This window comes from Caloenas nicobarica, chromosome 1 (assembly GCF_036013445.1).
Source record: "Caloenas nicobarica isolate bCalNic1 chromosome 1, bCalNic1.hap1, whole genome shotgun sequence".
Classification (NCBI taxonomy): domain Eukaryota; kingdom Metazoa; phylum Chordata; class Aves; order Columbiformes; family Columbidae; genus Caloenas; species Caloenas nicobarica.
This window is the reverse complement of record NC_088245.1, coordinates 15,562,739-16,078,937: the sequence shown is the minus strand read 5'-3', so window position 1 is coordinate 16,078,937 and position 516,199 is coordinate 15,562,739. Positions and strand designations below refer to the sequence as shown.

Genomic DNA, 516,199 nt, shown 5'->3' with positions numbered 1-516,199 from the left:
CAAATTATAACTTCGATATAATTTAACAAAGACACCTGAATGCAGGTATGCACATAATTTGTGGTTTAGATTTTTCTGAATTTTAACACTTTTAAAAATCATCTGTGAGGTGTGAGGCTTATTTACAAGTTACTAGACTGTAATCAGAATATATTTAGATTGATTTTGCCATAATGAGCTTGAGTATCTCTGTTTTATTCGGAGCACACAGCTCACCAAGCTGCTCACACGCAGGTAATCAAGGATTTCCTGCAGGTTTCAATGTGGCCCTGATGTACCTGCACTGCACCCGAAACGGGCAAACTGGAGCTTTTAGAAAGAATTCCCATATAAACCAAAATTATTTCATTCATGGCTCCAAAACTCAGAATTCACAAGCAGAAAGTTGAAAAATAACTTCCTCCTAAAATGGACTGTTGGCTGTGAGAACTGCCATATGGCTTTCAACAAGCCGCGAGGATAAGTCTGTAAACACACAGCAGTTGTGGCTGTGGCATGGAGGGGAGATGTATCCATGAGGGGAAACAGAAATCACTGGAAGAAAAGCGGAAACAGGAAGAAGAAAGTCAGCGTGGAGTCCGACCTGCCCTGCCTTCCTCCAGGAATGCTCAGACACACAAAACAAGCAGACCTGGCAGGACCAGCGGCTGCAGGACACCAAACCCATTCTGTGGCAGCTTCTGAGGTTTATAACTGTGCAACATTCACCATCGGAAGTGGTGCAAAAAACCTGTAGTGTTTTTGCGAAGTTAATGTGTGGGAAAATGCTGTATCTTGATCAAAAATACGTATTTTTAGTTCCCCCGGCTCTCCGTCTGGTGGAAATGGCTTCAGAAAAGTGTTTATTGAAAACATCATTGAAATCACTATCTTGCTGTAGAGCATTTTGACTTCAATGAAAATAATCAAAATGCAACCATTTAACCAAAATCACATATAATCAAAGATATATTTAATCAATGATCAAATGATCTCATCAGCTGTATTTGCTAGGCATTCAACCACTGCCATGTCATAAGAAAGCAGGTCATCAAGTGGGTCCCACTGAGGTCAAATTCTGAACGTTGGTTCTTCAAGAAGACTTCCAACCCAGCACAGACACCCTAAGACTGTAAAGACACTTCACCAACCACAGGGACAGGATATGACACAGAACTGAATTTTTTTTATTTGAAGAATCAATCAAATTAAAATACTCTCACTGGCTATTGCTCATAAGCACTGGAGAAAGGGATGGACACGAGCAAGTTCATGGCATCTATTTCCCGCATGGTGAACGCTGGTAGTCTCACCTAGGTTTCAGCCACCTCCAAAGGGTGACTATGGTGCCAGGTGACAGTGGCCACCCCGGTCCATGGCTGTGCTCCCCACACGGGTGCGTGGTCACCGCTGTGACGCCAACTCAATCCCTGATGTCATGCAGCAAGTTCACCCCCAGGCTGGAATGCACTGTGTTGTCACCCTGTCTGCAGCAAGGCGCAAAGGAGCCTGAGCACAGTGGCAGGGAGCTCCAGAGGGCAGCTTCAGCCCTTTGTGGGTCTAAGGGAGGATTGATTTCTACAAGGCTATGAAATAGGAAAAACCAAACAAATAAACCACCCACAAGCGAACAAAAAAGCCCCCCCCCCCCCAAAAAAAAAAAAACCCAAACAAAAAAACAACTAACCAACCAAAAAAACTGGAGAAAACTTCAATAGAAATTGCAGAAATATGGAACAGAAAAAAATCCAGTGGCAATGAAACACTCTGTCCTTGCACACTCACACACAGAGCAATGCTGCAGAACGCCACTGCCTGTCTGCCTTGGACCAGAGGAGTTTCTAACTACAGCGGAAGAAAACGTTTTCTGTTATTGGCACAAAAATGTTTGTTGTATTGAAGCTTAAAAACAAAGCCGTGCTGTGAATTACGTGACAGGATTGTGAAACTGAATTAGTTTTGTGAATTTAGAAGACCACATTGCCAAAGTGGTTTAAAATTACAATACCCGCCCTATTAGCTTAAAATGGTTTAATTTCCTGGATATCTTTAATGAAACAGCCGCACAAGTTCTTCAGTCGGGAGTCCCGGGTTATGTTTCAGACCTGGTGTTTAACCTTTAGGGCAAGTCACTTGGTATCTCTCTGTTTCTGCTTATCCATCTGTAAAATGAGAATGAACATATTTACCTACCTCGGCAGGGTTTGCTGGGACGGACAGACCACAGCGTGTTTTTACTCCGGCACCAAAAAGAGCGAGGGCAAAGTGTTCTTGAGGGACACCTGTACCTGGTAAAGATTTACACGAGTTTACGTGTTGCACGTGTGCAAGCAAAACTTGGGCGTATAAACCCAGGCATCTGTCCGAGCCTGCACCCAGCCAGGGCTGTGCTGTTCAAACGCTTCTATCCTTCATATCCGCTCCCTGCTGCTTATTTACCTGTAAACCTTTCCCTTGGGTGCCAAGGGGACTTTGCCGCCATCTGACAAAAGCCCCGTGTCCCCTGGTGGAGCCCAGGGAACCCAAATGAAGCGCCGTTTGCCTCTCACAGCCGCCCCAGCAGCCCTGGGCAAGGCAGCGGCACCGCATGCTCCCGGTTAACGAGAAACCAGCCCGGCGGCGGCTGGACCGGGCTCAACGGGCTCCTCTGCCCGCACCAGGGCCAGCCCCAGCCGCGGCTGCCGTGTCCCCAGGAATCGCACTCCTGAGCCACGTGCGTTAGCACCAAGGCACCGGGCGATTTGAGACCGTCAAGCGTCACACGTGGTGGCTGCCGAACCCCCGACCCTTTGCTGGGTCACGGGCCTTGGCACACGGGGATGCCGCGACAGTGACCCCGGCCCAGCCAGCACCCCCGGCCTGCCCCTGTCTCGGCCGACATCAGGATTGGGTCCAAACCTCCATTCCTCCATTGTCTCCCCACAGACAGGGGCAGAGAGAAGGGTCGCCCAATCGGTGATCCCCCCCGGTTGTTGCACCCTTCCCAGAGACCTCTCCCAAAGCTGGGCAGCGGTACGGGGTGGGGGCATAACCTGGGGTGAGGCGGGGCTGAAGTCCCCCTGCTCCCCTTCGGGACGGCCCGGTTGCTGCAGGGCAGTCGTTCCCCGGCCCCGGCCCGCTGCCAGGCCGCTCTCCCCGAGCCTCTCACGCCGCCTGGGCTACCCTGCCTTCCCCGACAGCAGCCGCTTCTGGGCTCCCTCCCCCGAGCCTGGCGCTGCGGCGGGGCGGGCAGCTCCGGGGGCGGGGGGCCGGGGCGGGAGGGGCCGTGTGGGGCGGCCCGGCCCGGCCCCGCGGGGGTGGCGGGGCGGAGGAGGAGGGGAGGGCCGGGCCGGGGGGCGCCCGGCGGTGCGGAGCCGCTCCCCGAGAGCCGCGGGGAGTTGCGGCGCCTGCGTGGAGCAGCCGGCGCAACAGCTTTCGGCGGCAGCGTGGAGGGGGAGCCCTGTCCTGTCCCGTCCCGTCCCGTCCCGTCCCGCCGGTGCTCGCCGCCCGCCATGGGCCGCCTCCAGCTCTACCTCTGCTGCTGCCTCGGTAACTCCCGCCCCGCTCCCGCCGCCGTCGGGGCACGGCGGGCTGGGCGAACCCCTGCAACGCCCGCCGGGGCGGCTCGGGGCTCCCAGCCTGACCGCGCTCCCGCTTTTCTTTCTCATCCCTCTCTTCCTCCCTCCGCGGCCGCGCAGCGCTGTGGTCCGCGGCGGCGCAAGAGCCCGAGTACAGCTACGGATGCGCCGAGGGCAGCTGCTACCCCGCCACCGGCGACCTACTCATCGGGCGCGCCGCCCGCCTCTCCGCCTCCTCCACCTGCGGCCTCCGCCAGCCCGAGCCCTACTGCATCGTCAGCCACCTCCAGGTGAGCGCCTTGACGTGGGGGCAGCACCCCGGGGCACCCCGCCCGGCCGCAGAGCTCGGTCCCCGCTGGCGGGTCCGGGCATCGCGCCCGGTAGCGGCCCGGGTGAGGCGGCGTTGGGAGCGCACGGCCGCGGGCAGCGGCGGGGCTGGGCCGGGGGCTGAGCCGCTGCCTGCGGGGCTGCGTCGAGCCCCGGTGCGGGACCCCACGCCCCGTGAAAGCAACGCGGGTCCAGAGAACCCCTCTCTGCTGTCGGCTCCCGACCCCCTTTTCCTCAGAGAGGTTATAAAGAAGAATGTGCCGCAGTTAAGTTCAATTATGCTTTATTTTCAGACTTAGCCAGAGCGGTCTAGACAGCTTCCTGATTGAGAGTGGTCTGTAGGACCCGGCTAGCGTTTTGGCCCTGTTCCTGTAATGTAATTACATTTGTATGGTCTCCAAGTGAAAGGGTGCAAATAAAATTGTCCTGCACATCTGGTGGAAAACACAGAGCGCTTTCCTACTTGAGCCAGAAGCAGCTCATCAGACTTAAAATCTCTGAGACAGAAGGGATGGTGGGGAAGAATAAAATATCAGTTATAAGTGGAACTCTGTTGAACCGAAAGTAAGGGGATAATCTCTGGCCGAATTTGCTGTGGAGACAATAGGGCCAGATTCTGGCACTTGGAAGAAAACCCAGGGAAAGCAGGAGGAGCCCTGCCTGAGGGGCTACAGCACTTGGCCCATGAAGTTACCAAATCTTTCCCTCTGCCTTTAGTTTTACTGTACTGCTCAGTCTACTGGAGTTAATACTTGATTTAACATGGGGTTTAGCTTTGCTGGAACATTTCTGTAATATGTCAGGATTGTCTTTGACAACATTAGCTTCTCTGCTGGAACAAAGTAACAAAGGAACTTTGTTACATTTTCTTGTCTCAGAAAATGCTGAAGTGCCATAGTAAAAAGCATCACTTGAGAAGTTCACGTGCCCTTATTTCTGATCTCACAGCCCCAGTTCAGCATTTGGGATGTCTCTGGTTACTTCTGAACCATAAGATGGTATTGAAGAAATCTCAGGAAGATGCCAAGTATCCTCTTTATAACATGATGCTTGGCCATGCTGAGTGCTTTGCAGGATTGTGCTTCCTAGGATTCAGTTTTGGTGGGAGAAGGAGCAAGTTGTTCCATGAGGCAGGGGCTGTGGCCCCCAGGGGAGAGGAGCCTGGAGCAGGCAGGAGGGGACATCTTCCCTGCGGACCCTGAACTTGCTGTGCTCTCTGCTGGAGGAGTCTGTGGGGGCGAAGTGCCAGGCTTGGGAGAAGCTGCTGAAGCCGAAATTGGTGAAATGGAAAGCGTGTGAGGCAGAGACCTGCCAGCTCTCACATTCTTGGCTGATAAAGCACCGCATTTGTCTCCATAAACCCACTGGAGGAATGATGCCTGTGTAGCTTTGACAGTGATGAGTTGCTGGTGTGCTGGGGCTCCCTCGCAAGTTGGCTTGAGCAGGAACCCTCTCTTCTGGTTGCAACCTACCTTGCAAAATTGGAAGGTGGTGGTTTAAGTCACCAGGACAATGTAAAAAATAGTGTTATTCATGGTAGTAGTCATGATGGGGTTTTTTTTGTCCTCCTGGTGAAGAAGCATCCAGCTTTCCCAAGCAGCACATGCCAGACTTGCACCCAACCGTTTATTTTATGGACACACCTTGTAGTGTGTGCAAACTGTCTTTATGTGCATAGCTTGGGATTGCAATCACAGGTGAAGATGCGAGGTTTAGGTAGGAGCTTGACAAGCTGGATTCAGAGTAAAGTTAACCTCACACTGAAAGGTCTTGGTCACTAAACCACTGATGGCCCCTTGACACGTACTGACCCTCACTGGAGGTATCCCTAATGCAGAGAACATACATCTCCAGGTTAACTCCCAAAAGCCAGTTTTACTTCATGCAAGCTGTTGAAGAGGCAGTTTTGCATTTGTACAGAAGCAATTCAGCGATTTTCTGTAGATGCTGCCTTTGGTTCTGACTTCTGTTGGAGAATACATGCGCTGGAAGAGATTTCCTGGAACTACAATTTCAACAGAAAACATACTTCTCCTAAAAATAAAGTTTATGGAATTCCTGGCATATTTTCCATTTGACAATTTGCATTAATTCGTAAAGGTAAACACACTTATAATCTCAACAAAAAAAATACCTTTGATGACTCCTGCAGGCAAAATGAGTGGAATGTGATATGGATGGAAAATACTCTTATCTGCAGGAAACAACTATTGCCCCACGGATAAAATCAGTAATGCTGATTATTTTATTGTTTCAGGAGGACAAAAAATGTTTCATATGTGACTCCGAGGATCCCTTCCACGATACTCTCAATCCTGACAGTCATCGCATTGAAAACGTGGTCACCACATTTGATCCAAATCGCCTGAAGCTCTGGTGGCAGTCGGAAAATGGTAGGGGGTTTGTCTGGGAGCCATATCCAGGGCTGGGAGCCGCTTTCCCTCCTTTTGTTTAAGGGTACCTGCGGGTTTGCTCCTTATCTCTGGCTTGGTGGTTACTGCTGAGCGAAGGATCATGCTGTTCGAGGAGGGCTGAGTAAAACCGGCTGCTTTTGTGTGCCCTGGAGCGGTCCTTAATCCATAACTAAGCCACATCAGCCCTCAGGGAGTGTCAGAAAGAGCCATCCCATCACTTTGCAAGACTCCTTTCCTAAAGAGAAAAGTTTCCCACACTGACTCCAGCTGTCCCTCCTGTCTGGGCAGTGGGAGCGGAGCAGCCTTCCAGGAGTCAGCCCTGCGGGGCGGCGCTGCCAAGGGAGCACCCGGGGCTTCCCCGCGCTGCTGGGCTGGGTGGAGGAGGTGGAAGGAGGAGGTTTGGGCGCAGAGCCGGGGCTGCTGTCCTGCCCGCAGCCCTCCTGCTCCCCTCTGCTGCCCCGGGAGAGCAAAGCCAGAGGTATCTCTGACCCTGCAAACTGCCTTCCCCCTCCTGGGCTCCCTGAATTCCTGTATCCATATGCCAGACAGTAAAATGAACATTGGAAGCAAACCAGCTAGTTAAAAAAAATATTGCATGTTAATTTGATGGCTTTTTTTTTTTTTGAATCCTTCCTCCACCCTTCTGCTTTTATGGTTATGCTTTTGGCATGCCTTCATACACAAAACAAGGCATTGGGGTTTCTCAAACAGCAGTCCTGCCCTGAAGTCATAAAGCCAGCTGGACGGGATGGGACTTCTGCAAATGCATTAATAGTAGCTGTTTTACTGTATATTAAAATAAAACGGTAATATTTGTAACATTGCTGCTGCCCAAAACAGAAAGATTTTCACTAAATCCTTTTTAGCCATTTAGATCAGCCTAGCAAGCCGCTTGTCTTCAGTGTCTCTCTTCTAGTGTTCCAAATAATTCATGTTTTTTGCAACAGGCTTGGCAGCATTCACACAGAAGAGTTCTTGGCTCATAAGGTCATGAAAATGTCCTTCAACAATAAAAACCAAATGATTCTTTCTATCCAATTCATGTTTTCTTTTATTCAGGCATACAGCAGAAGGGACTGTTGCTGCATGCTCCACATAAAATTGCAGATGGTCAAAAATTTAAGTGCTTTATTGGTTCATTGTTTTCATTTTTTACCCTTTCTCCTCTCCATAAATCTTACTCTTTTTTTTTTTACATTTCTAACTACAGTATACTTAGTATCCAGCTGTTTTGAGAGGTCTTTTCACATGAGAAAATAGTACTTCTAACTGCTTTTCTTCCTTTCTGTGTAGTCCTTGACCGTAGGTAGTCATACAGCAGTGTTTGCAAAACCTTTTGCCTGTGACTGGTTTCCTAGCCTTCACGGTTGCAAAGGACAGCTGTGATAGTTTCTTTAGTGGTATTTCAAACCAGGTTGTAAAGGAACTGTTCCTGTGTCCGGATGGACAGAGCGAGTGAAGAAAGGTGGGAAACCACCCCCACCAGCCATCGGGGAGATGTGGGGTGTTAGGGCTGCAGACACTCGCGCCTCTGTTGCTGCCAGGCAGGCTGCAGGGTGTGAGGACAGCGTGGGGTCACCACGCAGGTCTGGGCTCAGCATCCTCCCTCGTATTGGCCACCAGGTGTTTCGGTGCCAGAACCCAGCCCAAAGCGGTCCCCCTCCTTACCCCACATCTAGTGCTCCCAGCCGTGTTACAGGGTCTGAAATTATGGCAGGGCAGGCTTGTGCTTTGGGTGTAACATGTTCGGTGAGATAACGCACGGGAATCCCATGTGTGATAGTCTTCAGAAGGTCCTTGGTGTCTCCTCCATACCCCATTAATGCACTAACTCTCATGTCACTTTTTGATAACAGAGCCAAGTGGCAAAGAGTCTCTGCGTCACTGGAGCAAAGAGCTTTGGTAAAATTTAGATGTAGAAGCTCGTGGGTGTCCTTGTTTGCTGCATGGCTTCTTTTCTCTGCCCCTGCAGGTTTGGAAAACGTGACTATCCAGCTGAACCTGGAGGCTGAGTTTCATTTCACTCATCTCATTATGACCTTCAAGGTAAGAAAGCCATAGCCTTACGCCAAACCTCAAAACACAAGGAAATGAGAGGTCTCTTAGTCCTTCATGTCTTTTTGATATTTGGTATTTGTCTGAGCTGTTCTGCCTGATTTTTTAGCGCTGTTAGGCATCAGCTCCTGCTGAAGTAGCACAGGAAGGCTGAGTTGTGACTTGCGGCGTGAGTTGTGTTTGAATTCCAGTGAGGCTGCTGAAGGAGCTACACCGAAGCTGGGGTTTGTGTTGCTTGTCTCTCTCTCTGTGGTGGTTGTGTTCTAGAAGATAATTAGCTAAATCATATGTTAGCAAGGATTTTTCTCCTTAAAAAAAAAAAAAACTTGGCCATGGTATCCGTTTTCATTTGGCAAATGGAAAGGTCTTAAGGAAGAAGGAACATCTGTACACAAAGTGTCTTTGTTTCTTTACGAACAGATGTCTTGGAATGGCAGATTATGTCCTGTACACCCTAAATCGCAGGCAAGCACTAGTGGGAACGTTCAGCTGAGGTTTCAGGGGCTGCAGTTACTGAAGAGCTAAATCCCTGTTCTTTACATGTAGACAAATTAATCTCTTAATTTCTAACTGTCAGCTTTTGTACGTTCAAAGAAGAGCAACGAAGCTGATGAAGTGTCTGGAGCACAAGTCCTGTGAGGAGCGGCTGAGGGAACTGGGGCTGTTTAGCCTGGAGAACAGGAGGCTGAGGGGAGAACTTACTGCTGTCTAGAACTAGCTGAAAGGAGGTTGTAGCATGGAGGGTGTTGGTCTCTTTTTCCAGGTAACAAGCGATAAGAGGAAATGGCCTGAAATTGCACCAGGGGACATTTAGATTGGATATTAGAAAAAATTTCTTCCTGGAAAGGGTTGTCAGGCATTGGAACAGGCTGCCCAGGGAAGTGGTTGAGTCACCATCCCTGGAGGTGTTTAAAAGACATGTAGATGTGGTGCTTGGGGACATGGTTTAGCGGTGGATTTGGCAGTGTTAGGTCTTTTCCAGCCTAAATGATTCTATGATTCTAGAAGAGCTGCTTCCTCTTACCTGTGGTGCTGGCTTGGGTTTCTCCCCCCGCCCCAAGGTGGTGGCTGAGGTGGAATGTGGTCTTCTCTGCTGGCCCCCAGCAGCAAGGGACTCCCGAGAGATCCCTGACCCGATGCAGGTGCTGTGGCCATTGTGGCTTGGTCTGCTGTTAGGAGGAAGACTGCAGGGGGAAGATAGTTTAATGATGATGTGTTGACTTTGTGTGGTAGACACTCGAGCTGCCTTACCTCTGGGTTGCTACATTTTTTGTTGGGTGAGATACCAGTTTGTAAGTTGGGTGATATTTTCAGCCAGGAAGCTGAAAGAAAATTTCTTTCCAGCTGTGACTGAATGCTTTTGTGCTTGGCTCTTGGAGGGCCTCTGAATACAGGAAACTAACGAAGAGACTGTTTGGTGTTTCTTGGTAGGTGCAAACCAGATCTTAAGTTAATATCTGCTTTTTGAAATGCAGTGCCTAAATTGCAGCATGAGATTTTTAGGTCAGAGGGATTAAAAATCTTTTAAAAATCTCATTAGCTAGTTGTTCTGGAGGTGAGTACGGGACTGGCGGACTCGTGTGCAGCAAGAGTGGGTGAAGCTGAACCTCCCAGGTTTGAGAAAGGATTTGGAATCCAAAAAGCATACATTTGCCTATTTATTGTAAGCATGTTTGAGCGCTTGGTCACTGAGTGCCATCTTTTTAAAGATGTTCAGTCTGTGGTTTGATGTGTGTTATTTCAAAGATCTACCTCTGAGGAGAAAGTAGGATATTGGCCAAAAAATATTTCCAATCTTTCAATTTATTGGAAATAGTCAGTGCAGGGAGAGAGATTCAAATCCAGATATGTGGATTGTTCACACTTAATGTAAATGCAAGTAATAATTACCTGAATAAAATCTCTTTTCGTTTTCTTACTATTAGACATTCCGTCCTGCTGCAATGTTGATAGAAAGATCATCTGATTTTGGAAAAACGTGGCAAGTATATAGGTATTTTGCATATGACTGTGAGAGCTCATTTCCTGGGATTTCGACTGGACCCATGAAGAAAGTGGATGATATCATTTGTGACTCGCGATACTCTGACATTGAACCTTCAACAGAGGGAGAGGTCAGAGGGTTTTTTTTGCCAATATGTTTATTGTATAGACCTTTTTCCATACAGATTTAGATTCTCTTATTTTTGAAGCTGAATCTTTTGTTGTACCACTTTTCCTCCAGGTTATATATCGTGTTTTAGATCCCGCTTTTCGAATTGAAGATCCATACAGTCCAAGGATTCAAAGTATGTATGCAGTTACCTTCCAGGCTCATTTGAAAGCATTTCTGTACTTACTTGCTCCCAAAACCACAGTAAGCCACAAATAAAGCCATACATTAGCCCTGATAACAGTTTCGAAGTCATATGAATGTGTTTGTTTTATGGCTTCTTGTCCTGACTTAGACATTGACGTGCTGGGAAATAACAATTGCTGTTGTCAACTCAAGTGATTGCTCTTACACACATCATTGTAGTCGGTCCTTTTCTTAATTGATAAGGGATTTATTTTCATTAAAGAACCCCTCTCCCCCAAATACATCCAGTCGACAAGAGAAACGTTGGAATGTGATCCTGTAACTGTACAGTATTCAGAAAGCAAAGAAACAGAACTACAGAGGTACTTACATAATTTTGAATTTCTAGCTAAAATCAAGGGGGTTGTGTTTTATTTTTTAGAACATCTGAGTTGGGACTTCGGAATGGTTGGCCTTGATAGCACTGAGTGGCTGGACCACACAGCTGCAGTCATAAACCACAAATGACTGCAGCATTCGTGTACGGTCATGACAATCCAGGAATGCAAAGGTAGAGAGATCTGCTGCTGAGCGTGGCTCAAACAGAAACCTTGTGGGGCATTTGGCCTGAGTAGGAAACGGTGCTTGGCCTTAAACTTGACCTCCAATTTAATATTCATTCTCAGTTTCAGCTTGCATCCTTTAGTGTAAAACTAACTGGAGCAGAAGAAAAAAATCTGAAGTAGAAGAGTGTCTGCTAGTTGCTGTTTGAGTTGAATGTTTTTTAACCGACGTTTTAAAGGACAAACTCTGCTTTCATGGGCTTGGAGTGCTTTCTCAAGCTTAGTTTCAAGGCTGTAAAAAATTACACAGGATTCATAATATCAAAGTGAACATGTGGATTGAATTAATCACTGCAAATTGTCTTCCTGTGGATTATCCCTTGAGAACTTCTTTGTATTTGGTCAGCGATGGGTGTTGCTTCTTTCAGCAAAACGTAACCAATTACATTTGCTAGTAAAGTTGGCCATATAAGAAAGAAGAATATATTCGTGTCTTGTTTCCAACTAAGATTTTTTCCAAAAAGCTCAAAACTCTTAAAGTTCCTGGTCCACTTGTCAGCGGTTCCTCAATATCAGGTCTCTGCTCTTATGTTTTAAACCCCCAAGGAACCAGTGTTTCCTTAGTGGTACTGTTGCATGTACCTTTAATGTTTGTCTTTGTGCCTGTCTATGCCTACAATAAAATAGATTGGTATTTTTAATTAAGCTTAAACTGACTTATACAGTGATCAACCTGTAGTAAAATAATGTATTTTTAAAAAAAATTTGGGAGTATGAAGTGATGTGTAGTATGTAAGTGCTGAAATTAAATGTGATCTAATCTGCCCGTAGGAAGTGTGCTTGGGAAGTCACTCCTGGCTTCCTCTCATTCAATACAATATCTGGTAAATAATTCCAAAATGGTGTTCGTTGTTTTTTTTTCGTGTGCCCTGCAGACCTATTAAAGATCACGAATCTGAGAGTCAAATTTGTCAAGCTGCACACGCTGGGGGATAATCTCTTGGACTCGAGGATGGAGATCAGAGAGAAGTACTACTATGCCATCTACGACATGGTGGTTCGTGGGAACTGTTTCTGCTACGGACATGCCAGCGAGTGTGCACCAGTGGATGGCTTTAATGAAGAAGTGGAAGGAATGGTAAATATCCACACTTTTCTGCATAAAGCTGTTCCTGTCTGTGCCTCTTTGTGATTCAAACACAAATTTAAAATGGCACTGTGCCCCCCTGACTCACCACCGTTAATTTTCAAAAAAGAAAACCATTAAAACTAGTTCTCAGCAAACATATCTGTCATTATTGGTGCTAATCAAGCACAGAGAGCCTAGATTGGGTGAAAAGTGTTTTAGCATTCCTTTTCTAATTATGTTAAAGGGCTGACGAAATTAAAAGGCAGGAATGCAGAAAGGGAGTGTAACCATATGGAGCCAGAGATGGGTGTGTGGTTTAGGTTGCCCTAAAAGTTAAGTGAATAGAGGCACCAAAGGATGAAACACCTTCATGAATCAAATATAACCTACATTTGTAGGGGTTGTTGTCAGCTGAGAAGCGGAGGCTGTAACCCTAGCTAACAGCAGGCTCCGAAGGAGAATCCTGCAGCTTGCGCTGCACACCGCTGCACCGGTGCCACATCCCTTCTGGTTTCCCCCATGATTTTTGCCTGACAAGCAGTAATAGGTCACCTGTTAATGAGTGAGTTATTAACTGGATGAAAACGTAGAGGCACACGGGGAGGTTGCGAGGGTTGCCCCCGGGGCCACGGGATGCCGACAAGCGGCTACGCTCCGGTGGTGACCGAACACTGGAACAGGCTGCCCAGGGGGGTTGTGGATTCTCCTTCTCTGGAGACATTCAAAACCCGCCTGGACGCCTTCCTGTGTAACCTCACCTAGGTGTTCCTGCTCTGGCAGGGGGATTGGACTAGATGATCTTTTGAGGTCCCTTCCAATCCCTAACATTCTGTGATTCTGTGATTCTGTGATTCCGGTGCCCTGCGCTTTCCATCTGAGCAGCAGCATGACTGGCTTCGCCTTTAAAATCAAGGTTCCAGTGTGGTAGTCCCCATCCTCTAAGGCAGCGCCGTCACACAGTCACTGTTCGTCTGCTCAGCACTTGTTATGTGCATGTTGAAGCAAAGTCTGAGGCTGGTGGATAAGCCCCATCCAAACAATCTGTTATCTTTGGTTTGAAAACAAAGGCAGGACTGGAAAGAAGGTGCTGGGCTAGTGACATGCAGATATAACTAGGTGCATGTTAATAGCTAATTAACAGCTAATAAACAGCTGACTTCTAGGTCCAAGAGGCTTTAGTGATTATTGAGCTGGAACTGTGCTCCCCTTGTTCATGCCTGAAAGCGTTTATTCAGGCATTAGTTCCAGTAAAAAAACCAAACAAATTTGTGTGAGGACATTCTTACCTTGACAGGTAAAGGACACTCCTGTGGCCCTTTATGTCTTCAACATGCAGTTATGTGCATTAAAGTCTCCAAAAGTATATTGATTATGTACTAGCTATATTTTGCATTAGTTAGAGCACGTTTGTTTATTTTCCCTTCCTCTTTTATAACTAACTATATTTATCTTTTTTCTTTTTCTTTTTCTTTTTCTTTTTCTTTTTCTTTTTCTTTTCTTTTTTTTTTTAATGACAGGTCCATGGGCACTGCATGTGCAGACATAATACCAAAGGGTTAAACTGTGAACAGTGTTTGGATTTCTACCATGACTTACCCTGGCGACCTGCTGAAGGCCGCAATAGTAATGCATGCAAAAGTGAGTTTGAGTAAAACACAGATCTGGAGTCTGGTGTGAGCGTGATGTGCTATTTCTTGGGAACTTGTGGCAATATATAAAGTCCTGCCTGTTCTTTGGCTTACTTTGGTGTGTCTTTTCTGCAGACTTGCATCTCCCCTGGGACCAGACTCTTATTTTGCTTTCTGTCTTTCTCACAGAGTGCAACTGCAATGGCCACTCCAGCCAGTGCCACTTCGACATGGCCGTGTACATGACAACGGGGAACACCAGTGGGGGAGTGTGTGACGACTGCCAGCACAACACCATAGGACGCAACTGCGAGCAGTGCAAGCCCTTCTACTTCCAGCACCCAGAGAGAGATCTGCGGGACCCTGATGTCTGTGAGCGTAAGTGCAGCCCCGCTCCTTGGGCTGGGAATGGCTGTGGTGATTCCAGCTGTGGCCCCCCAGGGCTTTCCCTGGGGAACTTAGGATTTACCCCGTCTTCTTTTGGCCAGTGCTGTGCTCCCAGGCAAAGATCACAGAATCACAGAATGGTTGGGGTTGGCAGGGACCTCTGGAGATCATCCAGTCCAACCCCCCTGCTAAAGCAGGTTCACCAGAGCAGATCACACAGGAATGTGTCCAGACGGGTTTTGAATGTCTCCAGAGAAGGAGACTCCACAACCTCTCTGGGCAGCCTGTTCCAGGGCTCTGGCACCCTCAAAGTGAAGAAGCTTCTCCTCATGTTGAGATGGAACCTCCTGTGCTTCAGCCTGTGCCTGTTGCCTCTCATCCTGTCGTTGGGCACCACTGAAAGGAGTCCGGTCCCATCCTCTTGACACCCACCCTTGAGATATTTATAAACATTGATAAGATCTTCTCTTAGCCTTCTCTTCTCTGGGCTGAACAGATGCAGCTCTCTCAATCTCTCCTCATAAGAAAGATGCTTCAGACCCCTGATTATATTTATAGCCCACCGCTGGACTCCCTCCAGTAGATCCTTGTCCTTCTTAACCTGGGGAGCCCAGAGCTGGATGCAGAACTCCAGATGCGGCCTCACCAGGGCAGAGTAGAGGGGGAGGAGAACCTCCCTCGACCTGCTGGTCACACTTTTCCTAATGCACCCCCGGATACCATTGGCCTTCTTGGAGATCAAGGGCACATGGTTGTCTCAGTGTCTCTCCTTGAGAGAAGGTGGTTGTCTTGGAGGTTGTGAGGGAGCCTGGCTGGGTTTTTTTTTCGAGAATCTGGAAATTAATATGGTCATTATGTGTTCAACCCATGTCATGTCTAATATTTGCAGGAGTGATACAGTCTCTACACAGCAACTGAGTTTAAATAATTCAGTGTGAGACTTGGCCTCTTCTTTCATAGCAGTTAATAAAACACATGCGATGCTTCCTTCTTAGCTTGCAACTGTGACCCAGCTGGCTCCCAAAATGGTGGCGTCTGCGATCGCTACACTGATTTCTCCACTGGCCTCATTGCCGGACAATGCCGTTGTAAACTATTTGTGGAAGGAGAGCGTTGTGACCTCTGCAAAGAAGGTTTCTATGGCCTGAGTGCCGATGACCCAGCAGGTTGTCAGTGTGAGTAAAAACATATGTTCCTTCATGTGCGATCAAAAGCTCTTTGAGGAGCTGCTAGAGGTGAGAGAAGTTGGTTTGTGGGGTGGTTTCAGTGGAAATAGCAGAATCATCCTTATTTGTTTTTAATTATAAGGCTCTAAGCCAAGGAAGTTTTACTGTGATGGGTGGTGGGCAAAGTGTGCAATTAATCTCTGTCCTGGGGAATTTAGGGGAAGCCTTAATGTAAATATTTAAGTTGGATGCTGTCTAAAATGTAACTCCATTCCTGTGTTTTGACCTGCCTGTTTGTATTTCCCCATCTAGCTTGTGCGTGTAATCCGCTGGGTACCCATCCCGGGGGGAATCCTTGTGATTCAGAGACAGGAAACTGCTATTGTAAGCGCCTGGTGACAGGAAGGCAGTGCGATCGCTGCCTGGTAAGTAGTTTACCATAAAATAAATTAGCAGATGCTGGTGTGAGGGAGGCTGGCGTGTGGAAAGCGTGGAGCGAGGTGCCGGCCACCGTTTCTGCCTGTGAGTGGGCACCTGGCGTTCGGGCTGGAGCAGACATGTCAGAGGCCGTGAAGCACCCTGTGTTATGGGAGCTGGGAGGCACGTCAGGGCACACAAGAGCATGCAAAAATTAATTCCCGGGACAGTAAGGAGTGAGATGTAAGGATACCTGTTGCGGTAACTCTGTGAAAATGAGGGATCTGGGGCAGTTCTGCTGAAGCCCTCGCCGTGGTGAAAGACACAATGGTCAGAGACGCAGTGTTACGAAAAAAATTGCTTTCTATACCGGCTATTATTTTAGGCAGGGATTATTTCATACACATACATTTCCATATAGTGTTTATGTGTGCTGGAGTGTTACAGAAACACACTGTCAGACAGCTGGATGTGTTTGTATAAACACTGACAGGCTGTCTTACCTAACAGTGAACTGCATAGAAAAACTAAATAAGTCTGTCTGCCTGTCCAACGAGCAAGTTGCAGAGTAGCAGCCCTGCAAGGGCAGTGCCCCACACAAAACTCCACCACCCCATGCATGGGTCTCTGCTGTGGTGTGTTATACTGGGCTGTGATTTTCCAAGCCCTTCATGGGTCAGGAGCCCAGAATGGTGTAAATGGTGCAGCAGGAGTAAGGTCTCTGAGCTTGAGTTCTCCTGAATCTTGTTTTCAAAGCTAGACAGAAAGATGTGGTTTTTTTCTCAAGCCCTTGAGATGGTCAGCAAAGTGGAGGAAACCAGGTGGGGTGGTTGTGCTGGTGGTTGCTGGAGTAGACCCACAACCAGGGGAGCAGGATTCGTGGGTTGGGGGGCAGTCTAGGGTAGCTTATGCCGAGTATTTCCAACTGGGCCTTTGGGGTAGATGGGGTTAAACTGGCACCAAACTGGCACCAGGTTACAGCACCGGTGATGTTGCCTCCTGCAGCCTGAGCACTGGGGCCTGAGCAATGACATGGATGGATGTCGGCCGTGCGACTGCGACCTGGGAGGAGCACTGAACAACAAGTGAGTCTCAGCCTGGTTACTGTCCTGTAATCATTCACCCCAGCGAGTTTCGCTTCGTTTCCAACCACAACATCCAGGGCTGGAGGGGGATGTTTGGGACTGTCTTTCTGCTCTGGTGTGCAGAAAGTGGCAAGTCTTGATTGCAGCAAGGGGTGGCAGAGGCATGCTTGTCTTTTCCATGCTGAGCAGCCTCCATTAGTGCCACCAGCGCAGTTGAACATGTAAAACTGTTTTTAGGACAGCTCTTCCTTTGGTCAGCCAGGGTAGGAGCCAGCCATGGCTTCAGCTCTGCCCTGGCTGTAACCTGGGCTATGGCCCATGTCAAAGCTTTGCTGTCACAGGATCAAAGCAGGAATCAGGCCGTAACATGGGCTGTCAGGCTGGCTTTTGGTTTCCTCACAAACTGTCCCTTTAGCCAGTCTGTCAGTCTGTCCACCAGCACTGGAGGAAGCGCGCCAGCTGCACGATACTGCTGCATTGCCCAGGAGGTACTGCGTGGGGTGGGATGTGGGCCTGGAACTGCCCCTTGGAGAGACAGAGATTTTTCAGAGAAAAGCATAGCTTTTGAAGATGCATCCATCAGTAAGAGCATGGAAGGTCCTGGCTTAAATTCCTGGTCAGAGGGGTGCTGGGTAGCCAGACTGCTCTTCCGACCAGAGCAGTTTTTTGTCCATTAGGTGCGTGCCTGACCCCAGGCTTTCCAATAACAGCACGTTCCTTTGCTCTTTTTTTTTTCCTTCCCTCCACAAACCCTTTGAAAAGTCCTGCTTTTGTCTGAAGCCACAGAAGTTTCCCAACGGGGTGAACAAACTGTTTCCACTGGAGCCCACAGGACCAGAGCAGGGGAGTTTGGGACTGGTCCCGGTGTGAGTCCTGTAGGTCATCACAGCCTGCGGACAACCCATCACTGTCAGCGATCGCTGTGGGAATGTCCTGTGGGCTGTCTCTCCCCTCCACTCCCAAGTGAATTATTACCCCTTGGCAGACAGCTGCGTGGTCATTAGTGATTATTTACTCTTCCGTGCTGGCTCCCTGCATGCAGATCGGTTATGCCGCACAGCTTTTAACAGCTCCCCTGGTGCAGCCACTGCCAGGGGTCTGGGGCCTGGCTTGGCCGTGGCTCAGCAAGGCTTTGCAGCCTGTTTCCCGTGTGCCGAGCCCAGCGATTGCAAAACCAGGCCGAGAGGGGACGTGCAGTGTCCTGGTGTGGGCAGGGAGCAGCTGCGCTTTCCTCTGGCTGCAGGAGAGCTGCAAAGCCCGGCTCAGCTCCCCGCTTCCACCTCTAACATCAGCTGGGAAGTGGAGCATCATCCTGGCCAGGGCTCCTCTCCCCAGCTGCCAAACTGCTGCCTCCTGGCTGCTGTTCAGGGTGTGGGATGCAGCACCTGGGGCAGCCTCACCTTGCCCAAAATTCATCCCTGCTCTGTAACCCAGGTGGTGGAGTCATTGCTGTCCCTGGAGGGGAAACTTCCCAGCTCCCCTTCTGGGGCAGCTGGGGCACTTCTGGCATCTCAAAGTGAGCGTTTAAGTGAATCTCTGCAACTTCAAAAATGGTTTCAGTTAAAAATTGTGCTTCAAATGTGGGCCTGAAAAAGCTGGAGATTTTCCGTGGAAAACGGGGGGGTGACTTAAGAAAATGTTTCTAAATTCGACTCGAATTTAAAGAAAGGGGCGTCTTTTGGTGGACCAAAAAACCTGTATGTCACCCTGGACAGACCTCCATTCCCCAGCGACGGCTGTGTCTGTCCCACTTTAAAGCAGCTGGGTGTGTTTTTTCCCCGTGTATAGCTGCTGGTGGGTGACCTCTCAGGACGTGCTTTGCAGTATACGAGAGCACCTTGACGTCCTGGGGCATGCAGGGTTATGCATGTTCTTGCTTTACCTGAGCCTGTACAGATATGCTGCTTGCGCGGCCCACAAGCCTGTAGCTGAAGGCTGCCCTCAGCTTGCAGGACAGACATGCCTCTTGGCTGTGTCTGTGGTAGCAAGTGAAGCTCTCCCAGGACTGCTGTGGGGCCCCAGGGAACCTCCTGCATCCATAGCGTGAGATCCTCTGCCATCCAGACAGAGGAAGCCGCAGGCAAAGCACCTCTGGCAATGGTCCCTGGCTATGCTCGCTCCCAGCCTGAGCCTAGCAGTTGTTTGGGAGAAGAATAGCTGGGTTGAGCTTAGACTGCACCCAGCACTGTGCTGCCATGGTAGCAGTGCAGGTGGTCCGGCTGCAGAGCCCGAGAACATCTCGTGTCTGGGTGCAGCCTTGTCCGGAAGCGCTCCTCCTCCTGCGTCACTTAAAACGCCGAAGCGGGAGATGGCTCTAGCACTGTCTCGGTGTAGCCAAGAGGTGTTGTAAACTCATCGCTCTTCCATTCTAGCTGCTCGAGTGAAACCGGCCAATGCGAATGCCGGCCCCACATGTTTGGACGTCAGTGCAACCAGGTGGAGCCTGGCTATTACTTCATTTCGCTCGATCATTACATCTACGAGGCAGAGGAAGCCAGCTTGGGTCCCGTGAGTAGCAGTTCCAGTGGGCTGGCGTGTCTGGACAGCTGTGGGAAGGTTGTTTCACCATTCAGTTCTTGGAACAATCAGCTTTATACCCTAAGTGTTTTGCAATTAATGTGTGAAAAACATAAAACTGAATTGTATCAGAAAACCATTAACCTGTAGCCCTTCAATCTTCGTATCGATAAATAACTTAGTAATTTAGGGGGGGGAACTGCTCTTTTTCTTTTTAAACCTGTTTCTTTGGTCATGACTGCACAGTTTGTTTCCTGTCAGTGTCCCTCTCTGTACCCCTCTACGTACATGCCCACTGCACCCACTTGTTCCCATCTTATCTCAAGAGCAGTGGGACACCGAGACTGGCTCTTTGGTGCCACTGAAACTGAGAGGGAACAAAGCGCTCATTTAAGCACAATGCCACAGCTTTTAGAGTTTCTGTACATCAGCAGCATTTCTTTTAATAATGACTAAAACCATGGTTGGTTGTGCAGAAAGCTGCTTTTGTAAGTGAGGTTCCCTCTAACTTGTTTAGCCCGCTGGCATGGTACATCAGGGTCTCTGGCTTTTTCCATTCATCACCCCACAGCCTTGCTTTTAATTCATTAACAGCAGCTAGGTGATTACATCAATTATTTTTGCCTCCAGCAAGGAGTCAGGGAGATGAGATAATGGTTTCTCTACAGCAGCAGATCCTTGTCTGCTTGTAATTGGGGCACTTGGTCCTAATTTATTTTTTTCAGTCAAAATGCAGCCACTCCACAGTTTCAGCCCAGGCAGCGGATTTTTGCTGTTAGGCAGCTGCGGAGAGGGAAGGCAGTGCAGAGCAGAGGTTGGACCGCAGCAGAGGGTGTGTGAGCTGGCACAGGGGTTTTGGTGCGCTCGTGTCTGCCTGGTTGGAGAGGTGGTACCCAAGGCCTCACCGGGGCTCAGGGATGGGGGAGCTTGCCGTGAAAACCCACCTTGCCGAGCAGAGCAAGAGGATGTGCCTTTTGAAACCTTCAAAACAAACCGCTTTAAAAAACGCCAATATGGAAAAGCTTTCTCACAAGTCTGGTGGCAGAATAAAACTCTGAATTCCCAGGTAGAGGCCCAGCACAAGCCAAAATGAAGTGGCACAGAGTTGCAGGGATTTTCAGGCGATGCCAAGCCCCTGTGCTCCCCGCAGCTGCACACCCCTGCTCAAGTCCTGCCTGCCATCCTTCCTGGGGAGCTCTGACCCTTTGTGCAAAGTCAAATGGTAATGACTTACAGACAGACTCTCTTCAAAGCGTGTGAGAATACATGAGGGGACATCCTGAAGCGATACGTATACATATAGTCATTTCCTTACATTTTATCCCTTTTTTCTGAAGCAACTTCCTTAGGAATGCACGGGATGTTGTTCTGTGCAGAGAACTATTCATGGATGCAGATATATTTGAAATGGGAAGTTTGAACACAACACATTTCCCTTTTCTGTTGCCTTTTTCCTCTTTTTTGCTTTATATAAAGAGTAGCAGATACAAACTTGGCATCTCAGACTGAAAGGAGTGAACATGTATTTATTTAGTTATTAAATATCTATCGATGATTAGGATCTCTGTTATTTAGTGACACCCGATTCATTATGGCCATGATCCGCTTTTCAAATGTTACTAGGAGCAGTGGTTTGGTTTGGAGCAGCGTGGTGTAGTCAGGAAGTAATCAGCACTCAGCTTGGGCGGTTCATAGAGCAGTTATGTACCACCGCAGTAAATCCTACTGCTACAAGTATGATGTGAAAGTCCTTACAGTGAACGAGATGTCATAGCTGGTGGATTAGTTACTCACAGCAAGTTTTTAAATATAATTCCCCATTATAACAGAGAAATTGATGAAGAGTTGTGCAATGTTGTTTTATCTTTCTTGCTTTTTGCAAGTGGTTAAGCAGAAGGGCAATAGTGTGCATGTCCATGGGTTTAAAAGAGAATTTCTGTTCTCTGGGATGCAAACAATGGATGCTGCGATCCAGAAGTGATCTATCATCAGAACTCACCATTTCATGTGTTACCATGGGGCTCGCAAATTTAGTGTATTGGTATTAAAATCTCTGTTCCCTGTTCCTGTAGGGAGTAAACATAATAGAGCGCCAGTACACACCGGACCGCACACCATCATGGACGGGCATAGGATTTGTAAGGGTCCCTGAGGGGGCGTACCTGGAGTTCTACATCAACAACATCCCCTACTCCATGGAGTACGATATTCTGGTCCGCTATGAGCCACAGGTAGGTCTGTGAGTAGGGGCATTGCTGCCTCCAGGCAGGGGCCGTATGTCCCGGTGCACGACTGACAGGAGCCTGGCGCTTGTGGAAGTCATCGGGACTCAAAAACAAGGATGGAAGCTCACTTAAGTGTCTGAGATGCATGAAAATCCAGGAAGGTTTTGATTATCACTAGTATTATTTGCTTTACAGTTTTGTTTATTGTTGGATGGTTTCAGCACCTGTTTAATGAGCAAATTAAAAAGTGACAAGTCCCATCAGGACAGATGAGAGTATAAATTGGGCATCAGCCAGATGGGCTTCTAATGGGTGGAAACAATGCTACATGCCTTAGGAGACAGATTTTCAGTCTTGGATGGTGAATGCCTGCAGCCAAGAGTTTGCAAGCGGTTGTTTTTGACTGTGGATAATTCACAGGGTGGAGGGAAAGAAGAAAATTCCCCCAGCTACTTAGAACTAGGTAGCAGTCAACTGCAGTGAAATGCTCAGGTGTGGGAACCAGAGGTGGGTGGGGAGGAGGTTGCCAAACCTGCTGCAGATAATAAGTGCTGACCACCTGCACCTAGTCATATTTTTTGCGATGGAGAGAGGCTGGAGGATGCCCAGGGGCACTTTCTTTTTCCTGTCTCAGCCCAGACCTGCAGCCACCAGATGCCCCATTGATGCTGGAACTGCCTCCCTTTCCTCCCCAAAGCTCAGTGACCACCCCATCTGTGTGTAGGCTCTTCGTGACCCAAGCTCTGGATGCTCCCAGGCGCTTACAGCCATTGCTTGATGCTGATCAGCCTTTTTTTCCCTCCTAGTTGCCGGATCAGTGGGAAAAAGCTGTGATCAGCGTGTCGCGCCCAGGCAAGATTCCCACGGGTAGCCGGTGTGGCAACACAGTTCCTGATGATGACAATCAGGTTGTCTCGCTGTCACCCGGCTCCAGGTCAGTATAACTGGGCAGGCCAAAAGGAGAAAAAAAAATTTTTTAAATTGAAACAGAAATGTCAGTTTTCGGTTGGAAAAGTAATGGAATTTATTTTCCAATGGGTTATAAAAACATATTTAGTATTATGTCTGTAGACTCAAAGCTTTTAAGTTATTCTCATTGTCTGATTTGTTTTCTTCACTGACTAAAGAGGGGGGGAAGTGTTTGCACAGCCTGCGAGTGAACATCAGTGTGACTCTTTACTGGCCGATAAGCTTTTCCGGCTCTCACTCGCACAAACCTCCAAACCACCTACTTCACATTGTAGCTTTGGTTCTGCCTGGTCTTGGCTACTTTCCACTATCTCAATTGCTTTATAGGGCCACCTGAAACATTTTATGTTGCTGGACGTTTGAATTAAGAATTGTGTCCTGTTCCTAATGCAGATATGTCGTTCTCCCGCGACCCGTCTGCTTTGAGAAGGGGCTGAATTACACCATCCGCCTGGAACTGTCCCAGTACTCCTCGGTGGATACAGAGACAGAGAGCCCATACACGCTTATTGACTCTGTAAGTAGAAATTATTTTGGGGATGCTCTGGGGGAAGAGTGTATTTGAACACTTGAAAGTTTGCATCTCCTCTGGGATGTATCTGTGTAAATCCAAAGTAATGTTTTACAACGTTGTTGCTTACAGCCGAAGCGAGATTTTAAGTGAACAATGTAAAGCAGCATAGGTTTCTTCAGTCTCAAAGTATGCAAGTTGTTTTTCTGCTAAGAGGCTTTCGCTGTATTTTACAATTTCATAGCTGGTTCTACAGACCTCAACTTTCACAGTTTTTTCTTTGGAAAGGTTAATGTGTGCCGTGTATGTCATGAATGTCTACCTTTTTCTTTTGAATTGATAGAATTTAGCAGATTACCAGAACTACACCAAAAACTACAGAATTCTTGTCATTTCCCTTCCAAATTCTGTCTGGCTGTTTGCTTTTTGGCTAAAAATGGGTAATAGGAAGTAGGATAATAGTGAATTTCCATAATTTTGGTGGAGGCTGTTTATAAATACTGACATTTTGTCACTGTAAAATTGTTTTGTAGCTTGTTCTCATGCCATACTGCAAATCACTGGACATATTCACAGTGGGAGGCTCAGGAGAAGACGTGGTCACGAACAGCGCTTGGGAAACTTTCCAAAGATACCGGTGTCTGGAAAACAGCAGGAGTGTTGTGAAAACCCCGATGACAGACGTCTGCAAGAACATCATATTCAGCATTTCAGCTCTGTTACACGAGACTGCGTTATGTACGTAACCACCTACTTGTGGGGCAAACTGCACCCGGAAGCTGGATGGTGCTTGCAGGCAGATGGTTTGCACAGGGAAGGCATGTGTATGGGATGAGGCAGGCGTGAGTACCACCTGTGCTGTGATACTCACTCCCCCCAATGCTTTTCTCCACTCAGCGTGCCAGTGTGACCCCCAGGGCTCCCTGAGTTCGGTGTGTGACCCCAGTGGAGGACAGTGCCAATGTCGTCCCAACGTCGTCGGAAGACAGTGCGACAGATGCGTCCCTGGCACCTTTGGGTTCGGGCCGAGTGGATGCCGATGTATGTTCAAACCTTGGCTCTGGGCTGTGCGGCCATCGGGGCCCTCCGTTTAGGGCTTGCCGTGGAAACACAGCCCCTCTCTCCCTTTCCTTGCAGCATGCGAGTGCCACGTCCGAGGCTCTTACAACGCCTTCTGCGACGCGGAGACGGGCCAGTGCCACTGCTTCCCCGGCGTGTACGGGCGGCAGTGCGACCGCTGCCTGCCGGGCTTCTGGGGCTTCCCCAGCTGCCAGCCCTGCCACTGCAATGGCCACGCTGACGACTGCAGCCCCTACACCGGGGAGTGCCTGAGCTGCCGGGACCACACGGCGGGGCACAACTGCGAGAGGTACGGCACGTGTGTCCCCTCCCTGGCCACTCTCCTTCCCCCGGCAGGATGGGAACACAGCTGTTCCCCTCTGGTGCTGGCGCTCGGGTGGGTGTGAATCCAGGGGATAAGTCCCTGCACCCTGGGAGCCAGAGCAGTGCTGGTGGTCCCGGAGGAGGATGGGAGCAGGGACCCCATCTTCCCAGCCCATGGCCTTGCACCTCCCAGCAGTGCCTGCCCAGATGCCAGAGAGCATGCTGTGGTACCCTGGGGCTTCAGAGAGGCTTTCTCCACTGAAAGCCTCTTGAGAGACATCAGCCTTTGGTCTCCTGCTCTTATGCTGGCATAAGCCAGACAAATTTGCCTCTGTGGCTGCTCAGAGCATAAGTGGCACAGGAGAGCTGTAAAGATGTTTCTGCCCTTTTGTTCTTTCCAGTGTTTGAAAACCTAAGTGTAGTTATTGGCAAGGCTTCAGTCCATTTGCCTGCAGTCCCGTATATGCCGTGTACCCCATTGCACAGGTGCCAGGCTGGCTACTACGGAGACCCTGTCCTGGGATCCGGCGACCACTGCCGCCCCTGCCCTTGCCCTGACGGCCCCGAGAGCGGACGCCAATTTTCCAGCGGCTGTTACCAGGATCCGGTCACGCTGCAAGTCGTGTGTGTGTGCAGCGTGGGATACATAGGTATGTCATGGGCGTATAGAGGGGTGCTGGTTGGGTTGAAGCTCCTGGTGGGAAGGGGTATGTTCATATTGGGTTGTTGCAATAGACCGTGGCACCAGTAGCAGTGTGTTGCTGCTGGAGGTTGGCAGCTCTTGGAAGGTGCTGGAGCAGAGTGGTTTGTGCAGGCAATGCCAGCACCACTGTAAACCTCTTCCCTGTCAGTGTGGCGAGGGGTGACTGGTGGTCAGCAGGGGAGCCGAAGGGACGAGTGTGCTGGCAGTGCTGGCACCGTGCCTTGGTGCCCCAGACAGTACCATCCATCCTGCACCAAGCTGCTGCAGTCTCACCAGGCACTGCCTCTGTTGCTTTGAGCATGATCCAATTAACACCCCTCCATTAATGACCTTTATTGTCTTGCCTCAGTCTTGCCATTTATGGGGCTGCTTGCTAGCAAGCCGTGATGGTAATTCCCACCGTGTCTGTTTGTTCAAACAGGCAGTCGATGTGATGAATGTGCGTCTGGCTTCTTTGGGAGCCCCGACGAGGTTGGCGGCGCCTGCCAGCCATGCCAGTGCAACAACAACATCGACACCACTGACCCGGAGGCCTGCGACAAGAAGACGGGAACATGCATGAAGTGTCTGTATCACACGGAGGGGGAAAACTGCCACCTCTGCAGACAGGGCTACTATGGGAGTGCCCTGCAGCAGGACTGCAGAAGTGAGTGGGGAGACGTGGCTGTGTCCCCCCTGCCAGCCATGTCATGGGGTGGCAGCGGCTGCCTGAGCTCTTTTGAATTTACCTGGGAGCATTTGGGGTGGAAGGGAAACCTAATTACCTCCAGCTGGAGTTGTGTGCAGCTGCTCTGCTGCTCAGCGGGGCTCCTGGCTGGGAGGGGAGTCCTTTACATTTGACAGGGAGAGCAGGGACAGCATTTACATGTGCTGAAAGGAGGAGGCTTTTGTAGGAGGAGGGTCTCTTGCCCTCTTGTTAGCGGTCTTAGTTTCCCTCTTCTCCAGAGGCGGCTGGCTGGTGGCGAGGTGAGGGTCTGGGGTTTGTTAACAGCAGGGTTCCTGCAGATGTGGCCGGGCAGTGGGACTGGGTCCTGCCCAGTGAGCTGACCCAGGCGGTGGGCTGGCAGACCCTCCTTTGCCTCAGTGCTGGACACAGCCCGGCAGGGCAGAGGGTCGCTGGGCAGGCGAGCAGAGCCCTGCTGTGCTGGGCGCGCCATCGGCTGCTCCAAGCAGATCCATCCCCGTAGCCAGCTGACTGGAGCCAGGCAGGCTTGGGCTTTGGTTATGTACAGAGGGAGGAAAGAAGAGGAGGAGGAAGACTGGGCTGCTTGAATGAGGGGCTCCTGTTACCTCCTTTGTGCTGGGGCAGAAGCCGTAGAGGCGGCCAGCCTGGGACATGAGGAGGGCTCCTGTGTGGTGCTGGGTGTCATTCAGCGTTGAGTCAGCCAGGCCTGGCCATGGGCATTGGGACATGCCGGCATCTGCCCACAGCTCTGGGGACTCAGAGAATAAACTAAATGCAAACTCTGGGCGGTTTGATAACGAGAGGGCAGGCTAACGTGGAGGCACCATGCTCTTTCCCACACAGAGTGCGTCTGCAACTACCTGGGCACTGTCCGGGAGGACTGCGAGGACTCGGAGAGCTGCCAGTGCGAGGCGGCCACGGGGCAGTGCCGGTGCCTCCCCAACGTGGTGGGGCAGACCTGCGACCGCTGTGCCCCACACACGTGGCGCCTGGCCAGCGGCTCCGGCTGCGAGCAGTGCGGTTGCGACCCTGCGCGCTCCCTGGGACCTGCCTGCAACGAGGTGAGGGGGCTCGGGGCGCCCTGCGGTGACTCGGCCTCTGCTCCAGTGCCAGGTGGTCATGTCTCCTGTTATTCTTTGGCAGTTCACAGGGCAGTGCCAGTGCATGCCGGGCTTTGGAGGCCGGACCTGCCGGGAGTGCCAGGAGCTCTTCTGGGGTGACCCAAGCGTGGAGTGCCAAGGTGAGTCCTGCACCCGCTTCAATGCACCCTACCTGCTCCTTTTGGAAATGACCTGTTGGACGATGGCCAGGCACACTGTCACCTCCCAGTGCACTGGGACACCACTGCTAGGAGCAGCCCCTCTGGTGTGACCCCCGCCTGCGCCCGCATGAGCCTTGGAAATGAGGGAGGAATGGCATGGTGGGATCTGTCTCTGGGGTTTTGGTGCCTCCAGGAACAGGAGGCACAGCAGGAGCCCAGCTTGATGCTTGCCTGGTTTATTTTATTTCTTGTTGAACCCTTATTTAGGAACAGTTGTCTCTGTGTAGTAACCAACTCTTCTTTAACCATTAGGGTACAGTGCTGCCAGGTAAGCCAGTGTGGCAAGAAAATGTATCCCAAGTGTTTGGGTTGGAGAATTGGTCTGGAAATTAATTTCTTTTGCCCTTCGTTTGTATGTAGTGGAAGACTCCTGTCTCCTCTTCTGTCTTGCTAGAGAGGCTGGGGCTGAAGAAATAAGGTTTTTGATTTAGTAGGAGACTTTCCTTATACTTCAGATGAGAATAAAGGAGCAAGCAGAGATCTTGCAGTGGGTTAGTCATAGCTACATGCCACAAAACAGAGCGCCGTGAAGTCTCTTGTTTAGAAAACTGGATGCTCTCTGTCCTTTCATATAAACAAGTCTGTTCTTTAGCTGGAAAAGAAACTTCAAACACTGTCCAGACCAGAACAAACTTGTATCTCTGATCTGTTCAAATAGGAGCCTTTGCCAGGGAGGGTTTGCAGTAGATTAAGGTATTTTTTTCCTGCAGGGAGGAATGTGCTTGCTGTGGTCTTTAATAAATCCCTTACAATAGAGATACCTTAGAGCCCATTATCTAACCAGATAGGCAGGTCACAGCTACTTGGTTAATGCAGCAGATGAAAGGACTGGGGAATTGTCCTGGTTCCTGAGTACATATTGGGTTTCTCAGGAAGGCTGTGTGTGTTCTGGCATGGTGAGGGGCGCTGACCCTGCTGGCTCTGGGGCAGGGATTGTCTCTTGGTATCAGCAGTCTCCATCAGGGTTTATTGATGGAGCCCATCTGCATACCTTATCGGCAGGATTTTGCCATGTAGCAGCATTTCTGGCCTCTCATGGAGTTTCTGCTGCCTTTTGAGCATGTGAAAACCTGCTTTTTAACATCTCTGAAATAGAGGATATATTCTTCGGAGCCTGTTTATACCACGCAACCTCTACGCTCTCTTTCCAACCCACTGCCCCTTCTGCCTCTAAGTGACACATGAGACTTGCTTGGGTGAAGATGCGGATTTTCCTTCAGGATTGCATCCGACGGGAGGTCTCTGTGGCAGGTGGGGAGAGCTGGTGCCCGGGTCTGAGCCACAGCAGCCTGGGGTGCAATGCCCTGGATGGGCTCGAAGCATGTGCTCACCCGTGGAGCGAATCCAGCCCCACGGTGCTGCCGCCCTGTCTCCCATCCTTCCTCGGCAGGGAGAGAAGCAGCTTCTCAGCCTTCACGTGGTCCCGTGAGCGGAGGGGTGATGTTCAGGCTGACAGCCGCGCAGCCGCCCCATGGGCAGGGAGCAGCTCTCGGCAGCAAGCCGTGTGCAGGCGAACTGGGAAAATGCTCCATTTAAGGAGTTGCAGAGCAATGCCCCTGGAAAATAACTTAAATACGGCCTGTGGCCAAGGTGAAGCTGGAACTGAGAAGAGGCTTTGTCACAAAGACATCAGCTTCAGCTGCAGTGGGGGACGCAGACCCCTGGCTGTAGCATTTGCCACCTGCCCTCAGTGACATGCTTGTGCTGGCCTGAGCAGCCAAAGTGGCCGTGTTCTGTGCTGCTTTTGGGAAGAAAACACAAACTGACCTGGGTGTGGATGGTGAAAGAGCTCTGAACCATGTGAATATAGATGGGTGGTCCTCACTGCGGGCACCGAGCTGATGCAGAGGTGTGGACATCAGTCCCAATGACTCCAGGGATGGATCCTCCACCAGCTGGGGCAAGTGACTTCTGCCCAAGGTTGGAAATCGCAGGGTGCCTCACTCAAGGGACAGAAATGTGTGATCTCTTCACAAGAGGTCTTCAGGTTGTTGGCACCAAGAGACACAAGCTCCCGCTGAGAAATGAGGACTGTACTGCCCACACTGCTGTGACACCCTTTACAAATATTTTAAATAGTTAAAAAAAGTGGGCTCACGTGAACACAAGTGCCTGCAAACAGCCTCTGGACAGGGCTCTGTGGAGATGTACAAAATTGCCCACCCAAGACAGGCCAGGGGCCGCAGCCCCCCGTGGGTTCCCAGCAGCAGCACCGAGCTGTGGCTGTGGCACCAGAGTCCCAGCACACTCCACTGGAAACCAGGCTCCAGGGCACGCTTCACCGCCATTCCCATCAGTGGCAGTGACAATTGCCAGCTGCTGCCTGCGGCCTGCTTTGTGGAAATCTTGGTAAGATGGGAGACAGTGAAGCAGAAGCTGGGGGAGGCAGGTTTTTGCACCTCATCTGGGTGCTTTGATTTGCGGTCTGTGCTCTCTGTGGTGGAGAGAAAGCGTCATCTGATGTGTCCTCTCTGCACGTCCCCAGTGATCACACTGGAACCAGACCTCTGGGACAAGCTGAGGTGGGTGCCTACATTTGGGCAGCATCTTGACCCCTCAGTACTGGGTACAGTCCCGCCACCCACAGATGTCTGTTGGGGATTAGACACTGCAGCCAGTCTGTAGGACTGTGTCTTTGGAGACTGCTGACTCCATGCTTTAAAAAAGCGAAACAGTCGTTTTATGTAATGTAATGCCTGGAACAAGCACAGGAGAGGCACAGAGGATGGGGAAAAACCCAGCGTCTCTCTCTCGGCCTGGCGCGGGTCCCCATGAGGGTTACAGCGAGCAGGAGCTGTGCAGTGAGCGTTGTCTGCTCGGGGCCAGCAGCAGCCCCTTGGCACGACTCTGGCCATTGCTTCAGCTACGAGCTACACGCAGTTCTGCGCGAGCCCACAGGTGAACATGTGCGTGTGCATAATCCTTGCTAAGGTTGTAAATAGCAGGACTACAATTTTCATCAGACTCCGAGTCTCCCAGGCATTTCTGCTGGAGCTTTTCCAAAGCCTGGCAAGCACAGTGCAGGACCCAGCGTGCTGAGCCCTGCGCCGACCTCAGCCCGCGGAGCACGTTTCTGGCAGGAGGCTCCTGCTCCCGAGAAGCCTCTGAGATACGGTGTGGCTGCAGAGGCAGCTTGAACAATACCCTTGCACAGTATATAGTTGAAGTTTATGTTTCATAGAATATAAAGATGACAATTTTACTATCATTACTGTTTTAATTGAACAAAACAGAACAGAGTGCAGTTAGTAAAAAGGCACTGTATGAGATCGCAAGTTAGGTTGTATCTCCTCTTTACAAGAAGCATACCTTTGTCAATCTTTTTCTGTGTTGGCCTTGACTGTCAAACCCTACTGTTAGAAACAGAATTGAATTGAACTAAGATGACAAAAAGTAATGTTTTTATCAAATACTCATTGCAGACATTGGCAGAAAGTTGTTTTTCTCAATTTTTAGTCTTCGTTACGTACCTGGTGCCAAAACATCTGTTCACTGAAAATTACTCCGTTGTCATTTAAGAATAGGCTTTGTAATCTTAATTCAACACCTGGTTCTTATACTAGTCATGTCGGCTGTTTTATAGGAGGTGTTTATAGTGCAGAGAGAAAGATTAGCAGATGTTTCTTTTCCTTCTGTTATAAGTGTCTAAAGGAAGTCAGACATCCTACACTAAAGGAATTATAATTTTCACTTTGCATTTCATAATTTCAATTGACTTGTGGTCTTATAATATTGATTGTTTCCAGAAAATTGCCCTTTTGGCAAGGTCTGCTAGCATGTTAAAATGCAGCATAACTCTAGTAATTGTAGGCTGGGATCTTATCTTAACACTCATACTGGAAATGGTAACGCGGAGGAGTTAGCAATATGCTTACAGGGTAATTTAAATCAATAGCTGATTATTCAGAAGAAATTTGCTAGCTCTGCAAAACTTTCAACCTTACAAATTGCTGAATGGTTTTATCATCATAGTGCCTCACTACCACCGGGAAATGATGCCAGGAAATCATGTTTGAACAAACCCTTTGTTTTTTTTGCTGCGGAGGAGTTAAACATTTGATGCTCTCTGTCCCCAGTCTCAAGCAGTAAAGTAAATATTTCTGCAAAAATGATTTCTGTTCTGTGTAGGATGGTGTATGACACTCACTTGTTCCTAGCATCCTGCGATAAGGCATTAAACACTGAGACTGATCTCCGTACAGCCCTTTTAGTATCCATTTTATCATCTTGGCTGTATTATCAACTGCTCTGACACACCTTAGTTTAAATTAAGTGATATGCAAATATGCCCATAGTAAATTACAGAAGCTCAGATGGAAGTGAGTTGTAAATATTTAAAATCAGAGGGAAAGGTAGCAGTGCTGTCAGAGTAAGTGAAACATAAAGTGTTTCATAGATCCTTGTGAGCTTGAAGCAAACCACTCGAGCTAGTAATTTACTGCTTTGGGATTTCTCCCCTTAGGTTTCTACAAGACTACATGTGTGCGTGTTACTCTAATCTTTTAAGATCAGGAAAAAAATATTACTGAAAGCAAAATGTATTGATCAAGGTGGTATTAAAATCACTCATGGATACTCTGTGTGTCCGTGGACATGTGTGCACATGTGTTTGTGAACAGCTGCAGCTCCAATCTTTTGTAGTCGTAAGCTGCTAATCAGCAGATCCTGACTGAAGAATTTGGCTAGAAGATTTTCCTGTCAAAAATGTGATTTCATTTAAGTCGGAGTATGCCATAGAAGAATGTCTGATTGAGTTAAACACCCAATTAAAGAAAACAATACACCCAGTTCCAAAATGACATGTTGAAACAGAAACCTATTGTTTAACTTAGTAAATGCTCCTTTGAAAACCCTCAGATCTTTGACCAGTGGTTTCAAAAAACTTCTTTTCATCCAGTATACTTTCTGTGGGAGGAACTGCAGTGTCCTGCTCTGCTTACCTGGGGACGGATTTGATCCCTGTCTAGCTGATCTTCAAAGCAAGCAGCCCAGTCTGTGTTAACCTGCAGCCCCTCACCCTGGCCTTCATCCCCTCCTCTGGATGAAGGGAGAATAATCAGCCATTTGTCTTGAAGGCAGCTTCCAACCCAAACTGCTTAAGGCATCTAAATACCTTGCAGTAAATTCAGCATCTGTGTGGTTTTACGGTGCAAAATGAACCACTGTTCCCAGTGGCTAATCACATAAACATAGTTAAGGCATTTAGAAAGAACTTACAGGACTTTGTCTTTCCTTATTCCACAGATAGTGTTAGATGGAGTATAAAGCCCTTGCCAGCTACTGGATAATAACCGAAACACTTCTGCATCCCTAGGTGTGCCTGCATGCTTCTTTTCCTTGGGGAAAATTAGATAAACCGGGCATATACTAAAATTAGATGTGGTGTAGCTACTCAAGTGTTACATCAGACTTACGCGTGTGCTGGGTAGAGCCAAAATCTCCAGAGCCAAGCTATACTTTGAAGGTCACGTTTGCGTTAGCCTGTTTGAGTACATCAGAAGCCAAACTGCTGTAATAGAGAGCACCACTAGTACAGGACTGCGCAGGAGTCGGCTCACGTGGTGGCCATAGGAATAGTTGGACATTAACAAGGAGGTGGCAGAAGAGCAAGAACTCTGCTGTAGCTAGGTGTGATGCTGGGGTGCTTTGGCCAAAAATTATACTGGGCATGGCATGCTGGTTATTCCGGCACAGTGTTTGCTGTTTCTAGCAGGTGATGGGAATCAAGGCATCTCCTGTGTTCACATCCCGGTTCGTTGGCAGTGATTATCAAATGTCACATGAATCCTTTTGGTGGGTGTGCACCCACTGTCATAAATGATGGGTGTGTAACTTGGCACATGGTTATTCTTCCTTGAGCCATTTGCCAATCCCGTGCCAGCCTTTTCCGCTCCACATCAGCTAGGAGGTCTTCCTTTGCTTTCACACAGATTCTGCCACTGTCTCTGTGCTTTTGTCCCTTTAGGACAAAGTTCTGCCTTGAAATCTCACAGAGACCGAAGCCAGCGGGTGCTTGGTAACCATGCATTGCATGAGGCAAAGAAGTGACACCTGTGCACTTGGTGGCCCATGGTGTTCAAGGTGCTCGTCACTACTTAGAAGCCTTTGTATGATCTTGTCTCAGGCTTGCTTACCTCCTCTTGGGAAGTCACCACAGCTGAAGTCAGTTGAGGGTTTGATTCCCACCATCCTGTAAAGGGAAGATGCTCTCTGCAAGGGCTTTGGATGTGCTCCATTCCAGGGTGTAAAATATCCTGGTGGTGGTGGCCAGGGCACGGGGTAGAAGACTCCCACTATCTCCAGTATCTTTAACGGAGGAGTCCTGTTCCACATGGCATCGGAGGGCAGAAGAACAGTTTCTGTGGGTTTCTGGCTGGCCAAATTTAGTTATTAATGCCTTGTTGGGAATTTGGACCCAGCATCTCATAGAAGCACTTGGAGACTGACTCCGGCAAGGAACAGAAATGGTTTCAACTGTGGCTGAAGTGCTTGGCTAAGGTCATCTAGACTCTTAAAAAGGAGATCGCATGTAACCAAACACTGGCATGCATGTGTCATTTGTGAGATGAAAGGTTTGCTCAGAGGATGTGAGTTGCAAGGGGAGCAGTGATGCTTTTGTGAGAATTTTAAAAATGTTTCAGTCCGTGCCACAGGAAGGAATTGTCCAAGGGCTGTAGCTAGAAAGACCGTACCACCAATATGTAGAAATGCCTCTGAAATTTTCAAAATGGAAAGAAAATAAAATCTACTGGAATCTTCTTACTCCAGTTCTGAGGAAGGCTTTTTCTTGTTTTCCTTTACGCTATGTGATTTTACCTAAAAATAGAGGTAAAATTATCTTCAGTTTTACCTTTTGGATTGAAAGCTGGTGTGGTCCCATGCACAGTCAATGACTTTTGAAGATCACAAAGAAAAGAAAGAGCAAGTGTGAAGCCAGCCCTTTTGAAAGCCATTTTAGATATGTTTTATTCATACTACAGAAGTAATGCAGAGCCAGCATTGCCTGTTTCTGGCCTTGATAGAGAATCCTCAACTGGAAAAAAAAAACCCAAACCAGTAATGTTTCTGGCTGCCTTGTACGATTTTCTTGTGGATCCCACAAAGCTCAGTTTAGAAGTTTTGTAGAATTCTAGAAATGTGATGATTCTTCCGACTGTTGTGCTGTATTTAGAATGATTTAGTTCTTTGCTCTTTATCATCTCCCAACAAGCAGCTGTGGAGTTTGGGTTTTCACTTTGCAAACAAGTCAGTACTTAAATTCTCCTCTCCCCTTCCCCAGCATTTTCCGGCACCACAGATTTTTGGCACCCACATTACCGTGTAAATGCTACTAAAGCCATGTTGTCTGGCTTTCCTGAACATGTAGGTATTCAGGAGTAGAATTACCAACATGTTGTGGGGTTTTTTTTGCTTTAAGCTTTTAAAATCCTCAAGTAAATATAGTGATCTGATTTGCCAGCAAAAGGTATTCATGTAACTTGATCAAATCTTGGGATCTTTGAGAAGAACCATATGCTATTTAGCCTCTTTCTATGCAGAGGAATTTGAACAATTCATCATTATACCGAGGGCCTTATTAGTTGACAGAGGGGTTAAGTGACCTCCTTCAAACAGGAACTCTGACAGTTTGCCTGCAGGGAACATATTCCATGGTGAGCTGACTACTTAAGCACTTTCGATGTAAAGTAAAAACAATCTCTTGTGTCAGGGTATAATTCAAAGAACAAAGGACCATTTTGCTCAATTGTGCAGGCAGCAGAAGTTATTTTTGTCTCTTGCCTCTCATATTCACATTGTACAAGAAAGTCGTTTTGTTGAGGAGCGATTTGTTCTGCTGAGGCTCTTTGTGTAATTTTTGAACTGAAGACCACCACTGTGTTTTGCCATTGAAGCAAACAATGTGCAATCTTGAAAACGGCTTTGTGTTTTGCCCTTTTTTCAAGGGGGCATGTGCTTGGGGTGCGTGAATTGATTTATGGACCTTTTTGAGCCATTAACCTCTTTCAAGGATGCCTGGTAAATGGATGTGTAAGTGAAGGCTTTTATCAGGTATGGAGGTCCTTTTCCTATTCAAGGAATGTGTGCTTGACCTGCTTTGGCTGTATTTTGCCGCAATGGTAGGTAGATGACCTGCCTATTTTCAAGGTCCCTCTTTCTGTTCTTTGCTATCATCCCTTTATGAAAAGCTTTGCGGGTTGGTAATTTCCTCTGCTGCTGCTGGTGCCTGTGTAATTAAGGAGGAGGAGAGGTCAAGTGGCAGCCCAGCTGCATGGAAACGCTTCTCCTGATAGCGTTATTGCACACAAAGTGTGTGTCTGTGCTTCTGCAACTGACCGCATATCAGTAAGTTAATTGAGTAACTTCTCTTCGTGGTGGGTTGGTGCTGAAGAGGTGCATCTTTATTCTGAAAGCTTATTCAAAAAACATGTTGCCCAAACCTGATCACTCCGATTCGGCAACCACCTGGAGGCTCTGGTCTTACCTGACTGGCATATAAGGATAGGAAGGTGTTCACAGTTACAAAAATAAGAAAGTCCATTTCAGGAAGGTGTGTCTTGTGGTAGGGAGCTCCACCACTTAACTAAGTGCTGTGAAATCAACTATCTCCTTTTATTGTGCTGTTTGTGGGAGGTGCATGGGAGGGTGGTTGATTTTTGGTCTGCAGGGTTCCTCAGTTGACCCCTACTCCTGTGCTGGAGGAGACAGCACATGGTTGTTCCTTGTTCACTTTTTCTATTTCACTCATGTTTTGCTCTTAAACCCCTCTGCTATGTGTCTGCCTGTTGTTTCTTTTCCCAGCTGGAAAGCCTTACCCTACTTACTCTTCATTGTAGGAGTGAAACTGGCATCTTTGTCTTCAATTGCAATCCAGCTGACATCCAAACGTTGCAAGAAGTGTCCATCCTTGCACCATTATTGTGCTTGTTTCTGAGATGTGCAAATCCTGGTCTCCACTAGAGTTATTGCCTTGTCTCTCTCCCCTTTCACACTCCACTCTGGTTCCCCCATAGCCAAGCAGACACATCCGTAATTAACACTTCGATACGTCCCTACTTCTTTATAACTGGTTATTTTTTTTTTTCTCCCTGCCAATGTCAACATCATTTCCCTCACCGTAGCCTTTTTCTCCTTCCAGCTTGTGACTGCAACCCTCGTGGCATCCAGACCCCGCAGTGTGACCGTGCCACCGGGCAGTGCATCTGCAATGAAGGGGTGGAAGGGCCACGCTGTGACAAGTGCTCCCGGGGCTACTCGGGCTTCTTCCCTGACTGCGTGCCATGCCACCAGTGCTTCGCCCTCTGGGACGTGATCATCAGCGAGCTGGCTAACAGGACCCAGCAGTTCCTGGATAGGGCTAATGCCCTCAAAGTCACTGGAGTCACTGGCCCATACCAGCAGACGCTCAGCACCCTGGAGGAGAAGCTCAGTGAAATTAAAACCATCATTGCTCAAAATCCAGCTGCCGAGCCCCTGAAGAATATTGGGAATCTCTTTGAGGAAGCGGAGTGAGTACAGTCGCAGTGACGTGGATAAGTCTAGCGTGGGAAGGAGTGGGAGAGCCAGTGAGCTGGGGTTTACTGGAGTGACCCCAGCTGGGTGCGGTGCGCTGGGGCTCCAGTGCTGGTGGAGCACCTCGCGGTGCTCAGCACAGCACTGAGCATCCCTCCCACCAGCCGAATCCCGGCCAGGGAAGGCAGGAGCAGCACGGCTGCCGTTCTCTGGGCAGGGATTGTCCTGCTCCCACTGCACACCAGGCAGCTAATTACTGCAGAGCCTCTCACGCTTGCCTTGCGCTCCCCCGGGGCAAAGGACAAACACTGCTATTATGTGAGAGAATGAAGAGGGGAGAGATTAAATTCCTGGATTTCCGTGTGTAACTGATGAGTTGGAAACTTGGGATCCTTTCTGAACTCTGAGTGTGTGGGGGGAAGCACCAGCTTCATAACAAGGATTGTTTCCATTTTTCTCAAAGTAGGAGCCTTCTATTTTGTTTCAGGGCTAAGCATACAAAAGACGGTAGTTTGTGCTTTTGCAGATGGGGCAGTTTAACGTCAAGTAGGATAACAGATGCTTTCTAGCTGTGTGTGCAACTGCTTGAGCTTGGTTGGGCATTGTAAAGGGGACTGCACAAAGCCGAGGGGCGAGAATTAAAGCACAAATGTCTCAATTAGGGATACACTTGTGCCCTGCAGCTCTCCGTCTCCAGCTGGAGAGCTGGGGATTGCTGCTGCATTTGGGCTCTGTGTGTACTGAGGGAGGTCAGAGCAGCGCAGGGGCTGCTTTTCCCTAACTATATATGTACATATTTATACATGTATCTGTTCTTGCTCCTCTCTGGCTGTATAGAAGTAGTACTGGGCTTGGAAGGACTCCTGGAAAACAGCAGGCTGTTGGGCCATTGAGAGCTGTAAATTGCTCACAGAGCTTCAATACCGCCTGATTCTTTCAGACAGTGGAAACACCCGGATTGGTGGGATCACCATGGATGGGAATAGCTTCCTATGCCCGCTTGAGTTCCGCAGCAGCGCTGATGTGTCACATACACTTGGTTCGCCTTTCAGGGTTATCCCACGAGCTGAAGCCTGCTCTGTGGCTCACTGAGACCGTACTGAATGCTGAGGCTGGGAGATTTTCCTTCATAGACGTAGAGAAATGGCTGATGAGGAGGGATCTTTACAGATGAGTTAAAAGAATCCATTGTGTTAAAACTAAGGCTTCCCCCCGCCCTGCTTCCTGAAGTTCAGATCTGTCCCATGAGCTCGTAGTAATCAAAACTGCATTTGTAGCTGTGTGGGGTGGGATGGGAAGCAAATTATGTATGGATCATAGTAGTCAACCCTGACCTATGCAGTTGCCATGACACAAGAGCATTACACCAGTCCTCTGGAATCTGCCTCCAGTTAATCTTACACAAAGCAGCTGTTTTCTGAGCAATTTGGTGCTTTGAGTTTATAAACGTGCTGTAGATTAAGAAGTGGTTTTGTATGATAAAGGAAACAAACCAGTATTCTAGGTAGGCGTGTTGTTACACATCACAGCTCCACCGAGGGAGGACAGGTCCTGCTGTGGGAGAAGTTCGGCACCGGTCTAACCACCGCTGTGAAATGAAGCACTGAGGCTTACAGCCCTTCCTTCTCCCCTTGTCCTGTGCCTCTGTTTTACAGAAAGCTGACAGCAGATGTTACAGTTAAGATAGCCAATATCGAAGAAAACCTGTCAGCCTTAGCGGTGAAGAGCAATAGCACAGACACTGACCTGAGCATGCTGGAGACAGATGCCAAAAGCCTAGACCGTGTCGTGAAAGAGCTTGCAGAACAGCTAGAGTTCATCAAGATCTCTGATGTTCGGGGTAAGTGTCGCAGGGAGGGGGAGAAAGCATTGGGGTAGCCAAGGATTTAATTAGTGCATGGTTTTAAACACCAGGTTAATCTTCTAACTTATAATAAAACACAGTTCCTAGGAGGGTAGCTTCTTTCTGTGCATGAGCAGGGTTGCTGGTGCAAGCAGGAGTTTTGTTCTGCCCCCCTCACCCTTTCTCTCTCCCTCTGCACGTTGCAAAGCCGGCTGAAGTTCTTGAGGCACAGAGTTATCTCAAAAGCTCTTGATTAATACATTTTAGACACGACACAACAGCTGAAAGTGCAGCAGAATCCAAAATACACCTGGACATCTCCCTGTCTCTCCCCAGTCCGTTAAATTGCTGTTTCTGGTTGGAAAAACTACCTGGGTCTTGGTGACTAAGAGCACACTGTAAGGGCTGAGTTCTTCTGAGCCATCCGTCTTTCATAGCCATTGGCACCTTGAAAGGGCCCAAGAATCTAAATTTGCTGGAGAAAGGGGAATGCTACCAGATTCTCTGGAAATTTTGAAAACTGACTTAATTCCAACTTGAAACAAAGGAATATTTTTTTTTTAAGATTTCCTGCTTTGCAGGAAGTCTGAGATTGTTTTCAACAAACGTGGGATTTTGCAGAGTAAAACAAGTAGGATGTAGAACGGAGGAGTCCCCAGCTTGTGGCATTCTGCAGAGTGTGGCCACCCCCACACAGTCACTCACACCCACTCAGGGCCTCTCCCGGAGTTGTCCAAAACTAACAGTTCCATAAATCAGCATCTTTCATCAAGCAGTTGTTTCTTGGGAAAGCTCTGACCAGTTTCCAAGCAGTGACTACACAAGCCAGCCATCCCAGGGCAAGCAACAAGAACGGGTGGGATAAGTTAATCCTTAGAAAACAGTGTGTTGCCCTATGGATCTCCTTTTGCCCTCAGGGCATGCAGAATTCAATCACTGGGGTCACAGAAAGGTTTAACTTTAAAATCTAGCAAACTTGACACACTGTCAACCAAGCAAAAAAGGAACTTTTTTTTTTTCACAAGAGGCCAAATTCTGTCATCTTTGCAATGGCACCGAATACAGCTGCAGAAGCTAGTGTTTGCTTTAACTTGATATTCATATCGCTGACCCTGATGTGGCACCTGCCAGCCTCCATAAAGTAAAGGACTTAGCGTTACTTAACAGATTTCTGAGCAGCTCCATCTGATTTCTGCAGGGGCCTTGGACAGTATCACCAAGTATTTCCAGATGTCCCTGGAGGCAGAGGAGAGGGTCAATGCCTCCACCGTGCACCCCGACAGCGCCGTGGAGCTGTCAGCACAAACGCGGCAAGAAGTGGAAGACTTAATCAGTGAGAGGAAGGCCCAGTTCAAGGCTAAACAAGAGGAGCAGTCCCGCCTTCTGGATGAACTGGCCGGCAAGCTGCAGAGCCTGGACCTCTCCGAAGTGGCTGAGAAGGTATGCGGCTGAGAATCACTGGTATTGTAAAACCTGTAGCAAAAATAAAGTGGGGTTTGCTAAGAAGTGCTGGCGGGGAGGAACTGTTTAGAGCTTGACAGCGTGAGATGCAGTTTGTTCGTGAAAAGTGCACGTTTCTTGACTGATGGGGTATTTTGTGGGCTAGACCCGGGCTGTTTGATCAGTGGGCTCTCAGACCTACTGGCTTTCAGGCACCAGCAATTCACGTTGAGCTCCCTCCTACCTCTCCCTAGCCCTGACAGAGCACCCGACTTTTCCTCACCCCGGCTCTAACCCAAAGCTCTTCACTGTGGACAGAGCTCCCATGGGTCAAAAGCTGTAGTGAGTCTGTTGGACCGAGATCCGTCCTCTTAGGCCTGTCCTCCATCCATGTGCTTGTTTTCTCCAGGCTCCTCTCTCCTTTTTGCAGTTCCATGGGTACAGGCTATGCGTGGGGTACAGGCTATGGCTGTGCAGCACCCAGCCAGGCAGCGCTTCTGCTCGCGCTGACACGCCGCCCTCCACGGCATCACCGCGCTCCCGTCCCCCTGCTTGAGACACAGCAGAACGTACAGGGAGCTGGAGTCAAAAGGGCATTTTCTCTGTTGGAGCTGCCCGCTCATCTGTAAATACGATCAAGGGTGGCTTTTTCTTGGGAGAGGCTGGGTGTTCCCTCGGTTTTGCTTTGAAGTCGGGCAGCTGCTTTCAGAGAACAACCCGGCGCAGGGCCAGCGGCCAGGGGCTGCTCGTTAACTCCCCTGGGCAGCCCAGGTCTCTGCTGGAGGATGAGTTCTTCACACGCTGAATTGTCGCGTCCTTTACAACTGCAGTCATCCCTCTCGACTCCCCCAGCCCTCCTCTTTTCTCAGCAGGGAAGACAGAGGCATCTTTTTTGTTTAGCTTCCCTTCCCCTGCATTCCTGCCTCACTGTTCTTGAGGACTGAAGATCCCGGGTAGATGTTTATCTAGGCCATAAACACTGAGTTGCTTGGAGGTGTAATCACGGGACACACACACACAAAATCTTCTTGCTTTCTAGCTACCTCTGGGTTGCATGCCAAACAGGTAAGAGGGACTCATTTACACTTCACAGGAGGCAGCTGCAGCTAACTTGGCACAGCCCCCAGGTTTTCCCAGAGTGGTTTTTTTGGCTGCAAAGTAAGTCGTTAGTGACTATCATTTGGCAAAAGCACTGGGGTGGAAAGGGAAAAGAACCTCACAGGAATGAGGAATTTTCCAATTTTCTTTCTGGCTGAAACAACTCCTGAGTGATTTCATTGTCCAAACAATTGACAAAGTGGATGATTCTCAGTACAATGTTGCTGATTAAAATAATTTTGCTTTAAAAAAAAAAAAAGAGTCTACCCTGAAATTTTATACGGGAACACATCCTTGACAACAATTCACAAATTGGGAAATGTTTTGGAAAGATTAAATCAGAGCAAACATTTGGTGGAAGGGAATGGGACAGCTTTCTAAGGGAGGTAAAAAAAAAGTTTCCTGTTCAACTTGGAGCAGTTCAGCTCATATTTCATTTCTAGGGCATTAGTGCAAAGGAAGAGATACTACTCTGCACCAAACATGTTCTTCCGTATGAAGTAGCTTATTGGAATGGCCAGTTTTTCTTCCAATGGTTGTGAAGACTGATTGCAAACAAGAGCCGTACAGGCAGGAGTAGCTTCCAGCTTGAACCAAAGCTTAAGGGCAGCTTTCCAGTGAAAGATGATGTATGGGAAAAGTAGGTGATGAAAGAGAGGCAGGGCTTCCCTCATAACCTCCAGCTACTTCACCATCAGGGAGCTTCATATTTGTAACCAAGTTACAGGCAGGAAGGTGTGGGGGGCGCAGAAGAAAATTAAAGTTGTGCTGGTACAGACCTGCTGCAGGAACCACCTCCCGCTTGCAGCTCTGCTTCAGCTTCCTTCCCCGGGGAACACACTGTGTTTCTGTCATGCTGGAACAGTGTCTGACTCCGTTCCCTTGCAGCTCAGCCACGGAAATAAAGTTTTGCTTGTTTCCCTTTGTCAAATGTGCCTCTGCAGACATGTGGCACCCCCCCAGGAGCCTCTTGTGCCGAGTCCGAGTGTGGCGGTTTGAACTGTCGAACAGACGATGGGAAGAAGAAGTGCGGAGGACCTGGCTGCGATGGGCTGGTGACCGTAGCTCACAATGCCTGGCAGAAAGCCATGGATTTTGACAGAGACATCCTCAGTGCGTTAGCAGAAGTTGAGCAACTCTCCAGAATGGTAATGTGCCAAATCAATTGTTAGATATATTTTTAAAAAAAAAAAAAAAATCTTTTAGTTGTAACACAAGTTTAGACACTAACTGGCGAAGTGTGTGCCTGGCTTATTTCAAAATACTTCTTTTCAGTTGTGTAACTTCATCGTGCTTGTAAAGCTCCTCAGAAAGGAGCATGCTAGAGTGAAGCTCTAAACATTAGCCTGAGTTGTTTAAACTAGCATTGCTGGTATGGATCATGGCCAGCTCTTAGAAGTGTTCTCTGAGTTTTATGAGAAAAACCATTTCTCATTACTATTACCTCTGACTCTAACTGAATTTTTGTTTTAAACCGGGCCTTAAATCGTAAGCAAATATGCAATCAAGCCTTCTATTTTCCTCTTCAGGTTTCTGAGGCAAAACAGAGAGCTGATGAGGCAAAACAAAATGCACAAGAAGTTTTGCTCAAAACCAATGCTACAAAAGAACAAGTGGACAGAAGCAATGAAGATCTGAGAGCTCTTATTAAACAGATCAGAGACTTCCTAATGCGTAAAAACCTTACATTTAAATTACATTTTAATTCTGGGTTTGTGAAAACTATCTTTAGCTCTGAATCATCTTCTAAGGGCTAATGCAATAGCTGTATGTCATCCCTCCGCTTTCAGCTGGACTTAGTGTGCATGATGAAATCTGGAAACAAGAGAAAATAGAGGGAGTGAGACCAAGAAACAATAGGAGAGTGAGAGCAAACTGTAGCACATTCTTGTGTTCGTTTCAGCTGGGGCTGTTGTACTGCTGTAGTTTGCCAAGTGTGTTCCTAAGTTCTGACTATAAAGACTAAGTATTATTAAAGGGAAGTCAGAAACTGAGTTTATCTCTCTGTAAGAAAGCGGGAGAGGTTAAATGAGGGCCCTGTTCGCCGGCGAGCAGCAGCATGGCAAACCCATCCCTCCCCTGTTTGCACAAGGCTGAGCACACTGTTAGCACAAATACATTTACGTGCAGCTGTTGGCTTCAGGTCTCCCCGCCACGGCCCCAGCGTGGTGTAGCTAATCACCGGGATCTTCAAATGACTTCCAAGAGAGCCATGCCAGCAGGGCCTACGTGCCTGCTGGGCTTCTCCAGAGAGGGGAGCTTCACCCTATGGAAGCACTTTTAACACCTTGGTTTTCTGTAAGTCTGGGGAAGAGGTTTGCCCCATGACTTTCCTTCTGAAGGCAGCAGTTGGACAAGAATTTGAGTACTGAGACTTGATGGGGGAAGCTTTTACTTTACATCTTTATCATTTGTGTCCATCTACTAGAAGACAGCGCTGACCTGGATAGCATCGAGGCCGTGGCTAATGAAGTGCTGAACATGGAGATGCCCAGCACTCCCCAGCAGCTGCAAGCCCTGACAGAAGATATTCGTGAGCGGGTAGAAAGCCTTTCTGATGTTGAGGTCATTCTGCAGCAGAGCGCTGGAGACATTGCCAGAGCTGAAATGCTACTGGAAGAAGCTAAAAAAGCAAGGTATGCCACCCTGGTCTGTATTAGCTGTTTTCCATCACCAGTAGCTTGAATGAGACTTCCATCTCATTATATCAGAAAATGCAGAGTTTAACTTTTTCCAATGCAGATTCTCATTCCTTCACTAAGGGGTAAAATGGGCCCTTTGCAGTGTATGACTAGGTTTTTATCTGGTTCCAAGTAAAAGCATTTTTAGCGTTAACGTAGTTTTGCTCCACAGCAAAGGTGCAACGGATGTTAAAGTCACCGCAGACATGGTGAAAGCAGCACTGGAAGAAGCTGAAAAAGCTCAAAATGCAGCTGAAAAAGCCATCAAACAAGCTGATGAAGATATTAAAGGAACTCAAGACCTCCTGACCTCTGTGAGTTCTTTATAAGTATTTCTTCAGATATAGAAAGAGCATGAAGTTTGGTATTTAGAAGCTGATGTAAGCCTGTCTAGGGAAGGCTTTTGAGTACTGCAAATCAAAGACTGCACTTAAAATGAATCTAAACCAGTCTTGCCTTCACACAAACTTTTAAGTTGGTATGCCAGATGCTAGGGGACCATTTGCTTTTAATTTTCTCATCCCACGTCCTGCACCAGTGAAGCTGAAGGAGCAGGATCGTAGCCCTCTCACGCAGCAGGTTTGCTGGGATCCCCAGAAAGTCGTACCTGTCACCACACTGGTAGTGTCTTGGCACAGCCGTGCTCTGGGTCATACACCACTGTGGCATGAGACTAAAATAAACGAATGCTGGATTAAGGTAGTAATTACTGTAGTCTTGTCAGATTATGCATTTTCAGACTTCCTCTCGTAGGCCTCACAAGAGCATCATGCTCTCTATACCCATGGAGCTCGGCCAGCTTAGAAGATACGCAGCTTCACAAGTCCATTATTAAATGATGGGGTCAAATGTCAAACTTCAGTTTTGCTTGTGGATTAGGCAACTCTTGCCTGTGTAATACAGTCAGGTATTTTTAACTATGTTCCTTAACACTTTGGCAGCCCCATACGTACCCCATCTTCAAGCAGTGGGCTCGTTCATCCTGACTGCAATTGGCCATTTGTAACAAAACTAAAACACTGGGTTTCATATCAGACCCGTGGACATGAACTAATTAGTTGATCAGGGCTTATCCAGAGAGCTTACTTACTATTATAGTCAGTATCTTTTGTAACTGTTGTCCCTCTTTCTTAGATTGAATCTGAAAATGCAGCATCTGAAGAAACACTGAACAATGCTACCTTACGTCTGTTCGAGCTAGAGAGGAGTGTTGAAGACCTTAAGCAAAAGGCTGCTACAAATTCAGAGAACGTGGACAGTATAGAAGAAACAATTGCTACTGCAAAACAAAATGCTGAAGTAGTTAAAAAGGTGAGAAGCTCAAGAAAGATGCTAAGGGAAAGCCAACAAAACGCTCACCCAGGTTTGGCTAAAGGAACACTAGTGAATACTTGCAATTTCATTTATTGATCAGGTATTGGGGGGACACAACCAAAACAAAACACCTAAAAAACGCAAGCAGTTAATGCAGTTACAAAAGATAAACTGCTTTTTACTTACTTTGTTACCAGATACAGAGAGAAAGTAGTACCGGGAAGTTTTCAGGCTCTAAAATAGCTGCAGGAAACCTGTCATGCTGTCCCACTGTCAGCCTTTCACAGCTTTGTTTCTGTCCCTCAGCTTCACTATCTGCCACAGGATAACTGGTAATTTTTTTTCCCCTTGTACAGAGTATTTATGGTTCCATGACAATGACAGGTTCAGGACAAACAATCTGGAATTTGGCATATACCGAATCAAGTGACGAAAATTATTAGCTCGACATAAAACCACATAATTTCTAAATATCAGAGATGCAAAATTTGCTCTGTGACCATATGGCATTGCTCCCAATGTCTGCTACACACCTTCGTAATAGCAAAAGAATGCTCATTAACAATTGACAAGTCTGCCAAAGGAAGTTTCATTGCTCCAATCTGTTGTCTCAAGTTAGCCCACCAGTCTCCAGAGAGGCATTTTCTGCCAGGAAAGATGTATTATCCATCAAATCAATTATTTCTTAATGCTAAGTAATATTTCAGGTGGCTGTCAAGTAAACACAAGAGACTTGCAGCATTGCTGCAGCTTGTTAACTTATTGCTTGAACTCAGTTGGGTCACAGGACTTAACCTCTCAGAGAAAAGCACAGCTGAGAACCCAACCTCATGACTTCTCCAGCACCTTCACCTACACAAACTCATCAGCTTTTCTCGTTACTGAACAGGTAACAAGGGTATTCCTCCCTGCATGCAAGCACTGAACCAAAGGCAGTGCCAGGTCCTTACCATATGCAGTTTTCCAGCTGCACTAGGAGCCGTGGCTTCCATTAGTGACAGAATTGTGTAACTGAATCCCATAAATCCTTGCCAAGTGCTGGTATTAAAGCCATAAAAACAGCCACAGATCTGCACAAGGGCAACTGATGAGTCTTCACCCCAACTCTTACAGTCTTGGATATTAAGTAGGAAATAGCCCAAAACTCTGTTTTCATTAACTGAGCTAACAGTCTGCAGATTCTCCCTTACACCCAGGTCAGTAAGGAGAGAGGGAGGAAATGCAAACTCCTGGTTCGTTGCCTTTTGAATGAGCTCCATCTTGTGCTTCAATCTGGAACAACAGGTCCTCAACAGCGAGTTGAACGACAAGTATAAAACAGTGGAAGATCTCATCGCCAAGAAGACAGAAGAGTCAGCGGATGCTAGGAGGAAAGCCAGCATGTTGCAAGATGAAGCTAAAGCCTTGTTGGCTCAAGCAAACAGCAAACTCCAGCTACTCAAAGGTAAGGCTGTTCTGAGGAGGTAACTTTTCATCTTGGAATATGACACCATGTCATGCTGTTAAACTGGCTACTCATCAGCAGTAGGGAAAAAAATGGAAGTTAATTCTTTGTTACTGGGGTTTGATCTGCTTTCCTTATTCTTACGGACACAACACAGTCTTCTGAATCAAAGATTTCCATAAAAAAGCTGAAGTGTACAATGAGACACAAACTTCTGGTGTGGCACCTATCGCTGCTCCCAGAACCACCTCGGGGAGGGAACACAGCTACCACACTTAAAACGAGGACTAACCCCTTCAAGCAAGATCCCCATCCTCAAACAGTGCTCCCCCACCCTAGAAAGCTGTTAAATGAAATCAGGGTATGTCAGTCCTAGTTTACAGATTAATTTAACATTTCCCATTGCCAGATAAAGTTGACTGGAACAGGAAGGGCCAATCTGCCTATAGCCACCAGGGACGGAGCAAAGTTTTCCTTCTGGTTTGGCCAGTCCAGGGTCTCATTCTTCCTCTCAGCTGCTCCTGCACAGTTACAATGACTCACCAAATGGTCTTAACCATAACAAGCCAAAACATTTCAGTGTTTTGTTAAAGCCACCATACAACAGAGAATGGCAGTTATCATCATCATGGATCAAAGTATACTTCTGCATTTCCACTTACAGAAACTTCCTTGTTATTTTATGCCCCAGTGTTAAGGAAACAAAAAGGTGCCATTGCAGCCTTTATTTTTATTGTGGAAGAGAATCTGATTAGAAAAAAAAACCTGAGTAGTAGTTTATCCATTACAATAATGATTTACAATTTACTGCATTAAACCACCCCTAATTAAGCTGTTTTTCCCTTTCATTTGCTGACAGACTTGGAAAATACATATGAAAACAATCAGAAAGTTCTGGAAGACAAAGCCAAGCAGTTGGTGGAGCTGGAAGAGACAGTTCGCTCCCTCTTACAGACAATCAGCCAGAAGGTTGCTGTTTATAGCACTTGCTTATAAACAGGAGCAGGGAACACTTGTGTTCAGGATGTGTTTTACAAGTATTACACTAGTTCTTTTTGACATTACACTAAGACCTGATAAAGTGAACAAGTTTTATATTGACTTTCAAAGTCACAGAACCAAAGACAAGTAACTTTTTGATGTTGAAAATAAACAGTACTTTTGTATCGATGTATGTACCTAGCATGACTCATTAAGTTCCTTCCTGTTTTCAGTAGCTGAAATGGACCATCAATTAATCCTTTAGCAAGTCTTGTTTTTAAACTGGTTAGAGATCTAATAAAATCTTGGCTTCAACTACGTAATTCTAAATAAGGGCTCCAATTACTACAAAATACAGGATGGTTGCTCAGAACAAAATTACAGGGGAATGAAGGAATACCATCCTTGTGTGGTTAGCCAGCATTTATGCCACAGGACTCAAAAAGGATTATTTACCCTCTACATGATATCTGTTTAGGCTTAACACTAGTTTCATGTCACTGATTATGAAACACTTGACAGATGAAGTAGAAACAGAGGTCGGCCCTGAAGGGGTGAACATGGTTTACATTTCAAGCACCGATTTTATGTGACAAACCAAGCTTGGAGGATCAAGCCTCTCTGCAAAAGGAACTACAGAAGTTCACCAGGAACTGAATGTAAATCAGGTAAGGAGCTGTACACAGACAGGTCTCTGAGAATAGCCTGCACTTAACAAACACAAACAAGACTTTTTTTTTCCAAAGTGCAAGAGTAACATCCAGTTCACCACAGTTAAAATCAAATTATGTTTAGAACAGTGCACCTGCAGACAATTGTATGGTACTGCACAAATCGATTTGCAACATCCATCAGCTGCACAAATCAGCATCCAAAACTGCAATGTGCATTTACACATCCTGACTGCTAACTCTGACATGAGGAATACATCTGCACCTCACCTACCCTTAACGAAGTCAGGGCAACTATGGCAGAACATACCACCACCTAAGCAAGCTGAAGAGCAGTATGTTTAAATAAATAACTACCTCTAAGGCCCATAGGTTACAAATGCTGCAGCAAATGAACAATCTATCACAGGGACTGGTTACCACACCAGCATCACACACCATTTCACTGCCAGTATACTTTCGCAGCTGTTAAAAATACCATTTGCAAGCTTTGCAACATTCAGACTTAACTGCCATCACATCATGGACAGGTGGTTCAGTAGCTCATCTTAACTTTACAAACACTCTTTGTAAACTAAACTAGAACAGGAATGACAGCAAGAGAAGTAACAATACAGTTAACAATTTTAAGACCTTGAATTTTATTGTCAAGTGTCTAGGAAACTATACTCTCCAGTATAGTTTTAGTAGTATTCTTGATGAAAGTTTCCCGACTTTCTAATTTCATTTAACATGTACAAAATGAGAGACAAGAATTTGTAACTGATGGATCTCAAGGCTGAACTGCAGTAAGACTGCCACAAGTATTGAGGCAGGTGGAGGCAATGGACACAAAGCTGTTCCTGAAAGAGCAGCTTCTAGGAAGAACTTGCAAAGCACAATCTTAACACTTAATAGCCCTGCAGTGGGTAGAAGTGATTCAGAAATGCCAAGATCTATCAAAAGAATCGAGTTTTCTTTCCCTGGCTATTGTCTGACCTTTGTTTTCCCTTCAGAAACTTCCTACTAACACCTGAAAGCAGATCCACATTAATTCACTTAACCCACCAGATCCATGAGTCGGATTAGCTCATATCCTGGCGATAAGCTTAATGAGCTGTCATGGTTGAACTCCATCTACAGTTAAAACAGGAGTTAAAAAAAATTAAGAACAGTATAATGGTGTTTGTTGATTAACTGATATCCTAATAAAATATTAATGTTGGCATTTATTTCCATCACTCAGTATGGATAATGGATCAATACTTGAATAAGATGCTCTAAAGAAAGGCAGAAGGGTATGACCATCTCTAACCACACAAAACCACGTAGCTTTTGTACCATTTTCTGAATGCACATTTCTCATCTATTATTCCAATGGCAAAATGAAAAAAGGGCACGTGCAATACCAGCAGATATTAAGGTTTCCTTCAAGGCAGAAGAGCCTAACAAAAAGAAGAAATGGCACCCTGCAAAACAAAACTTAAAATGAGCTACTGCAATTGGGCACACTCCATATGCACATTAGGGATCTTCCAAAGATGCCATCTGTTTGTGAGTTTCTTCACGTATTTGACAAACCAGACATGAAAAGCAGTAACAAGAATGATGAGCAAACAAAACCCAAGAAGACACTCCAGCCATGTTAAATATTTATTAAGCTCTCTTGCTACAGAAGCAACAGAAAGAGAGCACAAAATAGAAAACAGAAGAACAAGAGAAGGAAGTATGTCTTAATTGTGTGGAGAGCTGACGCTGCAGCCCTTATGTGTGGAAGGTGCAGAGTAACCCTCATGGCACAGCACTTAATAGCAAGTGCTGCTTCACTACCCAGTTTTAGCATTTCAAGTGGAACCTTTAAAAACAAAAAAGATTAAGTAGCAGTAAGATTAATTTTTCTTCAATCTTTAATTTCTCTATCAGCACTCGATTTTTCCCAATGAGTTTTCAATATGAAAACACGAGTGTGGAGAATCACACCCAGAGTAATTTTCTCTTTAAAAAGTCAATATAGTTTTAATTGATCTATACAAGCCCCTCTTCTCCCAACATCCTAACACTACTAGGCCAAAACAACTTTTGGTACTTGTATGTAAGCAGTCGTTTTAATACTAAAGTTAATCCTTTTGGAAGGAAACACGTTTTTTGTGCGGAAGTGACAGTGGCATTTTAAGTGCCAACGGCATTTTAAGTGCCAGCATTCAACTGGTTTAGTCTATCACTACTTCAAATAAGAAAACACCAGGTATGCTGGACATCTCCTCAGAGCTTTGACCAGCATACCTGATAATCCCATGCAGCAGCAAAATGTTTGGTTTTGAAAAAGAGAACAATCTCTGTCAGGCTGTTTTTCTGCAACATTCATAATGTAAATAAACATGTAATTATAAGTATTTAATTCACAAGACTGGATAAGTCCACTTGTTCCAAACTCTACTTGTTTAAATATTTGATGTTTAAAATGAAGAGATTCACTTAATTCAGTCCTAAAATCCTCAGACTCAGCCTTCCATAAGGGCCCACAGTCTGTTTACAGAGATGTACTGTACACATACGAAGATCTGCACTTTCCTTTTAGAAGTTGATAGCTTTGCCAAAAGATGCTGCTAGGTTTGCTTCCCTGAAGGCTTCTGACACTGTCTGTAGAGAGCAAACACAAAAAGGTACAAGTCATTAATAGTTAACGTGTAATTATAGCATGTCTGTGTAATCCCGGTGTTCAACAATCTGTTTAGAAAAAACTTACTGGATGGGCATGGCAAACTCTGGCTATGTCTTCACATGATGCTCCATATTCCATAGCAAGTGCAGCTTCATTAACCATTTCACCAGCACCCTGTAATTTAATGGTATTTGTAGCTAGCATAAATCTTCATGCAGCTGGCCAGGTTCTCTTGAATCACTAACAACTTGTAAATAAGCATCTTCTGCTAGAAAAGCTGTATTATAACTAGCACTTCAGATGTTTTCTAAGTTGTAAGTACTTAATCAATTTGGTGACTGTGCTCAAGTCTACCATAAATCTAAACATATTCCCTATTAAGAGTATTTGTTCTCTCATTACTGAGAGTTGTGCAACATCCCAGCATTTTTCCACTACAAGATACTGGTCAGATAATACCTGCACTCTGAAAGCTCTTAATACAATGTATACTAGCTCCTGGAAAGTCAGGTAATTAGATAAGCAAAAGCGCACACTACATCTGCATCTTTATTTTTATTTGTTATATTTATGTGTATTTGCTCAGAGAACATTTATTTGAGGAGTCAAAACCAGTGAAATCTCTTGTTACGTTTTTAGCATTCAGACCCACAATCTTAAAATCTTCTCCCAGCCATTTCCCAATGAAGTAAACACCAATAAACCAAAGTTGTGTTTCCTTTAAGGCATGCTGATTTTTAAATCACTGGCGTTGTAAGAGAAAATAACTAGCATAATATCTTAGTATGTATTCCTATGGGAAATTATGAGAATCTGATTCATAAAGAAAAAGCCTATCCACTAGTGTTGATGATATATCAATTCATAGGAATTCCTTTCCATGAAAATGAAAAGCAGTTTTAGTGTTGCTCTTAATGAAAGCTGTATACAAAAATGAATGGAAGTGTTTTCTAGGGAAAAAAAAATATTTAAAGCTAAGAAACAAAACAGAGAGAGATTAGAGTTTAACTTCGTAATGTGTGGCACATTGGAAAATTATACTTTTCCCAAATAAAGTTTTCTGATCTCTCATCTTTACAAAGGATTTTTAATCAAAGTTCCATAAGTTACTGACTCCAGATTTGGTGACTGCAGCATAAGGTTACGAGCTTTGCTGAAGTCTGAAGTTCAGAGAGGGGAAAAAAGAAAATACCGATGAAAAAGCCACAGTCTGCTCAGCTCCCTCAACTTCTAAGTATTTGGCAGTATTCATTTAAAAAAAAAAAAAATTACTGGTCACAGAAAACAATCAACCCTTGCAGTTCTAGGGAAAAAAAAATGCTGGGTCTAACACCAAAGTAACAGAAAAGTGGGAAGGAGGGCAAGGCTAGAGAACAGTAAATAAAACTGCCTATGGTGGACTCAAACCTTCCTTCTTTTTACAAGCACCACTTCTCCTAACTTGACAACTACTTTGCAACTGTGCAACACTAAATAAAAGACCTTTACAAGGTCAAGACAGCAGCAAAATTTACAATACTTACTGCGCCTAAAATGTGAGCACCCAGCATCTTGTCTGTTGATTTTTGACTAAGTATCTTCACCATGCCATCTGTGTCAGCATTTGTCTTTGCTCTACTGTTTGCAGCAAATGGAAATTTCCCAACTTTGTATTCTACACCCTACAAAACAGATACATGTTACTGAGTTAATGACCAACAAGAACAACGTAACCATACACACAATTTGGTAAGTACAAGAACAGCCCAATACAAAAATAAGACACATAAGACACACAGAGCAATGCATAAGAACAACCACCAAAAGGGGTATAAGATGGTATTAAAAAAGATTAATTAACAAATGAACAATATTAACTTCATAGAATAAAAGTCATTAAAGAGAATCGTGATCCTTGAGAGAGTGGTGTGCAGAGGAGAATCATTCAATCGTACATCCCCTAAGCAATAAATTCAGATGCAGAAATTCTCCTGGAAAAAGTAGCTAAACTACTAAGCAGTGAAACCACACCCAAGATGGGAAAACAGTTTTGCCCAAGAAGAAAACGAACAGTACCTCTTCTTTCAGCTGTTCTTCTGATTTGCCGACCCAGGCCACTTCAGGGTGGGTGTATATCACAGAGGGTACGCAGTTATAGTCGATGTGAACCGCTCCCCCAGCCATCCCTTCTACACAAATAATGCCTTCATCCTCGGCTTTGTGGGCCAGCATAGGTCCAGCAACTACATCACCAATAGCATAGATGCTATCAGATCAATGAAACAGAATGAGACACTGTTTAAAAACATCCTAGCACACCTAGGCTACCTTATATAATTGTCAGTTTGAAACATGTTACTGAAAACTCTAATCAAAACAGATTAAAATACTAAATTTCAAAAGAAATACAAATTTTAAAAGAGCAGTTTCCACAGAATGATCACACTTCAAGAAGTATGAGCGATATGAAATATAAACAGTGACTTTTGAATTACAAAACTTCAAAGGTTGACTAAAAATCTTTAGTTCCTGAAATAAACAGAAATCTTAAGTTTTGCTTTCAGAAAAGAAAGCTCCATTCTGCATTTAAAAACAAACAAAAAAAGAGTGCTTTGGCAGGCAAAACTTTTTAAAATAAGTGTTATGCTTAAGTAAAAACAATAGTTAGTCTTACTTACTTTGGAATTTTCGTTTGGAATCTGTTATTGACTGGGATTCTCCCCCTCTTATCAAGTTCAATTCCAAGTTCCTCAAGACCTAGATTTTTTGTGAAAGGACGTCTGCCGATGCAAACTAGGAGCACGTCACACGTTATTACTTCTGCTTTGCCACCAGCAGCAGCTTCAACACTATAGAAAAATAAGTAGCAAAAATGCTAAGCTGTAAACTTTCAGCATTGTATTTCTCTAACTAGTAACTCGTATGATCCAGATGGTGACCTCCTGTCTGGATCTGGCATCCAAAACACTTGTATTCAGCCTGCGTCATGCTTCTGCCTTGCAGGAGCTGAGGAAAAGAAGAGGGAGGAAGGGACAATACCTCTTAACTACATTTGTTAACAGCTCTCAGATACAGAAATTCAGGGTATACATCCACTAGCAAGTAGCATGACCTGATAAGATAAATCTGTACAGCAAAATAATTGGTGTTGAGTACTTGACATCCACACTACATATATTTTGGGTTGGGGTATGGTCATGTATCCTGAGCAAGCTTGCTTCTGGCGCAAGAACCAAACACCTGTTAGAAGCTGCCCTGCATCAGGTGCATCCCTCAAGTGCATCTTTGTGTTTAACTGCACCCAGAACAAGTGTGGGTCACGTGCTCCGAGAGTGCAAGAACCAAAGCATGGTAAGCGAGGATGAGTAGGAAGTGTGTTTCAGAAGCATACTCCTGAACCCAAATGAAACTCTAAATGCAGAAACAGACTACATGAGAGATCCAGCCAGCATCAGCGTGGTACAAAAAGAAGCCCAAATGCAGGAGCTTTACAATGGTGGAGGACAGACTATCCCGAGGTATGGCGACACAGCCAATACAAGTCACCATATTAAGATTCCAGTGAAAAAACATTTAAGCTTACTTTTGTTAAGTAACAAATAATTTTCTTAAAACTCAACACTACAGTTTCTGAATAGAGATTGACAAGAAAAATAACAGAAGTAGTGTATACGTATGGACTTTTTTAAAAGCAAATTTGCTTTACATCTTTTTATGTTAGCTGTTCATCCACAAATATTCAAAGGGTTTGAGTGTGGCCATTAAAAGACACTCTGGGATAGTTTCATTTATTTCTGCTCAAAAGCAAAGAAATCTGCCATGCTTATTTTGAGACAAGAGGAGGTACAGACAAAATAACCCTTCCAGTAAGCAGCCAAAAATTAATGGCTTGAAAATGACAGTATGGACAATTATATTTATGTTAATTATACCAGAAGCAAAGATCTTCCATGAAAAGAATGGTTCTGGTTTTGTTACTGATCTCACTATAACAACACTGGTTTTATACTAGCACAGCAACTCAAGTCAATGGACTGTTTTAAAAAATAGTACCAGAATGTGTTTTTAAATAGGTTTGATGGATTGGGAGGAAGAATATATATGGCATTCCGTTAGTTTTATGTTAAACACTTACGCTACATCAATTTTTCCATCTGGTTTCTTGGTAGCACCAGTAACTTTGGTGTTTAGTTTAAATTTAAGTCCCTGTTTCTGAAGAATACGCTGGAAGTTTTTAGAGATCTCCATGTCAATTCCCATTCCACCAACATGGCCCATGAACTCAACAGCTGTCACATCTGCACCGAGGCGCTGCCAAACTGAACCCTATAGGTGAAAAGAGATTTTGAAGAGCAAACTTCAGATTTCTTTAATATTTACCACAGACCGTAAACTTTTCAAAAGCAAGACAACACATAACAGCAAACTGATCAGTTTTTACAAATGTTACAGTGTAGAATAAAACAAGACCAATGGTCCCCAGCTTTTTCACTCAAACATCTGTTAAACCACAGCAACACAATCAAATATCACACAAAAAACACCCTGTTCCTTTATAAATTAAAGGCCAAGTGGTTTAAACATCCCCTCACCAGTTCCACGCCAATGACTCCTGCACCAATGACAACCATTTTTTCAGGAACTTTTTTCAGTGAGAGCGCACCAGTGGATGACACAATATTATCTTCATCGATCTAGTAACAAAGAAACCCACAAAGGGATGTTTACAATCTCTTTTAGACATCACATATGAAGTACAAAGAAGGTGAAGTGCAGTCATACGCAAAAAAGTATTACACATTAAATTATGTGGATATAACACACTGAAAAAAAGTACCATGAGGATTTCAAATACGTACAGTAATTCCAGGGAAGGGAGCAACTTCTGAGCCTGTGGCTATAAGTATGTTCTTTGTATTGATAACTTGTGTGCTGCCATCTTCTTTGGTTGCAGTGACTTGGTTTTTGCCAGTTATTTTTCCAAACCCAGATACATGTACAACCTTTAGTAATCAGAACACAGTAAATTCAAATTACTTACATACATTATGCTACATTAATCTGAATCTCACTAATGCTTTAGAGAAGCTGCTAACACGTACCTTTGTATCACCATCTGGTACAAATCAGAGAGTAATTGTATACTATTCTGTTAAGTAGATTAAGAATGAAGGAACTGTTCATTTAAAAATTTCCTACAAGAGAAGCATTACAATTCTGCCCTTACTGAGTCAGTCACCCCAATTAATTTATGTGGCAAGAATGTGAAAACATAAGAAGCAAGAAATTCAGATCAGAAAAAATAATGGATATACCTCAGTATATAATCCAAACTAACCTTGTTTTGTTTAAATAAATGAGCAATTCCACCTGTTAAGGCCTTCACTGCACCACTCTTCTGTTCCATCATCTTCTCTAGATTCAAACGGATTCCTGAAACTAAGGTTAGAAAAAATCTTCTATAAGTATTGCAGTGTTTTTATTTAAAAGAGCTAACCTAAACACAATTAACAGCTCTGACACAGTAAGATGTGTTGAACAGCCCTACTAAATGCTCAAGGCTACATTCAACAACTGCTACATTAAAAAGTAGTACAGCACTTTTCAAATAAAAGTTATGTATCCAGGATTCAGGGTTCAAGGAACAGACACATGTCCGTAACTCTCCAACAGACAGATAAAGGACATTATTTATAAGCCTAAAAAGTTTTCTGACCAGAAAACTATAGCAGTCAGATTTGAATGATTAAACTTGCTTGTTGATGGAAACCATTTATGCCAACAGGCACTGACACGTAGCTCTTCACACTCACTTTCGATTCCTCTACTAGCGAAATCTTTTCCATGGGCCAAGTGATACAGATGCGAGTTGTTCAGCAAGGCCTAAAAGAGACACAGAGAAATGTGAATTGGGACATACTTTTGCAATTGAATTAATTATTTTTTATATTAGCAGGAAAAAAAAAACTGGTAGTATTTGCAAAACATTCTCATTATAAAGAAGTCTGACATATGTATTTAAAAAGGTGTATTTCAAACACAGAAATTGTACACCATATCTCTTAAAGTGTTTTATAAAGGTATGTCTTTAACATAGAAGTAGAAAATAATGAAATTCACACCTATCGTTTTTGCTCATTTCACCAGAGAAATTGGGAACAACTCCACAAGGATGAAAAAAAAAAAAAAAAAAAGGAACAGACTTTAAGGAGAGGAAAGAAAGATGATTCTGACTGACTCATGGGAGAATTTCCTTATTACCCCAGACAAGAGGTTACTTGTCAAAAAGAGGATACAGAAAAACTGGATGAGGAAAATCTATACTGAAATCCCTATTTTAGCCTATGTAGACATATGTGAGTTAAATTTTGTACTTGAGGCATTGTGCTAAAGTTACTATAACTGCACAGCTAGTCGAGCTGAAGCTCGATGGCTTAGAGCTAGCTCAGGTCACTGGGCATTCAAAATTAAAAATGAAAGTTTGAATAGTTTTTATAATGTTTATAAATCAGCGGCTTGAAATGCAGAACCTCTAGAACTGGATTTTGATTAGAAATAGCAATATAGTGAGGGAGGGATCTTGGTAAGAAAAATTATGTCTTTCACTATAGCCATCCTGAACATGAAATGATCAGTATCTTTTCAAGGACACCAGTGCAAGCCTGCACAGATTGAAAGCAGGTACAGTAAAACATTCAAAGCACATTTTGAGATAACTGCCTTATACGCACACACTTGAGTAAAACTAATACTGTCACAATAAGATAATTTCATTTGACCATTGCACATCGTGTCACAACCCTGAATCTGTAACCTCCAATATTGTCAAGACACAGCCACCACTTAAGACTTCAGCAATTAAAAAAAAAAAAATTCCATGCCAATGTATTCTTTTGGGTGGCTTTTTGGAACGGAGTTTTTGAATAGTTTGTTATTGCCTCAGCGTGTGCAGCCTAAGTACCCGCTTCTCAAGAAAGTTATTGTCACTCAAAAAAATTCTGGATAGCATCTAAGTTTAGCCATGGGTTAAGAGGTATTTTCTTAAGAAATTCAATTATTAAAAAAAAGGACTCAAGAAAAAAAAATTAGTTAAATAGATCCTAGCAAAGTTCCCAACTTTCAAAGTAACACTGTGTTGATTGATACTTCATTAGTGAGATTTTCCTCAGTATATTAAGAGATTCTGAACTTCATTAGAACTATTAATACAATGTTTAGGAAAATTAATATATTCTTTTAAAAACTTTGTATTTATACTATATTTTCTCCTACCACCCTAATGGAACCACTCTGAGCAAACAGATCAGAAACAGCAATGTAGTTAGCAGGGATCTTGGTAAGAAAATTATGTCTGTTACTACAGCATTACAAACCTGTCATCACCAGTGTCTTCCTTCAACTGCTCGGTGCTAATGAGACAGACTCATTAGCACCCAGCTAGATAGACTAGATCAGACTAATAAGGCTCTCCAGCAATAGCACTGTTCCCACAAAACAGAGTTGGCAAACAAAACATTTATGTTGACCAAATAAAATTTTAACCCTCTGCATTATTTATTTGGATCCTCAGCTCATTTGGATCGCAATTTCAATTTTTAAAGAAAGTACGTCGATCTTGGAAAAAGATTAAGGAGGTGTTTCAGAAGTGATACATATAATATCTGTTGTTTTAATAAAGTTACAACAAACTGTGTACGCTTACCTTGGACGGAATACACCCAACATTCAAACAGGTTCCACCTAAGGTTTGATTTTTTTCCACACAGACAGTCTGAGGAAGAAAAGGGGAAAAAAAAGAATGTTTTAGCAATAGTACGCTACAATTTTATTACAGACTATCTTACAAATTAGAATTGATGACAAAGACCAGGCACTTATCCAATAACCCTTCCTCTACAAGTATGTAATTAATTTCATTCCTAGATTTACTTTGTGTCTCAGATTTCCCCTCCCTCATTTTTTTCTTAATTAAAAAACACAAAATGGCTCTTTGCAACAAAATTCTCTACCAGAAGAGTGCCACACTCCCCACTGCACTATTTATACTTTCATACAAGTTTAAATGCTGTTGTTCTTCTTCAAAAATCCACTAAGTTGCCTCAAATATGACATTCAGTTCTGTGAAGGAAGTTACCCTTACAAATTAAAAAAACCCAAAAAACAAAAACCTGCAAAAATGTAAATAATACAAAAGATTCCTAAAAACAAGTAATCACAAACAAACAACAGACAAATGAACCAATACATGTTAAAAATCACATGAAGGAATCTATTCTTTAAAGAAAATAAAACCCCCAAACCACAAATGACATTTCCCTCTCTAAACATACTATCCTGCAAGACTCATTGTTATAAGGTTGTGCCAATTATCTAGAAATAAAGGATAAAAATCAAGTAAAGCAACGCCAAGCAAAAATCAGGTCAATACCAACAAGGATAGAAAAACATTTCACCTCCTTGTGATCAACTTACCAATGTCAAACTGTGCAAAAACAAAAACACCGCACAAACAACTGAAAAAATTTCAAGTAAAAACAGGTCACTGGAGGAGAGGAAGAATTCATAAACCTTTTATATAGAAGCAAAAGAATTGGCATCTCCTTCTTTGCAAAGTGCATACACGTTCAAAGTAATAGTTCTTCAGTTTACACACTAAGATCTGCAACCTGCTGACAGAAATGACTACCCAGGTGAAAGCCTTTCATAATTTCTTTTAAATTGCTGCTTTTGTGCTAAAATAGAGATGGTGGTAACATGAAGAGCAGGATTCACCCTATCAAATCACAGAAACACACTGAGACATGCTGATCCCCTATCTACCTTTCCTCCTGTTTTCAGCACGATGACAAACCTACATGGCAGAAGGCCTCAGTCTCAATTAAAACCTGTGGCACTGAGCACCTTTCTTCTCAGACACTAATAGCTCAGTAACAACATACATCTAAAAGCAAGAGTATTTATGAATTAAAAAAAAAAGTGGATAAAGACAACTCAATTATCTGCACTAGGTCACAGGCAGATGTAAAACTTCTCAATGGAATTTCAAACATTTACATTTTGGTACAGGTACACATTAGAAGTCTGAAAGATACCCAAAGAGAAAAACCCAGACAGAAACGCAGTTGTGGGAGTAATGACCCGTGAAGGACAACACTCAGAATTACATAAAAGCTTAGGTTGAAGGGAGCTCCTCCGGAAGCCATCTAGTCAAATCTCCTGCTCCAAACGCAGTCAACATCAAAGATGTGGCTCAGGGCCTTGCACAGCCAAGCTCTGAAAATATCCAAGGGTGAAAACTACACACTCTCTGGGCCCCCGTTCCAGTGTTTCACTGAAAATCCATTCATCAACAGGAGTTCCTGTCCTTATCAGGCGGTCTGATCAACTCATTTTTGTCTTGAAGTCCAGGTGCCACAATTCAGAAGCACTGAGACATACCAGCCAGCAGGAATATGCTCAAGACAGCTAGCACCACCTTCTCAGACTTCAACATAATTAAGATAAGAATAACACAATGCCAAGAGATTAAGTTCATCTCATATTAAAGAGTGAAGGTAAATCATCCTGCAAAAGTCACACTCCGTATTTTCATAAGTTTAGAAAATCTGAAATACATTATACACATATAACTCTCATACACTCAACTAAACGACACATCATTAGTACACATCAAAGCTGCCTCTTTCAAAAGGCATTTAAAGACAAAAACAACAGAGCCAAACATAAATCAATGTAAATTAGATACCATAATATTTCTATAGACTTATTTTCGCCTCTAAAATTCTCACACGGCAATGGAATTCCTCTATTCACATTCAAAAACCACATCGGTTGAACATTATTTTTTCCACTTTTGAATTCCCTCATTCTGTTCTTCAGGACAGCTTTTCAGCGGACTTTTTGTCACTGTCTCTTTCACCAACCCACTCCCCCACCCCTTCTCTTCCTTTGGAGAAAAATTCCTCCCTAGCATTCTTTTTCACCTCCTCTTCCACAAGAGCACAAGCCCACCACAGTAACCACTTCCAGTCAAAAGCAAGCTGTCCTGAGCAGCTTTGTCAGCAGCAGGACTACAGACAGCAAACCTTCACATCTCCATTTCAACATCTCAATAATCTGGGTAAGCAAGGTAAAGATTACCAACAGGTCAACAGCATCTGGTGGCCCAGGACGTGACAGAAGAATTTCAGTTTTTCAGTATCACACAAACACCTTTCAAGTTCATCTGGATAAATACTCCGCCACCTGAGCAAGGTCTCATCTTACCTTAAATCCAAGCTGAGCTGCTTTGATAGCAGCAACATACCCTCCAGGACCAGAGCCAATAACTGTGACATCAGCATCAACTGGAACACAGAATGTTTGAGTTATTTTTGTTTCAGCAATTAAAATTTTACTGCAGGAATACCAGGTTAACGTTTCTGAAATAATTCATGTTTGAAAATACGTTTTTAAAAGCAAAATAGCCATTAAAATTGATGCAACTTAATAAACTAGGTTTAGATAAGTAAATTACACCTCACATCTGGAAGTAGCTTTTTGGACAAAGGGAAAGGTTGCATGGAGGAGTTCACTGTGCAATAAAAACAGCCAGTCTTAAATTCTACAGGGCAAATAATGTAAAATGAAATGAAGACATTTAATTCTGTCTGACCCATGCCTCTTATAAATCTTTTAAGAACTTAACTGATGATGTCTGGATAACTTATTATAATATTTTTTCAACACAGCTTCTATTGATGTTTAGTGCAAAAATAAACACTTGCTGAATATCATAAAATCAGTAGTTTATAAAGGAGAAAATAATTCATATCTTGTAACTGCTATATCCTTTGGGATATCAATTACCATCACTGTTTATATGTTATATAAAGTTCAACTTCTATGTATAGCTTTAGCTTGATATCAAGTAAAGCAAACAAGCCACTATTTTTCATCTCAATCTCCATGCTGACATGGATTCCACTGTCACCTGGAAGATTTATTCTAAGTTTGAAGCACAGCTTTGGTTTTTTGTAGCTTTTTTTTTTTTTGGGGGGGGGAGGTTGGTTTTTTTTGTTCAAAGAAATTCTTCACAATTAATTACCTTGATCAGCATAGGTCCTTTGTGGCACTGCACAAATTCCCTGGGGACCATGATGAATTCGATCAAAATGGCTCCTCTAGAAAGTGGAAAAAAACCCTTACTTTTAAAAGTTTAGGTCTACTCCTGAAGAAAAATAAGCATTTGGCCACATACAGATGAACGGTTACAGTCAACAGGTAACCAAAACAGGAGCGACACGAGTGAAGTGGCCGCGGCGGGCAGTGGCTGGAACGAGAGGTGGAGTCGCTCTGCAGCCTGGGCTGATGGTTACACCTGTGTGCACATCGGCCTCACCTCAGGCTGCCTCCAACCGCACAAACTTTCAGCCCTGCACACGGGGCCACAAACAACTTAATGACACAAATTAGACAGCCACAGGAGTTTATGAAGTCTTATTGTTCCATAACCATCCCCTTTGGCTGCTTCCTGTGAACAGGCCACATCTCAGAGGTGGCTCTGGAGGACAAGGGTTTTTTTATTGTAATGGGACAGCACAGTTACTACCAGCACCTCACGGGCCGACCGCCCCGTAACTGGAGTAGAGGACGAAGCCGCCGGCGCTGCCCAAAGGCGGGAAGGGCCCCTGACCGCCGCGGCCTCCACAGCCCCACGGGTCTCCGCCCCCGCTCCCTCCTGCCGCCGGGACACGCCGCCTCGGCTCTCGGGAGGACCGGCAGCCCCCAGACTGCCCGGCGGCAGGGACGCGGCCCCGGGCCCACGCACCCCCCGCCCAGGGCCCGGCCGCACCGCGGGCCCCGGGTCACCGCAGCCGGGCCGAGGCGGCGCCGGGCCAGGAGCGGCTCCCGTTCCCTGCGACGGAGGCGAAAGCGGAGAAGGGCGGGAACGCAGCCAAGGCCCGCGGCCGCCGCAGGGCGCCTGCTCCGGCTGCGCCCGCCCTTACGCCCGCTCCCGGCGCAGGGCCGGGGGCGCGTGTGGAGAGCCGCAGGCCCGAACTCCCAAGCGCGGCGCGGCTCAGGTCCCCCGCCCGCCCCGCGGCAGTGCCGTCCCTGCCGCCGCCGTACCCGAGCAAGCGCGCAGGAAACGCGCCCCCAGCGCTGCATGTCCGCGGCCCGCGCCCCTCACCGCCGCCGCAAGGACTCCGGACTCGCGCAGGCGCGGTGGGCCGGGCGGGGGCGGGGAGCGGCGGGAGGAGCGCGCACCGCCGCGCGGCGGGGCCCCCTGGCGGGGGCGGCCGCCCGGTGCAGCGCTGGGAGCCGCGCGGGGGCGGGGCCTGAGGGGCCGGGGCGGGGCCATGCAGATGAGGCTCTTAAAGCGGCAGGTGCCACTGGCGCGCTGCCGTAACTCACCGCGGCCCCAGACAAACTCTGTACCTCACCTGTCCCCGCTGTACACAAGTGACCCCTACAGGATTTCCTTCCCCCAAGCGCCTGGTAGCAGTGTGAGCACGCTGCCGCTGGCTTTTATTTGCCGACAAGTCATTTGTCGATAGCAAAATCCACCGCCACAAGATGCAGAGCACTCAGAGCGTGGACTAGTTCCCCATCTGTTACAGAATCACAGAATCACAGAATGTCAGGGATTGGAAGGGACCTCGAAAGATCGTCCAGTCCAATCCTCTGCCAGAGCAGGAACACCCAGGTGAGGTTACACAGGAAGGCGTCCAGGCGGGTTTTGAATGTCTCCAGAGAAGGAGACTCCACAACCTCCCTGGGCAGCCTGTTCCAGTGTTCCGTCACCCTCACTGAGAAGAAGTTTCTTCTCAAATTTAAGTGGAATCTCCTGTGTTCCAGTTTGCACCCATTGCCCCTTGTCCTATCATTGGTTGTCACCGAGAAGAGCCTGGCTCCATCCTCGTGACACCCACCCTTTATATATTTATAAACATTAATGAGGTCACCCCTCAGTCTCCTCTTCTCCAAGCTAAAGAGACCCAGCTCCCTCAGCCTTTCCTCATAAGGGAGATGCTCCACTCCCTTAACCATCTTCATTGCCCTGCGCTGGACTCTCTCCAGCAGTTCCCTGTCCTTCTGGAACTGAGGGGCCCAGAACTGGACACAATATTCCAGATGAGGTCTCACCAGGGCAGAGTAGAGGGGAAGGAGAACCTCTCTCGACCTACTAACCACCCCCCTTCTAATCCACCCCAGGATGCCATTGGCCTTCTTGGCCACAAGGATGCAGAGGTAAATTTATAGCAACTATAAAGGCATTGCAAACTTGCTGGTAGTTTGCAGCAATCTGTTTGCAAATAAAAATAATTTTAAAACCCCCTGTCATTGCAAGTTCTAGTTGTGAGCAAAGAGCTGCTTCTGTTGTTGGGCAAGACCTTATAAATTTGGTTAACTGATGACTTCCAAAATAACTGTGGCTCAACATATGCTAACAGAAGTTACATGGCTTTTTACCCAAAAGGTTATATTAGGTAAACCCTAGAGACTCTTCTGGATTTAACATTTCTGAGGCAAGATCAGTGTACTTTTCCATAACATATAAAATGACTGGTACTGATTTAGTTACTACTAAGGCAAAGGGTATCATAACTCATCCAAATTTATTACATCAAGATCTTGCTAGATAATGGCTCAAGCAGAACATGTTATTTATTGATTAGAAGTTGCAAAGATTTAGTCTGTCTTGGCAGCTAGGAATAATACTGGGGGAGCAACAGGTGGCAGTACAATTTATTTCACTCGATCTGCACAGCTGGTTGTAACCTTACCTGGCACCAAAATGAATGCTCAGGTCAAACAAAGCAGGCACAGACCCACATCTAATGAATCAAAATAAAATTTGGGAACCACTAGAGGAAGTAAAAATATTTCATTTTTCAGAACGAAACCTCTTTCTTCTAAATGACAGTGAAATGTACATAAATTCTATTTTTAAAATACTCAAAAATATATGAGCTAAGAGATTTCATTTTTGAAAGAATTTCAAGTAACTAGGAATAATTGATTTCAATTTATTTAATCAGGAAAAACTGAACTAGATTATTGAGACATTTTTATAATTCACACAGCTCAATTTCATGGTATTTATATTCTTCCAGGCATGCCCCTCAGTCCTCTGTTATTTGCACTTCAGCACATCAGTATTCGAAATGTAAATCCTCCCTTGCCTGTGGGGGAATGGCAGCAAGGCAAGACCATTTTCCTTCTATACCGAATTCCACCTATTGTAGAACATGTGCAACACCCTGTTTAATTTATGCTAAAAACATCTAAACGTGCCTTTAGGTAAATAATATGCAGCATAGTTTGTAATATTGCTTGCCCATCTTGCCCAAAAATGAAAATGCTTTCTGTGAAAAAGAGTTCTCAAGTTTTCTAGACTTACTCATTTCTTCTATGAAATGAAGATTTCCATGAGGTGGCAGTGTTCTGCGGTTTCCCATACAGAGAAGCATATCATTAAGGACAGATTTTAGAGATTCCTTAACGGAGAGGCATAATATTAATAAATGCCATGCTTTTGATTAGAGCAGACTTAAATTATTTAGAGGAACCACCCAGGAGAAGAGCAATTCACCCACTAAAAAAATATAGTCAGATCATTAGCTGTCATTAGCTAATGAAGGCATTGGCACCGAAAAACACTGTGTGAATGCACCTGGGTTCAAAACAAAAGACCATATTCAGTGGGCAGAATTCCTCTTCTATCTTTTTACATAACAATTTCTCCTCTTGCACCTCCAGTGACACGAGAGACTGGATGTGCCTGATATTTTTATATCTAAATCCCTAAATCTTAGGCTTAGCATCCCAGCATCCTCAGTGCTTGCAACAAAAGTATCATGGCTCCATCGTTTCCTCCTCCACCCTTGCTAATGAGCAGACCAAAAATAATTAAAAGTAAAAATCCTTCAGTTGTGCTAACTGAAAGTATGCAGTCAGCATGTTTTAATTCTCTGTAGTCTCCCAGCCCTGGTGCTCAGCAAGGTACCAGACCCCTCCTCTTGGCACAGGCAGCCTGTGAGCATTTCTGGGAAAATGAAATTTTTTCAGACGTAGATCTGAATGCCATGAGCACGTTGTTTTTGCTGGCAATGAGTAAGACCATCTTCTGCAACAAGAAATGACTTGAGTATCTGAAGGACAAGCTTTGGGGACGTCATATCTTGCTAAGAGAGAAATGGCAGGGTGGCAAGTGCAACAACAGGACGGGGCAGATTAAGTGGCTGCCCATCTCCATCCCTCTCCAAGGGGGAAGCCAAGGCCCCAGCAGAGCTGCTAGAAAGCCCACAGAGATGCAGCATCTCTTTGCACTCCCCATGTCCCAGCTGGAGAGCTCAGACATGAGTTTGTGCTGCACCGTGAAGTTTTCTCAAACTAGAGATGTTGATGATTACTGGGGCCACTGAAGGGAACGGGGGTTGTGTGGCCATTGCCTCAGGACCCAGGAGGAGCAAGAGGGTTGTAAGGGACCTGGAGGAATGCAGAAAGCATCAAAGCCAGTCTTAGTGGATGGGGGAACAGCCTTGCCCATTAACTGTGTGTCACTTGGGGTCATGGTGGCTGGGACTGCCTTTCTGAAGCTTCTGGGGGACTTTGCTGGAATTTGAATGTTGTTAAAATATTTTCTTGAGGTTTTACATCTCTGGGTAATAAAGACCACAAAGATCAGAATCCCAGTGGATTGCCTTTAGGACCGTGGTAGTTGTAAACCAGGATCGCCCAAGTGTTTTTTGTTCTATTGCTCCTGGTATGACTCTGCCTCACCCTTCTTTGGTTGTGGCACTCCTTCCCTGAATGCTGAGCTTACCTTACCTGGGTACACTCCTGCTTTTTATTGCATTCATTAGCATGCATGAAATGTCCCCTTGCAGCAAAGCTGGCCTCCAGGATCCCGGGCTGCGTGAGGAGGAGTGTTGCCAGCAGGCAGAGGGAAATGATCCTTCCCCTCTGCTCAGCACTGGGGAGGCCACAGCTGGAGTGCTGAGTCCAGTTCTGGGCTCCCCAGTACAAGAGAGACATCAACATCTGGAGAAAATCCAACGAAGGGCCACAGAAGTGATGAAGGCACTGGAGCACCTCTCCTGTGAGGAAAAACTGAGAGACCTGGGACTGTTCAGCCTGGAGAGAAAGCGGCTCAGGGGGATCTCATCAATGTACATAAATACCTGAAGGGAGGGTGCAGAGAAGCTGGAGCCCGGCTCTTCTCAGCAGTGCCCAGTGACAGGACCAGAGGCCATGGGCACAAACTGAAACACGAGGTTCCCTCTGAGCATCAAGAAACTCCTTTTCACTGTGAGGGTGACCGAGCACTGGCACAGGTTGCCCAGGGAGGTTGTGGTGTCTTCATCCTTGTAGATACTCAAAAGCCATCTGGACACAGTCCTGGGCAACTGTTTCTAGGTGACTCTGCTTGAACAGGGGGTTGGACCAGATGACCTCCAGAGGTCCCTTCCAACCTCAACCATTCTGTGATTCTGTGTCAGGAAAATAAAAGGCACCAGGAAGTTTTCTGGTGAGCTGCCCTGAGAACAAGAGTGAGCTCTGACTTGGAGCTAGAGGAAAGCTGCAGGCGCATGCTGAAGTCAACAGAGGGCAACATGACTTCATGTACTAACAGGGACGTCTGCAAGAATGTTTTTGAAAGAAGTACGTGTAAAACCTAAAGCATTACCTTTCTTTGAAATATTGAATGTTTTCTTGCATCACAAATGGTATTTTTACACATATGTCTATGCACACATTTATTTGTACACATCGAGATTATAAAATTATCAGTCTAGACAGACTGCTACACTGGCTCTGACTCAGGAAAACAGAACTGAAAGACCTACCACACTGCATCCAAGGACTGGATGGTGGCCACCAGTGTCTTGTACCTTGAAAAGCCATATATTATAAAACAAATTTTCAGATGATTCCTCTTATGTTTGGTAAATGCTTTTGCTAAACTCATCTCTTTGGTGAGAGTGAGCACCGTGGTAGGGTAAGGTACATCCAAGAAAGAGACAGGGGTGGCATTTTGTTTTGCATTCTTGTCCAAAGCAGGGTACTGTACTGCTTTCCAGACTGCTCGGCTTAGTGCTCTGCTTAGAAAAGTTTCCCATCACTCAGATATTAAAGATTAGTAGAGGAGAGAAAACTACAGCAAGTCCATGGGCTCTGTTTGAGGTTCTGCACCAATATGTGGGCAATATGGGATAAACAAGGAGGAAAGCAAGTGGGACAGGGCCAGAAGCAGAACAGCAGCATACCTCAGATTCACCAAAGAGGCAGGACAACTGTCTTGAGACCATATCAGGACTCCTGGTATGTACTCTGTTCTGCAGGTATTTTACAATGATCTGTGGCTCCCAAATGCTTGCAGAAGAGTTAAGTGATTGGGACATTCCTCTGCTAGCTGGACTTCTGAAGGAGCCCACATGGGCAAACACGGGGTCAGGGAGGCTGAAGTGCTGCATTTTCAAGCCAAAGTTAGACAGGAGTTCTGGATGCTAGAAAGGGCACCAAAGCTGACTCTACTGACAGCACCCATTTGGGTTCTCTCACACCACATGGTGATCACAGAAAAGGACATTGGGCCAAGCTGTAACCATGATATGCCTAAGGCCTCGTCACATACCATGGTTAAACACCCAGCACGCCGCCTCTGGCTTGTGAGTCAGGTGCAATGCAGCTGCCTCATCTGAGGGACTGATTATTCTTTGCATTTAAATGTTAGGCACCTAGTAAAGGCATCCTCCTAAAGCAAGAATCTAAATTCCCTGGGTGGTCAGCAGGTGCGTTTGAAAATAAGGACCCAGGAGATCCCGTCTGCCTATCTTATACGCATGCACCAAGGCCAACAAAATCTTCCTTGGGGCCTTCAAGGATTCCTACCTCTGCTTTTATTATACAGAGAAAGCAAGCAATCAAGGCAAGACTTGTCTAACCTCACTGCAGCTGTCAAGGCTGGACATCTAGTTTAGCAGGTCTAGTAGAAAGCTAGTCTTCTGGGCTCCTATGGGAGATGCAGAACAGGCAAATTGGGAGGGTTCTTCACCCTATTCCAAGGTGATGTCAAGGATCGCCCTCCAATGGCTGGCTGCAGTGCTACCATCCGCTGAACAGAGAGGGAACCCCAGTGACCTACATTAAACACCTAACTTTGAGATAGTCAAAGCTGGTGGGATAAAAACTCGCTTCATTTACGAAGGAGTGCCTCCATAGGCATGGAGAACTTGGGTGCTAGTTGAACATCTCGGGCAGTTCAACTGGGACCTGCCCTGGGTCTCCCAGGGATGCAGCTGTGCTGCTGCCCCTCAAAGGAAGCAGAAGTGAATCACCCTTTAGTCATCAGTTGCTCAACTTTTCAAGGCTGTGCTGCAGAAAGTGGGAGCTCTATGCCTGATGTCCTTCCCTCTGATTTCCTTCCATCTGACTTCCTCCTGGGTATTAATTATTTCACAATAACAGTGAGTGGCTTTCCGTATCAGTAACTTGGTGTACCTTGTAAAATTCTGTTCCCTGCACATTAATAATTTCTGAAAATTTGTGACCTTCTATCTGGAGAGGAGATTATAGATAAGGATGATGTGGTATATGAAAGCCTGGTTTGGACGTGGGGAAAAGTCCAAGTTATTTCTAGTAGGTTATGCAGAAGAAAAAAATTATTCACTGCAGGATAAAATTATGCAGTGCCCATAATTTGGAGTCTTTGCAATGTGAATTAGGATGGATTATGTATTAGGGATGTTTTCGTTCTGCTGTGCTCAATTTGTCATTGCCCATTTAAACTTCATAATAAACATTCATACCAGAGCTGTTCAGAATGTGCCAGTTAATTTTCACTTAAAAAACCACCCAACCAATCAAACAAACAAAACCACACACACACACAAAAAAACCCACCACCACCAAAAAAAACCCACACAAAAAACCCCCAAACCAAACCAAACCAAACCAGAACCAAAACAAATAAACAAACAAAAAGCCCCAGCACTTTCATTTGCTTTAAGCTTCCAGTTAAAATTCCAGGTTTTTAATAAAAATCAAAACCAAAATTAAAAATATTTTGTACTTCTTAAGCACCTGTAATATTAATTGGCTTTATTGTTGGTGGAAAACATGTAAATCTAAACTGATGTGGAAAGTTTCCACACAAGTTTTCACGTTAACGAAAATCTTGCTTTTAACCCCAAACAAGGCCATTTAAAATGCAGTGACTATGCAGTATTTAATTTTCTTTGATTCCAAAAGCTCTGGCAAGCAAGGTAATAAAGAAAATAAAAGAAAGGAAAGGAAAGGAAAGGAAAGGAAAGGAAAGGAAAGGAAAAGAAAAGAAAAGAAAAGAAAAGAAAAGAAAAGAAAAGAAAAGAAAAGAAAAGAAAAGAAAAGAAAAGAAAAGAAAAGAAAAGAAAAGAAGGCAATTAACTTGCAGATGCCCTTCAAGAGATATGGATTACATCAAGGAAATTGCAAACTTCTACTCAGGGGATGGATTTTCTCATACCCTGCTCTCTTAATCCAGGATCTGGCCTTTAAATCCCCTGAGCAAAGGGGTTTTGTGGCTAACAGGAAATTTTGCACCAGTAGTCAGGGTCATTTTCAGTGTTCAGATAGAAAATCCTCCAAGTAATAAATTTCCATTGTTAAATCATCTTGGCTTTATGAAAGTCAAAGTTCTCCCTGAAGCACAATGTTATCATGCAGATTGGAGCTTTCTCAGTGATAAGAGTGATAAACATCGTATTTCCTGCATCTGAGATTGCTCTGGTGTTAACGTGGCGAGCACTGTACAGTACACGGACAGTAGAATGTCCTGATCTGTCAGAGCAAATCAACTGACACCATGAAAATCAAGGTGCACGCAGTTTGCCCTTTAAGAACTGTAATTGATATAGTTTAGTTATATTAACATTACTGTTTGCTCGCGATGTGTGCCAGTCTCTTAATATAGTACATTATGACAAAGTCATGCACCTGGGAGGCACTAACCCCATGTAGGCTGAGTTCCAGCTGGCAAGAAAGCAGCTCTGGAGAACAGGGTCTGGTGGTCCTGGTGGACACCGAGCTGACCATGAGCAAGCAGTGTGCCCTGGCCGCAAAGGCCAACAGCCTCCTGGGCTGCGTGAGCAAAGGCGTAGCCAGCAGGTCGAGAAGTGCTTGTGGGACTACGTCTAAAGGTCTGCATCCAATTTTGGCTGCCTGATGCAAGAAAACATGGTGACAGAGGAAGCTGGAGCATGGGTCCTGTGCCCTTGTTCTTGGCACCTGCCTGGCCACGCCTGTGGCTATCTAACCTGCCTGTTAGGAGCTCCACGGAGATTTTACAGTGCTGTTGGCTAGCTCTTCCTCAGTTCTAGTATCATTATCATTAGAAAGTTTCACATCTACCTTAACTCTACCTTGGGCTGGTTGCTCTATCAAAGTATTGTATCTGTTTGATACAATTTGTTCTTGAAAAGTGTCTGGTTTGTCTCTTTATTGTCTTCAAGGTGCTAAAACTTTTATAAAAGTGTTGAAGCAGTCTCAGATTCCTTTGGTTCTCCTTTCTTCTTCAGTTAAAGTAAATCCTTTTGTACTCATCAAGACTCCTACACCATCCTATCCTTCTCCAGGTGTCTGAAGATAGTCACAGGTTACTTCTCTGACTCCTTGAGTAGTCCAGGGTGAATTTCACCAAGTCCTGACAACCTGGAAGCCTTTACTTGCAGTCTGTAAGCAAAAGTCTATAAGCAAAAAATTTTTATATACATTTTTTGTTTACTGTTAGGGTACGGAATAGAGAAAAAAGAGGTCAAATAACACTTAGAAAATGTAGAATGATGTACAACTCAACTTTACACTAGGGGTTGGTGTTTCAGCAATGAAGAAATGTAATTTTGCAGGTAGTAAGATAATACCAAGTCAAGTGTTGCCTGAAACTACTCGTACATAAGCATAAAGAAAAGGAGAGAAAAAGAAGTATACAGAAAAAATGAAGGTTAAAATTAATAAAATCAGCATGACTTGCATTACAAAGTGACTAAGCACAGAGACAAGAGCTACCTTTAGATTAACATGTAGTACATTGTACTGGTTTTGACTGGAATAGAGTTAAATTTCTTCATAGTAGCTCATATGGTGCTATGTTTTGGATTTCTGCTGGAAACCGTGCTGATAACACAGAGATGTTTTAGTTGTTGCTGAGCAGTGCTTGCACAGCATCAAGGCTTTTCCTGCTCCTCTTACTGCCCTCCTAGTGACTAGGCTGGGGGTGCACAAGGAGTTGGGAGGGGACACAGCCGGGACAGCTGACCTCAACTCACTAAAAGGATATTCCATACTATATGATGTTTGGCTCAGCAATAAAAGCTGGGGGAAGAAGGAGAAAAGGGGGACATTCGGAGTGACAGCGTTTGTCTTCCCAAGTAGTCGTTACACGTGATAAAGCCCTGCTGTCCTGGAGATGGCTGAACACCTGCCTGCCCATGGGAAGTAGTGAATGAATCCCTTGTTTTGCTTTGCTTGTGTGTATGGCTTTTGCTTTACCTATTAAACTGTCTGTCTCAACCCACAGGTTCTCAGACTTTCACCCTTCTGACTCTCTCCCTCATCCCACTGGATGGAGGAGTGAGCAAGCAGCTGTGTGGGTCTGAGCTGCTGGCTGGGTTTAAATCACAACATGCGTACAAACAGGGTGGATTTGTGGCAAAGTGGTTGGTGCTGAGGATCTTAAATCCCCATTTCAGTGTTTTTCTTTCTTTTGGATGAGCTGTAGCCTGGCTCTGTTGAACTCCCCTTTGCGGCTGCTCCTGGAGCACATTTTCCCATTCGATCCCATCCCCAGGAATCTGGTTCATGTAGTTTGAGGCTGCTCCACCACGTGACCCAAGGCACAAGAATGTGAGATGATCAAAAGATTTGCTACGGACGTGTTCTGAATCAACACACCACGCTGACGTAGATGCTCCCACTGAGACTGCAGGAAGAGGCTGCAGGTGCTCAAATAAAATAAATCTATGGCAGAAAGTTTGGAAATCACAGCGAAGGAGAAGAGAAAATTCAGAGAGAGACTCAAAATCGTGTATTAGTTTACAACCTCCACTTTTGAAAAGTGGACACATGGCAGAGAAGGTAATCCTGATGGATTACTCAAACTGATGCCACAAAAGGAAAGAGCAGCAATAATCATATAATTCTTGTAAAATGGCTGCAGGGCTATCTTTAGAGGTTTAGTAGATAGCTAATGTTGATTAGTATTCCTCCACAGAGAGCCTTACTAAACATTGAACCCAAAAATGTGAACTTCACCTTCTCTTCCATTCTACATCTTAATACAACGTCTCATTGTCATTAACACATTAACATGGAGATGGGCTGCGAGCTGTCTGGAAAGTTTGGTTTTCCCTCTGTTTGGGGGCTCTGGCTTTCAGTGCACGAGAGCAGCCAGTGCTGGGATGGCAGGAGTGAGGAGGAGGAGGCAGGTCCCAGCCCGACAGCAGGGGAAGGCCCTGGCGATGCAGTTTCGGGTACCGCAGTTTGGGGTACTGCATATGCCTACCTGCAGCAGGGCTGCACTCCCTTCTGGCAGCTTCCTTTGCCCCGCTCCAGCCCAACATGTCGTGCTTTGTGTCTTTCACTTTAACTTGTGTCCTGGAAAGGACTTAAGGTGCTTAAGTTCAGTCACTTTTCCTAATCCTGAACTGGACACCAGCACAAATGTGCTTCTACTGCTGACACTCCCAGATCCAGATGTGCAGGAGTCCAAACGGACCTTCTGTGCCACCCCTGTGACTTCTTCCATAGGGGAAGTCTCCCTGCATCCAGGTTCATGGACTTGCAGGCAAATTTCAGTGCTGGAGGAAGGCTAAAGCATAGTCAGAAGTGAGCCAGGGAGCCAATAAGATGAAAAAAAAAACACAAAAAAATATTGGATAGAAGAATCCAGCTGCTGCAGAGCAGAAAAGAGGATATGGAGAAGTTTATATGCAACTAGGTGCAAGTCAGACTGTAGTGTTTTCTGTTATCAGCATCTAAATTAACCAGTTTTAGCAAGTTCAGGAATGCCTACGTCAGTGGGAGTGAAATGCAGCCATACTCCTAAACATAGCTTCAGGGTGATAGAAGTGCCCTGATAATCTCTGAAAGGCTGAGCTTCTTTGCGAAAAGGATATCTATGGATCTTTAAGACTGGTTTCAAGTAGAATACAGAAGAAGCACCCAGAAAGTTAATGCTCCTGTGCCAACTGCTGGGCAGATTTGTCCCTACTGCACTCCTGGGTCATTAGATGCTCCAGCATCCCAAAGTCACCAAGCAGTAGCCTAAAGTACATTATCAGCACCTGTGAGGACTCCAGACCTGCTCCTTCCACAGGACTAAGGAATCTTTATTTCAGATATTTTCATTCCTTCTAATGCCCTAATTAACTTGGGCATATTTAGACATTGATTTGGTAACACCAGTTAAAATCTATCTATTTTCTCTATCAGTTTGTTCTAGAAGATTATTTTCATGGCTCACCAGAGATATTACTACATCCATTTCTCTTGCAGCAGCAGCCATTTGAGGTGACTGACTTCTCTGTGCATTTAGAACTACATTTACAGTGACTATGCTGTAGCTCAACTCCAGATTCCATATGGCCATGGTTCAAGCATATTTATTCTGCCTCACTCTAAAACAACTTCACCCCCTCCAGAGAGAGCTGAGGGAGCTTGAAAACTCCAAAAGATATGGGGCTGGAACTATGGGCTGTGCATTGTGTTGCCACCACAAAGACTATTTTTGGGGAAAGTCTAGTAGCAGAGATTCACTTCAAAGCTTTTGCTTTGCTGTTGCTCCTCCACCCTGATTTATGCTGCAAACCTGTGATCTGACTATGCCAAGGGGAGATCTGGCAGGTTTACTTGGAAACTTGAAGAGCAGACTCACAGTGTCCGTCTTCACTAGTAGTTGACAAGTTTTCACTCATCTTTGCCCTCTTCTCCTTACTGTTCCTCTTCTATCTGTTCCTCAGTCAAGCTGCGCATTAGCACCTTTGCTGCGGGGCAGACAACACATCAGCAACGCACAACAGAGGTGTCAGGGGAGGGGAGCAGAACCTCCCTGTTAGCACCCATGGCCCCTTAGATCCGATGTTCATCCAGGAGGGCACTGTCAGCTCAGCAAGCAAACACAGGAGTTGTCTTACTGCACCCGGCCAGAATCTACACTGCTCTGTCATGACCCAAAGCAGAGAGATGGTGGAAATTCATGTTGTGTTCCTGAAGCCCTCCAACTTTGTCCAACCTCCATTTAGTGGCACCTTCCATTACACGCCAAGGATAGGAGTCAAATCACTGGACTTCAAACATTTGCAAAGTTGACACCTGCATCTGGGAGACTCCTGTGGAGTGCCTCTACAGCTGGTAAGAGTGACAGATACTCACATGACACAATTCAGATGACCTCGTGTAGACAGCCACCGTAGGAAGATGGGCTGATCACACCCTGGAAGTGCCCATCTTTTCATAAAGACGGCTGAGTGTGACAAGCTCAGGTATGGGCATTCACATCGGCCTTCTTCCATGAGGTATCCTGTCCATCTCCAGCAAAGACTTCCTTTAATCTGAAAGAGGCAAGGGTCCTGCGGGACACAGCCATGAGATCCCGAAGTTAATATCTATATCCAATATAGATGCACATAAGCAACTTGAATTCCACCACGTCCTAATCTGGAATGCTTTACTTGTCCATCTTATTAGTTTTCTTTAATTAGTGTTTATTTCTGGGCTTCTTTAAAAAGTGATAGCAAGAAATCAGAAGACCAAATACCTGGCTTGTTTTGGTTCCCTCTCAGCAGGTCTGCAGCCTTGAGGCCCACTGCAGGAGGATAAGCTGGAGTGACAGTGGGCGGAGGGGGACATTTCATGGATAAAAGGAATGCAGTCTCCCTAAGTCATATTCTTAGAAATGCCTGAACCATCTGAACTGAAACCACCCCAGAATTCATCCTGAAGCATATTCTATTCATAACAGCTTATTGCAAAGTCCTGCAACTCAGCACAGAGTACTGCACCTGCAAAGGGGGGCAGTCAATATTCGCTTGCTAAATTCCTGGTGTGCTACTGGCCTAAATGACAGGCAGGAATTTCACCCTGAGCTGGGCACTTAGAGAAAAAGGATTTCCTTTATCGGTTTTGAATCTAGTTTCATTGACATTTTTTCTAATATTGAGAGCTAGGGAGATCAGGAACTCCAACTCAGCATCCTTTGCACAGAGGTACATGTGCCTTTTGCAGAGCTGCATTTTTAACATATTTGTGGAGCACAGTCATATTAATGTCTAACAGACTAATGTCACATACCTGCAATGCCCCTCACAGACCTCCCAAACAACCTTAACCTCAACCTCAGTTATTGCAATTCAGGAATTCTTGCTGGTGGCATAATCAATAACTAAAATGGATTAAAGATACATTGTTGGGAAACAATTAAGGAAGACATTTGGTGACACATCCTCGTGGATGGCAGCACACAAACAATAGGATCTGAACACCCAGGTCACATAGTTGAGGCACAACAACCCACACAAGGACGTGGCTGCCTGCCCTGTACGAGCCAGTTAGTCATGGAGCAAATCAGTGCAGACTCATGAGACACAGCGGTGATTTTCAGCTGGTTGGTAGCGAGGGAGATGAAAAACCACATCAGTAATCCAGCTCCACTCTGATTGTGACATGAGAGCAATAGCTCTACCAGCAAAATCCTTGTTCTGCTTTTCACAGCCTGCTTCCCTGCCTGAAGGAGGGAGCAGATTTCTAGGGGAGGGGTTTTCAACCCAGGAATCTTAAGACCTGGAACAGTCTCAAGGACTTGCCACTGACTTGAAGCACGAGTAAGAGAGAATGTGAGGATGGTAAATTTTTTCCCATTGAAATAATTCAAAGCTTGGTGAGGCTCTCAAAAGCCTTTCTTCAGTCAAGGCTATTTTAATTCCAGAACAATTAAGACTATTGATTGCTATGAGCTAATATCTGCCTCTAACAAGAGCTGCACAGGGCTGTCTTGGCTGTCATAGGAGATGTCCTTGCAAAGGAAGTTTCCAAAATACTTATCAATAAAACATCCTTTGGTACGGCACCAAGGAATTTTACATGCCTCAATTTTTTTTAAGTAAAGCAAATATGATATAATATATTTATCTACTACTGAATGCTGTTGTAAAGTCACACTAATAGTCATAAAGCAATTCAAGAATCTTGAGTAGAAGGTCCTAAAAAGTGAGAAGTGCTGTTATATCATTAATAAATCGATGGTGAGATATCTCAGGTAATGTTTAACTGTAACATGAGACAGTACTAATAAAAATGACACTTAAACAAGCATTAATTGTTCTTCTAATCAAGGTACTGTTGCTCTAATTGAACTATTATCTTCCGAAAAATTGGAGTGATTTAATAAGAGGCATATTTACAAACACTTTATCTCCAGACAGAGTGTAAAGGTTATCAACATAGGTTTACGTTAATAAATTATGCTTGAGTAAGAATTGTATTTTTGATTGGTTCTCAAATGCTAACTGGGAATAAAAGAGTTCACTGGCATTTCATATGCTGTATTTTTAGACCGTCAAGGTAAAATATTTATATATGTATATATAAATATATATATAATAAAATATCCATATATATAAAAAGGATGTTTTATGGCGACCACAAGAGCCCCAACTAATTTTTGTGCATGATCAGGCCAGTCTAATTGCTGTGTTTGCATTGTTGTTAATATTGATCAATAGTTGTGTCGGAATTGTTGTCAGTATTCATTTGTGGTTTTGTAAATGTATGTGAGGAATCTGGCATGGACAGACATAGACAGGTAGATGTCTAGGAAGTGAGGAGAGAGCTTTACACATTGAATCTTAAAAAAAAAAAAAAAGGAAACAGGTTTTCATAGCTGTATCAATCAGGAGCAGGATGCCTGGGATATTCATCTTCACTCTTTTCTCCTGGAGATTCAGACACTAAGTCGTTGGTACCTTAAGGAGACATCCATTACTCTGCACGTTACTTTTATTCCTTCCACACATTTTGCTGGCACCTTGTTTCTCTGCCACAGACGTGATACTCTTTCATCCTCTCCACTCTGCCTTCAGAATGCTAAAACCATCCAAGTTTTTCCTGCCTTCCATGAGCACAAGGCATGTGCGGTCCTAGGACAGCAGAGACCATGTTCCACAACCACATATAATCCTAGTGCTCCATCAAAGTTGCTCTCTGCACCTGCAGCTGTGTCTCTGGTCCCCTACGCTACTCCCACTGCTCCCTAGATCACGGGGAGGGAGGCAGAGAGGTTACAGCAATGGTCCGGCATGTGCTGGGCTCCTGTTTGCACACCAGGATTCCTTCCTAGCATGACTCTTCACTTTCCCAGGACACTGTGCAGGTCAGCTCTCAGGTGTGATAGCTTCACCAGAAATACTGCTTGCAGCTCTCCAGGACAAGCCCGATTCATCTGCTGTGACTTCCAGCCCATGCAGCCTGTAACTCCCAGTCTGTAGGAGCACATGTCATCTGTGCCGCTCAGCAGCTCAGACCCACCAGGGCTGTCCTGCTTACACAACCCTGCTTAAACCGCAAACCCTTCTGGGCTTCTGGGATAAGAGTCAAAAGACTGAGCTTAAATATTAACAGAATGCTCTGCGGTGCACGAGGCAGTCAAGGCTGAGCACAATGTTCTGCAATTGGGTTGTGCCAGTTTGGAAAAAGCTTTCAATTGCTTCATGTATACACAATAAAGTTTCATTTTCCAGCATGTAGGCAGTTGACAAGAGAAGACATGATCTGTTGTCCTTAAGAAATTCTCTTTTTTACCTCATGTGGCTAAATCAAGCCCAGAATTGTCTCTTTTCAGCCTAGAATGAGTGCTCAGCCATTTCTGGTCACCTGTGGGTGGACAGGAGGAGGGGAAGGGCTGGGAGCAGGGTGATGGGGACATCTCCCTGATCCTTCTCCCTGGTGGGCTGATTCCTGAGCCTTCCAAAGGGGCCCCGCAGCAGGGTCACCCAGTGGAGAGAGCATGCGAGCAGCCCTCTGTGCAAGGAGGAGACCTCAGCTGGGGATACAAGGAAACTGGTCAGACCACCCTGTCCCTGCACCCCCATGCCATTTGTGCACATGGAGGTGTGACAGGACCACGCAGGCGCTGGTGCTGTGTTGGGGCTCTGCACCCACATACGTTCCAGACCATAGGCACAGAAAACCCTCCAGGAGAACAAGGCCCGAGATCCTTCATAGGTTAATTTTGTATTTACTCACCTCATATCGGCTTCCCCAGCAAGCTGGGTTTCCCTGTGACTTCTGCTGTCTCACCTGTCCACAGCTCAGCATTTCTACCTGTGCTTTCCTAAAAGTGTGCTGACTTTCTCCTTTTGCTTCACCCAGATAACTTGGGTCAATTTTTGTTATGTCTTGCTATAGAGAGTTGTGTTTTAATCAGTTGTTATAAGGGCAAACAAAACCCAGTTGCTTAAGAGTAAAGGAGACATAGCTTCAGGAAGAAGAAAGTAATCTTAGAAACTTCAGGAACATCTTAAAGTTTGACGGAAAGGCAGACGGGTTCTTGTGGAGATGGATATGCTTTTGGCAAAGCCTCACTTTACACCCAAAAGATGAGGCAGAAAGGTTTTTGGACTTGCCACCACTGACAGCAGAAGGTCTCTTTTCCCACATAGGGAGCCTGTCAGGACCCAGCCTAGTCTGGGCAATGCAGCCTCTCTAACCCAAACTGCAGCAACTCAGCACTCCTTGGGACATCACAAGTCACACAAAATTTTGTGTATATCATTATTTATTGTGATCGCTAATTAGGAGCTGGGACCAATGGGAACAACAGCACTGCACCAGATCTGCAATCAGACTCCCCAGTGTTGTTTAAATCGGGCCCTGAGTAGGTAGTTCAAGAAATAAACGACTGCATTGGCTAGAAAAACAGAATGATTTAACAAAATGAAGGAATACACACATGACTGTGTGGTTGTTTTTCCACAGGCACATCGCAGGACAGAAGATGTTTAATCAGGGCTTGTACTGATAATGACATTAGACTACAACCAACTCATATTTATCAGATGTACTTAGATACAATGTTTTTATTTTAGGCCCATCATAAATAAAAAAATCTTTCCAGAAGACCTTGAAAAATATTACATCATACAAGTACAGCCAGTAGGTAAAATGTAACCAACTTTTGTTCATAAATGCAGCTAATAAAAAGAATACAGATATTTGGATGCATTTTTCATGGAAGTCGCTATCATTTGAAAAGGTACTACTGTACTCACAATAATTGTAAAAAGTTAGTTATGGTTAATGCCTTTGTAAGGGATATGGCTGAAAAGAATAAGGGATATGACACAGGTGAGGAATTTCCTCAGACCATGTGGCACTTTGCAGTATAGTTTCAGGACTGAACTTTAAGCCCCAGAAACACATGTGTTTATGGCATTACAAAGATCAAGCTTTTAATTTCCATTGAAACCCGCATTGGATTGCCCAAACATACTCACTCCAAGCACACCACCTGCGTGACCATTTTTTCATGCAAACATCTTGAGAAATGAGAGAGAAGGCACTCTGGAGATATGAAGGAAAGTCTGATAAGGACTAACTCATTTTCTGACCTTTTTTTGGAAGATCACCTCCCCAGAGCTCCAGCTGCAGGTTTTCCCTGTCTCCCTTTGCCCAGCCTGGACAACCACCCGGTTGTGTTTGCAGAGGCTCCCAGGTACTGTTGGCCCCATCTCAAGGAGCATTTGCCTCCTCACCCTTCAGGGGAGAGCCCTGCTGGAAATCCTGCTCTTATTTTAACCTCCTTTTGTTCTCTCTAAATTCCCTGCTTCATAGACTTTGACCACCGGACGGTAAATATGGGCAGCTCCCCTCTCCCCTGTCATTCACCAGTCCTCAAAATGTTTGTTTTTAAGTGACTTGTGTCTGAGATTACAACTGTTTTTTCCAGCCCAAAGCTGCCCCTCAGGCAGTCCAGTTCCTTACTGCCTTATCTTCGGGTGCTTTTGCATGAAGCTTGATGTGAGGGAGATTCGCTTTTAGTTTCACCCAAAAGACTTTTTCATTTCAGTCCCGCAGCTCAGCTCTTCGAGCCCCATCGATGACTCAGTGGGAATGATGCCAGCTGTTGAGAAAGAAGCTCATTTCCTGGAGTGACTATCTTTTTCCAAGGCAGCCTTTATCCTAAACTGACTGGACTGCAATATTTTTAGATTTTAGAACTTTAGATTGCTGATCTGGCACGATTACAAGCTGAAGCAGTCTGGCAAGGAGCGAAGGGGAACACCAGCTTCATCAGCAGGTGCTGTGCCCACGGTCCCTTCCCCAGAGGCTGCTGCAGAAGAAGGTGCCACCATTCTGGACTGGACGATTTTGCCATTGCTGTTACTGCTTGCTGGCTGCAAAATTGCTGGCACACATGGCTTTGCATATTTCTGTCCCAGCTGGAAGAAGTACAACTCTTTTTATCAATAATGCTGCAGATGGGAATTGCAATAATGGCCAGTTTGGGATACAAAGGTAACTATGGGCCTGATTACAGCCCTGCGTGGCCAAACTTTTCCTTCAGGTTTGGCACAGGGGACAAATAAGCCTGTTCTAAGAGTGATAAAAACAGCTAAAAAAAAAAAGGGGGCTGAAACCATAGGCTGTAGGAAAGTCACAACAAACTATGTGAACTGCAAGGCTTCCACTTGTACAAGCAGAGGCCAAAATATCAGCCACAAGTATCATGCAGGGGAAAGAAAAAAAAAAATAAGACTCCTGGCTTGATTGACTCAGAGATGCTGTGGATGAGCCCAGGAGTCCCAGCACTGGCAGGTCTGGGACTGTGAGCTCAGGAATATAGACGTTGCTACCTGCTCTGTGTTTCAACAAGAGACAAATCAAAATTAATCCAAATGTTCCATTTATGGCTGGGGTTTGATTTGCTGGATCTCTCAGCTGCTATTCTTGTAAACCTTCTCAATTCAGTAGTGCTAACAAGAAGTGCTACCACTGGGATTATCCAATAGTCTGGAATTACCACTTTCCTACTCCTGCCTTTTCCCGAGCAGGCAGTGTACCAGGTCAAGCCACCTGCTGATCTGCATGAAGATATTTTATAATTTCTCTGTGTTGGTCTGCGAACAAGCAGACAGGAAACATATTCGAGGGTGTGAATGCAACAGAGTGTATTGAAAGGTGTTTTAACAATGTGAAAAAAATCTCATTTGTAGATTGAGAATGAGAGGGATGAAAAAAATGATGTTTAACTTTGGCTTACAACTAACTCAACTCAGCTTTTCAATTTTTCCTTTAATTTGTCCTATTCATATCTATGATAATCATTACTTTTAAAAAATATTTAATATTTTATTTAGTGTTTGATATATATTAATATTTTTAAAGTATGTGATCTCTGTATGATACAGAGTAGCAAACTTTAAAGAAGTGAAAGTTTTCTAGCACTAATCTAAAAAATTAATCTAAACTACTGATCTTTGAACCGACTGCTTTACTTCTAAGGCTGTCTCCAAAACAAGTAAGGAAAATGGATTTTCTGTGGTAGGTGGCAATGTTTATGTGCTGTATGGAAATGTTTATCAGCCCACAAATGGAAAAAGTTAAGTATGTCAACAGTAAATCGAAAATTTTTTAAAAAGCATTTCAGTGACAGCTCATTGCAATACAGAAACTGGAAATTCTTCTCTTAAAAATTACAAAAATATTCAATAAAATCAGGCTGCTTAAATGATCTGAAACTATCCCACCATAAGATCAAAACACAAAATACTTCATGTCCCACGACTATCTGGTTTGTGCAATCCCAGGAGAAGAGCGGGCTGGTAATAAAAGTGAGTTCAGGTTTAAAATTCCCAAATCCAGCTGTGATTTCAAAGGATTATAAAGCTGAATAGTTCTGGAACAAACACTTGGAGATGGTGTGGGGAAGCGTAAACGTCAGACCTGTCGAGCCATGGAGCCTGCTGCTGGGTGAACCACCCTGCTAGATGAACACAGCAATTTGTTCCATGAGCAAAACCCCAGATCATTTCATTTTGCACATTCTTGCAAACCAAGCTGAAGCTGATAGGAACCCAAGAACTGATAAGAGACCTGGTGAAATATTGGGAAATACGTTTTTCCATGTAGCTGTTACCTGAGGGAAACCTCAGGCATAATTCACACTGTTTAAGAAATGGCACAGTCTAAAGTATCTGGAGATAATGGAGTATTTTATTGCACTGCTATCTGCAAAGGTACACCACACAGGGAGACCTAGAGCACAAACATACATGATTACAAGGAGCTGGCTCCGACTTAGTGTTTGAATACATTCGAATGTTCCACCAGCTACACAGAAATATCTGCTGCATATTTATTTATTTAGGTTATTTGTAACAGTACCCTTAAGGTTGTTTCAAAATGGATAAGCAACTAAAAGTGTGCTCAGCTGGACTTTAAAGAGGAAATTTGGAACAGTGTCCAGGGCTTGTCTGGGAAATACGGTGCTGGCACTAATTTGGAGAAGCTGCTTGTAATATTCTGCCAGGCAGCCTTTTGGCCATTTATAATTACTGTTTAGTTTTGGTTTTGCTTTCATGTCAGTTTGATTTTGTTCCTATTTAACGTAAATGTTTTGGGCTTACGAAAGGAAATTCAGGCGACTGTTGTTGTGGTCTTCAAGAGTCATTATCTTGGCTGACCTCTGGAGAGGCACAAACCGGACCACAGTCATGGCCTGGTGATGGAGTTGTGGAAAAATGGTCCAGCAGTGCTGAGAGGTGGGAAAACAGACACGAGTGTCAGGCCCCATCCAACAGCTCGTGGGCTCGAGTTGACCAACTTCCACCAAGAGAAGAATAAACTATTTCTCCCTCTACCATGTGCTCCTGCTTGCCAGGAGGGAATGACCTCTAAGGAGATGCAGTGGGGACACCACAGCTTTCCCCAGGGCTGGCACCACATCACCACGGTATTCACACAACAGCCCTGGACAGTCTCGCAGGAAAGGGCTGTGGTGGGAGGCCACAGGCAGCTGGTACCACGGCTTCCTGCAGCTGGGATGTACCTACAGAAGGGATATCCACAGTTGCTGTATGCAAGCCTGAGGTGGACAGGATGCCCCACAATGCTTCTCCTTTAGCCTGGAGGAAGGTAGGATGTGTTTAGACTCTCACAGGGCTGGAAACCCTTCGCAAATAGGTGTCCCACAAGCATCTGTTGGAGCAGGTATCCTTGGAGCCAGTGAGAATGAGCTCAGGGTGGAGAGGCAGGGCTGAGCCTCCCACTCCAGCATGGCACAAGCAAGGCTATCTACGCCTCTGCTTTATTCTCAGATATCTGAACACTCATTGCCCTTTGTGTTAAACATAACTCCATGTGCATGTAGCAGTATCTGTACCGAAGGACAGAGCATGTTGGGCTGTGACGCTGCAGATTCCCTGACTCACCCATCGCCAGCAGGAGAAGCTCGGCAGGGCTCTGTGATCATGCATCCTCCCATTGCTGTGACACCCAGCCTGGTTGAGTCTCAAATAATGTGTTGCTATATTCAGCCACAGTGTAAAAATACGGTTAAATGCTGAATCAACAAGTCTAATCTAGCTGGTTGTCTCTAGTGCGAGAGCTTCCTTAAGAAATTAATTTGCTTCACAAAATCAAAAGAGAGAGATGGCTTTAAATAAAAACAAATAAACCACTTATGCCTTAAGCAAAATCTGGAAAGTTCATAAGAGAGAAAATAACATTAACATTGGGTTAAATATGACACTTTGTCTTGAAGAATGAAGCTTAATTTTTAATGTTGGCAGAGGAGGACAACAAAACTGGCCCTACTGTGAAAGGCAATGTGCAGGGTTTTGTGTTTGTGCTCTTTATGGTGTAATGCCGTCATATAAGCACCCATCATCCAGGCCAGGATTGCTGGCTTTCAGGGACTCTTAAGTCCATAATAAAAGGGAATTAAAATACATAAGTGTAATAAAAGAAGTGAGAATAAAAAATGAGAGGAGTGTGGATATAGCACCAACCCTTTTATTGGAAATTTCCAGCTCCTCTGCACAATATGCTGCGCTGGGTGCTCCTGCTCATTGTGTGCTTTATACAAAAGAGCAATAACCTTCACTGACCCATACCCTGGCAGAGTGTTCTCTCTTCCTGAGTCATTAAGCAAAATTCAGACCCTCTTTTTCTGCAAGTCTTGATAAATCTGAGCAATCCAGAAAAACCACTAGTGGTGGAACTGACCTTCTCTTCCTGCCCAACGTCACTGCCCTTCCCAATCTTACACGGACTGCCTGACACTTACTTCTTAACTAAACTTACTCATCCTCACTCCCATTTTATGCATCACCACTGAATTTGACCCAGTAGCACAGCTGATTTGATTTGTGCCTCAGGGTCCTGGAAAGAGAAACTTGCTGTGAAAAACCCAAGGTACTAGAGAGTATAAGAAGCTGGAAGTGAAATGACACAATGTTTCTTTTTGGCACAATGTCCTGAGTCTGTGAGTACAGGTGACGACTCTGCTTTCTATCCATTCAGGGCCATCCAGTTTTCTTTTTCTTTCTTGGAGGTCCCCAGCATGGGCTTAAAATCTTCCTGAGGCTGCCATCCACAGGCTGCAGCCGCTGTCCTTCCTCCAAAACGGGAGCGAGGATCTGGCACCTGCCAGTGGTGCATGCCCAAACTGACTACTGCGCTTACTGCTGAACAAAATGCGTGTATTTCATGCACTGAGCTTCCCAAGTAGAGCTGAGTATCATATTTGAAAAGGTTGGAAGAACTTGAATTTACAGTGTTTTGCACTAGAAACATCACAGCAGGTGGTATTGTGAGCAATATTTTAGGCAGAACCAGGCAGCAGGGTGACCAACTGGGCAGCAGAAGACAGGTCATGGCCAGAAAGCTACACACGAGAACAGAAGCTTTATACACGATGAAGGAAAACATTGGGAAACACTAGAAATCTTCACAGGCTGATGCTGTTATCTGCATTCTCAATCAGCTGATCTCCCAGTATCGATACCAGTGTTTATTTAACACTAAAGAAAGACGTGGATCTCTTCACAAAACAAGTAAAACGCATCTCTGGCAGAACTGTTTTCTTCTTTCTCTGTGAAAAATAGCTTCTTTCTGCAGTTGTAAGCTGCTTAGGTAATTCGTTACTGCTTTATCTCCCTCCACTTGTTCTTCACTCCCCATCCTGGCTGGGGCAGGAGGCAGCGCAGATGAAACGCTTCAGAGCTCAGCTCACCAAGTGGCTTTTAAGAGCTGTGGGTGGTTTTCAGCTCCCACGAAAACAAGAGGAAGCTGAGGGTACTTGAGACTTGTCAAAGGATCAGGCTGTGACTTATTTATGGCACTGAACTCTCTGCATTTCTGGGGCTGCCCGAGAGACAGCACTGAGAAATTTTCTTTTCCTTTTCCTCTGCTCTGCCTTGGCAGAAAAGGCCACACCTTCCCAATTGGTTATGGAGTTTTGCTGATGTTTAAGCACCCAATGTAAAGACATCATGGGTTTGCACAGCTGAACTTCTGCAGTGTGGGACAGAGGCAACCCGTCCTCTGTACGGCCCTCATGTAGCAAACCTCTTCTGCACCATCAGGAGAAAATCGTGTTTTTAACATTACTGCTGCAAACAGAAGGGCCAAAGTGTTTATTGCCTTCGTCACTCCATGTAGCACCTTATTGCTTCAGCAAATTAGTGGAAATAATCCAAGAGTAGAGCACTTACAGGTGGATGTGATCAAGCCAAAGACAAGACTCTGCTGACTTCATTAAAGCCAAGGTGCCTCCTGCATTTAAACCTAGTCCTAGAAAAGCTGTCCTACTGTTTTACGCTGCAACTTCTCGTGACGTATCCTGAATACAAAGAATTAAGAATACATTCAAGACTTCAAAGGGGTTTTAAAATACCACTACGACTGCACCATGCCTGCACTTTGAGTGGGGAGGCCAAAAGCTGTTTACTTGTTTTATAGTTTCATATGTTCTACATCTTTTTAAATGTTTGTTATTTTAATGGTAAAAGTAATTTCTGTGTCAGTTTTACAAACTGCAGCAAATCTCTTAAGCCTAACAACAGTTACCAAAAACAGGGGTTACTGTCACAGAGAAGGTACTCTCAACAGTTTAGGAAGTGACCTGGTATCTTTACTGACTAGGGGAGCTTATAGTCTTAGAAGTGTAACTACAACTTTCAAAAGCACCTGAGGTCCATAAAGACTCTCAGGGAACTCAGAGCCATGGGTTAAAGCACAAGAAAGAAATACTGATTGAATGGTCTAATACAGCTCTCACCTTGTGGGGATGGATGTTGGGGTCCTGCTTGCTTCATTTTTTCTTGGTCTAATCATTGACTGAAATATGGGTAAGTCATCTGAGAGCAGAACCTCAGGCTCCTCCTGCCTCTTCTCCTAGACCCATGCCTGTGACTGTCCCTCTGGAGCACGCAGGCTGTCCTCCCTCATGCTGTGTCCTTTCTCCAGCTGGAGAAAACTTTCTTCAGGGGCAGGGTCTGTGATTTCCAACCCCCAAAGGCTAAGGCAAGCTCTGGATTCCAGAGGGGAGGAGTGCCCTAAGGAGTCAGGCACCCCACAGTCTTCCTGATACCATGGTATCAACAGCTGAAGAGTTTCTAGGTGTTCATGGCAGTGTCACCTATGGAAAGGGTTGTTAAGACAGTTTTCATCAGGAAACTTTGATGCTATGGTGTTCTCAGCACTGAAGGTTCACTGCTCTCCTGAACACAGAACACCTGAACACAGGCATCTGCAGCTGAATTTGCAGCCTGAGGCATCAAAATACTATTTGAGCTATCTCCTTAGGTGGTTTTAAGTATCTTGGGGAAATGTTTACAAAGGCTCACTTTGGCCTGGGGAGGATGATTTCCCTCAGTTCCTCTATAGGCTGTGGAGGGGAGCAGGATCCTGCAGGACAGTCCAACCTGTCTACACCATGTTTGTGCCCCAACACTCCGCTGCACAGACTTTCTGCACCTTTCCGGTGTCTGTAACTGGATGTCACAGCTGTCAGCTCCACCAAGTCACAGGTGGCCTTTGGAAATCCCTGCAAAGGCTATTTTTAGCAATGATTTGAGCACTCAGGAGTTGCTTCTGGAAGGACAATTTAGGGTTCCTTCAAGGTGCTTTGGATGAAGGTTCACAGAGGCACACGTTGTCCAGAGCTGGCACGCCGAGCAGCCCCATCTCCCTTACCACTGGCTCACGCTCCTTCAGAAATGGAGGGTGACACAGCTGAACTCTGGTCTCCACTTCCCACCATGCTCGACAGAAACCTGGCAGATGTACAGCACAGGATTGCAACAGACAGTCCTTCTTATTCATCTCTGTTTTCCCATATTAGTCTCTGCAGACCAATCACAAACAGATTGCCAAACAAAGTTAAGCAATATCACAGAGAACTTTAAGAAATTACTCTTATCATCCCTCCTGAGGATAGGCTCAATGGTCAAGGCCACAGTGAAATCTTCCTTTTCTTGTAAAAGTTAACTGAAGTTAGTTATTAAAGTGCTGCCAGTATTTAGGGAGGTTCTGAAATGAAGAACAGCACAAGATACCTGCGTTGCCTCTGACAATTTCAAGGATATTTTTTTTCCCTAAAATCTTGGTGTGGTTTCTTCTGAAGAGCTTCCTGGAAGACACATCAGGTACAATTTTGAGGTTTTCGGTCTGGATGTGGAATATGTGAAGTAATGGTTATAAACGAAATGCTTCTAGTCATGTGTCGGGTTTCTTGTAAAATGTAAAAGTTTCCCTTGTTTGTATTTTTCAAATGTTTACGTTGCAGAGAAGTAGAGTTTGTGGGATGAAGCATGTTAGTATTTAATTATATTTTAATTATTCAGTTGAATTTACCAGATTTTTTTGTACTACTTGGTCAATATTTAGCATAAATTAACAAAGGGAAAAAATATCCCCTCAACAAAATGGCACACATCAAAATATGCATTAGTATTAGCAGCAGAGTTGGAGTGTTTTACATGTGGGAGATGGTAATACTGTTAGTTGCTGGCCATGAGAACAGGATCAGAGGCTATATGGAATAAAACTGAATCAGAATGTTATCTCTGGGGTTTCAGTTCAGATCTAGTCTTGTTCAATCGCAAGTAAAAGTTGTTACCACTCAATAGCTGTGTGGTGTAAGCTTGGTCTCTGTTTCTGTTGTCCATGTGTGGATGGACATACTATAGAAGTCATCTGAAGAATTTTGCTAATTGGTTGTGTCCCACAAGGAGCCCAAGGACTGAATGATGGGAGCACTCTGGAAAAGCAGCGTGGGTTACTGGAGTACAGACCTCTCTTTTAGGGGATTTGCAGATAATGTTGGCCTCCACTATGCTGGCATTTGTCACAATTTTCTGTAAAACTCCCAAAATAATTAATGGTGCTGACAGCTGAAAAAAATGTCCCTATGCAGAGGACATCCATCTTTCTAAACATGTATGGGAAGAAAACAAGAGTGAGCAAGAGGAAATCAGTTCCGACTGAAGTCATGGTACCTGATAGCTGCCAATAGAGGATGTGGAAGAGGGAAGTAGATGAGAAGAGCTCAACTAGCAGGTGACTTGCAGCAGTGGTCATCTGGCTGCAGTAATGTGCTGCACCATGTGGTCTCATTTAGCTGTCAGAAAACAGGTTGAAGGCAGTTTACACTGCACTTGAGGTGCTCAGGCTGGCTTGGTTAAACTTAACTTGAGTAATGCCACGTGGCACCATATTCTTTAGAACAGAGTCATGCTCACATGGTTCAGCTCAATGAACCTCTCGGGGTGAGGCTCCAGGGCTCCTTCGGCAGCTCTAAGTCATTGACCCAAACCAGGAGGAGAGTCAGTAAAGCGGGGCTCCTGTCAGGAAGGAAAAAGCACACGCAAAATACTTACGCCTTCAACAAGCCCAGCACTAATAAACCAGAGTCAATTCAGGAGGTTGTAAAGAAGCACAGTGTATGTTCCCTGAGATTGGGGCATTAAATTTGGCCGGTGGAAAGAGTAAAGGCCGGACAAGGGCCAGGAGTGACAACTAAAGTACTCGGAAAAGCTACAGCAGCTGCAACACAGGGGAAAATCTGAAATGAAAGAGTAACCCATACACTTCTTCTATTTTTGTGCCTTAGGAACATTTCAAAGGGTACAAAGAGTACATCTTGTGCCCTACAATGTAATGAACAAAACGATTCAACAGGGCTTTCAGCAATACTCCTCTTGGCAATGTGAAGTCTAAAAGACTGATAGGCAGATTAGGAAACAGAGCAATTCTACAAATCTTTGATAGTTAAGACTTCACCCTGCAAATCTATGTACACCAAGATTTTTCAGAGAAAGAACTAAATTAACCATTTATTTCACTGAAATTTCATCAGCCTCAGGTTTGGAGCTCTGATTCCAACAGAGGGAAGGACAGTAGTGTACAATTATAGGATTGTAGTACGATTTTAACTGACTTTGGATCAGAGTCTTGAATGAGCTTAGATTTCAAGTATTAGTCTGCAGTTTTTGGAAATTACTACAAATACCATTTTTCAATGTTAAAACACATAGTAAAAATGTTTAACCCACTGCCAAAATAGTAAATCCTTTGTGGGAAATTAGTGTATTAACAAAAAACTCCCACCATATCTAAGAGGTTCATCTGACACTATTTGTACTTCTACCCATCCATGAATTTACCCAGAATGAACTAGGAACAAACTAAACCAAAATCACTTGAAATAGGTCAATAATGGGCCCTGAGCTGCAGTGGAGTTTCAGAATGGGATTTACATTTTAATGCCAAAATTGTCATAGATAAAAAGCTTTACCTTTCTTCATAACTATGCAAACTTCTTTGTGCCACTTGGAAACCTGTCCTGTGATATCTCCAGATATTGAGTACACACAAGTTTGAATTAGAAATGCCCAGGAAAGGAACTAGTGTTGGTCGAGCATCTGTCATGAGACCATCAGCAAGCGGCAAGGTGCCAAGGAGCATTTGCACTAGGGGAGAGAAAATGAAGAATTCAGTGGTGGAACACGGGAACAGGCTCCCCAGGGAGGTGTCCCGGCCCCAAGCCTGACAGTGTTCAAGGAGAGACTGGACAAGGCCCTCAGACACATGGTGTGAACTGTGGGGCTGTCATATGTAGGGACAGGAGTTGGACTCGACGATCTTTGTGGGTCCCTTCCAACTCAGGTCATTTTATGATTCTAAGAAAAATGCTCTATTATCAGTGTCACAAGACTTTTTGCTTTCTACAGTACATCTTTGTCTCTGAGTCAAAAGAAAACAGAACGAGAGAGAATAGATTAGTTCCAGTTGAAAGGATCCCACAATGATCATTTAGTCCAACTGTGCTACCAAAAGCAAGTTCCACAGCTCCTGTCTAGGACTAGTGCTCTATTAAATATTTGATGGTGGCTGCAACAGAGAGAAATTTTTTTAGCTAGTACATTTATTTAGATGAAATTAATGTGGGAAGAATGTGAGGCACAGAGAGAAACATAACAGTGCAGTGGGCAGCTCAGTGATGCCTTCAATTAATTGCTACAAAATACCCAGTGGTATAGACTGAAAAGAATCTTGAGTCTTCTTGTGTGTAATGTGGACTTTAGGGGTCATTTCTGGAGTGACCAAGGATAGTTTCTCTTCAGCACAAATATGCAAATGTGGGTTGGGACAAGGCAGAAAACAATATATAGGTCAGACATTGCAACAACTGCTTGTGAGTATGAAACAGAGGAGAAGCAGTCCAGACAACCTGTGGAAATAAATCTTACAAATAACAAGCATCAAAAACGTGCTTTTTCAGTACCGAGCCTAACCTCCTCGTCACGCAGACCCAAGCCAAAAGATTCAGCCCAGTCTCTGAGTGCAAGAGAGAATGGCTGAGCCCAGCCTTGGCTCCGCCTTTCCCCCCATGTCGGTGGGTTTCGGGGAGCTCCCAGCCCTCCCGGTGGTGTCACAAAGAGAAACCGCTTGGGATCTCCTTGTTTGTTCTGTAAGAATTTAGCCTCCCACGAGGGAGGCAGATTTTGTTTGTAGGCAGCTGACTTGGAGATAAATTAACTCAAAATCCATCTTGTCCGCCTTTTGGCTGCATGTTTAGAAAGAAATACTTCATGCTCCAGCGAAACACTACCCTGCAGTGGGAGGAGGAGGGCAGGAGATCACCTTGGCAAAGCCAAGTGGGTGTCTCAACCATCTCTCTTTTGATCTTCAAAGGTGGTAACGCTCAGTTTGGAGTTCACTCATCTATGCTACAAATACCCACCCTGTGGTACATAAGGATCTAACCACATTCTTCATTTCAGGTTTTTTAAGCGACTAAAGCCAGGGAATACGCACAAGTTGCCATCCTCGCCTGACATTTCAGGAGAAATGGTTGAACCTGTGGGCAACCACTATGTTGTAGCCAGACCTGTGTACTCGGAGAATTTATTCAATGAAGAGCATGAGAAATTGCACAGATACCATAAAACCTTTTGGGATCACCTGAAACTATATTTTCGGTAAGGAGTTTTTTTTTTTTTAATATGTTTCTGAGAACAGCCTGAACTGCCACTCTGTGACAGCATGAACCCCATCCTGACAACTTCCATCTCAGACTCCAACGGAACAGACAAAAACTCGTTAAACAAATGCAATGTCAGATTTTTCTAAAGGATTTTAGCTGCTATTACTCTTAAAAGTCTTCCTACAGTTGTATCCCAGGCAGCATCTCTTTCCCTGAGCGCTTGGCAGCACAGACTCTGGGGAGACCTTATTCTAGCCTTTCAGTACTTAAAGGGGGCTTATAAGAAAGATGAGACAGACTTTTCAGCAGGGCCTGTTGCAATAGGACAAGGGGTAATGGTTTTAAACTAAAAGTGGGTAGACTCAGATTTTATAGAAGGAAGAAAATTTTTTACAATGAGAGTGGTGAAACACTGGCCCAGGTTGCCCAGAGAGGTGGTTGATGCCCCATCCCTGGAGACATCCAAGGCCAGGCTGGATGGGGCTCTGAGCAACCTGATCTAGTTGAGGATGTCCCTGGTCATGGCAGGGGGGTTGGACTAGATGACCTTTGACAGTCCCTTCCAACCCAAAGCATTCCATGATTCTATGAAAACTTTGGTTGGAAGAGACCTCCGAAGGCCACCAGGTCCTCCTTGAAGCCCAGCTGGCAGAGTAGGTTGACCAGCGCTGTAGCTGGGTGAGATTTTGACCTCTGGCAGCCTGAACCTGGATCCTCCCTCCTTCATTTCTACTCCAAAGACAGGCTGTCACCCAGCTGAGCTGTTCACCTACAGACCTGTGTCCTCTTGTGTCTTTACAGCTGCTCTCCACAAAGGGTCAAAAAAATCGCCTTGGGTTTGTTTCCCATCGCCTCGTGGCTGCCAGCATACCGCTTCAGGGAGTGGATCCTGAGCGACATCGTCTCCGGCATCAACACGGGGCTCGTGGCTGTCCTGCAAGGTACCTCCGTGAAACGTGTGCTCTGGCACGGCCAGCTGTGCCAGGCACAAAGGGACTGCTGGCGTCAGCATGTGACACATGTGTCACCTTTCCCGGACCTCTGTCCTCACAGGTCTCGCCTTTGCTTTGCTGGTGAACATCCCCCCCGGTTATGGACTCTATGCGGCGTTTTTCCCTGTCCTGGTCTATTTTATCTTTGGCACATCCAGGCATATCTCAGTGGGTAAGTTCAGGCGCACCGACCGCCCTCCTCACTGGTAAAGAAGGACATGGTGGCACTTGGGGTCTCTAACAAATGTCTTGTGGTGCTCAGGTCCCTTCCCCGTCCTGAGCCTGATGGTGGGAGGAGTTGTCGTCAGGCTGGTCCCCGATGATTTTGCTGAAAACGGCACTTCCACGAATACCTCAGCAATAGATGAAGAGAGGGTGATGGTGGCTGCATCTGTAACCTTCCTTTCTGGGGTTTTCCAGGTTGGTAAACATATGTGTGTGTGTGTCCACATGCGTCTGTATGCATGTATATTAACAGACGAATGGAGTATTGGCCTTCCCTTTCCTTATCTGCTGGCGCAGTGACCAAAGTAATTCTCTTCCCCTTCCCACACAACTGACCTTGGCTCACTGATTAGGAGACACCCGCCCTGCTCCAGTGACCAGCCACTGACTCGTGCTGTGAAATCCCTGGGTTTGCCCAGACCTGAGCCTACAGCCCGCACAGGTCCATCCACCTGCAGCAAAAGCCAATCTGCTGGGTAGGAAAAAGTAGTTGTGAGAGGAACGTGAATGATGCAGTCACAGCACGGGGAGTAAAAGCTTTATCTCATAATACTAAAGTATTTGGATTTGTCTTTTAAAAACAAAGCGATTTCTCCTTCCTTCCTAACATAGAATTCCTGCAGTTCTTTCCTTCCTAACATATTAATATGTCTGTGCTTCATGAAACACTGGTACCATATAAAAATATGGATACTGAAAACCCTAAGGCTAAGGAGGTTTATTTTAGCTATAAAATAAAAATAATAATTTTTAACTGCTCTAGCAATTTTACTAGTCTTGTGCTCTGTTGCTAAATGAACTTTTATTGCAATTCTGGTGACAGTGTTTTCCTTAATCTCTGGATATATGGGATTAGGTTAAAATCTTTATTCCCATTAAATACAGTACTTTTTGTTGCAGAGATTGCTTAAAAGCATGAATAAATCACACTGACGTATGGTCATTTTGCATTTCAGTTGCTTCTGGGAATTTTCCAGTTTGGATTCATTGTTATTTATCTATCACAATCATTAATCAGTGGTTTCACAACTGCTGCAGCTATCCATGTTGTGGTATCTCAGCTGAAATTCATGCTTCAACTATCTGTCCCTGGATTTAACAAACCATTTGGCATTATCTATGTAAGTGCTAAGTGTTCATTATTTGATAACGCTATTGAAACCTGTGATGTATATCTGACTGTATATCACAAGGCAGTAATAACAGAACTGGGCATAAGAACAGCCAAGCAGGATGAAACACAACAGGAAAACGTAAGAGATGTGTTATTAGTATATGACCAATCTTTAAATTTATTACGAAACACCAAGTTACAACCTGTTGGGCTAATTAGATAATATTTTCTATTGTGTGCTGGCATACTTTAATGAAGCACTCAACTTTGCCTCAAGCATTTAGTTATTCATTTTTACTGCACTGATATTATATATATTTAATTTGGAAATGACTCCGTAAGGGCTGTTGGGTGAGAAAGGTGGAAGGGCAGGAAGAAGCAGCAAAGAGAGGCACCTGCTCGGTAATTCCATTGCTCTCATTTCCCATCGCACACGTGCCTGTTACTCTGGCCCTGCCTCTTGGAGAGGACAGGAGGAGAGGGTCAAGAGCCAGTGGAAAGGGCTTTTTGCAGGTTTTTTGTTATTTGGATGATGCACGTGCACATTCATTGGGGCTTGCACACCACATCATGCCACAGGGAATAAATCCCAACTGCCATAACCCTCAGAGCAATTCAGATACAGATATCCTTCTGGAAAGGATAGTACTACTGTGGCACAACACTACTATTTCTAAAGCACTACATTTTTTTTTTTTTCCCTGGTTTTGCAGACTCTGGAGAGTGTTTTCAGCCAAATCACAAAAACAAACATTGCTGACCTGGTCACATCCCTTGTTGTCTTGCTTATTGTGTTCGTGGTGAAAGAAATGAACGATCGATACAAAGCAAAGTTACCAACTCCCATCCCGATCGAACTCCTGGTGGTAATGATCACTTCTCTTTGATTTTGCAATTGCTCCATCACTATAGTGATATGGGAAGCAGTCTTTTAACATTTTCTTCTCCTGTTCTGTATTAAATGATGGGTTGTCATTTTACTTGTAAGGAAAAATTGACGGCGTTCATGAGCTACCACAAGGTGTTTTAGTTCTACTTAGCTGTTCTTAACTGAACTGAGTAAAAGGTTATAAAATATTATTTTCTTTCTTGGACAAAATTGGGTCTGAGATTAGCTGGCTGCAGTCACACAGCTGGACCCCCTCTGCACCAACCCTGCAAGCGGCCACGGAAGTCTTGGCCATCCATGGCCAAGCAATAAACAGTTTTGCCCTCCACCAACAGATGGTTTTGCCCCTCCGAGCAGCAGTGGGGCGAGGGAAGCCTCGCATGAGCAGTGAGCTCCTAAAGCCATGGAAGATGTTGTTATAGATGCAGGTGGTGGCTGCCTTTCCCCAGGGCTAGCACAGTGCTTTGTTAGAAAACACCTGGATGGGATGTTCTCTGTTGTTAGTGAGATATTCTTATATATCCTCTGTGTGATTTGTGAATGTGAAACCTTACCTGTAAGGTCATTCAGGAATGACATCTGAACAGTAAAGGGATGTGCAGACTTGGGGCACAATTCTGCCTCTAGTGATGAGACTGGAGGGCATGTGGGAGAATGTGCCTAATGGACATGGGTTTTATTATCTTTCAGACAGTCTTAGCAGCACTGCTTTCCCATTTTCTTAACTTTGAAGAGAAATATAATGTAGCTGTCGTTGGAAATCTAGAGGAAGGGTAAGTAATTTACTCAAAATTCACCAGTGAAGCAAAAAGCTCTCTCCATTTTGTCAGTGCTAAATCAGTTCAGCTCTGTTTTTCTTTAAAATAATCTGCTTCGTCTTCTTTCAGTAGGTAAATAAACATTTTGCTCTCAACAGTATGAGGACACTTTCAATAGATAAAAGTTACTCACTAGACATGAAGTAACTGCTTGTTTCATTTGCCAAGACAGCTGTGGAGCAGGAGGTTGATATTTGTCCCTTTTACCGAACTACTCACTCCTGAACCCCTCCATCTCTCTCGAAGTACACGTGTGGTTCAGCAGCCACCACAAGCCCTGGGAACCCACCACATCATGCAGTTCTCCTGCCTGCTCCCCTGCCACCAGCATCTCCCCAGGCACCATTGTCCTCAGGAGGCCTCAACAACTGCTCTTCAGGAGTATATCCATACAGAGAAATATGTCCATATATGGATATATAGAGTGTATATCCGAATGGGGACTATATCCAGCTGTGCCGGAATTTTGGCATAAAGTATTAACAGGCACACATTAAGCTGAAAAGAGGGAGGAAGACATTTACTAGGACAACCATTTGCCCACTGAGACAGTCTTGATTGCCTCTTGTAGCCCTGGGGTTGTTAGTGAATGAAGCTGGCAGAGGAACAGCTATTTCTGCTCAAATGTCTCCATTCTTCAGATCTGCAGATCTGCAGATCTGCAAAAGCCTCTGATCAAAAGCAGGAAATGTTGAAGCTAAAGCATCTAGCAGCCTGAGAGACTGGTCAGTATTACCTGACTTGGTAAATATTTGTCTAGCTGTCTAAAGTCCTTCAATGAATCACACAGGGATATTTTTTGGTTGCAATTAAGTGAAATTCTTCATGTGCAAATTGCCTGTGCAAGGGGCCCAGCGCTGGGTCAGATCTTACATCCATGCATAACTAGAAGGCAGAACTGTACATGCACCTCAGACAAGCTGTCACTGGTCCTGGCCAAGTAAATTAAAACCTGCTGAGATACAAGTTGAGCTGAGTGTGGATAAACAGAGTCCCTGTTCCAAAGTTTTTCAGAGTTCAGAGCCGCAATTCTGTGTCAGATCTCTCCAAAATGCTCGGTATGGGCTAGACCACTGCCTTGCTCGCTTGCTTGACAACTTGTCTCCTTAGGCATGTCCTTAGTGTGTAGAGTTTTTGTCTTTCAGGTTTCAATCCCCTGTTGCACCTGATGTAGGTATCCTCCAAAAGTGTATTGGAGACAGCATTTCCATTGCAATCGTTGGGTTTGCAGTAGCCTTTTCTGTGGCTAAAGTGTATTCCATCAAGCATGACTACCCACTAGATGGCAACCAGGTAGGTGAATAATGCAGAAGTCAATACAGGGCATTTGTCAACAGGAAATAAGTAATTTTAGGAATGCTTTGCCTTGTGAATAACTGACACGAACTAGCTTTTAAGAACAACCTCTTTTGTTTTTATTTCAGGAACTGATTGCTTTTGGGCTGGGTAATATAGTTGGTGGATCATTCAAAGGGTTTGCCTCCAGCACAGCCCTATCGAGATCAGGTGTGCAGGAGAGCACAGGAGGCAAAACACAGGTATAAAAGACACCAAATCATGAAGGTGTTTAATGTGAGAAAGCTCTCTTTTTTCCTAACTGACCATAATGCCTGTGGGCACTTATTCATGGTGGAATTGTATTCTCATGCAGATTGCTGGTATTATCTCAGCTGTCATCGTCTTGATTGTGATCTTGGCCATCGGGTTTCTGCTGGCGCCATTACAGAAGGTATTCATGAATTTCACCTTGCACTTCCTCCGCTTGCCAAAGACTGGGCTGCTCCAGGAATCACTGGAAGTGTTCATAGGCTTTGGTGGGAGCCAAACAGGGTTTTGCAAAGCTTGGTTCTTCTTCCCAGATCATGACAGGGAGGACCACTACATTTGGTCCCTCAAAGGGAATGCAAGTGTCCAAACATGAAACATCACAGCACCAGTTTTTAGGTGCCAAAAAATAAGAGGGATTTGCAGCCTCAGGTCAGGCACCTGCTCTTCACCATGGCTAGGGAGGTTCCAGTGCGATGGACGGGGCATCCTGTCTCGCACTCCAGTGACACAATGCAAGGAGCTGCCTGGTCTTACAGCTGCATTTTGGCCCTATTTGTATGATCTTCTAAGCCTCACTGTTCAACATTTGCTTTGCTTGCTTTAAAATTCAGCATGTATTTTGGTCTTTTTTCACAGTCAGTCCTTGCATCTTTGGCTCTCGGCAACTTGAAAGGAATGCTCATGCAGTTCAAGGAAGTAGGCGTCCTGTGGAGGAAGGACAAGTATGACTGTGTAAGTTGAGTCCTGTGAGCATTCAGGAATGAAGCACTCTGGGAAATAAATCTATGATGAAAATTTGCTTACAGGCAATCTTTATACTTGCCTTACTTCACTAATGGGAAGTACAATTGTGGCATGCCTTTTTTACTCTTATATCCCTTGCTCATGTTCTCCATTTTGTCCCACCTGCTTTGAGTCAATTCTCTCTCCTAACTTCTCTTTGTTGATGTTAATTTTCATTTATGTCATCAAAAATCTATTAAAATACAACTCATTATGTAAATTCAAATATAGAAAGAAGTTACAGAAAACATCTAAATACTTGCACATTCAGGGACACTTTATCACACTCACATGGCACGTTACAGAATCACAGAATGGTTGGGGTTGGAAGGGACCTCTGGAGATCATCTAGTCCAACCCCCCTGCTAAAGCAGGTTCACCCAGAGCAGATCACACAGGAATGTGTCCAGGTGGGTTTGAATGTCTCCAGAGAAGGAGACTCCACAACCTCTCTGGGCAGCCTGCTCCAGGGCTCTGGCACCCTCACTGTGAAGAAGTTTCTGGTCATGTTCAGATGGAACCTCCTGTGCTTCAGCCTGTGCCCGTTGCCCCTCATCCTATCATTGGGCACCACTGAAAGGAGTCTGGTCCCATCCTCTTGACACCCACCCTTGAGATATTTATAAACATTGATGAGATCCCCTCTGTGGGAGACCATGGCTTGAAAGATTTAGTACGAATAGTAAAGCTCATGGCTGGAGGGCAGGACTAATACTCAGAAAATGTAGGCTCTTGGCTTCCTCATTGGCCAATTTTTTCTGTTCCCAAATGGTTCCAGACCTCAGTTTTCCCAGCTTCCAAACTGTTATTTACCATGTGAAAAAGCTTTGAGATCTGTGGCGAAAAATGCTCAGTATTATCTAGTCATTTGTGCTTATGAGTCAAGTACATTCACGGCACCTACATTTGCCTGTTTTGATACCCAGAGCACATTTACAACTCTCAGCTTTCCCAGGATCCTGGTTTACTTGTAACCGTGCCTTTCTGCTGGGTTTTTATTGAACATTTAGTGAATTGCCTATAGAAGATCCACACTCCTATTATTCTGAGCCTTTATTGTCTACAAATTATTACGCCTAGAAACACTCTGTGGTGCCAGTCAGTGAGTCTGGCCCTGTTTTACAAGAACAAAAGCTAGGAAACATGAAACCCCTCACCAAAGGCAGATGGACAGGCTGGACCAGCTCTGAGATCTGTTGCTGCTCCCACCCTGAGCTCATAACCCAGGTCCTTGACACACTCGTAACCGCTGCCATCCACCTCCTTGTTACAGGTTATATGGGTGGTGACTTTCTTAGCTGCCGTTTTTCTTGGCCTGGATATTGGACTAGCAACCGCCGTGGCGTTCCAGCTGCTGACCGTGGTGATCCGCTCCCAGATGTGAGTACTTGGTTGACACAATTACGTCAGGGCCTCCTGCTATAAATTAACTCTCCCTGTACAGAGACGGCCAACAGCCCCATGCCTTGGTCTGTCCGGAAACCATATATGGAAAAGTCACTTACAGGTGTGAACCACTGGATGTGGGTTCCGACTTCAGTCTACCACCACAGCTGATGTAGCTTTCTCTGATCCTTCCCTTCTGCCAGGTTTCAGTACAGAGTACAAATAATTGTGTGTGTTTGTTCACAGTCCAAGCTGCACCGTTTTGGCTAATGTTGGGAGAAGTAACATCTACAGAAACAGGAAGGATTACACTGATGTAAGAAATATCTTGTTTCTTTTACTATCTACTGCATTTGTGTTTCCATAGCAGATATCATTACTGATACTTTTCCTTCATTGTACAGATCTATGAGCCAGAGGGAGTGAAGATTTTCAGATGCGCATCTCCGATCTTCTTCGCCAACATTGAATTCTTCAGAGAGAAACTCATCACTGCTGTAAGTGTCTGAGGCTGTCATTCTGAACATATGAATCGCATGATGCATTAAGGTGAATACAATTTCCCAATAGTTACTATATATGCAGTCAGTCAACAGTTCAAAAATGAGTTTTTCACGAATTATTCAAATATTGTCGCCACTACTGTAATCTCACATGTATGTACACACTTCTGAGAAAGAGAACAACCTGACTCATGTGGAACTTATACCATAACAATGGCCTTTTGTAAGAAAGCTGTATGAACACAGAGAATATATAAAGGGACTTTATTTTATTAGCGTTTATATCCTTTACACCAGTCAATTCTAGTTTACACATCTCGCCCCAAGGAATATAACCACAACAGTCAGAAGAAAAGCAGAAAGAAATCATACTATCAAAGAGACCTTAATGTCTTCCATGACCAACTGGGAGAAGGCAGCTGGTCTTTCCATAAGCAGCACAGAGACCCAGGACCCCTGAGCCCTCAGCATGCCAGAAAGGCCAACCAAACACCGACTGAATCAAACTTGCACCCATAACTTCCCCTTCCTGCTGCCTTTAGGGGAGAATCAATAAGGAGTGGCTGCCATGAACATTGTTAATGAGCAGTTCATTGTTCACATGAGGAACGGAAAGTGGCAGAACAACCAGGAGATCTGGCATGTTTGGGTCTCCACGTGCTTGGCTTTCACCTCAGAAGAGCCGCAAGGGTTTTTTTTAGGAGTGCAGATGCTTATACCACTCTCTTTCTTTACAAATACAGGCATTTCTAACACCTCTCTCCTCTACCCACTAGATAGATGAGGCAGAACACTTGCAGGAATTTAGTATTTTTGTAACCTTTATTGGACTAATTTGCCTGCTGTCTAATTTTGCTGAAACCAGCTAAGAGGTTCAAGAGACATATGCAATCAGCATGAATGGCTTTGGTTTTCTTCTTCAAGAAAACAAAACGATGTGTAGAGGACCCACACTGCAGTCAGGTGGTACAGGGCAGAGACAACCTGTGAGCTCTCTGACCTCGGTCACCTGGGTGGCCACCTCATAACGAAGACAAGCAGGGCAAGCTCTGGGCTGGGCAGCACTGTACCAGCCTGCTGGAGCTACTGGCCTCTGCTGCAGCATCGTCACTGCCTTGTTGCTGTCCATGCCAGTGTCCTAAAGCTGGCACAGATGGGCCTGCCTGTTTGCAGTCATACCTGTAGACATCTTTCCAACCAAGAAAAAAGGCCGTTGTTTGAATTGGTGAAAAGTGGTAGGCAATATCAGGTGCAAACCATGCTCATCATGACTATAAAGAAAAGCTGCATGAGATGCTGTGTCCTTCCCCTGGTGTCACTGGGTGTGTGGGGTTTTTTTTAATAATTCAAAGTATTGTTTCTGCAGGTCGGCTTCAACCCACTGAGAGTCCTGAGGAAACGCAATAAAGCTTTAAGGAAGATCAGAAAGATGCTGAAGAAAGGGGAGCTGCAAGTGACGCCCGTATGTAAGGCAACTGCACCTGGGGCGGTTAAGCAACCCTCTCCCTGGCTTGAAGTGGCAGAGAACTGCCTCACAGCCTCCTGTCATAATTAGATATGCTGCTCCCCAAGTTGCCACTTCATGACATAAACATGATTCAAAAATAAGATTTTAAATGGCTCTCACAGTAAGAGACCTAGAGCTTTACCATGGGCAGAGCTTGTATGTGACCACTGCCCTCAGATGGCAGGATTAGGTCCCACAGAGGTGATGCTCATACTGCGTTAATGGCAGGATTTGGTCCCACAGAGGTGATGCTCATACTGCGTTAATGGCAGGATAAAGCTGGTTTTCTCTCAGCCCAAATCCCACGTGCTTTTTGTTGACCTTTCCAAAACTACTGAGTGAAAAACATATCTGACCATTGACTTCAGGGAACAATAAAAAGCCATCATTAACTAGTTCTGCTGATCATGATTAAATGATTGATGAGAGGAAAGCAAACATTTTCAATTTCCTCCAACTGCAGGATAGGCATAACTTTTCCTAGTGTAAAGCACAGGTGGGTCTTGCTCCATCTCATGGGTACATCGGCTTTGTGCTGCCACCACTTTTGCCCTTGTGTAAGATGCACTACTACCCAGACTGCGTCTTTAAGAGATATATTAATTATTACTTTTTTTCTCTGACAACACAGAAAGGCTTGATTTGCACAGCTAACCATACCCACGAGTCAGATGAAGAATTGGACAACAACAGGATAGAGGAGCTGGACCAGCCCATCAACGTGGCAGACTTGCCCATTCAGATCAACTGGGGTGCTGACCTCCCCCTCGGCATCACTGTGCCCCAGGTCAACATCCACAGCATCATTCTGGATTTCTCATCAGTGTCCTTTCTTGACTTTTCTGCCATGAGAATCCTCCAAAAGGTAACTCTAATTCACAAGACAGACAGTGATCATATGAAAGAAAAACATATGAACGTAGTTACACTTGAAGGATACTCTTGAGGGAAGGGATGGCACCCAGAGGGACTTTGATAGACTTGATGAGTGGGCCCATGTGAACCTCATGAAGTCCAACAAGGCCAAGTGTAAGGTCCTGCACATGGATCAGGGCAAACCCCAGTAGCAACACAGGCTGGGGAATGAAGGGATTGAGAACAGCTCTGTGGAGAAGGGCCTGGAGATAGTGTTTGATGAAAAGGTGGACATGACCGGGCAGTGAGTACTTGCAGCCCAGAAGGCAAATCATACCCGGGGCTGCAGCAAAAGGAGCGTGGCCAGCAGGTCAGGGAGGTGATTCTGCCCCTCTGCTCCGCTCTGGTGAGACCCCACCTGCAGTGCTGTGTCCAGCTCTGGAGCCCCCAGCACAGGACACGCATGGACCTGCTGGAGAGGGGCCAGAGGAGGGACACCAAGATGGTCAGAGGGATGGAACAGCTCTGCTGTGAAGACAGACTGAGAGAGTTGGGGCTGTTCAGCCTGGGCAAGAGAAGGTTCCAGGGAGATTTTGTTGTGGCCTTTCAGTACTTAAAGGGGGCCTATAAGAAAGACAGAGACAGACTTTTTACCAGGGCCTGTAGTGACAGGAGAAGGGGCAATAATTTTAAACTAAAAGAGGGTAGACTTAGATTAGACACAAGCAAGTTTTTTTTACAATGGGGGTGGTGAGGCACTGGAACAGGCTGCCCAGAGAAGTTGTGGATGGGTGTTCAAGGTCAAGTTGGACGAAGCTTTGAGTAACCTGTTCTGGTGGAGGATGTCCCTGCCCAGGGGGGTTGAACTAAAGGATCTTCCTTTAAAGGTCCCTTCCAACCCAAAACAATTCTATTCTGCGAGTCTAGCCTGCTTCTTAAAGGCATTTCTATATGAACTGGAAAGACAGTGGCAACCTTTGAATTTATGTGAAATTTAATGTACATTTTGCATAGAAAAAGTTTCGGAAACAGATTAAGTAATCAATCTAAATTTTATTTGAATTAGAGTGTTGGCTGTGGCAACCTTTATTCACCTGGTAATATTTTGGGAAGCTTTACAGAAATGTTTATATGAAATATGGCTTTAAATATCAGGCTGGGAGTTGGAACACTAAAGTTTCAGTTCTGCTCCTGGTCTTGCTTCCCTGGATAACCTTGAACAAAGGAATGAGAACAACATTTTCAAACAGCAATAGCTAAAGTTAACTAGCTAGATCCACGTAGAGTGTGTAAATCTATTTCCATAGGTACTAAACACCTACCATATACAGTGGGAACTGCAGTTCTGCTTGAATCCCCGGTTATAAAAATCTCCATAGAAGCTTTTTGAGTCTTAGTTTCATCATGTGTCAAGTAGGTACAATTAAGCCATAAAATTTATGAAATATCATCTTTTTCACTGTGGGCTAAATGTATTTAATACTGCCCCTTTTCAAAAAGATCAGTCATCCCAATCTGCTGCCATGTGAAGAGATCATCCTGCCCCGAGGTGCAGCAGAGTTTGAGTTTAGAACTGTTTGCCATCATTCAAAATACAGTCAATATCTTGAAGTGGTTTGTACATTTGCTGTGGCTAATCACCATAATGGCTGTTATCAGCAAAAATAGCAGTATCTAAATAGTGCCTGTTTCTGGTTTAACAGACTTTGAAAGAATTCGTCCGGATCAACATTGACATTTACATTGCAGGGGCACATGGTGAGTACCTGTTTTTCCACCAGCATCACCGCAGATGCCTTGCCCCACTGCCTTCCCTGTCCACCACCGAGCACAGCTCGGGGGGCTCTCCCCAGTTTTACCTTCCAGCCTTTGGTAACCAACAGATCCAGCTGAGCAGAGGTGTCATCTTGCCCATGTTGTCCCCAGCAGGCTAGGACCACACACAACAGCTTGTTCTGCCTATGGCCACCACTGTGCTGTACAGCCCTGGACTGCAAGACGTGCTATCGGTCAGCCTGGCTTAGCCATTAAACAAGAAACCTAGCTCAAGTTCCCTTCTGCTTGGCATCGAGCAGGGCAGTACTGATAGGTGTTTATATCCCATCCCCTCCACATCAGTGAAGAGGAACCCACCTGCTCTAATAAATAAAACAGTGCCGTATACCAGAAATTCCTGTGTTCACTCAGCGGAGATGCTACTTCTTCATTTTTCAAGGCCCGCAGGTCACTTTGTGCTTTGATTTTGTTCCCCCACAGAGGGTTTCCTGGACAAACTGGAGAGATGTGCATTTTTTGATGAGGAGATTAAGCCATCCATGTTCTTCCTCACCATTCACGATGCGGTTTTACACATTTTGCTGAAGAAGGACATAGCCAGCTCCCCCAAATTAAAGCTCACTAAGGTAACACTATAGTTTTCATCTTTCACTACTGTAGTGCCTTTATATCACTCACAGGCACCCCAGCATGCTCTGCATAGCTAGCCATGTGCTCTCTAGCATGCCTCTATTTAAAAAGTTAATGATTAAAACTCAGTTGGTGTTCAATAAATTTGGAAAATAAAAGTGGACCCTGATCCAGGTGCCTGGCAAACCTCTAGCGAAAGGAGTGAATAATTCCCACTGGAAACATGGCCTGGCCATGGACTTCACTTGAAGCCACCTCCTTGGGAAGAGCATAGAGCAGGGTGGAGTCCTGGCCCATCCATGGGCACCCTCTGTGGTCCGCCAGCCGGCGGGGACTGCTGCAGACGCTGCAGCAGCTCTCGCAAGGCAGACTTGATGCTGCTTGCACGTGGGCTTCCCAGGCCTGTCCGCCTTCAAAAGGAGTGCTGAAGTATTCCAGATAAATCAGTACAGCCATATGTGGCGCTGGCCTTTCTGGGAGTGTTCTTAAGTCAAGAGCAAGAAAGGATCTCGCTTATGTTAAATCTGTTTAAAAGTACCTAACCCGGAATGCTGCCCACCTGGAAACTGATCTCACTTAGCCGAACTGGCCCAGCTTTTCTGCACTCCCCCGGCAGGGGACATAAAGGGCTGACAAGTGAGAGCATCCTTCCTCCCAGGTCAACTTTGCAGGCGCATTCCAGAGACTTAAAAAGCAAGGCCTCCTTCAGAGTGAAAAAGGAAAAAAAAGCAGCAATCCATTTCCTAACCCACAACTTCTTGTGTTCATTGCAGGAGAAGAACAGCAACGATGACTATATCATCACCATCAGCAACGGGCTGCGCAGCCGGGAGTGCACGGTAAGGCTCCTGTCCCAGGTAGCAGCACTCCAGCCATAGGGAACGCCACCCCAGAAGCTGCTCATGGGACCTGCAAGGTCAGATAACAAAAGCATCTTCACCCCCGAGCTCTTATATCAGCCCAGCTGTCAGCATCCAGACAGCTTATTGATGGGATTTGACTTTAGGCAAAGCCTTACAGGGCAAGAGGGCGTCTTCGCCTGTCCACCACAGTTCTCCCATGATGAGCTCACTAGTAGAATGCCCATGTGGCAGAGACATCACCATTAGTCCCATTTATCTAAATGTCTGGGGCCGAAGGGGGGTCTTCTAGACAGGGATAAGAAAGGGACAGGCGCAGCCTTTTGTCACGGACTTGAAGAGAAGGGCCACATCCAGCACACAGCAAACCCGTTAGGAAAAAATGTCAGACCATGGTCTTCACACCCAAATGCTTCAGAGGAGCAAATTCTTACACATCACTCACAAGAGGACACCTACCCTGGCTATTCCTTACAGAGAGTGACATTTATTTCCTTTTATTTCCTACAGATTCCAACAGAAACAAAACTTTAGAATTAATTTCCTAAACATAATATCCTCCAGCAACACAGAGTCACTTTCAGAAGACGAATGCAGATGCAACGATGAGTGTGAAGACAGAGGATAATTTTAAATACCTTGAACAGGATTTACGACATATGGAATGGGCTTGTTAGTCTTTATATGTCTCTGTATATATAGAAATATATTTATGTACATACATGGAGGCTAAAATCACATGGATCTTCTTATTTCATACTTTGTCGACAGCCTACCCACAGAGTTGAAGAAGCAGGTGTAACTATATTTGCATACACTTGCACATGTATCTATATTATTCTGACAGTTTGTAGACAACCTGTACAGTTACTAGAGAATATATAAATATTTGAAATCTTGTAATTTATTACACAAATTAATAGTTGGGAGTGATATTTTATCTTCAGCTTGTATATAACTTGTATAAAGTTTTCCTTATGGTTTGTAAGATACCTAGTACACAAAGTTATTGAACATGTCTTCAGCTCGTGCACACAGTGACCAATGTATCAGTGACCAGTGACCATGTAAAACATGAAGATGGTTCAGGAAAGACACGGCATTTTCAGATCCAAACATGATTCATTGACTTGGCTTGGGCTGATATAAAGTGCACAAGAGAGGATGCTTTTATAGTGAACTATTAAATACTGATTTTGTTAACTCTGCATTGCTTGCCGCATTTGTCAATGTACCACCGAGGAGGCAGCTCACAACCCCTGAGCACGTCCCCCAGCAGCAGAGAGAGTGCTGGCCCCAGACTCGGCTCTGGAGGAGCTGTGGGTGCCGAGCTGCCGGGGGGAGGCTGAATTGCCCAGGTCTCTCAAACAGATGCGCGGAAGACTGCAGCTCAAAAAGACTCGATGCTGAACCTCTAGTCTGCACAACCCAATTGCACAGCCGCCCAGTTTTCACTTCGCAGTGGAGAAGAGATGGCTTGTGTAAAATAGGGAGGCAAAAAATTCAAAATTATTAAGTTATTCAAGGTTTGGGCCCAGTGGAGAGAGCATTTTAAGATGCAAATCCGTATTTTTTTGAATTTAAACCCAAGTTTCTATTGAGGAAAAACTATCTTTAGGCACTTCTTTACGGAAAAGAAATGTCACTTAGATTTTCCTGTTCCTCATCCCTGTGTTGCATGTAGGCAGCTTTCTTTTCTCACTCTTAAAAAAACATCTGCTCCCTTCTGCTTCCAAATAAAATGCCTGAAAGTTTACCTGATCCAGAGACGGCAAAGAACAAGTGCAGGAACTCTCATTGATACATGTGTGATTTTGTTCAGTGTAGGAATTAATTCACCATAAATTATCTTGGAGCTGTGTTCAAGCATTTGCTTTCACAAACAAAACCGAAGAAAACTTCTGTCAACTGACACATATCCACATTTATTTAAAATTACTCATTTTGGTGGGGTTTTTTTTGTTGTTTTTTTTTTTTTTTGTGGTTTTGTTGTTTTTCTTTTTTAAGCAGTTCAGCTGAAGTTCTTTTGTGAAACATTACTACATAAAAATGGAAACATTCCTGCCTGCTTGCATACATTATCACTCTTTCTATTAACAGAAGAAGTGTATTACAATCAGCCCTACTAGAACTCAAGAATCACTTGCATTCTACTATTATCAAAATGAGTGATAAAAGTTTAAAGACGACTGAGCTAATTCACCAGGTCCTGCTGCTATCCCACCCACACCTTTCTGGATGTATGCTGTTTTTTTAAAATCTTTTAATCTCCTGTACTCATGAACTGAGTCAAAACCAAAAACATTTTAAAAATAATCCCAACCTAAAATTCATGTCCCGTATCTACCCAACAAGGAGATACAATTCAGAGTATGAAAAGTTTCTAACGTCACTCTGTTTTATGGCTAAGTAAGACTAAAAGTAGTTTCAAACTTCATTATTCTCACTCATATTGCCCAAACAAACGCAACTAGTTCGGTTTACAAACTGGTCAGTATGAACCGTTACTATGAATATAACATACCTGAACACAGTGAAGAACCTCGCAGTTGTGAAGGCACCATTACTATATAGAGATGATTTAACAATTGCTAATAATTGCTTTTAACACCATAAAATAAAAAACAGGGGAAATACAAGTTGTGTAATACTGACATTTCCTTTAGAAATGTAGTCGGGATGAAAATGAACCATGTACATTTGTCTGCTGCGTTGGACCCTGTAGTGCCATATCTATGAACGGAAGTTCAAACTTATTTCCCATACATTCCATATTACGTTGCAACTGCAACCTGCTGCATTCCTCCAGCCTCCCAGGCTCGGCAGGACCTTCTGATGTGACTCTGTGCATGCGGAGAGAAACAGCACAAAACCAGACACAAGTTTTACAGAGCAGAAAACATGTTCAGAACAGAGGGGTGTGTTCAGACTCAGTCCACAGGGAACGCACACCCCAGATGTGCTGTTGAGAACACTTGACTTCACATAACACAGGAGACAGTTTTTCTCCTGTGCTATGTCTGTAAACTTGAACATGGCATGAACGTGAGTTACTTCCACTTAATTTTTTTACAAACAGAATTAGACACTCCTTTGAGAGCAGTAAATGAAAAGAAGTGGAAATCCATTCAATAAGGTTTTCTAATTCTCTTGGAGCAGGTTTTTAAAAAATAATCCACTTTTTTTTTAATGAATGAAGAATATCATTTAACACACGTAGGTATCCAATCTTTATGTTAATAGCATTTATAAAAAAACCACCAAACATAAAGTACGTGTTTGGGTAATTAGCCTGCTTGTTGTAAAGTATGCATAGTTGCAGGCAACCCTTTAAGTGAAGTTATCGATGGAATTGAAGATAAAGCGCAAGGAGACAAGCATCTAAACTCCAGATGATTTCAGGCCATCTGCTGATGTCCTTTCATTCATTCCATGGTGGACACGAACCATCATCAAACCTCTTTTCATTCCCTTACATGACATTATTAGAAGAACCTGCAATGGCTGACAAATTTAAATGTCGCCAGAGTTCTCTTTGAAACTTGAGATCTGCTCAGCAATGCCTCAGGAGGGAGATCACTGCCACAGACAGGGATGTTTATTCAAAATAAACATAATTCAATTCAAATGTTTGTCTTTACAAGAAGATGTAAGTAGAAATCCAAAGAATTTGCAAATACATCTCAACATTTCTAAGACCATCAATAATACAATTAAATACAATATATGGCATTTCTGAACTTCCCACTGAAATGATCAGGTATTTTGCAAAAAAAAAACCCCAACCAATTAAACAAAACAAACAAAAAAATATGCCCAAACTCACATAAACAAATTGAGAAGCCTGTTAATGCAAGGTTTCTACCAATGCAGACATTTTAAAACTTTGTAAATATGAAAGTATCACCAGTACCCTTAGGTTCATAGGTATACTTAAAACTTAATAAATAAACAAACTGATTTAAGTCTTCCTGTACAGGCAGGGCACAGGAATTTGACCCAGTCCAAGTCCTGCCTACATAAGATGACTTTTCATTAAGTTCTCTATCACACAGACTTTTGGTCTATGGTGTTTAAACAATTCAAGCGATCCCACTGATTTTTTGTGTAATATGTCATGGTCCATAAGACATACGTCACCTTTGCCTCAAATATTACCAGCAAAAAATTCTCACACATTCTCTGCAGTGACATACATTTATATTTTGTGCTTTTTGATAGACCAAAGGCTGCTGCTTTCCCTTAATCAATTCAACTACCTCTGCATTTACGGAAAAGCACTTTAATCAGTAAATTCAAGAACAGCAGTGGACCCAGAATTATTCCTTTTGAACCCTTCATCTGTTTCACAACAGTGTAACATAAAAGTACACAACCTGCCTTACTTCTAAAAACAAGTACGATGGAGTTGCCGTATTTCCTCATCACCTGCAAGTGATGGGCAATAGCTGATTTCAGAATGTCTTGTTTTCCAAACCAAGAGTGTAGGGGTGAGGCTGATGCATCTCCCTGCAGAAAAGCCTGACACGCGGTAAACCCACATGTGTTACCTTCTCAGCCTAATCCAAATGGTACCAAGAACCATCAGGAAGTCTGTGTAAAACAGGTACATCTCACCTAAGTTTGGCTTTGCAGAGCCAAAGAACATCAGTCCTTCCAGCTGTAACCTAAAGGTGCCTAAACCTTCCTCCTACCAAGCAATTTGACAGCGACAAAAGGGAGTCCTGTAAAGTTCCTTGTGTTTATTGTCAGTTACTGAAATAACACTGGCAGAGTGATTTTCCCCTTCATACACACCAAAAAAGTAAATTTTCAACCAACCCTGTACCATAGCACACTATCACAATCAGCCTCTTTTTCTTTGCCAGCGTGTTTTGCTTAAAATGACTTATTTTTCAGAGAAACCAAAACAAAGAAGCCTGTGTTAGAAAGCAGCAGGTTACAGCTAAGCAGACTTTTGAGCGGTTGACACTTACTGGCCATTTGTATAGCACGGAATTTGTGTATCTCAGAATTTATCTGCACATCACTAAGGAAGTATTTATCTGAAAAGTATTCTAAAAGGTTTGCCTGTGGTCACAAGGAAATCAACAGTGGTCAAGGACAGAGAATAAATCTTAAGAGCCGTTGCTCTGGTAATTTAAAAAAAACGTCGTTTATACTTAAAATTACAAAATTTGGAATGTTGTGCTGCCAAAGCTCTTTCATATATTGAACATATGAGTCAGGCAAGAAGGTTTACAAAATAAATAGTAACACTGAGGCATTAAGATGGTTTGGATCATTTGAGAACAGTGGGAAATTACAAACCTTCTAAAAAACCCCCACAAGATTTCTTCATCTACAAGCACCACTAATGCGGAATTTTGAAAAAAACAAAGGTTCAGCACTAACATTGAGTAGAAATGCTAAGATAAGCACTCCAAATGACAGACAGTACTGTCACCATCCTGTTCTGCTATCAGCTGCACTAAAAAAAGAACATTCTCATTTTATATTGTATTTCTCTTTAAAGGTATGCTTGTAAAATATAAATTTTGGACCAAAACAGACCACAGCACCCACTTACATTGCTACTTTTAAAAAAAAAGGCGAAACACCTAACTGTTGACTGTTCAACTAAACCTGTATCACAAAACTGAAACAGATAAAAGATGTGTAGCTTTTTATTTCTTTATATCTACATATGGGATTTCAGACCACTTCTTTCAGGTTCTCCGTATGGGAAGTTTTCCTACTCAGCACATTATATAAAGTGATGGAGGCAAACACCACTTCCCTACCTAAAATAACCTGCTTCTCACAGACAGTGCAAGCCAGTTCACAGCCACTTCCACCCAAAAATAGCCACAGGTAAACACAATAGCTTGAACTCAACTCCAGTGAGCAGTGCACACATAAACAGAGCCTTCTGAACCAAAACTAGCTTTGAAACAAACCAACCAACCCAAAAACCCAATCCTGAAAACCCAAACAAACCCCCCCACTGAAACCCACAATACATCATTACGTGCTCCCATGACTCACCCAAAGCTGTATTCCTCATAAATTTATCTGGCTGCATAAATTTAAAGAAAAAAAATAAAGAAAAAGCTGAAATGCAGTATTCTGCATGTTCCATTTCTAGTGCCATGAATTCACCATAGCCTGAATTCATTACAAGTAATGGTAACTGTCAGTAGGAGAAATATTAAAGTTCCCTTAATATTACATTACACTGCCCATTTGGAAAGTATTAGTGCCGAAATGGTGTCCCAGAAATATGTCTGTGTTAACTTAATATAAAAACTCACCACTTTTACAACCATATTTCAATTTAATTATTGTACACAGGTTAACAAAAATGTATCACAAGTGAAACTAAACACTGGATTTAACAAAAACAATATTCAGAATGGTACAACACGTGTTCATTTTCTCCAGTAAATAATGTTACAAGTGTGCATCTTAGGACAATTTAGCCACACTAGAGACAGAAGTTCTGTTAAAATGCAACCGTGGTCTACTAAGCCACTTATTTTAGCACTACAGACTATTTGAAGTCAGAGTCCTAGCGCCAAGGCTTAAAAATCATTTAAGATTCAAACCCAAAAACGTCTTACAGTCAAAATGACAGTATCTTAAAAAAAACCACAACAAAATAACCCCCAAACAATTAATTAAAAGGCTGTTGTATGTAGTTGTATCCTCTTCATAGTACTCTCTATGCATGTAACTGCTCATATCATTGGTAATAGGGTCTGTATCTGGCTTGGTCGGGGTGGTGCGGTCCGGGAAGCGGGGCCTGGGCAGGAGGCCCCTGCATTCGTGGGGGTGGAGGTGGCCCCCTTGGAGCTGGCCAGATCCCTGGGCTCATCCCCCCGGGCTGTGTGAAAGGGGGACTAAGAGTTCCTTGATCTTCACTGAACTGTGGCAAAGAGTTAGGATTATAGTGGTGGGGAGGGGGCGCATTGACATTTACTGGGGGGCCTCCGTGCTGAGGAGGGGGAGGTCCTGGAGGAGGATGATTCATATATGGTGGCATCTGGGCAATGATATGTCCAGGTGGTGGGGTTATTGGAGGAGGAGCAGAGGTCATTGGTGGCGGAGGAGCTTGGCTATACACCATGTGAGGAGTACCTGCTGCCTGGGGAGGGTGCTGCAGCGGATGGCTGATCGGTGGAGGTGGTGGGGGGGGCGGTGCGTAATGTTGCTGTGGAGGCATTATATGGTGAGGGTGCGATACCACCGGTTGACCCTGGTACTCAGGATGATGGTGAGCAGGTGCAGGGGCTGGTGGAGGTGGTTCTCGAGCACCCGAATTCGAATCATCCTGAATAGGGACAGTTATTAAGTTGCTGTGTTTTCTCGTTGAAATGCGGAAGGTGTCCTGACTGACAGGGCGAGGAGGCGGGGGAGCCATTGCCATCTCTGCAGGAGGTGCGCGAATGTCTTCATGTGGCTGGTTATAATGCTCATGTGGCACATGCTGTAAAGGAGGCGGTGGCATCATGATGTGCTGCTTTGGCGGAATGTGGGTCATATGATGTTTCTCAGGTGGCATTATGAAGCGCTCAGGAATTTCAGCAGGCGGTGGGGCAATGGGAGGATGCACAGGTTCAATTGGAGGACGAGTAACAGGCTTTCCAGCTCTCATATGACGGTGGTTAATGTGAGCTTGTAAGTCCCTCTGTGACAGGTAAGTTCTCTTGCACCCTTGAACAATGCTACACATGAAGAGAGACCCTCGGACACACTGCTCGATTCGCTGCACAGGTTCATTACAGCTACATCAGGAGAGAATATTGGTTTATTGTCATCACAGAGAGCTCAATCTGCAATTTTTTTTTTTCCGAAAGTCAACTGGTTTAACATAATTACCCAAATTCGAACTGCGAGTTTTTCTCCACTGTGGCAATTAAAGAAACAATTCATTGATTTTGAAGCTTATCCAGTTTTTAAGTCTCCAAACACAACTATGAAATAACATAAAAATTTTATGAGGTGGAAATTTATAAATAGCATCACTCTCTCTCTCTTCTGCACTTTAAGACTTACCAAAAGTCACTCTCACTAAGTAAATTAAACTGTCATTTATTCCTTTTCAAATTGGAGCAATAAGAGGTTATCTACGCAAATACTTAAACAGCAAAGTAAACATTGATTTCTTACAATCCCAAAATACAGGATATGAAACTATAATCAAGTTGTATAGTAGAGAGTACTCTACTGCCTCTGCTAAATGTACACAAATAAGAACCATGTTAATACAGTATCTGAAATAAGATATTGAAGTTACTTTCCTACATTTCCTTTAATAATAAATCTTGAGATAACTTACCCTGGACACATCTTGTCTCCCTTTTTCTCATGTAGTATAGCACAGTCATAGCAGAAAACATGCTTGCAAGGTATCTAGAGACAAAACATGATTCTGTTAAGACATCATATATAAATGTCTATGTCATTTTGCAGAGTACAGTTCCTCCCTCCAGCACACAATTTCTAATAATAGAAGTGACGTATAAGGTGAACAGGCACAGTGGCAGTTAGCAGTTTACAGCATGTTCGCATAGAAACTTTCTAAAACAGTTTGTGTTGAGTTTGGGGTTTTGGGAGTAGGTTTGTTTGGTTTTATAAGAGTTGGCAAAAACGTATAGGCAAAAGTTTAAGTCTTGCAGTAATATCAACACTTAACATTCACAGAAGCTGTATATGCAATCTAATTATACTTGTCTTGCTGGCAAGAAAGGAAAGTTTTAAAAGCATTAACTGTCATTAAGTCCAATCCTGAAGCCTGTTACATCACACGTCTAAATCTAAATTAATCTCAGGGATTTTGTTACTCTAATTTTAAAGGGACATAAAAGCAAAAAGTGTTTTCTAACTTCAATGCAAGTCTTTAATTGAGGTAAAGAGGTTACTATAAAAGCTAAGTTATGTAAGGTCAAAACCCACTAGACATTAAGGTTTTTTGGTTGGTGATGGTGTTTTGACTTTTTGTTTAACATTTTCACGCTCAGTTTATTAAATCAGAGGGTAAAGAGAAACCAGCAAGACAGACGGAACAAAAACATTTCAGCAAGGAAAGCCCCTGGTTCCATCCTGATACTCTTTCTGCTGTTTATTCAGAGGCCTGCTGAAATCAGTAACCTCTAGTGGCCTCATAGAGACACAGTAAAGCCTAATTTTACCTAAAGGAAAATCATGGCTGCACCTTCCACTCATCATTTCACTCACCATGCGTCCATACATTTTGATGGGTAATCCACACTTATCACAGAAATGGACCGGTGTATCATCCTTTTCCCCCAGCAAGTTTATCTGATAGGATGGAGAATAGAGTGGGAGAGAAAAAAATCCATCACTAAAGCTTCTCATTTCTATTATCGCCAATATGCCCATTATTTCTGAATTAGTTGAGAAGGAAACAATACCACAAACCTGAGACAGCGGAGAACGTATTTTCAGTCAAAAGTAAAGGGAGCACTTTATTTAAGAAGGTATCTCCCAGGACTACCTACAGTTTGCTAAGATTCACAGACGAAGATTCACAACTTCCCATCCATGACTTTACCTTATAGTCCCAAAAGATGGGTCCAGGAAATCTCCTTTGATTGCCAAACATTTCGCCTCCTTTACATTCATATCGCTCCTCTTCATTATAATCAAATTCTTCTGTGGAAAAAAGAAAGAGAAGAAAGACACGAGCCAAACACAATGCTTTCCTAACTGGCACTGGCTCCTATTAAGAGTATGTGTCATTCAACACTGAAATAATCCAGAGATGCCACAGTACTTCTAATCTGCTGGGCCCATCCTACAGAAAGGCACAGTGAGACAGTTTGCTTAGGGAATGTACATCATTTAATCCTTAACGTGTGGCAGTACTTGGAAACTTGAAACTTATTTTGCACTTGGGCAGAACCTTGGACCCCTATGTTTCTAACGCTGAATAAAGTCCTGAACAATGCTGCCACAGGCCTAGTATTTATATTAATTTACCTTCATCACCAGCTTGTGTCTTTGAAGGCATCCTGTTCATATTTCTTGGAGTTCGAGGTGCCGGTTTGGCTTTATTCGTTTGTTTTGAGATAAGCTTTATAGGGATTCTTCTACGAACATCAAGACCACCCAATGATCCTGAACTATTTGTTCCTTGCAAATCATTGTCTATGAAAGAAAAAAAAAGGTTTATGTAGTTTTTCACTTATCTAATAGTTTCTAAAGAGACTAAATATTAACAGAAGAGTTTCAAGAAAATTTTTTTTTAAACTTGTTTAAGACTCTTATGACATATCAAAGCTTAACCACTAGAAAATAAATATATTCACATACAATTCCTTCTAGAAATCAAGTAATAAAATTGTATTGGAAACAACCAAGATTTTAGGAAATCTAGTTCTAAAAATAAAGCTACTGTAAAAAGTTAGTCTGTCATTTCTCCAGAAAAAAAATGAAAACAGAAAAAAAATGAATCGTATAGCTCGTCTCACAGCATGAATAGTATTGAAGAGTTCATTCTTTGTACAACCTTGACAACATAAGAATATGTAGTAGTATCCTAGCTAAACTGAAAATTACTGTTCCACATTACATACAGAATTCTCTATGACCAGATTTAAATCCGAGCAACAGGGCGAATGAAGCAATAAATGGCCTGACACACGCCTCAGTAGATCCAGGCTCCAAGAGATAACCTGGAGGGGATATTGTGACAAGCAACATCCATGAAGGGGTACAACTCCCTACACTTCCAGCAAGTCTTCATACAAAAATAAAGTTATATCCTTCATGAATCTACCCAGCTCACTTTCATTTTAATTGAAATTGCCATTCTGACAGGCGTTTCAAAGCGGGATGTGCTCAGCCTCGAAGGGGTGTGCCACAAGCCACCAAAACTAGGAACTGCGACAAAGCTTCAAATTGGGACTGTGCCCTGACAGTCACTTCACCTCAGAATCAAGAGCCCTCAATTTCCTGTGATAGATCAAATGTTTTTATTCCTCTTGGCACTGTGGCTGATGCGTTTCACTCTAAAAGGTAATATAGAAAAAGGCAAAACCAAAAAAGCCTGGTTTTACTTTTGTTCATTTGTTGCTTTTGTTTAAGCTGTCCTGTTGGCTAAACAGATGGCCCAGCAAACATAGGACACCAGGCTTCTCCACAGACTGCTGGACTAGAATACCCAGGATAATAAAACTAAAGCGGTTTTCCACTTACTGGGAAATTCTGTTTTCTACCAGTACACACAAAAATGCAACACCATAGACCAGAAAAAAGTCTCTGCAGGATCTCAATCCATTTGCAAACAGGGATGACTAAAACAAGTTGGAAAAAAACCAACAACAACACACAACCCAAACAACAACAACAACCACCTGTATATTATTTAGTCCACTGAACTGTCAATAGAAAACAATTATGTTCTGATGCTTTTCTTCCACGTAGCTTCGCAAGCTAGGAATATTCACATGAGTCAGCTACTCAACTAATCCAAACTAGGAAGTTTACTAGTCATTCATGCTTCACTCCATGGATAATGAATTTTCATTTCATGAATAATGTGTAAACAGAACTATCAGGATTAAGTCTAGAAAAAAATACGTAAAACATATCAAATTTATTACAACTACTTAGAGAAGCTTTAATTAGAGGTGATACATCCTCTTGAACTGTCACCTTCACCAACTTCAGTTTTATTTTTGCATGTCATGTTTGTTTGTTTTTAATTCATAAATACTGCTCTAATACTAGACCTTATTCATACCAATTTATAATGCAATATTTGCTACGGGGAAGGAAAAAATCCCCCCAAACCTAGCTAAAAACCCACGTCCACCCATCTGTTCCCAGGACTACATTGGCGCGCTGACCAGTGAAGCATCAAAGCTACGAAGCCAAATCCAGGAACATGAGAAAGTTTCCTCCCCAGAGCACAACGACCCAACCACACGACACAGTATGGGCCTCGGTCTGGGGAAACGCCGCGGGAACACCAGCGCGTCGCCGCCGCCCCCGGGACGCTCCCGGCCGCATCCACCTGCTGCGGGCCGTGGGGCTCCGCACACACCGCGCTGCTGAGCCAGGCCGAGAGCGCGCAGCCCCCAGCGGCAGCGGCCGCGCCTGACGCTGCGTCAACCCCCGCTCCGCAGCGCGGCCGGGCCGGCGCTGGGCCCTCCCGCCGTGTCAACCCCCGCTCCGCGCTCCGCAGCCCGGCCGGGCCGGCGCTGGGCCCTCCCGCCGTGTCAATCCCCGCTCCGCAGCCCGGCCCGACCGGCGCTGGGCCCTCCCGCCGCCGAGCGGCCCCGCCGGGTGGGGGCAGGGCCGAGCCGCCGCGCCGGGGGGAAGGGGGCGGGGCCGCCGGGCGCGAACGTTGGCGGGCGCGCGGCAGGCGGAGGGAAAGGGTCGATCGCGAGCCCGGCGCTGAGGGGAGCGACCAGGCCCCGCCGCGCGGGGAACCGCGGCGAACCCGGGCCCCGCCGGCGTTACCGGGCGCTGGGCCGCATCCTGCCGCTACCCTGGCGCCGCCCCGCAGCCGGCGGCCCCGCGCGCGGCCTCTCGCCGCCCGGTAGCGCGGAGCGAGCCCGGGTGGGGACGCGTGTAAATGGGTCTCCCGGCCTCTCCCCTCCTCACCATTGTGGTCCATGATTCGGCGCGGGGCAGTGTGGGAGCGGAAGGGTGCGGCCGGAAGCGGAAGTGACTGGATGGCAGGCGAGGGAGACGTGACAACGTGCACCGTGGGGAAGTGTCTGTGGCACCGCACTCGCTGCGCCCCTGCGGAGCGGCCGCGGGAGAGCGCGGGGACAGCGCAGGGACGGGCGGGCCCGCGGGGCAGCTCGGCTGGGCGGTGCCGCCGCGTCGTCAACGGGACCCTCGCTCCCGACAGGCTCTGCGGCCAGGCCAGGGAGGAAGGCGCGGCGGTGCCGCAGTGCCTGCCGGGACGGCGGCTGGCGGACCGCTGCCCCGTGGGGGTTGTAGTGCCGCCTGCGCCGCGCATGCGCGCTGCGGCGGGAGCCGGCGGCGGGTGCGGCCATGGCGGCGGGGCCAGGTCCTGCGGGGCGGCGGGCCGGGCTCGCTGTGCTCCCGTCGGGCCCGCTGGGAACCCCTTCCAGCCGCTTCGGGCGGAATCCGGACGTGCTGTCGCCTTGGGGGCGGAGGCGATGCCGGGCACGAAAGGCCTGAGAGCCGCAGTTGAAGTAGGAGCCGTTGTGGGAAAGGACCCTGAGGCTTCTTGGAGACGGGGGACATCGAGAGGGACCCTCCTGCTCGGGAGCCGGGACGGCCCCGCCTGCGCGCTCGGGGGGAGGGTGGCTCATGTGCTGTGAGTTGCCGAAAAATCGGCCAAATGCGAGACCACGTCGGGCTGTCTGAGCCGCTGCTGGTCAGACTGCGGGTTCGCCTTGGAAACGGCAGGTTGCTGAACGCCGGGGCTGCAGAAGTGCCGATGGCTTGATGGGACAAGGGGCCTCCGGCGCACCCCAAAGCTTCACAGCAATGGAGCTCACAGCCTCGAGAAAGCACTTTGTTTAATGTCCGTAAACTCTGCGTTTTGTAAATGCTCTGTAATTCAGTGGGATACTGCCCTTACAGGACTAAAGAAAGGAAAGGAGTATAAATACAATTGAATCGTAGGTTATAGGGTACAAAGTGGCCTCAAGCAGCCCTGCCACAATCCGAACGCAGGGAGAGCTCTGCTCCAAACACTTGGCATGGGTGACTGTCCCTCTGAAGTCTCTGGGATTGGGATCTTGTGTCCCTATAATATCTCTCGTTATCTTTATAGCCTTACCATTTAAAGCTGCCATTTAAGCCTAATGTTTCTTGCCTTACCCCAACAAGGCAGAGAGAACAGGTTTTCTTTGTTCCTCAAAAGACAGACCCAAGGGAAGCCTGACACCAATCACTCCATAATGTTTTATTTCCCCGTAACAAGAATTCTCTAAGAGTTAAAAAAATCATGCAGATGCATGGAGCGTGTCTTCAGTATGCACAACTTTATTTTATAGTTAATGGGTACAATTACTTTTAAAATGCAGCTTTTAAAAAAACTTTAAATATCTCTCCAAATATAATACCTGACATGCAAAGACAGAATAGTAATACTCAAAATACATACAAAAATATCGCTTCTTCATTCTACTGGAAAAAGATAAGCACACCTAGATGCATTACTTATGGATGTTTGAATTAGTACAAAATTGTATGGAATTCTGGCTTCATTGAAAAATCTGTTATTTTGGTATCCTTCATTTTGAAGGATACATAGAAAGAAAATTAAGAAGTACATGCCCCCAACCCACTGAGAAAGCATTTGCCATCTGCATGTTACCTCTGTGGAACTGTAGGCTTTGTGTGCAATGCTGTTTTTCAGGAAAAGTTGAATATTTTGTGCCAGTTAAGAACAAATACCACCATGTGTTGAAGAAATATGCAGGCCAAGAATAACTGCATTGCATCATATTTTATCACAATTAGTTCCATCTGAAATGTCATATTTGGAAAGGAAACTGGAAGACTGTTGGATATTTAATTGCTTTTTCTAAATACCTGTATGGATAAGAACTGGAGAAGGTTCAACAAATAACAGAAGCCCACATTTCTGTCAGGTAAGAATGCATACTCAACCTTCACAGTGCAGATGTCCTCTTGAGGAAGATAAATCCACTGCTATAATTTTTTTAATACCATCTTTTTCATAGTATGTGCCCTGCATAAAAATCAGCTGAAAGCTCACTTGTCAGTCCCAGGTAGAATATTTTCCTTTTTACATAAAATGCAGGTGCACTTTAGAAAAGCAATAGACCTTCTGAGAAACATGTCACTGGCTTTGTCCTGTGCGCTGTGTGCACTGGCAGCTGTGCCTGAGATGCAGGTTAATGGAAGTTGGGGCCATGGCCTGACAGGAAAGTTTTGTCAGGAATTGGGCAGAAGCGCCAACCTCCTGTGTCAGGCTGGTGAAGGGAAGGAGGGAGAATGAAGAGAGGTAGCGCTAAAAGCCCGAATTGTCAAATCCCAGCCTGAGCCTAAGCCTTAGTGTAAATGGCAATTACTGCTTTCGTCTAAGGAGGTGTGGATCAGCCTGATTTGCCAATTAAACATGGGCCTAATTCTCAGCTTGTGGAGATGCCAGGCCCACATCCCAACAGCATATGTCTATTTGTATTGCATTTGAAATGGGAAACTTCACCAAGTGTCACGAAGGCTGAAGTTTTTGCCTTAATTAGAGCATGAAGATGCCAGTCTGGTGTTGTTACCTACTGTGTAAGGTACTGTCCAGCTGACAGAAAGTTATAGGATTTTTTTCACTGATTTTGATGGAGTTCACTCAGGTCCTTAGGACAGAATAATTTATTTAGTGCTTAGCTTTTCACCTGAGATTTTCCACTAACATTACTTGCAGAAAAAAATCTCTGTGCAGTGTGATATAGGAACATTTCTCCAATGAAATCAAAGAAGGAGACTTAAATACGTGAACGTACTGAAGCTAATTAGCCGACATTGCGGAACTTAAAGGAGTTTTATACCGGAACACTTCTCACACTTTTGTTATTATCTGTTCCCTCACCATTCAGGTTTTTTTTCCATTTAAAAAAATAATGTAGTGCTAAAAAATTTAAGGTAGCAGTCTGTTTTCCACCAAAACACATTTCTTCTTCATGAAAAATAAGAACATTGCTTTCCTGCATATCTCTTTTATATAGTCCTAAAGTAAGGATTAAAGTTTTGCAGGTCAGATTATTTATCTTTTGTAAATTATTGCACTTGTGCATTATGGACTGTCGAACGTAAAAGAACAGCAGCAGCTTGATGTAGAATATTAAAAGAAAAATATGCTATATAAAAATATAACTATTAAACTAAAAAACCTCCTATATTCCATTTAATTAAAAAGAAAAACCTCTATACTAGGTCGCATTCTGAATTTCTTACTTGCACTCAGTAGCAGCCTGTTCTACAGATTCCATTAAGTACTTGGGGACTAAGGTTTTCCTTAATCTAATCTATGTCACAATCTGCCTCTTGATCAAGGATACGTAACCTAGCCAATATAATCTTCTGTGTATACTTCACTGTAGGGACAATCGTTAATAGTAGTGCATGATTTGCTACAATGGGGTTAGTAAAGAACTAATGAGCCCATACTCAAGGGTCTTTTCTATTGAAACTTTTCCTATTTAAAGTTTTATAAGAGTTCAGTGCCATTTTCTGTTCATGTGACTGTTTCACCTGTCACCTGTTTCAGTTACCTAACAACCTGCAGCAATTTAAGGAATTGCTTGGAAAAAACAATCACAATGATACATTTTTCAAGCCTTGTCAGCACATATGCTCACAGTAATGTTCTACAATTGCAAAGCCTTGGCCAGCTAGAACTCCTGCTCTCTTGCTAGACATTGTACAAATACAGAACAAAAAGCTTGCCATCCAAAGATTTTGGTCTCTTCAACTCTCCTGGGCAGACCACAAAACAGCTTTTCATCCTGTACACACTGATAAAATGCTGTAATGCACCTTCTGCCTCATTAGTCCCAAAACCAAGTATGTCTTTAGTAATAGTCTTCTGATTTTTTTTTTATCAATATAACATATCAGAAAGTGCTTGCAGAATCAAGGTCCAGAATATTTCCGGGATAGCGTTAGCTAAGATGTGGAGATTTCTAGAGATCTGTATCATTCAGACAAACAATCAAGGTTTTCTTCAAGTGCAAAGATTGGTTTCATTGCAGAAAATGCTTATATAGTACAGGTGCATAAAGATTGCTGTGAGTCCACAGGTAAGACCGTTCCAACAGTCCATCCTCACGAAGCAAGTCTGCGCATAGCCTAGTGAGATGGTTTTCAAAAGGTGGAGAGAAATAGGCCGTGGTTAGTTCTCAGTACACACAGTTTGGAAAAATAAAATTTTTGTGTACGTGTCAACTAAAAAGTACCAAGTTCAACCTGGTCACAATGAAAGCACAGATAAAGTAACTGTTCTGAGGTAGCTGCCCTCTGACTTGTGCACTGGGCAATTCAGTCAGGAACCTGCAGGTCTGAAGGTTACCAGTGCTCACCTTCAAAATGTGGCTATAAAGGTGGAGGACAGAAACCTCTCAAAACACTCTTTGACCTTGGGTTGGTATTTTTGTGTCTGGCTTCTTCTCTTACTTAATGACAATTATATAAATATCTAAGCAATCCTGTGAACAGAAATGAGAATTCAACTCTTTTTGGCTTGCAATTCCCAAACACTCTGTTACAGAATTATGGTGTTTTTCTAGCTTTTTAAATCCTTCATTCCTTTCTGCACTGTGATTTACAGAGGAGTGGAAAGTGTATCTGCCCATTTTAGTTACAAAGAATAATATTTGGGTATCTCGCAATATTCATACCAACCAAAAAAGGAGGGGGTGAATCAGGAGTACCAAGTGTCAGGTACTGACCAAGCCCTGATGAAGTTTGAGAGGCATTTGCTCAGGGTCTTGGTTTCTCCTCTCACCGATCTGTCTTCCAAGCTGACCAGACTTTTTCCTATAGGACTTCACGCTATGGTAAAATTTACAATGTGCGGTGATGCTGAGAACCTCTGTCCAGCACAACCCCCTCTTAGCGACTTCCCTCCAGGGACCTCTGTGTCCCACATGCACAGCAACCTTGCTGCCACATTTTGCTAGAACATGATGGAGAGAAGGGTGACAGTGTGGCTCCAGCCCCTTTCCATTCCTGCTGCTGGAGCAGAGAGGCCAAGCACAGGGCACTACACCGTTTTAAATCAGGAATTAAGAACAGAGTTCTGACTAGTACCACAATAGGAGGGAAACATAATAATTGTGCCTTTACCTACACGGAGTGTTATAAAACTTCCAAGGTATTGATACATCAGTACTTTAATCCATCTCAGACTATAAAAGGGCATTTAGCTTAATCTCCCAATTTCTGAATAAATGTGTGCTGCCCCATTATTTTAGCAGTAAGTGCTACTTTATTTTCTGGCAGTATTCTGTAAACGCAAAATATCATGGTATTGCTTTAATGGACTTGTGCTGTTGTGTGTTAGTTATGTTCAGTATACTGTTTTACTGCAGACTCCTCGAAAATGTTTGGATTGTGCAAGTAGGTGTCTGCTGTGTTGAAAAGGAGGAATGAAGAGGTGAGGTTGACCATACTTTTGGACTCAGGTGCCTCAAGCCTTATGAAGTCTTCTTCCAGGCACCTAACTCATGTTTAGATCTGTTTATAAGCCTGTGTAAGGCAAAAGTGGCCCTAAAGAGACAGAAATCAGGAGATGCTTGTGCACGTATCATCTACTATATCTCAAGAAAAACTTGACTTCCTCCACTAAGCACTGACATTCAGGTACCCAGGGAGTGTATTTATTTATAGAGAAGGAAACTGTTGAGGGCTCAGTTGATCCGCCATACTCTCACGGCATGACTTAACGCTACAGGCAAAGGAATAAAGCCAGCAGTATTGCATAAGTAAGAGACACATTCAGTTCCAAAGTGCGTACCTCTTCCTGAACATCCAGTTGATCATCAGGCTGGCTTGTTTCTGTGAATTCTATGGGTTCTTTAGACTCCTGCATGAGTGAAATCTTGGCAGAAGGAAATTAAGAAACATGATGAGTTACATGTTATCTGTATAATTGAAACTGATTTATTACTGTGAAATACCTTAAGACAGCTTCCACAGCTTACAGGAGTCTGTTGTTTACTCCTTGACAAAGCCGTTGATTTATTTCAGCTGAGAGGAACTTAAGTGCTGAAAAGCTTTTGATCCTGCCTCTCCTCATATGACTAGTTATGACTTTGTAAAAATAATAAAAGCAGAATCTATCTCTAAACTGCTGTATAGCTTTGTCAAAACGTCAATCTCTACTGTAAGACAGTAGTATGCAAAAATTATAAAAAAATAAGGGTCCCATCCTAGTTATCAGTAATATTAGTTTTAATTACTATTTATTCATAGTACTGTAATAGTGATTGCTAGGGAAGGAATTGTGGTGAAAAGACAGGAGACCATTATAAAGCCATCTTCCTAATGTGGGCCCACATCTTTATATGCTACAGAGTGTGCTGGTTATCTCAAAAACCAAAGAATACAACTAGGAAACGCAGAGAAGGGCAGTGGGAATGAACACTAGTGTGGAAAAGCTTCCATACACACTCACACCAAGTAGGATGGGACTCTTCAGCTTTGACCAGAGATACATGAAATTGCTGATAGTGTTGGGAAAAGGAGCAGGGAATGGTTATTCATTGCAACTAGCAATCCCCGAATCCAACAGGCTTAAAACAAAGGGGAAATATTTGTCATAGAACACATCAAAAAATCACAGAACCCATCTCCACAGGATAGTGTCAAGCTAAAATGTATAAAGGGGTTCTAGAAGCTGTATGACAGACACATTGAGGAAAACTCCATCTGTGATGATTAAATATAATGGTTCAAATGCAACCTCCAGCTGAGGAAGTTCTTAACCTGCCAGTTGTCAGAAACTAGAAAATGTGTCTTAGGATAAAGTGTTCTCTGTGTGTTCTGTTTCTTGTGTTCCTTTCACTATTAAGATCCTGGGGTCGACAGACCCTTCCTTTGATCTAGCAAAATATTCGTGTACTACAGAAGCTGCCCAGTTTACTAGACTCTCACTTTTTTGTACTACGGCTCTGTGTCTAGTTTCCAAACATGCCATGCTGTAATGGAAATTCCAAGAATGAATACTAGATGATAGAAGGAAGGGAAACGTACTACTGGATATCCTTACCTTCTCAAATATGGGATCCTGCTTGTCACTGTATGTCATTCGATTCCTTATGTAGAGCACAGCATCATGGACAGTCAGGAAGAACATGTCTTTTCTGACAGTATCATCAAAGAAGGCACTCCGTTCCAGTTGAGATATAAGGTTGTCTGAATAAAAGAAAGTCATAACAGGTTAATACAAATTGAAGTAATTTAAGAAATAAATGTCAAAATACATGGTTGCAACTATCAAAAAATCAAATGTACAGCCAAATCAATCAGTCAATCATAACTTTGTCCTGACTTTTACTTTCCATATTTCCTTTCAACCCCACCATTCTTTGTGTCCCACTGCAGCTCACCACGTTTATCAGTGTGACAATTCACACTTTTATAAGAACAAATGCTCCCACAGACACATCTAGAGATCCCTTTTCATCTTCATTTTATTCTTTGCATGAGTGGTATTAGAAATATTTGGATGTTTACCTTGATATGAAGCAAAGTATACTCTCACATCAATTCTCTCAAACTCTCTAATTATCTAAAAAAATAAAAGTTTGCAACAAGGACATAAATAAATAAAGTCTGTAAGGAGAAAATACATATATGTATATATGTCTACATATGTAATGTATAGGCACACACACACTTCATTTGTTTCTGAGTATCTTCATTCCAAATGTTATGTTTTATTTATTCATCATAAATAAGGAACTGCTATATGTAAAGATTCAGTAGGTAGGTACCTGGTTGCTGAAGTGGCCTGTCTTCAGCTATGTAATTTTACACATACATACACACAAGGTTCTCATTCTGTTCTCATAACATGAATAATCGTATCCCTTCAAGTGAGAACCACGTGGGCCTGAGCAACCTTTATTTCCCCCCATGTATGTGTGATATGATACATTCTTTCACTGGCACATGCAAATTTTTTTACACGGATTTTTCCCTCCTGTGGTGCGGCAGATGGACTTGCTCTTGGATGAAAAAGCTGCATATGGAAAGAGTTCTGTCTATGGACCCCGTATCTCTTTTGTCTCAGAAGCCGGAACTGAATCAAAAGCAGTCAGAAGGCTGAAGTGAGGCATCCAGCATTCTTGTATTTCAGTTAGTTAAAAGGGGGAAGGCTGGATTCTACCCCTGGCTCTCTGGTGACAGGCAAGTCTTTTAGAATAGTATTTTCAGAGGTGATTGATAATTCCATCCTCTTCTGTTCATTGAGAAACTAGAGTCTTGGTAATCTAAGATCTGGTTTATAGATAGGCTAAGCAGTCCCAGCTGCGAAATAAAGTTAGTGAAAGCAGCAATCTGAACACAAAAAGTATCATGAAAGACTAAAGACTGAACAGTCTTTGTAACTGGGTACCAAAAAATAATGGAAATACTTGGCTTTAATCTCTTCACCTCATTTCCCTCCCACTAAACTAGGAATATTAGCTCCTTATTTAGTAGTGTGATGTTTGAGGATGAATTAATGAATGTTGATGATGTGCTCTGATATTAGCCACAGAAAAACCTACAAAGAAATGAATTGTTCTTCCTTCATAATGTAAATAATGTGGAATTAATAAATAAATACCGTGGTTAAAGACTCAAAAGTGATGGAAGGTGAAATTTTTACTACCTCTGTGTTGAGTGAGCATTATCCTGTGCCTGGATTAAAGCAGGAGGCATGTGGAAAGAAAATATATAGCCAAATATTTCATAACATATGCATACAAGGTGACCACATTTTACAGTTCTAATTTTAGAGTACTTGACTATGTAACCTTCATATTGTTCTTTTAATGCATTTTTTTTTCCCACATAAAATATGCATACACCAATATTCTACCTCTTGCTGTATTAGTTTTGAAGGTATTTTTCTACAGCAGACTTTTAAAAACTCAGAAATGAACTTCAGCTGACAGCTCTTGGTTTCCATACTACTGACTAGTTTCATTTTCATGGAACACCAGAAAAAAATGCCCTTACCGTTTTTATTGATCTCACAGCTACAATATCCAAGAAGGTTACTGCTCCAAAATCAAAAATGAGACTGTGGATGGGCACCTTGGGAATGTTTACTTTGACTGGGAGTTCTGAATTCCAGTCGACTTGGATCTCTACTTCTTTGGTGGGAACTTGAAGATCTTCATTGTCTTCAGGTTCCTCATCAGTCGTGAAAGCTTCATTATTAATACCAGGCTCACTGATGATGCCATTCTAATGTGCAGATAATATATGAAATATATCCTTTAATCATGAAGAAGGTTTTTGAGTTACAGGAAATACTTCCCTATGATAACATCTGTTTCAGGAATGAATGAGACTGATACCTGTGACCTGTACCCCCTGCTCCCAAGCCCTGGTAACATCATTAGCATAACTAATGACATAAGGCAAGCAGCCATTCTCTGTGACCAAGCAGGTCACGTATTTGTTCCCTTTCCCCTCATTCTCAGGCCTTGAAGGTCCTGTGGATCAAGTAGACAAACCAAACAGATTTCTTCTTCCCCTCCCTAGCAGCCCCAAGATTCCTGGGTGCCAGGCTGGTTACTCCCTTCCTTGTGTCAGCAATACTGTGGCCAGCAGGACCAGGGCAGCGCTCATCTCCTTGTACTCAGCGCTGGTGAGGCCCCACCTCGAATCCTGTGTTCAGTTTGGGGCCCTTCACTACAAGAAAGACATTGAGGGGCTGGAGTGTGTGCATAGGAAGCTGGAGAGTAAAAGTATGTACACGCGAAAGAGCCAGCACTTCTACTGCACAATGTGAGGTGGTGAGGCGTAGAGGTAGGATCAGGGAATCTCTTGCTTCCACTCTTGTTAACACTATGCCTGTCACAGCTGCCTGAATCTATGGGGTCTCTGGCAATAGGTGTAGTGCTCTGCTAAGTCTCCTGCAGGTCTCAGACTTCCAGTAATAAGTCACACTTTTCCATCTTTATTTTAAAGATGAGTATAGAGGAACTCATAATTAAGGGTAAAGTAATAAGCTGTAACAGTAATCCTTCAAGAAACAACAGAAAGAAAAAAAATTAATTTACCTTAGTAGCTTTTAATTTCCCCTTCTTTATTAGCTTTTGTATCTTCCTCAGTGCTTTGAGCCTCTTGTTATATACCTTGACTGCATCAAACCCCACCTACAGAAAAAGGATCAAAATTATTTAATTTTAGCTAGATTTAATTCTGAGGGAATCTCAAAGACAATTAAGAAGCGTCCAAAGCTGTCACATATCACTTACTGTGGATTTGAGGCTGCTTTTCAGTCCATCGATATTAGCATAAAAAATTGGACTTGAAAACCTGAGGATCTTCACACCTTCTGGTTCTATAACCTGTTGCCAAAAAATATAAGGTTAAGCAGCAGCAAGCATATTTTGGCTAATAAGAAGCAGTTTAACTACTTCAACAGTTCAGCTGCACATCTAATTCACAAAAAATGATGCGTCTTTGTGGAGAATTGGTCATTCAGATTTTAGAAGCTTAGAGCCCAAGCATGCAAGATGGACCACCCATCTTGATCAAGATGAAGAATTTAATGCTGAAACTTCTTATCTTTGAGCACTCCACTTCCGAATTCAAGTTGTCCACAACATGCAAGGCACAACTTTGTCTTACACTGGCTTGTAGACTGGGAAACAACTCAGCAATGACTTACATTTTTGTAGTCCTTGACTTTCTTGTAGATGTCTGTGCCAGGAATGTTTCCAAAGCCACCCCATGAAGGACTAACAGAAACAAAAAGAAAAGACAGTGAAGGTAAACATCATATTTAGGTATTCACAGAATGTAAAGGATTGCTGCATACAAACTGTCATATACTCTTGTAGTCTGCTGTCTTCTGCCAAACTGATGGTCTCATTGGAAGAGCATTGTATCTTTGCTTTGTGTCACTGTGCAACGGTCTTTTTCCGACTTGTAGTGAATTATGCTTTTTAAAGACAAGGTATTTTGGTCTCAGCCTACTTGCCGCACCATTTTTATGTAGAGCTGAATGAATAACTTGTTGCATTTGTTTCCCAAACCACAAAAATGTTTTAAGAGCAGGTCAGTTTGGTTTGAATGAAAAAAACTATTTTTTGACTCAAAAAAATAATGTTTTTTCATTTCAACTCAACTGAAACAATACATTTACATTCTTTTCAGATTACTTAAAACTTTTTGTCCAACCCTTTTAATTTTGATTTCAGTCAATAACAAAACCAAAATATTTTGCAGTCTCCAGATATATTTTTAACAATTGAAGGAAATTATTTAAAGTTTGTAAAGCCTCGCCTCCCTTTTATATTTTGATTTCACAAATCTGAGTTGAATTCAGAAATGTTTTTTGAGGCTCTTCAAATTCCATTTTTTATAATCTACTATTCTGTAGGAACCTTTGCAAAGCTTTATTTTTAGGCATCTGCTGACCGCGCAACTATCTTTTGGCATTGTTAGTAACTATACTCTCTGGCCTCCAGGCTGAAGGAAAGGAGTTATGTTGGATTTTCAGAGAAAAAAATAAAATCAATTAAAAGTAACAAGATTGCCAAAGAAGATTCTGCAAAGCCACCTTTTCTCACAATTCCACTACCATTTGTTCATTGAGCAGCAACAAATCAGCCACAAGCACAAAATTTTGTCTTATCCTCATGTGTACTCTTCCTCTTCTTTCAAAGGCGTACACTCAGTCTTGTATAAGCAAAGTGAAAAAGTTATCGGCATGTGTCACATGCTATAGTAGTATTACATGCTAAGAGTCACTATAATGATCAACTAATTACAGAAACCATTCATACATTTTTTACATTTGATCTGCAGTGTTCCTGTCCCTTTCCAGAACTCAGCTATGTGAGTGCATAAATAACATAAAGTGAAGTACCACCAGAGTATCCAACATGATATAGAATAAATACTGATAAAATAATGCAGCTTCTCTTTTATCAGTGTCATTAAATGATAGCACACAGTGTTTTGTTCTAAATAATAGATTTTATCCACTTCAAAATTTTTGTAAACCCAAGCAGATTTTCTGCCACAGATCATCTTGCTTTTCAGCATATTGTCTTCCTTTTTCATGGTATAACACTAACAATTATTTCTAATCCTGTGTTACTTACAACTGAACTCTCAGCACAACCGTCAGCAATCCAAACAAAAGGCCAGCAAGTAATCCCAAATCAAGTCCCAGAATGATTGATGCTACACATGTGAAAACCCAGATCATCTGGAGAAGAAATAACAAGTGTAAAGTCTCTTAATTGTAATATAAAACTCCTGGTCATGCTAAAGAACCACTGGACCAGACACTATGAGTAGCAGAAGAATTTAACTTTGGAGATGATCATAGCACATTGACAATTAGCTGGCTTCCATACAAAAGCCTTCCTCCAAAATAATTCTACCAATCACTATCTTCTCAGGCATAGTTAGCTTTTTAGGAAATAAGTTTTTTAACATAACAACATTTTTCAAGGATCAAGTTAATTTAGTGAAAGCAAAGGGGATGCAGTTAACCATTGCATTTTCTTATTTCTGATGGCAGCATTAGAATTTGGAAATAATTTATTTTCCCAGGATGTAAAATACTGTAAGATGCCCCGCCTACAGACATATAGAGAGGGAAGGGGGCTCCTCAGTGATATCTGAGAATCAGAACTGTTCCAGGGAGGTATTTCATATTAACAGGTTGATGGCACTCTCTAAAGTCTCCACTGAATATTCAAGCAGAACAGTTGAAGTGGGCTCCTCAGCTCCTCTCTACATCACTGCCCAGGCAGAACACCCAGTGGACCCAATCACACAAAAAGCTGAGTGCCCGCACTTGTCACTGAAGTTTTTTTACCTGTGAAGAGGATTAGTAAATGATTGACTACTAAAGTTTCAGATCTACCTAAGGCAGGTTCTGCCCAACGGCACACGCTGTAAAATCTGTGCATAGTAAGGACTGCGTGGAGAAAATACTTTCCATGCTATCTTTTCCACAGAAAACACAGTGGGAGATGTCAGCAAGTACTGTGACATATGATTATAGTGGTTCTTAAGTCTGTTCATATATCCATTAGCATGACAAATGAATCCACATTCTAGTTTGGATTAATCTTGCTAGAACAAGAAAACACATTTTTTGAGGACTACCTGAGATTATTCAGGCAAATGCTAATGTGGTAACAACATAAATGTATGTACATGAATTAAGAAAAGGTTAGATTTTCTGGCCCATTTAAACTGTGCAAAAGATAAAAGCAGAATGGTAAAGGTGGCAACAGGCTATCTTTATTCTGATTTTCAAGCCATCGCAGCAAGATTGCTGTAAACTATGGTAATTGCTATGGAGTCATCACTGCACAGGAACACCCTGATTGGCACCCTTACTGTGGGATATACAAAATAAAGAAAATGAGCATAATACCATATAAAACTCTGAAATGGGGAATTTTTAACTGACCTCAGGACACTTGCATTTTAAGGATGCACATAAAAATTTTCTGACGTTAACTCTACAAAATTCTGTTTATGTGGTAGTTAAGAGAAACTTGGATGGTATTAAAAGGCAAAAAGAAAAACAGAAAAAAAATTCAGTAGAAAATAAAAAATTAGGTTACTTACAGCATCCACTTTATTCTGTCTCCACAGACGGGGAACATCAAACACTTGCATGAACATCCCTTTCAAGTTCGCAATGACTACAGCTGCCAACACAGACTGGGAAGAACAATGATGAAAACATGTTATTCAGAAGCAAAAATGCATATTAAGATACTGCTCAACATGATACACTATAAAGCAGAGCCTTGCCTGGTGTCAGTCACCATAATATGAACAGGACTATTAATCCTGCCCATCAAAGCTGAGCATTCAGATGGGATTGCTGTGGGTGGCTGTGCTGCAGAGGACAAGCACTGTACCTTTTGTAAGGGCTCTAGCAATTTCCCCAGGGCAACAATTGCAATCAAAACAATCCCAGCTGAGATGATACCAGCAACCTGCGAAGAACAGAATGTTTATAGGAAATGAACTTATTAAGACTCTGTCTTAGGTTTCTAGAATTACAAAGAAAAATGTACAAGTAGTTGCACATCACATTTCTTTAGGAACAAAGAGACCTGCCAAAATGCCATTGTGCTTAGGCATACGTGGGCAATCATTACACACTTCAGCTAACACAGAGGCAATTCAATTAAGCAGATAGTCTAAACTACTGCACACAAGGTAGTAGCTCTTGGTAGGGTTACGCTGCATAGACAGATGAAAGGAGCAGAGTCTGTGTGTTGGCCAGAAAAGGGGCTGCTGGATAACCTGAAATTTTCCACTGTTGAAAGGTGCAAAGCTGTAGTGCTGTAAAACAGAGTAGCACACTCAACATGAGAAAGGCGATGAATGGCATATGGCAGGGCTGCTCAGGCCAGCACATGGGAGCTTCATCGGCAGCTGTGAGAGGATTTCCTCCCTCATCCTGAATTCCTACTGTGACAAACTCGGTCCCTGAACTGGGAATGAAATTCTGGGGAATTAGGTTTGAAGGATTTCTGACCCCTGGTGTAGCTCATGCTATGTAAAACCTGATTGCCCTCTTCTGGCAGAGCTACAAAAACGATTCACTGCCAGAGCACAAGCTGCTAGCTAAGACGCCTGTGGCTTTCCATGTGCCAGCAATGCAATCATTTTTGGGCTATTCTCATCCCATTGTGAGAGCTGTGCCCTATATAAGATTAAATTTACTCATGCACACTACTAGTAAGGAGAGGTCATTACCTGAGTCTTTCCACCAGTACTTTCTTGGACGGCTGTCCGTGAAAGAGCAGTAGTTGCAACAAAACAAGAAAAGGCACCTGAAAAAAGGTTGCTGATCCCGAAGGCAATAAATTCCTGAAAGATAATTGAATGATGCTGTAAATACAGATGCCTGAAGACAATTTTGCAATGGAGAATGACAATAGCTTCTACAGTAGTTTATAAAGTAGGTAGCACAATAATATCGAGAAGATTAGGGATTACTAGTAGCTGTTAAATGTGTACAAAAGTTCCTCTTGTGCCAGTGTGACTACCTGTGTTTGGAAATCAGTACAATGAAGTTGGTATACTCTCCCTAACATGGACATACTCATCTTAGTATAAAGACATTTAAAGCTTATTTCCATCAATGTTATCAAACCTAACATTTCTAACAATTACACTGGTATAACTGCATCAACAAATGGGACTAGTATAAATTTAACTCCCAAGTATCATCAGCTAAACAAATTTTAATCAGTACAGCAGTCTGAGTTTAGACAAGCCTCTAATTAATGCAAAGCATTGTATGATTAGTAGAACTAATCAGGAACTTTGCAATAAAATACAGTTTCACTGAAAACTTCTAGTTTGTTGAGCCAGATTTTTTTCATTCTCAACATCCCAATGAACTCATGCTGAGTCCCAGGCAGCGTTCTCATAGATTTGCCCCAGGGTCACAGATGCTGGCGCCTACTGATGCTGCTTGTTCTGCTCAAGTGACAAGGACCCTGGGAGCTTTATGTCCTGGGATCCGGGCCATTCCTCTGCTGGGAAATTAGGCATTTGGGAGCTGCCTGCAACCCCATATAATTGACAGAAACATTGTTTTCACCAAGCTGACACAGTCACAAGGGCTTTTCACTCACTGCAAATTTTTTGAAATATAATTTGAGATTTTATTTTTACTCCCTCCTGTCTTTTCTCCAAAATGGAATTTCCTGTAAGCTTTTCATTAACCTCCAACTACAAGAACAGGATTTTAATTTCATGTTCTTTAACAGAATAGACCTAGATGATTCATGCCTATTCCTGTGTAACAGCTGTGCTCTGCAAGGAAATACTGGACGAATAGTTCCTGGTGTTCTTAGGTCCATCAAAATTACCTGCTTTTATGATGGTGTTTTAACCTCTCCAGTTCAAGCAAACTATTTGCCCATCATTCATGGCTGCATTTAACCTTTGCTATGTGTAAAATTCATAGCATAGTATTGAAAGGAAGGCACTTTGCTTTTATAGACAGTAATTCTACTACTACAATATTTAATCAGTATCTTTGAAGCATATCAGTGCTGGCAGAACAGCATATTCAACAGAAGAATGGCATAAACAGCACTTCCAGGAATATGTGTTATTCATTCAGATTTATTATACTGAAAGTCGAAACTTTAAGTCGAAGTGTTACCAGATATGAACTTTGAGTATTGTAAAGTGATAAGCATGTTCAGAAGTATAGTTTTGTTACATACTGCAAAATAATGTTTCCAAAATCAAACTTTATGTAATAAATTAATACTAAAATGAGGACTCATTAAACAAAGTACTCAGCTTATCTATTTATTGTAGTAAGTGTATTTTCTCATGTGTTCAAAGGATGACATTCAAAATCAGCATAGATGCAGGACAAGGAATCTTTCTGGCCTTTTCCTCCCACACCCATGGGGAAGCCACATAGCCCCTGGGGAGGGCACTGAACAGCAGCAGGAATCCTCTAAGAGCTTGTCGATGTTCTACTCATGGAACATTCTAGCTCTGTGCCTTTAGACACCAACAGTTAACACAATTCAGCTATTTGGTGCAGACAGTTAATCAAGTATGTTGATATGCTGGTAGGCACTCACTTTTGTGAAGCTGCAGGACGTAGCTGTACAGCTGCAAGTATATTTATATTGATGTAACTGGTATCATGCTGAGAAGTACAATAATTTATTCTGTAGGGATAAAATCATGCCTTAACTGAAAAGTTCAGCTGATACAAATCCTGCATGTAGACTAAGCCTAAATAAAGCTGTCTGGAGCAGCTGCTTAGCCTGACACTGCCTTCCCCCTGGGACCCCAGCAACACACCTCCAAATATGCCTCACAAGTAGAAATGGAAAGCAAGTTGCTAAAACTGGCCACATCAACTTGACATCACCAGAAAATTCCCCTATAAGTGCTTAGCTTTAATTACCTTCTCAGGGCTACTGCAGTCACTAAAGCAATACAGAAGGAATTAACTAGTATGAAAAGCCCATGCTGAAGACAGAGCACATCTCTACGTGGTAAATTTTTCAGGTAATATATGGACTTTTGAGCTCTTTTTGTTTTCTTCCAATAGTTGAAAGAATTTTTCCTGTCAAACTTCAACTTTACAGAATTACAGAATCACAGAATTCTGTGATTCTGTGATTCTGTAATTTTTCCTGTCAAACTTCAACTTTAGTCTGAAATAGGTGTATAAATGTTTCTTTCATTTGGCTGCGTAAGTCAACATGAAACAGAACTTACATTCACGATGTTTCTAAACTATTTCAGCTGTACATACCTGGTTTCCATCAATAGCATAGTCATACTTGGTTGCATAGACTTTCCCCACGGATACAGCAATAGCATAAGCAACAATAGCAATGGAAAAGGAGGATGCTATCATCTGGGAAAACAGGCTGACATCTGGAGGTTCAGGAGGCAAAAATCTAGCATTTAGAAAATATATTCGTGTTATCAACTTGGGTCAAATTCTGTTCTTACTAGAACTGTCAAGGAGTTTGAGGCAGAGGCATACAGGTTGCTTATAATATGAAGTGTAATGTTTCAAGTTAATAAAAAGGTGGAAACAGCCCATTGACATACAGAACACGCTTATCTAGCTCACCATAGCCCAAATCCTGATGCTATTAGTCAGCAACAAAGCTTCCATTGTTCTCAGCATGACTGAGATTTGGCCTTATGATAGCAAAGTGAAAAAGTACATTTTTTGGAGCATTGAATAAAAGATGTATTGAATATTATGATGAATTACATAAATATGTTAATCACACTTCATACTATTGTTAACATACATCTTCAGAAGATCTCAAAAACATTTTATCCCCTACTGTGTTTCCACAAATTTTAATTAATCAAGCCCTGAATACCAAATGGAATGTGAAGGTTACTACTGTGAAGTGCTCTGAATCTTTCAAGTGAAAGTGTCTGCCAGTGTAATCCCAAACATCCTTCCTCCTGTGACAGTGGAAGTGACAAGATTGATTGGGATAACAATAATGGCATGAATATGAAGGACAGCGGGATAATTCAGGTCTACAGGAATTAAATCTATGCATAATTTCATTATTAAAAATTCTTTTTTTTTTTTAGATTTTCCATAGTCATATATTTACTTTATGAGCATGAAGCAATTAATTCTCAGTTGAACTTCATGAATCAGGATGACGTTCCTATGCCCGTTTTACAGATGAAAGAAAGCTAGGCAACACATTTAGGTGGCATAGTGGACAGAGTAAGTAAAACTTAGAGTTACGGAGAAGTAAAACTTAGGAAATCTCCAGCTCTAACTTCTAAACTCAGGTTACAGCTCTCAATATCTCTTGTATGTCTTTTCACCTACCACTGTCATTTTTAGCCAATTAAAAAAATACCTGTTTCCCAGAAAACAAAAGCACTCACCCGCTTGGAATACTTTCAACAATGCCTGCATTGTATTTGCCTTGCAAGTCAGCAGCATATGAAACACCAGTGGCTACTATTGTCTGTAATAAAGAAAACAGCAGTTTTAATACTAAAAAAGCATTCTTGTCTTCCTGTAGCTAGCCCCATCTATTTTATCTGTTATCAGTTTTTGTTATGCTCTGTTGCTTACCACAAGAACTTCTATTGGTATAGGTATAGGTATCTTGTGTTTGAATCGATCATTTATCTCTTTAACTACCATGCAGACAACAATAGTGATGACTCCAGCAATAAGATCTGCAATGTTGGTGGTACCAATCCTTTCAAATGTTTCAATAAGGGTCTGGAAAATAGAAATGACAACATGAAACATGCCTATGTCCACTTGAAGGATGCGAAAATACTCATGAGAAGATCCAGACGCATGGGGTTTTGGAGGAGGCTCAGTTACTTCCTTGTTCAGACCTGGAGGAGCAAGACAATAATGTACTGTCAAGGTGCTTCAGAATCAGTGCATGGATTTAACAGTGAATTTAACTGAAAAAGCCTAACTGCAAGAATTGTCCACATAGGGGGCTTCTGCTTCCTGATTTTTAGGGAATTAACACTAAGAAGAAATAAACCTCTACCTGTGTATTACCTCTACCCATTCTTGGAGCAAAGAACAGAAGATCTGTAGCTGTTCCACTTTGTCTGAATAGCAAGAGACATCCTCATTTTTCTGTTCAAAAGACAGCTAGCAGACCCATCAGCAAGACTCTGGTTCACTATACGCCCAGTACATATTGTCTGTAGACTATGTTTGCTTATTTCCAGAGAATGAGTTCTGCCAGGCTGTGGAGAATCTTATGCTTAAGAAAAGCAGTCACTAAACCTCACCTTATGGTACATTAACACTCCAAGCAGAGGTCAGTCCCCTCCTCAGCTGGAGGGCTCACAACTGCAATAGGCAGCTCCCTTCTCTACCCTTGCTATGCCCTTGCCCTATTGTTTATTGCAAACAAGTGTACAGAGAAAGCATGAAGGGATGATTACACAACAGCTACAAATACTCCTCTGTCCTCCTAGGCATCATGGTAATTCTCACTTGTCTCCTGTCTCCAAGAAAATCTAATTTTTCCATACATAGTGAAGTAGCTTTAACAAAACAATCTAGTAGACAAGAGGTTAGAAAGAGACTTCTTGTATCCTGGTTAGCTCCCACCGAGCTGTCAGTTTAAAGGCAAGGGGAGGGTTGCAGCAGCACTAGTATCATTCTGAAAAAACTCTGGTTTTGAAATAAAACATCTAAGTGCTGAATTGGCTATGGTTTTTAAGCTAAAGCAGCAGCCTTCCTGAAAGTCTGGACAAGATGCCTTTCTCCGGGTGACTGAAGCCGTTCCTTGCCCATCGTGCTGCTCACACCAGACCCCGTGCTCACTGACCATCTCTCCCACCACCCCGCTTCACAGGGGAACAGTAACTTTCTAACTCGGGGGGGTGGATTCTGCTCATGTTGGATGCTTAGTGTTGCAGTTTGTTGAACACCACTCCTGAAGCAAGTCCAAAACTTGCTGAAGCTGACACAGCAAGTCACTGGTTGAGCAGACCAGAAATCACAATTTCTTTGCTCTACACGCATCTGCAAACACATTGACTTGGCTCACCTCTAAGAACACAGAAGCTTTGAGCTTAAACCTAAGTCGTCGGCATTCCACTCAGGCTTGCAGGAGCTGGAAGAACCTTGTAATTCCTTTTCAAAAATACTTTCTACTAAATGTATCACCCTTCAAGAAACATAAAAAATAGAGATAGAAAAACCTGCTGCCTTAATGACCTACCAGGTCTACTCTAAGGTCTATTACATAGTAATTTGTCCCATTTAATTTTCCATGTTCTGAAGGAAAGAGTTTTCATTAATTCTGAAAAGGCTCATAATACTTTTTTTTTTTTTCCAAATAGTTCACCAGATTTTTTTTCCTAAAATTTACCTTGCTGTTTGTAGTTATATTCATCCTATTTTTGCTAATTTAGATGTCTAATGTATTTTCACTAGCCTGGTTGCCTGAACTGGTGTGTAAAATCTGTAAATACATTTTTTTGTCTAGAACAGCATCTTTTAGAAATCTGTTTTTCCAATGTGAAGTGCTATGTAAGATCTAAAACACTATGAACCTGAATGGTTTCTTGCTGAAGTCAGTGACAAAACTCTCAATAATTTTCCTGGGGAAGGAGACTATTCCGTAATATGAGACCTGTAGGAATTCAGTATTTCTGTAATGCAGCCGAGACATTTCTCCATTTGATCATTTTGTCTAAGATCAACAAATGGAGTTGTGACAGCAACAGGTAGCCTCACCTTAGCTAACCAGTAGGTACCTGGCGGCAGGGTGGGAATCCACATCCTTCTTTAGGTAGTCACAAGAATGACTACAGTGTGGAACGAAGAACGACCCCCTTTACCAGAATAACCTGCTGGTTTAAGAGTAAAGAGGCTTGAGACCGGTCAGCTTTGGGAGATGACCTGACAGCATTACGAAATGATGAAACATCCTTCACAATAAGCCAAAAAGCAAGGGGTGGGATGGAGCGTAGTCTCCAGAAGTGACAACCTAGAGAAGAAAAACTGGTTTGCTGGATAATTATGTTTAAATTTTATATGAAAAACTGCTCTGCCTGAAATTCAATATGGTAATTAGACTTTCAGCATCTGGGGAACTAGGAAAGCAGCTACTCAGAGCCCCACAGCTGTAAAAGAACTGCTGCAGATCTCTGTGAGAGTGAGAACTAAATGAATGCCCTATAGTTACCACCATATATATGAACCGTTCCTGTAAGAAATGGAAGCAGAAGATAAACAATTATATAAAAATTCTTGCATAAAACAAAAACAGATGAGAAGGGCATACTTACATATATTATGGAAAGGACACCGTTATAGTTGTTAGTTGAAACATTTAGGACTATTTTCAGTTGTGACACAAGCACTTGAAAAGCAGCTGCAGTTGTGAATCCCCCAATTAGTGGATCTGCAAGGTACCTCACAATGAAACCAATCTGAAGGACTCCAAATACTACCTGGAAAAGTCATGAAGAATAACAGCTTGCGAAACAACAAAAAGGTACAATTTTATTTGGTGATTTCTTATGCTTTGTTCTTTTCTCTTTGTTGATACAGAGTCTTAGGACCATCTTCCCCCATTGCAGCCTAGGGCAGCTTAAGATCATGCCATCCAAGGAAATAAAGGAGACCTGACGAAATGTGTGATAGGATGCTCCAGGACATGCACCATTAGCACTTGGTTTCGTGCAGGTCTCTTGGTCTGCAATCACAGGGCTATTCTTCAGTTGTCTGCACTCCCAGTCATGCTGCCGCAGACTCTGCCCAGGATAAGAAGGGTAATCCCCCAAAAGCTCTTCAGAGTTTGAGATGACTTTCCTTCATTTTTGTGTTTTACTACAGGAAATTGTCTTACTGCCCTAGTAGGTATTTCCATGCTGTATGTTTTCCCATTAAAATCAAAGCATTATCAACCTTGTGTCTTCAAGCCAACTATTTTACCTGTAAAATTCCAACCAGAAATGTGAGAGTACTAGCAATCAGCACTCTCTGTGCATCTCTGGCTGTAGTGTCTATCACTGCCTCAGTATCATTAGTCCCTGTAGCATTACTGCCATCTATGAGAAAATTATCATCAGGGGCCATGCTCAATACAACAGATCCCACCATCAAACTGACTACAGGGAATGGACCTGTAATGACAAACAGAACACACTGCAGTTTAATACACATTGAAAAGAAGCATTTATCAGACAAGACAAGCAAACTCTAAATCAGAAAATCCATTTAGTATTTTAACTGGGGTACATAAGTATTACAGTGGTAGGGGGCTAGGAGCCACAGGCACTGCAAACATGACAGAAAACCACAATTCCTTCCATAAATAATATTGTACATGCAGGTGCAGTCTTACGCTTTGCTTAAGCCAATTTAGGGTTGTACCAAGGCCAAAAGGGGCAACATGTTCCAACCATCTCCCTTGTATCAGTACCACAGTACCAAAACCAGACAAAACACATCACTGATCCAGCTGAAAGCCACATTTATTTAAATTTCATTTGTGGGGTTTTGGTTTGGTTTGTGTGTTGTTGTTGGTTGGTTGGGGGGCAGGGAGGGGTGGTGTGGGGGTTTTTTTGTTGTTGTGGTGGGGTTTTGGGTTTTGTGGGTTTTTTGTTTGTTTGTGGGGTTTTATTTTGTTTTTCTGGGCGGGGCTGGGTTTGGTTGGTCACGGTTTTCAGCTGATCCAGATTGCCACATGGCTGCACAGTCAGGAATCCCACCACCACGGTGGTGGCAGGAACATGCACCAGGGGGTAGGACCACATCTTTTGGCAGTAGTGTGCTACTACATTGGCTAAAGATGACTGAAACCATACTTTGGGCAAGAAACAGAGAGAGTCAGTGGTCATCATGTCAGCAACACACAATCTAAAAGTAATCACCTTTGTTGCGGTTATTTACTAAAATTATGCGGAAAAGGAAAATGTTCTTAAATGTCTTAAAGAAGGGTAAGTTAATTTTACAGATACCTTAGAGGACATTTAATGAGTAAGAGTACTAGAAAAAGCATGAAAAGGAGTGTTTGATAATCTAGAAAGTACGAATGTCAACATGAGTAGAGGTGACAGCTCAGACCTGGATATCAAATGTGAGCTGATAGGTAGGGTAGGAAGAAGCTAACAAAGTGGAGGGAACATACAGAAGTATTCAATGCAGCAGAGGAGAAAGCTGATGAAAAAGCTTAATATCATGCAAAAGCTTTTGGAAGGGAAAACAATCTATTCTTACTAAATATGAACAAAGAAAGACTGTATTTTGTTAGAATTAAGGAAAACAAACTTCAGTGATCGAGCTGTAACATGAATTTTAAATGTGAGAACTGACAGGAGATAAACCCCATATTTTAAAGAAAGTATTCAGAAAGAAACAACAAGGTTTACCCATAGCCTTGATGTGAGGACCTAGAGCGAGGCTGGAGCGGACACACAGGTTCTGGGTCTCCACGACAGGCAAGAAGATGATATTATCCACAGTGATCAAAAAAGGATGCAGCAAGGAAGGCTTGTAGAGAAGACTAAGAGCTCTGTTTTAGCCATCTTGAGCTTTAGCTGATAGACAAAACGTCTGTTCATACTGCCTACTGAGGCCTTGATATAGTAATTTCTTGCAAAGAGTGTAGCCAAAGACAAGATTTAAACTTCAGCATAAGTGCAAGCAAAAAGCATGCGTGCACACAACTGAAGTTAGCTATCATGCACAACTACCTGTATAGAGAAGAAATAAGCATTAAGTCCCCCAAACCCATGAATATTAATATTCAGCAAAACCAGTTTGGTTCAGAAAGTAGTTATTTTGTATGAAACGTTAATGTTTACAGTAAGAATTAACATTTTGTAATAGATCATTCACTGTAACTTGAACATATGCAGTTACCAACTGAGATGTGCCTTGATGTTCCCAGGAAAAAGTATGTCAGGATGGGAAAAAAAGCAGAGTAGAGACCGTATCGAACAGGCACTGAAGCCAGCAAAGCATATGCCAAACCTGAAATGACAGATCATCAAAACGTCAGATTTAAAATCTCTCGACAAACTACTCTCTTGTTTAGAGTGGACTTTCAGAAAGATTTACTCCATTTGACCAGATACAGTTTAGTATGTGTTTTGTCTATAAATCAGTTGCAGGCACATATGTGAATATCAATGGCTGTAAATTATTGTATATCCCACAATGGTAGCTGGATGAGTAAGTCCCGAGATGTTCCTATATGTCTACAGGTAGCACAAAACAGGCTCAAATGTGAAGTTTAAGTGGGGGAAGAGTGACTGGTCTGCCCCTTTGGAGAAAAGACGGATATGTGAAGTGTTCCCATCACAGACAGAAATTTCAAGCAGACTCTGAATTATTGAAGTACAAATATGCTTCAGTTATGTTCAGCCCTCTGAAAATCAGGCTAGGTTGTTTTTTTTTTTTTTTCAGTATCAGCTTATAAACTCAAAACCCAAAAGTAAATCACACAAATTTGAGAGTTTTGATTCTTAACATCATCTTCCCTTGTATACCTGTTCAAGCCATCAAATCCAACAAACAAACAAACAAACAAGAAGTCTTCGGTATCATAACCCAGTTAGCTCCCACTGCAGGGTGTAGTATTCTGTAGTACTCATCTTCAAAGATACCACAGAAACCTTTCAGAGCTCAGAACAATTGAAGTCCTGGTCATTCTGCTGTGACTGGTGGGAGGGCTGCAGGCAACACACACAGTTGCTGGGAGTTAGGGGCTGCAGGGACTTCAAGATCCCAGAAGCCTCTTTTTTGGCAAACATTTTGGTCAATTTTCCCCACATCACATGATTTAAAATGTCAGATTTTTTTTTAATTACACCTAGATTTAGATTTGAACTAATTTCATTGTTTTATCTTTGTTTGTTTTAATACATAGGTGGGACACCAAACAATATATTTCAGAAATCAACTTTACAAGTGGAATATAATTGTGAGAAAACCAGGTCCCACTGTAAAATAAAAAAAATTAGGGGGTTACAGTAAGAGCACAAGAGCTGTTGAAAGTTATATGAAAAGCCCATCTAGCTGAGTTCATTTTTAAAAGACAGGCGAGTCCTGTAACTGTGGCACTACCTTCGGCAGTGATCCTCCAGCTCTGACACAGACTCTCTGCTGGGCTGTGGACAAATCACTTCGTTATTCCTCAGGCCACTCTCTGCGTGGGGCAGAAATTTGTGATGCTTTTTTTTTTGGGCAGTCTGAGCCTCCCTAGCACCTCCAAGGGAACAGACAGTGGGGAATACTTGTGGCTCATTAGGAATGCATGAACTGCTTTCTTCATTCCGCGTGTGTATCGTTGTCCCCTTGTGCAAACACTTCATTTTCATTGAGAGAAAAAGTGGGGTTGACACAGCTAATCTCCCCCAGTCCTGAAAACTTCTGAAAATAGTGTGAGAACACTATTGAGATGAAAAAAAATGAATGTGCTGGATTCCATCAGGGTTATAGCTCATCTTGTCTTTGAAAGAGGACCTTAGCAGCTGCCTCGGGCAGAAGGTTCTGTCCTTTAAGTCTTCCTTAACCAGCTTATTTTAATTATTTTCTGCTTATTTCTGCCACTTTTCTATTTGTTCGTCTACTGAATGCTTTCCTAATACATGGAATAAGGAAAAAAGAAAACTTAATATTCCAAGCCATGTACTGAAAGTATCTATCAAGTTTATCATTTTTTAAAATGTGGATGCTCCACCATCTCCTTCGGGTTGTTTTCTGCAGATACCTGAACAATCTCAGGGGCCAAATTTTAAAGGAGGGTAGATATCAAGTTTGCATTATTTTGCAGCAATAACTAGATTTTTGCAGGCAGCTTCAAGAGAGCTATAGGCTTGGATAACCAAGAAAGAGAAATAAGACCACATGACGTTTCTGATCTATTGCAATGTAATTAAAATTTTAAATATCAAAATTAATATTGTTTGAGTAAAAGGCTTAAAAAAAAAGTTAAATATATCTTTATAGCACATCAAAGGAAATTTAAATCTTCTAGCCAAGCAGAGAAAAAAAAAGAATAAATTAAATCCATCAATTATTTATTGAAAAATAATACCTAATATCTAGTATTAAATAACAAGTCTCAGATTTGTAATTCCACCTGCGTAACACCCCTGTGTTCAGCGGGCTCCCTCACAGAAACCTCCCGAGAATCGACGTGCCCGGCTTTACCTTGCAAGGTGGCGACGAGGCCGGTGCTGACCCCCGAGATGATGTCCCTGATCAGCCACTCTTTCACCCGGTAGCTGGGCAGCCACTCCAGGATGGGCAGGAAGGATTTGGTGATCTGAAAGGCCCTTTTTCTTGAACATCTGCGAGGAAAACAGTGATAAACGTACCCCACGGGGCAGCACCTGGAAAGCCCCCTCCAAGCCGCAGCTGACAGCAGCTGGGGCAATGCACATTTGGACAGGCGGAGGTTGGCACGGTCGCGTCTTCCAGACAGGGATGGGGCAGGCACTGGCGACAAACGTGCCGCCTGCTGAAAGAAGCGCCTCGTGGGCGACCGCGTCCACTCGCTTCGATGCGAAGGGACGCCAAGACCGACCCATCGACAGACCGGCGTTGCTCGGGCCACTTCATCCCTCGGCGGGTGGAGTTCACCGGCGCCCGGGCAGCGCGTCCCCCGCCGCCCGCCGCCTCTCCTCGCCGCCCCCCGCGCCCCGCGCAGCCCCCGGCGCCGCCACGCACCTGCAGGCCGCCTGCGCCCGCTCGCGGAGCGTGGGGGGCAGCGGCGGCCGCCGCTCGTTCTCCTCCTGGAAGCCCGCCTCGCTGTAGATGGGCCGCGCCACCACGTAGTGGCTGAGCTCCGCCAGCGGCTCCTCCGGCCGCTCGCCCGCTGCCATGGCCCCGCCTGAGGCGCAGGGCAGGGAGCAGCGCCCGCGGCACCCCCTGGCGGCCCGCCGCCCGGCCCGCCCGCCCCGGCCGCGAACCCTCCGGCAGGGCGCGGCCCGGCCCGCGGCGCAGCGCTGTCCGCGTCCTGAAGCTGCGGCTCCGCCGGGGCCGCCGACGGCTCTACCTGCGCCCGCTCTCCGGCGTGGGGCAGGGCGAGCCGGCCCCGCCGCGGCGGCATTTATACGGCCGGCAGCTTTATTTACGGGGAAACAGAGAGAGCCGGCTCCGGGCTGGCCCGGGCGACGCCTCCGTCCGCCCTCCGGCCCCGGTGGCCCCCTCGCAAGCCCTGCCCCGGGCCGGCGCTCCCCGGAGCGACCCTCCCAGCCCCGCGGCGGCCGCCACTCCCCGCCCCGTCCCCTCCCGTCCCCTCGGGGCCGGGGGGCTGCATTCCGCGGCCGGGAATTGCCGCCCGGACAGCGCGGGCTGAGGGGCGTTGCTCTGGGAACGAGCCCGGGCGCGGAGCGGGGCTCTCCGCACGCACGCCAGCCCCGCGGCACGGACGGTCCCGTCGCCCTCCAGCCCCGAGGAGCCACCTGCCCAGCGCGGCCTGCGGACGTGCTCGCTGTTGGGACGAGCCTGAGGGCACAAGACGGGCCTGGCCCCCGCGCACAGCCTGGCCCACACAGAGACCTTCTCCCAGCCTCCAAAGCCCGGCTGCATCCCGTGATCCTGGCTTTGGGAACTGGCTTCACACGGAAACACAAACGCCAGATAAACTGTGCTCAACCAGCCACATTGGCGGAAGAAGTGGTTTGGAGCCCGTGGGCTCTTTGTGTCACACCTGAAATGACAGAAGATAGGTTGCAGCTTCTAGTTTGTCCAAGCAGGGTCAGAGGGAATGAGCTTCTTGGTAGCCCTGCTGTAATTTAGGATTAGAGGTAAGACTGGGGCTGAAAAAGTCAACCTTTCATGCTGAGCACTGCTGGCTATGTTGCAGCTTTTCCATGTTACGCATGGAGGACAACCTAGCAAGGATCTTGCAGGAGTGAAGCGTGTGTCCTCCTCACCCCAGGAGATGTTTGGAAATCAGAATCAGTGCCAACGTTTCAGCTAACACCAGAGGTGCTGAGGGTGCTGCATCAAGCAAAATACTTGTTGAAGGAACTACTCAGTCATGGATGTTCTCAATGGCCTTAGTTTCAAAGCATTTTAGTATAGTCCTAACTTTAGGCATTTTGAAGCCAGCATTGCTAAACTGGAAAGAAGCTACCTGGTCAAAGTACATGTCATAGTGTAACACAGTTCAGGCTTCCTAACTCTGCAACGGGCATCCCTGGCTGCTGTACTGTGAGAAATGTCCACGTAAACTGCTGAACTGCTGTGATCTGAGCCGTGTTACATCAGGCAAGGAAACAGCCGGCTTCCTCAACTGAGTCCAAATTTTGTAGAGGCTTGTGAGCATGGCACTGGAGGGAGTAAAAGCTGAGAGTTTGTATCTAGTGGTACGACTTTGTGTTTTAAGGAAAATGCGCTTATGTAAACGTTACTCCAGAGTGGGAATGCCTTTTTTTTTTTTTCCTAGCAGATAATACTACAGGGAAATGAAATTAATACTGGAAAACAGAAGAGTAGCTTAATTAAGTTAGACATACACTAAAGTACATACAGAAAACTGAGCTGGCATCAAAACTGGGTAATCTATTGAGTTAGACTCCACTTCTGATAAAAATGGAGTAGCATGAAAAGCAGTTTTGAAATCTAACTTTGAAAAGCTGTTGTGGTAGCATCTTCTTAGGTTATAAAATTAACACAAAGTGAAATTACTCTAAAAATAAGAATGGTTCCTAGGTTAATCATTAAAACAAAGAATAACAGCAAAAACATCTGCAGGAAACAAACAGACATCCTACACTTAAAACAAACTCACTTCTTAGGACTCGATGTGTATTACATATTATTTTCTTCTAGAATACCCACAAAACTATGATAATCTTATTATTCATATAACTGGGAGTTAAGAAGAAAACTGAGTGATATCAAGAAGAAATAAGGTCATACTGAAAATGGCAATTAACACAAGAAGACTACAATCGGAAGAATTTGCATTGGCTGTAACTCGCACTCCTTGCAGATTCCTTTCCTGCAGCAGGCATCTGCCTGAATGGAACTCCAAGGTTCAGCATCTCAGGTGATGAGATGCTGTAGGATCATCAGCAGATGATGTACAGATGAGAACTCTGTAGGACCATGCATATTGGCAGGACAGAAGTAGACATGTTTTAGGACAAATGGTTTCAAGAAAAAAGCTCCATCAGTGTAACACAATGCACTTCCCAGTGTTTGAAAATTATTTGAGGAAGAGGATAAAGAATGCAAACCCTGGCTCTGAATTGATCCTATACACAGAGACAGACCTATGTGAAATCAGAAACGAGTTTCTATCCTGCGATGTTGCTGACCCCATTCAGGATGCTGCCCCATGTAGCATTCCCTTCCCCTGGAACACAAATCCTTCAAGCTAGAAGGCAGGCTTTGTTTTGTTGTTCTTGTTTTGTTAGCGTGAAATCTACATCAGTCTTCTAAATCCTTTTGTTTACCTTATTATTTGTTACCCAGATCACGTTCATTTTGTACTTGGTACGAGATAAACAAGCCAGGATGGGCACACAACCTGTTTCCAAGTCCATGAATAAAATATCACTGCATGCTCTGTTCCCAAGTCCTTAACTCTAAATGCCTAAGTCATGTCTGGAGAAGAATCAAAGCCTAAAATTTTGTCCCTACTGGCCAAAAATAACAGTCCCTCCCTTCCTCTCACATTGCCTCTGTTCTGCACCATGTCTTAAACTCATAAGGAAAGGAGTAGTTTAACACCTTCCCAGCCAAGTTAGTTTCTTCCTCCATTGTCACAGGAATATGGGTTTAAAACTCAGGCTCAGTAGGATGTAAAACATTGTCTCACTTTCTAGGAAAGCAAGTATTAAGCTACCTCAACAAACACAATTATCACTGAAACTACTGCTCTTCTGGCTATGCCTTCAAAGAGAAGAGTAAAAACCCAATCACACTACACAGACAGTCTGATCTCAGGCAGCAGAATAAAGGAAAGAATTTAAGCTATGACTTACAGAGTCACGGCTTAAAAGTATCTCTGCAAGACCTGCAGTTTATTACAGCTGCAATTGGTATCCCATTTCCAGTCAAATGAGTTTTGGGAGATGCTTCTCATTTTCATTTTTCCTAGTAGCGGGCTTTGGCACCTCCTCACTTCCGACAGACATGCTAGCGCTAGGATCTAACTCCCCCTCAGCACTACATGTCAGGGGTAAGCTCCCACTCGCTAAACCCTGATGCGCCCAAGTGTGTTTGGCAATTGGGACATCCCAGGCTTGGCTGTGTTGGTGCAGACTGAGATGATCTCAGCAGAGTTTGGAAGGGACTCCTCCAGCATGTACAGCGCTGCTCGGCAGGGATGCAGCCTCTCCCTCCCCACTCAGCTCTCCCAAAGCTGGAGGTGGAATGGCAACATTTTAGGGCAGACTTGCAGATAATAACAGGAATTTGCTGTGGACCACAACTGTATTTCAGAATGATGGACACAAAACTAGAGGGACTCTATTGTTTTCCTCACAAATACACCTTGCAACACCCATGTCTACTTGAACATTGCCTCAAGAGCCAAACACAAGTATTATGTTTTATCATAGAAAATAAAATATTCCACGATTCCTGAATTGGGGATGCTCAGTTCCAGAACTATGTTTTTAGATCTTACACAATTAACATCCACAGCAACATTCAACACAGAGTACTGGGAAGACATAACTGAGATCTCATTTGCCAGCTTAACTTTGTCTGTAAAATGATTCACATCAGGTTGCATTGGGACCCATATTACAGTTGCCACAGGGATATGCACTGTCCAAAGGCAAGGCAAAATGAGGGTTCGTGTCCCAAAGAGCTTACAAAGGAAATTCAGTATTTCAATAAACACTTGAAAACGGAGGCAGCCATGCAATACTTCCACAATAACTTCACAATTGGAAAACCAAACTTAAATATTATTCTCAATGCTGAGTGAAAACCAGAACCTTCGCTCTTGAGAACAAGCAGGGAAAGCAGAAAATGGGGTTTATGAAAAAACCATGAAAATGCATATCATTGTTTTGAAAGCTATTGGTTAAACCTGTGGAAATATTTTTAGAATTAATGCTCTCTTCTATGCTTCTCCAAAGGACTGAAAATGCACATTCCTACTTTTGTAAACAGGCAAAAAAGCTCCAAACAACCAGACAATTACTTTGACATTATTTAAAGAGCTCTAAATTCTTACTTCTGGAGACATAACTAGAATTAAATCAACTGTCAAACATGAGTACAGGAAGTAATTTTGATTCCATCAGTATGAGTGGAGATTTAACTTTTTCTTCAGCTCTTTCCTACAAACCAGGGCAAATATAACCAAAATCTGACCAAACAGCCTGAAAGATCAGGAGTTAAAAACATAAAATTCTGATTCACTCTTTCCCTGTATATCAACCATAACTTAAAGCATTACTAATGAGAAAACTGTACTTAAAGTTGATGAACCCAGACTCCTGCAGGCTCTGAACAAGTATAAAGTATTGTGAAACAATGCAAATGCAAAATATTCTGAAAGACTTGCCATTTACTGGAATTTCTAGATATACTAGACTTCTAATTTTACAAAAAACCCCCACATTCTTTCCAAGAATACAGTTCTACAAAACAGATTACAAAGTATTTTCAGTCTGAGTAACAAAAGATTATTTTTATGTAGACACATCTGGGACTCCAAAGAGCTGAGCAAGTGATAATGCAACTCAGTGAAACGTGTGTGACCCTCCACAACAGACAACCAGAAAAATGCTGATGACCATGTTCTACCCCAACAGGGAAATCCAGTAAGTGATACAAATAGCAGACATGACAGAAGAAATGACTGGAGTCAAAGTAGGAAGTCTGCAAGTTTTATGCAATCTCTAATTTTTAATTAAGGAAACATCCTCTGTAGCCTGATCTACAGCGTGTTTTGTTTGGAGCTGTTGTCTCCTCGGTCTCTCACCCAGTGGATCCCAATCTTCCACGCAGCCCACAGGACACCGCCAGGCTGAGGTGACTGATGCAATTACACAGGACAGCGTGCAAATACATCATCTTGAATGAATGTCGTATGTGTAAAAATACCAGGCATGATTCCAGCTTCTGGGGGAGCAGGACATCCCACTGTGCGCTCCTGCACACTTCAGTCATGCCCCACAGCAAGTGTTACTGTAAAGCGTTCAGACTTCCTTCGCAAAGAGAAATGTTGATAGTATCAGTGCAATCACAACTATCCATTTTTCATCCCATGTTATTTTTTGGAAGATAAGTTTTTAGGGATGAAGAGTCCAGTGCATGTCGTCTTTCATTCTAAGTTGCTAATTTATCTACATAATTATTCACTTGCATTATAAGAAGAAATGCTTGAAATTTAGTGAGTAGATAACAACAGTAAATACTAATTCTTATTTGCTTTTGTTCTGGGCCTTAAAATAAGAAAAAAAACAGGTGAATTTTTAGTTCTATTATTAAAAACAGCAGTTACTGTTATACCTCTAAAGCAGGGGTGTCAAAATCATTTTCACCAGGGGCCACATCACCTCTGCTATAAGGCTTCCAACCACAGTCTTTAGATCAGATTGTAGTTAATATTCTGCCATAATCTTACATATTTCAGAAGGGAGGTAGGGAGAAAAGGGGAGGAGGAAGAAAAGAAAAAAAAAAAAAGCATTCAACCATTCAACTACATCACAAAACCTGTATGTGGGTATTAAAATATGTAGCTTTTCCTGAAAGTTTTGATATGAATAAACAAATCTCCAGTGCCGCAGAATCTCCAAGAACACATTCTGTACTACTTCAGCAAGGATGAATTATTTTTTAAAAAATAAGCATTCTTATTTAATATGCTATGTTAATATGCTGTATAGTACTTAATATACCATGTTTAAATTCTAAACTAAACAAATTCTATTTCTGGATAAATCAAAACTATCCCTATGAAGAAAGCTGTATTTCCAGGAGAAGTTAAACATCAAGTTAGAAGTGTATTTTGTTCCTTATGTATATGCCTATTAACTCTGATGAGATTGCATATTGGGAGAGATTTACATGAATAAACCCAGAAACTCATGAACTTCAACAATTCCTTTAATACAGCAAACATATCCAACTTTCTAATATCAACTGGAACCAACTAACAAAAAAGAAACTCAAACCAACTTTCTGAATGCCAGAAAGGGCTTATGCAAAACAGTGCACATTTATTCGAGGTATCGTATCCATGAAAACAAGACAAAACAAACCCAACTATCTACATTTAAAAAGAATTTTTACTTAGCAAGGCAAAAGAAGTTAGGTGGCACATACAGAGTAAACATGTCAACAATGTAAAAAAATACAGCATGTTAATACCAACCGATCACACACTTTGGTTATGAAAACTGAAATAAACCAATAAAGAAAAATAAACCAGAGGCATGCAAAATGTTGTTAAAATACGCTCATCCATGTGGCCAAGTGAAAGTCACAAGCTAGTGAAATGGATTTAGAAATAGTTTTTCTTCTTTATTTTTTTTTGATTGTCATTCAATTTTCCACTGAAGTGGAATGGCTGATGAAAAGCTTTCAGCGTCTTCTACCCACTGGTACCTGAATTTTTGAAGACTCTAAACAGATGGTGCACAGGGGGTTTAGGTAATTGTGTTTTTGTGATATAGCATGATATACGGCCTCGCTGAAGTGCTACAAGCAAATGGTGCATGATTTGTTACCCTTCCAGAAAGCAAAAGCTTGGAGAACAGTCAAGTTGCTCCAGATGGAACTGAATGATTTTCAAGTTTCTCCTCACAAGAGCAGTGACAAACTCCATGGTAAACTGGGTAAGCCACTTAATTTTTTATTTGCAACACAGAATATTTTTGGCAACCAAGATACACCAGAGGAATCTGAATAGTGACCATTTTTCAGAAAAATCAAGTTCTGTTTCAGATCTGCATCAGGTACCTGAACAGCACAGGACTTTTCGCATTGAAGCAATCATACCAATGCCATCAGTCTTAGATGCACCTACAGTTCTTTCTTGTTTTCTGCTTCATTTAAACTCTCCTGAAAAAGAGACAGATTAAAAATATTTTATGTTTGGCAATATTAGAAAACTGTTGACTCCAGATGCCACATTTTGCCCCCTTGCAGTTGTACCCTTCAGAGTTGCAGTCCCATCCATCTCACCCCACGTAACATTTGCATTTCTGATCCCAGTACAGTAGCAGCCAGGCAGCCCACTGCTGCTCCCTGCTCATGGTACAGCAGAACTGCGCAGCAAACTCATCAGAAAACATTTCCTGATATCAGCTGACTTATCCTTTGGAGCAGCACCTACTGCGTGCTTAGCACCTTCTGTTCTTCCCATTCAGAGATAAACACAGAACACTGTAAGGATGTGTGTTCTAGACCACAAGACTGTTAGAAATGCTGCACGACTCCTATGGGTCATTACACAGGGAACCACAACAAAGACAGGACATGCATGGTGGTCTTAATCTGAACACAGAGATCAGTTGAGCAATCTCTGTGAGAGCATAAGGTGAGGCTGGGAAGCAGTAAGTGGCTTCACAGGGTACAGGAAAAAGATTATAACCAGCTCAAATTTGTCCTTTATTTTTTTTAAATTTTATTAACACACTACCAGCAAACAGCTCTTCTTGAAAAGCACGTCACCATAGTTTTCATATCAATCATATATTTTCTCCCAAGACAGGTTAACTTCCATTTTTATTGAATTTCATTGAATTCTGACACAGATGTTAGGCATGGAGCATACAAACACCTGTCAGACAACTTAAAGAACAGGCAAGGCTTCCAGTTCTACCAGAGATAATTACTGTATATATTGTACGTATTATAGCCATGTGCATATTCAAACCAAATCAAATTGCTAATTCAGCTTTTGCTTGCTTTTTTAAAAAAAATTGTACTTCAGTTTGAATTTTTATAGTAGTCTGTTTTTAGTCTAGGCTGTTTGTTGTTGGTTTCTTTTTTTTTTTCTTGCGCATCAACAGTATTGCAACACTTACAATCCAGTATTGCAAAACCATGTTTAAAGAGCAAACAAAATTACTCTTACAAATGATGTCTATACCACACACACTACTCCTATCATTTTCTTACAAGATTTCAGTTTGGTCATCACATGCAAAACTATCTGAATCTTATCTCCCAAGTGACAGCAAAATAGAGTCTAACGATGACCTGAGCTTTGTCACCTGAAGTGCAAAAAAGAAAACGCTAATAGCTTTGCTGCCCAGTCCTTAAAAAGAAAAAATTCTACTGTTTTTATTAAGTTTAAGGAGTGCTGCCCATTGTAACTTTATGCTGTAAAAGATTTTGGTGAATTCTCTTGCATAATAAATACCCAGCAAGCAGAATTTCGCTGGTACAATTTCTGAACATTGTGCTCATACAGTGATCCAGAACCACCTACCTGAAGCCGTTCATATTCTTTCATCAGATGATCATATTCTCTTTTAAGGCCTTCAGACTGCTTTTTAACTGCAATCACTTCATTATTTGCCTTATGGAGAGCTGTAAAATATCAGAAATAGTGTTTTAATCATTACTTGTATTCCTGCAGTTCCTCAGAGCCCTAGTTATGTATTAGGGCTCCACTGCACTAGACAGTCCTTCCTCTAAAAAAAAAAAAAAAAAACCAAACAAAACAAACCCCTTAAATTTAAAACTGAGCATCACGGATGGACACAGAAAGAGATGTGCAGGACAGGGAGGGGGAAGAGAATGCCTTGTGTTCAGGAAGAGCAGCACAAGGAACAGGAAGGGGCTGTAAGAAAGGTAAGGGCAAGATCAGTAAACTGTTGACAAAGGTGACAAGTTACTGATGACTACAGTGTTCTGTCACATTGCAGAAGACAGTGTAGAAAAAACAAAACTCTGCAACCCCAAACCCAGAACTGTCAGCCTCCTTAAAACAAAGAGGGAACTCAAACACTAGGCAAGATTTTAGCAAAGCAACTGAAGCAGTCTATAAAATGTGTGTGTGTGTGGGAAATAGAGAGATAATATATTATTATGGGAGCACAGACCCCCCCTGCTTTTTACCCTGTTATGTATTCTACTATGCATGAGTTAATTCATTAGAAGCATCACTTTACAGATGAGAAGGCAGAAATGGTGGTGATAAGACAGACAACTCCGAATGGGTTTTTTTTACACGAGAAAAAGTCATCATTGCTCTACTTGCAATCTCAACAGCAATAAATGAAGAGCATGTCTATGCTGCAGTACAAAACTGCCCAGGATTCTGTAGTGGCTAATTTGCAATGCAGAGCAAATCAGCATAAAGTTTCACAAAGCCATTACTCCTAAACTGTCAGGTAAGTATCCAAGTAAGGTCATTTAGACATTTTTATATTCCTCTGCTATAGGTATCTCAGGTACCTTAATCTATTTTTCTGGTGTAGCAGCACAAGCATACCCTAAAACTTCATTTATTCATGCTAAAAGAGAGAAACGTTAACAACCTATAAGGCTGCCTCACATAGCCATATTTAAGAAACAAATCTCAACAGTACAAACAAAAAAAGAAACATTTACAATTTTCCTTGTTCCAAAAATGTGGATCTATCCTTCGACACGGAGCTGCCTGAGACAGGCTGTTCTTTCCCAGGGACCTCTAAGACACCTCTAAGAATTGCAGCACCTCTGTAAGAGCCTGTTCTCAAAAGATCAGGACACAAGAGATTTGACCACTCTTCTACAAGCAAAAAGGAACACTCCATCCCTAGCTTTTCTACAATTTTTAATTGATTTTGAATCTGTACATACAAATTAATGATTCTCATTTTTAAAGTCTGCAAGTGATTTTCCAATAACAGGACTTTTACCTAGTCTGAAATTCTGGTGTACAGAAGTTAATTTCACTTATGTCTATTGATTCCAACATGGTCAAAAATTCATCCCACCTCTTCACATCCTTTCTCTCATTTCCATACTCTTACACAGATATCCTTCATCCTTTAACGCAAAAAATGTTTTAAAGGTTTTGGTATTTGGAATAACTAAGATTTCCATACATCTGACAAGATAAAACCCATTGCACTTACTCTCTTCTCTGATCTTCCTATTGCTTAAAACATTCAACAGTAAACTTTGGAAATCACTCCAAAATAAACTTGTGACAATTTTATAAGCTTCTGTATTTTAAGTTGTATGCAAAAACCACATGCATACGTCATTTCACCTCTTCAAGAATCTGCTAATTAGAAAGCTAGATTTAGCCTTTGTTTAAACATTCTTGCACATAATTACCGTAAAAATTAACAATATCTTATTTCTGCAGAAGTTGTAACTTAACTTTACGGATACTATTTAGCTGTTTACAAGCAGCAGCACAGTACTTTAGTTGCAACTAAAAACTACTGTATCTTTAAAACATGACCAAATATCTAAAAGTATCTGCAAAGCAAGAAAGCAAACAAGCTGCTGCATTGTTACAATGTTTTGACCAAAACAGATGTGTGACAGGAATACCTCACCTAACCCTAAAAGAAGAAAAAGCAAAGAACAGATTGTCCTCTCCACCTGTTTTGGCTACGGACAAAAAAAAAAACAACCTAAAAAAACCCCAAAACCAAACAACCCCAAAAAACCCAAAAGACCAAAACACACCACCACAAAAAACCACAAACCAAAACAAACAACAAAAAACCCCCACAAAACCCAAAACCTACACCATCCAACCAAACCCAGACTCATTCCTGTTGGGGTCACACAATAATAATTAAAAAAAAAAAAAAAAGCATCATATCTTTGACAACATGAATTCCCTAGCGTGCCAACTTCTCTGGATGCCTTCTTGTCCAACAGACACCATCCACACATCACTGCTCAACTATTTTGCCATTGCATGAACACCACAGGGCAGTCAAGTTGATCGTACAGGTATATTGTTTGTCATATGAATCGTGTCATATGGACAGTGATCCAGCAAAAAACAGGAGATCTTTTGTGTGCACAATACAGCCAGTAATTATTTCTGGCTTCCATCTGGCCTGTTACTTTCCAGGAGACAGAACATCTGGACAAGCAGCAAGCAAAACCCAACAGCTGATTGTTCCTACCAAGTAAATGCATGAACAGGCAGAGGCGAGAATGCTGCTTCTGTGTTATTGCAACTAACGAGAGGTATAGTCAGTAAGTCCCCAAACTGGAATCCAGCTTCAGTACTGTGAAAGGTGGGCTATCCTTTTTCATTCCTTCTCCCTCTCTTCAAAGAAAAATCAAAATATTCTTAGGGCAATGTATCAACTGAAGACATGGAAAACTTTATTCCTATGTAACGTGTACAGTCTGGGAGAAGTAGAGAACTTGTCCTTCCCTTACCACATTCTCTGTATCCTGTTCCAGGAAAGATAGTTTACTTCGGATTTCTCTTAAGTTGAAGAAGGATGAGGAATAAAATTGCTCTGAAGAGGTTACCACAGCCCAGCAGCTGTAGCATTTATATTATCTTCTCATTTTAGCATGGATGGAGAACCGAACAGTAAAACAAAACCAAACAACAACAAAAGCAACCAATGATTCTTTGAGCATTTCCCTGCACAACTGCTAGTCCTGGTCTGACTAAATCACTTGAGTTACAGTGCTTGCTACTAAGGAAACGATCTGGAACTTAAATTAGCATTGCTCACAATACCAGTCTAAAACCCAAATGGTTTGGACTAGTTTAAGACTAAGAAAGATCTTTCTCTTTCAAGAGTCTTCAAGTTGAGAAAGAGCTATTCACATTTAAGAATTTAGGCACTGACGGGACAAGAGGTTTGCCAACAAATACGCTATAAAGCTTGGAACACAACCCCAGTCAAGTAATTCCATACTAATTCTGAATTCTCTTCTTAAGGTGTAATGGTCAGAAGAAGTTTAAAAAGAGAACGCAGGGCCAAAAAAAAAAAAGAAAAACACACACAAATTCGTTCCAAGTACCTCTCATAACCTCAAATTAAATTTTGTTACAAAAGAGATGTTACAGCATCAAATGGCATAAACGGCCCTGTGTAACAAAACCATGCTTGCTGTATGCAGTGCCATCCCTTCAAATCAACAAATACGAATATCAACTCTTGTGGCATATGACATTATGCAACGGCTCACACCAAGGTTATGACCTCACAGTTAAAAAGTAAGGTTAAGTAAGATGGACTTTGTTTTTAAACCTCTCTCTGCCATTGCCTAAATAACACAAGACTGTGGCCGACTCTTAACTTGTATCCCCTATTCCCAGTTCACGAAAGAAAGCTGAAAGGTTTTTTGTTGTTGTTTGTTTTGTTTAATTGTTTGTTTTTAAGAACTGGAGTGCTTCAGTGGAACTCAACATAAATCTAATTTTCATACATGGCCCTAGCCTGCCTCACCACACACAAGCCGAGCTGAACTCTCCCTGGAAGCAACAGTTCTATTATATGAAACGTATCCCGATGTCCGTATTGTTCACGTCTTCCTAACACGTAATATTCTTAGCATTCAAGTGAGAGTTCTACATCTGTACACGCATTCTTTCTAGAACAGTCAACAATTAAAAACTATTTCCAAACCAGCCCCTCACATGAATTGTTCCTCTCTTACTGTCTCCTATAACACTATGCAACCATGAAACAAAAAGTGCTCGTGACACATTCTGTACACAAAACAAACCTAATTAAAGGATGCATGGAAGTTTCATCAGAATTTCCTCCTGCCCTACTGTATGCCTATGACAACAATATATAAATAGAGTCTTTTCAGAAAAAGCTGAACTAAAGTTCAAAAGCACCTAAATGACTATGGCAAGTCATTTCTTCGCAAAGTAAAATCCTAATGGCAGAGACAAAGAAGTGGTCTTTGAGTTTTGTCTCAATGTGGTGCTACAGGCTCAGCTCAAAGATGCCATAAAGTCACAGCTCAGTAACTGCGCACCAGTGCTGGGAACTGCGATGCCCATCATGCTCTGTCAGATGCAGGCAGAAGCTTTAGGTGCTTGTCATTTGCCATGAAATGTTGTTAGAAGAGTGAGGGGTCAACGAGCTGGACAGAAGTCTGCCACCAGTGTGTTCTGATGCAAGACTTGATCAATACTAGTTGTTCTGTATAAATTTCTGTTGTGTAAATGAAGCTGTAGTCTTTATTATACACTATGACAGTATCACAAAAAAAAATTACCCGAGGCAGAAGGCGAAACAGAACAGTAGTGCAGAAGTCTCCCTCCTGCCCAAAGGGTCCCATAATAACAAATGGACATTTCACACATCAGCATTTCCACAACATAGAATCTGTGAGCAAGAACAGAAAGCTCACGCACCAAAAGTCCCGTTTCTACCCCCACCTGAAGGACTGCTGTAAGGACAGCTGCTCTGTGAAACTTCTCCAAGACTCTGACCTCATGTCCAGTTGCAGATAGTTTGCTTTATTGTAGCTTTTTGGATAATTTTCAAAACTATCAAAATGAAACAATAACACGGCATGTCTTCTTTCCCCAGAAAATTCCTTTAGGTCTGAGACTGGCAGCCATACTGAGAGTCTTTAATTATCTGAATTAATATTTTGTTAGAAATACATCTAATGTGTAGCAGGAGAAACATTCTCACATCTATGCTGGGTGCTGCTAGGAGTATGTATATTTATTTCTAGGTATCAGTAAGACTTTTTCATAATATACAAGTGTATCAATAAAATATCACCTCAGAAGGTTTCTAAACAGTCATGTTATTACATGTCCAGGTATGCTAAAAATGGATTTAGACCCTGGAAGTGCTAGCCCCACTGCTGGATGCCTATAAAGCCCCCAGTATGTGAATATGCAATAAGCTAGTGTAGCCCCCTTTCCTTCACTTCCACAATAAAGTGAAAAAGGGCATCAAGGGGGATGGAAAAGTCAAGTCTGAAAAGAAAAATTTGGCTGAAGTCTTTGTCACTCATTTCCAACCTTTCCTCAGACTTTTGTGATTTCACTACTCAGTCTGTCTTGTATTTTCATTCTTCCTCTTCACCTGCCCAGAGCACACTAAGTGGCAAAATGTCTTTTTAACTTAGGTTTTCACTTACAGTTAAGTGGGCAAACAAATAAGGCAGACTGCATTTCCTGTAAAAGGTAGGAACCTGAAGAACTAGTGATGAGTCTCTTGTCAGTCTGCAATAATCACAGTCTACACTATAATTTCAGTGAGAATTTCAGAAAGAGGAGACATACAGTATTTTCTCTGCCAGAAGTTGTAAATATTGGATCAAACTTACAGAAAATGTGGATCTCCCCTGAAGTCACAGCACTAATCTGATACTAAACTGCATTACTTACATGCGAAGCAGACTTATATTTAGGAATCCTCCTGGGTGCCACGTGGCCTAATATAAAGTACCATATCACCCTATCACCATGCATAAGTGGCATGCAACAAATTGTTAAGAGTGTTAAAACAAGCGTTTCAATCTCAATTTTGATTTTGTATAATGCATAGCTCATACCTAGTGAGCATGAAACTCGACATTCACCTGCTTAGTTGCAAAAGTTTCAAAAGAAAAAAGTAAACTCAGTTCACACTAAATTTCTAACACTCCATAGAAAGCTGTGTCTACAGTGTGTTTATTATCAAGTACTTTAAGCTTTCTGGCTATCAATTTGCTCAAAACAATGTATAAGAAAATTTACAAAAAGTAAGATAGACATACCTTACGACCATCTAGCTGACGATGGAAATTAAGGTAACCATGTTTTGGCAATGAGGGGGACAGCATTAGGGGAAGGGTTGTAAATATTTTCCTATTCATTCCTTAAAAAGCCCCTCTCCCCTTCTCTCCTCCTAAATTAAGGCATGCTTGAGTCTTTTGTTATACATCTTTTGGATGGACAACAGCCCACAGGGAGAATGCAGCTGAAGCAGCATGAGGTAAACCTATTTATTCCTTAGCTTTCTCTAGCATTCCTGACTGAAAAGCTTACATTATATTAGTGTTACATACCACCAGTTAGTTTAAATAAAACATATGCATTTTAGTTTTTCATTGATCCTGTCACTTCAAAGGCAGTTTTCCCCTCTTTCTTTAAGAAAACAGCAGGAGAGGGAAAACCCACAATCAAACGTGCCTGAGAATGTGAACTAATGAGACCTGCTATTTAAAGACTCTTGTTGCCTCTAGTCCAGCTGAAAACAGCTGTTCTACAGTTCTTGTTTGTCTTCCCAGTTGACAATGAAAAATGATTCATGAAACATTTGTTGTTATTTATAGAGCTTTGTAGCAGTGACATGCAATATGAAAGCAGGGTTATGTTTTGATGACAACATGCTATCTGGTACCACGAAAATCTGTATTTTGTTACAGTCTGAACATCTGATTAATGCTTGCAAGGTCACAGGCAGTGTTATCTTAAACACTAATTTCAGATGAGTGTGTGTTCATAAGCATCACACACCTTGATAGATCCCAGCAAGACAGAATCAAACAGGTAAAATCTGCTTCTATCTTAATTTGGGTTGCCAAGAAAGCAGTTTTGACAACCTAAACACGGAAGCTGCTAACGAAAGTATTATGTTACAAACCGCAAGGCATGTTTCATTGTAGACCAAAAAAGAAATATTACAGTAATAAAAGCCAACACCTCTGCTGCAGGAGATACATAAATTTAGAATAGCAGTCAAGGCCTTTCCTGCTAGCTGATCAAAACCCTACTTTATAGAAAAAACCTCAACAACATACTTCCCCATTTTATACAGGAAGAGCGGCTGATATATATGACATGGAAGATCAGTCTGAGGCCTATAAGCAACCTGCAATTGGTTCCATATCTTGGTCATGTCATTGATGAAGATGAGCCAACACCACTTAAATAGATAGCTCAATTTGTTAATAATTATAGTGCAACCAAGTTATTCAAATTACATCACATATGTTTCTATAATGAAAACATTTACTAAAATATGGGAATGCCAACAGCATGTTTTTCCAGTTCCTAGTCAAATGTGAAAAAGCCCCAATCCAAGTGTTCTGATGAAGTTAATTAATGCTATGCCTAGAATAAACTTTTGACATCCAGTGTTGAAATAATCTTCTTAACTGCAAAGAAGTCCTAACCAATACTTACCATTTGAGGTCTTCTGTAGTTCTGTTTTCAAACGTTCAACTTCCTTCTTCAACTTCTCATCAGTTACTTCCAATGACTCTTTACCACTTCCTTTTTCACTCAAGGCCTATTATAAAACACAGTTGCTTCAAATAATTTTGTTTAAATTTGTCTGACATTAACGCCAAACCTCCAGAGAACGTCAGCCTTGATCTTTCAAGGTGACACGTTTTATCAAATGCCGACATGACACAGGCAGACACTCATTCCAGGAAAAAAACAAAACCAAAACCCCTCAATGTTTTAAGTTGATAGTAATGGTATACTTGTAATAGTATGGCATCACCTCCCATGTAAGAGTACTTTGTATCTCTGCATCAAGCCCACAATTTGTGTGAGGTTATAAATGGCTTTTCCAGAAGACTAACACCAGGACTGCAAGTGACAGAACACTGCCATGTTTATGTGCAACTTTTTCTAATAAGTTATTCTGATTCAAGTCATGTAATATATCACAAATCGCTCCTTGTAGGTTTGCAGCTACTTCTTCAGTCTTTAGAATACCTCAATACTCAGATTCGACTTCTACTGAAATTAAGAAAAAAAACTAGGAAAGGTTTCAGGAAGAGCCCTGTAAGTACTAGACACAACAGCAGTATACTCCTTGTACTCTAAAAATGTTGGCACTACTATACTTAATGCACACTCTTATCATTAAGGCAATTAGTATTGATGGCTTAAAGTATTATATGTTAAGGGTTAGACCCCATAATTAGACCCTTTACTCATATAGCCTCTGTTATCCAACCTAGCATCATCTCGGTCATGAAAATGGCAAAAGTAGTCATAAATGTCTAATGGGAAAAAGAAAAGCTGAACAACTGAGATGAACAGTGTTAGACAAACTTGTGATATCAGAGCTTACTGGGCACCGGTGGGAACAGAGGGGAAAGATTACTCTAGGAAGAACAATAAGAACTGTTTCTAAACACTGGTAAACAACCCGAATAAAGGAGTTGAAGAAAATTTTCCAGAAACAATTTAACCAAAGAGCAGAAATTATATTTGACCGCTGGTAACAAAACCACAGCCAATTTGTCATGAAATCGGCTATGAATTGCCTCCTTTACTTTGTGTTCACCTCTATTAATACAAAAATAGTTATTTCTGTCAATTTTTATCTTAAGTGCTGTGCTCCATGGAGCCGCTGAACAAGAGACAGCACACACCTAACACACTGGAGTACACTTACAGTATTTATACTCACAGCCAGTGCCCTGTGTGCAATTGCTCTTGCCTCTCTCCAATGGTGGAAGGAAGCAGCTTGTAAATGAACACAAATGCAAGGGCCAAGCCACAGAGGAAATTAAGTCATAGTACCTCTATAAAGTGCAAATGAACCAATTCTGCACACTTTGCCTCTCCAGCACAATGAAGATCCAGCCACCGCGTGCTGGCTGTACCTGGAGCTACCACGGTTTTTGCAAATTGTGCAATCAAACACGAACAGGAACAGACAGCAATGCCGTTTCCAGTTTCTGGCTTTTGCTTACAAGCAGCTAAGAGAATGTGTTGCTAAGAGAATGTGAAAGCAGAATAAAAAGAGGACTTTTGGCCAAATCCCAACAAGACAGCGAGAGGAAAAAAAAAGTACCAGTATGCAGTAAAGAGACAAATTCCATGACTGAGGAAGGGAGTCTGGATCATTTTGACAACATACCAAATCCCAAAATTTTGGAATAATTTCGTACTTGGGAAATACCTAATACGCACTCTAGTGATCCTCGTTTTAAGACACCTCTCAAACAACTGGATTTTGTGTGTCCTTCCCAGTATTTTTTGTCCAGAGTCTGTTCTCTCTGAAGATGTATTACAAAAAAATTACAGTGCTGGTAACCATAGACTCTGCTCTCAACAAACTGAAAGAAAACCTGTACACACCTGTAGTGAGTTTTGTTTTGACAATGTGCCAGACCGAAGCTTACGGTTCAGTCTCTTCCAATAGAAGTCAAACTAACCAATTATGAGGAAAGATTTCGTACATTTATCTTCATTATCTTTGCTGACTTCCCCCTCTGCATACAACTGCATATTGAACCACAACAGACAAACGGTAACTTAATTTTCTCCATTCTTCTCATAACAATAACACATCTTTGATCCATTGGCACTTCTTTTAAGTAGGAAAATTTTGGTAGTATTTCCATTAATACTACAGCAGTGTTTTACTGAGAAAGGAAGGTATTAGGAAATTGGCTGACCCACCATAAAAACAGATGCAAGAATACAAAATACAAAAGGCCAATTTTGCAAGTTAGATAAGACATTTCAGGACTGAAGCAAATCTTGTGCAGAAGAAACAGCCAGCACGAGAACAGCTATATTGTAGGCTTTTCTGTACCGGACTGCTATAGATCTGACCTAAACAGCCAACTCTTTAGGATAAAAAGAATAAAATCAGTGTCTCCCTCTTGCTATGATTAAATTCAAAGAGATATTTTAAGAATGTATTACTAATTGCATGAAATTTGTACTGGAAAGACAGAAATTCATTTATTTGGATTACTTCAGTCTCCTTTGTTAATAAAGTGCTACTGAAATTTGTATTCAGAATTCTGAATTACATATTGTAAGAACATTGTTCTTCCTTTTTCCACCAGAAAAAAAAAAAACAACAAACATTAGTCAGTGGTAAACCATCCCAGAGTACTTTGTACTAACTACTTGCTGTATAAGAAAATAACTAAAAAAGTTCAAAGATACCTCTTGCAGCCTTTCATTCTCAGACATGTATTTTTTGGCTGCTTCAGTAGCATCGTTTACTTGTGTTTCCAGAGCTGCATGAGATGCCATTCCTTTTGCCAGCTGAGTAAGAAGGGTAACAGTACGCCTCAATACACTGGTGAAGAAACACAGTGAACAGCAGAGTAATTCACAACACAAATTTAAAACAAACAAAATGAAAACACACAAACCAAAACAAACCCTTTTCTCTCTCTCTCTGCATTATATGTGAAGACAAAACCACAAGAGGACTGTGTAAGCACCTGAAAGGAAATTTCCAGGCCCATCGATGACAAATATTAATTAAGAGACTGAAAAGATTTTCATCCATCAAAAATCTGATTTTTACCTGATGCGGAACCTCCCTCCTCCCAAAACCCCACAGCCATTATGGGATCAGAGACCTGCTTTCTTAAAGCCTGAATACACTTACATGACCTAGTGTTTTAAACAGGATGCATCTCTGAATACAACACCCAAGGAATATGTTGTGGCAATGAGTACAATGCAAAAAAAACCCCAAACCAACACAGCTTTATAAAAGGCCTTACAAGAACAAAATCAGCAATGTGAGTATACTAATCTTCAAAGTGCTCTGTCAATACCGTATAAATCAGAACCTGCATAAATGTCAGCACTCATATGGCACCTCAAATCTAAGCTTGCAAACACCTCCCTTGATCTGATCTAGTGATTGCCTCCTTGTGTGACTCTACTTTAATTATTCATGTTGGAGTCTTTCAAAGCAGTATGTTGCTGAATCAAGGAAAGGCCAAAGCAACACTGAATTAAATTAATTCCTGTAATACAACTATGCAGCTGTTCTTCATAAGAAATTTGAAAATGCAAGTAATTGGCTTTTTCATAACTAAAGTGTATTAATAGAACTTTTGGTTTTCAAGGTAAGCCTTCCTCACTGCTTTTTCATTGAAAGCTCATTTTCTTACTTTTTTTTGTTTTAATAAAAAAAAAAAAGTTAAGGTCTCCATGTCACTACTTTTCCAAGGGTTAGCATGTTTTAGTGTTGCTTATTAATCTATGGATGCAGCAGTCAGGAGTCAGTAAAACATTGTTACTGAAACAGAATCACAGAATCATGTAGGTTCAAAGGGGCCTCCAGAGGTCATCATGTCCCTGCTCCTGCCCAAAGCAAGAACAGGTAGAGCAGATTGCTCAGAGGCTTGCCCAGTTGAGTTTGCACTGTCTCTAACGACGGAGATTCTACCATCTTTCAGGGTCCTTGTTCCAGCGTTTGACTGTTCTCGATAGCAGAAAAAGCATTTCTTATCACAAGTCAGAATTTCCCAGGTTCCTGGCCTATTGCCTCTGTCATTCCTGTTCTTCCTGAGAAGAGCTGGCTTCATCTTCTCTACATCCAACCACTACATAGCTGTAGAAAGCAACAGGATTTCCCCTTCAGTGTCTTCTTTTTTTCTAGCTGAAGCCAAGCTCCCTTATCCCCTCCTCACAGGTCACATGTTTCAGCTCCCAACCTTCTTGGTACCCCATTGAAGTACTCCAGTATTCTGGGGAGTCAAAACTGGACATCATCCTGCAGCTGCAGTACCACACATGCTAGATAAGAAAGGAATAACCACTTCTGTTGATCTGCTGGCTACACTCTTGCTATTACAGCTCAATACATTACTGACTGTCTACCAAGATCCCCATGTCCTGTGCTGCAAAACTGTTTTCTACTCAGTCAGCCAGCCCTCAACCTGGATGCTGTGCAGGGTTATCCTACAAGATGTTGGAATTTGCATTTGCCTTTGTTGAACTTCATGAGATTTCTGGCAGCACATTTCTCCAACCTGTCTAGCTCTCTCTGTACAGCAGCTCTGCCCTCCAAGGTATCAACCACTCCCACTTGGTACTGCCTGCAAACTTGCTGAGAGCACATTCAATCCCATCACCCAGGTTGTCAATAAGGACATTCAACATTATTGAGCCCTGTACCAGTCCCTGAGGGGCACCAGCTGGAATCTGCGTTACCATTATCCTCTGAGCCCAAAGTCCCAGGGAATTTTCCACCCACTTCTTTCTCTACTTCTCCAGCCCACATCCCTCCACAGTTAGGCTACCGGGATACCACAACAGACTACATCACAGGCTTTGCTAAAGGCACAAAAAATCCACTGCTCTGACCTTCATCCACACAGTCAGTCATCTCATGGCAGAAGGCAACAGGGATGATCAAGCACCACCTCTCCTCAGTAAATCTGCACTGGCTGGTCCAAGTCATTGTATTCTTCATGTCCCTGGAAATGGCTTTGAGTAAGATTTGCTCTATAACCTTTCCAGGGACTGAGACGAGGATGCTTAGTCTCTAGTTCTCTACAACCTGCTTTTTGTCCTTCTTGAAGACAGGTGCAATGTTCGCCTTTTTGCAGTCACCAGGATCCTCCCTTCATCATCATGATCTTTCAAAGATTACAGAGTAGGGCCTTGCAATGACATTGGCCAACTCCCTCTGCACGCAAGGGTGCATCCCATCCTAGGATGTCACGGACTCGTCTATGCCCAATCTGTTTAAGTACTCCCTAGCAGCACCTTCCACTACTGTGGGCAATGTTAACATTTCCCACTGGCTCTCCTAGCAGGCTCAGAGAATTGGGAGGCCAAACAGCAGTCCTTACTAAGACACAATGCAAGGTTGGTAACGAGTGTCTCATTCTTTTCCATATCCTTTATCATTTGGTCCCCTGCCCACTGAGCAGTGGGCCCATATTTTCCTTAGCGTTCCTTTCATTTTCAGCCCTTCTCATCCCTCTCTGGTTCAGCATGGGATAACAGAGGGCCAGACAAGCCTTGTCAGGCTCTCCACGTCTCCCAAGAGATCATCAAATTAGCAGATGGATGCCTCTGTCCCACCCAGGGGACAGCCTCTGGTAACTACAACCCTCCTCTTTTCTGTGCAGACAGCTGGTGGGTGAAGGCTCAGCTGGAATCAACACCTCCACTGAGAGGTCATTTTCCTCACCTGTAGCCAGTGTTCTGCAATTGCTGAACTGCAGATGGAAATGAGCTTTTGTTGTGTTGCCAGAACTGACAAGCTTCCAGCCTCCTCCATTTTGGGAATCTCTATCTACCATTCTTCTGGAATTCTCCTATTGACTGATGTGCTAAAATGAACCAAAACTGACCCAAAGAAGGAACTAGGGGCATCCAAATACCCATTTGTGCCTACATGTGGTCTTATTCTACACTGATACTACTGTCACTCAGCCAAGTTAAGGCAATTCAAGGAGCACTTTTTCCTCCTCCTCTGATAGACATCATGCCTGTCTAATGGATAAGCAAAATAGCTCTACTACAAAAAGCCCTTCGATCTAGCCACTACTGAAGAAATAGGAATTTCTTCTAAATCTTGGTGAAAGGCCAGTAGTCCAAAAAAGGCCTTAAGCAAACCTCTTCAAGAGCAGAACTTTTATGCACAATAAAAATCTATTAGGGCCACCTGACAAGTTCTCTTCCTTAAAAGCTGAGTGGGAGTAGGGTCCTGGGAGACCAGCTTTCAAGTCTAGCATAGGACACAATCCAGCTTTTCCTCTCTTGAAGCAGAGATCAAACACACATTTCTGCATATTTACTTAACCTTTCTGAAGGAAGACAAAGAACATGATGTATTCCTATCACTATTGTGCAGGGCTACAGCGACCTTTGTTTTTTCCAAGGTTTTCCTGCTCAAGTTTTGTAGGAATTTTTCCTTGATGCTTCTTTATGTACAATGATCATTAATCATCAGCTAAAATGGTGATACATCACTCTAAGGGGAAGAAGTTTGTTGGAAATCTCCGATTCCACGCATCTGTCTTGCATATCTAGGCAATGTCAAGCAGCTTACTGAAGGAATTCAGAAGAGGGCCAGCATTCCTTGCCAAATGTTTTTCCAGATATAAAATTGTCTGACCAACATGTGTGTTTCCACTCATTCACATTATCTGTGTCCAATTAGTTCACATGCTCCTCGCCCAACTGAGATGATGTGTGGCTACTGTGAAGATTCACTGGTAGTCCTGGCTGCTACTGCTGGGCGGTACAGGACTGTCCTTTATGTTACCCTGTTTTATTAGCTGTGTTTAAACATCCTGAAAGGGATACCGCACTTAAGATCATAATATCATAGTAGGCCAGTTGCCACAAAATGCTTGACCTGAAGTAATATCTGAAACTTTCTCAGAAGCCAGAACATTTTCCTACAGTTCCTAACTTCAAGCTTTAGATGAAGCGCTTCAAGTCAGACTCAAGCTTTGCTTCTTAACACAGCAGGATGCAATTAATACCAGCCTGCAACACATTATTTTATCAGTACCTTAGTTATTGAAGTTTTTTTTAAATTCCAGTTTTCCATGTTCAAAACAAACAAAACATAGGGCGCAAGTTTAAGGAAGGAAATGAGTATTCCCTGAAGAAACTTCTCCTGCAAAAGACATGTTTTCTCAAACATTCAAAATGTTTACTTCCACATGTTGCTCACATATCCTTCCAACCTTCAAACATTGTTAAGATATTATTTTCCCTGATCCTACTTGACTCATAGCCAATCTGTTCACACTTAATTCTTTAATCTCCTGAAATCGTCCTTCTGTTCTTTTCTACAGTTGTATTACCTTGTGAGATAGTTCCTGTAAGAAACATAATATACAGAATTTTTAAAGTTATACTTACAGCCAAAGAAATAAGGAAAAACCTGAGATATAGAGGTTTCTTTGCGATCGGAAGAGTTTCATCTGAATATGATCAAAGGCATTGGCATTGACATTTACAGCCTTTTCCATCACATGAACAGCTGAGTACTTCCTAACTTCTCTAACAGCATCTGCAAAGAAAACAAGCTTGTTCACATCTGTGGGTATGCAGGTATGATAAACCAGATATAATAACAGAAATATGTATTCGGAATTTCTGCTCTGTGAACAGGCATACGACTAACAGTGACATCACTTTTGTTATCCGTATGATTCAGAGATAGGTCTTGATAAATCACTGAAGCAATAGCACATTTCCAGAGATACGCCAAACCATTACTCAGAACATGCTTGAACAGTCATTTCCAACATTTGCACCCAGCCACCAGGGATCACACCAAAGCAATACATTCTACAAATGTTACCAGAGACCCTACAGAAGGTGTCAAAATGTCACTGCTGACAACTGAATTAAAATCCAGTCAGTGGACAAACAGTGAAAAAACAGGAAGACAAAGGAAAAAAAAGAGATGCCTTCTGAAGTATTTGCCTCAATGGAGTTTGTTAGATAAGCATGTATTTTAGTAATGACAGAAGTGAGAAGTGTCTACTTGATGCTTGAGTCACAGAGGGAGAAAATTATTTCTATAACATCCATCAAAATAGGAAAACTCTAGTAACAGCGTCAAACATAAAGAGAACCTCAGCTTGCTTTCATCTGCCTTTCATCCATCTTTCAGCTTCCTTTCATCCATCATATACTCCTGATAGTTCTGCAGAAGGGCCAATACACTGGCAACACTTTTCAAAGGACAAAATAATTAATTAGGACTTAAATCCACATAAAACCAAATCCTTACCCAGTTAAAGAGTTCATATTATAATCCATAAACTTAAGGTCACCATACATACGTAAGGCCAATACAACACCTAAAACATCCGCCTGCACATCAATAAAAATACACATTTCAAGACACATCATCAGTTCTTGCAGAATATTTTGCCTATGTGTTATTAATTTGTTGCTGCATTTATCTAAGCAGACAAAATCAACTCCAAAGAAAAGCACGTGTGAATATCATCACTTATGACTATCTCTTTTATTTAGAAGGAAAAAAAAATATTTGAAGTGAAACTTCAAACAATGCAACAAAGACTAACACCAAACAGAAGTCTGTATCCCTGTGCTACAGGAAGATTCTAGTCCTGCAGTAACCTGTCATCTTACGCTAGGCGGCAAGCATCTCATCACTGCTTTACTTTAGCCCAAACCTATCTTTCTGCAAAATCAATGACCATCACCAACTCAAAAGCAAGCTTTGGTCAAAGTTTTTGATAGGAGTTCAAGAACAGTAAATGAAATCTATCAGTTCTCAATCTTAAGCCATTTACTGAAGGACCTACTTCTGAGGATAATACTAAAGATAATTTTTAAAAAAGTTAATTTGCATTTCCAGTACCTTTTTAATATCAGGAATATCATATCGCAGTCTAGTGTGACTGTTTTATATGCAGTATATCTGTATGTTTCTCTCAGCAGACAGTAAAACCAAGCATTTTTTATTTGTATTTAAAGTAGTTTGGAATTAAATAGCATTTTGACTGTAAGGCTCTGGAAACACTTCTATCCGTGGAGAACTACTTTATCACTGAAACACAGAAGAACTATTTCCATCCCTTAAATATGGGAGATGCTTACCACACAAAGGAGTCAGGACAGACATTAAATTAATCAGGCATATGGTTACCATTCAAGTTCCAGTTTCACTGAAACTTTACTCCCACTTGATACACCTTTGGATCTATTCATAAGAAATGTGGTCAACAGCTGGTTTGTATCTGTGCTGAGCAAAAGTACTCAAATAGCCCAGTGCTTTGACATATTCTTCTGGTCTTCTATTTCAACAGCAACCAAGAGAAAGAGTGCCATCTGCTGCATATTGAGCAGCTCAGCCCCGTTCGTTCACTTGTGTGAGAAAGTGAAACCAAACAGCAGCCTTGACCAAGCTCCGTTTTTCCTCCTCATTCTCTACTACATCATTACTGCATGTGGATTCCCAACACAGATGTGGTATAAGCCTTCTCTTCTTCCATTCTACCGTAGAACTTAGAAACAAATTAGCTGATGTACATTAGGCTTGAATTCTTTCCATTAATCTACTACCACAAATGCCACATAACAGGTTTTTCCCCCCATTTGTTAAGAAATTATTTAACACTTACCAATAAACAAGACGATCAGCAAAACTATTATTGTAAGGAACATCTTGTTCCAAAAAACTGCCACTTTGCTCCATAGAGGAATCATAAAAATCTTCTGCCATCTGTAAAATAGCAATGTGTTATTCAAAAATAATTAAACGCTAAAAGAAAAGCATAATAACCTCACAGAAGAGAGCCTTGTTATTGATAAGAGACTTATGTAAGGTCTCTAAACAGCTGCTTTAATTGCAATATAGCTTGGGTATATATAACTTTTCCAATAATCCGACTTGCTTATCTCTTTTGTTTCTTGTCAATACAGACAAAGACAGTTGGTTCAACTTGAAAACTTCTCTCATGATAGCAGGTACTCTCCAGACGTGTTTTCTTTTAGCTTTTACTTTGGCTAGCATTATTTTGGGTTCAGCCCTGACAATGATAAAGTCAGGGATGGGGTAAAGACTGTAAAAACACATTCCATTATTTTTATTTCTATCCACTTACACTCCTTGTTGCCAAGCAAAATAAAAACCCTCCACAAATTAAGATTGCCTGTACCTGCCTTCTTCAGAAGGTTTATGTTGATGAGTCTGCATAAAGTACAAGGATTGTTATTACATTCTAAATTGCAAATGACAACAAAAGGATGAATCTTATGTTTATATTTTGTCAAGTGTTAAAACCTCTTCCAAGTGCATAAATTTGTTGGCTAAGGAAGCAACTTCAGAGGCCCAGTGGTGCTGGAGACCACTTTTCTTGTTTAAACAATCAATTGCCTATTCAATATTAGTGCATGGAGGGCTCTGCAAGAATTCACACTTGCAGTACAAATTAAAAACATCTGATGTGCTCAGATGAACTGAAAGCCACAAGAGACAACAACAGAGCAGCTACTTGTCCCTTCTGCAGGTTAGAATCAGTGCTGCTGCAAAAATGAAGTAATACCAAGTTTTGCCATTAGGGATGTAACAGAGTCATGACAGTCACCATCTGATTACATCAAGTAAAATTCCCAACTTTTGTTAAGAGTATTTACATTTTCTGGAGACTGTTCAAATTTGTCCTTTAACAAAGAAGTTTCTAAGCTACTATGAACCTAATTTAAATTAGACTGTAGCATCACCTCCTTCTGTTCTGCACCAACGAGAATTAAAATATTGTACCACTGTATGTCCACAAACCTCATTTAAATATTTTAGTATAATCCAAATTCCTTATAGCACAAGATTCCTGGGACAGTTTTGTCAACAAGACAATTGAACAAGTCACATGAAGGATAAAGCTATTTCACTCTTTCAGAAACCACTGTTCAAAGGAATAGCCAAATGCTACGAACTAGAGGCAAAAATCTATCCTTTGTATATAATTAAAAGCACTGAGCTTAAAGTTTGAATAAATTTTGGTAACACTGCAGGTGACAAATTTGCTTTTCAGCCACAAAGCCTGGCTTCAAGTCCTATTTATGTTGTAAGTGAACCCTCTTTCAGCACTCCCAATGTACTGTGCATGTGTCATCAGCATGCAGAAATTCTTGCAGCAAGTTACTTCACATAAGCCATTAATAATCTGATAATTACAGCTCCCATAATAATTCTCCCTTCTTACATACAGATGCACTTTTGATTAGGAAACAAGAGAAATTATGAGAACTCAATGATCTATGTTGAAATGCTGAACTCCTAACAGGCCGGTTTGTAAAAATGAAAGATTAAATTAGATTTTAGAACAGCTTCAACTTCTGAAGCTGAGGCAACATGACTAATCATTGATATCAGCTGTGAAGGATGCAACCATTTTCAAGACTCTCCCACAGGTTTAAGTAGTTAAATTCTGACTCTTCACAAAGCAGACTTAAGATTTGGTCTTAAAGATATTACAGTAAAAGCTGCATTCTTCATTCTAAATATATCTAAAGATGCAGGAAATCAATCATGTAACAGTTTTTAGACAACACGGAGCAGCAATTTTTTTGAAAAGCTTTAAGGTTTCATCCTACTTTTTTTTTTTTTTTAGGAATAATTGATATTCTGGAAAGAAATCATAAAATCACAACTCTGTTTCTCTTGCTTCTTTTAGAGAAGGTAGCTTTCTTCCTATACAAGAATAAAAATAACATCACCAAACTTGAGGAACTACTTACAGGAAACAAGATAATGCTGTAAGCCAGGCCTTTGCATACAAGACATTTTGTGGCTTTCCCTTACTAAGGGCATTTATTTTATGGCAATGAATTATTTTTCTTAATGCTTGTTTTCCAGAAGTATTATTTTTTAAATCTATATATAAGTTTACAGAGGCCTTGTGAGAGTTTTAAGCAAACGATCACAAATTTCTTACAGCCCTTACACATCCTGTGTGCGGTTAGCTCCGAATATCAGACATCTCTCATCTGTCCAGCACCCACAATGCCTAGTGCACACCAAAACATTGTAATGCTGCTCCTCGCCAATGTGACAACTCCTGAAAAGGCTGCACCATCCTCGCTTTTCTGACCGAACTCATGTCACGGGGAGGCAGATGCTCTCCTACGTTCTGGCTACTCCAAAACCCCCAAGAGAAGACAACGTCCCACTTGCTGAGGCGAAGCAATAGGCCCCCACCGCTCCCGGATGAAACAGCAGCGTGTGGAAAGCAAACATGAAGCTCCCTAAAAGAGCCTTATGGTTCTAGAAACTCCTGGTGCCCAAGTCCCGAACAGCATTCCTCCAGCTTAGCTCACTGCGAGTTTAAGACGCTGCAGAACTTGGCGTTTATAAAAACAAAAATGTAAACCAAGACGACGGAGCTGGGGCTGGCCAGTGGGCTGAAGTCCTACCTCAGCGGGGAGATGAACGGCAGGCAGAGCACCAGCAGCACTCCGATCTCCCCGTACAGGAAGGTGGCCGCCGCGGTCCACTGGAAAGTCATGGTCCCGCGCACCTGCGGAGGAGAGCGCGGCTCAGGCGGCCCGGCCGCGGCAGCTGCCGCGGGCCCCGGCTCCCCGCGGACTTCCGACGGGAAGTATTTCTAAGCAACTCAACCGCAGCGGGGGCGGGGGTTGGGGGTGTCCCTCTGTACTGACTTCCCCTCCCGAACCGGCCCCGGCGGCAAAGCGTGTCGGCCGAGGAAGGGAGCTGCGGGCCGGGCCCCTCACCACCGCGCGGCGGGGCGGGCAGCGCAGGGCCCGCTGGCGGCACCGCCGTGAGGAGACCGCAGCGCCGCCTGGGCCGCTGGCCCTTGCCGCCCCAGGCGCTGCCCGCCACCCCCACACCCCCCGCACAGCCAGGGAAGCCTGGGCCGCCCCGGGCCCCTACCGTCCCCCCTCACAGCCGCTCGGCCTTCGCAGCCTCCTCGGCGCCCGGCTGAGCCTGATGACGGCTGGCCGCTCCCGGAGGGGCGGGGAACGGAGCTGGAAGCGAGCGAGCCGGTCCCTCCCGCCGGTGCTGAAGGGCGGCGGCGCTGCGGGCCGGCCGTGCAGGCGTGGGTCAGCCCTGCCCCGCCCGCAGGGCGTGGGCCGGGCCGGGCCCGAGTGACATGACCGCCGGGGGCAGGGCGGAGAGCTGCGGGCGGGCCTGGTGGGACCGTCCGCTCCGGTTTCAGCGGGGGGAGCTGGAGGCGCCCCGCCGTCCTGCCCGCTCCTCAGAGCCCACCCTCGGCTGCCGCCCCGGCGTCCCGGGCTGTGCAGTAACGGCTGCCGAGGGGTTCGTGTGCGGCAGCTGCAAAGCCGAGGGTGGCGGTGGGCGGGAATTTACTGGGACGCTACATCTCTGTAGGAAAACGCAGGGATCTAGACATTGAGAAAGGTTAAAATTAGTGTATTTTTCACGTTTAGGGCATTGTTTTAAGCATTTTGCTGCAGGATCTTGCAGTGATCATCCCACTGCTCCATGACTCGAGTTTATTCGATCAGGGACTTCAACTCTGCTCTGTGGCACGCTGATTAGTTTCTGAAGTTCAGTTAAAATACTTTGTGTGTTGTGTCTGTGTCACCGTTCCCCCCTCTAGCCCCCCCCCAGGTTATACTGCCTTAATGTATTAAGATCCTGTAAATGTTTTCTCAATGAAAATAGGGCCATTATTCATAAAGACACCACAAATAACAACCAAACAACAGCCTCAAACACTGTCAAACAGGTCTGTTTGGACCTCATGAATAAAACAATATTCCTTCAGAAAATCCTGTTCCATCCTGCTGTCCTGTGTGGTGCTTTTTATCAGCATAACGAAGCTCCAAGCACATTATTTCCATACCTTGGTACCCATTTTCCCATTTCTCGATCATCTCTTTCATCACCCTTGTAACTCGTTTGCCCCTGCATAACCATAATCACTTTTCCCTGTTGTTCCCAGTTTTGCTGTATGTGTACCCACATCCAGCATTTTTGATGCTGTTATTTGGACGGCCTTGACCCTGTGTGGTATTACTGAGGTGCTGATACAGTTATCAGGCACTCCTGCCCCTGCAAGTTTCTAGTCCTGAAAGGACTCCCCCAAACTGCTCTCCAGTTATCTGCATAGTTCACTTGTTTTTCACATAACTCCCCCTTAACCACCAGTGAAATCCAGCCGTCCCTCCCAGTGCTATCTGTGGCTTTTGCCACCTTCTCACGCTGTTCTCTGTCACAACCAGCAACTTCATGTCACATCCAGGAGTTTTCCGCACCCTGTTCAGTGAGCTCAGGCCAGGGCTCACTCAACAGCTTCTTGACTTGCCTGCAGTGCTAACAGATCCTGAGGTGCTGCTGGTGGAAGAGGTTACCTTGTCTAGCTGGGCATCACCAGCCCTCTTGACACAGGTACCTGCTTTTGGGAATTCTGTCCCAATTAATTTCCATCAAATTGAGACAGATGAAATGCTGTGAATAGTAGCTTTTGTTACTCGAATCCATCAGAACTGAAACTGGGTAGGGAGTTCTTGCATAAGCAGTTTTGAGCAGAGTTGTTTGCAGCTGCTCACAGTCTGAAATTGTTTACAGTTAAAATTTCCCAGGTCTGTGGCCTGGGGATGGAGCCAGTGTGTTAACATTTTCCTAGTTGCTGCCAAGCAATGTCTGGATGAAAGGTTACATCCCAAATAATTGTTTATGCATAGCAAACATTGGAGAGCGACACAACCAGCCATTTCAATCCAATCTACACAGTGCAAACAGCCCGGGTTTTCAGAAGAATTTCTCACATGTTTTCATAAACATATTTAATCAGAAGCATAGACAAAACATAACCTCTTAGTATGTCCCAGTAATTACATTTTAGCTATTGGCCTACAGCCATTATACTTCACTGAAGCTGTTAAAATGTTATTAAAGACTTTCCTTTACTTCCAGAGCAGTTTCCACTTCTGAGCTGCTCACTTACCTCTTCCTAGCGCTGCAGGCTGCCCTCCCAGTAGCCTAGCTGCACAATGGCAGGACTGGATTTGCACATCCCTGCTGCCAGAGACTCTGATTCTGCTTTTTCACTTCGGTGGCTTCGTAAGATCCCAGACTGACTCTCTCTGTGGTGACTGCTGTGCGCTCCCCCTGCAGCTGCCGCGTGTTCCACACCAACCTGGAACGCAACCTGAGGGTCAGAGAGAAGCCTCCTGCAAACATCTGTCAGCCCCCCCTTCTGCTGAGCACCCTGCCACTCCTGGAGGGTGTTCTTCTAACTGAAGTCGTACAAGTCTGGGTTGTCGATCTAAGGCTGCATATCTTACAGTGAACCACAGTGCAATAAGTACGATGCCATACAATATAAATAATAGCTGGCTGCTTTAGGAAAAATACTCATGAACCTTAAAACTTTACAGTCAAAATGAATACTTTCCTCTCCCACCGGTAAGGTGACAAAATATTCACAAGCAGAAGTATGAAATGCCTGTGTATTAGAAGCTGGTTAGAGGACAGAAATATGACTAATTCTCTGCTGAACAAAAGGCAAATAGAAAGTTCAAACTTGTTCCATTCTAGTTCGGCTTGTATGACAGTTGTCTCGTCATCACACGCTGCCATTTGCCCATCCATCAACCTGAGACAGAGAAGAGACCTAAGAAACAACGGTAGGGAATGGGGAAAATGGGATTGTGCAGGCTGTGTGAGGGAGATGGGGTTACTTCAGTGCAGCAGGGTGGAAGTTGCAAGAAAGTACAGGTATTATGAAAATATGGCACTGTTGCGTGGGGTGGCTTAACATAAAGAGCTGCATCAGTTACAGGAGGCTAAGGACCTAAAACAGGAAGCAGAGCTTTGTATCTTGTTACTTGCAGAATAACTTTTAAAAATTTGAAAATAGACTGGATACCTGGTGATGTTACAAGTAACATATACAGGGAATGGATATATCTAGTGGCTTTAAATAGGAGATGAGAATTTCCCCATATTCAAATGGCTTATAATGAGAAATATGATCATATTGTAAAACAACAGTTGAAGTTAAATAACTAACTCCCATCTTTAGCAAATTCTGTATATTTGAACAGTATGGCTGTTAAGAGTGTGGCTTTAAGACTCCAATTTTGCAGTTTATTCGATGTCAACACAGTGAAGTGTGTTCAGATGCATATAAAATTCATAAAGGAAGAAGTAGTACAATTCATTTCACTCTCAAAAAAGGATGATAAACTTCTGTTGGCTTTTATGATGCATAATTGGCCAGATCAAGCACTCCTTAATTACAAGTGATATTAACAGCAACCTAGGTCTTGCACTTCAGACAGAAATCTGATTGATCTCACACAGGCACAACAACTGTTGCCTTCAAAATCACCAAGTATTCAGTTCCTAAATAGGTCAAGGTATTTAAAGTCCTCAAAAATTCAGTTTCCTCACTATTATACAAAAAAACCCCACCCAAACCCAAACACCTTGCATTTGTGTTATTTGATTATAATAAATAACTTTTTCTGTTCTGCTCCTTGTGGCTAATGGGACAGTTCACAGCAACTAATAGTTGCTTGCCAAATCATAAAAATCTTAAGAAAATGCTAACACAGGGCTTGGCTAATACTTTCAAGAATCCCTTTCTTCTACAACTCAGTTGTATAGTTTTACTTTTCAGTTTTGATGCAGAGGGTTGTAGGCATTTCCAAAACTGAGAAGAACTGAGCATTGCACTACAGCTGGATGAACTTGAGACTGGAAATTCAGCAGTACAAAATACAATGTCATGCAGTTGGGAAATAAGAACTTTTGCTGTAAAACTGGGCGTTCATAAATTACATGATGAATATTAGTTGAGGAAAAGCGAAGTATTAACTGCAGAAGACATTGCTGGGGTTTTACCTGAAATGCCATACATAATTGTGCTCATCCAATGTGAAGAAAACATTACAATCCAGAAGAATGAAAAAAAGTATTTGTCTGAAGGAATGGAGAACCTATCACACCAAAAAAGGCTGTAGAGATTGTCTCAATTAGCCTAGGACAGCGAAGCATGTCTGTAGTTTTCCATTTGTTAACACATCAGGGAGGCGACCACATCAGAAGAGTTATCTAACTTTGGTGTCTTAAATAGTGACCTGGACTTGATAGTTGTGCCTTTCAAACTTTTGTTCGTGTGCCTAAATTGGAACATATTAGCTATAAAAAAAATCATCAAGTCTTTTATGCCATTGCATTAAAAGAATTGTGAGAATGTAGATAGTTGAATGATTAAAAGATTTGGGGAGTACCATCAAAAGCAACCTTCCCTCCCCCCGGTTGTCACAGTTTATAGTGTAATAAAAAAAAAATTACAGTTGCATACAAAACCAAGTAATTTATTTAGAAAATTTAGAACTATTCACTTGTATATTCACAGAAGTATCAGAGTCAGAAAACTAAGCAATTTCTGGTATGAATTTATGTGTAAACATATAAAGAAAACAAATTATTTGATTACAAATAATTGTACTGCACAGATTTGTGAAATTTCCCTTGCAGAACAAATGCAGCTGGTCTGTAATGTTATTATCTTGTTCTAATTTTCACGATTTTCCTCCTATACAAAGATTCTAAGCCAAGTGGCTGTCATGCTTTGATAAGCAACATGCCAGCAGGCAGAAAGGACTGCAAGAGCCCCACTGAGAGAATCTGTTAGCTTTTCTTTGACCTATAAAGTTCCGTTTTGGTATATGACAGGGATTTAGTCTTTTATAGAATTATTATACAGTAGATAAACAAAACTGAATTTAGTTAGGTTGAACTTTCAAGTCTTTTAATTTAGATTCAGCTGCTTGTACTTACTTTAAACCATCTCTTCATTTTACTCTTTCATTCTTTCTGTCATTTTTCTGTTCCAGGTTTCTTTCACTATATGAAGTGTGGAACTTTTCTGAGTTGTAAGTTTAGAAATTTTAAGACTGCAAAAGAAACATTTAATTTAAAAGAGGATACTATGCTGGGCTTCAAGGCCTTGCAGTCTTTAAGCTTGAAAAATGTACTCAAAAGTACAGCTTATGTCGGTTAAGGCAAAAATGTCTATAATTTCTCCCTTCATATTCTTTTGGTCTCAAATTCTTGGTGTTATTTATGAGTAGTTGTTCTGATTTTAGGAGGTTTCACATAAGAGAGGCCCTAGTTTTGCGAACATATTGCTGTGAGCAATTGTCTGGTGAAAAAAAAAATACTGGAATCTTACAATAATCCTCTGTGTAGTAGTGCATTGTAAATAGAATCCAACGTTTGTGGAATCTGGAATATTTTCTGGAGCGAAAAATGCTGACATAAAAATACTAAAATATTATCCTGATCAGAATGTTATGCTGTGTTGAAAATATGCAATATGTGAGTATGACTTATAAGTAGGAACCCAATTAAAACTTTAACAATGTGTTGGCAATTGCAAAATCCAAGTTTACATAGAACTAAAATACTTTCTGTTATCACACGCCATAATGGTCGTTCAGATAATCTAGTACTGCTGAGGTACTTGATAAAACATTAAAAACCTTTTTCTCGTGTTTTGAAGTTATGCGTTCCATCATGTACATCAAGTGGTGGTGAAAACATGTAAAAGGAGTTCCATGCTCAAGAGCAATGTCAACCCAGTCCTGGATGCACTCCAAAGGTGTCTCTTCATATCCTGCAAACATCGCCGGATTTGCTAAGAGTCCTCGAGCCACCATTATACCTTCAAATTGGAAATTAAAGCAGTAAGTTAAATTACAGTTTAAATTTTACATTAGATCTCCCTGTAGATTTTGTATGACACTCCTTAGGACAACCACCCAAAGCTTACAGACAAGCAATGGGAGAACAACAGGGATGATTATTATAGCTGTATCAGAGAAATCCGTTTAACGATCCAAACTTCAGAGTACCTACAATACCTGTCAACGCATTCCACTTGATGACATATCCTGCCAGAAATTTTGAAATGAAACACAGGACACAGAAGCTTTTCTTCCCTACTTCTGAAACTGCAATTCAATACTATTTTGTTTGTATTTGCTACACACACACACAAGCCTGCCTTTTTAACATAAAATTATGATGGAAAGACACAAAGGTAGTAATACGCTAAATTTAGTTATTTTTAGTGCAACTCAGCTGATTCACTGACGTAGAATCCTTCCTCCAGTAAGAGCTCAATGTCTCAATTATATAAATCTCAGGGTTCTTGATCTGCAGTAAATCTTTCTGAAGTGTATTTACAACTATAATCCCAAATTGTCAGATAAATCCATAGAAATTCTGTTGTAATTTTTCTGTGATTAAGAGATTCTGTTTTCCTGCACTGTCAACACATAATCTATCACACTTGGTCTCTTCTTCTCTTCAGCTAGTTTTTATTGTTGGCATCAAACACCAATAGTGTCAAAAGAAACCTGCCACATGAACGTTTCCATGTAACACTAGCTACTGTTCTCTGTCCTGTTATTCTCTAGCGGTGAGATCCAAAGTGTGAAGATACAGATCACCTCTTCAAAACATATACTGAATTTCCATATTGTCTTGAAACCATAGACAGTTGAAGGAATCTATTCTGCCTAAATAACATCAGGGCAATCCTTTACCCCAAAATTCTACGACTGAAGTGTATGATGACATAAATACGTACAGATATGAGAGTGCAAACCCTCACTGTGCCCTTGAAGCTAACCATCTTAACTGTTAAGGATCTGGCTTAGCAATATTTCCTTTTTTCGCCATATTCTAGCTGTAAGAAATCTGCTCCTGTGTGCAGGAAGTAGAGATTTCCAAGTGGAAGTTTACAGTTCTTTAAAAGATGATCAGCTCCATGAAGAGATGGAATGAATATTTGAAATGAACTGAACTCCACTACTGAGTGATGAGACAGCATAATTAAGCAAAGAGCTTTTGTAATTTGCCTTAGAAATCATTATTTGTGGCTTTGAATAACAGTGCTCTAGTGCTCTGATGATTACAAGTGATTCTGTTTATGAGAATCCAAACGCATCTAAAATATCCTCTTTCATTTGTCTCCTCAAAGAGTGAAAAGCACTCAAATCATGTCCTACTTACAGCCAAAATAAATACATTGGAATCTGATTTGCAAGTTAGAAAATAGAGTATATATAATCTTACCATCTGCTCCTGTCAAGTGATGAACATTTTCAGCATCTTTTAAAGTTTTAATGTCTCCATTAGCCACAATAGGTATAGATATGCTTTGTTTAATTATTTTAATTGCATCGTAATGTACAGGCTGATGTCTTTCTTGTACACTTCTCCCATGTACTGTAATCCATGAAACTCCAGTTGCTTCGGCTTTTTGACAAAGGTCAACTGTTCTTTTTAAGTCCTCATGGATCCTAAAATTCCAAGGAATGAAAACATTAGATAGTAAGTAACCTGAACTGTACAAAAAGCCCCCTCCCTAAGGAGGAGTTACCACAGGTTTGTATAACAGTATAAATAAATAAAATACTACTGTTGGAAGATATAGAGGTTTTTTTTGTTTAATAAAGACATATGAGTTTAATGTATTGAAACTACTATTTAATTCAGCACTTCCTAATTAAATCACATCTCTGAAATACACATGGTAAATTTTATAGACATTAAGCAAGGGTGCCCAAAAGATTCTAAAATAAACATCATTATTTTTTCGTATTTTATGAAAAAAAATCCGATTTATACTAGTTCCCCTTTCCTGAAGGACTGCAAACTGAGTTGAAATTTAACTGACAAATATGCAAAAGCCACATGGGATGTGTGGATAAATAGCTGGTGAAGTGGTTTACAGAAGTTTCGGAAGTGATGAAGGGAAGCAGGATATGTTCCTTACAGCAGCTGTGAGGATCAGTTCCCAGCTTTGTTACTCTTCTCTTTATAGCCAATGGCAACCGTGGCCTTCAACAGCCCACAAAGTAAATCCTTAGGACAGTACAGACCATGCATTGCTTTTCTTGTATGGAACCTTAGACCTTTTAGCTTGTGCTTTCATGTCATTTGGATTGCAAGAAAACTCCAGCATCCAGTAGGTTATCTGGGTAAGCCATCAAAGGCTGTGCTGGTTCTACTATCTAAGCCTGGGATTACATGCCCCAGATATTCTTCCACCATCTGGGGTCAAAAAATCTCAGCAGTCTTCACATGTAAGAAAATAATTATAATGTGTAATAACAGAATTATATATATTTAAGTATAATGTAACTATTACACTAATATGTTTCTTTAAAAAAAGTTTAAAGGATTCTTCCATGTACCACGAAGTAGTAAGAAGCACTTAAGTTAGACCTACCTTATTTTAATAGATACTGAAAATCCAGGGTTGTCGATCTGATTCCGTACATGTCTCACCATATCTCGAATAAGCTCTGGTTTATTTATTAAGCAAGCACCATAACCTTCTGACATTGCCCATCTTTAAAATAAAAAGAACACTTGTACTCTACATTTGAAAAAATGCAGACCCATTTCAGTCAAATAGATCAGTTTCTTTCCTTAGGACCTTTAGAATGTGTGTCTGAGTAAACAGAGAGAGTACTGGCTGTAAATCAATGATTCCTTTGCAGTTTGACACCAGCTTTTAGATCCCCGTTCAGTCTCCATTGTGCTGTTAGAACTTTGGACAAGTTACTAATCTCTTCCAGTTCAATTTTCTGTCCACAAAATGGACTCACAAGATAAATTAGCATTTAATCAATGATGGTTTATATCATATATAAAATAGTTTGATGTTTCCTTTTCCATTGGATTATGGATTTCTTCTAAACGGAAAATTACTTTGGATTGAAAAGCAAGATTTTTGGAGTGCAAGTAAGGATATTATTTCAGTAATATTCTGTTTTCCCTCAACTGCAAAACACTTTATTTTGATTGGCAGGAATACTCTTTGCTTTGCCTTAGCAGCACCAGTTTTTTTCTTAAACATTTTTTCTAATAAAGGCAGATTACGTTCACAAAGTTACATTATTTTGAAACCAGCACACACGAGAAATGAAGGATTCAAATGTAAGCATATATTTTTGGCCTAAAAGGAACTTACAGTTTGGCATACTTAACTGTAGTTAGCTTAGAAAAAAAAAATACATTTCCATTCTGAAGTCTGAGATCTCTCCAGAAAAGTTTTCTCAAATACTATAATTTTAGTATTAGAATTTTAAGTCAAGACAACCTAATTAGAATAGACAAATTAAGTATTTTCTTTTGCTTTCCTACATTTATCTTTGAGGTCTTCACTTAGAAAAAGACTGCCTGACAAGCATGTAATAAATAGCTCTTAACTGAACGAGTTAGCAAGAATCTTCATTTGTGCATTACTACTTTGTTTCGCTGTCAAGACAAAATCTTAATCAATTTAAGTGAAAAGTAGATCACTAAGTCACTGTACTTATAAACCTAATAAAAGATAGAAGAAATTATTTTCAGCCCTTCCAGAATAATATAATCTGTATAATCATATTTTAGAGACTATCCTTCACTTGCAGAAGTCTGAGACATCAGGGATTTGCCTCATTATTTTGGGAATTTCCACATCATTTTTCAAAACACTCTACAAATTATTTGCAGCAAGCTCTTTTTGGTAATGCATATTTAACAGCTGTTGAGAAGGGATGGACACTTTCCTTCTGAGCCAACACTCAATATCTCAGAAATGAAAAAAGGCAAGTTGGCAAATACACCTGGTTTTCCCAGTCTCACCATGGTGACAGGCATCTCAGAACATTCAGAACAGTGCCTTGCCACAGAGACATTCCTGACAGGTTAAAAAGCTGTTTCTCTGTCAAAGTCTATTTTTAAGTTAAGACAGAAGTTACTATGAAAATGAAGACCAGCATTCTTTATTCCCAAATGATTTCATCATATTTATCCAGCTTTTTCAAAACTTTACCTCTGAGGACAGCCACAGTTCAGGTCTATTCCATCTGCAAAAGGACAGACGATACGGGCAGCATCACACAAAACCTGTGCTTCTTTAGCAGCAAACTGAACAATCAATGGACGATCACCTACTCCAAAGAAAAGATATTTAGAGATTAAAAAACCCCCAAACAAACAAACAACAAACAAACAAAATAAAAAGAATAAATTCTAAATGTTTAATGTTTGCATATATTGAAAAGCTGTCTGGTGACGCTCCTGGGCTCTAGATGACCCTGCTTGAGCACGGGAGCTGGATAACATGACCTACAGAGGTCCTTCCAAACTCAACTTTTTTTGTGATCCTATGAGCCCTAGATTACAAATAAATACAGGTAGCTGATCAGTGGTTACTAAATGAGTATGTCTATTGAGAGTGGTTGGAATTCAGACAAACACATGTCCTAGGTGGCTGCTGCCTCAACGTATACTTTTTCTGATTGAAACTGGTTAGATGCTTATCTTTCACAAAGATGATATATGAAACTAAGTATTCTTTATTTTTCAGCAGCCATTGTGCTTCCCCTTCTAGCCTGCCCCTTCTTGTCTGCACACTGTGTCTTTGCCGCACTGACACGGCTGTCTGTCTTGCCAGGTGGGAAACTTGCTGTTGTGGTGTAACCTCAGCCAGCAACTCGGCACCACGCAGCCGCCTGCTCACTCCCCCACCCCATGGGATGGGGGAGAGAATCAGAAAAGTGAGAAAACTTGTGGGTTGAGATAAAGACAGTTTAACAGGTAAAGCAAAAGCCATGCACGCAAGCAAAGCAAAGAATTCATTCACTGCTTCCCATGGGCAGGCAGGTGTTCAGCCATGCCCAGGACAACAGGGCTCCATTACATGTAATGGTTACTTGGGAAGACAAATGCCATCACTCCAAATGTCCTGCCCTTCCTTCTTCTTCCCCCCAAATATACACTGAGCATGGCATCTTATGGAATGGAGTATCCCTTTGGCCAGTTTAGGTCAGTTGTCCTGGCTGTGCCCCCTCCCAGCTTCTTGTGCACCTGCAGCTTTCTAAATGAAAAGTGCTTGACTTGTGTCATGTACTGATAAGGATAATGGCTGAAACATTGTGGCAAAACCAGTTCATCAAGCCAGAGGAGATGATACATTCAGTACAAGGTGAATTGCGATTTACACATCAACGACAAGCCACAGCCCAGGCTGGCTGGTCGATACAGGAGGTGGGGGCCGTACTGGAAGGCACATAGCTCCACCTTCTGATATGCCCAGCATGGTACAAAGGGAAAAGCTGAGACCCTCAACATGGCCCGAGACTTGTCAATCTTTCGCAATCGCCCCTTCCTCCCCAGACTTTTCTCTCTTTCACAATAACACCTCCACAAAAGACCAAAAGACCAAGCAGGCAACCCAGAGGGCTATAAAGGCCCACCTTGTGCAAGCACTGGCGGCACCCACCCACCATCCCAAGGACCACTCTGCCCACCAGTCTTGCCACATGAGCCGAACAAGACACCAGAGGACGCCGCACATCGCTGGATCCCAGACTGCGAACTCCATCACACATAAAGCGGAGCCGTAAAGATGGTGAAATCTTTCTCTCTCTTTTCTTTCTTTCCCATACTTCTACCTTTTTTGCTTTCCCTTTTATAAGTAACATAGTGACATAAGATTTGCAGCCCTGCATATGCGGCAAACTTTTTATGTTTACCAATCGAACCTACAATAATGTAAATCCTTCTGCCCCCGAATCATATACCATTTGGACCAAGGTGCAAAATAAAAGCCTTTTTTTTTGCAGACCGTAAGTACAGTGTGTACTGTTTTCCAACGGGGGGGGACCCACGAACCTGAGTCACTTCTCCCCTCACTCATACCGGAGGGCGGGACGTGACAATTTGGTATAAACATTGCTTGTCAACAACCAAAACATCAGTGTATTATCAAGATTCTTCTCGTACTAAATCCGGAACACAGCACTATACCAGCTGCTAGGAAGAAAATTTATCCCAGCTGAAACCAGTACACTTGTTTACAGAACCAACCCTTCAGAAAGGAGCTAAAAACCCCACAGGCTTTACCCTTCCTTATCCCAGCCCATCTTTTTCCCCCTCCTGTGCCAACAAGGCTGCTTTTTATCCACAGTGTGATATGCAGAGCTGGAATGAGAACACATGGACAGAGGCAGCTCTAGCAGCTTTGTCTCAAGGGGGAAACCAAAGTGTCAGTGCTCCTCAACTTGGGTCTGCTGAACTACTTGTGGTTTACTAAGCCCCTGCAGAGAGCCAGATGGTCATTTGGAACATGCTCTCCTCTTTTACAGCTACTGCATTACATTAAAGGCATCTAAAAATATCTCAGTCTTAGCACTCACCGTATAAACAATTGCTGCAGTCAAGAGGAAGTGGAATATCTGAGCCCTGATGGAAAGAAATGATCCAACAAATGCATGAAGCAAGTGCACGAAGCAAGTGCACTTCTGGTACTGAAAAGACCACAAGTGCTTCTGAAGATTTTTCTGTTTTAGTGAAAAATAAATAGTTCTTGAAGTAGTGGAGCTCAAGTCAGAAAGGGCAGCAGTACCCTCTCAATCAAGCTGAGACACTTCTAGAAGTTACCTAAAAATCCAGCAAGCAAAAAACAATCCCTTGTATATTTTCAAAACGGCGTCCGTTTAATACAGAGCCCCAGCTGAAGAGATTTATATTGTTACAGCTAGTATTTTGGAATAATCCCACACTCCTAGTTTTTTGGTTGAGGATTAGGTAATAAAAATACCAAGTCTAGCCATATTAATTTTTTAGCAGCAGCCACAAAGAACATCTACCTCTGCTTGAGAAATATGCAACAAGGAAACATCGATGCTGAAGAAAATGGAAAACAGAAATTACAATTGTAGATTCCAAACCTACTCCAGTAATTAGAATACAAAATCCCAAACAGCCAGGAAGTTAAACAGAAAAACACAGTGAAATTTCACAACCTGTTTTGGAGCTACTTGTTAAAAGCATAAAAACTAACAATGTAAATACTATAATCTTGGCAAAGCTGTCTGAGGCAGAATGTTTTAGAGGTCTATAAAATTAAGGCCAGCATGAAAGAAGTGAATAGTGATAAGATCACAGAATCACAGAATGTTAGGGATTGGAAGGGACCTCAAAAGATCATCTAGTCCAATCCCCCTGCCGGAGCAGGAACACCCAGGTGAGGTTACACAGGAAGGCGTCCAGGCGGGTTTTGAATGTCTCTAGAGAAGGCGAATCCACAACCTCCCTGGGCAGTCCGTTCCAGTGTTCCGTCACCCTCACTGAGAAGAAGTTTCTTCTCACATTTAAGTGGAACCTCTTGTGTTCCAGCTTGAACCCATTACCCCTTGTCTTACTGTTGGTTGTCACCGAGAAGAGCCTGGCTCCATCCTCATGACACCCACCCTTTATATATTTATAAACATTGATGAGGTCACCCCTCAGTCTCCTCTTCTCCAAGCTAAAGAGACCCAGCTCCCTCAGCCTTTCCTCATAAGGGAGATGCTCCACTCCCTTAATCATCAATCAAGATGTTTGAAACACTAGAACATTTCATTTTGCACCCCTTGTTATCAGGCAGCAAAGTTAGAGCATAAAGGAGAATTTCCTCTTTCCCTGTCCCTGCACTCCCCAGTATACACTACATATCTGAGGTGTGAAACTTCAATGCCACAGGCTGTTGAGTAAATTTGAAGTATAAATAAATTCAAAGGGGGAAAACTAGTGGCTGTGTGGAGCTTTGAGCCATATATATTGTCACTTATGTTCTTACTCATTTATTTTTACACATAAAGAATTATTCATGCTTTTTAAAAGTTGAATTCCACTAATAAGAGAGTCTACCTGTGTTTCCCAATGTGACTTCTCTCTGTAATTGCTCTATTTGAATAATGCGCAATAGTAAACAGCCAGTGCCAAAATAACAAAATATACTTCCTCTGCTATTATATATACACTTACGAAACCACCAATTCAGTGGTCTGAATAGATTAAATAATCACATTTCATAGATCCTGCATGCTGATCTTACTAGCACGTTAGCAGCGCTCTCTTCATTCCTGCGGTTGCAGCCTATGCTTGTGTGTTCCTTGTTACACTCTTCTTCTGCAGCCACTTCAGACCAGCAGATCTGTACCGTTATTGTCACATCTTCCCACATATTTCACACCACTTTTATCTTTCGCTTTACAGCCAGGACTCTGTACAACTCCTTATACTCCTTCCTTTTGTATGTGTTTTGGTTATGTTTCTATACCATGCCCAAAGCCTTGCTTCTCCTTATCAACTCCGGCAATGCTTCAACCTCCTGGTCTCTTCTTGCTCCTTTTTATCACCTTCTCAAAATCTCAAGGAGTCCACCAATAGCCCCTCCCACTTTCTATTCCAGCTGATTTGAAACTGCTTCTTTTATCAGTCCTTGATTCCACTGTATCAATGTCTGGTCTACTAATCTTTTCATCTTTAGCAACCCCTTAGTTTTGCTAGAGACCAGAAAACTTTTCCTGGCAAGTTAACTGATCGTCTCTGAAACACACAAGAAACAGCAATTGCTGGGAAAAGAATCTTCCTACCATTCCGTACTGGGTCTGGCTGGGATGGAGTTAATTTTTAACTGTATTTGAAGTTTATTTGTAGAAACCTGTATGGTGCTGTGTTTTGGATTTTGTGACAAAACCAGTGTTGATAATGCACCAGTGCTTTGGCTATTGCTACACAGAACTTGCACAGTGACAAAACCTTTTCTCACTCTGTCTCCTCGTCCCCAGCAAACAGATTGAGGTAGGCAAGAAAATGGGAGTGGACACGGCTGGGACAGCTGACCTCAACTGGCCCAGGGAATATTCCGCACTGTACAACATCAAGTTCAGCAATAATACTGGAGTAGCAAGGGATGAAGAAAGGGGGCTGGGACACAGAAATTGTGTTTCAGGGTGGCTGTCGCTTGCAGACTGGCTGGGCATTGGTCTGCTGGTGTGAGGTGGAAAGTGATTGCCTCTGCACCACTTGTTTTTTTTCCTCCTTCTTTCTTCACTTATTAAACTCTATTTATCTTGACCAAGCAAGTTCTTCTTGCTTTTGCTCTTCCTTTGCTTCTTCACTGCCGGAGGCTGTCCTGAGGAACCCCGTACCCCTGAGGCCCCAGAGGAAGGCAGGACAATGGAGGAGTTTGCCTCGGTTGATGAGGACTGGGTTAAGGACCAATTAAGCAATCTGGACATCCATAAATCCGTGGGTCCAGATGGATGCACCTGTGGGTGCTGAGGGAGCTGGCTGAAGTCATTGCTAGACCACTCTCCATCATCTTTGCTAAGTCGTGGGAAACGGGAGAGTTGCCTGAGGACTGGAGGAAAGCAAATGTCACTCCAGTCTTCAAAAAGGGCAAGAAGGAGGACCCAGGTAACTACAGACCGGTCAGCCTCACCTCCATCCCTGGAAAGGTCATGGTACAGCTTATCCTTGGTGCCATCTCAAGGCATATCAAGGATAAGAGGGTCATTAGGGGCAGTCAACATGGCTTCACCAAGGGGAAGTCGTGCTTGACCAACCTCATAGCCTTTTATGAGGTCATAACCAGGTGGACAGATGATGGCAAAGCAGTGGATGTGGTCTATGTTGACTTCAGTAAAGCATTTGACACAGTCTCCCACAGTATCCTCACAGCTAAACTGAGGAACTGTGGTCTGGACAATCGGGTAGTGAGGTGGACTGTGAACTGGCTGAAGGAAAGAAGCCAGAGAGTCGTGGTCAACGGGGCAGAGTCTAGTTGGAGGCCTGTATCTAGTGGAGTGCCTCAAGGGTTGGTGCTGGGACCAGTACTGTTCAATTTATTAATCAATGACTTGGATGAGGGAATTGAGTGTACTATCAGCAAGTTTGCTGATGATGCCAAACTGGGAGGAGCAGCTGACACGCCAGAAGGCTGTGCTGCCATCCAGTGAGACCTGGACAGGCTGGAGAGTTGGGCGGGGAAAAATTTAATGAAATATAACAAGGGCAAGTGTAGAGTCTTGCATCTGGGCAGGAACAACCCCAGGTTCCAGTATAGGTTGGGGAATGACCTGTTAGAGAGCAGTGTAGGGGAAAGGGACCTGGGGGTCCTGGTGGACAGCAGGATGACCATGAGCCAGCACTGTGCCCTTATGGCCAAGAAGGCCAACGGCATCCTGGGGTGTATTAGAAGGCGGGTGGTTAGTAGGTTGAGAGAGGTTCTCCTCCCCCTCTACTCTGCCCTGGTGAGACCTCATCTGGAATATTGTGTCCTGTTCTGGGCCCCTCAGTTCAAGAAGGACAGGGAACTGCTGGAGAGAGTCCAGCGCAGGGCAACGAAGATGATTTAAGGGAGTGGAGCATCTCCTGTGTGAGGAAAGGCTGAGGAGAAGACTTTAGCTTGGAGAAGACTGAAGGGTGACCTCATTAATGTTCATAAATATGTAAAGGGTGAGTGTCACAAGGATGGAGCCAGGCTTTTCTCGGTGACAACCAGTGATAGGACAAGGGGCAATGGATTCAAACTGGAACATAGGAGGTTCCACTTAAATATGAGAAGAAACTTCTTCACAGTGAGGGTGCCAGAGCACTGGAACAGGCTGCCCAGGGAGGTTGTGGAGTCTCCTTCTCTGGAGACATTCAAAACCCGCCTGGACGCCTTCCTGTGTAACCTCACCTAGGTGTTCCTGCCCTGGCAGGGGGATTGGACTAGATGATCTTTTGAGGTCCCTTCTAATCCCTAACATTCTGTGATTCCTATTCTCCCCCTGTGCTGCTGGGGGGCATGGAGGAGGAACAAGCAAGCAGCTATGTGGGTGCATAGCCACTGGCCAGCTATGTGTGAGCAAACCACTACACATCTAAATCAGTTTGGAGGCCCCGATTTCACATGGAGACAAGATTTTCCACTATTTCATTTAACATACTATCACTTGAGTGTGCTTTCTGTCACTTAGAATATTTCTATGGTTTTACAATCCACCAGATACAGTATACCAAAATTGTTAATGGATGTCAAGTTGTGTGACAGACTTCATTCACTTGGCCAATTTGGCTTATCACCACATAAAACATTCTGACAAGGCAATGATTTATTAAAAAAATACCTTTGTTTGTTGTGAATTCGCTGTCTCTGGCTTTTGCAGATCTCACAAAATCAGCTGCCACTATCATTGGTGTGTAACACAAATCACAACTGTACTTCCTAACCAAGGTTCTGAAAGCCAACCTGCAGACACATGAAAATTAAGAGGCAGATAGTAAAGAATTTTTTCTGATTAGCTACTCTAAAAAGCTGTTCTGATATGAGTACTGTGGGGATGTCCAATTATAATCATAAGATAAAACATGTCCCACACCTATTTTTGTTTCAAATAATTAAAAAAGGTAATAATCTCTGTTTTTCCAGTCAAGATAAACTTCCTCAGACAAAAAAACCTGACATAGTTGGCAGTTACTTACTTTGAATAGCGGACCATAGGGGCACATATTTTTACAACTTGCCCAGAATGAAACAAATCCATGGGATCCTTTACTTGGCATTGTTTAGTTTCTACGATGTCACCAATCATGTATAATTAACAATCCTTTCAGCATCTGGAAAAACAAACAACGTTTGCAGTGTAAGTAATTCAGCTGTTTCTCACGGGCCACACAGCAAAGCATCAGAGCTTAAACTGGACTTGCTTTTTGGTAAAGCATCCTGCAAGAAGTCATAAAACAGTTTGGGCTGGAAGGGACCTTCAGAGGTCACCTAGTCCACCCCTCCTGCAATGAGCAGGGACATCTTCAACTAGATCAGGTTGCTCAGAGCCCCATCCAGCCTGGCCTGGGATGGCTCCAGGGATGGGGCATCTACCACCTCTCTGGGCAACCTGGGCCAGTGTTTCACCACCCTCATTGTAAAAAACTCCTCCCTCGTTTCTAGTCCAAACCTCTCTTCTTTTAGGTTAACACCATTACCCCCTGTCCTGTCGTAACAAGCCCTGCTAAAAAGTTTGTCCCTCCCTTGCGCAGTGTCAGAACACGCCTGTTGCCACCACCAGCTCCGAACCCCGGCCCAGCGCCGGGCGCCCCGCTGCACCTGCTGACACCCGCGGTACCGCCGGTGCGTTCCATTTCTCGCAGCACGGCCCGGTCGGGCCGCCAGGCAGGTCCCGGCTCCGAGCCCGGACCAGGCGCCCCGGGCAGCCCCTGCCCAGCCCTGACCCGCGGGCCGCACGGAGAAAGTTTTTCCTCATGTCCGGCGAGAACCGCCGCTGCCAGGTCCGCTGCCTCCCGCCCTCCCGCTACAGGCCCAGCTCCCTCCGCCTCTCCCCGCACGGCGGGGGCTGCGGCCCGACCACCCCGGCGTGCGCTCGTTCTCGTTTGCCGGAGCTTTCCGGGTGCCGCTGCCGCCACGGCCCGCCCGCTGCCGCCGCCCTCCCTGCGGCCGGCCCCGCTGCCCGCGCCGCTCCCGCCGCCCCCGCCGGGCCGGGCCCCGCGCTCACCACGCGCGCCGCCGCTGCCGCCCGCCCGCCCGCTCGCGGGGCGGCCCCGTTCCGTCGCGCGCCTTCGCCATCATCGCCGCGCGCCGCCGCCCGGGAGTGACGCGCGGGTCCCGGCACCCGCCAGCATGGAGGAGGCGGCGGGCGGCGGCGCGGCCGCGGCCCCGGCCCTCGCCGAGCTGCTGGCGGACGGTGAGGCGCGGCCAGTGGCGGCGGGGTTGCCGCGCGGGGCCGGCGCGGCGGCGGCGGGGGAAGCAGCGCCTGCGTGCGACCCGGCCGGCGGGACCACGTCGGGGGTGCCGTCCCCGAGCAGACGGAGGGTCCTTCGTGAGGGCGGTGTTGGGCCGGGCGGGCAGAGCCGGGGGAGAGGCGGCGGTGCTCGGGACGGGGCGAGGATGGCGGGGAACCCCCGTGCTGTGAAGTGGCGGAAAGTTTCGGCGGCGGGGGCGGGGCGCAGCGCCGGGGAGCCCCCGGTGCGGCACAGGGGCCGTCACAGCGCGGCCCTGCCCGGCCCAGCGTGCCCGGCGGGCCCTGGCTCCTGGCGGGGACTGAAAGTGCTCTGAGAGGAGAGACGGGGGTGCTGTCCGGAAACTCGGGTCTTGCTCGACCCGGAGTCATCACTGCAGTATCATTCCTTAATTTAGTGTTTTTAAACCCATACCGCTGTAAGAGTCTGGCATGATTTCATGGAGTGGCGTCGCATGCCGCTTCGATCCTCTGCAGTCTGAAGGTGACTGGTGCGTGTTTGAAAATGGGTACAGCCTCAACAGCCTCACCCTGGTGACGCTGTAAAGTTTGAAGAAGAAGGTGTCAATGCTTTTTAATGTATTCTACTCAAGAAAAGGATGTCGGGAATAAAGGAACGTGTCTTTTTCACCATTTACAACCCTCCCCTGCCCCCCAGTCATAATCTCCAAACTTGATTGTGGTCTCAAATCGGTGTTTCATTGAATTGTGTGATGTAGAGAACATATACTTTTATATTTGGAGAAACTGAAGGTCAGAGAACTGTATGCTTTAGGTCCATAAATGTTATTTAACTGTTCTGAAGCGCGAAGTTAAAGTCTAAATCTTTTTCAGAATGTTATGCTGACTTCTTCAGAGAAGACTTTGATGTGAAAGCTTATACTTCCCAGTCTATCCATCAGGCTGTGATAGCTGAGCAACTAGCAAAACTTGCCCAAGGTATTAGTCAGTTGGATAAAGAGCTTCATTTACAAGTAAGTTTAAAGCATACCTGTTATTCTGGGATGGTTGATATAAACTAGTCAAAAGCTTAGTAATCTTATGATCTTGTTGCTTCTGAAACTAAAGGCACAACTTGCAGCAAAGCTTGTAATTAATCTGATACTTAACCAAGTCAAGCCCACCCTTAGTACTCCTACCCAGAAGCCATATACTGCTTTGTTTTCAGTTTCTGCAGTTGACCTCTGGGTACATGGAGGTTCTGCCCTTCCTTGTGAGGATCTTCCCTGACTCTTCAAATAAACACGTCAGCTGTCAGAAGCACTGGCCTGTGTGTTGGGATGACAATTGTGAGAAGATAGGGAGTGATTTAAGTTGCACCTTTTCATCCTGTGCTGGAGAGTAGCCTAGGCTCTAAGGCTTACCTTTAGCTGGGCAGATACAACTTTTGTTAGCACACCTCCACACCTTCAGGAAAGCTTTTGAGTTTGGATAGTAGGAGGCTTTTTAATAAAATCTATAGAGACACTGTGCATCCACAGTGGACCTTGCAATGAAAACGCTTGCGAAGTTTGTGTGTGGTTTGAAAACCTTCCTCTCTCCCCCTGCCCCAATTGGTAAACTCTTTGGGAACTAGCTTCTAAATGTCATAAATAGAAAAGAAAATATTTAACATGTGAATATACATTATTACTCTGTGATTATTAAGCTTACATTTACAATTATTATTATACATGAAGGTGTGTTAAAATGTGATTGCTCTGCTGGCTTTAATTAAGGTGTCAGCTACGCTGCAGTTACTGATCCTCTTCTCATTCTGAGCTTGCTGCTTTTGTGAATTAGAACGTGTTCTGGAAACCCTTTAAGGCTTGCTTGCTTTTTCTTGTGTCTACCTAATGCATAATGGGTATGATGATACTTTAATGCCTAATGTAGGAATGATTATGATAATATTATTAGTCCTTTCAGGCTCACATCCCCATTTTTCTATGTTGATTTCTCTATTCCATTTTATTTTTAAGGTTGTTGCAAGACATGAAGACCTGTTGGCCCAAGCAACCGGAATCGAATCCCTGGAAGGTAGATACCGTTATATTGTGCTTACTACTTCTTATAGTGGAGGAAGCACTTTTAATATTTGTTCAGGGAACATCATTCACTGCCAACTTTGGCCCTTAATCTTAAGGCTAGGGATCTTTCTTCTGAGGAGTAACGTGACTTTTTTTTGATGTCAGTAGATGGAGCTCCAGGGAGAAGATTTGGCTGCTACTTCTCTGGAGTAACTAACTCATAGGAAATGTATTTTGATAATCAGTTCTGAGCAACTTTAGCAATCAAATCTTTTTAGCCTTTTAAGGTATTTTTCTAAATAAGCTTAATTTTGTTGCAACATTAACTAATATCCGTTGTTGTAAGTACCAAGTTTGTGCATGTTGCATAAGCATGTGTTGCACAGTTTGCAAATCTTAACCAGAGGCATTAAAACATAATCTTAACTGCATTGAGATAGTCTATGCACGCAAAGATGATGCTTTCAGTTTTGCAAAACTTGCTTATCTCTGCCCTGCTTGTGCTATGTGTGATATATGGTTACTGTAAAAGAAACACTGAGTCAACATTCATAAGAAAAATAAAAAATGGATGTCAATAGAAACTTTAATTGTGAAGTTAGAAACACATATCTCTTGGTATGTTTATGGAGAAAGTAAGTGAAGATGATGGAACTAATTCACAGTATGCACAATCATTTGGATGTGTGAAAGTGAATCTCATTAAATGTTTAAAGTCGATATACCCAACTTGTTGAGTCCTTTCTTTTTTAGGTCTGTGGACTTTATTTTAATGGTACACTGATATGGTATACAGACTCTTTTCTGTTTGTAGGCAGCTCAGTAGATATCTTGAGCTACCTGCTAGCTCAAGATAGGCTAAATAGCATCATCCTGTATCTTATGCAGCAGCTGGAAGGGGTGGATTGCCTTTTCACCCATCCTAATTCTGCCTTCTGGCTAGAGGACTGCTGTATGCTCTACAGCAATGTCATAGATGGAGCAATGTCATGCGACTGGCCCTCCCCCATTATTGCAATGTAGAGTAGAAAATTCAGCCTATTTTGCCAACTTATCTTCATCCTCTGATGTGTGAGAATTGCATGTCTACCATTCCATGTATAAATGTCAGAGAAGTCTTGAGTCTGTCACTAAGCCAAGCTAATAATTCTGAAATATGGAGAAGATGGGAGTTGGCATAATTATACAAAATACGTGAGATACAGTCCCAGAACAGGGCCTGCTGAATAAAACTATTAGCAGTAGTTATGTTTACCTTCCATCTTACTGTATTGGTAGTTTTATCCAATTTAATAATGACATACTTGTAAACAGGGCTTTACAAAAATGTAGTACAATCCTAACAATAACTGGAACAAAAATAATTTCATAGGCTTGAGTATCCGTAACTTGATTAAATTCTCAGCAGGCTGATTCCATATTGCAAAAATGACTGCTACCCTTGACTGCTTTGTTTGCAGTTTAACAAGAAAAGAACAAACATGCTTGTAGGCTTTCTTTGTGCTGATTTGCCAAACAAATCTGGAACAAACATGATTAGGGTAGTTTGCTCTGTTTGTAATCTAAATTAGATGACCTCATGATGACATTGCTACCTTAATTTTTGCTAAAGATGTTTATGCACAGGAAGAAAACTTTGAAATAGAATTTATTATCTTCTCAGTCCTCTTTGTTGGTTTCTCTGAACTGTCTGGTCACTATGTTAAATAGTGTTAAATAGTTTGTGCCATTTTTCTGTATCATGTTCAGGTGTTTGTAGCAGGTTATATGCCTTTGAACAGCAGTCCTGATCATCATACTCTTAGAAAGCAACATGCTTTAAATATTGTTTGAAACTTAACACAGGATGAATTTCAGAGTGGTATTTCTTCTATAGGTTTGTGTTCTTTACCAATAATTTTTCCATAGCATTCTAAGTGACCTACTACATGCTCAGTTTATTTCCAAATATGTTGTGTTTTACTCATTTCAATCTGTTTGAATGCTTTGCTGCAAGGGGGGGAAACTTTTTTTTATGCTAAAGTAGTCTGCAGTAGTTACTATGACTTGAAGAATACTTCTTCCTATAACTTACAAGTGTTCCATGTAAAAAAAAATCTATTTTGCAGGTGTCCTCCAAATGATGCAGACTAGGATTGGTGCTCTACAAAGTACTGTTGATAGGTATACCATTCATTATGTGATTAGAAAGTATAAATTCTTAATTGTTCTATGATGTTATTAATACTGCTATAAATAAATTTATCTTTTTATTTTTAGAATTAGAGTCAAAATTGTTGACCCCTACAACAAAATAGTGTCTCGCACAGCTCAGCTAGCAAAACTTCAAGTAAGTTGTATTAAAAAGGTATTTAAAAAAATCTTTTTGAACGTGTGTTGCTTCTCAATTGTCAGACGTGGCCGGAATTTTCATACTCCAGTACCGGGTAGTTCGTTGTTAGTACTTCTCAGTAAAAATCAGTGTTTGTGTGTCTCCTCATGAGCTTTTGTGAAGTGCTTTTTATTGCAAAGTAGGAAACTGACCTTTACATTACTTAAGTGAGTTTTTGTAGAGATGGAAGGAAGAGGGAAGGGTTATCTGAGTACAGATTAATTAAATTCTCATTACTGTTTGTGTAATTTAATGTTATGGTACTGTTGTGTAGAAGGGGCGTTTCTCCTCTAAGTGAATGCATGCTTGACTGCAGCTTAGTAAAGAGTTTGGGAGTTAATTCTTTCAAAACAGTCAAGATGCAATTTACAGTGCCAGTTGTTCTGGAGTTTTATAAGCCCAGGTATATACTTGTCCCTGACTTTTGACTCTAAGTGGAGACTACAGGAGAATGTAGATTTCTGTTAGAGGATAGCAGTGGGAGAACGCTTATCACAGCGATGGTAAGATAAGTGTCAAACACTTCCATTTTTAATTTTCTATTAGTTGAAAACAATTCCATAGATCTTCAGTCATGTAGCTGCTTTCTATTCAGTTTATGGTTTGAAAAGCAACACAACTCCAAATCCACAAGTGTTTAATGAATTATTGTTTGAACTGTTGTCTTCACAAGTTTACCTTGGCTTTGCAGAGCTAGGAATTTATCTTTCAGTAGCTGACATTAGAGCTGTGGGTATACACTCCAGCAGATTGCCATCTGCAGGTGGCTGCTGTCGCTGTCGTACAGCAGAGTAGATGAAGCTGCAAACTGTTGTGCAGTTTCCAGTCTGGAGGTTGCTGGAGCAGCTGCACTAGTATCTTGGCTGAACTTCTATTTTCTGCATTACTTCCAGTAGCAGTGAAGTTCAGCAGGGCTTGACACTGTTCAGCCACTTTGTCCAGCTGCTTCTCCTGTTCCTTTCAACTCCAGTTGTTACTGTTTATGCCACTGGGCAAAACTTCTGTGACTTACATGTGGCAGGTTAGGTGCAGTTCTTTTTTGTTTTCTGGTGTATGTTGCAGCTGTGGAAAGGGTTATGGGAATTTGGAGCTAAAGATGAAGATCATTTCTGTCCTGGCTTATTCAAAATCAAACTGCAGAAGGATGTCCGAGAAGAATGAGTCCCTGAACTTAGAAAATGTTTCTTGGATGCTGTTTGCTTCCTCTTCGCTATAGCCGAGTTACATGGATTTTCCTGTGATGTGAAAGCAACGTGCATCCAGGGTCAGCATTACTCAGCACATGCCAGGGAATTTGTAATATTTGGCTTTTCTTAGCTGTAAGTCAGAAAAAAGATGTGCAGGGTAACGGGAGCCTGCTAAGCTACCCTTCCTAGCATCCAAATCCACTTGCCTCAATGTAGAAAGACGAATGATCATTCCAGCTTCTCTGCCAGTGAGAGTCCATCCTTGGCATGAGAGCTGCTGTCCCTTCTTGCGCTGGCAGATAGATAATGAGTGCTCTATGTTGCACTACGCTGCTGGGACAAGTTGAGGGTCAGGACCTCTGAATTATGAAATGAAGCTGGACTTATGGAGAACTGAGTCAATAGGCCTCAGTCTTCCTGCCTCTCCAAGAGGCTCTGCTCTGGTGTCTCTTTACCTGGCTGACTTGTTTGTTCAGGAAGGAGGGGCAACAGCGCAGCAAACAATTCATTTCCTGATGGTGGCAGGGCTTATGACATGGAATTGCTCAAAACGCTGTCAAAATCTGTAGGACTGGCAGGTATGTTTTGCTGACCACTGTGGTGTTTAAGGGTCTCTTGTACCCATGATGGTATTATTTCAGTGCTTCTCCATTGATTGCTGTGGGACTGCTCACAAACTGAAGGAATATTTGGCTTCCATAAAGCTGGATTTTGCCATCCTTAATTGTTTTTAATATAGTCTGGCTTTTTCATAAACATTCTCACTGCAAATTCATTGTCAAACTTCAAATCTAGTCCTGAATTCTAAATCTCTGCTGTGTGCTTGTGTATATTATGTCTCGTTCTGCTCTTACAGCTTCATGACATCCCAAGGGAGCAACAGACTCACAAAGCTTACTTCCTACTTTAAATCATGCTGTCCTCTACTGAGTCTTCCCAGAGTAGATCACAAGCTAAATGGGAATATTTAACAGCTGAAATATGTAGACAGAGAGTTTGTCCTTCAGAGGGTTATTTTCTGTGCAGCTCTGTTTAAATAAGTGTTTCTACATGCTCTGTTAATTGGATATCTTGGTGTTTAAAAATCCTTATAATAGCCAAAATTTTAAAAACCTTTTTTAAAAATAATAATTCTGTATTTTAAACTTATTCTCTCTTTAAAAGGTTCACCAGTAGCAGATTTCATCCTGGTGCTACGATAACTAAATAGTAAATGTAGTCTGAAGATAGTGGACTGTCTCATCTTTCCTCAGGCTTCTGTTACGTATACATTCAATTACATTATGATCTAGCAGATATATGCAGTTGCATGTATGAGTTACGCACTGGCACATTTTCAAGTGGTCTTGTCCTGATAATTAAGTCTTCTTTCAAGAATTTCTTAACATTAATTTGAGATTAAAAGCAAGAGGCTTTTTGATTTCTTGAATTGTAGAAATAATATCTGTTAGTGTTGATATTGATATGTTGCTTTAAATTTCGGGAGATACCTAACGTGATCTCCATTAAAATTGGGTTTTATTTTTAATTGTACTAAAACCACTGGGACTAGCTCAGGCTTTTGGCCTCTTCCAAATTAATTCTTGCTTGAACAGTGGAATTCATTCCTTCTTGGATAAAAGCCTCTCCTCTAGAAAAGCATACTGTACCAACTTCAGGAAAGGGATGTTTCAGGAATTGATTCAGACTTCTGTTGTGCAGGTGGGCAGGTTAGAGGATCTAGCGTTTGTGAACAACTCCAATATTAGAAAAACATTTTTATTTCCATTACACGGTCCTCATATATTGCATTCTTTTACAGTGACTAAGAGTTTTATTAAGTCAAACAACTCATGTATATGGAAATACTTGGGTGAAACAGAATCTTTGTCGAGGGCACAATGCAGTAGCAATCACTGTGAAGTTGAGTGTATCTTCAGTGTCTTTGGATTTTTCTCCTCCTAATTCATTGGGCCAGAAGTTCACTCATGTGTCTAAATATACTTTTCCCCATCTCTTATTGAGTTTGATAGGCCTTTTAAAAGCTTGTTTCTTGGGATAGCAGATAAGGAAAAGAAATAATCTTTGGCATATGAAGTAAAAGAAGCCCAGAAGATAACTGAAGTTGAATCCCTAGGGAAAACCACACAGTTTGTGGATGAGAGAGTAATTAAATTTGAACAAAGTAGTAATAGTATGCCCTCTTATTTGGCGAAGCAGAGTGAGCTATATAAAAAGCTATTTTTGATTCATCTTGCAGAAATTTAGTTCACTGATATGAAAGTGATATGTGGATCAAGATTTTTCTAATTAGAGGAATGAATTAATAAAAACGAATATGTTAATCTCTCAAAGTAGGATAAGCCCCATTACCATTAGGTCCTCCCTAATGGTAATAGAAATCATGTGGTTAAGTTGTCTTAGAGTGCTTAGGAAACTTGCACTGCAGACTATGTGGTACAGAGCCAAAGGCGGTGAGAGTAAGTGTGCTTTTGGTGATTTTCCTCAGTGGGGCTTCTTCTGATTTTTCCTTTTTGTTCTGTCTAGATGTTTAATAAAATTAAACTATAAATCTTTGTGATTTGATTGGTTTGTGCTGACACAGGAAAGAGACTGACGAGTTGTGCAGTCCACTGAATATTGACTGTACTGAAATCCACATACTTTTGTAACTTCTCCTGAGTCACATTTCTGAATTCTAGTTTAGATCTTACTCACTCCAGAATGTTGCTGCTCCTATAGCCTGTACCTCCTAACACCAGTGGCCCAACCCAGCCCTAGAGGAACTCTACACTTGATGTGACTCTTACTGTTTGTCTGTCTTGATTATTTACTATGTAGGAGGAGAAAACCTCTTTCAAGGTCTTAGTTGAGTGAAAAATTAATAAACTATTATGTTTGATTCAGATGTCAGCAATGCCTTTATTCTACATTGTTGCTAATGAAAATATACACAAATGTATCCTGAATATTTACATATGCATCCTTCTTCTTAATTTTTAGCCAAGAATGCTATGTATTTTAATAAACCTATGAAAGAATGTGAACTAACAATTGGCTGAATGAAGGTGACTGGCCTTATGAAAGTTTTGCTCAAGATGAGTTTTTACATGTATTTCTGCTGTAAGACTCAATATCTGTAATAATTTAGCCTTTAAGTTTTATTGTCTTCTGAAGGGTGTGCTGCCATTTTGCTTATTTTGGATCAATATTTGATTGGCAAGGCCAACTTCTTAATTTTACTAAAGCTTACAGAGGGGACGAGTACTGAGGAGAGATGCACTATATAAAATAAAGCTCACTTCTAGTTAGAAATAGAACATGTCTCTCATAGGGTTTCGAGGTTCCTTTTTTTTTTTTTTTTTACTAGTAACGACAGCAAACTCTCAGTAGCCCTGAGAATGGAATTACCAGCTTTAGAAATTATTGGTCTATATTTCATAAAATCATGTTAAAAAGTCCTGAAAAAAGGTATTTCAGTGTTCTAAAGTTCCTTGGTTTTATTCACATTCATATTTCCTTTTTTGGTTAAAATATTTCCATATTTGAGGCCTAATTTTATGTGATCATAATGTACTGATAATATCCCCTAATGCTGTTATTTCTCTGCAGGCTGCCTGTGACTTGCTGCGGAGGATAATACGCATCTTGTATCTCAGTAAGAGGCTTCAAGGACAACTGCAAGGAGGAAGCAGAGAGATAACAAAAGCTGCCCAGAGTCTCAATGAGCTTGGTGAGTCCTTCTTAGTTCCTTTTAGAGGCATTTTTAGCTTGCGTTCCTGTGACTCACACTACTGTTTGACTTGAAAAACAAAGAAACCCCCAAAACTTTTTACTGTGGTTCTTGCTGTCTGCTTCCTGATTGGAACTGAGAAATGGCATATACAGAACTCATTAGTACTTTCAGTTTTTTCATATGACTTCTCTAGATAAGGGTATTTAATAACATGAAAATTGTATGATAATAACATGTTATTTTGGGCAACAATTTTTTTGTGACAAAATTAATTTCTTATTGGTTTGTGTTTGTATAAAATGCCTTCAGAGGCAGCAGATATATATTGAGCTTTGGGAAGAAATTGCACTACGATAAGGCACAGTTTGAATTACAGTTTATATCCTAAAAGAAAATTATTAGCTGTGTGACCTTTATGAAAGCCATATGTGATATGATATACAGATACCTAACCTGATTCAGACACTGGAATCATTCTGCTGCAGTAGCGACTAATTTATCCTGTATTTTATTGGCTTCTAGGAAGAATGATGAGATAGTTCTCATGTGGCTCATGTTAGATCTCTAGATTGTTTTCCATTCTTGAGCTAACTCGGGTACTTCCAGAGTGCGCTGCAGGATGCAGGGAGGAGCATCCTCCTTCAGCTTGGAGATCAGCCCTTGGTGTTGGATATGGTGTTGCCAGCTGTTTCTCCTTTGATTTAATGGTATTCAAATTTAAGCTTCCAAAAATAGGTTGCGGGAAGGCTGAACTAGCAATCATTCAGAATCATCCTGAGGTTTATTGTCCATATTTGTCACTGCTCTTTTTATAGCGTGTAATCAAAAAATTATTAGACAATGACCTAGTCTTATAATTAGCAGATGCTGTGTTGCAGATGGAAAATTTTTATATTTATTTAATATATTAGTTTGACTGCAGTACTTAAGCATTAATTGTAGCATTCTGAGATAGAATATTTTTTCTAATTTTCTATTTTTTTCTGGTTTTTTATTTTCTTTCCGTTTTGGTCTCCCTTCACGTCTTCAGAATATATAAAGTAATACTGTCTTTTAACTATCAGAATTACAAGTCTTGTGGGATTAATCTGAATGCTAGATCCTGTTCAAAAAATTAGTACAACTTAATGGCAAAATCTGAGATGCTGATCTTGTGGAGTTTTTAGGATTTCTTTCTTTTAAAGAAAATGCCTTTTATTACTCTCCTCCTCCTCTTCATTCTTTTCCTTTCACCATTAAAAAAAAAAAAAAAAAAGAGCTTGCACCTTCCTTTGTTAAAGTGTGATGGTCTTTTGAAACATAGAATGGTTTGGGTTGGAAGGGACCTTGAGGATCATCTAGTCCAACCCCCTGCCATGGGCAGGGACACCTTCCACTAGACCAGGTTGCTCAAAGCACCGTCCAGCCTGGCCCTGAACACTGCCAGGGATGGGGCATCCACAGCTTCTCTGGGCAGCCTGTTCCAGTACCCCACCACCCTCAGGGTGAAAAACTTCTTCCTTATATCTAATCCAAATCTACCCTATCTCAATTTAACAGCATTCCCCCTTGTCCTATCACTACATGCCCCTGTAAAAAGTACCTCTCCAGATTTCTTGCAGGTCCCCTTTAGGTACTGGGTGGCTGCTATAAGGTCCTCACAGAGCCTTCTCCAGGCTGAACAACCCCAGCTCTCTCAACCTGTCTTCCTGTTTTCAAATACTTGGTCTTTTCCTGAAGCTTAGAGAAGTCTGAGTAATTATTATTGTTAAAGATGAAGGGAAGCATGTCCCCTTAGAAAGCCATTTTGAGTTTCATCCTGTAGTCCATAGGGGAGAGCCAAGGCTTGTGGTCCTTAATTTAATCTTTAATTAATCCTTAATTCTGGATAGTTTATGACCAGGTAAAATACCTTGTCTACTGTCATTTCTTTCTCCTTCTCTTTCCCTGATATCTCTTCCTTTCTTCTCTCTTACCTCTCTGTCTGCATTCTTCCTGCATTTTTTGGCTGTCTGTTCTTTGTGTTATCCTCTGCTGCCCACCTGATGCAAATTCTCGTTGCCTCCAGCTGGCCGTGGCACCCAGCACCCAAGGGGTGGGAACACCCCACTGAGGAGTGGCTGATGTGGTGGGTTACTGGGTGACTCTGTTTGGAGGGAACGAAGGTGCACAGTAGCTGGAGTTAACACTGGGCTCAGGGTCCTGCAGCGGCAGTCAGAAGGAGGGGAATGTGTTGCAGGGAGGCTGGATTTGGGGGTGTGGCTGGGGCAGCATTGTTGTGCACTTCTGGCCTTGGAAAGCATTGGGATGTGTGCAAGACCTGGGGAGTGGTGGTGACAGCAGCATGAGGCAGGAGAGCAGTGAGGCTGTGGTGACTTGGGGTGAGGTTGAGGAAATGCTGTGCTTCAGAAAGATGGGAAATGTGATGGTGCTGGAAGGGTGGGAAGCGTAGGGACAAGACACTGGGCACTGGTTATTCAGTGGTGAGATGCAAAAGCTTTGGGAGTACTTGGGAGGTACTACTACATCTGATGGTAGTATATAGGTGGTAGACCTGAGTGGTGTGAAAGCCTGGTATTGGATAGGGGGCTCTGTGTTGTGGAGGCTTGCTTTTGAATTGGGGATCATGGCCAGTATTAATATTAGTTTGTGAGTTTAGTCAGATATTTTTGAATATCCCTTTTGTCTCTCATTCAGGGAAAAATTCTTCCCATTGTTTGTTACCTTTCTGTTGTGCGTGTGGTCCAATGTAATTTCTGCTCTGTTGAAATCAGCAGCACTGTGTTATTACTGTGAAAGCTTTGCACTTTTTATGGTATAATATACCTTTTATTGCTTACAGGTTATTCTGGGTAGAATCTTGGGATAACTGGCCATTTTTTTTTATCTACTGTTATACTCGGTGTGTATGTTTGGGGGACACAAATGTGTGTGTGCCCATTTAGGTGTATGTATTCAATGTATATTTCCTCTGCAGGTCTGTATTAGTTCACTTACAGCTTTTACTTAGTTGTGCCTTGAAGTTCATTTTGCAGTGATGGGAAAAGATATAAAAAAATATAAAATCTTGGGATTGTATAGAAACATGGGTCAGTCAGGGGAACTACAAAAAACACTAGCTTTTGTTGCAAAGTGGTTTTTTATTGGACACTTTTTTAAGTTGCTAGTAGCCTGCAGATCTCCAGCTTCAGTGGATGATGTTAGGAACTTTACTTTGAAAGCATTTGGTAATATTTTCACTACTTAAAACTAAAGTAGATGTAAAATTCCTCTGTGTTGGACTTTTACATTCTTTGAAGTTAACTTCCCACTTTGGCGCAGTAAGAAGAAACAATTCCCTATGTAATTTTTAGAGATTAAATGTGATTAATGTGTGTGTGTATATATATATATAAAACCCCAAACTTTCTTCTGCAACTCCTCCACCTCTGTTGTGGTTTAATCAGGCAGGCAGCTAAACACCACATAGCCATTCGTTCACTGCCCCTGCCGGTGGGATGGGGGAGAGAATCGGAAAAAAATGTAAACCTCATGGATTGAGATAAAGATAGCTTAATAGGACAGAAAAGGGAAGGAAAATAATAATGATAAAAGAATATACAAAATAAGTGATGCACAATGGAATTGCTTACCACCTGATGACCAACCTGTCCCCAGGCAGCGGCCCTCTGGCCAGCTCTCCCCTTAATTTATATACTGATCATGACAATATATGGTGTGGAATATCCCTTTGGTCACTGGGGTCAGCTGTCCCAGCTGTGTCCCCTCCCAACTTCTTGTGCACCCACAGCCCACTCAGTGGTGGGTGGTGTGAGAAGGAGAAAAGTCCTTGACCCTGTGTGAGTGCTGTTCAGCCATAACTAAAACATCCCTGTGTTATCAACATTATTCTCATTCTAAATCCAGAACACAACACTATACCAGCTACAAGGAAGAAAATTAACTCCGTCCCAGGTGAAATCAGGACAACGCCCCAACACACTTGTTTGGGTTCTCTACCAAAGTAGAAACAGAGCTGTGGCAGTCTGTCGAATAAGCTATTAGTTGCTTCTCTAGTGGTGATTCTTCATATTACACGACCCAAGTCAGTGTATGTACAGGTAAAACAAATGGTATATTCAAATGTCACACAGTGTCTAATGCAGTGAATTACATGCCCTGACTATGCTCCTTGGTGATATTTTAGTACAAATATTTTATAAAGTGAAAAAGAAACATTCCTAAACAAGTTTAAACAACAGAATGTGATAAGAAAATGGTACATTGTGTGCAGTTCCCTTTCACAGAAGAAATTCTGCAGGTATTAAAAAAATCTGCTGTATTCTCTATGGGTGTGCAGAAATCACAGTCGGCAACAGTGGCCAGTGACTGGTCAGATGAAGGTGAAGAACTCTTGGTTGTGCAGTGAATGGCTGGCTTGGCTGTGAGCAGGTGGTGAATTCCATCTGTCAGTTACAGGGCTGGCTCTGGAGAAAGGATTTATCTCTTTTGGTTCTTAAATACCTATAGCTGATGTCATCATCATTCATATAAATGCCTAGAGTTCTTTTAATTATAATATACTCTTAGTCTCTCTGTATGGTTGTATTATAATTTATTTCACAGCAAATGAATTTATTTGCTAGAATGACCTTGTGAGCATATAATACTTCTAGGCAGGTTCTTGCAGCAGCCATAATTTTGCTCTTTTGCAAATTCAGAGTTAGTCTGTGACTAAGCTGTGCAACCATAAAATGAAGGGGAAGGGATCTGTTGAAATACGGTTTTGGGTGTCTTCAATGTGGAAGTTTCTCCAGCACAATAGTGCCTATCGTGTAACTTTTGAGAAGAGAGAATGAGGGAAGATAGGACTATGACCTTACTTTAAAGCTAAATAATTCTAGAGAAAAGACAAAATATTGTTGGTTACAGAAGTCTAGCTAAAATGGAGAAAACCCCATGTATGTATTGTGTTCTTTATAAAGAGGGAGCAAAGCTTACACAGTTTTTTAGCTTACAGTTATTTAGGCTTAACGTAACAATAGAAGCCTTAAGGGAAATTCAAAGAAATAAAGCTCAGTTTTGATGATCCTTGTAGAGAAGTGTAGCTTGGATGGAGCAAACTGCAATTAGTTAGGATCTGCATGACACTGGGTAAATATAATTTGAAAGAAGTTATTTGGCTGTGCCTAGGTGGCCTCTCTGTGGCTGGGATAATGTAGGTGGTGGTAGCACTGTCTTCTAAAGTGTACTCCAGAACGAGCGACATCTGCACAAAGGTCACAGTGGTCTTGGGCCTGAAAAATTCTCTTGTGGAGGCTAGAAATAATTGGATGTAGCACCTTTCTAGGGTAAACAAGATGGATCATGATATCACTTAAACAAGAAGAAGCCTGTATATAGCTGATATCTCTGTTAGAGTCAAAATTAGAGGAAATGAGAGGAGGGAAATGACCTCATCTGCCTGTGTTTATGGGGATTGCGTTGATGGGACCTTGTCTCTTCCAGTCTCTGTTGCAGTGTGCTTTTTTTAGTATTCCTACTGTATGTAATACCCTGGAGTTTCCACCGAAAGGGAACACCATTGTAAAGACTGGAGTTATCTATAGTATTACAGCTCGTCATCCAGTTTGTGTCATACAATAATACAAAATCATGCTTGATAGAGGGAGAGAATTAAATTTCTTTGTGAAAATTCACTGTTTCTTTTTACATTTTGTTCTTGTAGTTCCATGTTGTAGTAATGTCACATGGTCTGTGTTTTCCCCATCTTTGAAAATGCTTATGACATTAAATAGAGCAAGATCTGTCCAAATATTATAAACCTAAGAAGTCTATTTTTTTTTCTTCTTTTTCTCTGTTCCTGTTAAAACAGGGACCTATTCCATGGAAAGGAGAGTGTGTTCCTTTGCATGTCTATATGTGTATGTCTATAAATATTTATAAATACAAATATAAACAATATGTATATTCATCCTATTGTATCTCAGCTGCTTTTTAGAGTAATCTCATTGTTCTTAGTGGTCATCTTTGGGGACTCCTGGGGGAAGAGATGAGATTCCAGAAGACCAGAGAGCTTGCTTTATTGAAAATAGAAGTCATTGGCTCCTATTTTATTTAGACAACTCAAACTAACTTGACTTCATTAAGCAAAGAAACTCTAGAACAAGTAAAAAATTTGTAGGAGTCTAGAATAGAAAAGTGCTATTAAATAGTAGGCCACATATATTTATCAAGAATGAATCCTGTTTAACTAACCATATTTTCTTGGCAGCATAACGGATCTTAGGACTAGAGAGATCAATTACCATCTTGTAGTTTGATTTAAATAGGGCTCTTGACACCATGTCACACTAGGATCAGCAAATAATCCTGATGAAAATGTTGTGCAGTGAATGCAGAAGTTTTGAGAAAACTGTACCCCGAAATTCATCATCAGCTGTTCACTGTTGCCCTGCAATATATCAAGTGGGGTTTTGTTGAAATGTGTGCTGCAACTGGCTAATGTTTTCATTAATGATTTGAGTGATGTAATATGGTATATCCTTATTAAATTTACAAGTACTAATCAAGCAGAGAAGAATGGAAAGTATGTTGGGAAACAGGATTAGAATGAAGAATATTCTGAGAAAATTGTAGGTACATCTTAGCTGAACTGGTTTCATTTGTCTTTCAGACAAGTGCAAAGTCTCAGCAATAAATAATCGTAGTTAACAGCAGGAATAGGAGAAATGACTGTATGGATAACAGTTCTGCAGAGAGGCTTGAGAGTTCCTCACAAATTGAGTGCAAGCCACTTGCTCATTTGTGTTGTAGCAGCATGACATTGTTGGCAATGAAATTTGTACTGATCTTTATAAGGAAGGATGTTGTGGGCAAGGCACTTGAAACAAACCTTTTATTCGTGCTGGAGTATCAAGTCCCTTCAGAAGCACCTCATTCAAGGCAGATGTAGGTTAATTGGAGAAAGTCCTAATTACAGCAGTAATGGTGGCGGGGCGAGTGGAGGAATTGAAAGTGTCTGGCTTGTTGGTTTGGAGAAGAGGGGATCTGAGAGGCAGAGTAACATTCTTTAGATAAGTAAAGGTTTTTCAAATGGGGACTAAATGACTCCATATCCACTGTGATCGAAACAGTAAGTAATGGACCTGAAATGAAGGAAAAAAAAATTATCTAAAATGTTGGGAGCGGTTTCTGCCAGTAATGGTAATATCAGAGGAGCTATGAAGTCAGTATTTGAAGCTTTTTTAAAAGCAGTTTAGGCAAAACATGTATAAGGAATAGTTCAGATACAGGTGGTTTTGCCTTGGAGGAGGAGGACTGAGTAAGCTAACCTGGTACCAGTATTACAGAGAAGTTTTGGTGTGTGGTGGTGGTGTGGTTTGGTTTTTTGTTGTGGTGTTTTTTGGTGTGTGGGGGTTTTTTTTGTGTGTGGGGGGGTTTTTTTGTTTTGTTTTGTTTTGTTTTTCCTGAATTGGTCTGCTTGATATAAAATTTTCTTCCCACAAGTTGATTTGTTGGGCGCTATGCCCAGATACCTCTTGGAGTATTAGGATAATGTAACTGGAAAATTTCCGCCATCACTTTGGTTCAGCCTGTTCTTATCACTCCTTTAGATGAAGTAGATAAATCTCCTCAAAGACCTTCAGCTCACCCCTCTGACACAATTACTTCTCTTCTGGTTGTGACTGACATTCAAGTTATCTTCACACAGTTCATGATGTTACTGGAGTGCTGCATAAATTGACCCTCAAAAACTATTATGTCAATATTCTGTAGGAGAATGCAGTGAGCAGGAAAAGGAAGGTGGTACTGACTATTGTGAATGTAGATGTCACGTATCTAATTTTTTTTCCTTTGCCAGGAAAGAAGGGAAGCGCTCTGTTTCTCAGTGACCCAACTGTTTTTAAGAAATATGTTAATTTACTCCTGTAAGTTTTTCATATTTGGGAACGATGATGAATATTGTTTTGTGTTTATCAAAATACTAAGCATTGCCAGTCAGTGTTCAGGAAACAACAGTTCTAATTTCTTGAAAACTTAAATGATTAAATCTAGTAGTAAGTGTTCATACTTATTTGTTTTATGGCAGCTGCCACAGGTACTATGGTAGTTATCTTTCACTGCTGCCTTCTTCCTCTATCATATTCAGTGATGAAATTAATGTTGTTTTTTCTCTATTCCAAGAAAAAATTTAGAGTGTACGATTGCCAAGCCAGATCTGGTGTTGACTGCAATTAAAGTGAGGAAGGACTTGGTTACTGTCATGTCAGTGAGGTCTTTCACTGTTAGTACACAGAGCAGACAGATTTGTTGATATTAATATTACCGTGTGGAGTTTCTCATAAGAATCAACACACTTGAATCTGGACGGAAGAGTTGCTTTCATGGTGCTTTTGCTTAAGGATTTGGATGCATTACAATTTACTGCTTTGTGCAAGACCTAGTGTCCTCCAAAATCATAGAGCATATGTCTGTAGGGGTAAGTGAACTGATTTGATTAAAAGAAATTACACGGCCGTGCTAGCATGATGCTTTGCCTGGGGTAATTAGTCCTGCTGAGAATGACTGAATTGTATTACTGGCTCAGAGCCATCTGCATTGTTTTTGAATGTCACTGCTTCAGGTGGTACATCTGCATTCGCAGTAAGTGCAAATACCTTGCTAAAACATTTTTCTTCTGTCCCTCGCGATGTTACTAGTAGCACTGCCAAACCTGCACTGAAATTGTTTGGGCTAAAATATCCTGTGCCTTTCTGTAGCTGAGTGTAATCTCCATGTTCTTCAGTTTCATGTTGTTCCTTTCAGTTGAGTGTTTGTGTGTGTTGTTAATTTTTTTTTTCCCCTGCTGAGGCTCTGTTACCATAAGATGGAAGATTTTGCAAAAAGTTGTTTTGCAAAGTCTTATTTGTAGTATTCCAGGCCAAAAAAACCTCTCTGGTGGGAAGGTGCAAGCAGACAGACAAATAATTTAAAAGCCTTAATATTTGTAAATTTAAAACAGAGAGTCTTGAACTGTTTGGAAACTGGGAAATCATTTTTGTATAAAAGCTTAATTTTTCCAAAATAAAACTACTGAAAAATGTTTAATTCTTCAATTTACTGTGTTTAGAAAGATTCTGGTTTTATTAGTTGGTCTGTCTTTTCAAGGAAAGGAGTGCCGTGCAAGCTATGGATAGTTAGTGCTAACGCAAATTCCTCTTGGTTACTAAGAAGATCTTGTTATTTTCTTAGTATTGCTCCTGGCTTTGTGTTTCCAAAGTCACTACTTGATTTATTGTGAATTAACGTGAAAGGAAGAGGTACTCAGGCTTCTGCTGAGTTGCGTTATTTCATGAATTATGATGTACAACTGAGTATTTCGTGTAACGAGTGTAGAAGCTAGTCCTTGTGCTCTTGTGTCGTTGCTATACCACCCGCTTATTTCTTTCTCTGTTTCAATTAGGCAAACAACAATCTTGTTCTGGGCCATGTTATTTTATGCCACCTTTACCGTTTATGCAGGGTTAAGAAGCTTCTGTGGATATTAATTTATTTCTTGTTGGCTTTTGAAATGAAGAAAGAAAAATCTTGATAGTATGTAACAAGTTCATTAATTTGAACTACTCACTATAAGATACTGAATTAGTGTGCATGTAACAAAATGACTTGCAAAATGTAATACAATTTTTCATTAGTAAGAGGCTAATAGCATAAGACCTCTTTATCTTCTATTGAACAAGGCAGACAGAACATACAGATTTTACCATCAAATTGCATTTTGCTGTGATTAGGATTCCTAGCTTGGAAACCTCATGTTAGACAAAGCATTTTATGTAAATAGTTGGTATGTTTTACTTTATCGCTGTCATGCATTCTTTTTCTAACTATTTTCAATAGAAGACACTAAATAATTACAGGCGCATGAGAGAAAAGACTAACTTTGATTGGATACAAGAAAAAAAATCCTGTTGGAATTTTGTTTTTCAACATAACCTTTAAATTATTAGGGCTTGAATTTACATTTCCTCAGGTTTTTGAAAGTCTGGTTTCTGTTAATGTAGCTTTGTTGTAGTTTCATTGCTGTGTCACTGTTTCCAAAGTTCTAACTGTTCTGATCTCTTGAAATGTAATTTTCTTCATGCATACAGCTCTACAACATTAATCCATGTATATTTGTAATGGTGGGTTTCCTTGATGCCTAGTTTCCTTTAAGTGACCATAAACATGTTTCAAATTATGAAACTATTTTTTCATGTTAGCATTAAGCTGATTTCTGGTTTTGATGAGCCTAATCTTTTAGCTATAACTACTCAAAGAATTTGATTTTGCTGTATTATTGAGAATTTGATATAGACCTTGCCAGAGGTCTGTATATTGCGTATTTAAAAATGGATTTAGTACTCTGTTTTCTATCTTGAGGTGTTAACCTGTTCCTGAGAGGTATGTTATTGATGTCCCATTAGCAAGCCTGTGTCAGAAGTTACAGTGTGTTCAAGTTGCCTTTGCTGTAGCACATGGAGTATTTCTGACAGTTTTTATCCTGATTCCAGGCTCATCAAAGACGATTTTCTGTCCTTTACTCTTTCTTACTCCCAGTTACAGGTGTCCACACCTTTTGTTCCTTACGTTTCTGGAAAGCTTTGCTCTTTCAACCTCTGTGTCATCTGTTACTCTGAATCTGATTGCTACTATTTCATTATTAATATCAGTTATTATTATTATTAATGTCATGATCTAAGGTATGGAAGATTTGGTTGTAGGTCAGTATTACACTAAGCTACGCTTCAGCAGGTACAGAGCAAAATCTGGGGCCTCACAGCTCTTGATTTACTTGCTTTTAACAGTTCAGAGGACTCCAGTGGGCAAGAAATGATAGTGGCCAAGAGCTGAGGAAGAGGAGGGGGCGGGGGATAGATTACCAAAACGTGTTTTCTGCTAGGAGAGGAATTATTGTCAGGACAGCAAAGCAGCTGTGCCAATCATGCAGCTGGTAAGTTAATACGCATTTGAACTCTCTTGTGTACTGTCCTGTGCACGAGGCACGAGTAGTGTTTGCCCTGGTAGCACATTCAGTTCTGTGTTTGAGATTAAGCCAGTATTCTTATTTCTTAAAAACACTGAAACTACAGTATTTCCCGTCTGCTTTGCTAATGTATCAGGTGGTCTTTGAGAGCCAGGGGTTTGTAGTCCCACCTGGGCTGGGTAAGGCTGAAACAGAGGGGTCTGGGAATTTTGAAAGAGGAACTGGTTGGAAATGAAGCGCAGAAAGAGTGGTGGAAGAAGGTCTTGGTAATTACTCTATCCTATCTTTTCTCATTAATGAGCTTAAATGTAAAGGCCACGTCTTGTAAGGTAGGTTTTTTACGTATTTTGTTTGTTTGTTTTGCAATTAGTGAATTTAAATGTGTGATTCTGAAATCTGAAAACTATACTTCCATTCTGTTTCTCTAATAACAAAATTCCCCTTCTACTTTCTTCTCAAAGTATCTCTAGAGCAGAGGGGAATTATGCCAAACCTGCTTCTGTCTTGTTGTTAAGGAATACTTGCTCCCCACCAGAAGGATGTATCCCAGCTGGTAAGGGTGTTAGGACTTTGTTTTTGCTTTACCCTTGATCATTTTAGGCATTTGAACAGTAAGTATTTTTGTGGTTGTTGGCTAGGGTGTGTCATGGGAGGGGAGATACGAAAGGATTTGGAAGAACCAGTAACATACATAGTCTCGTGGTTGTGAATGCTTATGTTTAGCCATACACAGGAAAAATACAATGTCAGAGGTGGTTTTTTTTTTCAATTTTTAATTACATTGAAACAGTCATGATTGTGTAGCTAGTACAGATCTTAGGGCATCTTTGAGTTTGGAGACTAAGTATTATATTACTGGGTAGTCATACTTTTAAAAATAAAACTACGTAATTAAAATTAGAAATGAAAGCTGTGGGGTTTTGCTTCCAGGTGACATACAAAAGTTATCAAGACCCAAAGATATCTGCAAGCTCTGTCTGACTTTGAATCTAGTAACTTTCTGGGCACTGGCTTTAAAAGTTGTATTAGCTAAAAAAAAATTGTGCACACTAAAGATGCAAAAAGAGTTTAATTACTTTTGGCTGAGAGAGGAGACATAGATTAGCTGTAAATCTCTGAAAGGTCATCTTTTTGCATTTTGTAAATTATCAATACACTGTAGAGAGTAAGAATAGCTGGCCAGAGTTTGAAAATAATTTGTAGTGTACTTTGTATAAACAAAGAAAAAGGTATTTGCACACAGGTGTCTTTGTGTGTTCATGAAGATAAAGACAAGTTGGATTACATGATTTAGAATAAGTGAACACAGGGATATCAGCAAAGCAGGGAGATGCCATCTCTAAATGGAGTGGTGGCGCATTCTCACTGTGTTTCGATAGGTATAAAAGTTCAAGTAAATAGTCGAGAGATAGGACTCAGTACCTATTATAAACAATTCAGTGACACTACAACTGGTATGGAAAAATTCAGTTCTGTAGCATTTGACACCATTTACAGCTAGAATGGTACATATGAAAGAGCACAGCTCTGGTTGTATGTTCTGCTCTGTGTGGAGGTTCTGCAAGAAATGACAATTTGATGTTTTGGGTGGGTCTGCATATGCACTGACTGAAGCTCTGGTAGGAACTGGCATTTATAACTTTCTCTGTTTTCTTCATTTCCTGAGCATTTACACACTTGGAAATTCAATAGTAAGCTGCAGGCTGGTTCTCCCAGAGCCAGAGTCCTGATCTCAAAGGTGATCAGACTCAGGGGATTGAGGTCAATAGATAATCACTTCCCCATGGGAAGGTGTGGAGAGATGTCACAGCTGTTTTTTCTAGGGAAGCTGGCTGTGGTACCTGGGAGGATGCGTACTTGTGTGCTTCCTTTTGTTTTGCTATGGCCAATGGTGAAATCAGTTGATTAGTGGTCAAGGAAATAACATTGAGAAGCAGTTAATAATATGAATATTTTTCTTTCTGCTGGGACTGAAGCATTTATTAATGCATAACCCGGTGGTTGTACTGAAGAAGAACATGGTTAGTTCAGAAATAATACTTCAGTATTGTGTGTCTGATAAAACAGAGTTGGGTTTTTTTTGGGGTTTTGTTTGTTTGTTTGTTTTTTTCTTCTCTTTTGAGCAATCGGATTCAGAAATGATCAGAGAGAAGAGAGAGAATAGAAATGGGTGAAATGGACAGGTAACTTGTGATCACCAAGGAAGACAAGCGAGCATTTGATTAGAATGCTCACTAGAAGATCAAGTAATGGTGATAGCAAATCATGTCTGGAAAATTTAATTGGGGGTAACAGAATGAGAAGTTACAGTAGAAATATCTGTAAATGTGCATAGATCAGAGAAACAGCTAACTAAATCCAAAAGAAGTTACTTTCACAACCCACTGAATTAAACCGGAGAAACGGAAGCATTGCTGTTTGAGTATATTTCTGAGATGCGTGGAAGGATGGTGTTGGGAGCCTAGACTATTTGTCCTCTACGGGCAGTGGTAAAAGACCACCAATTTCTAACACAGGAATTATCAACAAGGAGAAGCATTATTCTGGATTCTTTTACAATAAATAAACTTTCTGGATTTGGAAGCCAGTTGTTGCCAGAGTGGCAAGTCGTGATGCAACTGAGAATAGACCCAGTGCTTAATATTTCATTTTTGAAAGAGTAGTTTGGACTAATGTGTTTAAACAAACTTCAAAGTTGACAACTCACTGAGAAGGCAACATTAGATTGTGAAATATTGGCTTTTTGACAGTCAAGAAAGATGGTAGTCCTGGCTAAGGCCTGTTCTAATGTAACGACAATGCAAAGGTAACAACTATAATTGAAAAACAATGTGTAAACACTACTGAATGAATTACAAGTGTATTGATATTTTAAATTTAAAATATTGCATAAAAATCCATGGCTGGCAAGAACCAGAAGGACACCTATCATGGAATAATCTTATTAATATGCAGGTTTCCAGATTATTAATAGAGATTTAGAATAGGAGGATTTTTCAGTAAATGCTCTTGCTTTAATGTTGGAGGTGAGGTAATTTGTTTTTCCGTAAAGTAAGGACACCTTGTAATCCAGCAATAACTAAAGAGGATGTTACACACATGTACTAACTTCCCAGAGTCGTTCGTTTGTAACTCCTTACTGAATGGGAAGGGGGAAAGTCCAACTTGTGCTCCACATTCAGAAGGAGCAACAGGGTATTTCTGTGGAAATCAAAGTCAGACACAAAGCTACTGTAGAAAAGTGGTAGAGAAGTTGAATTTATTTGAAAGAAGAATTCAGGGCTGCAAAGCTGAATTAATGATAGTCAATTACATTTTTATGGAAAATATGTGTTGTCAAACAAATTTGTGTGTTTTGATTACTTACTTGATCAAAGAAATTGTGTAGATGCATTATAGATTTATTTTATGTGCATAATCTACAATTTAGATGACTTAAATCTCCCCTAAGATATTGTTCTCCTAAGTAAGTATTTAAATAAGCCATCTTCTCACCTCACAGTTGCTCTACCTTCTTGGTAGATAATTTTGTTGCTAGAGGAGCTGGAAGAGAGGAACAGAGGTAAGTAAAGTGGTGGTAGTTTTCTATGGGTGTATGTCTCAGATTAAGGCAGACTGTTGGAGAAGAAGCAGCTGTGAATGGGCAGAGCACCTTCCAAGTTCAACATGTACACATAACATGCTTTTTAAATTTAAAAAAAGGAGAAAAAAAAAATCTCTGTTTTTACAAATATGAAAATACGGTAGTAAAGCTCTGTCAAGTTTTGGAGCTGGACTACATCCATGCTGGGATTGCTTTACCAAAGTCGTTTCTGTTTTAGCATTCATACAGCTGTGTCAGGCAAATGTGTACTTCTGCAATTGGTTTAGGGAATTGTGCTGTACAGATGAAAACATAGTTTTGTGGTTACCTGTGAAGAAATACAATTATACGTGTCACAGTAGGAGATTAAATGGGCTCTTTTTCTTGAAGATTAAGACTGTAGAGGTGCATTCATGGGGAGAAAATAAAGGGTCGCAGAAGGGCTCTTTGATTAGCACAGAAAAAAATGACAAGAGCTAAGGACTGGAAAGTGACGCCTGGCAAATTCAGAAGTATAAAGTAATTGAAAAATGAGATTGTGTACACAATTTTGTTGTAATTCCTCAAGTAAATACTGGTTGTTCAAATCGTAAATGTAATAACCGATTTTACCCTGTTCATTTCTAATTAAAGTGTGAGCCAGTTCAGGTTAAAAAAATCTAACCAAATAGCTACGAAAAGAAGGCCGAAGTCTAATCCCTGTTCGAGTCCTGGATGGGAGCCAGTGTTCCTGTAACTGTCAGTTCTGCCTTGCCTTAAAGATCAGTGGAGGTTTTACTATATGTAATACAAAGTAATGAGTAGTGAGGAGTAAGGTGTAATTCTTGAATGTAGGAAACAGCTTTAAAAATAGACTGTTTTTGCAGGAGTAGTTTTTCCTCTTTTTATGGACTCAGTTATGGTTTGAAAAGTCAAGTAGTCCATTTTTTTTGTTTACCATTCAGGTCCGACCTTCTGTTGCTCACAGGCACCGAATCCGATTACTGGCTTTGTTGTCTTAAAGGTAGACCCTCTTCAGCTGAAGAGCAGCGTGGTCTCATATCTCTTTTCATATAATTTCAGGGAAAGATGTGAAGACCTATCCTCATCAAAAGAAAGAACATCCTATTATTTTGAGAACATTCTGTTTCTGTGGCAGATTGTCTACAATTCCAAAGATTTCCACCTCACCCTCCCCCCACCCACACCCAATTTTTAGCTGAACTAACTTGCAAACTAAAGATGTAGGAGAAACTTGAGATTTTTGACTGAAACAAAATTGGGGCATCACGAAGTCTCAGTGACTGATTCAGAAGTTTCCCACTTTTATTCTACTCTATTTAAACTGCTTCTGGAATTGTCATTGTAAGATGTACAACTGAGGAAAGATTTGTCAGAAGCTCCTGAATACATGTATTTTTTAAAGATGTCTTCAACTTGTTTTCATGTGCACTTTTTTGGTGATTTATCCATGTTTAATGCGACTGCAGATGACTTGTATAGCTCCATTTTATATTTATTGGGCGTATATCCTCATATGGTCAAAATTATTAAACATAAAGGTTTATTCCAGATTAAACACAGAAAATGAAGTGATTCACTCAATTTTGAAATTTCTTATGATTTGATGTTTGCTTGGTATCCGTTCAGAAGATTGATTTATAATTTGAGTAACACTTTTTTTTTTAGTTGCATGCAAATATACTCCTAGAAAGTCTGTTGTATCTGAAAAAAAATTCTTATGAAACTTTACTTACTAACATTAGTGTAGAAGCTGCTGCTGTTGTTATTGAGCCACAGAACTGTGTTAAAACTTCCCCTTTGCCCACAAATTAATTTCACGAATTTTGTTTGGTTTGTTCTCATTCGTTGATAGGTCTCACCAGCTATTAGAGCTGTTAGCAGGAATAATGGACCTTCTTCATTATTGTTAAGGTGTTGTACAACAGCAGTACTCCCATTTGCCTCTTGTTTCGTGATGATACATACATTGCAAATAGTGTTCCTTTCCTGTTTTCTTTTTCCTTACATGTGTTTTCAGTGCAGTGGCAAATGCCACCTAGTGCACTGATATTTGTAATAACTGACCAATGTGGAAAGCTTGTCCTTTTTTTCTGCTTCTCCCTTCTTCCTTCTCTGTTTATTTGTGACAAGGATTTATGAAAAATATCTTGCAATGAGATTTGGAAGAAAACCACAGTACAGAGTAGCAATAGGTTGTGTTCAGTTATTGTGCTTCCTCCCCCCAACTAGTTGAGTTTAAACTGAGTTTAATTTGAAGTAAAATCTCACAACAGATTGCGAGAGATCCTAGTACAGTTGAAAGTAAAGCTGTGCTAATATTGCTCTGTTAATAACAGTCTGACATAGCCAGAGTGACAGATTTTACAGCAATAATGTTGTTTCAGCAGTGACATTGATTTGTTTATCAGATATGGTATCAAGTTAAACTGTTGCAAGATAGGATAGGAAGTTAGAGATCACAGCAGGGTAACAGAAACCAAAAGCGTATTTCCAAAAACGCAGCCTGGAAAGGAAACAAGGACGCGCTGTTTGCCAACAGCTCGGTGCCATCAGCCTGCCCGCCTGCTTGCCTCAGGAATCAGAACGAGGATGTAGAAATGCGCATATTCAAAGGATATAATTAATTCAAACTATAAAAAATAAATCAAGTTTTAGTAATTTCAGGTTACATACCTACCACGAAACTTTCACTGTAAATCTTCTGTTTTTTCATTTTAACCGAATTTCATTTCACAGTGTGAGAATTTATTTGTTAAATAGGAAAACAGCTGATACAGAAATCTATAAAATAAAGACACAGGAAGATATTTCTTCCATCCTGACTCAATTTAGAATAATCATTGAAGTTTAAATTTAGCAAATAACATAAAGATCTCTTAATGATATTTCTCCTTCAATTTAATACTCTACAAAAATAATTAAATTGAGATAAAGAAGCAGTAATTGAAAACATACTGTGGTAGTGAAACACACTCAAAGCATCAAGACAAACTGACGATATCTGACCAATACTAATTTCAGAGAAAATTCAATAGCACTTTTTAAAATTCATCACTGGGAACAGACATCTAATAACATTTTCTTTTCAGGTCTGTGTTTGGAATGCATGTACTCTGTATGTACTTTGTACTTGGTAAAATGTATAGTTTGTCTCTAGAAAAAGCGATAGGATTAGATGGATTAGATAGAAAAAAGCACTCTCTTGGTTTTTCTGTTATCCTGTGTATGATTTGTTAAATCAAAAGCCTTTTCTGGAGTTGCTGTTCATGCTGTTTTCCTCTCTCTTCCCAGCAATTTTGACAAAACCACACATCACACTTGATGGTTCGAAGATAAGTTCTTCTTGTACTTTTGTTTATTATACTCTAAAAAATCGGGTTAGGATTCTTTCCCAGGCGGGTGTGTGTTGCCCTCGACCTTTCTGTGGTCCTGGTGGCCATATCTGCCTTACAGCGGCTCCTTCCACCTTCACCCCTTTTCCTCTTGACCTCTTCTCTCCACCTGCCTCACATCCTTCTTCTCTAACACTCTATGGGTATGAGTCAATTTTGATTTTCCTTTTTTTTTTTTTTCCCTCCAGAATGCCCCCAGAAAAACAAATCCCAAACCCTGTGTTTAACTTTCCTTTTTGAACTGCTCGAGTGTTTTATGAAGTAGGAAAAGGTAATTACAGAGACAGATTCTTCTCTCCACTTGGTGTAAGACAAATAAATTCAGTGATATTACAGCAGAATGTGTGAAGTGGAATTTGGCTGTCATAAAGCTGGAAGGTTTTAAGACAGAAGCTGATTATCCTTAGTGATATGTTGGAGGTATTTTGTTTGAACAATGGGAGAGGGAAGGTTAAGTTAGTTTATTCTATATTTTTTTAATACTACATCAAAACTTTGCTAAAGAATGCTGTATTCTCTCCTTTTAAGGGAGTTTTACGGCAACTGGTAACTAAACCACTTCTTTTTTCAGAGAGAACAAACTTATGTCTAACATGTTCAGCTATCAAAGAATTCTGATGACTAGCACATAGTGTTTTGAAAAAGGACCATTATGTGCATTGCAATATGATACACATAGCAGTTAAGAGAGCAGAAAAATTCTTCCTTGTGCCCAGGTAAATGATGTATCTTCTCGAATGTATTATTTCATTTAAAAAGGGAAAGAGAAAAAGGTGGTGGTGGGGAAGAGAAGGCGTTCAAGTCTATGTGTGGTGGGGCATAGTGCCTATCTGTCCGGTTCAGAGATATTCTTATCAAAAGCCCCTCCGTATAAATATAAAATAGATGCTAATGGATATAAGTATGAAATAGATGTTAATGTTGAACTCTACTTTTGGTGCGTATGGATGTATAATAATTATGTACATGTGTGTATTTATGTAACAATGAAGGCAGAGAGGTGTATTGATCTGATATGTATCTGGATACAGCATTTTTAATCTAATACAGTGAGAAATCATTGAAGTGATTCCTATTCCCCTGGCACTAATGAAGCAGACGGAACTTCTGACTGTGTAGCAGTGCCTTGTAATCCATTGTTGCCAACTTGGAACCAGATATTTGTGATGTAGTCACATTTCTGTTTCGCTGGTTTCTGATGTACTAGTGTGTTAAGATGCGTTTCCTAAATATTCTAATAGATACTGGCAGTATACTGAGTTTTTTTGTATTTTTAGTGTGGGCTAACCTCATTTTACAATGTAAAATTGGATGGAAATGCATTTGAAGTTAAAAATCAACACACTCAGATACCAGCTGATACTTTAGGGAGAGAAGACACGTGGAAGCTCGTGGTGGTTGCTTGTGTTTCTGAAACGTATTTGCTGGAATTGATATTTTGTGAGTCCTGTACAATTCTGCTTGCCTTAGGCTGAGTGGTGTGAAATGTAGTTGAACTAATGACTCACTGTGGTGAGATGATTTTTAAGAATGTAGTGGGCTTCTTATTGTACAATACTGTGGCATATATTTGCCCTTTTTTCTCCAGTGATGATGCCTATTTTTGCGTTCTGTTTTAGTCTGTCTGTCAAGCACCCACGGCACACCTTCATATCCCTCCTAGAATCCTCTTCTCTATCTGTAGGAAATACAGTGTTTCTGCACTAGTTACTCTTTATTTTCGTCTTGTTTGTGTTAAATCTGTGTTGCCTTTGTGGTACAGATCATGTATGATTCTGTTTTGTAATGTATGTAGGATTGCACATATTCTTACTTGTATTGCTCCCTACTCTATATTGAATTTTCTTCTGCAGACCTCGAGTGTACTCCAACATGGTGTATATCCTCTTTTTTTTCCCCTTTATTTGATGAAAGATAAATAGTAAATGTAAAAATGAACTTGCTTAGATCTTAAAGGCAATCAATGTCTATGATCAACATAGCCTTTAAAACCTGACTTAATCTCTCCGACTAATTCCTAGGCTGTATTTTCTTTGTTGTGAAGTGCTGCTTCATTGAATCTGACTTTCTAATGAATAATCTTTTAACACTAAACATGTAGTACTTGAGGACTTATTTATTTTTGAAAAGTAACATCATGTTGTCAGAAACCTCTCAAGTCTGAAAGCTTTCCTTAAGTGCTTATTTCAGATAAGGACATGTATAAGCTTATTCATGTGTTGGTCATTATAATTTCTTTTTTAAAAAATTATTTTTAAATAAATGAATAGCATTTTAAATGTATTTAAGAATGCTTTATTGCAAGATAAGAAAACAGTTAAATCATATTATGCCATTAAGTCTAGAGATTCCACTTTTTCCTCCTTCCAGTGTTCAGAATACAGAGGATAGCTGGGCAGAGAAAGGAAAAAGTGTTACAAAAAAGAAAAAATAGTAGTTCCTGCTTAGGTTTTTTGGGCACATTTCTTTTCAGAAGAGCTTATTCCTGAAATAATGTTTTTGCAGTGGTAAATTTGGAGCATATGTGATTTAGAAAAAGAACTTCTTGCATAAAATCGTTACGATTACTTCTCCCTGCGACCTCTCAAATAAGAGGAGGGATTTCAGTTCTTGTAGGAGACAGGGACAGCCTGGATGAAACGAACACTGTAAGTCGGTTCAGTTGACTGCAGATGTGGTTGGGCTGGCTTTTAGAAAAAAGCCAGTGAAATAATGTTTAAATATATGTTACACAGTAATTCTAGTTAATGAATTATTATCGGTAAGATAATAAAACCTCTAGGTAGAATTTTGATGATTTTTAGTGTCTGGTCTTTGTGGAATATGGAGCTGTAGTATTATTTTTTTGAGTCTTCTGTTCTGCTAAGCTGATGCATGAGTCTAAGTAAACTAAGGTACGTTACAAGTACTGCTGTTTATTTTTAACCACAAAACCAGTTTTGGCAGTACACATACGATTAATAATTTAATGATGTGATGGAAAATAGCTTTTTGCTCTCTTAAACTCACACTTTTTTAATATTCAACTTCAGAAAAGTGCTTTAGAAATCCTCATTTTTAATGTAATACTTTAGTCAAAGTAGCTCTCTTTTTTTTTTTTTTAATAGCAGCCAATACTTATTGAGAATTAGCCTTTTAGTTATAGTTTTTTGTTTTGTTTCCCTCCCCCCTGCCCCATAACTGGTAACTAAATCAATGAATGTAGCCACTGTTCATTGAAATTATGAATTTTTAAGCATGGGATAGTGCAAACCACTAAAACTTTTGTTCGGATTAATATCTTAATTCTTGCTTACAGTGCTATGGATGATGGTGGCTTCTTAATTCTTCTTGGCAGGTATGAGATGAAATAGAAAAAGAGGATGTAGTATGATGGTGTAGCGTGGTTGTCCAGGAAATAGAGCAATAGGGTAACTCGCAGTCTTGGTGATCGGCTGGTGACAAAGCAGTCGCATGGCTGGAACTGAACATCATAGTGTAAGAAGTGAAGTCAAAATAATACAAAATTATTGAGGACGAGAAAATAATCTTTTACTTTAGCTGTGGCACTTGACAGCTCTGCCTATGTAGGTATATGGTATGAATGAAAAATCTCTCTATAAAAGGCTCCCGTGTCACACCAGAGGTCTGGCTAAACCCCTTCAGTGTGAAGATCTGAGCCTTTGCACAGGAATGGCTTTATGGGTTGGTTGTCTTTTAGCATCGGGCCCAATAACTTTCTTGTCTCTGTGGTTTTTGCCTTCATTTAGTCTGTCTTTTCCCCTTACACTTTCCACATCTCCTGTGTAATTATTCAAATTTATGTATTTTCTGTGTAGAAACTGTGGATCTAAGATTGTATATGCAAGACCTTTTTATTTTTTTTAAGTACTGTCAATTTTTGGATCAACATGATTTTTTTTTCCCCCTTCAAAATTAACTGATTCTGAACCATTAGTTGAAGGACATCCTGTACATGGCTTTGTCTACACATGCATGGTAATTGCATGCTGGAGAAATTTGAAATAAGTAGCTATCTAAATATGAGGTCAAAATGTGTCCAAGTTGTAGCTGTATAGCATTCAGAATATCTCCGATCAATACTGTTTATCAGTTAAATTTAAAAATACCATATCATGCAAAATGTTGTATTTGTGCTTTAGAAAAGTATTCCCAAGTGGAATTTTTGTTTAAAAATTCTTTTATATTTACAGAGAAACTGAGCCATACAAATATTTTTAAAAGTTTGCACTTCTTTAAGGCTATTTATTTTCTAAAAAAGAGGACTTGAATATTTTTGACAAATATACACATGGTGTTACGCTAACAAACGGCCATGCAACATATATCTTACATAATGAAGAAATTGAATATACAAGACCTACTCTATTTAACATATATATTGAAAATTTACAGTCTTGCCAATAGTTAAAAAAAGTTTTTCTTATTTGGCAGTAGATTTTTACAATTTGTTCAAATATTCTGCTTGATGAGTTTTGGTGAATACTGAAATCTAGTCAGTGACAACCTGAGGTACTAAACATTTCTGCCTTACTTCGTGGTCTCCAAAGGTGATCTTTTTGTTCCTTTTAGGCTCTATCCATGAGTTGTGTATTACAGCGTTATTTGGCATGGGATCTGCTTCCACTATTGAAACAACTCGCTTTTTCATCTTACTTTTCAGAACTTTCTGAAACTTTTGCCTCGTGAATGCATAAAGTAGAGGGTGAAATATAGTTGTTCCATATGCCATTACTAGAAAACATAATCGCAACTTTACCAAAAGGTCACTTGGGCCCAAACATAAGATGGTGGTGTTTAAAACAGAGATGGGTGTCCAGCAGAGAAGGAATGTTGAGATAATCAAGAGGGACATTCTGAAGACTCTCTTTTGCCGTTCTCGCCGCTCCCGGTGCCGTTTTACAGCTCTGCGTAGGGCGATGATGACAGACACAGAAGTCCTTACGCCAAAGACAACGTTTCTTCCTCCACTGCTGTGGGACACATCCGTAGTCTCATGCTGAGTGGTCAAAGAAATAGTTTTTTTCTTTCTAGCTTTCTTCTTTTGCCCCGTTGTAAATCTGGTGCCAATCCGAATATTTAGAGCCTGGAGTATTTTGGTGTATGTAATTAGCATTACTATAACTGTGAAGAAAAAGATGGGGATCTGAACGAGAAGGTGGTAGTACATTCCTAGCTCGGTGTGGTACTCGTCTGTACTCACACACAAAAGCGTCTTATTTTCCCAAGTGCTTGCGCTTCGAAGACTGAAAAAATTGACTTCAATGAAAGGAATCAGGAAAGAGAAAAGTGAAATGATCCATATTGATGTCATTAGTATCACAGCCCTTCCCATGGTCAGAATTCGGTTGGCGGGTTTTACGGAGATGTCGTATCGGTCCAGAGTGATAGCAAAGACATTGATCGCGGTTGAGACGCTTGCGAAAGAGACGCAAGCCTCGTGGAAGCAGCAGATGAGAGCCGTGTTACTCTCCAGTGAAAGCAGAAGGATAACTATAGTTAGAGGAATACATCCCACACAAATTATTACATCAAGTACATGGAGGTTCATTGTAATTATGTTACTGACAGAATTGATTAAGTTGGATTTCATACAGTAAAGTACCAGCACGGTGAGGTTGCTGCCGAGTCCCAAAACGATTTCTAGCATCAAAAATCCAGTGAGAGAAACTTGAAAGCTTAATGGGTATGACAGTGGTTGGTACATGTTGGCGTCGATGTCATCAATGGCATCTCGGACGGTGATGTTAGATTCAGACTGCATGTTGACGTCCAGAATGGGGGAGAAACACATTCTTTTGTTGCAGCTGTTTTTTCTCCTGAAAGGTGAAATAAAATATAGAACCGTTTGATTTCTTTTTTTTAACACTTATCGTAGATAAATGCTGGGGAAGGAGGAGGGAGGAAAAGCATCTATTCTTATCGAACTCTTGATTTACTGTAGGTTTAGACCTTTAGTTGGCATGGACCCAAAAGCCTGAGGATCTAGAATGAGGTCTTTCCTTTTTAAAGGAAAGCAGGATTTGTTTAAGAAAAAAAAAAAGTGAAAAGCTTCCACTTAAGGAGACAAGGCTTTATTTATAGTGAGGTGGTTTTTACAAAGGGCCCATTTGATGAATAAACTATGCTTGTGCATTGCCTTTGTATTGCATTGAGGGTCATTTTAGAAGAATGTTGTTAAGTATTAACAAATTAGTACTCAAGATCATTTTAAAAAGGCTCTTGAAAGTGAGAGGAGCATGGAGCACTGTTGCTTATGTATCACAAAAAGAACATTTAAATTATTTATGGCCATTTAGCAGCCTCTTTCTTATGAAGAGTTTGCAATAATGTTGTGGGCTGAAACTTGGAGATCCGGAATTCAGCAGATTTTTACAGAGCTCGAAGACTTCTGTTCACTTTTATCTTGTGTGCATCTACCTGTATGAAACTTACCACTACAACAATTTTATAGAAGTATATATAATTTCAAGTGCAAAACTTATGTGGCTTTGGGGGAGTGGAATTTGTTATACTACATTTACTTTTTCTGATTTGAATATTCAATTTATTCAAGAAATCAGTGCCTACCTGGAATGGAAGAGTATTTAATTTTATTCCAGAATAGATTTAAGGGAATAATTTTAGAAAATAATACTTTAAACCAAAATAGTCTCAGGGATTTTTTTTTTTCTTTCCATACACACTGCAGTTCAATCCAACAGATTTATATAAATAACATGTCTGTTTTAGGAATAAGTGAGGTTCAGAAAAAGTAGCACTTATTACATCTAGGTAGTTTTTTGTTTTTGTGGCTCATCTGCTTTGTTTTACACATGCCAATAGGTTGTAAATGTAGCATCTGCATGTAATACCTGATGTTTGTATTATTTATTTTGTCAGGCAGCTCTTGAGTTTGTAATGAACTGGATAAATAGAGATTATTCAATTTCTTATTATGATAGGTGATTTTTTTTTTTTAGGTACCTTTAAATTTAAGAGGGGATGTACTTGGCATGAAAATAAATTCAAACGCGGACCTTTGTTTCATTCTTAATACATTAAAAAATGATAGCACTAAGGTGAACAAAAATGAGCTCTTTTTAAATGGAAGTATGAGTTAAGCACACTTGGGATACAATATGCAAATGGATTTCATCTGCACTTCTGAAAAGCCTCAATTGCACAATACTATTAATTGCAAATTGTAGGATGAAAATTCTTGGTATGCTTCAACAGTTATTTCACGTGTGCCTCTTAAATACAAAAGATGTAAATTAGAACGTATTAGTCTCAGGTGTGAAATGAAACGAAGTATTTCAAAAGCTTTGTTTAATTTCTGATTTAGGCAACCTCTATGAGGTTTGTATTAACCCTCAGGAATGTGATTCCCTCTGTGGTTGCTGTCCTGGCTGTGAATGGATTTCAAGAAACCGTTCCAAATGCACTACTGGATAAATGCATTAGCAAAAGCCAGGAGGAAATCAAAAGCAGATCTGCTAAAACAAATGACAACCTTGTCTCAAACATTATTATAACTGAATTTTTGTGAAAACAGGAAGCTTCAGATATGCTCAATCTTATGAACAGGTTAAACATCCCCTCCTTGTCACATTGCTCAGGTTGCAGTTAAATGAACGCAGGCGTGTGAGGGCAGGGAGCTGGTTTACCCGGAGCAGCCGGGGCAGCGCTGACCTACCTGGTCCCTCAGCCTCAGGGGCCCCTCAGAGCATCGCAGCAGCGTGACATGGGCTGAAACGCGGTGTCACTGACAGATATTTGACATGCACTGTAACCTGGAAACCAAGCGGTAGCTGGGCTCTTATTTCGTTCCTTGCAGGTTGTTTTGATTTTCTTTTTTTTTTTTTTTTTTTGTTCCAGCAGTTCAGCAGCAAAAAATTCTGATTAAACACGGGGACGTCTTAATTGCCTGAGATACTTGTACAGACCAGTGCATATTCTGCATGTCTGTTCTGAGTTTCGAGCCAGCAATAACAAATAAACCTTCTTTTAAGTGATGTTAATTTCTCTCCCCTGTTGCATTTTGTAGCGGCCTGTTTTTATTTTCCAGGTTTAAGAAAAAGTAAATTCTGATCTCTGTTTTCAGAGTGTATGTAGACATCCTTCAGTTTATGGTTGCGTATTTCTTTCTGTAATATTCCTGCTCATTACTTTTGAGTGATGGCTTAGTCAAAGAAGTTGCTATACAGCATAAAATCCAGTTCATGTGCTTTGAGAGTAACCATGAGTTACCTAATTTGGTTTATTTTCATTTAAGGAGAATACATAACGGACCATAAAATGGAGAGAAAAATATCCATTAGTCATTATGACAAATAAGTTATTTAATAAGTAGTATAGAAAAAGCCTGGTTAAACCCTTATTCAGCTTGCTGGTGAAGTATGCATATTCTCCTTTTGGGAATTCATATTTCATTGTTTCTTCATGCATCAGTAGTTTCCACAATTCTGGTTTTAAATTATAAATCCCTCTTTAAGAAATGCTCACCATTTTAAGAATCAATCATTGCACTCTTCTTCTAATGAAAATCTGAGCAGATGTGTTAGTCTTCCATGTATATTGCTGGAGTGTCATGCACGTAAATGGTGATACAAGTGTGTTCCATGTTTTGTTTCTAATTCCTTTATGTCTTAAGAATACATTTTAGTGATGCATCCTGCTGCTTGTAGGTCACACAGCTAGAAAGATACCCGGTCAACTGCATTCTTCGTATTGTCAGTTGTAAAACTGAATTAGTTGCTGCATGCCCTTGTGAAGGGGAGGAAAAAAAAGGTTAAAAGTAGGACTTATGATTTCAAAATAAAATAATGCAAGAATATATTTTCTAATATCACTTATTTCATGAGTAAAGCATCTCTAAAATTGCATAGATTACATAGAAAATCAGTTAGTGTGTTCACTATTTGCTACTAAAATCACGTCATTCTTCTGTCAGCTTACATGAATTTAGTGTTTTGGGCAGGTTTCCTGTTCTGCAAATAGTGCAGGTTACAAAACCCCCGACTAGAACCAGTAACTGTTGGATGTAGAGTATCTATGACTAGAGCTAGAAAATAGAGTTTTTTAGCTCCTGTGAGCAGGTAGTTTATACATACAACTCTCTTCTAATGAGATATTAAACAGAGTCAACGAGCTTTATAGGAAATATGCTTTTGTTTAATTTGCACACTGTTACAATTTCCTTTCTTGAAATCAATGTTTAGCAAATCTGTGTTTTTAATAAATGGCTCGAATGTACATGGTAATGAAAGAAAAAAGTTTTTTTTAAAAAAATCATCAAACAAAAAAAGGAGGATTTCTTGAGCAGAAATTAGTCTTATTAGCCAGCCTTCATAAAGCAATAAGTATACACCAATTATAGACTGTCTGATCCTTCAACGAGTAACTGAATAAATCCGTAACATATTTAACTGCCAATATTTGGAAATACTGCTGAGGGAGGAAAAACATATTCCCAGTTGCATTATGTATTCCCCCCCCCCCCCCCCCATACTGTATTAGCTTAAACTGTACTGTCTTTATGTTGTATGAACAAAACAGGTTCTTAATATTCTACAAGTCTTTCATACAAAATAACATTTTTCTACCACTGTGTTTTTAATGGGGAGGGGGAAAAAGCATTTGAATATTTCCTAGTCTCAAACATAACAAGATACTAGCGCTTAATGTAAATGGCATCTGATATCTTCCCCTTTTTCTCCTATTTTTTTGCTAAATGTTACTTATTCTGCATACCATAATAAGGAACAGATCTTACCTCCACTAAAGATTTGATAAATTCTCGATGCAGGTGAAGCAGTTCCAGGTTGGAGGGATTCATTTTGTTCACTTGTTAGCAGAGTAGAAGGGAAAGAGGGTAATAAGCATGTCTTCAAAAAAGGACCTTAATGAGAATTTGTGCCTGTACTGTGCCATTGTTTCAGCATATTGCTAATGTATACACTGCTTTAGTTCTGCTTTACAGGCTGCTGCAGTCTCCCGCTCTTCCTACGGTAGAATCAATAAGCATCTGAAAATACATAATGAAAGTAATTTAACATACTGAAGGCTTCTTGTCTCCAGAGACACCACTGGGATTCAGGCTTTCTGAAAAAGAAAAGCAGTGCTTCTGAGTGAGAGCCTGCGAGGGGCAGCTTGTGCAGAATGCCAGCCTACCTTGTGGCTGCTCCTCACTGCGGAGAGATGCAGTGCGTTCACTAATTGTGATTGGTCAGCGATGCTGGGCTTAAATTGTGCTTCAGATATGGGAGTGATGCTCCCCCCGCTGCTCCCCGATTTATATAAGGATTCTTTTATAAAAGGACTACATTTACAAATGAATTCTGGAATATATTAAGGGGATGTCAGTTTTATTTTTACCTTTTCACTCTTTACTTTGTGTACACTGGAAACCACATGACACTGAAAAAAATGGGATTAAACGTTTATCACTTAAAAAGCTTCCAACAATCTATATTTGAATTTGCCTACTTTCCATTTGTGCCTTTTTTTTTTTTTTTTGATTCTAAGAACATCTCCGACATAAAACTGCCTCTTTGAGCCACGCTGAATTTCACCTGATAGATTTATATGCAAGTGAACATTTAACTCTTGACTTGAATAAATTATGTTCAGGACAAGTTGGTACCTGCATGTATTTAAGGAAAATTTCTATTAGGATTCACAAAGATTATTCAGACCCTCAAAATGGGTTGATAATTCATTTTAATTCACGAATCAGAAAAGAATGATTTTTATGATCCGTTACCACGTACAATGTATGCATAGTAGTGTAGGTCGATAATTTTGTTGAAATGTTAACTTCTAAAACCAAATCTTGTATGTTCCACATGAATTTTGCTAGAGACTTCACAGCATTTTGTAAGGACGTCTTGCATGATGTTCTTGACCTTCACTTTGCAGGGGGCAGGAGGTGTCTTCATTTTCACTTTTTTTTTTTTTTGGTAACTTATTTTTCCAAATCTGTTCTATCAGTATAAACAATGCTCACAACCACATAATGAGGAGTAGGAGAAGTGTAACACAATAGCTGTTTTAATTAGTACTTATGCTAAAATAAACCTTGGAAATTAATTCAGTATACAATCCCAAATAATATTGTTTTAAAATTGTTTTGCTGGAGCAAGTAATTTAAGAATACCTGAGTATAAAATGCTCTGCTGGTAGTTTTTAGTCTCAAGTAAGTGTGGGGTCTAGGGCTTTTTTTTTTTTTTTTCCTTAATTTTAAAGATTTTTTTTTTAAAGTTCGATAAAGTACTAAATATTAAAGCATGGTTCTTATATAAGTAACTATATTAAGATGGCAGTTTTTGTCAAATTTTGATGAGGTCCTCTGTTTTTAAGTTGTTAATGCAATTATAAAATGCAATTTTGTAACTCAGATGTTTGAATGTCTTCTCTTTTTTTCTCTCAGACAGCCTTCCAATATATTATTTATCTTTAGGTAACTTCATTTATTAATACTTTATTTTTTAAAATGGCTACATATCCGTCTAGCATGCTTCCTATTCCGCACTCTTTTATGTTTAGAAAATACCTAAATAAAGGTTGCAGAAACTTTGAGCAAAGACTACAGACTCGGTAGGTACCAGCTGGCTATGCTGAGTAGCAAGTGATGGAGTTCTTTGAGCCGTTTCTGTGTCGTCTGCCTCCCAAGAGCTTGAAACCAGTGATACCAGCAGAGCTCTTAAGGGCGACGTGATAAAGAGGATTCCTGAAATGAAAGCATAAATACTAATATATTAAAGAGATTTACTTGCTTCACTTTCAGTATGACTTAGGATAAGTAGGGAAGCCTGTCTAAATTTAAACAGATGAATCTTCATCTCCTTTTATAATTCTTCAGTGTGTGCCTGAACAAAGATGGAGCTATTGGATGAGCTGTACTGTTAGAAAGAAAAAGATGTGTACACGGAGGAAGATTGTAGCGGGATTTTGGATGTAGCAGGGATATGCGGTTCAGACGCAGGCACAGGGGTCACAAAAGACTCCCTGTATTACAGGAGGTGATAATGGCAGAAGTTTCATCTGCAAAAAGTGTCTGAGAAGAATGATAAAGAGCTGAGTTGTGAACATACCAAGCTTAAGTTTTCTGGAGAGAGAATGAGGAGAAGCAGCAGTACCATATGGAGGCAACGAGGAGTAGGTGGATGGATAGACATGCTCACAAGCCATGGCTGTGCAGCTGCTCGGTGAGTTGGTGTGAACAGATGACATCATCCTCAAAGGGTAGACGGGGAAGAGTGGGCAAAAAGAGGCAGAAAAATATGCTGTTCTCATACCTGTTTCTGTATCAGCACAGAATGGAAGAGAAGGAATTTGACTGGTATTTTGGGTTTTAGGGGAGTGAAAAGTTGGAGTGGAAGGGTAATGAGAGGGTAGAAATCTCGGGGAACAGCAGGTGTCTTAAACCAGGAGACTGCTGATGAAGGGTCTTGGGACGGAGAAGTGGAACACAAGGGGAGAGGGAGACCCAGAATGTGACTGGGAATAGAACTGCGAAGGGCTGGTGCTCCTGGGTCTGATGTGGGGAGAAAATTAATGCAGAGAGCCGGGAGCCTGAAGCAGAGTGGAGCAGAATGGAACAGAGCCATGTATGTGTAAACAGACATGGGTGTGCAGGGTAGAGAGAACTGCAACTGCCATAGCATACGCCCCTGTGGTACTTTTAAGTTGAATTCAGGAGTCATAACTGTCTGTTAGAATATGTTTTTCTGTTTTGCTGAGAGCAGGAAGTAAAAAAATTTGGATGTTTTAGTGTGCTTCTTGGTCTTCCTCTATCTTATCTGCTCTCTTACTTTCTACACGCAGAAAGTAATGTCCTAGTGTTGACTGTTACTGCATTCTGAAACGGTGGTAGGTCTTCTGCAGATCTGGAGGTCTAAACTCCACTGTTAAGATCATCCGGAATGCAGCTTCTTGCACTGCAGTTTTTTAAAACAGCTTGCTTGGTTATGAAGTCTCCTTGGGCTCACAAGGTCTAGCAGGGTCAAATGAAGTACTCGGTTCTGGTGTTTTCTATCAGAGTCCTTGACTTTGGAGCTTTAGCATTCTTTTAATGTGCTTTAGGGTTTAACTTTACATAAACCTGTCACAGACTGTCTTAACATCCAGGTGTCATGGAATAGACACATTCATGAAGATCTTTATTGGCACAGTTAGGAAACTGCGTCTGCTTACTTCCCTTGTTCTCTGAATTATTCTTCTTTCAGTTTCTACAATTATCTCCCCTGAGTGCTTCAGCAGCACTTTCTGTTTCTTTCTTTGGACTGCACATCTTGTTTCCTAGTTTGAATCTTGCTGCTCATTTAGTGGCTAGTTAGAATTTTAGTGCTTCTGGGTCTAGAAATGTCATCTGTTCGCACATTTGCAAGAGACTTGGGCTCCTAACACATACAAATTTTTCAGTGACACATTATCTCTTTAGAGGTTAAGTCACTTTTGGAAATGAACATTGGGTGATTTTTGGACATCTTGCCCTGGGGTCGTTCTTATTTACGTGGTGCACCTGCACAATTCCAGCTGGCTGGATCCTCCTGTACCTTGCACTCACCGCCCCAGGTCAGTGGGATTCCCCATTCTAGTGTAGCTCTTCTGGGTAGTTTATTGTTTGTACCCGTTCTAGCAGCTTGTGATCCATATCTAAAATGTGATTTTTACCTCACTGCATCTTAGTTTCCTCAAGAAACTGTTGTGAAGAACTTTGGTGGAATGTAGTTGAAAATCTGGTAACTTCTATAATATCAAGGAAAAATAAACTGTGGATAATAGCAGTTTGCGTTTGGGTGTTGAACTGATGTGTGCTTGTTATGTTGGATTTGTCAAGTTGTTCTGTTGTACCTGATGCTGATATTATGGCTTGCTGGCCTGGATAATATTGCAGCATGCTTTTATGTTGGAAAGGTGTGAATCTGACTCCTGTCCAGTACACAAGTCTAGTTGTAAAGGGTTTTGTTATTATTTAAGAGTCATATGCTAAATAGATGACAAAAATTAGATAAGTATAATTCTGACTCTGATAGTAATGCAATCTTTTCTTTCTTTTGACACAAGTACTTTATTCTCATTTCTTTAATCTATCGAGAAGGAGGAGTCTAAGACTGTTATTCCTTTTCTGTAGTAAAGGCTGACATCCACAAAATTACTTCTCTATTCTGTGTCCAATCTGTATTTTCTTTTCTCCCTGATTGTTGATGACCATACAGCTTTCTTTGTTATTTTTATAATTACTTGTTTAGGTTGGTTTCGTGTGCGTGTGTTTGGGTTTGTTGTGGTTTTGTTGTTGTTGTTGGTTTGGTTTGTGTGGTGGTTTTTTTTTTTTTTATTTCTAACTTCCATTTTCCCCTTCCTAGGAAACATTCCTACCCATGGGACATTGTTGATCTCAGTTTCTCTATTGTAGAATTACCTTCATAGATTTAAAACAAATTGGATTTTCCACCTTAATTATATATCATTACATTGTGCTTCCTCTTGTATTTGCAAAGATGTACACCTTTGGAAGTAACACAAAGACAAGTATTTTTAAATAGATACAAAACATATTACATATAAACTGTATATATGATACATTATAATATTAGGTATATATTTTTAGATAGATATACATATTAATATATTGAATATATATTAATTTTCATGATGCAGAGTTAATGTTAGCATAGCAACTTGGGTATGGAAAAATGACTTTCTTATGCTACGAAATAAGAATTGTCTTACAAGATTCATTTGGTTTTGTGTAATTGTAAGACATGGATTATTTGTTCAGTAGTATTCCATGTTCAACTGTTGACCTTTTCAGCAGTGGAAGTTCCTGTACTGATGAGGAAATGTGTAAGTTATTGAATGCCTTTTAGCAATTAATACTGAAATCTTGTAGTTTTGTCCAATGAGGTGATATCAAAGAAGAATTACAGAACCAGTACTGGATATCACTCATATACAGAGAAGGTGTCCTTTTCATATTATAACAGTAAATTTGGTTTAGTGATGTAGTTAAATCATGATCCTAGTGCATTATCGCACAATTAATTAAGCGTTTGAGTAAAGAAAAAAGGAATATCAGTTATCTTCAGGAAGGAAGTATGATTGGTAAATTTAATAGCAATTTGAATAACATCAGTCTGACTGAAGCTTTTCTGCATGGAAGTGGTTCATCTTCTAGTATAAGCATTCACATGAATGGCGCTGTATCTTGTAGCAGTTATTGGTAAAATTTTAAGTAGTCACTGTAAATTTCAAGATGAAGTTTTCATTTTTCTATAAAAATTGCAATATTGCTGTGAATTTAGTTTTTCCTTCGTTAAAGTTGTACTTTGAGTATTCTGAGAATTTGAGAGGTTCCTGCTTTTATAAAATATCCTTAGAACTAAGTTGGCGGTTGCTACTGAATTTCAGTGAGAGTTTCATTATTATGGAAAGGCGTTTGGAGTTCTGACATCGTATCTTCTGTTTTGTTTCAAACATAAAGAGAAAAAAGCCACCTGCTTGCATTGTTCAAGCTTGTGGAAGTGCCTGCAAGAGCATCGATTCCGTAACTTGGAAAGCAGTTCAGCACAATGGTTGAAGGGTGCTGGAGCTGGAGTGCTGGAGGAAATAGTACCTCGTGATTCAAGCCCCAGGTGGTTGCTTACCTTGCTGTCATCAAAATATTTTGGATGTTGGAAGAAGTTTTCAGTGCTCTTCCCTGCTGCTGGGGTTGCTGTGTTGCCTGGCATCGCCAGGGCCTTGGTTGTGATGGCGCTGTGCCGGGTGCACGGCAGAGCGGCATCGGCAGAAACGTTTCAGTTAGCTTTCTGGCTGGCTTGTAACAGTGAATTGGATTCACAGGCAGCTGAACTTAACGTGTAGCGTTTAAACTGGGCACTGGTTCCAGATTCTTGACGCTGTGGGAGCTGTGCCTGGCAGAGTACATGGGATGGGCAGCAGCAGGAGCTGCGCCAGCTACCCTGGTACAACCCCCTGATGCAGTGGAATTGCTAATTTTAAACAAAACAAGAAACCAGGAAGATTTCCTTTAGAGTTGTTGATTCAACAGAGACCTTGGAGAGACTTCATTTCTAGTCATTTTAAAAAACAGGAAGGCAATATGATTTTTTCTTAATTAGGACAAGGTGTTCATGTGGTGTGCCTGGTAGTGAGCATTCTTCTACCTGAAATTAAGAGACAAAAGTCTTATGATCTTAATTGCCCTGTGAGTAACGAGCGAACACAACATGAATAGGTATCGCAAGATAAACTGTGTCCTTTTAGTTTTTTTAAGATCACCCACAGTGTAAGGGTTGCCAGCAGGGTTTATACATCGAAGCCCTGCTCAGAGGAGGCCACAAAAATGATCAGAGGGCTGGACCAGCTCAGCTATGGGGACAGGCTGAGAGGGTTGGGGCTGTTCAGCCTGGAGAAGAGAAGGCTCCGGGGAGACCTTATTGCGGCCTTTCAGTACTTAAAAGGGGCCTATGAGAAAGATGGGGACAGAGTTTTTAGCGGGGCCTGTTGCGATAGGACAAGGGGTAATGGTTTTAAACTAAAATAGGGGAGATTCAGGCTAGGCATGAGGAAGAAATTTTTTTACAATGAGGGTGGTGAAACACTGGCCCAGGTTGCCCAGAGTGGTGGTAGATGCCCCATCCCTGGAAACATCCAAGGCCAGGCTGGATGGGGCTCCGAGCAACCTGATCTAGTTGAAGATGTCCCTGCTCATTGCAGGGGGGTTGGACTAGATGACCATTGAAGGTCCCTTCCAGCCCAAACCATTCTGTGATTCTATGATTCAGTTACCCCCTTGGCTCATTTGGTTTGGAAGCACTATATAAAGTGTGTGAAAAGGATCCAGTGGGCTTATTGCCTTTAGAATCAAAGTTCAGTGACCACACACAGTAACTCTGCATATTTCCATATAGCTGCAGTGACAGGAGTATACTTTGCCTTCTTCAGACAATAAAATAAAGTCTATGGGCGGTAGTTAGATTCACTCCTGAGTTGTTAATGACTGCTCTAAGTAGTTAAAACCATCTGTCAGGCCCCCGTTTTCAGTTCAAACATAGGAAGACATTCACGTCAGTCTGATAGTGGTGATATTCCTCACATTAAGTTCTCAGAATCTGAAAAATTACATGAAGTACCATGTGTTTTCTTGTCTGATTCTTTTTTAATTATTTTTTTAGTGATGAAGTATTCTTTCGTTCTCTCTTTGCCACCTTAGTCCTTGAGTAATTATTTTTACAAGATTATTTAAGGAAACCGATAGAAGATCTGTTTATGTACTGCCATAAAAGGATGTGTGAGAGAAGTTTAAAAGTAATAAGCTATAATGATAAATGCATAATAGTAAGGAAACTGAACTAAGCCAGTCCAGTGTGCTGGATTCACCATTTCCTCTGCTAAAAAGAATATGATTGATGTGCATGTTAATTTAAATTCATATTTGTGTTGGTGTCATCTTCAGCTTATTTTCTTTCTTCCTTCCTCTGTTGTTTGTGTGCACTGGTTTCCATCATTTGTATCTGTAATATAGTTTATTTTTTGTGATTATTGATTATTGAATAGTTACTTATTTTTTATTTTAAAAACATACATACTGTAGTTCTAGAGTCCAAAATAAATATCTAACGTGTGTTTAAAATGCATACATATGCATGCATATGAAGAACTAATTTTATCTATGAAGCTTTCAAATGTCATGGATTTTTGTGCCTAAACCATAGTTTGAGGTTTTTTCTGTCTCCCAAAGTATTTTTAACCTCACTACATAATTGCTGTATTTGAAATCACTTATTGTAGTACTAAAGCAAACTGGAGCTTGTTAGAAAAATGCTTTCATTTGCTGTTTTTTGGGGGAAGGCTGAGAGCAATAGTGTCAGTGGTATGTCTGAGGAAGAGAATACTATTTTGCTTTGTATGTGATCGATGCCTGGAAGTGGCTTTGTAGTCTTTAGCTTGAAGCCTAGGTTTTATTTTACTAAAAAAAATCTCGAGAAATTGAAAGTGGTTGGTGGAGACGTTTTTGTTACACCGATGAATGATAAGCAAATACATGTTTGTGGAGAAAAAACTTGTCATATTCTTCAGCAGACTTCACTGATGATCTACTTAATAAACTAAAACGTATAGGTGGAATGAGTTGTAGCGATAGGAGCTATAAAGTGTAGTTGGAGTGGAAAAGAGGAAAAATGCTGTTTGCATTATTTCCAGTAGCTTTCAAAGTGAGAAGCTTCAATATTACTGGGTAGGCTGGCAAGTCTGCAAATTGATACCTACGGTTAGGAGCTCCTGGAGGAAATGTGGAAGATGGAATATAGCAACTGTTACAGCCCATCAACCGGAAAACCGCGTGAGTTATTACTTACTGACTCTGCCTGTTACCACGCTGTCTTTCTAAAAGAGAAATTGCAGTTCTGATACAATAAAGGTCCTTTCCAGCCCTTGTTCTTTCCACAGTAGATACAGTGCCCTTGAGAGACAGCTGGATATGGAGAACATTATTTCTCTTACTAATCAAGCAAATTAGTTTTCGTGTGAGGAAAGAATGGAAGGGAGAGCCTGCCCTGTGAAAGTGGTTACTCTTTTGAGCCTGCCGGTGGTTAGTTTGGAAATGTTTTTCTTTAAAGTCATTTTGCGTTGTGATACCTTTTCTGCTGTCCTGCTCTCAAACGAGAAAGCGCTGGCTGAGTTTTTCTTCCTGTTCTCCCCCAGGGTAACTTTTTTTTTCCCCTGCAGATTTTTCATTTATTCTTCAGAAACTTATTTTGTTCACTACCGTCAAAAAATTCTAGGCGTCTACCTGTTTATTGAGTTCTTGATAATACACTGTTTAACACTCCCACTCCAAAATCTTTAAGCCAGGATTATCACAATACGTACTTTGGTCTGGGGTGGAATACCTCAGTGAGAATTTTCCAGTGGTGTTTCAGTACATCTGTATGTAAGGACTATATGGCTCTTTGGATGTCAGTTAAATGCAGACCTTGATGAATATTACAGCCTGTGATGATAGCAAGTACTTAATACAGTTTGTGAGAGTATAAAAGCCGCTCTCAGTAATCTCGAAGCCTGTAGGCAAAGCAGCTATTACTGTGTGCTTTTGAGCAATAAGGGTTGATATTAATCACAGAAACTTTACTTTGTATTCAGTACTCTTAATCTAGCACAAATTTACATGGAGAGTTAGAGATAATGTGGGTTAACACTTCAACTAAAGATTTTAGCTGCTTGTGCAATGTCTGTGACCACAATACCTGCACATCCTGGATCTGCTTCGTAGTTTCTCTTCACATCATTCTGTTCTGTAGAAAAACAATTCGGCTACATGCTAGAAGCCTAAGGTGATCTGGAAGGTTTGTCTGTATTTTATGAATCTGTCCAGTCTTTATAATACAAGACTAATTTCTCTTTGAAAAATGCAGGGACTGTATAAATTTTCCACATTTATTCTCTTTTCAGGTCTTTAAGCACAGATTTTTTTTTTATGTCTAACTAGACTTGACAAAGAAAGTTAAGCCAAGGCTATGGTTTGGAGTAATAATAAGCAAATTGAGGTTTGAGTGGAAAAATAGTTAATGTATCTAAATCTTTTCTCTCAGGACATTCTTTTTTTTTTTTTTTTTGTAAAGTAATATATTGGCGAAGCCAGAATATAAATTATTTCTTGCACTAACCTTACTTCTGTCTGGATTGCTTTAAGGCCTCAACGGCATTGGAAGGGAGGAAGCAAAACAAACCCAAAGAACGTGCAAATAATTAATGAGATTTTAAAGATATATTGATGAAACACTATAGAACTCTCTACTTCATCGTCCAGCTTTTCAAAATTAAACAAAACCCCCACACATCTCTAAGGAAACAGGCCTTGCAGCATGCATAGGAGATTATTAAGCACAGGACAAAAATGTAGAACCACATTTGGAGAACATTTCATTTGGATTTTGACATCCAGGAGCTGTTGCTTCTAACATTTTCAAGGAAGTTAAATTAAGTGTAAAGATATTTGCTAAACAAAACCCATAATCATATAGGATCTAACAGTTCTACAAATCAATATTATGAATAGAACAAACTGGATAAAGTGTTTCATGTACGGTACTTTGGGTTGTGCCATGCTGGAAAACTTTTCGCTTATATATTAGGTGCCTTGTGTTTTGGTGCATTTCTCCTTCTCTTATCCTTCCCAGTATAACCTGTTATCTATGTGCGAGTGTGACATGGCAGAAAGAAGAAACGATATGTCTATTTAGGATGGGCCAGATGTGGAGCTGGTAGGATTAATTTTTTATGAGAACTGAAGAAGTCAGATGCAAGGACAGGGAAGTTGTGAGAATTGCTACAAGGGTGACTGAGCTGCTCTTCAGAATTATAAATAAAGCTTTCCTCATTTTCTTAATGATCTTTTGCTATAAGTGGACAGAGGATGCTGAATGTTGAATTTCATGGTTGCTTTTGTAGCAAGCTGCTAAGAGCTTGACTTGTAAACTTACTTTAAGTTTTTGGGTTTTTTTAAAAAGCTCTTCAGCAATATCACTACCTCTTCACACTGGTGCCACAATAGGCTTCCTTTGGGTACGGCTGCCACGTATGGCAATCTGCCGGTTAGCATCCTGTCATCAGCTGGGCACAGAATGGCCCTGAGTAGATTTGCACATCGACAACACAAAGAAATGAGAATGGAAATGGGATTGATCCCAAAAATTTTGTAGACCAGCAGCTGCAGAGAGAACTGTGGACTGTAGAGAGTCCACATAAAATTGCTAATCTGTAATTTTAAATCTTTGTTTAAATCTGTGATTACAATGCAAAATTTATTTTCTCTTTCTGTTCTTGCCTGAAAGCATCTATATTTTCAAAGTATGTTTTAAGATCGCTGAGAGCTGCTAGTCATAGATGCTGAAGAAATGAATTCACCAAATCACTAATCTTTTAAATTTTTTAGATTCTTTTTAGAAACACATCCAGCTGATAAAATTTAATATTCTGTTCTTGTGCAGAGTCTTGGCAAATGCATCTGTCGAATGAATAAATAAATGGAAAGAAATGCAGTTTTAATTCTGGCAAAAACTATTTTTATTGCTTGCTTGTAAAATTGGCAGCAGTATTCTACTCTGGGATAGTATTATTGGTTACTGACATGGTGGAATAATAGTAGTAGTTAGAAATAAATCTGAATTTATCTGAATTTTATAGCTTGGGCTTTTATTTATTATTTTTAAGTAATTCTAGCACCTGCAAAATAATGCAAGATGCTGGTTTCTCTTTTGGGAAATATTACACATTCCCAGATTAATGTACAGCTTGTAATCTCTGTTGATTGCTATTATCTAGCAAGTGCTTGCTGGATATCAAAGCAGCCTGACACTGTGAGCAGGTCGCAGGTTGGGCCAACCTGTTCTTTGAGGCTCAAGAGAGCAGCCAGGCAGCTACTGGTTTACTCTCTGCACAGAAAAATCTATTTCTTTTTTTCATCTGCCTTCCGGCTCTTGGCTTCCTACAGAGTTAGTAAGTTATTTATTTGCTTTGGTATTTGAATGATATTTGAACTTTTAATGAGGACATCCTGTTATGCTGCTTCTGGGAGGACAAAGTAGTATCCAAATAGTTTTAATTGTAGTACCCAACTCTTTGCTCTTCAATTTTTTCTGGTAACCATAGGGCTACTGAAAGTGCCAGCTGTGTCCAGCTCCCAAGGCCCTCTCAGCGCTGTCCCAGACCCTCTGCCCAGCCTGGGGACTCTGGCACAGCTGGAACAAGGTGCTCTGGGATGCTCTTGAAGAAATCCGTGGTTGATCAACTCGGTTAAAACTCTCCTGTCGTTGCTGCCGCTGACAGGCAGCGCTCACCATCAGTCTGTCCTGCTCGGCCGAACAGTGCGGACAAAGGAGTTATGCTATAACTCCTATAACTATGATACATAGACCATAGTCGTATTTTGTATGAATGCATGTATGTATGTAAAGAACTAAAGCTTGGTTGTAAAATTGACTTTAATTCTCTAGAAGTGGTGTGAATTACACTCTTTCTGGCAACAGAAACACTATAATTGTTTCTGTAGAAACAGTTGTCGTTTAATCAGTTGGTCTTATGCTGTGGCCTTTCTAGCAACCGTAGCCTAAGAAATTGATGTCTAACAATTTTTTTCCTCTCATGGTCTTTAATTGTGACTAAAACTTTGTAATGTCTTTGCACACTGGAATGGAAATGGAGTTCCAGAGTTGTTCTATGACAGCAGTGAATTATCTTGCTTTGGTTGCTTTATTACATGTCTTAAGTGCCCACTTAACAGGAATTAGCACACATCCTTCAGATTTTTCTGTCAGAGTTGACATTACAAATAATGACAAACAGTAAACTGTTTGTTTCATGCTTCTAATTGATTCACGGAAACCTCGATCCTGGTCTTCCAGCATCCAAGAATGAATGGATAAATCTTTTTCTGTGGTCATGAAAATTCTTTTTTTTTTTTCTTTTTATGTGTGTTTAACACTGCAGTATAATTTCATCAAGGGAAATTTCATGATATATTTAGAGAAGGAAAAAGCGAGCTCAAAAAAGAAGGTAGGTATCCTACTGTCAAACAAATATTAACAAAGAAAAGACTATTCCATTGAAAGAATTAAAACATCTGCAAGTAATTCTGCTCGTAGCATTTTGGAATAGATGCTGATCATTTTGGATTCTTCAGCAGGTTTTGGGAATTGTAGAATTTTTGTTGCTGACCACTTTTTAAATTGGTGAACCCTAATATAAATGTTTCTTTAAGGACCTTATGGCCAAATGCAGTCTCTGCAGAGGTGTTGCATGTGGGAGGAGGGCAGTAGAGCAGTTCTGAGCTCAATGGAGCCCCTGTCTGAACTGGGGGAAGGGCTGTGCACCCAGCAGGGCAGCAAAAGACATGGGCAAATGGGCCGTTCTAGCTGGTGCTGGAGGAGGGTGAAAAGCTGAAGCCCTTAATAGTTCTGGCCAGTGTGCATGAGATGGACAGCACGGAGCTGCGTCGCAGCTCTGCTCATTTTCATTTTCACAGTTCTTGCTGGCTGATAAATTTCTACCATTACCCAACTTAATATAATGAACCAGAGAAGAGAACCAAAACCCACTTCCCTTCTGCAGTTTGCTAAAATATCCAATAATGCTTTCTCCAAAGTGGTATCTTACTTCCCAAAAGATACAAAGAATGCTGAATTTGAGGTAATGTGCTCTCAGCCCAGAGGCTTTCCAAAACGAGCTTTTCACCAAGGATGGGTCTGGTGCAATGGCAATGGAAAAATCAGTTCAAGCCATGGTTTGAATGGACATTTTGACCCTGATTTTATTTCACAATAGAGTTAATTCCCCCACAACCCCTCAATTCCAATTTCCAATTAACAAAGTTTTTCTTTTGGCATTTCTTCTGCTTAAATATGTCAGAAGGAGGATCATTATATGTGTGGGGGTTGGAAAGGAGCAGAGACAGACACAGACCTATTTACAGTACTAGGATCAATCCCTGCTGAAATCTAGATTTTTGTACAAATGAAGGGATAGTGTTCATGTCGTCTTTTATATTTTTAATCGAAAATTTCATTTCAAATAAAAGGGGGCTATCATGATTTGAGATTTTCATTTGTGCAATCAAACCACCTCTTAAAGATTAAAAAAAATATAGATATGTAGTTGAAGGTGTAAGGAAGTTCTTTTCTTCACCTTCCCTCACTTTGGAAGACTTCATAACTCTCCAGTTAAGTTGGTCGTACTCATGGGCAGAAGTAAGTCAAAGGAAAAAAACTCGGGGAAAAATTAATTAATCGGCTGGGAATGGAGGAAGCATTGGACAAAATCCCAAGGCAGTTTTGAGTTAAGAGACAAAGAATTATGCTTCTGTTATACTGCTGTTCACAGGACTTGGGTTTTTACTTTGGTTTAAATGCAAACTTGTTACCTGGATAAGTTACTCAGTGTTCAACTTCCCTTTATAAAAATGCTTAAAACAGTAGCCAAAATACTGTGAGATCTGAAGAGGAGCTGTAGGCAAGTGCCATCTACTAAAAGTAATTGAAGAAATATAGTCTCTATAATTTTTGAGCAATTTTACAAACTACAACCTTGCATGATGAATGAAAAGCAGTAGGGGAAAGGATTTTACTTTCAAGCTTCATGCATCAATATGATTTTTAAAATATCACGAGAAAGCACTCTAGCAGTTGCATCTGAATGTGGTGCTTTTCTTTCCTTAACTGTTTAGAAGATGAGCATGAATGGCTGTGTAAATATCGATAGCTTTGAAGACCTGAGGAAAAATTACTGTGAAAACTAGGTTTTGGATAGACTCAAATACTGGAAATTCAAGACAAGATTTTTAATGGAATATCCTTTAAGTAGTCTTAAGTAATTCTTCCTTAATAACAATACTAAAAATATACAAGTCTGCCCCTCACCTTTGGAATGGCAAAAATAGCAGCAAGGAGGAAATTTCCATTGCTCGAAGCCAATTGCATCAATTGCAATGGTTTGAAAAATTTACCAATGCATCAAACTCACAGAAAATCTCTCTTTCATTATTTATTAAATATGAACTTGTTTGATTTGTAGACTGTCCTTTATGATTTTCTACAGAAGGGCACTTTATTAATCCCTGAAGAGGGAAACGTCTTGAGTGTAAACCATTCTGTGTAGTTGTGCATTGGTTTTAAATTATCTGAACAAATTATATTTTTCTCTAGTTCTTTTTGGGCTTTTATTACTTGATCTCATGTTCAAGTAGACACGAGTGAAGAAATGGTGTTGAAGTCACACTCTCCTAATCTAGATATGATCTTTGATGCATCAAAAAACATGAATTGTTGCACTAATACCCATAATTATTAGAATGAATTCTTTGCTATCTGCCTTAAGCTGATGCTTTCATAGTTGAGCATGGTAATACAAGAGACGAAATTATAATTCTGCCATTGTGAATATATGAAATAACTAATTGTATCTATAGTACCAAAGCAAACACGTCTATCTGTGGTGAAATCTAAAGCACAATGTCAGTTTTCTAGTAAAATGCTAAGTATTACAGATAGTTCTCATACTGGTGAGTGTAAAACCTTTGAATAAATCAGATCTATGGATGGTAGGGTTTTCTGTATATGTATTTAAAGTTTCTATTACACTGCTGCACCACACTTCCATTCCAGTTACAATAGTTTTGTGTAGAGTGATCTGGTTCTCAGGCTGAACATAACAGGCTGGATTTTTAACCAATTAGAGCATTTTTAAGTCTGGAGAAGTTTATTTTTAGTCTTGAAGGGAGTTCAATAGGCAAAGATATCTTACAGTTTCTACTCCATGTTTATTATAACTGTATATCTACTTGGACAAGTCCTTCTCCCCTTCATTTGTGGATGGATTAAATAAATTGGCAGCTTGCATAGATACAGGCAGAGCATAAAGAAAAGGCAGTTCTGCATAGATACAGGCAGAGCATAAAGAAAAGGCAGTTCTGCCTTGGAATGTTATGCTGCAGCCCTTTCACCCCCCTGTGTATTGTGGTGAATGACACTTTCTTCTTATTTCTTTTTTGATCTGAAGCTTTATTTATAAAGTAATTGTCTGCTGTGCTATAGCAGCACAGAAATCAGGATTATGAGGTTGATGCAGAAAGAGAGTAGATGGAAAAATGTACTGGTATAGATACCTTTAGAAGGAAAATAGTTACACTGCTCAGTTTCCCTGGATAAATGATCCCACTTGAGAAGGCACAAGTGCAGTGATCCCATTCCTAGGGAAGTTCTTCTCTGAATTCTTGCTCAGAAAATAACAAGTCATTGAACTCCTGAAGTTTCTAGGCTTGAGCTTCTGTTTCTAGCCCCAGTTTCAGGCCTGAAAGTCTGAGCTGTGAAAGTTTTGGCTCATCAGATTCACAAATTCTGAAGTGTTACTTATTTAAAGCAGGTTGAGGTAGTTGCACCACCTATTATGTAATCTTGTAGTCAAAAAGATTCCCCCCTCAAGGTAGTCTAAAGAGAAGAAATTGGTTTATGTCACTGTGTTCTAATACATAACAAGTGACCTACTTTTGTACTTTCTATATGGGAACATAAAGAACAATACTATATTTATGTACTTCAGTATCTTCCTACACATTTCTCTGTCCTTTCTTTCTTTAATTTTTTCTTTCCTCTTTTGTGTTCTATGCCCAAAAATGAGAGGGTCAATGAAATAAAACAAGAATTCTTTTATTTAACCAGTGTACAACTGTTCATAAATTTCTATATAATATGATCCAAAGTGCTCACTTTCACATTTCTTTGAAAAGAAAAAGGATTTTTTTCATATCGATGTCTTAACATATATCTCTGTATTTGTCTGAATTTTAGGTTTTGGTATACATCTCATACAAATTAATTTACCTTGTAAGAAAAAGGAGTCTTTTTATTTAATTTTTAGAGTTTTTTTCTTGGCGAGGGAGGAACTTGACTCTTGCATAATTGTGAAAAAAATTTAAAATTTATGCATACAAAATGTTATTAAATGTATAGCTTAAATTAGACTTTTCCCCTTGCACTGACCTTTTCTACTTTATAATAAAGCATGTGACTGTAACAAAGTCAGATAGCAGAAAATTTTCAAGCAGGGATGTTTCTGAGATTCATGGCATCTGCTGAATTGGTGTTTATGAAGCACTTTGAGATACTCAGATGAATGAGGCTATATTAGTGTATGTGTTGGATGGCACCATTGGAAGGAGCAGCATGTCTAAATAAATGCGACTTGGACTTGTATAAATTTAGCTGTATGCAAACCCTCCTAAGTAAAATAGCCCATGAAAGGCAAAACATAAGCATTAAATTCCTTAGATGTCTTTTATTGGGGAAGCAGGATTGATAAAGGCACAATATGTTGCAGACTTTATTTCACAGCTCTGCCAACACGAGTCCAATCTGAGCTGGAGCGCAGCTGCTATTCCTGCCAGTCCTCCTGATGGAGCTTGATCAGCTTGCTTTGTTTTTCTGTGTTCTCTTAAAACGAAGACGTTTAATGACCATTGCTAATGAATTTGCGATGTCCTGTTCAGGAGCTTTTCTTTACAGAGTGCTTCCCCGCAGCATTAAAATATTCTTTACTGACACAGTATAGGGCAAGGTAATGAGGAAAAATAGATGTGAAGTTGGAGATGGATTGTGATGGATAGAAATACATAGAGAAAACTAGATGTTCTTACAACAATTGTGCTATTCTTTTTATCCTTGTAACACAGTTACTCCTCCTCCGCCCCCCACACAACAGATTTGTAATGAAAGAATAGAATCTTGCAGGCTGCAACTCCCAGAGGTAAAACCCACAGTACTAGACTTCCATCTGTATAGCTTATTTTATTTCAGAGAGATTACATGTAGTTTTCCTTGGTTAAATTAGTCTGAAATACCGTCTTTGCAAATTCATTAAAATTATTCCATAATGGGCATGTACTGTAATTTTTGAACTTTTTGTTCAGTTTCTTGGTGATGGTGCTTGCTGTTTACCTGGTCGTCATCCTTTCTGCTATATCCTGGTATTTGTTGTGCTCTCTTGCCTTTCCACTCACCCTCATGGCCAGAAGTGTTACTCCTGATCCAGTCTCCGTAGCAGTCTCTCTCTCTCTTTCTCTCCCCTCCCACCCCCATAATAGAATACTGGAGTGAAAAAAATGTCACCTGTGTTAGTTACATGTAATTGGAGTGGGGAAGGGAATCTTCTTTGTTGCATAATATATTTTTATAGAATTTAAGAAGATTCTTTTGCCAGAATACTTGTCTGTAGTGTTCACATTTACCAAACGTAACCCTTTCTGATTAGTAAAGGGTTTTATCTGCTTGGAGAAACATGAGTTTGAAATAAAGCTATGCATGTACAATTTTTTTTTTTTTTAAAAAAAGCTTGCTGGGAAAGGGGGGCATGCTGGGTTTTGGTTTTACTCTTCAACTAGCGTGCTAATATGTATTGAATCAATACTTTGGATCACTATGCGTGTATTCAATAGTTTCTTAGGAGCAGTTAGATGTACATGGGAGGCCTAACCCTGATGAGACCTGTGCATGTGGATCGTTTAATAACCTGCAAGCCCAGAGGGGCGAGTCCAGCCACAGAGCCCAGTGTGGGACTGGGACAGACTGGTGGGAATGGGGCTTGCCTGCTGCAGAGCCAGCCCAGCATCGTCACTCCACAGACTGGGAGCGCTCCAGCGCTCAGGGACTTCTGCTCTTCAATGGCCTGTAAGACTGTATAGCATTAGCCTTCTCCTTTGCCAAGTAGTAAACCCCTCATCCCCCAAAACACGAGAAAATAGATGAATTAGATATATAAATTACTATGAATATACTTGGGAGCCACTTAAGCTACTTTTGTGAAGGGCAGTGGTTGAACACTTGAAAAAGGCTGATTGTAAGTATTATGTGAATAATCTGGATTTGTCTAATTGGCATATAATTGCCATCTAAAAGCTTCTTTACTTTTTCCACGTGGAGTTTACCCTTACTGAAGGTATTTGTTTCAATACCAAGTAATCACAGAATCACAGAATGTTAGGGATTGGAAGGGACCTCGAAAGATCATCTAGTCCAATCCCCCCGCCGGAGCAGGAACACCCAGATGAGGTTACACAGGAATGTGTCCATGCGGGTTTTGAATGTCTCCAGAGAAGGAGACTCCACAACCCCCCTGGGCAGCCTGTTCCAGTGTCTGTCACCCTCACCGTGAAGAAGTTTCTTCTCATATTTAAATGCAACCTCCTGTGTTCCAGTTTGTACCCATTGCCCCTTGTCTTATCATTGGTTGTCACCGAGAAAAGCCTGGCTCCATCCTCGTGACACTCACCCTTTTCATATTTATAAACATTGATGAGGTCACCCCTCAGTCTCCTCCAAGCTAAAGAGACCCAGCTCCCTCAACCACTTTGTCTTCTTAAGTTGGTTACTTTGCTCAACTCCATTCTCTTCAGAATTTGCATTTCAGCTTTGAAATTTTTGAGTGATTTTGCCAGTACTAATTTATGTATTCACTTATTTATATGTTCTATGCATGTGTTAATTAGTTACTGAGTAAATGGAAATCAGAATAAATATAGTAATTGCTGAATAAGACGGTGGAAAGTTGATGCCAGTACAAACCAAAACTTTACAAGGTTCCGTATATTATTGCTTTACTGTGGAGTTTCATAAACACAGTGGATTAGATTGGCTTCCGTGTCTGGTTAATTGACATAAATTGTTCTCCTGTGATTATTTTTCTCCTTGCATCTCTGCCGTGCATGGGTACTTGTTCCTTGTGTAGGTGCTGATGCACGTAAGTCCGGAGGAGTGAGAGACTGACCCGAGGGGCTGAACGAAGGGGCTGACAGAATCTCAGAATGGTTGGGGTTGGAGGAGACCTCTGGAGATCATCTATTCCAACTGACCCAAGGCTCTGACCCAAGGGACTGGCCCAAGGCTCTGACCTGGCTGCTGGCCCTTGGGGTCCCGTTCAGCAGGAGCGTTGTGTGGGTGCAGAGGAGGGGAGGAGACAATGTGGCTGGGAGATGGGGAAGGGAGGGAGCCACAGGTTCAGACAGGTAGCACAAACCAATGTGGAAATGCATCACAAGATCATTATCTTCCCTTTCTTAAAATCTGTAGTATGGTCAGATAACATACAAGTGAGTGTCTGAATCATTACTGTTTCCCTTCTCCCTTGGAGGTCACTGAACACTCAGTAAATTCCAGAGGAGTGGGAGAAAGCTGACCTTATGGCATGACTCAGGAGGGGTAAATGGAATGACTCATAACCTGGGTCAGTTTAGCATTTGCCTTTGACAGAATAATTTTTGACTAATGATGCAGGACATAACAAGTAAAAGAGACAATCATAATTCTAACCAGTACTCCTGAAAATAATTTTGCCAATTAATTTTTGCTTTATTGTCATAGCATTCTTTTAACATCGCACATAGGTATGGGGTGACCTGTATGCTGTGGATTGAGATTGCTGTGGTGTATGTTATGGTTTTAAATACTTTTTCTAAATGGGGATGAGAAAATTAAGTCATGAATTTTGCATAGACTCTGAAACAAGCATTGAACACAGCCGTTTTGCTAACAAAGCTTGCAGGATCCTTCTGCCACCCTTCGTCACTTAATTTCTGCAACTACAAATGGAAAGAGTTTTATAAAAGGTAATAAACTAATTTGATTTTTTAAAATAAGATTACAAGTCTGATAAAGCTTAAACTTATTAACGCTATTGAGTTCTGTAGGCCTTTTAATAACTTTAAGGAAAAAAATCAAGTAAAATATAAAAACAACCAAACCCTTAGTAACTAATATGGTAGAATCAATAGCAGAGCAGCTTTGGCTTGAAAAAGAATGGTTTCATCTTCGTTGTCTTCTTTTGTAGAGTTTATTCTATCTTAAGTTCTGCAGACTCCTTAAGCCTTCCAACCATTTTCATCTTTGAGCTGGAAGTCTTTTGTGTACATAGTATGTTAAAGAACTTTTGGTTGTGGTTTTGTGTTGTGTGGGGTTTTTTTTAACCTCTAATTTTTATTGTAATTTTCCTTGTCATATATTTTTTAAACTCTTACATAATTCTTCTTTAGCTCTTTTTTCAGCACAAAATATCCACTGTCTGTCAGAAGCTGACTTACGATTCCATTCTTCATCCGTCCACCAAGCACCTATTGTTACTTTTTGAATTTATAATTATATCTTAATTTCATAAAAAAGTAGAAGTGTAGTACATCTAATATAAGTATTAATGCTATTTTAAAAATTCACAGGATGGGAGAAGAATGAAAAAGAGTGGCAGTTTGTATAGTTGTGGGGTTGGAGTGTATGGGACTCTTGGGGATGAGCTCTGCTGTGTGAGCAGCAGCAGCGAATTAGGGCAAAGCGTCGGGCATAATTCTCTTCTGTTTTGTTCCTTGATCAATACGCAGGTGCCTCTTGGTCTTATCGATCTTTTCTGCTTATTTAATGTGCTTTCATTTTATGAGACCTATACAATCGTTAAATGGGGTAGTTTGAATTATTTTCACTTGCTGCGACATTGTTTTTAACATACTGGGGTCATTTACTGGATGTCTGTACTGTTAGCTGCCATTAAGATAAAAATAGCTCACCTACAAAACCAGGTAACTGTCTGTAGCCAAGTGTCTCAGGTTAAATGATCTGACCTATTTGAGGAAGTTGCACAGATTCAGTATCTCTACTTCAAAGTGTCAGGTATTGTCCAGTAGTTTGTTCTGTTATATTTCATTTAATTTTTTTTTTTTTTACTCTGAAAACAGGGGAAATACTAATTCACAGCAGAACAATTTGATTGCAGTGTGAACAGTGCTGAAGATGGGTTTGCTTAGAACAGACTTTTGCTGAGCAGCAGCCTGTGCGCTGCCGTGTGGCAGCATCATTCTTAATTCTCAGCTTGCTGTCTGCCTGGCGGTGCGTGCTCGAGGGACTAGCTGGAAATCAAAATAGATGGTGCATGCTCTGACGTCGTGCTCTTGCAGTGCAGAGGTGCCTGGGTAGCTTTGCTCTGATCTGCACTAGAAAGGTTTTGCTGGTGTGACTCTTCCAGAGAATTCTTTCGGCATACGTGTAGTGGTGCAAATACGTTTTTGCCAATGCAGACCCTGTTTGCACCTGAGTGACATGGGATAAACTACATCAGCAAAAGCACTTTTCTACACTTAGCCTTTTTATTAGTATAAAAATACTGTGGACCTTTTACTTCATCAACATGATGCTGCGCTAGGAAAAGTTTGTAATCTAGAGCTGGATTTAATATAACTCTTTTAGTAAAGAATAGAACATAGAATCAACTGTGTTACACTTACTAAGCAAAACTAGTGAAAAATACTGGATGAATCATAATGAGAACTGTGAGTATTTTTTCTATCCCCCTTTTTTGTCCTCAAAACAATTTGATGGGGCTGGTTTAACAGATGGGCAGAAAACCTTTCAGCGTGTGTTGGAAAACTGTTTCCAAATGAAGAACAGTTTTCTTAAGTCATTTGCACTCTTTTTTTCTTTGTTCAACATTGACTGAACTAGTCAAAACATTTTAAGTATACTAAGCAATAACATATTAAGCAAGTCTATAAAATAATAAAATTGAAACTAGAAGCTAAGAGTTCTTAGAAATATTTACATTAATATTTGACTCAGTATAAATTTTATGATAACTACTTTTGAATCTTCTAGGAACCTTGTGCTGAAGATAAAGAAAATGTTTCTCGGGGTTGGTGTGCTGTTTCATACTGGAAATATTTAGGATTGTCTGCTAAATTTATTTCTGAATCCAAAATGAGCTGTGCTTTCACTTTCCTGTAAGTGCTCAGATATTACGAGACAGAGAGACATAAGGTTTATGGCTGCCCTTCCAAGAGACATTTTGTACAGTTATTAAGGCGTTGCAGCACCCTTTGTTTTTCACAGACTTTATTTCAGTTCATTTTCCTCTCCAGCAATTGCACAGCAATGCTGTGCCTGAATTCAGGTGGAGGTTTTTAATGCTTCTTCCTTATCTGTTTTGGTCCTGGTCACAGCTATTATGAACTGCGAAGGTCTGCCCTCTGCGTGTTCCTTGGGAAGATCCAGCCTCTTAAAATTTATCTAAGGTTAATAGTCTGCATAATTTTTCAGAGTGTGAGCGAGTACTTGGCAGCAGGTGCCAGAAAGCTGTGGCAGATTTATGTTGTGCTCTGTAGTCTCAAAGTGGGTTCAAAGGACACTGATGATAACAGGTGACTAATAATACACCATGAAATAACTCTTCTGTGGTGGAGATGAGTCAGGTAGTTATCAATTTCTAAACACATTTGCAAAGCAAAATCCATCTAACAAGGGAGGTTTGGACTTTTTTTGGATTTGTGATTTTCTGTAATCCTGCTGAAACGTGTATGTAATTTTTTGGGATCTTTTTTCGTGTCCACACTCTGTGAAAAGCAGTGGGAGAATCCTGTAAGTTCTTGTTCTTCCGGTGTCCAGTAATTCTCAAGCCCTTGCAGTGTCTCCAGTATGTTTTCCCTTACATAAGATAAGAGAAATCTCTGGCCTGCAGTTTTTTTACCATTAAGATGCTTTCTCTCTTACCTCTGCCTGCAGGCTCTCCATGCAGTTCTCACTGGTAAATCGTCTGATTCCTCTCAAGCCTTTGCTGGAGGGGAGCCAGCAAAGGGATCACTTTCAGGAGGAGGCAGTGAGAGAAGTGCAGCTGAAAAACAGCTTCTTAACCTTTCTTCATAAAGCATATTGCCTGTAAGTGGGGCTGCTACAGCTTCCTTTGTTATCAGGCCCAGACTTCTCACACTGTGCCCCTCTTTCAGAAAATTGCTTTGAAGATCTGGCCCAGCTGCTACACACTCTCTGGGAAAGGGGAAGGCAGTACTATGTCTCCGCGACTACATTGCTAGTTTGTGGCAATGTAGGACTGAAAATCTCATGCTACTTGTAATATATATATATTTCCAAATTTTCAGATGCTACTGTCAAGATAACGTTGGAGAGTCTGAACTTTAAAGATCCCATTTAGTTCTCAGGACTTCTGAAAACCTTGGGAAACCAAGTAAAATATACATCCCAATGTTGTTTTAAAAAAGTTAGCACTATGCCATGGTTTCTTGAGGGCTGACTCATTTTTTGAACTCTTGACACTTGCTGTGATGTTTGCCTTCCCTGCCATTTTCCAGGGAAAGAAACAGTGGTTAGGTCCCTCTCTCCATTTTCCCATCTTCTGCTTCCTCTTTCCTGACCATGCACCAGATTTTCTGGCTTTGCTTGGGCCAGAGGGTGAGGGAGGCTGAGACTCACAGCAGCTCGAATGGTTACTTGGAGAGTACAGGTATAATGAAGAACATACCTACAAACAGTCCCTAGACACCCAAAATACGGGTCCTCAAAGACATAAAGCATGACTATACTAGGTATTCTGAAATGTTCTGCTTTATCAGACTGATAAAGAACTGTTTCTTGTTCTGTTGTTGTTTTTTTCCCTCCTCTCAGAAATGTTTGTGCATTTTGTTAACATGATTCCATCAGGGAGCCCAGACAAATGTCCATCTCTTAGTTGCTATGAGGCCTTTGATAGTCAATTTCACTTTTTTCATCTCATTGTATTTCTAAAATTGGAATTGTGTTCAGCCCGTTTTACCTCTGCAACAGGCTTCATACAGAACTTTTCTCTCTTTTGTTGTGGCATATGAATTTTGAGGGATGATTTATAAATATATGCCCATCCATGCCTTTTTTTTTTTTCTCTTAATAAGCCACTACTTGTTGTGGTTCATAGGACCATAGAATGGTTTGGGTTACAAGGGACTGTCAAAGGTCATCTAGTCTACCCCCTCTGCAATGAGCAGGGGCATCTTCAACCAGATCAGGTTGCTCAGAGCCCCGTCCAGCCTGGCCTTGAATGTCTCCAGGGATGGGGCATCTACCACCTCAGGGCAACATGTTCCAGTGTTTTACCACCCTCATTGAAAAAAAAATTCTTCCTTATGTCTAGCCAATAAATTGTGTATGAGAAGATGGAAACCTGACATTATCTGAATGAGCCAATGAAATTATTTTCCTATTTCCTGCTATCAAATACAAAATTTTATTATTGAAGCCTGATGCTCCTAAGGAGTGCTCTGTCTTACCTAGAATGCCTTTGAAGGCCTGTCTGCTTTCCCTTATTCCAGCAATTTGCCTTGATCCCTAACGCTGCTTCCCAAAGTCAGACCAAGCATAATTAACTTTGTGGATGAAAATAAGTCTTTGGAGGAGTTAAATGAAATGTGAAATTGTTGCTTTCTGGGAAGGCTTGACATTTTAAAATCTGTTTTTTGTCCAATTCATGACAAATCTGAAACTATAGCAAAACAGAAATCAGAAGAGATGTGTACTTTGGAACTGGATAGGCCTTACTTGTTTTTCCCCCTCTAAATTATTTCGTAGCATAATATGACAAAATTTAAATATTTTTATTTAATTAGGAAGCAATAGCTGCTTCCAAACAGTTACTGAAATATCTTATTAAAAATGCCTTTAGTTTTGAATTCTCATTTATAACAGCATGCAAACATGGATTTAAAAAAAAAGCCAGTGTCTTGCAGAGGCTACAGTTTTCATTCTTAGTTCTTTTGTGTAAAAGAAAGAGAAACTCTGTTAAATCTGAAATTTTTATATTTGTACTTGAGTAATCCCTTGTCCTAGAGCCTTATTCTCTCTTCAGTGCTTGCTCTCGGCGATGGAAGGAGCTGAGGTCCATCAGAGCCATCCCAGGAGCCCACTGGTGGCTGTGGTGGCCGTCACGGGCAGGACCAAGTGCTGCTGATCCGTGGCTGCCTCGACCAGGTTCCTCTGCTTCAGTCGGTCCTAATATGCCATTTTATTTACAAATGTGATCTGTGTAATGTCTCCCGAAACGCAGTCAGCTAATCCTGCCTTTTTAATTACTTACAATGACCATAATTGGATCAGAAAACAGCAAGAAATATAAAGTAGTAATGTAATAGAGTTTGCACAGTGGGAGGACTCTTGCTGTAAGCTGCAGCCAGAACATTGTGTTCCTCGACTGTCTCCATCTGCAGTGGCTGTCACCTGCCTCCCCACTCTGCCGCAGCCTCCGGGCCGCTCTGGTGCAGAACTCAGCTGCCATGCAGGTACCAGGACAGCCGTGTTCATGTAAGATGTTCAGGAGCTGGCGCTTGTCAGTATTTCAGGCTCTCAAGCATTGAAAGAAACTTTTGAACCGAGAACGGTTGACCAGTGTTGGGCCTCGGTGTATCACTGTGTCTTGCCAGTGGAGTAGTTGGACCTTAAGGCCCCCCTGATGCTTTCTGTTTGCCACTTTCTCACTATTTCAGCAATCCAGTGCTATGTGTAATAAGTACACCAGTGTCTTCAAAACCAAACTGCAAATCTGTCTTCCTTTTCCAAGTGTAGCTCAGTGTAGCTGCTTCCCATGGGAAGTCAGGCAGACCTTCATATTGAGACTGACTGGTTACTGGTGGCTATGGCTGCTTTATTGAAAGTTGGTTCAGGGGACTCAGTATTCTCGAGCAGCTATTATTGCTCTTTACTTTCTGGCCATGTTGAGCCACACAACTGAGAGGCTTCATATGTGTTTCTGTGTTACGTACTTCCGAATTTAGAACTTTTAACATTTCCCTGACTGGCTGTTTCTGACTTTTTTTTTAATCTTCCTTTTTTTTTTTTTTTTTTTAAAGTTTCAACACACAGAAAGGAATTGTAAGCTATACCCAAAGTACCCGTGAGTTCATATATTTCTACAAATGTTCATGTTGCAATGTATACTTTTTCTAAAAAAAGAGTCCCTTTTCACATACTTAGTTTGCAAATAGAATGTCAAAGAACATAATAAAATCGATTAAGTGAATCGCGAGTTTTATTGGAAAGGATATTCACAAACATTTTGTTGTTTTTCTCAGCTGGTAGAAATTACGACTTCTTTCCTTGCATGGTACAACGAGTCCCTGGGAGCCTGGAAGGGTCAGGGTCGGGCTCGGCGCTGCGCTGGCACTGCTGTGGTTAGTGAGCGTGCCTGTCAGCTGTCCTAACTCTGTCAAGATTCTCCTGTCAGAGAAGTAGTTACGTAGCATTTGATAAATCTGTGACTTGCTGCCCTCAAGATTATCCAATGCATAAATGTGTGGCAAATGCTCCTGTGGTAGGGTGAGGGTGGACAGATCAGTCGCAGTGGCCACCCCCCTATAAATCAGTTTAAAATGACTGGGAGGGAAATATGATGGAGTTATATAAAATCATGAATGCTATGGGAAAAGCAAAGAGACATAACAGTCTCTGTTTTCCAGTACAAGCACTAAAAAGTGTTGAATTAAACTGTCGGGTGGCAGATTCACAACATAAAGTTGCTGCTCCATGCAACGTGCATTTCAGTTGTCATGGAAAGCAGTGATTGCTAAACGTTTCCATGAGTTCAATGAGTGATTTTATGGTTAGCAGAAAAGAAACAGAAATTCAGGATTTTCAAATGTAATAGTACCGTTGCTCATAATATTGCTAAACCATAAGTTATGACTCTGTGGAGCTGCTTCTTTCCAAGTTGTGTGTGTTTGGGGCTCAGTACCCAGGCTTGGAAGAGGAGCTTGGTCATCCTGAGGGCAAATCAAGTCATGGAAGGTAATAGCCAAGACCACAGCTAATCCAGGAGCTCGTCTCTTAGGATCTGCTGGTGATTGTTTTACCCAGTTCTAGAGATTATATGCTGCAGGGATCTCACAGCGAGATATATTTGACAGAAGTAAGTTTTACATATTAGAATTGCAGATGTTGTCATGTTTCCAGTCAAGACTCTTTGCTGCTGCTGCTTGGTTTCCAGTATTCAACTGATAAGTGGTCACAAGTCTATCACTACCATTAATTTTGAAGACCATTGATAATCTTTACTTAATTTTCTGCTAAAGATAAATAGTTATTTTCACTTCTTGATTTTTTTTTTTCTTGTCAAAATACACTTTCCGGATGTTGGAAAAATGTGGTGCAGTGTAATAATTTATTTACTTCAAGATTGGGTTCCTATAAGAAAGTTCAGTATATTCTATTGATAAATTGTTTTTCCCCTGAATTTTTAAATTAATTTTTATTTTAAGTTTTTTCTCCACTGAAGGAGGTGTTTAATTTAAGCAATGGTAATGTTAGTTTTAGAGAAGAATCTGTTTCTTTCCGGATCTTGAAATAATTCATAACTATCAGCAGTGAATTCCACAAATTATGCTTTGTGAGACTTGAGAAAAATCTGTTGTCAGACTAAATATTATTTAGAATTAGAGGAACAGTAATAAAAATTGTGATACCATCATATGACTACACAATGAGTCTGTATGTTTTCTCAGTTTTATTTTGAAGTATTAAATTGCTAAACATCTTTTATCCTTAAAGCAGCGATTTTTTTTTGTCTGTTGAACTTTTTTGTGTCAATTATTAGATATAATTGGCTGACAGATGTAGGTAATAATAATTGGCTCATAGATAATTATGTAATTCTACAAAGAAAATATCAGCATTATTTATTTAATGACAATTATTTGCTAAATCAAATGTTATCACCCATCTGTTAACAATTTGTGTCTTTAACAACTGAAAGACTTGCTTGGACTTGTTTGCTTCCTTGGATATTCAGTCTTCAAAAAACCAAAAGTTCTTGATATTTTTAGCATTTAGCTCATTATTTTGAACTCTGCTACCAAAGACATTAATTTTTAATTTTGTGTCTGTATGGCGTTAATGATAGTAGAACTCAAACGTGTCATCAGTACCATATTTGAGAAGGCTTAGCTCTTCCTTTATGCCTGTTTCAAAATAACAAAAGAAAAACTATGATTTCTGTTTACATTGATGTTTAATCATATTAAGAAGACAAGTACCTTTTTATGTGAAATCTTAATTCACGGTAATTTTCAACCTTCATACATGTGTGTACTTCCTAATTTTAACAATAAAAGGATGTTTTTCTTGGAAAAAAATATGGCCAGTACGCATGAGAGATCCCAGACTAGTAAAGATAAATCATACTATTCTTTTAGGTCGTTGAGGAGCTTTCACAGGCAGCAGAACGGTTGTGGTGCTGCAGCTGTCGGAAGGCAGACCCGGGGCAGGCGTTGGGGTTGCTCCCTGCCGCCCCATCTTTGGGGAGCAGCCAAGCGGGTTTGCTCTTCACAGGCCCTTTCACTGGTGTCCAGGGGTGAGCGATGGTTCAGGTTTGTCACCTGGTGGGTCTGGAGACTCCAGCGGACGCTACAGGGTAGGTTGGGAGGGATGCGACATTTCCCGCAGCTTCCTGGCGTTCTTGTTACTGCAGGTACAGCTAAACATTATAGCAAGTGCTAAGGGCAAGACTTGTATTTTACTGATTTGTATCTATGTAACTTTTTTACCAAATTGCAACAAATCTTGGTGGAGGCGGGGAGGAAAGGATTAAAGCTGGTTTATTTTTTTCAATTTCAGTATCCAAATTGTACGAGATAGAAGGTATTAAAGCATCATCAGAGGTAACTGCTGTCAGTCTTTGTGTCATGGTTAGATATTTTATATTTCTGTTGGGAAGTTGAAAGACAGGCACTTGTGGAAGCTAACTTCAAATGCAAGTACTTGGAATCTGAACACTTACATTCAGTTGGGCTTTCAAACAACATTATTTTTTTGCCCATCTTTTTAGTACTGCTGCTAAGTTTCGTTATTGCTAGAAGAATTGGTGAGAATTCTGGCAGACTGGGCAGATTTCTGCCATAGGCTGATCTCTCTATTTTAAAAAGGCTGTACGGTTAGAGATGAGATATATTACGTGATATTTTAAGATTTGCAGTTATGTTCAGGTTGTCTACAGAAGCACTCTGGATAATACAAGGTTCACTTCGTTCTTCCACAACGTATCTGAGGTACATAAAACCTAGTGATTTATAGCCTATGCAACATCTGTTGACTCTAAAGATGATAAAATCAAGTAAATCTGCAGCTAATTGGAGCGAGTTATTGATGGTATGCCAGGGTAGAGGTGGGAGGAATTAAATATGCATTTATTAAAGATACAAATTACGTATATTCTACAGTACCGAGGGAGTTAACATAGCTGATACTAAAGAAAATGCAGTTCTGCTTTTGCAGAAATGTTTTCCTGAAGGTGTGAGTATGAAAGGGGTGAATGGTGGGTGTTGAAAAGAGGCAGGAGAGACCCAGAAGGAGAGAAGAATATGAAAGAAATCTTTGTAGCTTATATATGTAGTAAAGAGAAAAGTAGTATTCCTCCTTATCCAGGGGCCAAGATAATAGCATGATTTTTTTTTTTTTTTTAGATTTGATTTTACAGCCCCGTAATACTACTGATCTTAAAATACCTCCTGGCATTTACAAGTGTGATAAAAACTCAAAAAAATGTAGGATATATCTCACTGAAATGAAAAAAAAATGAAGTGCACCTTTTGATGACTAACTCAGTAAGGTAATTGTAGACTTGTACACCTTAAGTCTGTGACTGTCCATGTATACCTTTATCCAGATGTAAAAGTATTAAAGAATTAGGTGATTAACCGTTAACATCATGAATTAAAACACACAAATGAACTAACATCTCTTCTGCCCTCCTTTGAGGGCACCGATTCAGCGAGGACTCAGCCATCTTTGCCATCTCAGCAGCCAGTGGGATGTTGGAAATAAGTTATTTTTGACTAAGAGTTTTGAAACACATCATCCATTTTTCCTTCATCTTCTTTTATCATTGCATGGATCTGTTGCAACATAGCATGGTACTGATGGAAACTGAATCATTGTACCTTTACATAATGTTCTATATTGAGAGATTCCGCCTAGCTATTGAATGATAACATGTTAATAATACTAAAGCTGCCAAAAATACTGGTATTTTCAGGCCAACATGTAAGTGTAGGTTATCTTTTACATCCATCTACTCGTAAATATTTTGCTTTCTCTCATGGCTTTAATTATGATGCAAACTTAGGTAAATAAGAGAGAGCTGAAGTCATATACCTTTGTTTAGATGAGTCCTTGTGTTTGTTTAGGAAAGAGATGGTTTTCCTCAGCCGCTCCAGTAATACAGTTGGAAAGGCATAATTCCTTTACATGGGTTTATGATGCAGTTGCAATATATTTTCAATGCAATTATCTCTTGCGGATATGAGAGTACATTTCTTTTCATCCTGCTTCATTTTGATACTGATGTGATGCTCCATTTCAAGGAGGACTGCTTGTTGTTCACCTGTTGAGGTTTTAAGAAATATTTTCCTGACAGCAAAAATCCTGATGAATGTCTGCTTGAAATTTATTAAAAACAAGCTTTATTCACCCCTTTGTTTTCCAGTTTTAGACGCTCTACTGCAATTTGAGCAGAAACGCGGTTGGCATCGGTAATGAGCAGGCGGTGCAGTGCTACGGGCTTAGGTGGTGGTGGGAGGAAACTGTCCAGGTGGAATGCAGATGGTGGCACTAAATTACTCTTACAGATTAATAAGACCAAACTGTATGAACTGACTTGTATTTTTATCCTTTCACAAGTTACATCACTTCATATTTTTCTGTATCTTATATTTGAGCATACTATCATTCTCATAGCTTTCAACCCATAAGTTCATTTCATCCGTAATCCCCCACTTGACCTTCATCTCTCTCCTGTTCCATATTATACCTTTCTGTCCTCCTTTCTGTTTCCATCTTTTTCACATATGCTGTACACATTGCTTCGCATCTGTGATGCTATGAAGTCTGTTCAAAACAGAAATAGGACAAGTAGATTTTTACTGCAATGTTCTTTTATTTTTACTTAGCTCCAAAAAAAGCCCATGAGGGGTATTGATTTGTGGAGGTATTATTGCTTTATTGGCACAATAATTATTATTTTGAAAGTCCATGTACATCTGAAGAGCAGTTCCTTATCTGTGCAGTGTCTAAATTAAACTTCAATGACTTTTTTATGGTGAAGTGGTTTTTATTCTCTGTTTATTTTTAATGGACAACCTTAATTATCAGAATAAAACATGGCCTTTACGAATGATATAGATATTGGGTTTGTTTTCATGATTATAACTTTTGCTCCATGTTACGGACCTGTTGTAATTTATAGGTATCAGTGTAAGAAATTTTCTTTTGAATGTTTTCTGATTTCTAGGCCATAGCTCAAATAGAATATTTAGGATGGAGTTTGTTTCAGCTCCATCCAAATGCTGACGATGAATGGCACGAATGTTACAGTTCTTTGGGAGTCTGTTATCACAGAGAATTTAGGAAAAATGCCGTTTTAGTTACTAAAAATGTTTTGGGAGGTCTTAACTTTCTCAAATCAGCTTAATTTGAGGGAAAGCTTGAGTTCTAGATCTTAATGTTTCACACTTTGCCAATTTAAATTATATTCAAAAATAATGTGTGCATTCTTGCAGGTAAACATCCTCCATGGGTAAGGTGTATGGCACCATAAATACGGTATTCTCCCCAGATGTCTAATCAGAATTTCCTGCGCTGTAGTTTGTGTGTCTTGCCTCTCGTCCTGTCCGTGTGCACCTCTGAGAAAGGTCTGGCTCTGTTTTCTCCTGACCACCCGTTAGGTAGCAGAAGGCAGCAGTTAGATCTCTTCTTAATCGTCTCTCTTCTAGGTTAACAGACTCTGTTCTCTCAGCCTCTCCTCTTACTCGTGTGCTTCAATCCTGTTTTGGTGGTTCCCTTTTCGACTCACTCCAGTTTGTCAGTGTCTTTCTTGTACTGGGCTGTGCGGAGTACAGTGTCCTTACAAGTGCCAAATAATAAGAATAATCACTTCTTTCAACCTACTGTCTATACCCTTGCTACACCCGGTCCAGTACATGGTAGGATGCCTCTGTGGCAAGTACATACTTCTGGTTTACGTTCAACTGGGTCCGTTTCTGCAAAGCTGCTCTCCTGCAAAGGAGCACCTGACCTGCTGGGGTGCACAGGGTCGTGCCATCCTGGGTGAACAGGCCTTAATTTGCTTTTGTTGAACTTTATGATGTTTCTGTCTGTCCATTTCTCAAGGTTGTTGAGGTTCTTCAGCGTGGCAGCCCTGCCCTCCTGAGTACTGAGCACCTCCCCCAAATTGCTGTCATCCGCAAGCTCACAGAGGGTTAATTTTGTCCCATCACCCAGGTTGTTAACGGTGATATTAAACAATATCAGCTCCCCTTTGAGCCTGTCAGGCCGGGCAGCTGAGGAGACAGTGGGGAAAACAGCAAGGAGCAGCTTTAGTGGGTCTTGGTTAAGTGAGGTTGTGAGTCTGTGCTCAAGGGTGAGGGGGAGGCCTGGGGGAGATCTAATGGTGCGTGGGTGGGGGAACCTTAAAGGAGTTCAACAACTCCTGCTTTAGGCCTAAGTGAATGTGGGAGTCGTGTGGTATAACTTGTGATTAGACCTAAGTAATGTTTGTCTTGGCGTGTCAAGCTATTTTCTGAATCATGGCATTTTCACAGGAATGTCTCTAAAATATGGTACTCATTGTTAAGTCAGTGATGATGATAAAAATAGATATCAAACTCATTTCCATCAATTCCAGATCCTGCCTGGCATCTGATTTCCAGCCCAGAGAGCAGTAGGAATTAACTCTTCCATCAAGACAACTTAAATGCAGCTTTAATATAATATTAAAAATAGCTAGTCAGTCTTCCTCTCTACTCCTCCAGTATTCATATCAACTTTGGGTGTAGTTTTTTGAGTTTTATGCATGCAGTCTGGAGAGAAACAGCAAGTTTCCTCAGTATATAGGATTGATCATAGATGATAATTAAAGCAATATTAAATGTTTTACCACAAACCATATTCCTTAAAAAACTCAGCTGCAATAATTTGAAGGAAACAAAGCTGAACCCAAGTGCAGGATGACAACTCATTCCTTCTTATTCTAACCTGCCTGTACACCTAAAAATTTCCTCTTTGTTTTAACATGCTAGAAAAAGTTCAATTCTTTTATACCTATGTGATCTCTAATTTTAGAGTGGTGAATTCTCAATTCTCTTTTGCAGTAAAGCTTTGATCAGGTAAGATAATGCCTCGTCATTGGAAGTGTTCAAGGTCAGGTTGGACAGGGATTTGAGCAACATGATACAGTGAAAGATGCCCCTGCCCATTGGACTAGATGATCTTTAAAGGCCCCTTCGGACTCAAACCGTTCTGTGATTCTGTGACAGTACAATGTAGATGATAGGTCTGTTTTACAGTACAAGCTAATTGTCGGTGTTTAAATGAGTGGTTCAAGTTTTGCATTCTTTGAATCGTATGCTTTCCTCAGTTTGGTTTTGGTACCGTTGACCTCATTTTTCTAAAAGTAAACCAGTCTTGGCACGTGATTGGTATAAAAAGCTAAGAAGTGTTTTGCTTTGTTTTTATTTTTAATGTCCCCCTTCACTAGGGACATCCATAAGAAGCTATTATATACCTGGTTGTGTAATACGTTCTATTTCCTTTTCTGGGCTCAGGCAGCAGGAGCAAGTTAACACGCTGTCCAAGCCAGCAAACTGAAATACAGTGCCATGGGGCCCACTTGGCTTCTGGCTCCAGCAGGACAGGTGCACCTCAATTAATGTTGCTCAAACAGCTGAAAAATGAAACCTTATGTATTATGCATACAAGCAGTTTGTTTTTAAGATTGTAGAAATTTGCTAAGTAACGATCAGTTTTCATAGGAACTTAATGGTGTTTTAGTGACAGAGAGATTTTATTCTCATTTGTTTCACTGAGGAAAGGAAAAGTTGGAAGGAAAGATAGCAGGAGTTTTGTAAGTAACTGGTATCTTAGTAAAATAAAAATTTATTCCCCTTTGATAAAGAATTCTTGATATCTGCAGAAAAAATTAAAAATTTATTATTTAAGATTCAAAATTAATCACTTTGTAAAGTATATCTAAAAATAATGCATATTGTATATGGCACATGGTATAGAGCAGTGACATTCTTATTTTGAACACTTTAAAAGGTACCATAATCTATGCAGTTTTAATAGGAATAAGCATATTTTTCTGAAGAGCTCACGTTGCATAAGATGGCTGTAAGATATTGTTTCATAGTAACTGTAGTGGAATCCCTTTCACTTGATTTAAAGGCTTAATATAATCCTTGCTTCAGCAAGTGCTTCGGTGACTGATGCAGACTGTGGGGCAGTCATTTCAGCCTATGCGGAGAATTAGTCTGATTAAAGAAGAACATGGAGAAAGGTTCTTTTTGGAGCCAGTAGCTTCCAGTCTGAAGACCTATAAATGTGTCTGCTCTTGCCATTCTCCATCTGCTCTATGCATCAATTGCAAGAAAAATTTGAGTGACTCTAAGAACCAGACTATTGTTCTTTAATTTCAGGGTGTTCGCCTATTCCACTTAGAGAAAAAAGATGTCATATCAAGTGTTAGGTTGCTTTCACTAAAGGGTGAACATTGGGTTTCTGCTGAGGTATTGGGATCTCAGGCTCTGCTTTAAGACTGGTTTTCATTTCATATTACCTGCATTGATAAAATAAACAAATTGACATATTCAGGCCCATCAGCATCCTGTCGTGGTGGGGCAAACAGGATCTCGTTCTTCCTTTTCAGTAGCTAGTGCCATAACTAACATTTCCATTAGGACTGTGGAAGTTTCCATGCTAGATTAGATTTGTGGCTCATTTGAATTAGTAAATTACTTTGAGGTTCCTTAGAAGCAGATGGAAAAAAAATTCAAATAGGTCCTCAGCAGTTGTAACAAATCAATCCACTCTGTTTGTTTGTTTTGTGCTTGTATCTAGGCACTGCTGTAGGACCAAAGACTGAAGGTTTAATAACCCCTTTCAAAACTAAAATTGATTGTCATTACTGAATATTTCTCCCTCGTAGAAAAGATTTTATGTGCTTTTACCATACCTGTCTAGCCCCTTCTAATTTTGCATAACAGAAGTAAATATTGTGAATAGCAGATTCATGAGCATCTTCTACCAATGCACCCATGAGCTTCCACAGAGAGGGGAAGTTGTGTCCTGCACGTGGGTTCTTGCCCTCTCCCTGTGCTCGTCCGTCTGCACCCTAAGTCAGAGGAGAGAATGTCTTGACGTGAGAACTAACTCGACAGAAAAACTCTTATGAGTGCTGAAACTTGGAGGCTGGGGTGGAGTGAAAGAATGGGGCAGCAGGTTAGGGGCACGGAGGTGGAAATCAGAGAGCGTTCAGTTCAGGGCAGCCTGTGCTCAGATCAGCTTAAAGTAATAATGACATTGCGGTTTTACTCCATCTTGACATCCTTTATTTTTAATATGCTATTTCTAATGGGCACTTCCAACCAATTTGTTCTGATGCTTAATTACCTCTAGAGAAATTTTCAGTACAAATGCAGTGCTGTGTGCATTGTAATGTTTGTGCTGTAGCAATCTTCTACAGTATTTCTTAATCATGTTTTGGTAGCCTCTCATCTTCTGCATACTTAAATCTCAGCAGGGTTCTTGAGTATCATTTGGACCTGTTGACTTTTTGGAATTTAAATTATTAGTTTCTTGCAAAATTGTAATTTTTCTTCATCATGGAAAAAGAATAGCCTTAGAGTACAAATATCACCAACGTTTTTCTGTAACTAAGACTGCAGAAGCAAAATAAAACAAATGACCCATGCAAAAGAAATAAGCCACAAACCTTCATCAAGCAGGCAGACAAAAACCTATGATTTTATCTTTTTATTTAGAATTTCAGGATTGGCTTAATTTCATTTAATCCCCTCCCCCAAAATGAAACACCTCTTCATTTCTCATTGGATTCTTGCTACTTATGCATTTGGGGGTGTGGTGCTGATCTGAGGTGTTTGCCCCTGGGGAATGCACTTTAGCTCTTCTAATTTCCTTCTTCCTCCTCTTTATTAGCGTCACTGAGGCTACTTCTGAGAGCACAGAAGGGTTTATCTTTTGGCTCAAGTAGCCTCTTGAGTGACGCAGTCTAATCACGCTGGTTTATTACTGACTGTCCTGGTTTCCTCTTTGTTGGTGCACCTGATTGTCCTCAGTAGACTTCTGTTGATCCCTAGTTTCTAGCAGAAGCTCAAAATCAACTCAACCTAAATAAAGAGCATAATACAGCTTTTTTTAAAGTTCATAGGCATGCTACCTTCATAGTTATCTTTTTTCCAAAACATATTTTAGTACCTACAGAAAGATTGAATTCAGATTTTATCCTATCTTCATTATGTATTATTAAAGAGCAGTATTTGAGGTCAAAAAATGAAATAATGTAGTAGAAAGATTCTACGTTGTTGAGCCATTTAGATTAAGAAATACTAATCGTTTTGCTCAGAGTATTATTTTTCTATCTAATGTACCACATGCATATTGGGTTTATCTCTTGTCTAGTAAACTTCTTTTACTTAACTATCTGGGAAATGTTGGTTTAAAACTGCATTTTTAAGAAGCATCTCAGCCAGTAGATTAGAAGAGCTGTTCAGGTTTAGTAAATCAAGAAAATTTGGAATTTTAATGACTAAAATCCTTTTTGTTTAAGAAATATAAAGTTCGCACCCTTTGTTAGACTGAGGTAGATTATAAATGTCACTGATTCCTGGGGCTCACTCTATTCTGCCTTGACATATAGTATTTTTGTTCAGGAAGAGGATTCAGCAGGCAGTCTGTATTTGAAGTCCTTAAAAAGTCATTTCCAGCTGTGCTTTCCAAGCTTAATAAGGTGTGATAGTTAGAAGGGAAGCAATACCAACACCTTATGAGAGAGTTACAGATTGTCCTTTATGTTTATGAACCTATATAAAGAAGTAGAATTATCAGGGGGACGGGAGGTGGAGGGATGGCTGTAGGACTGTATCTCCCTCCCCTGATTTCATCCTGGGCTCCACTGGGCAGAACTGACTCATGTCCCATGCTGGAGAGGGCAATGCCCGTCCTGGCTGTATCCAGCCCTGCCATGTGGTGGTACAGGATATTTAGGTCCTAATTAATTTAAAGCACACGTCTTCTCAAAGTTAACGAAATGTTGTATTTGTGCTTTTGAAATCTGCTAAGGTAGAGCTGGCAGTTATAAACACTGTACTCACTAAATCTCTTATGGTTAGTGTAGTAAGGTTAAAGCAGAAGGAAAGCTGGCAAGTTTTAAACTGGGCCCCAGTCCCCAGAGTCTGTGCTAAGTGGGAGATGAAATACTGTGTCTGCTTAAATCCTGAGAGGAAGACACGAGTAGCTTATGGCCTGTGTCACCCTCACCTCTGATCGTGACCATGGTCTTATCGACTGACTGTGCACAGCAAGAAACAGAATAATGACTGCACAAGTGCCTGAGGCAAAATCCTACATTTGCTGGTCCCTGGGTTAATAACTGGTAGTATTATTGTTGTGTTTCATGTGGCACAGTTTCTTTACTAGCTAAAATCGGCCGTTTGGAATATGCAAGTTCCTCTGCAATATTTTCGATGCACCGTGGTTCTGGTCATGATCTGACCGTCCTCGTGTCAGCTGCCCTTCTGCTTGGTTTCATCGTGATGGCAGCATCGCTCCTGAGAATACGCAAGTACAGAAATTTCTAACATGATGTCGTCTGTTTAGATGACAAAAACTATCCAAAGGCACATATCCTGCCGGTGTTGCAGCTTCTGCTCTCACATGGGAATGGCAGGAAAACACTTGCAGGTGTTTCTGCTGTAGACCTGCTGTTCTTAGAAATACTGCTTTTGCTTTCACTACAGTACAATACGATTGCTGGGGCTTCCCTACAGGTTAGAATAGCAACTAAGAGCATCCATAGCAGCATGTCTAGTCACTGGGCCCACAGAAAGGCCCTCTGTTTGGAAGTCCTGCTGAAATGCGTTGTCTCAAAGTATTTTGCTAGGATTGCAGGAAATTTGGAACAAAGCTGCACATTTTGGCAGTTTAGCAGGAGGTGGCTGCCAGTCTGAGGCGCAGATGGAGGTATTTGGATAAGCTGAAGCAGCGTGGTCTTTCTGTTCCTTTCTTAAAACCATCAGAAGGATTAGATTTTTAGCACTTGAAATGACTTAATTTAGATTTTGAGATAAGGTACAGCAGGGAGAAGCAGTCTCTTTTTTAGTTCTCTTCCACAAATTTTTCTGTGTATTTAGAAGATCAGAAACATATTTTAATTTTATTTTGTTTAAGCAGCCTGCGGTTGCGGAATATGATTTAATGATATAAGTGAACCCCATAGCAGATCTTGTATTTGTGGATTATGTAGGTCTTTGGTTATATTTGCACCTTTTTAAACCGCATGTTGCCAAGAAACTCCTTCAGCATTTACTGTGGCAGTAGACTTATTCTGTGAGTAGTTCTTTGCGCTTTTTTTTTGTTTCCTGTACAACTGAGAGGAAGGAGTCAGAAAACTTGTCTTCACATTCAAGATACTTGCTCATTGAAGGTGGTGGGAGTTTAATATTAGCTTTAATCGGTTCATATGCAAGGCCTCCTGTAGATACACAGCTGGGTCACAGCAAAAAGGTTCAGGGAGGTGATGGGTAAGTGGGGCCACTGCAGCCCCCAGCAAAAGCAGCTTTTTCAGCGTGTCTGCAATAGGAGGATGTGCTGTCCTGCTGCTCGGCTGCCCTCTGACTTCTCTGATCCGTTTTTAAACAAACACATGCGGACAAAAGCATTTGCAGGCCTGTTCTTAGTAGACTAAAACCTATTTGACATACTGTACTGTTAAGAGAGTTGATTTCCGTTATGGCTGACGAAGCTTTATGCAGTACTTCTCTGAATTTTTTGTTTCGTTTTCTTATGTGGTGTTTTTCATATGCAGGTACAGGGATGATCTTCTCTGTATAGCTGTGAAGTGACTCACTTGGAATTTTGTGTTCAGTTGTGAACATGTGGTTGCTAAAATTAATCTGAGGCTTAGATTAGGTTTTTTTGTGAATAAATAAAAATAATAGGCTGCTAAAGTGAAAGGTGATTTGGCAAAGATTTAGAAGTTCAGTTAGCTTAGTTGGAATTTAAGTCTGTGCCTTAATGAACTTACTGGGAGGACATGAAAGGAAGATAACTTCATTAGGAAGTGGTAGTGGGCTAGTTATAAATAGAAATAGTGGAACATTGTCTGATGGAGGAAGTGTCTGACACCAGGTGAAATGCCTTGGTCATTATTTTGTTAGTTTTATTGGTTCTTTCAAAAGAAGCAGTGGAAGACCTGCTTGATTGTGCAGAATCCTGAAAAATGTGTAAATGGATAGTCCTGTGTTATCTTGGCGATAAGCAGTAGTATAAAGGTCTAGGCTACATTGACATGGGGAATTGGGAAGACTTAAATCGAGGAAGATAAAAAAGGAGTGAAAATAAAGGAATATTTTAACTTTGAAACTTCCTCAGGTTCACTGAGTACCTTCCTAGACTGCCTTTTCATTTCTTTGTCGATCTAATCTAAGGCACCCAGACATGTTCAGAAGTGTTCATTTTAAAAATTTGATCATCCAGTTCCCACCTAATTTATGTTGTAATTCAGAGGTTTAAGTGGAGAGGTGTGTCTGTTCTTGGAAGACCCTAAAGCAGTAGGTGTTCTCAGGTTGTGCTTTCCAATTCCAGGAATATGGATTTCAGAGCAGTGGCCATAGTTGGTTTGATTTGCAAAAATGTGCAATAGTTATGGGTGTAATTGCATAATATTTGAATGATTTGAGTTCTAGCCAAATGTAAGCTGTAGGAAGCTGAATATGCTGGTTTTGCATTCCAAGTGAGTGTTACTAACAAATTGAAGATATCTGGTAAGAGGCATCCTCCAGCCCTTCTTTCAAAAACAGGTCACTGGTTGGGTTAGGTCAGGAGACCAAGATTGGGCAAAGAGCCAACAGGAGAGAACTTAGATGTCAGGGACCTCAGGGAGAGCGAAAACCTCATTTTCACTCCCTGGGTTGTGTTTTAAATCTAAAATTGTCTCACGTGAAAAGCCTAAATAATCCAAAGAATAGGCTTTATAATGTTGCCCCCTTTAAAAAGAAAGTAATTGTGTCTGGGAGAAAGGATGACACATATTCACATCTCCTTTGATAAAGGGAGATGAAATGTTGGATTTTCTACATGCTGGAGTGCTCTTATTACTAGGTGGCTATTAGTGAAAGATGAAGTGATTTGGCCAAATCTATGTAGCTAGTGACAAAAGTTTGAGTTTGAATAGATTTTCTTGCTGCAGTCTCCAGTCCAGCCCAGTAACCTGTAGATACCCTTCTGATGGTGGTTTCCATGCCTATAATAAATTCTGTGATGTTTCCGTGGTCAAAAATGAAAAAAATATTGTTTTATTTTCTTGCCATTCTTCCGTGTTTGATCCCAAAATTTTAGAAGTGCAGTTTAAATATATGGAGTATAATGTAAATCTATTAATGCATAATACACCTGGAATTTCAGATCTTGGAGTAAATTTTGCTTATTCAAAGATTAGGGGTTAGAGAAGTTTAATTATCTGGTCAATCCTTTGGGACAAGGAGATGACTTCTTGCCCCTTCCTGCCCTGTGACTGGGATTCTGGAGTTCCTAAAACTCACGCCGTGCACCTCTTTGGCAGCGTTTGGGTCTAGAGAAGTGCAGTCCAGTGAATTCAATGTATTCAATAGCCAGATTTTCTTGAGTAACAATCTTTTGATTTTGAGTTTTTCTGGTATAATACGTTACTTTGACGTACTGTATTGTCAAGTGTTGTATGTAAGAATGTCCCTTGGAAATAACTGTAACTTCTAAATGTTTTAGCGTGTTTAAAATGCTCCATTATCCTGTGCTTATGCATGTTTTGTTGCTTTGTAGATTACCTTTCTCAAGGGATAGACCTGTCTGGAATAGAAGTAATTGAAAATGACCTGCTTTTTATTGCAAGAGCTCGGCTTGAGGTGGAAAATCAGGCTAAAAGGTTACTTGAGCAAGGTGTGGAGACTCAGGTAAAATACACTTCCTTCTTTATTTCCTTTCAAGAATCAAGTGTCAAAGTGCTCTGGGCTTGATTTCCTTTGTTTTGTGTAGCATTGTCTAATGGAGATGAAACATGAAAAATTCTTACAAGAGAAATTCTCACACATGAGATTATCCAAAGAAGTTGACAAAACTGAACTTGTACAATATTTGCAAGGATAAAATTTTGCAGGATCTGCTCCTGAAATTTAGAAGAAAGTAGGTGCTGATATGAAGAGTTTAACTCTAAACACTCTGATAAAAGCTTGATGATTGATAGGACTTTGCATTAAGCACAGTATACTACATTGCCAATATCACCAAGCTTTATAGATAAATCTGAAAAATGCAGTTTCTTAAAACTGTAAGAAGATTTCTACATTTTAGCTGTACAGTAATATATTGAAAAGATTTGAAAGATTTCCCATTAAAATTTTAAAGGGCATTTCAAACTTTGAGGTAAACATTCACTGTAGGGAATATCAAAACGAATATGCATAATTACATTCATCCATGCTAGACGTAATTATCTACATTTTTAATAACCTAGCTATGTCTATTATTTAACTATTTGTAGTATCCTTAGTGCTGTCTTCTTGCCTTTTAAAAATTCATGCTCTCTTGTCTATACTTTTTAGTATCCTTTAAAAAAATAGAATTTTAAATCCCCATTTCTACAGCATGAGTAAAAATCTGGTAAAAGTACCTATCAAATTTGGGTTTTAAACTAGGGAACAACGAGGATTAGCACAAGACAATTTTATGCTCTTTGTTACCAGTGGCTAAACCGGTAAGTCAGTATAGCATTAATTGAAGGTTGACATGAAAATAGAACATATACAGAACAGAAAAATCTCTTTATTAAATTGGCTTGGTTAGATAATTGAGGATTAAAATTATCAATATGTCTCAAACTTTTACTTAGACCTCTCATTTCAAGAGATTTTCTTCAATAAGAAGTCATGATTGTGGTAAATACCTTTGGCTCTTTACTGATAACAAAATGGTAGGGAAAAACAGCCCATTTTTTACTTGATTACTATTCAAATGTTGAAACTCCTGGTTATTTGAGCATGTCGCCAGTCTGTGATTGGGCTTGTTACAAGCTATGAAGCATATGTGATGTTAAATAAAGACTGAAGAAAGATAGGGCCTAAGAAAAAACAAACGGACATTTATTTTAAATGTAGCGAAAGTCTTCATCAGTGTGTACTCCTAGTTTTTCATGTCAGATTTGACCTTCTCTAATAATTTTCTCTTCATATTAAGTACTAAAACGGAACTGACAAGGAAACCCTGGGGAAATCAATCCCACTCCACTTGAAAAATAGACAGATTTATTAGATGTTCCAGGCTGTATGCAGGTAATCAAGAGATTATTACAGTATGTGCCTGTTGTGCTTTAGCCAGGGGCCTGTTTCCAGCAAATGGAAGATTGTTTGGAAGAACATTATTAGTGCTTAGTCATATCAGAAGTGGAGATGTTTTCATGAGGAGGTGTTGGCCTACGCTTCACAGGTTTGTTGTTGGAGACGATTCGCAAATTTAATGTTGGAAAAATAGTGTGCTTTAGAAAACACGCATGCTTGTATTGCTAAAGAAATCTAGAGTTTGAAATATGACTAGCACATAGTGTGTCTTTTGTTCTTATTATTGTAGCTGTATGTTGTATTGACAAGCTGGTTTACTTTTATGCTTTCCAAGCCCTGAGATTTCCCTTAAGAGGGCATGGGATCTTCATCTTTTCCTCTGCGTTTTGTACCACAGAATTCCTCAGATGGGCTAGCATCTCTTCTGGTAGCCAGCTCTGTACCTTTGAGAATAGTGCATCTGTGTTTGTCCAGGTTTTGTTTTGATCTGCTGTGTAAGTAATACATGAGATCAGTTGCCTACATAACAGCGAGCTTATTTCTGTATTTCATCTAGCACTTTTCAGCAATGCCTTAAAAAGAAAGTCTTATGTGTCCATTTAGGAGTACTTCAGTGTCCACCTGGAAGAGAAGCAGGAAGTGGAAATACTTAACAAAAACCCAAATAAACAACAACAACAAAAAAACCAACAGCAAACAACCTATAAGTATCTCCTCTTAAGCAGAAGTCTTTAGAATTTGGTGAATGTCTTCTCTAGAATTCAGCTTCATTTTTCAGAGATGCTGCTAGAAGTTACTCTGACAAAAAGAACAGAGCTAAAAAGTTTAAAGTGCCCCTTTCAACATTTTGATTTATGTCCTTTGTTTAAGTAAGAAACTGTTTTTGTTGTTTTGATTATTTATTTAATGATGTATAAGTCACATACTAATGAGCTGATCCCAGATTCCCCAATAACCACCAGCAGCAGCATGTGAAAGCACATACGTTGTCTTTTTCTCAGTGTTGTAATTCACGTTTTTATTGCATGTCCATCACTGTGGCATCTGTGTGTTTCTCAGAAAAAAAAAAAACTCTTTCCCTCTTCCTTTGGACGTGTGGCATTAGCCATTGGCTGCTTCAGAAGTAAAGTCCTCCACTGATATTCATGGTGGTATCTTTAGAGCTGCCGTCTGGGTGTAAACTAGAGGTGTCTGGTAGCATGTCTAGGCTTAACAGGCTTTCACAGAGCTGCCAGCCACGCTTGTCTTCCTAATCCTTTTAGAACGGGTAAGCCCTCTTTGCTCTTGTTGACAAAAGTAATACAAAAAATAGCAAACTCGATCAAGCAGGGGTACTAGTGGCTATGGGCAGGTTGTTTATTGTCATGTATGCTTTGTTGCGCATTGCTAGGGAACAACGCACAGATTGATGCTCTTCTGTGACCCACAGAACAGTATCAAGAAAATGGGTTCGGACCCCGTCCTTAGTGCTTAGTCCTAAACTCCTTGGTAGCTTTCCTTCATGCTGGAAGCAGGTTAATGGCAGTTAGTACAGAAAGCAGGAGAGGCTGCTTTAACAGAGTTAGGTCTAGAACTTTATTAAAGCCAGCATTCTAAGAGAAGAGACAGCAATGTTTTCTGCTTTAAAAAAGAAAAAAAGAGGTATATATCCATCTTGCAACCGCCTAAAACATCCCAAGCATTTCTTTTGCTCACAGGATGAACCCTTGACAGAGGGATCTAGATTTGCTCTTGACACCACTTCACCCCTTTATTCAACAGCATTATATTGTGTAAAGCAGAGATGAATAATAAGAAATCAATTGGAAAAAGAGAAATTTGTTACGATTATCATAGCTCAGTTCCAGGCAGAACAGTTTTGCCAGACACAGTGTTGTGGCTACTATACTTGCAAAGAAAAAAACTTTCTCTGCAACTTCGCTCATGCTGGAAACTGTTTCTGCTACATATTGTCGTTCTTAGTGTGGGACTTTTCTTCTTACAGCCGGGGATGCCCAAACTTAGTTCCATCAGGTAATTATAAGGCTGGTAGCATTAGGAGCCAGGTCATGTGTGTGCAGAAAAGAGGCGCATTTTCATCTCCTCCATCCCTACTCCTCTGCAGAGGTAGCCCTAGTTCTGAGCTAAGTTCACTGCTTTAAAAACAGCTATGTGTAAGAAGGAAGGATTTTCACATACATGTACTCGTATATGTGAATTGGGTTAGGAACTTTTGCTCTTGCTTTTGACTTTATTGATACAGACTTTACTAATTAGTTAAGATCACGGAGAGGACTGTGATATCTTTAAAGATTAATTAATGTATAAAATATCCATTTAGGTCAAAAAAGACATGGTGTGGAGAAGAGAGTAGAACTCGGATTTCCTTGGGTTTGCACCTTAAATACAGTTTGTCCTTTTGTGTGTCACAGAAACATTCTGTATCTTTGACCACAAATAGTAACGTTTTTCCTTATTTGTCTCATGGAATGATGAATAGGCGTCTGACTATTTTGTTTAAGGAAGGTTTTAGATAAATTATGTGATGTTTGTTACCCAGTTTATCTTTTTTAAGATGTGAGCAAGTTTATTTTCCTGCCCAGCATGGGTCTGGAGAGAGTTAAATTCACTTATAATTCACTGAAATTGTTCTGGTAATCATGTAGTGAAGTTTCTTGATCATGTTAGAGAAAGCAAAAAATAAGCAAAGCTTAATAACTATGTTTTGTCCAAATGAATGTTGAATTTTGCCTGAGGTTTTTTTTTTGTAATACACTTCTCTTTTTTTTTTTTTTTTTTTTTTTTCACCAAAATGAAGAGTTTTGCTAATTACAACCTCATGGAATAAAGAAGAATTAAAAAAACCCCAATATAAATTAATCCTAAACTCTGCTTCTGCAAAATGTTCAAATGGTGGATTTCTATACACAGGATGAAGTTTTAAACAGTACAATCTGAACAAAAATGTCTCATTTAATTTCAGTGTAACATCTTTATACTATTGTCACTTTGAGCATACTTGTGGGCATTTTGAATTTTCGTATTTTAACTCGCTGAGTAGAATTTGTTTTGTTTTGCATTCTTTTTCATACTGAACCTTTCCTCTAAGCTGTCATCTCTGGGACAAGTATAGCATTTTTTTCACATTACAAAGTTATTAACTAGATGTATATGCATGATTGTTCTTAATAACACTATTTAGCACCTGAAAAAAATGATGAGAGGATGAAGTATTTGCATAATTAACCAGTTGTCTGGAGGTGATTATCAAGGAGTTGCTCAGTTTATCTCAGCTCAGGGTTCCCTAAGCTTATGTAGAACATCTTGCAATGTTATGGCAAAATCGATGAAATTAATCTGAAATCTTTCATAGACCAGCATTTAATCTCATGTTGAGGATCTCTAACAATAGATCTTCTTTGTTATCCCCAAGGGTTTGGAGGGGAAAGTATGTGCATAATTGACCATTTTTGCAGACATCATCATCAAGAAGTTCCATAATTTCTTTCATTTCAGGGTCCTCTGAGCTCAGTGCTTGGTAGGAGAAGTACAACTTGCAGTTTTACAGCAAGATTGGTGCAATTAGTCTTAAATCCTTCATAGGACAGTGTTTAATGTCAAGGACCTTAAATGATACATGCTCTTTATTATCCTGTGGCAGCATTTTCCAGTTGTGCAAATGCACTTGTAGGTGTTCGAGATATTCAGACACTAGGAATGGCTGGCATTGGGCTCCCTTTTTCACTTTTTTGGTGAACTTTGAAAGAAGATGATAGTGTTGCATTCTTGAGCTATTTGTATTATTACTACCAAAGGCATGGGTGGCTCTTGCAGCACTACTGTCTGGGCAAGACCCTGCGATCTTATTTCTCATTTTCCATCTTGCATACTTTAGTAAGAATATGTATTTCACTGAAATACTCTTTTTTTTTCTAGATTAGTTTATGGTGTTTTAACACTCTGATTTAAATCAAAGAGCGCTTGCTAGTTTTCGCTAGCTTAGTGTCATCTTCAGATTTAAATACTTTATAGTAAAATGGGCTGTGTGTCACTGTTGAATGCAGGGCAACAATAACCCGTGGCAGATGCTCTCTGTTACCCAACCCCCCACCCCTCCCCATTAAGGAAAGGGAATAGGAGGAAAAGAGAGACGGACTTGCAAGTTGGAAAAAGTGAAAAATGCTTTACTAATGCTACTAATAAAATAGATAAAATAATACAAAATATACAAAACCAATCTTGAATTTCCCAGCACAGCTCGGCATTGTCTGGCGGAGCCGGCTGCTCCAGGGCAGGCACACGGAAGTCCTGGTCTGGACTCCACAGTAAACAGGAACTGGATTCAGGGATGCAGGGTCTGGATCCCGGCCTCGGATTGCAGGGACAACAGGAAGGGTCCTCTTCAGATACCAGCCATGGTCGAAGAGAGTGAGACCCTCGTGATCACCCTCTTTTATAGGGTGTATGACAATTATGGGATGGAATACTCAGTTGGTCAATTTTAGTCACATGTTCTGTTCACCCCTCCTTGCAAATACGCCCCTCTCACTTATGGGATGTGCATTTTTATCAGTATTCTGCATTCCATTGCTATGTTATCAGCTCTTGTCTGCAAAAACATGTAGCCAAATTCAGAAAAGTGCAGTTACTTAGAAGAACTTAGTTGAAAGGAAAATTCACTAAAAGAGAAACTGGTCTTGTTTTTATTAAAACCAGAGCACTGTGCAAGTGTATGAATATGGTGTCTAAAGTTGTTGGCGCCTTGGAGCCATGCTGGACTGCAGAACAAAGTCTAGTGTCATAGGAGAAGGTCACTTTGTGTGTCCCACAGTTGTATAGTGGACCTCTTCATGTTTATCTTTAGTTCATTTAGCTTAGGATATGTTACCTTGCCCACACTGTTGTACTGTGCTAGTCAAAAGAAAAATTTTAACTTCCAGATGTTTTTGCCTGCCCTTTGCTGCTTTTACATATTAGCTGTCTCATACCTTTCAAATAATATAAGCCCTTACGTAGTTCAGGATGGAATTGATTGCTGTTACATAGATGTGCATAACTGCATATATATGCATTAATTACAAAATGATCACAATAACAAATAAAGTAGAAAGATAGGAGAAAAGAACTCTAATTCGGCACACAACCAGTCATCGTTTTATCCGTATACTGTAAGTTACCCTCATAAAAAGTCTGGAAATGGAAATGCTACGCAGAGTATGAATTTTTTTGAGGCAAACAGTAGTCATTGCCTTTTTTTTTCCTTCTGACATTTATTTTTACTTTGAAAGCTAGAAGCTGGAATTTAACCTCATCACTGTCAAAAATTTAACCAATATAGTACACTTTAGGCGGTTGATGTTATGTTTCCTTATTATTCCACAATCATGATTCCCTGGAGGAGATCCTGATGGAAACTAGACTGAGACTGCTGTTTCATAATAAAGTGATTGACTACGATATGATATAGAAATGGAAGGCATTTTTGATTATTCAGTTTGAAGTCAATTACTTGAATCTAGACTAAGAAGACTGAAGTATTATCTGTAAAAAGGAGAACTTTTGTCATAGGGTGAGGGTGGTAGCTATAGTTAACTTTAAATCATCTAGTTTTGCTTAGTGAAAACAGACAATGAGATCCAAAGCTTTTATTTAAATTCACCATTTAAATTTAAATTAGCCACCCATTTTACTGCTTTTTGTTATTCTAATCTAGACAGCAAAGACTTATTTCAACGTTACAGCTGTCATATTGGTTTTCATTGTAAAAGATCACAGTGGCATTTGAGTCTGTTTAATTAAAATCCTACTAGCTCATACTGTTTCTATTTTTTCTTTTACAGTAGTTCTGTATGCATATAGAGAATTTTCACTGCATGTGTTTATACACCTTTACAAGTTTTACTCTATCCTAACCTATAAGTTTCTTTGTCACAGAAGCATACTCATGTTGCATTATTCAATTTTATTTTTCATCTTCAATATTGTGATTATGGATTTTGTGGTCTTGTTAACTTGCCAAATCAGATTCCTTCATCTGGCCATCTGGTGCATGACACTATTAAGGGAGTTTTTGATAAATCTGAACTATTTCTTCCTTAAACTATTCTGTTAAGATGTGGTATAGCAAGGTATTGCTCATCTACCAACTAAAAAATATCTTCCATGTGTGCGTTAGTTATAACCTACATCCGAATGGTAAACTTCATGGGGATTAACCAAACCTTATGAAATTTTCCTCTTACTATTCTCATCTAAAAAGAGTTCGTTTTATCTTAAAGTGCGATCTCATGGAACTGAGGTGTTAACCATGCTTCAGTAATTCAAAATCACCAAGCTAAACACTAAGCATGAATTTATACCTCTGAACTATGGATTAAAATAAACCACAGATTTCTCTGCAGCATAATCGGCTGATACTGATATAACCTAGAATATCCTTTCAGTTTCCATAGGAACAGATGATAGAATGTTTTGAATCTTGGAATAGCTAAAATGACTGTCTGGCTTCAGTATAGTTCACTTTTATTTTCAGCTTGCAACCTCTGCATACAAGGACTAAAAGTGTGCATAAAAAAAGAAAGGTGGAATCTTGATATAACATATATTAAAATATTTTTAGTAGCAGTAGTAATAACAACAACAATAATAATAAAATTACTTTAGGCGTTTCTGTGCATAATTCTTTAGTTGTTCGTTCTGTGTTTTATTATACAGATGCAAAAAGTATTTCCAAATCCGTAGGAAAAGAAAAACTATTAATTATTCCTATGTGTTAATGCTTCTTTAACTTAGTATAGCCAGAAAGAAAATCAGTGAGATGTTAGTGCAATATACAGTGTTATATAGGTGACTATGGCAAAAGATGGTAATCCAAGAACAGGCAAGGAAACATGCTGGCTGTAGTACTTGTTTCGTCGGATGTTTGACATCTCTTATCAGATCATGTTGTTAAATCAGAGAAGATATGCTTTGAGTGTGAAAACATGAACAAGATTTAAAGGATGCCTCTTTGCTTGAGATTAATGGATATGTAACTCCAGCGTTGGTGTAGAGAGAAAATACGGAGGCCTTGTTAATAAACCATTAGGGATCTAAGTGCCTGAGGCCTCAGAACGCAGGTACAAATGAGAGTGTGTGACTGACTGCTCAGTACTTGGGCTCTTTGCACTTGTAGGAACTTCTGCATTTAAGATACTTGATCTTTAATACATCTTGTATGTAGAAATTAGGATGGTACTGAAAGCAAAAAAAAAAGGGGGCAAAAATAAGCAAAACAAGGAAGAAGTAGCAAGTTAACTTGTGATAGTTTCTCTTTTCAGTACAAACGGTTTTTGGTCTCGGAATGAAGCTGCACTGTGCTAATGTAGTTCAAATAGTAACTTTTTCAAATATCTGTGTTTCAAGATTATTTTCAGCTACCATTCATATAGAAGACTCATGAGAGCTATAGTTATTGGAACATACGGGCAAGTTCAATAGCAATATTTTGAAAACAGAAGGATTTTAAAATAAAGGTAATATCTAGGGCTTTCCTGCTCAGTATTAGAGTACAATTTACTGTTATAAATGTGCAGAGGACCCTGTGTCACATGGAATCATAGAATACCAGGTTGGAAAGGACATGAAGGATCATCTGGTCCAACATTTCCTGGCGAAAGCACATTCTACACAAGATGGCCCAGCACCTTGTCCAGCTGAATCTTAGAAGTGTCCAGTGTTGGGGAATCCACCATTTCCCCGGGGAGATTATTCCAATGGCTGATTGTTCTAATAGTGAAAAATTTCCCTCTTGTGTCTAATCGGAATCTTCTCAGGAGTAACTCGTACCCATTACCCCTCATCTTTTCTATGTGATTCCTTGTTAAAAGGAAGTCTCCTTTGTAGCCACTCTTTAAATATTGGAACATGTTACTTTCTGAATATCGATCCTCTTTTATTAAATGTTCTGGTTTGCACTTTGGCAGCATAATTCAGAAAATCCCTCACAAACTGTCTAGTAGGTGGTTTAGGCAGGTATTAGCAAACCTCATTCCACAGGTGGGCAAATACAGAAAAGTTCTAAATGACAAGAAGTTGGAAGGTATTTGAGTTTGCAAGATTCTATGCTTTAACAATTAGGCAACACTGGCCCTGTTTAACAGGCCTTGTTTCATGAAAATGCTGGGCTTTCGCTTTATGAAAATAACTTTTTTTCTTAAATAGATCCTGTAAGCTTCTGTTTTCTCACCCAGTAATATCTGCAACTGTAATGGTTTATCTTTTGAAATATATTGCAGTTAAAGGAGAATAAGCATTGTAAAACTGATGTCAATTTTAGTTCTTTAAAAAGTTTCCAGGTGTGGGAGTGAGGTCCAGGGCTGGCTGACTGGGCGTGGAAGGGCCCCTCGCCTTCCATCCTTTCCCAGGCAGAGGCTCTTGCGAGGGGTTTCCCTGCCCAGCCGTGTGGTGGGTATGTGGCCGTGCAGCTGTGCAGCTCCACAGCTGCTTCTGATGAGCTTCTGCAGTATTCAGTGTCTGGTTTGGTCCTTATAAAGTTGAAAGGTTATTATGCACCAAATAGTGAAGTTACAAAGTCTCTATTAGTAAAACATACAAAATGCACAGGTTTCCTTTTTTATGAGGAGGTAGTATTGGGAGAAATTTGTCACTCTGTATCAGAGGCTATGATTCATATTATGGTTTCAACAAAACTTTCAAATTTAATTAGGACCAGATTAGAGAACATTTTTTTCCTGTCCTGTGGATTTTTTCTTTCTTCAAATCACATTAACGCAGAGAACTGAGAAATGAAATTACCATTGTTTCCCAGATTTGGATTGCCTGACTCCCTCCGCTGGGATGATGGCAACGGCAGCGGCTTCTGTTGTAGTGCCTTGGCAGGTGCTTGTTCAGGGTGAGGACGTACCGCCCTCCTATTATCCTCCATCCTTCAGCTGGGTGCCATTATACTTCCATTTACCTAGGTCTCAGAACGCTTTCAAAAGCATCCAAATTAAAAAGTCCGCTCACATTGGCCATCTTGCTGTTGTACGTCGATTGATTTCCAACCTGCCACCTGCCACGTGGGAGTCCTGTGTTGGTGTCCGAGGTGCTCCCACTGCCTCCCCCTTTGCCCTTTGCCATGGGACCATGGCTGCCTCCCCCTTTGCCCTGAGTGTCCCCTGCACCCCGCTCAGGAGGTGTTGGCTCAGGGGTTTGGGTGGCCTGGCCAAGGGAGTGACGTGTCTTGTTGATCACCTGTTGGTGTCCATGGCTGTTAATTGTACATTTGCTGGACACGTGTTCCACAGAGTCATTTTTGTCCACCTGCAAAGAAGACAGCCCCAGTGAGGTGGTGTCAAAAGCAAATGAAGCATGAAACAGTCTTTCCCTTTTCCCTTCCCTCGGTGGCAGGTAGTGTGCCATGGTGTAAGGAATTTGGATCTAGTTGGTATAAGGCATAGGCTGAAAGGCAGCAACTTTGAACAAATATTGGAAATAGCAGAAAGCAGGAGACTGCGTTTTGAGGAATAACCTGCTTGGATAGACACATGCATATTTAATCAATCTTCAATAATTCATGTAATATTAATGTGATGCATACAGTAATACAAGTGTTTAGTCATGTTTTTGGCTGAAATTCTAATACCTAATCGGGGATTGTTGCCTTTTTTTAATATCTTAAAATTCTTTGGAACGAGGTAGAATTAACTGAAGTAAACAATAATGTTACTGCAACTATGTACGCTATACGTATTTAATTGAAAATAGTTTAGTCCTTAAAGTCACTAAGCTTTTATTAAGTGAAAACTCTGTCTGATTTTTCCACAAATATTTTTGTGCCATGACTTTTTTCAGTGCCTTTCCCAAAGAATCCATCACTATCTAAACTGTCATTTTTTCCTTTACTGTTTTTCTTCTCACAAAGCGCTGCTTTACGTTTGCTAGTCTGAATTAAAAAAAAGAAGACAGCTGCAACAAATAGCATAAATGCTGCTTTATGTTATAAAAAAGCAAAAAAAGGCAGACATTGTTTTAGCTGCTCAGTTTTTCTGTGGCAGTTTATTAAACTGATGAAGTTCAATTTGCATATTACCATTCTAACTTGATCAAGTTTTAGAATATATGTATAATATAGTGTGACGTATATTATATGAATATATAATATGAATAATAATATGAATATATAATATATGGATATATAATATGATATTAAATTTCATTAAATGGACTTTTAAGAATTTTGGGATCAACTCTTTTCCAAACTCTTTAACAAAGTGTTGTATTTCTTCACATACAATAAGGTGAATATTGTTTGAGCAATTACTTGAATAATCAGTAACTCGAATCCTGAGACAGGTTCAGCATTTCTGCTGGGTAAACATACTGGAACTGCAGAAGAAAGGAAAGCACAGTAACTTCTGAAGAGATCTGGTGCCAGAGATCCAAATGTGCAGATTTTTGCAGGTCCCCTTGGTTCATGTTGAGAGATGTAGTTTTGCCCTGCATACGGTGTGTTTTCCAGAGCGAAAGGCTTTGTAGCTCAGCAGGGAGTGATGAATTCCTTGGTGAATACTGTTGGGAAAACAGGACTACTCAGGAAGTGCCTGAGCGTGTGTTTCAGAAGCCTAAATTTTAGGGAGGATCTCAACAGCATAGTAGAGATAACGTAGTAGCAAAGATGGCCATGATAGTGTTTTGTTTAATGTAGCCAGGATTAGTTCATGCCAAAATATATCCCTTGTCCTCTGGCTGCTGAACCGTGCTGAAGTGCGTACGGCTGTTGCTGCCTCTGATCGTCTTCAGGAACATAAGCACAGCAGCGTGTGCCCACGCTGCAAGGGAGATGGGCAGCGTGTGGGTATTTTCATTCTGCTCTCTTGGTCGTAAAGCTTACATGTAACAACGGTTCTTGGGTGCTGATACGTATTCCTTCTCCAGAGCTCAGACGGTGCTTATTTTTGTGTGACTCTTTCACTCCAGGAGTGGGGAGGAAGGGAAGCTGGAAGATGAACTGTGCTCAGTCTTTCCCCCTCCCTCCTCCAGCACTGTATGTGAGCAAAGCTAAAGTGTATTAATATGTGCATTTGGGGAGGAATGTGTGCTGGAGTAGGAGTTACCAGCGAGGAGGATGGGAGGGTGCCATATGTTCTCCTGCACTGCAGGTTTTACTCTTCCCTGGAGACTTGTTCTGAAATCCTACTGATTTGTTGTCCAAAAAATTTTATTTGTCTTGCGGTACTTGGTCAGTATTGTAGAAGATTTGGCTATTACTGCGTAGTGCTGCTGTCTTTGCTGTTATTGGGATGTAAGCACTGACTTACCTTAAGAAAGCCTCAGTCACCTTGTTTTTTACTATTAATGTTAGATGAAGCATTTGCCTGAATTCAGATCTAGGTCAGTATTTATTTATTATTATTCTTTGGTTTTTGGGTACTGCATATTGAAAAAAAAATTCCTGAAGCACAAATGCATCAGCCAATAGAAACTTTCGATATGGCATTAATGTCACTCAGTTGCTTTTTGCTGCAGACTTTTTCTTCTGCCTAAGGAGATGTTAATGCATGAGGCCTTTTAGATTGTCTTTCTTTCTATTTGATTCTTGTTTTATCCCCTTTTAAAATGCTAACTAGGAATCTGAGTTTCAAAGTCCTCTGCAACTAAATACAAACATTTCCACACACTAAAGACTATTTCAGTTGCTGCGTTGCTACAGGCCATTCTTCTATACATTTGGAAAACTAACTCCCCTTAATTTAGCCAGGCATCAGCACTTCTACCACACCTTAGAATTAAACTTATGATCAAAGATATTTTTCTTCTTAATACTAAGTAGCATTCTTCACGGAGACCCTCTGACAGTGTTCTCATACCTGGTGCAGTGGGAAAACATAAAGTTTATGTTGCTTCACTGTAGGTTATAAAGAAATCAGGAAAGCTCAGGAAATGTGGGCTGGATGAATGCACGGTGAGACGGATCATGAACTGGCTGGATGGCAAAGCTCAGAGGGTTGTGATCAACGGGGCAGAGTCTGGTTAGAGGCCCGTAGTTAGTGGGGTTCCCCAGGGGTCAGTACTGGGTCCAGTCGTGTTTAACCTATTCATCAATGACCTGGATGAGGAGACTGAGTGTACCCTCAACAAGTTTGCTGACGATACCAAACTGGGAGGAAGGGTTGACACACCAGAAGGCTGTGCTACCATTCAGTGAGACCTGGACAGGCTGGAGGACTGGGCAGAGAAGAACCTGATGAAATTCAACAAGGACAAGCGTAGGGTCCTGCACCTGGGGAGGAATAACCCCAGGCACCAGTACAGGTTAGGGGTGGACCTGCTGGAAAGCAGCACTGCAGAGAAGTACTTGGGAGTTCTGGTCGACAGCAGGTTGACCATGAGTCAGCAATGTGAGCTTGTGTCGAAGAAGGCCAATGGTATGCTGGGGTGCATTAAGAAAAGTGTGACCAGCAGGTCGAGGGAGGTTCTCCTCCCCCTCTCCTCTGCCCTGGTGAGGCCGCATCTGGTGTACTGCAGCCAGTTCTGGGCTCCCCAGTTTAAGAAGGACAAGGAATTACTGGAGGGAGTGCAGCAGAGGGCTACAAAGATGATTAGGAGTCTGGAGCATCTTTCTCATGAGTAGAGACTGAGAGACCTGAGCCTGTTCAGCCTGGAGAAGAGAAGGCTGAGAGGGGATCTCATCAATGTTTATAAATATCAAGGGTGGGTGTCAAGAGGATGGGACCAGACTCCTTTCAGTGGTGCCCAACGACAGGATGAGGGACGACGGGTACAGACTGAAGCACAGGAGGTTCCATTTGAATATGAGGAGAAACTTCTTTACTTTGAGGGTGCCAGAGCCCTGGAACAGGCTGCCCAGAGAGGTTGTGGAGTCTCCTTCTCTGGAGACATTCAAAACCTGCCTGGACACATTCCTGTGTGATCTGCTCTGGGTGAACCTGCTTTAGCAGGGGGGTTGGACTAGGTGATCTCCAGAGGTCCCTTCCAATCCCAACCATCCTGTGGTTCTGTGATTCTGTGAATCATAAAATTAATTAATTCATAGACTTCCACAGTGAGCTAGGAAACCTCGTGCTCATGTAGTCTGACCTGTGTAGTGCTGGACACAGACTTAAAATCATTAGACGGTGAACCGTAAGGTATGAAGAATAATAACTATTCCGAGCTGTAAATGACATTCTAAAAGAGGGGATTTGATAACTAGTTAAACTTTATTGGACTGACTGGTCTTAAATTTTTGAAAGAAATTATATAGCCATGTAAATAAGGTAGTTTTTGCTCTGAGGTGGTTGAACACAGCAAAGCTGCTGCAAAAATGAAGTAGATCATTGAAATAATGGTCTTGCTTGTGAACATCTGAAAATTGATCTCATGCATATTGTTTTAAGATACAAATTTGTTTATAATCAGGTCTGTATTTATATGTTCTCTATTCAGTTTAGAAATCTTAAAATTTTATGGAACACCTTTGGGATTTTCTCTTTAGAGAAGCTAAGTTTTAACATAGCTTTTACTTCTGTTCAAAGTTGTTTGGTTTTTTTATTTCCAACAAGTTGTGCCCAGGTATAATTTTTCTTGCACACTAAACTCCTCCTGTAAGCACTATTTCCATTGCATCTGTATACAATTTTTATGAACAAGTAATTAATTCCCTTTTTTTTCTTGAAAATTATACTAGTAAATACAGTGTGCCCCGGGTAAAAGTACTGAACGTTCTAACACGCTGTCATGTGTTTCACATGTAGTATTATTATGCATTCCAATTTCTATAAGGGATATTTGCATCTTTGTTTTCCATAACACATTGTGGCCTTATTTATATTTCATGGTAGTTAAGTTCACAGTTTACGTGTCATTGAAACAAGGGAAAATACTAGGGGGATAACAACTGAATTTTAATAATGAATGAGGAAGTGAATTGTAATTGCAGTAGTTTTCCTGAAGCAATTTAAAAAAATATTTTATACAAATGGAAGTGTTTTACCTTGGCTCTGAGTATTCAGAGGAAGTCTGGCAAAGCCAATTTCTGTTTCAGTTTATAGAGTTCAGAATCCATTTTCCTTCCTTCTTGTAGGCTTCTGTCTTAAATTTGGTGTAATTTTACACAAAGCATAAGTCAATAAAGAACTTGACCACTAAGTAGTAGCCACTTATACTACTGCTCTGCAGATTCTGGGCAAGATCAAGCAACTAATATTACTTGTCACGATGTTTTAAGTGTTAATTTCTACCTCTAGGTTTGTGGGTTTCTTTTTTTTTTTTTTTCTCCACAGAAATGAAGACTTTGACTTGGAATTCATGAAAACCTGGCATAGTGTATGGTTGTACATATGTGCTAAAAATGTTTTTAATTAAAGACAGAGATTCTTTTTTTTATTTAGTATATGCCCCTAAACCAGAGAGACTTCATGTTGATTGTGAGTGGGATTCATATTCCATATGCCTTAATGTGACACTTTAGTTTGTACAGACTACAGTGTCTTTGTGAGTTGTAAGGCTGTCCACCTGCAGAACTTGTGTGCCATCGTGGCTTATTATCATCTGCAAATTTTAATAATCCTGTCATCTCTTCTGCCATTTGCAAGCCCGTAAGTGAGAATATTGAATAGCACCAGAGTTAAAACAGGCAATGGGAGACACAGGTGTTCGAGTGTCATAGAATTATAGAATTGTTTTGGTTGGAAATGACCTTTTAAGATCATAGAGTCCAACCGTCATACCCTTTTGGTTTTGAAGTTAATTGTATAAATACTCTTTGAGTAGGGTTGTCCCACCCTATTCTTTACGTCCGTCTTATGGCTGTTCAATCTAGACCATGTTTTATTTGCTTTCTTAGGAGAAATTCCCTTAAAATAGTGTCAGCCTTGCTTCAGATCCAAACGTATTATATCTCCCATGAAAAGGTATGTTACTCTGTCACAGAAATAAATTACTTTGGTTTGGCATGAGTTGTTTCTGACAAAGCCATCTTGGGTGTTATTTAGCACCATGTTAAAATTTCCTTGTGCATATCAAAAGGTAATTTAACTGTGCAGTCAAATGTAAATAAGTTATTACTTTATAGCAATAAGACTATATAATATTACAGTGCTGTTTGATGGTCCGGTTTTGAAGAACAGAAATGTAATATATGAGATGCTAATTTCAGAGCACCTCTAGTGTTAATGACTTTGTTATGTGATAGCTTTAAAATCCTTAATGTCTTGTTTGGATTTCATCTCAAGTTTCTGGGAATTTGTTCAAGTAGGTTGGTAATTGAGTTGCTTTCTGGGCATAATTAGTGAAGCATACTGTAATTAATAAACTTGCAATCACTAAAGGTAAAATTTGTTCTTAAAATACTACAACTTGGATAATGAAAACATTTACAACCTAGATCATTCATGGAGAACAATAGTACTCAATATATTTTTGCAATGAATCAGCTCCATTCTCCTTCTTCAGCCCCCGCTGCTGATAGTTATTTTAAGATCAGAATTAATATTTATGTATATGCACCTCCTGTAAATTGGATGGATTAAAGAGAGCAAATTTTTGACAATGCTGAAGCTGAAGTAAATTTTCTAAGGTGGGTAGTACATCAGCTGTAAATGTATAGCAGAATTCTTCTGTAATAAATTCGAGTGTTTATGAAAAGCCTGGATCACGTGCTAGCTGGTAAGCATATATTATAGGGTTGTCCTGTGCAGGGACAGGAGTTGGACTTGATGATCCTTGTGTGTCCCTTCCAACTAAGGACATTCTATGATTCTATGATATTATTCTACTCATTACAGTATTTTACTTCTGTATGGAGCTGGGCACATCTAGTTAAGAAGTGGGAACAGACATTTTTGTGGGCTACTGTAATTGGTTCTCTGACAGCCAAATGGGATGGTAAAATGCAACTAACATCGTCTACTCTGAAGCTTTTTAAAAAAGCTCTCATAGTTGAAGACAGTTTCTGGCCAGCCATTAAATTGGATGTGCAAGTGTATGCTTTCTGAAAGATCTTCATGTTACCTTGTAGGATGTAGCCATGACTCATTATAGCTTTTCTGGTTTTGTTTTCTGGAAGTCACCACTTTGAAGGCCAGATAATGGATTGGGTCGGAAGTTGCTCTGTGACAATTTTTACCTTCTTATTAGGTGATTTGTGCCCTGAATTGTTCAAGTCACATTTACTTATTTTTCTGCTTTTTCTGTTTAATCGTGCTGGTCAAAATTTGTGAATGGATCCTTGCTCATAGTCCCTACAAAAAGGGGGGTGGGCAACTGGAAGAGTTTTTCTTGGGCTTTCAGTTTCGTGGTTGTTTTTTTTTGTTTTGGTTTTTTGTTTGTTTGTGGGTTTTTTTTTCTTTCAGAGGAGTTTGAATCTTTAACTTTGAAATCTTTGCACTGAAATAGTCCATTTCATGAGCTCATGACAGCAAAATTTAGCTCTACTTATAGCTGTGACTCTGATCAACTATTTTAGAAAGCCGATTTCCCGCTATTTGAAATTTGTATTTTTAGACATTATGTCTATCCCTACATAATTTGTGCATGTTACAGGGAGAAATGTGCTAGAAATAATGAAGGTTAAAGTTTTTTAACAGGGATATATCTAAAGGTACAGTAAGCAGCAACACATTCCTGAAGGTTGCCATAAGCGCAAAGCTAACACAAAACCAAAGGTGACTGATCCTAGCAGTTGAGGGAACAATTAAAAACATTAAAGGTGTAGCTAAGAAGTGTCCTTCTCCTTTTCCCTCTTATTCTTTTTTCCTTTTCCCTTTCCTTTTTCTAGAGTCATAGAATCATTTAGGTTGGAAAAGACCTTTGAGATCATTGAGTCCAACCATTCACCTAACACTGCCAAGCCCACCTCCAAACCGCATCCCTAAGCACCACATCTACACTTCCCGGGATGGTGACTCAACCACTTCCCTGGGCAGCCTGTTCCAATGCCTGACAACCCTTTCCATGAAGAAATTGTTCCTAATATCCAATCTGAACCTCCCCTGGCGCAACTTGAGGCCATTTCCTTTCATCCTATTGCTTGTTACTTGGGAGAAGAGACCAACATCCACCACGCTACAGCTTATTGATGATGATGTTGGGGAAAATACATCTACTCTTCAAAAAATCAACATAAAAGGACGTAGAAGATACTAATGTAATTATGTAAACTGGGAATATGGCCACATTTAGAATGCTCTAAAATGTACTCACTCTATCTCAGTAATAGGATTTAGAAAAATTTCAGAAAAGAGCACGTGGAAGGTTAGGAATATAAAATAAACTGTTACAAGAATCAAAATTGAAAATATTGAGGTTATTTAATTTAGAAGGCAAATAAGTTGGGCAAATAAAATATATGCACGCATGTAAAACAGTGACTGATACAGAGAAGAGAAAGTGGAATCGTTTATACTTTACAGTTTTCTAGCCAGGTCATACAATAGTTGTCCAACAGAGGGATTCAGAATAGTCAGCAACTTCCGTGACGTGTGTTTTACAAAAGTCACAACAGTAAAGGAATTGATTTGTTAAATATTAGCATTAGTACTTATGAAGATGTTAATACGGAACATCTCTGAAACACACACATTTAAAATGTAAATTTCAATAATTTCAATGTGTGTCTCTCTGAAGAGAACTCTGTATCTCAGAAAAGGTACAGAGATCTGTTTCTCTTAAGAAAATGTTGCGGAACTTTTGCTTTTAGTTTTCAATGTTAATTCACATTGAAGTTAATGTAAAATCATTTGTGTATTTTAGAAGCTTGACAATACTTCTGTGTCATCAGGAGTTTTGGTTAATGATTTCTGCAGTTAGCTTTAAAAATAAAGCACACTCGGTCATAATACTCATTTGGTATTGTTCTGCATTCTCAGTAACGCGAGAGAACTCCAAAAGTGCAAAAAGAGAAGAACAAAAATTGCATTACCATTATTTTTATAATAAACTTTAGAAGAAAAATTCTTAGCCACCGGTAACTTCTTTGCTCATGAGAATGTTAGATTACATATGCCTGCATTTAGGAACAAGGACATGCCAATATGTGTTTTTTCTCTTGAAAATAGTGAAGTACTGAAAAGTCCAAATGCTATTATTGTGTTAAGGTATTCACATAGAAGTATTCTTGCATCTTCTACAATTTACTTTTTTTTTCAAAGAGATCTTCAACAGCATTTTACTGCTTATTACCTGTTTCATGGTCATTGATGACCTTTACAGCACAGCGAAGGCATTCTTGTATATAACATCTTGCTAGGCTGGAGGAAGAGAATGGATTTTTATCAGGAGGTGAGCTGCTTTTGCTTTGCTAAATTCCCATACAATTTATTAAGTAAGATTTTAAAAATGGCATTGTTTTAAAAATAAAACTATTTGTCATGCTTTAATATGTCCGTAATGCCAAGACTTGGGTGGTATACATAGTGTCAAGATGTCAGTGAAAGATGACTTTTGGTTATAGCTTAAGTGTGCAGAGACTACAGCTTAACTGAGTAGTGCAGTGGTTTTGTTACATTCTTCAAGGTTAGGAAATTAATAGCAGTTATCCAGTACTTAGCTTAGTAGATTCCGTTTCATAAATAACCATCATAATGGGCCCAGATAAACGGAAATCTTGAATTCTCAAACAGATATCTTCTGTCCAAATTTGTTCTCATGAAAAATAATCATTAAAAGGCACTTCAGCTTGTGCATATATATAAAATTCATCCTTAGTTGCTGACTGCTGCAAGTTAACCTCAGCTGTGCACTTGTATGTGACGTAAGTGATGTCACACCATGTATCCAAGTGACATTGTCACAGGAAATAACTGTTATTAGTTCAAATGTTTCCCTTTTAGGAATCCATTGGAAACTGATCCTGCCTATGTGGGTCCCTGTACAGGTCATGCCCTACTATTACAAGATTTTTCTGCCTCTTTTTTTTTTTGCTTGAAAAAGCAAGCAGACAACACCTGAACATAATTACGCCCTCTGTCTTGCACATGACCCAAACAAATATTTATCTCCCAAGAAAGTATTTATATAAAGTCCCTTATCTAGAATTTTTAGAAAAGAGGTATCATATTAGGTGTCAGAACAATTCCACAAAGTTCAGAGGTTTTATGAGGAATTGTGAGAAAATTTGTGTAAGGCCAGCCTAGGGTTCAGTTAGCTTGAAGCCAACCATTTGGAGCTGTGAAATCAGAAATCTCTGCAAGGGTTAAGAATGTGCCAAATGTACAGATTGATGATTGTTTTTGTTAGAATGGGCTATCTGACATTGAATGAAGTGTAAGAAAATAGATATTACTTTCGTCTGTAGCCATATAAGAGAATGGATCTGACTCTGAACAAATGCAGGTTGTAGGTATTTTTGTCTTGAGGTCCAGAGGGTTTTGGTACCTTCTTGAGCCCTTTTAAATACAATGTTAAGGCTTAAAACATACAGGAGTAACAATGCTGAGCATTGTAAATGCTGTTTTCAGTTTTCCTTAATGAAAAACATGCTATGTAGTAGGGTATAAATCCACGTTTAAGTTACATCTCCTTGGGGAATCGTCTTAATGCCTACTGATGAAATTCAGCACTTACCCGATGCTTGAGCCAAAACAGGATCCTTTAGTACAAGAATTGTTCACTCATTATCATCGCTGCAGGGTGAAAGCTGATATATAGTGTAGTTTACCATGCTGCATCAGGAATAGAGTTACTCCTTTAATTCTTATTGCTGATTTGGAATGGATGCATAGGACCGTGCAACACTTAGGCCTGCAGAAGAAGCCAGTGCATTTTAGGGTTTATTTTTACATGATCAAATCATCCTTTGATCGCTTAGAAGGTTAAAGAATGTTTATATTGTCCTTGAGATTTTTGTATGTAGACAGACACAAGTATTTTCCCTGATGTAATGATTCAACAAGCAAAGTTCAAATGATCAATAAGAAACCATAATCTCTGCAATGCTGCCTTATGTGCACTGTCAGCAAACAAGGAGAGTGAACAAGGATTCATCACCTCCCTAGAGAAACAGGACAAGTCAGTAAAGCAAATGGAGAAGGTTGTTATTTTTTTTTTTTTGGCTGACATCAGATCATAGGAATCCTTGCCATAGTTTGTCTCAAGTTTGCCAAAAAAAAAAAAAAAGTCTGTCATTCTGGAATGGTACATTTGTGGAATGCAGTGCAGATTGTGCACTTCATCTCTTCAAAATAAACCCTTTTTTTTTTTTTTTTCTGTGCCACTCCTTTTTAAATCACAGAGGTGAACACGAAGGCCAACTGCTTGGTGTATTTTGCTAACAGATCCCTCTCCAGGGAATTGGATCATGAACCAGGATTTAATTCAGAAAAGAAAATGAGCCTAAATTACTATAATCAGTGAATTTTTGTTCAGATTGGTGATAAATGAGCTGATACGCTAGAACTTAATACTAGTATCAATGTCTGGAAGGATACTAAGGATCAGATGGGTAAAGAATGAGCAAAATGTATAAAACCTTCTTAAGTGATAACTGTCCATTAGGAATAAACAAACATCTAATTGTTTCATTGCAAACGACAGAGCCACTGCTTCTGTGGCTGTCCTGAGTAGGTGAAAGGTGTCATAAGATTTTTTTTTTTTCTCCAGACTTAGTCAATAGTTAGAGGGCTTGTAGCAGAGATACCCATTTGTAAATCAAAATCTGGACCTAGAATCTATCAAGAGGGTCAGAAGTGTACCTGGGCCGGCTGGGAAGCTGTGGGTGATTACAGTTGATAGCAAGATTACAAAGTGTTACTGACTTTGGTAAGCCAGAGGTCAGAGGGGTGCAGTGTTTGTGTAACTAAGCAGCCTTTATCTGCTTATTAATCTTCTTACAACTTGAATAGTTAAACTGTATATAGTTGTTTCTTTGGCTTAAACTACCTATGTGTTTCTGCATAGAACGAGATGTAGCAAGATAGCTTGCTGTGGAGTGGGAAAAAGCTGACGTTTCTACAGTTAATTTATTTTGTATGTTTTGTATGGCTTGTAGAACAGTACTCTCTGTATCGACCTTCTCACAGCATGTTGACTGAATGTATTCCATGCTTTAGACTGTTTTGGTGTTAAATAATTGTTAGTAACTGCTTTTCAGTAAACCTCTTGTGTTTTAAATATATTATAGAATCATAGATTCATAGAATCATAGAATGGTTTGGGTTGGAAGGGACCTTGAAGATCATCTAGTCCAACCCCCTGCCATGGGCAGGGACACCTTCCACTAGACCAGGTTGCTCACAGCCCCATCCAGCCTGGCCCTGAACACTGCCAGGGATGGGGCATCCACAGCTTCTCTGGGCAGCCTGTTCCAGTGCCCCACCACCTCATGGGGAAGAGTTTCTTCCCCGTATCTGATCTAAATCTACCCTCTTTCAGTTTAAAGCCAATCCCCCTTGTCCTATCACTACATGCCCTTGTAAAAAGTCCCTCTCCAGCTTTCCTGTAGGCCCCCTTTAGGTACTGGAAGACTGCTATATGGTCTCCATGGAGCCTTTTCTTCTCCAGGCTGAACAGCCCCAACTCTCTTGGCCTGTCTTCATAGGAGAGCTGTTGTATCTCTCTGGTCATCTTCGTGTCCCTCCTCTGCACTTGCTCCAACAGCTCCATGTCTCTCTTATGTTGGAGGCCCCAGAGCTGGACACAGCACTGCGGGTGGATCTCACCAGAGCAGAGCAGAGGGTCAGAATCACCTCCCTTGGGCTGCTGATTACACTTCTTCTGATGCAGCCCAGGACATGGTTGGCTTTCTGGGCTGCAGGCACACATTGTCAGCTCATGTTGAGCTTTTCACCCAGCACTGTCCCCAAGACCTTCTCCGCAAAGCTGCTGTCAATTCATTCATCCCCCAGCCGGTACTGATCCTGGGGATTGCCCTGACCCAGCTGCAGGACCTTGCACTTGGCCTTGTTGGACTTCGTATTCAGAACTTTCCTCACTTTGGTACTAGACCAACTGATACTGGAGTCAGAACTCCTAATCAAATGCTTATTATTTTTTGTAATAACTGTTAGAGGTTTGTGAGTATCCCACATATTTCCACCCCCCAAAACCCCAAAGAGTTAATTGTACAGAAGCACTGTTCAGTAGCAAACATTTTAATGGGCTGTGTTTAACCATGCTATTACATGGGCTGGTTTTAGTTGTTTCAGCCACTGATGATTTTAGTGTAAAGCTTCCTCTCCAGAATTCTGCCACAAATAATGATGCGAGACAACTTGAAAATACTCTTGCTGCTCTATGCTTATTATTCGGCTAGATCCAACCTTAGAGAAATACTCTTGGGTCATCTTTGAGATTGTTTCTTCCTGACCAAAATTGTTTGATTTGCACTTAATGTCCCATAACCTGTACTAATAGAATAATTCAAATGGATCAGTTTATTATATGGCATTGAAATAGATCCAGGTCAGGAGACCCCATTAAATCACTTTAGCTGACTTCTGCAACTCGACTTTATTTGAACTAGAGCATTTTATCCTCAAGAGATGTGCTACGATCAGGACCATGATCCAATTATCTGTGTGTCAAGGAACTGGCAGGGTGAAATATGCCCTTGCAAGCAACCTGGAGGAAGAGTAAGGTGAAATACTTGATTGATGAAGATTGATGCTGTTGATCTTTGAGAAATATTCCTGTCCAGGGAATAGTCTGCCAGCCATTAGAGCATTCTCTACGGCTTGAAGAGGAAGATGCACCTGATCCTTTTCCCTTGGCATCTATCTGATGCTTGGTAAGAATCTGTGAAGCCAGTTGTGAGATGGAGAAGAACATTGTTTCTGATGTGTTGTAGGCAGGGGATCCTAAGTTTGAAAACTGCTTTAATTGCTGCTCTACCAGAGACCTGCATGCAGTATGAGGATGTAGAAAGCAAAATAGAGCTGCCTGTTTTCTCAAAAGCTGCAAGAGGAAATTTGTGGAATACATAGTTTCACAAATTTACACACCAAAAAGATCCAGTATAAACATATTACTCTTTTTCACCTTTACTTTTTTTCACCTTTTGGTCCTTCCCACCCTGTGGACTTTCTCAGGAAACGTGTTTTTTGCAAGGCCTTCAGAAGTGTTTCATAGTGCACTCTCTTTAGAATCTATTACCTTTTCAAGAAATGTTCCTTGGTAAGTGAAGAAAGTTTTGAAAAGTAATCTCTCATTTTCACTTACCTTTAGTTTTCTCTGGAATGATTAGTAGTTGTATTATCTGGTTAGTTGGCTATTAGTAAAAATGAACTATGGGAGAGAGAAGGCAAGGAAGGTGTCAAAAATAGCTGAAAGTATAGCTGAATATAGTCTATGGTTGTTTTGAATGGTTATGTTAGGCTTTTCAGTGGGGAAAAAAAGACCAATTTTGATTTCTAAGGACTAAAACACATAGCTTTTATTTAATTTAATTCTGTGGTAAGGCTTTCTGTTGTTTGTCTTAATCCAGCCTCATAATGAGCAGCAACGTGTCATCAGAATTAGTACATAAATTACATTTATTTTTTCTTTGTTTTGCCATTTTTTTTTAATTGAGCCAAAGAGAGCTGGGCGCTCTTTGTACCTTTTCTCAATCCATGGCTCATCTTTTCAGTTTGGCTTTTGGGATGCTGCTGTTTGCCTCCTCCTTCCCAGCTGTTCACTAGAAGATTCAGGACTAAAGCCAATTCATTTGCTTTCCTACTTTATTACCAAAAATGGCAAAATTTTGCCAATGTTGTCATTTTCCCACTTCAATAATAGATAATAAAGTTGCACATGGGAATTTTTGCATATCTTCAATTTCTTGAGTGTGGGTGGAATACTATTTCAGGCTCTTACTCTGAAATGCTAAAACATGAAAGACTGTGTTATGTATTTTTTCCATGATAACCAATATTTTTAGCTTATTTCTGATTCATCTGAATCTGAGATAAGCTATCAGAGGCACAGAAGTGAATGGTCTTGTAAGTGCTCTGGGTGTCCTTTCTCTTAATACGTTGGGAAGACAAAGTGTTTGAGATGCTGTGTAGGGAAGAGGGAGAAAAAATCCAGAACTTCTGGGAAATGTATGTTGTTTCTGTTTGCATTTTGCCAGAGGAGGAAGTTTCTTGATATCGGCTGTAATTGCGTTTGATAGGAGCTAGTTTAAATCCATGGAGAACAAATGCTATTGAACTTAAATAAATTTAAATACTATGTTGTACAGGGTGTTTTGATTTAATTGTATTTTTAAATGCTGTATAGCTTTATTAGCTTTATTAGATAATGTTTGGACTATATTTTTTGGAAAGGCAAGTGGAGAGCAAAAATCTGTCCAGATTCCTGTACTATATCCAGGGTCAGATATGGACGCTATGAGGAATTACTAAAATAAATTCTCTGGAATTAATAAGCTCTGGCAGACCAGATTGCTGATGTGAAGGGATCTGTAGGCTTCACACCAAATTAATGTTAAATAATGTAGCATGTGTGTGCCTTCCTGTTCCATCTTCACCGTGTAATCGTATGGCTTCCACCATTCCTCTTTCAGATTAAGTTTGTCTCCACCCTTATTAATGAAAATGTATCTCACTGTAAAACAGATTTTTTTAAGAAAAGCTGTGAATCGTGAGTTACAGATTTTAAGGTGAAAGGGGAATATGACATATATGACTCAAGAATTCCTGCAACTGTGCAGGTAATCTCCAAGAGCTAAAGGACATTTTTGGTGAGGAGATGCAATTTGATTTAGACAATTTAAAAAAAAAAAAGGTTTAACTAACCTATCCATTAATTTACCTGTTAGGTTGTTTTTTTTAAAGCAGAAAATGTTCATTTTCCTTGCTATCAGCAATGGAATTTTGTTGTTATATAGGCATACCCACTATCCATTGAGGACGAACTCCTGAAAAATGCAGTGGTAGTGTTTTGACAGATAGTAAAGCAATTTTCCCTGTTAGGAGGTGCAGGCGCATGTGGGTCCTTCAAGTACACTGGGACCAGACCCGTGTTGTGGTGGATGGACATGCAGTGGCAGCATTTTCAGGGCTGTCAGCTGGAGGAGGTACTGGCTTAGCAGCAGCTGACTTTTCTGACCAGTCTATCACTCCGAAAGAAAGAGCTTAGCTGCTTCCTACGTGAGATTGATTGCCCAATTTTCATTTATTACCCTGGGCATTCTTGCATTCTTCTATGTTTTCACCGTGCAAGTCATCTTCCTCAGAATAATGGATATCAGTTAAAGCAAAGATGAAAGACTGAAAACTGAGGTTTATCACAATTATTAGCAGCAGTATGGGATATTAGGTGATGGGTGAAAGGAGCTTAAAACTAAACATATTGATAAGACAGATAGTGGAGTATTCCTTTACCACTGTTTAGTCATGTTACTGGGGAATGTCAGCAATTAGATGTTTGGATAATCACAGAATGTTAGGGATTGGATAATCAGGATATGCCGGATAATCAGGAATTAGTGCTTTTGGAACACATCCTAGAGGGTAACAAGTCTTTTAAATACTTCTCTTAGCGTTCTCAGTCATGTTGCTATGTTAATATTTCATGTTTCTAAACTCAAAAGCCTTTTTGAGGTAACAAATGAATGTCTTGGCCTCCTAAATATATTGACTGAATTTTAATTTTCCTTCTAACAGCTTTGTTAAAATACATTAGATACCATTTAAAAATGGTAACTTGTCATAAGAATATGTAATACAAGGAAAATACTAGGGTACTGACATATTTCAAAGATTTAACCTTTGTTTCTAGAACTTTTCAGCTACTACATTTAATCAACATTTACTTTTAGGGAATATCTTGTTTGACTTTGAAAGAAGGGATTGGATGCTGGAAAAAGATATGTATTATTCTCTCCTGGAAAAGAGAAATACTTCTCTGACAATTCCATCAGGTGATCACAAGAGAACGTTCTTCCTCGGAATGTTCCACCTCCAGTGCAGTTCTTTAAGGTTATGAATTCCAAGCAACTGATGTATGTGCTGAGGATGATGTGCCGTAGTGGCAACGAACCCTTTGTCTGCAGCCCACATGTTGCCCCTCAGGACAACTGACCCAATCTGATACCTGCTTCTGAGAGCTCCCTGCGTGCTGGGATGCGTGAGGATGGCAGCTGCTTCCTCACGCCTGCTGTCCGTCGTGGTGGCCTCGAGTGCTTCCCTGGTACATCGCTGTGCCTGGGCTTTTTTGTCATGTGGCATCAATGAACACAGATACCCACACACACTTTCTTGGTGTCCCAGATGTACCTGATGTAACAGTGTGTGTGTGGAGTCAACTTCATGATCAGCACAGATTTCTCAAGAATGAGTCCTGTCAAACCAGCTTAGTTTCCTCTGTTGAAGGGTGATCACTTTAGTGGATGGAGGTGTAAAAGGTGGGGTCTGATATTTTGTCTGTAATACTTTTGCCCGTGGCATTTTCAAATTCAAACTGAGGAAGGATAATCTGGATGAAACCACTACAAGATTAATGCAGAACAGTTTGGAAAGCCATACATGGCATTGATTCACTTCTGAAATGGAAGAATGTATCAAGTGAGTTTCTGCAGGGATTTGCCCCAGGGCTAGCACTGTTCACTGCTTGTGTTAATGATCCGGATGATGGAATATGGAATATACTTATTCAATTTACAGACTCCACCTGTCTAAGAAGGATTAGGAGGTCTTGTAAGGACAGAGTTTGCATTCAGTATGATCTTGAGAATTTGATTTGGAAAAATAGGATGCTGTTGAAAAGGAACAAATGTAGGGAAACGCATGAAGAAAAAGTGTAGGTATATAGGAGAAACAGCTGTGTGGATAGCAGACCTGCAGAAGGGGATGTCAAGGTGGTAGTGGATTATGGGCTGAATGTCAGCCATGTCAAACAAATACAAAGGAGGAAAATATTGTACTGGGAGGTGTAAACAAAAGTTTAGGTTGTTAAACATGGAGTTGTCCCTGTGTTCTACTCATGTGGAGTGCCCTGTGTGTTCTAGTAGTGAATTCAACTCCTTGAGAAGGATGTGGACTAACCTGAGAGAAAGTCAGGCAGGGAGCAATGAAAACTAGATTTACAAATAACAATTTGGGTGAATTTCTGCTAGATGTTTGTATTTTTAGCTGTAGATACAGTTGTTTTAGGGAAGGAGAGTAAACTTGAACTACTTTTAAAGATCTTTCCAACCTGTGTGGTAAATCTAGTCGCTTCTTGAAAAAGTGAGATGACATGGTGTCCTGGAAGCGACACCTGAACGGGTCATTTAGCACCCTGATGGCAGTGGATGCACACGTACGAGATGGCTCACCTGAGCGTACATGAGCACCGACTCTTCAGCAAGTGTCACATCTCTGACACACGCAACGCTACCGGCATGTCTGCTGTGGTCTTCTCAGAGGGTAGGGAACATGGTCCTCTCCTGCACAAAGGCAAGTGGCCCACACAGCCAGAAAGGCTGGGCATCTCTCCAAGTTCTTCATAATCTACGGTCAACATGACACATTTTTAATGGATTTGAAGTTTCACTGATGGAAAATACTCGCTACTGTAAACAAAGTAAATCACCCTATCATCAGTTCAATACTGTGTTTCACACACTGGTAAGTTTGTGAATCTATTGGCACACAACCTGGGGTGGTTGCAGCGATGTTCAGTACCAGCAGTTTGCTTTCTCATATACGTTGGCCAGCAGCATGCTTTGAAAGTGGAAAAAAAGAGGGAATCATTGTGGTTTGTCAGAATGCTGAAAATCTGAACAATGACTTTTTTAAGGTAACTGTTACCTGGAGCCCTCTTACCTGCAAGGTCATCAGTGGCTGACTGAGCAAACCACAAGAGAAATCAAGATGACATTTGTGTAGGATAGAAGATGAAGAAAATTTTCAAAAAGAATTAATAAAATTTTGCTGAAGAAAAAACATGTCATGTTTTAAATGAAAAAAAAAACACCAACAAAAATTTCAAAATAAATGCTGGTCAGACTGAAATGGGCATTATGTAGAGTGTTTGTTAAGTAGAGCAGGGAAGAATTTATGCTTTTGGAAACAGAGAATGGTGTCTGAGAAAAGGACACTCCGTTGATGAGTGCTGTAGAGATCCAAACTTGAATAATTAATTCTCCCAATTAAAAGTATACGTTTCAGTAACACTAGTCCTTCAGAAACATATGTAAATCTGTGTGTTTAAACTATCAGTTGGTATTTACTAAAGCTTTTAAATTAGAGCATGAGGTTGAAATACAGTATGTGTGTTTCTGGTTTGCTTGGGACTGTGCATGTCTCAGGAATGCTCTGCACACACTGTTAGGAATAATCAAAGAGAAACTCTGTTGGCCTCTTGAGAGGTGATGTTCTTCTGAGCTAGTACAAATAATTTGGAGGGATCCAGTCAGGAATTTCTCTCAAAATATTTGTGCTGAGCTCACTACACCCACTCACTTAATATAAGATTTTGTTGAAAAGCTTGTGTGCAGATGGAGAGATAATAGTCACGTAAAATAAGAGTAGTCTTTAGCTCACGTCTTAGGAATTTAAACATACGTTATGGGTAGATCATTTTTGCGTAAGGTAGTTAACACATATAACCTAATAGGTTTTCGATTTCTATGTCGGGGATTTTATTTATTGAGAATATGAGTGATACTGGAAATCAGTGAAGATGGACACAGTTCTTTTGTGGGCTCAGTGGAGCTGCAGAACTTTAGCAGTAACGAACAAGTAAATTTATACATAAAAAATGTCTGTGCACTACAGAGCTTAACACTTGTGGTAGCAGAGTATTGTACTATAGCGCTATAACTGAAGGGGAGAGTAGACGATTTCCTTCAGTTGTCGTTTCCCCTGATCTCTCCCTTCTATCAGCTGTACCTTTTTACCACTGATGATAGTGTCATTATATTGAAACTGGAATTGTATGTTCCTGATCTTAACTTGTTTAGCTCTTGACAGCATTATTAAAAATGTGTATGACATACCAGTGATCCACTTGAACACAGATAAAGGGCAGTATTACACACCGAAGCTCTGTTTCTAGGAATTCCTCTAGCCTTCTATTAAAAAAAAAAAAAAAGTGGATTTCAGTCATCAGACATTTTGGCAACAGTCCATGATTTAAATGACAGTTTGATCTCTATTCAGGATGTCTGGCTGACCAGAAAACTGAGACTACTTTTTTACCTTTATGATGGTAGTTAGAGTTACTTAATTACATATGTCTCATGTAAAAGATAAAATATTATTTCATTTTCTCGAAAAGTATCTAACATCAAATTAAGTCTTATTAACTCAGTGTCTAAAAAAGACATCATGCATAGTTGCATGTATCTTTTAATTTCTTTACTTTTTGTATTACTTTTACTGGTATATAACTAGAAGACACAATTTTTAGCTGACAGCTCAGCTGTCATCTATTGCTTCGTCCTTGCGTGAGCTGTTACAAATGTGTACTTGTGTTTTAATGGATCGGTTTGTTCAGAGGTAGTATTAAGTTGCAGCATTTAATCAGATTAGTTCTTTTTATTCATGATAAATCAAGAAACATCTCTTTTGATCACATATGTTACCCAGGATTCAAGCAGAAGGAAAGCAGCTACCAAGACTGAGAAACGTTTATGCATCTTCCAGAAATTCCCCGTGCCAAGTCTTATATTTACTGCACATTGTTTCCAGGTGTGCATAGCAAAAATGCTGTTGCTATTCTCTGATATTTGGTATTTTCTGTTCTGAACTGGAGCATTGGTGTTTTCAGTAAAAGTTTAGCTGAGCTTGATCTGTCCTTCTACATTAAATAACTCTAAAATCTGCATTACCAGAATTCCTTACAGTTCTGCTGCTGTTATCCCTTTGTGACAGAGGTGAAGTACAGGCATCCATGGTTTGCAGGTGAAGAAGAGAGACCAAGGAGAGCTCACGGACCTTGTTTATGATGCTCCGAGGTCTGGCCAGGCACAGTGTGGGTTGTGGCAGCGGGGACTGTGCTGTGGGGCTGCAAGAGTGGGGTTCGCAGTGCGTCATCTGGGTTCTGCGCTCAGCGAATTAAGCACTTAAGAATGAGATTTGCAGGAGAGAATGTCAGTACACGAAAACTGCACCTCGGCACATGTTTAGAGCTCTTGTAGGGGTGGTTCTTCTGGGATTCACCACCCGCCACCTTTCATGAGCAGAAGTACCTGGAGCTTCCTTCTAGACGTGGGTGACTGCTTGTTTAACTAAAAAGTGATGCCAAAACTGAAGGTGCTGGTGAGGAAGTGTTAACGTACTTCTTCAGGAACTGGGACCAAAGACCAGGGTCGTTGTAAGCCTGAAGGGCTTTGCCCTGTGTCTCATTTGGGAGGGACTGACGCGTCCTGGAGCAGCAGGCAGGGCCGGGGCGGTCGCACGCTGCTGTGGCTGCCGAGGGCTCCACACTGAGGCATCGCACTCAATGGTCCCTGGCAAGATCGTCATGTACTCGTGCAGACAAGACACCTCGTTTGTGCGTAGAGGCTGGATCTACTTAGTATAGATGATACAGACCCAAGTGGGGTGATAGCCATTGAAAGAGCTGCTGTTTCGCAGACTGTTCATTAACTGCACTGCTCTTACTTCCTACCCAAGAATTCACGTGGTTGAAACCAATTTTAAAAATAAGCTTGCCCATACTCGGCAGACTTAAACCTGCAAAGGGGGAAGGGGCAGCAAACATCATCTTTCAGTATTGCTTCCGTTCTGCTGCTGCTTTGGCTGTAATGCAGAGGCAATTTAGTTCTTTTTTTCTTTCCTTTTTTTTAAATCTCCCCTTTTTATTCTACTGAAAGTTATTTTTTAAAATAGAAATAGAGAAGGCAGAAGGAGTTTTTGCTGCAAGGAAGTACTATGGAAACCTGTTTCAAATGAAAGCGAATCTTCAGCTCTTTAAAAAGTCAAAGTATTTGTCAGATTCTACTGTCTCCTCTAGAGGCAGAGTTGGAGAGGAAGGACGTGTATACACGTGTTGAGGAGAACATATATTCTTGCTTTTCACTGCGGGAAAATACACTTCTGGGCTCAGCCTTGCAATTATATATCCTGCAATGTACTTATTAACTGGGACCTAAAATTGCCCAATTGTTTAATCTGTTGTAATGCAATGCTAGCAATATTGTCCTTTATGGTTGATTAGACACATTTGCCATAAAATCTAGCTTGTGTTTCCAACTTTTTTTTTTTTTAAGAAAACATGGGCAGATCCTTCCCTTCTTTGAAGGAATTATTCACAAAGCTGTAAAGAAGTTACTGGTGGTGCATACAGCAATAATTAAATAAACATAGTGTTAGTTGTGGGTGATTGTCCATATTTTCCAGATGGAAAATGCAAAGCATGAGCTGAATGTGTATTAGATCCAAAGTCACTTGATATTTGTTGTCTGTGCCCTTGCTAAAGAAAACACCATCAAATGCATTTTGTTGTTTTTAGTAAAGCACACAGAAGATAAAAAATGGCATGAATGTAGTACTGCTGGTAATGTTATGATTGACAGATTCACTTTGTTCTCCCGTTACACTTGCAGAGCTTTTTAAAAATTGCTAGTTGTTTCAGCACTATACTGCTGCATAATAGTGTATATACATCTCTCTCTATATTAACATGAATATTTTTGAATGAAAAGAAATATTTGGAGTGCTAGTGATTAATCACTAAAATATAGTGTCCAGTGGCACTACCTGGGGTATTACGAAAATGTTCAGTGAATTCAAATACTGAAGTATTTAATCTCCCTGTGGTCACTTAAGTTCCTGGGCATATTTTGTAATGTTTGTTGGTCATGTTAGTTGTGACTAGAAGTGTTGAAAAACAATATGTAGTAAATACAGAATATGAACAGGAGATTTTTTTTTTAATTTAAAAATACTGCTTTTCATAAAGGATTAGTAAGAAAAAAGAGTAGAAAGACTTGTTGGTGAAGTCATTCTAAAGTAGTAGATTACTCTTTTGTACTGTGTAAACGCATAATAGAGGCTTCCTTTTAAGATTAACAAAGGTTTTATTTTCATATTTTGACTTAAATTTTTTATTGCTGAGTTATAAAGCCTTGAAAATAGTAGACATGGTGATAGTCTCTTTTGTCCCATGAGATCCTGATCATTCTGATTTTGATCAGTCTATGTGCATTTGTTAAAATAGTATACTGAATTAGAAACAGATTATGGGATTGTGCAGACTTTGTCTGCTTTCAGCTGTGATGTAGAAAGCTTTATATCACTTTGCCATTGTGCACTTGCCCTATATAGAGGTAATTTAGGAAGCTTAATGCAATTGATGTCCAACTGTGACACAGTATTTTTGTAAAGTAAAATTCTTCACTGCTCCAATCCTGTGTAAATGGTTAATCAAAGTGAATCGACAGATTATGTGTCTGGGTTTTTTTCTTCCTTTTTTTTTTCTTTTTTTCTTTTTTCTTTTTTTTTTTTTCCCCTCTCCTCTGTAGGTGTTTGTGACTCATAAATGCAGAATTAGACCGAAAATCTGTGACTGGATAATGGAGTATTTGCAAGTACTTTACTGCAGTTTTCAGTGCAGCACAGCAGATAGCCTGCACTTTCTGGTGTTTATTTGTAAGGATTTATTATTCTCTGGCCCTGCTAATCCCATCATTTTTGTTCCTGTTTTTATGATAGTGCAAGAAAGTTGTTTATAAATAGTTTCTATAAATGGATATTCCTGAAAATACGTCTGATCTGAACAATATTTTTACATAACTATCTTTTATGGTAAAGTAATAGGTGAAAATTGAGAAGTCATTAATGTTTTATATCCCTTCACTCTGCTATGAATCATCACTTAGCTGTTTGCCAAGATCTTTGACACTTTTATATGAGAATCAGCTGGATAATTTTTAAATTCACTCCTTGGCCTTTTCTTTGAAGGTTCATCTTGATTAATTTGGCCAGTTGCCAACAAAATGTTAAAACTTAGTCTTCCTCTGTAGAGGATGTTTTAAATACTTGTTAACTTCGAAAAGCATTCTTGAGTTCTAAGAGTACAGACAGCTTTACTGGCCCCAAATTTGTAAATACTGAATACATTCTAAGAAATTAGTAGCTATGCGTTGTGTGTGTGTTAGGAAAAAAGAAGTCAGAACACTTTAGAAAGCTGTGAGAAACCACCTTGTGTGTTAGATCTTCCCATTGAGACTAGTTATTTTGAAATATGAAGCACTTAGTTTGGTTTTACAACAATTAATAAATGTCATATGTGATCACTAAAAAATTATTCCTCATAGAATACCCGTCAGGAAAACACAGGAATGTTTAGTAACATCGACTTCAGCTTTCTTTGCAGACAGAAATTATTTTAAATTGGAGGCTGCTGCATAGTCTGCTGCTGTGTTCTGGCTGTCCATCTGTTTAGGTGCTTTCTCTGAACTGGAAACATGTCAACCAGTGTGTCTTTGCCAGCTCTGACCACACTACAAAACTGAAACTGCACTAGGACTAGCTAGTGCCTCTGAGGGCAGGAAGGTACCTGATTCTCATGCTTTTAAGATAATTAATGCAAATATGATAATTGATTCATCCATTTATATGCAGAGAGGCATGGGCCACTGCTATGAGCAACTCAACTGTGAAAGGCCTTGTAAATAAAATATGCCGTAGTGGGGGGAATGGAGGAGGCTGAGGACAGTTTGTACCATACGGAAATTGGAAACTGAGTTTAGGAGTGGAAGGTGGCTCCAAAGAGAAAGATATGAAGGAAGGAGCTGTTACGAGAACAAGACTACAGAAGGGATGGAGGATGGAAGGGGAGATGGATGAGGTGGAGCTGTGAAACAGGGAAGTGGTGTTTGCCTTGATACAGATTAAGAAAGGCAGGCTAAGATTAGATCTCATTGCAAATAGTTGAGGTAAGATTAGAATGAGAACCATAGAGGTTTTCCTTTATCAGACATTGCTTTAATTACATGGGTCTAGTCTTTATAGAATGAGCTTAATTAAAACTGAAATAAAGTAGTCTTCTTCCAAAGTCACAGAATCACAGAATGGTTGGAGTTGGAAGGGACCTCTGGAGATCATCTAGTCCAACCCACCTGCTAAAGCAGGTTCACCAGAGCAGATCACACAGGAATGTGTCCAGGCGGGTTTGAATGTCTCCAGAGAAGGAGATTCCACAACCTCTCTGGGCAGCCTGTTCCAGGGCTCTGGCACCCTCGAAGTAAAGAAGTTTCTCCTCATGTTCAGATGGAACCTCCTGTGCTTCAGTCTGTGCCCGTTGCCCCTCATCCTGTCGTTGGGCACCACTGAAAGGAGTCTGGTCCCATCCTCTTGACACTCACCCTTCAGATATTTATAAACATTGATGAGATCCCCTCTCAGCTTCTCTTCTTCAGTCCTTGTCTATTTGAGTGTTTTATACCAAATTAATTAAAATGATTTCTGATTTTGTTTAAATACTCGAAGGTAAACAGTACGTGTGAAATTCTACTTTGATTCCAGGGATGCAGCTGAGCAGAGACTGACCCTGGCTTTGACTGGGTTTCTGTTTAATCCATCCTATTCTTTTTAATTGGTACTTTCGTGTATCTGTCTCTCTTCAAAACTAAGGCTACACTGAGCCTCTTTCTCTCCAGATAAGATAGTATGTTATTGTTAAATGCCTTTCCCAGACTGTAATTCTATTTGTGGTCTGTACGGTTGACTGTTGATTGTTAACAGGTTCTGAAATAATGCAATTAAGTGATCCAAGAAAAACATATAAAGCATTAATAAGCCACATATGCATAGAGCAGAGTGAAAAATATGATCGACTAGCCATGATAGTAATCTAAATAAGATAATATAATTCATTTTGCCTTTTTCTCAGGTTAATAATCTGTTCTTTGTCTTAATCTTCTCTGAAAAATGGGTGTTTCATCGTGTTCTTCATCTGCTACTCAGTGCCACATGAAATTCTGCATTATCCTACATTTGGAGGTGTTCTTACGGTAACAAAAGATTTAAAGCTTTGGGTTAGCTTGAAATGGCATACAGAACTGAACAGCATGTTACATTAGAAAGGAGAAATCTTGTATCAAAATGCTGCAGTTTCTAGATGATTAATAATGTCCTCTGTATGGAGCAAGTTATGCACTTCACTGCTTATTCTTCTCTCTTTTATCTCCCTTCTTTCCTTCTGCAGGTATTGCCCCCAACAAGTTCTTACTTATGTGAAAGTGTGAAGGTCTCAAAATACATTACTGGCAGATAACTGAAGTGAGGGGTGGATCCCAAATGCATGTGCTAGCTGCAGGCAAAACTAGGCATAATATTTCTTTTTCTTTTGATGACTTCAGGTTTTCTTCTTCATAGTAAAGTTTTTGTATAATATAACTTTTCCCATTTGTTGTTAAAGAGACTACCCATTTATTTTTAAGAAGATTATAGAAATATAACATGTATTTCTTTAAATGTAGCATCTCTAGCAGAAAGAGGTCCGGTCATGGTTCTCCCGGTGGACAAATTTACAAGAGGGCTTGGAAGACGGATATTACTATCAGGGAATGGGGAGCACTACTGACACCAGTGTTGTTAGGTGTGTGTAGAGATGCTCTCTTTTAGCCTGGCCTCAGTGAAACTCAGTGAAAATGACTGCAAGGGGCCAGCATTACCTTTTCCTGGAGCCGAAGGCAGAAGCAGGGAGGGCAGGTGGAGCAGGAGCAGGCTCAGGATGTCTTCTGGCCTGTCTGCCTTGCAAGGCCCTGAGCAGCCTGGTCTGCAGACCCTCCTTTGAGCAGGAGGTAGATTAGGTGATCTCCAGCGGTCCCTGCCAATCTCAGCTAGTCTTTGGTTCTATGATTTCTTCACCAATAAATCTGCAGACCTGAAGTTTCCTGTAGGTGGGTGACACAAGGAATTTGAACTTTGTATTAAGAAGAAAAAGCGTGTTTTAAAATGTGATCCAACAGCAAATCTGACATTGATGGAGGTTTGTCTGTACTTGAATATGAAAATGATAACTGAAAAGAATTTAAAATAAAGTCACTTTTAAAAGTTCATTCCTTTTAAATATTTGAGGGCACTTCAGAGCTGTTGACAATATGCGCACAGATTCCAGAAATGAGAGACTGTCACTTGCATAGGTAATTATTATCTTGTTGCAAAAATTAGCAAGAGAATAAGAAAACCCAGATGGCTTTTGGTAGATATTTAAATCATTTGGAGCATACAATTTAAGGAATCTTTTGTCTGAAATATGATTTTTTTTGTAAACAGAGAAAAAAAATATTATAACCCTCCAGTAGCTAATTCCTATTCTTAATGGGTAAGACTGGTTCAAAAGTAAAACCTGATGTTTCTGTTTTGTAATGGCTTTGTTCAACCAGTTAACAGAGTGAGCATGTACATAATGATATTGTGAGGTGGTACAGATTGTCTGGTCGCAAGTGGCTGTCCAAAGATCAGAATTAGTAATGAGATTTCGTGTCCTTATGCTTCTGTGCTTCAGCAATGGGACTTGAGTCAGCAGGTGCAAGTCGAGGTTGTGCAAGGACAAGAGGGGTGCTACAACCTTGCCCTTTATGCTCTGTCATCAGAAAGTGATAGCTGTGCTTTTAATAGAGAAGCCACATCTTCAGATTAACTGGCCAACTGGTTCATCATTGATGATGGCTTTAGAGATTGGTCCAGTTGTGTAAGAGGTGAGAGAAGCATTTTAAGAAGCTTGATTTGGCTCAGATACCCCCATTTCCTTATTACCTGTTAATTTTTATCATTCTGTATTTTTTCTACTCTGAATTTATACTCTTTCTACACTCAAATACAGCATTATAGCATAAAATTTGTAATTGTTATGGGCTAGTTGATCTAGCTGAAATGTCCTCAGAGATGCCAGATACTTTATTTGAAATTGCTGTCACATTGATAGCCTAAGGCTTGGTAAACTTTGGAATATTGCTTGATGTTTCATAAGATAATTCTTCACAACAGTTCCTGATGCCTTTCTGTTCCATTAGCTCTTAGCCATCTGTTGCTTTGATTATACTATTATAGGGAATAAGTGTTTCGGCAAGCTATTTAGCTGTGTTGAAAAATCTTGTTTCTTTGCTTTCTAGTATTTTATTGCTGCTGGTTTTTTCTTTTTCTTTTTCCTTTTTTTTTCTTTTTCTTTTTTTTTTTTTTTCCCCTCAACCTTTATAGTGCAGTGCTGCTTCTTATTTACTTCTTATTCTAAGAAACAGAAGTCTGACCTAGTTTGAGGACATAATGAGGTTTATGACTCTACTTTATGGCTGTTTTCCTTTCCTGTGATAGTCCTTCTACCAGAAGAAGTTGTGTATTCCAAACAGGGGCTGACAGAAGGTAGGTATTAAAACCTAACCATATGTAAATGTTTAGCTTTGGGATTTTTTCCTTTTAAGACTTAAAATGTGCTTTTCTGGAGTCTCGCCAATGTGTTATGTCGGTATTACTTTCTGTAGAAAATTATGACGTCTTAGCCTCTCACTCCTTCCAACACTGCAAAGGTCGAAACAGGAAGAACTGGAAAATCATTAGAAAGTGTTCTGTATTCGCTGCCTTTACATGTCAATTTGACCTTTTCATGTATTGCTCATATTTTAACGATGAACAGAGTGAAAGACAGATGGGGTGATAATGAACATAGAGACGTGCTTCCCTAAGTAGGTTCATTTTTAGGAGTTGTGATATACCAATTAATTTTTTTTTAAGGCATGGACTTTTGAAAACTAAATAAAATACTCTTTTTAACTGCAGCTGTATTTCATTGGCATTTAATTTCTACTTTAATGTTTTTTATATATTTTTCCTGCAATTAAAATAGCTGAGTGATACTGCAAAGCAAGAATTCTAGCAATTCTTGTTGTTCAATAGGTCATTTTGCCTTGTCTGTGACTGAGGTGGCTGGATTTCCTTCACTTCTTACCTGCTTGAGGTCTTTAAACTGAATCGCATCTTCTCCTGGTGTAACTTCTCACTTTTTTTGCTTTTGGTGTCTGTAAGAGATGACTAAGAACTACTTGTAATTGTTAGCTGCAAGTGCTTACAAACCCTCAGTCGCTTGGTCTTCAAGTAGAAGTACTAGTTTACTAGGGGCAGTAACGTTATTTATGGGAAAATTATTTGAAGGAGGCAATGTGTTGTGATGGTAACAAGATTGGAGAAGGAGTAGATACTGTAAATGAAGATCTGATGGCATTTTGAGCCCACAAAGGGATCTTTTTTGGGATTATTTGACTGACCTTGTAAAGCCATACTGTGTTGGAAATTGCAACTGCTATTTCATACAAACAAGAGCTGTGTGACATAAACATAGAAGAGTAGCTGAAATACTTCCTAGAACAGTAAATCTACTATCAAATGAAACTGTTTAATACTAAGTGCCCGTCAAAGGTACTTGGAAGTATCATTCTGGAAACCGTTTTTGCAGGTACCCTGGCAGGACTTCAATAACCTTTTTTATCTGTATCACAGAATACACGGTAGCTTGCAAGTTTGGTTATTTCAATGTGTGTCCTGTTCTAGGGTTTATTGTATTTAAATGCTGGTTATTTCTTGATGGCTAGGGAATGTTGTGGTTTTGTTCAAAATATTCTGCATGGTATTTCTTGCTTGTGACATTGTCAGACCAGTCTGTTTAAGTGATACCTGGACTAATTAGTAATTATGGATCTTCCTGCAGCTAAGCAACTTATGTAATTCTTTTTGTACTGCGTTATGCTTTTAGTGCTTGTGTATGAGACATGGTAAACATTTTACCACATAAGAAGTAAGGATGTGGCAGCACACTGAAATCACAGCTATTGAGTAATATGTATATATATGTACATACATATATAGTGAAAAATTTCTGTTGTGTTCCTGCCAGTCTTTCCTAAACTGCAGAATAATAAAGATTTTCATCCAGAGTCGCTGTTCTGATTATAGTAAGCAAAACAGAAATGCTCTTGTGCACCTTAGTAGCTGTGGAACGTCATTTCTAAGTGCGGAACTAGTCCAAGTTTGACTTCTCTGTATGTGGTGCTTCCAAACTGTCATGTCAAAGAACATTTCCTCAGAGAGCCGTTCTGATTATGTGGTGCAGGCACTTGTGAAATGTACCTACGTGACAGTTAAGCAGTTAAGTAAATTTCTAATTCTCCTTCTTTATGAAAGCAGTTGTAATTGTCACAGGTAGTACTGACCATAAATATTTTGGGCAATTAACACATCTTCTTTTAAGAAAGAAGTTGATAGTCCGCAGAGGTGAAAACCATGCAGCATAGGTTCACATGGGTAGATTTGCACTGGATAAAGGAATAATGATGTGGCGCTCCCTAAGACAACACTGGTTGGAGAAGAAAGGTCCACATGGTGAATCCTGTACCTTGAGAAGGCAGACTGTGAGTTTGGAAGCTGCGTTTGTAGCACTTAAGCCAATTTGTTTTGCCTGTCATCCAGCTTTCTTGGTTTTGACTCAGCCTTATGCTAGGAATCTTTGTGTCCCCAAATTAGCTCAGTGTCATCACCACATTCCCTTGTGAGGGCAGACTTGCTCGTCCAAGCTGCATTTCTTGTCTCTGATGGTCTACAGAACCAAATGGGATGGGATAAAACGAGTTGAAAATTATGTTAGTAAAATGAACAGTTCTCAATCATAGAGAAAATGAGCAAATGTGTTTGGTACAAATATCTCTTTGTAGTCGCTGCTGAATGACTATCTTTATGTTTTTCTAAAACATAAATTGAAACATCCATGCCTCTTTTCAAGTGGTAGCTAATATCACCCTTTTGACCAGGCTGTTTAATGTGTTGTCTGATGGATGCTTAGAAACATTAATGTTTTTAAAAATTTGTGAGAGTTGCTTTTGTGGTAGGACTTGCTTTTGAGCAAGTAGATTTTTTTTTAATAGGTTGAACTGATGATTCACTGAGTCTTCCTAAGCTCTTAAATTTGTACACTTTAGTTTCCATATATCTGTAACAAATCATGTTGTGACATGCCAGATGGAGGAGTGCTCTGAATGGAGAAGGGTATTATTGGTGGACCTAACTCCATCTCTCCTTAGCACCCTTCTTCATTACAATTTTTGCAATCTGAAGATCACTGTGGTTAATCTTTGAGTAGGTAGTGTTGTAGGCCTACTGTTTGTGAGGTCATGGTTTTATTTCACTTGTGTATGCGTGTGTTCGTGCACATTGTACTGCACTGCCAACATAATACTAAATGTTGTACTGTTTTTCTTTGCTCTCTACTCTCTTGATTGCCATCACTTAACGTTTATGGAGTATGTACGAATATTTTTTAGGATGCTAATTTATTGTGTAAAAGGATATTTTCTTGTAAGACACTACCTTGTGAGAAGCAGAATTGTGTCTCACTGTTGCTCTAACTGCCCATACATTTTTACATAGAAAAAACAGCCTGTTTGGTAAAAACTACTACCTCTGAGCCTTCATTTATAAAATAAGACACTAAACCAAAAAAGAACATAGGATCTTATGGACAGAGATTCTAAGGAGAACAGTTACAAATTGCTAAGTGTAGTTGACTGCAGCGACAGACATCTTGATTATAAAATACTGCTAATAAACTCATTAAATTCAGTCTCAAAAATAGTTATATTATTTTCCCTATTGTTTCTGTTGGATAGATGTTCTCAATATTATTCTCTGATGTGATTCCATTTTCTATTTTAAATCACTTCTGTAGTGAGTTGCTTTTTGTTTACTTTGAATGCATTCATTCCATTTGATAAAAATTGTGTCAGTCTTTTAAATTTCAGAAATGTTTAGCTTTAAGCTTTCTCAAATAGAATGAAAATATTAGGGGAAAAATATCTTATAAATGAAGTCTGTTGGTAGTAGCAAATTCTGCAATACTGATTCTCAGATTTTTATCCTGTGTGTATTAATGATAAGCAGTCAAATTTTTGTATGCAAGCCTGGAAGTATAATTATTTGTTTTCTTCCTGTTTTCCAACATTTTCTTTCCACATAATAATTTTTGTCCCAAGAGATGCTCCATTTTTTAATACATACTGTCTAAACCTAGAAACTAGCTGTGCATTAAAAATGCAATTCTCTTAGGATTAGTGGTAAACCAACGAAGGACTTTATATAGCCTCTCTGGGGCATATAAAACACAAACTGGTTTTGAGGAGAGAAAAATACTATATGTGAAACAAACAAAAAAGGTATTTTATTGTACATTTTCAGAGTTTTAATATATCTCTAATTCCTGCAATACAAAATGAATACATGAGCTAGAAGCCCTCTGTCAGTAGCTATGTTCACAATTTAAAGCAAATAAGAAATAGGCCACCTGCACAATCTTTGCTCTATTCTAATTTTAACTTTGGTACTATATTTGAAAGACACTTTGAGTGAATAGCGTAATGATGTGTTTTGGCTCTTCTCAAACTATTCCTTAACTTCAGAATGAATTGACAACTTTTGGCTAAAAACAGTTCTTTTGAAACATAGCTCGGGCTCTCTTGGAGCGCATAATTGTGTCCTTCTTGACCAGTAGCTGCAGAGTTAGTTTGCTAAACTATGACGTGGGAGCTCTGAGATTCATCTTTTGCCTGAAATTATTTGTGCCTATACTGCCTGTTTGTCAGGACAGTAAGTATCTGACCATTGGTTATTCAGGGCTGACAGTGTCTTGTTCACCTTTTGATGCCATTTTGATGCCATTCTGGTTTTTTGTTAGTTCATATATGAATGTTTACAAGAGTCTGACTGAAACTAGGTTGAGTGCTCTTACTGTAGTAGTAAGGTATTGATTTTATATTACTGACTTGCAACCTGATTTTATAATTGTGTAAGTATTCTATAAGAAGTAGAACTATTTCGACAGGAAAGACTGGTAAATGAGATGTCTCTTCTGCTTTCCTTCCATTCTCTTTCTTCCTTCCTTTCTTTTCATTCTGTTCCCCGTCCTCTTCCCATTTATACTTTATCATGTTCATTCTGTCCCCAAATTCCCTCCTTGCATTATACTACTCTTCATTTTCTGACATCCCATTAAACTCCCAGTCTTTATGGCTTACTTTCCCACCCCCGGTAGCACACCCACAAGATACTTAGAAATTTTACAGCACACCCAGTTGTCAAAAACCTGAATCTACAAGTCCCAGACCCATAATACTATGCTGGGAATGCTCATTAACTCCCACACTGTTTGGAAAAAGAAACTGGTAGAGTTAGTATGAGCTCTGCAAACCGTAAAAAATGCCTAATATTCCTTCACTTTCCACTAAACCTGGAATCTCCTCATTGGAGTTGAGGAAGGAGGTGGGATCTGGCTTTTTTTTTTTTCTTCAACTATGGTTCTCATCTTTACAGAAACCCTAGAAAGAGAGACATGAAAGTGCAGTTATAGTGTTGTGGCCTCTGAAATGTAAGGTGTGAGGAGAGTGCCTTGTTCATCAAATGGACACGTTGCAGGAGGTGGATGAACCAGCGAGTGAACCCTCAGCACAGCAGCTGCATCGTAGCTTCGCTGCGGCGGTGTCAGTGCACGTTCCCCACAGCCGAGGGGCAGATGAGCCCTCCCTCTTTCCTTGAGTCAAAAACGTCTGGCTAAGAGCACTGTGACCTGGGGAAGATGAAGGACAGTTGTGCTGGTCTTGCAGTCGCCCCTTGTCATCCAGCAGGAAGAGTGCGAGGGTGTGAGGTCTCAGCGCCGGAGTCACAGGGGGTGTCTCATGGGACATCCCTGTGGCCTCAGGTGCTTCTGTCCAGTCTGGGTGCCAGGGTTTCTGCCAGACCGTGTTCTTTACTGCTGGCAGAAGTCACTAAGAAAAATGACAAAAGACTGCATCCCTAATGTGTGTATGATCAACTGGTCGCCCCCTCCACTAATTGCCTGTGAATGCAAATAAAAAAGCAGTGTTCAGTATATGGATGACAGTGCTTAGTTTCCAAAGGCAATAATTTGAGGCTTTTCTCTTGCTAAATAGCACCCATGCCAGTGTTTATTGTTGCTCAATGGAATTATCATCAGATTTACTCTTAATCAAAGGTCTCTTAAATAATGGACTTGAACAGTTTTTTGATAGTTTTTGCTTTCCCATATTTTGGAAAAGCTGAACAATACAGAGAAACTTTCTGTTTTTTTCTGTTTGTTTGGTTGGGGTGGTTTTTGTTTGTTTTTGTATTTGTGTATGTGTTTCGTTTTGTTTGTTTGTGGTTTTTGTTTTCAGGCTTTGGAATTCATCACTGTGTTGCTTTGCACTCTTAATTCTGCTGTGAGGAAGATAAAGTTATTGTCAGCATTAGAAACAAATGCAGAAATGCAAGCTTAAATTCCGTACTAGTCAGTAGCAGGGGCATGACCTGCTTGCCTTTGCTTGTCCTTGGTTAGTATTTTTTTTTAAACATATATCACATTTAACTAACTTTTTCGCACTTAAATGACACTATTGTAACAGATACCACATGTTAAAATGGTGTTACTAGCTACACCATAGCTGAATATGGCTGTACAGGAGCTAACCTTGGAATTATTGCATCAATCACCGGTAACCCACCCCAGGTTAGATATTGCCAACACTGCTTCCAGTTATTTTTTTTATGTTCTTCTTATTCAGAGGATAGTGCCAAAGTAAGCTAAGCAAAACATTGCTAAGCAATCAAAGGAAATCAGTCCTCTCCTTTACCCTCTGTTCTGTTATGCAGCAATTATGCCAGTTAGTTAATGTTAAATTAAATGAATTAGCAGAATGAACTTACGGCTGAACTTGCCCAGTAAAATGATGCCTCATCGTGAATAACAAACCCTATAGTACAGTTAAAGATAATAATTATTTTTTAAAACTTCATTCTCTAGAATCCTACTCAAGTGGGAACTGCTCTTCAGGTTTTCCATAACCTTGGGACTTTGAAGGATACCATCGCTAATGTGGTGGATGGATACTGCACAGGCCTGGAGGAGAACATTAAAAATGCTTTGGATATCAAAGTGTTGACCCAACCATCTCAGACGGTTACAAGAGGTATGATACTTGTTTTACAGAGAATAACTGATTTTTTTTTGACAGAAGTGCAGTGTGTTCTCAAATGGAAGAAACTCTCACATCCAAGCCTGTTATAGGGATGTTTCCCCGCTTGCTTTAACCATTAGAAGACGGGAGCAGGCATGTCTCAGAAATCATCTAATACAAAGCTAAAATTGGATCTGTCGTTATTGGGCTCAGAAGTTTTCCTTTGTTCCCCACCCTTCCTCTTTATCCTGACTTGCCCAGAAAATTGACCTCATTAGCTTACAACTTTGCAGCATTTTCTTAACAGTTTCTCATGGAAAGATTAATCCAAATTCTGCTTTCTTTGTGTTGATGGGAGGATCATGGGTGGAAATTACTTGCAAGCAATGCAACAAATCTGAAACTACATTGTGGTGCTTTTGTCAGATGAAAATCTTTTCAAACCAGCATCTTTAATAAGAAGGAATGTTGCAGTATTAAACATTTAGTTCCCACATGTTAGCTCAGATACCGAAGAATCCTGATGAATTGGGTGGGCAGGCAAATTTGAACTTTGGCAATATGAACATTTAAAAGAAAAGCCTTTGGAACAAGCTGGAGGTCTAAACCATAATCACCAGCATAACAAAGAAATACAGCCCCTCTCAAGGAAAATGGTGGTTTAGAAGCTGCATGCCCTTCAGTTTAAATATCACTTTTTTTCAGCAGTTCGCCTATGCATTTAAGTCCTGAGCTGGTAATACCTGTATTTTTCACACCTACTGCCTTTGCCATATCACTTTACTGTTACATCCTGCAGCAGCGCTCATTGGCATAGACCTTGGTGTTCTGAGGAGGTCTGCTTTGGTAAAGTGGGTGACAATGATGAACATGGAAGTACCTCACTGAACTTCAGAGTTTAGTTGACACAACCAAGGCCATTCACAAAGCTCTGTTTTGAAGCTATTTTAGGCTGCTTTGATTTTTTTTTTTAATATATTTTTATTTCGGAGGGCGTAGAGGTCTATGTTTCTGCTGTTTTATTTTTCACCTGTGAAAGCTGCTGTGTGTTCTTAAAAAACATGTAGGTGGCCCTGGTAGAGCTGCTATGCCAACACCTGGGAACACAGCAGCTTTTCGAGCAGCCCTCTGGACAAACATGGAGAAACTCATGGATCAGATCTGTGCCGCTTGTGGACAGGTATTCATCAGCGATTTCCTCTTTGTCTAGTCATCCAATTTTGCATATAAGATATTAGGTGTCACTTTTTGTCTCAATAAATCCTTTCTTACAGGTGCAGCATTTGCAGAAAGTATTGACAAAGAAAAGAGACCCTGTGTCACATGTCTGCTTCATAGAGGAAATACTTAAGGTAAAGTTTTAATCTAGCTGAATATGTTTTAGTAATTCTGTTTAAGGAAAATGTGGTGAGGGAATGCTTTTGTTTACAATTTTACAGTTCCATAATAATTTTGTAATTAAATTAATGGGAAAGTGTTGAAAGTCAAACTAACGTTGCAAGCTATATTTATGGCCTGTGGGTTACATCTGTAGGGTATAAACATGTTATTTTTAAGTAATTTCTTTTGTTTTCTTTAAAGGAAGCTGATGAGGCACTACTGTCAGGTTTTATTACTGATCATTAATGTCATTCCATAAAATACCATGTGGTTTGGGTAATTAATTAAGTCTGTTAGTTTGCATAGGAAAATGTGTCTTCATTTAACACTTTCAGCCATCTCTTTCTCTGTTTCTTGGCCATTTCTTCCTTGAAAAATAATCATGGCTGTTCTTTTGAATACCTATTCATTTCCATTCAATTGCATTGTTTTCTATTCATATTTGGAATAATTTGATTAATGGCCTCCCTCAATGTTAGGACCAGAATTACTGAAGCTATCTCATCTGCCTTAGCAGATGAGAAGAAACAAAAACAAAAGATGTGTTTATGCTCTGCAGACATGTCCCTTTCCAAGTATATGGCTGCATTTTTAATTGACATGAATTTAATTTTTGAAATATGTTGGGGAAACTCTTCATATGCAAATGTGGTCTTCTCAATGGTGAAAGCAAATAATGAAGGTCAAATACAGCATTTAAGTTTATCTGTCTGTTAAGCCCATCTCCAAAAGATGTTACACAGGACGTCACTTTTCTATGAGGCCATTCAAGCTTCTCTTTCTCTGCCATGAAAAACAAAATAAAACACTGAGCACTAAACACCTCGAAGAGTTTATAAACTTTTAGAATATTTTCTTCATTAAAAAGTTTGATCTGGCAAAAAATATCTTTTCCTGCCTTGGTGGAGCCCTAGAGTAGATCAACATGTTTAAGGAGAAGCGAGAAACCTAGAGACAGAAGGAGGAACTCTGGGAGGCTCAGAAGAGTTAGGATGGAAAGGGAACTTAGATAAATGAGTGGCTCCCACCCTGCGCCCGTGCTTCTTGCTTTCACTCTTCCCTTCTGCAGAACAGCACTTGAGAAGGGGTAGGAGTTTTTCCAGTTGTTGCGGATGATAACAGAGGGAAGCCAAAGGAAAACTTTTATCATCCTGGAGAATAAATGAACAGGGAAAATGAATCTCAGTAGAAGCTAGGAGCAAAGTAAGGAAAAGTACATTAGAAAATCAAAAGGCTTTTGGGTTGTCATATGCTAAGCTTGTTCCATGGTATGTCTGATTACTCTTCCTTGCCTTTGACTTCATACTGCAGGATTGCATCTAAGTGGCAAATTGTATTTCCCAAATAAAATAGAACTATCTGTTTCTCCATAGTTATCTCTATTCCACTTAGTTTGCTCTTCAACAGGTGTTTTGGTGGAGTATAACACCAAACTGGACAGCTGTTGTTCTCAGTGAGGCAGCTGAGGAGCAGTGGCACATCCTTGTCTGATGCTCCCAGAACTCTGAGCATGATACGGTGCTGCCAATTGCACTGATGCTTTACCTTCTTCTTACCTGAGGTGGTTCAGCGTAGCAGTGTTTCGCTTGGCTCTTCTCACAGTTACACCCTGTGTTCTAGGGTCCCGTGAGAAAGGTACAGCCTGCAGATGGGTGAAGTCACACCAAACAGTAGAGCTGTTGTTTAGACAAAACCAGGCAAGTACTAGATGCTGCTGAAATTCGAGAGCGTACATACAGATGGCTGCATGGGAAAGTATGAATTGTTGTGTACATTAAAAATTGATACAAGTAAGAAATTGGTATTTTGCCATTTACTAATGAAGATTCCACCTCAAATTAATCCAAACTGAAACAACATGCTTTCCTCAGCAAGTGTTCTGGCGAGGGGGAAAAGTTGGATTTTCTTTATTGTATTCAATTTCATTAAAAAACTGAGCAAATGAACAGAACAAACTAAAGGTAACATTATACCTGTTCTCTAGGACAGCATACCCACGCCAGAAGATAGAAAAACGAATCATCCGCTCTACAGTCTGTGCACTAATTACTGTTACTGATGTCAACATTATTATTATAGTCGTCTTCTCCAGCAGCTGCAGTACCACTTCGCCTGTCCATCTGCTTCCTTGTTTTGATTACTGCAGTGCAAGTATCATCCTAGGAAGCATAAGAGAGGAGGAGACCCAGCCTTTTTAACTCACAAGTCCTTTAATAGCAAGGAAGCTACTTGCCTTTTTTTTAAAAAAAAAAAAAAAAATCATTCTCTTTTTTTCCACTGAAGATTTTTTGTGCCTTTCTCTTCACAGATAGCTCAGCCTGCATTTTTTCTAATTTTGTATTATGATCTCAAACATGTGCTTTCTGACCTTCTGATTGCCTGTTTCTGTAATAATACTTAATAGTGTTGTATCATGTCATATCCAAAAATGTAGTTTTAATGCCACTAATTAATTAATAAGAGGATTCACAAAAAATCTTTTTAAAAAAAAAACAAAAAACCCCCAGTCAAACAAAAAAATCTGAAAGATGCAGAAACTGAGGCGCAGAACTTGTAAAATTTATATATACTGGAGTTCCGCTGCAGGGCAATGATAACACCTGCGTCTTTTCTATGCTGTGGTTTCTGTTACAGAATTCACCTCCAAATTTTTCTAGCATTAGATGTGGCCAAGAGGTTAAGTGACATACCAAGGCTTACATGAGTATCATGGAGGTATCTGGAGATTAAATTTACATGGCACTTTTCCCCACTCCTTCCTTTTGCAGATCTAGGTTTTTGTGTTTTTCCTTTGCCACAATATGAAGTGAATGCAATTTTGAAAAGAAATCATGCATTCATAGCACATTGTAAAAACGCTTACATTTAATTCTCATAATGAACTATAGATTCCTTGTTAATATGTGAGTATTAAAATTACAGATTTAATTTCCAAAAAAGATCTACAAGATATTTAAAGGAGAGATACATTTATGTTAAGACTGAATGGACATTTTTCTGTTTTTATCTAAGAAAAAAGGCCTTTAATGACTAGATTTTAGTTGGGGAGCAAGCCTAAAAGAATTCAGAATACATTTAAGTTCTGATTTCTAGTTTTGGGGAAAACAAGCAGAGATTTGATTTTATAATTTTTTTAAAAGATGAGGTTATTGTTTTCATGATGTTGAGGGTGAGGTTTAAATAATGTAAAATTGATATTTTTGTTCACCTAGTGACTGATTATTTATATCACTTCTTTCAACTGCTTAATTCTCCTTCAGAGAGCTAATAGGTTACTCCAGTTTATTCTGCTTTGTTGCTTCTCTCTTTCCATGTGTAGTGACTAATCCTGCCTCAGCTGTTGTAATTCCTAAACTACAACTGACTTCAGTGTAAATCGCAGCAGAAGATATCATCCTGTGACAGCCAGCTTCCTAATTAGAGATAAAAATCCCTCTAAGCCCCTCGTAAAAGAGTTGAAAGCAATCTCTGATCTTGATCTATTTTGAGTCCTTCACTCCTACAGAGGCATCAGGGAACAGTTCTGCAAAGTGAGAAGCAGCTTTAAAAGCAGCGAATTGTTTTGTAGGGGGGTTTTGGGGTGGCCGATAGAAAGGGTGGACTGGGGTCTCTCCTCTGGGCAGAGCCACTTAGTGCCTGGGAAAGGGCAGATCTGCCCTTGTTCACCTGTGATCTGCTGGTGTCCCACTTGCCAGCAGCGAGGGTACACGGCAAACCCTGGCGTTTACGTAAGCCTCTGGGTAAAAAAGTGAGCTGAGGGTTGTAGGGAGTGTTATTATGTACTTGGCGGAGGGCTCTTAACATTGCTTCTCCTGATGAACGTGTGGTGAGTAAGCAGGCTATTTTCCCGAGTTGTCAACACTGGCAATATGAGGTGTTAACGGTACAGAAGGAAATGTCCTCATCATTACATAAGATTAAGAAAATAAATGGAAAGTGTAAGTGTTTATTGCCCCAAGTGCACTTACGTTTCACCTTCTTATTTCTCCTCCCCATCCAAACTTGTTTAAAAATGTTGCTGCTTTGAAATTATTCACGTCTAACATCACATATTCACATTCAGTTGACCCAATTAAAAAATAATCCCAAGTGGAAAAAAATGAAAAATAATCTAATTAGTGCCTTATGCGAGTTCTGAAAATAATCTGGTTTTCACCTAATATTTCAAGTGTATGATTTATTTTCCAGTAGCAGAATTGGATTACTTGCATATCATCTCTACTGTGGTTTCTGTTTATTACTTAAGCAATAACAAGGTATTTTGTGGAGATCTAATCACAGGTGAATGAGCAAGTTTTTGATCCCCAAAATACTGAAGATGCTCTTTCTTTCAAACCTACAAATTGTTGCTCTGAATTCAGTTGCAATATTTTTTAGGCCTCTCTTAAAAAAAACCCAAAAAGGTCTTACGAGTTAAAGGTTCTAATTCTAGTTTTGGATGGACCAGTGTGTCCAGACAGCCATGCTAAAAGTAATTTGGTTCTAATTTAAATAGGAAGGTCAGAGCTTGTGCAATGTTTTCCTAATGACACTTTGTTTTTCTAGAACTTTAATTCAATTTCTCTGGCAGAAATGTGCAGCCATAAATAAAAGGGATGGTGTGGAGGTTGTGTGGGTTAGAAGGTTGTAATGACCTTTCTTCTTTGTCACTTCTGGTTTGGTGGGTTTGTGCAAATTGCGGTTCAGTGATGATGGAAAATTAAGTCAGTTGGTTTTCAGTCAGCTTGCTACGCGATAAGAAATGCATTTACCAGAAGTGCCGCCTTTTATCATTGTTCTTGTCAGTCTTACCTGATTGATTGCACTGAGCGGACGTGGTAACGAACCACCGTTTCATCCTCGGATGAGGTGTGGAGTAGTCAAGGTGAAAAAAGCATAGTTCCAATTGCTGCTGTACATACTAAATCCGTTCTCTGGTAGAAGAAAACTGTCAGGTCCCTTGGGTAGTTACTGGCTTTTGGAAACACTAAGTTCATTTACTTGCAGTTGATGCATATCTTACAGGAATATGGGGGGATTAATTAATGTTTTAAGTAGTTTTGAAGATATAGGACACTGTTTAAGACCTAAATATTTTTGTTCCTTACAAATTAGGTTTTCTGAGGAATCATGTAAGAATTCTAATAGGGAAAATGCACAGTCTTAACTTTATTTTCTAGTTAAGAAGGTTGTATTTTTGGAAAAAAAAAAACCAAACAGTTTTTGTTTCTTTCGTAAGCTGCATAAATAGACCTTTTTAAAATGTTGCACTACTTCTGGAAATCTAGAAACTATTACACCTTGGGTATAAACTGATCAACTCAGTGTAATGAAATTCTATGCCCTGCAGTAAAACAAAAAAATCAAGGTCATTTTTAAAATCATGGTGTCATTTCTTGACATCTGTTCACCTGCAATGTATAATGTAGACAACATTAGAAATTTAAATGCGCTGTTCTTTTTAAAAATTTAATCTCAGCTACTTTGAGAAGATAGAAAAGGTTTATTGAAAACACGTTCAGAATTTCTCTGTTTCTTTACTGATTAGTTGCACTACTGAGGATGATGGCTTTTTGTTCCCAGTCTAACATTTGGCAGTTATGTTGCTATAGAAATAGTGCAAATAGATTTCCTTATTTCTGTCCCATAAGATCTTGCCATACAAAATTGTTAAATCATTGGCATTGTTGCTTTATTGGTGGAAAATATTTAGGCTGTCCTTTAAATGTCTTCTGTTTTTAGAGCAACCTTCTCGAGTCCCGTATTTCTTTCTGGTGGAGCCTTTGATTACAGATAGAAAACGCTGTATGTATTAGTATGCAAAGCCTGATTTCAGGAGCCTGCAGCAACTAGCTGCATGCTAATATTCACTATATTGTTTTACATTTCAAAGAGGCTTCACAATAAAGATGTTTTTCACATTCTACTCAAAGTATCAAAATTTCTACAGGGAAAAATAAGTTGGAAGTGATTGTCATGAAGTGAGAGCCAGTTTAGAATCACTGGGTCAGATTTGTTATTTGAATGTTAGAATAGCTATTTTAGACACACACAAATATGATAATTCACAGATGGGAAATTATACTCATTAAGTTCTAAATTTACAGTGTGGAGGAAATAGAGACATTTGTAAAAATAAATATATGTCTTTTCAGCATCTTCTTGCATTCTTGTCTAATACTGAATAAGGGGGTGCTTTCATTCTCATTCGTTGAATTCAAATTTAATGTTAGATACTAAATAGTTTTATTAAGAGCAAAGCTTAAGAGATTTCAGTTCAGTAATAGCAAAGTCAATTAGTAATTTGGTATGTTTTGTAAAAATGAGGGAAGCTGTTCTGGTTTTATGTTTGAGGAGACTTTAACTCAGTTTTCCAAGCTGCAGCATTAGTATTATTGTAGAGTAACAGTGACTACAGATCTTCAAATATCTTTGCCCTTATGGTACTGGTACTCAGCCAACTATTGTTTGGTGGTTTATTAACTTACTAGTAGCTATTAGTGAAAGTGGGTTATACTTTTTGAACTGTGAAATCAAGTCACTTTCATGTGAGTAAACAGGGAAGGGTTTTAGCATGTGGATTCTGTCAGCCTGTAGATTTTTCATCAAAGATAATCTTGTAATCCTGTAAACAGGCAACATTAATCTACATTTTGAATCTATGCAGTTGAGTAATAATGTTGTTTCATGCTATTAACAAGTCTGCATACATGCTATAATACAATGCACTAAAGATATAAAGACTACTGACAAAAAAAGAGTAATATCCAAGTGTGTTTTTTCCCCCCTGTTCATTCCATCCCAACAAAAGAATACTTAGTCCTTTCCTTGCCACCAGTCATTACGTAGAAGATGATTGTATCTGCAGTCTCTCTCAGTTGCGCTGTGTGCTAAAACAGCCCTGGTTTTGGAGTTCTGAAACTCAGTTTTTTATGAACACAAGGTTGCTCACGAATGGTCCAGCTGAATGGCCAGGCCCTGGGGGTGGTGATCAGTGCCTCTGAGGGCCAAGAACTGGTGATGTACCCCAGGGATCAAAACAGGGTCCAGTCCTGTTTAACACTTTCAGTAATGGTATAGATGATGGGGCAGAGTGTGTCGTCAGCAAGTGTGTGGGTGACATAAAAAGGGGAGGAGTGCCCAGAGGGTTGTGCTGCCATCCAGAAGGACCTCAGCAGCCTGGAGAAATGGTCTGACAGGAACCTCATGAACTTCAACAAGGAGAAGTGCGAAGTCCTGCACTTGGGGAGGAACAACCCCAGGCACCAGTACCTGCTGGGAGCCACCCAGCTGGAAAGCAGCTTGGCAGAAAAAGACCTGTGGGTCCTGTTGGCCACCAAGTTGAACATAAACCAGCAATGTGCTCTTGAGGCAAAGAAGACAAATAGTGTCCTGGGCTGCGTTGAGCAAAGTGTTGCCAGCAGACTGAAGAGGTAATTCTTCCCTTTATACACCACTGGTGAGATCACACATGGAGTACTGTGTTGAGTTCTGCGCTCCCCAGTACAGGAGAGATGTGGACACACTGGAGAGAGTCCAAGAAAGGGCCACAAAGATGAAAAGACTGGAGTGTCTTTCCTCTGGGGAAGACCTGAGAGAGCTGGGACTGTTCAGCCTGGAGAGAAGGTGGCTCAGGAGGATCTCATCAATATACATAAATACCTGAAGGGAGGGTGCAGAGAAGCTGGAGCCCGGCTCTTCTCAGCAGTGCCCAGCGACAGGACCAGAGGCCATGGGCACAAACTGAAACACGAGGTTCCCTCTGAACACCAGGAAACACTATTTCAGTGTGAGGGTGACCGAGCACTGGCACAGGTTGCCCAGGGAGGTTGTGGGGTCTCCATCCTTGGAGGTGTACAAAAGCCACCTGGACACAGTTCTGGGCAGCCTGGTCTAGGTGACTCTGCTTGAACAGGGGGTTGGACCAGGTGACCTCCAGAGTTCCCTTCCAACCTCAGCTTGCAGCTTAAAATCTCTGCCTAAAAGGCCAGTCAGCTGCTTTGAATTTGTCATCTGTGAAATGTAGATCTTTTCTGTCCTAGACTAGCAAAAGTGTTAAACTTGGCCATTAGAATATTGCATTTTCACACTTACTATGCTTGTATTATTGGAAAAAGACTCAATTTTATTAGTTTACAACAGAAACATTTACTTAAGAGAACCTTATCTTAACATACAGTTTGCTAGTTTGTGTTCACCTGGAATGAACAAGCCTGTGTTCGACTTTGCTTTTTTGAGCTGGGACAGAGACCAGGATGGACTGGCACTGTCCACATGTCTCCTGACACTGTCATTATGCAGTATTATCACACATTCTTAAATGTTCTATCTAAAAACCCCTCTATTGTGGGGAAGTTGCACAATACTACTGTCTCTGCAAAGTATTGACAGTAGTAACTTTTTAGTAACAGCTGAAACTATTTACAGAAGGCGAACACATTTTTTGCTGATTGTTGATTGTGGCCCTGATTCAGCAAAGCACTTAAGCACATTCTTAATTCCACATAAATAAGGTATACCATGGAAGTCAAACAGACTGCCTGCATCTATTATTCTAATAAGGGCAAACTTTGTTGAATTATAGCTTGCACTAATGATCTTTGTCCAGGTCATGTACTCAATAAAGTGCGCCCTACTGTTGAGAAAATTCATTGCCATTTGTCGTCTAGTCTGCCAGACATGTTTTGCCTGATTTATGTGTGTAATTTCCATGAACTGGTAATTCCTGTGTGAATAGTATGTGTGACTGAGTACCCAATTTTTAAATAGTATGAAAAAGGGTAAAATTATAATGGATGGGCCAGACTGGAATCTGATTGTTGTGTTTTTCTCTTTTACTCTACACAGATGTAAATGGATCCCCGAGGAAAAACATTTTCAAAAGTAGCTAGGTTCTTGTAGTCCGTATGTGTTTCAAAAGCATCTTTCTGTTCCCCTGGTTCTGGCCAGCTGTCCGGCAAGTCAGAACAGCAGAAGGTTGCCCCAGTTCATGTTACTGGGCAGTTGTTCAGTTTGTTTCTGACAGCGGAGGATGGAGAAGGGGAAGGCAGACCTGGGCTGTCTTGCGCTGCCCGGGGGGTTGCATAGGGGCTACCGAATCATCTGAGTCTCAGTTCTGGGGAATAAAGTTGTCAGTGGCTGCAGGAACAGCAGCAACAATATTTTTCATTCCCAGTTTGAGTTGGTAGATGAGTAGTTTATGTGAGTGTAGTTTAGGTTTAGGAGCATTTTCACAGCAGATTTTTGTGGAAAATATACCCAGTTCTGTGGCTGATCTTAACCTCCCAACCATTTTGTAGTGGTGCAAAGTATGATTTATGTGCAGATTTCCTCTGCTGTGAGATCAAAAGAAAGCTGTGAACAGATAATACCATCGCTTCAAAAATGCTGAGTTAAATGGATCTGCTTTTGGGAGAAAATCCTATTTTCCCGTTATAGTCCTACAGTTGCTTGCAATTAATGTTCATAAATTTAATTCAGTTATATTATATATTGGGGAAAACATGTATATGTCAACCTAAATATTGCCTGTCCAGAGTTTTAGATACCATCAATTACAGTTAAGGTTCTTTTGCTGAAGAAAGAACGTATTGCATGAAAAGAGGAAACAGTGTTCTATTATATGCTAATATATATGCTCTCCTTTTGAGAGACCTTAAATGATGTACGGATGTTTTCTGTAGGATTTCTATATATGTAATATGCTACTGAAACAGTTTTGCCTCAGATAACAGTACCAGACCTCTTAACTCCGAAAGGTTTATGTGGTCTCTGAGTTATTAAACACATACACTGGTGGGGGGCAAATATGACAGAATGGTGACCTTTTTCCAGTGTTGTTGGTTATGGAATAGGAAGCTGTTGGGAAATGATTGCCACAGAGCTGAAAAGATAATCGGATGCAGTTCATTACTCATCTTGTCAGCTGCTCCTGCTACAAGGGATTGTATCACAAGATGTTAATCTGCTTGTGACTAGATTTCAAAGCAAGCATTTTTATTTTGGAGGGGGTGTAATTTCACATCTTTCAATGTTATTTCATTTTCAGAAGCAAGAGAAATGGAAAATTCCCAATTTAAAGTCTCAGAATATTAATTGATAAAAATATTAGTACATCCTCGTGAGTTCTGTTACGAAAATATGATGATACTCTGCAATAAGCTTGTTAGTTGCAGAAGTTGTTCTTTTTAAGCTAATGATGATGAGGTTGTGTATTCCTTGAATAGTGAATGTTAGTTAGTCTGCCAGCACACTTCAGTGGGTACTGCAGGACAACAAATAGAGGCACAAGACAGATTTGCGCCAAAAAGAATCCCTTCTACGCATTGAATCACTAATGTGGATGTACCCAATACGTTTTCTACCAGTGAGGATATTGGGTGGAAATGTAGGGGAGGACCAGATTCGTTGCTTACACTCCACGGATGGGGAGATGACAAGAATGCAATTTTAGCTAGATGACATTTTCTGAAAGTGAAAGGCCCAAAAGAGCAGTTACTCTCTGATACTGTGGGGTGTTGCTCACGGTGCTATATGAAGCATAGGGGAAGGCTGATAAACTTTCCATTACGATAAGATGAACCAGTTTTGCTGTGTACATTTCAGGCAAGCAGTGCCACCCTTTCCTCTTCCACTTTCATCCTGCCTGTCATCTGAAGTGCTTGAAGAAGTTGTCCAGTACAAGGAGAGGGATATTCCTTTAATTTCCTGCTATGCTGGAGAAAAACACTCCTTTTGCTACCCTTTTTTGGTGTCATTTTCTACTATTGATTATTGTCAATGGAATTGCACACTGTGTTTTAAATAGTTAAATTATAATTTCCATTGTGATCTACAGGCACAGATGTAATTTCTGTTAGAATACGTGATTTAAAAAATAAGCAGTGAGATACTTAAAAGTACTTAAAAAATAATATATTGAGGTAATGTGTAAGGAAAGAAATTACAGGTTTAATCAAAATAAATAAATGGTTTCTGGATGCTCATGGCTGCATATGGCGCTTTTTACTCCAGCAGGGTTATCTAATGCTAGTGCTTTGCTGTATTCCAATTTTGGTAGCTACAGTCCACCCACTTAAATACCCCCTGGTGTATGCGTAGGCAACAACATTCTCTAGTTCCTGCCACAAACTCTTACGTGGTCTTTTGTATGCTGTTAATCAGCAGCTATATTTCACCTCCAGAGTGAGTGCATCTCAGCACTGGACAAAGTGGAACATCGTATCTTATATTGTAGAAGCAACCGGTAATGACTCTGTAGATAGTGTTTTTAGTTGATCCAAAACTGGGACATTTATCATTTTTTCCCTAAACATTTATGACTGAGTAGTCAATCAGTATGAAATGTTATTTGGATTTTCCATGTAGCTTTTCCCCTCTGTTTCTCCTCATCCATGACACAGCAGTTACCCGAGATGTGAGGGCCTTCTTCACTACAAAGTTCTCATACAGTTAACGAACCGTTTGTCCAGATCAGAAAACACAAGCTAATGAGCAGAGGCTTAATTGCTACAGCTGCAGCTAATATGCAAGTGTTTACATGAGTACATATGTATATATGTCTGAATTTATACTATGTATATATATAGAAGTTAGAGATTTTCACAAAAAGCTTTAATGTCATCACGTGTTTTCAAGACCCTTTAATCATTGCACTTTCTGCTGAGACTGTGACAGAGGTGTAGTTGGTGATTACAGTAATGAAAAGAAGTTGTTTGAAAGTGCTCTGTAAGTATTTTTTCCACGTCCATTAGATTATTTAGAAATTGAATTGAGTTGCCATGCTGAATAGGCAAATATTGTTCCAGGTTGGGATGGAGAATATGAAAGTTAATTAATTTACTCCATAGTTAATTTGAAAGGCCATTTGTTTTATAGTAATTTTCATGTTTTAGATGTGAAACTGTGAAATTAAGAACTGAGTAATTTCATGTTTATGCTGTAGTAATGCCTCTACAAAAAAAACCAAAGATATTTTATGCAGTACACCTTCTGAATCATTGTCTAATATTATCATTTTAGTTTGCCCATTTATGAAAATCAAGCACAATTTAACAGAAAATACAAACATAACTATAAAATAAGTTACATCAGTTTCTAAATCCATCAATGTCAAAAATGAGCAGCCAAAAATGAGATTCCATCATCTCCGTTTATTTTAGAATTCTATTTCAATTTTCATAGATTTTACAAGCATGAGTCCAACAGCATAAAAGATGTTCTCTCACAATTCTTAACGCATAACACATAAATTTTGTATTTCTTTGAATATCTTTAGAGATAATGGGTAGGGCTGGATGAATTAATCATCTAATCTCAGAATTTGTTAAAGTATTGTATTTGATTTTATTTTTTTAGATGCCACCGTGTACTTTTGGCCAATTTTCAGATTTTAGATTAATTCTTTAAGATGGTAGTTTTGGAACTGAGACTTGAACTTGCAGTCTTTCAATGACCAGCTCTTCAAGTGAGACGTAGTGGTGCCCCGTTAATGGATGACATTCCAAACACCTTCATTGCTTTGTATGTTATTGCCATTGTGAGTGAATACAGTGCATTCTTTCTTCCTCTGTCATCTGAAGTAGTAATTAATTTTGGAGTAGCTGGACTCTTATATTTGACAGCTAATGTCCTTTCTGTGGTGCTGGGCAGTGCAGAAGTTGAACTGACACTTTAAAAGGGCTTGTCTCATTAACAAGAACTAGCGTTGTTTGGTTGTGGGGTTTGGGTTTTGTTTGGTTTGGTTTGGGTTTTTCTTTGTTCATTTGTTGTTGGTTGGTTGTTTTTTTGTCATAGTGAAGGCACTGGCAATGCCAAAAGAAAAGCTGAGAAAATGCACCCCTCTTTGACAGTGATTTCCATGCTGAGCCCTTTGCTTAAACCCATCTTTAGCTGTGGATGTTGTGCTTTGATTTAAAGCCTTGGATGCTTCGGTGGGAGTTCGGATGGAAACAGCCAAGTGGCAGCGTAAGATCCTCAGAATCGCTGACATTTGTCATCGCTGCTGGCTGTTTCAGTTTTCCATTCTGAGCACTTTTTGCTGATTATCATTACTATAGTGATTTGGTCAAACTGGTTAATTTATACAGTGGAGTCAATCCGTTACCCTGTGTACCATGCAATGAAAAAAACTGTTCTGTCCGAGCGAGCATCCCCTTGCCATGAAAACACTGGACAGCCTTGCAGGTATCCAGCTGGTAGGCAGGACAGGGTACCCATCACCATCTCTTGCAGCTTCTTTTATCTCAAACGCACAGAGAGGAAGAACGCAAAACACAGAAAACAAAATCATGCTTTAGTGCTTGAGCATAAGTGTTGAGGAGAGTAAGGAAACAGCCTTCTGCTTCTTGTGCATCCGTTTCGCAAGAATGCGCCTCCTTGTTTCCACTCCTGACAGCAAACACTGTTGACACAAGGTGGTGGAGAGTCAACTGTGAGGTTCACTGTATTTTCGTGTCTTTTACTTTTTTCGAAACGGGAAACCGTCCTCTATGGAGCAGAGCAGCGTGCACTGGTTTTGGTCCCTGGTCAGTGTTTGCAAGTGTGTTGCGATGGCATCACAGCCATTGCTGTGATGGATCAGCACGAGAACCCCTATGGAATGAGAAGGTCCCTGCAATGCAAAGAGATTTTCTGATGTGTCTCCTGAGGTGCACAGCTTTGGTCTACACTCATGCCCACAGAGAGCTGGGAGCATTTCTCTCAGACTTAACAGAAAATACTCTATTTGAGACAAGACTGAAGCTTTTATTTTTGTTTTCTCCAATATTTTTTCTAGCTTTAAACCTGAGGAAAACTTCTCAGACTTCATTTACTTAGTTTTTGTTCTCAATGATGCTAGAACATCTTTGAGTGGAAGCATTTGCATTGTTTAAAATTCTTTGAAAAGAGTACGTTTTGAAACCTGTCTTTCTTTTGTTCCTTGCTATCAGGATGGCCAGTCTGACATTTTGTACAAATTTTGGACTGCAGTAACGCAGACACTTTCATCTCAGTTTCAGTCAGCAACAGACTGTAAGTATTCAGTATAAATGATTCGTAGTGTGTTCTACAGCTATTTTAGGTCTCATTTCAGTAAGCTCTTCGCTCATTGTCTCCTCACTAGAACTACAGCAGAGCTTCACTCAGTGTGGGGTCTCTGAATTTAGAACTTCTTGGTTTAGTAACCAAACAGGGTGATCCTCAACTGTGGTTGAATTTTCAGAAAGAAATATTTTCTACTTCATTAAGTAGTCATTGTCTAATAACAAAAATGTATTTTTGCAAACTGCATGTGGAGGTAAAAATGTTTGGAATGGCACATTATACTTTCCACGGTGAAGTGGGTTTGCCAAATTAAAAAATAGTAATTTGATTTTAAAGAACAGTTCTTACAGTCTTATTGAACACTGATTAGTTGCAAAAATCTGATTTTAGCCGTTTTTTGATACCTTTATAAATAGAAGTTGAGTTTCTTCAAAATTATGTCTTGTCTAAATATAAATTGCTGGTGTTCTGACTATACACAATATTCTTTACATATGTAATATGTAAATAGCAGATACAATCAAGGAATATTAAATAAAAATAATGTATAAACATACGACAGTACTATTACCAGTACATGCTAATGCAACATGCAGTTGGATCATAGGTGAGTTTGGTGCTTTCATAAATATATCTTTGATGTTGTATACAGTGTATAAAGTCTATTTTTTATTCATACAGGTAAAGGGTATAAGATTTGCATTTATCTTTGTGATCTCAGCTGTTGCATTGGCCCTTAAAAATTTGATCCTTCCAGGCTTTATAGCAGCAGTATAATTTTAAGGAACTAGCTGGCTGATTCATGTTCAGCAGTTGCTAAGTAACTAGGTGATCCCAAAAGAAAATGTATTCATCTTGTATTAAAACATATTAATTTTACCGTTTGCCTTACGGATTACTTTAACAGCTCTATGAACATACCCGGAATCTCATCTGTTCAAACTGAACATGTGCTACCTGTTTTCAGCACTTAGTTTTAAGATTGTAAAATTGTGACATCAGTTAATGGGATCAATCAACATTTCAGAAGTAAGGGAACTCTCGCATTTTGTCAGCAGTACTTTGTCTGACAGCTATTCCATAATATTTTATTACTTATGATTTTTCATCTTGTTTTCTCTATGAGCATTTAGAGGGAGCAGTTGGATTTTTGAACTGTGAAAAAGTTTTTATTTTACTACAGCTCAGTTTTGGGGAAAAATGCTTACAGCGAGTAGACTTTTTCATTTAAGTGACACATCTACATAAGAGTGTTCATTTTTAACATATAATTTCTAAGTGATTGAATCCAGGGACATCAGTCACAGACCTCTGCATCATATAGATCAGCAGAAGACTAGACGATATCAGAAAAATAGTGTAAAAATAGGAATTCATGGCAGTTTACAGCGTTTGATAAAGGATCGTTATCTGCTTTTGTGAGGCTGGGACAGTCTTTATAAACAGAGCCTTGTCACCTGAAATAACTCTGTGTTTGATAATAGATGTGAATCCTCCCATATTCAAAATGAGAGCATATTCGAGTTGAAAGGACAGCCTGGGTGAAATGGGGCAGATCTCTGGAACCTTAAAAATAAGCGAATGAATGGAACAGTGTTAGTCTCCTAATGTAGTGGGAAATCCAGAAAGTATGAGTGATGTTAGATCAAGATTAACATCAGTTGCTGGAGCAGTTGTACATTTGTTTAATTTCCTGTTACCTGCCGCAAGCCTTTCAAGGCTGAAAATAGCACTGATTTTTCTTCTGGCTTTGTCATTCTTTATTTGTCAAGTTTAGGAATTGCATTTTAGGTACCTTGTTTTAAGAAGCAAGTGTAAAAGCAGATGCTTCCCTCATCAGATTTCGTAAGACTTTGACTCATAGAAGTTATCTTTGTCTGTTTTAAATGGATATCTTCAAAGTTGCACAGCCCCAAACTTTTTCCTCATCAAGCTGTTGTTAGAAAATCTCTAGATTTAGAGAGTTCTAATCAGACTTGGGCCTTAAATGAACTATAAGAGTGATAATTAAGTTTGATACCAAGTGTTTCACAACCATGATTAGCATCTTTATTGTACAAACTAAGTTTTCCATGTCCAGTCTTCCAATTCTGGATTTTCTGCTGGTGCTTTAGATATGTGCCATTTAATGTGATAACTCATGCCACTTTGAAATTAATTGTAAATATTACATCATTAATACTAAAGATAGGATAACATTGTATATCATTCATTGATATAAATGCAAAGATACAGGTTGTCTATATGAATCAAAAAATCACTTTGAACTTAACAGCGTGTATTGCTTACTGCTTTATTTTGCAGCCTCTATGTTTCTGAAACAAGCTTTTGAAGGAGAGTACCCAAAATTACTGAGGCTTTATAATGACTTGTGGAAGCGCCTGCAACAATATAGTCAAAATATTCAGAGGAATTTTAACACAAGTGGAACTACTGATCTCTTTGCTGAACTACAGCAAATGGAAGAAGATACACAGGACATCTTCATGCAGAAAAAACAAGATTATGAGTATGTATTATGAACTCTAAGGCAACAAAATATAAAGCTTTTCACCCTGCAAAAAACACAGAATATTTTTAATAACCTAGTGTTATTCAAATTGTCAGAGTGGGAAAAGTTTAAAGGCTTTTTTTTTCCTCTTGCAGTTGTTGGTTTAATACTATTTTAGAGCTGCAGGACTTTCATTAGTTTATATAATTAACAGTGTTGGGTTGTCTTTCACAAAGTCCCTGATTTTGGAACTAGTTTTATCTTTTTGTCTCTTTGGGTGAAAATAAAGAGCAGAATGCTGTAAACTCAGTTTTATATGTGTTGCAATTACAGCAGTAGCTTTCTCTTAATGATACTGCAATCACTGGAGTGTGACAAATGCTCAGTTTGTTATGATTCACAGTTTTTATGTTTATACATCGTAGAATAAACATGCTGAGTGGTAGATATCAGAAGGATCAAACTGGAACAGGCTCATCAAGTCTATTAGAACTTCTAGACTTATGCAAGATAAGATGAATATTTTATGTGGGATTTCTATTGGCTTAAATATGTTCCTGAGCAGTCAGGGGGACTCTTCTCATTGACTTCAATGAAAGCAAAGTAAAAAGTTCACCGAACTTCTGACAATGAGGTAAAATGTTTAAGAGAGCTACTGCTTATGCATTTGCACAACTAGAAATACTAAAGACTGAAGCTTATTAGAGGTAAATTGAACAAGAATCTTTCTATTCGAAGTTTTCTATATGCATACCTATACCAGGAGATACTTGTTTTTGTAAAATATATCAACTACAAGCTATCAGCTAATGAAGTATGTGAATATAAAATGGCCTTTCATTGCAGTTCTAGGTATCTTGCTGTTATTTTGCAGATGTTTTTAGCACTGTTTGTCTCGAGAACACCTTGAAGTAGAGATTCCATGTAGGTCTTACAGAAAGTACTAAGAACCATATTGAACTACGCAGAATGGCTCCCTGACTAGTTACGTGGTTCAAGTGAAAAGCAAGGTGCTATACACTATTAAAATATTTTCAAGTGCATATGTTTAAAGAGCAGAAAGAAAACCCAGGTTCAATACTGCAAAGTCTATATCATCTGGAAAGATTCAATGCTATTGTGTTATTTTAATTCAAAATGCATTCGTTTTGTCTTATGCCCACAGTCCAGAAAAGGCCTTGAAAGATTCACTGCAACAATATGAAGCTGCTTATTTGTCAAAATCTTTGTCTCGACTCTTTGATCCCATCAATCTCGTCTTCCCTCCTGGAGGTCGGAATCCTCCTTCTTCTGATGAGCTCGACAGCATCATTAAAACTATAGCCAGGTATGCACATATAATACATTGAAAAATGTAATCTTCAACATGTTTTTTCTCATAAGTTACAATTTTATAAGTGAGACTTCCTTAACAGTAAAAGGTTGATTACTCCTTAGTTATGAAACTGGTTAGTGTAAAAATTAAGTCAGGATATAGAATGGAACGGAATGGAATGGAATGGAATAATATTTCAGTTGGAAGCGACATACAAAGATCACCTAGTCCAACTGCCTGACCACTTCAGGGCTGACCAAAAGTTAAAGTGTGTTGTTAAGGGCATTGTCCAAATGCCTCTTAAACATCTGGAAGAGAAACTTCACACATACTGTAAATGTCTGATATCTTAATTATCCTAACTGTGTCAAAGGGAAGATGATAGTGGCTTGGCTGCAAGTGATAATACCTGATATAAATATTCTGTTAAACAGCCAGATAATACATAAAGAGAACCATTCCAGGAAGATTTTGTAAAATGAGATGCTTAAATTACCAATTATGTGTTTTCCCTCATAAGGTTTTGGAAAGGACAACTCTGTTTAATACAGTCTGGAAATGATGGGCAGTATTCACAGTATGTGTGTGTGCAATATTAAATACTGACACTGAACTTGTGACTGGGAGTTGCAGATGTGCAGAATGTGCCTGTTGGTGTGGTTGTTGATGTTATTTTGCTCCTTGCAGAAGAGAAGGGAAAACGACATGAAAATTATGAAATTTCAGCTGAATTTTCCAGAGTGACCTTTAGCTAATGATGTTTGGGGCCCTGCAGAGTTCACGGAGAAGGTTTTTCCTACGTCAGGGAGCCTGATGTCTCTCCAGCTCTTGGGAGAGGTTAATCTCCTCACGAGCAACTTGATAGTCCCTGTGCTTCTGTTTTCAGTAGAGCATTTATTAATGCAGCCCCAACCGATGGAGATCTGGGGGGGCTCCATGAACAAGAAATACTGGAAGTGATTTAGAAATATTTTCCTTCTTCCATTTGTTCCCTGTCATTCCTTTGGGGCCTCTGTTACTATAAAGGATTGCCTAAAACGCAGCTTAGCAGTTGTGTCAAGCTGAGGCGTCCCCTGGGTATTTCTGCATAGCTCATGTAATTCTAGAGTTGAATGACTGTGTATTCACCTGTAATGTTTGAAGGCTGCTGCCAAAGCTTGAATGTAGTTAATTGCAGTCAATATTTTTGAATGGCTTACTAATAGTGATTTCATACTGAAGTGTCATTCCTAAACTTTGCTCATTTTTACTAGAATAGGAACACTGCACATAAAATTCCCAAATGACTTGTTAAATCGTAAACTGAATTACGGTGCTTAGAAAGACTTGGTTGTATGTCTTACTCTCTCTAAATTGATGTGCCACGTAACTACATATTCATTGTTAATTCTTTATCAATTAAATACAGCACTGTTTATTTGTTAATTAATATTTGTGATCTTTGCTTCCAGTGAGCTAAATGTGGCTGCTGTTGATCCAGACCTGAGTTTAGCTGTGGCAAAAAATGTGGCAAAGACCATTCAGCTCTACGGTGTGAAGTCCGAGCAGCTTGTAAGCAATTTTAAATTTCTAAAAACTTGTGTTTTTCTATGTACAATGTTCTGGGTTTTGTGGATTTTCAACATAACAGTAAAGCAATCTAGATAGACAAAACCTTCAAATTGGCTTTTCATTATAGTTGGAAACATTTTCACTTAAATTCTGCCTTTTGGATAAACACAGTCTATTGTTAGCAGTAAAATTTGCCTGTATAACTCCAAATTGGATTTGCCATATTAATTTTTAAAAAATCAAAATTGTAGTTCTTGTTAAGTAAAATTAAGTTCCATTTGTTCTAATACTTACCAACATTTGGTATTCCATCAGCTGCATGATACATTGCCATTATGGTACTAAAATCTGGACTATTCAAATATTTTTTTTCAGTATTTGCAACAAAATTTGGGCATTTTTCCATATATTTATTGTTTGACATACATTTAACTGACCCTTGATTTGTTTGCATATCTCAAACACTTCTAGTCATTTGCCATGCACTGCTATCTAGTGTTAACTGAATAGAGGAAGTTTCCCAAAGCCTTATTCTTTGGGTAAGGATCCCCAAAAAGCCAACGGATAGTACAGTGAATGTTGTTGTCATACGAAAAATTAATTTTTGAGATCAACAATGTTCTTGTGAAGTCTGTTGCTGAAATTTTAATGCTTTTCTTATGAAGAGATGAAAATTATTTTTTGCAATACACAGACCCACAAGAAACGACTAACTGCTTGTGTTTGTAAACAAGTTTTTAACTTAACATGAATTCTGAAAGCAAACTCAGAATCCCGTGACACTCATTTACTATATGGGTCTTTTAAAGACAGATACTTGTTAACAATTTTTTGTAACAATTGGCTACAAAACATTGCAGCAATTAAGTTAGTATGGATTCTGTTTACCTTTTAGACACGTGCTGTCTCAGAGTAGCTTTAAAGAAATTGGAATTCAATAAGACATACCTTGTTTACCATTTCTGTTGGATGAATTGTATTGGAAGTTTGCATGGAAGAGGAATGTAGGTGGAGCAGCTTTAAGGCTATAAAGAATATTTAAAGTTTTAAAATAAAACTTTATTTTGCTATATATTTGGAGCATAATGCTTAAGTTGGGTCTTTCGTTAAAGACAGCCAGTCATGGCTTCATAATTTCAGAGTGAAATTTGCTCATGAAAGAAATCAGGATTTTTAGTAGGTTGCAAGAATCATCGCGAGTAAAGCATATTACACTTGTCTCTATTTATCATGGATTGTGGTGCCAAATACTGGCATTCAGCTGGAAAAAAAAGACATATCAGCTGTAACAGTGAAAGCACCAGGGTCTGTTGTGCTCATCATCTCTGTCAGAGTTTGAATCTGGGCAGCAGCTTGTTTGAAAGCATACATCGTTTTGTGATCAGCCAGCTGACACATTCTTAAGAAATGCTGAACAAAATGGGTATGTAGAAATAAGCTGACAAGTACATGATTTGTGGCTTTGCATTAGCTGACCTTAAACTAAAGGAACGTAGAAGTAAAGAGGGAGTCTGAGCCCTTGAACTTCTTGGTATTGACAACTGAAAATAAAACCTGAAACTTTGAAAAACTAAGTGACAGGTTTAGTCAAACTGGCAGAATGAACATGAATGTCCTTCAAGAATATTCCTGCAAATTGCAAAACAATATCACAGAATCAACTATTTATCACACAGCTACTTTTTTATCTTTTTTTTTTTTTTTCTCTTTCCTTACTGATTCACGTTACAAAACTAAATGCTGGAAGGACTCAACACAGTTGCCAAGCCATAGGTGTATGGTGCCATCTTTAAGTGCTAAAATATCACGCGTAGCCTCCAGCTGCCTCTCCAGAAGGGCACGGCTCTCCCACTTCTCCTGTGCCATGCTTGCCAGCCCTGTGGATATAATCTAGAATATCTTAATTTTTTTTTTTTGTACCTATTTTTGGGCAGACAGATTGAACCTGAGATGTGTACCATGTGTAGAACAGGAGCTATGTCAGACAGCACTGTTTCATTATATTTTAGTGGTGTAGCCAAGAATGCAATCTTCATTCAGTCTTGCAATCCAGCTTGCAGTAATGGCTTTCTAAAGCTGAGCAGGGTGACCGTGGAACATTTCCGCTCAGATGCTTCATTTCTGATAGATATAGTAGAGCAGTGCTAAAGACGGAAATTTAATTTCCTGGAGGAATTCACAATTGACTTCTCTTCCAAATTAAAAGTAAACAAAAGTATCTCAGAATTCTCAGTGAAGAAAGATGGGGGAGAACGTTTAAGAGTCATTAGATTTTTTTTTAATGTTGTAATATTGAAGGTAGATTTGAATGGTGAAAAACTGAAATGTGCAGTCCTAAAATGTTGAGACATTCTGATGTCAGGGTTTTTATTTATTCAGTTTCACAAAAAAAGGAATTGTGATTCACTACGATTTCATCACTGTTTCTCCAGTTAGCTTTAGATAGGACGAATAACAATCAAAATGTTATGCATGACTCAAAGATTTTACTTTTGAATAAAAGCAGCATCTAGCAATCTGTATATATAGTACTAAAGCAAAAACAAGTAAAAAAATATGGCCTTTTCCTGTGAATCCAAAATGTGCGTTTGTGTTACTTGTGACTTTGTATACTTCTGGCTTTTGGTTTTCAGCTTTCCATATACCAAGAACTTGCTGTTGCTGTGCCTGAGACCTGTTCTCATATTAACCAGTTCAATTTATTTCAGAGAAGATATAAATAACCTTCCGTAAGCAGTAGGTAGATACATTCTGCAATTGGATGGATCTTTAGCTAACTCCTTGCTGATGCTTGATGTGGTTGGTGTATGCCATGAAGCATCCAGAAGAATTGTCCTAATTTCACTCAGTGTGATTACAGATGTTCTTACTATACAGGATTTGAAGGGATAATTATACATTGCACTAAATTTAAAAAAAAAAAAAATTGGTTATTTTAAGAGTATTATCTCTCAACTTTATCACACATCCTGTGTTTTGTTAGGTGATGCTGAGGAAGGGTGCTTGGTATATTTTCTCTGTACCATTATTATGTCTCTTCTTATTCACTTTTTCTCTGAATCAGGCAGCCCAATCATCTTCATAATGATTACAGACCTCACAAGATTTTAGTTTAGTCACCATTTCAACATTCTTCTCGTTCCAGATTGGAAGGGAGATTAACAAATCTGATCATCATGTTTCGGATAAGAGCGAAATTTTTCTCTTCTGCGTTTGCACGTTGTAATCCACTGCTTACTTTTTTACATAATGACTGCTTACTGAGCCAGATTTTGTTCACTAGCCACTTTTTCATACAAGTGCCTTAGCCCACATAAAAAAGGACGTTAACTTTTCTCCTTGATTTAAGAGTTTCCCAGAGGGGTCATCCATTCCTATTTGCAAATACCTTAAGTTACCCATCTTGACTGACACATATAACATGTTGTGCTCTTGTTTAACTGGCCACATAAAGAAAATTAGCTCTTTCATCAAATGCTGACAATAAGTACAGTGAAGGGAAGAGATTCATCAAGAAACAGTAAATTGCATTTCCTGAAATCAAAAAGTTGAGTAATTTGGGTTTTTTTTTGAGAATCCATGCTGCTTAACAAAAGATAGCAGCTCACAAATCCGCCTCCTAGAGAAATTTTCACCCCTTTGTATAACTGATAGTTGAGAAGAGATGTAAAAGAGAGTTCATGTCTTAATAACATCTTCGTTAGATGCCTTTGACATGGTAACACTAATTGCATGGCAGCATCCTATAGGGTGGGGGTCTCTAAATGCTTGTGGTCGTGCATCCCTATCAGTAAAACTTTTTTGAACATACACCCCCATTATGTGTATATCTATTTCTTTATAAATTGTGTACATGTACCATGGAAGTTCTAATATTTTCCTCCTGTACCCCTTTGGATCGTCCTGCGTAACCCCTATGGTGCATGCACCCCACTTTGAAGACTAGTGCTCTAGGGTAATACTCTGCAATAATCTTCCATAATAAGGAGTGAATAGATTTTTTGGCATTTTTTGAAAAGATGCCTGATCGATTGCAGTCTTTTAAATTCATGTTTGATTTCATTTGTATGCTGCTTTAAATCGGATTTCTTATTTATGTATACAGAAATGAAAACGATAGTCACCTGTTGATTTGAAGTGATACAAAACTATATTTCCCCAGTCGATTACCTGTTATTTTGTCAATTACTGAGCTGAATTTTAAATGTACTTGAAATGTTGTGATTTCTCTCATAATTAAAAATCTCTTTGTTGCAACTTTACAATCACTTTGTTTTGGTTTGCCTGTTGATAGAGCTCTTGCTCTTACTGATACTTAGAACTGGATGTCTTGGCAGAGAGAAGTCATGAAACATTGGGGGTTAAAAGCTCTGAAACTTTTACAAGACATGTAATTTTGCCAACAACCAGAAAAACAAATTGCAAGATCCATTGTCCTTATAGAGATTAAAGATGAAAGAGCCCTATTTGGTCATCTAATCTATTCCCTTCCCAGCACGGGACTATTTCAAACAATATTTATTGTTAGGGTTTTTGTTGCGTTCTTTCTGCTTTTAGAGTGATTATTTCAGTTACCTCTTATATTGTGAGTGAAGTGTAAGTACTGTACGTTCTCTTACTTTTTGCTATTTCTGTTCAGCTTGGCATGTGGGTGGATTGAAATACACTAACACACCCACCAAGTGCACAGAGATGAAATGTGTTGTGCTGTGAACGTGAAAATGCAATTGTTTAGAGAAGATGTGGTTCTCCTACTTTTTGAACCTGGAGACCTCTACTAGTTTCGTCCTTGGAGTTACAGTCATCTGGTCAGACTATCTTTACTAACTGCAATCAGAGTCCCACAGCAATCCTTCCCGTCCTGTCTCCTGGAGGCTGTGCCTTGCTGCCTCCTCCTGCCAGGAAGCATTGCTGTTGGAGACGAAGTGGCCGGGTATCTTTTGGCCAATAAACAGTCAATGTGCAGAGGCAGGATTATAAAAATCAGGTTGCCCACTTGCTTTTCAGAGCAGATGGGGGCGATTACACTGGCAAATTCTGCTGGGTCAAACTATCTTGAAAAGCATTTTTATATGTGGGTATGTAATGGTATGCTTACGTGATTTAGGCAAACGCAAACTCACTCTGCTCTGCTCCCAGATGGCAGGGCACATTTTAGCTGCGCTCCAAGCCAGGGTGACCAGCTCAGCCTTAACACCTTGCTGAGCATAACACCATTCAGCCTGGAGCACAAGCAGAGCAAGTTCATGTCTGCTTCAAGTACAGGCAAAGCAAGAATCTGCATGGCCATGTTACACTAGGCAGATTTATCCTAAGGTTAGGGCAGATAAGGCTAAAATCAGTGGGAGCTGCGATTGTCTATAATTCGAGAGATTCCCAAAAATGGAATATTGTATTTATGGAGTAAATGTATGTTTCAGAAAAGTTTGTCTTAAAAAAAGGGATCTTTCCAACAGACAAGAGGCTGCAGGCAGATGATATAATGGGGATCTTCCCCGCTGTCAGACTTGTGAGCAGTCATAAAGAGGAAGCACTCAGAAGATGGAGAAGGATAGTGGGTGTAATGAGGGAGCAATGAAATAGAGAATTTGAATAGTTTTTTTATTCCCTTAACTAAATGTGGTTGGACTTGTGTCATACACCTTACAGAAGTTGATGAATTAGGTGGAGGCCTGAAATACAGCCTGTAGGCAGTGCTCTGGGAGAGCTACTAATCCATCCTTTGCCCACAGCTCATGGGAGAGGCTTGACTTCTCATCAGGATTTTATCCTGGGCAACGGTTGTGGGATTTTCTGATTATCAGGTTTTCCTAGTATAAGCCACTTGGAAATTTTTAAGCACTGTATGGAGAGCAGAGTCCTTCCTGGTGTTTTGAAGAATTCTTTGCCAACCTTAAGAAAAAATAAGATGACACTTGGTGTACTTTATATATTTCAAAGTTAAAATGCTAAAGACACAGTAATAGAAGTGATTTTTGAGATAAAAGAGAAGATATAGGTTCCTCAAAAATTAAAAGTCCTTGCAGCAAGGTTCAAATAGTTGTCCGATATCCTCAGAGGGTAGGACATTGATTCACATATTGAAGACCTCTGGTACTAGACATAGCAAAAGGCAAAATGAGAAAAAACTTGCTACTCTGATCCCCAAACCAATGAATCGCTATACACCAGGGACACAAAGAAATTTGTATGGGTTTTCTTTGGTAAATTAGGTTTTTATATTCTGGGTTGTTTTGAGGGAAAAGTCAGAATCAGCTAATATCTGTGATAGAGAGTAGGCAGCCTCTTTCTCCCTATCAGTAGTATAATGATCTTTATCTACATTTGCTTAAGTAAATATTTGAGTTATGTAATGTTATACGTGGATTTAGAATGTGTAGTAATTGCAGAGTACCACCCAGTAATATCAGCAGTACTATACCGGTACTCAGCCAAGTACAAAAGGTTCTTGGGAAATATCTGTGAAGCTTTGGTTTAGCCCGATATTGTTTTTCAATGCAATGGTGAAACTGGATTCCAGATGTTGTAAAATAATTCTGAATGTTTATTTGGATTAATGTTTAAATATAAAGTGAGTCTGACATAAAAAAAATCTATAATTAAAACTAATATACATCTTCTTGAAACTTTATTCTGAGGGTTTACTGAGATCTACTTTTCAATTAACTGGTACTAAATAGTGTAACTGTGACTGTGTTATTTTAAAGTATTATTATCTGTCATAATGAGGAGAAATGTACTTGAGGACAGATGTTTTAGTGCATTATTGCTTAAGAAAGTAAATACCAAAAAAGAGCATAGGAAGTAGAAAAATGTAACAATTAACTGTTGTTTCAGCCCCTCCTTCAGGGTCAAACGCTGATATATGCCAGTCACTCACTGCTTGTCCCCAAATGGTATTTGCTTTTGAAACTGAGAATGGATATGGAAGGAAAAACATAACTGTCCTCAGAACAGCAAATTTAAATAAGTAAATAAGCTTGGTCTCATCTGTTTGAAGGCAAATTTGTATCATCAAGGCTTGTTCTGATTAACGTTGGCCTCACTTCAAGGATCAGCAAAACGTGTCTGTTTTTGCTGCAGAAAGGCCACGCGTTTAATCGCTCCACACTGTCACCCTGCTGTTTGTGTTAATGTCTGCCTCTCTCAGCTGAGAGCATAAGCTCAGTAAAGGTTTATGACTGACACTCAGGACTCAATTTGCCACCCACTCTGTGTCTCCAACACGGGACGTAACAGTAATGTCTGTAGTGGTGAGCGAAAGGTGCCAGGGAACGTTCCGGGGCCTAGGCCCGCTGGTGCAGGACAGGCCGCATCATGGCTGCAGGGGCTCCCCTTACTGCACAGCCCATTCGGGGATGGTCTCTGCAATATTGCCTCCCCTGAGCCATGGGTGGTGGTTATTTGAGAGATTGGTTGCTGGCCCAGGCCAAACACTTGCAAATGGCTGTCCTGACAGCATGGCGGTACAGATGACCACGTGCCAGATCCAGGAGCCTTTCCTGGCGCTGTCAGGTTTACTGCTATGGGTGTAGCCGATGTGTGAATGAGACTGAATGAGAGCGACGTGCAAAATCTGTTCAAGAGGAAGTTTAAAATGCTGACAGATTGGTGTAATTTTTTTCTTGCATCTGGAATTCATACTTTCTTACTTCTGATGTAAAAAAAATCTCTAAGGCAAAAGTTAGGAGATGCTGATTTCTTCTATGGTAACATTGCTTTTGGCCTTAGGATTTTCTTAGATTGCCAGAGCTGTAAAAGATATGCTTTCCTAAACAAGTTTTTCTATCTGTAATGCTTGTCAGCTGTGCTTGACTTATTTTCAAATAGCATTTGATGTTTCTACCAGAGTATAAGTCCTTGAAAAGAGCACAGTTGTCTGTGGTGTTGTGGCTAGTTGATGGCTCCAAGTATTGTTGGATGGATGCAAGAACATTCTTGGATATTAACTCTTTTCAGGACTGCAACACTTTCTTCAGGTAGCGTTATATTTCTTTGAGTCAACTCAGATGACACCTTTTTGGATGTCAGTGCAACCAACCCCTTCTGTAAATTAATATTCTATTTTTAGTGAATGCAATGGATGGAGATACAGGCTGAGGAGCATCTATTTGTCATGTTCATGTATTTTTAGAGCACTGATCTTTGTAATGCTGATCAGCACCAAATGCATTACACAAGATTAGCATCAAAATATATATAATGGAAAGTCAGCTCTGCTGCAGTTGTTCTTAAATTATTTTTAGTGTTGCCCATAAAACTTGTGTGGCTCAGTGCATTATCCTGCCATTGTGCTCTGTCTCTACTCTATAGGAACCATTTTTAAAGGTGAATTTCTGTTCTCTCAGATGTTTTCAGTCCTTTCTGAGGCTTCAAGTAAGATTGTCAGTCAGTGGTACACATTGTGAAGATTTTAATAAATGCCCACTTTCCAGTAGAACTGAAGCCCAGACAAACAATTTATCTCTCATGTTCCTTTAATCCAGCTTATATTTGAACTTGTGATTTGCAAGTGCAAGATTCCAAATTCTGCTTTTCTTACATCCTCAGCTACTGTTGTGTTCTTTACTGCTGCTCAGGTGGCTTAATCTTTTGCAGTTACTCATAATCATCTTTTCAATTTCCCACTTTTAATGGATATTCAGCATTAATATCTCCATTTTAAATAGCTCTAGTCCACTAGCTAGCCATTTAGTATAGCTTGAATAAATTATTTGGGAGCGTTTTTGAGTTTAAAGAAGCAGACTGTGAGAAAACATACCATATTCTTCTCACAGTACTCTAGAAAATTTATTTTTGTCTTTCAGATTTTCTGAGAAAAAAGCTGATCCTTTCCTTTGAGTATGTTTAAAAAACTAGCTTGTAATTACTGAGGTTTAAAATAAATCTCAACTTTCTGCACATCCATCCCATCATCATAACTCTTCGTGATATTGTGGTTGATGAGTCTTGATTTTTTTCATGATTTCTTTCATTGTGCGTTTATGGTGCATCTGATCGATGATAGTCAATAGAAAATAGTCTGCGGTTTGTTTTTTAGTGACGTAGTTTTGAAGGCATAATTCTATCATGCCATGGCTTCACAGATCTTCCAGGATCTCTCTTCCTGAGATTACAATTAAATGTGCTCTGATCGTGGTTTATATTTTTACTGTTTAAAAACAATCTCTAATGTATTAATGCTTCTTGTTTTGGAAACCTTGTTGCAATACAGAGCATGAGGAACAAAAATGCTAGAACACCAGGTGGAATAGAAAAACAACTATTAATTCAGCTTAGACTCCGAGCTGAGAAAGAGACAGCGTCTTTACAAGGAATTTTTGTAATGTCATTTGTAGAAGAAAAAGTGTCTGTCATGCTTGATCAGGGCAATGAAGATTTAAATAAGCTGTTTACAGTGAATTATTTAGATGATAAGCAGTATGAATGGCATATTTTTGTCCAGAATCTAAAAGGCTAAGTGTATTATAACTGATGCAGAGGCTAAATTGGAACATCTTGGCTCAATCAGTGAAGTTGTTAAGAAAAGCAGAAATGCAAAGGAAGATGGGATTTTAAAGTTAAAATATTGCAATGATGAAACAGTTGGATGAAAAGGATCCGTTCTTTGTCTTCTCTGAGTATTAACAGAGATAGGAAATTTTTGTGAACCTTTCGGTCTATACTTAGTGGTTGACTAGGAAAAGCCAGAGAGGAGCTGGACTAAAGTTCTCCATTGTTTGTGCCCCTGTCTGCCTGGTGGCCAGGAAAAATATCTGTAACATGTTGCAAGAAAGGAAGATGTTGATCTAGGAGGGGTGTAATTTTGGTTTCCTCTTAGGGGAAATGAAAAAAATTAAGACCTCATTTATGGAAAGCATTTGTTGGGTTGGCTTTAATCATATGTATTCCTAAGGAGAAACGTACCTTACACCAAACAAAAACACTCATTTAATTGCTCATTTAATTTATACAAATTCCTCAAATGAAATACGCTACAGTAGCAACAAAAGGGATGTGAGCTGCATCTCTGTTAAGATTATTGATGTTTACTGACATTACTGTGGTTTGGGGTATCTGCATCGTTGGTTTTTTTGTCCACCCATCCTCGTATCTGACATGGCTAAATTTAACTAGCTGAATAATTCAGCGAAGCAGGGGAGAACAGGGTGGAGACGGAGAGAGAAGAGATTTCCTGGAATCAGATTCTCCCAGTGAAGGGAAAATACTGCTCATGCCCTGGAATTTTGGCACCAACTTTAAACTCCAGCAAAGTTCTGAGGACTGTGATGGTTTTGAATTGAAAAGCATGATGAATTCTCATTGTAATGACATAAAGTGAATTTCTGATTGCCTTTTTTATTATGTGATCTTACAAGAATTAATCCATGTCTAGTATTAGATGGTGTTATATTGAATTGTGAGCTTTCATTTGCAAGTGAATCACTGTTCAGGACATATTCCAACAATGAGATTTGTCTGACAGTTCCAGGGAAACATATCTAGTCCTCCTGTCTAAATGTCGAATATTGTGAACTTCGCATGGAGGTATGAAACGTAATAAGCTCACAAATCATCAGGAACAGTAGTGAAATGACACTTTGGGAAAGGTTTTCTGTAAATAACAGGTCAGTTACAATGGTGTAAGTAATGTGAAAGATTACATTTTCCTCGGTTCAGTTTGAGATGTGAATCAATTGTATAATATTATACCAGTAGCTTGAAGACATGGTGTTACTGTCATTGAAAAACTCGTATCTATGCTATTTAAATGAGAGAACCCAAAAAAATGAATTCAATATTTGGCACATTAAAGGAATTCATTAATAGGTATTTAAATAGAATATGGGGGAGGCTATTATATACTTAAATAATTTCAGAATAATTACTATTTCACTGTGCAGTAATAAAAGCTAAAGATGGCAGCAGGTCTAATTTAAAAATAATCAGAAGTCAGCTAAGGTTTTGTAATTTTTTTTTAATGTAAGGATCAGAAGAGTTTTGTTAAAACAGTAAGAAGCTACTTATAGTGGTCAGAGAGTACTTAGAAATGTCAAGCTGCTAAGTCCCTTTAAAAAGCATTTAAAATTTTTTAAATGGAATTAAAAATCTAGAGTGGAAAGCTGCATTAAAAAATAACTTCATGAAACATTTACTTCATTCTCATGTTGTCTTTTGCTGGTTAGATCGTGACTCACATAACAAATGTGTGATTTTTTAAATTTTTTTTTAATGAGATACTGGCTGAACTCCAGAAAAAAATAATCCAAGCATAAAAGGCTGGTTTTGGGAGTACTATGTACTTTATTTTGTCTTGCTGTGAAAGTGGTTAAAAGACTTCTTTAGGTCTAGCATGTAATTTTGCTAAGAGGTAGAAAAAGAGCAAGAATGCACAATCCTTACACTATTTTGTTATAGGGCACTTTATGTTGTTTCATACCAGATTAAATTATATGATTCAGAAATGGATTTGGTTAAATATATGTTGATATGGCAAAGGCTTTGGAATCTGCAATTTTGGAAAAACTCTGACAAGTGTTTGACAATGTAAAGCTCATTTATAACCTTCTGCAGGGTAGAAGTGTTCTGGTCTCAATGCCTGCACTTGATACCAAAAAAGGCAGATGGCAATTAAATAAGTTGATTATACAGAGTGTTTCAAAAAGGTGGACCAAATTTCACGGTGGCAACATGTTACAATTACACAAAAATGTACGAATGGTTTAATGAGTTATCAAGTTTCCGTAACCTTTTTATAAATGTTCTATGTTCCCTCCACCTGCTGTATGGGCAACGTTGAGACAACAGTTGAATTTGTGTATGGTGATTTCAGACTGGGTCCATTTTTTGGAAACAGCCTGTATTTTTTATGTGTAGGTGAGTGTCACCCTGTCGTGTTGGGCCCATCTTACGTGTCTTGGGGATGGATATCTACTCTTCATCTTTGGAGGTGCATTCTCAGGGGTTGGTTGGGACCAACAGCTATTGGAATGGCATATAAAATATGATTAATCATTCAGTCATTAATTTGACATGCATGAAAAATTCAGTAAATTGTTAGAGGTATCAGGATCAACACACATTGTCCTTGAAATCTTCCTCGGACTTGGGCTAGCTGGATAAATGTGAGGTGAAAAAATGTCCAACACAGGGGCATATTTTTTAGAAGTTGAGAAATGATTCTGAGTGCTTCAGGTTCAGGATTTTCTGAGATTCCTTAAAGGAACTGGTTTCAGGTGCTTTCTGATAGCAGAGTTGCTTTAAAGCATCTCATTATTTAAGAACCATGAACCATTACTCACTTTTTATTATTCGTAGAGTGCATTTCTTCTCAGATGATTCAAAGTCTTAGAGATAAATCCTGTATTTTCTGTTACAGAAAGACTATATGCTGCTTTCCTTTCGTCGAAAATATTAAGGAAGCAAAAACAAACAAACAAACAAACCAAAAACCCACCACCAACAATACAGAATACCTCCAAGGGAACGGTTTGATGATTGCCGTTGTTCTAGCATGAATAGTGTGAGCACAGTGTCCAGTCTTTTTTCTTGGTCCATGACTTAACAGTCCCTTCAAATTTTTCTTCCCAAAATAACAATTGTGTTTTCTATAAGATTTTTGAGTGCCTTTACCATAGAGCTCCTTTTCTATATTCCTAGAATATAAAATTTTCATTTTTCTGAGGAAGCTAAAAAAACCTCAACATATTCTGGAAGCTACAAGAATGTCCTGAGGGTGCTATATAAATGTTTTTATGTACATTTTAAATTATTGCCTGCACTCACAGCTTATTGCTTTCTTCGTGTCTTGAAATATTACTTGTTCTTTGAAAAATCAGAAGTTGTTCCAAGAACATAAATTCTTATTTATGATTTATTCTTAAATTTTAGTTGATTTTTTTTAAGCAGAATATTCCTTTTATCTTTATCAGTCAAGGACCTTATTTTCCCCAACACATTCATTAAAATCCTACACTTTGAACCTCTAAATGATGTCTCTTCTTTTTGCAAATTGCCCTCTAAGTAGCTAATATATTAGGTGGTGTAGCTAGTGGAGTTCAGGTGGTTTTGTGTATTTCTGCTAAAGAGTGTCATATTTTTACAAAAAGTAGCAAACTGATTCTAGTCAACTTCTGCGCTTCTTAGGTGGAAAGAGATTGTAAAAGTCTCCTTCTGCCATATGAAAAGCATCGAACCCAATAGTAAATCATCCCAATTATTTGTAGCTTACGGGAGGCATCCCAGGGCCAAGCCCTATTGACTCAGAACCTCTGTAAGTGGATTCTGTGCTTTATAAGAAGTTGTTATGATCAGGCAGGAGGCCAAGCGCCAGATGGATTGATCGCTTTCTGCCAGAGGTGCGGCCACATCAGCTGCCTCTGTATTTATTCTTGAAAATGTCAGCGTGACGATTGGAGTTCAGTTTGTGCCATCAACACACATTAGTCTCATGATCCCAGAGTAAGATCAAATGCCTTGTTGAGAGGCACTACTTTTGTCTTATTTTGATTTAAGATCTTCTCCTTACTCCTTCTAAATTATGATGCTGTTTCCTGCTCTTCAGAGAGTGTGTTTGCTGAAGCCGTTTTAAAGTAGAGAAATCAAATAAATGGAGTTTTCCAAAACTGCCAATAAGGATGCACACAACATCTTAGTTACTTAGTAGGAAACTGAGCTTTTTCACAAAATGTCCTGTCTGTGAAGGGAATGATAGCAAACCAGCTCACAAATCAGTGTTTCTTCTGAGCTGCCACCTGTTGAAAGAGGGCAAGTTAGTCACTTGGAAACACCAAACAAATTATAGGAAAAGATGTATCAATAGTCTGAGCTTTTCTACAAGAAAAGGCAGACTCAGTTAGCATTTTTTATAACCCAAGGGAGAACTGATGATTTGATTCATGTCCTAATCTAAATTCTACCTTCATTTCTTCATGGTGAAAACAAGAATTTAAACCTAAAGCAATATTATCATAGCACATGTCTCAACATGTGAGATAAAATCTATGCTGTTAAATTACACGTGTTCTTAAGTATTAAACATAGAAAAGTGTAAAATCCAGAACACTTGATCTGGTTATTTCCAAGGCATGTTTCCAAAGCAGGTCTGTGCAATACATGCAAATACATTTATAGGGTGAGAATTCATCTGACAAGGCTTCAGGCAGTGTAGCTCCCTGTATGTATCTGCAGTGCTGCTTTAGATTCCCTTTATAGTTAGTGGAGGGAAATACGTGAATACAAGGTTCATTTACTCTCTCCCTAAAGCAGGGTCTCTAAAATAGGCTAGCTGAATTACTCAATGAATTGCATATTTCTCTGCTTTGTGGTTTCCTGCATGTGGTCAGGTGAATCATTCCTGAAATTTTCTACATTGGGCAACTTACTGACCCAGTACGAGGCACCTGCAACGTCTGCAGGTGAAGCAGCATAACCACGTTAGTGTACTGAAGGATACCAACTAAAAGAAGTTATTTTCCAGAAGGACTTCTGAATTTGGTGACAGCACAGTGCCAGTCACGGCTTTCAGTTTCTCAACCATGTCAGGCTGAAGCAAGTCAGGTGGCTTTCAGTCATGTTGCTCCTCTTCCTGACACATTTTTTTGTCTCTTAGCTTCTACAAGTGTCTTTTTTGTTCAATAAACTACCCAATCCTCAGTTTCTGCTGATATAGATTTTAAAAAAAGAAAAAGTCTGAAGTCTTCTAGGCAGCTTCTTCCAGCTAGTTAGCTATTGGATTGAATCTGCAAATTTCAACCTCCTGCCTTAGAGAATGTCCTCATATATATGCCAGATAGTGCCTCCAGTGTTTCTTTCTCATTTTAGTTTAACAGCTGCCCTTTGAGTTTTCTTGAAATGCTGTGTGGGACAGAAGCTCACGGTCACCTTCTTGAGGGTACCACAAGACACAGCCCTTGTCCTAGTGCCTGGATGCATGATACAGAAGTCCTGGCTGATATTTGCTGGTGGGAGACCTCCCTCCTTTCTTCCTCAGTAGCATCTCATGTTGCCAGTGTGCTGGTATCTCATGCTGGCAAAGGAAGCTCATACAGACGCGTCACCCGTTGTAGAATTGCCACTTGCAGGGAAATGGGGTGCCTGTGCTTTGCCTAGTGGCCATGAAATTGCTGTAAATAGTAGACAGGCTTTGAGGTAAAAGAATTTACCTGGCTAAAGTGACAAGTGTAAGAAATCAATTGCTACACTTAAAGACGGAGACAGAAAACTGGAGCTGCTACAGTCCTCATTGTTACTGCTCATTCAGGTCTGACTTCAGCATAGTTTCTTTTCCTCTGTTTTCTTTTCAGCTAGCAGGCTCAAAGCCAGACTAACTCCCAGGGTGACTGATGGTTCCCTGGAGATGGGATGTGGTCCTTCAGCTATGCTTTCTCTCAGTTGTTTCTTTCCCCAAATAGATTCTGATTTGGGATGAAGTCACCTCTTCCGTAGTCCCTATTTTTGCTTAGCATAAATTCACCCTCCTGGCCTTCTGCATTTCTGGATAAATCTAACTGATTAAAAAGTCATCAGATTTTGTCTCTAGTGCCCTCATCAAAAAGAAGGTCCTTGGACTGCGTCTTTCAGCTGAGTGGATGTGGCTAGGCTTCACACTTATTTGACATAACCTGTTTACACGGCACTATCCCCAGTGGGCAGATAGCGGAGGAAGAGTTACATTACCACTGGCTTGACTGCATAAGCTGGGTGCAGCACAGAACTTCTAAAGTACTTGCTATATAAGTGAGAGTGATGAATGTGAATCACTGATAAAACCCGGTATGATGGAAAATAAACTGAGGGATGATTTGTGTCTAAAGGAAATGGGCTGTAAGCGTGGTTTGTTAGAACCGGGGAGACACAATGATGGCATTTTTCTACCTGGATGCATGGTTGTACAGTGAATATTAGAGGTGTCAAGAATTCAGTCTGAGGCACTGGAATATTGGAATAATGATAAACTACCTGAAATCCAGATATATGCCAGTGACAAAGTGTATGTACATGAACCTTGTTGGACGGAGTCAGTGCAGAACCTTCTTGCATCAAGGTAAAGTCATAGAAATCATTGTGGTGACAGCAAGAGATGGGAACCACCCCATGAGACTTCTGCTGTAGATGGCAGGACACAGCTACCCACGTAGGAGCTGGGTGTTCCCATGATGGCAGGGGACACCTACCCACGTATGTGCCAGGTGTTCCCATGATGGCAGGGGACACCTACCTGTGTATGTGCCAGGTGTTGCCATGATGGCAGGGGACACCTACCCATGTAGGAGCCAGGTGTTCCCAAGGCGCACCTTGAGGAGAAGCAGTCCTAGGAAGACATATCTAGCTGTCAAAGTTCAAATTAATTAATTTAAGGGAATTCAGTATGGTAAACAATTTTAGGAAGATGGGTTGCTTTTAAGGCGTTTTTAGACTTTGCCTGTGAAGCTGTTGTGCACTATTGCTGACTGCAAGAGTTGCTGCTGCAGAAGGGTTATGATTGTACTTGTTACTGGTTTTACTTACCAGTTAAGCTTTTTCACCAGCAGAAGAAACACAGTTTAATTATTTCATAATCTCTAAGAAAAAGAATTTGTGAAACCTTTACAACAGAGTCTGAGGAACAGAAATTTAGGTGACTAATATGTAAAATTTTACTCTCTTAGTAGTGTCTTTTATGCTTAATAGTTCTAAATGTGCAACAAACCAATTTAATAGTCTGTACAGTGCCTAAAAATGCTGTGAAAAAAACATTAATGAGATCTGGGAGGATGATCAGCTGGTTGGACAGGATGTTTCTCTGCACACCTGTTTTGTTATTAATCTGTGAAGTTGTAAGCTTGAGAAGCAGAATTCTTAAAACCAGTCACGTCTGTCAAATGGAAATATCAGGAAGGCAACAGAGATGTACGCAGCTCACATGCCTATTCTCATCAGGAAGGCAGGAAGATGCTGAGATGGTATATTTGTCAGCTAGTCTAAAGATGCATTCTGATGTCAAATAATTGAAGATATGTTGGAAAATATTTTTCCCTCTGCAAAGGCCTCAGAAACCTATTTATCCTGAAATAATTCCTAAATATGAAGAAAGGGAAATGAACTGATATTGTCACTGTAGTGCTGTGAATAAGTTTGAGTTCCTGTGTGCTTGCAGGAACTTGTCTAAAACTTCATTATGAGCAGCGCTGGCAAATAGATAACTTTGCTTGCATGCTGTCTGTTTGTGCTGACTGGAAGCTATGGGATGTACAGGAATAGTCTTTCACTAGTAAAGACTCACTGTTTCCCATTACTTAAAAATTTTCATGTTATGTTTGTTCCTTTTGTTCTTACACAATTGTTGCTGTACACTCAGTTTTAGTTTAGGAGCTTTCTGTAGGACCTACAACTGTGTTTAAAGACACACTTCATGAAAGTTTCTTGGTGACTTGTTCAATGAGTTGAATATGTTTTTACTGAGAGACTTTTGGAGCTAGGCATCTTCAGGAGTTTCCTGGAGGAATCTAGATAATTAGCCAGTTAATTATATCTCAGTAAAGCCTTCTATTAATAGCTATTCTTGCTGTAATATTTTGTTCTACTTCTACAATTCACATAGCCTTTTGTCAAAAGGATGGGAACAGACTCCTTTCAGTGGTGCCCAACGATAGGATGAGGGGCAACAGGCACAGACTGAAGCACAGGAGGTTCCCTCTGAATATGAGGAGAAACTTCTTTACTTTGAGGGTGCCAGAGCCCTGGAACAGGCTGCCCAGAGAGGTTGTGGAGTCTCCTTCTCTGGAGACATTCAAACCCGCCTGGACACATTCCTGTGCGATCTGCTCTGGGTGAACCTGCTTTAGCAGGGGGGTTGGACTAGATGATCTCCAGAGGTCCCTTCCAACCCCAACCATTCTGTGATTCTGTGAACTATAATTTTGTGGTGATGCACTGTTTAAAGAGTTAGTAGTGCTTTAACAATTTCTGCAATCACTGCAGCTGTCTACCCAAGGAGATGCCAGCCAGGTGATTGGACCACTCACAGAGGGACAGAGGAGGAACGTGGCTGTAGTTAACTCTCTGTACAAACTGCACCAGGCGGTTCTGAAGGTAGGCTTCCTTTGGTATTTCTCCTCTTGCACTCCTATCGTGTGCATATTTTCCCATTATCTGATGAGAACTATGACAAATACAGCCCAATTTTGAGTTAAGAGCTGCACCTTGCTGTGCATTTGTACAAATCTTTGAGACTTGGTTGGCCCTTGTAAGCACCACTTTGTGATAAATGGTCAATGTTAGAAGCGGTGTGAAAGATTTGTTTATAGAGAATAATCATGTCTCACAGCCATTGTTTTGTGAGCCTAAACAATTTAACTCTTCTGTTTTTTCTTATCAATTAAGCTCTGTCTTTGTACGGGTCAGCCTGATAGCCCTTGTCTGCATCTGTCCCAGACCAGGCTTATGTTTCTCAGAAGACCCTCACTGCTTTCCCACAGTTGTGGCCAAACTGAAAAGGGGAAGGAAAGGGTGAAATCAAGAAAAGCAGCACCTCACAAATATCTCCGTGCATTGTTGCTGTGACCAAAGTCTAGCCTGGAAATGGTTTCAGGACTAAGCACAGTTATGAATAATTCCAATTTACTGGCTTAGTGATGCCAATAGTTACACAGTCTCTGTAAATTAAAACAAACAGATAAGTGGTAATTGTGTTTAAATCCTGGCCTGATTAGAAAAAAGATCATGAGTACTCTTGACTGCGGATATGTTTAAAAATGCTAAAAAGCCTATAAAATTTGCTTGGATTTTGCAAACAGATGGTAGATCAGCTTTTAAGTCTGCTTTCTCTGATGTGTTTAGTGATGAACCTCATGTGCCTTAGTGTTGGAGGGAGATCCGATATGATTCAGTCTTTGAGTTTAGTACTTATCTGGCTTAAAAATACTATCGTATAGCATGTTCATAACGAAGGAAATTGGTAGAATATTCCTTCAGGTCATTCCTGGACTTTCAATTCTAATGCCACTGTGGCTGTACATAAACAGCTATTTAACACGTAGTGTTATAATAATCATAATACTGAGAAAGATCAACTATTCTTTCAAATATTTGCAATAGACCTGCTTGTGTAATTCTCCTTAAATTCTATACTTAGCAGTGGGAGAATGCAGCACTTACTTTTATTCTGATTCTGTCAGCCCATCAGCTGAATTTCAGTTGAACTCAATTGAATCCTTTCTTTGCCAGGGCAGAAGCAGAGTCCATAGGAAATTCGAGAGCATAGGACTGATAGCAGTGCACTGAAAATGCTGTCTGTATGAAACACATTTAATATTTATCTATACCTATGTAAGCCACTTATTACTAAAAATAAATCAGTATGGTTTTAAATGAAATTAAATATTATGGATTCTAATAATCTGTTGAATGTTGACTGTTAACAATTACTTTACAATTTGTAGGTCATTACCAATCAGAGCTCATTTCCAGCAGCCGCTGAGCAAACAGTTACAACTGCCTTAAAGGTAATCGAATGTCCATACGCTGCAGGGATAGGGCTGAGCTTTGCTTTGTCTGTTACACTTCAAATGAGCACTTATTTTCCCAGGTATTATTTTGTGTCAGTATATGTTAGTCAAAGACATACAAATACTCTGAAATCTATATTTTGCAGTTTATTTATATGTCACATATGCCAAATCACTGCTTGAGTAGCATTTGTATTCAAGAATATTCTCGTAATGGTTGGAACCCAGATGTCATCTGACTGTGAAAATAAATGTCTTTCTCTGCAGCATTCACACAGCAATAACTGCATCCTTCATCATCCCTGTACCCCTTCTGACACACATAAAAATACGATTTTTATGCTACCTGGTGCTTTCCTGGGGGCCGATGTGGATGGCGGTGCAGCCCTCCGTGGATGACAGCTGTGCACATCTGTCCTGCTGTGCGCTGATCCAGGAGGAGCTGTGCGCAGAGGAATGAAGGGCAGCTCGTGTGTCTGGGGAATGAACAGCGGAACGAAGTGTGTGCACCAAAACATGTACATTTACAAACCAGGAATGCCAGATTGTTGTGTACCTTTTTGAAGGAAGGCTTTACATAGAACTAGTAAACAGCCTTATTTCTGCATTTGACTGGTAAAATCAAGTAAAGAGAAATGTTATCTTAGGCTGTTGTCCTTCTATTTAGCAGTTTCTAATGCAGAAAAATAAAAAACACAGTTGAAAAGAACTGTTTGTCAAGATATTTTTGAGGTCTCAAAATGCAAATGCTTCTAGTTTCGGTTTCCTTACTTCTGCTTTTTTCTTATTCTATTTTAGGTGGTCCATGATCTAATGGGTAGTGCTGTTCAACCGTTACTGAACTCCGTAGGAGATTCAGTAGAAGCTATTATCATCACTATGCACCAGGAAGATTTTTCTGGGTAACTAGAAATGTGTTTTAAATTTAACATTGCTTTAGTAAGATGTCCTGCATATGCATAATAGGTTGTTATTGCCATGATGTCCTTGGAGCAAGGGTGCATGTTTGTTGAGGGGAAGGCAATGCTTTATGGTCAGTGAACACAGAAGGCAGAATTACACCTATATTGAAACAAATTAATCAGGTAGCGTCTGTTTTCTTGCCTTTTTTCCACATCTGTTGAGTTAAATTCATTTTAAATAGAAAAATAAAGCCAAGCAGAGGCCATTTTTGTGCTTAAAAGAACCCTTTTGTTTTCAAAACTTATTTTTTGTGGACAGTCTTCAGAACCGTCAGTATTCTTGTGTCTCAAAATAAAGCAAATAACCTCTGATTCAAAATTACACAGATTTTTTTTCTAAAGTATTAGTGAATATGAAATGATTCAAAAAATCTTTTTTATAGAAAGCTCACATTTGGTGTATTATGCTATTTTCCCAGAGCATTTTAATTAAAATTTCCAGTATTCTTCATCTGCAAAGATCTCGAGTCCTATCTATAATTGAGACTTCCTTCTTGAGTGTTATTTTGGTTGTTATCTCTGTTCTAACATAGCTTATATCATCATTAGATGCCTTGTTTTCTGTCTTGGAAATTCACTGAAAACAGTATATTTTCAGAAGTGTTTTAAATTTTCCTTTTGCCTTTTTTTTTTCCCCCTTTTTTTAAAAAACCCAATATTTTACCCTCTCCATCTTTCTTTTGCCATCACTAGCAAAATACCTCTCTGTGTGGATAAACTGATTCAGCTAAAGGCTGAGCTTTGTGTGGTAGCCTACACGCTCAGGTTCCTGAGTTTGGAAGAGCCTGCCTGTGATTCAAATAAAGAGAAAGGGGATTGATTTCTCTGTCCTGTAGCTTCTGTGCTGCTTCTGTGATAATTAAATTGACTTTATAACCCTGGGTTTGGAGGAATCTAGGAAACTAATTCTGTACAGAGGACAGGTTTGGAATAGGCTGAAGTAGTAACCCCGTGACATGTGCTTGTATTTTCTGACCCATTATTAGAGTTTCAAATCAACAACTGGGACATTTAGATTTAGGGGCTGGGTTTGAGGTTTAGGCTCCAGACTGGTGGAGGCTCTGCAAGCTGGGTAGGAGTGGAGTGATGCCCTTTATCTTTGTTAGGATGGGGATGGCTGATACAAAGGTGTTTTTTGACTACAGTTTCAGAGAGAGCTACACACTCTTTATTCTGAGTAGAAATGAAACTCTACAATTCATGCCATGACTTTGTGGGATGGGAAAAAAAATAAAAAGAATCCAGTAGTTTTTGACTGTGTTTTAAAGATGAATTTAGCTGTCCCCATTTCTTTTTTCTTTTTTTTCAGATCATTATCTGGCTCAGGAAAACCAGATGTCCCGTGTTCTCTGTACATGAAAGAACTTCAGGGTTTTATAGCAAGAGTCATGAGCGACTACTTCAGACATTTTGAATGTTTTGACTTCGTCTTTGATAACACTGAAGCCATGGCTCAAAGAGCAATTGAACTTTTCATTCGCCATGCCAGTCTAATAAGGCCCCTCGGTGAAGGTGGGAAGATGCGGCTTGCAGCGGATTTTGCGCAGGTACCTTTAATACTGATTTCTGCTTTTTACTGTTACTTCACTGTGCTCACTGAAAAGTATCAGTAGTTTTGTACCCATCCGAGTGTAAACAGGCAGTTGTAGAGATCGGTGCATTCCAGTTCTGAACGTCCTCTCTGCTGAGATACTGGATCCTGAGAAATGCATCCACTAAGTAGCTGAAGATCCCCCATCACCGTAAGGCACATTCAGGGAGGTCTGACAGCTCCCTTTTAAGTGACTGTCGCATTTAAATTCAGCTGCGCCTCGACATTTCATTCCAGTTGTCTGACCTTTTTGGTACGTCCATCATTTGCCACTATTCATTCACTTCATTCTTTCTCTCTCTTCTAATGGAATACTGTGTTGCTTTCTTAATCGCTTTATATATCACAGTGCCCACAGTGGCCAACCACTAACTCAGCTGCCTTGCAGTGCAGGAGACAAGCTAAAGAAGTACCAGTATCCTGTGGAAGAACTGCCCTTTCGGTAACAGACAGGCAGTTTTCTTGTGGGATTCTCTTCATGCCATGATTGACTTATCTGCCTCTCAGCTTTATCTAGCTCTTGTACTGGACTAAAACAAAACAAATTGCCAGATTAATATCTACTACCTGTCTGCCTTATCTACTATATTCAAATCTAATTTGTCAACAGTAACACTGTGTGATTAACTTGCAAAGAATACAGGCATCCACTAGATTGGTCTGAGAGTCCTCATAATTATTATCCAAGTGGAAAGGGAATTAGCACCAGCTGTCTGCATACCGAGTGCTGCTTTTGGCTTGTAAGCAACTGAGGCAGGAGAGGGAGGCATCACTGCCATCTCGCTGCTGCTTGTGGCTGCTTTATATCACTTGCCTGTGAGTTATATACTCCTGAGTAAAGTTTTTTTCTTCATTACTCAAAAGGAACAAATCAGCTTTTAACCACAGAAGTTACAGGGAAGTTTTCAATTGCTTTCAGTTCCCTTCTCTATTTTGAAGACAATGGCATAAAATTGGAGAAAAAAAAAAGAATGCTTGACAACTCCTGTGGAAGGAATATAGATAATTTTTGCCATTTATGCTGCAGTACTAAAGTAAATCTTATAAATTTGGGAAATATCTTCACCTAATTCTACAGTAAAGAGCATCTGATGTAAGCACTTACTATAATAATACTAAAAATATCACTCATTTATGTTTTTCTAAACACATTTTTCTCATTCTGACACGGGCTGCCTTTTAAGTGAAAAATGAAGGTATGTTTTCATTTGAGTGTAGGGGGCTTTGCATGTTCTTCCCCACGCTGAGTATAACTCTGAACGAACAACTGTGTGAAGATAAATATTCTGATTTCTTTTGTACTGTGGAAGAAAAAAAATAGGTTTTGAATTCATTCTTGTCTCCTGCCTTCAGTTGTTGCTGCATCTGGGGGCTGCCTTGTGTTTTTCTCGTCTTCACATTGTGCCATCTTTTTGACTTGTTTAAAAATGGGCTTAAGAAAAGAACTGTCTGGGTCCACCCAACCCCATACAGCCACCTCAGTGCTCACTCTGGGCCACTGACCATCTCTGCACAGAGCTCCTTGGGGTATCCCAGGCTGCACAGGGGCTGTAGTGTACAGAATGGCCTCGACACTGTATCCTGTCACTCAATATAACAGAAAAAGAACCAAAACATTTTGTATGGAGAGGTCGCCTTATATCCATGTTTTCTGGGCTGTGTCTGCCCCTCCTGAGAACCTGGTGGGTTTTGGGCATGTGCCCGTGAGACCAGCTCCTGGTAGCCCCACTGGGGATGTTGTAGTTGCTCTGACCTGCTCAGGAGTCCTGGGCATATTTGCTGAAATGTGGCTGTAAACCTGAACAGGACTTGTTTCACTTCCATGCTCCCGATCCCGTGGCACATGGCTTTGTCAAGGAAAAGACTTGATTCCTCCAAAGAGGAGGGGAGGTTGCTGCTGCTGTGGGCTCAGGAGAGCAGGGAGTGGGTATTTAGCTGGGTTGCTGCTTGATGGAAAGGGTAAACATTCCGTAAATGCTGCGTGCAGGGGTTTTTTCAGTCCCAGAAAGGCACTGCATTGTTGGACTAAAGCCAAACCCGAAGGAAAGGACCTGCCTTCAAAGACACTCTGTGTGTAGGAGGAGGTTTGTTTATAAACTGGTTTTAGTTGTGTTCTGTCTTATAGAGTCATTTTGAATTTTCTGTACTCAAAAAGGGTTACATGTTCCTGCTTAAAACTGGCTTTAGAGATCTAAAACCGCGTTTGGTATTTTGGGGTTACTTGCAAGCAAAAAACCTGGGCAGAAACCTGTCCAGAACCTTTGGTTAATTTGAAGTTCTATTATAAACAGACATGCAGTAAGTCAAATAATCTTGGGTTGCGTCAGATTTTGGGTATCTCGTGCTTGTGCACGTTTCTTTCAGAGCACTCAGAGTTACAGCTGCCTTGCACTCAGCAGAATAGCTTTGGCTGAGAGTCAGACTTGAAAATTTTTGCAGTGGAAACACGTTTTGCTGATAAGTTGCCTCAAAACAACAGGTGTCTATACAGAAGGGGGAAAACTGAGGCTTCAAGTTCTCTTCATTCAGAACTGGGTTTGGTGAGGTGCACAGCAGACAATTTTCTTAAGTAAGGCTCATCTACTTATACAGTTAGGAATTATTGCTGTAATTCTTTGGAATTCTCTGTCTTACCCTGTTTCCAGTGCCAGTATTGCGTTTTGCTATCTTGTGCATTACAGATATTTCAGCAGTAAGATCAGGTGTGTTCTAGTGTGGCAGCTGTAAACAGAGGTATGATAGGCTTGAAATATGCCTGAATATCATTAATATGATTTCATGAAGATCAGTGCTTACAGGGACAGAGAGATATTTTAAGCCTTAGGAAATGTCTGCAGTGCTGCAAGGTTATTATCACATACTGTGCTTTTCCTTGGGACTCTTGTTCAAAATATTTCTAGTCTACAGGCTGAATTCACCTCTTTTCATGCTTTCAGTTTTTATGCAGGCAATTGCACAAGATTATTTTTCAGTTCACTCCTATAAATTCCTGCATCAGTTTGATTTTATTTTTTTATTTTTTAAGGTGACTATAATTCAGTATTCATGTATGTAATACCAAATTTCACTTTTTAATTCAGTACTAGTCAGACTGAGAAAAATGTTCTCCTGGAGGCAAGCAAGCCAGCAAGCCCTGATGGTTTTGCAACATTATGTTTCTGGGAAGTACTAGGAATGAGGAATCTACAGTAATATTTGGCAGGGAAGTCAGTAGTCCGCTACATAAAGTTTGGAAGCTGATATAGGAAAATAGCTGTTTATTAATAGCAAATACAAATCACAACTGCATTGAAATAAACTAGTGTGGGAATTGCAAAGACTAAATAATCTGTATGCTTCATGGCATGAAGGCATGACATGAATTCCCATCTTTGCATAGTGCAGGTGTGTGTGTGGAGTGACATATAAGGAAGGAGCCACTGTCTATGCCAAGAACCCCATCTCATGTCATGACAGATTATTTTCAGCCTTGTCGAGTGAACTATTTTTATTGGTCCTGTTTGGGTTAATACTATTCTATATATACCCTCATATATTTCTTATCTAGCTGTGATTTATAGGTGAGTTTTTTGGCATTGTTCGCTACTGTGTTCAAACAGTTTTGATGGGGCATAGTTAACACTGCCAGCGATTCTTCAAGTCTTTATCAATAAATTATTGCAAAATATTTTGATTTTATTGAATCTTCCTAGAAAAATGTTTTTACTGTAGAAGTTGACAATACTAAATTCTAGTGCAGAAGAAATTTTTCTATCTGCTGCTTAACCTATGCTCAGAACCTGATTTCCTGATTCAGTATGTGGTGTTAAAAAGCAAGAATATTATGTATTTGGGTTTTTTAAAAATATGAGCAGATTTGCTTGTTTGATCAAACATGATGATACAAGTCTAAAAATGCTTTTTATCATTTTTTGTAAAAAAATTTCCTCCATAGTTTCTTACGAAGAAGTGAGAGAAGCAAGATGTTGTAATCACAGTTGCAGTCATAAGGACGGAAACTGCTAAAGCTAAAATGCGCTAATGCTAACTGTCTTACCGGAAGGAGAAAATGATTTTCTGATGTGTGTTATTTTGGAGGTATTACAGCTGAAGGATTTACTTAAACATCCACCATTTTGGAATTGCTGCATGGGACAAATCAGATTCCACATCCCTCCAAGGGCAGCTGCTTTCATGTATCAGTTCAGAGCTCTTCTGCTCTCTTGCTTGTTAACGCATTCTCTCCTGGTGAATGGCTAGAAAAAAGCATTTTGAGTTAACATTTAAAAACTTGAAATTCATCTTGGCCAAGAGGAAATGTAATTGATAAAAATTTAATGTTAAGATTTTCTAGCTGAAAAAACAGCTGTTCAGTAACCAGAGATCTTGAAAATACCACAACAGGCACTAAACAATAACTTCACTGTACTCTTCAATATATATGCATTATCTGTATCTAGACTACATATTAGCTTCACCCTTGGGTTGCTGAACATAATCCAATTAGAGAAGCCAGCCATGTCATGTATTTTGTACAATATGGGTAGCCAGTGAGTATTTCAACAGATAATTGACCACCTAGCCATGGGCTGTGGCAGGGTCATATAAGAAGAAAATATAATATAGCCTTTTTGGGTTTAGAGAGGAAGAAGCACGTGTTGGGCAGGAGTCTGCCACTGTGTTCTGCAAACAATAGCAAAACAACACGAAAAGCCACAGGGTTTGAACAAGGTTAGAGGAAATGAGGCGGAGTCATTAGGCCTGTCTGTTCTTGCTGCCCCTTCCTTTTCGGCAGGCACGTGGACTTCCTACTGCTTCTCTTTGATCCTCTGTTAATGATTCTTTCACATTAGTCAATCAAGCCTCTGTGGTTGCCAGTTACTGCTTGGATACTTGATTCATCACTGAATTTAACCTGGATATCCGAGTTTTCAAATTTGCAATTCTGGGATAAAAATTTGGAAAAGAAACAACAAATACTACATACTCTTTCATATGTAAAGTCCATAGGACACAGCTGTAGGAAAAGCCTTGCACTCACAATACAAATACTGGCTTGCAGAGAGCTGAAAACATCACCTGACCTGTCAAAGCTCACCAAGATGCTTTGGAAACTAGAGCTGTGTGTCATAGCAAAAGCTGCTACGCTATAAACATGCTGCATGAATCGAGAGTTGGTGCGGCTTCAGGCGATGACAGGTAGCAAAACCAAGAAGTGATGTACACTCCGTCCTCTGCCCAATTCCAGCACCAAACAAGCAGCAGCTGTTCCAGCAGTACTGGCCAGCACGATGCTCAGCAGAGACACAAAACCCCGCTCAGTGCTCCTGCAGAAATGACTATAGCAGCAGAAAGATGCTGTAGCATCTCACTGCATCCTTTGGCTCAGACAAATAGCTAAAATTCAAGTGAAGAAAACAATCTTAGTTATTATGTGAAGTATAGTTTTTATTGGAGAGATTGGGTTATAACACATAGCAGACTAGTGTTGTAAATTAAAAAAAAATCGTTTCTGTGGTTTATGTACATTTTTCCCACATTAGTTTTCACTGATTCCCACTCTTCATGAGTCAATTTGAGATGGTATAGTATGCTGCAAAGCTTAAAAACATTTTTTTTCTTTGGCAACTAGTACTTCACAAATAAACCATCTGCTGCCACTAAATCTATCTAGTTCTATCAATACTGATAATTTCCTACCATGAATAGAGGTTGAAGATGAAGTAATACAATTTTCCAAAGTAAATTTTATTCTTTAGTACTTAAGAATAAAGATATTGATTTATGGAAACTGCCAAGTATGTTCAAATTTGTCTTAATAAGGCATTGGTTAAGCTGTAGAAAGTTTCACTTACATCTCATTATATCATATTATGTTTCAGGAGTGAAACAATCATTTAGAACTTATTAAGCAAAATTATATTTTGCTATGCTGGGATTTCTTTCCCCTCATGAGTACAGTTTGGTGCATGTATCTCTGTTTCCACAAGTCAGACTGGCAGTTTGTTGCCTGTTATCAAATTCTCTAAAGCACCTAAAAGAATTATCTTCTCCCTGGTTCTTCCCAGCTACAAGCCCATAGCTCCCACCAGAGCTGAGACACCAGCTCCTGCAGGATCTCAGTTACTTCCAGCTGCCCCTAGACAATACTGGTGCCTGAAAAGAAGCTCTGGAGAAATCAGAGTGTTGCTCCCATTTGTTTTTCCAGGTCTGTAGGGTTCTCGTATCATGATGCAGCAAAACCTACTTAATTACCTTCTCTTCTTGGCTACTTGCTTCTGATCCTGTGCAACAGACCAGCCTCTTGGCTCCCATATGTGCTCAGAAGCGTCCTAGGGGATTTGGGGGAATGACATGCTGAACTCACTCTAAGCTTCATTGCACTTTGGAGCTGGGCACCTCCCGGCAGTAATCCCTGGGGAGAACCTGCCCATCCCGGAGCGTGCACCCAACCTGGCGCCCTCGTGCCAGCAGATCCAGCCCCGGCACAGGGGCTGGCAGCTCCTCCTCCAGCGTGGGGATGTTGGGTTCCCGTGTCTCTGCCTTGTGCACTGCCCGGCGGGCAGTGTGCGTGCTGAGGAGCTGCAGAGCTGGGTCGTACCTGCTCTTCAGCCCGAGGAACAGGTCGCCCTTGCGCCTGCGTGTGGCAGAGGTGACCCAGCCCTCAGGCTGCGGGGTCACAGGGACAGGGCAGGGATCCCCACAGCTATAGGGAAGGGGCCAGTTCATAGCTCAGAGTGGAGGATTTGGGGTCCAGAAGGGCAGGAGGGAGCCGGGCTGTTACCCAGGGCTGCAGCATTCGTCTGAAAGCAGAAAACTAAGATCCTTATTTCTGCTTCCTGGGTTTTTATTCACTTTCTGCTTCTGCGAGTGTCTGCTTTATATCAAATGTAGGTTTCAGGCAGCCTGGAAGTGCTCAGTGTGGGGCAGTTACTCCAAGGTTCCTAGGCTGGGGGAGCGGCTTCGCACTGTGGGCCAGCCCTGTGGGGCTTTCCTGGTCGCCTGTCAGAGGTGTCCCCTCTCCTCCTCTGCAGAGGCAGCGTAGGGTCCTGGGTTAGGCCCTCTGGCTTTCCCATCCCAGCTTTGTCTGACTGAGTGTCATGTAGGCGAACACTCCTACAACATGACCCACCTGACCAGTTTTAGATGTCTGCTTCGGGGAAACATGCATCACATCCCAGGAGTGGCTGTTTCTTTCCACTGGGTGTGAAGAGAACCTGCAGATGTTGAGAAGTAGGTGAGATGACTCCCATCCCACCACCTGCTTTTTAAGATGGGTGCCTGAAATATATGGCCTTAATTTGCATTAATTTCTAATTTATATTCTTCTGGGTTTAGATGAATTATAGCATCGTGGTTTGCCATGCCATCTTTCTTGTTTATGCTGGAACCCCAGCATAGTTACGTGCTCTTGGTGGAGCCGGTGGCCCAGCAGCCATCTCTGTCTGGGGAAATGCTACAGCCTGAAAGAATAATAATATTAAACACTTCACCGTAAATAGCGTCTTATCACAAACACTTTGAAACTCATTCAGCAATGTTACTTAAATGGGAAACTCATTGCATAGTGGTTTTGATCTTCTTATTTGTTTTAGTTCCCATCCTTTGAAACTTAGCTTGATTGTGCATTATGTGAAAATCAAAGTCTGAATAGTCTTTCAAGTTGGGGATTTTAAAAAACGTACGTGGAGAATAAACCTTGCATCTCTTTGACTGACACTTCAGGAATGCAAAAAATAAATTCTTAATCCATATCTGGCTAAAATTATTTTACCTGTGGGGTTTTTTGAGTGGTGGTGTTTGTATTAGTGTGCATATTAACTGAAGCTTTGCCATGTAATATTCATGTTCAGTCTGAGATTTGGAAGTTAAATTGTGCTTTCTCACTTCTGTGTCCTCACTGTGAATGAAAAGCCTGGGACAGAATCTAGTTTCATGTGCACGATGTAAAAACCCAAGCAGAGCTTGGCTTTTGATTGAAAAGGCAGGTGAACTCCAGTGCTTGAAAACAGAAAGTGTTTAAAAATTGTTTGTTTTTAAAGATGGCTGCTGTAACTCCGAGACCAAACAGTATGAAAATAAGTAGGAAAATAATGCTCTACTGATCCTCCTTGGCCTGTGGTTCCACATGACTCTGTCACAACAGCTCTCAGCTGTCTTCTATCAAATTTGCATAGGTTTTGAGCCCCAGAATTCACGTTCAAGTGCTTAAGAAAGAATCACTTTAACCTTGTCCTTCACCACAGGAAAGGGTGCCCAGCTGAAATTACTGCGTGTTTTTACTGCTTTAGGAGCAGTTTGAGGCGACCTGCCTAGATTTGCTTTCTTCCCAGACAGGCAGATTTTTGGGGTATTGGCATAAGGAGCTTTATCAGGAAACTCATCACCAACAAAATAAACCTGCTGGAAGAAACAAAGCTCCGGTCTCAGAAAGCTCATGAGACCCCTTCTGTTCTTAACCACAGACTATCACTATCATTTGTCGTGGGATCCTCACTGCATTGCCAGGAATAAGGCAAAAAAGCCTTGGCTTGGGCAAGGCAGTATGGAAGGAAAGGAAAACTTCTTGTCTCACATTCAGCTGCCAGCGAGAAGCCAGTGACTTGGTCTGCAGGTTTGGATTATTGCTTAAAGGCAGGCTACTTCAATACCGAGTTTTATATTTTGGGACAATCTAATTCAAATTAAAATGTTTGGGTTTACAGATGGAGTTGGCAGTTGCACCGCTGTGTCGGCGAGTCTCTGACCTAGGAAAATCGTACAGACAGCTGAGGTCGTTCAGGTGAGTTGCAGTTGCAGGAACTAGTGACTGGCCGTATGACCACATGGTATTTCAAAACTGATTTATTGCCTCGTGTTACTTCTGATTGAACTGAGAGCTTTTTTGGCAACACCCACCTGCAAATCAGAAATAGATTAAAGTTCTTTTCAATTTTATGCAGAGTATATCTGTGATTTAACAATCTTTGTCATGCAAATGTTGGCCAATTTGTACTTTCTTGTGTTGCTTTCAGTGCAACTTCTGTATGAGAGTGAGTTCTATAGCTACATTGTTTTCACTGAAATATGAAATTTACAGTCTTGTGTTGTTTAATTACAATAGTCAATTTCTGTAAATTTTTGCAAACTGAACCTATGTTGAAAACCTAAGATGCAGACTAGTGGAAAAAATTAGATGATTCTATCCTGACACAATATTGCCAATGTATAGGCGTTTTCCTAATGCATAAGATAAGCTTTTTCTTCCTTTCATAAGTCTATTGTTACATTTTTCCAGACCACTGCTGTTCCAGACGAGTGAGCATATTGCCAGTAGCCCAGCTCTGGGAGAGGTTATTCCATTCAGCATTATTCTTCAGTTCTTATTTACAAGAGCACCACCAGAGTTAAAATCACCCTTCCAGGTAACAAGATCAGCCTGTCTTTCCTTTTGAGACGTCCTAAGGAGGAATGAACATTGTTGTTTGCCCTAATTATTTTAGTTTAAAAGTATTCAAGCTCATACTTTATATGATCTATTGGCTTTTGTTTTTATTGTGGCAAAGGTGTTATGGTCACTGACTTCATATTTTTATTAGTAACAGTAGGAAGATGATAACCTGATTTTAAATAGACTCTCAATTCTTTAAATTCCATCAGCTCACAGAAGAAATTGCGAGTCTTATCGCAGACTGCAAATTGCTTGGATCCTACTCATGTAAGATGCAGGAAATCTGGATTCCACCCTCTGTCGGAACTGGGCAAACAGCTGATGTAGTAGATCACGTCTGAGCTCCCAAATAATGTATTGGGCTATTTCTGTTAATTTGTCTCTGATTCCATAACTCATCCTGCATCACTGTGTTAAGAGAGCCTCACGTGGCCTTCATGGATGTCATCTTTGATTCTGAAGTTGGTGTGTGTGTTTCCTTTTCACATTTATGTGTAACGAGTGTTTGTGTTTCTCTGTATCAGAGGGCTGAGTGGTCCATTGCCCGCTACTCCCAGTGGCTCGATGATCATCCATCTGAAAAAGACAGACTCGCTCTCATACGGTAAAAATCATGCTTCTTTCTTCTCTACATTTATGATAATGGAGCAGTAACTTATCTGCACACCAGAACTGGTCTTGAAAAATAAAAATGTGCTATGGGAGATGTATCATAAATACCATTACCCTCTCTCCACTCATGGGATGAGTTGCAAAGTGAGAGAATGTATAAACTGAACACTTCCCTCCAACCCCCCCATACCCAAACCCTCCAGCACGTAATCCTCTTGCAAAAGAAGGAAACAGTGCACAATGATGGAGTAAAGGAATACTGTGTTTTAGCAAAACTGCCTCTCTCAACTGTTGGAAAGTCAAGGCTGCAGCCATCCTGCCTTCTGTATCAGGAAAAAGAAGCTCGGGAAGCTCAAGCAATGAAAATGTAGGTAGGAATTTAAAAATGGAACAACCTTGTTACACCCCTGTAATGTTATTCTTTAGTAAATCAGCCTGGGATCTTTAGGAAGTGATAATTACATCAGATTTTTTAAATCTTCCTAGGGTAGATGACTTTATAGCTAAATACTATTTTGCATCTTAAAATGTTAGGAGAAGTTATGAAGAGTCTTGTTTTTCAAAACAAACAGATTTTTCAAGTACGTTAGAGAGAACAGATGTGTTGTACGAACATGACAGAGCCAGACTGAGGATCCTCAGGATTCCAGGCTCAGATGATCCTTTGGCTCCGAACGCCCTAACTCCTCCAGCCATCTTCTTGGTGTCCTGTCCTCGGTGTCACGCGGAAAAGGTTGTCACACGTAGCTGCACTGGGCTTGATCTAGCCTGGGAGCAAACTCTGTCGTTGAACTTCTGCTTGTAGATGGTGCCAGCTTTTGCTGAAATCATAAAAGCTGACTTTTAAGTTCCAGCCAGCAGTGGTTGCGCTTGGGAAAATCACCCATTATCTGTCCACACTTCTAAAGCAGCCAAGAGGAGGCTGCTGTAAATATTTACAGTTCTTGAAGCTGATAGCACCATACAGTCCGGTGTAGTGTTGGGCCAATTAAGGAGATACTAGTTGATCACCAGTAGATGTTATTAGGACTTATTTCCAAAATATTAAAATGCAAACTGTGTCTCTTCATATGTGTATTAAAAGAGTATTTTCTGAAAATCATACATGTCCAGTTTGGCTACAAAACTAGGTTTTATTGAATCTCAAGTTATGACACGTTGAATTACAGATGAATGGATATTAGATACAGGGCTGATACGGCTGTATATATAACTTAGTTATGAATATTTTTATTTTAATTTCTGTCCTGTTAGTACTGGCAAAACTGACAATGTTGAATTTCAGATATATTAAGGAAAGCCAAGAATGCAAATCATTTGGGAACTGATGCGATTTTGTTCTCTTCAGTCCTTTTACACAAATTTGAAAATGCCATCCTTAAACTACAACACGTTTTTGTCTTTGCTTGCAATTAAATTTCATCCAGACTGATTGAGTTAATGGGCTTGCTGGTGGTCATGTCGCGACACTGACAAACTGCTCTGATCATGGGCGTATTAAGTGACAGGCCTTGGGACAAGGCTTTTAGACAGAGAAAGTGTGATCCATTAGAGCGAGTAGTGTAGCTGAAATACTTAAGCTTTTCATTTCAATCCTTTCATTGAATCCTTTATTCATTTTGCATGAGATAGCACTCTTAAAATATTTTAACTTTGTTACCTCAAGAATCCGCTGCTGCAAGGTGTCAGTTGGCAAAGTTATCACTTGAACAATTTACAGTCAGTGTGTTCCTTTTGCTTTGCACTGTGGAGTGCTTGGACGTTGCTCGGACGTTGGTCCTCCCTTGGTTAGAGGGCAGCTTTGCAGATCTGCCCTTCCCAAAGGCTTCTGTTGGCACTCCCGTGGCTCTTCCCTGCTCCTGGAGCACCAGAGCAAGGCTGTTTGTCACTGCCCACGCTTCGCTGCTTCTCCCTCCGTCCCCAGGCCCACCGCTTGCAGCTCAGCTTTGCTGAGCCACGTGAATTAACTGTAACTGCACTGGATTTGTCGAGCAGACTCTTCCCTGGGGTGGTTTGGTTGGCAGCTCGTGCAGCGCTGCGTGTCGGGGAGCACAGAGCGGGGTTCGCTGAGCAGCGCTCGGGTGCGGTGAGTCAAGGGAATGGTCCTGCTTTGCAGACACTGGGAACCTCTGCAGGCATTGCCGTATCCATTCGCCTTTTCACCATCTCCACTGGCCTGTTCATCATTTCTAAATAGGCTGGTTATCTGCACATAAGGCAGGCAACCAAATGTCAGTCACTAGTATGACCGTGTTTCACTTATCTTTTCTTTAATACTCTATCGGAACATTTCTGAGCCTGCTCTTCATGTGTCTCGTATGAACCTAAGGAACTACAGGTGTCTTGCTCGTTTGTCTGGAGTCTTTTATGAATCACCTTCTTCAAGGTTGGTCCATCTGGAGGTGTTCAGCTCTGCTAGTTGAACCTTGGATGTTTTGAGCCTTCAGATCCCTGCACTGACCTACATCAACAAATTATCTTAACGTTTGCTGCAACCTTGTAAATGGTAGTTTTCTGCGACTTCCCTTTGTAACAACTGTGCAATTACTCAAGGGACCTGCTGCTTAGATACTAATTTACTTGTGTTATCAGAATCCTTACAGCTTCACATTAAATCGTTACAGCTTCTTCCGCTCTGTAGATCCTAAATGCTTCATATGCCATGTGGTGTTAATGTTGTGAATTAGTGGCATTCTGAGCATTTTGGTGCATTTCTTTCTGCTTGTATTCAGCATGAAGGGTGGGATTTACCTGGCCAGAAGTATATTAGCCACAATCCCTTTACAGTCAACAGAAAGAAACAGGCCCTGGTGGGGCTGATGTGTGTCATCCTGAAGTTGGTACCTAAAGTGGGTCAGTTGCGTTGTGTCCTGGGTCCGTGTTCTCTGTGGGGCGCAGGCTGGGGGCTCTCGGGCAGAGGCAGGTGAGTGGCCTCACTGCTGGGTTGTGCTGAAAGGAGCACTTCTTTCAGCAGCCAGGGCACTTTTTTTAAATTAAGTTTGAAAACTCAACTTTCCTTCCCTAAAAGAGACTTTCCTGTTAGACGTGGCAGGATTTGAGCCGACCCCTCAACAGCCCAATTCTTCTCTTTACCATTCTGGTGTGGATGAGCTCCCCTTGTTCAGCTTACTGCTGCTGGAGCAGAGCTGAAAGTCAGGCCCAGTGAAGGGATCATTTTCATAACGAGCTGATGTCCTGAGCCTGGGCACGGTTCTGACCACTAACCTGCCGGGGACAGGGACAAGTGCCAGCTTGGGAACCACCACGAAAGCCCCGTCTGTGCGTTAGGCACAGTTTTGCAAGGTGCAGCAGCGTGACAGCTTCGCTCTGCTCAAACCAAGCAGGCGGCAGCCAGGCAGCGGCTGGGGGCTGCCAGCGCCTCCGAGTGCACCCGACGAGCCCCAGGCCCCCCAGAAAAACCCTCCGTGGCACTTAGCACTTGTCTGCCAATGCACGGTCCCTTCGATCTCTTTATTTTGCGATCTGGAGTAAATCGGAGATGTCTCTTGCTAATCTGTTGTCCTACAGATTATGCTGTTGGAGATTTTACTGCTCGGTTTTACAGTAACTTCTGTAGCACTCAATTGAATAGATCTGTGTGTCAGACGGATGTGTTCTTACACAGCATGTTTTCCATTTTCCTCTTTGCCCTGAAGTTTGCAGAGCAAACAGGCTTTTAACAAAGTACTGAAGAAGAGTCTTGGCCGCGCTGCCCTGCCAATGGGTCAGGCCCTGCGTGCACAGGGCGCTGCTCCGCTGCCACACAGAAAGATGATCCCAGCCTCCTCTGAAGCTTAATATTTAAATCAGGCTCTGTTTGACCGAGTTAGAGCCCGGGAGGGTAGCACTAGTATTCACAATTCCATATAAAATTAACTAATTAATTAGAGTCATTCTAAATGACACGCCTTAAGATCCCTTTAAGAACTACAGCCCAAATCATACACTTTTTTTTTCTTTTAACTGTAGATATAAATCTTCATGGGTTGAAATAACATTTTCAAAAAGAACTATCTGGGTCTTATATAATCAGCTTGTCCTGATTTCCAAGAAAGCTCATGTTTTTGCTCAAGCAAGTGAAGTAATTTAATAAGTACTTTAAAATCCTTTTCCTTATGTGGGAGGGCATCTTAAACTTAGATTTTTTTTTTCCTTACTTCTTATGGCATTTTTAATGAAGCATTAATATATGCAGAACATCCCACCAACTCTCTTTCCATAGCTCCCTTTTACAAACAAGATTTGTAATGTATACCATAGCTTGTCTTTTAAAATAGAAACAGATTGCTGAACAGGTTTTATGTCCTTTATTAGACTGGAAGATGCTGAATTTAGGGCATTATTTAGTCTAATCCTTTCAAGAGTATGTTTTGTATATTACATAAACAGGGTTTCTTCCATCTTCTTAAACATCAGTAATATGACTATAAATTACATCTTTTTTTATGACAACAGCTGTGATCTCTCTGTGCTGGAGACTTGATGATACTGCCTTCACCCGTGATGCCATTTATTTTTCCATTACTACTTATGTACTAGCGTTTTTACGGTGTCCTCGACGGGAGCAAACCTTCCCTTTTTTAATACAAGTTTTTAATGGTCAAACGGTGCATCTGAATTGAACTCTGTACTTCCAGCATACTTTACAAAAGCTCATTTGAGCTACGAATGGTAAACTTTACAAACATGTCATCATAAAATCTGCATTTCAGGTGTTCACATCGCCACTAACTCGTTTGTCTCCCCGGATGAGGTGCAGTGGTGCAGGCGCCACGGCAGCTCCAGCGAAGCGCGTTGTTCCACGCTGCCCAGCTCAGCCGGTGTCTGGCTCCGTGCAGCAGCACCTGCCTTGCCTTGCTGCGAGCAGCTTCTTGCACAGCCCATCCCTCCCTTGGACCCCGTCACAACCCCACCGTCGTTCTCTGCACTCCACACCTCCTTTCTCCCTGGATCCATCATTTCTGCTGTTTTACCACCTGGACCTTTCGTTACCAGAGACACTGTTCATAATAGGATGGACAGGCTTCCTGGCCTCTCGCCATCCTGTCCTTACGGCGGGCAGCAGTGCTGTGGAGACTTTCCTGAGCTGGCCAGAGCTTGACCGTGATCGCGAGCTGTTCCATGGTCCCCAGGTTGGGCATGGAGCTCCAGGAGTCTGCGGCTGCCTCTTGGCTCCCAGCTGCAGCAGCAGCTTTTCATCCTCCCTGCTGGTATGAGGCCCCTCCAGCTGCTTTCTGCTGCTCTGCCACGGTGGGGATGTGAAGCAGGTAGTTCTCCAGGCCAGTTCTGCTCTGGAGGTGCCCGTGTCCTCTGTTCGGTGGTAGATGTTTCTCCGTGGCTTGTTCATACTCTTGGCACTGCGGTTCCTGTGAGTTGCTCTCCCAGCATTACAGTGAAATCCCCACTGATGGGAGATGAGGGATTTGCAAAAGAACCTTCACAAGTGAGTGGCTGACAAGTCAAGGGAACCTTGACATGAACGTTACATTTGGTGAGCAGTCATCGCTCACCACGCTTGTGTCATGGATTTGGCCATTAGCGAAACTCTTACTGTGTGAGAAGAAACAAGCTTTGGTGTTAGCATTTCAGGTCAAGTACTTGACTACGAATTGCATTTTGACATTCAGTTTTATAGTGTTTACACACTTTTATTGGAGATGCAAGTGTGGGACATGAGAAAATAGCTAATGCATTTAGAGTATTGAGAAGGCTTTTATCTTCATTCTTTACTGTAAAGCTGTACCAGGTCTATTTTAGAAAAATGCCTGAGAATCCACCTTACAGTGTGGATGGAGTAGTAATTATTGGTTGTCTTTTGAGCGGAAAAGAGAGTTAGTTAAGATGCTCCTGAGTTGGTCACATTGATGTGGTTTGTCTCTTTGAAACAAAGCGAGCAAAGGCACAGTGAAGAGCAAGCACAGCAGAAGGGAGCTGACAAAGATCAGCTTCTAACTGGTCTCTGCTGGGAAGGAGAAGGGTCTGGGCAGTTCTGAGGCCACCAAACCATTTGCCAAGTTCCTTTTAGCTGCTCTTTGAGTTGTAAGAGGACAGTGGCTGTCTCTGATGGAGTTGGTTTTACCAGTTAAGTCAGATTCTTTTGAGGCAGGGGAGGAAGCAAAAAGATAAAAGCTGCTGGAAGGTGTGATAGCAGGACTCTAATACTGGTGTTTGGCACTTAGCATAGCCTAAATCTCATTCCCTCTTGTTTGATCTGATGGGAATAACAGTCTGGCTAAGGATTATCGCGGGCTGACATTGAGTGGTTTTGGGTGCTGCTTTTAGGGTAAAGCTTCTCCCTTTCATCTGAAGGGATCTGGTTATCTCTGTCATATTTTTCAAGGGCTTTTTCAAAGCAAGCAGATAACGTCAGAAAGGGATAGCAATGTTACCATCTGGATAATGATGGCAACCCACAACTTCACCAAGAGGTGTCAGAGCTTTCTAAGTTAAGCAGGTCAATATGCTTATTTCTATTTTCAGTTCTTGATGACTTCTAAAAACTATGTGCGCCCAACAAACTTTGGGGAGTGTATAGAGGAAAAGCCAGTGACACCGGTGAGTGCAAGGGGAGAGATTCAGCAAGACAAATGACAGTTACAGTAAGAAAACTGTCACAGGAGTTTCTCAACTGTCTTTTTAATACAAGGGACTATTCTTTGTAGAAGGTAACTAACATCTAACGTGTTCAACGATTACTGCTGCCCGGAGCACTTGAGTGCTGACCTGAGTGGAAGTGAGACACGTCTGACTCTTGTGAAACATCTCTCCTCATCCTGGTGGGATCCTGGCGCCTCCCCTGCCTGCATCTCCCACTCGCTGCTGTCTGCTCACACACGCTCTGCCCCTCCGTGCCACCAGAGGCCAGTTTATCTGAGAAGCACCTGCTGTCCCGCTCCCCCCGTCTCACTTCTCTTTAAATCTTGGGATTTAGCACTAACCTATGGCTGTGCCTGATCCCTCTGCAGTCCGTCGCGCTGGTGGTCTTTGCTGGGAGCAAGGTGCAGTGAGCTGTTGTTTAGTTGTTGCCTCTTCCCCTGTAGACCAGGGATGTGAAACTCATTTTCACTGGGCGCCATATCAGCCTGTGTAAACGTAACTACTCCTACATTTATATATATAGAGAGAGTCCTAAAATTACATTTGGCTCTTTGAAGGTGACCGCAAGGCTGATGTGGCACCTGATGAAAATGAATTTGACAGCCCTGGTGTAGATGCTGTGCTGCTCCCCAGAGACCACCGGGAAGAGCAGGCTGAACGTTTCCAGGGAGCTGGCTGCAAAAACTCAGCTTTATTTTGGCTAGATAAAATATTCTTTCCCTGCTTTTCTGGCTGTAACATGGGATAACTTTTCTGTTGCTGTTGATGTGCAGTGAATGCCAAGTGACTCATCAGAGTGTGTTGGTACCTGGTGTGGACCGCTCAGCAGTAACTCACTAGTAGTTGTTACCAAAACTGAAGAGCTCTCAGGTGCGTCCCCTCCAACACAAGGGACTGTTACTTTGCTCAGTCTGTTCTGAAACCTCTCAGAGCCCCTGCGGGATGATTTCAGCTCTGCTGCTGCCCTGCAGGACGGTGTCTGACACGGCCGGGAAGGTCCGTGCGGTGTTGGTGCTGCAGCTGTCACCAACCAGAAGAGGATTCGCTGTGTGCTGGGAGTTGTCCTCGTCCCCACTTGGAACGGGGACTGTCTGTACATGCATTTTCCTGAGTGTCACAATTTTGCTGTAAATAGCACCAATGGAACATAATATAACAAAGGGGTTTAGAAGGAAACCCCATGATCGTGAGATCTATTACATGAAAAGGAGAAGAAAAATCAATTAAATTAGAAGCCCTATTTAAGTATGGTGAGACTAACTTGGCCTACTTAAGTCAAAATCTGAACAGCTCAGCATTTACAGAATCTTTTACAGCTCTGCTGTTATTCAACACCACCATTTACTAGATTTGTTGGATGAAAGATAGCCCTGTGTTATAGAGCAAGTTTAATTAAGTACAGACAGGTATGTAATCACAATTGCCCCTTTTACCTTTGAAATGGCTGTATTTATGTAAATCTCGTAAGACTTCTCTGTGTGACATTCTGTGACAACGTAGAAGAAAAACACAGCAAAGACGCATGAACACAGATAAACTTTGGTAGCACCGTGCTCCCCAAGGGACAGCAGCGGTTCAGAAGACTGAGCCAGGAATCATCCAAAGGCACCCTGGTTGTTCACCAGTGCCCCAGTTTTCATTCTGTAAGTTCTGCTCGTAGTGTCTGCAGCAGCTGGAGTTGAGTCTTTTTGTTTCTAAAGGTTACCAGTGCAGCAATGTGCCCAGGTCTGTGCGTCAGAGCTGTCATTTCAAGCCATCTGCAACATGCTGCTGATTTAAATGTTAACTTGTTCGCTGCTCAAAACATGTAAGGAGGGAGAGAAAGATGAGGCAACAATTATGTAGAGCAAGATCACACAAGATCATATCAGCAAAATTCCACAGTAGGGAAAAAAAAAAAATCAATTAATTTCAGTTGCAGATCCTGAATTTACCATACTTGAATGCTATTCAGTCACTCTTCTTTTTTTTTTCCAGCGGTGCACTGGAAGCTTATGTTCAATCAGTAAGAACAAGAGAGGGAAAGGAGTTTGCACCAGTCTATCCCATAATGGTTCAGCTGCTGCAGAAAGCGATGTCAGCCCTTCAGTGAAGGTGTTCGGACAACTCTTCCAAAAGAGGGAATGGACAGTAACACAGTCATGGGTCTTTGGTGCCACCTTTGTACTTCTGGTTCATGTAAATTATCCCCAAATATCTGGGCTTTACAATGAAATGCAATTACCTCCTTCATCTGTGCAACTTCTGCCTTCTTGCTTTACATTCACATTATAGAATGAACTTATACATAACTATTATAAGGAAATTGTACAATTTCTATGTGCTGTGAGTCTACATCTAATAAAAATGAATCATTCTTTAGCATTCCTTTTGAATTTAGAAAGGTTTAAAATTAGAATATACTCGAATATTACAGTATAGTTGCTGAAAATCTCAAATAAGGAAGTCACTCTTTTCCTACAAGTAGAGTTTTAAACAGTTGGATACATTTTAGCCTTATTCAGAAAATTGTACTTTTGGAAACTGATGATTCTAGAGTTTCATCTAAAAATCACTAATTTTAACACACGGAAAAATATTTATAAATTTACATAAATGATTCTCTATTGCACTGCTATTCACTTTGAAATAATTTATATTGATTTCAACTCTCTTTTTGCTTAAACTAATAAAAAGAGCATTGACTACCTAATCCTGAACTCAGTATTTGAAATTCTTCAGCAGCTTCCTAACTGCAAAGCATCACACTCTACAGGACTGACTTCATGATGTCGTCTTCATTTTATAAAATACACAACACCAAATTTTAATGACTTTATTTGAAATAATATACAAGAATATAGTGTGCAAAAAATTTTAGGGGCAACATCATGTAGACACGTGTCATAAACTGAAATTTACAGTTGTGATTCTTAAAAAAAAGAAACACACAGCTGTTTAGTACATGAAAAGCCACGATTGTAAAAGTTCACAGCAGAAGCAATTGTAACCCTAATGCAGCTGCTCTAATTTTAGACAGTTGGAGGAAAAAAAAAGTAAAGTGCAAGTGTTGCACGTACAGTTAAGTGCAAAGTTTGCCCCCACCATAAAGATGTCTTATGGCAAAATAAAATATTGTAGAATATGTGGCAAAGACAAAACACAGAGTTAAAACTATGATGGTGATGATAGCAACAGCACCATTTTTTCTTGAGATAACGCTACTTATTCGTTTCATCCTGTCTCGGGCCATTGTTTCTACTGGAAAGAACAGCTCTCACTAGTGCCAGCTGGTGCAAAAAACAGCTCACTTGTGGCTACAAATTTTTGACGTGGCAACCCAAGTGGCAGCCCCTGTGCTCCATGACACCGCGCTCTCCAGCTACCACGCTGCGGTAACTTGTTGGCATCTGGGCAGGCTGGGAAGCAAGAGGCTGAGAATACATTTTGCCATTTCAGAAAAGCCCAGGCCCCAGAATCGTAATCAATAATATGGTTGTGCAATACATATTAATCAGCAATAAGAATCAATGTATATAAACAGCTGTTACGTATTTTTAAATTCCCCTTTTTGTACATTTTCTTCTAAAAATAAACATTTTTACAGGTCTCCTTCGCCTCTTTCTAAAGTACTTTAGCACCACAGGATATCCATTTTCAAGCCTATATTACCTGATACATAGATGAAGTTTGGAAGAAAAATAAGGCAATTTGGTTTAACATGTTGATAGTTTTAGCTTACTTAATGCTCTATTGTAAAAAGCAAATCTGCACTCATGTTAGATCATTTCTGACTTGATGGTGCCAGTATTTTATGGTCACACAAAGTCACAACAAATAGTAAGACCTTGATCTTGCATCTTCTTGCCATCAAGCAACAGCCATTTTGTAAATACAGAGTCGACAGGAAAATTCTGGCTTAATGCTGTTGTGAGCCCTGAGAAAAGAGAAGAGAAAAGCAGGTAAGCAGTTACTGAGCAAAGGGGAACTAGATACTATCCTGAATCCAGCAAACACTCGTTTTGAAAGCCACAAGTACTTGTAATCATTGGTTAGTTATTCAGAAGAAAACAAAAGGCTGAAACACATGATTTTAATCCCTCATCACCAAAAGACCATCAAGACTTCTTTGTCACAGCCTAGAGTCCACCATCACTACCTGGTAAGGTAACCAAGCTGTGAACAAAATTCTTAGTTCACTGAAATAAAACATTTAAAAAGAGGTATTTCCTGCAGTAACACGGAGGTAACAGGTTCTATGGATTCTCTTCTCTTGGCCTGAAGGCCCTAAGGACAAGGAAGATCCTACTACAAGGCAGGTAGAAAACCACCCTTTCTACTAAGGCCAACCCACCCCATTCCTCTCAGGTACACACAGACACCCCCAGCGAGTTCCTGAAGCTCACAGGTGCACAGCAAACCTGATCTCACCATACCATGCCCGAGACTGCAGTAGTGTAAAAACAGAATAAATCGTATTATTTTAACTAACCCCACAAGGAAATCTAAGAGCAGCTGTCACTGTTGATTCCAATAGAATACAGAGAACAGAAAACCAGCTTGTTCTTCACAGCTGGGAGTTGGTGAAACCTTCTGCACCAAGGGACTGAAAACTCAGCACCAAGTACGTACCGCAAGAAGCAACTTGGCATTGGAGCATTTCTGATTCAGCCTTAAGGCAACACTTGCATATACTCTTGAGAAAGTTAACCTCATTTACACACGAAAGGAACGGGGCGTAATTTGAGGATGAAAACTTAAAACCTGCAAAGCCCACAGCACACCTGGTCTCCTACCCAGGCACAAAACGGCTGAGGAAAGGCCCTGGCATTTTGTGCACCTCAGTGCTCTCTCCTTCCAACCTGCTCTTCTAGCTGAACATGCAAGTTGGCAGATTCTCCTTTTCTTGATGTTCTCTTTATATCATATATTAGCTTGACAGCCCTTATCTTACCTAATACATCCACCACCTACCAATACATTACGGCAGACTCTGAAATGGATGGACTTCTATGAAGTGGAAAGCAATTTATTTCCCTACAGAAGAAGTGTTATCTATTTTATTTATTTTGCAATTAAATAGAGTAATAAATGAAAGTGATTAATGGAAAAATACTTGATCCCTCCATAACTTCATATATGCTGATAGAAACTATGAGTTAAAAAAAACAAAAATGGAAAAGAGCTTTTACTGGAGAAAAAGGAGAGTGATTGAATCACAACAGAATTTTGTGAAAGTCTGAGGGGAATGGCCAGACGTAATTTAGGTACAACCTTATAAACTCAGCTACTTCAAATGAAAGTTTGTGCATTTCACAAGCACACTCACTTTCAGTCCAACAGAACTCCTGGAACCCTCACGAAATATTGAGGGACAGAGCCTCTCCTGGTCTGTCTCCTGCCACCTGTCCCACAGCACAGGGCAGGAATGGGAAGGTTCGGGCTACCAAGACAGCAGTGGACAGCAGAGTTTGGCCTGGACAAACCCACTCTAGCTGCCACAGGAACACATTTAGCTGCACAACGAAAAAGATCACTTCACAAACATACCGAATTTGTTCGTTTTCGTTTCCAACAGTCAGGATTTAAACGTTTCTGTTCTTCTGCCAAGGCCTTGGCTTCTAGTGTGTACATCCGTCTTTCCTCGTTTTTCATTTTCTTCCACCTGTCACCAAGTATCACACTTATGGCTCTGCAAGAGAAATGTTTACAGTATGGTCAGGATAAGGTGTTAAGAAATACTCTTGTTTTTTTCCTCTTTCATCTCAGCACTTTCAAGAAGACAAAAGTTAAAAGTGGAAATAACACACACAGAAGAAAATCAACTGTGTATTATTTTTTTTTTAAACAATCGTGTTTCTGATTATCTTCTCATACTACTTTTAACAGTTAAACAGCTAAGAGTTCTGTGTTAGCTGAGCATGGGTCAATGCACATTCTAACATTTCAAAGGGAGTACATTTGAATACACAACAACTTGCATAAACCAGCAAAATAGGGATGTTAAGAAAACCACCACCAAATGGTAACTCACATTTGTTTTGCTCTGCTTTTGTACTAGATGATCATATGACAGATTTGCTGAAAATATGTTCTCTAATAATTAGAGCAATGATCTGAATACGACCTCAGCCAAACAAATATCTGATTAACTAGAACCCCCCATGTCTATGTAATAGATGTGTGTAGCTTTCTCCACCTTTTACCCACACTGGGGAGAACACGAGTGGGTGGAACGTACCAGAAAGTTCTCGTTTGTTCTAACGCACCTATTATTATTGCCAGTAGCTGAATCAATCGCTTTTCCTACTTCGTATGAACTTCATGTCTTCTGGGCAGTATCTCCCCATGTTATCATGCCGTACTGCTTAACTGCACTCCCAAATGTTGGATCAATATTCCATTAAAGCTTTTAACTCCATCCCATAACTGAATGAAAATCTCTAAACAACAGCTCTTTTATCAATGACTACTACTAAACTGCTGAGTAGGGATGCTCTGGCTTCAGATTACAGTGATAAAAGTTCCACGAAAAAGGTGTGTACGACTAAGTACTTTGCTTTATCATATTAAAAAGTTCCTTGTGACTGCAAAGCTACTGACAGACTAACAGAACCAAGAAGAGCAGAGTCTTATCAACCATTTCCACATCATTTTACATGCAGCAATTCTGAAGGCGCTTCTGCACCACACCAGAAAACCCAATTTGGCTCCTGCAAGCCCGTGCGGCACCGCTCAGGGTCCCGGAGCTGCAGAGCACCAGGTCACAGCGAGACCTCGGCCAGGCTGCGCTGCACCCCTGCTGGCACCTGCTCTGGTGGCTCCTCACGGCAAATTCCTCCAGCTGCAGCCAGATCCCTTCACCATCAAACCCACGTGCACTGGCCTCTTTGGCAACGTAAGTTCTGCTTTTCTACTGAAATTAAGAACCGGTATCTTAGTTCTGTTGTCAGAATTAAACACACTCCAGCTTAATTAGCAGATGTTTCATGTTTTGGCAGTATCCAGAGGCAAATCGACAGCACCAGAAACCTGTCTGGTTTTGGTCACCAGACTGTATCGGGTCACTCATACCCCCAGGAAAGAACACAGTGACCCAGAGTGAGCAGGTTTGCTGAGAAAGCCATTGCATTTCCAAATAAAACTGCACTATCTTTGTATTTCAAATGCAAAAATATGGATTTTGTACCTCCAGAGAAAAAACTGCACTGAGGCACTGAAAGCGAGTACAGATCCGTACATCTCAAAAAGCTTGAAAAATATAGTGCAAAGACAAAAGCTCCATTTCTACAAGGAAATCGTTCAATAAGCAAACCACTGAGACTGAAAAACAATGTGCAGAGAAACTTCCTGACATAACAGAGAAATAATTCTCCTGACCAGAATCAAGAAAGCACTGACCCTCGTGCATCCCTGCCTCAGGTGCCCTTCAGCGGTCAGAACGCGGCAGCGCGCTGTGTGCCGCCCTCCTCCTCTGACAACGCTGGAGAGGCACCTGATAACGTTTCAGCAACAGACTGGTGTGCAGGATGCCATCCCTTACACTGCAGCTAATCCAAACCAAATTGTCAAACAGTAGCTAAGAACGTCTCAAGTTTACTCAGTAATTATGTTCAGCGTGAACAAACGCTGTTAACGGTTCAGGTGATTTTCTTCATATTTAGAATGTACACTACTCCAATTATTCAAGTATTTCTGAACTCACAGTCAAGTCCAACTACGGTTACAGTGAGAATATCTAGAAAAGAAGTGCCACCCTAACACCAGTTTCTCAAGTACAGCCATACGGTCCACACTACATTTAGATATCATGTGAATGTTAACCTGTGTTTTTAATGTTTACAGCTCGTTATCTTGCTGACATGGCTTGAGCTACTTTGTCTCAGAACAGATGATTTAACTCTGAATACCTCAAGTGCTGTCATTTCTTACATGCGTAAGAAAAATAACTGTAGCAAACATAAGAACTCCATGTACAGAAATGGGTACTACCTGTAACCAACTGTAAGATCTACTCAGTAATCCGAAAATGACACATACTTAGACTTAAGAAACAGAGTTCCCTCTGAACAGGTGAATTAATAAATGTCCCAGCAACACTTTAACAACAGTAGCTGAATGCCTATAAAACCAATTATCACTAACTTCTATAATTTCTTCTGTGCTCTATTTTGTGGATGCCACAGAACTGTACCCCAGCGTGCTGCCTCCCGAACACAAGCGGCGCGCTCTGCCGCCCACGTGGAACTTCGCCATCGCCTTCCTTCAAGGTTCTCACCGAAATATTCCATTTGTTTTCAAATCCATCTAGCTGCAGATCCAGTTCACTGCACCCATTTGAAATCAGCATTTTAAATTAAATATATAATCATCATAAACTTTCCCAGCTGACACTCTGTTCCGTTTCTCATTGATAGCTGCAATGAATGTGGAGGCAGCAGATCTGCTTCACTGGAATTGCTATAAACACTGCGGAGCATCATTGCCAGGACACACAAGACTGGCTGGGATTTAAGGATGGGTTATTTGTAGGGTAGGATTTTATTTCTCAACACCAGTTACAGATTCCTTACTGGAACATTATAAAATAGCCAAAACCCTCTCAAAGCCCTGTCACCTTTAGTTTTTACCAGATTTAGTACTAAAATTTTTATGTGACAATGCAATTTCGACAATAACAGTCTTCATGTTGTTATATATATTAAGAATCTGATAAGATCAGTGTGTGTTCACATTTTGGTTTATATTTCATATGCACAATTAGCATAACGTATTATTAAAATATATGTAATGGACATCTTTATATTAAAAAAAAAAGTTTAGACATGAATGTGCATATGAACAAAAGAACAAACCAACAAAGAACCCTTCCCCAAACACAGGGTCATATGGCTCCTCCTGCAAATTTCAGCAGATTGTCGAATGCCTTTAGGACAAAAAAAATTTAGCAATGTTTTGTCTGGATGAAGATCTTTCAGATACCCCAACAACCAGTACTTCATTATTCAATATGATACACAGACTAAGACTAAATGATAGTAAGTGCACTGAACAATTTGCAATAATATGTCAAGACTTAATTAGAAGAACCAGAAATTCCCTTTTTCCAATACAACACATGAGCAGCGAGCCTGGTACTTTTTATCCCACAGACATTTCTCACCAGCGTAAACAAAGACAGTTGTGTATTTGTGACTCTGGGTGCACATATATACATATGTCAGCTCCTTTACCCAAATGCTTTCTCAGAAGTTAAGTTTGCCAAAATCGGCTTGTGTCAAATTTACTGGGTACTGCATATATAAGTCCACCCATAACTTAAGTTTTGTGTCAGCATCTCACAAAACTTGTTCTTAAAACAATATACACACATTTTATTTCAAATGCAAAATTTACATTTAAAGGTGAGACATGGATGTTCAGCTAGCACACCAGTAATTAAAAAACTAGAATTTTATACCATTACCTGTTGTCTTTTCCTGGATACATCTGAGTATATTCAACTCTGTATTTTTTGGCAAAAAGCATGAAGGCATTCATTGGTCTTTTGCACTTGTTTGGAGAAGTGGCACTCACAGTACTTGCAGTCCCTGAGCTGTGGCTTTTGCCAGCTTTGCTGCACAAAGAATTGGAGGAAAGATGTGACGATGCAGCAGATGCACAGTTTTTACTGCTGCATTCTGATCTCTCAGCATCTGGATTGCTTGATCCTCCACAAGACAGAGAAGCGCGACGCTGGCGAGCCATGCTGCTGAGCACATACACTGCAGAGGAATCCATTGGTGTAAAATCGTAACTACAAGAAAAAGACATATCGTAAAATGACCAAAGAATTTTCATGTAAAATCCCTAGAGAGCTGCTCACTCTTCACCTGTACTAAATTTCTAGTATTCCGGTCTCTTTTGTGTGACAATGATTTGTGCTTGATGCAATGTCAGTGTGAAGAAAACCAAACAAACCACCAACCCAAAACACAAAAACCACATCAAACTTTTGCAGATGAATTAATAGTTTTTTCAATGTGACGGCAGACTGCAACTTTGCAAGATCTGCTGTGTATTATCAATTCCCAAGCTATATAACAATTAAATACACACCGTCTTCAAATTTAATCCTCTTCTGAAATAAGTTTCTTTCTTTCTGCTTCTGTCCTTACTATAAATCAAATCTAGTTGGTGAATTATAGGTACCGAAAGGGACAACTGACGTGGGAAGAATAAGCATTGAGTTCACTTGAAAATATAGAATAATGGCAAAAATGAAGACACTATATTAAAATATATTATACAGTTGTGTAACTATAATATATAGTTGTATAACTAACTTCTCTAAGCAGTTAAATACATATTATTTTACAGACAAACCTTCCACTGATACTAAAAATTTGTTTAAAGATCCATAATGTTGCAAACTATTTGATTCAAAGCTGACAGACGTCTGCCCTCTAGTGACAAAAATGTGAGATTCCTCAATATTTCAAGGTATTTCAACAGCTTAGATGAGCTGTTTCCACACAATTTAGACCTCCAAATACTGTAACTGTTGTAATTTGTTGTTGACGAACAACTACAATTAACTACAGAAGAAGTTTAATTCCACAGGCTACTTGTTATCATCTCCAGGTGTGTGCAGGTCAGTCTGGGAACCACAGGCTATCCGGTCTTTAGCATGCTATATACATGGGGAAAACACACTGGTCAAAGTGCTACTCGGTCATAAATCCAAAACACTAGTTACCACCAAAAAATAAACATAAAATGCATATAACTCTAAGGCTGCGCTCACTCACTGCTCAATGTGGCTATAGCTGCATAATTTATGGCAAAAATAAGGGCCTTGGAGAGCTTTTTTCTGCACACAAAGTAGAACTACTGGGAAGGCAGGACTGCAAGTGGCAGTCCAGCCCCATCAGCAAAGGCAGCTCCTTTCTGTGGGACAGAACCTGGAGAAAGGGTGGAGCCTGAAGGGTTGTCTCCAAAATCCCTCAGAAAAGGAAAAAGCAACAACGAAAGGATAATGCTGCCAACCTTGCAGGTAAGTTTGAGATAATGAGAAAGGATCTCTCTGTTCTACAAACACCCTTGCTATTCCTAATCTCCTTCCCATAACACAGCAACAGAATTGTGTTTTTTAGTTTTTCTGTCCTGTAACCACAGTTGCTGCTGCATGTTCCTTTCTCAGTGACTTACTCCCTTCTGCCCAGAAAGAGAGACAAGGAATTTGAAGCATCCAGGCTGTATTCAGCTGGACTGCAGGATGAATAAGGAGCCACAAGTCAAATTTTTTCAGTGACATGTAACTATAATGACTCTAACAGTTCTGTACATAGGCAGTTCAGAACAGGAGTTAATAAGAAAGAAAAAAAAAAAACACCAAAAAACCAGGACAGCAAATGAGTGAAGACAAGCAATCTGAACTCTCTATGCCAGACTGACATCATGCAAGTGCTCCTAGGGCTTGAACTGCAAACAGCATTTTAAATTATTTTTTTTAATCATAAAAAACAAAAAGCAACCGGACTAAAAACAATGCTAAAAAGGATCCAATATCATAGGAGAAGATGGATTCTACTAAACCCAGACATCTCAAAATAGTATGGAAAAATCATTGAGTAATACTATTTCCTTAGAATAATTTATGTTGGACAGGACCTCTGAAGGTTATCTGGTTGAACTCCTTGCTCAAAGCAAGGCAAAACTCAAAGTTAATCAAACTTTGGAGTTAGGCAAGTTTGATATATTAGAAAAGAATCACAAAAAGCACAGTATACAAAACTAGTAAGAACTAATTATGAAAGTCATGTATTCTAAAGCTATAGCACATGCATTTATTACTAAGAAACTACTCAGATAATCCAGATACACAGCTGCACACGAAGCACAAGTTAATAGCCGGCAGACATACTATTGTGGGAAAACTAGTAGTTTTTTCAAACATAACCCACTTTACCTGAACAATTTATACAGATAAAACATTTTTTTTTCACTGCTTCATCTAATCTGGCTTAGACTATCATAAAAAGGGGCTGAAATGTTATTTCACTCCAAGGTATTACGTGGCAGGTTAGCAGAGCACATAATTACACAGCTTTCCTCATATTCAGTCTTGATTTTCCCCTCTATCTTGTATTACCAATAAGTATTCTCTTTTTCCTCTACACGCTTCAAATTCTTGTAGACTTAAGGTGCCTACTCATTAAATACAAGAACCACTGAGGCCACTTTATCCAAAAATTACCTTTTAAATGTATCAAAAACACCTGAATCATCAAAGTTAATGGCATCAGGGTGTCCAGGAGGTAGACACAGATCTCCAAGATGCATTTCACAGCATGGAATGCCATGCTGTACCACAGTCAAGCTTGGATAAAAAGATGACCAACCTGAAGTGGTAAAGAGTTAAATTAGACAAACGGCCAGACAATCTCTCTAGTTCTTCACTGGAACAATCCTGTATCTCTAAATGATATCATTTTATAAAAATGTTCTGATGTAGTTTCTTTCACCCAAAAGAATAATCAGAAACACACACTCAGGGAATTCTTACTGCAAATAGTTTATTTTTATCTCAAGTAAAATCTCCTAGTAAGAAAAGTAATCAAAACCTGGAAACTTTTATCACCAGAAGTTCCCTGTTTAGTAAGTGAGAAAAGCCTCCCTCATTTGCAACTTTCTTTTCTCCCCCCAGTTTCTCTCATTTTTTTCTCCTTTTTTCCAGAGCTACATTTATATATTTGATCAAATCTTTCCTTAAGATATATGCAGTATTTCTACAGCTTTACAGTTTTGTCTGTTTAAATTCAAATTCTGAATTTCTTTACAAATATAGTAAATTGATTCTACACCACCACTCTTATCAATTTCTTGAGCAATATGGGATGCCAATAAAATCTGCAACCACTTTCTAAGAATATTTTAATACACTACCAAGTATACTTGTAGTATTTCATACCTTTGTTTTTAACATAAAAAGGATGATCGAGTCGGCATTCTACTGTAAGCAAGCCATCTTCTACTGTGCCAGGATCAAAAGTCAGCTTCAGCACTGACTCACCAAAGGAAATGCTTTCTTCATGAGAAATCAACTTCAAACCATCGGCACCGTAGCCCTGTAAACATACACACAGTTCAGAGCTTTTCCCCCAAGAAAAGCATATACCTGTGTATCATGCAAGTTTATATTCTCATCTTGTATTAAAAAATACCAACATTCCTAGTGCTCTCACGAGAAATTAATAAAGATGATACAACATTCAAGACATACCTAAATGAATTCAGCTGAATTGCTTTATAGCAAGATACCCAAATAGTGGAGTGATCAGCTCTAGACTAGTATAAACATGTCATCCCTGTGCCTTTAATTACTGTCTCAGAAAAAAAGAAACTAAATATTTGAAATGAATTTAATACAAATAACAGCTACCTTATAAGGACTTGCTGGGAGATTTTCCTCTTTTCCACAGCTTTCAGATCTTGCAAAATCTTCAACATCCTGCCACTCTTTATTGCGTCCTTTATGAAAGCACAAACGAGAGCCTAATAGATTTTTTTTTTTAAGGGGAAAAAAAAAAGATTAGTGTTTTGTAGAAAGTGTGTGTTACAAAAAAAAAAAAAAAAAAAGAAAACAAAACAAAACAAATACTTATTTGACAATACATGTTCTTTACCTTTTAGAAAACAATGCCAGACAGTTGAGGGCCAGGAATGGCACCACCCTAAATCATCATCATCTGAAAGTGATGACATGCAGAAAATGCCAGATTCTGATTCACTGCTCACCTATTGAAAAAAGCAAAATAGTGTTGATATTTTACTGCAGAAGATTTTAGGGCTGGTCTTGTATGTCTTCAGACACATTCTCTAATTTGCATCTGTGTCATCACTTTGCCTTAAATACTAATAGGAATGTAACATGAAGACAAAAGACTCAAGGAATATAGTAAATGTGAATGGAATATTTTCATCTCCTTTTTTTGAAATGTGCCATCCTGAAATTTCTGGGTTTCATTCTCTGAGATTAATTTTGCACCTCTGGATCACCTTATGCTTAGGTACAAGCACTTCACAAGCCATCATTCCTTGGCCTTCCACAGAACCACCCAAAGTACACATTACTCTATGGTCAAATTACTGGAAAGCTGTAGGTGCAAGTCAGTTCAAGATAAATCACTGGGAAAAACTCAATGTCTTTACCAGGCAAGTTTCAGACACTACACAAGAAAGGGAGAAGCAGGACTGACAGTTTTTGTGCATCTAAAAGGAGATGGTTTCATATTTCCTTTTTGAGACAGCACACAAGTTAATACAATTTTTTCAAAGCCTGCTATAGAATGAACTACAAGACAAGTAGAGCTTTCTTAGAATGTGATCACAAAAATGTGGACTCAATGATGCAGTACTACAAGCCTACTATGTTTGGTAAAAAGAAAAGTAACAGAAAATCTAGCTTAAATAGGATTGGTATTATAACTAAACAGATTTTTTTTTAAAACTAGCTTCTCTTTTCAAAAAGCTTAACCCATTACTCATGCTCACCCTTTCATGTCTGACTGGTGTTTCATCCAAATCATTCTTGGAGAAGTTAGGATCATTCCTTGAGGATCCTGGTGGAGGACGTGCATAGGAATGTAAACTTTTGCTTGTAGCTATTATGTGAACAGGAGATGATCTACAATAGAAAAATTTACTTTAAAGTATCTCAGATTAAGACAATACAAACCTTAGCTGCCATTACTCTAAAATGGTCTTATTTAATAAATATTGCTGTTTGCATCAGTTGAATACCACACAAACTTCCTACACACCAATATTCAAATGGGATGATTAAAGGGTGCAAGCTCAGGCAAAGGGAGTATTTAGCATAATTTGTGCATAGCTTCTATACACCACCCAAATGTCAGTACTACTGCCACATCAGCATCTCCTTGTCACAATGCTGAAGTTTTCACAAATATATTGAAGCGGATGCCTCATTTCTTAGAGTACATCAAGATATCTTCTCTGTCCTAATGATTAAATCCCAACTGCGCTACTGTTAACAGTACTGCATTTAATTTTCTTATTACAAACCTAAGACCAAACCAGTACAATAGAAGGTGAAGCCCAGAAATTTCTAAGATCCCACACTGCTTCTCACAGCCTTATGGAATTTACAGATCACAAATGTGAAACAGTATTAATAAAAACCACATTGCACAAGATTTCCAACTAGCTCTTAAAAAAAAAAAAAAAATCTAAAGTCAGTGCACTAGTAAATATTAAGAATTTAACATAACAAGTTCATCTTCATTTTTCATCTGCTCCTTCACATGAGGTAAATACCCATAATTTCTGAGCCTTCTGTGGTTAAGCAATGTCCTTATACCGCCCTACCTCATTCGTGGCTGGCAATTAAGAAGCTCTTGCAACAGGCTCTGAAATGAGCCCTGTGCCATTGTCTATAGAAGAATAAAGTTTCTATATAGAAAGATCAAAAATAGGCCTCCAGTTCAAAGTCAGAGGGTGTGAAGGGAATATTTCTGGAGACGGAATACTATAAATCTTAGAGTTCAACATGGAAATGAATGTCAGTACCTGTTATAAAAAGAGCACTGCATCAAAGGACTCTGAGGACTTGTGGCTATATTTGCTAATTCTGTCAACCAGTTCACGCCATTCTCACAAGAATAAGCATTTTCCGCATTGCTGTTTGAGGTATTTTGGTTCCATGAAGGCCTTGAACATTCCTGATGTGAAACATCAGCACCAAGCTGGAAAAGTGCAGGTGGGGTAGAATCTGTCTGCACAGCCTGTAGTTCAGGAAGATCATCTACAAACAAATGCACGAATTACCAGAACTATACCCACTGATAAATTCTAGTTGACAACAAATCTTGCAAATAAAAATCAAAACGGAACCACAAAGCAACTAATTTTATTTTCTCATATTATAATTACCAACATTTCACAAACCCTATTCATAATACGAACAAAATGGCCACAGAAATAATCATGTCTCTAGTCTATTGTACATTCATACAAGCAGTTTAAGAAAAACATTAAGTAACTAGATAAAAATGTAGTTCTGGTTTTGAAGTTTTTACTAGACTGACTAGTTTACACAGAATTGTACTGCAGAATTACGCAAAAGTAGCAACATGTTTCACTAAAATACTAAAACATTCAATAAAAGGCAACTAAATTAATGTCTCAGCAGGTGTGACACTAAAAAATATCAACACCAGGGGCTGTACAAGTTAAAAGTTTTCCATGTTTCCACCACAGAGTGGAACTAAGTAACTCAGAAGTCATGAAAGCTGGGTATACAGCCTGGTAGGGGTGAATTCCTATCAATAATCTACACATTTCACACGTTATACAAAATACGAGAGTCCAGCTTGTTAACAAAAGTCTGTGTTACATGCTTTCGTGTAACTAAGTATCATAACTCTTAATCACTCCATGACTTCAATTAAGTGTGTTAGGATTTTATTGATTAAATCAATACTTTCTAACCTACATGCTATTTTTCTCCAATAAATAAGAACCAAAGTTAAATGTTCTTCTAGCCCAGAATCTCTATTTGCAGCTGATCTAAAGCAGCGTAATTTCCCTTTAGGAGGAGCTCTTGAGCTTTCCGTTTGTTATTCTTGTGCCAAAAAAAGCTTCTCTGGAGATTAGGAGCAGAAATTTGTAGCTCTGAGTTCAAGAACACATTTAAGGCAACAGGCCAGTGTGTCAGAACTGGAAATTGGTTAAAGGGAAAAGTGACTCAAAATAAGACCTTCAGATATCACAAGTTACTATCATATTCCCTGCCCTACTTAAGATAAAAATCAGTAATCTAAGCTTCCAGTAATTTCACTATAGGAAAACTACAACAAACTTCAGAATCTGGCTGCTTCTGAAAAAGTCATGTTATTTACCAAGTTCCATGTGTTCGTCACCAGACGCATATCCAGGAGAAGAGGGCAGGTTTTCATTACATTTCAGCAACTCCAGTGACTCATTCATGCCTGAAGTTCTCTTGTCCACTACCAGAAGGAGCTTCTGAACTGCATTAGGCATTTGATTTGTCTTCACTTCCCAGACCATGTTAGGATGTTCCAAAGTATCTGACTTTAAAGAGACAGACATTAAAAATTTGTATACACAAACTGTTTTACCGTCTACTTCGCTACCAGAACCCCAAGTCCTCCATAGTCTGTTGAGAATCACAGCATAATTTAGCTTGAAAGCGACCTCTAGAGATTATCTGGTACCATCCCTGCAGAAAGCAGAGCCAACTCTAAAGTCAAATGAGGCTCCTTGGGGCCCTGGCCACTTGAGTTTCTAGTATCTTGAAGGATGGAGGTTCCCTGACACTTCTCAGGAGCCTGTTCCAGTGACTACTCTTGCTGTAAACAAGTTTCTCCTTACACATGGTTTGAACTTCAATTGCCAACACCTGTGCCCATTGCCTCCAAGAGTCTGGGGTCACCTCCTCAACCACCACTCGAGCCACGGTAAACAGCATTCACTGGGTACCCTGAGCCACGCATCCCATCACAGAAGGCAATCAGACGGGTCAGACAAGATTTGCCTTTGGTTGACCTGTCCTGGCTATTCCCGGTCACCTTCTTGCCTTGTAAGATCCAGGACATGGCTGTTCTTGCGGATCAAGGTTAGGCCAACCAGCCTGTAGTTTCCCCACATCCTCCTCCTCCTCGAAGCCAGGTGTGACATTTTCTTTTTTCCAGCTACTGGGAGCCCTCCCGCCACCAAATCCACCACCTTTTGGAGACCATCCTCACAACACTGACCAGCTCCCCCCGACACTTGCACCCGATCTCACCGATGGTGCGTGGCTGCTCACAGACCTGGCCTGCCCCAACCTGCTCTTCATCTGCCATACACAAAGAAGGACCCTGCTCCTTCAGATGCATGGTGCAAGGCCCAGGGTCTTGAAGAACCTGGAAACAGGCCTTGCAAATTAAGAACAAAGCAAAGAACATGCCGTCCTTAGCCTGGACTAGCATGGGGTCTCCTACACCACTTAGCATCAGGCCCACGTTCTCCCTGGTCACCCTTTCACCAACAGCGTATCCGCAGGAGCCTTTTTCGTCGCCCTTCACATCCCTCGCTACCTCAACTCCAGACATGGTCTCAAACACATTTGACTGCTAACATCCTTCCCTGTGCTGTAAATGGAAAGAAAAGGAAGGTTCTATTAGTAGATATCACTGCGGTTTCACTCCCCAAATCCCAGTACTGTAACATTTATACCAAAAGAAATATTTTGAAACATCTTCAGCAGTCGGAAAATTCTGTGACTATTCTACACAACCAGTGTCTCTAAAAGCTGGAAAACAAGGTTATACAGTCTTTAGTAATTTGGTTATCTACAGTTTTTTCAGATTATGATGAATTAAAGCTACCATAACATGATTACCTCGTACTTTAATGAAGTGTCATGGAAAAAGTAATCGCAAGTCCCTCAAAAAAGCACAGAGAACACATTAGTAAGAAAGAAATTCTGAAAAGTCTACCACATGCATGTCCATTAAGTTATCATGCACGTTACAGAAAAACAAACAATAGCTAAAAATAGTCCAGTATTTTCATATAAAACAGTAAGACCATCAGCCTGAAAGTTCCCTCAGTGAAATTCATAAAAAGCCATCTGATAACTATTACGAAAAAAACTTTATTAAAATAGTTTAAAGGTATTATGTGTATACAATATGACATGTTCTTAATCATTCTATGAATCTGTTTCATTCATTTTGCAGCTTGTCCCATACATAATATAGTTCAGACATAACCCATCAAATTACATACTGGCCCCACCAGAAGAGGCCTGACCTAATAAGTGATTTTTTTTACTGGAAAATTTCTAACCTTCTCATCTCCTAGTCTTTCAAATACATGCAAAACTTACATAAGCTTGCATTCCAAACACAAATAAGATGTTTGATTCTACTCAAAGGGCACTACTACAATAGCCACAACAGTGTAATTCTGATTTTGAAGAGGTGAAAGCGAAGGCAAGAGTAATGAGAATATACAATCAAGTAAACTATCAATGGAATGTGTATTTCACCTGTAAGAAGCATCTTTAATACAAATTATTCCTCTACCACCCATGCGGGACAGTAAAATTACAGACCACCACAAAACCAGAAAGCTCAGTCATTTCTGAACAGGAAAAATCAGACCTCAATAGTACAGGTCAGGACCTTGACGATTATCTCCACGTAATCAACTCTGAAAAGCCACTCCTTGTTTTTCTGGCTTGCCTACATCCTTTCTGCCTTGTTTTTCCCTCTTTTTTCTCTCTTTCTCTCCCATTTTCCTGCCAAAATGAATGACCTAACTTATTTTGAGGATGTTACCTTCTCCTTCCTTCCCATCAGCTGCCAAGATTTTGAAGTACCTGTCCTGGTATCCTAACACAATGAACATCAGATATAAGGTACAGATATAACATGCTAGTCTGACAACAAAGACACTTGTTTGAGAAACGAATTGTTCTTCCAAGTCACGAGAATTCCTCTAAACCAAAGCCACTCCTGTACAAAAGCCAAAAAATCCTCTAACCAATGAATTAAAAAGAAAAACAAAAAAATACGCCCAACTTTACTTTTCAGTTTTTCTATTCGACTTTATTAAAGCCTGGTTTGGACATCATGTGCTCCTCTCGTCTTCAGCCTTTCAATGTTTTGGAACATTAAGGGAATGGCATTACCTAGCTTGTAAAGATACTTTTCTTTTTTTTTCCCAAATTCGACTTCAGGTTCAAAACTTGTTGCAACAGATGTTTTCTAGAAATATGCTTCATAGGACTATAACTACTGCTGTTTTCTTTAGAGGCTAAATGGCTTCATTTATGAACTTGTCATGGTAACACAAATGGCAATATGAAAAAAGAGTTTATTAATTAAACCACGACTATTTTTGTGGGGGAAAAAAAAAATCGGGACAAAACTAAATACAAGACTGTGGCTGAGAAGGGGTTCAGCAGGAACTGGGGAACACCCACCCACACCGCACTGTGCAGGAATGCCTGGGTGGAAGTGCTGCCCCTGGTTTTCCTTGTGTTATTTGCTTTCCTTCCCCCAACCTACTTCCCAAGTCCCAGGCAAGGTCTTCACCTGCAGTAATTCACTGGAGTTTAACACAGAGAACAGCTTCTCCAAGCAAAACACAACATACTGGCAGGACTGGATCGACACCGGGGCCTGTGACCGGCAGAGCTGCTCTGACCGGGGATCCCCGCTCCGCAGCCCCGAGCCAGAAAAAGCCGCAGCCTGAGCGGGGCACGGAACGTGATTCACCATGTTTTTGCAGACACGGCCCTTCAGCATCGCGCAGGCCGAACCGCAGCTTCAGCGCTGCCTCCCCCGCCGCAGGAGGCGGCGCTGCCCCTCCCGCACCGTCCAGCCGCCCGCCACTCAACAGCCACCGCTCGGATTACACAAGGAGGAGATTTACAGCAGAATCAAAGCCCGCAGCAGTACGTGACCCGCGGGCGAGAGCCGCAGCGGCCCGGGCAGCCCCGGGGAGGCCGGTTCCGCGCCAGCGCGGGGCCCGAGGCTGAGCCGGGGCCGCGCCCGGGAGCGCGCTCCCGCTCCCGCTCCCCCCCGCCCGTCATGTGATCCCGCCTGGACGCGGCCCTTGTTTATAAACTTCAGGCGGCAGCGCGCATGCGCGCAAGGCCCCATTCATTCACAACTGCGTAACAGCTCGGCCCGGCCGGGGGGAGGCGACGGGGGCGCCCCCCCGGCCCCCGCACCCACCGTGCCCCCGGGCAGAGCCGCCCGCCGCGCCGGCCCCACCTGCCGCAAAGCTCCCCCCGGCTTCTGTCCCCAAGCAGCCGCCGCTCCCCGCCGCGGGGCAGAGCGCCCTCGCTCTGACAGAGCGGGGCAGGCAGGCGGCTCCCCGGGGAAAACAAGGGGGGGCACCGGCTCTGTTTCGCTGGCTTTCGGGGTCCGGCGCCGCAGCTGAAAGGGCCCCAAGGGGCGCCGGCGCCCCCGCGCACCCCGCCGGTTTCAGCCCAGCACCGCGGGAGGGCGGCGGATCCGCCGCGCCGCTGAGGGAAGGCGCCCAGTAAACAATGTCCGGGCTCGGCCGCCGCCGAAAGCCACAACCCAACGGCCTCCTCGGCTCGGCCCGCGGCCACCGCCGCTCCCCTCCGGCCCGGCGGACTCTGTCCGTCCCCCGCCGGGGCCTCGCAGGCCCCTAGAAGCGGCAGCTCCAAACTTTAAAGCACTTACCAAACCCGTCGCCATTACCAAATTCCCTTCGACTGCCCCCCCGCCTCCTCCCCACGGCGGAGTCCCGCCCGGCCCTGGCGATGCTCGGTCACCAAGTGGTCGAAGACGACGTTGCTCAACCCGCAGCCGCTTCCTATTGGCTGCCTGGCTTGCCTATCAGGAATCCGCCCGGAGGGCGGACATGTTTTGACTCTGCTGCGCAGCGGATTGCACCGCGCTGCACATCAATCACCCGCAGACAGCGCCCCGATTGGTCAATGCTCGCGACAGCTCACGGAGACGCATTCTGGGAGTTGTCGTCTTCGCCGCCGCCACCGCCTGCCGACTTGGCGGCGATAGGACGACAGCTCCCAGGACGCCCCGCGCGGCGCTCGGCCGATAGTAAACAAGAGTCGCCGGGACACGTGTACCCGCGCCCCGGCCCCCCGGCCCGCAGCGCCCGGCGGGGGCCGAGCGCGGGGAGGCGCTGCCCGGCCCGGTGCGGCCGCGGGGCAGAGGCCGCCGCGGTGTCCGGCGGCGGGAGGGCCCTTCTGGCTGTCGCCGCTCCCCCGGGCCGGGCGGGGCGCTGGCTCACAGCGTCAGCGTGGAAGCGGTGACCGGGCCCCTGGTCGGTGCCTGCGCGTAACGATCCCCGGGTCGGGGGAGGCCGGCACCTCATTAACGCTCCAACGCCGTCGCGAAACGGCCCCGCTCGCGTTGCGCCCGGCGGAGGCTGCGGAGGTGAGAGGAGCTGCCAGAGGTCAGAGCGTGAGTCAGCAGCTGCTCCGCCGCGGCCTCGGCCCTGGCGCGGACACCGGCGGGCCCGGGTCCAAAACAAGTTGGTGAGGAAAAAAAACCTTTTTTTTTTTTTTAAATCCGTGCGGATTTATTTTATTAGTGTCTCCCGGACGTTCCCTTATGTTTGTTGCCAAAATAACAACCTGGTTTGATCCGACTTCTGTTTTACTGGCAGAGAAACGGGACTACAGCTGTTACGAGATTTGCCCACTTAGTGACTGGGAGACGGCAGAGGGAAGAACGGGCTCCTGAGGCCACATCCTTGTGAAATCTATTACTGTGCGTGATCCGATACAAAGCAAATAAATGCGCAATTCAGAAGTTACAACAGGATTTCAGAAACTGAGGGAGAGTTCCAAGATTTTGCAGCTGTTGGGGTCTTTCCAAGGAAAGCATTTCTTCCTTTTCTGTATTTTCAACATCGTCCCAAGCGTGGTAACGTGTCCTAAAGCCTGTAGCAGGGCATTTGTTGGAATGCGGTATCTGCAACAGTTCTGACTGTCAGGCACCCTAACACAGGTGTGTGAGAAAATAAGCAAAAAATAATTAAAAAAAAAGAGTTAACTACTACAATTTAAACAGAAATGGTTCCGTATTTGGAGTTGTGCAAGCTTTGTGGCCCATGAAACATGCGGTTAGTGGCCACTAGAGGGAAGGCTGGCTTCATTGTTCGCACACGTCTACAAAGGGTAATGCGACTGAAAAGAAAAAAGCACACACATCCCGAAATTGTACTTAGCATCGAAACACTCTCGGTATGCAGGTGTCATTGGCATATCAGTTTAAGTTTGGCTTCTCCAAGAAGTGATAGTTTGCTATTACCATCTGTAGGTGCTGTTGAAGAAACACGTTACTTTCAAAAACATGTAATCTCTTCCACAGTATGAATTTGAAATTACTTTTTATATGTATATGTGCATGTTTAACTTAAAAAGAGCAGAAAAACCAGTGCCATGGAATTTAACTGAAAATCTTGTGTGCTTATTCACATAACAAGCCAACCCTTTGCAGATAATTTTCCCAGTTTGAAAACACAAGAGTTATTTGAACAAATGCCTCCAGGAAAAATCTGAAAATTAATGTTGAGATTCAGCTGTTAAGAGACTAGGCAGCTTATTATTGTATCAACTGTCTAACTCTACATCTCACAAGCTCAGATTTTTCCTAACTGATCTTTATAAAAGAAAGCTTTCATGGCATCCTCTCTCTAAAATACTTTTTTTAATACATTGAAAATTGGTAAGCCAGGAATGATCTTTTTTACACCACTCCACAATAAAGTTAACCTTAAAGCTGTGTTCCTTCCTCCCCTTCCCTTTTTTCTTTTGATCTCCCGTACACATGTAAACTGCCTTTGGTCTCTTTGGAGAAAGACCCGATCTTCTTGGAGTTTTTCATGAACTTTTCTGCAGACCCTACATTTCCAGATGAAGGCTTGGCAGAAGACCTGTGTTTGCAGATGTCTCCATTCTGCAAACGGGCTACTCTGCTTGCGGTGCAGCCACTTGCAAGGCAGAATTCGGAGTTTACTCATCAGAAAGCTCTGTCTGCCGCCGCGTGGGAGGTGGAGAGCGCAGGGGATGGATCAAGCAGCTGCAGAAGATACGAAATCCTGTCTGAAGCCCCGTCAGATTCTTCAGAAAAGGACTGTTTGGCCTAAAGGTTTTCACCTTGTTATGGAGCACATTTCCAATCCACTATGTGCTTTTTCTACCCAAAAGGAATAGTGTTTTTCCAGAACTAAACATTAGGTCTATTCGCTGTGAAGGTTCACAGTTCTCTATAAAAATCTAGGCAGGAGTGTTAGGTGTGAAGCCCAGTCCTCTGAGGTCCACTGGCCCAGATTCCAGATGCAGACAAGTAAATACCACTGCTGAATTACAGCCTTGATACCACACCATCTATGACTTACCCAGAAAGCATAAAAATGTGTATCCTACCTAGGACTGAGATTAAAATCACGTAAAGATGAATGTCTGAATTGTTTTGAGATTCTAAAAACAGAAATGTAACAGCTTTCTTATTTTCAAATCTACTTATTCTCCTTTGCCTATGGTAAATTAACATTTAACAGTGAGGATGCAAGAGAAAACGAGTGAAAGGACATGCAGCAGATGGCAGCAGAACACATAACATTGTCTCAAAGCTTACTTACTTACTAACCCCCTTGACTGAAGTTGAATATGTATCTTCTAAATTTCAGAACAAAGATTAGGTCCATGCCGTGCTCTTAGCTGTGTGCTTAGTCTCTAATTAAATCATTACTCCCCCTCCACACACCCCTACCTCACCTTACTCCATGCCCAAAATGAATGAGTGCTCAGAGAATGAGTCAATACTGTGTAACACGGCCATTGTTGGTAGCTTTGCTGATTCAGTTGCTTCTGCTGTTGTAGGAGAGGTAGAAAATACAGTGAGGGATTGGGAAGTGTTAGTTGTGAGTTCTTGTCACATTATGGATGACTACCTAGAAGCACAAAATAAGCAGGAGAGACTACATAAACAGAAAATAAAGATACAGGTAAATCTGCATCCTAGCTATTTACCTCTTAAAATTGCCAGCCACAGTCAAGAAACCACAAGGTAGATTTTAAAAATGAACATTACAGTCAAAGTCATATTAGTAAAAATATATATTCTGTGTTGGGTTTGTGCCTATCTCTGCTTTTAATCTCTCCCATTCGAAGCCAATGTCCTGTCCTGCCCTTATGACACAGCTGCTACTGCTGACTTTCTGAAATAACATATCATTATTTTAAATCTGCTACTGGAGCTTTCACATCCACAGGTGGACATCCACCCTCAGTCATTAACTAAACACTCCCCAGACATCAGAGCTTCCACTTCCACCCAGCACAGCAGCGGTTCTGCCAGACCCTCCCACATCAGTTTTCTCCTTTCACTACAACTTCTGCATCTCCTAAAGCTGTTTGTACTCCTTCCCTCTTCTCGCAGCCCTTTGTGGCCAGCTGCAGTGGGGCTTGGCTCTCTCCACCTTCCTAAGGACAGCTCTGGGTATGCCCACCTCCACATTTCACCTCTTTATCTCCTCACAGAGGATGCTGGTGGGGATGCAGAGCAGAGGAACAGAGGACTTGTTGCTCCCAGGAAAGATATTTTTTCTTGAGTGCTAGAAAATAAACTTCACTCGCCTCCTGCAGTGGTTCAAGTTGGGGAGAAACAGAATAAATAACAGGCCAGAGATTTTTTTTTTCTTCTCCAGATACAGATCAGGAATTAATGAGAAATTTATTTCACATCATTATGGTACAGATTCCAGTTTTAGCTAAGCTTTTATCACCTACGAAGACAGAGAAATACAAAGAATTACAATAGTATCAGAAAAAAAGAAAGACCTGACATATGAAGAAACAATCCAGAAGAGCAATAAATAAGGAACGCCTTGATCCCAGCTCAAAGCTTGCAGAAAAGTAAGTCAACAGGAGACTACTGATGATCTGTAGGTTCCCTCTATGCTGCCTGGTAAATTAAAATGCCAGGGAGTGTCCCTGGGCACTGGAAAACAATCATCTGTACTGTAATTTTTTTTTAGAAGAGCCCTGGCATAGTTTTTATGTGGGCCAATAGCAAATAATTTTCGGATATGGTCTGGGAGCTACCGCAGGCCAAGGACTATTCCCTATTGGCCATCTGTGTATGGCCACCCCATGTGGAAAGCTGGAAGAAAGCTTCTAAGACAGCTTATAAATGAACCCACACGAACACTGGAAAATAGTATGAATGGTGATCATTCAGTGCCTCAGTACCAGCAAATGGTCTCAGGCACATAAAATTTCCTACTATGGGTGTAACCACACAGATGCAGCCAAAAACTAAAGGTATAGTAAAGCTAAGGTTGCTTAAGATAGTCACACCACCTGACTCCACAAGGACAAAGCAACGAAGAGAAAAAGAAGATATAGCTTGGTGATAGTTGGACAGCTTTTCCCAAATAAGACGTTTATCAGAACTGAGTTTCCAGCATCTTCAGAGATGTGGAGGAGTAGGTCCCAGAGGCTCCACAAAGAGACCTGCGCAGAGTGTTATCCTTTCCCAAAACTTCATAGCTGCTCAGCTGAAAAAAAATCAATACTCTCAAAGAAGAAAGGACAAAGTATTCATATCATGCCATGATGCTATTTTTAGGCTGTCTTCATTTACCTCGATAAGAAAAGCTTAGAGTCAACAGATACTGTCACAATGGCCTAAGTCTAACCTGCTGTCAGAGGCTTCACACAGTTTTGACTGGGAACAGTTTCTTTTATGAAATAGTTTGGCCTTTCTCTTTTCCCCGTTTCCCCACAGATACACACACCTTTACCAGTTCTAAACAAGAAACGCCGCCCTACCCACGGTGTTCACACAGCCATGGCAACACCATTCCTGCACTCCAGCTCAGCTTGATTTGCTGTTGCAGAAGGGACAGGGACAGGACAAAGGAGACGAGGAGGGGAGAGCCACCGCCCTGTCAACCAGGCCACGGTGTCCCAGCATGGACCCAGCCGGTCACTCCGCTTGACTTACATCCCCCTGCTGCCACTGGCTCTTCAGCTGGCCCTCAGAATAAAGATCATTTAAGGGGAGAGACAGAAACAGGGTGAAGGAAGAGACAATGTTAAAATATAATTTTCTTTCGGCTTTTCATATCCTACCAAAATTATTCAACTTCCCTTCAGTCCATGAAGTGAGCATGTCCAGCCTGTTAAGCCTCTTTCTGAGCCAAAAAAGTAGATGAAGAACTTAGGAACAGTCTTGGTATGTATCAGAAGGAAATCCAGCTCTCTGAATGATTTGAAAATCATCCTAAATTTCGTAAGACAGTCAACAGCACAGATCTGTACATACTCTGCATACAAAGAGGAAATTCCTCCTAGAAAAAACTGCAGTAGTGCTTACTTGAGGACTACGGACACAGGAAGGTATCTTAGAAACTAAAAAAAAATAACCATCACATGTATGGATGGATAAAAAGAGCTTTAAAATAACACAAAAACTTTAGTAAGGGCATGAGAGAATGTCCATGCTGTGGCCGACAGACTTTCAGCAAAGCTCTTCGTCCAGCAAAATGATCATATGCAGTAAGTGTCTGAAGAACGACTAGGAATTTGGTGTGCCGGGCATCTCTGAAAGGTGACCAGCAGATCCTGAATTTGCACATCTAAGAACTCTTGATATTGAAAAGCAAGAATGCTTGCCATGGAAAGTGTGTAATAAACTACAAAATGACACAAATAATGATGTAACTGATCCCAGCATCACTTTATAGAAGGCTTAAAGCACCAAACATTTCAAACGAAACACCAAATCACCAAAACCAAACCCACCATTCTGGCAAGGACCAGAATAGTCTTTATGAAGACAAAAGACAACTCGAGGAAAGAAGATGGAGAGTCAGCGGTTTAGGTTGTAGATGGTCTCACAGTGCTTTTCACAGCTTTGCCCCAAGGCTTCCACGATCAGTCACATCTGGACCTCAAACAGGAGATCCAGAAGGGAATGATTTCAGAAGTGTTTATTCCACATGAACTTTAAGAAAATCTCATGAAGCACAAACAAATGACATGTAGAAAATGATGGCATCAGCACCAGGACCAAGGAAGCTTGCTTTCCTCAGGGCTTGTGTCTTGTGATCAACTGAGGGCTGTGGGCAATTTTTTTTTTTTCCCCCGTGGTTAAAGCATTTGTAAACTTTTGCTGCCATGTGAATTCTCTTTTGCTTAGTCACATGTGAGCCCATGAATGCCGTTCTTGTACAGGATTTCTCTCAGGCTTTTCTCTCCTCACGCAGCAGGACATACTTTCAGCAAACTCCTTGGAGCTTTTCCCCCCCCCCCCCACTAGAACTTAGCCATCTCTCAAATTCATTTAGATCATCTGCAGAATTACAAATTGCTGGTGAGGTTGAGAAGAGAGGAGAGAAACAAACTAAGTTGTACATGCCAAGTAACTGCCCAAGTCCCATTCCTTCAGAGACCCCGCTACAAACAAGGATGATAAAATCTTTAATAACAGAAGCAATAGGTAATCTAAGTATGGACACAGATAGTCTCATAAAGTAAACATGACATAGTATTGTTTAAAATTATTAGAATTATCTACCTTTTTTTGAAAGGTCATAAAAAATCAGTGACTTGGTATAATTTCCTTCTTAGGATGAACACACCACATTTATGAGACAAGGACTGGCATGTTTGCAGCGCACACATGAACAGATCCAGGAGAAATCCCACGTGCTGACTGGTGAAGGATATAATGCTTTAGACAAAACTCACAAAGCAACAGTTTATTACTGTTGGTTAAATCCTCCTGAATTCACTGACAAAGAAAAGTCCAGAAATCATCCAATACCCAAGAGCAACACAAAAAAACTGCTGCAACACGAAGCTCTACTTTGGGACTCAGAAAATCCAAAGTCTCTGATTATCTTTAAATTTGTCACTCCGCAGCTTTTTCCCAGCTATAAGCTTCAAGGAAATCATCAAATACAAAGTATCTATGACAATTACCACACTGTGTCATCTATTCTGAGTAGACACAGCATCCGCATAACATCATTTATTAAAATCAACATGGAAGTGTTAAGAATTAGGAATGTTTTCATAAATGAATATAAATAGGTCACTTGTAACTTTATGATAATGGAATTAAAACACAACAATATCAATAAACAGATTTTTTATATAAAAGTGTCGTTTATTGTAAGGAAACTTTAAATATAACCAACAATATTGAAAATATCATGACTGGCATTTATGGCCTTGATTGTAGTTTACTGCCATACAAGTAATTTCTAGCATTTTTCATAATGACATCAAGCTAGTGCAAAATATAGGTAGCTTTTGGAGATTAAGCATACAGAATGAAAAGAGTGTGGATTTTGGTTACCTGATATTTCCTTCTAGTATAACAGGCTTTTCTTTTTTTCGATAAATCAAAAGTACAAAGGCAAATTATCATATGTGCAATTATTCATACCATGTTTCCAGGGTTAAAAAATAAAATTACATTTTTAAATTTTGCTCAGATTTTATTTTGTTCAGAGTCTGACTTATAATTTATACCACACTGTATGATATAAATTATATATTGATATCATAGTATATAATCATAATTTCATATACAAGTATGATTATATAAATTGTCAGAACATGTCACTAACTATAGGATAATAATTACATCAACATACACAAATATATGGCATTAGAAAAGTCATTATCTAAGAAGGAAAGATGTTATAATTCAGATGTTTGAAACGGGGCACAAGCAGCCTTCCTACAGTACTTGTAGTACCATTTTGGCAGCACTGTTGCCGATTGCCATGATGTGCACTAGCTTTCCATGTACATCAACAGTTACGTCAGTGAGTAGTATTAAAATTGGACTGTGCCTGAAATTTCCAGTCACAGACCCTTGTAAGCAATGAGCCCTGTGCTCCTAATCAAGATGATATTCTCTCTCCTCAGTCTCAGAACGTATCCCATGCTATTATGGCTAAAAAGATACTATTTTATGATGACTTGCAGGTTTCTGAAAGCAGGACATGTTAGCTTTAACAATGACATACTTTCCAGACCTGCACAAAGCTTTTGAAGTATTGATCTTCCAAATGAAAAATATTTTTCTACTTCCTGATAAGGATTTTTTCAAGGACAAGCTTAGTTTAGCATGGCTTTTGATATCAATCACTTCAGTAATTGAGTCTGGTCTCTGACAGCTAAAATTTGACTGCAGGAAGAGAGAGATATACAGAGATCATTTCATTTGAAATAGGTAAAAGATTTAACAGATAAAAAAGGTGAGATCTAAAAAAAAAATTAACTAGAGAACAAGCATAGATAGAGAAGACAAAATGCATAAATATAAAACAAGGGAGAAGGGAAAAATATAGGTTGTGTATGATTAGGTAGAACATGACGATGACCTATGCCTTTGTTTTTAAAGCATTAAGTATGTCAGCTGTCCTCACTCTAGACTGTACACAATACATGTAACTAATAAAAAATGCAGTTTATTGCAAAAATATACAAGTCCTCTAAATTGCATAAGATATTACAATGTCGTGCTGAAACATGACGTATTAAACAAAGAGGACTTCAAAACAAATTACAAAATGTTAAAAATCAGGTTTAGTTATGAGCATTACACAAAATGCCTTGTCATGCTTCATTTTACGATTAGTCTTGTGATTCCCTACATCTGTGATAAACGCAACATAAAATCATGACAGCTGTAGTAGTCAGAAAGTAATATCTACTGTATATCTTCTGTATTAATACATAATAAACACTTTGTGTGCACTAATACTTTCAACATATCACATTCAAACTAACAGTCTTTCCAGAAAAGTAGTAACGTTTTTGAAGAACAGAAGCTGGTTTAACAATTTTATCGCATGTGGGTTTTTTGAAATCTACTCTTTAAGGAGGTCCTTCTGTGTCGAAGGACTTGATTTTCAAAGGTGCTGTGCTACTGCAGGTTGTCTTAATGCCAGGTGGAACCATCAATACTGAGCACTTTCAAAAATCAAGCCCACAATTTATTAAATTCATATTTTGTTTACTAGTATTTCCACTGTCATAAGTCCAAAAAATACCCCCAAACCCACCCTTAAAATCACAAAAAATGCTTGGCATCTATAGGAAGAGAGACAATTTCTCAGTGGACTAACCACTACTGTGCTATATTCTCATAACAGATCTTGTTGCTCCAATGCTTAGTTCATGCGCTGGAATCGGCAATGTCCATGTTTGATCCAAACAGAGCAACTAGCTGCTCTTCATAGTTTGCAATGTTCCTTTTCAGAATTTCCATACAAGGTCCCAAAAGCCTTTCGAATGCCTGCACATCCATAACTAAGATAAAAGGGGAGAGAAAGAGAAAGAACATAACATTTGTCTTGGTGTTTATGACATTCCAATGTAAAATTTTAAATGATAACAGGACAGATACTACCGAGGTATATACTTTCTTTGCACGGAGGAGAACCACTTGCTGTAGCAAAACCAAGAACAACCAACACATTGCTGTCTTGAAAGTTCATAACTAAACTTATAATTTGCTGGATTTCTTATTTTCTAAGATTTATGTGACCCAAGAGCTGCTGACAACGTCTGGAGGGGCCTGGATTCCTCCACAGAATACAGTTTTAAGACCCTTGAGATTAAAAAACCCCACATCCTTTGCTGATGTTGTTGGCTGTACTTGGGGTCTAACTTGGCGTATTTCCTTGCTACTTTTACTTGTTCCATCCACAGTGGAAATTGTAATAGATACTTATTGCCTTGCAAATGTACAAAAAGTTGAAGACAGTAATTCACACGTCATGTCGATGTGTAGCCAACCAGAGTATCTTCTTTACCTGATCACACAATGTTATCCTCCATAGTCCCAGCCAACAGGCCAGGGAGGAAACTTCATACTTCAACCAGCTTCCAACCTGGTGGCCTGTAGTCTCTCAGCTCCTGAGAAAAGTTCAAGATCTCTGCTCTTTGGGAAGTGCCAGAGATCTTACCCCATATTGAGCAGTGACACTTCCTCACCACTGCCTCTTGTTCTTTTCTCTCTATCGTCTTTCATCTTTATTTCCTGATCATCCCTGTATGTTGTGGGATAAGGATCTTGAAAAATGATCCCTTTATAAGCAAGCGAGAAACTTTGTGGTTACTGGCTTGGTAATCAAACTGTCACTCAAGAATGCCCAATCTGTCTTTGCAGTTTACAGTTTTCCCATAATTAGACACAAATATTTGGGAGCTAAACATTAGACCATGAAAAGCAACGGATGCGAAGGGCTGTCTATGAGCACAGCTCCTACGATCTTTGCTTTTCTTGAGTCTGAGGCAACAGTGTGACGGAATCATTAAATTAACAGCTGGTGAAGACAAATAATTTGTTAAAGCTTAAGTCATGGTGATAAAATGCACAGGATTTTTACCACAGTTATTTCTTGGATGAGAGTCAGCCTACTGAGAAAATAAATACTTCACCTTTCTGCAGAGTATTAGACATTTATCTGATAGCTACAAATGTTTTGCAGCAATACTCTCTGTACCATCCTGAAACAATTTTTACTTCATGCAATCAGAGAAGTGTTGGAGAATTTGCGTTTAATACCAGTTACCAATTGCAAATTATTTCTGCAGATAAATAACGTAAATAGGAATGCACACTAAGAGATTACGTACGTTAAAAGTCTTATTTGGGTAAATTTAATTAAATCTTATGTTCTGGAGAAAGACAGATTTCACAATAAAAACCACCAGATAGACTATGTATAATTTTATACCAGATATAAAATATTATTGAACAATACCTAAACATTTGACAGTGCCAAGGGCAAATGCAGAAGCGGCTCGTGGTTTGTTAGTTACAAGAGCAAGTTCTCCAAAATATTGTCCTCTTGAGCATCGAGCTATTTCAACAGCTCCATTCTCTTCTACATCTTGTTTACCCTGAAGTATCAGGTAAGGAAAAAAAAAGAGAAAGGAAGAGAATGAGAGATTTGTTGAACTCAGGATTGTATAAGCAAAATTAGCAACAATGGCAGCATTACTATTAAACACTTAGAATAGATTAAGATAAAAAAAATTCTGTGTTTTAGGGATGTTTACCTTCCTTGTCATTATAATCCTTACTTCTCCAGATTCTACAATGAAAAAAGAATCAGCCAAGTCACCCTGTAGAAGAAAAAAACATAAAGTATGACATTTCTTTTTTAGTTCAATGGTAACATTAAAATATTTGCAGTCAGTGCCTTGAAGCTCATCTTTTTGATAGTTGTTGTAAAAGAAACCACTTTTAATGTGAAAACCATACTCAAGGCACATAATAATCAAACAGAGCTGACAGCAAGGCCTTTTAATGAAAAGATGTAGCTGACTGTGCCTTATTCAAAAAGCAGAGAAAAACAATGTTATGGAAGATTCTAGGATCCTTACTCCTGTTTCTCCACCTTTGTATTCCTTCTAAATTATTTCCTGTACAGAGTTTCCAGTGTAAAAAAGCCTCCAAGAGCTATCTGATATTAAATAATTATTCTGGGGCAAGACAATCTCAGTTGCCTACTCTGAAGGTTTACTTTTGCATTCTTCCTCGAAAGATTATTGTATTTTAACAACAAAACCAGGATAAGTCTTCAGTGCTCCTTATTGCAAGCCATCATTCTTTTATATAGTTTGAATTTCTAAGTATATGAAAAATGTTGACTCCTTTATTAATTCCAAAGAGGGATGTTTTTCAAAGTAGAGCAAGTGAAAAATTAGCTTCTGAAACAAAATAATCACACCTCTTACATGCAGCCTTCATTGGTTTTGTCTCATTTGACAAAGAAAAACATAGTTTAAAAGTATGTATTGTCTATAGATAACATAATTGTTACCTATTGGAAAAGAAGAACTGAAAGTAGAAATAAACTGTACCTGAGCAATGATTTGTTCTCCATCTTTGTATACTTTGGTGCCAATCACATCAACCACTTTTAAACGCTCAGATACCTTCATTTAAAAAAGAAAATGTAAGAAATATTTGGTTAACATTACAATATTATATTTAGAAAGCCCTTTCATATTTCTTTTCATGACTCTTTGCATAGAATAGTGTGTCTTTATTTTCCTATTTTGATAATCATTAAAAAGGAAGAACTGCTGAATAGTGTTCCAAAGGATGTATCATAGTCTTAACAGCTACACGTTTTGACAAAGATTCCATTTTTGTATGAAGTCTGTATATCCCAAGTCTTCAAAAATTATTTTCAGAAAAGTATGCATGTAAAAATATAGCTGCTAAATGAAAATATTTTTAAATTCCCTAAATCATTGTTTCATTTTATTGGCTAATATCTAGTAAAATTATCCTTAAGAAAATGAAAGGTACAAACGTATATATATTTTTAAAAATTAGAATATTAACAATAGTTCTTCATCCTGAAGATTTAGAGATATCCAGAAGAAAAGTATGCAAAATTTTACTGCGGAGAAAATCTTATATTCCAAATTAAAGTCTGCAAAAGCAGAATCTTATCAGGTACCTCTGATACAGCCATTAAAATAATGCAATAGAACTCTTACTTCTAAAGATTTAAGGAATGGCAATGACTCGATAAAATTTTCATACATTCTTCTCTTTTTGGCATTATTTTTTACAATGATTCTTCGGAACGTTACCCTGTCCTGTAAACACAAAAAGAGGATTTATTAACAGAAAATATGCATGTGGTAGAAAATACTTTACAAATGGCTGAATATGTTCAAGTTCCCCAATTTTAGTCACTCGGTTTAGCTGTCAAACCAGCTGGCTGGTACATTAGTTGAGAAAGACTCCTCTAGAGGTCAATCGAGAGCTCTTAAAGTTGAGCTCCTGATGTGATTCACATTCTGAAAATCCTCTCTGCCCTTCAGCAGCGAATACACAGTTTACATACAGAGGGTATATAGTTTAACTTAAACAGGTTGGCTACACAATGAAGGTTGAGTAGGTAATTTAAGATATTGAAGAAATCCTCAATATTTAAACATTTAATTTACAAAGTTCACTATCCTGAGGTCCTGTTCATATTGATATGTATACAAAGAGGTTTTTATGTTATTATGCAAACAAAACCAAAATACATGGGGGTCTGGGTCTTAGGTCAGTCCACTTTCTGCTGTTTCAGCAGAACAAGACTCATTGCTGCCCTAAACGGCCAAGTGGACATTCCTTACTATTTGGCAATCTAAGTGAAGCAGACGGATGGAAAAACTACGTGTATGTTGGTTTCTTCTCTCAACTTCACATGACTGTCTGCTGGTGACAGACAAGAGGTGAAATGCTGTGCAAGCCTTTGCAGCCACAGGTGGGACTTGCTGGCCAATACAGCCCAATCCAATTTAAAGCCATTCTTATAGCATCCTAAACTCTGCCACAATCTTCAAAGTCATATAGATTGAGATGGTGAAAAAAACATGTGTTTCACTTCAACAGGAAAATGCTATATTTGGGTCAGTCATTAGATTGATACACACATTTCGAAGAAGACGGCTATCCCAGTTTTATTCTTTTAGTAAATGCTATTACTGTTGTCAAGGATCCAGGTAGTATAACTGATAAATAATGTCATATTTTAATTTTACTCTAGAACTAAAGGCATTTGCTATCAAGATGTGGGAAAACATTTTATATATGTGTCTAAGCAATTGCCAAGTGGTTTGCAATTTGGGAAATTATTACTAAAATAAAATAAAATTATTCTTTTAAAACTCAGCGTCTTCTAAAGCCTCAAGTTTACTTCTGCAGATTCTGGAAGAAGACAGTATTGTGCTGGGAATTCTCACAAGTTTTAAAATTGAACTTTCCAAACTTATAATAAATTTTTTAAAATGCTGATATAGCATACCAGCACAATTATATAAAATAATTAAAATAAAGAATATCTTAAAACAAGTATTTCACTTACCAAACCCCAGATGGCACCAGGAGAGGTAGCTATAATTGTAGCTGCTCTAGGTGTATTGTACATTAAGGCCAACTCACCAAAACTTCCTCGGTTATCATAGGTTCCAACACACCTCCCAACACCATCACATTTTACATAAATATCATATGTACCTCTGTTAATAAAATACATAAAAATTCAGTGAGGGGAACCCAGTCCTGGTCTTTGCTAAGCAGCTTCTCACTGTATTTTTTAATGACATCAATTCCAAAGATAAAGCATTTGAAATATACATTCGCTTGTTTAAATTATATTAAACACCTTGCAGAGACATCTCAATCACTTTCATAAATAATAAAAGTAGTTCCTTTTTAAAGGGAAGGATAGGATTATTAGTTTTTACATTAATGCACTTCAAAGATAGACTGGATTTACAGTGATGTATTGATCACCAGAACTTATTAAAAATTAAGATCTAACTTAGAATCTGTTTCTTAATTTCATTTTAAACACACTAAATACAAATGTAACAAATCTTCGCAAAATTTGCTATGATATGATCACTGAAATAATAATACAAGTTATTTAACGTTTAAAATATTCTGAAGTAGTAATGTATAATGTAAGAAATAGAGGAGATGAAGGAAACAGAAGGAATGTATATGAAAAGCAACATAGGAATATGAAATAAAGACATGTATTTCTCTAATATATTCTGGATTTCTTCTCCCCATCATTAAATTAGTAACTTCTTTTTTCTTTGGGAATGCAGTAAAATCTGCCATCCCCATTGATGCTGAGCTATCGCTTCATTCAGTGCTCAATATTTGTATGGTACGTGTTGATAAATCATGTGAATGCAAAAATCTGTACAATTATTTCATTTATAAGGGACTTGGAGGTGATTCGCTGCACCTAAAAACTGCAAGGCTGACAAAACACTGTGAAGTCCCTGCAGCTTTTTGGATAAGAGATGACAAACTGTAACCTCACAAAGCTGAAAAACATTGACTCTTCAGCGAAGAATCCTGACACACTTTCATGATCTTCTGATTAAATAGCTCAGTTGGAAGCAACCTACAATGATCATCTAGTCCAACTGCTTGACCACTTCAGGGCTGACCAAAAGTTAAAACATGTTATTAAGGGTATTGTCCAAATGCCTCTTAAACACAGACAGGCTTGGGGCATCGACCAGCTCCCTAGGAAGCCTGTTCCAGGGTTTGACCACCCTCTCAGTACAGAAATGCTTCCTAATGTCCAGTTTAGACCTCCCGTGGCACAGCTTTGAACCACTGCCGCGTGTCCTCTCACTGGGTACCAGGGAGAAGAGCTCAGCACCCCCCTCCCCACAGCCCCTCCTCAGGAAGCTGTAGAGAACAATGGGGTCACCCCTCAGCCTCCTGTTCTCCAAACCAGACAAACCCAGAGTCCTCAGCTGCTCCTCACAGGTCATTCCTTCCAGCCCTGTCACCGGCTCTGTTGTCCTCCTCTGGGCACATTCAAGGACCTGAACATCCTTCTTAAATTGTGGGGCCCAGAACTGCTCACAGTACTCCAGGTGAGGCTCCACCAATGCTGAATACAGCCAGACAATCACCTCTTTTGATTGGCTAGTTATATTGATCTTTGCAATTTCTTCTAGAATTCTAGCATAATATTCCTTTCAAACACTCCCAGAAATCACTGTGTTAGCCTAAAACTCAAGGTACAAATAAGAAAAGGTGTTTTGGGACAGCCTGGCTGGAGCCTGTGCCAACAGACTAGTGAAAGATGCCAAAGTAAATGCTCTTCCTAACTCACTGGATTCAACAGTAATCAATATCCAGAATTTTACTTAGTTACCTGCTTTTTCCAGTACAGATCTGCAAATGAGAGTAGTGACTTAGCTACTCAAGGTCTAATAACATTAACGTGAATGAGAACATCTACAGATAGTATTGAAATGCAGTAAGATTTCAAATTTTGAGCTTTAAAACTGTTCCCATTGTGGTTTATGTTGGACCTCTTTGCATGTAAAAACAAAACAAAATAAAGAACAAACATATAAACCCAACCAAACAGCCTTTGGGATCCAGCAATACATAAAGAAGACAGGGACATATTTTCACATGAAAAATCTGTCTCCTTTCGAAAACCACCCTCTGTAGCTGTAACAGAGCTGTACTGGTTCACATGTGTTCTTTTTCCTTTCTCCCATGCAAACCTATGTAGGAGTTAAATACAAGCACATAGAGAAATCAATTTTTCTCAATGGACTTTTGCATAATACTTTGTACTATAATAAGACACAGCGATTCACCTATCAATGACGTAGAAGTTGTCACCGTCATCCCCTTGATCAATGACATGTTCCCCTCCTTCAACCAGCTTTTCAAACATTGCATCCAACACCTGAGACATCTGTTCCTATTTAAAAGAACACAGACAAAGACAAGAAATTATCATCTGTTTTTAAAAATTTTACTCTTCAAATTAACATTTCAGCCTCCCAAATATGCAGATAAAGCTTAGAGACATAAAAATGTTTGTGCTAAAGGAATGTGTGGATCAATCAGAAAGACAGTTTATTTAGTAGTCAGGGTTAGCTTTTTCCTCTTCCAGCTTCCTTTCTTATCCCTAACAATAACATAGATCTTGTCTGCAATATAAATTTCTCATGAGCATCCAAAGGTAGAATTTCATCCTTTACAATTGCGTAACATGATACAGTTAAAAGAAAAAACTGCATCCCATATTGCAAAAAAATACAATTACCTGGTTTTGTCTTTAGAAATATTTTACAGAATTTAAAGTTTCAAAATGACTGTGAAGTATTTTGGAAATCTAGATTATAAAATGCCTGCAAAATATTGAGATGGATGTAATGATAAAGATCTGCAATGCTCTGGTTGAGTAAGGAAATACTGGACTCCTTTGGAAGTAGAAACTTACACATGGTAATAAAACTACTTTGTTAATTTGAATGGAACACAAATGTTTAGAGAGAGAAATGTTAACAGACTAATGAAATGTCAACATCTGAATTATGACTGTCTAATAACAAAAACAAATCACTAATTACATAATCTGTCTTGTTTCGTATAAGTCTGCTAAAACATTACTATTGACGTAAAAAAAACCCAAAACACAGTTCATTGTGCATTAATTATATGAATCCTGAAAGGTTAACTTAATAATTCAAATTTATTTTCAGTTTGTCTAGCAATATGTCTAAAATTCTGACAATAAACACAAAATTATCCTCCATTTTTTTAAACTTATTAAGTATGTGTCATACTAGAACAAACAGTTCTAGTGAAAACCAGGTAAAGAGAAGCCTGTGGATTTACATAGCCGCGCTTTTACAGTTGTTCAATTTACAGCATTTCCAGCCACTGAAGGATGGCATTTGCCATTCTAAACAAGACTAGTCTCTAGATAGCTCAGAATCAGCCCTCTAGATAGCTCAGAATCTTCCTCTAGAGATCCTCCTTTTTTTCCCTCTGATGATAGAGGTCCACTATAACTCACAGTTAGATGTTTAATTTTTACACAGATAAAATTAGGTGGAATGAATTCCATCCTTATTCTGTTGAATTTCTTCACATACTCAAAGCTTTTAAAAATATCAGCACTACCCTGTTACCCAAGCCTTTTTAAAAAGTGGAAGCTAAGTACAATTTTGCTTCACAGAGTTCATTGTGTGTGGGCACAAATAACGGCGGAATGGCAGCGTCCATGCTCAGTACAGCTGATCATGGTGAAATACAGTGAGACATCGTGCAGCCTGCACAGGCCAGCGAGGAACCACTTAACTATGCTTCTATTTAGTAACGTTTTTAGTATAGACAGGTACATATTTGCAAAAAGAAAGATCATTTCACTATCAGCTCAATGAATGGGTAATAGTTCATTTCAGAGAAAGAGAAAAGTCTGTATGCGCCATCGGGAGAGACTGAAAATTATGTACAGGCCTTTTAAAAACTTTCATGTTTAAATTCATAGGTAATATTACCTCAGTCTTTCAGTTTTCCCTATGTAAACTAAAAAGAACTACAGAATCTGCAAAACTGACATAGTATCAATTAACTATCTAAAGCACTTGAAGCAGCACGTTCTCCTCCACTTGGCTTTACACCTGAACTGGCAAAGTGGCTCCGCAACCAGGAGCCCTCGGCTGCTGTTGGAAGACAAATAAAGAACACAGAGGATGCTCCACACTTATGGGAGGGCAGAGGGTACACATTATCCTCTAAATGTAAGCAATGCACAAAAAACGGGTTATATAAGCCCTGATCCCTGGAAACAAAAATAACTCTCAAGACATCTTGAAAAAAGGACAAATCTATTTTTCTTAAGGATAATACACTCTACGGATATAAATAACCAAATCTAAAGTTTAAATTATTTCAAATTCAATTGTTTATATGTTTATTTACATACTGTGATTAATACATGCAATGGACTTTTTTTCTCATTCTAAACTGTGAAGCATGTAAATGCTTCAAAAAAGGAACATTTTTTAGAAAATTATGGGAACCTTGGGTTGTTGCCATGAAAGCACACTTCCATCACCACCCTTTGTGACAGAGAAAATACTTCAACTGCCTTAAAAGTGAGGAGGCTGAATGGGAAATCACATTTTCTGAAAGACACAGTCACAATACAAACTAAAGTCATGTACCAAGATTTTCTTTTTATAAAGGTATTTCCTTGCTTTAAAATGTAGTTACCGCATTTCTCTCAAAAAGTCTTTCTAACAATTGGACTTGAATGACAGAGCGTGATTTCACAAAATAATTTACTAGACAAGTGAATAAACAGGCCGTACTTACAGCCATCATCACTCTCTCAATCACCCTTGCTTTCAAATGTGAATTTAACTGCTGGGAAGCAGGAGTGCAAAGGAGCCTTAGCTCCCTTACCAGCAGCAGCCAGCATGATACACCCTCCCATTTCACCTAAAGTGGAGATTATGTGGTTTTCTTCCCTCTCTTACTTAGACCAAGATGGTACCTACCATGCTTTTATACCAACTTAAATGAATTGTGCTTGTAAAGTTCTTTTGCATGTTTACATCAGCCAGAATCAGAGACTGCAACTATGAAGCACAAACTCAACAGGACCAGGGGATGGACTTGAGCACTGACACGGTATAGTATGGGCTGGTTTGCTCTTGGTGCAATTGTCAGCACAGCTGGCACAGCTTTGGCTTGTGCCAACTATCACTCCTCCTGGCAAACCTTGGTCAGGGTTTGGAGGAATGTTTGAGCCAGGGCTTCTTGCCAGCAGAGATAAAACCACCCCGGTTAGTTGCTTGGTTTGGTGGAGTTAGGAGAGGAAGGTGCAAGAGAGTTTAGCTGTATGTACATACATCATACCGCACTGCATGGCCTCAGGGACAGGGAATGTCCTCTCATGTAGCTTGTTATTACTGAACTGTATACAGGTGACAAGACTGGGAAATTTAAAAATAATCTACTGCAGTCAGTCAGACTCTGCCTTTGAGCATCCTTCTTAATTTCCTGACAAACAAAATCTGTATTTCTAGTCTTGCGCACTGCTTCAAACTCCCGTCTGCACAAACTATACCTCAACTGCAAAGTCTCTGCTGGTTCGTCCTCTTTGCTGTGCTCCTGTGAGCTCTGTCTCCTCAGCAGCCGTTACCCAGATGCTGTTCGGCAAAACTTCACTAGGGGCCCCATGTTCTCTGACAGTCATCTTGTAAGTAAATATTCTAAACACTACACCTGTGGCAAAAAATATTTGTCCCTTCTTCCCCTTTATCCCATGGTGGCCACATGAACCTCTTAGCATAGAAGGAGAACTTTAATGTAAAAAAATCCCTCTGCTAATGTTGCCTATGAACAGTGTAACACCTAAGCAGAGATTTTATGAATCACTCTGAGTTAGGAAATATTTTATTGTGCCTAAAGTGAAACTGAGATACCAGGTGCCTTTAAGACTCTAGGCCTGTGGTGATATCCATGCATAAGTAAGGTGTGTGCAAGCCTAAGGTATTGCCATGTCATATCTGAAACATACAAAATTGTGTGCATGTTTACAGTCAGTTACAAGCAAAAGACAGGACAGAAGATTCAGAAGAACAAAGCCCCAGACATTAATAATAACTCTACCAAGGACATCCCCCTGGAACAGGGTCTGATTCCATCCTTCTTGCTAGGTCAAGTGAAAAACTGCAAATAATCACTCAGAGCTCTCCCAACACATACTTTGTATCACATGAGTACTATCCTCCAGATGAATCTTGCATTATTTGAAAAAATATGTTAGCCTCAATTTCTTTCAAGTCAACAAAACAAACATGGCAATTACATCTCAAGACAAAAAAAAAATAAGTTAGATAATGGACAGTGACTATAATTTAAACTGCATTTTATTTAGTATATATTTCACACAGATTAAAAATCCAGACACTCATATGTCCTTGCAAGAGAGTTTTTGATTCATTCAGGAGAGCTGGCAGAGCACAACACGTCCTTCCCAAATGCCAGTGGCTCTTTTAACTGTCAGGCTACCAAGTGACTTGCTACCACTGCGCCAGGTACGTGTTTCTTAATGTCAGTCTATCGATTTACTGTGAGACATTTTGTAAAAGTAAAAGAACAAAGCTCTCCATACTAAACTCAACCCTCCTTAAACACTGAGGCTTCTAAGAAGCATCAATGTTTGAACTGCTGATATAAACATTTGCTGTCTGACACAGTGCTGTCCATTCTGAATCAATGAAGGCACTATAGATAAAACAGAAAGTAGGACACAATTATCAATGGAAGTTGAGACAATGACAAATGTTAAAAGTAACTTCTGAAAAATATCCTTCCCCACTGTTTAAGGGAAGGTATTCAGGAGATAGAAGGCACAACTCCATTTCTACAATTAAAATGATGTGGTTTTTGACAGCAAAACAAGACAATCTTAACCTGGCATTTGACAGGAGCTGGTAAACTCCATCTATTAAGCTGGATGCAGAAAGTCCCCAAACTATGGGATGGTATGTTGGGACTATATATGCTTTGGAACTCCCCCAAAAGAAGGATGAGTGTGCTGCTGGCATGCTCCCTGGTAGACAGGAAATCTCAGCTAATTTCCCTTTTAGATCCAAGACATCCTGCACAATCTAAACAGGCATGAGACTGCCTTGCACTTCAGTACAATAGTAGTAAGAAGACTTGCCTATCTCATGTGACTTGTGAAAATTATCACGTTCTGAGACACAACCATAAGGCTATCATATGAAGAAAGTGAATCCACGGTTCTTCTATTGCCTCTGAGTTCATAAACCACTTTAATCTTTACTTCTACAACCATTTTACTAAAATGAGCCCAAGATAAAACAGCATCCTATTGGCCACCTTATCATCACCTTAAGCCATATGAAATATCAGATAATGAAGCAGACAGAATACCAGAACAGGAAGGAAAAAAAAGAAAAAAAAAAAAAAAAGAGAGAGAGAGAGAAAGTTAGTAAAACATAGGTAGGGAAACCATGGAAAGAAAAGGAGTTCTTAATTAACAAGTAAGGACCTTGGAAGAAGAAGAGTAAATGACAGAATTCATGTCCACAGCTTTCCACATTTGTTTTTCAGAACAAAGCCAGGTAAATACACTCCCCTGGAACTGTGATATCGATGTCAGCAGCACTATTAATCCAATTCAAAATATTTAGCTCCCTTGTGTTCTATCCACTTTTAAACTAATCAAAAGGCATTTATTTCTTCACTATCAAAGAATCTAATTTGTGTTTAGAAGTATAATCAATATTTTTCAAGGAATAATATTTTCCTTGAGAATATAGCTTAACATATAACTGTGTGGAGGAAGGTTAAGTTAGTATTCTGCCTCTCAAATATCATGCACATGCCCATCAGTCACGCTCAGTAACACTTTTCGTATTTTTCATATTTTGTAACTAGCCCTCTGATAAAGTTGCCTGATTCTTTTTAGCAGTTTGCTAAAAAAGAGTAGAAATAATCCAGAGTTACATATAGTTTCCAGAATTCTTAAACCAAAGATGAAGGCACCTTATGTTGGGCAGTTCCTTTGCAGGATATAATCTGTGATTATAGAATCACAGAATCATTTAGATTGGAGAAGGCCTTTAAGATCATCAAGTCCAACCATAAACCTAACACTGCCAAGTCCACCTCTAAACCATGTCCCTAAGAACCTCATCTAAACATCTTTTAAACACCTCCAGGGATGGTGACTCAACCACCCTGGGCAGCCTGTTCCAATACCTGACAACTCTTTCTGTGAAGAAATTGTTCCTAATATCTAATCTGAACCTCCCCTGGCCCAACTTGAGGCCGTTTCCTCTTGTCCTATTGCTTGTTACTTGGGACACCAACACCCACCTCGCTACACCCTCCTTTCAGGTAGTTGTAGACAGGTCTCCCCTCAGCCTCCTGTTCTCCAGGCTGAACAGCCCCAGTTCCCTCAGCCGCTCCTCATCAGACTTGTGCTCCAGACCCCTCACCAGCTTTGCTGCCCTTCTCTGCACTCTCTTCAGCACCTCAATGTCTTTCTTGGAAAGATGGGCCCGAAACTGACCCCAGGATTTGTGGTGCAGCCTCACCAGGGCCCAGTACACTTCCCTAGTCCTGCTGGCCACACTAGTGCTGATACAATAGACAAGGCAGAGAGAATCCCTGTTTGCTAGATCTGGTGTAAGAATTAATTTTGCCCTAGGATAAAAACAGATTAAGTACAGTTCTAATTGTTTGGGAATCCATTAGTTTGCAGAGAGCTTTGTGCCATCTAAGAGGGTAGAGTATTTACGTGTTCACGCATTCTAGGCTCACTCATATATATGTGTGTGTGTGTGTGTTGCCATTAATTGCTTCAACAGTTGTAGTTCTAATTCTTCATCAAAATTTTTAAGAATGTAAGAGCATTATGAGAATATTCTGTCAGTAGCACTTTTAAAGGAATGCTTTGGCCTTAAGTATAAGTCCGCTATTCATAAAACACAGTTGCATTATGCTTTCTTTCATCTTCCTTCAAGTTAATCAATTCTAATTGATTAATCAATATTTGTGCTCTCTTGTAATAATTCTCCAGGTGCATGAGTGGCAATATGCCCAGAAATTGCTCTTGCATATTTGTGAAGAATATGTATAATTTATTACCTTTTAGAAAAGGGTCGAGACCTATTTGAAATATTCTGTACAGCATCAGCGGGGCAAAGCTCTCCAAAATAAAATTTCCCTGAATGAGGACAGATGACCTAACACTGCTTGTGAATTTTTCCAAAAGGATTCAAACTTTAAGTGCAAGGGTGCAGCACAGCTTTGATGGTACCAGTCCCTTGAGCCACCCCATTACTCTGATAATAGGTTCATCAGTTTTTTAACTACTGGCCTATGGGCCACAACAGCCAAACCCAATACCCTGTTGTTAATCATCCCCAGCAAAGTTTCCTCTTAAAAGACAAAACCAAAATAATAACTTCTCTGAACTGCATTGTAAAAAGCAAGTGTAGAAAGCTATGTTGGCCACTAGATGAGCTGCTGCTGCTATTCCTCCCAGTGATAGAACAGTCATTTGTCTGAACAGAGACAAATTCTAGTAACAGCAGCTTTTGAGCTTATACTCAGTAATAGCCTAAGGCATCTGGTCATCATCTTGTTTTCTCTTTGCTGGCTTATACAAAGTGGAAGCGGAGGGGAAAGAGGGCATGCAGCTTCTGATTCCACTGCCAGTAACCTCCAGTGGCTGGAGCACGAAGGAGAAGGTGTAGTAACATGTTTTGTGGGTGCATCCAGAGCAAGTGGCCTGGCACACCATGGCAGTCCTGGGAGAACAAAAGTAATACTAGGATCTCTGGCAATGGCATGGCAAGCAATCAAAGAAGAACCATAAATAATACTGTGGTCTAATAGGAAGAGGTTTTTCTGGAAAGAAGAACAGGAAGAGGTGCTTTAGAAGAGGAATGGGTTAATCTAACATAGTTTAGGTTAATAGTGTGGGGAGAGGAGAAAAAACATCTGAATGCACCTTTCTCTCTTCTAATTTACTCATCCACACAGTTCTGCTCCTGGAATTTCTCTTGACTCTTTCCTGAAATGGTCCTTAAAAAAGTAGCCAAAGAGCTCTGCAAAAACCTCTCTCCCTCACCTTGTTGCACATGCACGTTTTAATCCCTATTCTTCTCTTCAAGAGATTTTTTCAATACTGTTACACACTAGGTAAAACTGATATTGAGTGACAGGAACAAGATGGAAGTGATTAAGCCTCCTGAAAGGTGAAAAGAATGCTAACACATCAATTCTTTAAAAGTACTTTTTATTTAAGTGAATTAACTCAGGAGTTCCCTGCTGTACTGATATTAGTTGACCAGTCACATCCTCATCAATCCACGAAGTTAAAGAAAGTTTCAAGAAAATTCAGGTAACTTCACAGACTTTAAGGAATTTAGAACAGCTGGTTTTTAAAACATAGAGTGCTACTCGGGGAATTACACCATAGCTGATGTTCCTTTATACTATGCTATATTTTCAATCAGAGACAATATGTGAAATATTGATATTTATAGACAGTTCTCCATAAGTTTACCTATCTGATATTCAAACACCGCTACCAGGTAAATGCAGGCTCAAGACAGCGTCGTGTGTGTTTAGAAAGTCCTACGTTGTCTCAAAGTCTGAAGGTTATCTTTTTCTCCTCTCTCTCATTTCATCTCACATTAAAATGGTTCTGCTGTTCTTTACTTTTATTTGAAGGCTCTTGTCCGTTCAGAAGGACTCTTTAATTAAAATACTGAGGAGTACTGTAAGTCACCTCCTAACTACTGCAACTTCTCCTTCTGCTTTAATGATATCTGTATGTTATCCTTCCATTCAAATTAAAATGCGATGTGTTAGGGTGGGATAAAATTTTAAGAAAATGTGGAGTCCGTTCAGTATCAATGCTGTAAGACATGTTGTTATATTGTATTTCAGTGGTGCCCTATCTAGGAACCGTGATTGACACCTTGCTAAAAGGCCATCAGGGAAAAGCTATTGAGCACTTTACATTGTCTCTTCCCCTCTAACTCACTGATCTCTGAAACAATGTTTTTCATACGCAGAACTGTAGCAGAAAGAGGCTGAAGTTCAATGCAAGAAAAAAAAAAACAAGAGCAGGAGCGGGAGACACTATCCATACAGGGCTTGACTTTTGTTCCAGAGACTTTAGCTTTGGCAGCTGAAGATACGATCTCCCTCCAAGATGGAGGTTTTTTGGTAATACACCAGAGAGCGAACTGCAGCAGCTGGCACCACGTGTGCTCGTGCTGCTGGTTGGAGAGGCAGAGGTGAGGAAGACAGCCAGGACAGGAACATCTAAATCACTGCAATGACAGCAGCAGAGCTCTTGAGTCACTGCCTCGCAGCAGAACAAGGAGGAGTGGGAGAAGTCCCCTGGGGACTCCAGATCTTGGCTCCACAGAAGAAGCAAGCCAGACTGAAGAAGGCTACTTTTTAATCACCTTGCTATCTTCAGAACTCGGTAGCTTTCCAATGCCTTTTATGAGGAAAAATGAAAAACTCCTTTACAAAAATTACCTTATTCAACTTTCCAGAACACTGTCTGTGGCAGGTTTAAAGCAGAAGGAAGTGTTCTTAATCCACTGGACATCCTGAGCAAAGGGGAATAAACAAGACATGGGAGATCCCAGGAGTGGATTTCAAGGCTTTGGATTGCAGAGCTCCACACGAGGAGGACTCCGCTAAGAAGTCTTCTGCTAAACACCTGTAACAGACTGTGGGAACTATTAGCAATTACAAATAACTGATTCAGAAGCAAAAAGTAAAAAAGGAGCTCAAAACATCAAGGGAATAAGGTATTGAGACAGCAGCACAGTCCGATGACCATCTCCACTAACGGGGGAAGTGATCCTTCAATATTCCTTGGAACAGTTATATCAAGTCCCACACTAGAACAGTTTAACGCTCTTTGTCTACACAACATTACAATATAGCTGATGCAAAGCCAATAGATCCATGCCCTGCAGACCAAGTGGCTGATGTCTACTATTAGAAAAGGAAGGTCAAACAAAGTGTATCCGCCCCGATCAGCGAGACTGGTAAACTGGTAACAACGGACAAGGGGAAGGCTGAGGTACTCAACAACTTCTTTGCCTCAGTCTTCACAGGCAAGCTCTCTTCCCACACGTCTCAAGTGAAAATGAGCTGCAAGACAGGGACTGGGGGAGCAAAGTCCCTCCCACTGTAAGTGAGGATCAGGTTCATGACCACTTAGGGAACCTGAACCTACATAAGTCTATGGGACCTGATGCGATGCATTGCAGAGTCCTGAGGGAATTGGGTGATGTAGTTGCCAAGACACTCTACATGATATTTGAGAAGTCATGGCAGCCAGGTGAAGTCCCTTGTGACTGGAAAAAGGGAAACATCACATCCATTTTTAAAAAAGGTAGAAAGGAGGAGCCCGGGAACTACCGACCTGTCAGCCTCACCTCTGTGCCTGGGAAGATCACGGAACAGATCCTCCTAGAAGCTATGCTAAGGCACATGGAGGACAGGGAGGTGATATGAGACAGGCAGCATGGTCTGGTCAACCAGCACTGGTCAGAGCAACTCCCGGCATCAGTAAAGGCTGGGGGATGAAGGGATTGAGAGCAGCCCTGAGGAAAAGGACTCGGGGGTGCTGGTGGATGAGAGATTGGACATGAGCCAGCAATGTGCACTTGCAGCCCAGAAGGCCAATTGTATCCTGGAATGCATCAAAAGGAACGTGGCCAGAAGGTCGAGGGAAGTGATTCTGCCCCTCTGCTCTGCTCTGGTGAGACCCCACCTGTAATACTGCATCTTGGAGACCTTAGTACAGGAAAGACATGGACCTGTTGGAGAGGATCCAGAGGAGGCCAAAAATATGATCAGAGAGCTGGAGAACCTCTCCTATGGGGACTTTCAGTACTTAAAAGGGGCCTGTAAGAAAGATGAGGACAGACTTTAGCGTGGTCTGTTACGACAGGACAAGGAGTAACTGTTTTAAACTGAAAGAGGGGTGATTCAGTCTTGACATGAGGAAGAAATTTTTTACAGTTAGAGTGGTGAAATACTGGCCCAGGTTGCCCAGAGAGGTGGTAGATGCCCCATCCCTGGAAACATCTCAGGCCAGGCTGGATGGGGCTCTGAGCAATCCAATCAAGTTGAAGATGAACCTGCTCATTGCAGGGACGGTGGACTAGATGACCTTTAAATGTCCCTTCCAACCCAAACTATTCTATGATTTAGACAGAAGATCTTGTTCTCACTGGAAGAGAAAGCAGATCTCATCCAGAGGATTGATACTATAAGCAGATACTACCAAGAAACTGCGTAAAGCCAGAATCAGGAAAGCAGTAGCTCAATATTAATGTAACTGCAGATTCTAGGAGCACACGACAATCCATTGTCACAGGGCTCATAAGAGAGAAATGTTTTGAGACTAACCAAGAGGGGTCCTCCAAAACGCCATTGGCAGGCTAATGTAACGATGGTCTGGCCAAGTGCAAGCCAGGACACAGCAACAATAAGGAAGATATATAATAAACCAATTTCTCATGCAGAGCAAATGCCCACAAACTACTATATCCCTGAAGATATGCAGAAAAATAATTCAGGAGTGGAAGGGGCAAATGTTTGGGTGACTTGAGCTTCAACAAGTATAGTGGAACAGCTAATTAACTACCCATTAAACAGACAACATGAGGGTGTTAGTTAGGAAGTAATCTGTGTCAGGATCCCTAGTGTCCCAAGAATGCAGACCTATTAGCACCTACGTGAGACTTTTGATGCCCTCCCATAGCTCTAACTGCAGGGTTCTGCAAAGCTGGGGGTCTGCGGTTCACTGCTCCTCAGGGCCTCTCGGGAGCAGGCACCCGGGCTCAGGGAACAGCCTGTGTGCTGACAAAAGCAGGAGTGAGAAACCTGCAGCACAAATTAGTGTGCATTCTCTGTAACAGCACCTGACTCCAGACAGAGCGGCAGGCTGGTCTTCCCACTGGCTCCCTCTTGAATCAAATTTAAAACTTTCTGTTCTCATGCTTAAAACTCTACATAATTATTTCCCTTTCCCCATGCTCCCTGCCCTGACAGCACCAAATCAATTCTCCTGAGAAAGCAGGTGTGCTGCAAGTCAGCCCATCCTCAGTGTGGATGTGTTGATTGATACACTCGCCTTTTCCCTTAAACAACCCAGTGCTTTTTGAAGCATTATCACCTTTCTCTGATCCAGATCACTCGTTCACTGCATTTAAGCTTTCTTAAAAGTCCATAATATTTTTTATAGGCAACAGACAGAAATTAGCTGCACAGAAGAAAATTGTTTGTGGCGTTTTTACAGTACCTGTATTAAGCTGAAATAATGATATAAACACATCACTATTGCCATTCGCTTACTCTCTATTTGGTAATTTGCTTGTTCAATTACATGTATAGCTAAACTGTGGAGTTTAGGAGTAATTTTAGGTTTTGATGGAGCAGTCAGCACCCTTTTGGACGAAAAAAAAAATAAACAACCTAAATGTTCCAGTTAACTGATGAGTTTATATACTTCAATATAAAGCGAGAAGATTTAAAATAGGAAAATAAGAAAATACAATACTTTACAAACATATTAATGTATACATTTATTTAATGTACTTCAAGACTACCATTGTGGTGAACAAGAGGCTCTATATACATGACATATCAGTTATCAAAATGGCATTTCTGGAGTTTGTGAGGTGGTCAAAAAAGCACAGATAAGAACGTACAACAGTCAAATCTGCAAACTTCTGTTCAAAAGTTCAAGAGAACTAATTCTTAGCAGTACTGCTAAATGTCGTTCATTACAAAGAATCTCTTACCGGATCTAGGTTCTTAAAAAGAAGAATGTCCTTGCACGCCTCCTGCAGTCTGTTTCTTTGATCATCTGTTTTAGGGTGAATAATCTGAGGAGCATAATAGAAAAACCTTTAAAGTGGTTATCACGTAGCAGCATTAGGTGAAGGACTGAGCTAATTCAGCTAAGCATTTTAGACAATATTTTGGCCAAGCTTCATAACACTTTGATTTCAAAACCTTCAGGATTTGAATGAACACTCAACGATAACATTAAATCACCATAGTGTTAGCAAATGAAGCGCTGCTGTATTTAAGCTAACAAGATCTTTACATTTGTAGAATCCAGTTCATTTCTGCAAGCCATTCTGGATACCTTGATCTGAACTATTGCTGCATAAACTATTTCTCCACTACTCTCTAATCAAATTTGGAGCATGCATGTTTTACAAAAAGCACCACTGTTACATTTAGCCCTTTGCCATGACTACTTCCCAAAGACTATTTTGTGAAATAATATCTACGTTAAACCTATATCAGAAGTTCCGCAAAGTAAACAACAAACTTGGCACTATCTGAGTGAGCCAGAGATTTACTAAATTACCAGTGTCTGCTTAATGGATCAATCAAGTTGTTCCTTCAACTCACATGCTTAAAAAGGTATGCCAGGTTTCAAAGCTGTGATACTGTAGGATAACCTTTTTGAAAGTTTTACAAGTCAGAAATTAGGTAGAATATAAACATTTAAATTTGTCGTAAAAGTCATACTTATGCTATTTCATATTAAAGCTAAGTAAATGCCTTTAAAAGGGTGACATAAGTTAAAAAACTAAATATAGTTCAGTACTTATTGCACTGTACATCTGAAAATCTTAGTGATTTTATAATTTACCTTTTTTCTGCCTTATGAAAAATACTAGAATATTGAGGAAACCACTTCAAGGTTATGAGGACACCAAGTAAGTACTTTTAGGAGCAGGTGCTCTCTGGGCAAATATAATTGCACAGAAATTTTTCCTTAACAGACCATATATCAAAGGTGTGGTAATTTTGAATAATACTCACGTCAGGTTCTACAGAGGTGACTATTACAGAGAATGTTTAAATGTTCCCTTAGCATGACAACCCAAAAGATTATTTAAAGTACATTATAATAAGGATGCTTTTAGAAAGGAATGGTAAAGCTGGTTACATTTTTCTTCCTAAATTGGATGCCTGAGAACTAAAAAAATGAGTATTTGAATCAAAGTATTAAATACCCTAGATTCTGCGTCGTCCTCTTCCTCATCAGGATTGTAAGCTTCTGCACACACTGAAATAAAAGAAGTATAATCTTAATTCAAAGTACAATAATGTTTCACAAAATTTACACAACAGAAATGCATTGTGTGGCACAGGAATAATACACAGTAATGTAACACACTCAATGGAGAACCACAGAAGATACTGCTGACAGGGTCCGTAGCAGGTCATCTCCAATATGCGGGTGAAACAAAGCTACACTTGTATCGGTTCGGACAGTTTTCTGTATTTTAAAGGACCTCTAATCTTCCACCTAACCTGTTCTAAGTGATCTTATCTTACTATTTTTTTTTCCTCCTGATGGCTAAACATCCTTTCTTGTTAGAATTTAAGTTTTCCACACTGGAGGCAGAAATCCTTCATCTGTGTAAGTTCAAGGTGATCTGGGGGCTGTTGGTGGGGGTTTTTTTGGCATTTTTTGTTGTTGTTTTGGTTGTGGTTTTTTAATTGGTTTTGCGTTTTGTTTGGTTTAATTTGTGGTTTTTGGTGTGTTTTGTTTTTTTTCTTTGGTTGGGTACTTTTTTTTGTTTTCCATACTGGAAAACTTTTCTCTCCTACCTATATTTTACTTTTTAAGGTAAATAATACTGGTTCTTCATTTTTTTCCACACAAGTCATGTTTTTCAGCTGTCTAACTATCCCCATTGCCATTCTCTGAAGTCCCTCCAATTAGCACTATCATTATTGACATGTGATGCTTAAAACTGGACCCAGTATTTGAGCAGAGTACTGAGTACGACAGATGAATTATTCCACACATTTTGCAAGCTATATGTCTTTTTCATCCATCCACACCTTTTTCACAATAGCTTATGTTTACTCATGTAATCTTAATGACTTATGTATCATTTTCAAAACCCACTGGTTACCTAGCTGTCCTGTGTCCTGTATATGGCTATTCTGCCCAAGCGTAGCACTACGCACTTGCACCTATTAAATATTAATGTTACCTTATTCCCAAAGCCATTCCTCCAACATGCCAAGATCATTTTCAATTCTAGCCTTGTTCTCCAGCACCCTTCCAATCCACTCTCAATTTTGTGACAATTGCAAATTTAATAAGCATATTCTCTAATACATAATCCAGATTATTACTAAAGAAGTACAACAATCTCTAAAATAAACTCTTGTGGAATACACACATGGCAGTGAAACAGCAGCAGCTGCTTGGAGGTTACCTTATCCACCCAGTTTTGCAGCTGTGTCCCACGCAACTTACTTTAAGACACTGCTTGATGCTCCCGAGCTTGTTTATCAGGGAGTTTTGTGAGACAGCATTCAAAACTTACTTAAAATGAAAATGTAGGACATCTGCTTCTTTTCTTTTATCCACAAATTTTAATCTCTTGTTATCAGGTATTTGATAGTTCCAACAAACCCATGCTGATTACTGTTTGTTGCTTTCCTCCAGGTACTTACAAAACGTTTGAATATTTGTCTATAATTTCTTCAGGAACAAAACTGATTTGTAAATCTGTGATAAGCCTCTTCTCTCCATAGCTCCGCCACTATTTTAAGGCTTTTCTATTTTTTCACACTCTCTCATTTTTCTTCTTCAGATTCTCAATGGTAAACGCTAACAGGGCTGAGACTGATTTAGCCAGTTCTTCCAGGTTCCAAGTATAACGTGTCTCAGGCACAGCTAACCAGGGAACACCTAACAGGTTAAGTACTCTCTGATGTGTCCTTTCTCTATTCTAGGCTGAGTTTTCCATATGCTCTTACTACCACTAGTGAAGACTGATGTGCTTCTGTTAAGCAGCAGAGCAACACCTTCCTGGAACATGCTCTCACCAGAAATATACTTCCAGAACAATTTCTGTTACTCTTCATGTTCATTCTTGTACACAGACTTTTCTTGTTCACATTTTTTGGCCTTGGCCTCTTTGATTTCCGCCCCCACCCCCCCCCCCCCATCTTTTGCTATTATTTTGCACTTGTTCTGAATAATCCAACCTAGTTTTAATTTTCTACGTGCTTCCTTCTTGTACTTGATATAAATAAGTTGCTTATGTTTTAGACAGATTTATTTTCCTATGCTTTTTGTCCTTCTCCTGTGCTGCCTCAATTTGCATTTTTTCTCTTTAAGGAACAACCGATTCCTTCAACAACTTTTCTCCAGACTCTTTTCCAAAGAGATTATGCCCACAGTCCTCTCATACCCCCTTGAAACTTGTTCTGATTCTTTTACTCAGCCACTTTCCCCTCTCAAAATCTGTAAGCTCTGTTATGCCAGGGTTATTACTCAAGCCACCTTTTCTCTCCCTATTCTTGAACAATTTCTCCCTTAGAGTTGGTATTGAATAGAATAGCTTCCCCTTCAATTGCTTTTCCCACCATCTCAAAATTTGGTGCTAAGCGCATTGCAAAACATGTTGGGCAGCTGGTATTCTCCTTTATTGGTTTCCAACAGATGATTGATTGATTGATTAATTGAAATCTCCCATCATCACCATCCCCTGTACTCTGCCAATAAAAATCCCCACCTACCTGATCCGTTTGGTGGTCTGTGCAATGCCTGTGTAACGATGGAGCCCACAAGTTCTTCCCCTTTAGTATTACTCACAGAGCACCAGAATGTCCAACCCCTCCTACAGCAGGGTCACTGCACAAGTGTCTGAACCCGATACACAACAGAAAAAGCCTCATCCTCCTCCCTGTCCTCCCACGTGTCTTTGCTGTGCTGGTTCAGTCACATTGTCACTCATGGATCAAGATTCCAGGTCCTCTTGTTTATTCCCCACATTTCCTATGTTATTATACAAACAAACTCTAAAGTAGTGACCAGCTAGACCCATTAATGTCCTCATTATCCCACCCAATTACAGAATCACAGAATGTTAGGGATTGGAAGGAACCTCAAAAGATCATCTAGTCCAATCCCCCTGGATCATTAAGATGATTTAATGGCAAAACATATCATTGCACATATTATGCAGAGTCCCAAAGAAGCCTTGGTCCTCACCATATGAGGCACCTGGAAAACACTAAAATATCAACTTTATAAAACTTGGCATCTTCAGAAAAAGACACTTGATAGAAGTCCCTCTGGAACTGACCAAAAGATTCCTACCAAGTTTACTAGGAACTGGATTTGGTCCCAAATAATTACAAATGCCCACAAAAGGAAGTCTGCAATCTGTTGAACAACTATAATATTTTACCTCTACATAAACAGAATGTTCCTACCAACTGTTTTGTGGTACTATAGTTACTTCAGTCTTCTCTGAAATAAACTTTAGGAGATTTTATTTAAATAGCAACAACAATAACACAGCAAGTAAGCACCATGGCCCATCATACTGTAAATCTCTACTTTGAGTTGGTATCAGTCTCTGCGCCCAAGTGCATGTATGTACATGGGAGTCAACAAATCCATATTACAGTACAGTGTGCTGCTGGGGGTACGAATAGTCCGTCTCAGCCTGAGGTACAGTTACATCCTGTCCTCGCCCCCGATAAAACCTCTACATGAAAAAAATTACACAAAACAGGAAATTAATTTAATAGCTTTGACGTTTTCATCCCAGAATTGACAGGTCTCAGAAAGCCTGGCTGAACATTTAACAGCCTGCCAGACCACATGAAATAAACTGAATTTAGCCTCATACGTGCCCACCCTGAATCACGTTATCAGTCCCTTTCACAGAGCCCAAAGCAGGATCAGTTCAGAAACAGAGCGTGTTCCTGAGGTGTCTGTGTCATCTGGTGTCTCTGCTCCAACTTCACCCTTCTCTGCTAGAAGCTCATTTCAAGTCAGTCTCAGTGACTATTATCAGCAGGTGCCTTCAATAAATACTTCTTCTTTATCACTGATTATGGACAATATATTTAAGAACTGCAGTTTCTCCTGGCTACTGCCTTTCTGTCCAAATTTTAAAATGATTTATTCTTATCATCTGTGATGAGAAGCTTACTCTTCTGGTTACAATTCTGTACTTTGCCTTGGCTTATCTTTTTGCCATAATCACAGATGGATGCAATTTTCATTTGGGCCACAAATATTATACCAGTCTGTGGCTCTGTGTTTTAAATATGGAATTTCCTTCCCTTCCTTGCTTACTGCAGCGGTCTGTCCTGCAGACTTTATAGTCCAGTAACATTAATTGCTAAGTGTGCAGCAATAGATGTGTCAGGGAAAAACTTGATAGGTTTTACTTCTGTTCTTGAAATACAGTTTCTGACATTACTACGGCCGACTGAATTTCATGACATGAACGCTGGTGGTTTCACACATGAGAATCCTAATGACATAAAACATCTAAAACTAAGATGCCTCTTATGTATAGAACCATATCTGCAGAAGTCACCTGGATTCCAATTAAAGTCAACGGAGAGAAACGGGCACATGTACAAAATGATTCACCTGACCTGTATTACATGTCCAGATTAAGATGAGATTAATCTAAAATGTGGGTCATTGGCTGAGATAAACCCTTTCCCTCTTGAAATGAGTCCTGTTAGTTACAACAACCTGCAAGACTGGTTTCCGCACTTCTCCATTTAGTTCATATTTCTTGGAAAACAAAGAAATTCATCATTTGATGATGATGGCGGGTTGCTCATGCAATAGCAGAAATTCTTTATTCTTTTTGTGTATTCCAGGGAGACAGTCTGTGCTCCCCATTCCTTTTGTCTAAGGCTTGACTGGCACCATGTACATTAATTATTTTGAACCATTCTATGATTCCGTAAGTGCACTGCTGGTGGCTGCAACGCTCATAGTGTTCAGTATTTTATTTTTCTATCTGTCCAGCTCACTCCACACTCCTGACATAGCACAGTACATGGTGACTTCCTCATGCTCAAACGCCCTGCCACATTTTGCTACATGTTGCTGCTGAATGCAATACTCACATCATTGCTCAAAACGTAGTCCTAATACCATTCTTAGGGACCTATTTAATCCCATGCATAATTATGGTATTGAAAAAGAGTGATACAAACACCGTACATATTGCTCCACTGGTTGCCAAGCTCAACTAAGTGAAACTATTCTTATTGAGTTTTTCCAGCTGATGGTTACATTTCACATATAATTTCCCAAGATGGACACAAACAAGCCCAAATTTGTAAGAAAAGTCTGAATTGTCAAATGGCAGTGCATTATTAAAATACACGTGCTGAAAACTGCACACAACTCCAGATGGAGTGCTTTGTCAGCAAGAAGAGGTAAGCTTTTATAATTTCTAACTCATCACTCCAAGTAAAGTCAATTTTCTGGTTTTCAGCTAGTAAATATGTTTTATATTCAAAACCAGAAATACAGTCACTTCAGATATGAATGAATTCTAAAATGAAAATTAACATACAGTTAGTAATTGTCAGATCACCAAAAATGTAAGTCATGCTCTATCTATTCCCTTGATGCATCAGGAAATAAGAAGCTATCAATAACGAAATGAATGAAAATCCATATATAGTCATAAAATAATGTATTATACTCAAAACATGGCTGGAAAAAAAATCAGTATGTGTGTACCTTTTCTAAAATACAGAACCTTCAAGTCATAAAGCAAAAAAAGAGCTGTGGAGACATTTCTTCATCCCATTCAGGACAAATCAAGAGCACAGTTTTTTGCCAGCAGGACTAATCCGGCTGGAGCATGAAAATCAACCACCTCCAAGCCCTGCAGCTCCGCCAGCATGCCACATGTTCCAAACAACATCCCTAACCACGACAGCTATGCCTATTTTCAACATCTCACCAATTCTTACCACTACGGGATGAACTGGTAAGAGAGCCCTGCACCCCAAAATCCCAAAAGTGTAAGTAGTTTTTCTTTAAACAAAAGCAACCCTGTGTGATGGCAGCAATTAGAAATAACTGGTCATGGTCTCTGATGCTTACAACTACCAAGTCTCATAATATTTCTAGACCTGGTTGTGACAGGATCACATGGAAGATGAGATTGAAGAGCTCTAAGTAAACTTAAGGACTGAAGAACAACCCAGAAATGGAGATCAGCTTTCCCCTCTATCTGAGCACACAAAGAGATGAGAAAAAAATTATCTGATTCCACGCAGCTCTGCTGCTGAGATCCATTTGTGCAAAACTCTGAGACTATTTCAAGGAGTTAAGTTTACTTCAAATATAAGCTAGTTTGGAACAAAGCATGATCGCTGGGGCTATCATTTCCCATGATACTGTCAAAAAGAAAGCATCTGTGAAACGCCTACGCCTGATAGGGTCACTAAACTGAAACTTTATTTAAGCGTTATTAGGCAAATTAATACACAGAATGTCTGATAGCTTGCAATTCTGTGTTATTACTATATTAGACATAGAACATTACAAATGCTATCCAAACTGGAATAAAGTATGTATGCTCAGGGAAAAAAAAGGTCTGGCAATCACACAGACATGAATATTCTTGAGATTTCCTCAGATGCAACAAACCCAAAATTGAAGAAATTCTCCTCTAATCTACCAGATTTATGGGGTAGCGACTTTTGAGTGGTCCACTACCTCACATAAATGACTAAGTGCTCAGGACACCAGCCTAAAAATCCAAAACTGAATAAAATCCAGGCAGCTTGTTTCCTCTTAATTATCTGGAAGGTGGCCTACAGTTCATCAGGTGGGGGCTGACTGAATCAGTCTTGGGAGCACAGCCAAGACAGTCTGTTTCAAGATCAGCTGCTCATGAAGGACAGTTATCCCCTCTGGCTTTCAGCATATAGACTGAAATTGTCCAAAGGTTGCCTGATAGTCACGAACACGTACCAAATACTGAGTTTGTGCTCAGCTACGCAGCTTAATGCCAGAACCTTTTCCTGGAGTTGGAAGACTTTGCCCAGCCTGCACTACGTGCTTGCAAGAAATCAAACACTCCCACAATCAACTTTTACGCAGCATTTTCTCTTGTCCATCTGCTACCAATGCTATTTCTAATTAGTCAAACTTCAAGATATTTCCTCCAGCATTTCTGAGTAACGTGAAGAGCCTAATATAACATGTAGCATCTTGAATGAGGTCCGTGCCAACAGTGAGTCACAGAACCTTCCAATGATTCCCCATTCAAGAGTGCACATGAGGTTTATTCATATTTCACCCATCCTCACTCTGAAGCAGGGATTTCATCAAGATGGTACTGAACACTATGAAAGCCTATTTGAAGAAACATGATTGCCCACACAAGACATTTTTGGATAACTTTATCCCAAGTGATTTATTCACATGTGGGCACATGTTATTTGGTATTTAACAGTGAAAATTGCGACGTGTTAGACAGCAGTAACCTCCTGTACTCCAGAGGTCAAAGCATGCTGCATCGCAGCCAGCGCGTTCCTCGCTGGGTCAGAGATGTACACTCTTCCCTGAAATCACAGCGGTGTGAATCGCTAAATAGGCTTCTCCACAGAAACAGTGTGTTCCAACTTCACCGCAAGGAGCTGAAAAGACTTCCCTGTTTTTTAAATAGGGAAGCAGAAAGAGGCTTTAACAGAATTTCCCTAAGGACTTACATAGTACTTAGTCCTTTTTCTAGTCCTATTTCAGTTCTTTCTATAATTGTGTAATTTGTCAAGATGGAGCTAAAAAAAACCAACCAGGCTTCTGGCTGATGGTAGGAGACAGTTTTACTTGGCTTCTCAGGACATGCTTGACTTCATCTGGCTGGCTGGCGAAAACCAGCACAAACACACATTACAGTGTCCAGAACACTACAGGTAGCTATCAAACAATAAAATAATTACAAAAGTAAAATGCACTTCCACTAAAAGAGTTTGCCAGTATATACCACATACTATACTACCTACTCTATAAGCTTACCCAATATAGCATATGGAGTAGCATAACATATAGCAACATACTGTACTCTGATGTTGACTTGTGTAACCTTCTGTTCTCATTCTCATAGGAGTCCAAGCAGCTCACAATGCTACAGTGTGTTTTTTGGGACATATCTGAAATATGCACAAATATTTGACCAAGTCTGAGCAGACACAGTGCTCTTTGCATACATTTCCACTTTATATTTGCTAATACTACAAGATAAAAACAGAACTGCCCCCAGCTCTTCCTCCCATATTTAGTACTTCACGGCCATCAACTACAGCTTTTTTTCTTATTGAAAAGACAGCATCAGAAAGATTTCAGAGGGTGTACATTGTTTTCCCACTAGAAAACTCATCCTTACATAGAAAGTGAGTAAAGATAAATTGCAGCTATTAAGAAAACATATTCTGAACAATGCAACCTAATCTTTTTGCCTATTTTGTATGTGCTCTTTACAATCAGATTTAATTATTTTACGTCAAAATACTTTTCAGTATTCTGAATACATCTCAAATACCAAACAGCTTTGAAACCTGATTTGCTACAAACATTTTAAAAATTGAAGCTACAACTGTTCATCTCCAGAGCCTGCAACCTGAGATGTACATATTTGCATTTTTAAACTAGTAACATAGTAGTACAGTTTAAAGAAACTATAAACAATGCAATAAACTACAACAGCAGCTTGTTCTTACCCAAAATGAATTACCTGTCTAGTCTGAGTGTGTTTGTAATTTATACTGTACGTCACGTCAGGTTTCATATAATACAGCCAAAAATTATAAAAGAGTTGCCGTTGATTTTTACTAAACTATGTAAACTTCAATAAGAAACTATTTAGATGAGTTCTAATACATTTGAAGACACATTAAAGTCGTCAATAGCATATTTAGCCACTTCTTGAAAAACGACCATAGCCAAATTTTTCAAACTTTATGGAAAATTATACATATTGACTACCATAAAGAGGAAACATAAATAGACATTTGAATTAATTTATTACCCATTAATCTCTTTTAGTCTCTCCTTTGGTTTGTCCACTCATGTATTGCCCTCAATCTTGCATAATATCTGAAAAAGGAGGCATTAGTTTTGGTTGTTAAATGAAATATGTGTATTTGGGGCTTAATTATTAAAAATAATTATTTTTAATGATGGGCTAAATATGAAATATGTGTGCAGAAAGACACCACTGAACTTACAAACCTAGCAGAGTAAGACATGGAACTATTAATTCAACAGAACAAAAAAAAAAAAGAAAGAATATGGGAGAAAAATAGAAAAATACAAGTAGTGAGAAATGCCAGATAAGGAAGTACTCGAATTTTGGAGTTTGAGAAAACTTTGAAGGTGAGATGTAAGAATGAGAAGAATGAGTCAGACATAAAACAGGGTGGGTACAAAGAACCGGGAATTATTTGCACCAAAAAAAAAAAAAAAAAGAGAAAATGCTAAAATCATAAAAGTAAATAAGCGTATTGGGTTTGTGTGGTCAGGTTTTAATAGTGGGGGGGGCTACAGGGATGGCTTCTGTAAGAAGATGCCAGAAGCTTCTCCCATGTCCGATAGATCCAATGCCAGCCGGCTGCAAGATGGACCTGCCGCTGGCCAAGGCTGAGCCATCAGCAATGGTGGTAGCACCTCTGGGATAATGTATTTAAGAAGGGGGGAAAAAAACCTGCTGGGAAAGGCAGCAGCCAGAAGAGAGGAATGAAGATATGTGAGAGCAGCAACTCTGCAGCCACCAAGGCCAGTGAAGAAGGAGGGGAGAAGGTGCTCCAGGCTGTGCAGCAGGGATTCCCCTGCAGCCCGCGGTGCAGCCCATGGTGAGGCCGGCTGTCACCCTGCAGCCCTTGGAGGTCCACGGCGGAGCAGATTTCCACCTGCAGCCTGTGGGGGCCCCACGTCAGAGCAGGTGGATGCCCAAAGGAGGCTGTGACCCCATGGGAAGCCCACGCTGGAGCGGGGTCCTGGCAGGACCTCTGACCCTGTGGAGAGAGGAGCCCGGGCTGGAGCAGGTTTGCTGGCAGGACTTGTGACCCCAGGGGGACCCAGGCTGGAGCAGGCTGCTCCTGAAGGGCTGCACTCTGTGGAAGGGACTCCACGCTGGAGCAGCTCATGAAGAACTGCAGCCCATGGGATGGACTCACACTGGAGAAGTTCTGTCACGGCAAGGACCCCACGCTGGAGCAGGGGAAGAGTGTGGGAAGGAAGGAACAGCAGAGACAACGTGTGATGAACTGACCACAATCATCTCCCTGTGCCATTCTGGGGGAGGAGGTAGAAAAAATTGGGAATAAAGTTAAAACCAAGAAGAAAGGAGGGGTGTGAGGAACATGCTTTTAAGATCTGGTTTTATTTCTCATTTTCCTACTCTGATTTGATTTGTAATAAGTCCATTTCCCCAAGTCGAGTCTGTTTTGCCTGTGAAGGTAATTGCTGAGTGATCTCTTCCTGTCCTTATCTTGAACCACAAGACTTTCCTTATATTTTCTTTCTCCCTGTCCAGCTGAGGAGGGGAGCGGCAGAGCAGCTTTGGTGGGCACCTGGTGTCCAGCCAGGGTCAACCCACCACAATAAGGTAAGTAAGGACATACAGAAGGGGAAGAGGCGAAAGATGCTCTTCTCCAAGGCACTAACATTCTGGAGAAGAAGGGGAAGCACCTATGCTGTGTAAAGGAGCATTTGGAAAAGTAGGAGTAGAACCCAGAAAAGCATTGAGAAACACAGAATTCAAGAGAGGAAAACAAACAGCAGAACTGAGGTCTGCCAGCAGGTCACCAAGTAAAACAGCTGAGCACCACTCTGATTTAACTGGACTAGAACAGGGAGAAGGGAGAGGGACCAGTGTTACAGATCTGCAAAGAGTAACAAAGGCTAACGAAACAAAAAGGTGGCTATTTTATAGAACCGCATATTTTTGGTTACTTTATATGCCAGTGTTTTAAAGACTAACACAAGATCTTGATAGCTAAAGGAAGGATGTAGTAAGAAAGAAAATGGTTATGAGTGACACACGAAGAAAATAATCACTGATAACTGGATATGTAGAGATAAAAAAGCATTCAAGAAAACAGAAAAAAATGTAGATTAAGGGCAGACAAGAGAAGGTGACCTCCAAGCCAAAGACTCATGCAAAGAGTGACTGCAGGGAGGTGAGGGACAAAATCCAAACTCTGACAAGCTCAGTGTCCTGGCCGTGGACTGATTTGCCCAAGACGAGAAAGGTGAGAAATCTGCCAATAGCAGTATGATCGATCATTGAGCACGATGAGGAAGGTACAGATAATACTAAATCCAGAATACTCCTAGGAGTATTTGGAATGGCATCTAATTAAGTCGTCATTACAAGAGTCCCTCAGAGGCACGTGTCACAACCAGTGTTCCAATGTACAGGGTAGACTTGGTCTAGGCAGCTAAGGGAGTGCAAAATTCAATCTCAACAGGCTTCACAGAAAACCCTGCATCTGTACAAGATTCAGAATAGCAAACTGAGGACAGGCACCTAAAAAAAGAGGCGGAGTCATCCTTTTAAAAGAATGGTTGCTATAGCAAATTTACCTTTGCTTTTCACAGCTGTGGGACCAAGGGAAGGAAGCCTGAACCCATTTTCAGAAATGCCCTACATTCTACATTACAAAATACTCTGTAATGAGATGCTCTTCCTTCCTCCTGGGCCCAGGCTGTTCAGCAAAATGAAATGCAGTAATAAGCTAAAGGAGCTTATCTCCTGGAATTTTAGCATGCTGATTTTAGGTGTGTTGGCTTTGACTGAATGGGTAAGCCACGCTCACATAATCCTCTATATAAGAAATATGATAAACCAAATTTACTAAACAGGTTCCAGATAAAACAGGAAGACAGGTAGACAAAAAACATTATGGAAAATATTTCTGCCAAGTTTTGAAAACGTTGATTTTGAACATCTGGTTTCTCAACAATTCCAGAAAATCCCTTTAAGTCTTTTTGCTGACAGGATTCTCTTTAGATAGCCAAAGGAAGTTTAGAAGACAAATCATGACTATGAAATAAGCTGGTTTACTTTTTCATAGTCAAAATATAAGCTGTAGTTATGAAATAATACTGGTACGACACACTAAGGTAAAGAAGCAAGCATCCAACATAGCAATCATTCACCTACATTCGTAATGGTGCAGACAACGATAACAAGCCAAAAGATGAACTACAAATATTATCCTTCGAAGAAGTGGGACTGTAATCACCCTGAGAACACAGATTACAACATTTATATTCCCTAATAATAGAAGTTGTCCATAATTGTGTGGCTACTTACCACTCAGAACAAGAAAGAAGGCATCATCACAGAACTAGTTAATCTTTTTTCTAAAAAAAACCCCCACCAACTCCACTCATTCAGCTAACGAGCTGTTACTATTTGGAACTAATATTCTCAGAAAGTCCTTAGCCAAAGGTAAATGCAGACAGTGTACTCAACTGAAAAATCACATCTTTATTCCCAGCTTTCTAAACACCCTCCACCCCTCCCACACATACACATTTGGTGCCATTATGAACTAAATACTACTGTATTCAAGAGACTAAATGGGTGAACACAAAACCTGATGCGAATCTAGCTTTTTCCTGCATATTGTAAAACCAGTTTTATTTCTTCTTCTACCTATGGATCTTCCAGATTTCCACAGTGTTTTGCTCCCTCTTGTTTTATACTATTATAAGAGGATGCAGAAAGGCTGGATAAGGTGTTATCAACACATGTAGGACACTCCAAGTTGTATCACTCTTTCATGCTGGTCGTCACCACTTAACTCTGTTTTCTCAGTACTTACTTGAAACCACATTACACTTGAAGATAAGCTGGCTAAGGTTGAACCCAGGAAAACTGACATAAAGTATGCAGGAGAAGACCATTGTGGAACACCTGGCAACATGACCTCAAACAGCCTCAGACTGTGGAGACGGTTGTTTTGGACTTCCCAGTCCACTCCACACCCAAACAGCCGGGATGGCAAAAGCATGCTCGCCCACCTGCGGCTGACCAAGAAAGACTTTGCTCTTTCCACTTAATGAGGGACCAAAGTGATCCATGCATGAATGGCCTCCAGACTTCTGCAACAAATCTCCAATAATTATGTTGCACTATCTTGGAAAAAGCTGACCACATCTCCACAACCATTTGCTGCTGTATTCCAGTCCCTGTTCCAGTACTCCCCATTTTCCTCAGAGTTCCTCATTTTACACAAACCTCAACTCGTAGTCTCTTACCCTCATATGCAGGACCTCCACTGTGAGCAGCTCTTGCGTTCCCCTGCACAACCACAACCTTGCACTGTTTCAGCAGAAAATGCAACTGTCCGACAACAGGAGAAAGCTCACGAGTGCAAATGCAGCAACGCTCTCAGCAACTGAATCCACAACAGAAAACGTCAGAACAAAAGTGGACTTGCCATTTTGAAAACTAAACATAAAATTCATGCTTCTAACTCTACTTCCTCTTGATCAGCTATACATGCAAATCAGATCCAGACTTCCACGGAAATAATATACATATGAAATTATTCTTACTGAAAGGGTGGAAAGATTTTTATTTATATTTTTACTTCATGAGAGGACAGATAGCAACACATACCTGCTCTGTAAACTACAATTCCTTCAAATTTGGAGGGGAAAAAAATAAAATCCTAACCTGAGCTAGTTACCTTACATTTACTGAAACCTATACCCTAGGAAATCACGTATTCCAGGTGACCACTTTTCAGAAAAGCTCCTAGAATTGCGGCACAAGTTGAACAGTTAACATCTCACTTTGGGGGTGCTAGAATTCAGGCTTACAGTTCAGTCGTTTTTTCCCATGAAAGGAAGTACCTACAGATGCTCTTCAGCAACAACTCTGTTAAATATCAAAAAAGAATAAATGAATGCTTAGGGTAAGACAGAGCGGCATCTAGCTTCTTCAGCCAAAACAGTCATTTGTAACAGAATGTTCTTTTAGACGTAAAACTTAGAGGGAATAATCAAGGCCACAGAGAAAGCTGAAGAAACCCCAAGGAAATGGTATTCCTTTACAAATATCCTGTGTCTAAGCAGCAGTGCTAAAGAACTTCTTGATTTAATTTATATACAATTCCCTTGACACTTCTAGAAATGTCAAGTTTAATTATTAAGTAATAATTCAGTGTAAAAGTTACCAAGATAACAAAAATATTCTAGTTGAAGGAACCAGACCATTTGCTGACTGAGGTACCCACTGCTGATATATTAAATAAAACTATTCTAATTCTAAACAAATAGAAAACAATAAAAAGTAATACAAATTAAAAGCTACAAGTCTTAAAAATAAACAGTGGCAGGCTTGGAATACGACGAGCAGCAGCCACCTTCAGTATGCTGGGGAAGACTGCAGGGACTGCAGACAGCCAAATGCATAAAACACAAATGCTATCGATTGTAGCCCTGAGCATGTTAGTGGTGTTTATGTCCCAATGCCCATAACAGATTAAAGAGACCAAAGTTAATTACTGTTTCATGGTAAATAAACTTCTGCTTCTGTGTAGTTCATTTGAAATTATTATTTTGCAGATAGTGCCTTTAATTTAACCACAGGAGCCTCACCTAAGGCTCTCCACCCTGACAAAAACACAGAAAGAAGCAAAAGGAGAAAATGTTCAATGTATCCAATGTAGCCTGTAAATTTTTGAAGGAAACCAGAACATTACCCTGGTGACTGAAAAAAGAGAAGCCATCACATGACAGATTCTTAACAAATGTTAGCATCTTCCTATCCATGCCAGAACTCTGAAACCGGGATGTCCCAGTGAAAACAGCAGCTGCCAGGAACCTTACGTCCACAGCTACACACCTAGAGTACCTCAAAGAGATGTTCTGGAAGCAATTTTGGCTTCAGCAAGGAGTCTTGTTAGTCAGAGAAAGCTGGACAAAGACAATGCAAGATCTTAATAAGCTGTCATCTTTCAGAACAAACAGAATCTGATAAATGACAAGTCGGAATCACAATAATGAAAATAAGCACACACATTCCACCCCCCACCCCCCAGACTACCAAGCATTTCACTTCACCAAGAATGAATTAGCTGTATCAAAGCATAGAAAGTCCACATTCGTAAAAATATGGTATTTCCTCAGCAATTCTACAGGCAGTAAAATGGCAAAAGACAGCATTTCTCCTAAGAAAGTCAACTGATTTCAGACTGACCTTATTACTGGGGAGCAACACCAGAAGCAGAGGAAACTGATGAGAAATACCCATGGGGTCTCCATATGTTTTAATTACAGAAATCTTAAGCTAACCTTCCACTCATGTGAACATTCCCTGACAAGAACACTGGCCACTGTAGTACATTAAACACTGTCTCCTCACATGAGATGGAGAACATGCAGCCAGAGCCATTGTCTCAAGAGAATGTCAGGGAAAAAAAAGCTGAGGTCACATCCTGAAGTGAGATACGTGTGTGTACCTACTTTGCAATAAGCAGTTGAACTGAGGCATTCAATACTAGTGCAAGTTGAACCATAAACAGAGAAAACTGTGTCCTAAGTATTTACATCAAGAATACAAGAACCCATCAGGTACAATGAATGACCGTTATTCTTACAAAACTCACAGCTCCTTTTCCTCCTCTTGGAATAAGATGCATTTCCAAATGACCACTACTGCCACCCACCAAAGAAAGTGCCCAAGGGAACATTAATTTTCATATCCACATTCACATCTTAGGGACTGTGTAACAGCACTGAGGGTCTAAGGTTATTTCTGGTGTTTCACTTTCTTGAACTTGCTTGAACAAAGTGCTGTGTGTTACTACTGAGAACAAAGTGTCGCTTTTACAGAAGTAACCCCAGTTGGTGCCAGGAGATCTGATGGAGCTGTAAATCACACAGTTGCTGAACTGGAGAAAGCTGATATATGCATAACATCTTGGTGTATATTGGGTAAACTGGTGCTATAGAGTCAGTGTCACCACACAAGCTTCATCCATGTCACAAGACCCTGTGGTTACTCCACCGACCCCACTGGTCTTGTCTTTATTATGAGAAGCGGAGAAAGAGACAGGCATCTCCTTGAGGAGTCATCTTAGGAAAAGCATCCCAAACAGTCTGGGCCCTGAGGTGCGCAGAGTGGTGCTGGTCCCCGGCAGTGCCCAAGAGGCTCACTGCAACCTCAGACACCTGGACCAGCTGAGGCCTTTGGGGCTCTCCCAGCTCCACTCCTGGGCAACACAGGCACCTGATCCCTTCACTTGCTCAATTGAAAAGAACAGCAAATAGAGCACTTAGCGGGAATGCATCACTTTCTAAGCAATAAAAATACTTCGCAGGTGGATCGAAGATGGAATTCAAACCTCCCAAGTCTCACAGCACTAGACGTAAATTATAAAGACATTACTACTTTAAACAAAAAGAACTGGACACAGAATAACCCACCATGCAGAACAAAATCTGCCTAAGCAGAAAGGCACCTCTCTGCAGAGTGGCTGGAGGAGCAGACATGTCCCCGGGCATGTCACAGCTCCTGCTGTCACCCACTCCTGTCTCTGAGGATGCGGGAGGGTCAGCATTGAGTCCCTACAGGTATTGCCAAGGGAAAATAACGATGTGATCTGCAGTGAGGAGTATGTACACTCACACTGTCAATGTCCCCTCAGAGTATCATCCACAGAAAGACACAATTATTTATTGTTGACAACAAAACTGTCTAAAACAGACGAATTCCTACTGTTATGCTTACACTCAGCAAGAAAAAGGCCTTTCTTATTTTCTTTTATTCCAAGAACAGTACAGAATAAAGTGTTTGCTATTACACTGTCACCACTGAAAATCTAATGACTTAGAAAAGGCACATTTCAAGAAGGAAGGTTAAAAAAATTCAGTGAACTGCTAATGAAAGGAAGTTTTAAGATCCTCCAGATCATACAAACCCATTCATAACTCATCAGCATACTACACTGACCTTTGAAAATTATAAATTTTAAAAAATCAGTCAAAACTTGGCAAAAAAAAAGTATAAATATTACCACTGGTTTCAGTGGGCATGGCAGAAGGCCCTCAGAGTATTTTTAGGCTCTCATGAAGTTAAATAATATTAACATAACACACCTGTAAGGATGAAGCCAGGTAATAACCATAGGACTACAAAAGAATTAGAGACACCACGTAAAAGCACTGTACATACAGCATGGGTAGCCTGTGGGATCCAGAGAATGGTGGATACACCATATACAGAGCCTCCGCTCCCTCATGCTGCTGCATCTGTCCCCCGCAGTCCCAGCCATTCCTTATATCTGCAAGAATATAATAGAAAGAAAAGGCATAACGGGGTGCTTCAGGACCTGAGAGAGGAGGGGAGCACACGGTTCAGGGGCTCCACTCCCTCACCCAGGTACCACCCAACAACTCTGGGCCTTCAGTTCTCCATCACGAAGAACAAACTTCTACAGTTTCACGGCCACAAGGGCATGGTGCAAAACGCTGGTGTTTAATACAGTTTTTAGAAGGCAGGAGACCACTGCTGAATGGATTACAGTTGCGGACTCTCGTTCCAATCTGTTTTGCGATGTTTATCACTGTAATTATATATTGTGATAAGCACAAAAGACATAGTATGACTAAAATTGGATTTCCCAAGGAAGCAAAGATTGAAAGACTAGAAAGTAAAAAGAACCCTCAAAAGCCTAAAAACAAAGTTTTCTAGTCACCAGTTTTGTTGCCTGCAAAAATAAATTTAAACTCTACCTTATATTCCCCAATATCCGTGTCAGAGGTAAAGGGAAACAGCATACAGTTTCCAATATATGTTTGTGGCTGTATCAATTAAAGGATCAACGACTCAACTGGAAAATAGAATTTTAAGTCTTCACTGGACAGGTTCCTCCAAAAAATCAAAAGCAGACAATAGGAAGAAGTAAACAGTCATACTGCTCCCACTTCATTTTGTGTGGAACGCACACACAAAAAACTCCCGTAGATTAAAAAACCCTAAAGTTCTGACAGTAAACATGTGTTTAATAGAGAAAGAAGTGTACATGCATATCCTAGATGGCTGGGAACAAAGAACTTCCATTAACCCAGCCAGCCCAGGGTTACATTATTTCCTTCTGTTAAGCCACTTACGTATATTCTACCCACTTGGATCAATGTGCGATTTTATAACCTAATCATTAAAGTGCGTTGATTCTATCTTCAGAAGGAAGGACAGTGGTAGTTTTAACTTTGCAGCCATGAAACCAATGCAAGGAAGCAAAGCAGAGAAGTTTCATTAAAAAGGAGTATTCATTAAAAATGGCAACATGGGGATCTAAATGCGGAGTTCCTGCTGGTACCACTCGTGTGATAAATGCGCTAAGAAACCCAGAAGTCGGATGTGATTGCAGCCAGCCTATAAATAAACACAATTCCACTTGCTCATGTAAATAATGCCTTTGAAAATGATCCATCAGCCACGTCGTGTTCTGATTAAACAGCCCTGCATGAAAAGTGTGAACTGAACAGAAATGCCCCTGAAATTTGCTTCCTCCCTTGCACAACACAACCACTTGCCCCCTCAATTTCCATCCAACTGAGCACCTTCATTCTCATTTAAATTTGTGGGAGATACTTAGCGCCTTTTAAAAATAGGTCTAGTCCTGAATACTTCGGCTTAATAAATTCATGATAGAAAACCTAACTCAGTTTTAACTTTTGGTAAAAAGAGTTTTTTCTACTTAATAATTTAACCTTAATGCAGAGCTTTTAACCATAAATTTTAAAGCTAGTTTGTCACATATGTGGTCAGTAAACTAAAATCACATGACACAGAAAATTATTTTGCTTCAGCCTTGAAAATGTCACAGATACTGAAAGAACTTCGCTCTGCAGACTGCAAACAAGAATTACATTATGGTCAGAGACTAACCACAAAATATTAAATCTTAAAACTATCTGCCAGAAATTTATGGGTGTGTCACAATGATGGGTATCATTGGTACTTTTTAGTAACCACGATTCTGTAAGTCCAGTTACCTAAAGAGCTGTTTAATAGAATAAACACATTCTGAAACTAAATAAACTTCTACTCTTTATGAAAACTAAGGCTCGTAGCATTTGCTCTAGAAAAATTTCCAATTCAAACCAAGCATTTCAAATAAATATCAGTGCACCATATCACAATTTCAAGTGTTGCCCTCTCCCCCAGTTTGACCACCAAGATACTACAAAAATAAAATAATTGGTAAATCATTGCCACAGCAACTGACAGAGGAAGCCTATTAGCATCCCTGAAACCTTGTCTGCTCTCTCAGAATGAAACTTAAAATTTAACACGAACCATAGAAACCGAATAAAAATTAAATAAACGAATAAATAAATAAAGAAATGTCTACCTGCCACGAGAAATGAAACGAAGGATTATTTTATGGACAACAAAATTAGGATCCCACAAGGATTATTGAGAAAGAAAACGCATAAGCAATTCTACTTAGAAAATAAGTACCAGTGCTGTCTTTCCCTCATACATTCCCCTCCATCCACAGACACACTCGACAGCATTTTGAGACTTCCATGGCCCGACCATCAACCCAGCCCCAGACCGCTCTGTTCCATGTACACTTTCATGCCAGAAGGGCAGGAAGCCACTATTCTGCAAATCTAAAAAACAGTTGGGGTTTTTTTTAATTTAGTTTTCTTGTCCCTTAGAGGCCACTCTTGTAGCTCATTCCAGGCACATTATTCACAACCATTTAGAGAACAATTACACAGATTACTCTATTTCTAACTTTTTATTTATTCAAGATACCATTTATACTCCTGCTCTGTAACATCACAAGAGCCTGAGCTGTAATTCCCAGGGATCTGGGGTACAGTCCCATGTACATTTGTTTATGATCTCCAATGTGTCATGACCAGCTAAATGTACTTATGAATTCAATTAACTGCTTTTCATGTAAATTGTCAGGACAGCTTTTTGTTCTGTGTCAGCTGACAGTTAACATTCCATCCTTGTGGAGGCCTGAGCATCTACAGGAATCCATTTATTCCTGTTACTTTCAGCTTTAAATCTACACGGTTTCTTGACCGTTCCACAGTTGTGTTCAAGAAGGTTTTAAGCAACTGGCACCCGGAGTCAGGGGTGAGGATACCCTGAGCTGCACAACCACATCAGCAAGTACAGAGCATTAGCACAATGATACACATGGTTTACACCTCCGTCAAACTGCAGCAATCCAGGCACTCTTTGTGTCCTTTCTGCAGCACAGTTTTTATGTCGCTATGCATTTTAAGCTTCCTTCCCTTTGAGACCAGGTTCTCTGCAGAGATGGGAATGTGCACAGAGCAGGAGATGAGGAATTCACACCCAACACGCACTGCTGCCAGCCACTGGGTGGTAGGTGCACCACGGAGGATTTGAAATTCCACTCAACTCTTTATTTTTGACTGTATCAAGCACAGGCTTCCTACTCTCCTCTTCTAGGCCCTTACTAACCCGGTGTATCAGCTACTGTCACACTGTGTTACTGCTCTGTCTCTGCTTTGCTGCTGTGACACCTGCCTGACCACAGCTCTCCAACAGCCCTTGTAGTGTTTTTCCACACCATCCTTTACATGTGGACTGCGTTTCTTGAGCTGATCCACAAAAACTGTAACACTTCCCCTCCTCATTCTTGCAGCAGACCAGTTTCTTGGATGGCATGTGAAAGAAGCCAACTAGGTCGGTTTAGTAAGCCCCCGACACAAGATGAAATATGGGGCACTCCATACTCATCCTTCCTACACAGTTTGACTTGTGCAAGCAAGAAATTTAGTTATCAAAATGTATGGTCTTTACCAACATATCAGTGTCATTGGGCACTACTGAGCCATGACGACCATTTAGATTCTCTTCTGTAATTACTCATCAACAAACTGATCCCAGGAGCACACCGTGTGAGGAACTTTTAGATTAGGATCTCATCTTTTTCAGTGTAATTATGCCACACAGTAGGCATAAGTATTTCTTTTCTCCTTTCTTAGTTGTCTGGCATCTGAAGCATTCCTTCATACTGACCGTGAGAAAATGTGACTGACTCCATGTGATATGCCTAAAAATCCTATAGAACAGCAGATGAGCCTTATACAGGGAGCCATTTTTGCCGTGTTTTATATAAAATACATACACGCGCTAGCTTTTTTGCCTGCTGATGGCTGATTCGTCTTAGCCTATTTGAGCCTGAACCCCAAACTGGTGAAGCCTGACATTCCCCAGGAATTTATTCCCAAATGGCTAGAATAAATTGGGCAGTTCTTTTAGAACAAGAATAAGAATAAGATTAGTGTCTATCTTCTCAGTAAAGAAAATGCGAGAAAAAATTAAATTGTGTTCTGCATTACTATCTTTGCTTGATACTGAATATATTACTATGATGGGATAGACAAAAAAATAAAAGAGTAGGTGTACTCTGCTCTAGACCCACCCAGAATGGGTGTGAAAATAGTTCCCAAACCAATGCTATCAGGAAAAAATGGATGAAAGATGTCTCTTCCTGTTGCTCACAGGTCAGAATATGAGGGAGCAGAAAGGAATTCTTGTTTAGGACTCCCTGCTTCCAGTGTTTTAATTCCCCAGCTCACAGAGCACACTTTTGCTGCTGTACAGCTCCACGCTAAGGCTGTATTTCCAAAACACAGCCTGTAAGAGCAGAAAAGATCAAGGCTGGCAAGTAGGTGTTGTGCCTTAAAAGATGCACCCATCACTTACTAGACTGCATACACAGGAATTTTAAGGGTATAAACTCCCAGTTTTGTTGCAGAGTGTAGCTGATGTTCAGCACGGAAGATGGTTTCAGAGGCTGACCGCAGCTTTGAGGTCAGGCTGATGGGGGCCCTTCTCGTGTGACTGGTTATTTGAAACTGAATCTCCACGTTTTCATTATTTTCTTGTGTATGGAGAGGGGAAAGAGTGTTACCATGCAGCCCAACATTTAACAAGAAAGGCAAGCAAGGCTTTAACATTTCTACTTAAAATGTATTCCCTTGATAAGTTAATTTTTCTTTATTTTCTGATCAACTTCTGCTACTTAGTTTAGCTATGTAATAAATACATACATACAATTTTCTTCATGAGTGGACTGTGGTATATAGCAATTTTTCGTTCTGGCATACTCATAATAATTCTTCACAATAATTGCGAAGACACCAGAAAAAAAATCTTTCTCAATTTCACACAAAATAGTGGTCAGAATACGAACAGGTGTTATTCACCTTTTTGTTACTGATTGACATCACTAGCTCAAAACCAAAACCCTTAAACATGCATTTCATTAATACAACAATTTTTTATTATTTTTAAATTTAATTTCCCCCTAAAGAAGAAAAGGAATTTAATTCGGGTGAGAGAGATATAAAGGTAGAAAAATACTTATAGTATTTATTCAAAGAAATTTCTGAAACTAGAAGTCAGGAGAAGTTTTCAAATTAACGTTCAGTTCTTCTACAGTTTTTTACAAATTTTATACTAAAAATCTATGTATAGCCTGCTTTGCGCACACACACACACGAACAGCATTGCCATACAATGGCCAGATCCTTCTCCGTTTGCCATGTGATCAAGCACCATTGGAGGGAGCAGGACTTGTCAGAACTTACACAGTCAATGTAAGACTGAACCAGAAGGAGATATCCCAAGTTCAACATCTACTAAGGAGATGCCTTAATAGTAAGCTAATAATCAAATATGACAAGTGGGAGTAAAAATAGCGCATGCAGAAAGATGTCTTGAGTCCCTTACTGCAATATGCCTTGCAATGCTCCACTGTCATTTCATGCTGCTAAAACACAACTGTGCACAGTACAAAATGCTTTGCACTGCCCCAACTGCTTGTACACGATGGTCACATAAACATTTCCAGAAGTTTCTGTATACAACAGTAAACCAAACAAATATAATGCATGAAGAATGATGAGTTGGATCCACAAGTGTTAAACCACAGTATACAGTAACAGTATGACAGCAATAGTGACTTGCCTAGCACAGTTCTAAGTAACCCATACATACATACACTCTAGATTTAAAAACTAGATCTCCAAATGAGTTTTCAAGAGAGAAGACTTTTCACATCTCTGTCTAGAAGAGAAAGTGAGATCTGAAAGGAGAAAATGGGCATTGCCTGGTGTTAAAGAAAGCAAATAAGGTTCCAAGTTAGAAAAAAAAGTATTAGTGCGATGTACCAATCTGCTTGGCTGTTAAATTTATGTGGATGTCCAGCACACAAGTATGGGACACTGGTAAGACCCACTGACAAGAATACAAATACCGATTTCAGAGATGCTCTTTATCCCGTATTTTCTCCCAGGCTTTAAACTCGTCTATATCCTCCAAACTAGACAGAGCAGTGGATCTGACAGATATATGGTAAAGACACGTGAAGCAAAGATGCTGTGGAACGGGATGATGTGGTGGCAGGGGGGTGGGTGCAGGAAACAGGGAGTGTTTGACTGCGAGAAAGCCTTGGGCTTGTGCTTTGACAAAGGACATTTTGTTTAAACAACTGAGAAGTACGCCCCGCAGCTCAAGGCATCGGGCTTCCTACGAAACATACAAAACTGATGGGGAGCATTTAGGAGGCAAAACATCGGGCTGCTGTTCATTTTATACAATGTGCATAACTGGCATCTGGCGCTTTAAACAACACAGTATTTAGCAAGGATATTTAAATACATAATTTTCCTCTTTCTTTGACTCCACGGTATTTAGAAGAAGCAGTACTTGCCAAATATTAAGCCAAACTTGAAGGTCAAAGGCCAAGCCATTTGTACTATAATGTTCTACAAGAAAACCTGCTAATCAAAATGTTCCAAAAATACTTTTGTTCCATTTTGAACAACTCACTATGTAAAACATGACTTGTCCTACCCATCTTTTATCCTCCAGAACATATCTTCTCCAGCATGCAAGCAAAACCACATGAAATCACAGATGCAATAGAATTGTTTTGGAAAACTGGTAAGCAGATACTACAGCCTACAGATTCATGCTCTGTCACCTAAAGTGGAGGCAGCATAGCTCCCTAATCTAAACAGAAAGAACAAAAGAGCACACCAACTGAAGTTAAACTTATCATAGATATAGATACCGAAATATTTTAGAGAAAAAAAAAATCAGAATTAATAAATGATGACTATCAATGCACATCTGCTCCAAAAATAATTTTTAAATCTTTCCTACTTCTTTCAGTAATATGCATACTCATTCAAAAAAGAGCAATTATTTTATTTCTTTCAAAATTATGAGTTATGAGCATCCTGATAAAAGCATTAGAAGGTTATTAGCTTCTCTGATCATATTTAGATTCTGAAGTGTTATTGGGACTGCTGAGATTATCAATGGTGAAAGCAAACTTGTAAGCAGATTAAAACAGAAACCACAGTACGACCTACAGGTTGTCAGGCACAGGAAGAATTTGTTGTGTGTCGAATGTTAACTGGAGCTAAGAGAGGAACCCTCACTCTGAAAAACCTGGATACAAAATGAAAATAAATTAAAATACAACGGAGAATAATCTGTGTTTTATATCAACTCATTCCCAGCACTCATTGCAATCTGAGAGTATCCATTAAGAAATCCTAGTACCTTTATTCAGTAATCATTGATGTGAAAACTACTGCTTGCAGACAAATAACAGCCATATTTATTGTTATTAATATGAACATTTGGCCTCATTTCTGTATTTATTTTGATAGAAAGTCTGTTTTGTCTGAAAAACCTGTTTTCTCTGCAATTTATTCACTACTACTTAGTTACATAGCAAGAAGAAGATCTCTTTGTCTAGAATGCATTTGTTTGGTCATGAAATAAATATTAGATACTACATTAAAGCATTCTAAACACTAGTGTCAAATACTGGTCTGCCTAAAGTAATTTAAAAAAAAAAAAAAGCTCCTTAGATAGCTCCCTATGTAGTCTTGAGCAGAACAGGAGATGAGGCTGATGTGAGTGCTGGGGGAGCCGGGCTCCAGCGCAGTCCTGGCATAGTCCCCAAGGGAGGTGAGGATGAGGCTGCAGAATGGCTTCGCATACAGACACAAGCTCTATGGTGTACCCATCCCCTACCCATCTTGTTTACTAGTTACATACATAAAACGAGTTTAAAGGAACTGGTCAGTCAGTCTAACTGCTCCATACCCTGCCTATCTGAGCTCTTCATCAAACTGTCCAGGCAACAGCCCGTTAAGATGAATTTGACTCATATTTCAACATCAACCTCTGGTTTGTGTTTCATATAACTGAAACAAGATTAGCCCAAATAGTTGAAAAAACTACAGCAATTAACTTTATTGAAACAAAACTATATGCAGAATACTTTCCAAAGATAATACTAAAATATGAGGGAAAATTACAATTTCCCATAAAGGGGTGTATGCAGTAATTTGTGAACTCAAAACACATTTATAACTCTTCTGTTTTCTAAAGAGGTTGCTATCTAGCTTTACCAAATTGCACAATTTAAAAATCATTACTCTGTACATTTTAGTAAGTCTAGAAATATGTGCTTGCAAAGTCATCTAAACAAACACAGAAATACAGATGAAACCTCAAGAAATCACCTGAATCATAGCCACGCACTGCTGTGGTATGAATTAAACCTCTGTCCCTGCAGAAACACATTTTAATTTTCCTTAAAACTTCTGAGATAATACTGCATTCCTGGGTAGTTTAGTCTATTGCTTCACTAAGTGTTTAGTTAGAGAGTTTTCCCCAAAGCCTAGCCTAAATATCTGTTTGTGTAAAAGTTGGGCCAGTCATTATATATTTATTTCCTTCCTTCCCTGTCACCTCCTTGGGACAAATATTGACACCCTCTCTATAGCAACCTACCCCACCACGCAAGACTTACATATTTATTCGTACCATCGCCCCTCTAGCCCTTGTCTAGCCTTCTTTCCTCCCTCCCTCCACCACCTCAAACTCTGCCTTACAGTAGGCATCTACTAAGCCCTTCCTATTTTATTAAGCTTAGTGTTAAAGCATTATGACAAAACAGCTAAAATCTGGCATGACATTAATTTGCAACGGTTAGACTACTTCTGTAACTCTGGTCCATAAATGGGCTCTGAAAAATTCGTATTCAACCTCTGCTGATGAGCTATACTAGGAAACACTTTGATAAACCTGCTAGAATTTCTGGTTTAGATTTTGGAGGTTTAATAAAGGAATAGATGAATGTTGAAAGTGAACCATTTAAAAAGTTCCAGAAGAAATGTACAGATAACCTAAATTTGGTTTTCTTTTGAATAAGAATACTACTGTCCGAGTATACACTGTCGTATGGAAGAGTTATGGTATAGATGCAATGTAATCTAGAGAAGAAAAAGTTCTACAAGCAGAATCTTTCACTAGAACAGTTAAAACAACTGAGCCAGTAAGGAGGCAGACCAGCTGCTGAGCACAGCAGCTCTTCTTCAGATCTGCACCAAACACAACAAATCTCAATGTTACAACAGGTCAGGAATAACTACTCCAAGTTTAATGTGATTATGTTACTTTATTAGACATTCTGAACCAAACCAGTGATTAGCCTTGAGAAGCAAACTTGCATACTCTCTAAGCATCCCTAAGCCTATGTTAATACATCATTTTTCTACAGGAAGTTTTCTCAAATTCCCAGAAAATATAAGAGGAGAGTAGACAGAGCAAATTAAACTCTTGCTTCTGTGACTCTCTCATTTGCAGCAGAAACTTGTGAAGTGCACAGCAAATAAACTACACAAGAGGAAACTAAAGAAAGAAGCCAGTTCACTTGGTCGTGGATTGAATGGGAAACAGCTTCTATCACTAACTTTCCACAGACCCAAAAGTGCTGCCAGACAGGCCACCGAAATCAGTTCTTCATTCTCAAGAGTTACACATGTGCATTGAGCAGGACCAGACTGAAGCAGGGCTCTCTGCCTGACCCGATGGCTTTTGGTGCCTACAGCTCAGCACACCATGCCCATATTGTTATACAGCAGCCTAAGCTCAGTCCAGAGACGAGTCCCACCAGCTCCTGTGGCATCTGATATCAGAGGCTGCTCTTGGGAAAATTACGCGGCTCTTTTCTCCCCATGACATTGGCCATGAGATAACCCTGAAAGAGCAGATGAAATATATGAGTTGCAAGTTTCACTGTGGCACGCAGGAAAAAATACAGGGTAGACACAGGGCAAAGAGATATAACCATCTGATCTTTAAACTGCTGTGCACATACAATTACAGCTATACTCTGTAGGAGTTCTGATGCTGAGGGCTTTGCTGAAAATAAACAGGGATTTTGTGTAGGGCATTCCATTTCTGATGCAGAAATCTCCAGATCCTATACACTCAGGATACTCTTCATTTGTTAATGGGAAAAGGTGTTGGGTAATTCCTCAAGGTTTGCAAAGGATTTAAGTGTTAAAGCGATGGTAACTGTAAGAGAGGCCATGACAAAGAAAGACACTATTCTCTGTAAGGACTTGAGAGTACAGACTATATATTGCGTGTGTACAAAATCACACAATCAAGATGGGAGTGTGTTCTCAACAAACAGCGATTGAGGCAGTCGCTATTACAGAATACGGTGGAAGAGACACGGCTGCATAGAAAGCTGCATGAACAGCATCGATGGCTGCCTTGCCAGGGGAGCAGAAGCCAACAAAGGGCAGGTCCACTTGCACAAGGATGCACGGTGTGTGTCTGTGCCCATGTACAGCTGCAGCTCTGCAGAAGTCAGCACAGTCTAACAATCCCGTCACCAGGCTGAAATTAGGCAAGATTTTCTGCTTCTGTGACTTCCAGTAAGTCACAACGTACCACGCTGATGTGCCACCATAAGCTTAGGAGTCTTCTTTAGCATGCTCTGTCATGCAATGTAGATATGCCCTAAAATTCTGACCACACTTTTTCTTCTGGTTTTCCTCACTACTACAACAGCAGCCTTAGTGCTTAACCAAGTTTTAGTGTTAGGTACTACTGCATTTTACCTCATGATGTCCCTGTTTATTTCAGAAGCCTGAAGCACTGGGCATTTTAACTTACGGATTGACTACATGCATGTAACAAAGAACAAAGAAGAATCCAACATCACTTGAATTCAGTTTGGGGGTTGTTCGTCACTCAGAATGAGCTGAACCAGTAACTCTGCTTGAAGAGTTACACTGGATTACTGGTTCATCAATAAAGTTCTTTATTCTTCTTTCTTCTGTCACTATGACTTGATATGCTTCTACAACAACGCTGCCTGCTACCCGAGCGTTTCAAAGGGGAGTTTACAGTTAATTCATTTCTCACCATTATTTTTGGTACAGTTCCAGCTTCTGCCTTACCGTATAAAAGGGAACAGCACTTCATTTCAGTTAGCTGCCTTTCTCTGACAATTTTTAACATGCTGTAGGAAAGTGGGTGCCAATGTCCTTAAGAAAATCTCAATATAATTCAAGCAGATTGAAATTACAAATGAAATATTGTTCCTATGGGCATATTCTATTCTTGTCTAACAGTATAAACTTGCTCTTCCTAAATATTAGTTTATATTTAACAACTGAATTTAGTATCACCTATGTTCTTCCATACTTAAAACTTCAGAAAGCAATTAGCTTTTCCTTCACTAACAAACTCCCATGGTGTAAATTCAGTAAAATTCCTCAGCGTTTCTTAAGTAGGTTGTCACATTTTGTGTAGAAATCATTAAAGTGAAAACCAGCAGTGATATATGTAAATGCTACTGTGGGAATGACTAATCCACAGTCCACACATCTCTTCAGAATAACGAAGCCCAAAACTTTCATCTCGTCACTTTCTTCCTAATTGCACCTTACGCAAAGGCGAAGAACAGATAAATTGTTCTGGCAAACTTGTTCCCAGATTTTTCCTTTTGTGAGGGCTGTGCAGAACCTCCCCCCTCCCATCTGAGCGCCTGCCAAAACACGGGTGTCATCTGCCATGTGCCAGGCAGAGGTGGGAGCCCCGGGCGCCAGGCGGGGAGAGCTGAGCACCCATCGCCGCGTGACGAAGCGCGGCCAGGGCTGGTGACACCGTGGGGACAGCCCTGGAGCGTGACCCGCGTGTGCCCGGTGCCCAGGCGTGTGCCCGGTCTCTGATGCGGTGGCCCCGTCCTGCTCCCAGCTGCGCAGACACCGGGCTCTGACACCAGCTCACCACCCACGTCAGCAGCACACGTGATGATGCTATAACGTGCTCACTAACTTGTTTGTGAAGCGTTTCACTGTGTGTACGTGGCATTTTAACCAAAATAACTAGCTTGAGGGGCTTCAAAATTAATCAGTGTGTTTCAGTTAAAAGATTTACTAATTTCTGAAAATTCTAAAATTACTGAAAATGTCATTAGGTTTCCTATTAAGAGGTTTTTTTCTGCTGACCGAGGTTAACAGAAAATATTTATAAACTGTAGAAATTCTTGCTGGAAAATATTTAAATAATTGCAAGGCTTGAGAAGAAGTGAAGTAAAATGACTTCTCTACCAATTCAAATTAACTACCATCTGTGTTCAACAATTCCATTATCAAGGCTTTTGGGCATCTAAAGCAATTGAGAATGAAGAGAATGTTCCATCTCCTCCTTTCTCTTCAAACTGTCGATGTTTTATAAATCTGAAATTTGTAGAGTTAAGTAAAATGGGTTTTGATTCTTAGAGAAACTTCCATACTTTCATTAAAAGAGAAAAAATATAAATAAAAAAAATAATTAAAAAGAAGACAGACCACTAAACACAGCCCCATCTTTATCAGAAACTACTGCAGTACATAAGCAATTTGACCTCTATACAAAAATATTTTGAGTACCTGCTAAATGAATTAAACACATATTTCTGAAAGGGCATAAAACCCAGCTTTATTTCTCAGCCTTTTCTCTACAGTTAATCATCCATGTACCTAAAAGTGATAGTTTTTGGCAGTGTGTGTAAAGGCAAAAAACTTTTCACATTTCAACAACTGGAAATTACAAAGGAGTTTGAAAGTAAACAAAAAAAAAAAAAAGTGGCATAGAGATGTCCTCTAGTATCACGTGAGATTCTCTCACTTAGGTTGATGGCTGATGCTGTAGGCTTATAATGAAGTATCATTTTATTTATAATGTGTTTTTTCTGTTTCCTTTGGAGAGCTCCTTACCGGCACCCATGATAAAGATGCCTGAAAGTTTTTGCCTTCTCTGCTTCCTTCTATTCTTTCCATAACAGTAGCATCTCCTTGATTGCAAGTTTTTTCCAAATATACGTAAGCCAGTTTCTCCCTTGAGGTTCAGCACTGATGTACTCTGACTGTTGACTGTTTAAATTACTTTTTTAAGAGTTTTTCAGGTAAGTTCACAAATAAATAAAGCTACTTCTCTTTCCCACGTGGTTGAGAGAACAATATTTAAAACTGCATTTATTTCCTTTCCACAGGACGAAAATGGTATTTTGGAGTTAGATATTGTTTAGGGGAGAGGAATGAGGAACTTATCTCTGTTGTTGGTAAGAGATGCTCCACAGATGCCCTTGAGAGTATCTACCAGCTCTTCTTAGGTCGAGAAGCCTAACTCACAGCAACCTCGGTCAGGTTCTCTTCACGATTTCAGAAGCTTAAGCAGATACATAACTCAAGTAACTTCATAGGCTGTTACCTATTTCTTAATTAAGATTATGTTACACATTTGAATGTAATACTAGTCAATGGGTATAAATAACCTCCATAAATGGTATCTATCAAGTATAAATTCAAAGTTCATTCTGTGGCAAACCCATGCTGGTTTTGTTACATTACTCTAAACTCCTGCCAGTATTTAATGAGATCATTTACTTGTTTATCTAGCCATCAAGATGCTGAAAAGCAGGAACCCAATGCTTTTGCTGACACAGAGAACCACATTAGCTTTCCAACCCTAGATATCTTATGGATGAAAACTAATCTCATCCATAGCAAGAAAGTATCTGTCTGTATTCAGAAACTGCACCTCTTGGCTACCTCAGCTTGTTCAGGAATTTCCACTTATTTTTCACCTCACGAACACACAGCTTTCTTGCTGCTTCTACCTCCATACCCCCCTTTCTTCCCATCCAAGTCTCTTGATTGTCCCAACAGTTTTTCTCCTTTCTCTTCATCTCGGTCCCACCAGATTTTAAAAGACAAATTAAGGATTAACTACTTGCAGCTGGCTCATTGTTCATTCTAGCTCTATAATGTATTTTAAATCTCCTCTTCTTGCTAAACTTCTCTATTTAAGACTATGATATCTATTATTCTTTGTGCACAGCCTAGAACAATGGAGTGCATTATTAACTAGCCCATAAGTAGCTATGTCATCAGCACTATGGTTTACGTGTATTTTATATAGAGAGCCCACATTGCATATATACACACATTTGCAGAAACACACAGAAGATATACTAAATTAGGTAGCTCAATAAATGTTAAGAATTGAAATTCAAGAACAATTAATTGATCCTAGCTTACTTATCCTTACTTTATCCTCTACATACCAATGACAGTATATTAATACATTCACAGCATGTTAACAGGAACAGCTGTTAAATAATAAATGCCTTACTATATTGTTTTCAGCAGGTGCTTCAGCAATTAAACTCCGGCTGCTTAATTTCTAGCTCAGTTAGGAAAAATAACTATATCTTATGCCACCAAGTAAAATACTAGGCATTATCCAAAGAATAACAGAAACATCAAAATCAAGACATCCACTGTAGGGAATTATTGTTCTTTGTGAAGAAATGTGTGTCATCTCCTGGCTTCTCCCTGCTTATCATTGCAAGAGCTCAAAAAGCTTTTAGCAGAATAGTCTAGGAGCCTTTGCTGCAGATATCACTAGATGTTTCGCCACAGATGGTGTCAGCAGTTCAGCTCCTTCTCCATCCCACCACTGGCTAAAGGCATTCGCTACTACCCCTCTTTCACTACCACCCCTCTTTAAGTGGTTATTGGGGAGCCACAGCACAGGTCAGTTGCAGAACCAACAAAAATCAACACACCAAAGCCTCCTGTATTTCTGTTTTCTTCAAATCAATGCACCCTCAGGCAGCATGGCTCCTAGGTCTCTGCAAGGGATGCAGAGATAACCTCTGGGCAGCGGCGTGACAAAGGCAGGGACCCTAAAATCACTCTCTGGGAATCAGTCTGCGGTATCACTCGGTCAGCTGCAACATGAAACCACGAGCCGTGGCTGACTCTCCAAACACTCCTCATCAACTCGGAGTAATGTTCATCAGATACAAATCTTCAAAACCATTCAAGACTCAATGATCTTGCACATTTGAAACTTTAAAATAGCTCTTAGCTAAATAGCCTAAAATTAAGAGAAATCCATATTTGAGGAAAAAACCCTGCGTTTCATTTGGCTTCTAATTTCCTAAACATGAGAATCAACTTCAATTACAGAATGCTATTAAGCTGCCAAGCATAAAAAAACCCCAGCTACTACCTGGCTTTTCCACTTGCAAGGTATCTTGACTACCTTAATGTATCCAAACAATTATTCAGTTTTTAAAAAGTATCTAAAAATGTAGTTAGGGCTGCAAACATCCCTGTAAAAGGTTTGTATTATCAGCATAGTCTGTTTCATACTCTTAATTTTATACTTTATCAATCAGGTTTCTTAAATGTACTGTACCTCTCCAGTAGCCATTTAATATTTAAGAGAAAAGTAAGAACTATCACCTTTCACAGGCTTTCTTGTTTGAAAAATGATTATTTTTACTATTAAAGCTGCCAGAAACTTAATTTAAAAGTAGATATAGTAAACCATTATTTACATATGGACCATACCATACAACTTGACTCATTATTCTGAAGTAGATAACTCCATTTTATCTCTCCACAACAAGACCAAACACATGAAACATTAAATGCCTATGGAAATTATTTCCCTAATAATTGTGCAAAAATTTCAGGCTTCTAACATGTTTCAGTTTCCTTTTAAAGGAACATTAAAATCAACTGTTTTTTTTTTCCTGAGCAAGTATTAGCTTTTCAAACAATCAAACTCTTCTATTGAAATGCAAAAGCCTTTCACACATCTGTTTTAAGGACCACATTCATTAAAGTCAGCTATCAATCAGTCACAGTAACACTTTCCTTAAAACATGCAATGAATTTGCATAAAGCCCTGCTCACTGTTCCTGAACGCTACTTAACAAATCATTCCTTTCATTTCATGCTACAGTACCTCACAAAGTATTATCAATACTAAAAGCATGAGGATATTTGGAATTCACTACACTTTCTTGCTTTGTGCTACATGCGCTATGCACCAATCCTCCAAATGCAAACCTTCGTTTTTCTACACAGACCCTTAGTAATCCTGAGAATCTCCACTAATATTTTCATACTGACAAGGAACTATCTGACTGAGATTGTTAGAAGTCTGGATAGACTTACTGAATGATGGAATACAAACTTTATTACATTTATTAAAAGCAATCTGCAGTTGCAAACAGAAAGCATTTTATAGTTAGATTTTAAATTTAGCATGCTGAGATGACTGGGAACAGCTCACACCTCCTGCTTTGCTGACTCTTATGAGTCAGTCATGAGTCTCATTGCATTTACTGGTGGCTTTCACACCCCACTTTCAGATTCATAGTATTCCACACAAATAAGACTTAGGCTTTGGGCCTCATGATTCAGGAGAAAAAGCCCTCAAAAACTAAGCCTGAAGGCTACGATACAGCAGAACAAGGAGAGGCCAGGAATACTAATTTTTAATGATATGTAATTTGGAGGGATCTGTTACATTTAATGGAACAAGGTAAACAGCCGGCAGGAACCAAGTTAACTTGAGGATCACACAGGTTGGCCCCAAGCTGGGCAGGCGCAGACCCAGCACCAGACACGGCCACCACGGCAAAGCTCGGCATCGCGGAACGACGCGCCTGTACACAAACCGGCTCCAGTCCGAAAAACACGGGGAGCTTTCTAGCACGGTTGTACCTTTTCTCATGCATAGATGATCACCAAATTGCTGTTCCAGGCTGTCTATGAAGTAAGCAAGACAACCCTGGTTCAGATCACGTTCAGTTCTTGCTTTCAAAGTTCAGTTCTGTTAGGACTAAAATTATTGTCTTTAAAGGAAAAAAGGAAAGCTTTTTTTTTTTATAAATTCCACAGCAACAAGGCAGCTTAGTGCAAGTTCCACGACCTGAAACCTTGGCTACATTTTTCAGTACACCAGACAACAAATGTGGGCTTAACCTAAGTCAGTCATCTTTAAAGAAACCTGACTAATGTCATATCATGTTTTACACAACAATCACCGTCAGCATTATGTTTCAACTCTTATGTAGAACAATGAAACATGCAACTTTATCCAACTTACCTGATGCGCGCCTGGTGAATCGGTTTATCACTGGAGCTGAAAGAAAGCACGACATTTCAATTAGATTCTTTTTGTAATAGTCTAACACTTTAAACATAACAATGTTATACTTCAAAGTGCGACAGCTACAAAAATCTGTTAACCATTATTTTTGTATCTTCATAGAAACCCGTGTTAACTTCATACACACTTAAACTTTTAAGCAGATAGTAGCCAGTAGCTTTCAAGACCATTTTCAGCTTCTTAAGAGTTACTGTTACTTATTGCTGTTTGTGATTGGCTGCGAAACATTTAGACCTGCATTTCCACCATCTATCAAGAGCACAGAAAATGGAATCTTGTAAACAATGATGCAAACATGGATTAAAAAAAAATGTAAAAAAAAAAAAAATTTACTTTTACAAAATATACCTATTAGAAATCTAGCACCAAAGATACTCCTAAAGAGAAAAAGACTAATTTACAATCCCATCTGAAAGATCAACTTTTGCTTTGACTAACCTTTAAACCTCCTTGGGTAAGTCAGTAACAACGCCAGCCCCCGCCCAGACCCCAGTTTTACAGTGCAAATGACTGGTTTATAGTGCCCTCTTGGCTCATCTCCAACCCGTGCCGCAAACATTTGGAATCCTGTCTTGCTTCCAACTGGGAGAGATTGCAAAATACATCTTAAAGCACACAGTTTTGCCTCTAATTAATTTCCAGGCTTACCAGCTTCTTCAAGAGCTACCAGATATAAAATAAAGAAATAAACTTTTTTATGTTTTGCCTTCCAAATATAACCTTCAGTCTGCTTCTAATTAGTATAAAACACTGGTCTTGAACTCTACTTTCACGTGATACATTAACTGCTGAAATAAACAAGAAGAAAATCTGAATGACCTAATTTCAAACATGGGCAGCAGCTACATTAAAAATGTATGCACTCACACTGCTTATTAACATTCAACCTTAAAAAAAGAAAAAAGAAGAAAAATCACTCTTTATGTTTACATGGAACTGAAAAATGAAAAATATTGGACTTTCAAATTTTATTCCACTTAATTTTACATGGGAGTTATGCATCATTTCTTGAACATCTAAGCCAAGGCAAAGAGAAAAAAAATGCTGAGAAAACAGGAGCGACAGTAACAGCTTGAGAAGCAAACTGACTTTTTATTCCTTTGGGGAGGAAAAAAAACAGAGCAAAGCTACAATTTCTGAAGCACAGACACAGACAGTTTGTGCAAGCACATAGAGTAGTGACGGGGCCAAGAGGCAAGAGCCACACTGGGAAACCCGACTACAGTGGTTCAGAGTGCGAGTCACGAGCAAGGAAATCTCCAGTGAACAAGCTGTCACAAACCCCAACGATATATATAAATAAACCAGAGAGTAACATAACCAGCAAAGTTATTTTTAAACATGAATTCTAATTCCCCCAAACATTTTTTAAAAATAAAAAGACAATAAATGTAGACATATTTTTATTAGAGCTGACACCATATTTTATGCAACTACTGTTTTGTAATACAGGAGGCTGTTTTGTTCCTCAACACTGTTCATTTTGTCACTAGGGTTACAGGCCAAATTCATTTCAGGACACTAGTCGTGACTGTCACCATCAGATGGCTGAGCTGTTACCTCCAGCATGTAAATCAGCAGCAGCCCTCAGCAGATGTGCTCATATCAAAAAATACTTGGAATGTGACACATTTCTAACAAGAAAGCATAAAATAGTGCTCTGCTCCCAGTCAAAAGCCTTCCCCAAACTCAGGGAGGGTGTTCGGCTTTGCCTGTCAGTTCTGTACATCATGCATAGATATGAAGATTTAACTCCTCTAGACAGCTACCTCAGCACATTTTACCAACACAAAAAAATACAACATTAAAAAAGAACATCTAACACAAAATTAACATAATTTTGAGAATACTTCTCTTTGAAACAAGTTACTGGGACCGTCAAAGAGACAAGTCCTTCTCTGACTACATATTTCTAAATGCCTTCTTTTCTTTGGCTGCAGAAAGCTTAGTTTATTTTACAATATATTTTACAAACTATTCACTGTTAGGAAAAAAAAAAAAGAAAAGAAAAAAACAGCTAGAATGTCAAAACCTTGATAAGCACCTATTTTTGAGCTCATGTGAATAATCAGTGTTTGAGCAGCAACCAGGCAAAGCCTTTCTGCCCAGACTGGGATTTTGTGAAGGTCATCCAAATGTGTTACTGGGAGATTTAGAAGCAGAACCCACAGTTCTTTGTCATGGAGCAAGCTGAAATACTCTCTATTTCTCTTCTAGCAAATTGCAATATACTTTCTTTTTGCCCAGAAAGATGGAAGTGATAGGTCTCAGAGAATCATCAGCCCTACAGAAATTTAGCTGGTATTTTCCCAACAAAGTAGATGCATGGTCAACGAGGTTGCTAGGATAGCTGGCAGGCTAAGCATAGTAAGGTGGGCAAAAGAGAGTCTAAGAAGCATTTTGCTGGAACCATAAAAACCCCCAACACCCCACTTGCAACACTGCTGACACGCGTCAGTTCACAGCACCACAATATTCCAGCAAGGGGAAACTCAAGAAAGGAATAGGCTTGATGCAAGACCTCCGTGGCTATTGAAGTAAACTCTACAGCAAAAATATCTTAAAGGTTAGAGTGACATTGTGCTGAGGGTCGGTTGCTCAGAATGATTCAATAAAACAACTTGCTAGAAAGAAACTGCTTACAGTAACTTACAGGTATAGCTGCCCCACCACAGACTTGGCGCAAAATGCAAAAGGAACAAAAACCACGGATTGCAAAACCTTGACATTGTAAAATCCAGGGATTTTTCCTAATAAAGGGTAAACTGGCATGCAGATAAATTCAGAACATGTCCAGTGACACTTGGTCTTTTTTTACAGTAAGAGAAAGAGCACTGCACCACAACTGAGCAATGTACTGCTGTGCACAGAGGATCTTGTTTAAGTGCATGGTGTCACTTCAGTATTAAACATGACTCTTCATGTTCTAGCTTGTCTCAACCAAAACCCAGTACAGACTTACATGGAAGAAAATGAATAAAAGGAGAGAAAAAGAGACATTACAGGGGTCTGTATCCTGATGAAGCTTTGATTAAACTACCATTTGAAAGTGAGCAAGCTATTGATCCTTATGTGACATATTACAATTGTTTTATTGTTAGTGCTATATAGGAGAGAATTCCATCATCTAAGATGTTACCTGCTGGTAAGTGAAATTCATGTTTGCATATCCTTGCTCAGATGACTGTACAATTGTACAGTTTTTAAAATATTTTGGCAATACAAATCAAGTAAATAAACAGAAATAATCAATAAATGATCACAAGAGCCTAAAGTGTTTTCATATATCTATTCACCAAGAATATAGGCTGTAAAAACAACATCAAACTACAAGAAGCACGCACTAAAAATTTTGCCATCACTCAACAACTGTCCATTGTTCCTCACTCCACTGTACTTTACCTCTCATCTGTTCTTTATGAGCACTAAGCAGTCATCACAACAGCCCTGCGAATTACACTATAAAAGCAGCATAATTTTGTAAGAAGAGAAAGAAATGGGGATCCATGGGGTTGTCTGCAGAGCACCAAGACTAAGGCAGTAATGCCAAAAGAGGAACCCTACCTGGGCATCCTCTATCCCAGGGATGTCAAACTCATTTTCACCGGGCGCCACATCAGCCTTGCGATCACCTTCAAAGAGTCAAATGTAATTTTAGGACTGTATCAATGTAACTACTCCTACATTTGTACAGTCCTAAAATTACATTCAGCCCTTTTAAAGGCGATTGCGAGGCTGATGTGGCCTCCGGTGAAAAAGAGTTTGACACCCCTGCTCTACACGGTTGACTTGTTCTAATAGCTTGAGCTGCCCCTTTTTGCAGAATCCCAATTTAAGTGCTCAAAGTCAAGTTTGATTCAGAAACAGAGATCCTTGTGCCATTAATGTCACCTGGAATAAGAAGCTAAACACATCGCAGACCTAAGACACGCAGCCTTCCTAAGAAGTCAGGGACTGTCAGACCGGGACTTAAGAAGAGGTTCTGCTTATCAGGGGCTGCTAAGGACAAACTCCCTCTGACAACCAGACCTGCGAACTGGTGCCTTCTGCAGGTCTGCAAACCAGACACATGCACAACCCCTGGCGGTGCTGCGGAGCACACGGGACCCTGTGTGTGCCCAAGGCTGGGTGGGCACATGCGGCTCCCCACAGCCGCTCCGGCGGCCGGAGGCCATCGGGAGGCTGCTCAGGCCACGTTCATGGCAACTCAAGGCGATGCTCTTTTAGAGCAAAACACACAAAGGCAAAATGCCTTCTGAGTGACAAGGGCTGGCAGGAGATTGGTGATTAATCTTCAGTGTTAGTAAAAATTAGAACACTTTCCACAAGCTCCACTTCCAACTAGCCACTGTAATTTCTTCATAAGACAAAGGACTAAACCCCCTTAAAAAAGTAAACAAAATATTAAATTCAGTTGTTACACGTCTAAAGTCCTCAAATTTGGCAGCCCATAGCTCCCAAACAACAGCTCTGTTTACAGAGTAGGAACATCACTATTATATCTTAACAGGCATATACAAACAGAAATATCTGCACCATAGTGTATCATCCTTGGGTGAAAGACTCAAACGCCCCAAGTGAGGTTATGAAACAAAAGCCTTCTGTTAAGGGCAAAACAGCGTTAAAACTCTCAAGGACCTCAATGAGGCCCGAATGGCCCATGGCCCAAATTTCAAAAAGCAACTGAGAACCTGCTCTCAACACATCACAGGATTTTACACAGCCTAACTACTGATTTCAGAAGAGTCATTCCTGGTTTACACATGCTTTTTCATGACATATCTCAAAATCCCAGGCCAAGTTTCAACCGATGAGCATCATGGACACTACAGGCTCTACCTTTTCAGTTCCAAGTTCACCTGTTTCTCAGAGGTCCAGCAACTTTCAGATATACTTTGAATTATGCCTATTGTAATCACATCCCTGTATTATGCAAATTAACATTAGCCTGTCTTCCTTCATAAACGGATTATTAATTAGAGTGAACTAATCAGAACAAGAGAAAAATCAAATCTAAATGAATGCCTTTCTAAAATACATGCTTTAGTCAGACTTACAGGTTTTTTATGCCCCAAATGGATGAAAGACAGTTAATTCCCTGTTACCCAGGACAATGACAGACTGGGACGCCATGGATAATACTAATAGTAATAATTTGGAGCCCCTCTGATTTCCCTCCATTGCTGGAAACTTTCACTTTGGTTCAGGACTAGTCCAGGCAGAACAATTATTTCTGAGCATTCCCAGGTTGAAACAGACATAAGATAATACAATTACGTTGATGTACCTTCACACTAATGAAACCTCACAGAATTTCAAGTAAGACAGAACTATTGCCACCACCTTGTGTGCTCTCAGCCCCAGTAGCCACCCACAGCCAGTCTCAGCAGGGCACATCTGCCTCTTCCAGCACTGCTGGGGCTGAGCTCAGGTTAATGAAACAACCTTCCCAAAACGAACTCCAGCCAGCTGCCCCTGTGTGCTGAGGTCTGCAGGCACATCATGGGCACTTGAGTTGCCCCCGCCCAGGGGCAGCTCTGGGGCAGCACTGGAGCTGGCTGTCCAGGCACTTCAGCTGTGCTTCAGCAGCACAACCAGCACAGGCAGCAGTGGCACAGGTAATTGGGCTGGTTTGACTGAAAGTGAGTTAATTTTTTCATGCAGTTAGAAACTTTTCTTTTTCACAGCTAGCACAGTCGTTGTTTGGATTTAGTTTGAGAACAAGATAACACCCCAGGGCAAAATTAATGTTTTTCTTCAAGTAACTCTCCAGCTTTTTTGAGTTGGAACACAGAGGATGCAAGAGCTTACTGTTATCTTAGCTGTTGTGTGGGAGTCAAGGTCTTTCTGAGCTCTCTGCCCACAGGTGGTGTCATCCAGACTGATCAATGAGAATATTCCATGCCATTAGCATCCTGCTTCATATTTAATGAGAGTTGGGTTTTCTGGCTAGAGAGACGCCTTCCAGTTCTGCTCCATTTCGGTTCCATCCCCGAGTTCTTTTAGTTTGGCCTTTTGCATTCTGCTGTTTTGCAGTGGCATCTGGGCCTTTCTGCCTTTTTATTTTTCTCTCCCTCTAGGATAAGTTGTTTGGGACTAGGGTGTTCTCTTCCTGGGACTGGCTGAGGAAGCTCAAGAGGAATTGCATTGTGTATCTTTTATATTCTATTTTCCATTTTATATATATTTGTAGTAGTAGTGTATTAGTATTATTTTGTTATTTTATTAAACTGTATTTATGTCAATCCATGAGTCTCTCCCTGGCCTTTAAATTCTCTCCCTTATTTGAAGGGGGGTGGCGGGCAGGCGGAGTGAGCGAGCAGCTATCATAGTTTTGATTGCTAGCTCGGGTTAAACCGCAAGAGTAATCCACAACCACAATGGCACAGACTAGCCATAGCAGGTAATTTACCAGTGGAGAATTAATAGCTGATTGTATTTAGGATTGGTAGCATACCTGAGGTCAAGGTACATGGTCTTTTCTTGCTTAGAATCTCTAAATACTAAATAGTACTAGAATACAGATTTAGTAAGATGATAAAATCAAGCTGTTAAAAAGTTAAACAAAATTACATAAACTATGTAATAAAACTGTGCAATATAGATCTTGACATTCCTTAAGAAATCTGTTACAGTTGGAATAACTGTAGAAACGGTTCACTTTATTCTAAAGAGCTATTCTTCCTTCTAGTTATCAGATGCCAGCTGGTATGTGCACTGCCAGTTTCAAGAAGTGTCTCTGACAAAGGGGAGTTGTCAGGTCCATGGAGAATGGTTCTCACCATTTCTCTGTGAAAGGCCATAACAATTGTGAGGAATGAGGAAAGGGGATGAGTCCAGGGAATACACAACTGTTATTCAGAAGGCAAACAAACAGCCCTTGCAATAAAGTAGTTAGATAGAGCATAGCTTTCTACATAGGTGTGTTTTGATTTCTGGAAATTTAACAGCAACAGTAATATTTTAATGATGAAATACGTAAGATATATTTTATTATTTCCCTCACCAAGTAAGTCTGTCGCAAAAGATTCTTTTTTATTAAAAACAAAATTCAAGAACAGCACACAGGCTGGGCCTTTACACAAGGAGAAAGGGTAGATCATGGCCACACTGGTACATGCTGTAACACTCCGCCAAAGAATCTGAGAGGTTAGACAGCAACACTGCTGCCAAATTTCCCAATAAACAAACCTTAACACTTCAGAAGGTTCTGAAGTCCACTCCAAAACACTGATTTCCCTTGGGAAGGAAAACCCCCAGCTCCTCAAAGGGTAGGATCTGCAGGCAGAGGGATCTGGCTCCATCCAAAGAAGAGTGTGTCGCTGGAAGAGCGTGATCCTCAAGGAGTCACAGCTGCTACACACCCGAGGAGGCAGGACGCATACATGTACGTGCATTCATATACACAGGCAGAATGCAGGCAGGGAGACCAGAAGTAAATGCATGCTTTCAGGGAGTCCTGTACACAGAGGCTGAGGAGCCCAAGATGAAGAAACGATGCTACGGTGGCAGTATCTAAGTGGTACTGGGAGAAAAACCGAGAGAGAATAATTTTGCTATTGCAAGTAGAATAGATGTTGGCAAGAGAAAATAGCTACATAAGATAGAATGCCCTAAGATTACTTTCTTTTTAATTAGAAATGACATCTACAGCTTTTAAAGCCATCTGTACTACAACAAATATATACATGATTATTTCTGTCTCTGAAGACATCAACACACCTGTAAAAGAATAAAAATATACAGAAACCGCAATATCCCATTACCCCACTTTTATAATGTGCAAACTAAACTAAATTTACAAGAGGCTGTAGTCCTAAAATGCAGTTAGTCAAAACCAAATCTTGAGATTTTTATTGGCTCTACAGATTACTTCTTTTCATTTTTCAGTCTGGAAAATGAGTTCCATTTCACTGTAGAATAATTTCTCAAGAAAGCTGGGAAAGCCTTGTAGTCACGATCATTTGAAAACTACATCAGATAATTGCCTTGTGCTCCTTGCAATTTAGCTCTGGAGCTCAAACTTCCAGAATTATGTGCTAGTACACTAAGACTGCCCCTTTCCAAACCCAATGCCACACACTTTGAAAGGCTGCACAGGATTCTACGGTCTCCTACAATAACCTTCAAAGGAAGCTGAGATGAAGAATCATAGCAATTTATTTTATTCTTATAAATGCATAAACCTTTCTTTAAAAAAAAAAAAAAAAAAAGGCTGCCAAAACCAGCACGGAAGAAAGCTGCTCTACTTTACATATTTCACCCAACATACTAACATGTGATGCACATGAGTTGCTGCTTCAAACCAAAACCAAACAGCAAACTCTCCTACCTCACCTCTCTCTGATGGCTACACAGTAATAGGTTTCTTCAAAACCCCAAAAGCTTGACTTGATAACTTGCATCAAAAAAAGCTCAGTAAATTTTTTGGCAAATTAATATATTGATTATTAAGATGTCACCACACAAGAACATCAATTAAATATGTGGATAAATACCATGGGTTTTGCTTGTGAAAGATGAAAATGCCATGCATCCATTTAAACACATCACTATGGTATCAAGAAAACAGCAATGTTATAAATGCAGTCCCTGAAAACATTTATTAAATAGAGAATCTAAAATATTACTTCAGGATTTTTACATTATTTGCAGATTATAATTAGTGTTGATGTTAAAAATATTTGTTTTCAAAATGCTACTATGGAGCAGCAGGCTTTCATGGTCGTGTTTTGATATGTATGTACAGCCAGTCACTATGCTGCAAGTTGGCTGGTTGTTTAACCTGTCATAACACCAACCTCGAAAGAAAGGCAAAGAAATCTTTCCCACTTTATTGGCTAAGAGATTTCAGCTCTTATGAATAATTGATGCTGCACGTCACTATTAACGCTGAAAATAAAAAGATGAAGTGCCTGTCTGATGTATTAGACCAACGACCCAATGCAGTCAAACAGGCTGTCACAGCCCATTAATGGGAATGAAATGCTGCTCTTGGAGAGCGTATTTACTTTTCCCACCCAAGCAGTTTGTTTGAGATTTGGCCTTTTTTTATTTTTAAACATAACACTTCTTTCAGATAAATGTCACATGTTAGAAAAATTAAACACAGCAGCATCTTCACTTAATACTTTCATGTTCTATCTAAAATATGCAGTCTTCACAGGACACACACTGGGCTAGGAAGACCCCAGCCTTCCCACAGAGCCAAACCCCAAGACCTGGAGTGTTGCTTTAGCTTGGGCACCACCTATAGATCCCATTTTTCTTGTACAATTTACCAAAACTGCCTATTTCTGCCTAGCAGAGTGTGCTAGGGTTTTTTAAGTTTTTCTTTGGTTGGTTTGTTTATTTTTAGGTTGTTGTTAGGTTTGGGGGCTTGTGCTGTTGTGGTGGTTTCTTGTTTGTTTTGTTTTGTTATTATACCCCAACACCATTTGCCGTAACATACCTCTTTGCTAAGCAATTTATTACCAGCTCCAAAGAATATTCTGCTATAGCCATAGCATAGTTTACAATTGCCACTAAACCCCATCTGATACAAAATGCCAGTAATGCTTTTATCTTCTTACCATCTGTAAATGGCTTCTTTCCACTTGAAATTTCATAGGCTATTTTAAGAATATTATGGTTATTTGCTTTCTAACACTGCAGCGTAGGCGTTCAGATCCAATTTCATGTTCTTTTCTGCTTTCTAATTTTGCTGCCTGAAGCATATTTACTAATGTATGCATGTTCCCATTCAGAATGGGAAGAAAAAATGGTAATTCTGCCAAAGCTCTACCAGCAATGTCCAAATCAGTTGGGTGGTGCTGCTTATCTGTAAAACTATCATATTGACATTTTGTATGTCATCAGGCTCCAGGATCACCATCTCATAAGATGAAGAATAATTTGCACCTGTCCTTGATCAATATTTCTGTCAGACTGCAAACTAGGCCACCCAAGACTTTACAGGAGTGACCTGCCCTCCTGAATTCCTGAGAGCCAACAGCTTCCCTTAACTGTTACACAACTGCGCTTCAGGCTCCGTTTTTTTCTTACCAAATTTTGGCCTATGTTTTTTGTCTCTTGACAGCACCTGCAAGTTATATTTTTTCCAAAGGAATAAGGTTGCAATCTTGCTGATGGTAGTGGGTTGGAGGAGATGTCATGGCTGTCAGTATTCTTCTCCAAGAGAGCAGATCTTTGTGTGGAGTTTATAATTATCTCACCTATTTTATACAGTTTAACAACTGTGAACATAACTGCTTTCTCCCATACACATTCAATACTACCCATGTTTAATCCAAAGCCTCAAACCTTTTAAGACTCAGGGTTTCCTACTACTATTCATGTTTTTGTCACTTTGCCATTAGGCTATTATAACAAATCCTACATGGGCAGACACCATTAAAACTTTCTGAAGTTAGGATTTTATACAAAGTCTCTGCTTCCTAGGACAGTCTTGGCAGAAACCTGTGCTACAAAGTACCTTGACGAAGAAATACATGAATATGTACGATCTGCACCCTGCATTGCCTGCTTATTCACTTCCTGGTGAAATTTAAGTTTTTGGACTTGACGTGTATTTTAAAGTTTGCATATTTTAAGAATATTACGTACTTAATGGGAGTTTCTCTTGCCTTCAAGATAATTCAATCCCAGCCGGTCAGAACTAAAATAAACAATTTTGTTAGCTTTCAGATCATGAGGCCAAGCATGTTTTCCCATGTGGTTTTAGAGAAAGGCTGAGAGATGTACTTCAGAGAGCATAGTGACTCTGAAAGAAAAAGAAAAGCCCAAACCCCAACTGCTTGAAAATAATGAGAAGAATGGCATTGAGACTGCATCAGGGGAAAAAAAAAAACCCACCTCTCTGTATAAGTATCTAAATAGGAAAGTCATGAGCAAAAAGAAAAGCACTTGAGCATTATTCTGTCCTGACTCCTACCATATAAATGCCAGCTCCACAGAAACTGGCTGATACCTCTGGCAGGATGGCGCGTCCCGACTCCCACATGTCGACTGACGAAACCTGCCGCAGTCCTCAGGCAGAGCACGGCACCTGGTTCCTGCTCAGATGTCTCACTGGTTTAACAGCCTACCAATAACATGCTTCCCACCACCAGACAAACTGTCCCTTGTCTGGCAGCCAACAAAACCAGCTAGGGAAACGACAACAAAATGTGAAAGTTCCAGTGTCCTCCCACCAGCTCAGAACACATGCGCTGGAGTCACCCAGTGTGGTGGCTGACACCTTCCCCAAGCTCAGGTCCCACAGGTCAGAGTGCAATTTCTCAGGATGGGTTGGGGATAATTTGGGGTTTTGTTTTTCTGTTTCTAGTAAATCCTTGTACTCTTACACTGCAGGCCTGGACAAAAGCAGCAACATAAAAGTCTGGGCTCCCAGTGTTGAGATTTGAGAGCAAAAGGAAGAAAAGAGAAAAGCAGAGAGAAAAAAAAAAAAAAAAAAGATTTTACTGTTCATTTCCCACATACATGCAAAGCTAAATTACTACAAGCAGCTGTCAGAGATTACGGTGAAGCTGTTAGCCAAAACGCCCTTCACGATTTGGCCTTTCCAGTTCTCAGGGACAAGTGAATGAAGCACAGCTGGTGCTGGTGGCTGCACTCACTTCACCACAAGCCTTGGGTTCTCTTGCAATATCTGCTCTCATCTACTCTTGCAGGACAGCATGCAAACATGACTCCAGGGAGAAGAAGGGATACAGATTCACCTTTAAGAATACAAGCCTCTACCTCTCTTTCAGACAGTCAAAACCACTATCCACATCCAGAAGACTACTGATGATGCACTAACTATAGAGCCCTCAGGCATGATTCAGGTTGACCATCATGAATGGCTTTATGAATCAAAAAAGGGGGTAGAAAAGGCCACCAAAGAATGCCTGGTGACAGCGATACCTAAATGCAAGGTCCTGCAAGGTATTGGTGGATGAAAGAGTGGATGTGACCTGGCAACATGTGCTTGCAGCCCAGATGGCAAACAGTGTCCTGGGCTGCTGTAAGTGTGGCCAGCAGGCCAGGGAGGTGATTCTGCCCCGGTGAGACCTCACCTGCAGTGCTGCATCCAGCTCTGGGACCCCAACATAAGAGGGAAATGGACCTGTTGGAATGAATCCAGAGTAGGGCCACAAAAATGATCAGAGGGCTGGAACAGCTCTGCTGGGAGGACAAGCTGAGAGAGTTGGGGCTGTTCAGCCTGGGCAAGAGAAGGTTCCAGGGAGACCTTACTGTGGCCTTTCAGTACCTAAAAGGGGCTTCTATAATAGATGGGGACAGACTTTTTAGCAGGGCCTGTTGCTATAGGACGAGCGATAGTGGTTTTACACTAAAAAAGGTGAGATTTAGACTAGATATAGGGAAGAATTTGGGTTTTTTGTTGTTGGGGCTTTTTTGTTGTTTTTGTTTGTTTGTTTTTAAATGAGGGTGGTGAAATACTAGAACAGGTTGCCCAGAGAGGTGGCAGATGTCCCATGCCTGGAAACACTGAAGGCCAGGCTGGATGGGGCTCTGAACAACCTGATCTAGTTGAAGATGTCCCTGCTTCATGCAAGGGGGTTGGACTAGATGACCATTGAAGGTCCCTTCCAAACCAAATAATTCTATGTTTTTAAGTGACCCCACAAATCTTCACAGGCTTAATGTTCAATTAGCTGCATGCTGGCCTGTCAACATGGCACCGGCAACACAGGTGCTACTGAAGGCATCATGAAACCTGCCAGACCAACTGAAGGACTGCAGATAATGGCAAAAATCCATCAACAATGAGCTACAGTGACTTGCAATAAACCAAATTATTGTGTGATTCTTTATCAATACGGAGAACACAGGAGAAAACAAAGGGCAAACACAACACGGACCTCAACGCCATGATGATCCTGATCTTGAAATTCTCACTTGAATAGCTAATGTTTTGGAACATGATACCCATGATCACCAGCTATCCCTCTTCTTGCAAATGTAAGCATGCAGAACGTGTTGCACCTCACAACATAATGTAGCACAACACAGTTTCCATTGTGTACTTGGTCTTGATACAACTGTGACAGCACTTGTATGACCACGATCAAACACAGACCCATGCTGCTGCATGTTACTATCCCAATGGCAAGATGCAAACTACAGCAAAAAACATAGCACGTATATGGTATAATGCCTTTGTTTAGGTTCTTTTTCCAGGCCTGCAATCATCTCAAACTGTTTTTCTCTTCCATGGTAAGAATTCAAAACTTCCCCAGAACACGCCAGGACTACACAGAACACATATAGAGAATGGAGAGCTCAGTTGCCTGACTTGGTGTGGAGATTTTTGTGCCCTAAAGGTAAAAATTGCAGATAATGATACTAAGTGTTGTCATTTGAGCCCCTTTATAAATCTAGTCTCTATTCTCGAACTGCCCCTCACTGAGTCAGTACCTGTGCCTCAATTATGGGGCATTTGAGACCAAATAACTGGTTTCTCAAGAGAATGGAGAGGTCAGCGTGAACACATCTTATGGACAGGTTAATAGGATATGCCTTTTCTGTCCTGAACCAATTGACTTGTACAGGAGAGAGGAGGAGTGGCCAAAGGAAGGGGCAGATAGTAATTTACTTCAGCATCTTCTGTTTTGTTAGTTCGAAACAGAGATTACTGTAGCATCTGAGCTATGCCTGCAAGCAGAGAGATGGTCAAGGTGCAATACGAAGACCTATCTACTGTAATTTGATGTCTTCCTATACTGCAGTACCATTAAAAGCATTCAATGAGACTATGTAAAACTGTAAATCCCATTACAGCTGAATTACTTGGGATCACATTCAGAAATGTCCAGTAATGGTCAGTACTGCATTTTTCAGTGCTATTCCATTTTGCTCAATAGTTTGGGCAGCATTTGAAAAGTCACATCTGTTGTAAGTAAGCTTCAGCATCACAGTCACTTTCACTCCCCTTTCGCTCTGCTCCTGGCTAGCAAAGCTTGAGAACATAGTCGTGACTTCCTTCGGTAACTATCTGTGAGATTCCTACCAGGGGCCAACTTTCCATGACTCTTGATAACAAAACTCTCCAATGGGCTGATTAGTCATCAGGCAATGAAATAACTCTTGGCATAAAATAATAGTCTTCCACCAGAGGGCTTCTAAAAAAAAAAAAATAATAATAACCTACTGTGCTCCCAGTTTGGATTGCCTAGCAAAATTACATTTGATAATGATACCACTACCTGAAATACAGCTAAAACCAATCGTAACAAACATATGTAGTCACGACCCAAAGATCCTCTAAACTCATCCAAGTAGTCCAACACGCACTTTTTTCATGTTGTCTTTTTACAGTTACCTACCTGGGCAGATAATTTGAGATTTGAGTACTGAACAGGGAAGTATACAGAGAGAATAAAGGCAGACCAACAGATGCAGCTGGAGATCGGGAGTCTTGCTGAGACTCTCTGCTTGGGGGACATGGCAGAAACTCTTTACTCTGTGCCTGATGAAGTGGTACTTGTCCTGTCTAGTGTGCTCCCCCAACCTCCACTGCCTTTGAAGAAATTCTGCTTATTTTAGAGAAGGTAAACAGAAAGGGTCAAGATCGCATCAAAAAGGGAGGAACAAAAACTAAGAGATGAGTCTGCTTGATGGGTTATGTGTCAGACTAGCAACCCACATCACCGAAAAAAATGCCCTATTCCCCAGGCCATGCCATATTCCAAGGTCAAGCACTGAAAGCTCCCCTCTTGAAGGCAAGTCAATGTGCAAGCAAGCATGCTGAAAAGCAGATAAGATGCCTGCCCCTGACCTAGTAGTCTGGATATTCAAGTGTCCACAAAGACAGGCTAGTTTCTTTTCCAGCTTACTGGAACACATGTGCTTTACATTATGCCCTCAGTAGAAAAAAAAAAAAAAATTATTTCTGTAAATTACTTGCGATTTTCCAACATTTGTTTCTTGCTTTGTCAGAATTTTTTTTTTTAAATGTACACTGCTTCAGAAAGTTTCTGAAACTAAAGGATACTGAACTTCACAAAATTAGGATAAATATTACTTTTAACTTATACTCCCAGTATCCACATTAGGTTAATACAAGTGAAGATGAGGAGTACTTCTGCTAATTTTTCTTTTAAAAGAAAGTTATTTTGGACAAGAAAAAAAAATGAATTCTACTTTTTGTCCTACTAGTAGATTTTTCAAAAAATTTACAAACAAGGGCAACTTTTTGTTTTTAAAAACAACATAAAACTTTTTTCACCCTTTATGGTCTGGGTCTATATGTGACTTTCATGTCAAGTGTGACCAGAAGAGTACATTGTTTCATGTAGATTCTGTAATGGTTGTATGGCAGGAGTCCATATTCATAACCAAAACCTGCCTTTTATATAAACCATTTGGTAAATAGCAGTATTTGTTAGGAACATCAAGCAACGCAGACAAGACAGTTCTGCACTCGCTGCACATGAGGCTGTGCTTGAGAAGCTCTGGCTGTCGGGATGCAGGTACCCAAGGCCACCTCCTGCATGGTCCCCCCCCCCCAACTTTGGCACAGAGCCCTCCTGTTGCAGCTCCTGCTCCCTCTTTCTTACTCATGCTCCAAGAGTTTCCATCCCCAGCCCATCCTGTAGCTCTGCCCCCACACTCCCCTAAATGAGTTCACGTCCATTTGGAAATTTCACTACAGCACTGTATTATAGTTATCAACAACCTTACCAACCTTACCTTTATCCTGCAATAAAATCTGGAAGAAAGGAAGCTGGCCCAGATATCATCTATGGCAACATTCACTGAAGCTTTCTCAGTTTTGGTGCTCCTTTTACAGGCAATCTTCGTAGCCTAAACAGGATATATAGGTTCCCTCTGTCTATAAGAACTTTGATGATTATTCAGGTATTCCTGAACATTTCGGTGAAACATAAATCCATTATTTTCTACATTTGGCCAGAAAAAAAATGATGCAACAGACAAAAATTTCTTAAATTCTAGCATCAGCTGGGCTCTGGACTCTAGATACTAGAGATTTTTTTAAAGTATTGCAGGCAAACAATGCTATTAATATATGAGCCCCTCACAACCCTTCACACACATACTGCCACAGGTCACTGAAAGATGGGGATGGCAAGTATTCTATTTTACCAAGTTATAGCGTGTTCTCAGGTGTACGGTGCAAGCTACTCAAAGGCACACACTAAGCCTGTAAAACACACGGGGATTTAACCCAATTTGTCTGAAGTCTCAGAGCCCTGTTTTTAATTCCTGGATCATTCTTCTTCCCTAAAGGATGATTATTGGGGATGAGATTAGAAAAGATCAAACCTTTGCCTTCAATCCAAATTCTTGTGGATTTCATCCAGACCCACAGAGTACGTAAATATTTTTTTCCACAATTATTAAATATCTCTTATGACCGGTATAATATGGGAAAAGTTGCCCTCAGTTACTATACAGCAGCATATACACGCATTTAAAAATGTGTTTGTCACTAACTTGACAGACTATAACAGCTTCATTAGACCAGCCTATACAAGTAGACATGTATGTATTTTCTAAAGCATAGAGTTTCATAGGCCCTGCAAGTGTTCTTGTATCATGACCTTAAAATTTCTAGAAGTATTCCAGATAAACACTATCCAGTTTTACAGACATGCCAATAATAGCAATTAACATGTCTCTTTCATTTGTTTCACAGATCCAGAGCCAAGTTCTTTTTTATTATTAAAACAAGAGGTTACTTAAAAATCAAACCAGTTTCATAAAATATGTAAGATTTGACCGATAGAAAACAGCAGTCAAATAATATTAATACATATTATCTTAGAAATCAGAACAACTGATCATCAAAAAAATTTTTTAAACTGAGAGCTAAGTAAACTTCCTTTTGATACAAACATAAAAAAAGTGTCAATTTTTATATCCAGTGGCAAGTTTCATCTCACAGTATAACTAGAATTTGTGTGACTTTCCAATTACAGGCGATGAAACTTCAACGTTCTTTCCACTCCCTAAAGTACAATCAGTTATATGCATTCAATCCTTCACTCTATAAACACACAAACCAACGTTAAACATAAACTACACTAAGGGAAGTTATCTTTAGAAAACATTGCAACTGCTGAATCTCTAAAACACAGTTTGTGCAAGAAAAAGTATGAGGCTAGTTTTATAGAGGAAAACAAACTTTACTACCTAAAATGTGCTCCATAAAAAACTGTAACATGGAGAAGAAAGCTAAATTAATCCCTTCACCTAAAAAAAGGGTAGTTCTACAGCTTTATAAACTGTTTTGTCCTGGAACGCAGAACACAAGTTAAACCATGTCAGTTCCTAGCCAGAAGTAAATATAAAGTAGAGTTTCCGGAATGAATGAGTAAATCTTCTTGGCTCTGCCTTTACATTTTTAAAACAGCGCATGTGTTTATATTCTGACTTTTGTACTTTTTCCAAACGAAAACAAAACAAAAATCATAAAGAAATACTTTTCAGCAATAACCAGACTCCTATTACTTTCCGAGTATCGGCTACACTAACAGGCAACTGTCACAAGTGAAATAGCAATTTTGTTTCTATTCTTGATACTTATGAGGAAAGAGTGTGCTTCCACAGAACCTAACCTGTCCCTTTTAAATTGTTTAAATGGTTTGTGCTGAAACTAAACATGACATTTCATTTGCAAATGACATACCAATTGCTACAAAAAAAAAAAAAGGCAATCAATAAAGGCTATTGCATGCTCTGTTGCTATTAATTGCTGTCAGTAATAACCACCTCATTTACAGAAAACTGCTTCCTGCTTCATTTCTTTCACCTTGGTTCACAGTGAAGTTTATAGAGTCACACCCTCCACCTGCTTGTTCCCCTTACCAGCTTCAGACCTTGCTGAACCATTTCAATTAAATTTAACGATGAAGAAAGTCTCAAAGCAAAGAAGTTCCTTATAGTTTGCAAAAATTAGCAGCTGACACCAAACTGCAATGCACCATGAAGGAAAGGTCACACAAATTCAGTGTTGGGCTGTCTCGTCCGGCCTGTCAATCAGCAGTCAGTACTAGCGGCTCTGAGGCAGAGGTGCTGCCCCATCTGAACACTGATGTGCCTGGAGTAACGCGCTTCCTGAATACAGCTAGATGTTGCAAAGGTGTGATATAAACTCCACGTCAAACACCAACTGGCTCTTTCCAGCCATAAAATGTTTTGATTTGGTTTTCCCCCAACTGAACTGAACATATATCAACTATTTAGAGTGCTGGGACAACTTCCCACTATGATTTTGTACTATGACTTAAACAATAGAGGTATATGCCAGTCAGTGCTGTGTAGTCAACGTTATTAGTTCTTCACAAGCAACTGACTAATAGCTTCAGCAAATAAAACATCAAAACCAAAAAAAAAAAAATTCCACAGAAGAGGAACTTGCAATGAATGTTGAAGGTGAGACATCGGATCGCAATGTAGTGATCTCTAACAGAGCCACAAATGGTAAGTCCTGTCTCAGAAGTAAAACGCATCTCAGAAACCATGGAAAACTCTAGGTAGGTGAGAGGAACAAACCCACTGTGCTCAATGGTTGAATTCCCCCATGCCAGCAGCACGATGCCCCGGCAGTGCCCAGCCCCCCCAGGCAGCTCCCACCTGCGGGGAGGGACCATGGGCCAGCCCCTCAAAAAGGGACCCTGGGCTTGTCACCTCCAAGCTAGAGAGATAACCAATGGCCTGGTTTATTAGAAAGAAGCACTAACAGGCTCCTTAACCTATAAGATTTAAAGATATTTGGTTTTGAAGCTTGTTCATGTGCTTTGTTTTGATTTTTGTCAAGGATTCAGATTCTATAGTGGCATGCTTCCAGAAGGAGACATAAACCCATTTTTTTAACATAAAAAAGTATATTCCAGGAAGCACCCAAAGAGGTACGGGCTAATACCAAGAACAGTGCAATGATCTGGATCCACGAGAACTTGCCCCTTCTTCTGAAAGGCCTATACATGCACCTTAACTCACTCCCCGACTGTCTTCCATATCTGGTGTTACAGCTCTAAAGACACTGTCATGCTAGAATTGTAAATATCAACCTGCCTCCTTTTGACTGAGAAGTGTGATCACACACATTCCTGTCATTTATCTTCCATTACTGTCAAGCAGAACTGCAAACAAGCCTTTATCTCGAAACAAGCTAAATGGATGCTAGCCACTGACTGAGCTTCTCTATAAATAGCAGTTCAAGCAACCTTCTTAATTTTGCATACTGCAAAGAGCAAAAGAAGGAAAACAAAACACTTGATACACTCTTAACAGTGACAAAAAGGAAAAAATAGAAATGCTGTTACTGTCTTTTACTCTCTCTTACTACCGTTTCTCAAAAAAAAAAAAAAAAAAAAAAAACAAACCACCAATGCATGGGAAAGATCCTTTAGCAAAAAAAAACCAAAACCAAAACCAAAAAACAACACCACCACAATAGCTGAGATGGAAGAAGTAGGTCGCAACTCATTGCTGTACTCTTACAGTCTATATAAGCTCCCCTGGAAAATCCTCTCTTTGGTGGAAATGATCAATGACATCCAATTTTGGCAGCAGCACGAAAGTCAGGTCTTTCCAGCAGTATTTACAGAAGTACACATTAAGAAACTTTACTCTAGAGGCTGTTCCATACTCCCAAAACTCCCCAAAGACAAGTCAGAGGACAAACACCTACATTTCTGCATGGAAAGCACACTTCTCTCTCACAAACTCAAACTGTTTTTTTGACTGAGACTTCCCAAGATCCCAAGACTTCCCAGTCACTTCTACATCCCAAGGCCTGCATCAGCACTGAATGCAATGATTTGAAGGATGGACTTAGAGAAAGCATGATATTGCTTCTCTTCTTTTTTTCAAGTCTTTGAGGCCATAACCTGAAATTATTAAAGACCAGCCATGTTCATAAGACAATATATTCCAGATTGACAGCAAACGAGGGCACGCTTAAAAGAACAACTCCATTTTATTAATGTTCCTAAGAAAGCAAAACCAGAAGAATAAATTACTCCTCTTTGCAAGGTGGATACTGGAAATGAATCTGTGTCTACTCCCACAACTGCCAGCAGCAGCTACATTCCAGCAGGACAAAACTGACAGATTAGCAAGGGAGACATGCAGATAAATTTTTACCAAGAATTGAAGTTAGTAGTATCTAAGAATAAAAAACCATCTGTCTACTTTCAGAACATTTTTTTATACATGCATTAGCCATTAAATAATATTTCTTGTAGGTTGAGGCAACAGGAAGGAAGGAAGGCTGTTAACTCTATACTTAAATTAATTCACAAATGCTTAAATAATGTAGTGGAGAAAGCTAGATCAGAGTTTCTTATGTTTTGAGTACCTACTAAAAACCAATAGAGACAGATAAATTATCAGCTAAAAGATGGCTTTTAGAGAAAGACGCCTGAACATTACTCAAAAGTATTGAACAAAATGGCTAGAAATAGAAAACGCTATGCATTTAAAAAAAAAAAAAAAAAAAAAAGATGACTGGGCCTAGTACCAACGAGACAGAAGAAGCAGATCTATAAAGGTACCCGGATCATAACTCCTCGACTTCAACAGAAATTAGGCATAACTAAAAAAAAAAAAAACCAACCACAAAACCCAAAAAACTAACTGTCCCTCTAATGTTTTACAGTGTCTATTACTGAGAACCTACCTTCTTCAAAACACATTCATGATGAAATATTGTTCTATTAGAATGGTAGAAAACATTGTGTTCAAAACCTTAAGAAAACTTTAACATATCTCTATAGTAGACATCTTAATTGTTTCTGACTGTGTGATGAGTATCACAAACATTGATTTGGAAGAGAACAATAAACCTCAGGACAATCCCAGCTCTCCATTAGACAAAGTTTTTGTCATTAAAGGTCTTGACCATTGTTAATCCACAAGAGTGTTTAAACAGACTTACTAGCTTGTAGACACTCATTTGCAAAATCTTAAAAGGCAAAACTTAAAAATTTCTTGATGAACACCTATTTCAAGGACTTGTGACACCAGTCTGAACTTTTTACCAAAGGCAACTACTGGCCTAACAATGGAGTTCCTTAAGCATCAATGAAAATAAGTGTCATAGCTTCAAAGAAAGGATCTAAAAGGGAACAAGTTCGCTAGTAGAAGGGCAAGATTAGTACGGTGACAATATATACTCATTCGCGGGGTCATCCAAAAAAGGTGACCACAATGCTGCCACAAACAGCTTGAGTTCAAGCTAATCCACATCCTGCAACAGTTTCAAGTGTCTTCTAACTCACAGCGATGGATTTCGTTTGTCACGCTAGCATTACAACTCCACCGTTAAAATAAAACTGGGAAAACGCACCAAACCTTTCAGCCTGTGCTCTCAGGCGAACAAGTCTGAATGTTTATGCTTGGTTCCAGCTTGTATCCATCCCAACATTGAGGACTCTGTACATCTTTTATTTATAGTCTATACTGAGACTTCGCAAGGAATGTTTTCTTTCCAGCATTGGGCAAGGATTTATTTTCTTCCTGTCTGCTATGTTTTACAATAGACACGTCTGCTAAAAAGTTACACTACGAAGAGACTATCACTATTTATAAAAACACATTTTACATCTGCATCACAGGGATTCAGAAGGGGTTGCTGTTATAAAGATCTTTATACAAGCAGGATAGTATCTGGAACAAGTCTGAGCAGGAAAGATCATGTTACTTCTCCTCCTTTCAAAATCTATTTTATACAGCAATTTTCTAGTCCATCCATTAAGGAAGTCTTCATAATATTTACTAATTGGCCCTTTTAGCCCAGCTTTACAAAAAACACTTTAGTCAAATAACTGGAACAGTTTGTGTAAGAAAGCTATTCTCGTTATCAGCTTTAACCTGCACAAGCACTCAGCTTCAAATTCTTGCTCTGATGATTTTTTCTTAATATTAATATAATTAAGCAGAGCAATTTAAGAGGCAAACGTACAAGTGAAAAATACTTTCTGTTGTTACAGCATGTGTTTTTACCACTCTACCTTCCATTATCCAGTGTTACAGTAAAATGAGGCAAGGCTAAATTAAAATTTGGGGGTTTTGTGTTGTTTCATTCCTTATCATTTCCTCCTTTTATCGGTGGTCCATAAATGACTTCTCTGAGCAGCAGTGCTAAAAGGATGCCTTTTATGCAAAGGATGGCAAACGGCCGTATGGCTGGTGTCCAGTTCACTCTGTGGATACCTTGTGCCCACAACATGTATTTTACTCCCATGCGCTTCAGACACCTCCTCCTGTCTGCATCCCCCTTCCTTTCAGATCTCACACTTTTTTGCGTGACATGGTATCATTTCAAATGCTGAATGAGGCACTGGACATTTGATTAACATCATCTTCTTGAGGTAGCCCCAAACTCACGTGTTTTCTGGGTTACTTGCTGTATTGATTTAAATCTGGATTCATATATTACACTGCCTAGAGACTGCAAACAGAAATTCTGAGTACTTCTGCTATTTTTATCACCAAATGCACAAAAACTTGAAATAGAGCTCTTTGAATTTTTAAATGAAAAACAGAATTGACAAACATGAAGCCTTTCTTTGAGGAAAAATGTAATAATACCGGTCAATTAGAAAAGCAAAAAAGAAAGAGAAAAAGAAGACACTCAAAGGCAAACTTCACCCTCTTCAACATCTTGTTTAGTACTATGACTGAAAATTGTTCTACAAAACAGAAATGTATTCTATAAAGGAAAAGATTAAATAAAAAACAAAGTTTGTAATTACTAGTCAGATCAAAATTCACAATAAGAATGTCCTGTTCAGTTCCATGAAGTAAACAGGTTACCATTCCTACCCAGCAAGTGAAAAGGCAAGTCTGAAAGGGTTCCCTGAAAGGATAAGGGTTTTCAGCATAAACCCTCTACTTAAAGCTATCTAGAGTTATCTGCGTCATCATCCAATGTCCCAAAGAAAAGGAGAAAGTATATATTTCCTTCAGAAATCTCATAAGACTGCTTTTAAGCAATACTATAATTGATGTTTATGGTAATAATACAGACTTACAGACGTGTGTATTTCTGTTAACAGATTTACCTAGCATGTAGTAACTCATGCATACATGGACTTCATCTTTTACACAACCACATCCATATAACAACCTACAATATAAAAAAGTTTATGTGATAAGTGTATCATCCCGAGTAAGATCACCTCTTTTTCTTCTAATTCATGTACGTCAAGACCTATTCCAGCAACAGAGAAAAATGGACCATCTGAAATGGCTCTCTTTCTCAAAGCCTTCTCCTTCCTTCATTCACTTTTTTAAAAAAACCACTCACCTTTTTAAAGTACAGAGCTTCTCCATAATTACACTCACTTGAAGCTCAAAAGAAGAGCTCAAACTCTGAGGAGTCGTTATTCTATATCATGACTTTAAGGTACCTCATTAAAATAATAGTCAGTGAAATAACTGCTGTGATTTTTTATCAAGCATTAAAGAAAGGAACATTTCACAAAGTCTTTGTTATGTACTATTCAATATTTCATTTTTCCATCAGCACCAAAACCACCTTAACTCTCTATGAAGACTGTAGCTGTACTGACGTGTCTATCAACTTTCTTGATGAAGACCACTATTGTTATATTTTGAAACAGAATATGGTTGAAAACAGTCCGAATTCTCCATGAAAAACGTGAGCTGATACTTTCATTAGAATCCACGCCCAACAGAAGTGTTATAGGTCTCCAGATGTGGTAATGACAGATGACCATGCCAAAATACATTAAAAGGCCACAAACGACCTAGTTCATATTCGTACAATACATTGACCACTAATTTTAGTTTAAGCTTGCATTTATGCTTTTCTGAAATACATTTATAATCCAAACAGAATTTCAATAGAAAATTCAGAACATAAATTTGGGACATACACACAAAAAGAGGAGGGTTATATCTGGGTAGAGAAAACAAAAGCAGATAATTTAATGTGCTCTCTCACATGTGCTCTCTATCCTTTTATCTTCCTCCCCTGTCCCTCCTCCTGCTTTTACCTTTGCATTTTCCTTACCACCCACTGACTCCTTTCTGATTCCATGTCCTTCCTTCCACCTTGCCTTCTTGTTTCTTTCACCACTGTCCTGACAAATGAAATTTCCCAATCTAGAGGTCATCTTTGATATTGGAAAGGCAGAAGTGGGGCAGCGGCCCCTACCTTGATTCATCTGTACCTTGTGACCTAAATGTGTGATTTCCAAACCATATGTTCCAGATTTACAGGAGCAGCTAAGGCAAATGAGTCTGCAGAGATTTGACTATTTAAAGGTAGATTTCCCTCAGACTGAGGGTTCTCACTAGACGGAGCTAGAGAACAGAATGCAACACTTTTGCATAACAGATTGAGGATAAGCCCTGAGATATATAGGTATTAAACTAAGCTTAACTTACTGACAGATGCATGAAGCACCTCTGTGCAGGTTACAAACACTAGGCCATTACACTGTTTTTTATAACCAACAGGAGTATGTTCCAAAAACAGGCACCTTCTTAGTGTCCACATATACATCTTTATTCTGTTCACACAAAAAAAAAAAGCAAATGTTTTTCCAGTCATGTAAATGCATCAATAGGAGTAAACACAAGGAGCAAAAAATGTCAGGTTTCTTTGGGAAACTGAACCAAAGTCAGCAAGTGACACAAAACTCCTGGAGCATTCTTGAGGAAGCCAGCTTTCCTTTAAAACAGACATGATACGTGCAAGAAACAGTGGTGGTGTGCAAATGTTAGCACTGACACTGTTTATACCTTATCATTCATAATGCAATCATTACAAACTCATGCCAACAGAACTGTATGTCTTCCCATACTTCCTGAATTAATGCTGTTCTCTCTGAGCTGAGCAGACAGCCAGAACAGCTTCAAGCTGTTTCTTTAAAGAAAAAGCTGGAGATAAATTCAAATGGTTTTGGTATAGTTTTAATACTTTTATGTCCTTAAATCTTTCAAATATTTCCTGCTTCTCTTAAACGTACAGACACAAACATTTACAAAGGAATAGCCAGCAGAGACACCTTCACTCATGTATCCTTTTGTTTTGAGGAGGGACACATACATACTTTTGAGTGGAGGCTGCTATAATTTCACCTAAATTCTTCACGAAAACATACTTTTCTTTAAAAAAAAAGTGGTTATAGCAGAAGTATGTTTTTCATCTACAATCACAAATACATGTATGTCTGAGAATGAACCATATCCCCTACTACAAAGACTGCTGAATGCTACCCCATTACAAGGTCACATTTCTAGTTGCTCAGAATTTCGTCAAACTAAGTTTTTGGACTGCAATTCTCCCAGCCTGAATAAAACACCTGGGCCAGATTAAGGGATTAAAAAAAAACCCAAACAATAGAGAAAAAAAAAAAGAGGACTAAACTGCCAACTTGCTCAGGTTTGATTTCTAAAATAACCATTGCCAGAAAGAAAATAGTTTTCTCCTGTCAAAAATACTGGTAAACATTCTTTCCAAAAGCTCTGTTATTCTGAAGATTTACAGCAAGCACTGAAAGCGTTGTGTTTTTGTGACAGTACACACCGCTAAGAGCGGCCAGCGGCCATCCCGCCCACCGAGGCCCACTGAACCACCAAGGCACCCGTCCATGCGGCTAAAATTCCCTCCAGGAGCTGTCTGCGTGCCAAACGCCCGTCCCCGATGGTCTCTTACACATGCTGCGCGCACACCAGACACGATCTGCCAGGGGGTGCACGGATGCCGTGCCCACGTGCCCGCAAGGAACTTGCCTGTCACCAGGAACTTCTCTGAACTGCTTCCACAGCCAGGCTGCACCAGCCTGAGTCTGATCAGCTTTGTCCTTATAACCACACAAATGATGCTTTATTTCTTTTTGTATTTCAGATGAGTGACAGGAGAAATTATTAAAACTTCATTCAAGAGAGCTGGGTCTGTTCAGCCTGGAGAAGAGAAGGCTGAGAGAAGATCTCATCAATGTTTATAAATATCTCAAGGGTGGGTGTCAAGAGGATGGGGCCAGACTCCTTTCAGTGGTGCCCAATGACAGGATGAGGGGCAATGGGCACAGACTGAAGCACAGGAGGTTCCATCCGAACATGAGGAGAAACTTCTTTACTTTGAGGGTGCCAGAGCCCTGGAACAGGCTGCCCAGAGAGGTTGTGGAGTCTCCTTCTCTGGAGACATTCAAACCCGCCTGGACACATTCCTGTGCGATCTGCTCTGGGTGAACCTGCTTTAGCAGGAAGGTTGGACTAGATGATCTCCAGAGGTCCCTTCCAACCCCAACCCTTCTGTGATTCTTAAAAGTTGGCTAAGCAGGTATGAGACGGTAAAGCTTTCACCACCACCCATCATAACCCAGATTCTAATTTGAATACAGACATTTTCAAGAAATTCACATATTTTTCTATCTGGTCCCCAATTTAATGATACCCTACTACAACCTATGCATACTTTCATATTGCCTCCTTGCTCTTATTGAGCCCTTCCACTGCTCTAATCTACCCATTATCATTGTGCAACAGACCTGCAGGAAGGTTGCAAACTGTTCAGTGCTTTCTGGTTTTGTTTCATTTAAGGAAGAAAACCATAAGTGAGGTTAAGAGAACGGATGAAGTACCATTTCTCATCACAAAGCTGGCATGGACGCTGTTGTGTGCAAAGTTTTCTCCAATGCTCTGGTTTCTACAATTTACCTGTTATTTCAAAATTTGCATGAACAGTATGTATGTAAAACAATTCAGACTGAATAAAGGAACTAAAATAAAGACATGCTTTTAACATTTGATATTGTAAGCTAGAATACAAGTTTTACCTATGCATCGATCTTGTATTGTTTGAGCATATAATCAGTGAGTAAAGTCAAGATAAATATTTTCACTTTCTAGCTCAAGTTTTGAATGAAGGAACTCAAAGCAATCAACACACCAACAGAAGCACATGGGGGAGGAGAGGGACAGCCATAGTATTTTCCTGTTAAAATACATCACTATCTGAGGAAAAAAAAAAAACAACAAACAAAAACCAAAACCAAATCAAACAAAAGAAAAACAATGTAAACAGAGGCTTCACGATGCCAAATTGTATACACAGCATTGCGATTTTTAAGTTTAAAGAACTACAGACACCTCTCCTAATTCATATTAAGGCTAGATGAAATATGAAATTTTAGCTGTAGCAAATATTTTAAAACTGCTGTTACAAATTATATGGGGCATTACCCTTCAAATAAGTTGCATATAGACATGTAAGTGGAAAAGCATAGTCATTCGTAAAAGAACAAATCGCTTACTGAGCATTTTCAAATTCTGCAGACACAGTATAATACATTTCAATATGCACTTCAAACAGTTAGAAGAATTTGCCAAAATGGGGCTCATTTTTATGTATATGTCCTATTCAATTTAGTAATTCCTATTAGTATTAGCAGGAATTAGTTGCGGTCACTGGTTAACACAAATACACCCATGTAGGACAACTTAATACACATTAAACCAAAACAAATCAAACAAAAAAAAACCCCACAAACAAAAAAACCCAAAAACTAAACAACAAAAAAAAAAACACCACCACCACCTAGAAGACCTAAAAATCATTCCCAAATTAAACAGTGTGTTCAGAAGGGGATAATCTAAATGCTCTGAACCTAAAGAACATCACTTCAGGGGCCACCTTAACTCCAGGTGCCAATTCAGAATTATGACACCAATACAACCAAGTCCTTCCTCCAGACAAGGTAACTGCTTTTACTTTTATTTCTGCAACTGATGTAATGGGCACAGCAGAGGACATGAATAGAGTTTAAGTCATGGTTCACATGTGACTCTTAATCCTGAGAATAGGGGTTTTTTTTCTTTTTTTTCTTTTAAAGACAGCTTATGCTCGTCATTTCCAAAATAGGATAACGCTCATGTACCTTCCAAAATCCATTTCAAGGACAAAACTAATACTGACAAAGAGTTCAACTGCAGTGCTTGTAGGTATTTAGAAACATGCACTGGGATTGAAAAAAAAAAGTGGGAAACAATAGCATTTACAAGGAGCATCCTGTTTGAATTAATTAAGGAATACTGTCAGCTTGACATTTCAAGTGTACTGCTTTAACAAAGAAAAGGTACCACCACCAGGTCTGAGCTCCTTCTCAGAGGTTTTTATTTTGCATTTGCTTATAAAGTTTTCCAATTTGTTTTTGTCTCCTGTACAAAAGCAGTATACAAACAAGACAAATTGACTATACACAAGCACTTTGATTATTCATAAAGGCAAAAGAAAAAAAATGAAAAGAAAAAAAATTTCCCCCCAACTTAAGTTCAAGAATTGCTATGTAGAGAAACAGAAAGCAAAAGCACAAAAAAATGCACTTTAAAATCAGTATTTAAACCCATTAAACAAAGATTTGAATACAAGCCTTTATGCCTCCAGTTATTAACAAAAGGCTGAGTGGATGCATTGTTATGTTACCTAAAAAGAATGCATATTCAGGCCAGATGTAAAATTTGAATTTAAAATACATACTCCTGCACAATGCACACACACACAAACACACCATTAGTAATAATTTACTATAACTTACTTATTATTCACGTTCCACATGGTTTCACAAATATTTCCGGTTTTGTTACTTTTAATTATTAATTACTCCAACTGACAGAAATTATAAGGCATAATACGATTAAACTTTCAAGATATATCAGGCTTAAAAATGCGATATTTTAAAGGGTTTTTGTCAAATGCATAAATCAATCAGTTAAACTAAGTCATTCTAGCATGTCCCTTAACGAGAATATTGACAATAATGGCTTTCCTTCTTCACAATCACAACAAAAGGAATATCAAGAGAATCTTGATTACAGGTATTAATTAGAAAAAGCTTAGAAAGCTTCTTAAAACACCTTGTAAAATTTTATATATGTAACACATAGATGCTAATAAATCAAGCTGGATTGCTGTACTTTGCTCCATACAACAGTCCAGTTCTCTATTCACCAATGAGTCTGTTTAGTGTTGCAATAATTCATGTTTGAAAACCACGTCTAGTGTTAGTGAAGTAAGATAATAATTTTATTCTTCCCCATTATCGCCATTACAGTTTTCAAAGACGGCAAATTTCCAGATTTTTACTAATCTCACATAATCAGCATTAGAGTTCAAAATCACCACATAAATCTGCAGAACCTGATTGACAGATTCAAATTCTCATTATATACGCATGGTATAGCTGCAAAGAACAGATGAAAAGAATGGCAGTTGTCTTATGGCATAACATATTCAGAAAACTTACCCAGTTCTTAAACATCTACATTTTTTCCTGATAAAATGCACATAAGACATTATTTTTAAAACTGTACTGATATTAATCTAGCAAACAGCTGGCTTCTGTACTCTGCTAAGCAAATCTACCTCCAGCATGACCTGAAGGGATGAATGCTTCAATGATCTGACAAGATATACTTCAATTTCAAGCTGTTCTCAAAAAAAAAAAAAAAAAAAAAGCTAATTACGAAGATGCTTGGACACTTTCTCTTCTCTATCTAACCTTATTGACTGACCTCTCAGCATCTAACCGTATTGACTGACCCTTCATTTAGCCTGATCATGAGGCAAAGTGCCATCCACCATTCAGAGACAGCTACTACTCACCCCATCAATCAGAGTGGCTGATGGACTGACTTCGTGTCTAAATAAAGCCTGGCAGCCACACAAAGATAAGGTGTCATTAGCTGTGTGCAGATAGGTGTTACCCTCAAACACTGAGACACCGCATCCATTCTTTGCTGTCCTTGCAGCTACGCTTGCTCCATAGGCCTTTCTACCATGCAGAAAATTTCACTCTGGCTTTCGAGAAGAAATTATGTTTAAAAATCGTGCTCTGCTTTTTGAAACATATGTGAGTACATCTTTGCAAAACGCTTAATCAAGTGCACAAATAGAGTAGCATGGCCACGATAGGTGTTTTCTGTGGTAGACATACCATTGGACCAACTACAAAACGTAGGTTTGCTCTCTTGTGCTCAAATAAGAATATCTTTTAGGAATACTACAGGCCCAAACGTGATAAGCAATACAGCTGCAGACCCTGGTGCCACCTGCGTGCCCGGCATCCAGCACTGCCGAACAAAAGGGGAAAGCCCGGCAGGTTAAAGTTTGCAGCGGGAGACGGGAAACCTCCCGTGGGCTCCGTTGTTCGGCGTCAACGGCAGCGGGGACCTGCCCAGGGTGCAGCCGGGGAGGCCGCCTCCTTCACTCACACTCCAGTCACCGAGGCCAGCGCGCTCGTCACGCCCCGGGCCCCTCGCAGTCCCCCCCGCACGACCCACGACCACCGGGGCCGGGGCTGGGGTCGGGGCCTGTGCGCGGCCCACGCCTCGCACCCCCCGCTGCCCGGGGCCGCCCCTCTCGCAGCCGCGAGGTCGCCGAAGCGGGAGCGCCCGCCCTCCGCCGCCCCTGCCGAGCTGCCCACCTGAGCCCGGGCCGCTGAGGGCGCCGCCCCCGCCCTGCCCGCCCTTCCCGGCCGGCTCCCTCGGTCCCCCTCAGAGCCAGGCGAGGCGGGGGGCACCTACCCGGGAACTTCTCCTCCTCCTCGCCGCTCTCGGAGTCGGTCTGCATGGGTTCCTCGGCGAAGTTGACCCCGCGGGCGTCGAGGGGGGCCCGGCGCGGCGGCTGGCTGCCCCTGTCATGGCCGGGCGCGGGGGTGCCCGCCTTGCGGCCGCTCGCCTCCTTGTCCGCCGCCGCCTTGGCCGCCTCCTCCTTGAGGCGCCCGAAGTACTGGAGGGCGAACTCCAGCAAGTCCCCGGGCTGGCTCCGCAGCACCTCCACCGTGAAGCCCTGCAGCAGCTCCGTCAGCCCCGCCGGGATGGAGATGCTCATGCCGGGGCCGGCCGGGGGGGCGCAGCCTGGCTGGGAAGGGGGAGGGAGAGGGGAAGGGGAGAGGAGAAGGAAGAAGGGGGACAGCCCGCGGGCGGCGGCTGGGGCCGGGGGTCCGCAGCCCGGAGACGAGGCGCGCCCGGCGGATCGCCCGTGGGCAGCGGGAAAGGGGCGGGCGGCGGCGGCGCAGGTGGGAGCGGGCGGGGGGCGGGCCCGCGTCGGGCAGCGGCTCCCTGGCAGCCTCGGCGGCCGCAGCCACTCACTCCGCTTCGCCCCACACTCGGCGCGGCGGCGGCCCCGTCCGTGACCGAAGCCTCCCCGCCCCCGCCGCCTCCTCCCCCCGCGCCGGGGAACCTCGCGCACATGTGACCCGGGAAACCATGACAACCTCCCGCCGGGGACTGCGGCCCGCAGCGCGCCCCCGCCCGCGCCGCCGGAGGGAGGCGGGGAGGGGAGCGGAGGTGGGGGCGGCCTGTGGGCCCGGCCCGCCCTGCGGCGGACCCCGGCGGGGCGGAGAGCCCCTCGGGGGCGGGCAGGTAGACCTTGCCGCCGGGCGGGGTGCTCTGCCCCGCCGAGGGCGCTCGCTGGGCTCTGCTCACCCCCCCTTTCCCTGCCGGGGCACTGCCCCGCCGGGCCGCCGCTCCCGGGCACCGCGGCCTCCTGTTTCCCCGGCTCCCCGCGGTCCCCGGCCCTGGGCCTTGGGTGCCTTCCCACTGTGGGAGATCCAGGCACCCGCGCCGGGGGTCGGCGGGGATTCCTAATGAACGGACACGTCCCCGGTCAGTGAAGAAACACGGTGGATGTATTTCATAGCTGATTACTGCTGTGTTTTTCACGGCCATGTACCACCTTAAAGATATTCCCCACATCATTCGTATACATAGATATGCTATCTATTTATATTAATCTACATTATTTAGGATTAAACGAGTGACGTGGTGCTGGAAAACGCGTCCTGTTTGTCAGCTGGTTGTCCACGAGAGAAAAATTTAGCTGGAGAAAGAAACGATTGTTTAAAAAAAAAAAAAAGTCCAATTTAAACACTGGCAAATGCTGACACTCAGCATAGACACCCTTCCAAGTCATGCTGCAGAGACTACTTAGCACAGTGGTAAGCGCTGCTTGTCATCACCAGGAAGCTTGAATGTTTTAAGTAAGTAAGTAGCGATTATGGGTGCCATGTTTTTCATAAGGCTTTACTAAATGCTTCTTGAAAGTGAGATCCTTGGAATACATGAAAACTGCATCACCTCCTGATTCCTGATCACCTCTGAACATTTGGCCAATGTTTTGGTATTCCAGAAGTATCTATTAAGAGTCTTATTTTTATGCACCAAGAGAATTAACTGCTAAAAACTCTAAGGTTGGGACTATGCTGTTTGATAATTGATTTCACTAAACATTCAGGATTACTCAAATTGCTTTGAAATATACTTCATCAGGGTCTAGGGTAAGATAAGCAGTCAAAATTCAAGTTTGTACTAGCAAGATACTGGAAGACCTGGCTTAAGAAAGTAATGTGACAACAAAATACAGCAATCCCTATGATGCTTTTCACACAGATCTGGATCTCAAACTATTTTTAATTGAATTAGTTTCCAAGTGGAACCCAGTGCTTCCCGTGGAAGCATTTTCAAATTGAGCTTATTCACAAATTGGATCTTCAAAGTGTTACGGACCAGGCAAATTAGTGAAGTGAGTGATCCATGCGTGCGCGGGTGATATTGCCGCCCTGCAGCAGGTGAGAGAAACTTCCACCAATGGAGCTGTGGAATACCTTTGAGCAACATCTTGTGGCTTAATTTCTCTCAGCAGGAAAAGCCTACAGCTCGCCATTGTGAAGTGCTCATTTGAAGTGAAATTCGCTGATGTTTAGCACTGTCCCTCCTGAGGAACATCATCAAGGTCAAGGTAAGTCCTCGGGGGGCAGGCCACCAGAGCTCTCGGGGCTGCAGAGGATTGTTCCACCAGCGGGCTCTAAGAATTGCTGCAGTGTCCTGGGGGCCTGACAGCCTGGCCAGCACACCCACACTCCATGTCATGCCCCAGTGCTGGCCTGCCCTGACCACAGCTGCCTTTACAAAGCACTGCTCAGGTACCATGTAGCCACACGCATTATGATGGCCAAGAATCGAGTGCAGCAGGAAAGCTGACATCTGTACATTACAGGCAGGTGCGTACCTTAGTCATTCTAGAGGCTGGTTCAGCTAGAAATGCCAGATTGGCTCATTTACAAATTTAGGAGCTTAAAAGTCCTCTCACACCACCGAGAGGGAGGATCTGTTTGTGACGGGGTTGAGAGATACCTAAGTTCTGAGGAAACCTCCAGGAAGGGAAGTGTTGGTAATTGGTGCCTTCCAGGCACTAGGTGTTCTATGAACATACAATATTCTATTTTCTGGAGTCTTCCAGGACTAACAGAATTGTCATCCCTGAGGTTTTCTCTTAGCTAGACAAGGCACTCTGTTATTCTAGGAATTTAACAGCAGTATAGTGTCTTTTGCAATCTAATCAAGGACTTACCTTGCCAGAGCCTCCCATACTCCTAGACATGAAAGGAGATCGCTTCTCTGAGGACATCCTCAAAAATGCGTCTTTGATGTTTGTATGAAAAATTGGTATAATTTGTATAAGAGATTCCTAAGTGGTGGCACTCTAAAGAATGATTCTTTTTCAAAATTTTCAAAACAGCCCAAAATGTTTGTGTCTAGTGAGACCTATCTTGAGTTTTGGTGTATCTCAAAGGATGGCAGTGAACTTTGTAGTTCAAGTTGGTGTGTCATCTTGTTTCCTTACTTTCTGTTCCAAGGAACTTGCATTGACATTTAAAATGCTTTTAAATCCATGCAAGGACAGCTGTCCCAGAATGTGTTATGTCTAGCAGAGTGAACAGTTAGGTAATGAGAATATCAGACACCTCTCCAATGAGTTTTATTAGTTGCTACTAATTTTTTTGTGTCATTCTAGTTCAGCTGTGAACATCATCTTGAAATGAAAGAATATAAAAGCTAGAAAAATCCTGCTGCACTGAAAAGGGATTAAGCAGAACATTCCCCTCACAATTACCAAAAAAACGATGTGAAGACTTGTGTTGTTTCTGTTCCTCCCAGCCAGAAGATGCACTTTCCATAACACACTGTTCACCAGCTTTGCCTGTCAATCTGTGCCCTCACCTGCTTTAAGGCTGTGAAAAAGGAGGAGACTACAGCTAGGAGCTGAGAAATAGCAAGCACTGTGTCTCCTACATGACAATTGCATGCAGCGTACTTCAGACAGTGGCTAGGACTACTTCTGTCAGAGATTGGAGAATGACATCTTTTCTGATCATGTAGAGGACAATGAAGAGAGTGCAGAAGGAAGGGGCAACAGACTTCAAGCCTTCTCTTTATCAGAGTAATTGAAAATTTAATAAATCTAGTAAACTTGAGCTAAGAAAGTCCATCCAACAGCCAAATACAGCCTTTTTTTCTGCCAGCTTTCAACTTCTTGCCTGGTAGGAACATCCTTCTCCAGTCCTTCCAAACATGTTCTCTCAAACATCCATCTTCTAATTAACCTTGGCTAAGCTCTGCAATGCAGAGGGGGCAGAGCGTGCACTTAACATCCTGAGTGTAAGACTGGGTAAAGCCTTTTCTCTGGAGTGGAAAGTAACTTTAGCAAGCGCACTAGTGGAGCACAAGTTTGTAAAAAAACCTCTTCATTATCTTCTTGGAGGCAAGAAGGACTATCAGACTCTGGTCTCTTTCTCTGTAGTAGTCTCTCTCCTAAACTGGCAAACGAGTGACTCCCAAAGGTGGCTTTCAATGGAAACAGAGTTCATGTTGTACTGGAGAAAACACAGGACAAAACCTGGCCCTATATCTATTGCAGTGTAGTAGGAAAAGGCTGACGTTTGGGTGTGGCAGATGTTACTCTCTGTATTTCCTGAGTTTTAACAAATTTTTGTTTGTGTTAGCTTAAATCTTTTGTCACGGCTTTTGAAATTTTGAATGCAGACACACTTTGCATGCTGCATGATTAAAAGCTGCTGCTGACAAGCAACCTGGGAATCCCTTCGTGTTTTATGTTTACTTCAAAATGTCTTTAGCTATATGGCAATGTTTTTCCTTGCTGGCTTTTGATCAAGCAATAGCTGGTTTGTGAGTTTTGAACAACCACTTTAAGTAGAAATAATCATGTTCCAAAATACCTTTCAAATGTCATATATATTGACTCTTTTTTTTTCTTTTCAGTTTTCAAACCAGCTCATGCCAGCTTACTAGGCAAATCTTGCTCACAGAATTTTCTTACAAACAGTTTTTAATGGCAATCATTCAGACATAGATTTTTTCAGCATTTACAAAACTTGCAGCTGTGCAGATCCATAGTTTCCTGCTTTTCTATTTTTCTCATTAGAATGATTTGTCACTATTATTATTTTACCAAATCCATTACCAGACCCAAATCTATTTATGAGAAAAATGTTCAGCTCTATCAACAATATAACAAACTAGTGTCTGTAATTCGTGGATCAAATTTTAACGTGTTCCTCATGACTCTCCCTTTACTTGAATCTCCTGTTCTCCTTCTCATCTCTTTGCTCTGCCTGTGCTTATTGTTCTGTGGATTCAAAACACTCAACTCGTCCCTTGCCTGATATAAATCTAGCATGGTAAGGACCAAGTAGCCATTTACATGCTCACATAAAATTCTTATTTATGCCAATAAGGGTTTTCCCTGGGCAAGAAGAAAGGCCAAGTTTAAAACTTGGCATGGAAGGAATCCAACTCACGAAACAGAATACTGGTGAAGAATCATAAATTAAATAGTCCCTGCTGTTCTCAGTACCAATTCACAATCAATTTAGCCTGATCTAAGGTTTGAGGAGTTTCCCCCCACCAAAATGACACCCTGCTATCCCTTGAACAAGTGTTCCTGTCCTCTCCCTTCTATCACCTTTTAGCACTTGTAGGGCTATGTGGTCGGTCAAACGAAATGCCGGATAGAGGTGAGATGAATGCATCATCATGCTGACAGAGAGATGAGAGCAGAAATCACGGCTCAGGAAGAGGAGTGTCAGACCATCCTTTAATCAGCAATTCAAATTTAGGTTGGCTTACACTGGGCGTGAAACGAAGTCTTCAAACAACCTCATCTACTGAGATAATATGGTCAGAAGGATTGCAGAGTATCACATCTTCTGACCTCAACTCCCTTACTTTTCCACTCACCCTAGTCGTTCTTAACCCAAAACTGGGCTGTGCAGTAAGTATGTGCTTTATGACTTATGTGACTGTTATTATTTGGTGAATGAACAGCTGTTCATTTCCAGTGAAATCTATTGCTTGTGATCATTGATATTCAGAAACTACTGGATACCCTCTCTTAGAAAATTTGTCCTCTTTATGTGCCTCAATTTGGGCACTCACAATCACCTATAATTTCAGGAAAAAAATATTACTAGGATTTTTAAAGTCAATATATTGAGTGCTGAATTTGTCATTAAAAGTAAACCTTCTCATTTTAAAAATAATGAGATAAAATGACAGTGTCGCTGTAGTAGATTCTGGCTATTTTGAGGATCTTATTTCATACGGCATCCTACATAAAAATGGCATTGTACACCGTCAACACAGCCTGTTAAATGGCTAACAGACGCATCTCTCCAAGTAGCTGACAACAGAAAATCATCATCAGATGGAGAAGTTCCCCAGGAACTGACAGTAGGCTGCTTCTATTCAACACCTCCTGCAGTCACTTGGGAGTAAGTATAAATGTTGGTGATATAATTTCCAGATGACACAAAACCCAGTCAGAACAGTGATATCAATGAGCTCAGGAAAGTGCAGAGTGGTCTGGATAGCTTCTCCATTTAAATAAAATCTTTCTTTACACAGCTACACATTAAGTCATAGACTTCAGAAGGAAGAGTGCATGGAGGACTTTATCTTGGAAAGCAATGCTTCTAAAGGGGTTCAGAGATCAAAATGGAAAAACAGCTTGACTTGAATTCCCAGTATAATTTTGTAGAGCAAGAGGCTAATGAAATTCTGGGTTGTTTCAAGAGGGAGCCCGAAAACAGGAATGGGAGATCTTCCCTTTGTAAAGCACTCTTGAGACCAGTAAGTATATGGCCGACAGTTTTGGTGTTCCTGCGTTCAAAAGAATATGGAAAAATAGATGTGCAGAAAAGAGACACGGGAATTATTCATAATCTGAAGGAAATGCCTGGAGGTGAAAAGACTGGAAGAGATAAGAGCCTTTATCTAAGCAGTTGTTGTTATGCTCAGTAGAAGAGGCTTACACTGAATGATCTAAGTGATGAAGGATAGATAGTCTACTGGTTCCTTCTATCCCCTTTAAGGCAAACAATAATATTGGTCTGTCTTGTCATAAATGGCTCAACATATTCTCTTGAAAAGTCAAACTCTTTCGTGTCTCTAGAGGAACACACAAATATCCCAAAAGATTCAGTAGTTCTTAGAACTTCTGAAATATGAAGTAGTAGTGAGAAAAATATAGTAAAAATATGCTTTTAAAAACCTACAGTCACCACTGTGGATGCTTGGGTATTATTTAAATGGGAAAAAAAAAAAAGAGCTACAGTGAAAGGATAGTTTTGCTTTTCATTTTCCTTGAGGGAGCTGGGGAATCTGATGATTTCTGAAAAAGGAACTTTCTCCCTGCAAACCCTCTTCTCCTCTTACTAGCACTGAGCTTAGATCTGAAACCTTCAGATCATCTGCTCTGTGGCAAAACCAGGAATCAAAGGAGTAGAAATAGCTGTTGGATGGAGATCAGCCCCACAGTTCCATGCCTGGCATTGGTCATTAACTGCCAGTGTTCCTCCAACCTATTATGAGGGTTACTCAGAGAGTGGAGTATGTGGTTCTAAATGATGTCTTCTCCGAGGCAAGAGGCAACTTTTTCATTGGACATTAACTGTTGGGTTTTTGGTTTATGTTTTTGTTTTGGTTTGTTTGTTTGCTTGCTGTTTTTTCCTGACAGATGTAATTGCTGCTCATTGTTTCCTTGAACAAATTAGTATTTATTCATGGCAGGAGGAATAAAGCATCTGCATAAGTAGTGGTTAAAGAGGACACATAAGCACCAGCTGAAATATTTTCCTGTGTTTGAACCTTGATACAGTAGTAATGTTCCTGCAGACTTTCATCCTGATGAAAACAGAGAATAGCATTAGTGAGTAAAACCGCCATTCTGACCCTAAGGAAGGATGTGTTTCTTTCTCAATTTGGGTGTCTCTGCACAGCTACATACAGCTTGGACTGGGTAGGTAGACACACCAGGCTGTATGACAGACCTTTTTGTGTGTTAAAAACGTCAGACAAGGGGTTCAGGTATTGCCTGCTCTGTGAGCGAAGATGTGTGATTTGAGTTGGAAGAGCTACGTTTGAGACAAGAACCTTAATTCAAAGCAGCAGACCTTAAAGGACAAACATGGATGCTTCATAGCTGTGCACTGGAGTGCCAGGTCTCCAGTTTGTCTCAGGATGGTTTGTTTATAAGAATTGTAAATGTGCATTTGATTAAAATGTAATCTAAATGTAATGACCTTTACAGATTCTGGAACAGAAAGACTATCTTTCTATCTCTCACTCATATGTGTGTGCGTGTATAAATAAAAACACACAGATACATATATGTCTGTATATGAAATTACTCTTTCTATTTTGGCAGAACCTAGAGACCCCATCACATTAATCTCTCTACAAAGGCAAAGCAAGTATCTTAACTTAGTTGACTTGCAGTGAGTTAAGACTGGCTGTTCAATGTAGACTCATTGAATCATTGAATCATTGAATAAAGTATTTTATTATTTTTTATACTTTTGTAAGAAGCAGAAATATTTACATTTTTAAAGTAAAATTCATAATTGTACCACCCTTTCGATATTCCAACTTTAGCCCCAGGAGTGGAATATAAACAGTGCCAGACATGCATTCCCATAAGTTTTTTATCATTGTTTTCGGCACAATCTATTTTTATTCAATTCTATGGGAAATGCACACACTTTGTATAGTTGCCAGAATGTTATTTCCCAATGCCCTCTATTTATTTCCAAGTGTGCTTTTTTTCAGATTCAAGTACTTTTGCAACAGCACTTTTTCATGTTTTGTCGTGTAAGTAATCCTTGCTCATACTGAACCCATTTGCTGAGGACAGCGGTTACGTAAGTGGAGCTGAAAGGGCAGCCATGTAAGTTAGTGAAAGTCTCCCACACTGGTAGTAAGTTGGTTTTTCTTCCGTTTTCAGAGTCTGCTCTTATTCATGCTCACTCTACCTAAAGGCTGCGTGGACATAGCTGTGTCTGGAGCCAATGGGGCAGAATCTTTGCTTTGTTCAGATTCTGCTGAGTGTTCCAGAGTCCAGCGGTTGTTGGGGAGATGGTGATGTGCTGCTGAAATCTTTCCCTCTGGGCCTACATTGCAGGACAATTTGGAGACTGCCCAAATTCGTAGCAGATTAATCTGCAGGAAAGATCTGTGAGCTGGGGCTAGCCAGAATGCATCAGGCTTCAGACTGATTTACAGCATAGTTGCATAAGGAGTTACCGAGAGGTTCAAGCTGATAATGCACCTGTTGTACAAGAGACTAGATTTGGCTGTGGAACCTGCCTCAGAAGGACAATTTACTTAAATAAGGATTTGGTCCTTAGTCAACATATCTACTCGGGTTTGCATGGTACTTTTCAGGTCAACATAATTTTCTGCCCTAGACCACTTTCACTCAGTGGACTTTTTATCTTGTTTACCTTAAGGGCTAGTTTATGTGTTAAAGTCAACTTGACAGTACCCTTATGTCCTTACAAACCATCCTTTTATATTATTACCATGTGGCCTAGTCAAGGTCTCCTGTTTTCAGACACACAGTTGTAGTCCCAGCATAGTCCTTTACAAAGTGCCCTAGATATATCCAGACTGCATATAACTGGGGCACCACTGGAGAAGATCTCTCCCAAACTCCCTTGCAGCATGCTGCGTAAAAACCATTTTAATACTTGTCCCAAACCAAACTCATCTGTGGCACATGCACCGCAGAACTCAGACCATGACATCCTGCATAAATGCCCTACCCATATCTCACAGTGTTATCCAGCAAAGCCTTCAGACAAGTAGGGAAAGGAATAAATGTTTTCTTGAGGCCAGATATTTAGGTCAGTAGGCCTTCCTGCTTTTTCTACCTGCCTTGATTTATACCTGGTATCTCAAATGTGGTCTTATTGCTGGAAGACTATCTGAATGTCATCCACTTCCTCCCACAACATATATAGTGAAGATCTGGGGCCAAGGTACTCCCCTTGCCCTGTGGACTTCTCCATCATCCTTCTGCCATCTAAACGGTGGCACAACTTCTTTGTCCCACAGGGACCTGGACCACAAGCAGCTGGGTTCAGCAGCAGCTGGCAAGGCACACAGACTGCTGAGATGTGGGAAGCCGAGAAGGTTCTCTCTGGGTCTGAATTAATGACTGCATCTCGAAACTGTGGTCCATTGTTGTAGCAATGAGTCAGGAGGCAAGATTGCAAGGTTGCAAATGAAACACACAGTTTTTATAGCAAGTCTCCTCAACTAATATTGTTGTCTAGGCCCTTCAACTCACATAAGCAAAAAGTAGCCCTCTAAAGGCCTGATAACCTCAGTCTTCCAAAGCCATATAACTCATAAAGGAAAGAGGAGGAAGATTTTGAAACTTGACACCTATGAAGAGCTAGATCTCCATGAAGTGGCATTAAACATGGCAACATCAGGACAAGACTTGCAGGCCAGGTCCTCTCACAGAATCCGTTGCACCATAAGTGTCTTTCCCTGAAAAGCCATGAATTCCCACAAAGGAAAGGCACACAGCTGTTCTTCCAGCCAGCCTTCAAAATAACTGTTTCAAAATATGGTCCACCAAGTCAGTCCACCAAGTCGGTCCACCAAGTCAGTTCACCAAGAGAAACCTACATTAAGCATGTGCTGCAGAATGCTTCCTTCCTCTTTGCCCCTGCCCCAAAAAAAAAAAAACAAAAGAAAATTTTAAAAATCATTGTAATAAAGAACCGCAAGGGCTGTAGGCTTGTCCCTGGTAACATCTCTGGCCTGTCAGCTATTTCTAAGTTTTGGGCTCCGAACACCTCAAATGATGGTGCCTATTAAGACACACGGGTCTGAGAATGAGACAAGTCTTTTTTCACACAGTTTATGCAGACTGCCATGAGCAATCACCTAAGGCATCCTAGGACCTCTGACTCCAATGGGTCTGGACAGATAACACAGCTTCCGAAGTCCATGTGGATCTGCATGCTTCTCAAAATCATACCCCCTTCTCCTGAATGCTTCTGTTCGAAAGATCCAAATCTCTCCCGGTAGCTCCACTCTGAAGGGTCCTAGAGCAGGCCACTGAGGTGGAAACACTAGCAGAGACTTCAAAACATAGCCTGGCTGCCTTTTCTGTAAGAAAGAAAGGGGAGTGTATGTGGCCCAGAACAGTCACTTTGAAAGGTAAGAATCACTCATGGAGCATCTGCCTGTCTTCGGTGGCCTGCAATAATTAGATGCTTGTTTTGATGTTCTTTTTCTGAAGGTGATAAAGAAAGAATGCAGCAGAAATAAAGACCCAATAGTGTGGGGATCTTTGGGTGAGAAAATTCCCCTTGACCAACCATAGCCCTGGCAGGACCAGTTTCAAAGTAAGTCCTTGGCCTTTCATCCTTCTCAAAAATGTCAGGGTGAAAAGACTGCAATATGGATGTTTTATAGATTCCCTGAACAGGAATAGAAGAGGAAGATGCAGGGAGTGGATATCCTGTTTTACTAACATTAGGCAGCCAGATTGTCCTGTGGGAGCTGGCAGCAAGGTCCAGCTGGTCTTATCCTTATTATAGAATAGGATAACGATTATGGAGAGCACAGAGAGATTCTCAGTGTGTGATCAGTGCCACACTGCTGCCTTGGCCAGCTTCCAGTGTGATACACACCAGGCTGACATCCAGAAAGTGCTAACCTGGTTTTATGGTCCTCCCCATGGAATCAGTTTAGCATGGATAAAGATACCTGGAGAAGCCCAGTCATGACTGCAGCTGGGGTGGAAGTGAAGGAGCATGGGCTGGGATTGCACTGGTGTCACCTGTCCTGGGAAGGTCCAGATCAGGCACATGTGAAAATCTGGTGCGTTTTCCCAGAAGTGAGACAGTTCTCTGAGAGTCTCCACCCTTTCTTGCCCCTCTTTCTTGCCCTTTCAACACAGACGCAAGGAGAAGGAAGTACCACAAGAGACCAGGAGGAAGGGCTGACTCCTTGCAGACCTTTCCTCCACCTGCACCTCTGTGTGTTGTTATACATCTGGTGTGGGCAGCACTGCTCCCTGCTCAACGTTGGCCCAGCTGGATGCAAGACAGGAGGAAGGAATGGGGAGGGAGGGCAGACCAGGGCAGACAGGCAGCAGCATACTGGCTTTCCTGGGACTGAAAGGCATTGTATACTAACAGGTCATCCTGGAGAACTACAACTAGTCATGTCCGGGGCTTTAATGTGTCCAGTTGCCAAGTAAATTTGGGGATCTTAGCGACTGAGATTTTCCATGTTTGATTGTCAAAAAAAGTGCAGTGAACTTTGGGCAGTGGAGATGCTCTCAGTGAAACTCAACAAGTGAGGGGAGTGCAGGATCACAGGCTTCCACCTCCCCAGGCAGACCCCACTTTGTGAGGGGAAGCTTTGGAACAGAGCTGGGCACACTCCTTCCTGCCATGGAAATGGCACAACACTTTTAAATGATGGAAGGCTGTGTGGATCCAGGACTGACTGTATCATAGTAAAAATTACCTGCATTCAGTGGGCTTTGGTTATGGCTGCATTTTACAAGCAGCGAAAACCTCTCATGTCCTGTCAGTGTTTCAGTGTGTCATGCACAGAACCGAAACAGAGCTCACTGAGGCTGGTTGAACGCTCCTGCCCACTACAGATGTTGGGATCAGGTCCTGCCAGATTCATATTATTTTCTCCTGTGTAATGGTAACTTAATTAGAGGTGAAAAAGAGATAAGAACAATGTTTCATAGTTTTTGAAGTCCAGAGAAAAATCACAGAATCACAGAGCAGCTGAGGCCGGCAGGAACCTCTGGAGACTGTCTAGATTGTGTATTTCAGATTCTGCCTGTTGCCTCGTGCCCTGTCACTGGGCACCACTGACCAGTCTGGCACCACCCCCAGGCTGAGCAGTCCCAGCTCTCCCAGCCTACAAGCCCTTAATCAATGGCAGTGGCCCGTGGCTGGGTTCACTCTGGTATCTCCATGTCTCTCTTGTACTGGGGAGTCTCAGTGTAAGTACTGTAGAGCCTTCACCTGGTCGAGGTCCCACTGAATTGCAGCACTGGCATCTGGTGTATCCATCACTTCTCCCAGTTTTGTATATTCTGCAAACTTGCTGAGGGTGCACTCTGTTGCACCATCCAGGTCGCTAACATAGATGCACCCTAGTACAGGGTGACCCCTGGGGTATGTCACTAGTGACTGGCCTCTGTATTTCCATTATAGATAAGTACAGGTTAACATCTTAACATCCACCCAAGTTGTTTGCAGGAGCAGGCAAGGATTTTGTCCCTGGAAGGGTTTAATTTCTGCTTGTAAATATATGGAGACTAAGATATATGGAGTTTTTCTAAATGCTTATGAAAGAACATTTTTTATTTGAGACAGACTAAGTGCTAGAATTTATTTTGGAATATCTGCTACTGTTGTGCTTTAATCCCAGCCAGCAACAAAGCACCACACAGCCGCTCGCTCACTCTCCCCTGGTGGGATGGGGGAGAGAAACAGAAGGGCAAAAGTGAGAAAACATGTGAATTGAGATAAAGACAGTTTAATAAGTAAAGCAAAAGCCATGTACACAAGCAAAGCAAAACAAGGAATTCATTCACTCCTTCCCATGGGCAGGCAGGTGTTCAGCCATCCCCAGGACAGCAGGGCTCCATCACGTGTAACGGTTACTTGGGAAGACAAACACCATCACTCTGAATGTTAACCCCCTCCTTCTTCTTCTTCTGCCAGCTTTATATGCTGAGCCTGACATCATATGGTGTGGAGTATCCCTTTGGTCGCTGGGGTCAGCTGTCCCAGCTGTGTCCCCTCCCAGCTCCTTGTGCACCCCCAGCCCACTCGCTGGTGGGTGGTGAGAGCAGCAGAAAAGTCCTTGACTCTGTGTGAGCACTGCTCAGCCGTAACTAAAACATCCCGGTTATCAACACTGTTTCCAGTACAAATCCAACACGTAGCCCCATACTAGCTCCTATGCAGAAAATTAACTCTACTCCAGCTAATACCAGCACAACTACTAAAATATCTAGTATTTTAAAATATCTACTACTTAGTAAAGCATTAAACATTAGTTCATTTTAAATATGTACAGCATTTAAGATTTTAACTTTTAAAACATGCAGATATTTTAAAATTACTCTATTGTGTAAACAAATCCTTGATTAAAAATAGGGTGTCTTGAAGAAATTAAACTAAATTTAATTGATGGCTTTTATTTTCTTTTGTTTTCCCAACCATTGGGATTCCTCAGTTTAGATGTCAGCATTTCTATGCCTGGAAGCTGGAAAATAAAAATAGTTACACTCTAAAAAGGGGCAGTGCTGAGGTTGAAAGGTCCTGATCTTATAAGTTATTGCTCAAATGGAAATTCAATGGGGCTGCTTGGGTGAGGAGGAATCACCCAGCAGAAATTATAAAATGAGTCTGAGCTCCTCTACTAAAATGGTAATAACTCAAACATGGAAAAGATTATTCATTCTCTGATGAAACAGGACAAGCTGGAGTGTATAAATCAGTGATTTTAAAAGAAGCGACCACAGCTGAAACCCACTGGAAATCTGTTTTGGAAACAGATGAGAACCTCCTGATAAGTGGTTAGACTGCGGTGATGTCTGAACAATTGATATTGGGGGTTGTTTGGGGGGGTTTGTATTTAATATAGATGAGCTACAGTGATTGCAGGCCTTTTTGGAAGCCAAGTATGTGTTCATGTCAATATTAACAATGCCTTGGGCTAGACAGAAAGCTCGAAAACTATGTATTAACATAAATAAAAACCAGTGCATTTTTGGAATTACTTCATTCTGTGGCCTTAGAAGGAGGTTCCTTGGCACGGTAAGATGACCTTATCCCTGAAAAAAAAAAGTATTTTATGGTAGAAATATATTTATTTCCTGACACAGTAGGGCAGAAAAACCGCTGTTATTCCAAGCAATCCAGCTTGTACATACAAAACCTAAAGAAAATGAGCACATCACAACAACACAATACTGATTGCCTGACTCTTGAGAGAAGGGTGAGTGCCTAATAGCTGTTTTCCCGACAAAGAGCACTCAGCTAAGAACCAGGGTACATGTCAATGAGGTTTTAAAGCAGAACATTACTTACAGCTCAACAGTGATTAAAGAATACTAAAATAGGCTACAGAACTCTCTCTCTTCTTTCACTACTTCAAGTGAACGAGGAAAAAAATCCCCCAAACCCATAAATCTTCTCTGGCCCTTTACTACCTGGAGCACCGCCTTCTCTGATTCTGGGCACCTCTCTGCTGATCTCCAGCTTAAGTTTGCTGGAAGGAGCAGCACTCCGCTTCTAGGATTCGAGGACAGTCCAATTGGCGTGACCACACCGTGCTGGAGGACTCTGCCACACCTGGCCAGTTTCAAAGCCATTTGTAGCAAAAGGCATTTACCACAGAGGAAGGTCCATAATTCTGAATCCTTCAAAACAACATCACAGCTAATGTAACTGCAATTAGTAGTTCTCAGCCTGCAAAAGTGGGTCTAAACTTTTGAGTTGCTGCTCCCATTGCCCTTCGCTCCTTTTGTGACATTTCTGATTGGTTTTCCCTCTGAAAGACATGATTCCATGAGAGACTAACTAAACTTCCTAACTTGCTTATTCTCTGTTTTTGTTTTCTTGGTTTGGGGTTTTTGTTTGTTTGGTTTGGGGTTTTTTTGTGGGTTTTTGTTTGTTTGTTTTTGGTTTTGTTTTTGTGTTGATTTTGGGGCAGGGAGGTTGGTGGTGGTGGTGGTGGTGGTGGTGGGTTTTTTTGGTGTTTTGAGGATTTTGCGGGTGGCAGATGCTCCCTAGATGTAGGTTGGAAATGAAAAAAAATCTCCAGTGCAAAACTCTTTGCTTAGCACAGCTTGGAGGTTCACTCATGGACAAGTTAACAGGCAATACAAAAATCCTTTCTGTTGTTCCAGTGCACTTGACTCTTATCCTCAACCTTTTCAAATGGAAACCCCCAGATCTCTGAACATATCTGGTATAGCTCCTTACACAGGAAACTCCATCGAGTCTTCCGCTTATGTATGTGTAGACGTACTTTTAGTCAATGCTGATTTCCTTTCTCACTTCTGGTTATCTCTGAACGTACTTGTTGTATTCGGCATAACAGAGCACTTTAGGTTCTCCAGATCTCAGTGGTTTCGTCTACTGTTCTAGGTCATGATCCTGTAAGTAGATGTGTGCCTGTGGACCTTTGTGCCTGCCCAGCTTTCACTGTTGGATGAAAGCCTAACATTTTATTTCTCAGAAGCGTTTTTGTACCTAATCCGTTTCCAGCGTAAGACTGCAATGGATTAGTTTTCTTGGGGGAAAGATCAGAGGTCCTGAAAAAATGGAAATGTCTTGTGTTTGTGTTAGTTTAAAGTCTGTTCTTGGACTTTGTTGATGACAAAGCTACTAAAAACTGTACTAGTCTGAGTTTACAAGGATATAATCCATCAGAAGAGACTCACAAAGTGGTTTGGTTTTTATCCCAGGGTTAGCTCATTTTCTGAGCAAAGTAAATCCGTATATTACATTAAATAGGTCTTCCACAGTTTATTGTTTATTTAAACGCCTGTACTTTAAAGAATAAGTAAGCCAATTCCTTCTTGAATGCAGCTCATTTCTCTGTTACCCACTCTGACAGCTGTGACAGCTGTCACAGAGCTTAGTACATACCAATTTACATATTAAAAGTAGCTGGAGGTGGAGCAGTCTCATCTGTGGGTTTAGGACCTTAAAACACAGTGTGAAGACTCACCAGATTACACCCTGTTTTTTTTTAACAGTGACAATGCTTTTTAACGTTGTACTTCAGGGAGTTCTCTTACAAGAGTGACTCTTACCTGGAAAAAAATACTGCCCTGAAATGTCCTAATTATTGTCCATGTTAAAAGTGTGATGTCAGTGTGGGAATACATCAGGCTGAGGCCAGTAGTGGGCTGTTTGCCATTCTGGGGTGAATCGTTTCTGGCTCAGTACCATGTGCCTGATGGTGGCATGTGTCTCCTCAGGAAGGACAAATTGCTCTCCTTCACGTTTGGCAAGCTCCTGCTGGCATGCCAAAGAGGCCTATATTTAGTGCTGGTACTGTTTAGCCAACACGCTGGGAAAATTGTCATGATGATGCGACTAGAGATTTACTGAGGCTGTTTTCCAAGAGCTGAAGAAGACACGGCTGAAGTGGGCTTTGAATTTCCAGCTCTGAATCTTGTTCCTGTTTTCAGCACATCCTGCTCCCAAGCCCAGCCCTGTGGTGCTGCAGCTTGAACTAGAGCTTATTCACTGTGATTTGGCATTGGCGAGCTTCCTCCGAAGCTGGCTCTTTGGATGTACAGCTTGGTACCCGGCAATTTGCTCTCCTTGTTCTGCTGAACCCTGCCTGCAGCTGCATCCTTTCCTGCTCCCCTGGTGACACGCGCTGTCCTGGCTACACAAACGCTCCCAGATGTGCTGAGAGCAGAGATCCAGCGAGCAGCAGCAATTGTTCTCATCAAAACCTGCTTTGCCTGTAATCTGCAATGGGCTCCTGGCCTAAATACCATTCAAAAATCTCCCGAGATGGAAGGCAATGTGAGCCCTGACACTCACTGTGGGAATTTCACCTCCTCTGTTCTTTCCCCATGTGAAAAAGTGACAGCAGGAACCTCCAAAAGAAGTGAAGTGATACCACGGGTTTATCTTATTTCTTATTTATCTTGTTTCCACCTTGAATTTGCCACAGGGACATCCACTGTTCAACAAGAATAACCAAGGTTCCTCTTCCAAGAAGGCCATGCCTATGGGAATCACGGTCTTTGCCATCTACATTTTCAACTGGAAATTTACTCTGTACTGAAGCTTTGTACATATAGCAGTGTTAGTAAGGGTGTGAAAGAAATCACCTTTTGAAGAAAAAAAAAAAAGGCAAATATCCCAATATAAACATGATTTTATTGCCTTTGTTTAGCCTGTGTGAAGGAATGGACATCCATATGGGAATAGCTAAACTAAACAGGCTTTTCTTAACAAAACTTTTCCAACAGGTGCTCTGCTCACAGTGTCTCACCTCAAAGCATATGAAAAAAAAGGTTAAGGATGAGTATAATATCCTCTTCTTAGTTAAAAAATCCATACATGACAGGACTTGCTTGTGTCTTGCCACACGTTCTCATATGCAAAGGAATTTTTGAGGTATTCTTAAAAAGGTTGTCAAAAAGGTTGTACCTTAATCCTTTGCTTGGGCATTTAAATCTTCACTTTCATCTGAAGCAAGCATTGCTTTTGGTTCTTGGAGCTATAGCCAAAATATGAAAAATCAGCTGTGCTTGGCTTTTCTCTTCTGTATGCTAAGCAGGAGGTTCCCTGAACTTGCTAATTTTGCATATATTTTCTCTTCATTTGCAGTTTCAGTGTTGCTGGCAGCATATTGTGCAATGAAGAGCAAGGAGTTCCCTTCTTCCTTGTATGTCCACCCTGTGTGCATAAAAATTAGGTTGTTTTGCTGATTTAATTATTGTGAGGACATACCATCTTTCTAGGCTTCTTGTCAAAACACTGACATTTCTTGTGGAATTTTTAAGTGAGTTGACACTTTTTATCATAGTACAATTTCTACCTCTTCTTCCAGTGAATGAATGTTGATTAGTAACTCTTGGCATTAGAAACAACTCACAGCTTTTGCTTATTTTCAGTAGTTCAGTAAACTGAGGGAAGGTCTTGACAACCATCATTTGCTTTCATTAGTAGCTGATTGACTATTTTTGTATCTTTCTCAGCTTTCTGTCCATTGGGCCAGGAATAATATGGAGAATATGGAGATTGGGTAGTGTATGTCTGAAACGTCCGTCCTGTACAGATCTGCTAAATCCCTCAGATGTTTGTTGCTGACTCTTACTTGAATAAATTCACTGCAGAACTGTTATCTAGCAAGCGCTGCCACATGGTGACTCATGGGCATGAACATTCTCCAAGTCATAAACTGTCTCTAGTTCTCTTATCTGACAGGAAGGTATTTGCTTGTATCTTCCAAAGGAGCCCTTTTTCCATGAATAATACAGCGTTAAGAAAAGAGCAAGATTCCTGTGTGATCTGCTCTGGTGAACCTGCTTTAGCAGGTGGGTTGGACTGGATGATCTCCAGAGGTCCCTTCCAACCCCAACCATTCTGTGGTTCAAAGATACAAACCAGTTGTTGGAGCATAGGCACTCAAGAGTAAGCTAATGCACACTCCTGCTTTTACAGGAATAGTTCTGTTGTTTTCCTCACAGACTTCTTGGCCAGAATTAAGGAAAAGCAGCTTTTATTTGGGAAAAACAGTGAACAAATGAAGTGACAGCAAGGAACTTTCAGCCCAGCTCTCAGCTTTCAGGGTCTTGCTGTCATTTGGACTGAAAGCAGACTCCAGCAAGAACCTGTCCTGTTGCATCTCCGCTGCCAGTTGTCCCTTCTTTACAGTCCTTTTTAATCAAGGAAACCACTCAGCACAGTTCTATTGCTGGACTAGATCCTGCTGCAAAATTTTGAAACTAGTGGCAGATAGCACCTTCCTTTTATTTCTTGCACTTACTCATACTCAGTTCAACAAATCACTGTGTGTTAATGTTAGGTGTTGGTAAAAGTGCCAGAAAAGCATTTTGCAGGTTGTTTTATCAATCAGGCAGCCAGAGTTCAAGTGACGCCAATACAGCCCATGTGCAGGGGCTGGATTCCTCCACTGGGCTTGGTACTAACATTAGGCTTCCTACACAGACCTATTCTTCACCAGACGGTTGCTTTGTCTTGGTATAAGGCTTTGTAAACCATAGATTTTAGGAAAAAGTACTCAGCAAATTAACGAGAAATATCTTGCTGCCAGCGATTTGTAGAGACTGAATGGGATACATAAACGTGAAAATGTATTGAAGATGGAAGTTTCTTGCATTGTACACCTCTCCCCTCACAGTCCGGGAGCCTCGTAGGGCTCTGTCACAGCCTGATTTGCTGTATTGTTGCAAGTTAACCAGATTTCCTAAATTATCCCGAAGGACTGATTGTCCTAAAAGATTCATTGTCTCATTAGTTGCATTTTATCTTCATTTCTAGTAGGCACTGAGCAGTTTGGGGGAATTATCTGTCTGAGTTTCTCCAAACTTTGGGGTGTTTTTCAGCCACCTTTAATGGTATTTTTTCTTCTGGACTTCTATATGTTTTCATGCCATACTTTTACGTCTTTTAAATCATGCCCTTTGTGGATTTGTGAAATTTCTACAAATATTTCCTTTCCCTGTTTGAATGGAAATGTTGCTGTATGGATGTCTGTGCTCTTGTCAGCACTCACGGAGCTTCTCCCTGTAACGGTGCTGTTCTCACTGATGCCAGTGACTTATCTACTTCTAGTGTTGATTAAATTATGCTTCAGGGGTTGTGGTATCCTTTAAGTTTTTGGGAGGTCTCGCTGTGAACTACGTGATATCTGCTGTACTTAAATCCTGGCAGGTTGTTCCCATCTGTAGTGTGGTTTCCACGTCTTTTTGACAAACTAGTGCTTTTAATTTCATTTTGATGCTGTTGCAAATTAGCATATTGTGATTATGATACTCTTCCATGTATCTTTCTTGTTGGCCTGACTTCCATTTGTCTTTCTTACTGGCCTAACTCTTGTGAAGAGGGTACTCTAAAGGGCGCTCTCTGATGTGTTGCTTTAGGATGAGCACTGAAGGTAGTTAGCTTGCTTCTCAGCAGGTCCAGTGGCTGATGCCATTAGGTGGATTTGAGCGCAGTTTTGGACAGGCTGCACGTGTGATACCAGCTGGGATAACTAGGCTGTGGTGGTCCCACATCGTTGGGTGTTTTGAGCCTTGGTCAGCCTGGAGAAGGGCTGCATGTCTGTTACTACTGCACTAACTGCATTAAGATTTCTTCATTTTTCCAATCAAATGTGTATTCACTATGAAGTTCCTTTTTCACCTTGAGCCTGATAAGCATAGTCAGGAGGGTGAATGCAGGGCCTGACACCTGGGGAAAGCTTGCTCTTCCACTGATTTGCACCTTGAAGTGTATATGCACAGCTTTTCCGAGTTCTTTTGCTGTTAGATTCCTTTGCTGAAGGGATTCACAGTCAGGAGAATTTTTAGCAAGTTTCTCCCAGTGCAGGTGTCGACAGTGTCCAGTTACTTCTATTTTTTGACACCTGGTTCTTTTGCTAACATGCAGTTGTGTATTTCCTGGCTATAAGATGTGGCCAGTCTAGTCTGGTTTTAGATTTTGAGGTTCAAGCATCAGCAACAAGAGAATAGAAATGAGGAACTGGGGCAAAGATGCTGAGCAGCAGCAGCAGGGAATAATCATCCACATTAAGGCTTTACCTACTTACTTACTTACTTTTTTTTTAAAAAAAGGCAAGTTTATATTTTATAAAATGTATTTATTCTCATTGAATCATGTGGGGGACTACGGCGGGCCCGTGGATTCCCTGACAGAGGGTATGGGAACAGAGATTGGCCTTGAAGACATTAAGCTATACCCATGAGAAAGAAGGGAGTAAAGGAGTATCTGGAGATATTAAGGTGTACTTGTGAGAAAGAAGAGAGTAAAAGAGTAACATTGACGATAGCAAGATTAGCCAACAATATGTTACTATTGCAGCCTGTAACCAATAGCAAAAAGACACATGAACTTGTAAAGACTATAGAAAAAGGCGTTCGTGGCAATAAATGAAGACTGCTGTTTGCACAGAAGAACTTGGTCTATGTCATTTGTCCATCTCAACCGCGACAGGATCGTACTGGTAATACCAGTTCTTATGGACCGCGAGGATACGTTTTGCAGTAAAGACCACCCTGCATAGTTTGGGGTTTTCCTAGCATTTATGTGGGTGGCTGATGTCATAAAAACATTCCTTCACATACAGATCTCTGTAGCTCATGTAAATCTTTATTGAGGCAGCTCATGTAAACCTTTATTGAGAAACATGAGGTAGAACACCGCTTGATTTTTCTTGGTTGTTCATTGTTCTTTTTCCAGATGCACTTCGTAGGCCTGGTACAGAAAAGGAGCATGGGGTCCCGTGGGAAAGAAGTCCAACGGAGAAGGAAGACAAAGCCGGGATAGCACGGTGGTCGGCTTCTTGGAGGGGCGATTGAGCGCTAGAGGAGACACCAGCGGAGCAGCCATGGGGAGGCGTGTGTTTGCGTGCACATCCGCAGCTGGCTTTGCAGAATGACTGTGTGTACACATGGTGACAGCGGAAGAGAAGGGAGTTTAAAAAGTACAGCACTCTACAAATATACTTGAGGAGTTAGGATTTTTTTTTTCATCTCCAGGTTGGGGTGGGGTTCTTGTGTTTCAGCCCCCTTGAAGACAGTTGGTTCCTTTCTTCTGGTGTTAAAACACTGTGAAAACAGTCCTCTCGTTTTTTTTCCAAATCCTAATGCTCTACATTGTTGTCTGTGTTTAGATGGCTTGTGGGAATACCGATCTCTAGAGGACAGGGTAAACTAAACAAGCTTTTATATAAGGATAAATATGGCTTTTTAAGCACACATTAATCTCCGAAGAGCTCATGTTAGTATTTACAGAAGAAAGCAGGGGAAGAATAAGAAAAGGAGAACAGTGGGAATGAGACTTTAGGAAAAAGTCTTCCAAGAGATGCATTCCTCAAATCCCTCAGAGGGATACTTAACTAACTTTGAGTTAACGAACTACAGTTGTGCACAGCAGTTGCGTGAATCTTGTGAAAGGGTCCTTTCAGTCCTGTACCTTATCTGCTGATACCTAAACCCTGCTGGTGGTGCTGGCTGTGCCCCATTCCCTCCTCGGGTGGAGGGCCAGGGCTCTGCCTTTCCCTTTTCAGAAAAGCTGAGTGATGGGGGCAGAACCCTTGGTCTGGCAACAAGCTCTACCTCGCCTCGAAGCCCCAGAGCACAGAGCTCGTCCTGGCATGTAAAGCCCAACTACTTGAACCCTGACTTCTGTGCCCAGTTTTGCCAGGGCTGCTGCTGCTGTCAGTCTTACACAGGCCCTTCAAGTCTCTGGTCTTGTTAGAAACCCTTCCTTCAGTGTGCCATTGCAGTGACAGACTGCCCAGAGATGCTCCTCTGAAAAATGAACACGTTTAGCTAATTGGCGTCTCCCTAGAACACGAGGTCTGTGGAGGCATGAGGAACAGTTACCTGCCTTCGCGTGAGGCATCATCTCGAATCGAATGGTCCCTGCCTAGAGTGTTTCAGTTTCAGACTCGCTTAAAGTTACTGACATCTCTGGGTATTTTTTTGCACAGGCAGGCAGAATGACTGTTTTATAAGGTTTGGAAAATACACCATATTTCTGTGGGAAAGAAGCAGGTTTGTAAAACAGAGATGCTGTCAGGAATTTCATCAAAATGAAGGATAACTTTGGCTGGAGGGAGAGTGTTTCCTGAGGAGACCTGTTTATCGCAGCGAGATTCTTTTGTGCAGAGACATTTGACAGCTGAGCAGAAGAGCTGCCATCCCGCATCACAGCAAGAGTCTGCCCAGGCCGGCGTCCTGTCCCTGACAGGGGCAGCTCCAAGTGCCTCAGAGAATAAGCCATTTCCGTCGTGACGGGAAATAACTTGCCTATGGGATGAGTTTAATGCCAATCCCAGACACTTGCTGGTTGATTTGGGGCAGAGGCACACTCCGCTTCTTTGCATTTTTCTTTAATCTCAGGTAATTTAATGGTAAATATTCTGAGCAAAATTCAGCTCTGGACATATCTTGAATT

General features: G+C 40.9%; 11 protein-coding genes across 13 annotated transcripts; 3 read left to right on the top strand and 8 right to left on the bottom strand.

Moving 5' to 3' along the window:
• Positions 1–3,268: 3,268 nt before the first annotated feature.
• Positions 3,269–47,933, top strand: LAMB1 (laminin subunit beta 1). Its single transcript, XM_065650006.1, has 33 exons — positions 3,269–3,507; positions 3,657–3,826; positions 6,121–6,256; positions 8,250–8,323; positions 10,258–10,446; positions 10,557–10,620; positions 12,109–12,311; positions 13,820–13,940; positions 14,120–14,308; positions 15,313–15,492; positions 15,796–15,908; positions 16,906–16,985; positions 19,358–19,493; positions 21,575–21,733; positions 22,534–22,661; positions 23,090–23,213; positions 23,741–23,945; positions 24,105–24,248; positions 24,345–24,576; positions 25,077–25,240; positions 25,715–25,939; positions 26,822–27,039; positions 27,122–27,218; positions 36,436–36,805; positions 38,465–38,649; positions 39,851–40,092; positions 42,135–42,338; positions 42,720–42,864; positions 43,619–43,826; positions 44,044–44,185; positions 45,006–45,182; positions 46,470–46,629; positions 47,489–47,933. Exons 1-33 carry the CDS (start codon positions 3,471–3,473, stop codon positions 47,623–47,625), a joined length of 5,358 nt encoding a protein of 1,785 aa, XP_065506078.1. The 5' UTR covers positions 3,269–3,470; the 3' UTR covers positions 47,626–47,933.
• A 1,957-nt stretch (positions 47,934–49,890) lies between these two features.
• DLD (dihydrolipoamide dehydrogenase) lies at positions 49,891–63,119 on the bottom strand. The gene is made up of 14 exons (XM_065650021.1): positions 63,010–63,119; positions 61,988–62,063; positions 61,168–61,247; positions 58,604–58,672; positions 56,715–56,784; positions 56,240–56,340; positions 55,761–55,904; positions 55,494–55,595; positions 55,037–55,227; positions 53,580–53,750; positions 52,978–53,167; positions 52,446–52,583; positions 51,007–51,096; positions 49,891–50,900 (listed from the first exon to the last, which is right to left on the bottom strand). The coding sequence occupies exons 1-14, from the start codon at positions 63,046–63,048 to the stop codon at positions 50,835–50,837; spliced, it is 1,527 nt and encodes a 508-aa protein (XP_065506093.1). The 5' UTR covers positions 63,049–63,119; the 3' UTR covers positions 49,891–50,834.
• Positions 63,120–92,271: 29,152 nt separating this feature from the next.
• Positions 92,272–106,827, top strand: SLC26A3 (solute carrier family 26 member 3). The gene is made up of 20 exons (XM_065626836.1): positions 92,272–92,402; positions 93,209–93,348; positions 93,461–93,571; positions 93,662–93,819; positions 94,581–94,745; positions 95,452–95,604; positions 96,318–96,400; positions 97,591–97,738; positions 97,870–97,983; positions 98,097–98,174; positions 98,630–98,725; positions 100,050–100,156; positions 100,409–100,478; positions 100,567–100,659; positions 102,032–102,127; positions 102,804–103,037; positions 104,731–104,785; positions 105,284–105,429; positions 106,207–106,272; positions 106,804–106,827. Exons 1-20 carry the CDS (start codon positions 92,272–92,274, stop codon positions 106,825–106,827), a joined length of 2,268 nt encoding a protein of 755 aa, XP_065482908.1.
• Positions 106,828–111,785: 4,958 nt separating this feature from the next.
• Positions 111,786–118,937, bottom strand: CBLL1 (Cbl proto-oncogene like 1). Of its 2 annotated transcripts, none has more exons than XM_065650297.1 (6): positions 118,909–118,937; positions 116,278–116,445; positions 115,850–115,950; positions 115,513–115,596; positions 114,614–114,687; positions 111,786–114,059 (listed from the first exon to the last, which is right to left on the bottom strand). In XM_065650297.1, the coding sequence occupies exons 1-6, from the start codon at positions 118,919–118,921 to the stop codon at positions 113,018–113,020; spliced, it is 1,482 nt and encodes a 493-aa protein (XP_065506369.1). In that variant the 5' UTR covers positions 118,922–118,937; the 3' UTR covers positions 111,786–113,017. The 2 variants fall into 2 exon arrangements, with proteins under 2 accessions (XP_065506369.1, XP_065506376.1); XM_065650304.1 differs by having other exon boundaries at positions 115,850–115,947.
• A 4,138-nt stretch (positions 118,938–123,075) lies between these two features.
• On the bottom strand, positions 123,076–145,830 carry SLC26A4 (solute carrier family 26 member 4). The gene is made up of 20 exons (XM_065641978.1): positions 145,676–145,830; positions 145,157–145,296; positions 142,862–142,972; positions 140,930–141,120; positions 140,281–140,445; positions 137,579–137,731; positions 137,386–137,468; positions 136,265–136,412; positions 133,720–133,833; positions 132,873–132,950; positions 132,574–132,669; positions 131,085–131,191; positions 129,644–129,713; positions 129,228–129,320; positions 129,030–129,125; positions 127,978–128,208; positions 126,487–126,541; positions 126,020–126,165; positions 124,766–124,849; positions 123,076–123,099 (listed from the first exon to the last, which is right to left on the bottom strand). Exons 1-20 carry the CDS (start codon positions 145,828–145,830, stop codon positions 123,076–123,078), a joined length of 2,340 nt encoding a protein of 779 aa, XP_065498050.1.
• A 6,207-nt stretch (positions 145,831–152,037) lies between these two features.
• Positions 152,038–175,132, bottom strand: BCAP29 (B cell receptor associated protein 29). Of its 2 annotated transcripts, none has more exons than XM_065658679.1 (8): positions 174,965–175,132; positions 174,474–174,577; positions 171,680–171,780; positions 169,437–169,587; positions 164,748–164,883; positions 162,006–162,111; positions 154,365–154,465; positions 152,038–152,989 (listed from the first exon to the last, which is right to left on the bottom strand). In XM_065658679.1, exons 2-8 carry the CDS (start codon positions 174,563–174,565, stop codon positions 152,951–152,953), a joined length of 726 nt encoding a protein of 241 aa, XP_065514751.1. In that variant the 5' UTR covers positions 174,566–174,577; positions 174,965–175,132; the 3' UTR covers positions 152,038–152,950. The 2 variants fall into 2 exon arrangements, with proteins under 2 accessions (XP_065514751.1, XP_065514749.1); XM_065658677.1 differs by having other exon boundaries at positions 152,040–152,989; positions 174,952–175,132.
• Positions 175,133–179,394: 4,262 nt separating this feature from the next.
• DUS4L (dihydrouridine synthase 4 like) lies at positions 179,395–193,461 on the bottom strand. Its single transcript, XM_065658676.1, has 7 exons — positions 193,392–193,461; positions 192,364–192,498; positions 192,009–192,130; positions 184,895–185,012; positions 183,302–183,424; positions 182,143–182,369; positions 179,395–180,724 (listed from the first exon to the last, which is right to left on the bottom strand). The coding sequence occupies exons 2-7, from the start codon at positions 192,471–192,473 to the stop codon at positions 180,477–180,479; spliced, it is 948 nt and encodes a 315-aa protein (XP_065514748.1). The 5' UTR covers positions 192,474–192,498; positions 193,392–193,461; the 3' UTR covers positions 179,395–180,476.
• Positions 193,462–193,487: 26 nt separating this feature from the next.
• Positions 193,488–380,032, top strand: COG5 (component of oligomeric golgi complex 5). Its single transcript, XM_065658674.1, has 22 exons — positions 193,488–193,580; positions 194,469–194,608; positions 195,596–195,653; positions 197,752–197,806; positions 197,903–197,972; positions 202,793–202,913; positions 272,037–272,167; positions 317,201–317,366; positions 318,422–318,534; positions 318,629–318,706; positions 332,645–332,726; positions 335,043–335,247; positions 336,395–336,556; positions 337,996–338,095; positions 356,036–356,146; positions 357,496–357,558; positions 358,360–358,463; positions 359,833–360,070; positions 368,799–368,875; positions 369,371–369,497; positions 370,048–370,127; positions 378,710–380,032. The coding sequence occupies exons 1-22, from the start codon at positions 193,517–193,519 to the stop codon at positions 378,822–378,824; spliced, it is 2,460 nt and encodes an 819-aa protein (XP_065514746.1). The 5' UTR covers positions 193,488–193,516; the 3' UTR covers positions 378,825–380,032.
• On the bottom strand, positions 225,350–226,651 carry GPR22 (G protein-coupled receptor 22). Its single transcript, XM_065658431.1, has one exon. It carries the CDS (start codon positions 226,649–226,651, stop codon positions 225,350–225,352), a length of 1,302 nt encoding a protein of 433 aa, XP_065514503.1.
• On the bottom strand, positions 379,534–398,026 carry HBP1 (HMG-box transcription factor 1). Its single transcript, XM_065658675.1, has 11 exons — positions 397,945–398,026; positions 393,616–393,808; positions 392,285–392,519; positions 391,247–391,379; positions 390,379–390,490; positions 390,135–390,247; positions 389,664–389,820; positions 388,950–389,094; positions 386,178–386,507; positions 382,262–382,403; positions 379,534–380,648 (listed from the first exon to the last, which is right to left on the bottom strand). The coding sequence occupies exons 1-11, from the start codon at positions 397,957–397,959 to the stop codon at positions 380,631–380,633; spliced, it is 1,593 nt and encodes a 530-aa protein (XP_065514747.1). The 5' UTR covers positions 397,960–398,026; the 3' UTR covers positions 379,534–380,630.
• A 7,807-nt stretch (positions 398,027–405,833) lies between these two features.
• PRKAR2B (protein kinase cAMP-dependent type II regulatory subunit beta) lies at positions 405,834–493,335 on the bottom strand. The gene is made up of 11 exons (XM_065640414.1): positions 492,903–493,335; positions 462,309–462,344; positions 428,202–428,254; positions 426,969–427,052; positions 414,432–414,538; positions 412,151–412,304; positions 410,787–410,888; positions 410,139–410,213; positions 409,332–409,397; positions 409,034–409,172; positions 405,834–407,573 (listed from the first exon to the last, which is right to left on the bottom strand). Exons 1-11 carry the CDS (start codon positions 493,207–493,209, stop codon positions 407,440–407,442), a joined length of 1,257 nt encoding a protein of 418 aa, XP_065496486.1. The 5' UTR covers positions 493,210–493,335; the 3' UTR covers positions 405,834–407,439.
• Positions 493,336–516,199: the final 22,864 nt, after the last annotated feature.

Bases quoted from the DNA above. Each gene is read 5' to 3' on its own strand.
- LAMB1 (XM_065650006.1), top strand. From the start codon at position 3,471: ATGGGCCGCCTCCAGCTCTACCTCTGCTGCTGCCTCG. The intron at 3,508-3,656 runs GTAACTCCCGCC...GCGGCCGCGCAG, and splicing joins CTACCTCTGCTGCTGCCTCG to CGCTGTGGTCCGCGGCGGCG. The intron at 21,734-22,533 runs GTAGGTCTGTGA...TTTCCCTCCTAG, and splicing joins TGGTCCGCTATGAGCCACAG to TTGCCGGATCAGTGGGAAAA.
- DLD (XM_065650021.1), bottom strand. From the start codon at position 63,048: ATGCAGCGCTGGGGGCGCGTTTCCTGCGCGCTTGCTCGG. The intron at 58,673-61,167 runs GTAAGATGAGAC...TTTCTTCCTCAG, and splicing joins CAGCTCAGCTTGGATTTAAG to ACTGTCTGTGTGGAAAAAAA. The intron at 55,596-55,760 runs GTACGTATTTGA...CTTTGTTACTAG, and splicing joins CTCCCTTCCCTGGAATTACT to ATCGATGAAGATAATATTGT.
- SLC26A3 (XM_065626836.1), top strand. From the start codon at position 92,272: ATGGTTGAACCTGTGGGCAACCACTATGTTGTAGCCAGACCTGTGTAC. The intron at 93,820-94,580 runs GTTGGTAAACAT...TTTGCATTTCAG, and splicing joins TCCTTTCTGGGGTTTTCCAG to TTGCTTCTGGGAATTTTCCA. The intron at 100,660-102,031 runs GTAAGTGTCTGA...TTGTTTCTGCAG, and splicing joins GAGAGAAACTCATCACTGCT to GTCGGCTTCAACCCACTGAG.
- CBLL1 (XM_065650297.1), bottom strand. The intron at 114,688-115,512 runs GTGAGTGAAATG...TTTTGTCTCTAG, and splicing joins TCAAAATGTATGGACGCATG to ATACCTTGCAAGCATGTTTT. The intron at 114,060-114,613 runs GTAAGTTATCTC...CTCCTGATGTAG, and splicing joins GGAGACAAGATGTGTCCAGG to CTGTAATGAACCTGTGCAGC.
- SLC26A4 (XM_065641978.1), bottom strand. From the start codon at position 145,830: ATGGCAGCGGGCGAGCGGCCGGAGGAGCCGCTGGCGGAGCTCAGCCAC. The intron at 142,973-145,156 runs GTAAAGCCGGGC...CTGTCATTTCAG, and splicing joins CCTCGTCGCCACCTTGCAAG to GTTTGGCATATGCTTTGCTG. The intron at 132,951-133,719 runs GTAATGACCTCT...TGTTCTTCGCAG, and splicing joins GTACTGGTGGAAAGACTCAG to GTTGCTGGTATCATCTCAGC.
- BCAP29 (XM_065658679.1), bottom strand. From the start codon at position 174,565: ATGACTTTCCAGTGGACCGCGGCGGCCACCTTCCTGTACGGGGAGATC. The intron at 164,884-169,436 runs GTAAGTATAACT...TTTCTTCACCAG, and splicing joins TTTTCCTTATTTCTTTGGCT to TGTATTGAGGCGTACTGTTA. The intron at 162,112-164,747 runs GTATCTTTGAAC...GTTTTATAATAG, and splicing joins AGAATGAAAGGCTGCAAGAG to GCCTTGAGTGAAAAAGGAAG.
- DUS4L (XM_065658676.1), bottom strand. From the start codon at position 192,473: ATGATTGGTGACATCGTAGAAACTAAACAATGCCAAGTAAAGGATCCC. The intron at 185,013-192,008 runs GTATTTTTTTAA...TCTTTGGAGTAG, and splicing joins CGAATTCACAACAAACAAAG to GTGATCGTCCATTGATTGTT. The intron at 182,370-183,301 runs GTAGGTCTAACT...TTGGAATTTTAG, and splicing joins TCAGTATCTATTAAAATAAG to GATCCATGAGGACTTAAAAA.
- COG5 (XM_065658674.1), top strand. From the start codon at position 193,517: ATGGAGGAGGCGGCGGGCGGCGGCGCGGCCGCGGCCCCGGCCCTCGCC. The intron at 197,973-202,792 runs GTAAGTTGTATT...ATTTCTCTGCAG, and splicing joins CTCAGCTAGCAAAACTTCAA to GCTGCCTGTGACTTGCTGCG. The intron at 272,168-317,200 runs GTAAAATACACT...TTCATTCTCTAG, and splicing joins AGCAAGGTGTGGAGACTCAG to AATCCTACTCAAGTGGGAAC.
- GPR22 (XM_065658431.1), bottom strand. From the start codon at position 226,651: ATGTGTTTCTCCCCCATTCTGGACGTCAACATGCAGTCTGAATCTAAC.
- HBP1 (XM_065658675.1), bottom strand. The intron at 389,821-390,134 runs GTAGCTGTTATT...GTATGTTTACAG, and splicing joins TCCCAGCAAGTCCTTATAAG to GGCTACGGTGCCGATGGTTT. The intron at 389,095-389,663 runs GTATGAAATACT...TTACCACTTCAG, and splicing joins TTTTTATGTTAAAAACAAAG to GTTGGTCATCTTTTTATCCA.
- PRKAR2B (XM_065640414.1), bottom strand. From the start codon at position 493,209: ATGAGCATCTCCATCCCGGCGGGGCTGACGGAGCTGCTGCAGGGCTTC. The intron at 428,255-462,308 runs GTAAGTTGGATA...CTTTTATTTCAG, and splicing joins ATTCACCAGGCGCGCATCAG to TGTGTGCAGAAGCTTACAAT. The intron at 409,398-410,138 runs GTACAGTTTATT...TTTCTTCTACAG, and splicing joins GAGAACAAATCATTGCTCAG to GGTGACTTGGCTGATTCTTT.